This window comes from Schistocerca gregaria, chromosome 6, assembly GCF_023897955.1.
Source record: "Schistocerca gregaria isolate iqSchGreg1 chromosome 6, iqSchGreg1.2, whole genome shotgun sequence".
In the NCBI taxonomy this organism is placed as follows: domain Eukaryota; kingdom Metazoa; phylum Arthropoda; class Insecta; order Orthoptera; family Acrididae; genus Schistocerca; species Schistocerca gregaria.
Genome location: NC_064925.1, coordinates 188,967,229 through 189,543,944, shown reverse-complemented (window position 1 = coordinate 189,543,944; position 576,716 = coordinate 188,967,229). Strand labels below are relative to the sequence as shown.

The following is a 576,716-nucleotide window of genomic DNA, read 5'->3' as shown; positions in this document are numbered from 1 at the left end:
CGATTTTTTAAATGACGTCTTATGCCGCCTGGGGGATTGTAGATGTATCGATAATGGTTACAGCGTCGTCCACTAACAAACAGCCTAGTGACCTAGCTACCAGAGCGCCATCTGTGTCTGCCCTTTAATAGGGAATGCTTACAACCAGAATGCTCAGTGTGGTGCAGAGATGTGACACAAGCAGACAGCCATGCCACGGAAACACACTTGTGCTTCATACAGCCAAACACCCGAAGATAAGGTTCTGTACACCCACGCAGCACAGACGCCCACCAGGGTTGAGGTATTGTAAGGGCAGCACTTTCAGACCGTACAGCTACAACAGTACGGATAAGTGGGCTTGTGGGCCAAAGAGTTTCAGCCTAAACAGTTGCGAACCGGTTAATGGCAGTTGGACTGTGGGCACGCACACCTCTAGCCCATCTTTCACTCACACTAGCATCGACGAGCACGGCTTGAGTGGTGCCCTCAGAGAATCACTTGGAAGATGGAATGGTGCGTCTAGGTCTTCATCAATGAAAGCGGATTCTGCTTGCAAGCAAGTAATGATCGTCTGCATGTACGACATAGACCTGATGAGCACTGTCTCGTAAAGTGCATTCGTTCAGGACACACTAGCCCCATCCCACGGTTAATGATCTGGGTTGCGATAAGCTACATCTCTCACTCTCCTTTGGTGTTTCTCGAGAGTACGCTAACCAGCACACAGTACGTGCAGAATATTATTAGACCCATTCTTGCGACAGGAAGTTGACGTGTTATTCCAACAGCATAATTCTAGCTTACACACTGGCCCTGAAACTCAACATGCTCTGCAAGACGTGTAGTAACTTACCTGGCTAGCACAATCTCCATACTTGTCTACAATCGAGCATGTGTAGGATGGGATGGGATGACAAGTGACTCATGCGACTCGTCAATCAACAACCCTTACAGAACTACACGAACAGGTCGAGCTGGTGTGTGTAATACCACTTCATCGGACAAGAAATGAAAATCAAAAATTAGCTCCAAAATTCCCAAAGAATAACTCAAAACAAGTTACAAATTCCATGAAAAATGAACAAGCAAACAAATTTCCAGTTAACGCTATTATTTGTATATTAACTAGTAATTGAATCAGGAATCTGATACTTAGTAATTTATTAACAAACGAAAGAAAGATAGGATTCCAGTAAAATCAAACTCAAAATTCAAGATCATAGTAAATCGCGAAATCATTATAATTAAAACTCGCAAAGTAGAACCAACATTCCCAAAGAAAACGACGTGCCATTACTCTTTGAGATTCGTGAGGAATGGCTAAGGATAATTCAATACATTGTCACTACGTTACGAGAGTTAGGCGAAGCAGGTCATACTTTTGAATGCTCGTATATGTGGGCGCAATTAGATTGTTTTTTCAGAATTGATTAATGCGATCTACTATGACGCAGTGAAACGATATTTGCCTTCAAATATTACGTTATTTAGAATTCAGATAGAGGACTTGCATATATTAGACAGAAGTTACTTTTAATTAGATTACCTGAAGTTAACACTATTTAGGAAGTGAACACAGATAGAAAATTTTATTCGTAATAACTAATGGACTATGGAACTTGGCGATAGTTGCGAAGCATATAATCTACAATTCCCCCCAACAACTGGGAAAGCTTCTTCCTCACGCCTCTGTTAGGAAGTGACTAATACTGTGTAATAAATCAGCATATCGTGTCAATTCACGCATTTATCATTCAAGTTTTACAATATTATTTGTAGAGATAACGTGCTGCGATATTATTTGACTGAAGCGCTCGGCGCTTATATAGAAATTCCTTGACGTTAGGAATTAACAACACTATTACAACTGATTGTAGATTTGAGATTACAACCAGTCTATAGGCAATTTGGTGTCGCTGGAACTAATTTGAACTTACCAATAATATTTAAGTAGCAACTGATAAACCATCGATTGTAAACGATTTAATTAGGACATTTGGTGAAGCAAATATCTCGCACAAGTCGCGAGTTCAGTTCATCAATGGTCTGTTTGTAACGTCAATAACGATACAAACTCATTGCTCTACCGCTGAGGGTTAGCCAAGACCGAAGATCCGAAGGACGTTACTTGTGGCATAACATATCCCCGGACAGTATTCGCCATCTGTCCCATCGACTGGATGCCAGAAGCAGCCCTGCATTGCCGCCTGTGCAGGCTACACCACGTATTGTTATGGGTGTTGCTCCTTGGTCGATACCTGGCATCTCAGTACCGGTTGTGCTATTGATCAGTAAATGTAATCATTTGATGTACTCCATATGCACTGTTAATCTTGAGTGAACTGGAACCCTCTGAGAGGGCATACGATTTTTTTTTCTAGCAGTGTATATAAACATTTTTGAAGCAGATCCCCTCTAGAATAAGATGAGTTTTTCCACAAACAGAAGGTGCATTTATAAAACCACATATGGTTTCGGGAAGGAGTGACTTTTTCTGATTCTTCTTCTTAGCATGAGTATAATTGCAAGACAGGCGGTTACTGCAATGGCCTTGTGGTGAGCTTGCGAAGAACCTAACGGTGTTCCGAAAGGATAGGTTGAACACTGTTGGCGGTGGCGTGTTTGTTGCGGTTGGAAGTAGTTTAACTTGTCACAAAATCGAAGTAGATACTTCCTGTGAGTTAGTATGGGCAGAGGTCATTGTAGGCAACTGGAATAAAATAAAAATTGGATCCTTTTACCGACCTCCCAATTCAGATGATGTTGTTGTTGTGGTCTTCAGTCCTGAGACTGGTTTGATGCAGCTCTCCATGCTAATCTATCCTGTGCAAGCTCCTTCATCTCCCAGTACCTACTGCAACCTCCATCCTTCTAACCTGCTTAGTGTATTCATCTCTTGGTCTCCCTCTACGATTTTTGCCCTCCGCGCTGCCCTCCAATGCTAAATTTGTGACCCATTCATGCCTCAGGACATGTCCTACCAGCCGAACCCTTCTTCTAGTCAAGTTGTGCCACAAACTTCTCCTCTCCCCAATCCTATTCAATACCTCCTCATTAGTTACGTGATCTACCCACCTAATCTTCAACATTCTTCTGTAGCACCACATTTCGAATGCTTCTATTCTCTTCTTGTCCAAACTATTTATTGTCCATGTTTCACTTCCATACATGGCTACACTCCATACAAATACTTTCAGAAACTACTTCCTGACACTTAAATCTATACTCGATGTTAACAAATTTCTCTTCTTCAGAAACACTTTCCTTGCCATTGCCAGTCTACATTTTATATCCTCTCTACTTCGACCATCATCAGTTATTTTTCTCCCCAAATAGCAAAACTCCTTTACTACTTTAAGTGTCTCATTTCCTAATCTAATTCCCTCAGCATCACCCGACTCAATTCAACTACATTCCATTATCCTTGTTTTGCTTTTGTTGATGTTCATCTTGTATCCTCCTTTCAAGACACTGTCCATTCCATTCAACTGCTCTTCCAAGTCCTTTGCTGTCTCTGACAGAATTACAATGTCATCGGCGAACCTCAAAGATCTTATTTCTTCTCCATGGATTTTAATACCTACTCCGAATTTTTCTTTTGTTTCCTTTATTTCTTGCTCAATATACAGATTGAATAACATCGGGGAGAGGCTACAACCCTGTCTCACTCCCTTCCCAACCACTGCTTCTCTTTCATACCCCTCAACTCTTATAACTGCCATCTGGTTTCTGTACAAATTGTAAATAGCCTTACGCTCCCTGTATTTTACCCCTGCCACCTTCAGAATTTGAAAGAGAGTATTCCAGTCAACGTTGTCAAACTCTTTCTCTAAGTCTACAAATACTAGAAACGTAGGTTTGTCTTTCCTTAATCTCTCTTCTAAGATAAATCTTAAGGTCAGTATTGCCTCACGTGTTCCAACATTTCTACGGAATCCCAACTGATCTTCCCCGAGGTCGGCTGTTATCAGTTTTTCCTTTCGTCTGTAAATAATTCGTGTTAGTATTTTGCAGCTGTGACTTATTAAACTGATAGTTCGGTAATTTTCACATCTATCAACACCTGCTTTCTTTGGGATTGGGATTATTATATTCTTCTTGAAGTCTGAGGGTATTTCGCCTGTCTCGTACATCTTGCTCACCAGATGGTAGAGTTTTGTCAGAACTGGTTCTCCCAAGGCCGTCAGTAGTTCTAATGGAATGTTGTCTACTCCCGGGTCCTTGCTTCGACTCAGGTCTCTCAGTGCTCTGTCAAACTCTTCACGCAGTATCGTACCTCCCATTTCATCTTCATCTACATCCTCTTCCATTTCCATAATATTGTCCGCAAGTACATCGCCCTTGTATAGACCCTCTCTATGCTCCTTCCACCTTTCTGCTTTCCCCTCTTTGCTTAGAACTGGGTTTCCGTCTGAGCTCTTGATATTCATACAAGGGACTCTCTTTTCTTCAAAGGTCTCTTTAATTTTCCTGTAGGCTGTATCTACCTTACCCCTAGTGAGATAGGCCTCCACATCCTTACATTTGTCCTCTAGCCAGTCCTGCTTAGCCATTTTGCACTTCTTGTCGATCTCATTTTTGAGACGTTTGTATTCCTTTTTGCCTGCTTCATTTACTGCATTTTTATATTTTCTCCTTTCATCAAGTAAATTCAATATTTCTTCTGCTACCCAAGGATTTCTACTAGCCCTCGTCTTTTTACCTACTTGATCCTCTGCTGCCTTCACTACTTCATCCCTCAGAGCTACCCATTCTTCTTCTACTGTATTTCTTTCCCCCATTCCTGTCAATTGTTCCCTTATACTCTCCGTGAAACTCTGTACAACCTCTGGTTTAGTCAGTTTATCCAGGTCCCATCTCCTTAAATTCCCACCTTTTTTTCAATTTCTTCAGTTTTAATCTACAGTTCATAACCGATAGATTGTGGTCAGAGTCCACATCTGCCCCTGGAAATGTCCTACAATTTAAAACCTGATTCCTAAATCTCTGTCTTACCATTATATAATCCAACTGATACCTTCTAGTATCTCCAGGATTCTTCCATGTATACAACCTTCTTTTATGATTCTTGAACCAAGTGTTAGCTATGATTAAGTTGTGCTCTGTGCAAAATTCTAACAGACTGTTTCCTCTTTCATTTCTTAGCCCCAATCCATATTCACCTACTATGTTTCCTTCTCTCCCTTTTCCTACTGTCGAATTCCAGTCACCCATGACTATTAAATTTTCGTCTCCCTTCACTACCTGAATAATTTCTTTTATCTCATCATACATTTCTTCAATTTCTTCATCATCTGCAGAGCTAGTTGGCATATAAACTTGTTCTACTGTAGTAGGCATGGGCTTCGTGGCTATCTTGGCCACTATAATGCGTTCACTGTGCTGTTTGTAGTAGCTTACCCGCACTCCTATTTTTTTATTCATTATTAAACCTACTCCTGCATTACCCCTATTTGATTTTGTATTTCTAACCCTGTATTCCCCTGACTAGAAGTCTTGTTCCTCCTGCCACCGAACTTCACTAATTCCCACTATATCTAACTTTAACCCATCCATTTCCCTTTTTAAATTTTGTAACCTACCTGCCCGATGAAGGGAACTGACCTTCCACGCTCCGATCCGTAGAACGCCAGTTTTCTTTCTCCTGATAAAGACGTCCTCCTGAGTAGTCCCCGCCCGGAGATACAGATGATACAGTTACTGAAAGGTTCAAAGAAAACTTGAGTTTGATTTCAAACACGTACCCGACTCATACGATAATAGTTGGTGGTGACTTTAATCTACCCTCTATATGTTGGCGAAAATACATGTTCAATTCCGGAGGTACGCATAAAATATAACCCGAAGTTGTGCTTACGAATTCTCTGAAAATTATTTCGAGCGTTTAGTTCATGAACCCACGCGAATATAAACGGTTGTGAAAACACACTTGAACCCTTAGCAAAAAATAATCCTTGTTTAATAACGACCATGAAAACCGATTCATTGATTAGTGAACACAGGGTTGTCGTAGCGAGAGTGAATATTGTAATCCCCAAATCCTCGAAAAATGAGCGAAAAATATACCTATTCAAAACAGTAGATAAAAATTCACTTGACCTTTCCTGAGAGACAATCTCCACTCATTCCAAATTAATAATATAAGTGTAGACCAGATGTGGCTTAGATTCAAAGAAATAGTATCGGCAGAAATTGAGAGATTTATACTAAATAAATTACCAACCGACGAAGCTGATCCTCCTTGGTACACAAAACGGGTTAGAACACTGTTGCAGAAACAACGAAACAAACATGCCAAATTTAAACAGACACAAAATCCCCAAGACTGGCAATCTTTTACAGAAGCTCTAAATTAAGCGTGGGCTTCAATGAGAGATGCTTATAACAGTTTCCACAACGAAACATTGTCTCAAAATCCAAAGAGATTATGCTCGTATGCGAAGTATGTTAACGGAGCTAAAGTGAACACTTTGTTTACATAAGGGGAGCTAGAGCAAGTAGCTGATTTATTTATTTAAGGAGAACAACACTCAGTTTGTTCCAGAAGCCGAATAATTCCGCTGCTACCATACAGTCAGAAAGTGGGTACTTTCTGAAGATGCCACAAATGTCATAATTAATACAGTTATGGAATTAGGAACAGAAGAAAAATAATGATTCGCAAAGTGTTACTAATTGATTTATTCCAGATGTACTCTTCCTTACTTTAGAAAAAATAGTTGATTCAGTTTCGTACACTAACAAAGCAATATCAACAGTAAATGCAGCATATAAATTGGAGTTACTTAATAGGGCAGAATACTCCAAATACTTGAATGTGCGTATTCCTGAAAATCTGAACTAGAATAAACATGTGACTGAGCTTTTGAAAGAACTAACTTCATCATATTTTACGGTTCATATAATTGCTAGTTCTGGAAACAATCAAATTAACATCAGAATAGACTTTTCATATTTAAATTCATTAATATCTTATGGTGTAATTTCCTGGGGTACCTCATCACTTAAGAAGAAAAGCAGTGAAAATAAAGTGGTGTTCGTCCACAGTTGTCCTGAACAAGCCTCTTCATACAGTCAAGCAATCTACTTCCAAGATCAGGTTTTCAAGCAAGCCCTAAATACGGAAGCTTACGCTGTCCGACATGTCATTGACAGTTACATAATTAGATACAGAGCACAATTTCAAAGTACATAAAAACGAAGAACCATCCCGTTTTTCGATCCAGCGATTTAGGAAATCCACCAAACAAACCAATTCTTAATGGACGTAAGGGATTATCACCCCCTCCCCATCTCTCCGTAAACTATGGAGCGTGCTAAATACAAGAAATACTCACGAGAATCGAGGAAGGCAAAAAAAAATTATTGTCCTATTATTATTATCATTAAATTTCATTTTCGTAAATGTAGCACCCTGACATTTATTTCTATGTGTTTCTCTGGCTCTGTTCCCAAAATATAACCCGCTTTAATCAGAAAACGGCAACTGAACAAAGAGAGATTTCCTTTGTGAGTATTTTGTGGAGGCCCCGGGCTGTGTCAGCCGCTTTTGCTTCGTTTCTCGCTCTGACACCGCCATCTCGCCGATAATAATGCCTTCGTCCTAGAGCCATGAAAGCCAGCCGGTTTCATATCCCTTCGGCATTTACAACTGTGATTCACTCATTTTTCTGCTCTCCGACGGAGAAACAAGTGAAGTGCCAGCAGACATACAGCGGTGTGTAAATACGACTGCAAATTCTAGCAGTAAACATTATGTTAAATTTTTCCTTTGATAGGTCCCTTTTGCATTGGTTATATTTTCCGTGTAGTTGTCTTGTTAAGTAGAACCGAAACAGTGAGAGCCATTTTCAATGGATTTACTTCCCTCATCTTACTGTTTAAATTGAGCGAGTGTGTGTGTGTGTGTGTGTGTGTGTTTGTGTGTGTGTGTGTGTGTGTGTGTCTGTGCGTGAGAGTGAGTGAGAAAGAGAGAGAGAGAGAGAGAGAGAGGGAGAGAGAGAGAAGAGAGAGAGAGAGAGAGAGAGAGAGTCTGTATGAATGTAATTCTGATAAGCTAACTTAGAGAGTGTAGTAGATCGTACCCATCGTCAACCAGAATTTTCCCTAGCCTTACCCATACCAATCCTTGATACTGCTACATTCGTGAATAGTGTGTGAATCGAAGCACTACAGTTAAGCCACTGTTGACTCTCGAATGTCTATGAATTTACCGTCTTATGACTTTCGTTAGATACACATGGGAAGAAGCAATGCGTTGTTCTACTCTTTCTGGAATTTATACTCCTGGAATTTTGGCATTGTGCCCCTCTGTCACGTCAGTTCCCTGATGATGCCCTCGTGTTTACTAAACAAACTCGAGACGAAACGTACATCTTCTCTATTAATTTCGTCTGGTAATAGTCCCAGACTGACGAGGATTTTGTTAGCTACTTCCATCAAAGAATAACACTGAAGGCCGTCATTCCATCTTAAACTGCACCGAACTTATGTTCCATGTATATAGTGATTGTTCGACAATATGGGATCGAAGGAAAATGGCTAGACTCTTGTAATTGGGCCCATTTCTTATATTTAGTTATCTTGATATGACAGCTGACACCTCTGTACTTTATCAAATAATTTACGCAGATCAGTTTTGTAATAGATATTACAGTTAAACGTTGAAAGTCTGGAAATAGGTCCATGCACCTGTATGTGCTTTTATATGTGTCAGCGAACTTGTATGTTTATTTGTTCAACATACTTGTCATAAACCTTTACCAAAGTATATCAAGGAGACTACAGCTGCATCACACCCCTCTTTGCGTTCTTTCTGGAAGGAATCCACCGTCCTAAGTCGACTCCGCACCGGTCATACCAGCTTACAACTTTCTCGTATGCTGTGGGCGACACCGGCGTTTGGTTGCGGAGCCTTACAAACAATAAAGCCTAGTTTACACGACGACACTAGGTTGCAGGCAACTGCGCTACCGGCCACTGAGCATGCGGACCCACGCGATTGCGCAACTCGTTGGTGAAACTAAACACTTTCGGCGTGTTCCAACTTTGGCGACACTCTTTGCAAGAGTTTTGAGGTTGTGTGTGTTCGTAGAGTGTAGACAAACTGAAATGTGATGTGGGGAATGGAGAACAATGTTCGCCTTTAGGATGTCTATGCTTTGCATAGGTGTTTGTGGGATTTCAGTGATGCTGATTACAAAAATAAGCAACTTATTGCTGTCGTTGAGACCGTCATGTGCGATCATGACATAGATGGTTTCACAATATCTGAGCTGCAGGGCAAAGTTTGTTGAGTTAGGAGCACATATACAACTGAATTAAGAAAAAGACAAGCAAGTGTAGTTCTAGCTGTGCCAATGCTCTTGTCTACAAGACTCAAATCCCACCGTTCGAGTTGGCCAACTCTTTGTTAAGGAATATTGTTGACAGGAGAGAAGGCTGTACAAATTCAAGAAGCTGCATCCTTTATTCAATATTCATCTATTTAAAACGTCGCTGCAGTGCTCCCTGTTCAAATACGTTAAAATTTGGAAATATTGCAACTGTACAGATCTATCTTCAAGAGAGTAATTTGCAAACCATTCTCTTCTTAATGCGGCCTGCTTTTAATAATTATTGTTGCTAATGTTCAATAATTTTTAACATTAGCAATGATAAACGTTGTCTTAATAAAATAGCGTCATCGCCAACTAAAACCGTATCTTACAGGGTGCCGAATGTTCTCCATTGTAATGCACCCAATATGGTATGTAATTTCAGTTCTGGCGACAGTGCTCCATGCATTACAGTACCTTTATTCCTTATCGCATAATTAACTCTATTTAGAAGAAACGTGAAAAGTTCTGGTGACAGTCTAATATAATTAGATCTTCAGCTATAAATTATTTTAGCAACAATACTGAGCAACCGAACTGAGGTCTTTTCTTCAGCCAGTAAGGAATCGAAACACGTTTCTTATTTTTACTTCTGCAACGACTCCACGCAACAAGCTTTAAATCCCTCACAACTCGTGCGACGTGCAGCTGCCAAAACTTTCATTTCAGACACGACTCATGGACCCACAAAACGACGAAACTGAAGTGTATAATGGTGTCGCCGTGCCTACGGTCATATATGAAACCACTTGCGTGCAACTAATTCCTCACAACGAGTGGCGCAACCCAATGTCGTCATGTAAACGAGACTTGATTCACACGATGCTGGAATGCCCCTAGATGTAGTAGTTGTAGTGTGTAAGTTCCGTCGCCGTGATACGGGGAACGCCAAATGTGCTGAGCGTTCCTGACCGCGGTGGTAAATATACTGCAACCTGTTTCTCGCTCGCTTTCCCACAAGTAACAAGCAACAGGATATTTTACTTCATTTCAGTTATTTTTGACGCGAATCTTTTGTGTCCAGTTGTGAGGTGTCCGTTGAGTGTGTAGCGTGCGCTGAGATGCTATAAGTCATATCCCCAGTGACTCTCGTAGAAAGAGAGCTCCCCATTAAGAACATTCAAATTTAAAACAAAGAAGGTTGCAAAGGATGACGGCTTATTAGTTGAACATTAGTAGGTTTGGCCCAGTTAAGTATGTCAGTATGGGTGCCGCACTCACATGGATCCACCAAACATGGACATATCAATAAATGAATCCACCAAACTGAAAAGGCAAACTACTGGTTATTATAAGAGTCTGGTTATTGATTTGATTTGGCTGGCATCACCTCCTCGTCGTTTCCAAAATGGAAGCTGAGGTAGTTGTGCTGTGATTCATCTGTAGCGCAAGTACATCAAAGATATTTTTGTCGGGCTAAGGGTACTATTTTTCATTTTGTTTTGCATCGTTATTGATTGTTAATTTTCATGTCACACATTATAAGTGGAAAAGTTTGAGATAACATCAAAGCGATAAATATGGAAATACGCATTCACACACACTAACAAGCCTCCTCCCACTCGTTCGTATACGTTAGTCTAAGGGTCAGTTTGTTTCGAATACATGTAAGTAAAGGTAAACATCTTCTAAGGACACACCACACACAATAATTTACTAATTTACAATATTTATAAGTGAAGGCAATGCCTTAAAAATGGTTCAAATGGCTCTAAGCACTACGGGACTTAACAACTTCGCACACAAGTGGTGAGCTTGTGCTCAACTACACACATATTTGAAATCAATTTCACAGTTGATTAATACAAACGCACATTTATTGTATCACATTTGCAGGTCATTCATCCATTTACAAAAACATCCTACTGCATGGTTTATGACAAATACACTGAACAAACGGACACATACAAATACACTAACACATATAATAACACATATAGTTAACATCTAAAACATTAGATGATCACTCTGTACTACACCTGTGTTGCTGTACGATCAGATGCAAGCATAAATTTGTAAATCTCCAGAAACATCTAGTCATGATTACATCTGATTACGTATATACAAGTATAACATCGGGAAAATCAGAAGCATTAGACTAACCCTCATATAGTAACAGTTACGTCACTCTGTAAACGTAATCAAGTACATAATTTAAATTGGTGTCGAAATTGTGACGCTCAACTTGACAGTCTCATACAAAAAAGGTTATTTTCGTATTGTATCATTCATAACGAAATACTACAAAGTTGCGAATATGTACATGTGCAACACTGCTGATGGTGTACACCAAGATCAGTTCAGTAATTATTAATTCTGATTGAGAAAATGCCATAAAGTTACAGAACTGTACAAATTTCAACACTAATGATGGTGTCAGGATAATTTCATTAATCCATAGCTATTAGTGTGCTCTGTTAACGAAAAATAGAAAAAATTAAGTTCCCTTTTAAATGTACAAATAAAATCACACAATAAAATTGGTAAGCTTCCCTGTTCTGGCAGGCACATTGTTCACGTTACAAATTGTCCCGACCAATAGTTCGTCACATGAGATGACATGTTTGCGAAAGAGTTAATGATTAGTTTGTTTGTATTTTTCTTCTCACGGAAGTGTGGCACGGTTTATAAGTTCAAATCAAGAGTTCTATCGAATGACTTGTGGTACACTTCCGTCATAATCAGTGAGCTACCTTGCATAAATGTTCCTGCACATAGCCCGCTCGCAATGAACGACTGGGTTACTCTCTACTACATTCAGTGATTATCACCATAAAGTTTATTGATCAAAGTGAGTGCCGCAAAATATTTCTTCCGTCTTTTTGAAAAATTTTCAGTCTTTTTATGACACTCTTCTAGGTTTTCCTAATGCTCTTTCACCCATTTATGCAGTTCTTCTGTGTTTTTGAAAAACTCGTCCATCTCTTTCCGCAACGCTTTCGATCTCTTGAACATCCTGTCGTCTTGTTCTTATTTTCCAGTGCCATCTCAATCAGGAACGATTGGAGCCCACATGGCGGTGGTGAAAAAGGAGTTACTGCACGGTCCATAACACTCTGTACCACTTCCACGCGTTCGGCGGCTGCAGAGCTTACCGTTAACTGTGACATTTTCACATAATGCTTACACAACGACTCAGCTTTGAATCCTTCCCTATTAATCTGAACGATATTTAGTTCATTATCTGATGATGCTGAACCCTGAAAACAATGATACTCTGTAAACTTTGTTTCTCGACTGCAACAGTAAATTCACTATTTGCAATGACGGATGGACTAACTAGTTCCCCATCATTTTCATACATCTTTTTCATGTTATGCACATAAGCATGAGTTAACCTCGGCATACACACAAACACTGATGGGTCAAATACGTTCTCCTAATTATACGATCTCTAATCCATATACAACTTGAAACACAGTAAAAATCTACTAAAAACTCGTAAATCATATCCTCTAAAAGTGCAACGTCGAAACTCAGGACAACTTCTGACTCTACTCACCGACCTTCTTCTTGCTGCAACAGAAGTACAAATTAGTATGGCGCATGCGTCTTAAATCTTAATTTGTGCTCTTGACGTTCTTTGTTATTGTGCTGTTTGTGTATACCTTTTCCGGTTAAAATGTGATCAAGAACAAATGATTAAAATAGTAGACAACAAGTTCTTATGCATTGACCTATAAAAATGTTTACGAAAAATGAGACTGTTGCAGTACGCCGAAAATTAATCTCGGACAGGATCGCCAAGCTCCAGATCCACTTAGCACACTCCTGAGGATTTTTTTTTTTCATCAGTCTTGTGACTTTGATGCGGCCCATCGTGAGAAGAAGAGTTCCCCATAAGATGATTCAAATTTAAAATAAACGATGTTGCACAACGTATAAGGGCTTATTAAGTGAAAATTAGCAGGGGTGGCCCAGCTGAGCATGAAAGTATGAATACCGCAACTCACATGGACATATTAATAAGAGGAGTCACCAAGCTATGAAACCTAGGTAATGGTTAATATAACAGCCTGGCTTATTCCCAAAGGGTTAAAACACGATTTACCTACTGAATCAAGGATAGAAACACTTAATAAGTGGACATGGGATTGCTTATACGAACTACAGCCTTAGCACATGCGGGTAGATACATAAAATGATATAAAACTACGTCCTGAATACAAACAACAGTTGTGGAGAAGGTTAGTCATTTAATAAAAGGTATCCAGAAAAGCATGAACAAACATCATTTCTCTTGTCTAAGCGTATAATGGGTGCAACTAGTTGCCTGTGAAAATTAGTCCAGCAAATTAACTAACTCAAAGCTCACCTTGTCTCAGTGGATGTAATGATGACTAATTTCACGACTCCTAAGCTGTGTGAGGCTAGAAGGCACCTGCAACAGAGGCTGAAGACTTGAATTTCAGCTCAAATTCTGTACTCTGCTCTTAAGATGGAGACGTCTCTCACTGCAGCTCTCTGTAACGACCTGTAGCAACCATTTTCTGCAGCTGGGTCGAAGCAAATGTGTTACAACTTTTCTCTACAACACTCAACTGGATCTGCCTGTACTGGTACCTTGCCAGTGAACTGCAGCAGACATTTTGAGTTCCACCAATGCTAAGTTAACAAACAAGTTTAACTATTTGCTACTCTTGCGTATTCTGGCGTGGTTAGCCAATAAAGTGTATTTCTTCTGTGTCGCTGGGAAGGAGGCAAAAAATCTCTGCCACTACACGACACTTTTTTAGTCACGCCCAAGTAAAAGATGGGCACATATGCACGCACAGGTTCAGTTCGACCCCACCACTGAAATAATGCCTGGAGCCAACCAGAGAACTCCTCACTTAAATCTACACAAACTTTATACCTAGTAGGCTCATGTTTTCTCCTGTCTTCTAGACCGCTACGGTCGCATGCTCAAATCCTGCCTCGGGCATGGATGTGTGTGATGTCCTTAGGTTAGTTAGGTTTAACTAGGTCTAAGTTCTAGGGGACTGATGACCTCAGATGTTAAGTCCCATAGTGCTCAGATCAATTTGAACCAATAAACAAAGGAACGACTGTTGCGCAGAAAGAACCACCACAACGCGATGTAAGTTCAAACTATTAGTATGTAAATGTGTGCAAAAAGGATTGGTTTCAATTCTCACACAGTGCAGTTTTCTGATATGCCAGCTTGCTTCACTCGACACCCCTACTGGAGTGGGATGGCGACTGTACTCCTCTGCTCTATAGCTGCATGGAGAATAGCTTTCAGTTTTACAGTTATTCCGCTCCCCTAAGTGAAACTTCCATTGTGCGGACCAGCTGAAATCCTCAAGGCTGCTGAAATAACAAGGCTCCCTCACTGTACCAAGAGGAAAGCAGATAAAGAAATAACTAAAAAAGTAATCGTTGGCAATAGTGAATAATGCTTGCAGTTTTGATTTGTCGTGTCTGACTGTTCGGATCTACATGTTAAATTATAAGAAGATTATGGGAAGGTTTGGAAATAAACTGACACATAACACAGTGCGTTATGATGTAAACGTAAGCAAGATAAAAGACATAAAGAAGAATAATGAGATAACAAGCCATGGGTAATAAACAAAGCCGGCCGTTGTGGCCGAGCGGTCCTAGGCGCTTCAGTCTGGAACCGCACGACCGCTACGGTCGCAGGCTCAAATTCTGCCTCGGGCATGGATGTGTGTGATGTCCTTAGGTTAGTGAGGTTTAAGTAGGTCTAAGTCCTAGGGGACTGATAACCTCAGATGTTAAGTACCATACTGCTCAGAGACCTTGAACCAATACACAAAGGAACGACTGTTGCTAAGAAAGAACCACCACAACGCGATGTAAGTCCAAACTATTAGTCTGTAAATGTGTGTTGTGCAGCATCATGAAAAAAAACATGTAATTATGTAATTCAGACTGCATTATCCTACCATCCTACCAAGTACTGTTCACCTTCTACTGCCCAATAAATTAAGTGCTCCGAAAAAGGAGGATCTGTTAACCAGGAGCAATTTTTCTTAATTGACGTACAGGGAAATTTATTTCTCGTTGTGTCAGTGTAATTAGTACTGGATTATATGCTACCACTCCGAAATAAATGAGGTGATGCTGTGCACATTCAGTGATTTTCTCAGACATTGAAAATGATGTGAAACTATTATAATTTGCATTCTTCCAAATAAAATGTGTAACGTGAATCCCTTAGGGTTTTCCCTGTATTCCTACTTTCTGACATTTTGCGTATCCCATTTCCTGTCTACAATCGCATAAATGCCTATCGTTAGAGATATTTCCTGAAGAATGACTGTAACATAATCATAGCTGCCAAATAAATTAACTGTTGGGATTGTATAATTTGGAAAGATTATTGCCGAAAACAGTCACAACTGCCATAAGTTTACACATTTATTACTTAACTGCTGGTATGAGTTTTTCGTCTACACATTGTATGGTGGTTTATTTCGCAGTTTATTTGCATAAATTATCGTACACAGTCTAGTACATACATTTTGCATCATAGCCCAAACTGCAGGTGTTACAGTACTATTTAATACTTTAAAAAACTGTAAGAGACTTTATGACGTTCCATATCGTAATTATTCACATAAAACTAAATATTTGCACTGTCCATTAGTAAAATATATGTCATGTTAAATAGGGAAAACTTCCTAATATTGTGAAAAATTATGTTCATTTGGTAACGAACCAGCTTTCAGCTTCTTATCCCATCTTCAGGTGACAACTGCGGTAAATTTACTCATTTGTCTCAACAGTCACTTGAATGTTGAAAAAAGCTGAAAGCCATTACGTAACCAAATAAATGTTATTTCTCAGAACATTAGGAAGTGTTTCTTATTTAATATTATTGTATTGTTCTGACTGGAACCATGGGAAAATTCGGTTAATCATAAATATATATAACTCCACTGTACTACATGTATCTCTTCGTAACACAGCTACTTCCGCACACGACCACTTCTCCCTCGAATAGATTTCTTTTTTTTTTCCAGATACTTTCAAAATACGGCCAAACCACGCCATCCACTTGCACTTTCAGTTTGAACCACATTCTTCACTGAACTATATATCCAAAGTATTCTTCCCAAAATAATTCTTATAAACTATCTTATGAAAACTGTATTTTCAAAATCTTGCGTCACATCTTCTAAACTACCGCTACGTTTTCTTGCAACGCACACAAGTTACGCGTTTCGCAGCTAGGTAACGTATATCGCCTATCTACAACTGAAATACTGCTACCCTACCCAAAATACCGGTAACCCTGGTTGTTTATTACGTTCCTGCAATCTGTATCCATATTTATACTCCACCTTACGATGTGTTGTGGAAGTTACTCTCGTACCAGTATCATTCCCCATTCCGACTTCCTGTTGCATTTGTGAATGATGATTGCGAAGAACGACTGTCAGTAAACCAACTTACGAGAAAGAAGAAAATCGAAACTTTCGGTACCCGCTTTATTATAAATCACTTGGCATGTCATTGTAATGTCTCGATTTTTGTGTGTATTGTATAGTCCTGATGTGACAGAGTGGTGTAAGTATTGTGTGATGTAGCTATCACTGCCCGGTTATATGAATCCGAGGATGGCCGAAACTAGTAATCCAGTAATTGTGTTAACATAGCGATCTTGGAAAATAAATTGGTTTGCAAAAGAAGACTACAACACCAAAATTTTATCTGTGATTTCATTTTGTATTGTAGTCGATGAACCAGACGAAGTGTGACTCACAACGACCTTCCCTTAATTCTTTCCCATTTGTAAGAAAACCTCGACAGCTGAAAAGAAAGCAATTCATCTAGGGGAAGGTTACCCAAAATCAAAAACCCTGTTCCTTCAGGTTGGGGGTTGGCGACAGGTTACCACCCCATCACGGAAAATTTTTTAATGGTAAACAGACTACAAGGAAGCCTCGGAATTTAGTAATACAAAAATAGACGAAAAGTGCGAGAACAAAGTTTACGATTTGTAACACGGAATATTCGTAGTTTATATAAAACAGGCACCGTAGTCAGTTTTAGTCAAGGAGATCGAAAGATATGAGATGCATCTTGTCGCTTTGCAGGATGTCCGTTGGGAGGACGCTGGTACCCTAGATATCGAGAAGTACACAATCTTTCATAGAGGCTGTAAGACAGGACACAAACTGGATATGACATTTTGTGTGAGTAAGGCTCTGGCTGTTAATGTATCTGGGTTTGAGGCTGTGAGCCCTAGAATAGCAGTTGTAACAATAGACATAGAGAGATGTAAAATATCGTTTGTGAATTGCCAAGCATCCACAGAAGAAAATACATCCCAAGTGAAAGACGAATTTTACGCGGAACTGGAGGTAGTCGTAGATGCCATCCCAAACAATAACTGTAAAATCCTACTGGGAGACATGAATGCTGAAGTTGGAAAAGAAAGTGTATTCCAGTCAACAACCAGAAGACACAATCTTCATGAACTCAGCAATGACAATGGCATCAGATTCGTAACCTTTACAACATCCAAAGGGATATTCATCAGCAGCACAAATTTCCAACGGAATGATATACATAAAGAAACTTGGATATCGCCAGATGGTAAAACAGTTAATCAGGTAGACGACATTGCAATCGATATCAAAGCAAAGAACTGGGTGATGGATGTTAAGATAGCAAGAGGTGCAGACTGTGGGAGTGATCATTTCCTCGTAAACAGCTGGCTAAAAGTACGACCCAAAGCTAAAGTTAGAAACAAACTTACAAAAGTTGTACACTACCATACCGATGCGCTGAAAGATAACACAAAGAAAGAAGAATTTCAGCTCCAGCTGAACAACCGCTTTGAAAATCTGCAGGAAGAGGTTTCACAAGAGAACCCAGATGAAATGTGGAAAGAAGTTAAGTATGCCGTAAATGAGGTGGTGAATATAGTCATCAAGAAGCGGATCAGAGGCAAACAGATTTGGTTTGGGGATGAATGCATTAAGGCATTAGACAAGAGAAGAGAAGTCAAGGAGAGCTCGTTACAGGGGGCTGATTTTGCCCAAGGCAAAGCACATATCGAAGAAGTTCGGAGAACTACTCAAGCAACCCTGACAAGAGCAAAGAGAATGCACGTTAAAGGAGTGATGGATGAGGTTCGACAAGATTTCTTGGGGAAAGAGGAGCGAAAGATGTACCAGAAAGTAAAATTCTGCAGGAAAGGATGTTAAAACCGCCAAAAATTCATCAAGGTCAATAATGGGAGCATACTCTCCAGTGAGCTTGACATTGCTGAAAGGTGGAAACAATACTTCAGTGAGATCTTCAACTGTGATGAACCTAAAGATCTGTTTGAATTTCAGTTTATTGGCATTGCAGATACAGACTATCCTCCAGCCACACTGGAGGAAATAAAGAATCAGATAATTAAGCTAAAAAAAAACAAAAGCCCAGGAGAACATGGAATCCAGGCAGATATCTTTCAAGCTGGAGGGGAGGGACTCCCCAAGAAAATTCACCACTTAATCAAGGGGGTCTGGATTTCGGAGGAGATCCCAGAAGACTAGAAGACAGCTGTCATATGCCCTATACACAATAAAGGTGACAAAATGAACTGCACTAACTGCAGAGGAATCGCCCTACTGAATGCCTGCTACAAGATCTTGTCCACCTGTATACTGGATAGAATACAGCCATTTTCAGGAGAAGTGATTGGTGAATATCAGAGGGGATTCAGAAAGAGCTGTTCAACTGTCGACAACATCTTTATGCTGCGTCAACTCACCGAAAAGTTGTGGAAGTATGGCGAAGAACTTCATGTGCTCTTCATAGATTTTAAGAAGGCGTATGACTGTGTCCACGGGGAGAGCCTGAGGAACTGTCTAACGGAGTTTGGAATACCTAAGAAACTCGTCAGCCTAGTTGGAATTTGTCTCACTGATTCAAAAGGCGAAGTGAAGCTCGGGAACCAACTGACGGATAGCTTTAACATAAACACAGGGTTGAGACAAGGAGATGGTGTGTCACCGGTATTGTTCAACCTGGCACTTGAAAAGATAATGAGAGAAGTCTCTCGTAAAAGCTTCGCGCGTGTAGTGGTAGAGGGTGAGAAAATCACACATCTCGCATTTGCTGATGATGTGATCCTTTTGTCCAGATCTGAGGAGGAGTGAAAGCGTAGAGGTGGAAGATAGCAAAATTGGACTCCTTGTGACTGAATCAAAGACGGAATACTTGATGATGAGCAGGACCTGTGGTGTCACCGCCAGACACCACACTTGCTAGGTGGTAGCCTTTAAATCGGCCGCGGTCCGGTAGTATAGGTCGGACCCGCGTGTCGCCACTATCAGTGATTGCAGACCGAGCGCCGCCACACGGCTGGTCTAGAGAGACTTCCTAGCACCCGCCCCAGTTGTACAGCCGACTTTGCTAGCAATGGTTCACTGACTTCTACGCTCTCATTTGCCGAGACGATAGTTAGCATAGCCTTCAGCTACGTTATTTGCTACGACCTAGCAAGGCGCCAGTATCCGTACTATTGATATTGTGAATCATGTACCATAAACAGCGACGTTCGTCATTAATGGATTAAAGTTAAGTATTCCACCAGCTACGTCCGTTTTTCTCAATTCTAATTCCCTTGCCCTGTACCAGACCTCACGCCAGCCTGCGTGAGCTGAAACGCGTGCATTTCGGCCTCCTTTAGTAACCCACGGTTGGCTCTCCTGCCAACCACAACAGGACCCATGCTTATCCAACCTTTAATAGTCGGAAACCGATCCTTCAAATGGGTTCGTGAATTTAAATATCTGGGGATAATCTTTACAGAAGAAGCTGCATGTGAAGCAGAAATCAAAGCCAGGATCCAAGCCGCCAACCGTTCATACCTCGGTCTCAGTCAGCTTCTTGCATTGCGTGGTCTCTTCAGGAATTTCAAACTCCAGATGTATAATACAATGATTCAAACTGTAGCACTGTAGTGTTGTGAAACTTGGACTGTCCAGAAAAAAGACGAACAGTCTTCTTGTTTTTGAGTGGGATTGTCTTAAGGAAGGTCTTTGTTCCGGTACAAGATGAGATCACTGGAGAATGTAGGATTAGACATAAATGCGAATTATACGAAATGTAGAATAGACCAAACATTTTAGGACTGACGAGAACCAAGCACCTCGTATTGGCAGGACATATCAATCGGATGGATAAATGCCGATGGCCTTTGAAAGCTATGGATTCTACGTCCTGTGGAAGACGCCCAATTGGAAGACCAAAGAAGAGATGGAGGGATGGGATCCAAGAGGACTTGCAATAGAGAATGATTGGCGCCACGATGCATAAAACAGAACTCAGTGGAGGAGGGACCTTGTAGCAGCGCGCGGTCCTCTTGGCCTGATCGCCTAAAGTAAAGAAAGTAAGTAAGTAAGATTTCATTTTGTATTCTTATACAAACTAATAGGAAAGGGCCGTTAGCAGCTTACAGAGGTTGCTTATTAGTAGAACCACACAGAACAGCTTCAAATGCTTATTGACTGTACCGTTGCACAGTATATGTACTGGTGTACATCGAGCTGTGCTTGGATTTAATCAGATGCCCATCATCGATATGCGGATATCTCCTTTTAAAAGACCTCATACAAACAAAACTAAAGGTAGTCTTGTAGTTTGTCTAACGAAATTTCTGCTACTGTAACGTAATTCAGCATGATACAAACAGTGAAATCCTTAGACGACTCGAACTGGCCGCAAATGCTTGCACACGGTGTTCGTAAAACTGGGCTGTTTAATCGTACTGGTCCAGTTAGGGTGGAAGTGACCAAGCATGCGACGTGAGTTTCACCTGTTTTGTGTTCTTCATTGGTTTCTTAGCCAATGGAGACCTCAGTAGTTCCTCTTCATAGAAATTACATTTCAGTGATCTATAGCTGAAATACGAGATCTGACGTATCCAGGGTTATCCCAGTGCTACCTCCGCCTCATTTTAATCACACCTCTGTGGAAGAGAATACCCAACAACTCGAGTGTCATCGAGAAACACTCTGCATTTAAGGCAAGACCAAAGCTTGGTACACTTCAGTCTCAACGAAAACGTATACTCCTATACGTCCCATTGCCAACACTCCCAGAGTTCTCTACATTTCTACCTTTCTCTTTTCTGTTTATTCTTCCGTTTCCATTGCTTTTGCTTTCATTATCTCTTATGCTGTTTTTCCTTATGTTTCTTTCCTGTCCACGCCAAGAAACTTCTGCTCCAGGTCATATTCTTTGCACGTTACTCTCGGTAGGTATATCTTTACCGAGACTTGACGTGAACTCGTTATATCGTGAGAAATATACTCCCCACAGTGTTAATAGTACAATCATTTTCTGACTTGTGTTCCTTTCTATAGATTTTTCATTATTAGATTATTTGCTACTCGTTTTACGTACAGTGTAAGAGATTAAGAATGCCTGCGTAGATGTTTGAGAGGGCACGAAACCTTTAACTCGTCACGTAAACTAATACACAAACAGACTAAATATCTAAAAAAACTGACGAAATCTGCAGCAAACGCGAAACTCAAAAATACAGTTACGTGTTCCTCCGGTTTCAGCGGCGCAAGGTAGTGTATGTGATAGAGCCGCCGGGGCACTTTGCGTAAAGTTGTAAAACTACCGTTTGCTCGCACGGTTTTTGAGAACGCACAGCACTGTTTTTCCTACTGTTGTGAGATTCAACAGCGAACCACCTGGGTATTTCAGTAAACAAGGGCAGCTTCCTGAAAATGCATACTTTCCTGGTCCTTCAGAATCGTGCTTCCATTAGTGCTCCACGGAATTATTGTGCGTAAAGAACGACCCTTCGAAATTTAATCCAGGGAGCTCGCGTTCCAGTGTTTTAAATTAATGAAATTCAGCGGAATGTAATACACGGAGAGCAGACAGCAGGATCAGTTTAATCCCAGGCCTTAAGTTTCTCAGAGCGCCCGTCACAGGATTCATAACCATTGTGTGACGTTGTAAAACGACATTCACACACACACACTGTGTACACAGCAATAGTCAAAGACTGTTCCGCGGAGCCCTGGGGCTCCACAAGGCATCTGGGACGGCTCCGCCAAATAATATCAAACTAAAGAACAGAGCTCATAAACGCAATAGAAGGGAACACCTTCAGCCTTCAGATGTTATTTATTCTGTGGCTACCAGTTTCGGTGCTTCAGTACGCCACTGCAGGACTTAATTGACGCTGAAAACGTTAACTCCAATGGTTTATACGACTCCATCAGTGGCCAACATCTATGAACTGATTTTCACAGACTATCTGCAACAACGATGTTGTGTCTCCGGCCGTCAACAAGCAAAAACAACTACCAACAGCTCTAAATTGGTAGTTGACGGTTGGAGACACAACACTGTTGTTACAGGTAGTCTGCGCATACCATTTCATAGGTGTTGGCCACTGATAGAATCGTTTAGACGATTGGAGTTAACCCACTCAGCATCAGTTAAAGCCTGGAGATGGTGTACCGAAGAACCGAAACAGGTAGCCATAGACCAAATAACATCGAAAGGACGGCTATAGGTAGTCCACTTTATTACACAAGTGAACGGCCGAAGTCTGTCAAACCTCCAATCAGGAGGATTTACATACAAAAAGCACACAAAGGCATGCCGCAAACTGAAACAAAACTCATAAATATCATACCAATGTTGGCTTTATCTCAGTCACTTTTCGGTCAGTGCGTAATAGCTGAAAATGAGGCGGCTACCAGCATATTAAATCCATGATAATATTACGATCAAAAACTACAAGCACACACACACACACACACACACACACACACACACACACACACACGCGCACACACACACACACATACGAATACACATACCCTGTATGCTCTCCCATCTACATACGCTGCGGACATTTCACTATGCTCTCCCCAACTCTGGAAATCAGTATAAAGGTACGGATATTTGTAAAAAAATTAAAACTTGCTGTTGGAATAGTTGATCACAGTATATACGCAATAGGGTGAGCTCCAGTATATCGACATATGCAGTCAAATGGTACCGCATTCGATGTCAGTATAGCAAGACAGCAAAGATCAGGTGGTTGATGGCGGAAATTGGTACAAAGACAATGGGCTCTGTACGGTGTTAAAGGTTCGTGTATGTGATTTCATTGCAGATAGGAAACAGATATCGTTACTGACACAGCGTTTTGTGTAAATAAACCACGATTTTCACAATGCCAATTGTAAAACCTTCATCATGTGAGCCGGCCGGGTGGCCGAGCGGTTCTAGGCACTACAGTCTGGAACCGCGCGACTGCTACGGTCGCAAGTTCGAATCCTGCCTCGGGCATGGATGTGTGTGATGTCCTTAAGTTAGATAGGTTTAAGTAGTTCTAAGTTCTAGGGGACTGATGACCTCAGAAGTTAAGTCCCATAGTGCTCAGAGCCATTTGAACCATTTATAATGTGATGAAACAACAAAAATCGGTGTTTGCAAGGAAATACAATTGTCTAATCGTCAAAGCAAAATAAATTGAACCGTTTATCACAATGATAATTTTACTAGATTGGTCGCACAGTATGGACAGGATGGCAAATATTAGCATAGCATAAAGGTGTCTGAGGCATCGAAACGGTCGCTTTTCCGTAAAATAAGGGCCACAAACCGTACCACTTCTCAACTTGTTCATGATTTACAGTTGCCAGTAATTGGCAGGCGTGTACGACAAATTTTGGCACATGTCAAACATCTTTCATTCAAAAAACGACAGCAGAAACCTGTTCTAAGGCCCAACCACAAACAGGTTATATTGAAGTTTTGCTAAAAATGTCATGGACTTCAAAATGGGATCAAGTGATCTTCAGTGATGGGAAGAAGTTTAATTTAGAAAGGCCTGTTGGATTTCAGTATTATTGGCCTGATCTGATAACAAAGCAGCAGGTAAGATTGAGCAGAAATTTCGGTTGTGGAAATGTTAAGATCTGGCCAGCCTTCTGCGCTGCTAAATCACACTTTGCTTGGTTTAACACTAGCATGAACTCTGACATGTACACGGAGATACTAACGACAGAACTAATTAGAATATATGAGGACCTAGTGGACGAAACTCTAATGTTTCAGCGAGTCAATGCATCTGTGCATTTTTCTGCTACAATCAAATAGTTGTTTGAGAATAAAGATTTCGATGTCTTGATTGGCCTGCACTTATTTCCGATTTGAACCCAGTAGAAACGTTTGGTGAACAGTTTCAAGTCGTGTTTATCGCAATGGAAGGCGACTTGAGGCCGTATGTGAGCTGAAAAGAGCGGCACGAGAAGAGTGTGCGGCCATTTCATTGCAAGAACAACGAACCCTAACAAAATCAATCCCTTGGGGAATTTGTTAGTTAATTAGAAAGAATAAAGGTTGGACAAAGTACTAACAAGGCACTAACCCAACATGACAGTAAGTGCATTTATACCAATCTCCACCCAGGAAACGCAAACACCATAATTTGTTACTAGTATTATGAAAGAAACTATGTAATTCTGGCGACTGTTTATATCTCATATGTGTATCTACCACTTTCATAATGCATTCGATACATGTACGATTCATACATTGTACTATTACTTTCGTAGCAACCCTGTCTATATACTGATTTCCACTACTGTATAAATCCCGCGTCCCTCAACACACAATACAGTTCCTACTCGAGTCTGCCATTCTGGGGTGCAATTAGGCATGGCGAATCCGCACACCACCCTCGGACCGCAATGTATTCGACTCGTGTTTTTTATTGACTATAATTGTAAAATTCTGTGTCTTGTGAGGAAATTATTCTATGTTTGTCATATTGTAAATTAAACTGTTGATTTTAAAAGATACAAATGAACATTGGCTTAAAGGTGTTCCAACAAAATTTTGCATCCAAAGATTCAGCATCAACCTCAAAGATTTCCGATCGTGACTATGAGATTCAAGAAAGTGATGCATCAACTTAGGGCTCCATATTTTCAGACAGAAAGATATTCAACAACTCGCTAAAGGTGAAGAAAGGAAATTATGACTAATCTTACGTTAAACTCGAATTTGCTGATTCTAAGGGCTTACCTCTCTACACGTCATGTAGAAAACTAATTCCTAATTGTTTCATGGCGCCCGCTAAGGTGCGTCAACATTTAGAAACTACACACCCCTACTGCAAAAACAAAAATGAAGAATTTTTTATATTTAAAAAAGAACAGTATTATTAAGAACTCAAAAAATTATGACGTACGCCACCCAAACTGTGAATGAGAAAGGCGCGGAGGCATCGTATTTGGTTATCTATTGCATGGCACAAGCGGGCAAAGGGCACACTATCGCTGAGAATTTAATAAAAGCATGCGTGGCAGACATAACACAATGTATCCGCGATGACAAATCCGCTTAGCACCTTTCTGCAGTGCCGCTTTTGAATAACACTGTTTCACGTCGAATTAAAGATATCACGGACTACCGATGAATCGACTGATGTTGCTGGACTGATGTTGCTGGACTGGCAATCTCGCTGATTACTGCACGATATTCATGTAAACATTCACTCGAAGAAGACTTGATTATACGCCCATCGCTGACAAGTAACACTGCCGGAAAAGAACTTTTTACACCAGTTATAATTTTTTTGAAATAAAACATCTCTGCTGGAACGATTGTATCGATATTTGTACAGATGGGGCAAGGCAATAAGTGATAAAACAGAAGGTGCGATATGACAACTAAAAAGTGAAGAGCCAAACTGTAGTTCCAGGCACTGTATCCAGAATAGTCAAGAATTAAAGTTGGTACTTGATGAAGCGGTAAAAAGAATCAACTACACTAAATCACGCAGCTTTGAGTGACGATTGTTTTCAATATTATGTAAAGATTGTAGGAGCAGACATACGGACGGGAAAAAAATCTCAACACTAAGAAGGAGTTGTGGAACAAAAACGAAAACTTTTAGACGTGTTTCTACGTCTGGTAGAAGAATTCTGTTCAAATTCTGCGCCACTCGCATAAGAGTGCGATGATGCAAATCATGTTTGGTTTAACACCTTTGATACAGGGCTGGTGAGTTCGCATTACACAAGAATGCCTTTTCAGCGAAAAAGACGTCGTTCTCAGCACCACACTTATTTTGGACGAGGTCGTGTAGTAGGACTGCGAGAAGCTGGATGTTCCTTCTGTGATATTGAATAAAAACGCCACACGAATGTAGCCACTGTAAATGATTGTTGGCAGCGGTGGTCACGGGAATATACAGTCGCAGGAAGACCGGGCTCTTGACGGCGTATGATTCTGGAGTATCGTACTACATCTGCAGTAGCAATTTGGGCAGCAGTTGACACTACAAAGACACAACGAACTGATACAAGCCTGTTACTTCAAGGATAGCTCCGAGCCAGACACCGTGTAGTGTGTTTTCCAACACGATAACTCTCTCCCATATAATGTTGTCCTCTACAGAGTTGTCCCAACGTCCTCTACAGAGTTTCGATATGCTGCCGTGGCCTGCTCGATCGCCAGATTCCAGTGGAGCATATATACGACATCATTAAATGACAACTCCAGCCTCATCCTCAATCATCGTTAACCATTCCTGTATTGATCGACCAAGTATTAACAAGCATGGAACTCCATCTCACAAACCGACGTCCGTCACCTGTGCAACCCAGTTAAGGTATGTTTGCATATATACTCAACATGTTGACGGTTACACCGGTTATTAATGTACCAGAATTTCAGATTTGCAATGGCTTATCACTGGCTTACATTAACCTATGATCTTGCTATGTTAATCACTGAAATATGTTACCTAGTCAAATGTATCTCAAAAAATTTCGTTACCTACATTAATTTTTTTTTTGTATTGCTATTTTTTCCGTCATTGTAAAACACTTCTGCTCCACGTCGAGGTTAGATGGTTATGTCGGTGTAAGACCTTAACAAGATTATTCGAACCAAGACCTGAATTACAAACTTTTATGATTTTACATGGGTTGAAATTAAAAGACGGTTTGAAATATGTGACTTCATTATTCCGACTAGCTTTTTTGGCATATATATTTGGAAGTATCTTTAGAAGGAAGACAAACAACAGTTTTCAGCACTAGTAAGAAAGTAACTGCCTTAAAAAAGACATTTTTGGATTTTTTGTGTTGGAAAGGCTGAACAAGAGAGATTTTTATCCGTGAGTGTGTTTGTTTCTGAGACAGCAAGACTACCAAATGAAACACTAGAAGAATTAGTCCGTTGTCTCCATGACATGAGCCCGTCTTTTCATACGTATTTTTGTGAGGAACAGAATACAAAACAGAAAATGAATTCTGAGGTTCATAAAACTTTTGTGCCGAATTTGCAGAAGCCAGAAAATATGCCAAACGAAACAAACGAATCCGTTTTAGAAATGAAATAAGATTAAAAGCATGGAATCATTAATCAAAACAACATCACTAGACGATTTTTGGCGCAGAATATCCACAACCTGCCACACAGATTCTGAGTATTCTTCTCCTGTTCCCAATTACATGATTGTGTTCAGGATTCTCAGCATATTCAGCTACATACATAAAATAGCACAACAGACTAGATGCTGAATCTGAAATGTGTCTTCAACTCTCTTCTATCAAGCCTGACATTAAACAGTTGGTCGAAAACATAAAAAAAATCATGCTTCCTATTATAGGGGAACAATTTTGTCAATTTACAGTGAAATCATTGCAGTGTTATTCTGTATATTGTATTATTGTGGTTTTTTGTACGTTGTTGTAGAAGTCAGTAGTGTATAACGTACTAATTTCTTTAAGATTTTCAATAAATGTCTGTAATTGAAGAATGAAAACAGGTTTTGCCTATATTAGAGCTCCGCAAAACACTTAGTATTTTAAACCAGTTCCGTCGCCAAAAAAGTTTGAAAACGACTTCTCAACAATATACTTCTGCGTACTCAATCACTAGCAAATTTCCTACTAGAATAAGCAATTTTTTAAATAAAACACGTTTATTCTTTGGAAGGGTGATATATTTATACCTTAAACTCAAAGGTATACAATGAGGTCAAGTGTGGAAAAATATTTGGGACAAATGTCTTCCAAACCACTCTTGAAAACTCTCGCTCAGTGAAAGGTTCTCAAAAATAGAGTCGGATGGTATTGCCTAAACGGCACATTATTCCACAAAACAGCTGCTCATCATCTTTCGGTGCAGAAATATTGTGCGCTTTGGACAATTTCACCCAGCGCTACACCGCAGGACCGATCAAGTGGTTCGTAAGTCGGGAAAAAGCCTCAAAGAGCATAACTGTCAGTCATTTTACAGATCTGTTGATAATATATTTGTACTCTTCTGAATGCAGTTGCCGCAGTTATGCTCTCAATATGGTCCCTTAACTCAAATATATTATTTGTTATATTCGCATAACCACGTGATTTCCCGGAACATTACAGGAAATAATGGCACGGCGTCACTCAAGAAGATCTTATGATCAGTTATATTCTCCTTTGCGTTAGATGGCAAGACCCGAAATTTCTCCTTCAACGATTCGTGCGATTCACCAGAGGCGTGTCTCATGGCGCCATCTTGATGGAACCACTTTTGATTTCGAGTTCCATCCCCTCCAGTGGGAACCAAAACAATAATTTACTAATCACAATGCGATAACGTACTATCGTTGCATTACTTGCGGCGTTACTCGGGAGAGTAGGGCCCAATCACTCCACCCGCCTACATTCCGCACCAAACATGCATCGCCTGTTGAAGTGTTATGCCCGGATCATCTTAGCTCCAAATCAGCCAGTTATACCTGCAGCTGTCCAGTTGGAGTATCATTGCTAAAGATGATACCTCTCGCGAAACTGTAGTCCACATTTTGGCTCCCAGCGCACTGTCGGCGATCTCACAGCACTGCAAATGGTCAGTTGGCTGTAGTTGCTGCGTCAGTTGATGCTTTCAAGTGTGTGGACGAAGATCTCCTGTTAGACTGTAGCGTAATGATGCTCCTCTAACAGTTCAGTTCTTGTAGCCGACGGTGAACACAGGTTCGCATAGTCTGGGGTGTACTCTCATTTACTGAGGCAATATTTCAAACAAACTGAGCGGTTCGCCGTCGCTTTGCTGCCTTCACATCAGCAACTGATTCACTTTTTTCAAACTTCACAACTACTCGTCGAATTGTTGATGAATCGGGTGCGTTTCACATAACGTAAATAGCACGCAATTTGCGTCGTATTTGTAAAGTAATTAATTTTCACTAACCACAGTCTCTCTAGATGGCAATTGAGAAATAGCAAGCGTTGCCAACCTGTCGGTAAGAAAATTATGCCAAATTTAAATAGTACATTCTTGTTGGAATAACCTATACTTATTCACTATAGTGTTACGCGTCTTCTTAGCTGAAGTCACTAACATACGCTTGTGTGGTAGCGCTAGTTAAGAGGTAACCTGTTCAATTACTATTGATGGAAGAAATATTCACCATCGGTAACTTGCCGCTAGGGATATAAGACGTGATGACGAGTAGTTCCTTACCACCGGACATTACAGCAATCCACTAGATTTAAATGCAAACCTCTCCGCTGTGTGTCATGAACTGATAGCATGTGGCACTTTGATTCGCCCACCACAGAAGCAAATAAACCTTGCGACACTGCTGTTGCTATGCAAGAAGAGTAAACTATTGTTGCTATTCAAGAAGAGTAAGCTGCTGTTGCTATTCTAGGAGAGTAAGCGATATTATTAAATCAAAACAACGTGCCTGTAGGAGACAAGATTCCCTTACAGTTATTGAGTTACTTGAGTGAAATAACCGTGACAAAACTGACCCACCTGGTAGGTAGGGTATTATGACACAGGTATATCCTCAGACTTGAAGAAACCGTAATAACCGCAGTTCCTAAAGGGGAAGCTGCTGACAGGTGTGAATGTTACAGAACCGTCATTTTAATAAATCATGCTTGTACAATACTACTGTGAATTATTTTGTTGAAGCCCACGAAAGAAATAATTTTGGTTACTCAAGAATTATTATTACACCATGTCAGGCAATAGTGTTAGACATTTAGAGAAAGTTACTGAAAATGTTGAGTGGAATATACTCTTTGATACTCTGAAAGTAGCAGGGAGAAAGTAGAGGAAGAAGAAAATTTGTTTACAACGCACATCCAAAACAGATTGCATTTCTGAGAGACAATGAATGGAAAGGGGGGCTGTAGTTCACGATGGAGTGAGCCAGCATTCAATATGCTCGGTCAGCAAACAATAAAGGAAGCCAAAGAGAAATTTGGAAAGGGAGTTACAGTTCAGAGACAGAAGACAAAAAAGACTTGTTGGGCTTGCCGTTGATGAAATTGATGGTATGCCTCTAAGTTGTTGTGACAGAATACGTGAAACAAAACTAATACATATCACAAATGAGAGAACAAATTTCAGTTTTCAAGTGTAAATAACAGAGGACCAGTATATTCAGGATGACATCTTCTAATTCCCATCCTCTCACTTGGTAACTATAGGTGGCGCCATAAGACGAGATGTTAATATTTGTTACTCAGGCCTCGCACAAACTACACAGTGCGTTACGAGCACGCGCGCGCGCGCACACACACACACACACACACACACACACACACACACACATTCTAAACGCAGTCATTAAATTTTGGTTTTTGCGACGTTTCCCCTGGTTATCGGGCGTATGCCGGAACTGGAAGCCCCTTCCAAATACTCCCAATTGGGAATCCCTCTGGCCGGCCGCCAGCCTGGCTGTCATTTTCAAAAGTACTACGTTGCAACGAACTGAAATTCCTATCTCCAGGGTGAAATGACACGCGGATTTCTAATGAGATCGCCCCATCCTGGGAGCCTATTCTTAAGTGACTACTACGATCATTAAATCAAATAGTAAACGGTTATTAAATGAAGGGAATGGAACAGTTTAATTAAAACATGAAATAGTTAATTTTATTACAGTACCTTTTTTAAAAAAAGAAGTAGCACATCTCCGGACCGATTTGACTGGACATGGACAGTACTCAGTTATAAATGGGAAGGAGGAGAGGAGTAAACCATCTAACCATTCTTCGACATCATTTGTTCCGTGGTGGTGTCGCCAGCAGACGCTAGGTCCATCCGGCGCGTCGCATCTCAGCAGTGGCGGCGAATCGGCAGCTCTCAGTGTTGCAGCAGTGCCCTGGACAGGTCTGTGCATTGACCACTCGCCGTGGATAGTGTAGCCGAAGCAGTGAAATCACGGTGTCCGGAGGCAGATGTTAGGCAAGGAAACTGCACTGCTCAGTCAAGCTCTACATTGCCAAGCACTGGACAGTAAGCATTCGTCCATTTAATAGAGGAAAAGAATAACTCAGAAAGAGACGAGGGGAATTAGGATGGCAGTAAGGATCATACTAAGTAGGTGCTGGGTGGAGCGACCACCATGTCCTCTTGCTCTCTCGGTGTCTCACCAACTCTCATTTCACTTCCCATCAGGCTCTTTATCTCACAGACTCCTCGAGTTTTTCCTTCTGTCGGCGTTGTCATCGGCGGACTAAATTTGCAATGCCACCCAATGACTGACAACCATTATGTTACCACGCCTCCGAGTGCAGATTGGAGATTTTCTATCTTTCGTGGACTGGTGTCTGACTCCGGAACTAATGTCTTCCTCACCTGTCAACTGTCGAGGCCATCCACAAAGTCAGACGCAATGAATTCAGTACATTGTGAGACCTTAACTTTTCCCGGCGAATGGTAGTGAGAATTTAAACCGGTTTTTGGAACACCTGAATTCAATCCACACGAATATTCAGTTCATTATGGAGGTGGAAAAGAATGGATGCCTTCCCTTCTTTAATGTGTTGGTCAGAAGGAAGACTGATGATACGTTGGGACATTCTGTTTATAGGAAGCCTACTCGCACTGACTTGTATCTGCGAGCTGATAGTTGTCACCATCCAGCTCAGCGTGAAGGGGTACTTCGTACCTCGGTTCACAGGGCCTACGTTATCTCGGACCCTGAAAGTTTGGCAGCTGAGCTATCACATCTCGAAGTCACCTTTCGCAGAATGTTTATAGTAAGAGGCAGGAAGCATTTCCAACACTATTGGCCGTATTTTAGGGAAATATGATGTGAAATTTGTTTTTCGACCACCTTCTAAAATTAAGGCCCTGTTGGCGTCCGTAAAAGATGATCTTGGTTTGCGTAAGGCCGATGTCTATCGTATTCCTTGCAGTTGTGGCATGTCATATATTGGTCAGACAATCAGGGCTGTGGAAGACCGGTGTATTGAACATAAGCGGAACACACGCTTACAACAGCTGAGCAAATCCATTATTGCAGAACATTGCCTTGACACCGATCATCCCATGGAATACAACAACACGGAGATTCTGGCTTTTACGTACAGCTATTGGGATAGTGTTATTAAGGAAACTGTTGAAATCAAACTATCAAGCAACCTTATAAACAGAGATGGTGGATTTTGTTTAAATGCTGTTTGGAATCCGCCTCTGTCTCTCATCAAAAAACAGAGGGACAGAATTAGTGCTACCTCACCTGTTGGTTAATAGTCACTATCGATATTTCTGATGTTGGTTATCTTTGGTTGTGTGTTGACTCTGCGGTTACTTGTTCTGTGTGTGGTATCTTCCTTGTTTCTCCTCTGTGAACCGAAGTATTAAATTCCCTTGAACATTGCTTCCTCCTTGTAGTTGTGCCTTGAGAATGGCAGGGTGTGCTCCTGTCGAAATATCGGCGGTGGTCGACGACGTCCTCCGGCAGCAAACCCGTAAGTTATTTGGAATTCAATACATTGTTCCGATGTTTTTCATCGTTTCTAAGGTCCTGTGAAAGTTGTCATATCACTTTTATGTGCCGGCCTGAGTGGCCGTGCGGTTCTAGGCGCTACAGTCTGAGGCCGAGCGGCCGCTACGGTCGCAGGTTCGAATCTGCCTCGGACATGGATGTGTGTGATTTCCTTAGGTTAGTTAGGTTTACTTAGTTCTAAGTTCTAGGCGACTGATGACCTCAGATGTTAAATCGCATAGTGCTCAGAGCCATGTGAACTACTTTTATGAATCTGCTGTCTCTGCATGAGGACTGGGCAGTCTTACGTTTGCGCTTCATCTAATAATCTGCTGATGTTCGTGATTTGTAAGCAATCTTCTTGCTGTCCGGTAAAAACTTTTTAAACAGACTGACTTCTTCCACAGTTCCATAGTAGAACTACTTAAACCCAACTAACCTAAGAACATCACACACATCCATGCCCGAGGTAGCATTCGAACCTGCGACGTAGCGGTCGCACGGTTCCAGACTGTAGCGCCTAGAACCGCTTGCCTACTCCGGCCGCCAAAGCCTTTGACACCCTGAGCGATATACAGATAGTTAGCTGAATGGAATGGATAGTGTATAAAATGAGCATTTAAATCAAAATAAAACAAGAGTGATGGTATGTAGTCGAATTAAATCAGTTTCCGGCCAAACATGCTGCTATCCGTTGTCTTGTCCATTGTGGCCCCACTATCAAGCCGTTGGGCACGCCCAAACGACAGGAACTAGCTCTCTCTCTCTCTCTCTCTCTCTCTCTCTCTCTCTGTCTCTCTCTAATGCTCTAATGTAATTACTCGTTGTCGTTTCCCTACAATTTCTCCTCCTTCCCAGAACTAAAGATGGAAGGAAGATTGGGTTTAACGTCCCGTCGATATTAGAGACGGAACACAAGCTCGGATTATGTCAAGGATTGGGAAGGAAATCGTCCGTGTCGTCTCAAAGGAATCATCTTGGCCTTTGCATGGAGCGATTAAGGGAAATGACGAGAATCCTAAAAATGGATGGCTAGACGTGGATTTGAACCGTCGCCCTCCCGAATGCAAGTCCAGTGTGCTAACTATAGCGCCACCTCGCTATGTCCCCCAGAACTACGCCAATCTGAGAACTTATATCCAAGCAGAACAGGAGTCACTGTTTGTAGGTGCGACATTGTTTTTGCTACGGCTGGTCTCATTTCGCATCGATATGTTTCTCCCACACCTAGAGTTGTGTTAACTGTGCTATTTAAGCTAGGACGTATATCCTCCAGTTCATCCAAACTTTGACACATTTGCGTCACAACTGCTTGAATTATCACCATTTTGTGTTTCTCCTTTTATTTAGACACATCATTCTGCTCGCTGCTACAATCTCCAGAAAGTATGTCTCTTCAATAAGTAATAGTATACGGCAAGCTTCGGTTCACAACGCTAATGACATAGGTGCGTCCGTGAAACACATTAGTAACGACGAGAAAAACACAACTTCGTTGCGAATTTGCTGGAGATAAATGAGCAGCATTTAGGTAAACGTACTAATCATAATAAGTCCTCTAAAATTCATATATTCTTTACACGTTTGTGAATACTACACATGAAATCCTTTTGCGTAAGCCTGCGGCTGTAGTGGCGCGACGCAACACGATAATAGCAGCATGGTACAGTGAGCAGAGCATCACTGGAAAAACAAACGAGAGCTCTTCAGTGAGCGCGATTTTAGTGCCGCTGCGAGCGAACGGTACGAAGCAGAGCGGCATAGAAGAGCGAAGAGTTAATGAAGCATGTTTTTTTTCTGAGAGAAGCGACCAGAGTGTTGAGTGACTCCGGCTGTGTTTGGGGCACTTCCTACAGCATTCAGCTGTTGCTGCGGATGGCAGAGTCAGTACTGTTGCTGGCACTTGTTTCCTTTGTTATACTATTGAGAAAGTGGCATTAGCAAAAGTCTTAATAGCAATTGTTTTTACTCACCGTTCTTTATCGAACCAGCGAAACACGTATCAACACGACTGACTCATTCTGAACAAATTACCTAATAAGTTGGCAGTAGTATTACAAACTAGAAGTATAGAATACATTTTCTTAATCTCTTATTTGTTTCATTATCTTATAAACGATAGGTGAAGTAGCATAGGTGACAATCACCTGAAAATCGTCTTTCATTATGTGCGAAAAACGTTTTAAGAACCGTCACATTCTGACAGCTTCATTTGAAGTTCTTTTAAAATTTAGTCCTGTCTGATAAATGGCTTGTATGGAAAGCTTGATTTCTACTGTATGTTGCTCATCGACACTCAGGGATCCTTCTAGGACAATTAAAGTGTTGTGGAAAACATGTACGTTTCACAATATCGTCAGTAAATTATGGTGAAGTTTATTCTGCCTTCCAAAAGTAGATAGACTTAAAGCTCATTATTCCTAAAGCACGTTCAGTTAATGGCCATGGTCTGGAAAGGCGTTTGACGAAATATTCTTTCCCTGGGTCTAAAACCTGTTGACTACAACAATTGATAAAATGCTTCAACAATGGATATGTCTCATGTCCAATGAACACAAAAGGCAACACATTTGACACCTTTGCTAGTGGAGAGCCTGGTGGTATATTAAGTTCCCCTTCTTACATAAAGGAAGATACACTCGAAGAATGGAATCTGCCACCTGTAGTTTCCTTCGCATATCGCCCAACACTGATGATGATAAATTTCCTGTGAGTATCTGCAATTGCTTGTCGGACAACAGTTGAAAACATTTTATAGTTATAAATATTGTATAAGAATTTTCTGTTTGTTTTAGATGAAAGTGTTTTCTGTCGACATCACCGACTGCGTTTGGAAAGTACTGTATCGTCTTCAGAAGGCACTCATTTCTCGTGGCTGGAGACAATCCCACAATGCACATGGCCACTTACTCACCTCTTTGCGTACTATCATTTGCCAAAACCTTGTTTCGATATCTCAGACCGTTTCTGACACCCAATCCTCCAGATATCAGACACTCAGAACGAAAAAATTGTTCAAGTGTCTCTAAGCACTATGGGACTTAACATCTGAGGTCATCAGTCCCCTAGACTTAGCACTACTTAAACCTAACTACCTGCAGCTGTCCAGTTGGAGTATCATTGCTAAAGATGAAACCTCTCGCGAAACTGTAGTACACATTTTGGCTCCCAGCGCGCTGTCGGCGATCTCACAGCACTGCAAATGGTCAGTTGGCAGTAGTTGCTGCGTCAGTTGATGCTGGACCCATCTATGTCCAAGGCAGGGTTCGAACCTGCGGCCGTAGCAGCAGGGCCTAGAACCGCTCGGCCACAGCGACCGACTCACTTGGATCGGTATCAAGCGTTGTATGTAAATAGAGTGTCACCGATTGAGTTCGTGTTATGTGCTTCCGTCCAGTAGAACGTCCGTAAACGGTAATTAAAAGTAACACCTTAACTATGAAGCACAGGAAAAGCGTATCTGTGCTTGATATGTCTGCAGATATCACGTGGGTGAGTTGTTAGAGTATGATGTCGTCGTGCTAAAGGTCCCAGGTATAACGCAAGAAACTCTTGTGTAGGAGAACCTTTACCTTTTCGGAGTCTGCTTTTGCTTCGCTAGTTGAAAGTAGCGAACATGTAGAGTACATTTGTATAGATGGGTGTGGTGCTCTGTCGGACATATGCGACAGAACAGACATCACACGTGGTGAAGCACCTTGTGCATTTGTAGTTCTACAGAATAACATAAAAAATCGCAACAATAGAATCAAATGGTTCAAATGGCTCTATCTATGGTCATCAGTCCCCTAGAACTTAGAACTACTTAAACCTAACTAGCCTAAGGACATCACACAACACCCAGTCATCACTAGGCAGAGTAAACCCTGACCCCGCCGGGAATCGAACCCGAGAAACCGGGAACAATAGAATCAAAAAACAATTGCATCACACATGCGTAAGTATTAATAGAAACACATAACACTTACACACATAACACAGTAAAAAAAATTGTCATGATTCAGGTATGAACTCAGAACCCTTGGTACGACGATGTACCAACTTCCCCACAGAAGCTATATGCGTTAATTACTCACAGTCGTGCTTTCTATGCGCGCCGCAGTCCTGATGTTAATTTTAATTAACGTTTAGGCCAGTTTTTCTGGACGACAGCACTTAGTACGAACTAAGTTGGAGTTTTGGTTACCCTATCGACATTCAACGTTGGTGCCGAGCTGAGTGTCTAACACCTAGACATTTGGGTATGAGATACAAGGGTGTCATGAATAACTACTCTCGCTTTATCAGCTGGGCACGCCATCGGGGAACAGATTCCACAAAAAACGATCCATTTCTAGAGATTAGAGTGTATTATAGATCCTATCAGAAGTTTAAAGAATAGTTCAATATATTAACTGCATTTAGTGCTCAGCAATATATGACCTAATGCACACCAAACGCAAATTCATAGCACCTCTATTTTTCTGAGCAAACTATTCGATTTTCATGCACCTTGTTTAGTACCACGATAACTATGACAATTAATGAAATGATAAGCTTTTAGCCCTCCCCCCAAGAACCATGAACCTTGCCGTTGGTGGGGAGACTTGCGTGAATCAGCGATACAAAAAGCTGTACCGTAGGTGCAACCACAACGGAGAGGTATCTGTTGAGAGGTCAGACAAACGTGTCGTTCCTGAAAGAGGGGCAGCAGCCTTTTCAGTAGTTGCAGGGCAACAGTCTGGATGATTGACTGATCTCGTTTGTAACACTAACCAGAACGGCCTTGCTGTGCTGGTACTGGGAACGGCTGAAAGCAAGTGCAAACTACAGCCGTAATTTTTACCCAGGGCATGCAGTTTTACTGTATGGTTAAATGATGATGGCGTCCTCTTGGGTAACATATTCCAGAGGTAAATAGCCCCCCATTCGGATCTCCGGGCGGGGATTACTCAGAAGGACGTCATTATAAGAAGAAACAAAACTGACGTTCTGCGGATCGGAGAGTGGAATTCAGATCAATTAATCGGGCAGGTAGGTTAGAAAATTTAGAAAGAGAAATGGATAGATTAAAGTTAGATATAGTGGGAATTACTGAAGTTCAGTGGCAGGATGAATAAAACCTCTAGTCGGATGAATACAGGCTTATACATACAAAATCCGGCAGAAGCTATCTAGAATATTTTACTATGAAGATGGAAACTGCTATATAATGCTTTCTTGTTAATTTTAATGATGGAGAAGATTTTGTGGGAATTTTAAAGGTATGTTTGTAGTTCCTAAATAGCAAGATAATTTCGTAATTGTTCGAATCTTGTTGTATTATGCAGTCTTTTTGTCAATAGTTGGAGTTGGATTTCTCAGGAGCGATTATCTTTAAAATAAAACGCATCGTCATGATACATAGTAAAGTTCTGAATTTTTATTGTGTGTGCATGCACCTTGCCGATTGTTTCTGACTTTTTGAGTATATTATTTATCTTTAGCTCCTGCATCTGCAGATTGTATTTGCTTTCGAGAATGTCAATACTCCAGAAAAAAAGCAGCATGCAAGAGGAAAGTCACTTTTACTTGAGGGCAGATCCCACCTTGCATTGTTGTGCAAAACAGTTTGTAGTCAGGATTGTTAGATGTCATGCTAGCAAGTACATTAACTTTCAGTGAGCAGTGTTGGTAATTTCAAACAGTTATTTTCTTACGAGTAGAGTAGTAATCTGTTTTTTTGAATATTAGTTGTCTAACATTGCACTTCATATCATGCCTCGTTCATAATTTGCTTCGGTACTGAATTTTAGTTATATAGTTTTCATCGAGCTCACAATTTGTTTCCTTTTGCATTTAATTAGCCTTACTTTATTTATTTAAAATTTTATGTTGAGTGGCCAGACAAACGTGTGGTTCCTGAAGAGTGGCAGCAGCCTTTTCAGTAGTTGTAGGGGCAACTGTCTGGATCATTGACTGATCTGGCCCTGCAACACTAACCTAACGGCCTTGCTGTTTTGGTACTGCGAACGGCTAAAAGCAAGGGGAAACTATAGCCGTAATTTTTTCCGAGGGCATGCAGCTTTACTGTATGATTAAATGATGATGGCGTCCTCTTGGGTAAAATATTCCGGAGGTAAAATAGTCCCCCATTAGGATCTCCGGGCGGGGACTACTCAAGAGGATGTCGTTATCAGGAGAAAGAAACCTGGCGTTCTACGGATCGGAGAGTGGAATGTCAGATCCCTTAATCGAGAAGGTGGGTGAGAAAATTTAAAAAGGGGAATGGATAGGTTAAAGTTAGATATAGTGGGAATTAGTGAAGTTAGGTGGCAGCAGGAACAAGACTTTCGGTCGGGTGAATACAGGGTTATAAATACAAAATCAAATAGAGGTAATGCATGAGTAGGTTTAATAATGAATAAAAAAATAGGAGTGCGGGTAAGCTACTACAAACAGCATAATGAACGCATTATTGTGGCCAAGATAGACATGAAGCCCACGCCTACTACTGTAGAACAAGTTTATATGCCCACTAGCTCTGCAGATGATGAAGAAATTGATGAAATGTATGATGAGATAAAAGAAATTATTCAGATAGTGACGGGAGACGAAAATTTAATAGTCATGGTTGACTGGAATTCGACGGTAGGAAAAGGAAGAGAAGGAAACGTAGTAGGTGAATATGGATTGGGGCCAAGAAATGAAAGAGGAAGCCGCCTGGTAGAATTTTGCACAGGGCATAACTTAATAATAGCTAACACTTGGTTCAAGAATCATGAAAGAAGGTTGTATACATGGAAGAACCCTGGATTATATAATGGTAAGACATTTAGGAACCAGATTTTAAATTGTAAGACATTTACAGGGGCAGATGTGGACTCTGACCACAATCTATTGGTTATGAACTGTAGATTAAAACTGGAGAAAATGCAAAAAGGTGGGAATTTAAGGAGATGGTACATGGATAAACTGACTAAACCAGAGGTTGTACAGAGTTTCAGGGAGAGCATAAAGGAACAATTGACAAGAATGGGGGAAAGAAATACAGTAGTAGAAGAATGGGTAGCTTTGAGGAATGAAATGGTGAATCCGGCAGAGGATCAAGTAGGTAAAAAGACGAGGGCTAGTAGAAATCCTTGGGTAAAAGAAGAGATACTGAATTTAATTGATGAAAGGAGAAAATACAAAAATGCAGTAAGTGAAGCACGCAAAATGGAATACAAACGTCTTAAAAATGAGATCGACAGGAAGTGCAAAATGGCTAAGCAGGACTGGCTAGAGGACAAATGTAAGGATGTGGAGGCTTATCTCACTAGGGGTAAGAAAGATACTGCTTACAGGAAAATTAAAGAGACGTTTGGAGAAAAGAGAGTCACTTGCATGAATATCAAGAGCTCAGATGGAAACCCAGTTCTAAGCAAAGAAGGAAAAGCAGAAAGGTGGAAGGAGTAAAAGAGGGTCTATACAAGGGCGATGTTCTTGAGGACAATATTATGGAAATGGAAGAGGATGTAGATGAAGATGAAATGGGAGATATGATACTACATGAGGAGTTTGACAGAGCACTGAAAGATCTCAGTCGAAACAAGGCCCCGGGTGTAGACAACATTTCATTAGAATTATTGACGGCCTTGGGAGAGCCAGTCCTGACAAAACTCTACCATCTGGTGAGCAAGATGTATGAGACAGGCGAAATTCCCTCAGACTTCAAGAAGAATATAATAATTCCAATCCCAAAGAAAGCAGGTGTTGATAGATGTGAAAATTACCGAACTATCAGTTTAATAAATCACAGCTGCAAAATACTAACGCGAATTCTTTACAGACGAATGGAAAAACTGTTAGAAGCGGACGTCGGGGAAGATCATTTTGGATTCCGTAGAAATGTTGGAACACGTGAGGCAATACTGACTCTTCGACTTGTCTTAGAAGAAAGATTAAGGAAAGGCAAACCTACGTTTCTAGCATTTGTAGACTTAGAGAAAGCTTTTGGCAATGTTAACTGGAATACTCTCTTTCAAATTCTGAAGGTGGTAGGGGTCAAATACAGGGAGCGCAAGGCTATTTACAATTTGTACAGAAACCAGATGGTAGTTATAAGAGTCGAGGGGCACGAGTGGAAAGCAATGGTTGGGAAGGCAGTGAGACAGGGTTGTAGCTTATTCCCGATGTTATTCAATCTTTATGTTGTGCAAGCAGTAAAAGAAACAAAAGAAAAATCTGGAGTAGGAATTAAAATCCACGGAGGAGAAATAAAAACTATCAGGTTAGCCGCTGACACTCTAATTCTGTCAGAGACGGCAAAGGACCTGGAAGCGCAGCTGAACGGAATGGACAGTGTCTTGAAAGAAGGATGTTCGATGAACATCAACAAAAGCAAAACGAGGATAATGGGAAAAAAAAGCAAAGCGAGGATAATGGAATGTTGTCGAATGAAATCAATTGATTCTGAGGGAATCAGGTTAGGAAATGAGACACAAAAGTAGTAGACGACTTTTTCTATTTGGGGAGCAAAATAACGGATGATGGTCGAAGTAGAGAGGATATAAAATGTAGACTAGCAATAGAAAGGAAAGCGTTTCTGAAGAAAATAAGTTTGTTTACATCGACTATAGATTTAAGTGTCAGGAAGTATATTCTGAAAGTATTTGTGTGGAGTGTAGCCACGTATGGAAGTGAAACATGGACGATAAGTAGTTTAGACAAGAAGAGAATAGAACTTCCGAAATGTGGTGCTTTTGTATCCCGCCTGGAAGGCCGCGCGTGGGTCTGCTCCTGTAAACTAAAGGGTAGGCCGAATGTATGAAGTGATAGAAACAGGAAAAGGTGACGATCTCTCGGTACTGCTCGTAGAAATGGTTTTAATACATCACAATATTAACTGAGAACATAATAACGTGAATGCCTAACTTTGCACTGAGGAGCACGTAGGTGCGAAGTCTTAGACATGTCATAAGTAGTGCAAAGTCTCAATACGAAGCGAAATTGCCGCGAAGTATCCCGACCGTCTGCTCTTGATCAAAATGGGGAGAATCTGCAGCGGCGCTCGTAGAGCTAACAGCGCCGGCTGCAGGGCGCTGTCGGTGTCGTAGTGCCAACCTACGAACTTACACCTACGCCGTGGCATCGTGGTTATCAATACCACAGGTGCTACAGAATAATATTGACGATTAGGTGGGTAGACCACTTAAGTAATGAGAAGGCAATGAATAGAACTGGGGAGAAGAGGAATTTGTGGCAGAACATGACTAAAATCGGTTGGTAGGACACATTGTAAGGCATCAAGGGATCACCAATTTAGTATTGGAGGGCAGCGTGGAGGGTAAAAATCGTAGAGGGAGACCAAGATATGAATACACTAAGCAGATTCAGAAGGATGTAGGCAGCAGTAGGTACCGGGAGATGAAGAAGCTTGCACAGGATAGAGTAGCATGGACAGCTACGTCAAACCACTCTCTGGACTGAAGACCACAACAACAACAGCCTGTTAGCTGATGAATAAAGCTATGAGATGCGCGAGAATCAATTTTTTTTTACCGAATACTTTCTTTAAACTCGTTTGAGAAAGTATTTAGGACGGCCGGCTTGTGCGTTTGCCGAGCACGCAGTCAAGCGAGCCTGCCTGCTGCCGCCCCGCTGCCAACTGTACCTGGACGCGAGTCAGCTCTGCGGCAGCTGCCCCACACCCAGCTCCACTCTGCTCTGACTCGCCGATGCACTATAATCCGGGACTAAGAGCATTTGCTAAGCCAGTGGACAAATATGGATTAGCGAGAAATGAGAGTCAGATCTAGAATTTGGACAGATTCGAGTAACGTCTATTTTAGGGTACAGACGGATGACTAACAAGGCAGAAAGCATTTTCTGTGAATAACGGAGACAAATCAAGACAGCATAAACGTTCATTGTACTTGTCAAACTGATACTGACACAAACTGCAGGAGTGAACAAACATCGTAGCATTTGAGGTATAATTTACTGGGAAGTACTACGTCAGTAATCCGTCTGTTTTCTGAGATTGAAAGATCAAGCAATCACTAAATTCATTTAACGAAAAAAAGAGAGAGCTGCAGTGTTCACGACCCTCCTCCTGAGAAGTAAGCAGCAGCCTCGAAAGTTTATTGATTCATCGAAGGCGTAAATTAAGTTGCGTACCACATGTGTGTTAAGATGTAGCAGCTTAGTAGATTACAACTGAGATACCGTTACAATATCACGTCTGTCCCCATCTTCCAATACGATTCAGATCTTAGTGCTCTGCTTCTGAGTTCATTCTACGACTTCAGCTTTGATCCTGTAGTTGTTATCATCAGTCGCAAGACTATGTTGCTGCAGATCTCCATACTAGTCTATCATCTTCAAGCCTCTTCATCTCCAAATAACACAGCAGTCTACATTCATTTGGACCTGCTTAATAAAGTCATCAAAAATTTCCCCACTCCCCAATTTTCCGTCCATTATCAAACTGACGATTTCTTGACGACTCAGGATGTGTCCTATAAACTGATCCCCACTTTTAGTCAAGTTGAGCCATCATTTTTTCCCACGTTGATTGAGTACCTCCTAATCTTTTGCTCCATGTAACTGTTTTCAGCATTTATCTGTGGCTTTTATTCTCTTCTTGTATGAGGTGCTTATCGTCTACATTTCGCTTTCCTACAAGGATACTTCAGAAAGGTTTTCTAACACTTAAATGTATATTTCATCTTAACAAATTTCTCTTTATAATTGAAATGATAGTGTTGCGCATGTTACACAGTAGCTCTCTTTCAGAAACACTTTTCTTGTTATTACCAGACTGCATTTTATATCCTCTTTGATTCGGCCCCTGTCATTTATTTTGCAGCACAAATAGCAAGTGTCCTGTTTCCTACTCTAATTCTACCAATATCACCGGATTTAATACGATTATATTCCTTTGCATTATTTTGTTTTTCTTGATAATAATCTTATAACCTCTTTGCAAGATACTATTCATTCCAAGAAATAAATTTTTCATTTGAGTGGTGTTGTACAGCTTTAATGAACGTTAATAACTCTATTATGCAAAACACGGTTGTAACGGTATATTTTCTTAGAGACGATAGACTTCGGTCTAGGATCAACCTATCACCGGGACCAACGTACCAAAGAAATACAAAAACACATATAACAAACCGTGCAGCAGTAAGTTATGCAGCTGTTACATGAATCAACGTGAATACATCACATCTTACATCACTGTAACAAAGTACTTACAAAACCATCTCACCTATACATTTGCGTAATTGGAGCGTACATTGCTCCATCATTGATAGTGGCTGTAACATTATGTCAAATTAACCTCGTAGACGTGTTTGTGTAGTACACTCATACACAGAGCAGAATAGGTCAAGCATTATTCAATGACTCATTTAAGACATCGCAAAGATGTACCAGCTACTGAACACATCGATTATTAATACAACCTGATCTTTGCATTGCTCATAATAAACACAAACTGCGTCTGTTATGTTACAACATCAATAATTCAGTTACATACCATTACTGTGTAAGGGGAAACATTGATGCACACATTGCAGTCTAACGAACTCTGAAAGTAATATAAATACTACCCATATAGATAACATCGTCATGACATGAAATGTCAACTTAAATCAAATTTTTCCCCTTATGGGTACAATCTAGATATGATACATATTTTAATAATTGTTATCAGTGATTAACAATATTAGATCGGACAATCCAGTGCCTTCTCTCTTTAATATAGCACTTACTTATGCACTACTGAAAAAGAATGTCTGTGCACTACCATACCAAATGTATACAGAGCATTTATAAATCATCATATTCTATACTAAATCTCCAGAATGCCAGTGTACATCAACAACTGTGCTTCACTAATATTTTCTTAATATTTCACAGCTGGAATGATGGTCTATGAACTGTAATAATTTATCCAGCTCTGTTGTGTGGTAATTCTTAATATGTTCCTGCACATTTCATCAGAGTAACAGGAGTGGCCACGAATTGCATATCATCAGCCATACATTTAAGGTCATGCAATTGCTTAATATCACATCAGTGTGGTGTCCAGATGATGAAGTGTTAATGTAGATAAAGTTGCTATGAGAGTAACAGAAAGAACTCCCATGTCACCTAGGGGCACATGTTCCCACAATTAGTAAATAATTCAGTCAGTGTAACACAATTATTAACCTGATAGAGATAACCAACAGTAATAGACACCTACATTACAAAAATGGTGGGAAAATGTCCCTAATTAGTACCATGACATTTTCTTACTTTTACGCCCATAGCACCTTATCTAGAGTAACATTCCATTATCCAGAAACAACATAATAGTTGCATTTTGAGTTTTTTATCACGTGCAATGTTAAAATCAGGGTGGTGTGTACACTCCTGGAAATTGAAATAAGAACACCGTGAATTCATTGTCCCAGGAAGGGGAAACTTTATTGTCACATTCCTGGGGTCAGATACATCACATGATCACACTGACAGAACCACAGGCACATACACACAGGCAACAGAGCATGCACAATGTCGGCACTAGTACAGTGTATATCCACCTTTCGCAGCAATGCAGGCTGCTATTCTCCCATGGAGACGATCGTAGAGATGCTGGATGTAGTCCTGTGGAACGGCTCGCCATGCCATTTCCACCTGGCGCCTCAGTTGGACCAGCGTTCGTGCTGGACGTGCAGACCGCGTGAGACGACGCTTCATCCAGTCCCAAACATGCTCAATGGGGGACAGATCCGGAGATCTTGCTGGCCAGGGTAGTTGACTTACACCTTCTAGAGCACGTTGGGTGGCACGGGATACATGCGGACGTGCATTGTCCTGTTGGAACAGCAAGTTCCCTTGCCGGTCTAGGAATGGTAGAACGATGGGTTCGATGATGGTTTGGATGTACCGTGCACTATTCAGTGTCCCCTCGACGATCACCAGAGGTGTACGGCGAGTGTAGGAGATCGCTCCCCACACCATGATGCCGGGTGTTGGCCCTGTGTGCCTCGGTCGTATGCAGTCCTGATTGTGGCGCTCACCTGCACGGCGCCAAACACGCATACGACCATCATTGGCACCAAGGCAGAAGCGACTCTCATCGCTGAAGACGACACGTCTCCATTCGTCCCTCCATTCACCCCTGTCGCGACACCACTGGAGGCGGGCTGCACGATGTTGGGGCGTGAGCGGAAGACGGCCTAACGGTGTGCGGGACCGTAGCCCAGCTTCATGGAGACGGTTGCGAATGGTCCTCGCCGATACCCCAGGAGCAACAGTGTCCCCAATTTGCTGGGAAGTGGCGGTGCGGTCCCCTACCGCACTGCATAGGATCCTACGGTCTTGGCGTGCATACGTGCGTCGCTGCGATCCGGTCCCAGGTCGACGGGCACGTGCACCTTCCGCCGACCACTGGCGACAACATCGATGTACTGTGGAGACCTCACGCCCCACGTGTTGAGCAATTCGGCGGTACGTCCACCCGGCCTCCCGCATGCCCACTATACGCCCTCGCTCAAAGTCCGTCAACTGCACATACGGTTCACGTCCACGCTGTCGCGGCATGGTACCAGTGTTAAAGACTGCGATGGAGCTCCGTATGCCACGGTAAACTGGCTGACACTGACGGCGGCGGTGCACAAATGCTGCGCAGCTAGCGCCATTCGACAGCCAACACCGCGGTTCCTGGTGTGTCCGCTGTGCCGTGCGTGTGATCATTGATTGTACAGCCCTCTCGCAGTGTCCGGAGCAAGTATGGTGGGTCTGACACACCGGTGTCAATGTGTTCTTTTTTCCATTTCCAGGAGTATATTTAATATTATTCTTTACTGTCCATTCTGCTTAACTTAAAGTCCTCTGCCATCTCTGACAGAATTACGTTGTCATTAGTAAACCTCTTCTTCTTTGACTCTAATTTCTCCTTTGTTTCCTTTACTACTTGCCTTGCGTCACTGCCTTTTAGACTACTGCCTGCATTTCATGTCCTTCGACTCATAACTGCAGTCTAGTTTCTGTACAAGTTGTAAATAACTTTTCACTCCCTGTGTTTTACCGCTGCCACATAGAGAATCTGAGAAAGTACATTCCAGTCAACAGTATCTAAAGCATTCTTTAACCAACAAGTGCTGTAACCGTAGGTTCGCTATTCTTCAGTCTATCTTCTAAGGTAAATCGTAGACATGGCAAGGCCTCACGTGTTTCTAAATTTCTCTGGAACTCAAACTGATCTTCCGCGTGATCTGCTTCTACCGACCTTCCCATTCTTTAGTAAGCAGTTCGTGTGTTTTGGAGACATGAATTACTAAACTGTTGATTCGGTGGTATTCGCACCTGTCAGAATCTAACTCCTCTGGAATAGGAATCACTGCACTCTACTTGAAGTCTTAGGATATATCGCTTGTCTGATATAAATATCTCCTTATTTATTAGGCCTAAAATAATGCAACGAAAACAATTATAAGTTAACTGCAAAGGAATGAATTGCTTCAGATTTGTCGATGACGATGGTCATACAGAACATTTATACTACCCTAGCCAACTATGATGTACGGATACCCACAAACAAAACGAAACCCATAGTTACAAATCAGTTGGACAGGCACGTGAAAGAAAATGTTAAAACTTTCTTTTTCTTTTTCCAGTCTGTAATGATGTCTATCCAATATGTGATTATAAAATTCAGTACCCAATTAACCGTACCCGACCTCGCGTTGCTGTGGCTCAGTCTGGTTAAATGGAAAAGAAAGAAAAGAGAACGTAGACGTTTGGGAATTGGGTGTACGTCCTAGCTTCTTCTTCCCAATGGCTCTGTCCATATCCTCCTCCCCCTCTCCTTGTCCATCTCTTCCTTGTTCCACCCCCTCTCAACTCTGTCCATCGTCTCCTTTCATTCCATGTCCTGCTGCCTATGGCCTTCTCTCCGGTCTCTATATGTCCATTTCCTCCCAGCTCTCTGTCCACGTCATCATGAGACTGTGTAGTAACGTTCCGATCATGAGCCTATAAGCCATAAATGCAACTTTCTTGTTTTCTGCGAAATCGTCAGAGAGGAAGAAAACAAAACAGCACATCGTTCTGTACATAATTAAATATATATACACGAGGGTTGTTCAATAAAGAATGATCATAATTGTTTTGACGGCTTACCTTTAGTTATCCTCGTAATTTTGATGGCCCTTCTCAAAGTAGTCTGCCATGAATGCGATGCACTGGTCCCAGCGTTTGTGCCAGTCTTCAAATACATGCTGGGGATCCCTCAAAATCGCCTCCGCAGCCTTCACCACTGCTTCTGATGATTTATAATGCCTCCCACGAAGTCGTTTCTTTACGTCAGTAAATAGAAAAAAGTCACATGGAGCTCAATCCGGACTATAGGGAGGATGAGGGATGCACTTCACGTTGATTTTTGCAAGATACTCAGCAACAACTTTGGCAAATATGGCCGCGCATTATCGTGGTGCAGCATCCAGTCTGCTTCACGGAAATGAGGTCTTTTGAGCCTGATATGGACTTGCAATGTTTTCAGGACATCCCTGTAGTATTGTCCGGTTACTCATGTTTGCGCAGGTAAAACATGCTGATAAACCATTCCATGAATATTAAGGAATGACATGACATAACTTTCCCAGCACAAGGAACCACTTTTGCTTTTTTAGGGGTTGGTGATGAAGGAGATTTCCGCACTTGCTGTCTGTTCTCAGGATGTAGCCAAGTTTCATCAGCAGTGATTACAAGTGAAAGAAACTCCGGATCTTCCTCTAACATCAACTTTAATTGCATGCTGATCTGCACGTGAACGCCTTTTTGTTCAGGAATCAACAGTCTTGGAATCCATCGCGCACGAACACGTGTCATGTATAATTTCTCTGTCGCCAAAAAGTAGGTGGCACCCAATGAAATGTTCAGTATTTCAGAAAGTGATGTTAATGTAATTCGTCCATCCTCTTTCACAATGACAGCAGCAGTGTTGATGTACTCTTCCGTAAGAGAAGTATGTTATGTTTACCGGGGACCTAGAAACGACGGAGAGTCTCCGTCCCTGCCGCAGCCGCAGTGGTCCAGAACCCCACGACGACTACCGCAGTCCACTTCACCCCTCCGCCACCCCACACCGAACCCAGGGTTATTGTGCGGTTCGGCCCCCGGTGGACCCCCCCCCCCTCCCCCCCCCCCCCCACGGAAAGTCTCACACCAGACGAGTGTAACCCCTATGTTTGCGTTGTAGAGTAATGGTGGTGTACGCGTACGTGGAGAACTTGTCTGCGCAGCATCCGCTGACATAGTGTAGCTGAGGTGGAATAAGGGGAACCAGCCCGCATTCGCCGAGGCAGGTGGAACGCCGCCTAAAAACCATCCACAGACTGGCCGGCTCACCAGACCTCGACGCCAATCCGCCGGGCAGATTCGTGCCGGGGACCGGCGCTCCTTCCCGCCTTGAAAGCAATGCGTTAGACCGCACGGCCAACCGGGCGGGCTAAGAGAAATAACTGGAGCACCGCCTCCACCTTCCTTTGAAATTGATTTCTCTCCTCTTTAAACATTTTAAGCCACCCCGGAGCTGTGCTGTAGGGAAGAAAAGACTCTCCATAGACCTCCTGTAACATTGTGTAGGCCTCAGCTAAAGATTTGTTGAGACAAAAGCAGAATTTCAAACCCCATGTCATTCTAAACATGAGTGTCAATTTGTACCGCCCTATCTACATTATTCCGTGATTTATTCAGTTTTCAAATTTACACTGACTTTTTGATCACCCGGTATTTAAAAAGAGGTATATAAAAATACGTGTTTATTCCCTTGCAACGGGCGCTTGCTATCGGTGAAGAATTTTAAGAAATTAAGATTCCGAACAAAGGAATATTTAAATTATTACTTGTATAGATTAGGTTCTTCGTTAAAATTATTTCTGTTGGTCTTTGCTTTAAACAGAGACGTAGAGAAAGGAGCGCAATATTGGAATCCGAAATGTAAGATTTTCAATTATCTGGGCAGCAGAGAACTAATATGACGGCACTCAACAAGCAGTATTTTGCACATGTTTATTAAATGCGTTGCCTCGATAACAAAATACACAGGAGAGTGGAAGCCAAATACGCGCACTTGAAGCAAATCGTATTACGAGAAGAATGACTTGCGGGGCAATTTGCGCGGATCTCTCGTGGGAAGCTCTGCCGAGGATGGACGAGCTGTGTTTTGCATAATTCTCCAAAGCAAGTTAGTCGAATACGGCATGTCTGCATCCGGACCACGGCGCTAATCAAGTTACAGCAGGCGGCGTCTCCCAGCTGTGAACTCATCGCGCGTAGGAGAACCTTCCGCCGGGTCAGCCGGCTTAACTCAGCTGGTCGTCAACGGTCTCGCTGAAGGGGTAAGGGGTGGTGGGTGATGTGGTGAGTCGCCCACTGAAGCGCCGCCCAGGCCCCGCTGTACTAGTTGTGCCTCACTACGCTTTTGGTGGCCTATATTCAGGTCTCCATTCCCGCAACAGCTATCGCTCGAACCCCGGAAGACAATATACACTTCACTATTGCTATCACTTAGAAGTTAATCTACAAAGATTTGACTAACACTATTGAATAAGAATTTTGAAAACGTATGATTTTTTTTATCTACCCATTAAGAAACACGGTAAACCGCGGTATTCACTGCTAATTCTACACTACTGGCCATTAAAATTGCTACACTTTTTCAATTGGTGAGAGATCTGGTGAATGTGCTGGCCAGGGCAGCAGTCGAACATTTTCTGTATCCAGAAAGGCCCGTACAGGACCTGCAACATGCGGTCGTGCATTATCCTCCTGAAATGTAGGGTTTCGGAGGGATCGAATGAAGGGTAGAGCCACGGGTCGTAACACATCTGTAATGTAACGTCCACTGTTCAAAGAGCCGTTAATGCGAACAATAGGTAACCGAGACGTGTAAACAATGGCACCCCATACAATCATGCCGGGTGATACGTCAGTATACCGATGACGAATACACGCTTCCAATGTGCATTCACCGCGATGTCGCCAAGCAGCATCATGATGCTGTAAACAGAACCTGGATTCATCCAAAACATGACGTTTTGCACGCGTGCACCCAGGTTCGCCGTTGAATCACCTTCGCAGGCGCTCCTGTCTGTGATGCAGCGTCAAATGTAACCGCATCCATGGTCTCCAAGCTGATAGTCCATGTCGCTGCAAACGTCGTCGGACCGTTGGTGCAGATGGTTGTTGCCTTGCAAACGTGCCCATCTGTTGACTCAGGGATCGAGACGTGGCTGCACGATCCGTTACAGCCATGCGGATAAGATGCCTGTCATCTCGACTGCTAGTGCTACGGCTACGAGGCCGCTGGGATCGAGCACGGCGTTCAGTATTACCCTCCTGAACCCACCGATTCCATATTCTGCTAACGGCCATTGGATGTCGACCAATGCGAGCAGCAATGTAGCGATACGATAAACCGCAATCTCGATAGGCTACAATCCGACCTTTATCAAAATCGGAAATATCATGCTACGCATGTCTCCTCTTTAGACGAGGCGTCACAACTACGTTTCACCAAGCATCGCCGGTCAACTGCTGTTTGTGTATGAGAAATCGGTCGGAAACTTTCCTCATGTCAGCACGTTGTAGGCGTTGCCACCGGCGCCAACCTTGTATGAATGCTCTGAAAAGCTTATAATTTGTATATCACAGCATGTCGGTTATATTTCGCGTATGTAGCACGTCAACTTCGTGGTGTAGCAATTTCTATGGCCAGTAGTGTATTTACAATCGGACCAAAAGGATGATTTATTTTATGGACCTTAAATCTTGATAAATAAAATAAAAAATACGGAGCGTAACCAAGAGACAAAATTAATATCTTGCGATATTACTAATTTGCACTCTGACGTACCAGTTCTAACTACTGTGGAAATCGTTGACGAAAACCATCATGCTTATAAGAAAAATACAATTTAATGAACATTTTATAGATCTTGTACACTGACTAAAAATGGTAGTTAAATACAATTACTTCGAATTTAATAGAGTACCAGAGAGCCTTGCAATGGGTAATCTGCAAGGTGTAGCAGATAAAACACGCACGGACAGGAGAATACCATTTGGAACAGCGTTAAGGGAGGAGGAAAATACCTATAGTTACTTCCAATAGTATGGAGCAACGGCCCATACAGCCGGCCGAATCCTGGAGCACATTTACATAGTCTTCACGCTCGACAGAGATGCTAGCAGAGGTCAGTCTGGTCACGGCTCTAGATGGCCTTGCGAGTCACTTGACCTGTCAGTACGCGACTACTTTGTGTGGGGAGCCCTCAAGTCTAGGGTGTTCGCCATAGCACTCATAGTCTTCAAGAACTTCAGTAGAGCATTTCCGTTGAAATTGCAACAATTCCAGCGGCTCAGCTTCGATCACTTCAGCAACTTGCCGATCAGGGCCCAAAAGAGATGAATGGTGGTCACTTTCGAGATCGGCTACAATCACGTTAGTGCTGTATTTCCCTTCCTTTGCTGTCTTTCTTTGTACCCTGCAACTCCACTCTCCGGGCCACTTTTATTTGCCCCACACTGTATTACTGGGCATGCTAGAAGACATTTTTATAAATTGACTAGAAGAAATTTTTTAAGTTAATGCTTTTGTAGAATCAGGTATTTAGTTCTGCTTTAGATACGTGGATGATATTTTGGTTATATACGATGGAACTAACGATGGAGCAGACCAACTCTTTGAAATATTTAATACTCATCATGAGAAAATTAGCTTCGCTTGCGAGTTTCGAAACGAATATCGTGACCTAAATTTTTTGTATTTCAGTTTGACCATAACTGATGATAGAATAACTTTCGATGTATTTCGTAAAGCAACAAGCACTAAAAAAATTGTACGTTCTGATTCGACATATCCTCAGTTCCCCAAGACAGCTTACTTTCAAAAAATGGTTCAAATGGCTCTGAGCACTATGGGACTTAACTGCTGAGGTCATCAGTCCACTAGAACTTAGAACTACTTAAACCTAACTAACCTAAGGACATCACACACATCCATGCCCGAGGCAGGATTCGAACCTGCGACCGTAGCAGTCGCGCGTTTCCAGGCTGTGGCGCCTAGAACCGCTTGGCCACTTCGGCCGGCCAGCTTTCTTTCATTCAGGTGTTTGTCGCGCTGTAGTCACATCTTTACCACCAGCTAAAATAAAGAAGGAAATTAATTTAATTAAAACAGTGGCCTGTAATAACAGTTATGAACACTCATTAACAGGAAACATTTTCGAAATGATAACTAATAAAAGAGTTACTACTTTATGTAACTGTCAAAATGGGGATATAGATATCGGGAAATTTCTAAATAATTAATGTAATGCATCGTATAGGATTCAGTGCCTGTTGAGTAAAATATATGGATGCAAAATTACTTTTTCCACAGATTACATTTTTATAATTTCACCTCTTTTTTAAACCCTTCAAATGAACATTTACATAGCACAGGAGTCCACAACACCACTTGAAGTACATGTCCAGTGTTGTATATCGGACAGCATGGTGGGGTCTTTTACACAAAATACATGGAACACTTGTGAGAAAAGAAGGAGACCAATGTTCTTAATTCCATTTTCGCAGAGTATTTATTAATATCGGGATACGATTTGAAACGAGTAGACGAAATGACGATTCTACATAGAGAGAAGAAAGGGTGAAAGCTTTATGTCCTGGAAGAACTTGAAATATTTAGATATTTGACGAGTAAAGGTGGCCTCAATTTCGGAAAGGATACTTTTCCCTTTGTTTAGAGGACTCTGTAGTTCCTTACAGATAGCACCCCGACAGGATTTTATGTGGTTACGCAGGTTTTACGCAAAGAATATTCTTTTTTGTGTATTATTATATCTTGTTAAAATCCTGCTACAGTACATTCCTTATTTTTCATCGGCACATATATATTATTAAACATTTTATTCATTTTGTTATATGTACTGTCGTGGTCACTTTTTTTAAACAAAATATTTTAATCCCATTGTATTATCTTTTATAATGTCCTCGCTTTTGTACTATTTACAATATTTTTCTATTTAAAACATTTAAATGTATATTATACTGATGTATACTTCAATCTCGCGTTTCATACGCTTGAGCGTTTATCATGCTACTAGCACCCAGCACGTGGCCCGCTCTATGCTGAATTGATTTCGCAAGTAACTGATTGCCACACGTTCAGTTCAGTATTTGTTCTTATAATAAGCTGTACTCTTAGAGTAACGCCTGTTGTTTATCATGGCAGACTTAGACTATGAGTTCTGCTTTTTGACTTAAGAGTTTTAGCCCATAATGTACGTATATATTTTAACTTAAAAATGTAAGACATGTAAGCACCATTTTTATTCCAGGCTCTTCATTTCACGGTTGTAATGTATCGGTTACCTTAGAGATTTATTTTGTAATGTGTTTACAACATCATAGGTGACATTACTGCTTCTGAAGAAGGTACACCTAGTGGTACTGAAACCTGGTCAAGGCTTACTGCAATAAACTTTATTTAACCGATTGGCTGTATACATTATTTATTGAAAATTTATTTGCCGAGGCTGCTGTCATCCATGTTTAAAATTATGAACACTGTACACCACGAGACTGAATGCCACCCCATGGGTCGGTTCAGAGCCAACTCCATGATTATGATGATGGTGATGATGATTTTGAATATGGAGCGTCCAACAGCACGGTCATCGGCGCACTTTCAGGCGAATTTTCAGCATTCCATTCTCGCGGTGCAGGCCTGGGGAGGAAGGAAGTGGGGTGGAGGGGGGAGACTCTTCCCATAGGTGGATTTGTTTATAATGCATTAAAGTTCACTTCCCCTCATCAGTACTTAAGGGATGATGCACTACAGATCAAAACCCTTGTGACACAGGTGTCAATGTCGGCGAAGTATATAAAATATCTATTGCCAAAATATGTGGAACCGAAATTGGTACACCCCAAGCTTCACAGGGTGGTGGATGCCCCTGCCTGTACCCAATGTAGGGTGCACACAGCTGACCCTATCCGCCGACGATACGGTGCTGCTCGTCTACAGCGTGAATGTCTCGATGCTTCGTCGTCGCACTCAGTCCTTGGGCCACCAAGTTCAGTAGCACAGACAGTCAGGTGCTCGTGTTCACGAGGAAGAAGCTGTCTCCTGATTTCCTGTCTGTCACAGTCATGGGTTCGCGGCAGCTATGTGGAGTATCGCTCCTGGCACACACACCCGGAGAGCTCCAAAGTGTACAAAAATGATGGCCTGACGTTCGCCTTGAAACTGCCGCAGTACCAATCTATGGGGCAACTGCGTGAACGCACCGGAATTACAATGCTGCGAGAACCTTTCCGCTAGACTGCGCTTCAACGAAAGGGCGCAAAAGTCGGCCAGTCCGCTCATCCAGCGCCTCAGAACGAAGGAACATACAAATGTGACAAAAGTAGTGGGATGCCTGTTAAAATTCTTATGCTCGGCGGGCGTAGTGCAGCAACTCGACGTGACGTGGATTCAACAAGTCATTGCAAATGCCCTGCAGAAATATTCAGCCATGCTGCCCCTATAGCTCTCCATAATTGCGAAAGGTTCCCGGTGCAGGTTTTTATGCACAAATTGATCTCTCGACTATGTTCTATAAGTGATCTATTGGATTCATGTCCAGAGATCTGGGTGGCCAAATCATACGCTCGAACTGTCCGGAATGATTTCCGAATAAATTGCAAACAATTGAGGTCTGGTGACATGGTGCTTTAACATTGGTTAAAATTCCACTGTTGTTTGGGAATATTAAGTCCACGAATGGCCGCTAATGGTCACCAAGTAGATGATCTTAAACATTTCCAACCAATTATTGGTTCAGTTGGACCAGAGGACCCAGTTAATTCCATGTAAACACAGCCCAAACCATTATGGAGCCACCACCAGCCGGCGAAGTGCCTTGTTGACGTTTTGGGTCCATGACTTCGTGGAGTCTGCGCCACACTCGAGCCTTAACACCAGCTCTTACCAACTGAAATCGGCACCAGACCAAGGCTTTCCCGTCGTCTGGGGTACAACCTATCTGGTCAAGAACCTAGAAGAGGCGCTACAGATGATGTCGTGCTCTTAGCAAAGGCACTCGCATCGGTCTTCTGCTGCCATAGCCATTTAACGCCAAATTTCGCCGCGCTATCTTAACGGATATTTTCGTCGTACGTTCCACATTGATTTCTGTGGTTATTTCACGCAGTTTCGCTTAGCGCCGAGAGGCTCTAAGCAAAAGCCACGGTCGTTAAGTGAAGATCACCGGCCACTGCGCCGTCCGTGATGTAATACCTGAAATTTGATATTCTCGGCACACTCTTGATTCTGTGGATCTCGGAATTTTGAAGGCCCTGACGATATCCGAAATGGAATGTCCCTAGCGTCTCTGTTTCGCGTTCAAAGTCTTTTAATTCCCGTCGTGCGGTCGTAAACACGTCGGAAACCTTTTCTCATGAATCACCTTAGTACAAATGACAGCTCTTTTAAATCTTGTGTACGCGATACTACCGCCATCTGTATATGTATATGTCGCTACCCCATGACTTTTGTCATCTCAGTGTATAACAGGTACGTCTCCGGCGGACTACGAGATAACCAGAATTTCAGGGAGTGTGGGTTTCCAATGCAGCATCAGATGAAGACGTAAACGAACATTAAATGAAACAATAAGTTTACTGTTACCAGTCACTGTTTATTTGTTTCCACGACGCGTTTCAAAGGTTTAAACCTCCATCATCAGGTGGATATACATCAGTTAATATGGCATTTGTGTGTTTGTGTTGTGTTACGATTTCTTTGGAGGAAGTTGTGACACTGTCTAGTGGAGAAAACAAAACAGTATTTCAGAACTTGGTCTGTTTTGACAAAAATTGAACTTGTATCTAGCAGTAAACATAAATTAAGTAAGATAAAGTACCTCCAGTGGTCACAGGATCCTTTCACAGTCGTAACACATCACATGAACACTATCATATTGTATAAACAAATATGGCGTCGTAATCTATTAATAGATTACGACGCCATATTTGTTTTCTCCACTAGACAGTGTCACAACTTCCTCCAAAGAAATCGTAACACAACACAAACACACAAATGCCATATTAACTGATGTATATCCACCTGATGATGGAGGTTTAAACCTTTGAAACGCGTCGTGGAAACAAATAAACAGTGACTGGTAACAGTAAACTTATTGTTTCATTTAATGTCAGTAACAATCACGGTAAAGCCTAACCTAAAAATGTTCGCATTTAAACGTAAACGAACAGTCACCCCATATGGCAAATCACCCATCCAGGAGCAGAACACCGTCCTCCGATACGAGTAGTGTAGTTTATGGTACCAGACTGCTTAGCCTGCGTAAATTGAGCCCAAGTGGGTTTGTCACTATCGAATGCAAGTGGTTGGAAATTAATCCTGCCGAAAATACGGGCGGCAACTGGGGATATCACTGATATAAGCGACTTTGACGTGGGCTGTTTGTTGCGGCCTGGCTTTTGAGGATGAGCAATTCGGAAATGGCGAAACTGGTCGTTTGTTCACATACTGCTTTCGTGAGCATCTATGGTAAATGGTTGAATGACGGTGAAACGAGCAGGCTACAAGATGTTGGACGTACTTGCCTCGTCGCAGAACGTGGAGGTCGAGGTTTGACCGCTATGTAAAGCAGGAAATGCGGCGGTATGGCAGATACGATGACACAGTGCTCGTAAAGGGACAAATGTTTAGTAGTCCGCCACTTACAGCATGTTGTTGAACATGGGTATAGGCAGCAGACAGTCTCTACGTGTTCCCATGTATACCTAACAATCTCGTCACTTAGCATTGCAGTGGGTACGATATCATAGCAAATGGTCTGCAGACCAATGGGAACGTGTCACAGATTGAATGAATCACGTTTCTCGTCATACCACGTTGATGGTCGCGTCCGGATACTCCACTAAGGCGGATGGTTGCTCGAAATATGCGTCGCACATAGGACGCAGGCCGACGAGGACAGTATTATGTAATGGCAAACATACTCCTGGCCTTCCGTGGGATCTGTGGTAGTAATAGAAGGTACCTTGAGAGCTGTGGACTACAAGAACAACAATGGCTCTGACTACTATGGGATTTAACTGCTGAGGTCATCAGTCCCCTAGAACTTAGACCTACTTAAACCTAACTATCCGAAGGACATGGCATACGTCTATGCCTGAGGCAGGATTCGAACCTGCGCGGTTCCAGACTGTAGCACCTAGAGCCGCTCGGCCACTCATGCCGGCGACTACACGAACATTATTGTGGGTAACATGCATCTCTTCATGCTTCATGTCTTCCTGGTGACGTTGCAGGATTACCGTTTTTATCACAAGGCCAGAATCAGACTAAATTTATTTCAGGAGAATGATAGTTGTAATGGGGCAGCCAACGGGAAGCTGGTAGCAGGTTAGTGAGTAATAATAATTTAGTAAAAAGACTTCTCTATTAAAACTATATCCAAGCAGATGAGCAACAATTTAAAAACACTGAGATGTCAGTAACGTAATTACAGGCTGCATGTAAAGGTGAAATTTAATTAGTTGTAGTCTTCGCTGCCTCTGCTTCAATCCATATCAGACAAACAATACTACAACCTAGAAAAGAATTTACAGTAGACATACTGATGAGAAGTATCAGGTGCAGCAGTGAGCGACAACGAAAGGCTATAGGAACAACTGGGCGGAATACAACTTATAAGTATGATTAAGAAAATGGGACCCAGCTACTGCAGAAACAAGTGTACTTTAAATACTGAACTTCATAAAAAGCCCACACTACACATTCAAGACTACCTTCTCAATAATCATAAACGAAAAGAAATGTCTACTTTCCACCAAAAAAATTATTGGGCAAACGAACTTAAGTCAGAAAATTATTTTTTTAATTTAACAGTATTTAAACAAATGAACAACAGATTTACAAAAAGTTTCAGTTACTTAGAGTCCTAAAGATTGAAATGGTTCTTGCTTAATTCACTTCGTCCAGCACACGTAAATATGGCCAACATAGCCACTTCATTGCAACACAAAAAGAAGCACTAGGAAACTTGAGTCCTCCTGTGCACTACAAACATGTAGCAGACACTTCTTAAATACATACACGCCAAAAGACAAGTGCTGCAATTGGACGTGGCAAAAGAACATAATAACTCCACTGCCAGTAGACATAACTTGGAAGTGGGTACGCGTAATCACTGAGGACAAGCACGCCACAGGACCAAGCAAGATGCTCACCAAACAAATCCATACGTGTTGGCTACTCCACACTCTGCGTATATCCACGGACCGTGCAGCAAAGGCGAACTCGAGCGTCGTGTTTTTCAGACAAGTGGGCTTGGTGATCCACGACCAGCTCTCAGAACCGTGCAGAGCCGGGAAATGCTTGTCAGTTTTTAGCCCCGCGGAACGACCGCTTGTGGCTGCTCAGGAACTTCCTTCTCCAGGTAGCGGCTGGACGAAACTGACAAAGAGCTTTTTTTTCTTTATTGTAATTTTAATCACCTCATACAAGGCGGATTGTCAGCAGCATATTACGCTGCTCTTCAGCCTTGAGTGGTACAATAATATGACACATAGGTGGCACAGATAATACAATAAAAGCGGCGGGTAAAAAATGTAGATACGAAAAACAATAAACATGAAGTCGTTCACGCTGGACGAGAAAAAACACTAAAACTTGTTGACACGGCGCACAAAACACGGACTGCGACGGCACACGTGAACAGTGGTGGCGTGACGGCGAAAGAACACTAAGCACAAAACGAAGGCACACACACGAGTCACTGATGGCGATGATCTCTAGCGTGCGAAAGTCCACTGAGCGTGTACGAGTCCGGGGACCTGCCAAGAGAGGAGGAGGGGTGGTGGGAGAGGGAGAGGGGAGAGCAGAGATGTGATGGGGAGGGGAGAGAGGGGGAAGGGAGGATGGGGGAGGGGAAGCCCGGGGGAAGAGGAGTGGAGGAAGGTGGTAGGGGGTAAAGGAAAGAGAAGGGAGGGAGGGTGCCTAAAGGAAAGGACACAGGAGGTGGGGGGGGGAGGATAAAGTTGATAGGGGGGTAGATGGAGGGGAGGAGGACATCATCAGGGAGGGCGAGCTGGCGGAAGCCACCTTGGGAGAGGGTAAGGAGGGTGGAGAGATGGAGACCGGGTGGGACGTTGGAATACAGACGCGGTAGTGGGCGGGGGTGGGAGAGGATGGGCGAGACAAGCGGGTGAGGAGGATCGAGTTTGCGGGAGGTGACGAAAAGCCAAAGCAGTTCGGTTTTAAGTCACCGCGGCCGATGGCGCAAGCACGCCCTCTGGCGATAGACCGCGTCGGCGGTTGCTTAGCGACTGTCAAAGATGTAGCCTCTCGCTGTCGATGAGGAATCAATTGTGAATACACATTCATGTGTTGGCTACCAAATTACTTAATGGAACATAACTGGGGTGCCATCTACATGCCAACAAACCGCCGGCCCATAAGTCATGGGAATTGTGAGACCTATGCATAAATCTGTAGTGCCACATACCTCCGAAAACCTACTGACGGCTTGTCACATCCATGCCATGCGGAGTCGCCGCTGTACTCCGTTGTTTGTTTGTATGTTTGTTTTGTTTTAGGGCGCAAAAATTACGATCATACGCTCCCATGTCAGAACTATAGAACATGAAGATAAAGAATTAAAAACGACTACACGTTAATTCCAGTCGAGGGAAGAGAAGACAGCTAAAAACAGGAACGTGGAAAAAGGTCTATAAAATACGCAATAGATTAATGCAGGTCCTGAACTAAAAATTAAACGTCCTGTGCCATATTTCTACGACGGATAAAAAGTAAAACGAAAACGCGGTCGATAGCCGGCGTGTCGTTTGTTAAAACAGCCGATAGTTCAGACGACAAACACAAACGAGAACTAAGTAGTTAAAAAAATGGCGTTTCGACAGGAAACGGCGGACCGTCAAAGGTTGAGCACAAAGTGGTGGGGGAGCTAAAAATACAGTGCCCATTGCGCAACCCAGTTAAAATGATCTCACAGCGAGAGGGCCCAGAGGAGGTCGTCCAAGCCTCTGAGAGAGGCTTAATAATTCAGAGCTTGTGCCCACGAAGGGAATACCAGTGCTGATGCCAAATTGACATCATCTGCTGACAGACGGCAACACTGAGATCATCGGAGAGTATAAATAAGAACTAGCGGGCTGAGGTACGAGGACTGCAGCCTTGGCAGCAGCGTCAGCAGCTTCTTTTCTTGTCAGGTTCCGAAGGTGGACCATGTGGGTGTCGTAATAGTCTGGCCCATCAGTGTAAGAATATAATAGAATGTATTCCTGAGGAGACCTTCTATACATTCCCGCAGATTGTCGCACGATATTTCTGGATCTGTGCATTGCTTAACGTCGACTTACAACCTCACGGACAATGCCATTGAATGGCTTAAAAAAAAGTCATATTGTATTAAATTGTGTATTTTGTATTACGTAATTCTGTAATGCTGAATGTGGCATTTTAATGCTGTAATGTCTCAGATTAATATTTCGCCTTGTAAATTCCGATTGAGTAAATTTTTGTATCTCAGTAAAGTTATACGTGTTTTTCTCATTGAATATAATTGCCTAACGGTATACGTGGTTTCTTTTTTCCCTCACCAGAGTGCAACAAGTAGATCGTTACCTCTCATCAGCTTATAATAATAGTTGAGGTACGAGGTTTTTGACCTAATAATGCAATAAAAATATTTTTGCTTTATTTTTGATATGCCAACTTTTCTTGTAAGCCAATGTTAATCCTTACTTTGTGGTAGCTGTCTCATCAAGAGATGATAATGTCAAATTCTCACTGAAGAATAAATTTGAGTGTTCAAATAATTCTCTGTACCTTTTCCTGCTCACTTATCTAAATTAAGTTTAGTTGCTGCTATTTACCAACCTATAATGAACTGTTATCGGTTATTTTGTGCTCTGTGTCTTTTTCGTTCTATCATTAATAGTACCACTTGCGTCATGTGGTGCTGATTGCTTTGTGAGTGCATTAAATTCTTTGATTTGAAAGGGAGCTATCGTCCATATTATTCTAATCCGACGAACGCATGTCTAAAAATAATCTGAATTTCTGTGCACATAATAATGCTCTTGCTATATCTTATCGTTTGATTAACGTTCTGCCAGGAAATTACTATCTGTTTCAGACACAAGTTTTTTTTATTAACTTTGAGAGCAACAGCGAACATTTGTGATGGTACAGATGGAATCCTACAGAGATCGTACATGAAGGGTGTTCAAAGCAAAGAGTACTACGGTACAACACTGTAGGTAGAACTGAAGTCTTTATAGGGGCTGAGTACTACTACCTCCTGTTTCACGAGCTGAAGAATTTCTGTTCCCAGAATTCCTGTGCCTGTGACAAGAGCCAGTCCTTCACTCTGTCCTTCAGTTCCTCACATTTCATTGTTTATTTATTGATAGTTGATTGCTATAAAATTTTCATAAGCAATTGTACTGCTTTTGAAAACCCAGATCTTGCCCTCTGCACGCTTCGCTGCCGCACTGGAATTCGAAAACAAAGTTGCCACTCTTCGCTTTCACATGCACTGAAGCCGCCGCCCCCGCTACTTAAGTCACCATTTGTCTTACAAAACATTAAAAATACTCCATACTTCCAGGTGTAGTCCCCGTCCCCTACAAACTACCGTAAGAGCTCCACTGGACCATGCCATGTGTAAATGTGCAGGGCACCTCATTTTTCGTTTATACTTACGAAGACGATGTATCCACATCCTTTTGTGCACTTGAGAATAAACTACTGGCAAGCTGTATTAAATTCAGTATCTATTTTAAACAAATAACCTTGCGAAAATTATGTCAATTTTACGTTAACATTTCTTCTCGCAGTTAGATTGTTGCAATCCAGGAATAATTGGTGCGTAATTTATTTCCTATGTGTGTCATTGTATAAAATAAAAAACATTTACACGTGAATAAGTTAACGGTAACATTGATTAATAAGTACTGGAAGGTGCAAAACTAGTGAACGGTAACATTGATTAATCAGTACTGGAAGGTGCAAAACACTTAAATTAAAAAACATTTACACGTGAATAAGTTAACGGTAACAATGATTAATCAGTACTGGAAGGTGCAAAACATTTACACGTGAATAAGTTAATGGTAACATTGATTAATCAGTACTGGAAGGTGCAAGACATGTGATATCAATATGACGATTGAGATAGACGGCCATTATATACCACCGTATGAATTAATAACCATTTACACATGGAAGAAAAGGCGGTAACAGTGACTAATCAGCACCGTAAGTTGCAAGTCATGTGCTATAAAGATGAAGAGGTGCAAGTCAAGTGATATAAATTTGTGACGAATCAGCATCGTAAGGTGCAAGTCATGTGCTATAAAGATGAAGAGGTGCAAGTCAAGTGATAAACGACAATGACGGAGATAGCCGACCGTTTAGCTTAGGGACTTGGCCTTATTTACAAGCAACGTATTTGTATTTAGGTTATGACAACAATGAATAATTAATACCGAAAGGTGCAAGAAATATCGTGTAAAACAGAAGAAACGAGAATGACCAAGGTAGCTGACTATCATATACCAGTATTAGCTTAGGGATTAGGCCTTATTCACAAGCAACGTTGTTGTATTTAGGTTATGGTAGCTGTGTTTGTCATCGCACTTAAATGATTCTCGTATCCACATTAGCCAGCGTGATGCCGAAGTAACGACATCTCAAACCGTAGCTACGCAAACAACGTATTTATATTTAGGATATGGTAGGCGTGGACAGTTCTGTCAAGACGCAACATAATTAAAACGTTTAAATTAATATTGGTTGCGACTCTCGGCCCCTACTTGGCTAAAACGTCCATGGCTCTTACTGGGTATTTATTGTAACAGCCTGCCTTAAACAAAAAATTGAAACGTTGTAATACCAACGCATAATTGGTGATTTGAGACTGGAAAACACAATTAAACAAATGTGACGATGTGTGTTAATGATGTGAACAGAATTTATGTGGGCAAAACACAGACAATGACATGATTCTTCACCTTTTCCCGACGACGTGTTCACAGCTTGAAGTGTCGGATATTGATATCAGTGTCGTCCATGCACAATATTTCGACATTCCCTCCCCTTATGAGGGAGGGCTGGCCATGCTAGAGCTTCCAGGGAAGTGCCTTTGCCGACCAACGGTTGCGGTTTGTTCTGTGTCTTTGCATTTGATGCTATGGAAATAAAAGTGAGGGGGGTTGGGGGGGGGGAGGGGGTAGGCAGGGATTTAACTAAGGCCTCCCAATTGAGACTGTTGAAGGAGTAGCAAGAGGCAGTTCTGTCATTCGACTTACAGGTACGGGAAAACCTCCAAAAAGCCTGGCCAGAACTGTTGGTGTTGTTGCCCTGGCGTGGACGTAGTCTTCTCTGGTAGCTCCTTTCCACCTGCTCAGAGTTGTATGGAGCAACACCTTCCTTCTCGTCTAATTGTTTTTGCATTTATAGGTATTGCAGCCAGTTTACTTGGTATTCGTCTGGCGGATACCCCTCCAGCGCTACCTCCATCAACTCTGCTTTGACAGCGTATTCCTGAAAGATGAATTCGACCCTCTGTATTTCGCAGTTGGTCGTTACCGGTTTTTCTTCTCTGGCGACGTCTTTCGCCTGCGTCGCTTGGTTACTAGCCTCTTCCTGAGTATCTTCTCCTGGATTTGGCTCTCCGCGTGGGAGGCCACCGTCTCGTATGTCGGGACGCTGGTGGGCGTCTCACTAGTCCAACAGTCGCTGTCTGTAGTCGCCCGTGATGGGTTTCCCTCAGTAAGGCTGCTTCCATTTCGGCGTGGAGCGCCATTCGGAAGCGAGTCTGTGCCTTCCTAGAGCGGCGTCGACGTCGGCCTACTGCTGCTCCATTGTTAGTCCGCCTTCTACCACTGCGGCGCTTTGTTCTTCTGTGCAGACTGGTGCGACTGCCCGCATGCGGTTCTGCCCCCTCGCCCAGCAATATCACTGGGTTAGGCGGTGAGCGGTGGCCGGGTAGAGGGGACTATTGCTGCTGCCCCTCTGATCTGCTCTGGTCGGGCGCGATTCCAGTCATTCCGTGTTTGGTCAGCAAAAGCTCTGCAGCCACGCCACATGGCGACGTGTGGCCCACCGCAGTGGAGCACATCAGGGTGTCTTCTTTCTTCCTTGAACGGCTTCAGTGTGTGACGATCTGGTGCGCCAGACAGCGATCGCATCTGCTCTAGATACGGTGCTCTGTTTCGGCTTCGTTCCCAGCATTCATGTTCTCAGTTATTTTTCTTGAGTTCTGCTGCTGCATCCGTTTCGTTTTTAGTCATTCCAGAGCAGCATCTCAGGCCTTGCTGAGTTGGCGCCCAGTGTTAAGATTATGAGGTTTTTCCTCCATCTTTATGTTGACTCTCTTTATAATAGTGTCCCAGTATCTGGGGTTTGCGCCAGAACCCTCGTTTTTTCATAGATCATTGTACAATTAAATTCCAGACAGTACCCGAAACTCACTGATATAGCTGACTGGCCCAGCCAGGCTTGCTTCTGATGATCATGGCATATGTCCACTGTCCTAGTTGTCTGACCAATGTACAATATGCCGTATTGGCGAGGTATATTATAATTTCCTTATTTTCGTAAACGGAGATCATCTTTCACATTTTCCATCAGTCCTGTAAATTTGTAAGATGGACAGAAACACATTTGATGTTATGCTTCTTGAGAAGTAGATCCCATTTAAGTGTAGTTATTTAATGATAGAACAGGCAATGATATGTTGCCCCACTTAAAGAAATCTTTCAGCTGTCCACATACTTTAAATTAAATCTGCTTCGCTATTCATTTGTCAAATTTAAAACATGTCATTATTAATCATGTCTACAGTATAGCAGGTCTTCAGTATCTGGTGTCCAGATTAGTAACGCCCGTGGTGCTGTGTGCGATTCTTTTGCGCACCTAATACCCGCACAGACCACTGTACAGCAAATGTACTGAGGTGAGGAAAGTCGTGGGATATCGATATACACATACGCAGATGATGGTAATGTCGCGCACCAATGGTATGAAGGATAGTGCATTGTTGGAGCTGTCATTTCTACTCAGGTGAGTCATGTGAAAAGGTCTCCGACGTAACTGTGGCTGCACGATGGAAATTAACAGACTCTGAACAAGGAATGGTAGTTGTAGCTATACGCATGGGACACTCTATTTAGGAAATCGTTAGGGAATCCAGCATTCCGAGGTCCGCCGTGTCAAGAATGTGCAGAGGATACCGGATTATAGGTATTGCTTCTCACCACGGACAACGCCGTGGCCGACGTCCTTCACCTAACGACCAAGAGCAGCGGCGTTTGAATAGAGTTGTCAGTTTAACACACGAGCAGCACTGTGTGAAATAACCGCAGAAATCAATGTGGGATGTGCGAAGGACGTATCTGTTAGAACAGTGCAGTGAAAAGTGGCGTTAGTGGATTATGGCAGCAAGCGACCGAAGCGAGTGCCTTTTCTAGCAGCAAGACATGGCCTGCAGGGCCTCTCCTGGGCTCGTGACCATAACGGTTGGATCCTAGACGACGGGAAAACCGTGGTTTGGTAAGATAAGACCCGATTTCAATTGGTAAGAGCAGGTTGTAGGGCTCGAGTGTAGCGCAAACCCCACGAAGTCACGGATCCATATTCTCAACAAGGCACTGTGCAATCTTGAGGTGGCTCCATAATGGTTTGGGCAGTGTTTACATGGGATGAATTCGGTCCTCTGGTCCTACTGAACTAATCGATGAGTGTCAGTGGTTATGATCGTCTTCCTGGAGACCATTTGCAGCTATTCACAGACTTCATCTTACCAAATAACGATGGAATTTTTATGAATGATAATTCGCCATGTTACCAGGCCACAGTTCTTTGCAATTGGTTCGAAAAACATTCTGGTCAATTCAAGCGTATGATTTGGCCACCCAGATCGCCCGACATGTATCCTATCGATCATTTATGGGACATAATCGAGAGGTCAGTTTGTGTACAAAATCCTACACCGACAACACTTTCGCTATTATGGACAGCTATAAGGGCAGCAGGGCCGAATATTTTTGCAGGGGACTTTCAAGGACGTGTTGAAACCATGCCAGGCCGAGCTGCTGCACTATACCGAGCAAAAGGAATTCCGACACCATATTGGGAAGTAACCCTTGACTTGCTGTCAGCTCATTGTAAAACTGAATTTGGCGATCCTCTCAGTTTGGCTCCCCAAACGGCTGATTGTGCAGCTTGGGCCTTGAAACGGTCTTATTCGTAACTGACATATGTGAAAATTATTCAGTAGAAAAGATATGTGATGTAACCAATAACAGTTAATGCTTTGCATCCGTATTTTCTCTTTCGTGATACCTACTACGGTATTTCCCTTCACAGCGACTTACAGTTGAGATTACTGTGATGGAACAACTTATCAGAAAACAACGAAAATCCTCCTGTAAAGGGAAAATGGTTATATCTTCAAACTCCGCAAATTAAATTGTTCACGAAATTACAACATGACTTCTGTGTGTCTCTGAAGTTGACACACGCCAAAAAAATTTCGAAGAAGCACGTTCTTTTCTAAAATTTGTCAGCGAAATCCTTTTATGACTGCAAGGAGCTGACTCTTCACCTACCAGTCTAAACAACCACATAACTTCGAGCTTGCGACTAAGAGGGGTTTTCTTCAGCTGGCATACGGTGCCACTTGAATCGTATCCTTCCTTCCTAGTATATAATAAAGCGAAGGAAAAAAAATTTAATCGAGCAGAAAGTATGCAATACATGAATAAAGATTTGTCTCGGGAAAGATGCGATGATGCGGTCACTATTATAAAACATGCCAATAAGTTATCAATTAACATCGTATCACTTTCACTGTACATTTTGTAGGCCATAACTCTTGATGCATCAGGCTCTGGTGGCTATTCTACTTCATTGTTTGAAAGCATTATTACCCTGAAAACGTTAAATGAATTTCAGGTGGAAAGCGATAGTAAGTATTAGTTCGGACTTCGTAGAAAAGAATATACTATTTCAACTTTTTAAGAACGTAGTATTTGAACGACACTACGCGATAAAATAAGTGCGCAATTCCAGACACATTCATTTGCAACAAAAAACCCACACAACAAAATTAATATCTTATTAGCTAAAAGGTTTCTACAATGAATGCTAACGCATTTATTGTCAGTACGACAATTATTATTCAATAAATGAGATAAACTAGAGAGCCCAATCACACATACCTCCTGTAGGTTCGTAGGGAACATCTGAGGTGAGTTACGAGAAGAGGAAGGGCTCGCTTCAAAACTTTTGATTTACAAAAAAAATTACCGAGGTTTACAATTTTTCTTTAATATTTCTCGTAGTCATTGTCTTTGCATTACAGCCAACATTCATTTTCTAGTCTTTGATGTATTATATAAATTTTGTAACTTGGTTCTCGTAAGGATTAATTATTTCATAGTAAGAATTTTTTTAAATGAAAAATAATACGTCATTTACAAGATATGTTTCACACGGTTCACCCAGAAGTCATACATAAAGCCATCCTGCTTTGTTCAATATAAATCCATCTAATGGTGGAGGTAAAATCACTCGAAATGCATACTGGAAATTATAGTGTGACTGGTGGCAGTAATGTGTAGCTTTAGTTGATATTCGTAACGATCACGATCAAACAACACCTAAAATGTTCGCATTTAAACTTCGTATAAATTTTATTTTTTAGTCACTTGTACTGGTTGAGGCTGAACAAGTCAGTTCGCTATCATCATACTGCTATCTACGGTACTGATGTAAGTTACAGAGCGAAAGACTCACAACCGAATAGGGTATAATTCTTTCAGCGTCCCATTATGAAAACATTAATAAAAATCACACTTCACATTCACATGCAAGAGCTATAAATTCTGGCAGACGATTGCTGCATTGTGCTAAGCTTCCAACAGACAAGCCCAATTTTGCTGTAATCTCAACACATGAAATACGTGAGGTCGAGCAAAAAAATGAGCGATGCGACGAGAACAAATGAATAAGCGGGTTACAAAGGCTCCGTATTTACTTCCTCCCGAAACAGACCAAATGTATCCGAAACAGGTCACGTAAATCTCTGATCCATACAAAAGCTTTGAAATGAAATCCTATCTCAAAACCTCTGCCGCTCGCAAATGACCTATCAAATAATTAACTCCAGTAATGCTAATCCTCCTCGTCGTAAATCACGGTGACACAACAATATAGATACGCAAAAATTGTTTTTAAACTTGATGTGTATATCCCAGCGCTCCAATATCGCTGCTGAAATTAATTGCTTTCTCATACGTTATACAACTAAATATCTCAGGAAATAAAATGGTTATTAGCGTTTATTGTGCACTCAATGTAGAACGGAAAGCTTGGTTTCCAGTCTTATTTCCGTAACTTACATAGCTATAGCCGAATGTTCAATGCACTGTTTATTTTTGTTCTTCAACGCTGACATTATTGCAAATAATTTTACGTTATCGATTAGTTAAATCAATTACTTACTGGCAGTTAGCACACCCACGGTAAATACAACAGTAATAACGTCCCTGTAATAACGTTGTGCAAACACTCTGGACTCCTTTAAATTGGGGAAAAATCCGCGAGTGTATTAGGCGCCGCTTCGCACCACCACTCATTCCACAAGAAAGATGCTCCGAACGCTTTGTCCTCATGCGCATTCCGTATCGGTGACAGTAAGAGCTTGCGGTTACTGCTAGATCTATTTAGGAAAATATTCATGACCAACAGCTATGCTAGTTTTTCCATTAACAGGGACTCAACCGAAGCGGTAACAATAATAATGCAAATAAGAAAAACGTGGAGCCTCCCGCACATTTACCTTTTGTGACTAGAGTTACCGATTGCGTAGGAAGAATCCTTCTGAAGGATGGTGTAACATCTATATTTCTCAATCAACACAAAACAAAAGACTTCTTCTGACCTATAACAAGAGTGCGTAACTGCCTTCACACTCTGACAGCATATAAAGTGACATGGTTGTGGCAAAGTGTATGTCGGTGAAACTGGAAGGTGAACAAAAGAATGTATTAAAAAGCAGTAATTCCACTTAGGAGCTACATCCAGAAAGTAGGTTACGATAACTTCTAAAGAAAACAAAAACATCGCTAAGAAATATTTATTGGAATATTTACATAGATACACTGGCTACTTCTCAACGTAGTCACCACCATCGATGAGGCATTTATCGTAACGTTCACGGTCACCTGTATGCCCATGTCATACCAGTCTGCCATCAACGTCCGGAGCCATGAAGTCACTTTAGTCTGTACGTCAGCGCCGTTGGGGAAACGTTTTCCTGCCAGAAAACGCTTCATGAGATGGAAGAGATGAAAGTCACTTGGGACGAAGTCCGGGCTGCAAGGCGGATAATCGAAGACCTCCCACCCAGACTAATTTTATACATTTCGTGTGGAGTTGGCTGCATGTGGTCTTGCATTATCATGCACAAGCGTAATGTCTCTTGTCAACATCCCATGTCTCTTGTTCTGGATCGCCCCCCTCACAGTTTTCAATGTCTTACAATACCGATCACCATTTATGGCCTCCCCGAGTGGTAAAATATCACACAGGAGAACACCACGTTAATCCCAGAAGACAGTGCACATAATTGTTTTCACATAGACTGTCTGCTTGAATTTGATCTTCATAGGTGAACCACTATGCTGCCAATGTTGATTTGTTTATAGTGTGGCATGCGACACTCACGTTTCACTCTCAGTGACAACACGACCGAGAAACCAATTACATTTCTCTGTGTAGCAGTGCAGGAATGTCAATGCTGCCTTGGCACCCACAATGCACACACTTCATGAAAACCAAGCCACTGGGAGACGAGGCATTTAGGGGAATTGAGGAAAGCGTTCTGAAATTGTGAAGCACCGGCTCCGCAATATTGCTGTCCACGCACTTTCCATCATTTCTGTTGTCACCAGGGACGGTTGGCCACAACAGTCTTCGTCGAGAATATTGGTTCGTCCTTCAGCGAGTGGCTTGCACCTTTGTTTGCTCATCCTGACGCTCACAATATCGTTTCCATACACGCGGTGCAACTGTCGATGGATGTCTACTGAAGATTGTTTCCGAGCGTGCAAAAATCGGATAACTGCACGAACTTCGCTGTTGGTGTGAGACAGTATCGGAGCAGTCATTTTAGACTTGCACTGTGCTGTACCACCGCCATCGCAAGATTGAAACTGCACTGCATTATTCCCATACACCGCCTCTCTACTCCTGCGCTTGCTCATTCCTATCCGACTACTCATACAATTTGTGGTCGCGATAGGACTTATTTTCTGGATGTACCTCTTAAGTTAAGGACTAAACGTAAAATCAGCGGTAGCTGTCCAAAGAGAAGGATGTGACAAGGTTATGGGTTATAAGAAAATACAAGTGGCTGCCAGAGAAAGTAATATTTGTAGACGAACAGTCGGCGAAGTAGACAAAATATTGCAGGATGAGAAAAATTTCGATAGAGCTGCAGGCTGGCCCATTCTTCAGGAAGACTCTGGCCCATTCTTTGGACTGTAGCATGTGGCGTGAAGGGTTCAGTTGAGTAAGGAGCAGCCTTGGAAAGAAGTTCGAAAAATATCGTTTCGCCGTTCGCGTCTTCAGACTGGTGTGTTGGTAGCATCTGTTCACAGAGCTATGTACGAACTCGTAGTTAAAACCTTACAAGATAACGATAATGGATAGACTGACCTATGCTCTAGTCACTACAGCAACTGGTTATTGCAGTGGGCGTGAGACGGAAAGGTTGATCCTGAGATGCTGTTTCTTTCTCATGGAACATGGCTACATTAATCGAGGTACGTGAACTCACAGAATAATCGATGCTGGAGCTCTCTTAATACCATCATGGAAGCAATCTAATAGTCATGGGGGACTGGAAAGCAGTTGTAGGGAAAGGAGTAAGAGAAAGAGTTACAGGAGGATATAGTCTTGGTACTAGCAATGAGAGAGGAGAAAGACTAATTGAGTTCTGCAGTTAATTTCAGCTAGTAATAGCGAATACTCTGTTCAAGAATCACAAGAGAAGGAGGTGTACCTGAAAAAGGCCGGGAGATACGCGAAGATTTCCGTTAGACTACATCATGGTCAGCCAGAGATTCCAAAAACAGATACTGGATTGAAAGATGTGCCCAGAAGCAGACATATACTCAGATCACAATTTAGCAGCGGTGAAGAGTAGGTTAAAGTTTAACAGACTATTCAGGAAGCATCAATGCGCAAAAAAGTGGGATACAGAAATACTAACGCTACAGATACTGTAATAAGGAATAGTTCATAGGCTCTTTAAGTGAAGAGGTATGAACGTCTCTAAAAATGGCAATCGCAGAAGAGGGAAAGAAAAACATAGGTACAAAGAAGGTAACTACGGAGAAACCATAGTAACAGAAGGAATGCTTCAGTTCATTGATGAAAGAAGGAAGTACAAAATCATTGAAAAATACAGAAATTCAGTAGTACAGAAATGGAAGTCGCTTAGGAATGAAATAAATAGAAAGTGCAGGGAAGCTAAGGCGAAAGGGTGCATGAAAAAACGTGAAGAAATCTAAAAAGAAATGAATCTCGGAAAGACAGTCTGAGCATATAGAAAAGTCAATATAACATTCGGTGAAATTATAAGCAAAGGTGGTAACATGGAGAGTGCACTCGGCTGTTAAATCCAGAGGAGTGCGGAAAGGTGGAAAGAGTACATGGAAGGCCCCTATGCGGGGGAAAAATTTGTCTGATGTGATAGAAGAAGAAACAGGAATCAATGTAGGAGAGATAGGGGATCCAGTACTCGAATCAGAATCAAAAACAGAATAAACAAACGTACAAGAGCCAAGAGGGAATAATAAGAGTGGGACACCAAGAACGAGGCATTCGGATCAAAAAGCTTGTGAGACACGAATGTAGTCTTTCACCCCTACTGTTTAATCTATACATCTAGGAAGTGGTGATGGAAATAAAAGAAGGGTTCAAGAGTGGAATTAAAACACAAGGTGAAAGGATATCAATAATAAGGCTCGCTGATGACATTGCTATCCTTAGTGACAGCGAAGAAGAATTACAGGATCTCCTGTATGGAATGAACAGACTAATGAGTGCAGTAAATCGAAGAAAGATATTTTTTCAGTAGCCATTTCGTCTTAGCTGCCCTGCACTTCGTATTTATTTCATTTTTGAGTGATTTGTATTTTTGTACTCCTGAACTGCCCTGAGTATTTTTCATCGATCAACTAAATTGTTTCTTCTTTTACCTATGATTTCTTTGCAGTTACCTTCTTTGTACATATGCTTCTCATTCCAACTTCCGTGATTGCTCTTTTTAGAGATTTCCATTCGTCTTCAACTAAACTGCTCACTAAGGTATTTCTTATTGCAGTATCTATAGCCTCAGAGAACTTCAAGCGTATATCTTCCTTCATTAAGACTTCCATATCCCACTTGCTTGGGCATCGAGTCTTCCCAACTAGTCTCTTCAACTTTATCACTGCTAAATTGTGATCTGACTCTATCTTCCCCTGACCCCGATGTACTCTAACTGAAATCGTTCCGTATGTGCCAGCCTTTTTCAGGTATACCTCCTCCTTTTGTGATTCTTGAATAGAGTATTTGTTATTACTAGATGAAATTTATCGCAGGACTCAAATAGTCTTCCTCCTCTCTCATTCCTAGTGCGATTCGGGTACTCTCTCGTAACCCTTTCCTCTTCTTCTTCTTCTTCTTCCCTTACAATCGCATTCTAAGTTCCTCATGACTATTATGTTTTCATCTCGCTTTGCGTAATGAATTACCCGTACTATATCATCATGTTGAATTGTAATAGGTATTATTAATTCTTTAATAAAGTATTTATGTAGCCTGATTATATACAATAATCACTCAGCCTCTGTCAAGAAATTTGATTTTGGTAAAATTTTATACGTCACCGGACATGAGGAGCTAATGTATGAAATGCTGCGAAGGGATTTGACAGTGCGGGAATTTTCACATTCAATCCCGACACAAAACCCTCACCCAAATTACTTGTCCCCATTCCTGAATGATTGGTCCCGCTCTGTTACCACAGTATCAGAAATAAACACAGGCCCTACAACTTCGCCGGCCGTGGTGAACGAGCGGTTCTAGGCGCTACAGTTTGGAACCGCGCGACCGCTACGGTCACAGGTTCGAATCCTGCCTCGGGCATGGATGTGTGGGATATCCTTAGGTTAGTTAGGTTTAAGTAGTCCTGAGTTCTAGGGGACTGATGACCTCCCATAGTGCTCAGAGCCCTTTGAACCTACACCTTCTTCTAGTCCTCCAAGAAATTCGAAAATTCAGAGTGCAGCAACATCATCATCATTTTCTCCTTTTTTTGCCGACTCCAACGAAAACAACCTACCACACTAGCGAGGAGAGGGAAAATTTCAGCTTGCGGTGTGGCTTTTCCAGTTCATCTCAAACTTAAAAGAGGGAAAAGAAATTTACATTTTGAAAACTCCCAAAGAAAGCAGATTAAGGGTTGCAGAAATGCGCCAGATGTTAAATAGCAATCTTCAAATCGAGAGGAGGATTCATCTTCATCATCAACTGATACTGAGTCGGGGAAATAAAACATACCTTGTGGTTTCTGCAACATTAGATATTGCGGCACTAGATCTATGATGAAAAGCGGATGTATCGTGGGTGATAATTGCTAGGTGTGGTTTCAGGAAATTTGTGTGGAGGTTGCTGGTCGTAACCAATTCTGTGTGGGAAAGTCATTTAACAGTTACTGGAACAGCTATAAAGTGCAATATTCTATATTTTGTATAGTTGTATGACAGTTGACAATGATTCATCTAGCCTCATGTACGATTCAAATAGCCCCACAAATTTTTTCTTTGTTTCAACATTTTAAATCTTGCTATTTACAATGATGAAGAGCAGGTCTTGGAGAAACGTACCTTTATCGTACAAAACTTATAAATACGATCTATTCACCACTACAATTCCACATGCGTAATAAAATATTTACTATCCCATTGGTGCCCAAAATAGTTGAAATGATTCTTCAGCCCCACCTTACCATAACTCAAGAGAATTTTCAGGTTTCCAACATCCATTGTTTTACGAGTTAGTATAACCTGAATCATGCAGTAACGGTTCATCAGATATAAGCATTTCAGAATACAGAACTGAAGGAAGATTAAAGGTTAACGTCCCGTCGATAAACAGGCCAGTAGCGACGGAGCAGCATCTCAAAGTGGATGGCGGTTGGTGCTTGCATCTGTTCGCTTCACGTGACGGTACTGTAATTTTCACACAATAACAACTGTCGACTTTGTGATTTACAAAGGTGTACTTTTCTACGTGCAGGATCCCTCTTTCGTTGAAACCAAAAAATCCGGCTAACTGCGAGAACCACTCGCGCACCGAGGGTCCCGTACAAAGTTAACTCTGTATATTGATATTTCGTCTATTCCGGAAAACGAAAATATCGACATTTCCTGCCTGTTATCGATATCGATACCGCCCAGATATACGTCCACCTGTTCCTGAGAAAAATGGGTCTCAACAAATGGACAGGCAGACACTCGGATCAAAAACGAACAAAATAGTTTTTTCGTGTATAGAATTACAAATTAACAATTTTAAGATTTTTGTCTTTGCTTGTACTGTGGAACATTGCTTCTTGCTAAATTTCAAGATTCCAGGTCAAAAGGTAAGCAGCCTATAGATTTTGATGAGTGTGTTTTCAAGTATCAAATTAGGTGGCATAAATGGACGTACCTTTGACTGCATTGGCTTGGAAACTTAAATGTTTTACACCATCAAGGGACCTTACGTCTTAGTGTGTGACACGAATTTCAGCTAGATACATCTACCGATATCTGCGAAAAAGGGTTCTTAACAGATGGGCAGATAGACAGACGGACGGTCAAAAAAAGCGATCTTGTAAGGGTCCAGTTTTTACCGACTGACGTACGGAACGCAACAAATAAGATAAATTTCCCTCAGTTAGCTCATAGGTAGTTTCAGTGATCCATATCTGTAACTGGACGTAAGGCCAACACAAAAATAGAAATTTACGATACTAGGAATGTCAGTTGTACATCTTGTACAAGGATATCGTGTATCGGCTATATATGAGGTACATTCAAAATAAAGGTAACAAACAAAACTGTGGATATAAATGAAGTCTTTATTCGATCAACAGAGGCCTCAGCACAACAAACCCACTGTTTCTAACAGAAGGATTCCATGTTCCCAGAACTCCTGTGGCATTCTTCCTAAAAAAAAAAAAAAAAAAAAAAAAAAAAAAAAAAAAAAAAAGTGGATGAAACTCATCCGGGCTGTAGAGAGGATGCTTAACCTGCTCCCAGCTCCCACATCAACTTGGCCATTACACTTCGTGTCGACGCGCGTCATCTTGGAATAGACTAACTTCCTTCGTGAGCAGCCCAGACCGTTTGCTCCTGATGGACTTGCGTAGGCTATGCTGTGTCTCACTGTGTATGATTTTTCAGTGCCCGAGAAATTCGAAGAGTTTCTGACCTCGGGCGCCGAAAACCTTGGTGGGCATCACCTGGCCTGCTAGGGAAACAGCTTGGGATTTTTATTGGGTGGTGATGACGTATGCTTCCATTGACTAGACTCGTCAGTGCTTTACCCCAAAGCGACATATACAAATTTCAATCGATTTGGTTGTTACGACGTTTCGTACCTTTCCGTTGGAACACTCCTTATGAGATTTGTTAGATTAATGGATAAGTTCGTAGTGTTCATCTATAAGTTTAATGAACGCAACAGATACACGTAACAGAGAGTTTAGTCATTAGTAATATATTCTCCTGCACTACTTACAACAGTGTACCAATGCTGGGCTAACTTTTAGATTGCGCGACTATAGAAATCGCGTGGCTTTGAGGCGAAGAACCCGTCGAGCCACGTTCAGAGCGGATTTGCATCCGAAAAGGAAGTTCCTCAACGTTGTTCCATCGATAGCGGAAAAGGGTGAGAGATCGACTGAATAAGGTGGGTGCGGAATGACTTCCCGACCCAATTCCTGCCTAGAAATGTTTTCAGAGTAAGCAGAGTGTAAGCGGCCGTTATCGTAGAGTAGCATCACCGGAAGCAGTTTCCCTGGTCGTTGCTCTTGGACTGCGTCTACAAGACGTCACAGTTGTTTACTATATACATCATCAGCGATAGTTACACCTAGGGGAACCAATTCGCAGTACTCCACACCGCAGTTGTTCCACGAGATACGTTACATTACTTTTTGTGGAGCTCGCAGGTATATGTACCGGTAATGGTTGTCTGGGCTCAACCGGTTCTTTCTTTCCCTTATATTAACTGAAAGGCACCATTTCCCGTCACCAGTAACATTACGGGATAGGAATAGTAGGTGTTGTCCACTAGGCAGTTGATGACGAGGTAGAAGAGAAGCACATATGGCCACCCACTGATTTTGTGATTTCGGCTTGGAGATGCGGTACCCAAACACCCGATTTTTGAGCCTTCCACATTGCATGCAAACGCTGCAAGATGTTGGAATGATCACAGTTCATCACATTTGCAGTTCTCGAGTACGATGGCGTGGATCATTGTGGGTTACTGCGTTAAATCGTCTTCCTGAACGTGGAGAGCCACTGTCATAACGATCCTCCTTAAAACGAGAAAACTATTTTCTTGCCGTGCTCTGTCCAACGGCATTATCCCCATACAAGGCGCAAATGTTTCTGGCTGTCTCTTTTAGTGTCGCCCCTCTACTGAACTCAAACAGAAGGATACGTCGGAAATGTTCCGATTTATCCACATGGCACCCATTTTCTAGCGTCCACAGCTCCAATCACTATCTCCAAATGAAAAAATTGTAATAACAACAGTGAACTACAACTAAAAAATGACAGTCAATAAATAAGCCCACAGCAAGCGTAATACTAACTTACGAAACATAAATACTATGCACTTTTGCGCTAGCCTAATACATTTATTTTGGGGAAATTTATATTTTAAGAAACCTTTATTTTGTAATATTTAATGATAACGTCTTTTTACAGATCCTGCTGTGCGCTACGAAATCGAGGGAGGCAACGAGGATGGCGCCTTCTCGATAGATGGCGACACCGGACAGGTGCGAGTGGCTTCTCAGCTTGACTACGAAGCTCGCACGGTGGTGAGTATTGCACCCTTTTACATCACAGCAGCCCGTTCAGTCCAGTTCGTGACTAGGCTGGGGCTCCCTGGCACCAAAAAAGAAAATAAGAAAAAATAGGACTTTAAAATAGTAGCTAAAAGTGAAGAAATAAAAACTAGATGCATCGTTGTTATAATTGTTTTGTTGCTACAGTTTTCTGCTCAAAGACTAGCTTGCACACCTCAACAAGCTAGTCTATCCTGGGGAGGCCTCTTCATCTCTGCGTTAGCTATTGCGTCCTACATGTATTTGAACATACTTAATGCATTCAAGCCTTGCTCCCCCTCTACAAATTGTGGCCTCCATTGCAAAACGATACTCCTTGACCCCCGGGACATGTCCCGTCAACCGATTCCCTCATTTAATCAAGTTGTGTCATCAGTTTATCTTTACCCCAAATCGATTCACTACCTCTTCATTCCTTATTCGAGCTTCCTGTCTCATCTTCAGCACTGATCTGAAACACCACATTTACAAAGCTTCTGTTCTCTCCTTGTGTGAACTGTTTATCGTTCACATTTCATTTTTGTCTAAGAATAGACTCCTGACAAATTTCATCATAAGACATGTAAAACTGAACATTGTATTTGAAGTTAAATCATGGCGTCTTCCCCTTTCATTCCTTTTTCCCAGGCAGGTTCTCTTATTATTTTTCCTGCCTTTCCTTTTCCTACAGTCGAATTCCAATCCGCCATCACAATTTCGACTTCCTTAACAAGGGGAAGGTGACCTATAAATGACACAAATTACAAAATTGGTCTATTTTTTCAAGAAAGAATAACTATTGGGAAAATGTAAATGTTAGAGATTGTAAGCTGCTTTGTATTGACAATATTTTTTATTTGTTAAATCTACAAATGTAGACTGGGAAAATTAAAAACAGTATATCATTTTTTGGTCTGAAATTCTTAAATTTGATACAGCCGGTCCGAAATATGAAATACAAGTTCTGTTGTGTACACTGAAGACAGACGATTGGAGTCTCAAAAATGAGGTAGAGAATACATATAACGATACATACGTGTAACTAGGATTTTTCTGTGGGTGATATTTCTTTGATATTTATGGCACGAGACGAATGTCGGACTAATTTTCAAAAATTTGTTTCCCTGTTTTCAATACTATAAAGTCTACCAGCCATGGGTAGGAACTACTTGCAATTATGCTTAATTAATAATACGAGAAGCACAAATGAGAATCAGTCTTTTTTTTTCATTGACATCTACAGAACAATTAAACAAACATCATGTTGTTCATGTGATATTTCACATCCTAGTAGTAACGTGAGTAATTCGCAATTGCCCATCTCATAATTCTTATTAATAAGGGAAATCTAATTTCATTTTATTTAAAAACTATTTTGTCTTTGTCCACAGACTCTAGAGCAGTGGTTTCCAACGTGCAGCTAATTACCGAATGAGGGATAAAATGTAATTTTCTGATGGGGTGGCCCAAAATGGTTTAATTAGGTATCGGTTAGGGAAGTCACTTACCTTTAAACGAATGTTACTTTTAGCTCTATTTCACAAGAATTTAACACTGATCACATAAGTTACCAATAATTACATTTTTTTCAAATATTAACATGAACGCGTGACGTGATGTGTTGGAGATTACAGCTTATGAAACGAGTGTATTAGCAAACTTTTACTTAGACAGTCCACCAACCACACAAGTACTTGGCACCATTCATCCATGACAGCAAAATTGAGGCGTAAACATCGAAAATCATATAACGCATGAAAATGTCTTCTCAGAGTTGTAGGTAGCAATAGACCGGAAACAGCTTCATTATTCACTTCGCAACAATAAACGAACAAATTGACAGCACAACATGACAGTATCTGTGTAATGGCGATTACACTGTTGCAGAGCCTACACTGTATTACTATTATTTACTACTACTACTACTACTACTGTTATTATTATTATTATTATTATTGGTGACAGTGGTCTCAAACAAAGCATTGGGGGGCTCAGAGGTTTCAATTTCTGTCAGTTCAGTAGGGATTCCAGCAATCAAACAGTAGAAATTTGTGGTGAGGTCTTATGGGGCCAATCTTCTGAGGTCATAGGTCCCTAAGCCTACACTCTACATAATCTAACTTAAACTAACTTACGCTAAGGACAACACACACACACCCATGCCCAAGGGAGGATCCGGACATCCGACGTGGGAAGCCTCGCTGACCGTGGCAAGGCGCCTCACACAGCTCGGCTATCCCACGCGGCTCAAACAGTATACCTAAGTATAGTGTACACTTTTTTAATTGGTTGATTTTTAATGGGGGCGGCAGAGTGAGACTGAAGCAAGTGTCGCTAGGGAGAGGAGGGGTGCAGAGAAGGAATTTTTTCTAATAAATGTTCATCCTTAGTGCTGATAATTAGGGTTTTCTGTGAATGAGTTGCAGGTAGCTCTCGCAATGCACTCATAGTGGAAACTCCCAGCGCACGCTCTCAGATTTAGTGGCAAGGTGGCCTAGTGGATAGCCAGTCAAAAACTAAACACAGATCAAGAATGAAAACAAGAAGAAAGTGTACTGAGCTATGAAAAAAGAAGCAAAATATTGTCCGGTCCTTAACGTGTCAATGCGCTGTAGTCAGATTTGTGTCTGTGTTGTGGTGTAACGTCCATCCGGAACAGAGAGGTGTAACGAAGGGACCTCCAGACGTACGTACCTCCTACTCGTATTCTTTCTACACAGGTACCACATATTATGACTCTTGCATTCCGTTTTGAAAGTTTTGACTCTTGAATTCGGTTGCGACAAAGTTCGCACCCGTTTGTTTGTTGCTTTCACTTCTGTGAGACGTCTCTGCACCATATCACCTCCTCTCACAATTCAACACATCTGCTTGGCGATGATAATATATTCTTACCACATGACTCGTATACTATAACTAGTGATTAGTATGACAGTTGTCAAGACTATAGAAGGAAACCAGACCATAAATTTGTGAAAAAACTGTGGGAATTTGAACACGGAAATCGAGCTACGCAGTCCAACAACGTGATCACAAAACCACAGCGTCGTGGTTCTTCCAGTTCGCTTGATGTTACACATCTTAAGCTTGGGCCGTTCATTGCTTCTATTTTGCTTCTTTTTTTACAGTTCAATAGATCTCCTTCCTGCTTTCATGCTTGATCTGTGTTCAGTTTTTGTTGGGCTATCCACTGGACCATTTTACCACTCAATCTGATGGAGGTGCAAGGAGGAGTTGTCCTTGTCAAAAATCTTTCATCAGTCTGTAAAAAATATTTATTGATAATAAGCAGTACCAGTTGTCTCACTGACACATCAGCTCCAGATTTAATAAAGCAACTACGAAAACTGAATATCACATATTGTTCATCGCCGGCCGGGGTGACCGAGCGGTTCTAGGCACTATAGTCTGGAACCGCGCGACCGCTACGGTCTTAGGTTCGAATCCTGCCTCGGGCATGGATGTGTGTGATGTCCTTAGGTTAGTTAGGTTGAAGTAGTTCTAAGTTCTAGGGGACTGATGACCTAAGAAGTTAAGTCCCATAGTGCTCAGAGCCTTTTGAAGCATTTTTCATCGGCTTAAAAATGAAAGTGTTCAAAAATCTTAGCAGTAATCCACGCGCTTTCAAATCGAAACTGAAGGTTTCCTCATGGGTCACTCCTATTCTGTCGATGAGTTACTTGAAAAATTAAGCTGATTCTTGTTGTATCGTTGATTGCGTTTACTTAAACTTATGGATTAACTTTTTTTGGGTTCATAAACATTTTATTTTCATCTGTTATTACTTTTATGTTGTAATTCCATGTACTGACATGTTCCGTGATCTTGGAGATTTGCTCCTCAATTTGGTCCTGCGGGACTTGACGTGTAAATAAATAAATGACTTTCGCTCTCAGCTTCTAGCCAAGATATAATTTCGTTCACCTACATGTGCTGCAACAGTCATTACTGTAGGATCTAGTTGTTGTGAACCAGTAACATAGCACCGCGTCAGCAATCGTGAATAATTTAGTGATTATAAAGAATCCGCCTAGATTTCATATAGAAACCGGATGTTGACCTAGGTTTCGGCGCGGATAACCATGCCTTTCTTCGGAACGCACTTAAACTACAAACTGCCTAAAGAGGCCCTTTTGGGCGTTCTGTATTAATGATGGACAATGGCTCTTTAGGCATTTTGTAATTTTAGTGTGTTCCGAAGAAGACGTGGTTATCAGCGCCGAAACCTAGGTCAACATCCAGTTTCTATGTGCAATCGAGGCGGATTCTTTATAATCATTCTAGCTGTTGTACTCTTCAAAGAAATGTGGGAATATGAATCTGTCTCCAAAGCTTTCTTTATTTTTTGTGTTCTTACCACAGCTTTGGTCACCGGAATAGCTTTCTAGCTGTCCTACTTTTGGCCTACTCTATTTCTGATTCGAGGATTTTCCTTATCAGCAATGGCTTACTGCTGGAGGTGTGGTCTCCCGCGGTTGTGTTGCTGGCGGATCGGAAGGACAGCAACCCGCAGTACACCGCTGTGTGCCTGGCAGCTGTTTCGTGGGCAACTGTTGTCACTTTTCCCGGTTCGTGCCCATTAAGCGATCTCAGTAGTGGGAAGACGATACGCCGGTGTATTTGTGGCGATTTTCATGTCGGTGATAACGATACTAATGTAAGAACAACACAACAAAGGGTCACGGGGTGGATATCACTTTTAGAAATCAACGGTACCATATTCTAGAATCGGGCGTGACTCATTTAAGGATTATACTGACTGTTTAATAATTATCTCTGTGTAATAAATAAGACATTAATGAATTATTCAGCTGGTGGAGCACAATTTTCTGTGTATGTAACACAAATTTGGTAGGTACCTAGATAATATTTGCGCAAATGTGGCTAATGTTCTAGAGCTATATGCATAATTATTTTACTCTATAAGTGCTGTTTGTCAATATTATTGTTTACTGGAAAATGGAGTTTGTAGTGGAAGATGACCGGCTGTTCCTAAAGAGTGGTAGTATAACTAACAGTAGGAATGTTTGTGATACCTTTGGTTTTTATGAATAGACTGGGTGCATCATATTTTGGAAAGATTTGGCTGTATAAGTTTTAGGAAACCTTACCTTATCCACATCATTTCTTTTTAATCTGATCAGACGCTGCCTCAGTCTCTTCATCTGCTAAGCTAGCAGTCATATAAACTTGCACAGTTGTACGTCAATTGAAGGTGGAGAGGGGAAGGAGTGAAAGGAAGGGGAAGGGATCACTGCTGTCAGCTGCATTTGAATATCATGCGGAATCGGCGGCGAGGAGTAAAAATGTGCACCGGATCGGGATTCGAACCCGGGACCTCCTGCTTACTAGTCAGGTGTGGTAATCACTGCGCCATCTGGGACACAGTGTTATCGCAACTGCATGGGCGATCTAGGCGCGCCTCAAGGCCGATCGACATTCCCACCGAGCGCCACCTTCTCCGCAGACCCTCTCCATTATACTCCCGCTCGCTACTTAAAGATTCCCACAGAAGGTCGGATGTAATTTGTGTATCCGCACTGAAGACGGTTGATTCATTCCCCAGGCAGGCTTTGAAGAAATATGAACTTGTGGTGTCTGTTCTTTCGAACATGTCCGTAAAAACAGACACCACACATTCATATATTCTGCACAGTTGTAGTAAGTGTTCGCTTTGTGTCTACCTTGGCTACGAGTCAACGATAATGCGTTCGCAATCTTTATTTTTATCATATGGTAGCATACCGCATTCTTCTTTCCTTGTTTGTTATTAGACCTACTCCTTCATTAACCCTATTTGATTTCGCATTTATAACCCTGTACTCACCTGACCAGAAATCCTGTGTTTCCTGCCACCGCACCTTACTTATTGCCTAACCTCAATCTATGCGTCCTATTCTTTAATTCTCTAAGCAACCTACCCGTTTAAGAGATCTAACTTCCATGTTCAAAATGTTTCAAACGGCTCTAAGCACTATGGGACTTAACAGCTGAGGTCATCACTCCCCTAGAACTTAGAACTACTTAAACCTAACTAACCTAAGGACATCACACACATCCACGCGAGAGGCAGGGTTCGAACCTGCGACCGCAGCAGCAGCGCAGTTACAGACTGAAACGCCTAGAACAGCTCGGCCACATCAGCCGGCAACTTCCATGTTCCGACTCACAGAACGACCGTTTTGTTCTCCTGATGACAACATCCTCCATGGTACTCCCTGCGCAGAAACTCGAATGCGGAACTATTTTATGTTCCGAATGTTTTACCCAATAGGATACTGCCATCGACAAGCAGCACAGTAGAGTTCCAAAAATATTGGTCTTAGTTTCCGCTTGCTTTCAGGCATTCGCTGTACCAACACAACAAGACCATGTTCCCTAATAATACTAAGCCAGATCAGTCGCATCTAAACTCTTGCCCCTGCAACTACAGAAAAGGTTACTCTCTCTCTCTCTCTCTTCAGGAACCACAGGTTACTCTGGTCTCTTCACAGGTGCCCATTAAGTCTGATTACTCCTACATTACAGCTATTTGTATCACTGAGGCATGCAAGCAACCTCACCTCAGTAAGGTCGATGGGTTTTGGGTTCATCAATGCCTGTCCAAAAATCATCATAAATTTATTGCTAATCATTAACCCTGTTACAACTGCAGAAAGAAGAAAACGGCATTGGCTTGCCATTTATTGTGTTTTACAAAACTTATCGATTTCAGTTAAGTACATATGCCTTCATGGTAGGCTGCTCCAGCACTACCCCAGCCACATCAGCACGCTCGCACAAAGTGCAGGTTGCTTAGGCTGCCCGTCAGGTGACCCTAGTGCAGTTCTTCTGTGCGTGCGCTAGCCACTTTGGCCATGCCTGCCTGTGGGCTCCCAATTCATGAAGCACTCTGTGTGCTATAGCCTCGCTGCCAGACGGCCCACGTATCACCTGTTCACCCAAGTCTCGTGAAAACGTTCTGGTACTCCTTATTTAAATTGGATAATGACTTCATACACTTCATTGTTCGAATGTAGCACATTTTATAGTGTGGGTTCAGTGGACAAGGATTTGGAGTAGTCCACAAAACGTGATGTCGTTGCTATGATTGTTGAACTACGAGCTTCATTTCTAATTATCATACGTATACTAAAAATAACGAATTTAATGGGAATCGAAAATAATTTAACGATTTTGTTCGACAACAATACCTAGTTTGTCATAATCAACTGTCGAAATATGATTGTCATAGATTCTGTTAATAGAGTGACTAACCCTAGCTGTATTTCAATGTGCATTTTTAGTTATTATGTTGGTGCAGCCATTGTTAATGTTCCATACGTGTTTCGCATTTTACTTTGATGTTTTCGTAGTGGATTTAATCTGGAATAAAACAGTTTTATTGTTGTATGCGATTCTTAGAGATTAGAAAACAGTCCATACCATAATTTTTATTTTAATAAATTACTACTTACAATTACTCTTTTTCCTGGCAGATGAGGGGAATCGATTATTTCGGCGGACGACAAAAGTAACTATAAGATATAATTTAGTAATGTAGAAACTACACCGTGAACTATTTTCTGATTAAATCCACTGAAGATGGCAGTACGTATAAGACAAATGTGTCTGGAACACAAATAGAACATATGGATTTCTGCTAGAAAAAGACCTTTGAATTTATGATACGAGTACCTGTTTAGGTCGCTCAGATTCATCATACTGTTAGTTTGACTTGCTCCTTGGTAAGAGTACACTAGTGTAAATGTTCGCCCAGCGTGATCCCTAGATATTCTCTTATTTCTGTCTTAAATTTCAAAGCCTTGGCTCAGTCTTCGTATACTTTATTAATGTTGTTGTTGTTGTTGTTGTTGTCTTCGGTCCGGAGACTGGTTTGATGCAGCTCGCCGTGCTACTCTACCCTGTGCTAGCTTCTTCATCTCCGAGTAACCTACATCCTTCTCAATCTGCTTAGTGTATCCATCTCTTGGCCTCCCTCCACGATTTCTACTCTCCACGCTCCCCTTCTCCAGTACTAACTTGGTGATCCCTTGATGCCTCAGAACACGTCCTACTAATCGATCTCTTTTTATAATCAAGTTGGACCACAAATTCCTCTTCTCCCCAATTCTATTCTATATCTCCTCATTAGTTACGTGATCAACCCATCTAATCTTCAGCATTCTTCTGTAGCACCACACTTCGAAAGCTTGTATTCTCTTCTTGTCTAAACAATTTATCGGCCACGTTTCGCTTCCATACATAGGTACACTCCACACAAATAGTTTCAGAAACGACTTCCTGACACTTAAATCTATACTCTATGTTAACAAATTTATTGTTCTTCATAAACGCTTTCCTGGCCTTGCCATTCTACATTTTACAGCCTCTCTACTTCGACCATCATCAGTTACTTTGCTCGCCAAACAGAAAAACGCGTCTTCTGCTTCAAGTGTCTCATTTCCTAATCTAATTCCCTCAGCATCACCTGATTTAATAAGACTTCATTTGATTATCCTCGCTTTGCTTTTGTTGATGCTCATCTAACATCCTCCTTCCCTTCCAGTTCCTTTGCTGTCTCTGACAGAACTACAATGTCATCGGCGAACCTCAAAGTTTTTATTCCATCTCCATGGATTTTAGTTCCTACTCCAAATTTACTGCTTGTTCAATATAGAGATTAAATAACATTGAAGACAGTCTCCAATCCTGTCTCACTCCCTACCTAACTACCGCTTTCCTTTCATGCCTCTCGACTTTTATAACTGTCGTCTGGTTTCTGAACAAATTGTAAATAGCCTTTCGCTCCCTGTGTTTTACCCCTGCCACTTTCAGAATTTGAAAGAGAGTATTCAAGTCAATATTGTCAAAAGGTTTCTCTAAGTCTACAAATGCTAGAAACGTAGGTTTGCCTTTCCTTAATCTATCTTAAGACAAGTTATAGGGTAAGCATTGCCTCACGTGTTCCAACATTTCTACGGAATCCAAACAGATCTTCCCTGAGGTCGGTTTCTACCAGCTTTTCCAGTCGTCTGTAAATAATTCGAGTCAGTATTTTGCAACCGTGGCTTATTAAACTGATAGTTCGGTAATTTTCACATCTGTCAACACCTGCTTTCTTTGGGATTGGAATTATCATATTCTTCTTGAAGGCTGAGGGTATTTTGCTTGTCTCATACATCTTGCTCACCAGATGGTAGAGTTTTGTCATGGGTGGCTCTCCCAAGGCTATCAGTAGTTCTAATGGAATCTTGTCTGCTCCCGGGGCCTTTTTCGACTTAGATCTTTCAAACTCTTCACGCAGTGTCATATCTCCCATTTCATCTTCACCTACGTCCTCTTCCATTTCCATAATATTGCCCTCTAGTATATCACCCTTGTACGGATCCTCTTTATTCTCCTTCCTCCTTTCTGCTCTCCCTGCTTTGCTTAGAACTGGTATTCCATCTGAGCTCTTGATATCCTTACAAGTGGTTCTCTTTATTCCAAAGGTCTCTTTAATTTTCCTGTAGGCAGTATCTATCTTACCCCTAGTGAGATAAGTCTCTTTACATTTGTCCTCTAGCCATTCCTGCATAGTCATTTTGCGCTTCCTGTCGATTTCATTTTTGAGACGTTTGTATTCTTTTCTGCCTGCTTCATTTACTGCATTTTTATATTTTCTCCTTTCATCAATTAAATTCAATCTCTCTTTTCTTCTACTAGCCGTCGTTTTTTTAGCTACTGGATCCTCTGCTGCCTTCACTATTTCATGTGTCAAAGCTACCCACCCTTGTTCAAATAACTTACGGGTTTGCTGCTGGGTGGCGTCGTCGAACACCGCCGATATTTCGACAAGAGCACACCCTGCCATTCTCAAGGCACAAATGCAAGGAAGAAAAAATGTGCAAGCAAATTTAATACCTCGGTTCACAGAGGAGAAACAAGGAAGACACCACACACAGGACAAGTGTCAACACAACCAAAGATAACCAACACAGAAATATCGATAGTTACTATTAATCAACAGGTGAGGTATCACCAATTCTGTCCCTCCGCTTTTTGATGAGAGACAGAGCCGGATTCCAAGCAGCATTTAAGCAAAATCCACCATCTCTGTTAATAAGCTTGCTTGATAGTCTGATTTCAACAGCTTCCTTAATAACACTATCGCAATAGCTGGACGTGCAAGCCAGAATCTCCGTGTTGTTGTATTCCATAGGATGGCTGGTGTCAAGGCAATGTTCTGCAATAGCGGATTTGCTCGACTGTTGTGAGCGAGTGTGACGCTTATGTTCAACACCCCGGTCTTCCACAGTCCTGATTGTCTGGCCAATATATGACATGCCACAACTGCAAGGAATACGATAGACCCCAGCCTTACGCAAACCAAGATCATCTTTTACGGACGCCAACAGGGCCTTAATCTTAGCAGGTGGTCGAAAACCCATTTCACGTCATATTTCCTGCAAAATACGACCAATCCTGTTGGAAATGCTTCCTGCGTAAGGAAAAAAGGCCGTAGACTTAGGTGCCACTTTGTTACTATCGTAACTCACCCGTTGCACAGAAGGCTGATGGCGCAACGCACGTTTGATCTGCCTCTCACTATAACCATTCTGACGAAAGGTGACTTCGAGATTTGCTAGCTCAGCAGCCAAACTTTCAGGGTCTGAGATAACGTGGGCCCTGTGAACCAAGTTGCGATGTACTCCTTCACGCTGAGCTTGTTGGTGACAACTATCAGCTCGCAGATACAAGTCAGTGTGGGAGGGCTTCCTATAAACAGAATGTCCCAACGTACCATCAGTCTTCCTTTTGACCAACACATCAAGGAAGGGAAGGCATCCATTCTTTTCCACCTCCATAGTGAACTGAATATTCGGGTGGATTGAATTCAGATATTCCAAAAACCGGTTTAAATTCTCACTACCATGAGATGAGGCCACACAACAAAAGTATCATCTACATATCTGAAAAAACACGCAGGTTTCAAGATCGGTGACTCCAATGCACGTTCCTCAAAGTCCTCCATAAACAAATTGGCCACAATAGGTGACAACGGGCTTCCCATTGCAACTCCATCAGTCTGTTCGTAGTACTGACCATTGAATAAAAAGTAAGTGGAAGTCAGCACATGTCGAAACAAATTTGTTAACTCGACACCAAACTTAACCTCAATTAGCTGCAACGAATCAGAGAGAGGAACGCGATTGAAAAGAGAAACCACATCAAAACTGACTAAAATATCAGAGTCATTCAAACGCAATCCGTGCAATCGACGTAAGAAATCTGCAGAGTTCTTAATGTGGTTTTCACACCTACCTACTAATGGGCTCAACAAACTAGGAAGATGTTTAGCTACACGATATGTCGGAACACCAATATTAGAAACAATAGGCCTCAACGGGACACCCTCTTTATGGACCTTAGGGAGGCCATATTATCTAGGTGGTACAGCACAGTAAGAATTAAGATTCTTGATAGTCTCCTGTGACAAAGAACTTTTCTTCAGGAGGTTATTTGTCTTTCTCTCAACACTCTTAGTAGGGTCAGCACCGATTTTGCGATACGCCGAATCATAAAGTAGACACTGCATCTTTTGAATGAAATCGTGCTTGTTCAACAAAACGGTGGCGTTACCCTTGTCCGCAAGTAAAATAACAATATCAGGATCCATTCCAAGTGAACGTAAAGCAGCCTCCTTAGCTGCTGTAATGTTACAGGTGGACGGGCCCCAGTCAACACACGACAAGCTTCCCTCCTAACCTCTTCCGCAGCCTCGGAAGGTAGTTTATGAACAGCCTGTTCGATAGAAGTAATAAAATCAACGACTGGCAAACTCTTAGGCGTCGGTGCGAAGTTCAAACCTTTCCCCAGCACAGACAAAGCTGCGTCATCAAACGCTTTCTCCGTGAGATTGATCACAGAACGTCGAAATTAGAATTAGACACTGAGCCACGGAAACGCTCAAACTTCGCCGAGTGACGAGCAGTTACGAATTGAAATTCCCAATCAGACTGCGACCAAGAGGCACCATCCACCCAATCCCAAGAAAATTCAGAAACATTAGACGCCATCATTAAATGAAGCTGAAATAATACCTTAGAAACAAAATCTAATTGACGGCGAGAATAGTGGATCCTTTCACGAACAAGAGCTAACCCAGCACGTTGCTTGATGCGATTGGCGGCAGGAGAATTAATATGACGCACAACCTTAGCAAACGTTGGAACCACACTATGAAATATCGGCGGTGTTCGACGACGTCACCCGGCAGCAAACCCGTAAGTTATTTGAACATTCGATTCGCCGGGAAAAGTTACGGTCTCACATTGTTTACCTCTACGCGGAGGAAATGTATCGTTGCCTGCGGAGGTTGGATAAACTTCGCAGCAGTAGAGTAAGGTTGGAATGTGCATTATCGTTTTTATTGAAGTGTCGAAAGCATAGTGTGGTTCCAACGTTTGCTAAGGTTGTGCACCATATTAATTCTTCTGCCGCCAATCGCATCAAGCAACTTGAACATTCGATTCGCCAGGAAAAGTTAAGGTCTACCCATTCTTCTTCTACTGTATTTCTTTCCCCTGTTCTTGTCAATCGTTCGCTAAAGCTTTCTCTGAAACTCTCAACAACCTCTGGTTCTTTCAGTTTATGCTCATCTCATCTCATTGGATTCCCGCCTTTTTGCAATTTCTTCAGTTTTAATCTACAGTTTGTAATCAATAGATTGTGGTCAGAGTCCACATCTGCCCTTGGAAATGTTCACAGTTTAAAACAGGGTTCCTAAACCTCTGACTTACCATTATATAATCTATCTGGACCCTTTCAGTGTCTCTAGGCGTCTTCCACGTATAAAACTTCTTTCATGATTCTTAAACCAAATGTTAGCTATGATTAAATTATGCTCTGTGCAAAATTCTAACAGGCGGCTTCCTCTTTCATTCCTTAGCCCCATTCCATATTTACCTACTACATTTCCTTCTGTTCCTTTAACTACTATCAAATTCCAGTCCCTCATGACAATTAAGTCTTCGTCTCCCTTCACTATCTGATTAATATCTTTTATCTCACTATACATTTCTTCAATCTCTTCGTTACCTGCGGAGCTTGTTGGCATATAAACTTGTCCTACTGTCATAGGCGCCGACTTCGAGTCTATTTTAGCTGCAATAATGCGTTCACTATGCTGTTCGTAGTAGCTTGCCCGCGCTCCTGTTTTTTTATTCATCATTAAACCTACTCCTGCATTACCGCTGTTTGATTTTGTATTTATAACCCTGTACACACCTAACCAGAAGTCTTGTTTCTCCTACCACCAAACTTCACTAATTCCCACTATATCTAACTTTAATCTATCCATTTCCCTTTTTAAATTTTCTAACCTACCTGTCCGATTAAGGGGTCTGACATTCCTCGCTCTGATCCGTACAATGACAGTTTCGTTTCTCCTCATAACGACGTCCTCCTCAGTAGTCGCCGCCCGGAGATCTGAATGGGGGACTATTTTACCTCTGGAATATTTTACCCAAGAGGACGCCATCATCATTTAGCCATACATTATAGCTGCATGCGGCTGCAGTTTCCCCTTGCTTTCAGCCGTTCGCAGTACCAGCACAGCAAGGCCGTTTTGATTAGTGTTACAAGGCCAGATCAGTAAATCATCCAGACTGTTGCCCCTGCGACTACTCAAAAGTCTGGTGCCCCTCTTAAGGAACCACACGTTTGTCTGGCCTCTCAACAGATACCCTTCCGCTGTGGTTGCACCTACATTACGTCTATCTGCATCGCTGAGGCACGCAAGCCTTCCTACCAACGGCAGTATGCATGCTTCACGGACCTTAGTAAATAATTGATTCATAATGAAATGGCTTCGGCCGAAGTTTGCATAGCACTTGTTTTTCCCTTCAGTTTTTTTTTTTACGTAAACATGTTTCAGCACATGTGTACCGCCGGTAATACTTTTAAAAAATCTGAATAATAATCATGGCAACGGAAAATTTAGCCTAAACTTGTTGGCTTCGGCCTAAGTTTGCACAGCACTTGTTTTTCCCATCAGTTTTCTTTTTTTTTTTACGTAAACATCTTTCAGTACATCTGAATAATAATCATGACAAAGGAAAATTTAGCCTAACTTCTTCGTTGTTACAATTTTGCGTATTATGAAAAGCCATAATCACTAGTTTAAACTGATTTTTAGCACATACTTCCGTCTTTGCTGGATACTCATAATCTACAATAACTTGATTGTTCTAGAAGATGGTGGAAACAGACGAGACTCGTGAACTGTTTGTTTTGACAGAAACTTTCTTTCCGCAAATACTCAAAGATTTCCGATATTATACTCTTCATGTACAACTTCGTCACGTGAAGAGATAATCAGAAAAACACCGTAAAGTGATATACCATTGGCGCTGCAATTCGTTAGGAAATTGCTTCACAAAAAATAATTTTTATGGTCGTACTTTATACATGGTCGTAAACGATGTTTGATTGTCTTCAGCTTGCGCCTGCAGTTGGTATTTGATGTCTGCGGTTGATAAGCCACAGTAGTTTGCTAACATTCAGGCATTGTAATGACTGGCGAGAAGCGGGCTCACACACGTCAATCATGTACCTTAACCAATACTATGGCAGTCACATTTCCTATTTTAAAACATATCATTGAAAGGGGAATGTGAAATGAGAACAGTTTTTAACACTGAATTTTTCTATTTCTTGAGTTTGCTTTTGACAAGTCAGTTACGCCTGCCCACTGGAAGTCACACACATTCTTTCTCGATAGCACAATCGAAATGTGCAGTTATTCGTCATCTCAAGATTAATTTAGTTTGAGTTAAGTTTGCGACTTCTATCACGCGCGTCCGTAAAACTTTATAACAAACGTTCTAACTACGTCCATCAACCACTGTACGAACATTAGAAACGTGCACATGTCGATAAGAACTGCAAGTAAATTCTCAGAAGCTCGACTTTTTCGTAGTTTATATCGTTTCTAATCTTGGTACGTTAGAAGATGTACTAATATAAATTTTCGCGACAGAGACATTGCCAAAACGTTCGCAGCTTCATTTCATGTCTCTCATTTCCATTATCCTTGCTCTGTGAAATCACTTGACGGACTTCCTGTTCGTACATGACTGAACACCTCACATTTTGTTGTTTAGCGACGACAAAACCTACAGGCAAAGTCGCAGTAGTCGTGCGGCAGCTCAAAGATAACCACAGGCTGGAAAAACAAGTACATCCACTCTGCTAAGCGAGATTGTACGCGATACGTGTGCAGTGTGTATGTTTGCATTTCCGAGAACTAGAGATAAAAAGAAATAAAGATCGAGAGAGAGAAATTTACAGTGACTAAATCTCCAGACACAGGACGAAAGCAACAGCCATATGAACACAATCCCTGTGTCTTTTTAAACGAGTGTCTAACGAATTAGAGTGATGTTGCTTACTGACATTTACACTATTTTTGTGACTGTTTTCACGTATTTAGAAGAGAATAATAACAACAAAACCGTGAGTACTTACGGCAGAAAATCTGAAAAGGAAACTTTCTAGACTGGAACGATTAGGTTCCGTTATGCAATTCCCCTACGGATCTAAATGGGAAGCCTGTCTTTTTCTCCGTTTCTGGACGACAAATACAGGAGAGGCTTTAGCTTGTATATACAGGGTGTTTCACAATTCACTTTACACACTTCTTGAGGTTGTGGAGGGGACTTAGAACATCAAGTTTTACACAGGAACCCGTGTCCGGAAACGATTCGTTGCCATATTAGAAGGAAAACAAGAGCTACTCAATCACGCTCTATATGTTCCTTACGCAGTTCGCCTGTTACGGTAGGCTATCCACATTCCTGAATGGTAAAATGGTGTGATGTCACTCGATGCCCTCTGTTTCCATCTGCCGCGTTTTCATGCTTCCTGGTGATGCATCAGTTGACATTGCGGTGACTAATACTGTAGTAATAGGATGACTGAGTACACGTTCGCAGAGTACTCAAATGGTTCAAAATGCTCTGATCACTACGGGACTTAACATCTGAGGTCGTCAGTCCTCTAGCAAACTACTTAAACCTAAATAACCTACGGACATCACACACATCCATGCCCGAGGCAGGATTCGAACGTGCGACCTGGCGATCGCGCGGTTCCAGACTGAAGCGCCTAGAACCGCTCGGCCACATCTGCCTGCCTCGCAGAGTACTCTGCTATGTTGTTAATGTACGGTGAAGTTCGCCGTAATGGAAGATAAACTCAAAGTCTGTACCACGAGTACTTTCCAGAGCTTGTGACTCCATCTCATCCCATGTTTCCCAGAGTAGAACAAAGGGGAAGTAGAACAAGTGGGAAGTTCACAAGCGGTAGAGCAGACTGTGGTGCACCAAGAAGGCAGCACAATGTCGTTTTGGAAGAGGAAGAGAAGAGAACCCATCGGGAGAGTCTTTCGGTTGTGCCTTGTCCCACAGTTTTGCAGCGTCGGCATTGTTACAATCGGATTTGGCATGGTTAATTTAAAGGGGTGGCCAGATTCCCTTCCTGCCGCCATCCCATACCTCCCAGTACGGAATCAGAGTACCCCAGCTGTCTGCATCTATTGTAAACCATGAAATAGTGTTTCAAATGTCTGCGAGTCGTGTAACTGAGGCGGGACGGGACGGGGGGGGGGGGGGGGGGGGCGGAGGGGGACCAGCCCAGTATTCACCTAGGGGGATGTGGAAGACCGCCTAAAAACCACAATCAGGCTGGCCGGCACACCGTCCTACATCGTTAATCCGCCGGGCGGATTCGTACCGGGCCAGCGCGGTTACCCGAATCCAGGAAGCAGCGCATTAGCTCTCTGGGCTAACCTGGCGAGAACCCATCGCCAGAGTTTCCGAGCCATTTCACGTGACCTGTATGTGTCTCACTCATTTGTCTGGAATGTTCTGCACGAGCAGCAACTCCACCCATCTCACACTCAGAAGGTACATATCATGCTCAGTGCGAATTACTGTGCTTGGTATTTACACCATTGAGAGGATTTTTTCAGTTACCAAGGCGAATTTTGGTCACCGACGATGCGCTTTTCAACAAGGGCGGTGTTTTGAACACTTGTATTAGCCATATCTGGGATCAAGAAAACCGAAAAACCACGTGTACACGAAGATTTTAGCACACCACCGGCACCATTTTCTGGACAGGTATCTGCGGTGATCGTGTGATTGAGCTGTACATCCTTCCTCCCCACCTAACGGGTGCCACGAAATTCCTGCTACAAGTTCTGGCGGAGTGTTTGGAAGATGTGCCATTGGACATTCGGCGAGAATTGTGGTTCCAGCGTGATGACACAGCAGTAAATTTTGCAATTAACGTCAGAAAACATCTAAACATAGCCTACGGGGGCAGGTGGATCGGTCGAGGTGGACCGCTCGCTTGGCCACCAGATATCCCCAGATTTAACTCTTTTGAACTTTTTCTTCTGAGCCCACATGAAAAGTCTTGTTTACGAGGCCCTTGTTTTGTCAGAGGAACATCGGTTGCATGGATCATCACTGCGGTATATACGAGCTTCTGGCGCAGGTACATAGTGTGCAACGAACTTGCTGGTCGTCATGTAGAACAGCTGATGCATTATCACGATAAATAGGAGCGAAATCTGTACATTTCGTTTTCTTTGAAGCATGGAAGGAAATGTTTCAGGACTTGGGTTCCTATGTAATACACTCCTGGAAATGGAAAAAAGAACACATTGACACCGGTGTGTCAGACCCACCATACTTGCTCCGGACACTGCGAGAGGGCTTACAAGCAATGATCACACGCACGGCACAGCGGACACACCAGGAACCGCGGTGTTGGCCGTCGAATGGCCCTAGCTGCGCAGCATTTGTGCACCGCCGCCGCCTGGGACCGGACCGCAGCGACGCACGGATGCACGCCAAGACCGTATGATCCTACGCAGTGCCGTAGAGGACCGCACCGCCACTTCCCAGCAAATTAGGGACACTGTCGCTCCTGGGGTATCGGCGAGGACCATTCGCAACCGTCTCCATGAAGCTGGGCTACGGTCCCGCACACCGTTAGGCCGTCTTCCGCTCACGCCCCAACATCGTGCAGCCCGCCTCCAGTGGTGTCGCGACAGGCGTGTATGGAGGGACGAATGGAGACGTGTCGTCTTCAGCGATGAGAGTCGCTTCTACCTTGGTGCCAATGATGGTCGTATGCGTGTTTGGCGCCGTGCAGGTGAGCGCCACAATCAGGACTGCATACGACCGAGGCACACAGGGCCAACACCCGGCATCATGGTGTGGGGAGCGATCTCCTACACTGGCCGTACACCTCTGGTGATCGTCGAGGGGACACTGAATAGTGCACGGTACATCGAAACCGTCATCTAACCCATCGTTCTACCATTCCTAGACCGGCAAGGGAACTTGCTGTTCCAACAGGACAATGCACGTCCGCATGTATCCCGTGCCACCTAACGTGCTCTAGAAGGTGTAAGTCAACTACCCTGGCCAGCAAGATCTCCGGATCTGTCCTCCATTGAGCATGTTTGGGACTGGATGAAGCGTCGTCTCACGCGGGCTGCACGTCCAGCACGAACGCTGGTCCAACTGAGGCGCCAGGTGGAAATGGCATGGCAAGCCGTTCCACAGGACTACATCCAGCATCTCTACGATGGTCTCCATGGGAGAATAGCTGCGAAAGGTGGATATACACTGTACTAGTGCCGACATTGTGCATGCTCTGTTGCCTGTGTCTATGTGCCTGTGGTTCTGTCAGTGTGATCATGTGATGTATCTGACCCCAGGAATGTGTCAATAAAGTTTCCCCTTCCTGGGACAATGAATTCACGGTGTTCTTATTTCAATTTCCAGGAGTGTACGTGATCAACTAATTCCCTACTAAAAGCTCAAGAAAGTGTGTAACATAACTTATGAGACAACCTGTATATGTCCAATTCACACCGTGACTCGCTACTGTCTGAAGTCAATTTTTCTTGCTACTTACTTTGCGCTGGGACACCACATCACGTGCGTTTCGAGTGTAATCTGCCCATACTCAGCTGTTGGCAACAGTGCCAGTATTGATATGGCCGAATGTTTAAGACTGGTCACTGGATCACTTTCTCTTCATAACCAAGAAACGAGTAACACTAAGTTTGGCACGATTCACTTTTCAGTTAAAATTATTGATCTGTCTAGTAATCTCTGGCGCTTTTGCGCACAGCCTATAGTAGCTAGCAGCTGTTTTTGGCTCCCAGGATTTGGGCCACATCAAGCAGAATCCTGCGCTGTCCTTTCTGGAAAGCGTGTCTCCCTACAGCTGATTTATGCGTAGCTAATAATACATAGTGTCACGCGGAATAACTGAGACACTGAGTTCCCGAGTCCACAGCTTTTGAGCAGTGGTTTTTAGTGTGTAGCGGTTGGCGTCATTACATAATTTGTTCTGAGACTATTAACAGAACTTATGCCGTATAAATCGCCGTCCCAAACACATTGCAGTGTACCGGAACGTAAATGCAATAACTTTGGAAGTAGCTGGTGGTTTTCCTAAGTAACAAATTATTGGAGGTCCAAATGTTTTCAGAATTTGCCACTTTCACGTGTCTGTATGTTTAGGACTGTTTATACTGGACGTATACGGACGACTGTAGCAATTGTACTTGGTTCTCAAGCTGGGTTTGGAGGTTTGGAGGCGTTTGTAGATAGAGACACTATATCTAGGTGTTCCTGAGATGACGTGGATTTATCAGAATCTTTCTTATGGATTGGTGACTGCAGGTAAACTATTAACAGCTCATACAAGGAAGAATGGGAAAACTAACAGCGACGAATATTCTATTATTTTATTTGTCTTTACTCTCTTCTATTCGTTTATCTTCGGTTACGCTTCCTTATGTAGAACCGTCTTGATATGTCTAACAGTAGTACCGCTAACTTTTACAAAAGCTGTTTGCAAAACAAGAATTATTAAAAACTGCTCTGGAAACATTACCTGTTTGGCAATAAATCAATATAAAATTAAATTCTGCAGGTACGAAAACAAGGAATAAATCGTTTAAGTTTGACCAAAATTTAGCTCTATATTCATACACCTTTCATTGAGATTTTATTTATTCCCATGGATGTTCATACATATTTCTTGTTTCAAATTAACTTTTCGTTTTTGTTTGCCTTACGATACACTTTTGGCAGAATTATTTTGTGTTATAATTAACTTCATTATTTCTGAACGTAAAAAGAATATCTTACTAGTTAAATACAGAATATCATATAAAAAGCGTCGATTTTTTAATATGTCCTAAACATTTACCTAAGACAACGTGGAACATTTATTGTGTGCAATGGTGTAAGGAGAAATAATTGCTGCAGGACTGATACATCGGAAACACGTAGAGACACAGAATTGCGAAGAATCTTGGGCTCATTAAGAACATATTTACAGACCCTAACCACGGACTTCAGAATTACTAAAAAGATAAACAGTGAGATGAAAGAGAATGTGGAAGTATAAAGGGTATTCAACTGAAAAAGTCAGATGAGAAAAAGTAAGTAAACTGTTTATTAATTCAAAAGTAATCGCCATATCTGTTAATACGAGGGCTGGAACTTTAATAATGGCAACTATTTATTTACATCTCGTACAAAATCGATACGTGTTTCAAAGTCTTACTGACCTTCAAAGTAGTCACCAAAATTGTGTATATCCCGTTGCCAACGATGTGGAAGTCGTAGGATACTCTTAGCAGTGCCAGTTGTGTTGACAGTTCGAGCGGCGCGGTCTATTGCGCGACGAATTTGTAGCAGTTCTGAAGCGAATGCAGTGAAGTGTTTCCTTCAGTTTGGTAATCGAGTTGAACTCACGAGGGCTTAAGCCAGGGGAGTGCAGTAGGTGGTACGGCACTTAGCAGCCCCATCAGACAAATCAGTAACAGCTTTCACTGTACGTACTTGAGCATTCTCCTGCTAAATGATGGTCAGGTCTTGCAGAAAGTGTGATCACTTCTGTCTCTAAGCTGGTCGTAGGTTGTGTTCCAAAAATGAACAGCATAGAGACATAAGTGATGACACTTTCTACAGGACTTGACCAACATTTTGGAGGACATTGCTCCAGTCCGTATAGTGCAAGCTGTTACTGATTTGTTTGACTGAAGGGGCTGCTATGTGCTATACCACCTACTACACTCCCCTGACTTAAGACTTCGTGAGTTAAACTCGATTTCTAAACTGAAGGAAACGCATCACTGCATTCGCTTCAGAGCTGCTACAAATTCGTCAGGCAATAGACCGCGCCCCTCGAGCTGTCAACACAACTGGCACTGCTAAGAGTATCCTACGATTTCCACATCGTTGGCGACGGGATATACACAACGTTGGTGACTACTTTGAAGGTCAGTAAGACTTTGAAACATGTATCTATTTGCTCGAGCTGTAAATAAACAGTTGCCACTATTAAAGTTCCAACCCTCGTACATTTATCCCACTGTCAGGCAAGATCATCAATGTCTTCATGGAAAAATGTTTGCGGTTACCTGTGAAACAACGATTGTGCCCACGCGTGCACCTCTTTGTCTGAAGCACATCGATGGCCACGAACATCTTTCTTCAGGATTTCATGTGGACCCCTAATTTTGCCAAGTTTGTTTAGAGTGCTTGGAACTCCTTACACATCCCCCATACAGTACCGATCTCTCCCCATACGCTTTTCCATACTTCTGGATCCTTGAAGGACATTCGTTGCCATCGATTTGCTTCGGATGAAGAGTTGCACTCCTAAGTACAATCTTGGATTCGTGGACAGTCACAAACATTTTTCCATGAATGTCTTGACCGTTCTCTCTCACAGTGGAATTAATTTATTACAAGTTACAGTGATTACTTTTGAAATAATAAACAATTTACTAATTTTTCTTCCGTCTGACGCATTTCCATTTGACTACCCCTTGTAAATCCCATTCTTTACCTATTTTTGGATACAGCGCTTTCAAAATTTATAGTATCACACATTAAAGCCTCTTACAATGAAACTCTAAGGGAACGATTCAAGAGGATTCATTTGTAAGTGTTACCTTGCAGTATTAAACAAACTAAAAAATAATAATGTCCCCAGAAGAAGGTTGTAGAGCTGTTTGAATATGCAAGAAAGTCATTTGTAGTCAGATTCATGAACGTCTTAAGTGAGGAACAAGCTCAGTAAACTCGGCATATAAAATTTTTGCCAACATCATCAAAAATAAATTTTGCACTATGTACCCATCATGGGTGACGAACAAAATGGGTTTCGCAAAGGAAGATCATCATGTGAAGTCCGTTTTTCACTGAAATCTCTGACAGAGAAACATATACAATTCAATCTAGAAACTCATATTGCCCTCGTCAACTTCAAAAAACGTTTCTGATAAAGTCAACAGAAACAAATTGTTATAGTTTACAGCAGGAGATAGATAAATCTACGGAACAAATTTAATCTGTGTCAATAAAGGAGACAGATTATCAGACTGGGTCAGAATACAATAGGGATGCGGTGTTTAATCTATCTTGTTTATTATTTATATGAATATAACCATCCAAGAGTGGAGTGGAATGCCACACATCTTCATTCAGCTCAACCCCCGAAACACAAAGCTAGAAATTTCACTCTTTTCAGATGAATTAGCTCCTACAGTATCTCCAGAGGACGACTAGCAGCGTTCCGTACGCAATTTACGGATCATATCACAAATACAGCATGAACTTAGACACCGAAAAAAACAAAAACTTTGGCCTTCTGATGAAAGTAGCATGCACAAAGTAAGATTAGCTTGAAAGATAAAACTGTATAAAGACTGAAATCATTCACATATTTAGGCTATAAATTATCCTTTCTCGAAGGAATACACCTAGCTGAAAAAGCCCCCAGGCGTACAGAAACAATGGGAGTCATTCTTAACGCAGTAGAACCTTGCATAGTCCAGAAGCACACCTGAATACGCCTTATCAAGACCTGCTCTTTGCTATGATGGCAAAGCCTGGAAATAAAGGCAGCAGATATCGGAACGACCGACAATCTGTGAAATGAAGTTCTAGAGACGAACCAAGTGGGATATCAAAAGGAATGAAAATGTGTTGAAGAAACTTAAAATGAAACCCATCAAATGAAAATGTGCTGAAGAAACTTAAAGTGGAACTATCACGTAGTCTTTTGAGGCAGTAAATATCATTGGGTTGATGCACCGCTAGTAAGAGCCTGCAACATTGCATTACGCGGAACTCGGAGCAACACTGTGGGTTTAGCTCCTAGGAGAGTCAACAGTGTGCGTTCACTCTATGTGGTCATCATATGGGTCGTGCGCTTAGAGAGAACAACGAGGGTTGTGTAAGGATTTGGATTTTGCTGAAGAGTTTGTTTTCCGCTGACGGAATATGTATTATACAGCGTGAAATTTCGCGATTACTAAGGAGGGACGGATTTGGAAATTACCAAAATTCTTTTAATCACTTTGTCTATTTGGGCGCAGTGGTTCAGAAAGAGTGTGGCTCTTCACAAGAAACACAGCGTAAAACTTCTCTAGGTAGGGATGCTGCATCGAAGGTGACAAAATCGAAGGGAAAAGATTGCAGGCAAGACCACTGAGGCGATGAACACATTAGATAGAGGATCAGGCAGACGAAACTGGCATCAGTTACTCAGAGATGCAGAAGACCGAGAGAAATGGAAACAAGCTGCTAAGAAGATCATGTGATGGACCAATAACTTTCAACTATGAAATACGGAGTATTGATGATGATGAAATTTTGTGAGTCACTTATACGCGATGGTAATAAACTTGATTATTGAGCGTTGTTTGAACATTTACAACCGTATTTTGCTACCTTTTTCAATTCATTTCAGGACATAAAATTTTAAATCAATTTATTAATCCAAACATTCCTAATAATTGACTAATTTGTGTGAAAGACAGAACGTCGTATCTAAATTTAATGAGTGTCACCTCGACTTCCTGGAAACATGAGGCTTGTTTTAAGGATCATTTTAAACTGTGCAGTCTAACTTATAAACTTCTTCATATCGTTTTCACCATGTAATATCCCGTCCATTCACGTTGTAAGTAGGCTGTTTAGGTTTTTACGTTGATAACGCCACATAGTGCTCTGTATGAAAATCGCTGACTGCGCTGTGTGCAGTCTGTGGCTGGTTGGGGTCATTGTTGGAATATTCGCTAGTGCCATTGTTGGAATATTCGCTAGCTTAGGACTCGGCAGTTTGATGTGAACAGCGTGTAGCGTTGGGCAGTTGGAAGTGAGCCGCCAGCAGTGGTGTATGTGGGGAGAGAGATGCCAGAGTTTTGAGAGCTTACAATGAGCGGACGATCTGGGCGTGTGTCCGTCAGAAAAAGGAAATTTGTAAGACTGGATGTCATGAACTGATATATATATAATGACTTTTGAACACTATTAAGGTAAATACATTGTTTGTTCTCTATCAAAATCTTTCATTTGCTAACTATGCCCATCAGTAGTCAGTGCCTTCAGTAGTTATAATCTTTTATTTAGCTGGCAGTATTGGCGCTCGCTGTATTGCAGTAGTTCGAGTAACAAAGATTTTTGTGAGGTAAGTGATTCATGAAAGGTATAGGTTATTGTTAGTCAGGGCCATTCTTTTGTTGGGATTATTGAAAGTCAGATTGCGTTGCGCTAAAAATATTGTGTGTCAGTTTAGTGATGATCAGAATAAGTAGAGAACTGTCTGAGTACGTTCAGTTTTGCTCAGCTGTTTGAAAATCAAATAACGTAAGATTTTTTCCAGCACTGTCATTCTTTACATACAAAGGGGAAGTTTCAACGTAGTTACCACCTATGAAAAGCCTAAATAACCAACTTTCCCAGCGCAGGCCTCGCCTCTGTGAGATGTGCGAGAAGAATTTCAGTGAGTTTACGGAAGGTACCGACAAGGATGTGGAGCCATGCCGACTCCAGTGCCGCAGCCAGCTCCACAGGGTTTCTCTGTTGAGCATACATGTTGCGCACAGCCCGATTACAGTGGATCCACAGAGTCTCGATTGGTTTTAAATCCAGGGAGTTTGGTGACGGTGGGAGTACAGGAAGCTTCTCCTAGTGCTCTTCGTATACTTCGAGCAGTCTGAGACGTTGCGTTGTCCTGCTGGTAGATGCCATCGTACCGAGGAAAAACAATGCTAGATGCATACTCATGTTGATCCATTGTGCATTCCAGACTATAACGCCCCCTCCTCCCGCCTGGACTCTTCCGAGGACTGTTGCAGCGTGTTTGCTTCCAGGCGGTTCACGCCGTTCAGAGCACAAAAGAAGATTCATCTGAAAACGCTACACTCAGTAGACGTGCAGTTGCGGTATGACGTGCAAATTATAACCTTCGCCCCGATAAACAGCAGTCAATATGGGTGCGCCTACTGTGGAGGCCCAACACAGCAACATTCACTAAACAGAGGCAACTGGCATATTTTGCGACCTGTCAAAGGCTTTGACTGTGTGAATCACAGCACTCTTTTAAGTAAATTAAAATAATATGGCATCAGTTGTTGTGCTGCAAAGTGGTTTCAGTCATATCTTACTAATAGACAACAAAGGGTGTCATTACATAACACTTCAGCAGTAGGCGAACAGACATCATCTGACTGGGAAGAAATTGCTTGTGGTATTCCCAAAGGTTCCATACTCGGTCCACTTCTTTTTCTTGTGTATATTAGTGACCTGTCATCTGTTACATTACCAGATGCCAAATTTGTCTTATTTGCCAATGATAAAAATATTACACTAAATAGTAAATCAAATATATATTTAGAAAGGGCAGCTAATCGAAATTTTTCTGACATTAATAAGTGGTTCATAACCAATTCACTGTCATTAAACTTTGAAAAGACCCACTATCTGCAGTTCAGAACTTCCAAGAGATTTCCTTCTAGTGTGTGTATAAAATTTGATGACATGGAAATAGGAGAAGTTGAAAGCGTAAAATTCTTGGGATAACAACTTATCAATAAATTCAGATGTGAGCGACATACTAACGAACTGCTAAACCGCCTAAACAAGTCTGTGTTTGCAATGCGAACGACGTCAGGCATAGGAGATATAAATATTAAAAAAACTGGCGTATTTTGCTTATTTTCACTCCATTATGTCATATGGTATCATAGTTTAGGGTAACTCCACAAACCGACAGAAAAGTTTAGAGTACAGAAGGGTGTAATAAGAATAACGTGTAGTGTAAATCCAAGAACATCATGTCGAAACCTATTCACAGAATTGTGCAAACTAACCTTATGAAGTTTGTTGTAAATAATACATCTCTTTTTGCAAATAACTGCTTAGTGCACAGTATCAATACTAGGAATAAGAACAATATACATAAAGATTTAAAATCATTTACTCTTGCCCCGAAAGGAGTCCAGTATTCAGCAACGCATATTTTTAATAAGTTACCAGCAGCCATTAAGAGTTTAGTTTCAGACAAGGCACAATTTAATCATAATTTAAAACAATTTTTGGTAGCCAACTCCTTCTATTCTATCCATGAGTTTCTCAACAAGTGCAGTAGACCATTTTAATGAAAATGTATTATACTTTAGTTTTTGACAAGACTTGGTTGTAACAGCCAAGTAACTACCTAGTGTGTGAATGATGCATGTATGGAAAGCAGATGTAAGTCTCAAGTCTGTAAATAGTGGTAGTTTAATTTTAAATCTTTTACCTAATTTGACTGTTCTTAACTGAGGATCATTGAACTGAATAATTTACTTTAATTTTTGACAATACTTGGTTGTAATAGCCAAGTAACTAGCTACTGTGTCAACGATAGACTTGATGAATACAGATGTAAATAGTAAATCTGTAAATATTAGAAGTTTAGTTTTATTCATGTACATAATTTTACTGTTTATGGACTGAGAATCATTAATATTAATGAAACTCAATTTGTTCCAACTACATTTTTGTAATGTGTTTATCTGACAAGTTCGACACCCAGGAGGATCCCCTCTTTTGTGGGTCTATGGAATGAATAATAAATCTAATCTAATTTAACAGTCATTGAGAAGACACTGTTGGTTGCCCCTTGGGCCATGGGAGTCAACAGTCGCACATCATTTCGCCCGTAAACATTTCCACAGCCATCATTCATCCCTGTCATCTAAACCCCGCTGTGAACCACAGTAGCCCTGGCTTTGGTTTTGGCTAGAGCCATTTTGCCATAGACGGTATACTTTAAAACGGCGGCAGGTGAACAGTTTACAAACTTACCCGCTTCGAAAACTGTTCCACCCTTGACCTTGCCTCTTTCGACGTCAGATAAATCACACCGTTTCCGCGTTACGACAACGACCGCGTCTACCCGACAGGCTTTATAAACCCTCCTTTGCTAGTGCTTTCACCTGCCTTCTGTGAGTGGTTATTACTCTTTGACGTCGAACATAGGCGGTGGTTACATTAATGTGACTGAACAGCGTACATTGCAGTATTTTGTTCTAGGTTTTTAACGTACCTAACATTCCAGAATGAAATTTTCACTCTGCAGCGGAGTGAGCGCTGATTTGAAATTTCCTGGCAGATTAAAACTGTGTCCCGGGCCGAGACTCGAACTCGGGGAAGTGCGAGAGGCAACGGAACCGAGTTTGAGTCTCGGCCCGGGACACAGTTTTAATCTGCCAGCAAGTTTCATACCTAACATTGTAGGATGGTTGGTTGGTTTGGCGGAATGGGCATAACAGCAATCTCATCTCTCCTTACACTGTAGGATGCAAATACAATTAATACAGAACAGCATCATTATCAGCAAATTTTCCAGTCTGAATCTAATAAACTGCAACAGTCGTTTCTGGAGATAGTTTAATAACTCCAGCAGGAAAACAATTTCTCGGAAATTCATTCTCCCGTAAAACATTACAAGGGCATAATGTTTGACATTCTCGTCCAATGCCCTGATAAACGTTGGCACTAATCGACCAGTCTTTTCTACATACGAGCGACTTCTTCTATTCCTTACCCAATTCTTATACGAATAACACAATATTCTCCTACTACATCTAGACTCTGAGAAAGCCTGCAACTGCATATACCAATACATTGTATCTTCCTTAACTACCTGTCCATACTATATAGCAACAAACAACACACACCAAAGTTTAGTATTTTAATATTTTAAGTATTTTACGACGCGGCAGTGTAGTCAGACAGATTTTAAAGAGATTGTCACCGGATGCAGAACTCAACATATTTATTTTACAGAATATTGTACTCACATTTCAGTTAACATTGCAGGTACTAGCATTTATATCGTTTATGCGGGGGCTATTTTTTTTCAACCTTCGACCGGTCACCAAATGGAAACAACAGTGAAAATCAGACGTTTTACCCGTAATACTTAGGTATGCCTTCCAACTACTTCTCTACATAGTTGCTACTTCGACTTAGACATTTATCGTAGCAGGGAAGCAGTTTTCCAATAAAAGGCAGCTGACCCGGCAATTTCCTATGATGGTCTCCATCTCATTGTCTGTGTCAAACTGCTGCCCTCATAGCCAGTATTTCATGTGGGTGAAGAGATGAAAACCGGAGGCAGCTACGTCCGGGCTGTATGGTGCGTGATCAAATATCTTTCATCGAAAACGCTGCAGGGGCATCTTCGTTGCACCTGCAGTATGCGGCTGAGAATTCTCATGAAGAAGGAAACGCATGACAGTTATGTTACGTGGGCCCCCCAAATCAGGCGAAACCCCTCTTCAGGGCTTCACACGTGGCGGGAGACCCTATTTTATAGGCGTATTCACTTGCTCACTGTGTGCTCAGAACTGAAAACTGTGACGTGATTCGACAGACAGGCATACTGGAGATACTGCACAACACATCTGCACAAAGCTTCACCGGATTTTCACTGAGGTTTTCATTTCGCGATTGATCAGATGTTAAAAAAATAGTCCTCGTATATACTTCACACTGTACAATAAATTGTAACATAAGTCGAAATAAATAGCGATCACAATAACGAAAGGAATAAGAAGAAATAAAATTTCAGTATTAATAGCTGTGTTGTAGTGTTACCTTTTCCAGCACAGAGGCCATCAGTATGGGAAGTGTGATACGCAGATATTGTGAGCGATAATCTCTGTTTCCAGCATGACGGAGCCTCAGCATATTTTAGTAGTGATGTTCGAGAAGAGCTGCCAGTCGATTTTATGAATAATATACAATAGAATCAGGATCTTTTGTGTGGCCAGCGGATTCACGAAAGAGAACAACTGATATTTATATTTGGGACCAGATGAAGAGAGTGGTACACATTTCTGCTATGCCGAACAGCCAGGGAATCGAATACTGCCTCACTACAAGGGCGGCATTTGTTTTCGATGTTATCTAGCATGTAATCAAGTTCAGAGGAGACTGTACAAAAACCTGTTTCATATTTATTCTGACAAGCCTTTGAAAACACGTTTTTGTGAACAATTATTTCTCAAAATGTTTCATAAGGTTCATTCCACTAAGTCACAAACGACATTATAAACATTTTCTTTAATAAAATGTGCCTTGCCAGAAAGTCCCTGAAACACCCTGTCATGTGTGTAGCAGGAAGCCCTGTCAGCAGTAAAGCATTCTGTGCGAAACTGACATCCTACCGATGTCACACAGTTTCTACGTTCCGCCTTCTATAACAGCCTGTGGTTTATTAAGTGGTATCATAACTTGTTTGTTCTCCTCACAAAACTTAGACTTCTTCATCTTAATCTTAGAATAAGGTACAATTTGTGACAAAATACATCTACTGTAGAGTACAACAGGAAACTATACTATATGCTAATGCTTATTTTTGGTGGAGAATATGAGAGATGTGAAAGGAAACGGTTGGTGAATTCAGATTGCTTTGGGCGAGTGAGCATGTGTACCTCATTCAGTGGCACACTGAGGTGAGGAATTGGCTTCCTTTCCGTAAAGAAGGTGGCGAAAGTCATATATGGTCTCCGTGCGTATAGCGGGGGTGGACGACCCTAAAAGTTAGAGATGGAAAACAATGTCTCAGCACATCTAGGAACCTTGCAACTTTGCATCAGGGCAAGTGTTGGTGGATTCTCTCTCTAGCTGGAATTCCCGTGCTTCTCCCTTCCTCCCCTATTCTTTCTTTAGCAACTGCTAAGCCTAGATCAATGGAAAAATGAAGGTACCGAAAGATTGGAAAAAGGTTCTTTATATTCGAGTTTTTAAAAAGAGTCACCGGACAGACATGCTAATGCGTATATATTGCATACGTCATACCACATCTTTTGTGCTCGCGTGTTGTGTGCGTTTCGGACATCTAAAGTTTCCTCTATAGAACTCAACAAGTGTTCAATAGAAAAATATCTGGTGAAACGTAGCTCAGTCTGTTCGGTCGTGAAATCAATAGGACCGTGGACAACGGCGACCCGTTTAAAGCATCTCAGCTGCGCGAAGAGCAAGGAACCAAGGTTCCTGAGCAGCTGAACGAAGTTTTGCTCGCTTTGTCATTATTCGTCGATGAATACGAGGGACGTCTAAGGTCGCGCCCATGGTGACGCCACGTTAGCCGGAATGGTGAGAGAATAATTTTTCCCAGCACATTGAGGACAGTTCACCCTCACATTACCAGAGGCCAGTCCTGATGCGAGAATTTTTTTCTCTACAGCAGCCTGAGAGCAAAACCATAGCCACATCAGTTGACACCAATCCAGCAATTTAAGTAATGATAACACCACATCAGTAGGTTCAGCAGGAATAACTTTTTAATGTTTACACTGCGCACATACTGAGCAAGGAATCCTCGTCAGATCAACGGCTAGCGACACTGCAGTCAGTATTTTCGGGAGATCGATGGCTACTATGACCTCATGACGTTGACGGACATAGTAGCGCAAGGTAAGATTGCAACTTGCACATCACACAAGAAAAATTTTTACGTCAATTACGATGAAGAAAAAGTGCGAACATTATTTTAAAGCTGATGAGTATAACAACAGATATCGAAATATTGTACTACATACGTACATTTAAAATGCTATTGGTATTCGATATTTTTAAGTAATACGAAACAGTATTTCTTCTATAGCTTTTGATGTATATATATTACATGAATTTGTGAAGTACCATTTATAAAAGTAAATCAAGGCTACAAACTGGTGCCACCAGAAAATCAATACCTGTACGTAAATTAGAACTGGAGCATAAAATCAATCCTGATTACTTAATTAGTCAATTAAAAGCAGCTTAACCACTGAACGGCAAATACAAACACATCACGCGATGACAATTGATACAATACGCTGTGTGACATGTTTACTTTGAATACGTGATTTATCTTAATGAGGCGCTTTTTCCGTTACCAATGCACTAATTAGCAATTAACTGCTAAACAATTAATTGTACAATAAACATGAATGCATCAATGGAAAGTGAAGTAAAAATTGCTACATATTCATGTGTAACACTTTCTGTAGAAGTTAAGTTTATGAAATTTATTATTTAATCAGGTTTTTTTTGTAATTGTAATTTTATCGTAATTTTAGAACCGTTTAAGTTACAGAAGACTAACCTACTACTCACACGAGAATGCTTCTAAAGAAGCCTTCATTGTAAAAGATCGGCCCACTAAAGAAAAAGTCACTTATACTGTAAGAGGGCATGAACTGTCATGCACTTTGCTTATAGATTCAGTGTGGTATCTGATGCTAGGGGGGGGGGGGGGGGGGACTGAGTAGGATCAGACTATCAGACTGCACCTTCTTCCCCGCGGCTATCGAGCGTACGGGGTGCAGCCAGCTGCAGATTGTTGCGCATGTCGGCACCAACGATGCCTGTCGTCGGGGTTCCGAGGAAATCCTTGGGTCCTTCCGACGGCTGGCTAAATTGGTGAAGGCGGCCTCCATCTCTAGGGGAGTGGAAGCCAAGCTGACGATCTGCAGCATCGTACCCAGAGTGGACAGGGGTCCTCTGGTTTGGAGTCGAGTGGAGAATTTAAACCAGAGGCTACGTCGACTCTGTGACGAAAATGGTTATAGATCCCTCGACCTACGTTATGGGGTGGAAGGTTGTAGGACGCCCCTCGATAGATCAGGGGTGCGCTACATACAGGAAGCTGCTACATGGGTAGCACAGTACTTGTGGCGTGCACATGGGTTTTTTTTTAGATTAGGCTCCTTTCTATTGGAAACTAACAGCTGGACCGAAAAATTACCAGTTTATGACACTGATATGGGTGTGCCAACTGTAAAGATTGTTAGTTCACCTAAACAGGTCATTCCAAAGGATTTAAATATCCTTAATCTCATGTTTGTAAATTGTCGAAGTGTCTGTAACAAGATCCCCGAGTTAATCTCCGAAATAAACAGTAGCAATGCCAATATTGTATTAGGTACCGAAAGCTGGTTGAAACCAGACATAAAAAGCAGTGAAATTTTGAACTCTGATTGGCCAATGTTTAGGAAGGATAGGACTGATGCGATTGGAGGTGGTGTGTTCATTGCAGTTAAAAGTTGTTTAAACGCAGTTGAGATCGACACTGCGTCGGACTGTGAAATAGTCTGGATAAAGCTGTCTATCAGACAAGGATTGACCATTGTATTAGAATGTTTTTTATAGACCACCAGCATCCCCAACAAACGTCGCAGAACGTTTCAGGGAAAGTCTTGAGTACATAGGAAATAAATATCCAAATTCTCCATTAGTTATAGGTGGAGACTTTAATCTAGCATCCATTGACTGGGAAAATTACACATTTATCACAGGGGTTAGAAACAAAGATTCGTCTGAAGTTATTCTAGGAGCGCTCTCAACATACAACCTTGAGGAATTTGTTAGAAAACCAACTCGAGATGGGAACATATTACATATCTTGGCGACAAACAGACCTGACCTTTTTGAGGAAGTTAATCTAGAAGAAGGTATTAGCGACCATAATGTCGTTGTGGCTTCTATGTCAGTCGAAGTTGGGTCTGATTCAAGAGGTTGAGAAGGTCCAAAGAAGAGGGGCAAGATTCGTGAGTGGGACATTTAGCCATCGCGAGAGCGTTACAAATCTCGTAGAACGTTTTAAGTGGGACACAGTTGCAGATAGACGACGCCCTAAACGGAAGGGGTTGCTCACTAAATTCCGAAATCCGATCTTCGCCGAGTATGTAGAGCTTATATTATTACCACCAACTTTAATATCGCGTAATGATCATCATTCAAAGATAAGGGAAATAAGAGCTCGTACTGAGCGTTCAGACAGTCGTTTTTCCCTCTCGCGATCCGCGAGTGGAACAGAGGGTGGGGCAATATGACTTTGGCGCGAATTGTGCCTTCCGCCACACACCGCTTGTTGGCTAGTGGAGTATATATGTAGATGTGGAAGTAATGAATATGAATGAGACAAGAAGCTGAAACTTGGAAGGCGAGGAGCAGACAGCCACCGGTACCAAGTACTTCCGACTCCACGTCTGTTCCGCGAGAATAGAACTATTTCGCGTTAATTTGGACTCGGAATATTTTTTCGCACAGTGGGGACAATGGCGTCTGGGGAGCAGCACTGAACTGAAAACATTTCGTACTTGGGAATTTAATAGTTAAGTTTCGAAACTTGGAATAATCATTTAGCATTACTGCTAGTGATGGAACACGATTTAGTTTGTTGTGCTATCAATATTTCGTGTGCATGTGTTGGATTTACAGTTGGACTTGCTTTAGTGTGTGTGGGCAGTTTAAATTTGAACTTTTATCACTGATTGCCGTAGCTGAGTGACAACTGATAATATTTCGATTCATTAGCTGCTTATGTTTTTATTTATTTCTTCACCTTAGCTGGATATCGGTTTCCTATCCATCATATTTAATGAACTTTTGACTGGGGTGAACAACTTGTGATTATTTCAGAGATAAACTCATTGTTTGTGGCATTATTCATAGTTGTTTTAATAATTCATTGTTAATACTGATTTACGTGTTCTTCAAAACAGTCCATGTAAATGCTTATTGGGGATGATTCCTACATTAGCAGAAGATGCCGGTTTAGTCACCCATTCAGATGTCTGCGAGGGGATAGCGAAGAGGAGGTGACCGTGAGAAAGAGATGAGAAACCAACGAAAGGGTAATATTTCAACAAGCTACAGCGCGGAATGTGACAAGTCTGTATGTAGCACGGAAACAAGAAAATCAGAAAATCAAAATGCAGAAACTCAATATAGATATAGTGATAGTCTGTGAAGGGAAACGTAAATAAAAGAAAGATTTATGATTTCACGAATTTAAGGTAATATCTACTGCAGTAGAAAATGATATAACAAGAATGGGTTTCGTTATCCATAGGAGGGTGGAGCAAAGAGTTAGGTACAATGAACAGTATGGATATAGAACTTTTCGCATTAAAATCGACAGTATCCCATCTCCAACAACAATACTTCGGGTACACATGTTGACTACACGGTCAAAAGATGAAAGTTTATGAGAGTATTGAGCCCATAGCTCGCTACGTAAAGATGGACGGAAAACTTATAATAATGGGAAATAGTAGGAGAAAGAAAAGAAGAGATACGTTCTCGGCAGTAGGAATGAGAGAGGAAAAAGAATCCTTCTGTTCTGCAAAAATTTCAGGTAGTACGCTGTTCAAGAAGACAAGACGAGATGTTATACTTGGAAAATGCCCGAAGTCATGGAGAGATACCAGCTGGATTGCATCATAGTCAAACACGGATTACGAAATCAATTACTGTTTTGTATTGGTTACCCAGAATTGAGAACGATCTAGATCACTATTTACTGACGATAAGGAGTAATTTTGAAGTCTGAGAGATCTGTCAGGAAGAAAGATAATAAGGAGGTGATGTGCTGAAGAATTGAGGAATGATTAAGTGCGTTAGAAGTTTTCTGAGGCTGTACTTACTGCTATACCCAATCCCACGGTAGACATTTCAGCTGAAGAGAAATGAACATTTGGAGAGGAATGGACTTCTCTAAAAGGGTAACTGCCGCAAGGGATTAGCCGAGCAGTCTGAGGAGCTGCAGACATGGACTGTGCGTCTGGTCCCGGCAGAGGCTCGAGTCCTCCCTCGGGCATGGGTGTGTGTGTATGTCCTTAGGATAATTTAGGTTAAGTAGTGTGTATGCTTAGGGACTGATGACCTTAGCAGTTAAGTCCCATAAGATTTCACACACATATGAACATTTTTGAACCATTCATCAGAACTCCAGAATCTCTACCGCCGATAATTTAGACGTCTGCAAAGGGAAATAAAATTGGTTTGTTCACGCAATAATGTTTCCTTACATATGGTCACTTGTAGACCTGCCCCTAGATAGTAGTGTTTCCAATGAGTCCATGTGGGTCGTTTTATTTATAACCTCACAGCACTGGAATTAATATGCGTATTTATCTGTAATAATATATTTTTTAATAAGTACTCCGTACATTCTAATTACGCATTTTAAAGTAAAAAGCACCTAAAAAACCTGCCGCAAAAATAATTCATTAGCTGAACTCCATGCATTCACTTGATTACAGGATGGATGAAATCTCTTGCATACTCATGATCCTGTTGGTGCTGCCTTCTAGTGATAGAATTTAACCACGGAAACCAGCGGTGCCATGTGGAACCAGCGGGGTTTCGTGGATATTGTTGAAGTACTTAAAAACTTTTTAGGGTCCAAGTCGGTCAACTGGGCTAGAAGGGTTAACGCGGTACAAATAGCACTTGGAAGAAAACGGCATACATAGTGTTTTGTCAACATACTAATTTTGGTAGCAAAATATTCTATTGAAAATACTGGCAGACTACCTGAGCTGATTACTGCTGTGACAAGATGTTTAACGCGTTTTAATCTAATAGTATTAACAAATGTTCAAATGTGTGTGAAATCTTATGGGACTTAACTGCTAAGGTCATCAGTCCCTAAGCTTACACACTACTTAACCTAAATTATCCTAAGGACAAACACACACACCCATGCCCGAGGGAGGACTCGAACCTCCGCCGGGACCAACCGCACAGTCCATTACTGCAGCGCCCGTAGATCGCTCGGCTAATCCCGCGCGGCCAAATGGTATTAACAAGTGATCACCAAAGAAGTATGCACTAGTTGAAATTCAATGTTCTGTATTATTCAAAGACTTTTGCAAGTGAGTCCAGTGGTTAATAGTATCGTTAGGTGCCATGTTAGCGCACCGCCCATGCTAACAACCGTAGATACTGGTTCACATACCGGTAATTTGGAAAGCTGTCATGTAAATGCTGGTCACTGTGCTCTATTTTCCGGGACGTTACGTTCCCAGAAGAAAACGCAATACAGCGTGGTGTTTCCTCAGTCCTGACCTATCGTGTTGCAGCAGGAGATTCAATGTTCCCCTATCCAGCACGTTCTCCAGATCGATAACGCACTGAGAACATCTGGTCGAGCGTCGCCAACAAACTGGCACGCTACCGCTACGACTGAAAGACTCTTATAGTTGGAGCAGCGTGGAATGACTGCCCTAGCTGCCAACCGAGTTCACTTCGGTTCGAAACACAATCGGGTTAGAGCCATCGATGGTGCCACAGGTGGAAGATCTATGTTCTTAATATCGCACGCTGTAGACCCCCAAATCTCCTACTAATTTAATCACGTACTCTACCTGCTATACTGTACAAGCACTATATCTCATGGACGTAAAAAGTTTTCTGAGTACGGTGCCGCGTAGTATTGTAAGAAACTATACTGGAGAAACCAGCGTTTCAGCCACGTTTACAAAGGCCCTATTCTGGGACTACAGCTGTGTTTTAACTTTGCAAAGTCACTTACATTTAGTCATTACTCCTCAATGACCGGGTTCTCCTTAGGCTCGTTTGAAAGTGTTGTGTTAACAATTCTGACAGGAAAAATATTAGCTGTTAATGACTCACCGTTTGCATCAGGAGGGCGACAGAAAATGAGTGTCCCAGAGGTACAAAGATTACGGCGTTTATATGCAGGGTGACAATTATTGAATTATATGAAATAAAACTGTCGTGACTTCCAAACGGTTTGCCCCTTAGGGCGTTCAAATTGCACGGTTGGCCGAGGGGATGGTGAGAATTAGTGTGCGCATGTATGGTTTGGGCAACGGCCTTGCCGCAGTGGATAAACCTGTTCCCTTAGATCACCGAAGTTAAGCGATGTCGGGTGTGGCCGGCGCTTGGATGGGTGACCATCCGAGCCGCCATGCGCTGTTGCCATTTTTCGGGGTGCATTCAGCCTCGTGATGCCAATTGAGGAGCTACTCGACCGAATAGTAGCTGCTCCGGTCAAAGAAAACCATCATAACGATTGGGAGAGGGGTGTGCTGATCACACGCCCCTCCTATCCACATCCTCAGTTGAGGATGACACGGCGGTCGGATGGTCCCGATGGGCCACTTGTGGCGTGAAGACGGAGTGCATGTATGGTTTAGCTTAGTGATGAAGCCCACTTTCATTTGAACAGGTTGGTCAATAAGCAAAATTGGCGCATTTGGGGGACTGAGAATCCGCATTTCGCGATCGAGAAGTTCCTTCATCCTCAACGGGTGACTGTGTGATGTGCTATGGCCAGTCACGGGAAAATCGGTGCGTTATTCCTTGACGACACGCTGACTACCGAAGGTTGCGTGAAGGTTTTGGAAGATGATTTCATTCCCATTGCGCAAAGTGACCCTGGTTTCGACAAGATATGGTTCGTGCAAGACGGAGCTCGACCCCATCGAAGCAGGAGAGTGTTTAATGTCCTAGAAGAGCATTCTGGGGACCGCATTCTGGCTTTGAGACCACTGGCTTGGGCCGCGATTGGCCGCCTATACTCCGGGTCTGAACACTTGGGAATACTTTTTGTGGGACTATATTAAAGACAAAGTATACAGTAATAACCTCAAAACCTTTGATGAGCTGAAAACAGCCATTCAAGAGATCATCGACAGCATCGATTGCCCGACACTTCAGCGGCTCATGCAGAATTTCACTATTTGTGTGCGTCAGATCATTGCCAATGATTGCAGTCATGTCAAACATGTCATAACGTAAATCCGAATATATCATTTATATGATTACTAAAGTGTGTGCACGCCGCAATTTGTAACTAATTTACGTTTTTTCCATACAGTTCAATAGTTGTTATCCTGTACTACACTTCACAAAATGGCTATTGGTCGACATTTAATAAATGTTCAGTTTGCACCACGAGCACTGAATAAAAAAATGGCGGGTCATAGTGATCAGAAAGGTTTGAACCGTCATGATCGAAGGCAAACTCCTTGGGAGTAGCAATCCTTGCAACCCGTTCAGCTAGATACCCATTTTTAAGAAATGGTGATAGACTTATTGGTGTATATATGTGGTGTTTGTTCTTTCGGGCATGTCCATGTCTCATCCAGCAGCCTTATGAAGTAAGACACACAGCAATTATAGCCTTTGATGTCCAAAAGAACAGACACCAAGTATACATATAATAATTCAGTGCAGATTCACACCAGGATCGAACTCTTATGGTAATCGGCGAAATACCGCAAGTACTGATGATAATGGGCAAGGGACACTACATTACTAGTGTTTGGATACGTTAAGAATTTGTGTCTGATGGGTGGCGTGCTAAGGTAGTCCGTGCACTTGCAACGATCGCCGTGTCAGGGTGGCTCAATGCTCAGAGCATCTGCCGAGTAAGCAGGAGACCTGGATTCGAATCCCGGTACGGCACAGATTTTCAAATTGCCCCATTGATTTCAATCAATGCCCGCTCGCAGCCAGGGTCTGTAATTACTTTGTGTCTTAAATGATATTGGTATAAAGGGGTGATCAGAAATGAGGGAATCTGATGGCACGCAACCGAATGCGAAACAGTATCTCATGGACGTTATTGTGAAACTGGCTATACTTTAAATGCGTAGCTGCAGACAGTGGGACAATATGTTTTATAGGCACGCAAGAAATAAACATCCAGAGGCTGTATTTCTCTAGTGGTTCCAAGTGGTACGAACTGCAATGTCACACACATTTCAAGACGAGGAGTTTGCTCTAAAGGAGTATGATTTCTTTACGTAGACCAGGAACCAAGCAAACGCAACTTATTTTAATTAGCTATTGGCCAAAAGCTGTGTTCATACCAAGCTGTATTTTCTTTACGCCCAGTTTCCCACTCTTGAGTGCTGTAACGTACACTATGTGATCAAAAGTATCCGGACACCTGGCTGAAAATGAGTTACAAGTTCGTGGCGTCCTCCATCGGTAATTCTGGAATCCAATACGGTGCTGGCCCACCCTAAGCCTTGATGGCAGCTTCCACTCTCGCAGGCATACGTTCAGTCAGGTGTTGGAAAGTTTCTTGGGAAATGACAGCCCATTCTTCACGCAGTGCTGCACTGAGGAGAGGTATCGATGTCGGTCGGCGAGGCATGGCACGAAGTCGGCATTCTAAAACATCTAAAAGGTGTTTTATAGGATTCAGGTCAGGACTCTATGCCGTCCAGGCCATTACAGGGATGTTATCGTCGTGTAACCACTCCGCCACCGGCCGTGCATTATGAACAGGTGCTCGATCGTGTTGAAAGACGTAATAGTCATCCCCGAGTTGCTCTTCAACAGTGGGAAGTAAATAGGTGCTTAAAACATCAGTGTAGGCCTCTGCAGTGATAGTGCTACGCAAAACAACAATGGGTGCAAGCCCCTTCCATGAAAAACACGACCACACCATAACACCACCGCCTCCGAATTTTACTGTTGGCACTACACACGCCGGCAGATGACGTTCACCGGGCATCCTGCCTGCCTGCCTCCCATCGGTTTGCCACATTGTGTACCGTGATTCGTCACTCCACACAACGTTTCTCCACTGTTCAATCGTCCAATGTTTACGCTCTTTACACCAAGCGCGGCGTCGTTTGGCATTTACGGGCGTAATGGGTGGCTTATGAGCAGCCGCTCGCCCATGAAATCCACGTTTTCTCACCTCCCTCCTAACTTTAACAGTACTTAAAGTGGACCCTGGTGCAATTTGGAATTCCTATGAGATGATCTGGGTAAATGTCTGCCTATTACACATTACGAACCTCTTCAACTGTCGGCAATCTCTGTCAGTCAACAGACGAGGTTGGACTGTACGCATTTGCGCTATAAGTGTCCCTTCACGTTTCCACTTCACTATCATATCGGAAAAATGGGACCTAGGGATGTGTAGTATATGGAAATCTCGACGTACAGACGTATGACACAAGTGACGCCCAATCACCTGACCACATTCGAAGTCTGTGGGTTCCACGTAGCGCCCCATTCTGCTCTCTCACGATGTCTAATAACTACTGATATGTAGTACCTGGCAGTAGGTGGCAGCACAAGGCACCTAATATGAAAAATGTATGTTTTTGGGGGTGTCCGGATACTTTTGATCACATAATGTAAATATTCCCTATTAACCAGTTAAGATCACGCACACAAGAAAGAATAGTAGGGGACAGAGTACCTCTAACTTCTCGCAGCACAATAGATAACTTTCCAGTCAGTTTACCATACAGATAATTTATACGAATGCGTTAAGGTACTGATGTTAGTTGATCTTGATACAACTCTCTTGTTACCTTTAATTTCCAGGGTCCCTTTCACGTGCATTTCTCTTCAAACCCGAGTGGTTAGACTTGAAAAAAATCCTTACTGAACTATGGGATGTTTGTTAATCACTCTGCAAATTTTCAAACCGATTCCGTAGTTTTTTGTGCATTGTCAAATTGACGCTTTGTTTCAAATTTCGTTACCTATCGTCTGCCAGTTCTGTAGTACTGTTTGAAGTCTTGGAACCATCCACTGCTTCCTTAGAGATCACTAATTTTATGTTCATAACGTAGTAGGTCACTGTCATGGGAATCCTGTAAATTGTATCGAGCATCCTTGAAACGCGCAAACACCAGCTTCTGTAGCAAGTGCACCCTGTCCCCCCTTGAATATCCGTAGTTTTTCTTGTGCACTACACGGTCATGTTGCTGTGAACTCACTCGAAATCTGTTCTTTATTGCTTTCTTTTTCTACAATGCTGTGGATGATCTTCTATGTACCCAACTGTGTTTAGTACCTGCTCCTTCGCCAACGAATGAACTTTACTACGTTTCACAGGAGACGAGATTTGTGGCTTCCTGTCAGACAGAGATGGTGAATTACATGCCGCGACATCTGTTTCAATATCACCTTCACTTGTTAAGCGGGTATCGTCATCACTGTATTCCTCAAGCACACTGTCAGCATAGTCTAGCGTATACTACACCAAACATTCCACTAACTCATCTTGCAAAAACGCTAATATTTCATCCGTCACTTCTCCTCTCATATTGAGAAATTCCATGGGTTCCTGTCTGACGAAATGTCAACTTCGGCAGTTGTTTTGTTTGTTTATCGTTGTCATTGTTCTGCTTTGTACCAATATCACAAGCGCTGTAGCACTGTTGTAAGTTACTCATCGAACAAGCAGCTCTAATAAGCTCCATAGCTTCATGCTGAGTTCATCATTGGATACCTCCCGTCCCGCCCCTTTTGCCATTAACAACCAATATTGTGGTTGTGACTATGTAGACTTTCGCGGCCCGCTAGTATATCAAATTTTCGTCGAGTTTCCATCCGAATCAAACTGTCATCTGAGCACAATATTTCAGCGGTCCACCTGGCCGCCATCATCAGGTGAGAAAAGCTAGGGTGCTCTCGCCGATAATTGATTCCACTCGCAAATGCCCGCACCTTTACGTGCATCGGAAGTACAACAGCGCATGCGCTAGATACAATGCGCTCGCGCTCTATCATTCCTGCTTTCCCCTGGTGCCAAAAGAGTTGCAGTGCCTCCGGTGGTGAACGATATATCGGTACAAATGATTATTCATAGCCGGCCGATTCAGATGCCGTTGTTTCTTCATGTCTGATAAAACTGGGTTCCGCGTTTTACTTTGCGGGTATCCATTATCGCGATTAATGATATTATCTGCTAGTCTGATTTCAACAGATTCCTTTAAAACACAATCCCAATACCGAGAAGTATTTGCAACTACTTTCGTCTCATTGTATAGCGTCCGGTGTCCCTCTAAAAGGCAGTGCAGTTATTAGCGTGTGGAATCAGTTGTCGGCGAGAGCAGCGTAGCTTTTCTCAACTGATGATGGCGTCCAGGTGGACCGCTGAAATATTATGCTCAGTAGACAGTTGGATCCGACTGGCAACCCGACAGTAATTTGATAATCTTGTGGTTGCATGACAGACTATGTGGGGCGTCGAATGCCATAAACATATTTGACATTTTGCGACCTCTCACTTACGGGATTCCTTGTGAGCATCACATTGCGTCAAAATGTTTAAAAGATCGTTGTTACGATTTGCCTCATAAGATGGAAGGAGTGGGAACTTTCTTGTTATAGGTTACTACAGTGAAGCGTGTAACGATCTGATGTCATCTATTGCATCGGAAAATGAGATACTTACGCCTGTTCTCCCCTGCTGGATGGCAGGCTGCGCACAGGAGCTTCTCGCCAGTAGCGCTCGTGTCTTTTGTTGTTGTTGCGGCTCGTGGGACTCTGAGAGCTGGCAGCCGGGACGAGACCAGCCTGAGTGCTTCCTCTGCGTTCATGTTGTTAGGCTGTTTTAGTGGTTCGATGGCTTCTCTGATCTTGCATTTTCTCAAAACTGGGTGCTTCGCAAGTTTGCTGATTTAGTTAAATTTTATTTTCTTGCTGTTGTTCGGCCAGTGCAGATTTGCTGCGTTGTCCTTGGCGAATGTACCGCTTGTGTTTCCGTATGCATGTTGCTATTGGCCTGCCGGTCTCATCGATATGTACTTCTCCCCACTAACGTTCCACGCTGTACACACCTCCAGTGTGTAAAGCATCTACCTTTTCTTTGGGTGAGCCTGGCACATCCTCTATATTGCGGCTGCTGCAGACCACAGGCCGGACACCATTCTGGCGAAAGTGTTTACCAATCTCGTCAGTGACATTTTTCACGTAATGTAAGCGCATTGCTAGTTGCAGTTTGTCGATTTCTTGCCAGTCTTGTTTTCTTTTGTTCATTGCCATGGGTGTGTATATCGATTTATGATTGCAACTATTAGCCAAGAACGCTGTATGCAGCCATTTGAGTTCATGTGTTATGTTTTGAGCGTTACAGACGCTGCGTACAGCCAAAGAGTGGATAACTCAGTTCTTCTGTGCTAGTGGTGGTTGGCTGGATTGGGCGTGCATATACTCGTGCCTGTCCATATGTGTAGGCTTCTAATATACACTGTGCGCTAGTACGCCCTCCTCTGCCCTATATGCATCCACTTCTACGAATGAAAGTGCGTCATTCATTTCAAATGTGAACTGTAGCTACCCCTGCATTTTATTAAAATATTCGTGAAATCTGTGTAGGTCCACTGCACCATTAGGCCATATAGCGAATGTATCATCCTAGTATCTGAAGCAGCGTTGTGGGCGTAAAGGAGCAGAAGAAAGTGCCGTTGCTCCGAAGTCATGAATACGATGGCTGCTAATTTCCCCATTGCTACTTCCTTGCCATTTGAAGTATGTAGAAGACATATCTCAACGAGGTTACGTATGTCTGGCTTGACATGCGCTTGCAGGACGTGAACATTTTTGTCCACTGGCACCTTTGTGAATAGCGACTTTATGTCAAAGCTGACCATGATGTCCATGGATAAAATTGTTTCTCCCGTTATGTATTCTATTAGGAGTGTCGATTTCTTCACATGAGAGACCGCTTTGCCAAACTGAGATCTTAATTTGTGTAGTAGATACTTTGCCAAATTGTTTGTAGGAAAGTTGATCCAGTTCACAATTGGCCTTAATGGATAATTTTGTTTATATATTTTTGGCACTTCATAAATTCTAGAATAGGAATGAGTCCCTCAGTTCTGTCAGCGTCAGTTATTGAGTCCTCGATAGACGTCTGCGTCTTTCGAATAATCTTGGTCGTGGCCAAAAAGTTGGTTTCTACACTATAGTTTTTTACTGTATAATACAGTACTATACTCAGTAAACTTTTATGCCAACTGACTCTGGCTCCAGAAGCCTATTCGGTTATAATATTTCGTTATTTACTGTCCTTTCCGGTGCTGAAATTTTAATGGCTAGCAGAGTGTTAAGCCGAAATATCTAAAATAATTGCAAAATAACCAGTAGAAGATTGAACAGATAACTAAAATACTCAAAAGCCAATATGTGTGTATCATGGCACCTTATCTACAAAGACCTTCATTTAGTAAGTTCCTATGTGTGTGTGCTTACAGTATGAGCTGCGGATTGCGGCAGTGGTGACAGGGAAGTCCCCGGTGGCGTCGTCCCGGGCAGAGCTGTTGGTGACGGTGGTGGATGTCAACGACATGCCACCAGTGTTCCAGCAGCCCGTGTACCGCGCAGAGCTGCAAGAGGAAGAGGACCCCGCAAACCTGCCTAGGAGGATCCTCACGGTCAGTGCCAACGGCTGCCTGCCTGAAATCATTGATGTACAATGTTGGATGGTGACTTACTTATGTTCAGTTGATTTTCTGTAATTTTTTTTTTTGAGTAATCAGCATTTCATTTACATCTATACTCCTCAAGCCTTCTTAGGGTGTGTATCAATATCTTCCGCCACCCCTCCCTCCATATGCTGTTCCATTCACAAATGGTGCGTCTGAGTAATAATTGTCGGTAATGCTCCGTGTGACACCTAACCTCTCCGATTTTCTAATCGTGATCATTTCGTGAGAAAAATGTGAGATTAAATAATACGTTACCCAACTCGTCTTGAAACATACGCTGCGAAATGTCAACAGTAACTCACAATTTTACACAGCATCTGCCATTGTACCTCCGTAACGGTCTCCCGTCGATTAAATAATACTGTGACGAAGCGCCCCGCTCTTCATTGCATTTTCTCCGTGCGTTCTATTACTCCTACTTTAATGGTCGCAGATCGATGAACAATACACAAAAATGGATAGAAAGAGTGTTTTCAGCCCCTTCTTCCATGGATGAATTACACCAGCTTAAGATTCTTCCAATGAACCCCAACGTGACATCTCCTTTTCCTACGGTGAATTTAATGTGATCATTCCATTTTATGGTGGTTACTATTTCCATAGACATGCCGCCAATAGTGTAATATGATGGTTATTTTTTCAACCTCCGATCGGTCGCGAAGTGAACATCCTGTAAATCTTTGTACGCATGTGTTGTGCTGTTTCTAATAAGTCCGTCTACTGCATCAGGTCGCACTTTTCAGTACTGAGAACATAGTGAGAACGTAAAGATGCCTACAACATAGGGCCTCCCCCCAAATATGAAGTGCTGCTGAGAGTTTTTGCCTGATTTCATGCAGCCCACATCACGAACTGTCGTCTGTTTCCTTCATGACAGTTCTCGGTCGCATACTACGGTAATGAAGACGCTCCTGCAGCGTTTTCGATGGGAAACGATCACCTAAGTACAGCCCGGACTTGACACCGTTTCATTTTCAAATCTTCGCTCACATGAACAGATGGCTATGAGGACAGTATTTTGGCACAGACAACGAGCCGTAGACCAGCTCAGGGAATTGGTGGAAGTCACTGGGCGGACGGCTGCCTTCTATGACTAATGTATTGGAAAATGAAGATGGTATCTATTCCTTCTAACATGTCCGAAAGAACATATACCATCTTCATATAGTTAAGGCTAACCGGCCATTGACATTCTTCTTGTGTGCGGATGCACACGTATTGCCCGAACTCGTACAGCTCTCGGTCAGATTGTCTGCAGCGAGTAATGAGTGTAATGGGTAGGGGCACTACGAATGTAGAGTGTGGACGTTAAGTTGGGAATGTGGGTCTCAATGGGAGCGTGCAAGGGATAAATCCCTTCTGTCGCAATACCCTCTGTGTCCTCGGTGGCTCAGATAGCTAGAGCGTCTGCCATGTAAGCACGAGATCCCGGGTTCGAGTCCTGGTCGGGGCACACATTTTCAAGTGTCCCCGTTGGTGTATATCAACGCCTGTCGACAGCGTAGGGTCTTGATTTAATTATCGTTTCAAGGTATTGGAAGGTTGGTACAACGCAACGACAAAAGTCGGAGCGGTGACTATGTGGAAAAGTAACTGGAAGATGTAACTGAACGCTGGTAAAAAAAGAAAAGATAAAATAAAATAAAAAATCAATTTCACGACCGGTCAAAGGTTGAAAAAAAATAGTCCTAGTAGAACAGTAGACTTCTTTTATTTAGGCCCAATATTCACTTTCACGGTCATCTGACAGCCCTGCAGAAATTCTTCACCTTCTGTAGGTTTTCCTGTATTTTACTATAGTTTTCTCGCCTTTCAGTCTTCCTACAGACAATATCATCATCTGTAAGTAGCTTTAAGGAGTCTCCAACATTATACACGTGATTATTAATATAAACCAGCGGAAAAATGCTCCTGTAGGAGCACAAAAAATGCGAATACGTTCATGTTTAAAAGCCTCTCACTGAGGTATAAACTGCCATTCTGTCTTCCTTGGCACCTTCACAAATTTTCCCAAAAATTTTGCCATACGAACATATTCCCGCTCTTTTTGACATGCAGCTCACCTCTCACTGCCACAAGCTCCCCTAACTGTAAGTCGCTCACACCCACTAGTCCGTCGTTGTTTGTCGCTCGTACCCATTCATTCGCACTTGCCGATTCTCACTCACTTATACCAAATCATTGTCATCATCTCTTTGTCTCTGTCTAACTGCCACTGTCTCCTCACTGTCTCCTGTGTCACAACCATAGTCTCCTTCGTTCTGTCCTACTATTACTGCCTCCTCTCTCTGTCACAGTCTTCCTATTGCTCGCTCGCACTGCTGCTAGCTCATTCATTACCTCCCACTGTTCCTGTCTCTTCTCACTGTCATTGTCTCTCTCTTCTTCGTTGCCACTGTCATAGACCCTGCCTGTTATTATCGATGGCCGTCATCCATTTCCATTTTTTTCGTCTCTTTATTCCTCTCCCCCTCTCTTTTCCTATCATTGTTCTGCCAGTGTCACTGCCACTACGTCCCTCCCTTTCTTTCATACTGCCATTGCCTGTTTCATTTTTTCTATACCACAACCACTAACTTCCAGTATTTATTACTTTTCCTTATCTTTCCCACTGACACTTTATCCTTCTCTACCAGCATAAAAAAGGGCGAATATGTTCGTAAACGAAAACTTATGCGAAATATTTTTAAAATGGTGAGGCAGATGGTAACCCCTCTTTCCAGCCAGAGTCATTTAAACAGGAACATATTCGCCTTTTTTGTGTCCAGATAGGAGCATTTTTCTGCTGGTCCCCTTCTTTTCCCTGACACAGCTGATCACGTCACTCATATGAAAAGAACTTTATGAATCAGCAGAATTTTAACAGTTTACTTATATGAAATTGAAATAACCCAAAACCAATTTTAACCACAGACCGTATTTTACGTGCACAAGAATGTTGTGCGCCCTTGAGTCCTACAACACGGATTTCCCAGAACCCTTCTGATGACAACGAAGGTACTTCACAGCATATCTCTTCGTCATCAGGTTGCCTTCCATTACAAAAGTTGGTGCACTCAGCGACTGTGATATTCTTTATAAATTATGGAACGCAGCAATCAGTCGTCCTGTTTTTTGTAGGTTTTATTTGGCAAATCCAGATTTCGGCTAGTGCCTAGCCATTATCAATGCACTATTTTCTAGTCTCGATACATGTTAGATCCGTTGTTGTTCGAGTGTCAGTCAGTTCAAAGAACTGTGAGTGACGCACGAACAACAGGAAACTGACCTGTATAGAGACTAGAAAATAGTGCATTGATAATGGCTAGGCACTTGCCGAATCTGGATTTGCCAAATAAAACCTACAAAAAGAGGGGACTGATTACTGCACTCTATAATTCATAAAGTATATCCCTTCGTGTTACGTCAATTGATAATATACGTCTTTGCCTAACATCGGATTCCACGTGGGTATTTTACGTGCACGCGTAGGATAACTTCGAACACCTGTAACCAGGAAACGGATAAAGATAACAGGAAAATTTTCCAATGCTGTTCGAGAAAGGAATCTTAGACTATATCATGGAAATTATACTTATTTGCTATGCATAACCGTCTTGGAATCAGGGGATCAATTTTGGTATCCAAATATCACGTTTATAGGGTGTTTCTCAATAATGGGTAAAGGCTTTGGAAAACAAAAATATCGTACTTCTAGATAAATTCCTAGAGAAGGTTCCGTTAAAATTTGAGCAATTTTCTGTGATTAATTACTATTTATATTCCTCCTCATACCGGATTTTAAATGCATATTTTACGTGTGGCATCTATAAACCTCTGATCCTGGAAACAGCTAAAGATAAAAAGAAAATTTTCAAGATCGGGATTGGGATCTTAGGAATATATCGTAATAATTTCAGCCTTATGTTGTGCATAGTCTCTTGGAATCCGTGGCTCGGCTTTAGTACGAAAAAATGGTATAAGACTTTTGTTTAGTTTTCTGAGGAACTGCACATGAAGAAATGGTGCCTACATAAGCTTTTTAAGGCCCACGGTGGACCACGTCAAATGCAAAAAAAAAAAAAAAAAAAAAAAAAAAAAATCAACCGATTTTCTCCATTTGCATAAGCAGAAAGAAGAGTCTAATATTCATAATTTGACCCTGTACCGTAGGATAATGACACTAAGACGATCCTTCTGTTTGGTATACAAATGGCTCCTAGCCCAGATACTATCCAAAACCTCGACCAAACCTTGTTATCACCATTAGAATTTGAGGTATGAGCACCGGATGAATCTTGTTCTTATGATCGGCGTTTTGGGTCACATTAAGTAGCGCATGCCGTCGCATTCTAACCAATTGTACACGGTAGCTTCCCGTCAAGCATTCTTGGGGTACTCTAGAAATTATCTGTACATTTCACGATTTTGCTCCGTTAAGAACAGTGTGATAATTTTTATTTACAAGAATGTCCTTTATACAATCACAAATCCGGCCCGCTACTCGATGTGCTCGTACTGTGTTCACTAAGTGACAGCGCGACACTGTATAGAATGCCTTGCAGATCACGCCATCAATCTGTGCGCCTTTGTTTACGGCGTTCTGGATTTTAAAGGTGAACAAACTCCATTTGTGGGATCCATGCCGATTATTGAAGAGGTGATCTTCGCTCTCAAGAAACGTCGTAATATGTGAGCATAAGACATATTCCATAATTATACTACAGATGTCGTCAGCGATACAAGCCGGTAACTGCGCGCGTCTGTCTGTTGACCCTTCTTGAAAATGAGATTTACCATTCCTTTTAGCAATCGTTTGATACCTTTCGACTTGTTTGTTGCATTCCTCCATATTTCCTTACCTTAAAGGTCGATCCAAAAACTGTTCCGTTTGATGATGATGCAAGCATAAGAGGAGTACCCATAAAGTTTCAGTTATCACTTCGAACAAATCAGAGCCAGGACCAGTATAGAAACAGGGATTAGTGATCATCAAATCATAACAGTGACGATGGTCCATCAAGAATGCTAGAAGAGTATTTTTGCTGAAAAGTGCATATAAAATCTTTACATGTTTCACCCTCTACAGCGCCCTCTAGTACCATGCAAATTATTTCCTGATGTCTTAACAGACGTCCTATTATTCTGCCCCTTCTCGTTATCAGTACTTTCCTTACATTCCTTTCCTCGTCGACTCTGTGAAGAACCTCCTCATTCTTTACTTGATCAGACTACCTAATTTTCAATATTCTTACTTAGTGGCACATCTCAAACGCTTCTATTCTCTTTTGTACCGGTTTTCCCCGCAGTCTCTTTTGTACTGGTTTTCCCGCAGTCCATGTCTTACTATCAAGCAATTCTGTTCTCCAAACATACATTCAAGTAAATTTCTTCCTCAAATTAAGGCCTGTGTATGGTACTAGTAGACTTCTCTTGGCCAGGAACTCCCTTTTACTACTGCTAGGCTACTTTTTATGTCCTCCTTGCTTCGTCCATCAAAGGTGATTTTGCTACCGAGGGAGCAGAATTACATCATGAGTTCCAATTCTAATGCTAAGATTCTCGCTAATCTCATTTCTGCCACTTCACATTTCTTTCGTCGATTTACTCTCAATCTGTATCCTATACTGATTAGACTATTTATTTCACTCAATAAATCTTGCATTCTTCTTCACTTTCACGGATAATAATAATGTCACCAGGGAATCTTATAATTGACGTACTTTAGCCTTCAAAAAAATTTTCAAACACACTCTTGACCTTTTCTTTTGTTTCCTTCATTGCTTCTAGGATGTGTAGACTGAAAAGTAGGGACGAAAGTCGACATCCTCGTCTTACACCCTTTTAATCGATGTACTTCGTTGTCAATCTTATCGTTCTCTCTTGATTATTGTATACATTATTACCTGTCTTTTCCTACAGCTTACTTATTGTTTTCTAAGAGTTTCGAACCTCTTGCACTATTTTGTATTGTAGAACGCTTTTTGCAGGTCGACAAACCCTATGAACTGGTCTTCACTTTCCTTTACTCCTGCTTCCATTGCCTGCCGGCCGCGGTGGTCTAGCGGTTCTATGCGCTTAGTCCGGAGCCGCGCGACTGCTACGGTCGCAGGTTCGGATCCTGCCTCGGGCATGGATGTGTGTGATGTCCTTAGGTTAGTTAGGTTTAAGTAGTTCTAAGTTCTAAGGGACTGAAGACCATATATGTTAAGTCCCATAGTGTTCAGAGCCATTTGAACCATTTTTTGCTTCCATTGCCAACCGCAATGTCAGAATTTTCTCTCAGGTGCTTTTACCTTTCCTAAAGCGAAACTGATTGTTGTCTCACAGATCCTCTGTGTATTATTCGTGTCAGGAACTTGGATGAATGAGCTGTTAAGCTGATTGTGCGATAATTCTCGCACTTGTCGGCTCTTCCTATCTGTGGAATTCTGTGGATGATGTGTGGATGATGCAAGCGTCGAGTTGTCATCATCCTTCACAAACTTCCAGCCTCCTTAGAACGTTGGTGCACCTGGCTCATGGTGTTTCTGATGGAGACTGCCCTACAAAGTAGCTGGAACTTTCAGAGTTAATGGTTACTCTCCACATCAGATTAGAACAGCGCCAAGAAGGAAGAAACGTGACCACCCACAACATCAAGAAGATTAGGAGCTATTCAAGTACAGGGCGTTCCTTACATACACCAGCAACCTTTCATCTAAAACAGGTAGGATCATAAGGAAACATCAAGTTAAAGTAATCTTCCGGCCACCGGCGAAGATTAGTGCTGTTCTCGGTTCAGTAAAGGACGATTGGGTCTGCGGAAGGCCGGGAACTATAAAATTCCTTGCCAGTGTAGCATAGCTTACATCGGTCAGACAACACGCACAGTACCCGACAGATGCGTTGAACACAAACGCCACACTCGCCTTTCGCAGCCCAGTAAGACGGTCGTAGATGAGCACTGTATTACCACAGGGCACGCTAAGGATTTTTCTGCCACAAGAATCTTGGCCCCAGCGAAAACTTCTTGGGATTCCATAATAAAGAATTTGTGGAGATACGCCTAGCGCAAAAACTTATAAATCGTGATGGCGGTTTTCAACTGTACAAGGCCTGGGCCCCGGTGATCTCTCTAATTTACTCTGAGAGAAGACAGTTCATTCATAAAGACACGTCTGGCGACATCTGACGTCTGTTTTCAGCGACGCTGGCGCGTTTTCCGACAAAGGGCGGACCTGTAGTTTTCACCTTTATGCATGCGCCTGCGCTCCACAGATAGAACATTAGTTCCAGAGGGCGCGGATTTCGATAGAGGACGCTCCTGTGACGGAGGCCAATGCGCATGCCTTTTCGCGCCAATTTTTTGCTATAAAGTTGACTTCGGGAAACTGCAGTCTCCAATGAAGGACACTCACCTGAAGATGGCTAGACGATTGCCAGCCGAAATATCGTGGCAAGAAGTCAACGTCATCCGGCTGCAATCCCGAAATCTAGTCGAATAAAGGGAATGTGTTCATATGTGTTTAAAACACACATATGAAGTGGAAATTGAACCCATACCTCATACCTAAGAAACAAGAATCAATGCACCAGAACACTAAAGCAAACACTTGATACATTCATGCTTGTGTCGTAACAACTGATGCACTTGGCTTACAAATTAGACACGGTGAGAAAATTCAATTCTCTGTTAACTGGTTAATTATCAGTCTCATGTAAACGGTATGGAAAGATTCTTCTAGGCATCATAGCATCGATTGGAAGCCTTTTTGAAATTTCAAAAAAAGTCTTTGATCGAGAATATGAAGTTACCAAATACTTAGATTACTACTGCCGTTGTCGCTATTAACTTCTTCATTCTGCAGCTGCTATATGCATGCTTGAAAGAAATATTTAATGTTTCTTGGTCACCTATAGAAACGGTGACACAGAAATATTTATTTCGCAACAAATGGTTGCGGCGTTCTGTGACAACTGGACCGTCCTTTTTCTAGTCATTAGAACTTAGGAATAATGGAGAACAGCCGACCACTAGTGTGGCCGAGCGGTTCTAGGCGCGAAGTCCGGAGCCGCGCGAATGCTACGGTCGAAGTTTCGAATCCTGCCTCGGGCATGGATTTGTGTGATGTCCTTAGGTTAGTTAGGTTAAAGTAGTTCTAAGTTCTAGGGGACGGATGACCTCAGATGTTAAGTCCCAAAGTGCTCAGAGCCATTTGAACCATTTCTCTTGTCTTATACTTGCACGATATGTATGTTGGTGGCAGTAGCATCAGACAGCGTTTTGTTGTAAATACCGGTTCACAAAAACTCCCTCAGTAATGATTGTAGAAAAAGAACTTCTTCCTTCCAAGAATTCCCATTTGGATTCACGCACTATTTCCGTAGTACACATACTAGTATCAAATCTAGAATTGTCCTAGAATTGTCCCAATAAACGAAACTCGACCATTCGCATCCCATATAACGCACGACAAGCGACAACAACCCTACAACAAGCAACATCTGTCGCTGTACTTTAGTTCAATTTTGTAAGGATTGTAAACATCTCGTTCCACCTCACATCGTCGAAATCTTTCTTTAAGTGCAGGAAGGATAGTGAGGGATGCATTTATCAAAGGTGCGCCATGCATTACTAAGTGTAATAACACTATTACTCTTTCGTTCTATTTTCTATCCTAAAAACAAACTAATTTTCGTCCAGTACGTATTTAAATTTTCTTTCCTTTCAGCTGTATATAATTCTGAGTAGAATTTTACTAGGGCGACTAATCAGATTAACCGTCTGATAGCTTTCGCGTTTATCCGCTCGTACCCTCTTTGGTAATTACAGTTCGTGCAAGTCGACCCTAGAACCTCGTCTTTTGCAAAGAACTCCCTTTCCCGTTCACCTGCCTAAGTGGTCTTCACGGCCCTAGCTGTATGTACCGTATTCTACGGTCCAAAGTCTACGCAGGCTGTCCTGCATAGCTTGCTGAACTGCCAACGCTCCGAATAACACGGTTTTCGTTAAGAAAACCTCCACCACTACCTTTCTCCTGTTGCGTTCCTCCTTAAAGCTATGCAGGAGCGCCCGTTTGCTGTTTGTAAAGTAAGAGAGAGATAATGGCAGGTTGAGGCTTTCTGTACACCGATGAGGGGATTCGGATGTTCCGTTGGTAATACACTATCTGTTCAAAAGTATCCAGACACCTATTTGAGGATATTTTTATACCATACGTCCACCCGTCCCCATTATGACGGCCTGAACTGCATTGCAGACACTTTCAATGAAGTGTCTGGATGTCTGGGGGGGGGGGGGGGGGGGGGGGGGAATGGCTGTCCATTCTTCCTGAAGAACCGAAAGTGATGGACGTGTTCAATTTTCCTTTCTCTTACCTGTGTGGTATACTAGTCTTGCGGATCTCCTTTAATGTTTGGATAAGGACTCGTACTCGATTTTTAAATGTTTTGACTCATCTGTGCCGCCTATTAGGCATCTAAAACTAAAACTCCCCTGGAAATATTAATTTACCAGCATAAAAATCATTACTAGGCCCCTAGAATACGCATCTGTCAACAATGTTCCTCCACTCCGAGCGTCGCTCGGCTTCAGAGAATGCTAAATAGCCATACTAAGAATAAACAAATGTCTCAATTCCAAGCAGCAGTTAAAAAAGCTAAACACTGCCTCAATTACTGGAAACAAAATCAGAATATTTTCAACTCAGTTGACCCTATAAAGGGAACGATGAACTGCTGAGAACATATTACAGGCACTACCCCGCGTATAATCAAACTTTCTGTCTTTTAAAGCGTGAATCTGTTGATTCTTGTAGCCCTAGACCGGCGCGCCTGTCGGAGTGGGCGTGCGGTTCTAGGCGCTACAGTCTGGAGCCGAGCGACCGCTACGGTCGCAGGTTCGAATCCTGCCTCGGGCATGGATGTGTGTGATGTCCTTAGGTTAGTTAGGTTTAAGTAGTTCTAAGTTCTAGGCGACTGATGACCTCAGAAGTTAAGTCACATAGTGCTCAGAGCCAAGACCGGGGCAACTTTATCATACTCCAGTCCAAAATCGATACAAAGCGAAGACTGACAGAAAATGCTCTGTTAATTTTTCTTGTTTCTGCACGGGACCAGCATGTTGTAGAATCAGTGCGACTTGACCTACCGTTCCTTCCCCCCATTGCATAGGCATCAGTTTACCGGTTATTGCCTTCTCAGGAAATGGAAGCTGGCTGACAATATGGAATTGCTTTGTTGGTGACATGTAACACATATTTTTCACGAAAAGAAAACAGATATTATGACATATTTGGCCGGGAGACTCCATCTGGAGAGATCGGCCGACCGGTATGACCAAGCCACAGAAGAACGCAAAACAGGAGCGCTGATAAAGCATATGCACCATTAGCTGCTTTGCAGCACGTTCAGATTTCTTCGAATGGTTTTTAATGGTCGCAAGTCGTTCCAACCTGTACACGAGAGCAGAAACGGTGGTAGCGCTGCTGTGCGATTACGTTCGATGGTGATGCAGCCTCACACTGTGCTCAGAGAAGGGTTAAACGCCCGAGAGTGAGGGAAGTGTTGAAGGTAGTAATGAATGTTTTCCGGTTGCTCATTGCGCTGCATACTGTCGTTTTCTTTCGCCGTGATTCTGAGCGGTGGTGTCCCTGGAATGTTTCCCTCGGGCGCTCATAAGAAAACAACGCAATTTGAGAGCTTGGCGCCGCGTTTCGGACCTCCATCGCAGAGGTGTTAAAAGAAGTGGTGAAATGTGGATAAAAGGGCTTTTGACTGCCTTCCGATCACGTGACACCTTCACAATGGCATGGGCAGAATTGTGGTGAAATTTGGCGCCAATGTGACATCGTTAACCCACCTTAGGGGTCACATGACCTTCTGAGCTGTGGGCCTTTTTATAGTATTTTGTCGACACCTTCCCGTTTAATGCGTGGTCAAACCCGAAGGTGACTTCGCAGGGCGCTACGTTTTTGCACCATTACAGTGGAATGTTGTACGCACCTTTGAGGCAAATTTCAAACTTACTCGTCGCAATTGGTGTGAATTATGAGGTTTCGAAAAACGAATTCCTTTTTGCAGCGTATTTTCAAATTCAAATCTGTGTGAATTCCTAAAGGACCAAACTGCTGCGGTCATCGGTCCCTAGACATACACACTACTTTAACTAACTTATTCTAAGAACAACACACAGGCCCATGCCCGAGGGACGATTCGAACCTCCGGCGGAAGGGGCCGCGCAATCCGTGACAATACGCCCTAAACTGCTCGGCCACTCCGCGTGGCAGTGTATTTTCCGGAAATCTGATGGGTACGCTGTAATTAAAATTTCTCGAAGTCGGACCTCTTTCTAAGCGCTCTTCATAGACATGAGTGTACGAGTATGTACCCTCGTCCACATTCCGAAATCAGTACACGGTGTCCTGGGTAGCTTGCTGGACTGCCAACGCTAGGAACTAACACTGTTTTGGCTAAATACTCCTCCAGCCAGCCTTTCTCCCAGTGCGTTCGTCTAGAAGAATATGAAGAGCGCCCCTGCGGTGTCTTTAAATTTGGAGAGAAGTGCTGTCAGGTTGAGAGTATATCCGCTCGTAAGTAGATTCGGATGTTCAGTTCCCATATTTATGCCCGCTTTAGGAAAGGTAAAGGTACCAGACAGAGAGCCCTCACGCTGCGCTTGATAATGGAAGCAAGACCGAAGAAAAACTGAAACAAGTTCGTAGGGACATGTTGACCTGAAAAAAGCAGCAGTAAAATGCAGCAAGCTGTTCAAAATTCTGAGAAAAATAGGAGTACACTGCAGGGTAACACGGTTGGTATATAAGAGGGAACAATAAGATGCAAGACCAAGAACGAAATGGGATAAAATAGGAATGCAATCTTTCGCCCCTACTGTTCAATCTATACATACACGAAGCAATGCTGGAATTGAGAGAAAAGTTCAAGAGTGGAATTAAAATTCAGCGTGAGAGTATGATAAGATTCGCTGTGGTATTGCTATCCTCAGCGACGGTATGAATAATTACAGAATCTATTGAATGCATTGAATATTTTAATCAGTACCGAATATGAATAGAGAGCAAACTGTTATAAACTTAACTTCAAAATTGGTGATCACGATATAGGTGAAGTTAAGGAAGTTCGCTACCTTGGAAGCAAAGTAATCCATTACGGACGAGGAAGAAGTCTTGTAGTACGAAACATATGCCTTATTTTGATGAAAAAATATACATTTGGATGACAGCATTATACGGTAGTGAATAGTGTACTGTGAGAAAGCCGGAACAGAAGTGAACGGAACGTTTCGGGATGTGGTGCTGTTGCAGAAGAATGTTGAAAATTCGGTGGACTGATAATATAAGGAATGAGGAGGTTGTCCGCACAATCGACGAGGAAAGAAACGTATGGTAAACACTGACAAGAAGAACGTACATGATGCTAGGACATGTGCTGAAACTTCAGGGAATAACTTACATGCTACCGTGCTACTAAAGGGAGTGTAAAGAGTAAATATCGCAGAGGAAGACAGAGATTGGAATACATCTAACAAATAATGGGAGGCATAAGTTGCAAGTGCTACTCTGAGATGAAGATATTGGGACAGGAGAGGAACACGTGGCCGGCCGCATCAAACGAGTCGGAAGAGCTACAATTCAAAATTTTAAAAAATTACACGCATAAGACAATAGCCCGACTCTCATTCTACCATACAGTTTTACCCTGTCAAGAAATCACATCCTGCAGTTTGTGTCTTTTTAGCAGAGTGATTTTCTTGTATAAATTCGGCGGTACTAGGGAATGGTATCCTTGTCAGTCTTCTGCTTTCATATGTCACAAACTCTGTCAATAGCGGTCGTACTTGGGAAGAAATAAGAGACAGAAAAAAATAAAGTTTGACGAAATGAAATAGTCTGCAACTAATAAAGTCACACATTTCCTAACATTTGCAGTTGTTGTTTTATCTCAAAACTTCGGTTTCCTTCAGAAGTCTTCAGGAGATAGAAAGCGTTGGAAAGTTTCTTTGAGTAAATGAGGAATTTAGGGATACAATACGATCCCCGACGTATTATTCTCATAGGAACCGCTGATACAAGATTAGTCTAATTACAACCTGCACAGGTGCATCTAACAAGTAAACAGTGATTTTTCCGACGCTCTATACGCGAATGTAGCAGGTAGAAAGCCTAATACGTGGTAAAATTGAATTCACTCTGTGCCAGACACTTCACAGTAACTTACGGATATAGATACAGATACAGAAAAGCAGCTCACTTTTCCTCGGAATTCTTTGGGGGTGCACCGTCATTATTATTACTAGTCGCGGAAAGGGCTGATCATTGGTGAATTGGCTGCATTTTTCCTGAGAAACGCCCTGCCATGAAACGTTTCACTATTTGCAAGTATATTTTATTTACATATACATAGTTCTTTTGCTGATATTGTGCATACAAATATGCAGTGTGAACCTGAACTCTACTGACAAAGTTTCGGAGTCATTTAGGAACATTTTCTGTGTATTTTGGTGTAAAAGACCAGTGATCTGAGCTCATCATAAAGTATTATGTATTAGCTCGGCAACTGAGCTTCCTCGGTTTTGCAATAGATGGCAGTAGCGTCAAATCATGGTGCAGCTGGCAGGTCGTAAGTGCCTTACAATAAGTATTTGCATTTGTAAACATAGCGTCATCAAAATATTATTCGACTTGTGATTGCATCATAAAGTTATTCTCCATTGATTACGTCAACTCAAGAGCCCAATTCTCGTCATTAGCGGGAAGTTTTAATTTTCTGCTTTAACTTGAAGAAAACTGTGACGGAAACTATTACAGGAGATCGTTATCGAAATCAACTGGGGAGTTTGAGCTGAGTACTGAAACACAAACGGCCGCAATATAGTGACAGACATGAAATGGTGATTTTGCAGCATGACAGTGCTTGACCTCATGTCGCAACATCAGTCAAAACATAGTTGGAAACGTTGAAATGGGAAGTCGTAACGCACCCACCGTATACTCCAGACATTGCTTCCTATGACTACCACTTTTCCCGATCAATGTCACACAGCCCGGCTGGCCAGCGCTTTTGGTCACATGAAGAAGTGTAAGACTGTATCGATTCATGGATGTCCTCTAAAGACGCCCGGTTCTTCCGCCACGGGATTCGTATGCTGCCAGAAAAATGGGACATATTAGTAGCCAGTGACGGCCAGTACTTTCAATCGTAAAGTTTTTGTAAATTTTTGACAACAAAGACTCGAGTTAGAGAAAAATTGGCGGAAGCAAAGTTGTAGACCTAATAATTATGATTCATTAGCTCGTTACCCCAATTCATTCACAACAGTAAAAATAATGTGCAATATGCAATCACCTAAAATTACAATAAAAACACACAACCATCCTCATACAGATAGAAAAGTGGTGTAATGTGGTTGTCGTCGTAGTGAGGGTAAGAAATCTAATTAAATACAATAGCTCTCTAAGTAACCACCAGAGACCACAGGTCTATTGTACCAAACCGTCCCCGAACAAGGACTGAAATTTTATCGATTAGTTATGGTTCACCCTACAGTCATTTCATTGTACGGACGCTCTTTAATAGAAACTGAGGCTCAATCTTCTATCTGGTATCCCAGGTTCACGTTTAGCGGGCGTCCCTAAGACACTTCACAAAAACTTCCGTTCCTTCGTGCAATCCTTTCCACCTGACTGATGCTCGTCTAATTAGGCTTTACTGACTGTCCTTTAATTTTTGCTTTCCGTAATTTGTTTTCCCTTTTAAAGATTGCTTAATTTTACTACAATGTTTTTTAACCAGACACACTTCATCGATAAAATACGGAAGTTTGCAAAATATATCCAAGAATAATGCCAATGTCGGCTTCCAAACCAGAACTGTCACAATAAACGCTGCCTCGCTAGAGGCAGTGTAGTAGCTGCCCCGCTACTGGGTTCACCCACAAAAGAGTCTGTAGTACGCTAGAATGTCAATCGGATCACTGTTTCTCAGTTTTTGCCCTAACCTAGTCCTCAACGATGTGAGTAATCGCCATAAACAACACGTGGTTCGGATTCCACGTTAAACTGGAAGTCCTCTTTCACCAGTTGGATGACTGGGGTGGGTCAGGGCACCAAGTCGTAGAAGTGGTGTCAAATAGAAAGACTTGCACCAGGCCACTAACCCACACAAAATTATTATTATTATTATTATTATTATTATTATTATTATTATTATTATTATTAACGTAGTAAGGAAGTGATCATGAATCTTGGTTTGTGTTGCTTCACTTCGAGGCCAATCGATTGGGCTATTGGGAAACCTGTACGTTGACAACAACCTACGAGATGACATTTATGAGCGTGAGAACACTGAAACAGTATCAGGCGCCCATACACACAAATATCATAACTACTGAAATACACGAGCCAGATACTTTGTTCGACTCTGAGTGCAATAACCACTCACAGAAAGCAGGTGGCAGCTCCAGCAGTGTAGCGCACAGATGGGGAAGAAAATGCAGTCATTGTTGTAACAAGGAACGAAGCCATTTATTTGTTGTCCAAAAAACATTATCATTGGCTTTGGGACCAAGGGGAGAACCATTTCCGAAATGGCTAAGTTCGTAAACTGTTGACCTGCCACAGTGGTTATAGTATACCGTGAATGCCAAAATGGAGCCATTCAAATCTGGCGCCGAGGAAACTCTGCTGCACCACGGGCCACACAGTGCACCGAAGAGTTTGACGATGGGCCTCCTCAGCCGACGACTCAAGCATGTGTCAATGTTAAAACCATGACATCGGCAACTACACTGAAATGGACATGTGACCATCGACACTTGATGTTGGCGCAGAGGCAGAGCGTTGCATGGTCTGATGAATCCCGATACCTTCTTCATCATGCCGATGGGAGGGTGCGATTCCAAGGGAACAGCTCCTTGACATCTGTGCTGTGGGATCAGATAATCAGGGGTGGCTCCACTTTGCTCGAGGGAGCATTCACATGGGCACCCATGGGTCCAGTGAAGCTCGTGCAAGGCATTATGACGGCCAAGGAGTATTGTTCATCGATTACAGACCAAATGCACCCCTTGTCGATGATTTTGTTTCGCGACAGCAGTGGCATTTTTTCAGCGTGATACCGCTCCATGTCACAAGTCCAGGAGTGTGGTTGAGTGGTTTGAGGAACACAGAGGTGAATTCCAGTTGACGTGCTGCCCTCCCTCCCCCCCCCCCCTCTTAATCCCCCAAATGGCGAGATCTGAACCACATCGAAAACATCTGGGATGTGATTGAACGTGGTGTCAGAACTCGTCACCCCACTCCCCCTGAAATGTATGGGAATTATTTGACTTGTGTGTGCAGATGTGATGCAAGCTCTCTCCAGCGACCTACCAAAATTATTTCGAGCACTTAGTACAGGAGCCCACGCGTATAGTAAACGGTTGTGTAAACACACTTGATCTCTTATCAACAAATAATCCTGAGTTAATAACGAGCATCAAAACCGATGCAGGGGTTTGTGAACACAGGGTTCTCGTAACGAGATTGAATATTGTAATCTCCAAAAATAAGAGAAAAATATACCTATTCAAAAAAGCAGATAAAAATTCATTTAATGCTCTCCTGAGAGACACTCTCCACTCATTCCAAATTAATATTATGAGTGTAGACCAGGTGTGGCTTGAATTCAAAAAATAGTATCCGCAGCAATTGAGAGATTTATACCAAATAAATTAACAAGCAACGGAGCTGATCCTCTTTGGTACACAAAACGGGTTAGAACACTGTTGCAGAAACAACGAAAAATGCGTACCAAACTTAAACAGACGCAAAATCCCTAAGTTTGGCGATCTTTTACAGAAACTCGAAATTTATCCAATGCGAGATGCTTATAACATTTTTACAACGAAACTTTGTCTCGAAACCTGGCAGAAAATCAAAAGAGATTCAGGTCGCATGTGAAGTATATTACCAGCGAGAAACAATCAATGTCTTCTCTGCGCGATAGCAATGGAGATACTATCGCAGACAGTGTTGCCAAAGCAGGGTTACTAAACTCAGCCTACCGAAATGCCTTCACAGAAGAAGACGAAGTAAATATTCCAGAATTAGAATCGAGAACAGCTGCCAACATGAGTAAGGTAGAAGTAAATATCCTCGGAGTAGTGAAGGAACTTAAATCAATTAATAAAAGAAAGTCTTCTGGTCCAGACTGTATACCAGTTAGGTTCCTTTCGTAGTATGCTTATGCATTAGCTCCATACTTAACAATTATATACAACCGTTCTCTCGACGAAAGATCCGTACCCAAAGACTGGAAAAAGTTGCACAGGTCACACCAATAATCAAGAAAGATAGTAGGAGTAATCCACTAAATTACAGGCCCATAGCGTTAATGTCGATATGCAGCAGGATTTTGGAACATATATTGTGTTCGAACATTATGAATTACCGCGAAGAAAACGGTCTATTGACACACAATCAACATGGGTTTAGAAAAAAATCGTTCCTGTGAAACACAACTGGCACTTTATTCACATGAAATGTTGAATGCTATTGATAAGGGATTTCATTCAGATCGATTGCGTATTTCTGGATTCCCGGAAGGCTTCTGACACTGTACCATAGGTGGCTTACAGTGAAATTGCGTGCTTATGGAATATCGCCTCAATTATATGACTGGATTTGTAATTTTCTGTCAGAGAGGTCACAGTTCGTAGTAATTGACAGAAAGTCATCGAGTAAAACAGAAGTGATATCTGGCGTTCCTCGAGTTAGTGTTATAGGCCCTTTGCTGTTCCTTGTCTACATAAACGATTTGGGAGACCATCTGAGCAGCCGTCTTCGATTGTTTGCAGATGACGCTGTCGTTTATCAATTAAGAAAGTCATCAGAAGTCAAAAGAAATTGCAAAACGATTTAGAAAAGGTATATGTGTGAGCAAAAATTGGCAGTTGACCCTAAATAACGAAAAGTGTGAGGTCATCCACACGAGTGCTAGAAGGAATTCGTTAAACTTCGGTTACACGATGAATCAGTCTAATCTAAAGGCCGCAAATTCAATTAGACACCTAGGTATTACAATTACGAACAACTTAAATTGGAAGGAACACACAGGAAATGTTGTGAGGTAGGCTAACCAAAGACTGCGTTTTATTGGCAGGGCACTTAGAAAATGTAGCAGATCTACTAAGGACACTGCCTACACTACGTCTGACCGTCCTCTTTTGGAATATTGCTACGCGGTGTGGGATCCTTTCCAGATAGGACTGATGGAGTACATCGAAAAAGTTCAAAGAAAGGCAGAACGTTTCGTATTATCGCGAAATATGGGAGAGAGTGTCACAGAAATGATACAGGATTTGGGCTGGACATCATTAAAAGGAAGGCGTTTTTCGTTGCGGCGGAATCTCCTCACGAAATTCCAATCGCCAACTTTCTCCTCTGAATGCGAAAATATTTTGTTGACGTCGACCTACATAGGGAAAAACGATCACCGCGATAAAATAAGAGAAATCAGAGCTCGTACGGAAAGATACAGGTGTTCGTTCTTTCTGCGGGCTATACGAGATTGGAATAACAGATAATTGTGAAGGTGGTTCAATGAACCCTCTGCCAGACACTTAAATGTGATTTTCAGAGTATCCGTGTAGATGTACCAAGGCCACATTGCTTCCATACAACGTGTCGCAGCTGTTATCCGTACCAAAGATGGACATGCCGGCTATTAGGTAGATGGTCATAATGTTCTGGTTGATCAGTGTGGACGACAGGCGTGAACGACGGCTCCGGATGGGCGAATTGGCGTGTCACTTTTGATCAAGTGACATCACAGAAGAAGCAAGGAACTACAACAGTGTCTCCTCAATGACTTTTTAGTGAAAATTGTTGCTTATGGGCCTCCGAAGCAGGCACCTAGTTCGTGTACCCACGCTGACTGCTATTCATCAGAGGTGGCGGCTGGTTATCTCCTGAGTGACCAAAAATGGTCAAATGGCTCTGAGCACTATGAGCCTTAACATCTGAGCCCATCAGTCCCATAGACTTAGAACTACTTAAACCTAAGTAACCGAAGGACATCACACACATCCATGCCCGAGGCAGGATTCGAAACGGTGACCGTACCAGCAGCGCGGCTCCGGACTGAAGCGCCTAGAACAGCTCGGCCACCCTGAGGGGCAACAGGGGGGCCTTTTCAAATCAATCATGTTTTATACTCCATCGGACAGGCAGCCATTGGCGTATACATCCTTACAACAATAGCGATAAGGGTACAGGCCGAAGGAGGGAGCGTCATGATCTGGGGAATATTTTCGTGGCATTTCCTAGGTGATCTCGTCATTCTGGAATTCATAATAGATCCAAAGAAGTATTCATCTGTCGTTTGTAAACACGTCCACGAGTTTGTTTTTTCCTCAGAACGATGGGATCTATCTGTAGGGCAATGCAACCTGTGACACGGCTCACAGAGTACGTGTTTCGTGTGAAGAGTACCAGCATTCCCCTTGCCACTAATCTACTTGGCCTTACATCCAGTCGAAAATCTGTGGGACCACCTTGACCGAGCTGTTTGTGTCATGGATCTTCAACCGAGAAACTTAGCGCAACTGGACGTGGCACTAGAGTTGGCATGGCTCTACGTGCCTGTCGGAATCTTACTCACTCTCTTCCTGTACGTCCGCGCTGCAAAAGGTGGTTATTCAGACTATTGACAGATGGTCGCTTTAATGTGACTGGACCTTGTATTGTATTACCAGCATACACTCCCGGAAATGGAAAAAAGAACACATTGACACCGGTGTGTCAGACCCACCATACTTGCTCCGGACACTGCGAGAGGGCTGTACAAGCAATGATCACACTCACGGCACAGCGGACACACCAGGAACCGCGGTGTTGGCCGTCGAATGGCGCTAGCTGCGCAGCATTTGTGCACCGCCGCCGTCAGTGACAGCCAGTTTGCCGTGGCATACGGAGCTCCATCGCAGTCTTTAACACCGGTAGCATGCCGCGACAGCGTGGACGTGAACCGTAAGTGCAGTTGACGGACTTTGAGCGAGGGTGTATAGTGGGCATGCTGGAGGCCGGGTGGACGTACCGCCGAATTGCTCAACACGTGGGGCGTGAGGTCTCCACAGTACCTCGATGTTGTCGCCAGTGGTCGGCGGAAGGTGCACGTACCCGTCGACCTGGGACCGGACCGCAGCGACGCACGGATGCACGCCAAGACCGTAGGATCCTACGCAGTGCCGTAGGGGACCGCGCCGCCACTTCCCAGCAAATTAGGGACACTGTTGCTCCTGGGGTATCGGCGAGGACCATTCGCAACCGTCTCCATGAAGCTGGGCTACGGTCCCGCACACCGTTAGGCCGTCTTCCGCACACGCCCCAACATCGTGCAGCCCGCCTCCAGTGGTGTTGCGACAGGCGTGAATGGAGGGACGAATGGAGACGTGTCGTCTTCAGCGATGAGAGTCGCTTCTGCCTTGGTGCCAATGATGGTCGTATGCGTGTTTGGCGCCGTGCAGGTGAGCGCCACAATCAGGACTGCATACGACCGAGGCACACAGGGCCAACACCCGGCATCATGGTGTGGGGAGCGATCTCCTACACTGGCCGTACACCTCTGGTGATCGTCGAGGGGACACTGAATAGTGCACGGTGCATCCAAACCGTCATCGAACCCATCGTTCTACCATTCCAAGACCGGCAAGGGAACTTGCTGTTCCAACAGGACAATGCACGTCCGCATGTATCCCGTGCCACCCAACGTGCTCTAGAAGGTGTAAGTCAACTACCCTGGCCAGCAAGATCTCCGGATCTGTCCCCCATTGAGCATGTTTGGGACTGGATGAAGCGTCGTCTCACGCGGTCTGCACGTCCAGCACGAATGCTGGTCCAACTGAGGCGCCAGGTGGAAATGGCATGGCAAGCCGTTCCACAGGACTACATCCAGCATCTCTACGATCGTCTCCATGGGAGAATAGCAGCCTGCATTGGTGCGAAAGGTGGATATACACTGTACTAGTGCCGACATTGTGCATGCTCTGTTGCCGGTGTCTATGTGCTTGTGGTTCTGTGAGTGTGATCATGTGATGTATCAGACCTCATGAATGTGTCAATCAAGTTTCCCCTTCCTGGGACAATGAATTCACGGTGTTCTTATTTCATTTTCAGGAGTGTATTACCAGCATAGTATGGAAGTGAATCATGAATTCTCGGTGTTCCAACTGAACTTCGTCGCCTGTCGATGTTGCTAGTGCGATATCTGTACATGCACAAAAACATATGAGGAGCCATTTAAATGTCTGAGCGAATGTGTGAACAGCTGTGCTGCTCAGGCACACATGCACATAAATATTATAACTAAGGAAAAAAATAAAAATTTCCAAGCCGGAAAAGTTGATTTATTCAGAAAATGGAATATTCAACTCTAATGTATAGTTGTAGAAATACAGCGACGGAAATAAAACACAACACAAAGAAGGAGTTATGCGACATTAACGAAAGTTGGGAAGCGTGTTTTTTGTCTGAAAGTTGACGTCTACTCAAATTTCGCGTCAGTCGCGTAAGAGTGGCGCTAGTATGCTAATATGAAGAATGAAATCACATAGCTTTAATCACACGCTGTAATGGTTGTGAGCGTTAATTATCTTTGAGGTTGGACGTGATGAGTTGATGTTAGTCAATAGTTCCTTTAAGTCGACAAAGACGCCACTATCAACATCTTACTGAGTTTGGATGGGGTTGTGTAATAGGGCTACGAGAAGCTGGAAGTTCCTTCTGTGATATTGTAGATACACTTAGCAGGAATGTAGCCACTGTACACGACCGCTGTCAGCGGTGGTCACGAGAATGTTAGGTCACAGTCTCAGGATGGCCACCTCGCACTACCTAGAAGGAAGACCATCGCGTCTGGCGTATGGCTCTGGGGCATCGCACTGCAAATGCAGCAGCAATTTGAGCGACATCTTTCACGACGAACTGCTACAAATCGGTTATTTCAAAGACTGCTCCGAGCCAGACGTCCTGAAGCGTGCGTTCCACTGACTCAAACCACCGCTATTTGCGACGTCAACGGTGTCAAATGAGAGTTCACTATCTGTAGTGTTTTTCAATGAAATCTGATTTTACCTCGGCACCACTGACGGCCTTGTGTTTGTTAGAGTGAGGCCAGTAAGCAACCTGTTTGCCTGCTAGACACACTCGGACTACATCTGAAGTTATGGTCTGGGCTACGATTCCATACTACAGCAGGAGCACTCTCTTGGTTATCCCAAGCACTCTAATTGAAAATTTGTACGTCAGTCAGGTGAGTCGACATGTTGTGCTGCCATTTTCATGAACAGATTTCGAGGGGGAGTTTCCCAGCTGGTCCAAAAATTGGTTCAAAAGGCTCTGAGCACTATGGGACTTAACATCTGAGGTCATCAGTCCGCTAGAACTTAGAACTACTTAAACCTAAGGACATCACTCACATCCATGCTCGAGGCAGGATTCGAACTTGCGACCGTAGCGGTCGCGCGGTTCCAGACTGTAGCGCCTAGAACCGCTCGGCCACTTCGGCCGGCTTACCAACAGGATAACGTTCACCCCACATATCACTGTTGTAGCCCAATATACTCTACAGAACAACATGTTTCCTTGGTATGCTCGATCACCAGATCTTTCACCAATCTGTAAGCTTTTTATAAAATATTGTCAAACTAAGAGAAAACAGGATACACTAATATCGAAAACTTTCTGCTCTTGTAACGTGTACTTAGGTATCTATTCTATTGCTGAGCAAAACTAACTGTTGGTTGGCCCTGTGTTGTGCATGTGAACAGTAACGTGAAATAAACCTTTAAGCTTCATAAAACATTGTTGTTGTTGTGGACTTCAGTCCTGAGACTGATTTGATGCAGCTCTCCATGCTACTCTATCCTGTGCAAGCTTCTTCATCTCCCAGTACATACTGCAGCCTACATCCTTCTGAATCTGCTTAGTGTATTCATCTCTTGGTCTCGCTCTATGATTTTTACCCTCCACGCTGCCCTCCAGTACTAAATTGGTGATCCCTTGATGCCTCAGAACATGTCCTACCAACCGATCCCTTCTTCTAGTCAAGTTGTGCCACAAACTCCTCTTCTCCCCAATTCTATTCAATAGCTCCTCATTAGTTGTGTGATTTACCCATCTAATCTTCAGCATTCTTCTGTAGCACCACATTTCGAAATCTTCTATTCTCTTCTTGTCTAAACCATTTATCGTCCATGTTTCACTTCCATACATGGCTACACTCCATACAAATACTTTCAGAAATGACTTCCTGACACTTAAATCTATACTCGATGTTAACAAATTTCTCTTCTTCAGAAACGCTTTTCTTGCTATTGCCAGTCTACATTTCATATCCTCTCTACTTCGACCATCATCAGTTATTTTTCTCCCCAAATATCAAAACTCCTTTACTACTTTAAGTGCCTCATTTCCTAATCTAATTCACTCAGCATCACCCGGCTTAATTCGACTACATTCCATTATCCTCGTTTTGCTTTTGTTGATGTTCATCTTATATCCTCCTTTCAAGACACTGTCCATTCCATTCAACTGCTCTTGCAAGTACTTTGTTGTCTCTGACAGAATTACAATGTCATCGGCGAACCTCAAAGTTTTTATTTCTTCTCCATGGATTTTAATTCCAACTCCAAATTTTTCTTTTGTTTCCTTTACTGCTTGCTCAATATACAGGTTGAATAACATCGGGAAGAGGCTACAACCCTGTCTCACTCCCTTCCCAACCACTGCTTCCCTTTCATGCCCCTTGACTCTTATAACTGCCATATGGTTTCTGTACAAATTGTAAATAGCCTTTCGCTCCCTGTATTTTACCCCTGCCACCTTCAGAATTTGAAAGAGAGTGTTCCAGTCAACATTGTCAAAGGCTTTCTCTAAGTCTACAAATGCTAGAAACGTAGGTTTGCCTTTCCTTAATCTTTCTTCTAAGACAAGTCGTAGAGTCAGTATTGCCTCACGTGTTCCAACATTTCTACGGAATCCAAAATGATCTTCCCCGAGGTCCGCTTCTACCAGTTTTTCCATTCGTCTGTAAAGAATTCGCGTTAGTATTTTGTAGCTGTGATTTATTAAACTGATAGTTCGGTAATTTTCACATCTGTCAACACCTGCTTTCTTTGGGATTGGAATTATTATATTCTTCTTGAAGTCTGAGGGTATTTCGCCTGTCTCGTACATCTTGCTCACCAGATGGTAGATTTTTGTTAGGATTGGCTCTCCCAAGGCCGTCAATAGTTCTAATGAAATGTTGTCTACACCCGGGGCCTTGTTTCGACTGAGATCTTTCAGTGCTTTGTCAAACTCCTCACGTAGTATCGTATCTCCCATTTCATCTTCATCTACATCCTCTTCCATTTCCATACTATTGTCCTCAAGAACATCGCCCTTGTACAGACCCTCTTTATACTCCTTCCACCTTTCTGCTTTTCCTTCTTTGCTTAGAACTGGGTTTCCATCTGAGCTCTTGATATTCATGCAAGTGACTCTCTTTTCTCCAAACGTCTCTTCAGTTTTCCTGTAGGCAGTATCTATCTTACCCCTCATGAGATAAGCCTCTACATCCTTACATTTGTCCTCTAGCCATCCATGCTTAGCCATTTTGCACTTCCTGTCGATCTAATTTTTTAGACGTTTGTATTCCATTTTGCGTGCTTCACTTACTGCATTTTTGTATTTTCTCCTTTCATCAATTAAATTCAGTATCTCTTCTTTTACCCAAGGATTTCTACTAGCCCTCGTCTTTTTATCTACTTGATCCTCTGCCGGCTTCACTATTTCATTCCTCAAAGCTACCCATTCTTCTACTACTGTATTTCTTTCCCCCATTCTTGTCAATTGTTCCTTTATGCTCTCCCTGACACTCTGTACAACCTCTGGTTTAGTCAGTTTATCCATGTCCCATCTCCTTAAATTCCCACCTTTTTGCATTTTCTTCAGTTTTAATCTACAGTTCATAACCAATAGATTGTGAGAGTCCACATCTGCCCCTTACAATTTAAAATCTGGGTCCTAAATCTCTGTCTTACCATTATATAATCCAGGGTTCTTCCATGTATACAACCTTCTTTCATGATTCTTGAACCAAGTGTTAGCTATTATTAAGTTATGCTCTGTGCAAAATTCTACCAGGCGGCTTCCTCTTTCATTTCTTGGCCCCAATCCATATTCACCTACTACGTTTCCTTCTCTTCCTTTTCCTACCGTCGGATTCCAGTCAACCATGACTATTAAATTTTCGTCTCCCGTCACTACCTGAATAATTTCTTTTATCTCATCATACATTTCATCAATTTCTTCATCATCTGCAGAGCTAGTGGGCATATAAACTTGTTCTACAGTGGTAGGCGCGGGCTTCGTGTCTATCTTGGCCACAATAATGCGTTCACTATGCTGTTTGTAGTAGCTTACCCGCACTCCTATTTTTTATTCATTATTAAACCTACTCATGCATTACCTCTATTTTATTTTGTATTTATATCCCTGTATTCACCCGACCGAAAGTCTTGTTCCTGCTCCCACCTAACTTCACTAATTCCCACTATATCTAACTTTAACCTATACATTCCCCTTTTTAAATTTTCTAACCCACCTTCTCGATTAAGGGATCTGGCATTCCACGCTCCGATCCGTAGAACGTCAGGTTTCTTTCTCCTGATAACGACATCCTCTTGAGTAGTCCCCGCCTGGAGATCCTAATGGGGGACTATTTTACCTCCGGAATATTTTACCCAAGAGGACGCCATCATCATTTAATCATACAGTAAAGCTGCATGCCCTCGGAAAAAATTACGGCTATAGTTTCCCCTTGCTTTCAGCCGTTCGCAGTACCAAAACAGCAAGGCTGTTAGGTTAGTGTTACAGGGCCAGATCAGTCAATGATCCAGACAGTTGCCCCTGCAACTACTGAAAAGGCTGCTGCCACTCTTCAGGAACCACACGTTTGTCTGGCCACTCAACATAAAATTTTAAATAAATAAAGTAAGGCTAATTAAATGCAAAAGGAAACAAATTGTGAGCTCAATGAAAACTATATAACTAAAACTTAGTACCGAAGGAAATTATGAACGAGGCATGATATGAAGTGCAATGTTAGACAACTAATATTAAAAAAAAAACAGATTACTACTCTACTCGTAAGAAAATAACTGTTTGAAATTACCAACACTGTTCACTGAACGTTAATGTACTTGCTGGCATGACAGCTAACAATCCTGACTACAAACTGTTTTGCACAACAATGCAAGGTGGGATCTGCCCTCAAGTAAAAGTGACTTTCCTCTTGCATGCTGCTTTTTTTCTGGAATATTGACATTCTCGAAAGCAAATACAATCTGCAGATGCAGCAGCTAAAGATAAATAATATACTCAGAAAGTCAGAAACAATCGGCAAGGTGCATGCACACATAATAAAAATTCAGAACTTTACTATGTATCATGACGATGCGTTTTCTTTTAAAGAAAATCGCTTCTGAGAAATCCAACTCCAACTATTGACAAAAGGACTGCATAATATAAAAAGATTCGAACAATTACGAAATTATCTTGCTATTTAGGAACTACAAACATACCTTTAAAATTCCCACAAAATCTTCTCCATCATTAAAATTAACAAGAAAGCATTATATATCAGTTTCCATCTTCATAGTAAAATATTCTAGATAGCTTCTGCCGGATTCCCAGAAAACAGATCTCGTTCTCTGAAAAACTCATCTACTCACTACTAAGCCTCGAATAAGAGAGGCCCAGCGCTGAACAACTTACTGACTAGCAAGTCAATCACAGGTAAAACAAGATACAGAGTCAAGGATCTCATTTGCTACTCATGCAGTGCGCTCATTCATCTTTGTCCCAGTACAGTAAGGGTGAATTATTTTCAGTAGCAGAAAACGTATGAGAACCTTATAGATCGAGCACATATGGAACGTCACAGGACGACAAGTCCAGCATCATCCACAAACAGTATTAACCGTCCCTGTGCTGACCGGACAAGTGCAACAGGCACGGAGTGTCGCAGAAACCATGTCACTATTCTTTCGCTACTTGTTTAGTCTGGCATTTAAAGAGACAAACATTCTGAAGCCTTTCTACTTGCTCGTCGTTAATGAAAGAGAAAATAAAGGGCACGTAAAACGTAGAGAAAGCGTTCCCCGTATAATTTTTTTAAATTGACCGATATTAGGTTCTCTTTTTTTACGTGGACGTATACTGCTTTAATAACTTTGAGCCATAATTATTGCCTTCAATCATTTCTGTAGTGAGCATGTTGTATTGTAAACAAGTATTTGTAGTTACAAAAATAGTCTTCATTCTCACAAAAATTTTGCAATACTTGCAAATCAGTTACGCACTTGAATTTAAAAGTGGTTTTACTCTTTGACATTTATGACTAATAACTCTTACAATATGTTGTGTTGCATGCAACATAGTTTAGGTCTAAAAATAAAGTTACTGGAACGGGACTGTTTGAGTTGCTTTCACATAGTGCATATTTTCAAGCCATTTTCAAGCCGAAAATGACCTCGCAAGTAGCAGTGGTGCTACGTCTCTTTCCCTTGCCTGAGATATGCATCCTGTGAACACAGCTACATCTACATCTACATCTACATGACTACTCTGCAATTCACATTTAAGTGCTTGGCAGAGGGTTCATCGAACCACAATCATACTATCTCTCTACTATTCCACTCCCGAACAGCGAGCGGGAAAAACGAACACCTAAACCTTTCTGTTCGAGCTCTGATTTCTCTTATTTTATTTTGATGATCATTCCTACCGATGTAGGTTGGGCTCAACAAAATATTTTCGCATTCGGAAGAGAAAGTTGGTGACTGAAATTTCGTAAAAAGGTCTCGCCGCGACGAAAAACGTCTATGCTGTAATGACTTCCATCCCAACTCGTGTATCATATCTGCCACACTCTCTCCCCTATAACGCGATAATACAAAACGTGCTGCCCTTTTTTGCACCCTTTCGATGTCCTCCGTCAATCCCACCTGGTAAGGATCCCACACCGCGCAGCAATATTCTAACAGAGGACGAACGAGTGTAGTGTAAGCTGTCTCTTTAGTGGACTTGTTGCATCTTCTAAGTGTCCTGCCAATGAAACGCAACCTTTGGCTCGCCTTCCCGACAATATTATCTATGTGGTCCTTCCAGCTGAAGTTGTTCGTAATTTTAACACCCAGGTACTTAGTTGAATTGACAGCCTTGAGAATTGTACTATTTATCGAGTAATCGAATTCCAACGGATTTCTTTTGGAACTCATGTGGATCATCTCACACTTTTCGTTATTTAGCGTCAACTGCCACCTGACACACCATACAGCAATCTTTTCTAAATCGCTTTGCAGCTGATACTGGTCTTCGGACGACCTTACTAGACGGTAAATTACAGCATCATCATCCGATATTATAGTGGATATATTTTTGATTTATTTGTAGTCTTTCGTAGAAAATAATGCAAAAAAGCAAATTTTAAAGATAATTGCAGCTTTTAGCTAATCGTTCTTTATTTCGTAGACACTCTTTAGAAGAAAAAAATGTGTGACTGTTCATGGAATATCGAACGTAACGCTGTCTTCGGTATGTCTAACCATGCGTCAGCTCATGTTCAATTTCCGATACTTTTCCGATACATTACGCTCAGCATGGGAGTTGTATGGAATAACAACCGATTTTGATAGACCTTCACAAATTAAAAGAGGACTTCAAAAAGTAAGTTATTCGTTAATATGGAAAGTCAGGTAACGTTTGTAGAATGGTGCACTACATTTTCAAGCGACTCAGATACTTGACACTATTTTTCAACAGACAGTTGCTACCGAGTTTCTGTAAACAGCGATCGGAGCGCTCTACCAATCGTTCAGCTCCTCAACGATAGAAACCCGCTTCTTTGTCATGGAGCCACTCTAGAACCGCTACGTGAACATCCTCATCATCGAGAAATCTCTTCCCCTCTTCCTCTCTCCCCCCTCCCCCCCCCCCCTCCCCCCATGTTCTTTGAGCTTGCCGACAACATGGAAATCGCAAGGTGCAGGTGCAAGACCTGGTCTTCGCAGTCTGCATAAGTCATATCTGTGCAACCTATAGTGGTTAGAGAGAGAGATAATGTGAATTGTTCAGAGCTGACGTAGTTATGCTAATGCACGTTTAGCCGAACCAGAAATTGTAAGTCCAGAAACGCACGTAGGTGGGATTCGTGAGGTTTAAAACAGGTTGTGGCAGTTCTGGAACATTGATTAAAGATTAATTCCTTCGAGTTGTGGTGTACGACTTGTTATTTCCCTCGTCTCCCCAACGATGTACGACAATGCCGGCGTGGCTGCATCGGCTGTTCTCTCTTCGCGTTGACTTTCCTCCGAAAAGGTCGATTTAAAAATGCAAGCCTCGGGATGTGGAGAAAAGGGCTCAGCACGATAGCAGAATGTAAACCAGCAACTTCCGCATATTATAACTTTTAATTAACACACAATTGGGAGCGACAGGCACCGATATCGGTGAAAAAACAATTGAGGTACATAAAAGAACCGATGGTATAGCTTTCAATTTAATATATATAAATATATAACTCCGCTAGCCACCGAGCGGTGTGTGGCGGAGGGAACAATTCGCGCCGAAGTCCTATTTCCCCTCCTCTGTTCCACTCGCTGATTGCGCGAGGGGAAAATGACTATTTCAACGCCTCAGTATGAGCTCTAATTTCCCTTATCTTTGAATGGTGATCACTGCACGATTTGAAAGTTGGTGGTAATAATATATGCGCTGCACTCTCGGCCAAGATTGGATTTCGAAATTTAGTGAGCAGCCCCTTCCGTTTAGCGCGTCGTCTGTCTGCAAGTGTGCCCCACTTCAAACTTTCCACGAGATTTGTAACGCTCTCACGATGGCTAAATGTGCCAGTCACGAATCTTGCCGCTCTTCTTTGGACCTTCTCAATCTCTTGAATCAGACCCAACTGGTAATGGTCCCATACAGACGAACAATACTCTAAGACTCGACGAACTAACGTATTGTAAGCTATTTCCTTTGTTGAAGGACTGCATCACTTCAGGATTCTACCAATAAACCGCAATCTAAAGTTCGCCTTGCCCGATACTTGTGCAAACTGATCATTCCATTTGAGATCATTTCGAATACTCACATCCAGATACGAGTACTTGACGGATGTTCCAAATATTGGGCATTTATTTTGTACTCGTACATTAATGGGGATTTTCGCCTTGTTATACGCAATAGGTTACACTTACTAATATTGAAAGATAACTGCCAGTCATTACACCACGCATTTATTTTCTGCAAATCCTCATTGATTTGTTCACAAATTTCATATGACACTACTTTCCTGTAGACTACACCATCATCGGCAAACAGTCCAATGCTGCTGTCAATACCACCAACCAGATAGTTTATGTAAATCGTAAAAAGCAGCGGTCCTATTACTCTATCCTGGAGCACACCTGAAGTTACCCTTGTTTCTGTTGAAGTCACCCCATTCAGGACGGCATACTGCTCTCTGTCTGCTAAGAAACTTTCTGTCCAACCGCATATGTCATCGGATAAACAGTAAGCACTCACTTTTTGGAGTAAGCGACAGTGCGTAACTGAGTTGAACGCCTTTGGGAAGTCGAGAAATATGGCATCAACCTGGGAGCCGGTATCTACAGCCTTTTGTATACCATGCACAAAGAGGGCCAGCTGTGTTTCGCATGACCGCTGTTTCCTAATACCGTGCTGGTTTCTGCAAAAATGGTTCAAATAACTCTGAGCACTATGGGACTTAACATCTGAGGTCATCAGTCCCGTAGAACTTAGAACTAATTAAACCTAACTAACCTAAGGACATCACACACATCCCTGCCCGAGGCAGGATTTGAACCTGCAACCGTAGCGGTCGCGCGGTTCCAGACTGAAGCGCGTAGAACTGCTCGGCCACACCGGCCGGCGGTTTCTGCAGACAGGCTTCTCAGAGTCTAGAAAGGTCATTATGTCTGATCACGAAATATGTTCCATGATTCTATAACAAATCGAAGTCACTGAAATTGGCCGGTAATTATGTGCAACCGTTTTCCCCCCATTTTTATAGATTGCTATGACCTGGGCCTTCTTCCAGTCCCGTGGAACATTCCGTTGTCAGCTTACTCAGATATAATCATACCTCGCTACGATATATTTGCCTCACGGGGACGGTGTGAATAGTAATCATCACAAACATTTATTTATATGTGTAGGACATTTAAATAACCTACATAAGCTTTGGCCAAATTGAAACTTCCTGGCAGATTAAAACTGTGTGCTCGACCGATACTCGAACTCGGGACCTTTGCCTTTCGCGGGCAAGTGCTCTACCATCAGAGCTACTGAAGCACGTCTCACGGCCGGTCTTCACAGCTTTACTTCTGCCAGTATCTCGTCTCCTACCTTCATATCAGCGCACACTCCGCTGCAGAGTGAAAATCTCATTCTTGGTCAAATTGTTGGCACCATTTCAGTCCGGCTCGAAGCGACATTGCATTTGGTCCACACACTGTCTGAATTCCTCCTGCTGAATCAGTGTGTGATTTACACTTTTGCATATAAGAATCGTACTTTCCCAAGTGTTTCAACTTTGGAGTACGTTACCGCGCCATTTCACTCTCACCACTTTGGTGCCATGTTATCCGCGGCACGGCAGAACTGCCTCTGCAGGAAACGCAGCTCATGTACTCTCTTCTGACAATGAGCCACTCTTTTTTGCCCAATGGTCTCATCATGGGACGACATGCGTAACTTACTTTCAGAAATGCCTTGGTACATCGCTAACTGAAACACGACCACAACGAAATTCTGTGAACCAACTGCAAACAGTCTTCTTGGACGGTGAAATGTTTCAAATATGTGTGAATTCCTAAGGGACCAAAGTGCTGAGGTCACCGGTGCCTAGACTTACACACTACTTCAACTAACTTAAGGCTAAGGACAAGACACACACCTATGGCCGAGGGAGGACTCGAACCTCCGGCGGGAGGGGCAGCATGATTCGTGACGTGGCGCCTCTAACCGCGGGGCCACTCCGCGCGGCTTCTTGGACGGTGATTCATTACCAAAAGTAGAACGAATCGCTTCGAAGCAATCTGGGTGAATTAGGCCTTTTAAAAATCATTAAATAATCAACAAATGAAATACTTCTTGTGAACTTTCCATTTTTACAAGATCTGTTTCATTAAGTGCCATACTCGGTCTGCCTCGTATTATTTGAACAATACAAATTACCTTTTCAAAGGCAAAAGTAATGTCATTCCTCAAGAACGCAATCTAACAGTCGTTTCTAAAAATTTTAAAGGCAGTCACTGTTTCAACTTACGACGAATTGTACAACACACAAATTATAGGTGCGATAGCAGCGCACGACTATTTGCATAGCGAACATTATGGTGTCGCTGAGACAGCGACGGACGGCTCTTTTGTTCAGTGTCCTCTGTGTTACAGGTGAAGGCCGTGGATGGCGACGTGGGCCGCCCTCAGGACGTGGTGTACTCCATATCAGGGCCGGGCGTCGCCCCAGAAGGGTCCGGCAGTGAGGGGTACTTTCGCGTTGATCCCACCACTGGAGACGTCTTTGTGCTCAAGGTAGGTCACTAAAGGAGACTCTTCTCAAACGGAAGGATGTACTATGTATTTAGATTATCGAAATGATACAAAATTCAGGACACACCTCACGTCCGATTGAGATACTTCGGAAAAATATTACCACTTTGAGCTGCTTGCAAAAGTCTGTATTTACACATCAGCATCGATCGACTGATCATCATCAGGTTCCTATATACCAATAAGATAATACATAAGTAACACTATTGGCTGAAACATGAATCTGTTGATTGATGTAAATCATTATCGTCGAGTGATAAAACCGTCAAGCAGGCACTGAAAATAAAAGTATGCTACAACACAGTGATGTGACTCAGTACATTTGTATAGAGTTATCGCTTATAGTATCCTAATACAACTTTTATCTTCAATCAATAAAAACTGTACTAGGTAGTGTACTCCATTCATGTTATAACTGTGGTCGGCGTTAGCGCTGTGAACAGATTGGCATCACGCAGAGCCGACTGAACAGCTGACCACTGTTTACTGGTAGAATCGAAGATGATCGTAGAGGTCTTCATACATCGATAGTGACTAGTATCTTACTATTAAAAAGCTGTGTGTCGTCTGCTACGATAAGTAGATGTGACAGTCTTAACAGATGTTAATGTGAATATGTGACATCTTATAACGTGTGTTTTGTCGTCAATGTTTACATCAGTTAAAAGATTCGTAAGAGCTTAAGCCAGTAATGTTACTTACGCATTATTTCATTTGGTATATACGAACTTGATAATGGTTAGTCGACCGAAACTGGATGTGAAAACAAAGTATTTTACCAGCGGCTCAAAGCTGTAACTTGACATTTTGTTAAATACGTAAGAACAGTGGGGTACCAGCTCCTAAAAAAAAATATTCAGATATTTCCATCAGTGCCTATGAAAACCACCCACCATAAACGCAATACCTAGTTAACCTTAGAGAGCTGGTCACTGTGCTGACATTATGCTTGACTTCTTTTTTTCCCTTTTTATTCCTTATCATTATTCAGTAAGCGTGTTTTTCTTAGACTATTTAGCTTTTCTTTGCAGCGCTTATTTTCAATTACTTTCCTATCGCTCTTTTGACCAGTTTTATCCAGCCCGTAATGAATTTCTCCCTTGTGCTTGTATCTCAGAGCAGCATTTACACCCAATGTCTTCAATTATTCTTTCGATATATTGCAACGTCTGTCTATCCCTTCAGCTTTTACCCTCTACAATCCCGTCTAGTACCATGGAAGTTACGAAGGTGAATCAAAAAGTGAGTTACACTTTCAAGTTATGGCCATTTATGGCACGTACACAAGGCACCACGGCTATGATAAGACACAATGTTAATATTTCACGGAACGGGTAAATAACTTTTGAATTTCGGATGTGTAGAAATCACCTCAGCCCTATGTAACCACCTCGACGTAACCACCCGGATACAGTTGCTTTCACCTTCTTATCGTTACGGAGACGTCGTCCACCGATATCCTGTTTCATCTTGCTGAATACATGATAACGCATGGCGCTAGGTCTGGACTGTATGGAGGACCTTGCCATAACTCCCGCTTGAATCACTGCAGCAGTTTTGGCATTTGGCGGGCAGAGTGCGGTTTGTGTTATCATGCAACAAAGTCATACTGCCGCTCAATTTTCACCTCCGCTTTTCTTTGATTGCTTTACGTAACCGGTGCAACGTTTGACAATACGAAGCAAGTCCACCACATCCTCCACGCCAAAGAACGTTGTGGCCATCACATTTCCCGCTGAAGGTTGGATCTTGGCCTTCTTTCATTGTGTTGATGTGGTGTCCAGCCATTCCGTCGATGTTCTCTTTGTTTCGGGATGAAGTGGTGGACCCACGTTTCACCCTCTCTGATGATTCGCTGCATAAAATCGTTGCCCTCCACAGAAAACCGTTTCGAAGACGCAGGTGACTATTGGAAACGTTGTCCGTGTGAGCAGCTGTGAGACCCATCTGGCACACAGTTTACAATATCCAAGCTGCTGTTGAGCAATGGAGAACACGATACTATACGTTCAACATGTTGGCAATATCCTTCAGTGTTAAGCGCCGATCCTTCTCTAATGATCACATTCACATAGTCAACATTTGCAACGGTACTGGACTATGCGGGGCTACAAGCGCGATATTCGTCATTGAGATCCGTGTGTCTGGCGTCAAACTGCTTACACCACTTTACAACACGTGGGCGACAGATTGCACGCTCATCGTCTAAAGCAGTGATTTCAACGTGAATGTCTGTGAAATTGAGCCGTATCGCTCACTGAAATCTGACCGCTGCACGCACCTCCAATTAGAGTTAACATCCAGTTGTTTAGCCATTGAGCCTAGTCCGCTCTATGCACTAGCGATGGGCGAACACGTTCATCCTTGGGAATTAGTTCACTGGTGATCGCTCTTTTTTGGGAACCATTCCTTGTTCCTTATTCATTGTTCATTTTTGCGTGGTATACGGTTCTTATGAAAACTTTAAAATTTGTAGCATAGGCGACTGAAGGATGGAAGGCGCCAAAAGGGCGCACTTGCGTGTCCCCTGGAGTACAGAGTTTTTATTCATTACAGAATTCTGACACACTTGTAGAAGTAATTTCCGTGCTTCTGCAAAACCTCTCGTTTATCCAACTGTATTGTTATGTGGCTGATGGCAGTGAAATAATATAAGGCGGTGCACGAAAACCTGGTCCCGAGTATAGACTGCTCGCCAATTACACACGATTTGTTGACCGCTACGAACAGAATAGACAAACATGCAATAATTAGGCAGTAAAGAAATAGCAAATACGCTAATGCAAAGAACAACTTCGAAACAATAGACGACGATTGATGGGCGGCAGGGGCGACAGAGCAGTCTAGTACGAGGGGCCGATATTTCGTGCGCCACCCTGCACCACAGAAATAATGTTGTGGAAGTCGTCATATTCTCTTTAAAAAATATGGGACCAGACACTAGATTATGGAGCGCGGGCTTCATTCGGTTGTACGTCGGTCTGCCTTCCATAAGAATGAACATGCTGTTTTACATTAGATAAAAAACGGAAAATGGCCACTTGTATGCCGTACCGACTCCCTTTGCAAGTGTAATAACAAAAAAACTTGCCTTTTTATAATTATGTCTTCTGCTGTTTATCGAAATAATGAAGTAAGCTGATATGCCCTTTTGTTACCTAGAAATATTACGTATTACATACAATGTAATTTTTATGTAATTTACGTAATTATAAAATACCTTTTAATTACGGGTCGTGGACGCTGAATGCAATACGAAAAGAACCAGAAGTACAGAGTTGAAGAAAGGCTTGGAACAGATCTAGAATGGGCTTGCGCAGCCAACGAAACGAACAACCCGATACTGATCTAACTAGGAGCAGTCGTTTCCCGTTTCCGGGAACTACGAGTAGAAAGCCGCGACCGAAGTGAACTATGCAAGACGGTTGCTTAGAATTCGTTCCTCGCTCCTTCCGTTCATCTTGGTGAACCGTTCCTTCGGACCCGTTAGTTCGCGAACGACCCATCTCCACGCACACAACGCGACGGGATACTACACCAACAGACCTATTGCACGTGTCAGCACGTACTGTCGCGTGCTACACATGGGCCATGGTCACGACACAGCGTGATCTCGCGGTGACCTAGTATAACTTACTTTTGGATGCACACTCGTATTCTTTGATGTCCTATCATCTTATCACTTCTTCTTGTCAATATTTTCCACATGTTGGTCTCCGCGATGATTCTGTGGAGAAACTCCTCAGTTCGTATCTTATTTGTCAGCCTAATTTTCAACATCCGTCTAGGCCTGTTGCATAATATCTGAAACGCTTGAACTATCTTTTTTTCCAGTTTTCTCACAGTCCATGATTCCGCACAATGCTGTTCTCTAAACTCACATTCTCAGAAATTTCTTTCTCAAATTAAGACCTAATTTTGAGATTGATACACTTCTTTTTGCGAGTAATGCCCTCTTTGCCTGTGCTAATCAACATTTTATAACCTTCTTGCTTCGCCCGTGACGGGCAATTTGTTTCCATAATTAAAATAATCCCTTCAGTTGGTCTATTTCCAGTTCCACACTTTTGATGTTAAGCAATCTTCGTCAGCGAATCTTATCACTGATATCCTTTTAATACCACTCCTTATCCTGTCTTTTATTTTCGCCATTGTCTCTTCGGTGTACTGATTGAACACAAGGGGCGAAAGACTGCATCGCTGTCTTACACGCTTTTTAATCCGAGCAGTTCTTTCTTCGACTTCCATTCTTATTTTCCCTCTTGGTTATTGAACACATTGTTTATTAGCCAGCTTTCCGTATAGCTTACTCACATTTTTACAAAAATTTCGAACATCTTGCACCGTTTTACAATCTTTTTCTAGGCCGACAAAACCAATGTAAGTCTCTTGATTTTTCTTCTCTTGCTTCCATTATCAAGAGCAACGTCAGAACTGTCTCCCTACTGCCTGTAAAATTCCGCCGCTCTTCGATTTCTTTTCCGTTCTTCTGTATATTATTCTTGACCGCAAATTCAGAGCACGAGCCGTGGAGATATGCAGTAGTTCTCGTATTTATCGACTCTCGCTGTCTTCTAGATTGTATAGATGATGTTTTTGTCACAGTCTGACGGTAGGTCTCCAGACTCATAGATTCCACAAACTCCATTGGCCGTTTGGTTATACCTTTCCCAATGATTTTAGAAATTACAAAATGATGTTATCTACACCTCCCAAACGGCTGATAAACTGCGACTCTAAGGCAGAGTCCCCTATGTCCTCCATATCAACTTCAATTTCTTCTGACAGTTGCTCCCACTCGTAGAAGCCTCCAGTAGAGTCTTTCCATCTATCCATATGTTTCAATTAGTCCTTCTGGGGACGGTTTCTTTTTGGAGTTCTTCGCATTCTTCCTGCTTCCGTTTCGCTTTGGTATCCATGGACTTTCTAATTATTCGATTCATAGTGATTTATATTGCTATATTCCAGTGTTTCCCTGAACCTTTTTTTTTTGCATTTCCTTATTTCATCGACCAGTTGAAGTACTTCTTCTGTTACCGAAGCTTTCTTCAGGATCGCCTTCCTTGTACCTATTTTTGTCAGTCCAATTTTTGTTATTGCCCTTTTTCAAGATGTCTATCCCTCTTCAACTGAACTCTTTTGTGGTCTTCACTATTACAGTATCTGCAGCCTCAGAAAATTTCAAACGCAGCTTCCTCCCATAGTACGAGGGTCACTCCAAAATAAATGCACACTATTTTTGTAAAAATACAGTTCTCATTATGCATGTGTGAAAGTTTTACAGTGTGTAGATACATCCTTCCCGCTTGTTTTCAAACTTAGTTCAACCTGTTCCCGTGAGTGGCGCCGTCACGGCATGTCTTCAAGATGGCTGCTACATTTGACCTTCGTCAGAAGCAACGTGCTGTCATAGAATTCCTGTGCTGTGAAAATGAGACAGTGGGAAACATCCACAAGAGGTTGAAAAAGGTGTATGGAGATGTTGCTGTCGATCGCAGTACAGTTAGTTGGTGGGCAAGCAGGTTACGTTATGAAAGCGGGCAAGGCAATATTGAGGATTGTCCTCGCAGCAGGCCTCGTACTGCACACATTCCACACAATGAGTAGAGAGTTAACGAATTGGCGACTGCTAATAGACGCATCACAGTTAACGAATTGTCACGCTACGTTAGGATAGGGGAAGGAAGTGTTTGCAGAATACTGAAAGTGTTGGCGCTAAAAAAGGTTTGTGCCAGGTGGGTTCCTTGGATCTTGACAGTGGCTCACAAAGAAACAAGAAAAACAAAAAAAATCATGGAAGCGATCACAAAACTCGGATGGAACACTGAAACACCCGCCTTACAGTGCTGACTTGGTTCCGTGTGACTGTCATCTCTTTGGGAAACTGAAAGACTCTCTTCGTGGAACAAGGTTTGAATGTGATGACTCCCTTGTGCACGCTGCCAAACAGTGGCTCCAGAATTTTACCGTGCGAGTATACAGGCGCTGGTTCCAAAATGGAGTAGGCAGTTGAGAGGGATGGAAATTATGTGGAGAAATGAAAATATTGTTCCTAAAGGAGGTATCTACTCACTGTAAAACTTTCAAACATGTAGAATATAAGATGGATTTTTAAAAAAATAGTGTGCATTTCTTTTGGAGTGACCCTCGTATTTCAGTATCCCACTTCTTTCCACATTGATTCTTCCAGACAATTCTCATCAACTTCTGTGTACTCGTCATCATTACCAAATAGTGGATGAGTTAATAACTGCTCCTGGGTACGCCTTACAGTCCAATATCTAATATCGCAATCTCTGTTTGGCCATGATGTAATGCAGCTGGAATCTTCCCGTGTATCCAGGCCTTAGCAGAGAATGCTTTCTCCTCCGTTCATTTTTTAACAGTGTATTACACGAAATACAGAGAATAAATAGTTTCTGTAAAGCCGGCAAATGCTTCTGCGGAAAGATAAAATCTTAAACAGCAGTGATGGTCAGAATTATGGGTCATGTAAGGTTGGCTGGCGTATAGTGTTTCAGATGCATAATAAGCAGTATGTTCGTGTGGTAGGGAGCTCGGGGCAGAACGAGTTAGCTAAACGACAACGGAATTAGGCTGTTTCCTCGTCTGGAGAAACTGTAACCTATTGTCACAGTGTAACATAACTGTCACGATATTCCATCTCGTTTTTGTTGCTCATAGCACAACAGCGCCCCAAGCGGCCAGAAAGCGACACTTCTGAATATGTTATCGGACGAGTGTGAATACTAATGTTATATTGATCTGTAGCACAGTTTTTACAACAGGGAGCGTATGTAGTGCCATGAAAATAACTAAAAACCACTTCACATCTGTCATTATTCAGTTTCCTAAGGACCCTGGGAGGTACGAGATTGTACATTGCAGGATAGTTTAGTTACGATTCTCTTGTAACATACGGAACATTTACTGAATAACGTTGTTTTCCTGTAATAACAAAACATTGCTAGTAAACACCAGAAGACCTGACCTTTCGTAGAAAGACATCGTGTATGTACCCGAAGAAGCAGAGTTTTATTCGTTACACCTTCAGCCAAATCGGTGAATGTGGAACGTAGGGAACCTATATGGAACGTAATACATACATTATTTACCGAATCAAATAAGCCACCACAACTGCAGTTGCAGGGAGAACTACACGTAAGTGATAAATAAGTCGTCGAAAGCAATAAAAGTTTTTCCCAACATAGAAGACAGCAATCCCACAATTGTTGCTAAATCTGGGTCACAAACGACAACAATCTTCAACAAATTCACTTTTGACCCAAAAACAAGCACACTTAGAAAAATTTTCGTATATTAGAAATTCCAGTAAAGCGTAAGAATGGGCGAATCATTAGACTCCACAACAATTTTTTAAGTGTCGAGGGAGTTGCCTATGTTAATAAGAACAGAAAACAACAGAAGTGTATGCCTCTCAGGCACGAAATATGTATTGATATTCTCTTACTTTCAGCTGAATAAGCTGCAAATACACAAATATTCGAAAGTCTTTCTTCATAAATAAATTGTAGCTTATGTTATTGAGTCGGTGTGTTTCGGCTGTTTTTACAAGTACTTCGCGATCATTAATGTCTATTGGTTATTTACTAATACATCGCAAAATATAACAACTATTTCGTTAATCAAGTAGAAAATAATTAAAAACAAACATTATCCTAACGATGCATGTGACACTCTGCTTTCTCACCGCTTGGAGTGGTAGTGTCGCTCCAGCTGGCGAAAGGTAACACCTTAAGTGCCTGAGAATGTCGTGACTGTATGCATTAGACTGTGTTATTGTAGTGATATGTAACTATGTCTCTGAATGGAATGGGAGGTGCGACAGCCACTTTAACATTTTGCTTGGAGTGCGACTTGCAAGTGAATGGGTGCCCTTCACATTACCATCTGGGTTTTCATCATGCAGGATAAGCCGTTACACAAAATTTGCTATCCTGAAATGTTCACTTGGGACGTAACGTTCTGCCCTCTGCTTTTTGATGCAAGTGTGTTTCAAAGTATATATTTCTTTTTTTTTCCTTGATTTTCCGGATTGTGTGAACTTACATTAGAAAGACTGACGACTGTGACTGAATATTAAATCAATAGCAATGGCAATTTCAGCCTCTATCTTCTAAAACGAGAGTTTTAAAAGCATCTAAGGAGTCTAACGTATCCAAATCAATATTGGAAAGATACATTCGTACTTGGTGTACGACAGCGGATAAAACAAACTTAAAACTATATTGTGTTAATAAATCCTTCGTCGAAAGACATCAGAAACGAACACAAGGAAAATAACTTTTCTTTTATGGCCTAAAAATCCAGCAGAGCGTGTAGAAGACAACGGATTTTTTTATACATTCACTTTTAATGTTATTTTACACGAAGCTATTGAAAATGAAAATAAAAAAGTTTGTGTTACGATCTAAAAATTGAAGGAAACGTGTCATACATTAGAAATTAATACGTTATTTTACAGAGATGCGTTCAAAATTAAAATTAAACTGTCGTTTACTATATAATAACATGAATGTATAGCAGATAAAAAACACGTTCGACACTAATACGTAAATCTATAGGCAAGCATAAGAAATGAAAATGAAGTAGAGATTTCTGCGCACGAATTAATAACTGAATACAGACGAACAAACACTTAACTGTATTTGGTATCACATAATTTTACAGACTAGTGTGGAAAAATCAAATTTGTTTTATAATCTAATAGTTAACATGTAAAGTATTAGGGTCTGTGCAGCTACATGCTGCATAGTAGGTGTACACAATACCTTTAATCCATGTAAGGGCTGAGCAGTTTTGTGCTACAGCTACTTCTCTCACCATAGCTCTCTCTAACATTATTAGCAAAGCTTTTACGTATTTATCGACAGAACTGAACTACGTTATTTATTAAAACTTTTTCATCTGAGTGTACTCTCCGATAACGTATATTTCTGTGCTAACTAATCATTTCAGCAGACGCCAAGAATATACATCAATTGCAATATACTACAGCATCAGTATGACTTGACTGTACAACGCCGAGCAGCCTGCGTCATTCGGGTATTGTTTAGTATTGTCGGGCGCCTTCGGTCCCGCCTGCACGTAAACGAGATTAGTTCCGCCTTCTGCCATCGGCAATTGTAAAATAAACAGGTAATACGTAGTTTACAAATCCAATGAATGTGCTCTAAGTTATAATAAAAATCACATTATAATCTTAAATTTTTAAGACTAATATGATTAAATAAACAAACTCACCAGTCAGTAAAGTTTGCGTCTCGCTTTGATGGCAGAAAACTCGTTGATCATATCTTAATAGTTCAGACGATTATCACTTAGGAGGTCGGCTTCGACGTGAAGAATGGATAAGGCGTGCAATCTCTCCTCAGACAACTTAGAACGCTGCTACGATTTCAGTCTTTTAAGAGCCGAAAACGAGCGTTCTGCCGAACAATTTTTAAGTGCCATACATAGAAATTTTCTAAGAGCAATGTCAACATTCGGAAACACGAACTGTAACCTCTCTTTTTGTAAAAATTTACTCATTTCGACTGGTGCATCACTAATCTCAGACGATTTGAAAAGTACGTCGAAATGTACACATTCACTGTGGAAGGAAGGCACTAAATCTGTGTCATATATTGCCTGGAGTTTTGCTGCACGTCCAGCAATATCATCAATGAAATGTTCTTAAAGTTACTGAAAACTGTATAGGAGTCCAACAGTGTTCTATAGATTTCCTTCCTCCTCACTAATTCGGCGTACAAGGTGTCGAGTGCTAGGAGAAATGTTTAGACTCCAAATGTTTCCCCTCCACTCAGAAAAACTTCTTCAGAGTCCGCTTCTTCGTCATCATGAAGTTTACGTTTTCGTGATTTTTATAGGTGCAGTCAAAGTCTATATGTCGCAAATCTCTATAGATTTATTTTCATAATAGTCGAACATGCCACGAATAGATGCAATAAATCCTACTAGTGATTCATATAATTCATGGACTATTTTAGTATCAATATTTACATTTTGCAGTTTCAGATTTACACTATTAAATCGCTGGAGTATGTCCTTCCAAACTGTCATCATGAACACTGTTTCTAGTCTGCTGAGTTGATTCAATAAAGCTGAAGCCTCATTTCGCACAAGTGGTTTTTCAAACGTATTATTGCCAATATGTGTGAGAGCATTGATAACGCCCTCCCAATTTTCATATAGACTTACACACGCCTCTTCCCTTGCTGACCAACGTGTTTTTGGTAAGCTTTTTTACCGTTTTGGTTACTGATTTCATAAAAGAAAGAAGTTTATCCCAGAGCTGTGTAGAAGCAGAAAAAAAAATGTGAAAGTTTTGTACTACACTGAAAAATGAACATGCTTCCCGACAACAGCTTGCAGCCCTAGTGCCGACTAAATTCAAAGAAATGTGCAGCACAAGGCACATCATGCGCTTTCGAATTTCGTTCTTTAACACGTGCCTGCAAACCAATGTAGGTTTCTGACATATTGCATGCGTTGTCATTTGACTGGCCTCTACAGACAGTAATATCAATATAATTTGTGAACAGGACTATCAGTACGGCTTCAGCTAAGTTTTCGAACTTGTGTCCTAGGTTTGGTAAAACGGAAGGAAACCGTCAACAGGTTCACCATTCTTATTCACATATCTTAATATGAAAGATAATTGACCAATATGTGAAATGTCCGCTGTAGAATCTACTATTATAGAGAAATATTTGGCCTGTTTTATTTCACTTATGATAATTCTTTACATTAGTTCAGCAAGAAGCTCTATTATTTCATCACAGATTGTGTAATAAAGATAACTTGTATGTCCCTGTCCTGGATTTCCATATCGTTCAATGTGCTCTGCGAGAAAAGGATCAAACTCGGTTATAAGTTCAAGAGACATCATAAATTGGCCATTATGTAATGAATGGTATCTTTCAACGTGTCCACGTAGGTGAATTCCAAGACTTGTTAGCTTCTTCACTACTGCAAACACCCTTTTTAACACACTAGTCCAGTACATTTTTTTCTGTCTCAACATATGACTTGAAATAATTATTTCTTCTTCCAAGTGACTTATTTCTAGGTCAGAGTGATAGCTCAGAATTTGGGTCAAGTGAATTCTCATGATGAGATAAAATATTAGAAATATTTTTGCAACCTGCAATACCATTAGTAGCAATCGCGCCCTTACCTCCAAGCAATTTACATCGTGCACAGAAAACAGCACCGGTGCTACGGGAGTATACTAGAAAATTACGCAAAGTTGATTCACTACTTAAAGGTTTATGGTAAAATACAATATCTGGTTTTATCGCCTATTGATCTTCTTGAATTAGAAAAAATCACCGTTACAATTTTGATTAATGCCACTTTGTAAGAGAATGTCATTGACACACCATTCTGCAGGATCAACACAAACGAAGTTATTTCTGTTTGTAATGTCTGACTCGACACTTAGTTTTTCATGAAACTCGAAATCAGGAACAATTTGCTTTTCTTCATTTTTAACTTTTGTTTCGTCTGTATTTACTTCTTTTACAAAAGCTGCAGTGCCAAAAATATCGTCTGTGCTACTTGAAATCGAAGTCGAACCAGCAACATTTTTTGCGAAAAATTTATCTGCTCTGCCAAGCGTTTTTAGAACATTGGCTTCTCGTTCTTGCCTTTCCTTCGATAATTTACGAAATCCCCTCCCTCCACTTGCACGTTTGCTTTTTTCACTGTTATTCAAAAAATTGTGAAAGGAAAGAAGGAAAGACTTTACCCAGTTCCAATCGTACTACAACACACATAAGCACAAAGGTTTTTGCTTTAAACATGGCACACGAACACAAAGATTTTTCCTTTAAACATGAAACGATGAACTGACCAACTCGGATTACTCAACGTGATTCTGCTACGAAAGAACGACAATGCAGAATAATTTAATTTCATTGTCGCCTGCTTCTCTGTTGTCAGTGAACAGTAGAATCCGGATGGAATTCGTCTCGTAAAAAAAACGGGACGGTCCCTTTCAGGATTTCTGTTTCCTGCGTCGCCGGAATTTAGATGGAACGCAAATATGTTCTGAATATTCTTGACACTGTCTTACTAATTTAAAAAGGAAATAATTTTTTGCAATTTCTTGCATTGAGGTGTGCTGGATCGAGTTATCACACTTATTCTTATAACATTTTAGCGGTTTCTGTGGTTAGAGTAGACACACTACAAAGTTTAAGGAGTCTCGGTAACAGTTGATGTGGTGTGTTGTTATTTGTGTGAACACTGCTGTTATACCTATACGCAAATGCACCTTTCGTTCCTACATAAAATAAAAGGAACCTCTCCTCAATGAAAAAAGCTTATTAAAGAAGTTTAATATAAAATTTGCAATTATACGTACTATTCGATTGCACACAGTGGTAATTTTGATATCGTGAAGCCTGCAGCACAATAAATGCGACAAACGAAAGTAGCTTTCTTCTTCTTTTTTCGGCAAAAAAGTAACTAAGTAAATAAATAAATAAAATTTTTGAACTTTTGTGAAGTGTATTTCACACATTATTAGAGATTCTGCTTATGTTCATTTCGTATACACATGTGTTTAAAAATGTAAAACATACCCAGTATCAACATGTTTTGTTAAACGGGTGCCATTAAATCAGAGCTCAGATACTGAAGACCACAGAGCTTTTACATTAATTACAGTAATGGAGGGTTGACTTGATACTTTCCCATAATTTCTACTAGAAATTTAAGTAGAGTCGGGTATTACATACTTAGACCAACACATTTTACTGCTGATCAGTTTTCCACAACTTTTCAGGGGTCGCGGTATTTTCTCGGGGAAAAATATGGTAGGGTTAAGTAAAAGCCGACAACATTCTCGGAATAATAACGTTTCAAACACTGTATTGTGGATTGCCGTCCTGACAGCTTACTTCACAATATTTTGAACAATCATGAAGGTGACACCAGACAGAAACCCCAATGTGTTACCATTCAGTTACCAAGTAAAATTTGCATATTTCCAAGCTTGTACTGTCGAATTTCGTTCTTAAGCTTATTTACACTAGCAAGTTGTTTAACAATATGAAAAATTTTTGTCGTTTGTAAGCGCAGTTATTTTAAAACGTAAAAGGTTAAAATGCCGCCCCCTTAAGGTGCCGTTCCTAAGACCGCCACTGAGTGCATGAGTATGAGTAATGGAATTCAATAAAGTAACAGTAAAAGAACTTGGTATTTAGCATTAACAATAATTGTAATTTTTCAAAATGACGTTAAAATATTTTCTTATTGTCAACGATTTTTTTAAGACTCCTCATTTCTTAGTATAAATTATGCATTAAACAACTTTATGTCTTCATTTCAAAATGTTATTCCTAATACTTAGAACGGTTGTTTAACAATTTCACCAACAATTGCCTTCTCTCATTCTGCCCTGTAGGCAGGGCGGAACTGGAAATATGCAACAATTCTTTCCAAAAACGTAATAAATACATAACAGCGTTAAGTGATTTTGAACTGAAGTGCGTCAGGTTATATTATAAGGTGTTTTATGGTACCTTTAAGAAGTGTTTTCTTGTGGTCCTTCATTTACAGCTATTGTTAAATGTTAGATACCCTGTTCCGCCCCGAGTTCCCCTGCAAGTGTTAGTATGTGTGTTGCAGCCTCTGGACCGCGACCCCCCGGATGGCCGCCCTCTGTGGCGGTTCACGGCGTTCGCGCAAGACGAGGGCGGCGCCGGATTGGTTGGATTCGCCGAGGTGCAGGTGGCGCTCACTGACGTCAACGACAACGCGCCCTTCTTCACACAGCCGCTCTACCGCGGCTACGTGGTTGAGAACGCTCCGGCAGGTGTGCAGTAGATATTCCGCATTGTTCACTGGGCAAGAACTTAGAGGTGTTGGTTTATTACTACCATCCTCCAACCTGTATATGAGGTTCGATAAGTAATTAGATCTTCTGAACGCCTATCAAGAGTGATTTTGTAGTCAATTTTTGTCGTTAAAGATGATTATGGTAATCGAGGGAGGTGGTTGCGACGCGTGGTAGACTAAACCCCACAAACAGCCTTCGAGATTAATGTTCTCATCCAACGCATGGATCATTTACAGTGCAACATATCCACACCATCATTCCTTGCATACTATCTACACTGCGCAACACGATTAAAGGAGCCTTTTTTCGAAACCGTGTAGTTGTTTTCCATTCAGACGCAGAAGTGTGAAATTTGGCAAAAATCTGCCAAAACCTTTCCTCCGTAATGCTGCGAAACTGTTATGCGCTGCAACGTGACTCTCGGGCTCGACACTTGCGAAAAAAAGGCCCGAGCTCAGAAGTTCATGCGAGGTGGATTAATGATGTCTCACCGGCACCAAATTTCACCACAATTCTGCCCAACGTCACCGTGAACATGTCAGCTCCCTCTTACACACATTCGTACCTTCTTGTAATGCCTCTGTGATAGAGACCAGAACCGCAACACCCAGCGTTAAAATCAAGTGGGTTTCTTAAGGGTGACAAAGGAAAACATTTCTAGCACTTCGCCGCTCAGAATCGGCAAGAAAAGACCTCGGGAAGGTCGCGTAAAGGACGCCAATGAAATCACCCCACCCCTAGAAGCATTCATTTTCACTCTTTTCGCCGGCCGTTGTGGCCGAGCGGTTCTAGGCGCTTCAATCTGGAGCCGCGCGCCCGCTACGGTCACAGGTGCGAATCCTGCCTCGGGCATGGATGTGTGTCATGTCCTTAAGTTAGTTCGGTTTAAGTAGATCTAAGTTCTCGGGGACTGATGACCTCAGATGTTAAGTCCCATAGTACTCAGAGCCATTTGAACCGTTTTGAATTTCACACTTTTCGCGATCGAAAACAATAGTTTTCAGTGCAGTATACAGCTGGAAGACACCCTTGACAAATTTTGCCTATGCTGACACCCCCCCCCCCCCGGACTATTTAACTCTATTCTAAGGACATTGCTCGGCTCCAACCTCACTGAGCGTGATCTCATTCCTTCGGAATGCAGCGTAGCCGCACGTTTTGCTTTGATACACAGCGTGGAAACAAGAGGGACAGTTAAAAACCATCCGACCAAATTTGAACGTTATCTGAAGAAGAAAACGGAGTTTATGCTTTTTCATCCATCCGTTTTCGCGCTGTCCTTTGGCACGTTTAAGGGAGATGTGATACTAAAATGCTTCTGAATAAAACGGGAAAGGTCTTTCGAAGGCACCCCCCTCCCCCCGGTTCGGCAACGACATTGGTGTCACTTGTGCACTTTACAAATGCCACTGTACAGAGATACCTATCTACCGATCTCTACCCACCGGCCAGATACGCAACTCTTTCGACATCCCTCTGATTTCGTATGCGACCAGGTGTGGTGCAGGTTGCAGGGATCGATGGGTGGTACAGGTATATCTTTAGGTTGGTTGGTTGGTTGGAGCAGGGAACCAAACAGCGAGGCCATTAGTCCCATCGGGTTTGGAAAGGAAGTTGGCAATTCCCCTTTCAAAGGAATCATCCTGGGAGTTGCCTGAAGGGATTTACGAAAATCACGGAAAACCGAAATCAGGATGGCCGATTACGTTTGAACCATGGACATTTTTAAAGTACCTAGCAGAGGTACTCGAGTGGCACCAATGGTGCTGCCAAACTGCGAATCTTAGAGTGTCCCTTTGTCATTTCATTCCCTAGATGTCAATGTCACACCCCTCTGTGTGTGCATCACAGAAGGGCGCGAAAAAGGAGGGATGAATAAGGTCAAATATCCTTTTCTGCTTTGGATCACTTTCAACTTTCGTCGAATAGTCATGAACGGCCGTAGTGGTTCCAACCTGTACACCAATGCAAAACTTGCGATCACACTACACTTCAAATGGATGAGATCACATTCAGTGTGACTTCATCCCTGTGACGTCCTTAGAAAACGGCTGAATCGCCAGGGGAGTGCCAGCAGTGGCAAAGGTTGTCAAGAACGTCGTTCTGTTCTACATCGTACTGCAAGCTGCCGTTTTAGATCACGAAATGTGTGAAAATGGATGTCCCTAGGGAAGGAGCCGTTTTATTGACGTCCTTTACATCATTCCTGAGGCTTTCTTTCATCGAACCTACAGAGATTTTCACACTGTTCCTCATAAGCGGTACCTAACTGATTTGCTCGTCTATAGAGTTTGGTGGTCGGATTTGCAACTGCACTCGTGACTTCCTTTCGGAAAGGTCAATGCGCGTTATAACTGATTGGAAGTTATATGGTTAAATCTAAGTGGTTTCTGTGTTGCAGGTCTTCAGTTGCTTTCAATCTATAAAAACGATTTAAGGGACAATCTGAGCAACCCTCGTAGATTGAAGACAACGCTCTCTTTTACTATCTAGTACAGTCATCAGAAGATAGAAAAGCAAAGTGATTTAGACAAGATATCTGCACTGTGCAAAAAGTGATCCTAAACTACACAAAATTTGAGTTCAGCCACTTCAGTTGTAACAAAATACCGCTATATTTCTGTCATACTATCGTTGCTCAATTTTAAAAGTTGACAGTTCAATTAAATACTTAGAAATTACAATTACGAACAACTTAGACCTGAACCATCACGTGGAAAATGTTGTGGGGAAGGCGAACCAAAGACTGCGTATTAGTGGCGAAACACTCACATCATGTAACTGAATTTTTTAAGCGACGACCTAAGATATAATTGTGCTATACTTGTGTTCTCTTCTGGAGCACTGCTGTGCATGCGAGACATTTTCACGAAATTTCAGTCACTGACCTTCTCCTCCGAATGTGAAAATATTTTTTTCACTTCTACCTAAACAAGGAAAAATGACCATTGTAACAAAATAAGAGAAATCAGATATCACACGGAAAGATTTAGTTGTTCGTTTTTTCCCACGTGCTGTTAGAGTGTGGAATGTTCAAGAAAATGGTTCCATGAGTCATCTGGCAAACACCTGAGTGTGAACTAGAGTAATCATGAAGATCTTGTAGTGAATGCCAAAGTATAGCAGGCCATGTGCGACTGGGATGCACTAGTTTCACACAGAAAGTAAAACGTCAAGAGCTTGTTGTTAATCTGTGGAAACCCATAGTAACACAAGCAATGTGGACGCTGAAGGCAGAACTGCGTATTGGTATCACAATGCTGCGTAAAATTTTGTATGTGTGGGAATCTTCAACCTCTAGATGTTTAATAAACGTTAATATGGTACGTAGTAGGCTGTAACGTGATTTTTATTTAATCGTGCGATTGGCTAATTACGACCACTTGGCATGTGAAACCAACATGTAAACCCACTACGTTGCCTGAATGCAGGTGTATGCAGCTATATAACATTTACAAGCAATTTTAGAACACAGAACGAGAGGTTAGGTCAGGATTACACGCGTAGAACTGGCATAAAATTGATAGAATTGCGAAAAATGACGGAAAATACGTATAAATTGAGAGAATATACACCAGAATGCGGGGAAATTGAGGAAGTAGTTGCGTATCTTCTGGTTGGCACAGTCCAATTTGTACATGGGAACAAGTATGCGACAGCAAGAGGAATCCGAAAAAATGTCGACATGGAAGCGAAGATAAACAGAGAAGCAGTCACTTTTTTCTTCCATCGACGCAGCATTCTACTGTATGTCTGTTGAGGTAACAGTGATACACGCGAGTTGACTACTGTATCTGACGATTGTTCAGGAGAACAGAAAACCATCTGACTCTTATCTTACATGCATCTGCTTTAAAGGATCACACAGAGTGGACGGAGTTAATGAGTAAGATGGAGCTGTAACGAGGTCGATTTAATAGCAGGCTGATGATGCCTTTTAGAGAGGGATGGAGATGTTTCGGCAAGTCATTTGACTATCTTTTCCGCTGTTCTGTCAGGATGCATCAGTCGTGTGACATAGTCTGCGTTCGACTCGTATACAACCACGTGTTCTGTGTTTGACTTAGAGCACTGTCTACTTGCGATCTTTATCACCAAACCTCTCGGCCATCAGTGGACTTCCATCTCATGTGTGGTAAAATGTGACCATCTTCTTTCGACACATTCCTCTAAACCAACGAAGATTTATGCGATGTACTCCACTCCCTTGTCGCATCTTGGGCATAAAATCGAGACTTCAGTTTCATAACTAAGATGATTCTAAGTTAGTGATAGGTGTTTGTGAGGCACTGCAATCTCCGTGCTTTACATAAGTGGTGTTTATAGAGTTAGCGGCGGCATGACGTGTAATTTCGTATGTCGGACGCCGCTGCTATGTGTTTATCTGTTTCGCTGTAAGATGTATCCTCCGTTACTAACGATCATTTTATATAGGAATGATTAGGGCACAGTATAATTCCTGAACCTTGATCGGATGTGAACAGTGGACGCTATACATCTCTCGAAAGCTATATTGCGCATGTATCACACAGAACCGCTGTATAAGGAAGTAGTTTTTCCATTTTACAGTTTGTTACCATAGTTTATGGTAGAGAAACCTGCAAGAAGGATGTACGTCATGTGCCGGAAATAAATTTCTTACAGTGGGATAATAACAGCGCTGCATTCCACACGACTGGTAGGTAGGAAACTGAAGCGATCTAACATTATAGCCAGTTTTAAGTGCAGAACCGCGTAGCTTTTGGATTGCGTGTGTTTATGTTCTCTCTTACCAATACCCTCCTGGTACTGATCCCAGACACTAGAACAATACTTTAAAATTGGTAGCGTAGTTGATTTACGTAAAATGCTTCGAACTCCATCCGGAGCTCCATCGTGCATAAAAACCACCCGTTTCTTGTTCTTCTTCATCGTCTGCTATTGCAACACTTTCAAATCTGTTACTATACTCCGATAAAGGGTGCTAACGTCCTCCACATGGGCGCATCTGGAGAAATCTTGGATGGACGAGGATTCAGCAAGGCCCATTCACTCACGAGACACAGAATGTAGCGGTCTACTTCTGGCCAGCTGCAGATTAAATCGGTAATGGTGCTGCAGGGTAGGTTGGTCACAGACAGTGTGAGGGGGTCTTTCAGTCTCTAATTTTATCCTAAGACTACGAGAATGCTCTGTGACTCCCATCCGCACAGATATTGGTCATAAATTATGCACTATATTCGAGGTGCTAGAAATATGTAGAGTGCTGACTGGTATAGTTTGGTGATGTATATGATCGAGAATTAACAGTGAATGGACGTACTGCACAGTCATCTATCTACATTCGCTATGCTACTCGCAGAAATAGAGAATGGGCTGTTTAGTGATGATACTGTAACTGGGAAACATGGTCACATCATTGGTCGGTGTTCAAATTATTATAAAGTTGCTACAATTTTTCGCACTATCAGCTGTGATGCATATTATTACAGTACATCGATGGTGTCTTTTCCATCTCATCCGTCCAGTGGTACGCTGTTGGTCACCACATAATGACTGACTGACATCTACATCCACATAGACACGGATACTCTGCAAATCACATTTAAATGCCTGGCAGAGGGTTCATCAAACCACCTTCACAATTCTCTATTATTCCAAACTTGTATAGCGCGCGGAAGAAATGAACACCTATATCTTTCCGTGAGAGCTGTGATTTCCCTTATTTTATCGCGGTGATCGTTCCTCCCTATGTAGGTCGGTGGAGAAAAAAGTTGGCGATTGGAATTTCATGAGAAGATTCCGTCGCAACGAAAAACGCCTTTCTTTTAATGATGTCCATCCCAAATCCTGTATCATTTCTGTGACACTCTCTCACATATTTCGCGATTTCTGCTACTCCCTTTCTTGAATACTGGTGTGACCTGTGCAACTTTCCAGTCTTTGGAAGGTTTGTTTGAGATGGAGAAAGAATTTTGGTGGAGGGACAACACCTTCTGCGGATGGCTAGTACCGAAACAGTGTTCGCGCACATGACTGCAATATGAGGAATCAGTTGAAACAGAACACAGAGCCAGTTGTTAAAACATATGATATTACAAAGACAGGCCATGATCTTGGGATCACGGATTTACCTCAAACTTTGTACACCTTTACTAGGCCTTTAAATCAATATCATGTGGAAGTAGTAAAGGGCATTACTTTGCAATTCCGCAAGAGAATCGCAAGAGAAGTTTTACACACCTGTTATGTAACAGATGTATTTGTGCGAAGATACCGAGCCTAAGAAGTCATTGTGGTCAAGTGATTAGCGTAAGTGCTAAGCGAGATGCTCGGAGACGAGGCGACTGTTTAAATATCACTAATACCTACATTTTAATCTATATTTTTTTCATCACTGGTCACATTATTCATTTTTTGTGACTTTTGGGGGCTTATATAATAATAAAACCTCGTCCATTTTCATGAGCTGTAGTGAAATTTATTAATTATTTGACTACTTACTACTTGTAACTAAGTTTTCAAGGACAAGTGATAGGCTTGGAAAGCCCAAGTCAGACCTCGATAAATAATGATTCAAATGACGTTCACAATCAGTTACACAGTAAGTCATAATGTGCCAGACCACAAAGTACTGTACATTTACTCGTGGAATGTGCTCTCAACATGGCACATTGCAGGATAGCATTTGTCATACAACACGGAGAACATTAATTGAAACTTCATGCAAATACACGTGGTATTTTTCCTTTATGTTACCTCTCAAAAGCCATATAAATTAAATAATTTGACCAGTGATGAAAAAAATTTGATTAATAAATAAGTTCGAGAGGGAGTGGAACCATCGTTTCATAAACGCTTTCCTTACGAAGCTCGGAAGCTAACTACCTTTTCTCCACTTTGTTAGTTATTGTTCGTTGAATTTGTTCGGGAGCGACATCCCATGACACTCAGTTTTTTATGACAGAGGGCAGCTAACCCTTTGACCGCATTGCTGAGCGGTTCTAGGCGCTACAGTCTGGAACCGCGAGACCGCTACGGTCGTAGGTTCGAATGCTGCCTCGCGCATGGTTGTGTGTGATGTCCTTATGTTAGTTAGGTTTACGTAGTTCTAAGTTCTATGGGACTGATGACCTTAGAAGTTAAGTCCCATAGTGCTCAGAGTCATTTTTTTTTTTTTTTGTCTGCACACGGAATTTTTTTTTCTGTTTTACTTTCCATTTTGTTCGGTGTTATTCGTTGCGTTCGGTATGGACGGACGTCAAATGACATCCGTTCAGTTGATCGTTGATTCCTTTACTGAGTTTTGTAGTACTGAGGGCAACCAGGCCTCTGACCGAACATGCTGAGGTACCGTGCAGACTCCACTTGATCACCCTAAACTCTTAACATCCGGTACGTACGCACAGACTCATTAGCCGCATAATAGAAGCATAATACTTCTCTTGCGATTTTCCCGGTATTGCCAGGCTAGCGCACCTTACTGATGATGATGAGGTCCCATACTCCGAGGAGCGTAGGGGACGATGCAGGACACTCGTACCGCCGTACTTGGCAAGGTCCTAGCGGAGGTGGTTTGCCATTGCTTTCCTCCGACCGTAATGGGGATGAATGATGATGATGATGATGATGATGATGACGACACAACAACACCCAGTCATCGCGAGGCCAGAAAAATCCCTGACCCGGGAGCCCTTGCACGGGAAGCGAGAACGCTACCAAAAGACCACGACCTGCAGACATCTTACTACCTGCACATTAAGGTGTTTTTAGGCCTGGTAGAAGTGTACAAAATTTGAAGTAAGCTTGTGATCCAAACGTTTTGGCCTCTCCTTGTTAGTATAGCAAATACTGAGGATCAACTGTCACACATTTTCAGTTATAAATAAATGCCATAAAAGGTAATGTATCATCATTGTAGTAAACTACAGTTAGACACTGCAAGTTCCAATATTAAAAGCTGTAATGAGTTTTGGTTCTAGAGCACTCGCCTCTTTGTCGGCTACATACCTGTAGTGAGATAGTGAAGAGTTGTGATCGGTAATTCGTCAAACCTGTTTCCGGTGAAGTAAGAAAACGTGAATAATGAAATATGTGAAAGAATACATCGTAAAGAAAATTTTAAAAACTGGCATCTTCTTCATCCATCTTCGTCTTTCTTTCGAATAGATTCATGATAAAGTTAATTAAATGAACCACGTGTTTCAGTGGGTCCCCCACCCATACCTCGGTGGCGGTCCGGTATTGGCTGCCATTAGTGTCTGCCGCTTGCAGGTGGGAACGCCCATTCCGCGAGCAGCCGCGTCACCACGCCTCGTAGGTGGCGTTGCGCGTCACCAGGGAAACGCTAGCCTCTGGCGCCGCACTTTGGTGGGAACATACGATTTCAGGGGCAAGGGTATAAGTAGTACAAGTACTTGCTGAAGCATACTGTTTAAATGACTGCCAAAATTAAATGGCTATTTATAAAGTATGCGAATCACTATCGAAATATGAGCTATTTTTTCCTCATGCTCAGTTTGTGTGCAGTTCTAGCTATGCTTAGAGACTGTAGCGCCCCTGCATTATTTTGTATGATATCTTAAAAGCACTTCTACTCCTTGCGTCATAAAACTTTTTAGAGTAAAACAGGTACAATTGCAAAAATGTTTTATTTACTGTGCTATATTTTGCGGGTATGTTGTTACAACTCTCGCGATGTACGTAATACAATACATGATCATTATAAAACAAGGATTAATGAGTAAGTAAAACGAAATTAATATAACAACCTGAAAATTAATGGGTATAAAGCTGAAAGTTACCTAATAAATAAAAATATAGTGAAGGTTATCTAAATAAATAAAAATTATTAACTGAAGCACTCTGTTTCTGGTTGTAAGCCTGAGCTATGATAACGAACTGTCGAATGAAACTTACTGTCGTAATGTGAAAGACAGCCTGCATTGTAAAAGTAATTAATTATCGTAATGAAAAGGGAAGTCTTTCATACCGTAAAAGTTAGCAATCCGACTGCAAGAATTTTGAACAGTATAAACTGCCTGGACATGACACCTAGAGTAATTGGCTTTGAAAAATTTGTTCACAAAAACCGTCTCTAAATAACATAAGCTGGCCCTGATTGAATAATTAAAAAATCATAATCTCTTCTCCTGACGTCTATTCTACGCAAATCTGATAAGGCGTTGCAATACAGTTCTGTCCTGCGCGCCCCTATGGTAAAGCAGCACACACTCCAGAGGTGCAATGAGTTCTCTGTTAATAGTAAATCGAACTGTTTATTGAACATACTTTGTTGGATGATCCATTAAAAAGAATAGTAAGAGAAAGGTTGGTAAGGAAATGAAATACGCGCATAAATGACACTGGACAACAATCGTGATGCTGCACCTTTGTGTTGTGCATTTTTCAGTTTTCCTCATCTTCTTATTTGAGTACATCCTTTTTCTTTTACCACTCCCTCTTCTTACACCTGAAATGCCTGGGCTAACAGGCCAGAGAAGATTAGGCTGTGAAAAGGGGCCAAAATGAGTTCCTGCCAGTTGCACTCAACATACAAACTTTACTCATCAACAGACAATATTACAACATGGGTGCAAAACACCCAAAACCTTAATCGACCTCCTTTGATTAACCTTAGATCGTCTGAAGGCCACACTCAAAATCCAAGGCACAAGGCCTAAGCAAGAATTGAAATACAAGGTTCTTCTGGAGGTTTCACCCAAGAATATTTTCTAAATCTTCAATCTAGACAGGCTGAAGGCCTTAGCAATTTAATTTTAATGGAACTAGGCTGGGGTCGCATATTAATCAATAAGAGGAGTTTCAATCAAAAGAAAGAGGCCTTACATTAAAACATTTCATACAAAATATAGAATAACAATCTCATGCCTTAAGGGCAAGACAAGGACATCAATTTAAGAGATATTAATACTCGACTTAAGGCCACACAGCAACACAATAATTTAACGGCTTAAGACCTTAAAAGATCTGATGTAAATTTCGGCTGAAAGCCCCATATAAGGAATAAGAATCTTATGTCTAAAGGCCAAGACAGGAACATTAATTCAGGATACATAAAACCTCAGCTGAAGGCCACACATCAACCAAATAACTAAAATTCAAACAGGGAAGTTACTATGTAACAGACATGGAGTGAAGCTCAGAAGTTTCCAAGGGTCGGCCTGGAATTGTAACACTAAAGCCCGTTTAGGCGAGACAGGCAGACTGACAAACAATCTCTAAATCGGAAGGCAACCCAACCTACAAACAGCCGACGAACCAACCATCTACCTGATTTCGGTCGCCAGACCAAAAGCACTACTACCAAAATGCCAACGAGGCGAAGAGACCAGTAACATTCGCCTTCAAATATTGGTTTGTTAATAAGCCAAGACACAATAACTACTGACATACATGAACATCGCAACGGCTGTGGAACTACACGCCGTGGCGGACAACATCAACATAGCAAAAAAGCTCTCTGTCGCTGCTCTGTCTCATCCGACCAGCTGGCATTCTTCCTTCGGACAGACGACGTCCCAGAGACACTGGCTCCGACCAAATCATGCACAGGTAACACAACTGGCGTCTCTGCACAGGAGGAACCGACCCAAATGCACGTCGTCGATGAGACGACCAACCAACGGTAGTCCCCGCTGGTACTTGCTGTGTTGGCCTGCCGCATTAATCTAGCGGTTCTAGGCGCTCAGTCCGGAACCGTGCGACTGCTACGGTCGCAGGTTCGAATCCTTCCTCGGGCATGGAAGTGTGTGATGTCCTTAGGTTAGTTAGGTTTAAGTAGTTCTAAGTTCTAGGGGACTGATGACCACAGATGTTAAGTCCCATAGTGCTCAGAGCCAATTGAACCAACTTGCTGTGTTGACCTCACTGGGGTTCCATCCTCGATAGCACTGCTGGTCCGTTTTTTTAAATTTTTTATTGATTTTCAATCCCCCACCGGGGCGGGCTGGCAGCAGCAAAAGCGCTGCTCTTCAACTAAAAGACAATAATGATACAACAGAAGACATTTAAAATTACAAAGGAGAAAATACAGTGGACAAAAATATAAAAAAGAGGGAACATAATGGACGAGAACAGACAAAAAGACGGCGACTGTAAAATGGACAAAACACCTTCAAATGTATAGAGCACAAAAAACCACTCACTGGGACAATTAAAAGAACACAAGGCAAAGTATGGCTTCAGCATAAAAGTATCGATGGACGGCATAGACCCCACGAACACTGACAGTAACACTATGTACAAGTCCAGCACACGACTAAAGTCACAGCTCTTCATGCACTCGAGAACAGCACCAAACACAACACTGATGGAGCACACCAATGACGATGAGCAATCCAGAGGATCTGCCAGGCGCAAGGATATGAGGGAGAAGGGAAGAAGGGAGGGAGGAGAAGAGAGGGGGGAGACATGCGGGGGGCACGCCAAAAAAGGGCTTGGGAGGGAAGGACATGGGAAGGAAAGAGGTGAGGATGGGGTGCTGGGACTCGGGGAGGGGGGGGGGGGGAGAAAATCCGCTCTGGGAGAAGGAGGGGAGAGGACAAGGCGGGCCCTGAGGAGGGGGGCAAAGGCCAGCTTACAATTCGAAGGAAGGGTATATATCACAGTGAAGTTCAACATCCGGGAGGGGGAGGTGCTGGAAATTGCCTAATGAAGGTGATGAAGGGTGTGGAGGTGGAGAGGGGAAGAGAAACAGCGATAGAGGTGCGGCAACGGGCGGGGGGTGGAGAGGAAGGAGGAAACTAGGGGGTGGGGGGGATCAAGCCTGCGGACAGTGTAAAGGATGAGGAGATGTTGGAGGAAAAGGAGGAGGTGGGGGAAGGAGATGAGTTTGTACAGGAGCCGTGTTGGGGAAGGAAGGCAGATACAGAAGGCAAGGCAGAGCATATGGCTTTTGAGGATTTGAAGGACCTTGTAAAAGCGAGTGGGTGTGGAGATCCAGGCAACACTGGCATAAAAGAGGATAGGATGGATGAGAAATTTGTAGGTGTGGAGGATGGTGGAAGGATACAATCCCCATGTCCTGCCAGACAGGAGTTTCAGGAGGCAGAAGTGGGAATGGGCTTTCTGCTGGATGGTCAGGAGGTGAGGGGTCTAGGTGAGGTGACGGTCAAGGGTGAGGCCAAGTTATCTCAAGGTGGGGGTGGACTCGATGGGACGACCGTAAAGGGTGAGGTAGAAATCATGGAGATGGAAGGAGTGGGTGGTGCAGCCTATAATGATTGCCTGGATTTTGGAGGGATTGAGACGAAGGAACCACTGGTTACACCAAGTGGTGAACTGTTCAAGGTGGGTTTGGAGGGTGGGTTGAAGGGTAGGATAGAGAGCCAGGAAGACGGTGCCATCAGCATATTGGAGAAGGTGGACAGGTGGGGGTGGCTTGGGCATATCAGCCGTGTACGCTGGTCCTTCTCGAACTGACTGCCAGACACACGATAACCCGGAAATACTATTCGTCACTCCAGAGATGGTACGACAGTGCACTTATTGATACTGCTGCTGCTGCTGCTGCTCATGGGCAAGTAAGGCAGGAAGTTAGTGACACCAGTAAATGTAATAAGAAAACGAGGCGGTAGTACCGTATTATAAGATGGCAAACAATAAATGGCATGAACACGATCCATGCACGGCTCAACACCCATGTCAGCAACAATCTAGGAATGGTATATACTGTTATGGAACAAGTGAGAAAGGGGACGGACGTAGTTTTCCGGCTCCTGGAAATTTTTCCATTTCATCTTTATGCAAAGACTACAGAAGATGATTTGATGTGATACCGGTACTAGGTACCTTAAAATCTGTTCTATAAAGTCAAGATCGTGCTATAGTGAATACTTGAACTACACTGGTAGAGGATTTTCTTTGCTGATTCAGAGTCGCGTGGTTTTCCTCCACTGTACGTTGTTTCCTTCCGTGTCTATAGTAATTCTGTCCTTTGCTATGGCATCCAAGGATTTAATTGAAAGGAAGTTTTCTGTTTTCATTTTCATCACGGAAACGTTTTCTCTGACCTGCGTCACTGCTTCCATACCGTCTTGATAAACAAATACAAGTTTGAAGTGTTTCTTTGCCTTTACAGAGAGACCGAAATCTTATCACACTGGATATGATCAAGAAACTTATGATCTGTTGTGTGAATAGGCTGATTTTGCCTGAAGATGAACAAGAGGTATTTCAACATATAGCCTATTTAAACATGCATTAAATATTACTATAAGTACACATTACAGCACGCACATTTGGCTACTGCTGTACTTTCAGAAAAAATGCGTATCTGAACCTTCATTAAAGATGGCAGAAAATCTCTTTCTGTCTGCCATTTCATAAACACTAATTATATCCTAAATACAGTCCAGGCATTGTCTTAGTACTTGAACAATTTCGTCAGAGTGTGCGGCCCTAGGCTGGAAATCGCTTTTAATTTTTACTTAAACACTTAGCTTTCCCAACGTGCATTTAGATCATTTTCTTGTGAAATGTCACTTGTACCACCTGTACTCTCGGTCCCTCGTTTCACTCGTTTCACATAAACAATATTTGAAGGCGTCGTGCAGCGCCCTATGCTGCAGTGCAGTTCCGCTCAATACAACATAACCTCTATACTTTAGAATGTTATTATTATCTTAGAATTTGGATTGATTGTTAACAACAAACTCCATAAGGCTGCAATTACGACGAGCAACAGTGCACATAATATCAAAATTTTACTCAAAACTCGCTAATTTTGGAAAGTGTGAAGCTCTAGTTAAAACGTTACCAGAGAGAGGGAGAAAGTAGGAGTCGTCGTAAGCAGTTTTGAATTTTGAAAGCAGTTCTTACAAAGAGATCAGATTTCTAATCAGGTGCTTCTTTTGCTGTTTGCAGGGACGTTCATTTTGAACGTGACAGCAGTGGACAACGACGATCCATACGAGGAAAGCAATGCAAGGATAAAGTACTCAATTGAGAAGAACGCTGTAGATGAACGCACAGGATCCGCTATTTTTGAAATCGACTCCGACACTGGAGAAATAGCGACAGCCATTTGTTGTCTCGACCGAGAGCGTACACCGAGCTATACAATCCAGGTTATTGCCACAGATGGTAGCGGGCTAGAAGGTAAGAGCAAACACTATATCATACATGCATGGCTAAAGACACAATTCACTTGACTGTATGGTTCAGAAACTTATTCATTAGGTTTGACACACTGTGACCCAGTGGATTATTGTTTAGCTTTGTAAGTGCTACTGCCAAGGTATTTTTCAGGATTTCGTTATCGTGACTTTAGTGAGTGGATCAGCGTGCATACTCATTTCGTTGCGTTTATCTTACATTTTCCCTTGTAAAATTAGCTTATCTGCAGACACCATAGCGGTGTCCTGCTAACGATCGCTTTGTTCTCCCAAAATGGAAGTGAAAAAATTCGTCGATCGAACTCATCGCCATCTTCAGGAGAACACTCTGCTACTGCTACTGCTGCTGCTGCTGTTGAGTCCCGCTGAGAACTGATACGAAGGCTGCAAATCGACGTCCTAGGCAGGGTGTTACAAAAAGGTACGGCCAAACTTTCAGGAAACATTCCTCACACACAAATAAAGAAAAGATGTTATGAGGACATGTGTCCGGAAACGCTTAATTTCCATGTTAGAGCTCATTTTAGTTTCGTCGGTATGTACTGTACTTCCTCGATTCACCGCTAGTTGGCCCAATTGAAGGAGGGTAATGTTGACTTCGGTGCTTGTGTTGACATGCGACTCATTTCTGTGAACGTTTGGCCAGGCATTCTTAGTGATGTCTTGATTGGGCCCCATGTTCTTCCACCTACACTCAATGGAGCACGTTATCATGATTTCATACGGGATACTCTACCTGTGCTGCTAGAACATGTGCCTTTACACGTACAACATGTGGTTCATGCACGATGGAGCTCCTGCACTTTTCAGTCGAAGTGTTCGTACGCTTCTCAACAATAGATTCGGTGACCGATGGATTGGTAGAGGCGGACCAATTCCACGGCCTCCACGCTCTCCTGACCTCAACCCTCTTGACTTTCATTTATGGGGGCATTTGAAAGCTCTTTTCTACGCAACCCCGGTACCAAATGTAGAGACTCTTTATGCTTGTTTTGTGGACGGCTGTGATACAATACGCCGTTCTCCAGGGCTGCATCAGCGCATCATGGATTCCGTGCGCCGGAGGGTGGGTGCATGTATCCTCGCTAACGGAGGACATTTTGAACATTTCCTGTAACAAAGTGTATGAAGTCACGCTGGTACGTTCTGTTGCTGTGTGTTTCCATTCCATGATTAATGTGATTTGAAGAGAAGTAATAAAATGAGCTCTAACATGGAAATTAAGCGTTTCCGGACACATGTCCACATATTTTCTTTCTTTGTGTTGAGGAATGTTTCCTGAAAGTTTGGCCGTACCTTTTTGTAACACCCTTTATAGGCTTCCGTACCGTACTCGGCGCATACCCCGCCCACCACATTTACTGCCCTCCAAGAATGTCTGTCATATGTGCAAGTTCTTGCTTTAAACTGTCGACGTAAAAAATGGCATATGCTCTGTGTACCAGAGTCCTAAGGACGTCACTGCGTTGGTATGGTGACTGGCAACTCCTATCATACAGATACCAATCAGTGTGCTTCGGCTTTCGGTGAACACTGAGTCCCAGATAACGATCTGGTTTTTTTGTAAACCATCACGTCCAAGAATGGAAACATCGCATTACTTTTAACCTCCATGGTAAATTTAATGATGGGATGAAGACAGTATAAGTCGTTCGAAAATATGTTGAAAGAATCACGTGCATGTGGCCATACAAGAAAAGTATTATCTACATACCTCAAGAAGTACGTTGGTTCCAAAGTCGAAATCCTCATTGCAATATCTTCGAACTCCTCCATAAATAAATTGACGACTATGGGTAACAAAGGACTACCGATAGCTACTCCGTCATTCTGTTAAAAAATGTTTCCGTTAAATAAAAATACGTTATGTCAGCACACGACGACGAAGCTTCACCAACTCTTCATCCAGCTTTTCACAAATCAGACTCAGGGATTCTCCCGAAGGGGCACGTGTAAATAGAAATACCACATCAAAACTCACAAATGAAAACGAAGGACACAGCCTCAAAGATTTCAGCCGTCGAATAAAATCCACCAAATTGGAGATATGGTGTTCACACTTGTCAACATATGGACAGAGAACAGACATTAAGTACTTCGACAGGTTAAAAAGTGGGAGCACCTAAATTACTAACAGCATTGCGTAGAGGAACCCCTTCGTTATGTAACAGGCAGACGATACAACCTGGACGGAACGGCAGCACCAGGATGAAATTTCTTACGTAAGTCTCCGGACAACGAGCTCTTTTTCAACAGCGGAAGTGTCTTACGCCTAATATTTTCTGTGGAGTCACTAGACAGTCTTCTGTGAGCCGGATCGTTGAGTAGTAAATCCACTTTAAGGGTGTAATCATCCCCTGTCATTACAACCGTGGCATTCCCCTTGTCGGCTGGTAAAACTACTACTTCATCATCATTCCTAAGGGAACGAATGGCTCTCTCTCTCTGCAGAAGAGATGGTATCTGCAGAAGAGATGGTATCGTGTGGGACACTTCTTGCCCTATTACTTCCACCTGATCTTCAGGGCGGCTTTGTACTGCTTGTTCTACAGAGCAAATATTATCTGTGATAGGAAGTCTCTTTACAGTGGGAGCAAAATTTAAACCTTTCTCGAACATCGCCACTGAGGGCCCATCCAACCCCTTACTAGAACGTTTAAGCACAATTCGTCGAAGTTTATGCCCTTCTGATGCTGTAGGACGAGAAATAAGCCGTTCAAAGTTGGAGGACTGTCTGGTAACGGCACTCCTATGTGCCCAGTCCGAAAGTGCCCATAAGGAAACATCAACGCACACATCTCTTGAAAACTGCGAAGCCAAGTCCAGATATAAGTAAAATAAATGTTTAGAAACAATATCCAGCTGTCTACCGGTAAAATGAATGCTTGCTCTTATCAGTGCTTGCCTGGAACGCTCCTTAATCCTATTAGCTCACCTTCGTCATGGCATCTCAGCAAGAAGGCGAGTGTACTGAACAGCTTTCCTTTTTTCCTCCGAAGTTTTATCTAACTTCTCTACAAGTTTCACCATCTCCTCCCCTTAGAGATACTTGATGTGATTTCGTAGGCTTTCCCGGCGTAATAAGTCGGGTTTACTGCCGGATCATAAAATCAACCCCATTCAATAATTCGGCGATCCAGCTGTTCGCCGTTCCCAGGAGAACGCTGCAACTGCCTCTGAGCCCCGCTGAGAACTGACTTGTACATATTCACCTGTTTGTCTTGACCTATTTTATCTTTCGTGGTTCTGTGGATATGTTTCATGACCATATTCCACGAAGGATACGAACCCGTTGCGATATAATTGTGAATAAATGGTTACGAGTTGCCTCTGACTTCAGTGTGAAATATTATTCTAGTCAATACAAACCAGTCACGGCCGTTTATCATGTGCCATTATTCTACAGCATACTGTAACTATCGCACTAAAATTATGCCATTTCCCTTCGAATGTGAACAGGGAATCGCACTAAAATTACGTAATTTCTCTTCTGATGTGGTTTGGTCTGCAAATAAATTGGATGAAAACATGTTCAGTAGCGCTCTCTCCACGAGAACTACACTCCTGGAAATTGAAATAAGAACACCGTGAATTCATTGTCCCAGGAAGGGGAAACTTTATTGACACATTCCTGGGGTCAGATAAATCACATGATCACACTGACAGAACCACAGGCACATAGACACAGGCAACAGAGCATGCACAATGTCGGCACTAGTGCAGTGTATATCCACCTTTCGCAGCAATGCAGGCTGCTATTCTCCCATGGAGACGATCGTAGAGATGCTGGATGTAGTCCTGTGGAACGGCTTGCCATGCCATATCCACCTGGCGCCTCAGTTGGACCAGCGTTCGTGCTGGACGTGCAGACCGCGTGAGACGACACAGTCCCAAACATGCTCAATGGGGGACAGATCCGGAGATCTTGTTGGCCAGGGTAGTTGACTTACACCTTCTAGAGCACGTTGGGTGGCACGGGATACATGCGGACGTGCATTGTCCTGTTGGAACAGCAAGTTCCCTTGCCGGTCTAGGAATGGTAGAACGATGGGTTCGATGACGGTTTGGATATACCATGCACTATTCAGTGTCCCCTCGACGATCACCAGAGGTGTACGGCCAGTGTAGGAGATCGCTCCCCACACCATGATGCCGGGTGTTGGCCCTGTGTGCCTCGGTCATATGCAGTCCTGATTGTGGCGCTCACCTGCACGGCGCCAAACACGCATACGACCATCATTGGCACCAAGGCAGAAGCGACTCTCATCGCTGAAGACGACACGTCTCCATTCGTCCCTCCATTCACGCCTGTCGCGACACCACTGGAGGCGGGCTGCACGATGTTGGGGCGTGAGCGGAAGACGGCCTAACGATGTGCGGGACCGTAGCCCAGCTTCATGGAGACGGTTGCGAATGGTCCTCGCCGATACCCCAGGAGCAACAGTGTCCCTAATTTGCTGGGAAGTGGCGGTGCGGTCCCCTACGGCACTGCGTAGGATCCTACGGTCTTGGCGTGCATCCGTGCGTCGCTGCGGTCCGGTCCCAGGTCGACGGGCACGTGCACCTTCCGCCGACCACTGGCGACAACATCGATGTACTGTGGAGACCTCGCGCCCCACGTGTTGAGCAATTCGGCGGTACGTCCACCTGGCCTCCCGCATGCCCACTATACGCCCTCGCTCAAAGTCCGTCAACTGCACATACGGTTCACGTCCACGCTGTCGCGGCATGCTACCAGTGTTAAAGACTGCGATGGAGCTCCGTATGCCACGGCAAACTGGCTGACACTGACGGCGGCGGTGCACAAATGCTGCGCAGCTAGCGCCATTCGACGGCCAACACCGCGGTTCCTGGTGTGTCCGCTATGCCGTGCGTGTGATCATTGCTTGTACAGCCCTCTCGCAGTGTCCGGAGCAAGTATGGTGGGTCTGACACACCGGTGTCAATGTGTTCTTTTTTCCATTTCCAGGAGTGTAGAATCCACTGTCGAGTGCTCAGATCAATTCAGAGAAGGGACGCAGCTGCCTGTTTTCGACTGTGTTCGCTCTGATGAGACGTCATTCCTTCTTGCACCAGATCATCATTTTTCTTTGAAAGTTTGTGTAATGTATTATGCAAGCACAGAATATGAGGGATTCTTGAGAATCGGTTGACGTAATGGCGCCATGGCCGAGTGGTTAAGCACACTGACTGGTTATTTGCTGGCTCGGTCTCGATTCTTGTTGCTACACAATTCCTTTTCATTTTATTTTATTCCTCACAATTTTCAATGATTAATTATAAAATGCAAATGAATTTAAACAGTTCGGTACATACAGGTAAAATTAACGTACTCAATTTAGTTACAGTTACTACCCTTGTTAGTCAAAAGGCCCTTGTAAGTCAAAGATGGTGATAAAAAAGAGAGTACACGAGGAAATTTAGTAAGAAGACGTTTTCTATAGATGAACTACTAAGGAACCCCATTACCAGAAAATCTTTGGATGAGAAAGTGAGATCTATTCAAATCATGTACACCTAACAGGAGGCCGTCAAACGAGGCTCGCTGATTTGACTCAGACTATGTGAGTAGAAGCAAACCCCTAGAATATTTCACCAGGTCGGGCTATAGGAAAGAGTAAAACACTCTCTACAGATTTATGCGTGTGGTCTAGAACACTGACTGGAAATTTGTCGGCTTGGATTCAGTTCTCATTACTGCTATATTTTTTCACTTTATGTTATTTCTCACAGTGTAAATGATTATTCATAAAATATAATATATTTAAACAGTTCAATTTATATACTAAAATTAATATATTCAATTAAGTTATTATTACTATCCTTGTAAGTCAAAAGGAAATCACATTATAGCACGGTTATAAAGTTTTGCATGATATGTTTGAAATACGAGTGTCAGTCAAAAAGTAATGCCTCCTATTTTTTTTCTACGTTTAATTGTCAGGAAATTTAAATGCAATTACATAGGTTGAAAACCACAACATTGAGGATCATTTTGTCATTTTTCAATGTAATCTCCGCCCATCTCTACAGTTTTGGTCCATCTTTGAACAAGGGCATGTATCCCAGCACGGTAAAAATCACAGCTCTGCTTCCTAATCCATTGACGCACGGATGTTTTGACGGCCTCCTCATCTTCAAAATGAATTCCACGATGAGCTTCTTTTAGTGGCCCGAACAGATGGAAGTCTGATGGTGCCAGGTCAGGGCTGTATGGGGGATGAGGCAAAACTTCCCATCCAATTTTGACAATCTCGTCAAAATGACGACTGGTGTGTGGTCTTGCATTGTCATGCAAAAGAAGAACATCTGCCATTGATTTTGTTGGGCGAACTCGCTGAAGACGTGCTTTAAGTTTTTTGAGGGTTGTGACGTATTGAACAGAATTTATTGTGCATCCCTGCTCCAAAAAATCAACCAGAATCACACCCTCTGTATCCCAGAAAACTGTTGCCATAATCGTGATCACACTGCCTTTACTAAGAGAAATAATGCGACACACTTCATCTGCAGTCACCCGACGGTCACCACCAATGATGTCATCAACTTGCTGAATGTTGTGTGGAGTCACTGCACTCACCGGCCTGCCGCTCCGCTTTTCGTCAGTCAACGGTGTTTGCCCTTCAGCTTCCTTACAACGACGAACCCATCGTCTAACAGTGCTGACATCCACTGTCACAACACCATACACCTTCTTCAGTCTTTCATGAATGCGTATGGGCGTTTCACCTTCTGCATTCAAGAATTCAATCACACAACGCTGTCTCAAACGAACATCGATGTCGGCCATCTTACAAACTTCTGCTGTGCTGCCACCTGTTGACACAGAAAGTTACTACTGCAGTGGATTGCAGAAGAAGGTTTGAGGAATGGCGCCAAATTCAAATTTTTCACTTAACTTAATTTTTTTAAGTAGAAAAAAATGGGAGGCCTTACTTTTTGACCGACCCTCGTATATTTGAAATTTAAACTTTCCAAGTAAGTGCACATCTAATTAGACTCATATTCCACCAAAACCTAAGAAGAAATACAGTACTGATTCAATGTATTACATGTGACAATTTACTGTACACTCGTATGGGTCGTACCTGTTAAATGAGATGTTTCACATGTCGTCCTCAAATTTGGAGGAAATATTTCACTCATCTCTTCAGTGAGTTGCGAATTATTTAAAACAACTCCGTATCATCTACATCTACATCCATACTTCGCAAGCCACCTGACGTTGTGTGGCGGACGGTACCTTGAGTACCTCTATCGGTTCTCCCTTCTATTCCAGTCTCGCGTTGTTCGTGGACAGAAAGATTGTCGGTATGTGGCCATTAAAATTGCTACATCAAGAAGAAATGCAGATGATAAACAAGTATTCACTGGACAAATATATTATACTGGAACTGACATGTGATTACATTTTCACGCAATTTGGGTGCATAGATACTGAGAAATCTGTACTCAGAACAACCACTTTTGGCTGTAATAACGGCCTTGATACGCCTTGGCATAGAGTAAAAAATAGAGCTTGGATGGCGTGTACAGGTACAGCTGCCCATGCAACTTCAACACGATACCACAGTGCATCAAGAGTAATGACTGGCGCATTGTGACGAAGCAGTTGCTCGTCCACCATTGACCAGACGTTTTCAGTTGGTGAGAGATCTGGAGAATGTGCTGGCCAGGGCACTAGTCGAACATTTTCTGTATCCAGAAAGGCCCGTACAGGACCTGCAACATGCGGTCGTGCATTATCCTGCTGAAATGTAGGGTTTCACAGGGATCGAATGAAGGATAGAGCCACGAGTCGTAACGCATTTGAAATGTAGCGTCCACTGTTCAAGGTGCCATCAATGCGAACAAGAGGTAACCGAGACGTGTAACCAATGGCACCCCATACAATCACGCCGGGTGATAAGCCAGTATGGCAATGACCAGTACATGCTTCCAATGTGCATTCACCGCGATGTCACCAAACATGGATGCGACCATCATGATGCTGTAAACAGAACCTGGATTCATCCGAAAAAATGACGTTTTGTCATTCGTGCACCCAGATTTGTCGTTGAGTACACCATCGCAGGCATTGCTGTCTGTGATGCAGCGTCAAGGGTAACCGCAGCCATGGTCTCCGATAGCCGATAGTCCATGCTGCTGCAAACGACGTCGAACTGTTCATGCAGATGGTTGTTGTCTTGCAAACTTCCCCATCTGTTGACTCAGGGATCGAGATGTGGCTGCACGATCCGTTACAGCCATGCGGATAAGATGCCTGTCATCTCGACTGCTAGTGATACGAGGCCATTGAGATCCAGCACGGCGTACCGTACTACCCTCCTGAACCCACCGATTCCATATTCTGCTAACAGTCATTGGATCTCGACCAACGCGAGCAGCAATGTCGCGATATGATAAACCACAATCACGATAAGCTACAATCCGACCTTTATCAAAGTCGGAAACGTAATGGTAGGCATTTCTCCTCATTACACGAGGCATCACAAAAACGTTTTACCAGACAACGCCGGTCAACTGCTGTTTGTTTATGAGGATTCAGGTGGAAACTTTCCTCATGTCAGCACGTTGTAGGTGTCGCCACCGGCACCAACCTTGTGTGAATGCTCTGGAAAGCTAATCATTTGCATATCACAGCATCTTCTTCCTGTCCGTTAAATTTCGCGTCTGTGGCTCTTCATCTTCGTGGTGTAGCTATTTTAATGGCCAGTAGTGTAGGTTCTCGAAACTTCAACAAAAGCCCGTACCAAGCTACGGAGCATCTCTCTTCAGAGTCTTCCACTGAAGTTAATTTATCATCTCTGCAACGAAGGGCGCTGCTCTCCATTGGATCTTCTCTATCTCTTCTGTCAACCCTATCTTGTATGGACCCCACACCGGTGAGCAGTATTTAAGCAGTGGGCGAACAATTGTACTGTAACCTACTTCCTTGGTTTTCGGATTGCATTTCCTTAGGATTCTTCCAATTAATCTCAGTCGGGGATTACCGACGATCAACTTTATATGAACATTTCATTTTAAATCACTCCTAATGCGTACTCCGAGATAATTTATGGAATTAACTGCTTCCAGTTGCTGACCTGCTGTACTATAGCTAAATGACAAAGGATCTTTCTTTCTATGTATTCCCAGGACATTAAACTTGTCTACATTGAGATTCAGTTGCCATTCCCTGCACCATGCGTCAATTCGTTGCAGATCCTCCTGCATTTCAGTACAATTTTCCATTGTTACAACCTCTTGATATACTACAGCATCATCCGCAAAAGCCTTAGTGAATTTCCGATGTTATCCACAAGGTCATATATATATATATATATATATATATATATATATATATATATATATATATATATATATATATTGTGAATAGCAACTGTCCTATAACACTCCCCTACGGCATACCCGAAATCACTCTTACTTCGGAAGACTTCTCTCCATTGAGAATGACATCCAATCACACAATTGGTCTGATAGTCCATACGCTCTTACTTTGTTCATTAAACGACTGTGGGGAACTGTATCAAACCCCTTGCGGAAGTCAACACGGCATCTTCCTGGAAACCCGTGTCTATAGCCCTCTGAGTCTCGTGGACGAATAGCGCGAGCTGGGTTTCACACGATCTTTTTCGAAACCCATGCTGATTTCTACAGAGTAGATCATTTTGCAAATCTTGAAAAATCGTAGATGTCGCTGCTGAACACTTCAGTTCTGAGGTAATTCAAGGCAGAAAAATCCAGAGGCCGCCAGGTGGCCTTGGAGGCCAAAGTATAGGCTGTGCTCGATCAATCAAGTGAGCTCCCAATTCTTTATGGAATTGAATTCCCGTGTAAAAAAACAGCTTCAGTCTTCTGATTACCTCCCAATTGAGCTAATGCGTTAAATATTTAACTTTAAGCTTGTAACTGAAAGAGAGATAAAAAATTTTTGAAATTATATCTAAAATTTATTGGAAATCGCCAAGCACTCTCATTTTCAAGTAGAGGATAATTATAGTCTGGGTATTTGCGTGCTGTGAGTTTCACTGCCTAACCCGCCCGGTTAGCTGTACGGTCTAACGCAGTGCTTTACGGGCGGGAAGGCGTGCCGGTCCCAGGCATGAATCCGCCCGGCGGATTAGTATCGAAGTCCGCTATGCCGGCCAGTCTGTGGGTGGTTTTTAAGGCGGTTTTTCGTCTGCCTCGGCGAATGCGGTCTCGTTCACCTTATGCCGCCTCAGTTACACTATGTCGGCGATTGCTGTGCATACATTTTCTACACGTACGCGTATACTATAATTACTCTATCACAAAAACATTGGAATTACACTTGTCTGGTGTGAGATGTCCCGGGGGGGGCGGGGGGGGGGGGCGGGGGGGCGGGGGGGCGGCGGGGTAGGGGGTCCACTGGGGACCGAACCGCGCAATAACCCTGGGTTCGATGGGGGGGCAGCGGTGGGGTAAGTGGACTGCTGTAGCCTGTTGTGGGATAGGTACCACTGTGGGCTACGACGGGGACGAAGCCTCTCCGTCGTTTCTAGGTCCCCAGTTCCATACAATACATACACTGCCTCTAAACATGTTGACAATTTCTAATTGTAATACTTGTCGCACTATGTTAACCCTTTAACATACCTTTGTACACTGTCCAGTCACATTAATTTGACCACTTGTCGAAAGCCTGATTAATCGCCTTTTGCAGCGCGGACAGCTATGAGACGCGCAGAAAGCGTCAAGGCACCGACAGGAATGTGGAGTCATGACGACTCCAGTGCCGTGGTCAGCTGCACTGACTTCCTCGGTTGAGGATCCATAGTAGGCACAGCTCGATGAAGGTGGTCCCACAGATTCTCGACTGGGTTTTGAAGTAAAGAGGTTGCTCACCAGGAGAGTATAGTAAACCCATCTTATTGCTTTTCGAACCGTGCACGTACACTGTGAGCAGTGTGACAAGTTCCGTTGTCCTTCTGATAGGTGCTATCATGCCGGGGATAAAGAAGCTGCATGTAGGGGTGGACATGGTCCACATGGATGGATGCTTACTTGTGTTGATCCATTGTGCCTTCCAGAATTACGAGATCACCCTTAGAATGCCACGGAAACATTTCCCAGATCATAACGCTCCCTCCTCCATCGTGTTTCTTCTCAGACTTTTCACTCAGTACACGCCAGCGGCCATCCGTCTGATGGAGAATAGCACGATTCGTCTGAAAAGGCCACCTGTCGCACTTAGTGGGCTTCCAGTTGCAGTATTGGCGTCGCCGATGAAGTGCAGTCAGCACGGGTGCATGCCACAGGCATCTGCTACGGAGGCCCTTATATAGCAATGTGTGAATGGTCTTTGAGAATACACTGTTGGTAACCCATTCTTCCTCTGAGCGGTCAGTTGGTCATCAGTTGCACGCCTTTTCGCCCGTACACGCCTCCGCAGCCGTCATTCACTGGTGTCCTCTATGGCCCATGGTGCACCACAGTTGTTCGTCGCCAGTTTTGGATAGCGCCATTTTGCAATGCGTAACCTCGGTGGCACATGAGTAGTTTGCAAACTTAGTCGTTTCGGAAATGCTTCCACCATTTTGGATGTTTCCGCATTACGGGAAACACTGTACTGTTTTCCGCGTCCCCCCGACTCGCTTTGTGTGTCTTCTACTGCTCTAGCTGCCACCAGCCGTCTGTAAGTGGTTATTGCATGTTGCAAGCCGTTGTATTGTATTAGAAACGACGTAGAGGCTGGATCCCCGCCGCAGTCGCAGTGGTCCACAACCCCACGACGACTACCGCAGTCCACTTCCCCCCTTCAGCCGCCCCAGACCGAACCCAGGGTTATTGTGAGGTTCGGCCCTCGGTCGAACCCCCCGGGGGACGTTTCACCAGACGAGTGTAACCCCTATGTTTGCGTGGTTGAGTAATGGTGGTGTACGCGTACGTGGAGAACTTGTTTGCGCAGCAATCGCCGACGTAGTGTAACTGAGGCGGAATAAGGGGAACCATCCACAGACTGGCTGGTTCACCGGACCTCGACACAAATCCGCCGGGCGGATTCGTGCCGGGGACCAAGCTCTCCTTCCCGCCCGGAAAGCCGTGCGTTACAACGCACGGCCAACCGGGCGGGCTTGCAAGCCGTTAGGCGGACAACATATAACTGGTACCGGATGGCAGTGCCCCGGGTTAGTCGTTTACTAATGTACAGGGTTATTCCGTGATGATGTTATAAACTTACAGGTATGATAGAGAAGGGTAAATGTATCCACTTGCGGTAAGGGTCCGGACACGACCGAGTCAGAAATTACAAGAGAAAATTGAGCCGCGGCGGGACCGGCGCCAGTAGTATCTCTGACGAGTACGATCGATGTCCTAGTACAGAGGTATGTCTTGGGGCCTGGGTCGCCTAGGGATACAAGCTAGTGCCGACGGCGAGTAAGGGGAACAACGCTTTGAGAACGGAAGGCGGCGGTGCTCGAGTCGGCGATTGGCTGGCGGGTAGAAGTGAAGACGGCGTGCCTGAGGCCAGGCGGCGGTTGTCACGTGGTTATACTGGAGGCGGTGGGACTTGGCCGGCGCTGTGCATTCTCCCGCAACCTCGTGAGCTGTGGATGTGCCCGCTTCCTTGGAGGGACACGCTATTAAGGTCTTGCGAAGTGATGGTCTGACATCCTCGCAAAATCGGCCCAACATCAAGACGTCTAGTTAAGTACTCTAATTACTAAGAGCGCTTAGTTAACTGTGCTCTGCTTCCACGTAATACTCGTGTATTTTCAGAATGTTAGTTCATTATCTATTATTAGTAAGTGTTTAATTTGCTTACGATCTCGATTAATCCATGTCAATATGTCCTCTGCGGGCGATATGAGTTTTTATTTCTAAAGTTTACCGTGTAGAGCTTTGCAGGCCCACTTAAGGTGGCCAATATGTGTCTCATTAAGTTTTAGTGAGTGTCGGTTCTCGTGAACCAGTTCATTTCCCACTCTAAGTGTTTGTTTATCAGGTACTGTTTCACTTAGAGAAAGCACTTGCGAGTGAAATTAGTTGTTGTTTAGCCTTGATTTTATAGTATTAATTTACTGGTCAATCTTGAATGTTAAAGTGAAGAAAAGTTTTTTGGCCTCCTGTTGTCGGGTGTGGCCTGTGTTTCAGTGAGCTGAGGAAGCGAGCAACCTAAGCGCAGAGCTTCCCTTTAGATTACAAGTTTGGCTTACGGGCGGTGGACTTCGCCTGAGCTCATGTATTCCTTTTCGGTAGCGTTTGCTGGGTTCACATTTCTGTGACCTACTCGATGTGAGGTTGCAAACGGAGCCACGTCTTGGTTCGAAGTTGAGTATTACTTCCCTCAGTCGGTTCCACCGTTCGTAGTTAAACTTCGGCCTTACAATCTCGGGCCTTACTTCTGTTGCTACACATTTATGATTGTACAAAGTTGTAACTTTCTATTACCTAAAAGCCCATCTTACAAGCCAATCGGCATTTGAATAATTTCGTAGTTCGCTCTGCAAGGTTCTCTAGTCTTTTAATTTGCAAGATTGCCCAAGTTACGTTTTAATAAATTTGTTCTAAGTATTCGTGTTAAAATTGAGACTGTGTATCCACTGTTATTTTACATGTAATGTTAACGTGTTGGAATTGAAAGAGTCTTAAATAACGTGTCTTAACTAGAGTTATTTTATTAAAGTTATGGTCAGATTCAGCCTTAGTGGCTTCTGTCAATTTCTATATGAGATCGTTGCTAATGGTTTATTAGTTTATTAATGATTTTATGCAATGAGAGAGTTTCTTAAATATTTTGCCTGAGTGGCGTTTCTCGATGTTTATGGGAGATCGTTGGCTAATGATTTATTAACTTGCTTATAATTTTATGTAATGAGTGTTTCGTAAATAATCTTGGCTGAGTGGCGTCTGTCAGTTTTAATGTGAGATTGTTTTTTGTAGTATATAAGCAAACTGGAACTGAAATGTTCATATTATTTGGTCAACCCTTCCACTCCCTTTAGATTTAAAGGTTAAACAAAGGTAAAAGCGTTCCAGAAATCTTTCTGATACACCTCTAACAGAGGAACACATTTATAGGCATTGTTGCTGCTAAGACTGTTGGGAAGGTAACTTTCAGATGTAGTATTATGGACCCGGAACAAGACAAAAAAGACCAATAAACAAGAGCTGTGAAGTGCATACCTTATGAGCTATGGGCACTTGTTCATCATCTGTTATAAGGTATGAATTTTAGAGTTCATATTTACTGGACCTTTTTTTCTGTTTTGGTCCTTAGTACCTCCTCCAAAACTATGGAAACCAAAACAACTGCAGTGAAAGAGATTTGTTTCTATGTATCAACGATGAACAAATGCACGTTGCTCATAACGTACGCATTTTAGAGTGCATGTTCGCTAGACATATTTTCTTCTTTTGGTCCATATTGCCTCCTCAGAAAGTTGACTACCCTGCAATCATAGTGACAACACAGCTGGTATTCCACTGTCAGAGGTATCAGAACGATTTGCGGTTATAACTTTCTACTCAGTCGATGAGGATCCGTTACCTCACGTAGTTACACTTACCCATCACCATCGTCCCTGAATGCTTATAGTATCATGACGGAATCAGCCTACAGATCGGCGTGTCAGATGCCATCATCATCAGAAGCAAAATGTGTCTGTGCCCCCATCATTAATTTGCCCACTTATGCAGAAGTATTTTCATTTCAAATATATTTCTATTAACTAAGCCAATATTTCGTACTGAAATCAGTGGCGGTTCATAACCACGCATTCGCAGCTATCTCAAAAAAATGGTTCAAATTACTCTGAGCACTATGGGACTAAACTTCCGAGGCCATCAGTCCCCTAGAACTTAGAACTACTTAAACCTAAGTAACCTAAGGACATTACACACATGGATGCCCGAGGCCGGGGCAGTTATCTCACAAACGTCTGCCTTGCTGACCCATGTTTACTGGAAATCTTCTGCTTCTGCTGCTGCATACTTCCGCAAGTGCCTTTTCCGCTATTTTTTGTGATTCATCCACATAACTTTATTGTGATATTTGTTGATAAATACATAAATCTTGTGTAGCACACAGCTTGGTACAAATATTTTTATCCGACGCCATTTCAGTGATGGGCTTGTCAGTAAAACTGATGGTGTCACCAGTAATCCAATTCAGGTCCACAGCTATGGAAGAGATTTTTTATATTTGCTTCTTATTGGATATTATTAATGTCAGTGTTTTCTGACTAATAAATCAACTGGTCCTCACAGCAAATACCGAGTTTTTCGCCATTACTCGACGGATGGGGAGCAAATTGTTTACACTGTCGTACTTCCCTCCCCTCATTCCCCACCGATCAGCTGACAGTGGCATATAAACAATGCAATTGCAACTCTAATTGCAACCAGCAGTGTTCTGTCTCCCACAGTGCTCATATCCCTTGCTATCAGTGTTGTAAAGTCTATTGTTTTTGCACGAGATTTCGTGTTCTTTTTTTAAAAAAAATCTTGTGTTCTCCTGCTGAAAAACAAATAAAAGGGCATATCTGCTGCTTTTTTGATCGCAGTAGTATCTATTCCTTCAAAGTAATATTTATTTTGGCAGATGTTGGTACACTACTTGATTAACTCTTTATTTCCTGAGATAGTAATTAAGGTTTGGAGATCTCTTCTGTAAATTCTTCAACCCAGAGACCTTTATCTCATCAGGTCCAAGTGGTGAGTCAAATGCTCTACGTTTATTCGTCAGATGGATACAATTTCAAACCTCTGTTTATCTAGAATGAAATTTTCACTGTGCAGTGTAGTATGCGCTAATATGAAACTTCCTTGTAGATTAAAACTGTGTGCCGGACCGAGACTCGGACCTTTGCCTTTTGAGGGCAAGTGCTCTACCTACTCAGCAACCCAAGCACGACTCGCAACCAGTCCTCACAGCTTCTTTTCCACCAGTATCTCGTCTCCTACCTTCCAAACTTCAAAGAAGATCTCCTGCGAACCTTGCAACACTAACACTAATGCTCCTGGAAGAAAGGATATTGCGGGCACATGGCTTAGCCACAGCCTAGGGTAGGAATCCAGAATGAAATTTTCACTCTGCAGCGGAGTATGAGCTGATATGAAACTTCCTGGCAGATTAAAACTGTGTGCCGGTCCGAGACTCGATCCCAGGTCTCTCGCCTTTCGCGCAAGAGATCTATTGACTTTTTTAATTTATTTTTGTATTGTCGATTTGTTAGAGCCACAGTCAGCTACAGTTTGGAGGAGACGAGGCGGCCAGGAGAAGAATCCCGAAACCTGACGGCGATGGCTCCCCCTTCCCGCCGCCATGCTGCAGCCTCACAATGCTCATATTATTTTACTTAATTTATTTTTTGTGAGCATATGTATAGAGAAACAAAAACACAATAAATTAAAATTATTCCACCCATCTGGAAACCTGATCGCCGTCGACACTGCGACTGACGGCGCAGAGAGGAGAGGCCGCCAGTCCTGTGGCATGGAGCCGCTGATTGGTAGGATATGTCCGACAGGTCGAATAATACCAAGTCGATCGGGTATGCGTCGGAAAGAAGCTGTGATGAATGTGCCGCCAAATCTCAGTCCGCTGCAACAATGGGAATTTGCGTTCTACGACTTTACAGGCGTCACCACGCAGAAAAAGGACGTAGAAATCCTTCGCCTGCGACAGGGGCGTTGGTGGGAGTGAGGCGCGAGCATGATTGAGGTCCACAACGAAGGCCGCGATGTGTACAAACGCGCGTCTGATGCTAACGACAGGGACAGGCGTGGAGAGGGATACTGGAGCGAGGACGGAAATAAATTATGCATAATGGAGGGCTCGACACTTCACCAATGTTAATGCATCGTGCCCATGTAAAGTGTTGCCGCACTCGCTCTATAGCGGACGTTCAAAGGACTAAGCCCTCCTGCACGAGGGGGACGAGTGAGTGTGTCACAGCGTTGTTTGAAGATGAACCCAGGCGTCAGAAAATATCCGAATGCCGTTGGATACAACGTCCTATCGTAATCGGCAGCGGCAGGATCTGCGCAGTATGAACCATTATGGGTGCTACGTAGGCATTCAGGTAGGCAACAGGCTGCAAATGATAGAGGTGGCGTAGGGGTCTGTGGCTGATCATCGTATGGATAATTCTTAAAACTTGACGAAAGTTGACAGCCGCTGTACGGCATGCTGACGACGTAAAGGTGATCCCAAGATGGCGGAGATGTTGGACACAGGGCAGGGGCACAAGACCTTCCGGGGGTTGCCTGGGACCAGTAGACAGCGCCGTGGATTTGTGCACATTCATCACACTTCCAGCCGCTCTCCCATGATCCGTGTTGGTGTCCTTGCGACTTCCTCCCGAGAACTAACCAGCAGCAGGAGGTCATCTGCGTATGCGTGGCACCGGAAGGCGTAACAGCATAAGGAGAATCCAGGCAACTGCGTCAGCAGGCTTATGAGCGGCTCCAGCGCCGCTGCATAAAGGTACACGCTACATGAACAGGGGAAACCTTGTCGGACCGACCGTTGAATCAGTATCGGACCCATCACACGCCCATTGACCAGGACTAATGAACACGGGCTGCTAAACTGCCGCCGAAGGGCGTTGATGAACTGGGTACGAAATCCTATCCATTCTAAGGCAGAATACAAGAAGACATGGCGCAGCCCGTCAAACGCGCTGTCAAAATCTACGGCACCAATCGCCGCACGAAGTCTGCACCCCTCTGCCAGTACAATCACGCCACGACAATCTCCAGTTGCTGTCTGGACGTTAACCTTGCCACTTGGCGTAGTTAGCGCTGTGGAGAGTACACATGGTAAGAGGGGTTTCAGCGCGACGCCAATAACCGCACAAAAACCTTGTAATCATTATTTAATAATGTCATAGGACGGTAGTGGCCCGTAGTAATTCCAGGTGTCAGTTCATAAACAGGAACAACAATACACTCGACAAAAGCTGGTGTAATCGCAGTTGCAGACGTGATCAGCTCATTATACATCTCCATCCATCGTGTAGACATGAGACCACAAAACATATTCAATAGGGATTCCGTCGGCGATTTGCAGACTCGGCGATAATGTTTGACAAAACTATCGACTGTGTTCGCTTGGAAGTTGAGTTCAGTGACTAACCTTTGTCTGCGATGTCTGCAATCGTGCACAATACGATGCATGGAGGGATTCTCCTGCCACACCACATAACGTCTGCTGGCACGCACCCCCACAGCTCCCTGTGGTTTCCAGCGAGTAACCACTAGTAGCTTCGTCTTAATCACGCTGCGTTCAGTTTGTACTTCCGGGGAAGGTGGTGGACCATCAAGGTCGCGGAGGGCGCTGAATTAGAAGTCTTTAGTGTGCCTGTACCAAGCGGCTACCTCCCTGCTGTAAGCGATGAATGTGCGCAGGAGCATCGGTGTAGAACATTTTAGACACCAGTCCTCGACGGATGCGTAGCATTGGACACGTCGTTCGCATCTTCTCCAAATCTCAGTGATTGACGACAATTAGGATCCCACAGATGCTGAGTGTTGAGTTTCCATGAAGCTCCTCCAAACTTTCTGGTGGGGAAGGAGCAACACACACACACATATGCGCAGTCGTCATATGGCACCAAAGGCCAGTGCTCTACATTCAGCACTGCGTCAACCATCCTATGGGAGACAGAAATGCTGTCTAGCTGACTAGCCAAGGGGCTCGAGCGAAACGTGAAGCCTGGGTCGTCTGTATGCCATATCTCCCAGGTATCCTGTAGGGCTAGATCATGAACAATGAAACGCAGCACCTGCCACAGTGTACAATATGGGTACTGATCTTTCTGGCCGAGTTCGCAGTTAAAGCCCCTCCAAAGAGAAGATGTTCAAGTCGACCGAAGAACAGTGGGGCAGTCTCCACCGAAAAAAATCGTACTTTTTCACACCGATGGCACATAGACATTAACGACACGCGTGGAGTGAATCATAAAAGCCATACCTCCATAGTCAAGGTGATCGCTGTAAGAGGCATAGAAGTCGTATCCCGCTACCTGGGGTGGTACTACTGAATGCACCTCCTGTAACAGTGCAGTGTCTAGTTCCTAAGCCCGTTTCATTTCTTCCAGAAGATGTATCTTGACTGGTGTGCGGAAGCCTTTGGCATTCAGTGTCGCTATACGGTATGTGTGAACTGTGCCCTACCATGGTTTGGGCGCTGCAGTTCGGTGCTGTGGAGATGCGGGAGCACATGGCAGCAGGAACTGCCAGTTCCCCTAACACGGTGCAGAACTTGACACCAGCCGGTCGCCTCCCCTAACGGAGGAGACTCGTGTATGGGATCTGCTGTTCCTTCAAAATCCAAGCTCCACGTCCGCAGTTACTCCTTCGCTATGGTATCTTCTGTGTTAGTAGTAGAGCGAACACAGTGTTACCAGTGGAAGCCGAAATGCACGCGTTTTAGCTCACGCAGGTTGGCGTGAGGAGGGAAGAATTATACTGACGTGAGGTGTGGAACATGACAAGGAATGAGAATGCAGAAAGCGGACGTAATTAGTTTGACACTTAACTTCAGTCCATTAATAATGAACGTCGCTGTTGACGGTACATGATTCACAATGTTATCTGTTTAGAATATATGCTTGAAGATAGTAATTACGTAAGTAGGCTGTTTAGGTTTTTTTATTGGTAACGCCGCCGCCACGTAGCGCTCTGTATGAAAATCACTGGCTGTGCCGTGTGCAGTCTGTGGCTGGTTGGCATTGTTGTGATACTCGCCGTTGTAGTGTTGGGCAGCGGCAGCTGGATGCTAACAGCGTGTAGCGTTGCGCAGTTGGAGGTGAGCTGCCAGCAGTGGTGGACGTGGGGAGAGAGATGGCGGAGTTTTGAAATTTGTAAGAATTGGTGTCATGAACTGATATATATATTATGACTGTAAAGGTAAATACATTGTTTGTTCTCTATTAAAATCTTTCATTTGCTAACTGTGCCTATCAGTAGTTAGTGACTTCCGTAGTTTGAATCTATTAGTTAGCTGGCAGTAGTGGCGCTCGCTGTATTGCAGTAGTTCGAGTAACGAAGATTTTTGTGAGGTAAGTGATTTGTGAAACATATAGGTTAATGTTAGTCAGGGCCATTCTTTCGTAGGGATTATTGAAAGTCAGATTGCGTTGCGCTAAAAACTATTGTGTGTCAGTTTAAGCACAGTCGAGTATAATTTTTCAAAGGGGACGTTTCAATTATAGTAACTGAATATGGCGCCTTGCTAGGTCGTAGCAAATGACGTAGCTGAAAGCTATGCTAAACTGTTGTCTCTGCAAATGAGAACGGATGTAGACAGTGAACCATCGCTAGCAAAGTCGGCTGTACAACTGGGGCGAGTGCTAGGGAGTTTCTCTAGACTAGACCTGCCGTGTGGCGGCGCTAGGTCTGCAATCACTGAAAGTGGTGACACGCGGGTCCGACGTATACTAACGGACCGCGGCCGATTTAAAGGCTACCTCCTAGCAAGTGTGGTGTCTGGCGGTGACACCACAGTATCCATATGTTCAATAGATGCCGACACTGCCAGATCGAATGGTATCGTTCCTTCTTCGGTAGGAGCTTCAGAAGCAGAAATGTTCTATTCCGTCAATGCGAGAGCTACTGAGGGCCACCGTTTCGCGGCGCACTGACGACGCCGTCCTCCACGGTCTCAGACCCTGAAAGGTTGGTTTCCTCAACAGTTAGTGGACCATGTGGACAGGGCAAAGAGTCCCATTCCGACGTCGTACGGCGCCTCCTTTCACGTCATTTACGGGAGCTTTGTTTACCCAATCGTCCTTCCATGTCCAAAGACGGGAAATAGTCACGCTGGTCAGGCAGAAAGGCCGCCATCGGAACAACGAGAGAGTCAACCAAGGAGTCATGTTCGACATCAGTGTCGGCCTCAGGCGCAGCCGGAGCAACCACCGGAGCTGAAAACATGGCTAAAGTGACATCGTAAGTCACCTCGTCCGCAACCGATTCAGAAAGGGGCGGAGCGCTGTCCATCAACTGTTCAAGCGATCCCGAGAGCCGCGTGGCGGCCGGCGGTGACTTAAGCGCCGTCGCATATGTGATTGGAAGTATCGTAAATGACGAGGGAAGTACCACTCCTCCAGTTGGTAGCTGCCTTGACCGTCGCTGCAGACTTTCAGATCTGATGTGTACCTCTTTTCCACACCCAGAGCAAGTACGCGGCTGTCCGCTGTACATGATTTCGGCCCGAAATCTGAGAACAGATACGACGGAGCATGGCTGCGCAGATCAATTGTGATCTGACGCACGCCGTTAAGGACAGCTTATGTGTGGAAGTGGACCCAGGGTGCCGCTTTGGTATCATGAACAGCGCCGTGTGGCCGGAAAGCCGCTATGGCATCCTCTGCAGGTGCCTAGAATGATAGTTCGAACACACGAATAATTCGAACGCATAATCTCAAATATTAGACTTTTACCACGCCGACGTTACCGTCAGCGTGACGGTAACGGAGGCTCTGGTTGGTCGTGTTCAAAACTCGCTCACACGCAGTGTCATTGATCATTTTAACGTAAACGTTGTTTCTGAGAATCGATGGTTGGATACCCAGAAGTTCCGACGACGGTATCTTGGCCTCCTCACGGAGGAAACGTTCCACATCTAAGGCTTTCGGTCGTGCATAGTCTGGGCAAAAGTTGAAACACTGTGTCGATCTCCTGAACTTATTTGCCATGATCTCAGTGCGTGAAGCCCACGCGCAGGCTGAGTCGCAATGTAAATAAACACTAACTTCCCGCTCCGCGGGAGGAAGTACGGCACGTCCACTCAGGGCGGCCTCTAAAGCCAGTCATTTTGTCCGACTGAACAACCCACGCACGACTCGCAACCCACCCTCACAGCTTCACCTCCGCCAGTACCTCGTCTTCAACCCTCGAAGCTTTACAGAAGCTCTCCTGCGAACCTTGCAAGACTAGCACTTCTGGAAGGAAAGGTCTTGCGGGGACATGGCTTACCCACAGCCTAGGGGAGGTTGCCGGAATTAAATTTTCACTCTGCACCGGAATGTGCGCTGGTATGAAACTTACTGACAGATTAAAACTGTGTACCAGACCGAGAGTCGAACTCGGGACCTTTGCCTTTGGCTGGCAAGTGCCTGCGTAACGCTAAGCCACGCTATACAGATTCCTCTAGTACAGTGTAAGTAATGACTCATAATAGTCAAAGCTGGAAATTCATTTCCCTATAATGTTGTTAAACTGAGTCTGCAGAAGCACTTTCGTTATTCGTTCTAAGAAAGTAAAGCTGTTCTCTTGGCGTCTATATTTTCGTAGCTAAAATTATGCAAAAAACGTGGGTACAGTGACTGATATGCTTGTAAAGCTGTGATGCAAAGCACTATAGAGTAATGGTCATGGTAAGATGTGTCACTAGGTGTCAACAGTCTTGAGTTACTAAAATGGTATTAGTAAAGGATTTGAAAACGTAAATAATGTAATCGGTTATAGCTCCATATACTACTATCAATGTCACTGGGTCACTGCACTTCAACATTGAAGTTAAGATGCCTCAAATCGCTGTTGCACGTAGTGTTATATCTAGCCCTACAATTAGTGCGAAAAGTTTCAAATAGTTTGTGTACATGAAAGTTAAATGAGGAAATGAATTCACCCAGCGCTCAGGAAACATAAAATACACTCAAACTGTAGCAGTAATTTCCTAATTTGGTGTGACTTTAGTATATGTTATACTTAGTAGAGTTAATCGGTATTTTTACTATCTTCATAACGACGAATGAGTTGGCGAAAATATGTACGAAAAGAAGAAATTACCTGGCCCTTATTGTCGAAACAGAAAAGCGCAAGGCGGAAAGCAAAATGAAAAACAAGCTAAAACAATGAAAGTACGTTTTTATTTCGCTTTATTCAATCAGAAGAAAAAAAAATTTTAAGTCGATATAATAAATAAGTATTGTGAGCATAGATGATGACCCCCTTACAGCTGTTACTGTCTCTTCAACAGATGTATGATTTCTGGTACAGGTAAGAGCTTATTTTATTTACTTGTTGCCAAACCTTGTTTCTTGTTCCTAAAAAACTATCATTTTTATGGGCAGTTTAAATTTATTTGTGTGATTCTTTATTGTTACAATCAACAGACAGGTTAGTAATTAAAGCACAAACGCAAGCATTAAGAATATATATGTGGTGTTCACCCATGGACGTCATGTACGTTATCTCTTCAAGGAGCTAAGCATTTTAACTGAGCCGTCGCAATTTACATATTCGCTAACGAAATTCATTGTGAACAACCCACCACAGTTTGAGAAGAACACCGCAATTTGAGAAGAACAGTGAAGTGTATACAGGCAGACAGTTATTGAACTATACGAAAAAAAGCTAAATTAGTTACAAACTACGGTGTTCACACACTTTATTCATTATGTGAATGTCAGTACAGATATTCGGATTTAGGTCGTGACATGTTCGGTATGCCTGCCGTCATTGGCGATAATGTGACGCAGACGAATAGCGAAATTCTGCATGACACGCTGAATTGTCAGAACATCGATGCTGTCGATGACCTCCTGAATGGCTGGTTTCAGCTCAGCAATGGTTTTCGAGGTTATTGCTGTACACCTTCTCTTTAATATAGCCCCACAAAAAGGAGTCATATGTCTTCAGATCTGGAGAATATGGCGGCCAATCGAAACCCATTCCAGTGGCCTGTGGGTACCCCAGAGGCAGAATGTGGTCCCCAGAGCGCTCCTTCAGGACATCAAGCACTCTCCTGCTTCGAAGGGGCCGAGCTCCGTCTTGCATGAACCACATCTTGTTGAAATCAGGGTCACTTTGGATAATGGGGATGAAATCATCTTCCAAAACCTTCACGATCCGTTTGACATTCACCGTGCCACCGCGGCATATCGCACCGGTTATTCCGTGACTGGACATTGCACACCTCACAGTCACCCATTGAGAGGGAAGAGGCTTTACGATCGCGAACTGCGCATTCTCAGCCCCCCAAATGCACTAATTTTGCTTATAGATGAACCCATCCAAATGGAAGTGGGCTTCGTCGCTAAATCAAATCATACAAATTCCCATCACGCCCCGCGGTCGACCGTGCAGAATTAATGTCGATTTTATTTCATGTAGTTCAATAATTGTTACCCTGTATCTACAACAGTAGAGGGAAAAATGAACTTCATTACCCATTGTTAATTTTTCAGTGGCCCAGAAGGAGTTCAATATGCAACAACAAAAAATTTTGGTCGTTTGTTCAATAATATAAATGAGAGGGAGTGAAGCAAGTTTTAAGTATAATTTAAAACCATTTCTCCTGGACAACTCCTTCTATTCCATTGATGAATTTTTGCTTAAAAACTGGAAGCCAGTAAAAAAATTAAGTGAAGTTGCATGAATAGGGCTACAATTAACAACATGTTCATTAACAATTTGAGTACTGAGCATTTAGCGTGTGGTTTATCTTGGAGACGCTGTTGTTTTTCATAGTTTTTCTGAATTTCGTGTAGCAGGTTCTGTTGTGGTTGGCAGGAGAGCCAAAGCCGTGTTACTAGAGGAGGCCGAAAGGCACGCGTTTTAGCTCACGCAGGCTGACGTGAGGTCTGGAACAGGACAAGGAAATTAGAATTTAGAAAAACGGACGTAGCTGGTGGAATACTTAACTTTAATCCATTAATGACGAACGTCGGTCTTGACGGTACATGATTCAGTATCAATAATAACTTATAATGGCCCCTTGCTAGGTCGTAGCAAATGACGTAGCTGAAGGCTATGATAACTATCGTCTCGGCAAATGTGAGCGTATTTTGTCAGTGAACCATCGCTGGCAAAGTCAGTTGTACAACTGGGGCGAGTGCTAGGAAGTCTCTCTAGACCTGCCGTGTGGCGGCGCTCGGTCTGCAATCATTGATAGGGGCGACACGCGGGTCCGACGTATACTAACGGACCGAGGACGATTTAAAGGCTACCACCTAGCAAGTTTGGTGTCTGGCGGTGACACCACAGGTTCTGCTTCCCAGAATTTAAGTTAGTTTATTGCTTTTGAAAGAGGTGTCTTTTTTCGGTAGTTTCCAAGAACGATTGCCTATAGAAGGCGCGGGCAAGTAACGATGTATATCAGATTTGCGACTCTATTAATGATAAAAATTAATCCATCTACCATCCCCATGAATTAACTGAAATACACTGATCCACTAATTCAGTGTTATCACACAGATCGATCAGCGTGCAGTTTTGTGTTGCCACGATCTCGCTAAATACGTGAATCAATGTTTTTTGTTTAAATCATGGAAGATTTTAGGTGGACCAACGTTTATTAATAACAGTGTCACACATTCGATATACATCGTTAGCGACTCATAGGTTCGATAGATAATCATTCTTGGAAATTAGCTTTTTCCTACGAAAAAGTACATAGTACCATTGTCTTACGTCAGTGACCTTTTTTGTATGAAGAGGAGAAGGTGTTGTTACTGTAACAACAAACAATTTTTTCGCCTTTATTTTGCTAAATGGGGGTACAGTTGTTGACACTAAAGAGAACAAAGCTATCAAATGTAGCTTCTTTAATTGAAAACTGCTTACTTACATTTGCCTTAGTATGAAAAATTTCGGAGTACTTTGGTTCAAAATGGCTCTGAGCACTATGGGACTTAACTGCTGTGGTCATTAGTCCCCTAGAACTTAGAACGACTTAAACCTAACTATCCTAAGGACGTCACACACATCCATGCCCGAGGCATTATAATCCAGAGGCGTCTCATCTTCTCTGTCATTATTAATTTTGTTCAGACATTGATAGTGGATGAGTCTACGAAGTTCAGTTTTTTGCATTTTCTACATACTTAGACCTTTTGCTAGCTCTTTCCTATTTTTCAGTACTGTATTGTAAAGCCAGCTTACAAATAAATAAAAAGCGTGCAGCATATAACAGTCGACACCGTTTGCACTGCATATGGCCTTATGAACTGCGGCGCTTGGCAACACGGGGAATGGTGAAAGCCACAAAGCAAGGAACATACATTGTTATCTGTGTTCCTTTTATTCTAACGCGAATGAAAAGTGTTGCCTTCTGTGTATTTTCATGCTAGTACAAGCATCGTGGAGTATCTTTATGCAGACAAAAGACGTACGAAAAATGTTTGAATATGTTTACAAAGTTTAGAAACGGCCGATGTAGATCCTATGTCACTCCTCTTTCTGGAATATAAGCCGGTAGGAGCTACGTCGCTTGTCGTCAAAGAGCTAAATGTCCTGCAAACTGACTCATACACGTTAGTTCGATAAACGAATCGTTCAAATGATCTATGGAACATGTACAAAACAAAATAATGAAGTAAAGTATAGTGTGTTAAAAATTTTAGTTGTGAGGCAGCTCAGTACTGTCCCAGCTGTGACTCGGTAAAAGTCGGAAGGCTTCGGTTGATAGTCATTCGTTTTTTGGCTGTTGTTAACGTATGGCGCGAGGTAGTTATTAGTCGTCTGCTTTGTTGTTTAGCGCTTCTGTGTTGTGAGTGGCGCTTATTGTGCAATATCGGTACGTACATTATCAAAACAAGGTAGTTCCTGGAACGTCTTGTGTGTCACCTACCGGTAGGCCTACTGCAGTAGGAAATCAGTGCTACAAAGCGGTGCTCATGAAATTATATTGCGTGCTATTGAATGCCGCAAAACGGAAAAGGAGCTGAAACAATTACCTCACCAAAAAATCTTTCGTGAGAATGCTCCATGCGTTGGACAAAACATGCATATCATTAGGAGGTTCAAACAGTTTCCAAGAATCTTTCTGGCAGTCACTGAAAAGGCCTGGTAACAAAGGACGAGTTACCATTTCAGATATTGTGTTCACGGTTATTTTCAAGGATGATTGCCTATCGACGTCGGAGGGGTCCAAACGATACATATCGAACGTGCAATAGTAAATCGATTGTGGAAGTCTAGTGGCGGGCGTTATGATCAATTATTTGTGATCGTCATTTTTATTAGTTTTCCGTTGTTCCTTTAGTTCGTGTACATTAGATTCCCGCCGTAATTATTTGTGATTTGATTGGGAAACCCACACGGTTTCTGTCGATAGCGAGTGTAATGTGTGCTGTTTCTCACGTTTCTTCTGTAGATTGTCTGACATGGTAAACTCTAATTCCATGCATATCCAGCATAGACAAATGTTTGTCTTTTTGCCGCACATATGGACTTTTGCCGGACGAGGAAAGGAGGGACTGTGTTGACTGCGATGCTGCGAGGTCTGTAAAACTTCGTAAGAGGAGTGTCGACTCTGAGATACCGTTGCAATTTCGTTGCGGACTTTGCGGAAAGCGAACCAGCATCAGGAAAAATACGTGGTTCGAGTCCTCCAAATTATCCATTCAGTCTGTTATGTGGTAGTGACAAATGATAGTGTGCCAATTGGTGGAATAAATAAAATTGTAGAAGTAGATGAATCTCATATTGCTAGACAAAAGAACCAGAGAGGACGGCCTTCTAAAAGTGAAATAGATCATATTTGGTTATTCAGTGGGATAGAAAGAGACTCTCGCAAGTGTTTCGTTGTGAGGGTATTGTCCCGAGACAAGGTGACTTTAGTGGGTCTCATAAAACACTTGTTACTGCCTGGAACAAAAGTCCACACAGACATTTTTCAGTCGTACAAGACTAAAAGCCGAAGGATTTGACCACGAATCGTGAACCATTCTGTGCAGTTCGTCACTCCGGATGACGCCAGTATCCACCTCCAGAATACTGAGCGGCTGTGGAAGTCTATCAAGTATACCTTAGTTAGCTACATTCCAAATATATTCACTAATGATGAATGCTAACTCTTGTTGTCTTCAATGAGTTGTTAAGACAGCATATTTCTGTGAAAAATGTTCAAAGCCAAAGATACGAAAATGGCTCAAATATGAGGAGATAAAATTTAGGATTTCAAAACTGAATTAAAGACCTTAACTCCTGAGATTCTTGATCCATGTGGGGCTCTTTCGTTAAACCATGTCATGACTGTGCTGTCCTATCTTGTTGCTGTCAACTTTGTCAGTACAGTTCAACAAGTTTTCAGTTTCTGTTCTGCATCTGCCTACTGATGGACTATTATGAAGAAACATGTATCTGCAGCCAAATGACTGTAATCCTTCCTAGCGGTACATATTTAAGTCGAATATTTGCTGTGGAGAGTCTTAGATACTACATCAAACAAATGTATAATGATGTTTCTGAAGCTATTTTCGTACTGACATGTGAAACATAGGACAATGTTTAACTGTGAAAGTTTTATGTTAGTTGTAAGGAAAACACACACGCTGCTAGTTAAATTTTTTATAATTGATTATAAAAATTAATAAATATTCTCAAAAAGTGTGTGTGTGTGTGTGTGTGTGTGTGTGTGTGATATGATATGAAACAGAGAGACATTATATGCTGAAGTTAAGCCTCTCTACAAGAAGGTTGATAAACAAATACCAACAAACTATCAACCAATTTCACTTTTGCTGGCTTTCTCAAAAATATTTGAATAGGTTTTGTTCAAGCATCTCAGTAAGAATCTGTCTGCAAATAATATATTTTCCAAGTCACAGTTTGGCTTTCTTAAGGGTTCTGATATAGAGAAAGCTATTTACACTTACAATGAGGATGTAGGCCTACTTAATTCATTAGGTAATGAATTAGAGGCTACTGGCATTTTCTGTGACCGGTCAAAAGCTTCTGACTTGTGAACCATAGCATTCTCTCAAGTAAATTAGAATATTATGGTGTCACTGACAAAGTTGTGAAATGATTCAAGTCCTATTCACCTAACGGGAAACAAAGGGTGTAGTTGCAAAACACCTGTGGGGTAAAAGGTCAGTCTTCATCCGATTGGGAATTAATTACATGTGGTGTTCCTAAAAGTTCCATCTTGGGCCCATTGTTTGTCCTTGTGTACATTAATGACCTCGCGCCAGTTACATTGCCAGATGCTAAGTTTGTGTGTTTGCAGATGATACAAACATTCCAATAAGTAGCAAGTCAAGTACTGACTTAGAAATAGTTGCTAATCAAATTTTCACTGACATTAATAAATGGTTTAGAGCTAATTCACTGTCATTAAACTTTGAAAAGATCGCCTATATGCAGTTCAGAACCTGTAAGAGATTTCCTTCCAGCATGTGCATAACATATTAAAATATACAGAACAAAGATATTCACAGTGTTAAATTTCTGGTATTATAACTTGATAATACATTCAGTTGGGAAGGGCATACCACAGAATTGCTTAAGCACCTAAACAAGTATGTATTTGCAGTGAGAATGAAGTATGGCATACAAATATAAAAAAAACTTATTCTGAAGTAACTCATCAAACCAAGAAAAAGTTTTTAGAAAGCAAAATCGTGGTATAAGAAGCATTTGTGGTGTAAATTCAAGAACTCATTGTAGAAAACTGTTCAAGGAACTTTGTATTCTTACCACTGATTCTCAGTATATTTATTCCTTAATGAAATTTGTTGCGAGTAAAATATCTCTATTTCTAACCAATAGCTCAATACATACCACTGACACTAGGAATAAGAACATTTTCAATAAATTGCCAGCAACTATTTGTTAAAAACTTGGTTTCAGATAAGGCATGTTTTATACAGAGTTTGAAAGACTTTTTGATACGCAACTCCTTCCACTATGTAGATGAATATCTTAAAAGGGCCTGTTAGTTGAGCTTAATAAAAACGTCTGTTAGATTTCAGTACTGACAGCACTGGGTCACAACAGTCAAGATTAGGTATTTTGTTTATCATAAATTTATGAAAATTGCATAACAATGTTTCATTCTGACAGCATATTAATTCTGTAAATATTAGCAGTTCCAGTTTAATGTAATCACCTATTTTTACAATCTCCTGACAAATGACCAGTGTAGTAAGTATTATATTGAAATGTTTTTATGTTATACTTTTTGACGTGTTCGCACCCACAAGAATCATCTCAATATTTGTCTATGTAACTAAAACTGAATATAATCTACTAATAAAATTAGCCTATGTAAGATTCATACAGTTATTCAGAAGGTGTCACTTACCATCAGCATATCAATATAAAATTAGATTTTCTAAAACACATTTCTGTCCTTGTTTATCCAGTGGAAGGTGAAAAACATTGTAAATAAATTATAGAATTAAAAAGTTCCAATATTAAACTAAAAATAAAAGAAATTTTATGTTGTTCCACCAAGTTTAATAGATAAAACATTTTTATTGAAACCAGAACATGACAATAGATCAAGTTCCTTCTACCTGCACTATAAGTTTTTAAAGATCTCAGGAATTGCCTTAAATAGAAATGAATTCTTACTTCTTTTAATATTTAGCACTGGGAACAAGATACAGAGGTTTTATTTAATTTAGAGAGGAATGTCGATTAAGTACTTACTTTAGACAGAAAAACAACCCATTTCCACAATCACTAAATTTAGATGTAGTTTTAAAGGCTTTACCAAGAGCCTGAGAAGGGGTGGGTGGGAGGCAAATGATATGTAATTTGTGTGGAAAAATGTTCTCGAATTGTCACTGGTTAACATGTCTGCTCAGAAAAGACTGCAAGAAAGACTATTTCTCTTAACAGGGACAACTACCGTCTCAATTTTAGTGAAGGATGTGAATGACACACCACCAGAATTTTCAAAATCAGAATGGTTTGCAGAAGTGGATGAAATGGAAGGTGACAACATCCCTCACAAACCAATACTTACAGTGACAGTCCGTGACCAGGACGAGTCTAGCACTTTTCAGTTCAAGGTAAGTTTCTTTACTGTAACTGCTTTTTTTGTGTGGTTCTACTTTCCTTGAAAAAAAAAAAATTGTGTTATGTTGGATACAACTACAGATATGTGCACCACCATCACCACACCAATATTCTATGGTAACCATGCACCTGGTTCTAATGTGCCCTTTCAGTCCCTCCTACTCCCAACCACTGGTGGCTGTGTCAAAGGAGCAGACACTGTGTGCTATGTGGTTTCATCTGGATAAGTCATTGATGAGCAAGCTCTTACATAAGCTCCCAGCAACCACCTAAATGCCTTACATCAGTCCAAACATTGAAATGTCTCTCATGAAACCTTGCATACAAGTCATGCACAAGGAGATCTCTCCCCTAGTGTTCTGCAGAGCTTTCTGACACATTTTTCAGAAAGAGCTTCATCCTTGCCTTTCATTTTGCTTACCTTCTACTTTATCTGCAAACACTGTGTTCTACTGTCACCTGCATTTGTTGTCTCTTTTTGACTAGATTTTATTGTGCAAATGTTTGTGTCCCTGTATGCAACCAGAAACATGTACTGCCTATGCATCTGCCCAATACAGTCAGATAATGGCACTTGTTGCACTCCTGTGGTGACTTTTCCTGTCTTGCTTGCAGATTGGTCCATCTCCTCTCAACCCTTCCCCAGTTGACATATTACAATATTGTACCCAAGTCATAAGCCTAGAGTTCTGATTCACATTCATGTACATATGCCTAGAGTTACTCTCAAAGCTGAAATATGTTCATGGACATAGTGGAGTGTTTCATACTTCTGCCATGTCAAAGATCCAGGTAGACTGATGATATTTATGAGTATCTGAGATAATCTTGTCCATGCAATGTTGCAACATTAGCTCCCTGATTTGACCCAGGTTTTTAAAACATTGTCGGCCAGTGTGGCCGAGCAGTTCTAGGCGCTTCAGTCTGGAACCGCGCGGCCACTACATTCACAGGTTCGAATCCTGCTTCAGGCATGGATGTGTGTGATGTCCTTAGGTTAGTTTGGTTTAAGTAGTTCTAAGTTCTAGGGGACTAATGACATCAGATGTTAAGTCCCATAGTGTCAGAGCCATTTGAACCATTTTTTTAAACATTTTCTTTCACAAAAACATAGTCACATTTCTGTTGCCCAACCTCTTCAACAAGGTTATGGACATTTTTCTTGTATTTTTCCTTGTCTCTAATTATGTTCCTTCCTAGAATGTGATAGATGAGGTACATAACATGAAATAAAGTGTGCAATGTTTCATTTCTTCTAAGCACAATCACAGTAACATATTTTTTTAAATTATAGCTTGCCTCAGCCATGTATTGGTCATCTTCAGAAACATAAATATCAAGCATCATTGGGAACAGAGTGTAGACAAAATGTGTTGTCATACTTAACCAGTCCCCCCAGGGGGTCCACAACTCTTTTGAGAAAACGTGCGTGGCGAGCACGGGGCCCCAAGTTATTGCAGGCTTCTTTCTCTCCAGGGCTGCATTTCCATCCCCTTCCCCTCCTTTCCCCTCGCCCTCTCCTCTCCCTCTCTTGGTGTCCTTGCTTATGTGGGCCCCCGCTATCCTCCTGGTTCTGTTGGTTTTACAATTCAGCTTTGTTGCATAATCATCTCCTCCTTTTGGCATTCCTTGGTCCCCCTCTGGGGTTTGACCTCCATTACAAAATTTCTCCTCCATAGTGTGAGCCATTTGGGGAAGAGCACCTTACCTAGTGCCTCTGACGTGCACCCTCCTAGTACATTCCACCTTTTCTTTCACGTCGTTGTAGGATGCTAGGGTGCATAGCCAGCACGGTAGCCAGCCCGTTTGGTGGGGTCACTATGTACCCTTTTGGTTGAGCCCCCTGAACACACAGGGATCACTCTTCTGATACCTGAGCTGTGACCTCCTCATGCATGCCTTGGAGTGGTTGCTCGTCATCCTGGAGCATCGGAACTCCCAGCAATGGCCGCCGTGCCAGACGGCCCTTGCTGTGGCTGGAGAGCCCCTGATCGCAGTGGGTGGTATCAGGGCAGACTCTATGCAAGTGAAACACATACGGGTCCAGAACTCTGGCCATTCTTCTGTGGCTGTCTCTCTGTGTGGAACTGATTCTTTGAGTGCTGCTTCTCTTGTGCCTTCGGCCTTCCCTTCCATGGCTACCCCCTGGGAAGAGGGTCAGGCCCATCACCTAGGGGTGAAACCTTTCCCCCATTGTCTGGTTTGCACCAGGACTTATGGGGATACTTTCACCAATACAAAACCTTTATTCTTTGTGGAACTTACTGAAGACAAGTTTGGCGAAGTGGACTCCCTGAGCAAGATGCGGTCGGGTTCGTTACTGAACAAAACTGCTTCAGCTGCCCAGTCTGTGGCCCTTCATGCCTGTACCCATTTTGGCACAATTCCTGTGTCCATTACCCCCCACCAGTCTCTAAATATGGTACAAGGTGTGATTTTTCACAGAGACTTCATCCTTCAAACTGATGAGGAACTTCGGGACAATCTTGGACGGCGGGGTGTTCACTTTGTTTGGCGTGTTCAGAAGGGTCCTAAAGACAATCGCATTGATACTGGTGCCTTTATCCTGGACTTTGAAGGGGATACCGTCCCTGAGAAAGTTAAGATTATGGTTTATCGATGTGATCTGAAGCCGTACATCCCACCTCCTATGAGGTGTTTTAAGTGCTTGCGTAATGGACACATGTCTTCCCACTGTTCACAGGCCCCTCTCTGTGGTGACTGTGGACGTCCACTCCACGAGGGGAGTCCTTGTGTTCCCCCTCCTGTGTGTGTAAATTGTCATGGTAGTCATTCTCCACGTTCACCAGATTGCCCAGTATATAAGAAGGCAAATAAGATACAGGAGTATAAGTCCCTCGATCGTTTAACTTACACAGAGGCCCGTAAGAAATATACACGTCTTCACCCTGTGTCCTTGACATCTAGTTATGCCTTGGTTACATCTTCACCCCTTCCTCCCCCTTCCTTACCCCCATCCCGGACCCCTCTCCTCCCCCCCTCCCCTGCGGCTCCCACACTTTCTCCTCTGGGTGCTGCTCCCCCTCCCCAGCCGGAGAAGTGTCCCATTCCTTCGGCGTCTGCCGGTCAAGGGCACCTCTCCTGGGATGCATCTTCCCGGCACCTTCCAGGTCAAAGGTCCGCTGCCGGACGACGACTGTGAGAGTTGCGGTCTGTCGGCCTCCAGGTTGCCCAGTTTCTTTCTGTTCCTGATCTTGCTGCAGGCGGCTCCTTTATGCCACACAGCCCTCCTCGATCTCAGCCTGAAAAGAAGAAGCAACATAAGTCCCGGGACAAAGAGCCTCTGGTGCCACCAGAGGTCCCTTCCCCGACTTCACAACCGGATTCTGACCTGTCGTTCATGGATGTCGCCCCCTCCTTTTTGGTGATGGGTGGGGACCCGGCAGTATGATTGGCTTTAGTGTGTTCAGCCCCCCTTTAAACCATCATTCTGTGGTTCTCCAATGGAATTGTAATGGATACTATCGTCACCTTCTGGAATTGAAATCCCTTCTTTCTTCTTACTCTGCAGCTTGTGTGGTTCTCCAGAAATCTCATTTCACTGATGCTCACTTACCGACTCTCCGTGGGTTCCGTGTTTTCCGTCGAAATTGGGTCAGACCCCTACGGACTTCTGGTGGCGTTTGTACGTTGGTCCATACAGACATTTCTAGCACATGGATTCCTCTTCAAACTACATTAGAAGTGGTTGCTGTTAGGGTCCACCTAGACTCTGCGGTCACAGTTTGCAATCTTTATCTCCCTCCTGACAGGACTCTTACACCTGCTGTCTTAACTGCCCTTCTTCAGCAACTTTCTCCTTCCTTCCTCCTTCTTGGGGATTTTAATGCTCATCATCCCTTGTGGGGCAGTGCCTTTCCATCTAGATGAGGTCTTCTTATAGACCAGTTTATTGCAGACCTCTACTTGTGCCTTCTTAATGATGGCTCCCCTACTCATTTCAGTGGCCCTCATGGTACCTTTCCTGCCATTGATCTTTCTCTTTCTTCTCCCTCTCTCCTCCCTTCATTACACTGGTCGCCACACGACGACCTTTGTGATAGTGACCATTTCCCGTTGATTGTCACGCTACCTTCCCGCTTCCCGATGGACAGGTTACCTCGTTGGTCTTTCCAACGTGCCGATTGGCCTCTATACACTGCACAGGTCATGTTTCCTCCCTCTTTGTCGGGTTGTATTGATGACGTCCTACGTGACGTGTCTGACGCGATTGTTTGCGCTGCTAACCTTGCTGTCCCGTGCTCATCTGGACCATTTTGTCACCGGAAAGTCCCATGGTGGAGTACGGCCATTGCCACTGCCATCCGTGATCGCCGTCGAGCTTTGCAACACTTTAAGAGGCACCCATCTGTAGCCAGCCTTACAACCTTTAAATGCCTCCACGCTAAAGGCCGTTATTTAATGAAACAGAGCAAGCAGATATGTTGGGAATGATTCGTTTCTTCCCTTGGTTCTACTGTCCCTCTGTCACGGGTATGAGCTACACTTCGCTCTCTCCAAGGTTGCCATCGGCAGTCCACCCTCCCAGGCCTTCACCTCCCAGATGGACTTTGTATGGACCCATTAGTTCTTGCAGAACATCTTGCGACCCATTTTGCAGTGGCATCAGCATCAGCCTCCTATCCGGCTACTTTCCTTCGCCAGAAACAGTGGGTGAAGATTCCACCTTATGTTTTACCGCTTGTGAGTCAGAATCTTACAACGAACCTTTTACTGAATGGGAATTTCTTTCTGCTCTATCTTCTTCTCGTGATACAGCCCCTGGTCCAGATTCCATTCATAACCAACTGCTTCAACATCTCAGTGCTCCACAACGGCAACATCTTCTTCGGGTGTTTAACCGTATCTGGCTCCAGGGTGACTTCCCTTCTCAGTGGAGGGATAGCATCGTGGTTTCTATCCTTAAGCCTGTTAAGAACCCCTACCTGTTGACAGCTATCAGCCAATTAGTTTGACCAATGTTGTTTGTAAGTTACTTGAACAGATTGTAGCCTGTCGGCTCAACTGGGTCCTCGAATCTCAGGATCTATTGTCCCCTTACCAGTGTGGCTTTCGAGAGGGACAGTCTCCAATCGATCATGTACTTCGCTTGGAATCCGCAGTTTGGCAGGCCTTTTCCCAGCACTGCCATTTGGTTGCATTGTTTTTTTACCTTCGCAAGGCCTATGACACGGCCTGGTGTCATCACATCTTACTCACCCTTCATCAGTGGGGTCTTTGGGGCCCACTCCCGATTTTTATCTGCCAGTTCCTGTTCCATCAGTCATTCAGAGCTCGAGTTGGTGCTGTTTTTAGTTTTCCGCAGACCCAGGAGACGGGCATCCCACAGGGTTCTGTCTTGTGTGTCCTTCTTTTCCTCATTTCTATCAATGGACTTGTGGCCTCTGTCGGTCCTTTGGTCGCCCCTGTCCTGTATGTGGATGATTTCTGCATTTGGGTTAGTTTCTCCTCGATGGCATCTGCAAAACGGCAGCTCCAGGGACCTATAGAGTGTGTCTCTGCATGGATCCTCTCACACGGGTTTCAATCCTCTCCTTCAAAATCACAGGTGGTCCACTTCTGTCGCTGTACTATGATCCACCCTGATCCAGAGCTCTATCTCGATGCACAACGATTGCCTGTGGTCCCACAGTTTCGTTTCCTGGGTCTTCTTTTCAACAACAAGCTCACTTGGCTGCCCCATATCAGACTTCTGAAGGTAGGATGTTTCCGTAAACTCTATGTCCTTCGCTTCCTTGCCCACTCCTCTTGGGGTGTGGACCGTTCCCTCCTTCTCTGTCTTTATCATGCTCTAGTTCTGTCTCGCTTGGACTATGGTTGTCAAGTTTATGGTTCAGCTGCTCCTTCCACACTGCACGTGCTGGATCCAGTACACCATCGTGGTATCTGTTTAGCCACCGGTGCCTTCCCTACTAGCCCTGTTGATAGTCTCCTGGTTGAAGCTGGGATCCCTCCCCCCCCCCCCCCCTTTCTGTTCAGCGATCCCAGCTTCTGATGTCTTATGCACTCGCTATCCATTCCTCTCCCACTCATACTTCCTATTCTATCCTGTTCCCAGACCATGGATGTCGCCCACCCTACTCCCGGTTGGGCTCCGCCTTGCGTATCTTTGCCGTGATTTTCAGCTTCCTTCTTTGTCCTGTCTTCCTCGCTTCCTCCCGTCCACCCCCCTTGGTTAGTTCCTCGGCCTCGAATTCGGATGGATCTCCACCGATGTCCAAAAGATTCCATCCCCCCCGGTGGTGTTCTGTTCCTTTTTCCGCCAAATTTTATGGGAGTTACGGGATGCTGTAGATTTTTACACTGATTGCTCTAAATCTGCTGATCATGTGGGGTATGCCTTCACGTCCTCTGTTGGAACAGAAAATCATCTGCTGCCAGCTTCATGTGGGGTGTTTACTGCGGAACTGATGGCAATTTCCCAGGCCCTTACCTTTATTAAACAGTCCCAACACAACCGCGTTTTGTTATGTGCGGACTCGATGAGTGTCCTTCTTGCTATTGACCGGTGTTTTTCACGCCATCCCTTGGTCTCTGCCATCCATACCCATCTCGCTGATGTTCACCATGCTGCTTGTTCCATTGACTTCCTTTGGGTCCCTGGCCATGTGGGTATCCTGGGTAATGAGTTTGCTGATCGTTTGGCTGGGGGAGCAGTCACTTACCCCCCGTTTTCTGTAGCCCCTCCTGCAGCGGATTTAAGGCTTCACATCAAATCCCACTTCGCACAGTCATGGGCCAATTCTTGGGAGGCTACTCCCCTGTCTAATAAACTTTGTGCGATTAAGGTGACACCAGGACCATGGCGTTCATCCTTCAGCCTCTTCCGAAAGGACTCGACCACACTGTGTTGTCTCCGCATTGGCCATACCAGGCTGCCCCATGGTTTTCTTTTGCGTGATGAGCCACCCCCACTTTGTGGTTGTGGAGCCTTCCAGTCAGTAGCCCACATTTTGGTTGAATGCCCCCTTCTTTTGGCTCTGCGTGATAAGAACAGACTCCCTCACACTTTATCTTTGATGTTGGCTGATGATTCCCGGATAGTCTCTCTGGTTCTCAGTTTCCTCCGGGAAAGTGGTTTTTATTCTCAGTTTTAAGGTTTTTAATCTCTCTCTGCTGTTGGAGCAGGGCGGTGAGTGTTTGGGTGTCTCCCACTGTAAGCCGTGTTCGGAGATTCCCGATTCACCTCCCTGACCGAGATCCTCTTTTCTTCCCCTTTTACTCTGTTTTTACCCTTTTTTTTTTAAGGATTGGTTAGTCTCCTTTTCCCATACGTACTTTTACATTCTAGCGGTTGCACCTTTTAAGTTACAGGTAGTCTTGCCTGTGCTGCTTCAGCGTAGAATTGGGTTCGTTCTCTTGCTGACTTCCCTCATTTTGTTTTTACCATTGACAACATGACTGCCCTTTTACGTTTTTAGCCTTTTCCCTTTTATTGTTCTGACTTTCCTGAGATGTCACATTAGCGGAATGGACCACATTTGAAACAAGGGACTGATGACCTTGCCATTTGGTCCCTTAACCCTCAAACAACCAACCAACCAACTACTTAACCAGTCATGTTTAAAGTCTTGTTACTGTGATGCTTCTAGAAGAAACTTAAAACAAATATGTACTAGCTGTCAGTTGCATTGCTTCATGGACAGAATGTAATAAGGTATTATCATTTAGGATTCTGCATGTTTTCAACTGAGAAGAACACTCTCCCATAATAATTCTTGCTACCTGCTTGATATAACTGTCATCAATGTCTATACCTATTACTCTCTCTCTCTCTCTCTCTCTCTCTCTCTCTCTCTCTCTCTCTCTCTCTCTCTCACACACACACACACACACACACACACACACACACACACACACACGCAGACACACACACACAGGTGCTCCACCTACCACTTCAAAGGATGCCATGGATCTGATGATGGTCACGTGATATGAGCGAAACTGGTCACCTATGTTCTTGTACCATATGTTGTGCGATCAAGACTGAATTAAAGAGAAAAACCAGTTACTAATGTCACAAATATGAAACTTCAATTATACTTATCACATACATTACCCCGAACAAATATTTTGTATTTGTCCGTAGATTTCAACTTACAGTTTCCAAAATTTAGGCCATCTTCAGTCCACTAGTACAGTGTACTGTACATGTCTCTCTTCGAAACCAAGATATGATTGCCTAGTTCACCAAAAATTATAAAAAAGCATACTTCACTAAAATTCACTTTAATATGGAAGGAGCAAAATGTAATGTCTCATTGCATAAGTCTGGATGATTAGAATAGTTCAAACTGTACACAAATTGAAAAAAAAAACTTTGAATACATTTTTACATGTGGGAGAACTCATAGGAAAAAGCACTACCAAAAATACATTGCTTGTACAACTCAAAGCAAAACATGGCTTTTCTTACAAAGAAGTATGTGATAAAGGATACTAAACCAAGTACTTTTAGATAAGAAAGTATGATTGGAAATTAATATTGACAGACACTTTACATTATAAAACAACTTAAGCTGGTAGCGGCTGTTTGAAGTGATCACTACCAGTTTGCAACCCTGTATTACAAAATAATCCATTGATAGAACTGATTGCTTGGGCAAACTGCCTGCAGTGGTGTTTATAACAGCAGGGTAATTGGTGCTCCACAAGTAGTCTCGATAGTATCTTCTTCAAAGCTTACATTTCACCAGTAAATTTACAGGTGCTTATTGATTAATTTTGTCTCACATACTCCAACTTAATCTCCAAAATTTCTGCTGTTCATCTACATCTACATCATACTCTGCAAGCCACGTAACCATGTGTGGTAAAGGGTACTTACGGTACCACTAACTGATCCCACCCCTCTCCCTGCTCCATTCACAAAAGGAGTGTGGCAAGTGTGATTGTCAGTAAGCCTCTGTTTTAATTCTAGTTTCTCAAATTTTCTTGTCATGGTCATTTCACAAGACATATATGGGAGGGAGTAATATGACTATTCCCAGAAAATGCTCTCACAAAATTTCAATAGTAAATTTCACCATGGTGCACGATGCCTCTCTTGTAGCAACTGCCACTGGAGTTCGTTGAGCATCTATGTAATGCTCTCGTGCTGACCAAACAATTCCTTGACAAAACACACCGTTCTTTGTTGGATATTCTCTATCTCTTGAATTAGTCCTATCTGCTAAGAATCCCAGATTGATTAACAGCACTCAGGAATCATTCAAATAAGAACCACTTCCTTCATGGCTAAATTACATTTCCTGAATACTCTTCCTATGAACCTCAGTCTGGCATCTGCATTTTGTACTATTTGTTTTATGTGGTCCTTCCCCTTAAGGTCACTATGGATAGTTACTCGTAGATATTTTGTTGTAGATAGTGTTTCCAGCAATTTATCACCAGTAGTGTAGTTGCACAGTAGTGACTTTCTTTTCCAATGTACACACAATATGTTACATTCATTTACATTCAGTATCAACTGCCAGAGCCAGTCTGTTCATCAACCCTCTGTAGTTGTTCTGCAAATTGTTACTGTCTTCTAGTACTACTGCTTTCTTATAGACAACCATATCCTCTGTGACCAGTCTTAAGAAGCTTCTGATGTGTTCTATGTAATCATTTATATACATTGTATACAGTAATGGTCCTTTTTGACATTTCCCTGGGGTACTCTAGAAATTACCTTTATGTCTGTCAGTTTTGTTCTGTTACAGTGGTATGTTGAGTTCTATCTGTAAGGAAGTCTTGAATCCAATCACAAATATGGCCTGTTACTCATATCACTAAGTATCAGCATGGGACTGGTTTAAATCCAGTCCTAAAGTCAAGGATCTCAGCATCAACCTGTGTGCCATTGTCTACAGCAGTACGGATCTCATGAAGGAACAGAGCAAGCTCTATTTGCAGAATCTGTGTTGATTTTTATAGAGGAGATTTTTGTTCTCTAGAAGGTCATATCCCTCAGAGGGCTAGCAAGTCTTCTGTGAATATGTGCTTGGCTACCACAGGGTATCAGCCTTTGCAGCATTACTTCCCTTTCTGTGCTGCAGGCTTATATTTTCACTACCACTCCATCCTTCTGCCTTTCCTTCAGATGGTCTTTCTTGTGTAGACCCCATTTGCACCTGGTACATGATTTAGGACCCTAGTTCTGCATTTCACTTCAGGCACACTTTACACCTTTTCATTCATGAATACATGGTTCCCGTTGTTGGATTTGACCTGCCACCACTTTTCCAAATTTTTCAGAATTGCAAGTCCTGCAAGAAAGGTTGCCAGTGTGATGTCTGTGTCCACCGCTGTGCCTTTCCAGTATAGCACCCTTCCTTTCCAGTAAGTTAGTGCTCCTAGAACTCAGCACAGCAGCCATCATGTTGTGAGCAGGGGGGGGGGGGGGGGAGGGAGGTCATCAAGTATAAGTACCTACACAGTAGTAGCCCCCTGTCCACGCAGTGATTGCAGTGTTGGTACCTGAGCTGAAACCTCCCAATGTATACCAAGGAGTATATGCCCATTGTGACTGGGGCATGGGGTCTCCAAGCAATGAACTATTGGCCAGATCGCCAATTGCTGAGGGTGGTTAGTACCCAGGGGGAGAGCCCCATATGACGTGGGTCGCATTCATGGGGAGAGCTGCCATACAAAGTGAGTGGTACCATGGCAGATGACTTACATGTGAAGTGGATGAAGTTTTCTCCTGCTGGTGTTCACATGGCCTCATCAGTCTTTTCAGAGAGAAAGAACTCATTCAACAGATACAGATACAACCCCCAAAATGTTTCCTTCCCTGGCTGTGCCTTGGGAGGAACGTAGAGTTAAGCAACAATCATAGAAATACCCCCCCCCCCCCAATCCAATATATGGTTTGTACAATTACAGATGTGGATTCTTTTTTCACCATAAAGCCATTACTCTTCATAGAGACTATAAAGGATAAGTTTGGAGAAGTTGCAACCATCTCCTAACTGAAGAGGGGATCAGTTTTGATTAAAACACTATATCCTGTCCAGTCACGGGATTTTCTTGTTTGTGACAAGCTGGGTAACATTCCTGTAACTATCATCCCCCATAATAGTGTAACATGGCTCAAGGCATCATTTTCCATTGTGGCCTCCACTGCAGTCTTATGATGAGCTATGTGCCAACTTGGATTGCCGGGCTGTACACTTTGTCCCTCATTTCCATAGGGGGACAAAGGACAATAGGGTTGCTACTAGGGCCTTCATCTTGGCCTTTGAGGGTGATTTTCTGCCTGTAAAGGTCAAGATGATGTAAAACCATATATCACCCCATCCCTCTGTGCAGTGCCTCATATGTATGAAATCTGGGTACATGTCTTCACATTGTGATACCAGCCCTAGTCTGTAGGGATTGTGGACACCCACTGCAAGTGAATGTTCCTTGTGGTCCTCCACCTGTGTGTGTCTACCATGGACAACACTGTTCACCCTGCTCACTAGACTGCACTGTTTTTCAGGGAGAGAAAAAACAACAGGAATATAAGTATGTGGGCAGAGAGGCCAATAAAAGTATTAAGGTCTACATCCTGCATGCATGACAATGTCATAGGCTACAGCTGTGATGACAGCACCCTCTCTGCCGACAGTTCCCTCCTCCCTTATGCATCCTACAGTGAAAGCAAGCCCTCCAGGATGCTTGACCATGCTCCCCCCCCCTCCTCTCCCCCTCCCCCCAAAGTGTTGAGGGCTCTCCTGCTAATTTCCCCACACCCATTTTGAGAGCACGTACTCACTGGCAGTGCACAGCCCCTATCCAGAGACACATCATCATCGTCTAGTTCTCATGCCAGGAAGGGACCCTTTGGGACACTCCCCTCTGAGGTTTCTGCCAGTCTGCAATCAGATACCAGCCAGGAGCTGAAGGAGCCACAGGCTGCTGGTCATAGGGCTTCACTACCTTTTTCAGTCCCGGAAAATAATTCAGGGAAACCTTCCCAGTCATCCATACCCCCCCTAAGAAAGGCAAAAAGAAATCACCCAAGATGAAGGAAAATCAAGTGGCTCCCATACCATCGGATCTCACATGTTCTGCTTTTGTGGCGATGGCAGCAGTCCCAGTGGCCCCTGGGGCTCCAGGCTGCATCACATAATGTGTTTCAGAACCTATGTCTGTGTGTCTTGATACCATACACTCCCAGCCAGTGGCAGCATTTGACCCTGGGACATAATCTGTCTCCTTGGTCCCTTTGTGCTCTCACAGTATACAAATGGCATGATTTTCCAGTGGAACTGTTGCAGCGTTTTCCAACATCTGTCTGAGCTATGATCTCTCTTAAGCTCCTCCTCTGCTTTCTGCATTGCCCTTCAGCCAATAGGATGGCTGCTGGTGCATTCTGGATGGCCTCATAATGCCTCCATCTAGTGGGGAGTCATTATTGTGGAGAGCCTATCTACGGCTAGTGCCAGGGGTGTGATGCTGAAGCAGGTACAGGAATATCGGGAAGTGATTGCTACCATACAGGTCACCGTAGACCCTCCAGTAGAACCCTCCAGTGAAATGGGGTAAGCATCACCTAGAGATGAACAGGTATCACCCAGTCTCACCAATGTTGCATTTAAGTTGCTTGAACACATATTGAGCTGGCAGCTGTCTTGGCTCCTTCAGTCTCTGGGTCTTCTGGCTCCATCCCAAGACAGTTTTCACCGAGGACATTCCATTGCTGATAATTTGCTTTGCCTGGAGTCTGCCATCCAGACAGCTTTTGACTGATCTCAGCACCTTATTGCTGTCTTCTTCAAGTACAAAAGGCTTATGTTATCACATGGCAACATCACATCCTCGCTTTGTTACATGAGTGGGGTCTCTGGGACCCACTTTCAATTTTTGTCCAGAACCTCTTGTCACACCATACTTTCTGGGTTTGAGTTGGTGCTTCCCACAGTATTCACCATATCTAAGAGAATGGGGTCTTTCAAGGCTGTGTATTAAGTGTCCCTCTCTTTCTGGTGGCTATTAACAATCTAGCAGCAGCTGTAGGGTCTGCAGTATCACCCTCCTTGTATGCCAACAATTTTTGCTTGTACTATTGCTCCTCTAGTGTGAGTATTGCTTAACACTGACTGCAGGGTGCCCTTTGAAAGTCACAGTCCTGGTCCTTCACCTACAGCATCTTGCATTTCGCAAGACTCGCATCTTGCATTTCTGTCATCATCGTACTATTCAGCCACACCCAAAACTTTACCTTGACAACTGGTTACTCAGTGTGGCGGAGACTTGTGACTGGCCTTTGCTGCCTGGTTGACGTGGCTTTCCCATCTTCATCAGCACAAGTGTAGGTGCTGGCTACACCTTAATTCACTTCACTGCTTCAATAACACTACCTGGGGTGCATACTGTTCTACCCTTCTGCAGCTTTACAAAGCTCTGATTCTATCCTGTGTTGATTATGGGAGTCTGACATATGGTTTGACATTGTCCTCAGGATTGTGATTGCTGGACTCGAAACACCACTGTAGGGTCTGACTTGGAACAGGAGCATTGCAAACTAGCCCTTTGAACAACCAACTCGTGGAGGCTGGTGTCACTCCACTCTGGATCAGACACCAGCAATAGCTACCAATTATGCTATACACGTTAACAGCTCCCCTAAGCATCCAAACTACTGTGTCCTTTTTCCTAGTAGGGAGAGCCACCTCCTACAAGAGAGACCTTGAACTAGGAGCCATGATAGCAATTCAACTACAGTGTCTCTGCTCTGAACTTCAGCTGCCCCCAATGTCACCTGTTGTCAGGGAGCAATTGCTTGCACCCCCATGGCGTGCTCCCCAACCTTGGATCTGTCTCGATTTATACTTTAGACCAAAAGATTCAGTTGACCTGTTCCTAGTTGGCATCAATGTATTTCCAGATTCAGAACTGGTATACACTGATGGTTCAGTGGTCAATGGCTGAACCAGTTTTGCATGCACACATGCAAGGTGCAGTGAACTATGTTCCATGCCAAATGAATGCAGTGTCTTTGTTAATTGCTGGCATTTAAAACACCCCTTGCCATGCTTGTTCTTGCACCAGCAAGATGTTTCTAATCTGCAGTGACTCCCTGAGCAATCTTCAGCTTAGAGACCAGTGCTACCTTCGTCACCCTGTAGTCACAGCTATTCATGACCTCCTTTCTGACATCCATCAAGCTGGATGGCCAGTCATCTTTGCTTGGACTTGCTTAAGTGATGGACCTAGACGTGGAGCTGTTTAAAGGCAATGAGGTGCTCGATTAATGGATGCCACTTACAGCAATGCACAGTCCACCCGTGATCTCTAATGGCCTCGGTGATTTCTGAGGTCCACCAAGGTGCTCAGAGGATGCATCTCCCACTGCATATCATGCTCCAGGGACCTTCAACTGCATTGTGGTTAGAGTGGCACACCCACCTTACTCCCTCTCACTTTCCTACTTGTTCTCCTTGATTTTATCTCTACCTTATTGTATCTTGTTTAGAATCAAGCTTCCCAGGATTTGCCTTATGTGTCCTTCCAAGGATTATTGTTGGTTTGATACATATAGGATGAATGGACTGACGACCTTGCAGTTCGGTGCCTTAAAAACCAACAATCAACCAAGCAGCCAACCAAAAAGTCATAATTCTTAAATATAAAAGGTGTTCCCCGTAATTGTACAACAGGTTGACATCAATGATATAGACTTATAAATGTGTGCATCTGTCCTACAACCCTTCATGAAAAAGGGAATGATCTGTGCTTTTTCCAGTTGCTAGGTACTGTTTGTTCCTCCAGGATTGTACAAAAACTGCTTCTGAAAGAAGAGTAAGTTCTTTCCCATAATCTTTGTAGATTCTTATAGGTATCTCATCTGGTCCAGATGACTGGAATTGCTTTTCTTTGCCATGTTCGGTTATCCCAGTATCTTCCACTTTGATGTCCATACGATGATCAAAAGGAGAGACTGTTACAATTTCAGGAGACAGAATTCAGTATTTTGACCTTCTCACTGTTACCTTTACTTTTCGTACCAGTATGGTCACTGAACGAATGAGTAGAGGATTTCAACCACCTACTAATTTTACATAAGACCAAATCACTTATCACCCAGTTGGATTGGCAAAATTTTACTTTCAAAGTCATTGAAGACTTCTGTCACAGCTGTCCTTACACTCATTTGTGCTTTATTCAATTTTCGTTTGTCAGCTAGGTTTTGACTTCTCTTGAATCAGTGATGAAGTTCTCTTTGTTTATGTAGAATTTTTCTAACCTGGTCTTCCCACCTCTTATGGCCTTCTCAGAGCATACTTGTCTAAGGAATTTTTCCCATTTGTGCTCCATCAAGTATTTGATGTTGACTACCCAGATACTCTGTAATTAGTATCCTGTCACTTTTTCCAAGCAAAAATATTTTTCTATCTTTCTTAACATTCCTTGTAAAACCTGTGGTCATAGTTGATTTCTAACCTTGTGATTACTGATACCTTCCTCTGTCACCTGATTCAATAATGGTGTGCTCTGTTAAAGAGAACAGAGGTCTTTGGGTTCCTGGCATTTATAGTGTATTCAGTAAGTTCAGATCTGTTTGTTTTAGGAGGTCTAAGACATTATCTTCACAGGTTAGTTCTGTAACTGTCTGCTGAAAGTAATTTTTGGTCAAGACATTCAGAATAATGTAACCCAAATCCCTGTCTCTGACACAAGTTTTAATAGCATGACTCTCCCAATCTCTACCTGGCAAGTTGAAGTCACCCCTTATTACAATGGCATGATCAGGAAAATTATTAAAGATATTCTGTAATTTCTCGCTGAAGTTCCGCAGTCTATTAAAGTATCTCATCACCATTTTTGACCATGCTTTGATGCTTAACTTTCCACATATTAATTCACATTCAGAATCTATGATAACCTCACTGGATATTATCAAATTTCTTACTGCAATAAATACATCTCCAAACAATGTTTTGTCATTTACCTTGGCCAGGTTGCTAAGGCTTGAACTATCAGTTTCCTCATAAGCTTTCCTCCATGATGAATTTATTTCAATTAGGGTGGCACATGTTTCATTACATTTCTCTGTAGGTTCATTCAGATTTCTGGCCGCAGCGTCTTGTTGTACATTAAAGACATGTTTGTATGTTCCTGTGAAGAGCAGAGTTTAACCGTTGAGAGCCATATATGGAGTATTAAACAGTGGTAAGCTCTTCTGCCTGTCTTACATCTTCTGCTTCTTTCAGACATACACATTGACATGTATGCCTGAACTATAATTGCTCACAATGGTTTGGTTTCAATTCTGATGACACTAATACTACAGTCAAACTGTTGACAATAACTCACTGTCTGGCATAACTTCCTATCCATAAAGTATGCTAGTGCTGTTATAAGATTTTCTCATGTTGTTGATAATGTCCTATATACATGTGCCTTTTTCCCATTTTTATTTACTGAGCCCTCATATGTTTCTATTCAGACTTCCTGTTTCCCCTTTTCAGATTTTGTAGTTTGTGTCTCTTTCAGACTTAAGACATTTTGTGGTCTTACTTGTAGAATGTTACCTGTTCATTGGTTTTCCAACACTGTTATCATGGCCACCTTTCTCTTGGCAGCCTCCACATGGATATCCAAAGGAGAATTTAATCCAGAATATTTTACTAATAGAGGAATCATCATGACACTTTTTTCAATTACAGGTCACATGAAGTGGATTCCATTGAATTCTCTATCCTCATATTGTTGATCATTACACATTCTTTCATGTCATGGGCAGTTTTCTGCTGCACTCTTTCCAAAAGGCTATTGGCAGAATAAAAATGCCTGTGTACCAGATGTCATCAATTGCCATTACTGATTTACTGATGATTTCTATTCAGAACCTACACAGAGCCTGGGATTAAAACACAGCACCCATAGACCACAGTGCGTAGCCAGGAAATGATTCTACTGGTAATGATAACTCTCAACCCATATTGGGCTCACAATAAATAGCCAATAATCTGACAAATCGTAATATCATCCAGAAGATGTCATAGTGTCATCCTATATTTCTGTGTCACAAGTACTGTTTACCAGACACACTCAATATGCAGTCAGAATCACTGTGCCCAAGACCTCTCCTCGCATGGACTATATTAATAAGTCTCATTCTTGCATGCTAAGCGTGTCACATATTTGCATATTGTCCCATCATGCCTTAGTACACTAAGTGTCGCCATGACATGTTGCACTGTTTTTTATCTTTTTACCTTAAAAATCCTTAAACTTTTTGGATGTGAGTGTCAACCACTGAACTGCAAAAGTAGAACTTATAACAATGGATAAGTTAAATGTATTTTAATACATATTCATGATGATGTAAATAAAACAGAAAGAAACTTCCACGTGGGAAAAATATATTAAAAACAAAGATTCGAAGACTTACGAAGCGGGAAAGCGCCGGTAGATAGGCACAATGAATAAAACACACAAAGACACACACACAGAATTTCCAGCTTTCGCAACCGGCGGCTGCTTCATCAGGAAAGAGGGAAGGAAAAGGAAAGATGAAAGGATGTGGGTTTTAAGGGAGAGGGTAAGGAGTCATTCCAATCCTGGGAGCGGATAGACAGATTTTTTTTTACCAAGCGGGAAAGTAGCGGTAGATAGGCACAATGAATAAAACACACAAACATACACACAGAATTGGGATTGGAATGACTCCTTACCCTCTCCCTTAAAACCCACATCCTTTCATCTTTCCTTTTCCTTCCCTCTTTCCTGACGAAGCAGCCGCCGGTTGCGAAAGCTGGAAATTCTGTGTGTGTGTGTTTGTGTGTTTTATTCATTGTGCCTATCTACCGGCGCTTTCCCGCTTGGTAAGTCTTCGAATCTTTGTTTTTAATACACATTCAACATGTTGAAGTTGTGACAAATTCATTATAAAATGTGGTACTATTGTGGTAAAGAAATTGTAGATGTGGAGATTGTCCTATGGAAAAACAGCTGCAGAAACTTGTTGTCTTTTAAAGTGCTGTCAAGGGATATGACCATCATTGTGTTAAAAGTTATCACAGAGAGTTTTAGCTGGGAAGACACTAGTGAAATATGAATCGAAGTTTTACTGTGTATTTAAACCATCATATTTCCTTTCCAGGTTGTTGAAAATAGTGGCTATGGGTCAAATAAATTTTCCTTAGTCAGAAATAATGATGGAACTGGTTCATTAAAAATAATTCAACCCCTGGATTATGAGGACATCCATGGCAATATCCTGAGGTTCCAGATACAAGTTACTGACAAGGTTCCTTTTATATTTATGCTTGGTGTACTGACAAACTGCTTCTATGAAGCAACTAGTTTTCCAGATTCTTAATTTCATTATCTCTGTGGTTTCGTGGTGATGTTAACTTCTTATTGCATACACACTTCTTTCTTTAGTAACTGCCATTGCATTCCTTTTTTATGAATACTGGTAGTCTGGTTAGCTGTTGCAATGAATACCTATTTTTGTGAATGTTTTGAATTATATAACTTGTGAATTCAAAATGTCTTAAGATTATTAATCTACAGCGAATTTATTGTATTTACTTCAAACTGCAGGGTGATAATGATACATCACAACAGTACTACACGAGATATGCTTGGGTAACTGTGAAAGTCAGAGATATCAATGACAACTCACCTAGATTTGAAAAATTTCATATTGAAATTACATTACCAGAAAACACCACAGTTGGAAAAATAGTTGCTACATTTAAAGCAAAAGATGCTGACAGGAGTGGAAAGAGTAAAGTATCATACAGTATTCATTATGATTCTGAAGCATCAAGACACTTTAACATTAAAGAAAATGGTGAAGTAATTATTCAGAGGAAACTTGACAGAGAAGCTGCATCTTGGCACAAGGTAAGAACTTAACTGTACGTACTGACATAATAAAAACATATCGAAGACACACCATATGGTAACGGAAACCTAAATTGCTCGGAAACACACTATGTGGTAATGGAATCTTAAATTGCAACCAGTGGAATCTTATTTTCTTCCTTTCTTAATAATGTATCAGTATTCACAACCACATATTTTCACAGATTAGAAATAATTCATCATAGTCGCCTTAATTCTTTTACTTTTTATTGTGCCATACTGCAATTTCATTGTGTCACGTTCATCTTTGCTGACAATTCTCATTGTCTTCTTCATCTACATCTACATCTGCACCCTGAAAACCACCGTGAGGTGCATGGCATAGGGTACATGCCATTGTACCGGTTATTAAGGTTTCTTTCTGTTCCATTCACATATGGAGCATGGGAAGAATGATTGTATTCGAATCTTATCCTTATGATCTCTGTGTGAACAATACATAGGGGGTTGTAATAAATCCCTAGAGCAATCATTTAAAGCCAGTTCTTGAAACTTTATTAAAAGACTTTCTTGGGATAGTTTACATCTATCTTCAAGAGTCTGCCATTTCAGTTCCTTCAGTATCTCCTGTGACACTCTCCCATGAATTGAACAAACCTGTGGCCATTTGTGATGCCCTTCTCTGTATATGCTCAGTATCCCCTTTCAGTCCTATCTGGTACGGGTCTCACACACTTGAGCAACATTTGAGGATGGTTAGCACAAATGTTTTGTTAGTAATCTCTTTAGTAGACTGACTGCACTTCCCCAGTATTCTACCAATAAACCGTAGTCTATCACGTGCTTTACCTGTGACTGAACCTATGTGATCATTTCATTGCATAACCCTATGAAGTGTTACGCCCAGGTATTTGTATGAGTTCGCCAATTCCAACAACAACTCTTTGATATTGTATCTCAGTGACTCAAGATGCTCTAATGGTAGATTTCAAACATTTCATTCATTCTTAGTTTTTCGTAGCTACCATATTATAGCAGAACCACAGGGGAAATTAATTTAGTCAAAGAATACTTTAAAAAGAGAGTAAAATAACAGGTGCCTAACATTATGACAATTCTGACTGTGAATCTATGATTGATGGGAAAAATTCATGTGTCAGAATGAAATAGACATGTACAGATATTCCTGTTTACTTGTACTGCAAGCTACTTTTAGATATAAGTACTAATTATCCTGTTTAAAAGTGACACAATGTTGCACTGTCGAAAATCTAATTAGGTAAGAAACCACCTGGCATATATAGATAGCAGGTATAAATAGGATGAGAGTATTCTTGTGGATGATTTCTTTCTTTATAAGTACCAGTAATTTTTTTACTGCAGAGCAGGAGCTATTTTTGCAACAAACTATATGGGTTTAGATTAAAACTGTGTCTTTTGCAAGCAGTATTCTGAACCAGCTGAGTTTAAAAACAGTGCATACTATGCTGCATAGTGAAAGATTAATTCAGAAAACAATCCCTAGACTAGGGCAAGACCACTTCTCTGTTATTCCCTTTCACTCAGGAATGGAAGCCCAGCAAGGTGCGGAAGTGATACTGTGAAAAAAGAGAAGTTATTGGTTGAATTCAAGCTGAAAGATTTCAAGTACTGCACACATCATTAATAGGTTATTTTCAGTTGATGCACATTACTAGCGGAATTTGTTTCCAAAAGAGTCATTTCCACCCACTAGGTAACTGATTTTCATGGTATTCACATAAATTCTTCTGACTGGGAGCCATAAATACAATGCCACAGTCCATGGGCTGTCATCTAGCTATTCCTTATCTGTTTTGAGACTCAGGTAATTGAAGTCCAATATTTTCATATTGAGGAGAAAAAAATACTGATTTAAAAAAGAGGTAAGTTGACAGGACACCTCCTGAGGCAAGAAGAAACTGAAGGTTGCACAGGATAAACTACTGTGATGAAAATTGGCAACTGCTGTTTTCGGGAAAGCAACAAGTTTATCCCAAATACTTATTTTTCTCAAGTCAAACTATTTTTCATTTATATCATTCCTGAACAGAACTTAATTACAAACAACTGTTAGAAGAAAATAAGAGTTTCTGTCAAATATTACTTCCTCACTTTTATCCAATGTTTCAGGTAAATGTTTTAGCAGTTGATGATGGAGTTCCACCACAGACATCCACAGCTACATTGTTAGTGATTGTTGAAGATGTTAATGACAATCCACCACATCTGCTACAGAATTATGAACCTGTTTTATATGAACACACTCCTCCTGCTGAAGTAGTAGAAATACTTGGAGCTGATGCTGATGATTATTCAAAAAATAATGGACCACCATTCACATTTGAAATGGATCCTAGTGCAAATGACCAGATAAAAGCATCATTCAGCATAACATTTGATCAAAGTAAGTTTTATTTTTAATGAAGTGAATGTTAAGGTCTGAAATATCATCAGAATAAAGTTATCTATGTATTCCATACAGATATTTTTTTTCTTTTTCAGTTCTGATAACATTATCCTTCATCAGCTTTTTCACTGTGTTGAAGCTTGTTTCAAACACTGAATCTTCCCCATTACTGAATCTATTTTCCTCACAACACATATTACTCTTAAAATGAAACCATACTGTTCTCTACATTCATTGGGCAAAAAGGGTACCACAATCTCTTAGCAGCACAGATGTAACACTTATTATGTGTACTTAAGTGGGAGTGGTCTCAGTCTCTATTTCACCTTTTGCATCATGACCAGGTTTATTACATTTGAAGCAAACATTTCTGCAGCTTTTTGCCCAATAATCAGGTTTAGTACATTTGAAGCATTAACTTGGTATTCTCAAATTTTTATCTCCAATATGAAGGTTATTATTAAAATGTTTGTTTCTCTGTGTATCTAATAGGTGATAAGCAAAGAACCATCCAAGCTGCAGAATTAATTTTCTTTATTACTTGATGACTAATTTTGAGCCTATGCTCATTAGCAAATCGTCTGCTAAGCTATGCAGTAACATCCATTATGACAGACACACATCTGTTTACTCCTGTTAAACACATCTTGTAAATTAGCGCAGGGCTGAACTTCATTCACCTAACTGTTATTTGGCTGCCAGAAATGCCTCCCTCTTTGTATCTGTACTGACCCACATAGATCCCCACCTAAAATCCGTCTCCACGCCATATAAGCCAGAAGATGCAGCTAGAAATCTGACAATCTTCAGAGGCCACCACTTGTGGAGGCATGCTCAGCCTCTCATCTGCACATTCTACTGGCTGGCCAACAGATTTTTGAATTTTTTGTGTCAGGCAGTAAGTTTGTTGTGTCAGTTATGATGTGGTATTCTCTTGTTGGATTGGAACAATATCTCTCTGGAGATTTAGAAGTTTCTCTTCCATCAACAATCTTGACATCAGGTAAGTTAATGTTTATTGATCAAGATATGTTGATTCAAACACACTCAGAAAATAATTGTACATGGTGGTAACATCAGTAAGAATTTTTTGATCATCTTAAAGTTTGAAATATTTAACCTTGATTCCTCAAGCAGTTTACCAGGTCTGCTAACTTTGAACAGTATAGAGTAATGTCCCTGAAACATCCATTTTTAAGTTGTACCATCATTTCTGTTTGTAAACTGAAAGAAGTTTGGGCCACAAGGCAAACGAAAATTCACAATTAATAACATGAAGCAGTGGCTTCTCCTCAGTTGACATTCTGGTAATTTTCTGAACAGTAATGTCTTGTCCATGTTTTTCCACACTGTGAGATCCTTTCCATATGCCTGTCCTGCTGTAGCATTCATGTCAACATTACACATTGGTTTAAATAAAATAGAAAGAAACTTCCACATGGGAAAAATATATTAAAAACAAAGATTCCAAGACTTACCAAGTGGGAAAGCGCTGGTAGACAGGCACAATAAATAAAACACACAAACACACACACAGAATTTCTAGCTTTCACAACTGACGGCTGCTTCTTCAGGAAAGAGGGAAGGAGAGGGAAAGACGAAACTCCTTATCCTCTCCCTTAAAACCCACATCCTTTCATCTTTCCCTCTCCTTCCTCCCTTCCTGAAGAAGCAACCGTCAGTTGCGAAAGCTAGAAATTCTGTGTGTGTGTTTGTGTGTTTTATTTATTGTGCCTGTCTACCGGCGCTTTCCCACTTGATAAGTCTTACACATTGGTTTAATTGTTTGGCCTGTAACAATATCCCAAGCTCCAGTGGCACTTAAAGTTACAAACACTTCAGATTTCTAGGTCAGTCAGTTCTCAATGCCTTTGAGTTTTGTAATTTTTATCATGTCATTTTCTGTCATTTTAAGGTTAGCTAGTTTTATGTTCCGTGGATTATTTGCTTGCTAATTTATAATGTTTGTGTCTAGGAAGCCTGCATACTCAGTTCACTAGACAAACAATCAGACAAATTTACATATATCTGCCTGTGTCTGTATATGTGCATATGGATATGTGAGTGTGTGTGAGTGTATGCCTGTTTTTCTTTCCCCTGAGGTAAGTCTTTCCACTCCCGGGACTGGAATGACTCCTTACCCTCTCCATTAAAACCCACATCCTTCCGTCTTTCCCTCTCCTTCCCTCTTCCCTAATAAAGCAACCTTGGGTTGCAAAAGCTTGAAATTTGTGTGTGTGTTTGTGTGTTTTTTATTGTGTCTATCTACCAGCACTTTCTCGTCTGGTAAGTCACAGCATCTTTTATTTATATATAAATTGTATTAATGAGTTTATTCACAAAAAGAAAATTACAATACTTAACTTTGGCAATTACACAGACGTGTTGCAAGCAAACAACAATATACAATCCTGAACTGCTCTTGAAGTCACTATCATTGAAACTACTATCCAAGTCACTATTGTTGACACTTCAGTAGAACTGGGCCATCACCAGTCAGTTGCAGCACTTATGTCCACTTCACCTGCTGTCATGCAGTTGTCCTGGAAGGAAGGTCAGTCAGGCATGCAATTGGCTGACTTCCTCTCATAGCCTTCTCTTCCTTTTCGTTCCTGACTGGCATGCTGACTTAACTCCATAACAACAGTAGGACAAGAGGAAGTGGAAGATGCAAAGGTTCTGTCTCCATGGGGTTGTCCCACGGTGTTGTGATGACACCCTCTGGTGGCTGCTGTGGCCGTGCTGTCCTCAGGATCCGTCAGTCAGGGGAAGAGATACAGAAGGATCACCATGTGCATGACAGAGGTGGATTTGACTGTGATGTTGGTGTTGCAATCCGTTTGGACCTGTAATGAGATACATGCATCCGCCAAGTCGACAAAGGATCTCACCTCACACCCACCATTTGCTGCTGTTATAAATCCTGAAAAACGCAATATCATGTGAAGCAAAGCAATACTTGGGGCCTTCCTTCAGTGCTGGATGCTGAGGAGGGTGGAGCAGTGTCCGATGGCTGCAGATGTGAACCAATTCTGCTGGCAGTGGTCCATCACGTGGATGTGAACAATAGGAAGTGGGGAACAGTTGCAATGCTTGATCCCTGGTGTGTGTGGTGCAAAGCTTGGCCATCTGCTGCTTGAAGGTTTTGATAAAACATTCCGCTTCATCGTTTGATAGTGGATGGAATGGTGCACTAGTTAGATGCTATATGCCATTGCATTCACAGAATGTTTCAAATTCATGTGATGTGAACTGAGGGCAATTGTCCGACACTATGATTTCAGGAAAACCTTCGAGGAGAAAAACAGAGGACAACACCTGAACTGTGCTACATGACGCTGTCGAGTTCATGGCCACAGCAAAAGGAAACTTGCTATAAGAGTTTACTACAATCAACCATTGAATATTCCAAAAAGATCCCACAAAGTCTATGTGCACACGTTGACATGGTGATTGTGACTTAGGGCAAGCAGATTGATCTGCTGCATATGAGTGACACTGTGACATCATCTGGTCTATTTGGGTGTCCATACACTGCCAAGTACACACTTTGCATGCTAACTGTTTCGTACGAACAATCCCCCAGTGTCCTTGGTGAAGTAACTGCAACACTTCCTTTTGCAAAGCTTTCGAGATCAACACATGTGACCGTCCACTGTCATTCTGAACAAGAATCACACCTTTCCGTATGGCAAGACTATGCTGATGTGCAAAGTATTGGCACTACAGAGTTCTTTATGCAATGGAATGAGCGAGGGATGTGCGAACGTATTTTAGCAAAATGTTCAAACTTGAATCAGTTTCCGTGGCCTGTGCAATTTTCTTACAGTCAGAGGAAAAGACTGAAGCAATTCAGAATTGTTACCATCGATGTGACAACAAGATACAGCAGAAGCATCAAAGTCTGTAGCAGGGCCAGTCAGAAGACTCGGAAGTGTGTCCGCATTACCATGTTGAGTTGTCAGACAATACAAAATCTTGTGCTGGTATTGAGACAACAACAAAGCCCATCTTTGTGATTTTTGGGCAGTTTGTACAGGAACTGGCTTCATTGGATGAAACAAGGACTACAGTGGCTTGTGATCCATTACTAAGTAGAATTTTCTGCCATAAAATAGTGGTGGAATTTGGTGACATTATACATGTCAACCAATACCTCTTTCTCTATTTGTGAATAGTTACACTGATCTTTGAACAACACTTTTGATATGAAAGCAATAATCCTGTCTTTATCACCAAATCTGTCCAAAAGGACTGCATTGATTCTGTAAGAGGAAACATCGACTTGCAACACAACTGGTTTGTCAAGATGAAAGTGAACCAAGCATCGATCACTGAGCAATGCATCTTAAAATTTTTAAAAAGCAAACAAAAGGGATATCCTTGTGACACAAGCAATGCAATGGAACTGCGATTTGTGTTGCATTCAGTGTGAACCGAATATAATAGTTCATTTTCCCTAAGACTTGCTGAAATTCTATGACCTTACAAGAAACTGGCAGGGCACTCATGGCTAGCTTGACTTAAGAGGATGTACATCTTGACTGTTTATGACATGACCAGGATACTGCAACTCAGGTTTCAGTCTACACTTTAGTCCTGCATCAGATAACACATGAAAAAAAGCACTCAAATTTGCAATGTGTTCTTCAGGTATACAGTCTGCAGTGACAATTTCATCCAAATAGTTTGAACAGTTTGGTACTGGAGCAGTCAGCTGTTCCAAATACCACTGAAAAATGGCGGATGCAGAAGTACTGCCAAAATGCGAACACAAATATTCAAACAAGCCAAAATGAGTGTTCACAACACTCATGGTTTAAGATTCATTGTCTAGTGGTATTTGAAGATATGAAGATATGCGACACGCAAATCAATTTTTGGAAAGTAGCAACCAGTGCATAATCTGTCCATGAGATCCTCTGGGCATGGCAATGGATCAATCACAGTTTGTGGATTGATGCTAGACTTAATGTGGACACAGAGATGTATAAGAGCTGAAGGTTTGGAGAGCAAAACCAGTGGACTCGCCCAGTGACTAGATTGTATGGGCACAATAGCTCCTCTACTTTGCAATTCTGTAAGTTCAGCAGCTACTTTGTCTCATAATGAAATGGAAACAGTTCTGGCCCGGCAAAATTTAGGTTGAGCATTGTCTTTCATAGTAATTTGTGCAACAAAATTGTTAGCCTTGCCTAAACCCTCACAAAGGAGTTCAAGGAATTCTTTCAGCAAGCTTGTCTTTGGCATTGAATGCAGTCACTGACAAAACGTTGACCTAAATTTGAAAGCCAAACACATCAAATGAATCAAGGCCAAATATGTTCTCACAATTGCATGATTGTAGCACAGTGAAAGCCACAGTTTGCACATGCAAGCGGTACATGTCAGGCAAAGTACATTTTCTGAGGATGGGAATGTCTTGTCCATTACAAACTGTCAGATGCGTGGTAACGGAAGCACCCATGTCCAATACAAATTTCATGCGTTTTCCACTAATATGCAAATGAATAAAAAGTTTGTTGGACTGGCATAGCTCTGAAAAAACTGTTTGCTAGTTTTTCTAATGCCTGCAGCAAGCTTTGAATACACTGCATTGTTTACATGGACCTTATGACAAGAATTATGTGAGTGGGCAGAATTCTTATGTTTGCTCTGTTGCAAACATACAGATTCTACATGTCCTTTCCTACCACAAGCATAACCCTGAGCTTGTCGGGAGGGGCAGTCTTGGCATTTGTGCCGTGAGTAGCACCTGTGGCATGACTTAATTCTGTTCACCTCTGTAGAGAACTGTTTACGAAGGATGGTGCAGGACTGTTGCTGCCTAATGGGCTGGTTGCAAACAAGGAACGGGTCAACCCAACAAATTGATGGCTGCTCAAATTTATCGGCCAACATGGCACCTGAATCATAATGATCTAGAATTTGCACAACATGGTGAAATGATGAATCTGACTGTTTCAGAATCTGTTCTCCAAGCCTGACATCAGTTACATTGTACATTATCACATCACACAACATAACATCTGAATATAAAGCACCACAAGCACATTTGAATTTGCGTTTCTGTGTCATACCCTGCAAATCTGTTACCCACTCATGATAAGTTTGTTCTGACCTTTTCTTCCAATGAAAGAATTGGTACCTAACTGCCACCACATTCACTTGTCGGTCATAATAGTTAGAGAACCTACAACTTGACCATAGGAAAGTTCACTCGGAGTGGCATTAGGAACAATTTTTGAGTGAGGCAAAAGACTACACTTTCTACTGTTGATAAATAGTAATGTAGTTTCACAAAACCTGAGATTTTGTGAGTTATGATGTGGGCTTCATACTGTTGCAACCACTTGAGCCATTTCTCTCCTTTGTTGTTAAACAAGCAAAAAGACGGTATGACACTCGGAGCTACAGTTGTTGCTTGATGGGCTGCATTAGATGTTTGGTTTGCCAATAACTGCTCTACTGTATTTAGAAGAGATGCAATCTTCTGCATCTGAAACTGGAACATCTGTGTTAGCTATATTGTATCTATTGTTTGAAGTTGAGGCAACTGAGCAGGGAGTGAGAGAGGTGGGTTGCTCATTTTGGAATAAGCAAATGCAATAAACAGATAATGCAAACAATAAAAATAAGCACACAAGCAAAGAAATTTTCTGCAACTTCCACCTGAAATCATGTATAGAAAAAACACTATAATAGACGTTGTTAGAACATGTAAACACACCCCTGCAAAGAAAAGACAAGGTAGAACTAAAGTGCCAGCAAAACAGAAAAGCCCATGACAAAACAACTGTGGCAGCTGGTAATAGATTTTCGCTATGGAATTCGTTCACCTAATTACCAATCTTGTGTCTAGGAAGTCTCCGCACTCAGTTCACTAGACAAACAATCAAACAAATCATATTAATGAGTTTATTTACAATACTTAACTTTGGTAACTACACAGATGTGTTGCAAGCAAAGTGCAAAATACAAAATAATCAGTCTTTGCAGTGACGACTGACCTCTAATTGACAAAAGTCTTTTTGCTGTTGAAGTTGCTACCATTAACACTGCAATCCAAGTCACTGCCATTGACGCTGCTGTAGAATTGGGCCATACAGTTAGAATTAGAAGTGAATTATTTTTCAGTATTAAATCACAAGCAGATGTTCTATAGGATGACATTTACTGAATTATATGCAAAAATGTAAATTAGTTACAAACCACCATGTGAACACACTATATTCAGTGTCAGAACATGATACTGTCAATGACCTCCTGAATGGCTGTTTTCAGCTCAGCAATGGTTGTGGGCTTATTGCTGTACACCTTGTCTTTAACATAGCCCCACAAAAAGGAGTCACATGTCTTCAGATCTGGAGAATGTGGCAGCCAAGTGAGGCCCATGTGAATGGCTTCTGGGTACCCCAAAGCTAGAATGCAGTCCCCAAAGTGCTCCTCCAGGACATCAAACACTCTCCTGCTTCGATGGGGTTGAGCTCCATCTTTCATCAACCACATCTTGTTGAAATCAAGGTCATTTTGGATAATGGGGATGAAATCATGTTCCAAAACCTTCATGAACCATTTGGTAGTTATTGTGCCATCAAGGGGCATAGCACCGATTATACCGTGACTGGCACACCACACAGTCACCCATTGAGGGTGAAGAGACTTCTCGATCATGAAATGCAGATTCTCAGTCCCCCAAATCTGCCAATTTTGCTTATTTACAAACACCCAAATGAAAGTGGGCTTCATCGCTAAACCAAGCCATACAGCACTCATTAATTCTCACCATATCCCGTGCCTAACTGTGCAGTTTGAACATCCTAATGCAAACTGTTCAGAAGTTATGAGGACTTACTTAATATAGTTCTATAATTGTCACCCTGTATGTGCTGATCACTATGAAACCTACTTGTCTCAATGTTTTTTTAAAATTTGTGTTTTGTTTTAATATATATAACAACTCCTCCTTCTTACACATTAGTACTACATGAGTGAGATGCTGAAATGTAATCTAACTCTGTGGTTATGTGGTTCTCAGACAGACACAGGATATCTATCTTTACAGAGATATCTAAATTTTTGAAACAGACAAGAAGCCCTTCTACCTTATTACTCAGCCCTCTAATATTCTGATGAAATAAATTAACTTTACTTTTCTGTACATTCTTCAGCATTTCGTGGGGCTCTTCTGCCATCTTGACATATTTAAAAACAGGTTGCCAGAATCCTGATCCTAACCTAAAAAAGGTACCTCTCTGACACCAATAACACAGAGATCTTGCTTCTTGTTATGATGTCCCCCCCCCCCCCTTCTCCCTAAACCTTTTCTATAAAAGTGAAACAATTACTAACAAAGAGATAGAGGGGCTGCCCAGTACTTACCTCAGCTCAGTACAGCCGATAGAAACACAAAAAACAACCGAAAATTTAAGTTCCTAGCTTTCGGAATAAATGTTCCTTCATCAGGGAGGAGAGAGGGGAAAGAAAGGGAAGAAGGGAAAGGCTATAAAAGGCTCATCCAACCTGTCTTTCCCTCTCCTTTTCATGTGCTGGCCATGTCGAGTATATTTTCATCTCCAAATTGTAGCATCAGGCACTTTACTCATATGAGACTTCATTTCTGTCAGCAGCAGCCTGCTCAGCTTAGTGTTCACATGGCTCACAGCTATGCCAATTCAGGGCTGGTCATGGTGCTGCAGGACTTCTACAAAAGTCACATTTGTTTGCATAGTTGCTATTTGTATTTCATTGAGGTCACCATGAGTTCTGTAATTAGTGTCCTTAGTCAGGCTATTCCATGCTCCACCTGCTATGATAATTTAATCCTCTTTGTCAAAATCTTTGCACAAATTTTCTATGCCCTCTGTTATCTGGCTAAGGTTAACACTTGGTTTCACAATACTTGTGACCTTGTACCTTTTGTCCTTCACCCCTGCCATGGTAGCTATGCACCTAGCAGCAAGACTGTTTTCTTTCTGCTTTCTTTTGGTACCAACCTGCACTTAGTTTCTTTGCTAGAAGTCTGCTGCACATTCCTGCGACCTACATCTGGATGAAGGTCTGCCCATCCTGCTTCAGGTAACAAGTCAAATTTACTCAATATAGTATATTCAAATGTAAATGAAGAAGTGGAAGAGGTTTTCCCTTTTTGTCCATCGCTTGTTACCATCACCCAGTTCCCACCATCTTTTTTCCCCCTTCAACCTATCTCGTTCAAATTTCATGTGTTTTAGTTCTGCCTGAAGAGCACAAATCTTTTCCTACTGTTCAGTGATTCTATTGTCATTGTTTTCAGAGCCTACAGTTCCATGGGGAACTCAATGAGTTCCCCATTCTGTTCCCCACTACAAGCACCCCAGTGAAACTCCAATCCACAATCTACTCGTACCACTCCCTGTCTGACTACCATACAGCATCGTCCACACTTATCACACATTGCACCACAGATTAAACACTTAAAAATAGAATTAAATCACTTTCCACACTTAACCTTACACAGATTTTCATTATTTGCAAGCCACAAAAATTAAGCATTTAGGTTACTGCTTTAGGTGCATGAAATAATGTAATAAGTTAATTATTTCATCTTAAAACAAGAATTCATCACTCACTTAACTACAGCATCTGTTAATTAGCTTATTCAGAATAAAATGTAACTTTTAATTTATGCAGACTGTATGTAAACAAACAACAAGTCCAAATGTTTGAAAATCAGACAGCAAGATTTATACTACTTTCCAGAAAGATTAACTTATGTTGGATAGAAGAAAATAACAATGAAAGTGGATTCTCTAAGATTAATGTACCAAAATGTAAACAAAAGTGTGAGTATTAGTTCACCACACTATTATTGTATCTGGGAGTGAGGTCACTTTGATCAGCATATCATAAGTTTCTATCGTAACATTTCACAAGGACACACTCAACCACTTGACAGTATGTGCACAACTGTTGTGAAATCATTCACAGTGTAATGTGTTTTTCTTAGTCACCACTGAACTTGTTTACTGTAGTGTCACAGCATGTTTCCAATAATATCCATGGGAGGCTAAGTGTAATAATATAATGATTAGGTAATACAACCCAACTTTATGATCTTCTCACGTTTTCTGAAATAATATGTAAATAAATGTTAAACCTTTAATAATAACCTTAAAAAACACACTAATACACATATTTAAAGGATAATCTGTACTAAACTAAATGTTATTACAATGTAAATAACTTATCTTCATCAGAGAACAAAAATTCACACATCTTGCCTAGCATAGAGCTGCCAAATCAAGGTCTAGACATGCACATGGCAGAAATTACCTCAAAACTTCTATCTCACGCTTTTTTTTAATATTGTACTCAGTATACATCACATAAAATTCATCACTGAGTGGCCCATAAGTAGATAAGGTAGTCACATTAAAACAGCACTGATTCTCATTTAGAATAATGACAATGTTTTAATTACCTACGAGTTGCAAAAACATGAGACATAATGCACACACACATCGCAAGAAAAGGCAGCCTCTGTACCAATGAGTTCACAGTGTAAACAAATGTTTAAACAACTGGAAAGCACATCAGATACAAATGTGAAAGTATTTACTTTATCAATATCAGAGAACACAGTGGTGATTCTTCTGGAAAACCTGGAATTCTCAAGAAATTACATTTTACCTGGAAAAATCAGGGGAATCTCAGGTAATTTCAGGAATTTCATAAAATCACAAGGAATTTTGCACTTTTTTCTTGGCATGGAAACTGAATTTCATAAATTGCAAATCTTAAAATACTTAATATCTCAAATTGTGTTAATTACATGAAAAATATTCCATATAAATTATTGATGTTTAAAAACAGTGGTTAAACTTCTGTGTACGTCTGGTATGTAGCTCAACTGAGAATAGGGAGCTTTTGACACTATCTTCCTCCTTGCCCAAATACTCCATTTTTTCCCCAAGTTGAGTAGCCATCCTGGAGAAACTGATACAATAAACCATTTTTAATTGATTATTAGAACAGAAATATATGATTCTATTATCAAGGAACTGTGACATGGTGTTGTTGTAAACTCATTTTCTTTTAAATTAAGTAATGTATGGGAGGGGAATATAGTGTTACATTTTATTCGTGCTGTCACCTCAGTGCTAGAGGAGAAAGCATAAAAATATTAGTAGGATTATGCTAGTGACGCTGCTGCTTCAAAATTCTGCAGAGTGCAATGCAGAGGTGCTTTCCAAAGTTGAAAAAAAAATGTATTGACAGGTAAAGGAAAGCATTAATTTAAGATAATTCAGATAAAAACATTAATAATGTCTTATATTAAACACAAATAATAGTTGATGGGAAGGTGGAATTAATACCACTGAGTTACAAATTACTGATAAAGTAGTTTTTATTTGGAGTGATGTGTTCCTCTTATCTCTATAGTTTTATCTTCTTACTGCATGTTTCTGATATTACGATTATTTCTGGTATTTTTAATTCATAAAAAATGCATACTTTTGTTGTTTTGTGCACACCAATGTACATTCTTGTCATGATAATAGCGAAAGACTATTAACAGTACTCAGCACTAATAGATTATTAAATAAAATTTATGTTATTTCTTAAGTAGCTACCTATCATACATATGTACCTTAACAGCATTACTTGTACAGTAATACAAATATTTTCAACAGAAGGTGCTAATGGCCAAGGCTCTGCAATTATATCATCACTGAAGTCTTTTGACCGAGAAGAACAAACTGAGTACTTTGTACCTATATTAGTGACAGACTCTGGTCATCCTCCACTCACGGGGACCTCAACAGTGAGGATCATAATTGGCGATATCAATGACAACAAGATGAAACCTGGGAATAAAAATATATTAATTTATAAGTATCAGGTAAAGAATACTTCCATTCCTTTCCTATTAAAAATATAAGGTGTTGAGTTTCTCTCAAAAGCAAAGAGATTAGGATGGAATGAATTTTGTTGTGGTACGGTTGTGTTAACAACTGTGTTTCATGAATCCATAAGTGGCACATTAACTACTATTTTATATTATATTATATTTTTTCTAATAAGTTTATCTGCCATGAGATTAACAATCAATGTTTACAGCCTAGTGCTTTACGCTAAATAAAAAAGCAAAAAGAAAAGAAATTTCCTCATTGTTAATAAGAAAGTAGCTTTTACTGCTTTTTTTGACTGATCATCGAAAATGGTAAGTTCCCTTGCTGAATCCTGATGACACTGCTTCTTGGCTGTTATTTTGCATGTAATGCATATAAACATTCTTGTTATGGTTTGTGATATAGTGGGTGTATCAAAAAGAATCATCTGATTTGGCATGTCTGTATTTCTAAAACTAATAAACATATACAATGAATTTTGTTTTTTGATGAGCAAGAAACTCACAAAGTTTTTTTTCATAACTTTTCATAAGTGTTCAATGTGCCTTCCTTGAGATGCTCAGCATACGTCATTGCAAAATTCTAATTGTTCCCTTACTGTGGTGAGCATGTCGTGAGCTAAGGTTCCACAGCTGCTTATATTCAGTGTCTCAGTTCATTCATTGTTGTTGGTAATGGAGGCACAAAAACAGTCTTTTATAAACCCCCACAAGAAATAATCACATATAGTCAGGTCTGGTGACCTCAGAGGCCGGTAACTTAAGGTTGAATCATTTGGTCCAGTGTGACCGATTTATCTACATCTACATCATACTCCGCAAGCCACCTAATGGCGTGTGGCAGAGGGTACTTTTGGTACCATTATCTGATCCCTCCAACCCTGTTCCACTCGCAAATAGTGCATGGGAAGAATGATTGTCTGTAAGCCTCTGTATTGGCTCTAATTTCTCCTATTTTTTCCTTGTGGTCAGTGTGCAAGATGTATATGGCAGGAAGTAATATGTTGTTAGACTCCTCTGAAATTTCAATAGTAAATCTCTATGTGATGCACAACATATCTCTTGTAACATCTGCCAGTGGAGATTGTTTAGCACCACCATAACACTCTCTCGCCAGCTAAATAATCCCGTGACGAAACACACCACTCTTCGTTGGATCTTCTCTATCTGCTCTATCAGTCCTACCTGATAGGGATCCCAGACAGATGAACAATACTCAATAATTGGGTGAACAAGTGCCTTATAAGCCACTTCTTTCATGGAGGAGTTACATTTCTTTAATATTCTTCTGACGAATCTGAATCTAGTTTCTGCTTTTCCCACTATCTGTTTTATATGGTCATTCCACTTAAAGTCGCTCTGGATAGTAACGCCTAGATATTTTACAGCAGACGCTGTCTCCAGCTGCTTGTCATCAATAGTGTAGCTAACAGTAGTGGATTTCTTTTCCTATGCATATGTAATACGTTACATTTACAAGGGTTGGAACTTTTAATAGTGGCAACTATTTATTTACAGCTCATACAAAATAGATACGTGTTTCAAGGTTTTACTGACTTTCAAGGTTGTCACCAGCATTGTGTATAACCCATTGCCAGTGATGCGGAAGTCATAGGATACTCTTAGCTGTGCCAGTTGTGTTGACAGTTCGAGTGATGCAGTCTATTGCATGACAAATTTGTAGCAGTTCTGAAGTGAATGCCATGAAGTGTTTCCTTCAGTTTAGAAATCAAGTTGAACTTACGAGGGCCTAAGTCAGGGAAGTGCAGTAGGTGGTATAGCACTTAGCAGCCCCATCAGTCAAACATATCAATAACAGCTTGCTTTAGCATTGTCCTGCAAAATGATGGTCAGGTCCTGCAGAAAGTGTAATCACTTCTGTCTCTATGCTGGTCATTTTTGGAACACAACATGTAACCAGCTACTGCACTCCCCTGACTTAAGCCCTCGTAGGTTCAGCTTGATTTATAAACTGAAGGAAACACTTCACGGCGTTTGCTTCAGAATTGCTACAAATTCATTGGCCAATAGACCATGCCGCTCAAACGGTCAACACAACTGGCACTGCTAAGAGCATCCTATGACTTCCACACCACTGGCAACAGGTTATACACAATGCTAGTGACTACTCTGAAGGTCAGTAAAACTTTGAAACACATATATATTTTGTACAAGCTGTAAATAAGTAATTGCCACTATTAAAGTTCCAAGCATCGTATTTACGTTCAGGGTCAACTGCCTGAGCCTGCGCCATTCATCAATTCTGTGCAGGTCGTTCTGCAAATTTTTATTATGTGCTGGCATTGCTACCGTGATATAGATAACTGCACCATCTGCAAATAGCCTTAAAGAACATCCAGTGCTTTCTACTATATCATTTATATACATTGCAAACAGCAACAGTCGTATCACACTTCCGTGTGGTACTCTTGATACTACCTTTACACCTGAACGATTCGTTGTTCAGTAATCCTGTGATTAAAAAATTCCCAAACTTCCAAATGCTAGTGTGTTGGTGTCCCATCCTGTTTGTAAATGAAGTCATTCGAATCAGTCTCTAACTGTGGGAAAAGAAAGTTCTCAAGCATAGCAAGGTATGTGCTTCTTGTAACAGTGTTCTTGGCAAAGGAAAATGGACCATACACCTTTTCCCATGAATGTACAGGAAACTCATTAAATTTTGGAGAGTTCCTCCCATGTTGCACAGGTTCATGTGGTTGTTCCATACCACATATTCTCTCATTATGACAGTTCACCTTTCTATGTAAATGGAATGTTGCCCTGTCACTAAACACTAAACAGGGAAGAAAACTGTCATCCTCCATCTTGCCAAGAACGAAATTACAGAACTCCATACCTTCACAAAGAGCTTGCATTAGCTGAATTTTGTATGGTTTGATGTGTAAACATCGACACAACACGTGCTAGACAGACATCGAGGGCCTGTTGAGCTGCATGGCGAACAGATTTCTGTGGACTCCTTGTGGAACCATGACAGATGCATTCAACATCTGTGACAGACACTTGGGGAGGGCCCAGTGATTTTCCTTTACTCAAACAACTTATTTCTTGGAGTTATTCATACCATTGTCTAATGCTTTGTGCTATGGGAGAATCCACACCATACCTAGTACGGAAGTCATGCTGAATAGTTATTACTGAACCACACTGAGCAAAATGTAGAACTCAAAACACTTTCTATTGTCCCAACACCATTTTTACTAGAACTGAAGTGGACACACACTGCTGTTACCTAGCAGGAATCATGTAAAACTTGAGAGTTTGCTCTTTCCAACAGTATGTTCTTCACGCACGTATCTCAGGTAAAATTGATTTGATTTGATTTGATTTGATTTGATTTTACCAGGGAAACAAAAACAACATTGGTCAAGCCCGCTGCTGCCCACACCGAAACAGAGTTAATTGTGTGGTATCATTCACTATGTCTGTAAAAAAAGCCAACCAGTGCCCTTGCACAGTGCAAGGAGATACTTTACCAGTGCTTTACTAGACACAGTTTCTTCACGTCTGGTTGATCTGAATATTCTGTGTCTTTTAATCTCCAATGTCTCACTTTCAAAGACCAAATATGATGTGGTTTCCTCACCCACATTACACATCCTGCATTTGAGGTCTTCTTCTATTATCCCCATTGGATGCAGGTGTTTTTTGAAGTTACCGTGGCCTGTCAATATTCCAACCATGAGTTTCATTTCTCTCCTGTTCAAGCCCAGGATTGAGTGACTTCTCTTAGAACCTGGCTTCAGCATCAATATCTTGCCATGTTTTTGCTTTTGGACCTGAGCCCAATTTTCTGCATGCTGTCTCCTTGTCCAGTCTTGTAGTTTTATTTAGATCATCATTTTCATGATTGTCAGGACAGGTTCCTCAGATAACATAATAGTTAGGATTTTTTTTTTTATTTGCGTGATACTTTTGATATACCTTGTATTAATTTAGGTACATGTTCAAGATGAACAGAACTGTAATGGTTAATGCAATGTGTTGTGTATAAGTAAGTAGAAATAAAAAGTGTTGCATCTACTTGTCCTATATAATATTAAAAAAGGTAGGAAGATTTTTCTGTTTAGCAAAAGTGACAAAAAGCAGATTACAGAGTACCTGACGGCTCAACACAAAAGTTTTGTCTCAAGTACAGGTAGTGTTGAGGATCAGTGGACAAAGTTCAAAACCATCGTACAATATGCATTAGATGAGTATGTGCCAAGCAAGATCGTAAGAGATGGAAAAGAGCCACCGTGGTACAACAACAGAGTGAGAAAACTGCTGTGGAAGCAAAGGGAACTTCACAGCAAATATAAACATAGCCAAAGCCTTGCAGACAAACAAAAATTACGCGAAGCGAAATGTAGTGTGAGGAGGGCTATGCGAGAGGCGTTCAGTGAATTCGAAAGCAAAGTTCTATGTACTGACTTGGCAGAAAATCCTAAGAAATTTTGGTCTTATGTCAAGGTGGTAGGTGGATCAAAACAAAATGTCCAGACACTCTGTGACCAAAATGGTACTGAAACAGAGGATGACAGACTAAAGGCCGAAATACTAAATGTCTTTTTCCAAAGCTGTTTCACAGAGGAAGACTTCACTATAGTTCCTTCTCTAGATTGTCGCACAGATGACAAAATGGTAGATATCAAAATAGACGACAGAGGGATAGAGAAACAATTAAAATCGCTCAAAACAGGAAAGGCCGCTGAACCTGATGGGATACCAGTTCAATTTTATACAGAGTACGCGAAGGAACTTGCCCCCCTTTTTGCAGCGGTGTACCGTAGGTCTCTAGAAGAGCAAAGCATTCCAAAGCATTGGAAAAGGGCACAGCTCATCCCCGTTTTCATGAAGGGACGTCGAACAGATGTGCAGAACTATAGACCTATATCTGTAAAATCAATCAGTTGTAGAATTTTGGAACACGTATTATGTTCAAGTATAATGACTTTTCTGGAGACTAGAAATCTACTCTGTAGGAATCAACATGGATTTCGGAAAAGACGGTCATGTGAAACCCAGCTCGCGCTATTCGTCCACGAGACTCAGAGGGCCATATCACGGGTTAACAGGTAGATCCCATGTTCCTTGACTTCCGCAAGGTGTTTGATACAGCTCCCCACAGTCGTTTAATGAACAAAGTAAGAGCATTTGGACTATCAGACCAATTGTATGATTGGATTGAAGAGTTCCAAGATAACAGAATGCAGAATGTCATTCTCAATGGAGAGAAGTCTTCCGAAGTAAGAGTGATTTCAGGTGTGCTGCAGGGGAGTGTCGTAGGACCGTTGCTATTCACAATATACATAAATGACCTTGTGGATGACATCAGAAGTTCACTGAGGCTTTTTGCGGGTGATGCTGTGGTATATCAAGATGTTGTAACAATGGAAAATTGTACTGAAATGCAGGAGGATCTGCAGCGAACTGACGCATGGTGCAAGGAATGGCAATTGAATCTCAATGTAGACAAGTGTAACGTGCTGCGAATACATAGAAAGATAGATCCCTTATCATTTAGCTACAAAATAGCAGGTCAGCAACTGGAAGCAGTTAATTCCATAAATTATCTGGGAGTACGCATTAGTAGTGATTTAAAATGGAATGATCATATAAAGTTGATCGTTGGTAAAGCAGATGCCAGACTGAGATTCATTGGAACAATCCTAAGGAAATGCAATCCAAAAACAAAGGAAGTAGGTTACAGTACGCTTGTTAGCCCACTGCTTGAATACTGCTCAGCAGTGTGGGATCCGTACCAGATAGGGTTGATAGAAGAGATAGAGAAGATCCAACAGAGAGCAGTTCGCTTTGTTACAGGATCATTTAGTAATCGCGATAGCGTTACAGAGATGATAGATAAACTCCAGTGGAAGACTCTGCAGGAGAGATGCTCAGTAGCTCGGTAAGGGCTTTTGTTGAAGTTTTGAGAACATACCTTCACCGAAGGGTCAAGCAGTATATTCCTCCCTCCTACGTATATCTCGCAAAGAGACCACGAGGATAAAATCAGAGAGATTAGAGCCCACACAGAAGTGTACCAACAATCCTTCTTTCCATGAACAATACAAGACTGGAATAGAAGGGAGAACCGATAGAGGTACTCAAGGTACCCTCCACCACACATCGTCAGGTGGCTTGTGGAGTATGGCTGTAGATATAGATGTATCTAGTGGCTTAGTGTGAAGCACAATAATTTTATTGGAATCTATTATGCAATTGACTCTGAAAAAGATGACAAAGCTGCAGGCTTAAGTTATCGTAATGGCAAATGAGAGTGTAAGCTATCTCCATTAACAGCCCTTTCAGATAGAAACTGAAATAATGTTACACATTATAAATCCGAGGAATGATAATTGCCCACCTTCAGTAGAAACATTATTTAAAATACTGATAAGTAATTTCATTAAGTGAAAGGATTCTCGTAGGTAATATGCAAAATCTTTAGTATCTCAGGAAATTATAACATTTATGCAAGTAGAACTAAAAATAACATAGATTTTGAATCATTCATGTATCATCATCTCTGTAAAAGATAACTGCTTGTGTTTCATATAAACCTTACCACAGTTGCAATGCCTTTGGAAACTATGCTGCTTTAATAGCACAAAGAGATGTTTATCGTATGTTCTATGTAATGTAATTATTGCGAGGCTATTAACAAATGTGCATGTATATTTTTGTGCACGTTAATGTATTTCCATACTGATATAAAGGATCAAACTCCAGAAACAGATATTGGGAGGATATATGTTGAAGATCCAGATGACTGGGATTTACCAGATAAAAGATTTTACTGGCAGACATATGAACATCATAGATTTAAAATAAACGAGGGCACGGGAATGATTACAATGAGAAGCAGTACTCCTGAAGGAATGTAAGTTCAGTAATATCATAATACTTACATTCTATGTCTCTCAAGCATTTATTCAGTTTATGAACTCTGTTTTCCCAATTCTATTAAAATGAATCATAATTTTCAGATATAATTTATTATTCAGAGTCTGTGATCATAGGTACTCACAGAATAACATCACAGCAAGTGTAACTGTCACTGTTAAGATGCTGCCATATGAAAAGGTTATTAATCCGGGATCTTTAAGAATTTCTGGAATATCTGCTGAAGACTTTATAAGAGAGAGGAACTATGTGGTATGTTACATATGTACATAATGTCTCACAATGAACTCAATGTTTTTTCACTATGAGTACCTAATTATTTGTTTGTCTTCCTCACAATATTCTTTCTCAGGAGAGCAAAATGGGGCTTCTTAAAAGTAGCTTGGCAGCAACACTTAGCATCGAAAAGAAAACTGTTGACATATTCAGTGTAAAACAGCACCAAAGTCATCCACATATCCTTGACACCTTCTTTTCCATTGATGCTTGGAGACTTTATAAACCTGAGAAAATCAATGCACTTCTACAAATGCACCATGAAGAGGTAATTTGTGTCTGTACTATGCCTATTGGTGTAATGGACCAACAACATTAAAATCATTGATGCAGATTATTATTGTCATTATTATTATTATTATTATTATTATTATTATTACAGTTTCAGTCATACAGCTGCAGTCATTTCCAGTGGGTTAACACTTGTATTCTCATTAAAATTAATATACTATTTATGAAAACATTCTTAAAAAACCGTTAGAGTGTTTCATTAATTTCAGAAAACAGAATTGGCTCCCTTTTTGTATATGACTTCTGTGCAGATGTCCCAATTTGAAAAGCATAATTATAATTCCACAAACAAAATTTCTACAGCTAACAACTGATACAGGGTGATCATAAAGTTTCCATTTCAAAACAATGTAAAAAAAGAGACTTGCTGTTCAGAATTATATCACATTCAAACAGAATGCTGTATTATTGAATAAGAGGGAAATGTTATGGCAACCAGAAGAATTTAATGAAGATTTTCTAACTAGATACACTTCAAATGGACTTATCTTTTTGAATTTTGTAATCATTTTCTCCTGATCCTTGGCAGACATTGAACCACTGCATTTTTTGATACCTTTGACTGTCTGGAACTTCTGGAGAGCTACTCATGCACAATCAGTGTCCTTGAAAACAGATTTACCAGCAATGCATAATCCTGCATTGGGACAGTCATTCAGAGCATCTCAGATGCAAACTGAGGAACAGCCATGTACCTCATGTCTTTTATTTTGTGTATTCTGCTGCTTACAGTGTCATGTAGTAGGCAAAAAAAAATTTCTATCACATTTCCCCCCTCTTCATTAATATTCTGTTCAAATTTGAAGTCATTCTGATCATGGTTATTTTTGTACTGCATTTTGAAAATGGAACTTTAATTATGGTCACCATGCATCTCTTATTAACAATGTAATAGATAATGCCTTTTGTCTGTAACATAAACTTTGTAAGTGAGGAAATTAGCAGTGGTCTTTTCCATTCATCCATCTTTTAAAGGTAGTCACCAGCAATAAATTAAGAACTGTCTATCACGACACAATTCACTCATATCCTAAGTAATGTATGTAATTGTGGAGATGTGCTGCAGAAATAAACCTCAGTAGATTATTGGTAGGAACTATGTCAAATTCACTGTTGTTGTTGTGGTCTTCAGTCCTGAGACTGGTTTGATGCAGCTCTCCATGCTACTCTGTCCTGTGCAAGCTTCTTCATCTCGCAGTACTTACTGCATCCTACATACTTCTGAATCTGCTTAGTGTATTCATCTCTTGGTCTCCCTCTACGATTTTTACCCTCCATGCTGCCCTCCAATGCTAAATTTGTGAACCCTTGATGCTTCAGAACATGTCCTACCAACTGTCCCTTCTTCTTGTCAAATTGTACCACAAATTCCTGTTCTTCCCAACTCTATTCAATACCTCCTCAGTAGTTATGTGATCTACCCGTCGAATCTTCAGCATTCTTCTGTAGCACCACATTTCAAAAGCTTCTATTCTCTTCTTGTCCAAACTATTTAATGTCCATGTTTCACTTCCATACATGGCTACACTCCATACAAATACTTTCAGAAACGACTTCCTGACACTTAAATCTATACTCGATGTTAACAAACCTGTCTCACTCCTTTACCAACCACTGCTTCCCTTTCCTGCCCCTCGACTCTTAAAACTGCCATCAGCTTTCTGTACAAATTGTAAACAGCCTTTCGCTCCCTGTATTTTACCCCTGCCACTTTCAGAATTTGAAAGAGAGTATTCCAGTCAACAATGTCAAAAGCTTTCTCTAAGTCTACAAATGCTAGAAACATAGGTTTCCCTTCCCTTAATCTTTCTTCTAAGATAAGTCGTAAGGTCAGTATTGCCTCAAGTGTTCCAACATTTCTACAGAATCCAAACTGATCTTCCCCGAGGTCGGCTTCTACCAGTTTTGCAGCTGTGACTTATTAAACTGATAGTTCAGTAATTTTCACATCTGTCAACACCTAATTTCTTTGGGATTGGAATTATTACATTCTTCTTTAAGTCTGAGGATATGGTTTCAACCATTAGTTTCTCAGTCAATCCAATTGACCTTTCCATGAAATAACTGAATTACTTTTCTACTACAAAAATCAAGCAATTAAAATCCAGCTAGGAATATCAACAGTGTAGGAAAAGAGAGGTTGCTACTTACTGTAGAGAAGACATGTCAAGCTGCAGACAGGCAGGATTAAAAGACACTCATATTTGTCTTTTAATCATGCCTGTCTGCAACTTTATGTGCTTTCTTCTACAAACTGACATAATATTTTTAACTGTTGATCCCATGTCAGTGGTAATCAGTTTTGATCGTATCTAGACTGTCCAACCATGTGTCATTAAGTGGTGAGCAGAAATGACCTCATAGTTTGTCATCTCTTCTTGCCACCTAAGGGAGACCCAAGCTGATGATGACCTAGATATGATCAAAACTGATTACCATTAACATGGGATATTGAATTTTTGATAAAAATTTCTAATCAAGACTGATTACTATTTCAAATTATCTAATCAGATCATGGATTTTTCCAATAACGTTTGCAAAAATTATTATTAATTCAATTTTCTACCAAATTCTGCACATTACTTACCTGTGGTGAAACAGTGCATGGCCGCTCGGCACGGAAGCTCAACACCAAGACTAACTCCTCTCCCGTGCCAAGACATCATGTGACTACTAACTCTGTGGCATTGTTGTCATTATAAGGCCAGACAATGCTCCTTCGTGGAAAATATGGGCTTGGCTCCGAAGCTTCCAGGACCTAGAGATAAGTAAGGAGTACAATATTGATACATTTGACATCAAAGATACCAGTGTTTCTCAAAACCAGCCTTGGTAGTTTGGGATCAGTGTCTGAGTCCATATCTGCTGTCCACATTCATTTTCTGGTCAGTGTTTCAGACCTCAGTCTCGTGCCTCAACTTGTGACAAAATGTGTACCTATCCTTGCAGAAGTAACACTGTTGTCTTCGGTGTGTGACAGTGCAATTAGCACAGGAACATAACTTTGTCAGTAATCATTTCAAAGGCCCTCATCTGGCAAATGAACTAAGAGTCTGTGCATGTTTGTTTACAGTTGGGATTTAAACACTGAAATTTGCTCTCTCTAGACAGACATTACAACTGTGATCCACTAGCAATAGTTTTGGCTGGTTTTCTTATTACAACCAAAAAACTTCTGCAGTGCTGCTGCCACATGTATCTGAGAATGAAAATAGTCTACTAACTTGTTCTTAAATTGTACATATGTTTCACATTGTGTTGCACCTCTGGATTAAACTTTAGAATGTAATTATGTTGGGAACCAGCTGCATTTTTATTTTATTTTATTTTTTTTTTTTCGAGCTGCTTCATGACTACTGGAGCCTGCCATCTGATTACTTTATACAGGCCTTAGTGCTCCACACACAGACCTCTTAGACAGTACCCACGGCTATCACCGTGCAGCAAAATTGTGCTACATAGTTGAGATCACAGGCACTGGCACCCATGCAGCACCACCTGGAGATTGGGCTGTGTGGAGTTCTTTTGTGTGCACATTAGTGTTACCTTTTGTTTACTTACAGCAATTACACTTATTTTTTAAAGAAAAATACAGGTATTTGGAAGTGGCAAATTATAAATTTATGTTATAATTTAAGACAAGGATAAAAGAAGACAGGAAAGAGGAGATGTAGATGTCCCTTCATCAACACCACCTGGGGAAGCAGACTTGATATTGAACTTCAGGCCAGTCATCTACATGTGGCGCTATCTATTTTAGTATTATCCACATGAACATCGCTCATTGGGAAAACTCGGTCTATGAGTGCTGTGTGAGCTAATGTTTATTATGTTACATAACAACTACTATCACTAGGTTAGTTAGTAAACAAATTCTGCATGGCTTTGGAACAACATCTTGCCTCAGTGTGATCTAATTAAGTTACATACTGTTCCTACAACATCAAGGGATCACCAGTTTAGCATTGAAGGGCAGCATGGAGGGTAAAAATCGTAGATGGAGACCAAGAGATGAATACACTAAACAGATTCAGAAGGATGTAGGTTGCGGTAGGGACTAGGAGATGAAGAAGCTTGCACAGGATAGGGTAGCATGGAGAGCTGCATCAAACCAGTCTCTGGACTGAAGACCACAACAACGACAACTGTTCCTACATAGCTGTAGGAGATGTAACAAGCCATCACTAACCTATTATTATTCTTGTAAATACATTTTTGTAGACTAAAACTAGACTTTTTGAGTGGTGGTCCCATTACTTTCGTGTAATTGTATAAGATGCATGATCTGTTTCTGTTGTGTATTTACACTCTTTGATTTTGCTTGCTTACTTTATATTAAATTTATATTACATTCCTATTAGTACATTTAAAATGATGTGTTCACTTATGTAACTACTTAAAAATGGTGGATTCTAGAACAATATCTATTCATGGACTAGTGTAATTGCTCCTACTTTTAATCAGATTGATTCATAATAAGATATAAATTGCAGTCTTTGATTAATGTTCACATGAGTAGGTGTACATCTTTTAGGTTACGTTATGTATATTTCATGTGTCTATGTTATGTCACTGTTGTCACTGTCACTCATATTATCATCAGTATTGCAGCTACTCGAGTGTCCTGTGCCGGTCTGTCTTCATCTTCTGCACCTTCTGTATAGATGAGTCTATTTGTATATGTCATGTTATGCTTTTAAGATGTTGTTGGTGATTCCATTTAACTGTGTCCATATATCTGGGTCCTTAGTGCATCAGACTGTTGTTTCTGTTATGTGTTCTGTGTTATTTAATAAGTGTCTTTATCTAATGCATTTCAAAAGGAAGTGTTCTGGGAAACCAATTTCCCCGCATGTGCAATGATTGTCTTTGAGAACGTGTGAAAACACAAGAGTTCTAACATACCCATTGTTATTGAATGTGGTGGCCAAAAAAGGAACTGCACATACACATGCACAAAATAAGAATTGGCAGATAATTTAGTAAAAGATGCACTTTTATTCAAACAAGGAACATGCAGCAATTCATTAACAATTGTCCACTGTGGAACACAAGTCCATGTAACTCTGAAAGACATACAAATGAATGATTCCTAAATAGGTTCCCAAAACAGAAACAGAAATCGCTGATAAACATTTTCACTATTTAGGACAAAGGAGATAACTCACTGACAGCAACTACTTGACATTAGCACAGATTCTAAGTTCAAACACTCATATATGTCTCTGAATCCCCTAGTCCAATGAGGAGACTGTGAGGGAGAGCAAGAGATTCCAGGATGATTGCTTGGCTGCCTTTAGTGGTGCTTCAGTTTCAGTATTGTGGGACAGGCACTGTGGCTGGAACTGCTCGCTCTGGTTCTGAATGGTCACTTACCTACTGGTTTGGTGGATAAAAATGTAGATACTTGCTCTGGGCTCTCATAGACATGCGATCAGTACAGGCAAAGCAATGCCACAAATGTGGCATTACCAACACTATGGGAGGTGGCGTTGTTGCTGCATGTTACCATGGAGATATCTGTAGGCTCAGATGTCAACATACTGGTGTGTATCTGTCTGCCAATATATTTATTGACAAACTGACATATGTGCAGAGCCAGCAGTGGACCAATAGTACGGCAACCCACTGCTCGTGGCTATATTGCAGATAGATTTTTTTCCCATGACTTCTCCCCTGTGGCAACCTCTTCATCTGAGAGTAGCACTTCCAATCTACATCCTCAAGTAATTGCTGGATGTAATCGAATATCTGTCTTCCTCTACAGTTTTTGCTCTCTTTAGCTCCCTCTAGTACCATGAAAGTTATTCCCTGATATCTTAACAGATGTCCAATCATCCTGTCTCTACTTCTTCTCAGTGTTTTCCATATATTCCTTTCCTCATCAATTCTCCTCATTCCTTACCTTAACATTCGTCTGTAGCACCATACCTCAAATGATTCAATTCTCCTCTGTTCTAGTTTTCCTACAGTCCATGTTTCACTACCATACAATGCTGTGTTCCAAATGTAAATTCTCAGAAACTTCTTCTTCCAATTTGAGGCCTGTGTTTACACTAGTGGGCTTCTCTTGGCCAGGAATGCCCTTTTTGTCAGTGCTAGTCTGCTTTTGATGTCCTCCTTGCTCTGTCCATCATTTGTTATTTTGCTACTACATAGCAGAATTCCTTCACTTCATATACTTCATGACCATCAATCCTGATGTTAAGTTTCTCACTGTTCTCACTTCTGCTGCTTCTCATTACCTCCGTCTTCCTGTGGTTTTCAATCCAAATTCTGCACTCATTAGACTCTTCATTCCATTGAGCAGATCCTGTAATTGATCTTCATTTTCACAGACGATGGCAATGTCACCAGTGAATATTATCATTCAGATCCTTTCACCTTGAATTTGAATTCCATTTTTGAACTGTTCTTTTATTTTCATTGTTGCTTCTTTCATGTGGTGACTGGACAATGTGATGAAAGAGGACTCCCTGTCTTTTTAATCCAAGCACTTAATTCTGGGTCTTCCATGCCTATTATTCCCTGTTGGCTCTTGTCTGTATTGCTTATTAACTGTCTCTCCATGGAGCTTACACCTATTTTGCTCAGAATTTCTAATGTCTTGCACCATCTGACATTGCTGAATGCTTTTTCCAGGTCAACAAATCATATGAATGTGTCTTGATCTTTCTTTAGTCTTCCTTCCACCAGCAACCAGAACATCAGAACTGCCTGTCTGGTGCCTTTTCCATCCCTAAAGCCAAACTGATCGCCATCTATCACATCCTCAATCTTCTTTTTCATTCTTCTGTGTATTATTCTTGTCATCAATTAGGAATCATTAGCTGTTAAGCTGATTGTACAATAATTCTCGCACTTGTCAGCTCTTCCAGCCTTTGGAATGTGCAGATGATATTTTTCTGAAACTCAGATGGTATATGCTAGACTCATACATTCTGCACATCAATGTGAATAGAAATTCTTCCAATCCATATGTGGCATACAACAAACCAGTGCTTAACAGTATTGGTTAAATATAGTCTTGGTTGCAATTCTGGTTTTTTATTTTTCAATGACGCATTTCGCCTTATTTAGGCATCTTCAGGTTATCTACATAAAAAACAGAGAACAAATACATCTATTTAAGAATTGTGATCACGTTGTCCAGACTTGGATAACCTATAAGCATGTATAAACAGATCAACTATTGAAAGAACAAATACCTTAATCTGGTATTCCTTAGAAGAATCCTTTAGTCAGTGTAGCCAAAGGGTATCATCGAATATGTCAGGCCAACATCACCTTTGTTAAACTCAGTAAAAACTAGAACTATAAAATAATAAAATCATTATCTTTTCTAGATGGACATGAGAGGCACCAAGATCTGCATAACATGTTCCCGTTCACAGGAGCGAGTAACGGAGTAAGATGGGATCTCAGGTCCTAAGCATTGTGCTAAGAAATGCAAAATTAAGGTATTTGTTCTTTCAATAGTTGATTTGTTTATACATGCTTATAGGTTATCCAAGTCTGCACAACGCGATCGCGATTCATAAACAGATGTATTTGTTCTCTGTTTTTTATGTAGATAACCTGAAGATGCCTAAATAAGGCGAAACATGTCACTCAAAAATAAAAAACCAAAATTGCAACCAAGACTGAACCAATACTCAATGTGAATAATCACTTTGTTGCTACTGCCCCCAATGATTTTAGATATTCTGATGGAATGTTGTCAACCCTCTTCTGCCTTATTTGTTGTTAAGTCTTCCTAAACTCTTCTAAATTCTGTTTCTAGTACTAGATCTCCCATCTCTTCTATAGTTACTCCTGTTTCTTCTTCTATCACGTCAGACATGTCTTCCCCTGCATGGTGGTCTTCAATGTACTCTTTCCACCTATTCACTCTCTCCTCTTCATTTAGCAGTGCAATTCCCACTGCACTCTTAATATTACCACCCTTGCTTTTAATTTCACTGAAGGTTGTTTTGACTTTAATATATGCTGAGTCAGTCCTTCCGACAATCATTTCTTTTTCGATTTCTTCAGATTTCTTATGCAGCCATTTTGCCTTAGCATTCTTGCAGTTCCTGTTTATTTCAGTCCTAAGCCACTTGCATTCGTGTAATCCTAATTTTCTCTGAACATTTTTGTACTTCCTTCTTTCATCAACCAACTTCTTCTGTTAGCCATGGTTTCTTTGCACGCAACTTCCTTGTACCTATGTTTTTCTTTCCAACTTCTGTGATTGATCAGAGATGTCCATTCCTCTTCAATTGAACTGCCTACTGAGCTGTTCCTTATCACAGTATATAGAGCCTTAGAGAACTTCATTCATATCGCTTGATTCCTTAGTGATTCCATATTCCAGTTCTTTGCATATTATTTCATCCTGACCAATACTTATACAGGGTGAACAGAATAATGGGAATGTTTGAATTGAGTATTGCCGGCCATGGGCAAGTGGCAGTTCTGTGGGTTTGTGACAGGTGGTGAGTAAATAGTACACCATTTCAGTAATCGTGGATTAGTGGAATGGACAACAGCATCATTAACCATGAAAATGTTTTATAAAACAATGATATTTTGGTAATGCACAGAGGGAGTTTCGACGTTTCTATGAATTAGGACATCATGATGCTGTTCCACTGAAACCCTCAATAAAATTTTGGATTAATAACTTTGAAGAGACTGGATCTGCCCTCAAGAAGAAGGACGACCCAGAAGTGTGCATTCTCCATCGAACATCAATGTTGTATGCGAGTCTGTCTTATGGAGCCCAAAACGTTCAGTTTGTAAGCAAGCAGCAGTGGTTGGAATGTCCCAGGAGAGTGTTCGCAGAATTCTCCATCTTGATTTAAAATTTCATCCATACAAACTAGAGATGGTGAAACAATCGAAGGACAAGAATTAGTGGTTATGATCAGGATTCTGTCAACAAATGATAACAAATATAAACAATGATGATGAATTTCTAAAGAAGTTATGGATGTCAGATGAGGCACATTGTTATGTGAATAAACAGAACAGGGAAACACAATAACTGTCAATGCCGATTGTTATGAGGAGATGTTATGAACTTTCATTACACCTGCATTGATGTTTCAGCAAGACAAAGCAACATTACACACTCCACGGCAATCAGTGGCATAAGTGAGAGAGTTGTTTGGCAACCGTGTGATCTCATGATTCAGTAACATTTCCTGGCCCCCTAGATCACCAGATTTATCTGTTTGTGAATTTTTTCTTGTGGGGCGACCTCTAGAGCAAAGTGTAGACGACTTGACCAAAAACCCTGGATGAGTTAAAAGAGAGAATTCAGGTTGCAATTCACAGTATCCCAGCTGAGACGTTGCAACTTTCAATGAGGAATCTCAACAGCAGATTTCACAAATGTATTCGTACAGGAGGACGCCATCTGAAGGACGTAATTTTGAAAAAATGATAAATTCTGTCAGTGTTTCATAAATAGCAAACTTGTGAGGTTCCAATTACCAGTACTATCAATGCAATTTTTTCCTTCTAGTTTTATCGGATTGCGGAAATATTCCCTTCTTTCTGTGTGGCCCTGTACTACTATTGATATTTGAAGGCCTATTTCAATAGTGGTACAAGTCCATTTTTGTTCATATTGACTTACAGAGTCATAAAGTTAAATGAGCACTGAAAAATCTGCAGTGAGATACCAGAAATATTCAAGAATATGGCTTCTTGCTAGAGATGAATCTTTCTTTCTGTTTGTTTGGCTCATTAATTTCAGAAGCATTATAGACAGAAAAGTGCAGGCAATGGACTTGTACCACTATTGAAATAAGCCCTTCATTTACAATTCATGTTTAGTATACTACTATGAGAATAACATTAAACCCTAGTAATTTATTATTATTATCATTACTATATTCAAATTTACTACTATAATATCAATGTACACCCAAGTGTGATGATGTTTGCAAAAGTCAGCAATTGAATGACTTAAGAAAGAATGACTACATGAAGAAAAATTGTAAAAAAATATACAACAGAGCAGCTACTCTACAATATTATGAAAAGGATAGAATGCTGCTCACCGAATAGAGGACATGTTGAGCTGCAGACAGCCACAACAAAAAGACCCCTATACATTTAAGATTTTGGCAAAAAGGCGTCCTTCTAAAGTACATAACCACAACTGGCACATGCAGGGCTGCTAGATGGGGGGTTTGAGGAGGTAGGGGGGAATTGGAAAAGGAGAAAAGGCGAGGAGGAGAGAAGAAGACTAGTGGATGTGTCACTGGAATAAAAAGCTGTGCAGTGCTGGAGTGGGAGCAAGGAAGGGGATAGGTAGGTAAAATACAGGGACCAGCAAAAGTTGAGGGCAGGGAAGGTTACGCGAATGTAGGATATATTGCAGGGAGGTTTCCCACGTATGTATTTCAGAAAAGCTGGCTTTGGTAGGAAGGACACTCTGTGGCCAAGAGACAGACTGATCACCCAGTTGCTGAACACGCTGTCCTACATAATGTGCTTCACTTCAGTGAGTATGAACAGCCTGTGCCTTCCTACCAGCACCAGCTTTCCTGAATTCCACAGGTGAGAGCCCTCCCTGAAATGTATCCTACATTCCCGTAAACCCTGTGGCCTCAACCTTTGTTAGTCCCTATCGTTGCCCTATCTATGCACTTTCCTGCCCCCCCCCCCCCCTGCAATCCCCCCTCAAACACTACCACCCCCTTGACTGCACCTGTCCCCTGCACACTCCCACAGCTAGCACTACATTCCTCCAACCCTGCCCTGCTCCTCCTCCCCCTCTCCCTCTCCAACCCATTCCAGCCTCCTCCTTACCGCACCACTGACAGATTGCTTCTCTCATCAGGTGCAGTTGCTGAATGCAGTCCTGTGTCTGTGGTCAGAGAGAGTGGTTATGTATGTGTGAGTTGTGCTTGTGGGAAAGTGTGTGTTTTTCTATTTTAGAAGAAGGACTTTTGGCTGAAAGCTTGAATGTATAGCAGCCTTTTTGTGGTACCTGTCTGTGACTCAGTGCATCCTCCATATGATGAACAGTATTCTATTCTTTTTGCAGTGTTGTCATTATTCAATCCTGGATTTCCCTTTTTTTTATTTTGCATAGCATCTACACTCATCTGCTGTATCAGAAATTGTTTCCTGTTATGTACTCATTTTGTACTGCAACTAATTCAATTCAAATCATTTTATCTGATGCACCATTTAATATTGTTTTAGTGTTATTAATAGCACAAAGATTTATTTTTGTAGATTGAAAGAAGAACTGGTCTTGACATTGTAATGGCTGGTTTAGACTACTGTTTCACTGAAAAAATAAAATGTCCAGAATTGTGTACAAATGTCATTGGAACAAACAGCAAACCACATTTGGTAGACGCTAACATAACATCACTGGTTGGAATAACAATTGTTGTCACACCAGTGTGTGATTCCACAAAAAGGATCTTCACAGCAGAAACATGTGGGAAGTATTATTGTTATAATGGTGGTCATTGTCTTCAGAAAGGCACTAGTAAACGGTAAGTTCCAAAGCTGAACTATTTCAAACTGTTGTCTTTCCTGTAGCATTTCTTGCACATATTTTTAAAAGAAATTTTGTTATATAATTGATGTAACAAGTAGGAGAAATTCTTGTAAGCTGAAAAATTGCATTCATTAAATGAACAGCACATCAGCATTACAACTTAATTCATAATTTCATGCATAATATTTTATGTCTGTTCTTATATGAACTTCGCATCTTTTATTGTTCATTTGCGTTTCATTCATAATCATAACAATGTTATATAAGAGGATTGTTTTTGCTTGTTGATCATCTGCTTTTTGTAAATATAAAAGTATGTTCCTCTGTCTAAGTCTAAGATCCATTCAGATCCAAGTGGTAGGGGTGGGAGGGGAAGGGGGTATCAGTGGGGGGGGGGTCATAATTTGCTCACCTCCCTCCCCCCAAAGCAGTAACACTATGATAACGAATTATATAAACAAATAATTATGATTATATCAAAATAATATATGTATTTTTTATTTTTATTGTTATTAGAATTCTAGGTACTTGTGACACATTAATTATGGTGTGATGGTAAATTATATCTGGGGGATGGAATCAGACTCTGCGTCTGAACCTACTAAGATGCGGCAGTTATTTATGTGATAGACATATGTACTACCATTTTATTTAGCTCCTTTTTGCATTACTGTACTGGACCTGTTTAGTTACAACAGGCTTGGAATAAACTTTCTTTACAAAGTATGTAAATGCTAAGATAATCATCTGGCTATGAACGTTCATGCTCAGTTTCTGTTCCATTCCATCTTTATTTGTCCCTTAAATCATGTCCATACAATGTTTGGACATATTATGTAGAAAGCCTTTCACCTTTCCAGAAGGCCATAGCTTGCAAATAATTAATGACATAAATTGTATATACTTTTCGGCTCTGAGTACTCAAACAGTGCCCAAACTATTGACCTGTTACTTCAGGCTGGCTTTGCACGACAGGCCAATGCTTGGCAATATATGTTTAACTGCAGAAACATCTTTTGATGTATTGCATGTTAAAACAAATTGTAGTGGCTGTAGGTAAAATTAACTTGATTACTTCACCAGGTACAGCCACATTCCAATTTTATGTTTCTTGACCTACAATGCAAGCAGGAAAGTTATTCCAGTGTTGTTGTTGCTGTTGTTGTTTTTGTCATTTTAGTCATTGCTTGGTCTCTTTTAGAGGGATATTGAACAAGTTATTGCAGTTACAGTTTAGTGCTAGATCTGTAGAAGGGTCAGACTGACTATTTTGAGATTTTTTCCATCTAAAGTGACAACATTTTTCATATTTTTTTTTATTATCAGAAATTTCACTTATAACACACACACACACACACACACACACACACACACACACACACACACACACACACACACACACACACACACAACACCACACAACACACACTCTACAAAATACGTACTTGTAGTTGTACTCACTGAGTTTATTTCTGACTGTAGAGTCAGAACTGTAGCAGTGGTCACCTTGGACACATAGTTTCTTTATGAATCTGTCTATGCTAGCTGAGAGTATTGCAAATGCTCTGTTGCATTGCACAGCCCTGTGAGGTGGTGCTACAATAAATCCCGAAGTCTCTGAGCTGATCATTGCATTTCATTGACATTCATTCCCTGCTTTACATTCCAAGGCATAACATGACTGTTAATGAACAGCTCCTTCCCACTAAGGTCAGGCACAGATTAACTCCACACACAGCTGATAAACCAGATAAACTTGGCATCAAAGTTTGGTTAGCAGTTGGCCTAGACACCAAATGTCAGTGCAATGAATTTCCATATCTGAGGAGGATAACCATCTACTAGAGAATCAAACCGTTTCTGATTACAGTGTTGTGAAACTTATGACTGTATTCCATAGAACTGGAAGGAATGTAGCAACAGTATAGTGAACTGTTTGGGAAAAGAGATTCCAATATCAGCAACAATGCCAAAACAACTGTGATGAAGCTTGGGGATACAAACCCAGCTACCAAGGCAATAAAAAAATCCTCATTTTCAGAATGCTTCATTTAAGTGTAGCAATTTGTAATGATTTTAAACAATAGGCTGTTATAGTAAAACAGGATATGGAGTGGATATTGGATGAGATTGCTTGAATATATTCAGTAAAAAAGAAGAAGAAGAAGAAGAAAAGGAGGAGGAGGAGGAGGAGAAGAAGAAGAAACAGCTTCACAGAGATGGTCAATAAATACATAATTTTTATAGTATATTGGACTTCATCAGAAGAAATGCGTGCATTCTTTACAGAATAGAGAGAAAGTCATCAGCTCTAAGCAGGCTGAAGCAGTTGGGAAGAGGGCGTAGCATCATGAACCCTCAAGTAATAAATGTAGACAGAGGTGCAGAATGTCAGAATGCAAGAATGAGATGTGTGTAACAACACCTGTGTGTGGTGTTGATGATCATGATGAGGTCCCATACTCCGAGGAGCTTAGGGGACAATGCGGGAGACCCGCACCGCTGACTAGGCAGGTTCCTAGTGGGGATGGTTTGCCATTGCCATCCTCTGACCGTAATGGGGATGAATGATGATGATAAAGATGACACAACAACACCCAGTCATCTCGAGGCTGGGAAAATCCCTGACCCTGACAGGAATTGAACCCGAGACCCTGTGAGCGGAAAGCAAGAACGCTATCGCAAGACCATGAGCTGTGTGTGGTAAACGTGCAAGAATACTCAAACAAATCCATGGTTTGTGTTCAGGAAACATTATTTTACAAAAACACAATTTTACTTTCTGTTGTTCTGTTATCCCAAAATGAAGCCAACCACCAATACAAATTAGATCTGCAAATGAAAATAATGTATGCCTTAATTTTGAATGTTCTTTCCATTTTGTATGTTTTTAACTTTTTAAATTAACAATATGATAAAACTGAAAAATTGGTAGCTCTGCCATTGTGGTTAATTTGAATATTGGTGTAATTTTAGGCATATAAAAAGTAATGCAGGTGTAATGTTGTTGAACAAAACATACTGATAATTTGTTTATACGGTGTAACAGTCTTGCTCTTTCCTCCACCAAGTAATAAATGAGTTATACTTTTAGATACTTTTTCGTGAGATAAAGTAGCAAAAATTTTGATTTCAGACAATGGAAAATCCAGGATGGATTGTAAAACTATTATGATAAAGAAAGTTGCTACTTGCCAGATAGCAGAGATCCTAAAACGCAGATAGGCACAACAAAAGGATTGCCGCAAACTAGCTTCTGGCCAATGTGGTCTTCATCAAAAATAGCAGACACACACACACACACACACACACACACACACACACACACACACACATCACTGCAGTCTCAGGCAACTGATGCCACACTGAGTTACATTTGTGTAAGTTTGTGTGTGTGTGTGTGTGTGTGTGTGTGTGTGTGTGTGTGTGTGTGTGTGTGTGTGTCACCTATTTTTGATTTGTGAAAGCCTTTTCATTGTGGCTATCTGGGATTCAGCATCTTCGCTATATGGTGAGTAAAAAAAGCTTTCCTTCTTGTGGGTTAAGCATTCTTGTGGTTGATGCTAATATTTTCCTACATCCACATCCATACTCTGCAAACTACTGTGAAATGCATGGCAGAAAGTTCTTCCTATTGTGCCAGTTGTCTGGGCTTCTTCCTATTACATTCACCTATGGGATGCAAGAACAATTGCAATTTGAATGCCTCTTGTCCTTGTGAGCCCTGTGGGAGTGATATGTAGGAGATCATAGTATATTCATAAAATCATTATTTAAAGCTGGTTCTTTAAACTTTGTTAGTAGGCTTTCTTGGTATAGTATCTTCAGTATCTCCATGCAACTCCCCTGTTTGTCAAACAAACTTATGATCTTCAGTCTACTGTTCTTTGCATACTATCAAAAGGTCTTGTTAATTGTATCTGGTGCAGGTCCTTCACCTCTTATCAATAGTGTAGATTGGGCCAATGCGTGTTTTGTATCCAACTTTTGTGTTCACTGCTTGCATTCCCCTATACTAATGAACTGAAATCTGCCACCTGCTTTACCTGTGACTGTGTCTATGTGATTATTCCACTTCACATCCCTACAAAATGTTAACCTAGATTTTAGTTTGAGTTGACCAATTTCAGTTGGGACTCATTTATGTTGTAGTCATAGTATACCTCTCCATGTTTTCATTTTATGCAATGCACAAGTTCACATTTCTGAACATTTAAAGCAACTTGCCAATATTTGTATCACTTTAGAATCTTATCCAGTTTCAGTCAAATATTTGTGCAGCTTTTTTTTTAAAACAGTAATTCATTACAGACATCAGCATCATCTGCGAAACTGATATTAATACTGTCTGCTAGGTCACTAATGTACAGTATGAACAGCAAGGTCCCAATAGTCTTCCCTGGAGCACATATGAAGTTACTTCTATATCTGCCATTAACTCTTTTGCCTCCCCTCCCCCCTCCCCTCCCCCTCTCCCCACCCTCCTGAATTTAGAAACATATAAAGCAGCAAAGTTTAATTAAATTTTGGATTTATTAACAATTTTTATGCAATTACTGTTTGTGTAATGTAGATTATAAGTCTTCAGCTATCAAAACCATGAATTGCAGAGTGAGATAGTCACTAAAAAGTATTTTGCACTTAACTTATTTATTGTTGTTTGTTGTAAGTTCTTATTTCTCTTTGCACAGTCATTGTAGGTTAATGATTCCTTCATCCTGGAGCTGCAAAGAGGTATCTGGGTTCTGTTTATCCATGCACCAAATCAGTAATACCATGAAGCAGGAACGCGTATCCTCCTCAAAATTATTTTATTCCATATTCTGCAGTTTTCACAAATTAAAACACTTCTTGACAAGGTCTGTCAACTTCCTACCATTACATCTCACAACAGAACTGCTTTACAACTACATCAAACTGCATTCCACCAAAATATAACACAATACAAGTGAATCAGACCAGAGATGTGCAGTGTTTTTCACAATTCATGTTACACACTTCTAGAAGTTTTAGAGGGAATTAGTAGATCAAGTTTTACATAGGAACCCATGTCTGGAAATGTCATCTGATGATGCTACAAAGCATCAAAGTAGTAGGTGCTGGTGCCTGTAAATATATGTATATACAAGGTGGTTCCATAATGATGTTACAAACTTTCAAGGGTGATGGAGATAGATTAATGTAACAATTTGGGGTAAGGGTCCCAGTGTCAGAAACAAACAAGTCGAAAGTTACAATCAAAAGTCATTCTGATACCTCTGACAGTGGAATACAAGTACTGGTACTGTTGTTGCTAGGAATGTAGGATATGCAACTTTCTGAGGTTGGAGTGTGGACCAAGACAAGAAAATATGTCTAGTAAACATAGGCTCTAAAATGCATACCTGAGAAGCTGTAAGCACTTGTTCATCTCCTCTATTGAAAAACTGCTCATAGATCTTAAGGTATGCATTTTAGAGCGTATGTTTACTAGACATTTTTGTTCTTGTTTTCGTCCATACTACCACCTCTGAAAGCTGTGTACACTACATTCATGCCAAAACAGTACTGGTACACACTATCAGAGGCATCAGAATAATTTCCTCTTGTAACTTCAAACGTATTTGTTTCTGAACTGGTGACCCTTACCTCAGATTGATGCCTTTATCTGTCTCCATCATCCTCAAAGTTTGTAACATCATCATGGAATCACTTTGTATACACTTACATTTACAGGCACCAGTGCCTATAACTTTGATGCTCTGTAATTTCTGGACATGGGTTCCTATGTAATACTTAGTCTACTAAGACCCCTCTCCAACTTCTAAAAAAGCATAGCATGAATTGTGTGGCACCCTGTATATCAATTTCAGTACAAAGATAAATAAAGATGATGTAACTTACCAAACGAAAGTGTTGGTATGTTGATAGACACACAAATAAACACAAACACACACGCACAATTCAAGCTTTCACAAGCCATGGTTGCTTCATCAGGAAAGAGGAAAGGAGAGGGAAAGACAAAAGGATGTAGGTTTTAAGGGAGAGGGTAAGGAGTCATTCCAATCCTGAGAGCAGAAAGACTTACCTTCGAGGGAAAAAGGACAGGTATACACTCACACACACTCACATATCCATCCGCCCATCTACAGACACAAGCAGACATTTGTAAAGGCAAAGAGTTTGGGCAGAGATGTCAGTTGAGGTGGAAGTACAGAGGCAAAGATGTTGTTGAATGACAGGTGAGGTATGAGTGCCAGCAACTTGAAATTAACAGAGGTTGAGGCCTGGTGGGTAACGGGAAGAGAGGATATACTGAAGGGCAAGTTCCCATCTCCGTAGTTCTGATAGGTTGGTGTTAGTGGGAAGTATCCAAATGACCCGTACGGTGTAACACTGTGTCAAGATGTGCTGGCCATGCACCAAGGCATATTTAGCCACAGGGTGATCCTCATTACCAACAAACACTGTCTGCCTGTGTCCATTCATGCGAATGGACAGTTTGTTGCTGGTCATTCCCACATAGAAAGCTTCACAGTGTAGGCAGGTCAGTTTGTAAATCATGTGGGTGCTTTCACACGTGGCTCTGTCTTTGATCGTGTACACCTTCCGGGTTACAGGACTGGAGTAGGTGGTGGTGGGAGGGTGCATGGGACAGGTTATACACCGGGGGTGTTTACAAGGGTAGGAGCAAGAGGGTAGGGAAGGTGGTTTGGGGATTTCATAGGGACGAACCAAGAGGTTACGAAGGTTAGGTGGATGGCGGAAAGACACACTTGGTGGAGTGGGGAGGATTTCATGAAGGATGGATCTCATTTCAGGGCAGGATTTGAGGAAGTCATATCCCTACTGGAGAGCCACATTTAGAGTCTGATCCAGTCCCGGAAAGTATCTTGTCACAAGTGGGGCACTTTTGGGGTTCTTCTGTGGGATGTTCTGGGTTTGAGGGGATGAGGAAGTGGCTCTGGTTATTTGCTTCTGTACTAGGTCGGAAGGGTAGTTGCGGTATGCGAAAGCTGTTTTCAGGTTGTTGGTGTAATGGTTCAGGGATTCCGGACTGGAGGAGATTTGTTTGCCACGAAGACCTAGGCTGTAGGGAAGGGACCATTTGATATGGAATGGGTGGCAGCTGTCATAATGGAGGTACTGTTGTTTGTCGGTGGGTTTGATGTGGACGGATGTGTGAAGCTGGCCATTGAACAGATGGAGGTCAATGTCAAGGAAAGTGGCATGGGATCTGGAGTAGGGCCAGATGAATCTGATGGAACCAAAGGAGTTGAGGTTGGAGAGGAAATTCTGGAGTTCTTCTTCACTGTGAGTCCAGATCATGAAGATGTCATCAATAAATCTATACCAAACTTTGGAATGGCAGGCCTGGGTAACCAAGAAGGCTTCCTCTAAGCGACCAATAAATAGGTTGGCGTACGAGGGGGCCATCCTGGTACCTATGGCTGTTCCCTTTAATTTTTGGTATGTCTGGCCTTTGAAAGTGAAGAAATTGTGAGTCAGGATGAAGCTGGCTAAGGTAATGAGGAAAGGGGTTTTAGGTAGGGTGGCCGGTGATCAGCGTGAAAGGAAGTGCTCCAACACAGTGATGCCCTGGACGTGCGGAATATTTGTGTATAAGGAAGTGGCATCAATGGTTACAAGGATGGTTTCCGGGGGTAACAGATTGAGTAAGGATTCCAGACGTTCAAGAAAGTGGTAGGTGTCTTTGACGAAGGATTTTCCCACGTGGAATTTTTCCCTCTATTATATTCAGTACAAAGATACATTTATATAACCAATATCCTTGACCAAAGAGTTATAAGTTGATTAATATTTCATGAAAGCAAAAAGAAACAAAGTCTTCTGTTGGTTTTATCTTTTTGAACAGTTATGGAAAACAGTGAGTATAACTATATTACTAATTTTAAACATTCTCAACTTCACAAATCAACAAAAACTTGATGTATATTAGAAATGCAGAAATAATTATGTTTTTTCATAAAATAGTAAATTTTATATTAGCATTATGCTTCATCAATGTGCATTTTTATCAGAATCATAGAGAATACATAATTTCTAAGTTTGGTCTCATAGGATCATGTTTTAAATCATAGAGTAGTAGTTTCTCCAATTCTTGTTGGAAAAAAAAAGATGTAGTGAATATTTCCATTATACTCTCTCCATACAAGGTAACAAACTGCAACTTCCATTACCTGAAAATCCTCAGTCCAGTCACAAAGTTTGCTTGATACTCTGTATGATTGTACTAATGAAGATAAATTTACAAATGTTACTGATACAAATGTTATTTGGAAATCAAGAAATCCTGCAACTATCTGACTGCTTTGATCGGTGGCTTTCAGAATGGTGTGTGAGAAAAGTGCAAGCTGGTTCTTGCATGACCAATGTTTTTGAAACTTATTTTTTTGGCATGGATTTCATTCTGTTCCAGATACATCATCATGTCTGAGCCTAGGATATGTTCTAAAAGTCTACAAAAATATGAATCTCAAGTATATTAGACTGTAGTTTTCTTAAATAATTCTTGCTACCCTTCCCGTAGAATAGTATGACCTGTGTTTTCTTCTGAATACTGGGCACTATTTATTTATTTTCTGAGGGATCTGTGGTAAATTATAATTTTAACAAAATGGCTAACTCAGCCACGAATTTGATATAGAATCTGATTGGGATTCCATTGAGCCCTATGACTTTGTTCAATCTTTGGGATTCTCAATACCAGTGATACCTATACCTATATCAGTCATCTTTGCAGGCATGTGCAAATTAAATTGGAATGATACCCCTAGAATTTCCTTTTTAATGTAACATTTGAAAATGTAATTCAGCATTTATGTTTTTGCTTTGCTTCCCCCAATTTCAGCTCTTGTCTCATCCATGAGTGTCTGGACATTAACTTTGGTGCTACCAACAGCTTTTAAATATGACCAGAATATCTTTGTGTTTCGTGAAAAATTTTTCAGTAATATTCTGTTACAGCAGTTGTTTAAGGCTTCACGAAGTGCCACCTTGACAGGGAAATGCATTTCATTCAACATCTATCTGCCTGTAGCCCTTTGATTTGTTTTTCACCTGCTGTGCAGTAGTCCCTGTTCCTTTAGAAGTTTTCTTATAGTGACTGTATTCCATACAGGGTCCCTCCCATCACAAACTGTTCTACTAGATACATATCTGTCAAATCCGTGGTCATGTGTTCTTGTAAAACCTGAGCCACAGTTAATCTATGTGACCCTCTCTAAAGCTCAATGATCAGAGTTCATTATTGACATATGGCAGTACCACCACTTTATCAAGTTTCTGAACATTTAAATCCTTAGATTTGTTTTTGTTGCCCTCTTTAGTCTGCTTACAACTGCCTCATGGCCACTGACACCAGTTTCAATGTGTATATCCTCTAAGACAGGGGTTCCCAACAAACTTTTCTTGAGAACCCCCTCATCAAGCATGATTGGTACCTTGTCATATCACAGTATCAAGTATCTAAAAAAGCCAAATTAAGAGTCTTTTTATACGTTTTCTATTTTTGTTACTTAGAAAAAACATTGACATATTCATTATTGAAAAAAAATTGAGTAGCCAAAACAAAAAATCTGTTGTCATACGAAATATATTTAATTTAAAAACAAAGATTCCAAGACTTACCAAGCGGGAAAGCGCCGGCAGACAGGCACATGAACAAAACACACAAACACACACACAGAATTACGAGCTTTCGCAACTGGCAGTTGCTTCGTCAGGAAAGAGGGAAGGAGAGGGAAAAATGAAAGGATGTGGGTTTTAAGGGAGAGGGTAAGGAGTCATTCCAATCCCGGGAGCGGAAAGACTTCCCTTAGGGGAAAAAAAGGACAGGTGTACACTCGCACACACACACACATATCCATCCGCACATACACAGACCTAAGGGAAGTCTTTCCGCTCCCGGGATTGGAATGACTCCTTACCCTCTCCCTTAAAACCCACATCCTTTCATTTTTCCCTCTCCTTCCCTCTTTCCTGACGAAGCAACTGCCAGTTCCGAAAGCTCGTAATTCTGTGTGTGTGTTTGTGTGTTTTGTTCATGTGCCTGTCTGCCGGCGCTTTCCCGCTTGGTAAGTCTTGGAATCTTTGTTTTTAATATATTTTTCCCATGTGGAAGTTTCTTTCTGTTTTATTTACATCGAAATATATTTAATTTATTTTTTATTCTAATAGCATCTTGCGGACCCCTCTGGCATAGCTCGCGGACCCCTGGGGGTCTGCGGACCACCTGCTGGGAACCACTGCTCTAAGAGGTCAGGTCTATTTGTGCCTTTAGATCCAACTTATTTCCATTGTGAGTAGGCTTCTGAACAATCCTTTCTAGGTAGTTCTGAGTGAAAGCATTTAGTAATGTTTTGCAATATGTTGTGTCACACCCCCTATATTTTATCCAATTGATTTTTTGATGATTAAAGTCTCTTCTGATAGTGACAGTATGATTGGGGTCTTATGTACTAGAGAACTTAGGTTTTCCCTAAAGTTTTCAGTTACCTCTGGAGTTAAGCTTGGTTGTTGAGTTTATGTCCACCCTTGATGCTGACTCTGGCACAGACAGTCTCACATCCATTTTCAATATTTATCTTTGTGGATTTGAATTTCTTATCTATTGCTACAAATGCAAAACCTCCAGTTATCATTAGTTTATCTTTTCAATAAACACTTATATTTTCCCCAAAACTTTCTCTGCTATCAATTTCAGGTTTTAACCATCTTTCTGCATATAGTATCATAAGAGGTTCATCACTTTTTAGGAACACTTCAAACTCTGATGTTTTGTTGTGAATGCATCAGTAGTTAATCACTAGATTGTAATACTCTTAGTTGTACGGGGCATTGCTTTGTATGCTATACTGACACTTCCGTGGTCCCTACAGCTATCCTTATCTGGATTGGATGGATAGTCACCAAATTTTTAAAAATTTTTGTACGTCCCACACACAGTCAGCTGTCTGATTACCAGCCTCTAAATCCACCTGAGCCATTTAAAGGACTCTCAACCCAGTAGTGCAATCCAGGAAGTCACATCCTAACTTGTCACAGAACCTTCAAAGTGTCTTGTTCGAGCATTCCAGATGACTCAGAATCAAGATGTCATGGTTAGTTTTGGGAACAGTGCTTCATATTGTAAGCTTTGTTGAAACTCCATGAGCAAGACTGGTGCTCAACCTTCTCTATAAGCCACTGAAACAATCCAAGTATGTCCTCAGAGCCCAGACAACAGGCATCATTTGTTTCAACGTGCACCATGGCTTACAATTTGTTGCACCCTGTTCCCATAATGGCTGCCAGAATAGCATCTTCAAAATTTTGAATGAGGCCCCAAGGCACACACACTGAGTCCACCTGGGGCTCTTCCCATCTGTCATTTCCCTGCAGGGTACCATTTTTTGCCATATGTTTGAACTGCTGATAGTTAATAGAGTCCTACCCTTTTGCATTTGCCTCCTCCTGACACAGAACACAGCACTTTTCCCAACAGGTGAAATTCATCTCACTTGCTCAGTTTCAGTTTCAGTGGAAGACAGCACTTCAAAAACGTATTTGGTACTCCTCTCAATTAGTCCATTTGCAGCAATTTCAATTGTTTCACAGAAGTCAGGGCAATTTCTGTGTGCTTTTCAACATCTGCTATTCATACCATATTCGAGAACAGCAGAGAATGGAGCTGTACTGTGGCTGGTGAAGTGTTTTACAGAACAATGAGCAGACAATATTAAAATAAAGTTGCTAATTCTCCCAGATCCTGCACATTTTCATGTAAATAAAACTGTTCAGGTTGCATCCAAATAGAAATACCCATTTCAATACTTGTTATGTATTCTATTTTTATCTATCACAGTGTTATGAAATGGATAGGTGCTACTCATCATATAGTGTAGATGTTAAGTCACAGACAGGCACTACAAAAAAAGTGCTAAACAAGTAATCTTTTGTCCACAAGATCTTCTTCTGAATTTGACAACACACACACACATTCATGCAAACATAACTCATACCTGCATGACCACTGTCTCTGGCCGTCAAGGCCAGTCTGCGAGCCACACAGAGAATCTCTGCTCCCTTTACGGTAACAGCCCTAATGCCCATGGCCTTGCTGCTATTGAGCACTACCTTTCTAAACATCCAACAGGAGTAAAAGTGCTGCTGGTCAGTGAACTCGTCTACTAGTGGTTGTAGATGCTTTGCAATCCTATATGGCTTCTTATACACTGACAAATTATCCCCTGTTGGTATATGTTGCTGTGTGATCGGTGTTGCTGGTAATGCGCCATTCAAATCAAATAAATCTATATACTGCAACAATAAATCTTCCATGTCTTCCTGTTCTCCATCCTTCAAGTGACTAACCTTGTTCTGTGGTACATCTGCATTAATGGATTGTTTGATGCCATGCTCACCATGTGATCCATCGATATCATCTTCATTGAGTACCTTTACATTCGCTACAAGTAAACCCTTCAGGAGATCCACTTCATGTGCCCTGAAATTATCCATGCCAACTGGAATCGTCAGTTCCCCATTAACATCTGATAAGCGCACAAGACTCCTCCTTATATAACAATGCCTTTCATCCAGTGTCTTATTGTTCTGCAGTGGCTGAACCACATCTCATGTGATCTTTCCTGTAGAACATCGACATCTACCGATACTCAGACTAACTTCCCTGTACCAGCAGGTACTTTGTCATGCATAACTATCCTTAATGCATGTGTACACATTTCATTTGGTAACAGCTTTGCTAATGGTGCGCCTTGCGACACTGTAACATTTGCAGCTATCATACCCATTGGAAACAAGTTTCCACAAAGATCGATTTTGCACTGCAAATGATTAATTTTAGCATGATACCAATCCAGGAAGTCAAGTCCAAGAATCACGGAATAACCTTAACCCACCCATGGTAATGCTTCCATTTTCTCACAGAATTCCATATTTCCAATACGAAAAATGAGTTGTGTTGTCACTAACGATACCACATCATTGTCTCCTACTCCACATAAATTATAACTTGGAGTAGCCAATCTTCTCCTACCCACAAGGTCTAGATTAACCACAGAAATATTTGCACCTTTATCAACCAAAAACTTATACTTCTTACTATTTATAATGCCTATGAAACAACAATCTGTCTCTACCTTAAATTCTGCAACATTTTGACTTATTGGAAATGATTTCAGACAGACGAAACATTTCCAGTGCGGTTTGACGTGTCCTGCCATTTGTTTCCAACATTTGGTTTTCTTCTCCTACATTAATTTGCTTTATGCCCAAAATGCCCACACCCGTAGCATTGCACCTGGTTGCGTTGTGCTCTAATATGTCCCTTGTTTCCACAATGATAGCAAGTTTTCCCTGTAACAAACAACTGCTTCTCTGAGCGTCCTCGCGTCACACTATCTACTTCCTGAAAATGCGTGGCAATACGTAATGCTGCAGCTAAATCATCTGGACCTCCCATCGTAACTCGTCATGAAAATTCCACAGGAATACTCCTCAAAAACACATCTAAAGCCCTGTTCTCAGATTCCCGCAGGTTAACACAATCGGTGTCTGAATTTGATATTAATTCCTATGTATGAGCATTCACCTTACTTATTCAGTCTGAAAAATTTTCTACTGTTTCATCTGTTTTCTGTGTTAACCCATTCAACAGTTCTCCAAAAATACCTAGTGCTGTTCTGTCTATGGTACCTCTGCCACAAACCTTCAGCTAATTGCTTAAATGAAGTTGCTGTTACAAGTGTTCCATGATACATGATGTACGTCTTTAGTTCACCCACAATGTGTAAATTAGCCATCCGTAACATAATCTCATCTGACCAATTACACATTCTGGCTGTAGCCAAGACATCACTAATAAATACCTTGACATACACAGTTGTCTTCCCAGAGGAAGGTGTAATCAAGTAAGCTACAGAAGAATCTATTGTAAAGTGACACTGCCCTACTGAAGATTTTGTTTCACCCGAACCTGGCTGTCAGTTTTGTGCAGCTCGCAAAGCCCCTAATTGTGCCATTAATACCTCATGACACACACTATGCTGTGCATTCTCTTCTACAAATGTGACAATTGATCTGTTAATTTGGCTATTGCCTCACTGGTAGAAACTGACATTGCGTCTGGCATTCTTGTGCAATTTACTACTATCTTCTAAACCACAATATGTAACAGATATGTGTGATACTACACCAGAACATACAACAAAACTCAATACTATAATACATAAATGACAATGAGTTATGGTCCACCTGACCCTTAAGCCACCCTAGATCAAACTCCTTGCACACCTTAACACTAACACTTACATGTGACCCAGTCATTGGCACAATAGCTCATATGGCTTAAACCAGCTTGACATATGCTAATGAACACAACTTACAAATACTTTTATGTAGAACTACTATTTCCTCCATCCTATATCCACATATTACTAAAATAATGATGACAATATATGCCTTCTACAAACTCAGCCCGTGACATAGCCACCAGAACAGGAAAAATGTTTTTATGATGCTCACCACTTTACAGTTGCTGTTGTAAAGTCTGGATTCTCACTAGAGTGATCTACTGCTAGTGTTGAGGCGGAGCACCTACGATGTCCAACCTCCAGATGAAAATAGTGGACTCAACACTTCTGACGCCAATTTACAGAGGGGCTGAGCAGATGACACCTCTGCATAATGTCAGGAATCTTCCGAAAGCACTTGTGGTGCTAAGAAAACATGATTATTCTGTGAATCATTTATTGTGACAACTTTACAAAGGGTGGTGCACTGTTGGCCATAGTTGCCTCTTGCCCTGCTCATGAACAGACTGTCAGTGTTGACAGTTGCATCAGTCCTTGCACCTGCATCCTAGCGAGACAGTGTTCCTCTTGCATCAACATGAATGCTTAGCCCAACCTGGTACAGCATGGATAGCTGCTACCAGCTGAGGGAGTGTATTTGATCTCACTCTGTGCCTCTCCTTCCCCGGACCACCCCATCAGCAGTATGGTTTAGGTGGCAAGCATTGAACCCAGTACTGCCAGCCTGGTCATCGTCTTCCATCCCACACTCAGAAAGTACAGCACCTGGTACTGCACTGCTGCTGGTTGTTCAGCAGCTCTCCCATCAGTAGTGGTTGGTATGACACAGCATGAAGTTCATCAGTACAATTCAGCTCTGCAGCACTCCATGGCTGGGTGGTACTGCACTGGTTGGTCCGAGACAAGACTTATGAAAATAACATGGTCATGGAACAGAATGTCATCGACACAGACGCTATCATTCCCATTGACCTGAAACGTTCTCTCTACTTGGAGCTGGGGCTCTGGTTTTAAAGAGGTCTCTGTAGCTTTGTGATGTGCAGTTTACTAACGATGACCGCATGTGGCCTCACTATTCTGCTGCCCCTACTTTAATTCTCTCTTAGCAGCTAGTTAAGTTGGTCTACGAGTGTTTTCCCTAGCCATGGCTATTACTTCTTGTGGCATTCTGTCATGTGAATGAGCATGCATGTCATTTAGCTTAGTCACTGTCCTTTTCTGTTTTCCTGTTGTGTGTGCCCTCTCTCACTCAGCTACTGCAGAGTTGCAGATTGTGCTGCCCCTCTGTCTTGCATCACCTTGCTTCCTGGTCCACCACTAATCATGGCATAACCAGCCTATCTTAAGTCAAGGTGGTTGAACTCCATTAAAAATTTTATAATTTGAAACCTGTATTATTCTGTGCCATAACATTTCAGTTCCTTGTGCTGTGAAACAAAATTTCAAATGTCAATAAACTGACAAGGAACAGATATAACAAAGCAGCAGGATCCGTGAAACACATAACTAGAACATTAAATTATTATTACACCATAGAAAAGCAAAATTTGACACTGTTATAACCTCAACATGCAACAATACTATAAACCAAAATACTGACATATTCCACTGAACTGAAAATGCTTTGCAAACAATAAAGGTGAAATCCTTATGGCACAAAAATTATGGTTAAGTCAGCTGTGATTAGATGGTTCCGAAGTAATAATTATCAAAAAACCATAACAAATTATTTAAGTTTGTCAGCAGATATTCATTGAGGTGCATTGCTGTATACCACATACAACAAAGCTCAAATGGAGAGGTGAATTATTATAAAGTAGTGAAGATAATTTATTCAGAAACAGAATATTGATTTGGCAGGGCACATTAATTACAAGTATTTGCCTTTGTTAATCAGTATTGTAAAGGAATCCAGTCACGGAACACCTTTGAAGATGCTTTAAACCATAGTGTGAAAACATTTTCAGTGGCAGTAATTGGTTGGCTTTAGAAGTGGTAGCAGTGGAATTTTACATCAGTGTACTGAATTAAATTCCATGCATCTCCAAAGAGTGCAGTGAAGTGTCACAATGTAACACTCCTGATGAAATGTGTTTGAAAGACGAGGACACTAAGTTTTGCAACCCCGTTGGTACTATTTGAGAGGAGTAGGCTAGATGCCAGAAGCATGTTTCATCCTCTCTCCTCCTCTTCCTCTGCCTCATTCTCATCCTCGTCATCTTCATCTTCATCATCATGATCACCATCAAGTAATATACAGAGCTCAGCTATAAATCAACTCATCATGGTCACTTCTTGAGAGACAGGTAAGACACATAACTTGTGATGCCCCCTAACAGCACCGTAAAGAGTGGGTTCAACAGGTTATGAGCCACATGACTAAATAAATCTCATACAAGTGAGGAAAATGCACAGTGACATAATGCAGTTGTCAAGATAAAAAATCAGTAACTGGTGAAGAAATTAAACATTATTAAATACAAATATTCTGACATTATACAAAAATTCACAGGCAGTGAAACATAATTAAAATTATGGAGTTATATCACGAATACTAAGACAGTTTAAAACTGAAAAATATTAACACGAAGGAACAAAAATTTTAAGTGACTTTACAGTTTTTTTGTTGTTTCCTCTTTACAGTTTATATTATTTGAGAAAATCTGTTATTGTATTCTATTCCTGTTGAACACATTGTACAACCATCTTGATTTACATTTCTCAGTATTTTTTCTTCCAGTTTTTCCCTGTTCAACAGCTTCTTATCTTCCCTTGTTTTTCTGTTCTTTGGGATAAGAATTTTTCTTTCTGATACCTTAACATTTGGTTTTAAACACAATAGGTTGCTGTTAAGACTGTTATTTGTCATTTGTAAGTGAACTTCTTATGTTTCCACATGTATCACAAAGCTTGTGTGTGTGTGTGTGTGTGTGTGTTATGTCAGTTGTTATACGAGAAATATTGTCTCCACATTTGCCATACAGTGGGTGTCTTTATAGCTAAACTGGCTTGTTTTGTAGCTGTGTGTGTCCAGATGGATTCAGAGGACCTCGCTGTCAGCAGACTGTAAGAAGCTTCCAGGGAAATGGCTGGGCTTGGTTTCCATCGTTTCACACACAGGCTGAAAACCACCTTAGTCTTGAATTTGTGACTATTAAGGAGCATGGTCTGCTGCTCTATGATGGTCCTCTATCTTCCTTCATGTTAAATCATATGACTACATCAGGTATCATTCATGTTTATTCTAATATTCATACAGAAACACTGTTATAGTGGTATGTAGTGTAAAAATATGCTTTCCTAATTTTACAGATTACATTGCGTTAGAAGTAACAAATGGCAGACCTAGGCTACTTATGCATTTAGGAGAGGTTACAGTAGAACTATTCATAAAAACAAAGAAACCTTTAAATGATGGGAAATGGCATCAAATTGACATTTTCTGGAACTATGAGGTTAGTAGATATATCAGAATATTTATTAATGCCACAGTAATGAGGAAGTTGCTTCTCTGTTACAAAATTTGAGTTCTCAGCTTCATTTAGTTTACCTTAACTATGGCTTTTCTTTCCTTTTAGTATGAAAATATTAAAGGTCTTATTTGCTACTGTATTTACATTACACTGCTACTTTATTTACATTACACTGCTGGTATTATTAATCATATAATGATATCAGTGGTGGTTAGTTTCATTCCTGTATGAAAAACTAGGCTAGATGCAAAAGATATGTGAATTAAAAGTGATGAGCAAAAAGGAGGAAAAAATGTGACTAAAAGTCTTTTTCACATTTCATGACAAAGTAATCCAAACAGCAAAGTCTTCATTGGAAATCACTGCAGGAATGTATGAGAGCTTAACTTAAAAATATGCAAGCATCATCTGTAAAGCAATTGTCATCACATCCAATATGTTCTAGCATTTGTGTTCTAGCTTTTGGTCCTCCATGTGAATCTCACCTTCAGATATAAATACATAGATAAAATAATTTCCTTATGGAAAAGCTTATGTTAGAATTTCATTAGTAATAAAATTAATTTATCAGGGTTTTACCCTTTTGTTTCAGAATGTTCATCTCTTAGTTGACCACTGTAAATCTGCTGATGTTTTGGAAATGAATGACATGACAGCATCATTTTTCAATGGATCAAATTGCATGGCAAAGGGGGAATTTCCTCTGTTCAGTGGAAAACTTATTTTAAATAGTCCTCTTCAGATTGGCGGCACTTACTCAAAATTTTTTGCAAAGGAAATTCAGAAGTGGAATGCAAGTTCCAATTTTATAAACTTTAATGGCTGCATAAGAAACTTGTTTTACAATGGACAGGTACTTAAAATACATAACAATTTTCTATAATGTTAGCTTGTAGTATAGTTTATTGTAGTGATAATGATTCAAATACTGAACATAATATCAAGAAATTATGTTTCATGCACTTTTAGATTTCTGAAATTTCACATAGAAATGTTGTTAAGAGGGAAATATGAGGTCATCTTCCTTGCTGTTAATTCAGTAAACTTATAAATGAAATGCAACTACTGGTTTTCAGTGTTTCAGAGTGCATAATGTTCTTTGATGCTTCACATTGTAGGAAAACTTAGTTTTATGAGGAATTACACTGGCCATTTGAAGGGAATTGATGTGACATTTATTTGATCTTATAAATAAAATAACAAACCGAAATAATTGAGAGAATGCAGTGAAATGCATGGAATGTAGTGAGATGAGACACAGGACAACCCATCACTATTGAACTGAATGGAAGGGCTATAAATGAATCACAGATAGCAAATGTATTTAATAATCATTTCTTAAATATAATAGAAAATGACAGCCAAACATTAAGAGAAAAGTCACAGCAGTATGTTGAAAAAGCAAGTCTCATAAAATTCAATCATATGCAGTTATCACCAACTTTTTCTTCTGAAATTAAGAAAGTTAATACCATTAACGCAAGACATTTTTTCCAGGTAGACTGAAAAATGCTGTTGTAAATCCCCTCAACACGAAAGGTGGTAGGAGTTATGACAATAACTCGGACCTGTTTCACTACTGACTTTATTTTTCCAAATTTTTGAGAAGTGACTCATACTAAAGTAGCATGTCCCCTAACCAACAGTAATATTTTCAGTAAATCACAATTACAATTTCAGAACAATCATTGCAATTTACATGTTAACTCACCAAATTATACAAAAATTAAATAACAAAACAGCACCAGTTGACATTTTTTGTGATCTGTTTTAAGGCATTTGAGTGGGTGATCACAATATTTCTCTTAGGTAAACTGAGGGATTAAGGGGTGTATGATAAAGCCAACCAATGGATAATGTAATATCTAACCAAAAGAATGTAGAAACTCACACTTACAAATTCAACCTAGGTAGTCCAATGGCATTATTTTGACTGAGAATGAATCATGTACAGTGTTCCCTAAAGCTCAATCGTAGGTCTGAAATTGTTCGTCATCTGCGTAAACAATCTTCCATCCAACATAAAAGCAGTATAATTCGTTTTACAGATGACACTAGTATTATAATCAGTCAAAGCATACATACTGCAACAGAAGAAGTAGTAAACAATGTTCTTAGAAATATCGTTGACAGGGTTTCTGTGACTGATCTCATCCTCAATTTTAAAAAGACGCATTATGTGTGGGTCTGTGCATCTAGGGGTACTACATCAGTGATAATTGTAACACTTGGTGAGGAAATAATAAACAGGGTGGAAACTTCAAAACTTTTAGATGTATTTTGGAAACCCTAAAACAACTTAGTTCAGCCACATTTGCACGTAGATTTATTTCAGCTCTGGTTAAGGGGGAAGGGGGGGGGGGGGGGGGGGGGAGACAAAATATGTCAGCCAACTGATTTGTCTTAATTAGTTGGCTGACATATTTTGTGTATTTTCATTCAATAATGTCATATGGGATAATGTTCTGGGATAACTCATCTTTAAGAAAGGAAGTCTCCATTGCTCAAGAACATGCTGTAAGAATAATATGTGGTTCTTATCTAAGATCACTTGCAGACATCTGTTAAGGAGCTAGTTCATTTTGACTACTGCTTCAGTATGTACTTATTCCTTCACAAAGTTTGTTGTAAATGATCCACTGCAGTTCAAAAGGAACGATAATGTGCATAGCTACAATGCCAGACAAAAAAATTACATTTATTATGCCACATTAATGATGTATTTAGCACAAAAAGGAGTACACAATGCTGCAACCAATATTTTTATCACTTGCCCAATAACGTAAAATGTCTGACAGGCAGCAAAGTAAAATTTTAAAATAAACTGAACTTTTTCTCATTGAAAACTCTCTCTGTTCCATAGAAAAATTTCTATTATTGTAATATGTAAATAGTGTGTAGCTAATCCATTTTATCAGCTTCAGTGCTCTTGGTAGCTTCACTTCTTCTCTTGATAGTTGTAACAGGCTGAAAACTGTCAATGACAAAAAAGGATAGTTCCATTGATGTAGTCCACACAGTATTTAATGTTGGAAATCAATCACATTTACTTCTGTTAGTGTCATACTCATTAACAAATGTCAGTTCAGGCTTCACAGTTAATAGTTCTGTGCAGGTAAGGGAAAACTACATAGTGCACTTTGTACTTTTTGTGCAGTAAATGTACCCATGATGAAGTGTTAACAATATCTCAGTATAGCAAAAAACAATCAACTTAAATGTCACAAGCACAGTAACAAAGTTGAGTGACATATTAATTTTACTGGAATAACACCTGTTTTAGGTTAGACAAAAAGCATCACATCTAAACAAAATTGTGTAGTGAAAAAATTTTGCCACTAACTAACATTGTCTCTTCTGGACCGAGTAGGGCAAATCAACATAGTTATCATGTCTGCAATTTCTGGTCACAGCCTCATTTAGTATAGCTGTTTTGTATCTGAAGTTGGACTCTAACGTGGACCGACGTAGTGATGTTACATGACTGCTGACTGGTCACAAACTTGTGATTCTGGAGGAGCAATGGCTATTTAAAGACAGGTGTAAGAATATGAGGTTATTTTTGAAACTACTTTATGTTTTGAAAATCAATTAGGTTAGACTTTGTATGCACTATAATACAAGGTGAGCACAAAGTCTTGCCCTGATTATAAAAATTTATAGTTACATTTGATGCCATTACATAGGTTAGTGTCACTAGATATTTTTTTTAAGACCACTTACATTAGTAAACCTCAACGTGTGGTCCCTTGGTAGCTCGAAGAATGTTGAGGTGGTATTCCAGTTCCAGCCAGCTGTTTCGTAACATGTGTTCTGTCACAGTACCCACAGCAGCTTGTATCCTAGCCTTCAGTTCATTGACATCAGCAACTGGTGTAATGAAGACTCTGTCCTTGATATAGCCCCAGAAAAATAAGTCAAGGGACGTAATGTATGGAGAGCGGGGTGGCCAGGGTGTTGGACTGTTCCTTCCAATCCACCAATCTGGACATTACTCCCCTCCTCAGACATTACGCCCCTTGCCTTTGTGCTCACCCTGTACTTTACTGTTACCTGGTTTATGAAAAATGTTGGACGTTAGTAAATTATAAAAGTATGTGGAACATAGTTATATTTCCAAGTTAGAAATCCCCAATTAAAAGTATGGCATCCATCTTGAAAATAATATTTTATTATAATAAATTACTCAGAATCTTAATTAGCATCTTAATTAATTAGTGGTAGGCATTGTCCTATTCAGGAAAACACATAGTAAAAAAAATACAATGTTAAAGTTCAGAATCTTGTAAGCATTAAAGCAAAATCAGCAATCGAAATTATAAGATTCCAAACTTTCGGTGTCAGTTATCTTCAAATTTAATTAGTTCCAAGTAATTCAGAGCATGTTTTCAAAATCTGCTATCTGCTACTGAATGGATGGTAACGACTCAGTCTATTAGTTCAAAGTTTTTCACCATTATTTACTATTGTCAAAATTTCAATTAACCATAACTTTCAATTAACTGAGCTTGTGGTGGAGCTAAATGTATAATTGGAAGATAAATATAAAAAACTGAATTATAAATTTAAATGGAATTTTGCATAAATAAATAACAGTTTAACATAGTCATGTTCATTTTACAAATTGTTTGTGCAGCTTCATTAGATGTAGAAAGAAAAAAGAGAAACATTTTAGTTACTCATGGGTATAGAAAACACAACAGATGAAGGAGTCTCCAACTCATTATGTTTCATTATTCCCTCATTGAATTAAATAGCCAGTTATGAAAAAATAGCTGACTGGATAATTCAGTGGTCTATATGATGCTGGTGCGTTTTTCAAAAACATAAAAAAGAGACCAAATTACCATGATAGTTTAAATACATTTTGAAATAAGCAATCAGTCACAACTTACACACACATATGACCACTGTCACCGGCCTCTGTTGCCTGACACAGCTGCCAGAGACTTTAGTCTTGTGTGTGTTAGTCACATTTTCATGAGTTGCCTTGTTGGCCGAAAGGTCATTTTCTGACGCCTATCTGCGAATCAGCATTTTTGCTGTATGGTGAGTAGCAATTATCCTTTTCATAATATTGTAGAATTCAGTGTCACTACTATACACAATGCGACATTTGACAGATGTATAGCAGGCTCAAACGTGCTCTTTAAAGCTCCCCATTTCAACAGTCTACTTCTTTTCTAGTTTAATGTGAAATATGATTTAATCATCTAATTATATACAATTTTCAAATCATTTGCTTTGATGCGTAGGAAACATGTAGTTTTATAGGAACACTTTAGAAGATATACAAAAGTTGGTATTAACAACAATTTAAGGAAAATATAGATTGCTACTTACCATAAAAATGACACATTATGTTACAGGTGCAAACAATGAAAAGATGCTTAGACATTAGCTTTCAGGCTCAACCTTTGTGAGAAAAGGAAATACACATACATTCATTCACATGAGCAAGCACGCCTCACGCACCCATGTCCACCATCTCCAGCAGCTCAGACTGGAATACAACTGTCACGTTGAATGGAAGCAGCAACCTGGAGGGTGCAGGGAAGGGGAAGGAATAGCAGGGTATGGGTGGGGGGAGATAAACCTACAATCTGGGGGAGCATGCAGGGACTAGACTCTAGACTGCCAACAGGCACAGTGTTGGGAGACTGTGGGACAGGGAGGTGGTGGAGGAGTGGGGGTGGGAGTAAAAACGGAGAGGAGCAAAGAATGGGAAAGATGGGCAGGTGCATTCTCAGAAGGCTGCACACAAAGAGGGTGGGAGACGAGAACATGGAGGAGGGTGACAGGACAAAGAGTTTGGGGAGAGTATGTTACCATAAGTTGGGGCAGGGATTATTCTGGAAGCAGGGAATGTGTCATAAGGACAACTCCCATCTGTGCAGTTCAGAAAGTGAGTGGTGGAAGGGAGATTCCATATGGCTTGGGTAGTGAAGCAGCCATTTTCACTAAGCATGTTCAGCTGCATGTCGTGCCACAGGGTGGTCTACTTTGCCCTTGGCCACAGTTTGGCAGTGGCTGTTCATCCTGGTGGGCAGCTGGCTGATCATTATACCAATATAAAAAGCATTGCAATGCTTGCAGCAGAGCTGATATACGTCACTTCTGCTCTCACAGGTGGCCCAGCCTCTGAAGGGGTAGGCTAAGCCTGTGCAGGACTGGAATAGTGGGTGGGTCCATTGGGCAGGTCTTGTGCCTAGGTCTTCCACAGAGATTTGATCCCTGTGGTAAGAGATTGGAACTGGGGGGTGGTATTGGAAAAACTCCTTTACATCTTGGATCCCTACTTGTTTCTGCTGATGCCACCTCTCTGTACACAAACATACCTCATGTCTCCAATACACACTGGACTGGAACAGCTGAACCACAGCCTCCACCAGGGCTTTGATTACCTATCACCATGCCCTGAAATGAGGTATACCCTACCTAAGATCCTTCCCACTTCTCCTAAAGTGGTGTTTCATCACACACCCAACCTCCATAACATTCTGGTCGACCCCTATGCCAATCCCAATTCCAGCGCCTGCCACAGGGATCATATCCCTGTGGAAGACAAAGGGTTTGAGATCTGCCCAATCCACCCAACCAGAACTTCATATTGCAGTCCTGTAATAGGCTTATCCCACCCCATCGGAGGCCGAACCACCTGTGAAAGCAGCCATGTCTATACCAGCTCTGATGCAAGCAATGCACAGCTTTTTATATTGGTATGACTACCGACCAGCTGTCCACCTAGATGAACAGCTACCACCAAATTGTGGCCAATAGCAAAGTAGACCACACTATGGCACAAAACCCAGCTAAAAATAACATTCCAGATTTCAGTGACTACTTCACTACCCAAGCCAACTAGATATTCCCTTTCACCACCAGCTTTTCTGAAACATGCAGATGAGAGTTTTTCTTACAACACATACTCCACTCCTGAAATTATCCCATCCTCAGTGTACAGTAAACTACTGTCCTCACATACTCCATCCAGTGGTTTTCACCCACTATGTCCTATCACCTCCTCCCTATTCTCGTCTCCCACCCTCTTTGTGTGCAGTCCTTTCCCCTTCCCCACTCCTCTTTTCTTTTGCTACCCCATTCCCCACTCCCCCCCTCCTCCTTCCCCACCTTCCTGTCCTATAGCATCTCGATGATGTGCCTGTTAGCAGTGTAGTCCCATCACCCTCTGCCAGACAGTGCTCTTCTGTTCTCCTACCCATACCTTTCTGTCCCTTCTCCTTCCCCTTCTCCTTCCCCTTCCCCTCCAGATTGTTGCTTCCATTCTACGTGACAGTTACACACTGAGCCGAGCTGCTGGAGATAACAGACAGGTGGGTGTGAGGTGTGCTTGCTTGTGTGAATGAATGTGTGTGTGTTTCCTTTTCTGATGAAGTCTGTAGCTGGAAGCTAATGCGTATCTTTTTGTTGTTCCCATCTGCAACAATAACGAGTCATTTTTATGAAAATAGCAATCTGTCTTTCCTTACATTGTTGATATTCCAATCTGGAGTTTCAATTGTTTACAGTTTACATTATATTATACACATTTCTGAGATACAGTTACACAAATACTTATATTAATTTTCAGTAAACAAAAATAAAATATATTATTCCCTGTTCAAACTGTGGAAGTGTTCATAATGAATTTTTCATTAAAATAATAGCATCTTTTCACTCATCACAACTCACTGATTTTCATTTCTTTTGCAAAGTGTTTAGGCTACTTAAACCTTCTTTCACATTTAAATATAAGAATTTTGCAAAATGGAACTAGAGTCACATATAAAGAGAAATCAGTCATTTCACATAAACTGCTTGGTGAAGGGTTTGTCTATAGTTCTCCATATATTACAGCCTTCATTTATAAGCATTTGACTTACCTGCATTTGTTTTCCAAAGGTCTACACGTCTTACATTACATTATCTTTATTTATTTATTTATTTATTTAATCCAGCAAAGAACTTCATTGGGCTGTTTACCTTCCAGCCAACTGTCTATATATCCTGTCCACATCCATTTTATTTTCATGGCACTATCAATTACATTTACCATTCTAGTCCTTTCCCTAATACTTTTGTGTGTTTTCTTGCCTTTCCTATCTATTACCAACATGTTTCTCTCGATTGCTCATTGGGTAGTCCACAGTTATCAAATGGCTTATGTATCAAAAGTCTGTATCTTTCAGCCATAAGTCAAAATTGGTAATACTCTCTGTAAGCCTTTCACTTCAGACACACAGAAGCTTAATTTTGAAATCTCTACTTTACTTAATCTGCTGAATGCCATCATCACTCTTTTGTTTATTTCATTTCACTTCAGTTCAGTCACCATCAACTCACCTAGCTACAAAAATCTGATTGGCTCTATGGCTGTACTGTTGATTTGTATTATTTTCCTTTAAATATTTTGATTATACATATTTTAGTCTTTTTACAACTGATTTTTTTTTTTTTTTGTCTTGCTTTCAAACATTCTCTGTTAATTTCTTCTATTCATTGTTGCACTTTCTGTAACTGCAGCTGTCCTCAGTTATTGTCACATCTTCGAAGCAAGCACTCGAAATATAAATACATGGTATCCATATACTGATGGCTCCAGCATACCAATATCAACATGTTTGATACATGAAGTGCTCATGGGGCCTGAAGATGACATACTGAATTGCCAAAACTGGTTGTCAAAAGAAAAGAAAAGAATATAACTTCTCAAACTGCATAGCTGTTTAGCAATTTTTCTTGTTAAAAAATTCATTATTGTGATTTATCAGGGCTAGTGCAAACAGTACATTATTATTCACAAAATGAACAGAGATTAGACATGTTCCAGTGACATGTGCCCTTCATCATTTTCCCTGTTTATGGATCCAAAACCTGCTTAAATATAAATAAACTTTTATAAACAATTTGATATTGGACTATGTAAAAGGGATTTTGAGGTTTCTTCTTGTGAAAGGACAGCCTTCAGTTTTCTGTTGTGAAATGGACTGCATTGCTTCCATTTTAGTTTTAGCGCATATGCCCAGCTGTATCATTTTGGATATAAATGTTTACTTGAAAACTCAGTATATTTATTCATTGTATTCATGAGTTGTGTTCACATCACTGTGAGATACCCCTGAATCCCTAGTTCCCCTCTCACCAGTTGCCTCTATGGATTCTTCAGGCTAGTCAGCCAGAATTGAATGATGATCAAGGCAGTGAATGGTGTGACAAATAAATATGGCTGCAGCTTGTTGATAGCCTAAACAACTGCATGGCACTCTGTTGTTTGGGGAGTACTCTGGAATCATAACTTACCAGCATTTCTGCATATTCGTGAATTTGTACTAGAACTGCATCTATGCCTTAACCCTAGTGGCAGTTTGAAATTCTTTCTTGGCATTCTTGTCATACGACTGTAGGATTGGAGAAGATGTTGAACATGTTCTTAGAGGATAAGGAAAGCTCATTCTTGCACCTTGTTCCAGGAAAATTTGGCATCTCCCTGCAGTAGTTCTTGCAAGGAAAGTGCATAGGTGCCGGCCGAGGGGTTCTAGGCGCTACATTCTCGAACGGCGCGACCGCTACGGTCGCAGGTTCGAATCCTGCCTCGGGCATGGATGTGTGTGATGTTCTTAGGTTGGTTAGATTTAAGTAGTTCTAAGTTCTAGGGGACTGATGACCTTAGAAGTTAATTCCCATAGTGCTCAGAGCCAAAGTGCATAGGTACTGAAGTCCTTTATGGATTACCAGTAGTGTGAGCACATTCTGAGAAACCTTCTTGCTTCACAAATGTCTGGAGTAATCAGAAAATCTCTGACTGTTCATATTTTCTCTGTATCAGGAGAGACTCTTCTGTCATTAACAAGATACCCCAAACATTTTTATTTCTTAGTAAATGAAGAGCCACTTTTTTACTTTCGGTCAGTGGTCTTCATAGCAAGAACACATCATTCATTTAATGTGTATAGGTAGACTGCCCATCATATTTCTTAGGGTGAGTGGAACTTTATATAGCCCAAGGGGATAACTTTGAACTCATAGAGGTCATCAGGATTTATAAAGGTAGTTTTTGTAAACATTCGTCACCAGTTTTATAAAGGCCTTATCGCTACAGCTGTAGAGACCGAGTTGCAACTGTTGTTATGGTAGGCCGAGTTTGTGAGTTCGTAAAATGGCTTTTGGTGCAGTACACCTCTAAGACAGTTCTCCCTGTCACTATTACACAGCTATGCCCCAAGGTCAGGTAACAGAATAGGAGAATGAACACTCCAACAAATTAGTAAAAAAGTCACAAAAATCAGTTAAAGGTATCCTTATCTTCATGACTAGTGGAATATTGAGGTCTGCAACACTGCATGTAATATAACACAAAAAGGCCCTCAGTGACTAAGTGCAAATAATCACTGATAAACTTCACAGCACATAGCAAATGCAATTTACAACAACTGTCTGTTCACTTCTAAGAGTTCACTAAATGATGTTCCCTGTTGAAGTCAGCCGTGCACAGTGATCTATAACCAAGTGGGTGAGAGCTGCTCTTCTATCTTCCGAGTACTCTTCTGGCCATTGTCATGCAGACTGAGGTATTGTACTCAGCCGACAATTGGTCAAGGCGAAGTCGATATCTTCATCATCAGCGCCCCCGTGGCACTGGTGGAACTTGCGCAAATGACAAGTCTCTGTGACACTGGCACCAGCTTGCATCTTTGTGCCTGTGGTGCTTTGGCCCTGGCTGTGACACAGCAACAGTCTTCTCGTAGTCAGCCTCACATACCTTGATTTGCCAATAGCTTGTCTACATGCCCATAGTCAAGAAATACTTTGCTCATTTCAAGCAAACTAGGGTTTCATCAGTGCTTGACAATGGGTGGTCATCTTTTTCCATGATTTTGTTCAGTTGCCAATAGTCAACACAGAAATTTCATGTGCCATCTTTCTTTTTCACAAGGATGACAGGAGGAGACCGGGGATATTCTGAATGTTCATTCATGTCATCTTGCAGTATCTTTTCCACTTCCAGATTATCTGTCATTCATCTAGCAATGCCCTATAAGAGCACTGGCTAGTTGTTGGATGTTGCCAAGTGTTGATATCATGTTCTATTGTGGGTCACTGTGTCTTTATATTTTCCACTCTGGATTTGAAGGCATCCGAAAATTGTCACAGGACAGCTAACACTTACTGACATTGTGTCTCAGATCCTATTGGAAGTTTGATTGGAGCTTTCTCCCCTGCATAGTCTGCATTGGTAGCACAGCAAGATTCTTCTCAATGACGCTGAGCTGCTCTTCCTGGACTGCATCCTCCTTTTCTATGCACATGCCTCTACAAATGAGTTGCAGCTGCTCATGACAATTAGTGATCCACAGTTCTCCTTAATCACTTGTAATTCTTGATCTTGCCACTGGCATGTAGGTTTATTTTGTGACCCTGGGTCTCTTTTTACAATTGACAAATGCTTCACAGTTTAACTGAACATCCAGACAGACAACTGGTACTTGTCATGTTCATGACAGCAGAATAACTCCTTCAACAGCAAATAACCACTCAGATCTTCCATAGCCAATGACTGCTTTTGATACCTGCACGAAGTCCTATTTAAGAATAGTATTAAAACTACATTCTGTTAAAATAACAACTTTGAAGGGCTGTCTCTCTCTCTCTCTCTCTCTCTCCTTTTTTTTTTAATAATAATACATTTTCCTATCAGCTGGATGTATTTTCCATTTTCAGCTTCCAGCACAATTGCTTACATATCACAGAGCATAGTCTTGTTTAGCCGGTAATGATAAGCATTTGATTATTAGAGAAAAGGAAGTCCCTGGGTTCACTAAAGCCTACACAGCTCAGCATAGATGATGATGCCTTTGAGATTTCCTGACATCTTTGTAACTGCCATCCATGGAGTATTTTCATCTGAGGCATTCTCACCTCCACAGATGGTCACCTTGCTTAATTCCCCTGAATTTGGTGGCTAGGATATGGCAATGGGGAATAGCTACAGCATTTTGTGAAGTGACCTCATCCTGGGTATGGTGATGGGATTCATCCCACAGGTTGCCAGTAATCAGTCGCAGATAACTGGGTGGATGGAGTTATTGTAATGGTTGGCATCTGGTGGCGTCTTCTTTCTCTACAGTAGTGTGCATCGTGTCTAGGGTGTCCACAACGGAAACATACCAGTGTGTTGCCCTCCTTATCCCAAATGTCTGTTCTTCTGTGAGGAAGTATATTTGGCAAAGGAGTTGACTGTGTCTGCATTTGTCAGATATTGGGCAGTCATTTGATAGTTGTGACATAAGTCCAAGTTGGCCACGTCCACTCTTCCTGGTGTATTCAATTGGCAGCAGAGATTAGTGCCAAAGACTAATACACCTCTCCTTCTTCAACATTTTCTATTACCTCCTGATGTATGAGGTCAACATTGATGGCTACTATCTCATGCATAGTCAGTGTAACAGTTGTAACTGTCTAAACTGTTGTATCTCTTTTCTTATTGTCTGGAATACAAGAATGGTGAAGTCATCATGGTCTTCTATGATTGCCATATTGACCACATTCTGGAGTCACTTATTCTTCTTTTGTATGATTACTTTCTGTTGCAATTCCTTAACATGTTGCACCACATGATGAATTGCTTGGTTGTTTTGTATCTTTTACCAGAAGAGCCTGGTATATTTCTTCTGCAGTCCTTTCATCAAGTGTGGGATTTTGTTGGCTTCTGTCATATTTGGATTCAGTATGTGGCAATTAGGCCAAACATTCTCTATGTAAGGCTGTATCATTTCCCCATGATGTTGGGCCTTGTTCTTCAATTGTTCTTCCACTAAGTGGATTTGCTGCTGGTTATCATTCAAACAGTTTCTTAATAGTGGCCTCGAATTTGTCCCAGCTAATGAATAAACAACTACTGAGATATGCCATCCAAGTAAAAGTACACATTTGCCAAACACATTTCATGCCACTTGTGTCTGATGACTTGGTTGAATCCTTTCAGCTATTTCAGCAGGTCCTGATCAGTGTCTCTGGAAAACATTAATGAATACCTGATATGCAGTTCACTTATTGCTGTTCTTGGGTCCATTGGTCTTTTGACTATATACATTTTTGGAATGATGTAATGCTTGTAGTCTTGTTCCTGCACATGTAGGTGATGACTTTTATGTTGCCTAATTCAAGTCACAGTGATGTAGTACGCAGCATCTACCAGAACAGATAAACACTAAATAGCAAGTAAATGCTAGTGGTTGAGTTTGAACTGGCGGCCCATGGCATGTCAGGCTGTAATGCTAATTGCTATGCCACAGTGTATTTATTTATTTTATTTATTATTTGTTTATTATCATCCCAATGATCACATTTGTGATATAGGATTTGTCAGGATACATTTTAACAACTATATAATTTCTTTACAAAATTTTTATCTAAGCTGAATTCATATGAATCTATCTTATGTTTAATACAATATACAGCTAATAAGTGTTTTTATAACATAATTTTTCATGTACTTGACAGACATATTCACTGATGTAATTTCATTTGTCACATTAACTTAAACATATATTCTTACACAGTTGCGCAGAGATATTCACTTATGCTGTAATAACATTTGTCAAGCATGTGGTTCTTTATATTCTAATACAGTTGAGCATAGAAATTCACTTACACTGTAATAACATTTGTCAAGCATGTGATTCTTTATAATAGTTTTAAATTTATCCTCATTTTCCCAGCTCTTTGATATGTTTTTGTAGTGCATTAAAAAGTTTGATGCCTTGATTACATACATGTTTCTGACTTTGGGTCCTTGTTACAGCTTGTATGTGGAGATATTTACATTGCCGTGTATCGTAATTATGGTAGTCTAAATTGGTCTTCATTTTGTCCTGATTTCTTTTGATCACCAACAGACACTTCAGAATGTATACCGGTAATGATGGAATCGTTAAAATTTTCAATGGTTTAAAAAGGGGCCTACAATGTGTTTGAGGTGGGCTCTGGGTCATTATCCGAATAGCGAATTTTTGTAATTTGGAAATCTCATTTAGATGATAATTTGTTTTTCCCCAGAATACTATCCTATAGGATGCGATGGACTGAAAACAGCCAAAATATACTATTTGGTACTGTCATTACTACAAACTGTTGAAATTATTCTAAGTACAAAACATGCTAAATTTAATTTTAGTGCTAAGCTCACCACATGGTCCCTCCAGTTAATCTTCTCATCAATGTGCATACCCAGGAATTTTGCACACTGTACCCTTTCAAGTTGTTTACCCTCCATGGTGGAATTTAGGTCGTCATGTTCACTTATTTTTCCATATTGCACATAATAATAATAATAATAATAATAATAATTATTATTATTATTATTATTATTATTATTATTATTATTATTATTATTATTATTATTATTTATATGTTTTGCATTCATTGTTCATGCAGCACATATCATGGAAAAAAGGAAATGTTTGTACATTAGTAATCAGGCTTATAACCAGTTTGATTTGGCATGCCATTACTTCCTCTCCTATGCTGACCTCTTCAGCTCAGAGTGGTACCTGCTCCCAGCTATCTCAATTATTTGTTGGATATATTCCAGTCTCTGACTTTGTCTACAGTTTTTAGACTCTACAGCTTCATCAGGTACTTTGGATGCTATTCCTGATGTCTTAACACATGTCCTCTCATCCTGTTGCTTCTTCTTGTCAATATAAATGTTACTTTCCTCACAGATTCTGCAGAGGTCCTCCTCATTTCATCTTCTCAATCCATCCAGTTTTCAACAACTTTCTATACATCTCAAACACTTCAATTCTCTTCATTTCCAGATTTGCACAGTACATGAATCACTACAATATAGTGCTGTACTTGAAATATACATTCTCAGACATTTCTTGAGCAAATTGAGGTCAATGTTTGATAATAGTAGACTTCTTTTTAATTATAAATGCCCTCTTCGCCTGTACTAGTGTGCTTTTCATGTCCTCCTTGCTTCATCTGTCACATGTTTCTTTGCTTCGAGGGTAGTAGAATTCCTTCTCCTCATCTAATTGGTTGTCACCAGTTTTGATGTTAAGTTTATGATTAATTTCATGTTTGCTAATCCTCACTACTTTTGCCTTTCTTTGGTTCACCCTCATTCGATGTTCTGTATTTATTAGGCTGTTCATCCACAAAAGGTCCTGTGATTCTTCACTATTACTGAGAATAGCAATGTCATCAGTGAGTATCATCGATGATTGACTTTTGCCCTGAATTTTAATCCCCCTCTTGAAAACATTATTTTATTTCTGAAGTTGAAAACTGGAACTGCACCCACAGGGCCATCCCATGTATTATCTATTGATCATACTGCCTGAAACTAAAAAATGCTCAAGACTTGCATACTTCTGACTTTGTGATCAATCAGACTCTAAGCTACTGGTACGTAAATAAAACTGATTTCATTTTCAAACTAACATTGTGCTAAATCCATTGCCTAATCTAAAGCTGGTAACAGCAGATCTCATTCAGGTTTTCTTCTGGTATTGACAGAATTTTGTCTGCCCAATCACCTACCATCCCCCATATACCCACTGACCAGCCACAAAGGAGCACCCTCATGTTCACTGCCAGGGTTTGACTGTGATGAATGGCAGCTGGATGTAAAAGTAGAAAAATGTAAGGTAATGAAAAACCAAACCTGTAATGTTCAGATTCAGCTTTAATAGTGTCCTGCCTAATACAGTGGGGTCTTTTAAATATCTAGGCAAATCACGACAGAGCGTCCACCCCTGGTAGCTGAGTGGTCAGCGTGACAGAATGTCAATCCTAAGGGTCCGGATTTGATTCCTGGCTGGGTCAGAGATTTTCTCTGCTCAGGGACTGGGTGTTGTGTTGTCCTAATCATCATCATTTCATTCCCATCGACACACAAGCCACCAAAGTGGCATCAAATCGAAAGACTTGCACCCAGCGAATGGTCTACCTGACGGGGAGGCCCTAGTCACACGACTTTATTATAACATGACAGAGCAATACAAAATAGAAAGAGCATTTTAGGATTGTGGTAGGGAAGATAAGAAGTTGGCCTTGGTTTATAGGAAGAATTATAGGAAAGTGTGGATTATCTGTAAAGGAGAGCACCTATAGGATGCTAGTGTGAACTATTCTTAAGTACTGCTCAATTGTTTGAGATCCACAACAGATCACTGTAAAGGAAGACATCAAAGCAATTCAGAGGCAGGTTGCCAGGTTTGTTACCAGTAGGTTCAAACAATGGAGATGCTTCGGGAACTCAAGTGGGAATCCCTGGAGGGAAGGCAACATTCTTTTCAAGAATCACTATTGAAAAACTTGAGAAAACTGGCATTTCAAGCTGGCTGCAGAACAATTCTACTGCCACTAACATTCATTATGTGTAAGGACTGTGAAGACAAGAAATTATGGCTCATACAGAGGCATAAAGACAGTAGTTTTTCCCTCACTCTATTGGCAACTGGAACAGGAGAGGAGATGCCCAGTAGTGGTAGATCGTACCTTCGACTATACACATATGGTGGCTTGCGGAGTGTGTATGTAAATGTAGGTGTAGATATGTGGGCGTAACGACTAAGAAGCTATCTATGTGCATGAATGGCCACTGCCAAACTGTGACCAAGAGACAGCTTGACCATTGAACACCTAGCTGCTGAGCACACAACAACACAGTTTTCTTGACTTCATTGAATTCACAGAATTTGCCATCTGGATTCTTCCCACCAACACCAGTTTTTCGGAAATACACAGGTGGGAGGTCTCCCTACCACCTTCATTCGTGTAACCCTCCTTACCTCAGCATTCACTGTCCTCTGTTCTTTGCCTGCCTCTATCCCCGTCCCTGCTGCCACTCAGTCATATACACATTTTCTCTCCCACTAGCACACCTGAATAGTCCTTTCCCTTTCTTTATATCTCTCCTCTCCATTGCCAGCCCAGTGCTTCCCCTAACGGCCTACTATCCTGTCCCTGCCACACCCCTGTACACTCCAAAAGGCAGCACTAGCATATGAAGAGCTTAGTCGAAGAGTTTTTAGTACCTAGAAATATTTTTTCAGAGTGTCTGTCAGTAACTTAACACTTATGTGGTTAGTAGCAATATATCCATTTCATGTTTATTTATTTATTTAAGTGGTGTACTGATTATGTCATCCTGGTGAAAAAAAAAGACTTTAAAATATTTCAATATTAGAGGGAAAACATCTTTCTTTCTTTGTTGGTATTTGTGCTGCCCTCAGACAGTGTTGAAATTTAGTAGATGATTTCTTGTATGCTGAAATATGACTGCAGTTATTTTAATTGTAGCATGCATCTATCATTCTGCAATTAATTAATGAACTACATTGTTACAGATACTGGATCTATCTGATGCACTGCTGTCTAACAACACGGTAGTTGGCTGTCCACAGACAGATGCTGTATGTCACTCTTTAGATTGTTCTGCTCATGGGACATGCCAAGCTGACCTTACAGATGAATCACCTTGGTGTTTGTGTGATAGTGGGTGGACTGGGCATAGTTGCTCTATGCCCACACAGCCAGTTACATTCCTGCCTCATAGCTACATAAAATTTGCTCTTTCCTTTGAAAGTGACAATTTTTCAACATCCGTACAACTTAGGTTCCGAACAGAGGAGCCAGAAGGAGAGCTGTTTCGTCTTTCTGACCAATACACAAATGAATATGCCATCCTTGAGGTATGCTGCTAAAGTATCAGCACATATAATTATAACAATGAAAACAATCAATTATTGTAAAATTATTTAATTGGATAGATCAAAAATCTACTCAGCAAGTGGCTACAGAACACATGCATGAAAGACTGTTGTGATTGCAAGCTTTCGTAGCCCATGGCTCCTTCTTCAGGCATAAGTGTTGAAGGGGAAGGAAGAAGAGTGAGGGAAAAGGACTGGAGAGGTCTAGGAAACTTCCTTCCCTTTCAACACTTCTGCTTGAAGAAAGAGCCATTGGCTCCAAAAACTTGCCAACTATGGCAGTCTTTTATGTGTTTATTCTGCTCCCACTTGGTGAGTATATTATTCATCTAATAAAATTTTTAAAAAACTCATATAATTAAATTAATAAAATACTTGTAAACTTAGGTGATGAAGTAAATCTGAGAAATAATGACTACCTGCAGCCGGCCGTGGTGGCCATGCGGTTCTAGGTGCTGTAGTCTGGAATCGCGCGACCGCTACAGTCGCAGGTTCGAATCCTGCCTCGGGCATGGATGTGTGTGATGTCCTTAGGTTAGTTAGGTTTAAGTAGTTCTACGTTCTAGGGGACTGATGACCTAAGATGTTAAGTCCCATAGTGCTCAGAGCCTTTTGATTTGACTACCTGCATTCAGTGGATGTATTACTACAAAACGACATAAGAGAACCAGCTACTAGATGAATGCCATGTATTGAAAAAAGCTGCTGTAAGATGAATTATATATTCTGTTACTGTTTATAATAGCACTGTTATAGTGCTTCAACATTTCTGTTTCTTAAAAAATGCCTTAAATAATGCGTATTGAGTTAGCTAAACATCTTCCTTCCTTGCTGAGAGTGTCGGTGGGTAACAGCTGACATCATATGCTATGTGATCAAAACTGTCTGGACGCCTGGCTGAAAATGACTTAGAAGTCCGTAGTGCCCTCCATTGGTAATGCTCGAATTCAATATGGTGTTGGTCCACCCTTAGCCTTGATGACAGATTCCACTTCAGGTGCTGGAAGGTTTCTTGGGGAATGGCAGCCCATTCTTCATGGAATGCTGCACTGAGGATAGGTACCGATGTCAGTCGGTGACACCTGGCACGAAGTCAGCATTCCATAACATCCCAAAGAAGTTCTATTGGATTCAGATCAGGACTCTGTGGAGGCAAGTCATGGACAGGGTTGTTATTGTCATGTAACCACACCGCCACAGACCATGCATTATGAACAGGTGCTCAATCATGTTAAAAGGCGCGATCACTATACCCGAATTGCTCTTCAACAGTGGGAAGCAAGAGTTTGCTTAAAACATCATTGTAGGCCCTTGCTGTGATAGTGCCATGCAAAACAACAAGAGGTGCAAGCCCTCTCCATGAAAAACACAATCACACCATAACACCATTGCCTCCGAATTTTACTGTTGGCACTACACACGCTGGCAGATGACATTCACTCGGCATTCACCACACCCTGCCATCGGATCACCACATTGTGTACCAGATTTGTCACTCCACAGAACGTTTTTCCACTGTTCAATCGTCCTATGTTTACACTCCTTACACCAAGTGAGGCATTGTTTGGCATTTACAGGCATGATGTGTGGCTTATGAGCAGACAGTCGACCATGAAATCAAACTTTTCTCACCTCCCGCTTATCTGCCACAGTACTTGCAGTGATGCAGTTTGTAATTCCTGTATAATGGTCTGGATAAATGTCTGCCTATTACACATTACAACCCTCTTCAACTGTAGGCAGTCTCGATCAGACAACAGGTAAGATTGGCCTGTGCGCTTTTGTGCTGTATGTGTCCCTTCACGTTTCCATTGCACTATCACATTGGAAACAGTGGACCTAGGGATGTTAAGGAGTGTGGAAATCTCATGTACAAACTTATGACACAAGTCACATCCAGTCACCTGACCACATTCGAAGTCCATGAGTTCCGCAGAGTGCCCCATTCTGCTCTCTCACGTCATCTAATGACTACGAGGATATGGAGTACTTGGCAGTAGGTGACAGCACAATGCACCTAATATGAAAAAAGTATATTTTTGACACTCTCTTAATACTTTTGATCACATAGTGTACATGTAACTCAGGTGATTTTATCAGTAAACTGGGAGCTCTTCCTCTAGGCAGTCCAGAGTGTTTAGTTAGTTTTGATGCAGTATCACCCTTTACAGAGGTCTCTCCCTCGCAGAGTATTTAGCACTTCACTGAAACCCTTATTTTATCTTTTCGTGCAGTCCAAACTTAAAAAATGCAAAATTGAGGAAAATGGAGAATTGAAGAAAATGTTAAAACTCACCAACATATGAGTAAAACCACATGTAATTGGCATATATGATTAATAGTCGCAATCCTCTCCAATACTTTGTGTAAAACCTATCTAAGTGGAGGAAATTAAATGTATAATACAATATTCCTGTAATAATTTGTGATAATGGATTTCATCAGCTGTTAAAAAATCACAGATGTGTAACAGCAATTAAAAAATCATAAAAAATTGCAATTGCTAATTGTACCATTTTTCCAACATGAAACAACCACAAATTATACATTCAAAATATGCATTTTTGAGAGATCATCCTTCTTGCACACCAAAAAAAAGCAAAACTTGATGAACATGGTGAATTAAATCAAAAACATCACAGCAGCTAAGTGATTAAACCATAAGCATAAATACGGACATCTTCTTTATGAAATTCTTTGCTGCCATTGCTGTTATTGTTTAATGCTTTTCTTATGAGCTGCACTTCATATGCTCACCACTATTAAAGTGTTGGTTTAGTCTTTATGAGGCAAATGAGATGTAAAAATCTGAGATTTCTTCCCCAGTTAACATTACAAGCTTGTTAGAAGCTGGCTCAGTGAATTTCTGTACACTGTGTAAAATGTAAATTTGAAAGAAAGCTCAGGTGCTAAAGTTTACTTCATGTCCTTTGTCAGTGCTGCCAGGCTTTACAATCTACAGTGTTTGGTGTGTGTGGTGCAAATTATATACATGAGTAGTGTATGTAGTTGTTGCAAGTGTGTCACATTGGATTTGAACACGAAAGTCTTTAAAATGCGCTACCACAAAAACCTTGTACTATTTCTCTGTGGCATCTTTGTCATAGCACATCATGTGCATGAAAAGTATATTTTCAGCACTTCACAAAATGCTTTAATCCCTACTTGCACTTTCGCCTCTGAAGAGCCACTCCCCTCTCCACACATAGAGTAGGTTAGCTTATTTTATGTGTGTCGGTGTGGTGTGGTAGCTGCACTGCCTATCGGGTGACTTAAACAAATCGTCAGTCAATAAGAGTTCACTAACTGGAAATGTTTCCTCAGTTGTGACTGAACATATTCTTTGAGACTCAGTGTTTGAATTTAAAAGGTTGACAATTGATGTTCTTGCTGAATACTGTACAATGGAAATACATGCAAAAAGATGAGACTGACTTACACGGGGCACAAGAAAAGGTGGTGGCTGGGCTCCTTCATCACATATTGGCTTAGTTTGAACACTTCGTGTCAACTGTCTTGTTTTCCATTACTGCTGCAACCTAGCAGTAGTCGTATCATAATTGTGCAGTGAAGCTAAATGTTGCAAGCTGTGTTGGCAACACCGATTGCGGATTACATCAGCATTTCCTCTCTCACATTTCCCCTTTTCACAATGGGCTAAAATATTCCCTTAATTCCTCCACAATCCGTCATGTCTTTTGAACCACTTATAACTTGTTCAACCACATCAACTGCCAATAGAAAGAAAACGGACAAAGTCAAGCAAGACTTCGACTAAGAATGCAAAATTGGGGATTTTTTAGCATTTTTTTTCTTTTTCTTTCTTTTTTTCTTTTCACAGGAGCTATGAATTTATGTTGTAGACTCACAAAAAATGTAAAACAGGAGAATGTAAAATGGAGGTTCCATTGTAACTAGTAATAAATTTCAACAGACAACACTGCTTCCTTTTGGCATGCTCTTTCTTCAGTTTATTTTTTATCCAACCAATAAATTTAAGCAAGCTGATGGATCACCAAGGATAGCCCCCTTTTCATAAGGCGGCCAACTTCTCAGGGAGGATTTTGAAGAGAGAGCACTGGAATCAGCAGCCGTCAAACCAACTGTATTTTGGAGGCATGTAGACAATACTTTCACAGTGTTGCCTCATGGAGTAAATTGGAGTTTTTACATCAACTTAACTCCATTCAAAAGAGCATTCAGGTCTCTACAGAAACGAATAAAGATGGTTTTCTGCCTTTGCTCTGTGAGGCATTTACTTTATCAGAGCCCACTAACACAAGTTTGTATTTGCAGTAATTGAGTTGATGTCACCCATTGCAAACTATGAGTCTTTTAAGACTTGCACACACAGTTCCAGACCTATAAAAATTGCTTAAATAATTCACCCATCTAAAAACCATTGTTCAGAGAAATTGGATATTATGGCTCTCAAATTAATAGGACACTGTAAGTTAAGGCAAAAACCTGGAAGCAGATAAAAAGGATAGTGTGTCAGCAGAATCACTAACTTGTCTTTCCTTTGTTGATTAGATTTACTTTCATTCCAATTGGCAATGTTTCATTCAAGATAGATATAATCCTCCAGAAGTTTCAGGTTAAACTGGTTTTCTACCCCCTGGGGCCAGTGAAGGATGGTTTGTTGTCACAGAAGACTGGAATCTACAAAATGCCTTGCCAGTATGGTACATCCTATGTTGGTCAGACTATGTGCCCCAGGCAAGAACACTGCAGTGAACATGAATACTGCACTGAACATCGATGCTGCTCCTGCCTTGCGCAAACAACCAACAACCAAGTCTGCTATTGCTGAACATTGTATCTTCCATTGGATATTCAATGGCATAAGATAAATTTATAATTTTAGCCATAGCAACAGTAATTTGGGACTCCATTGTTAAAGAATCTGTGGGAAAATTTGATGAACCATGATAATGGTTGCTGATTTGATAATGTGTAGACCCCATCATTTCCACCATTTTCACCACCTAAAGAAGGCAGAGTACACCAATGGCTATGATGAGCAAACACAAGCAGACATTTTTTTACAAATGTCTGCTTCTGTCTGTGTATGTGCGGATGGATATGTGTGTGTGTGCGAGTGTATACCTGCCCTTTTGTCCCCTTAAGGTAAGTCTTTCCACTCCCAGGATTGGAATGACTCCTTACCCTCTCCCTTAAAACCCACATCCTTTCATCTTTCCCTCCCCTTCCCTCTTTCCCGAAGAAGCAACCGTCGGTTGCGAAAGCTTGAATTTTGTGTGTATGTTTGTGTTTGTTTGTGTGTCTATCGACCTGCCAGCGCTTTTGTTTGGTAAGTCACATCATCTTTGTTTTTAGATATATTTTTCCCATGTGGTATGTTTCCCTCTATTATAAACATATTAAATAATTTACATATCTTTGTGAATCACCTTGTGTATTAGTTAATTGTCTCTTAACTGTATTTATCATATTTATTTATTATATGCTTGTATTACACATGTGAATTATTATTCCAGGACATAGTATATATTTTTGTTTTATCTCAGGACAAAAATCTAGACAAATGTTGTAATGATCAGTGTTCAGAGGTGTAATGAGCTATTACTTATGTGCCCTTTATTTTGTATAATAACCATATGTCAAAACTATAGAATAAATAAAATTAATGATAACCCTCTCACAATATACAAATGAAATAAGATTTTAAACAAAACATAACCAAATTACACAGACAATTTGTAGATAACATTTTCTGTCTTTTTTTATAAAGTTACAAGCAACTGAAATTAACATTTTGATTTTTTAAATTGAAATATTTCTTGCTTTCTCCAATTTTCTTCCCATTAAAGGAGTACAGCATATGGCTCAAGATTTAAATATTTAGATGGTTGTTTTGCTGATCTAATTATTATTTCTTCTGTCATTGATCATTATGATGAATCTATCATTGATAGTAAAATTGATATGTTTTAGATAAAGCACGGAAACTTATATTTTAGATACAATTTAAACAGTAAACACAATGAAGAGAAATACATCTGCTTGTGTTACATATCTGTGGACGATGGCTACTGGCATACAGCAAAGGTAGGTCTAACCAAGTTACATCTATGATAGCATTAAAAAATTTGGTGTCTACAAATCATCTTCACACTGCACTATAAATTAAATTATAGTTTAATGGAAATTTTAGGTTTCACGTTATGGTTCATCATCTGTTCTTCAGATAGATGATGGTGAATTCACATGACATAATCAGACGTTACTTTTCGAGGGTCATCAGTGGCTGATAATTGATAAAAAGGATGGTGTGCATGCTGGAGGAAGAGCAGAGTTTACAGGCATGAACTTGTTGGAAATTTATGGCGATTACAGAAATGGTAAGTGTTCAGCAAACTCACAATATTAAATTGTCATCCATTTATATTTCATTGTTCTCTTTGCATTTGTTCCTGTTGTCAATCCATTTCCACAACCAACACAAAGTTCCTGGATTAATTAGCTAGAGTACCATGTGCATCACTCAATGGGGCATTTCTGAGCACAGATCTTTACTACAGTTTTCTATTTGTTTTCACAAGTCGATTTCCATGTAAAATTTAATCATAATGCTATTATGAGTCCAAATTAAATATTATTTCTTTGAGCTGGTTTATGTTTCACCAAACTGTGTCATTCTTTTTAATGTATGTTAATTTTGGGCAGTTACAGACAATGTTACTGTAGCTCACATTTTTATATCAGGAATCTTGATTGTCAACAAATATGAATGTTGCTTAGAAGTGCACATGGTGCTGGCTTCAAAAATCATTTGAAAGTGATAATATAAACTATTTGTGATAGGCTAGGAGAAAACTTAGAATTCCACAATTATTTATAAATTCAATCTAAATATGTACAGACAAATCACAGCTTCAGTCTAAAAGTTAAATTTTTTATTACAAATGGCTCCAGTGCCCGTTCTGGTGTCACACAGCGGCACTCTGTCACCATTTCTCTTTACCATAATAATAGAAAAAGTGCTCTGTTAAATTAGATACCTGTATAAGGTCATTCCATTAGTCCAATATTGGCTAGTGTTCATGACATAATTCTCGTAAGAGACATTGAAAGAGAAATTAAGTTCCCACACAAGAAGCTTAACTGAAGTCCTCAGAGGAACTGGTTTATAGTTCAGTGTCAACAAAACAAAATATTTAGTCATACAGTGTAGTTTTTCATGGTTGGTGTTTACTACAGTTAAAACTTTCAGTCTGGGAGATGGTAGTTAATGTCTACAACAATTCCTGACATTTTGCCTCCAATGGCAGGAGACATTTTCAGAGGTAAAACAGCAACTGCATGAAGAGCTCAAGAGTCCCCTGCATTTATAGAGCTGTATAGACATCACCACCATTCGTCACAGGCTGCCAATTGCATCATTATCTCTGCCTGGCCCCATTGCTACTCAGTCCAAGAACAGAGAAAGCCAGAGCTATTAAGGAATGTGGAAAGTTTCCCTCCTTTTTATTAATAAGATTATGGATTGCTTCAGGAATCTGTTGGCCAACCATGTGGCTGAAATTATCTTTAGACTCACCAAGAAGATAAAAGAATACTTCAGAATGGAAAAAGATATATGACACCCACTAGGGGCACATAGGATAGAAAATCAATGTAGGTTTGGACAACTATTTGCTGGAAATACAAAAAGAAGTCATAACACCAGCTTAGCTCAACAGATATGACACGCACTAGTGGCACATAGGATGTAAAATCAATGTAGGTTTGGACAACTATATGCTGGAAACACAAGAAGAAATCTTAACACAAGCTTAGCTCAACACAAAAGTAATTGTCATTTGAAACATATTTGGTTGGTGCCTAAGTTTGTGGCATTTTTGTTTTCATGTTGGTATTCTGGTTTCTATGAATTTATCAGTTAATTGTCCTTCTTTATTTGTAATTCACTGTTGCTATTTGTGTTTAGATATTGTCCTTTTACCATCTGGAAATAGTGAGAGAAACTGTGGATGCTATAAAATTGAGTTCCAAGTGGATAAATTGGAACATTTCCAACATATTCTTCTGTTTGAATTCGGTAGAGGGATGACCACAGCAGAGGCAGCCAGAAACATTTGTGCCACGTATGAGGATAATTTCATTAATAGTTTTCTCATTTTAAGGAGGATAATTTAGACATTAGTGACTCTCCACATTCAGGAAGACCTTCAGGGCTTGATGAAGATTGTTTAAATGTGCTATACCTCAATGATCCATGTCATTGTGCTCAAGAACTGACAAATGTGATGAACTGTGATCATTCCACCATCATACAACACTTGCATGCAGTGGAGAAGGATGAAAAATCAGGTGCATGAGTATTGCTCTATGCCAAAATCATTAACATCAATGGGAGGCCTTATGTGCATCTCTGCTTTTTCATCATCAATTGACTCAAGAACAGTGTCAACCATTCCTATCCTGTATAATTACTGGTGGTGAGAAATGGTGTCTTTATGCTTACAACAGGAAAAGAAAGAAATGGTTGATCCCAAACACAGCCCATACAAAGACTTGTGCACATGCATAAAAGATAATGTTATGCATCTGGTGGAAAAAAGACTGTGTGTTGCACTACAAATTGCTTCACCAAATTTCTGACATTTATTGTCAACAACTGAGATGTTTTGTAGACTCAGTCCAAGAACAACAACCAGGAAGACTGCGTGAAGTGCTGTTACTCCATGATAACACACACCCATATTCTGCTAGACTGACAAAAAACACTATACTGGAGTTGAGTTCGGAAGTCATTCCAGCTTATTCACCTGATATTGTGCCCTCAGTTTTCACCTTTTCCACTCTCTATCAAACAACTTTCAAGAAACTTCCTTTCCATATGAAAATGTACTCCGAACTTGGCTTGATGGTTTCTTCACCTCACAATTATTACAGTCGCGGGATCAAAAATTTACTCCAGCATTGGCAGACTGTCGTAAATAGTGAAGGAAACATATTATTGATGATTGAAGTCTCTGTTATATGTATCTTATGGAAAAACTCTATGGACTTATGCACCAATATAATACTTACAAATTGTCCATACCATAACATGTTGACTGATGTGTAAACCACAACATAAAATCCAGTGAGATGAGCATTTTAGCAAAGATGGACTATGATGCACACATGTAAAAAGAGACCAGAGAGATTCACAAGCACTATAATAATTTCAATGGGAGAGATGAAGGTGTTAAGATAGATAAAATATAGATATTGGCATTGTACCAACAGTAGTTTATTTTTAATCAAAAACAGTGGGGACAGCCAAAGAGAATCACACAGTCAGAATCACATGACAAATGGTGGTGCCCTATATGCATCCTTATAAATGTGGGGTATCCTCAACCTCTCAATGCAGTTACCATTATGTCGGCAAATATGCCTACTGCCATCAGGAATAGTTTTATACATCAACCATGTCCTCTCAGCCTGGCATTATTAACTGTAATAGACAATGACCATGAAAACCTACATTGTTTGATTAAACACCTCTACAGGGAGGATATGTCAAAACTGGTTGAGCAGGGAGAGTACAAGAAGAAAGCTCAACAACTGTGTATGCTCACTTTCCTGTTTTGCAGTTGAGATACCTAGACAGTTCTGAAGTTTCTGGTGGTGAAGATGATGTTTTTTTCAACATAAACATGACATATTTACAACTATATGAAACTAGTGATGTTATGAGAGCAGATCTATCAAACACAGTGAGAACTGGTGGCCACTAGCAGTAAGCTGTTACATTTCTATTTATGTATCAGTAATGGAATGTAGTGTTATGACTGGATTGAGGTTGATGGCGTAACGGTAAGGACTGTTAAAGTTAGTGCAGATGTGTCAACAAATAGAAGTGGAAGTTGCAGAATAACAGATCAGGAACATAAATTACTGATAATTCTCAAATGCTTATTAACGTGCCTTGCACAGAACTGACTAAACATGAAAGTTCAGTTCTCTCCAAAGAAGGTAATTTTATTTGAATCTGTCTGTTTTCACAACAGTTTGCTGATGAAATTAGGACAGAAATGGCTAGAATATTATGTAAATGTAGGTCTCCTACAGTATTTATCATAAGTGAAAAGGAAGGATCTTTGGAATATCAGTGTGCATAATAACATCATTAGCTTTACCACTACAGAGGTAATGCCACAGCTGTGATGAAGAGTGAGGATTATTATAAGAAGATTAGTGATCATTTGGATTCAACTACTTATAAAAAGATTCAGAAAGATTCTACAGTGAAAGTTTTAAAAATTACCCATCAACTGGTAAAATCATTTGTTGCTCTTTGGACAATAAAAAACAACTGTGAAGGACAGATGCTCATACACACAAACTATATGGCTTATCAAAACTCTACAATCCAAAGGCTTTTTTTTAGACCTATTGTGAGTGCTAAGGCTCTCCCTTTAACAAAGTGGCCAGATGTCTAGCTTCATCTGCACATGATTATATTTGTACAGTTGCCAGTTATATTAAAAACTCAGTGCCTTTTTTTGAAACATTAAAAGACATGAAATTGGGAAAGAGTGATATTCTTGTCAGCTTTGATATCATGTCATTTACAACCATTTCTTTGAACAAAGCTATTTCATATATGGAAAATATTTTTCCAACTGATACAGTAGCTTCATTTAGACACTATATCACTTCAACTTATTCCAAGTATAGCATTGAATTTTGTGAGAAAATTGACTGGGTAGCCATGGGCAGCCCTGTTAGTCCATGTTATTAACAATTTGTATATGAAGATTTTCAAACAGGCACTGCAGACAGCCAATAAAAGACCTTCTAAGTGGTACTGCTGTGTGGGTAGAATGGACACACAGTGAAGAAAAGTTGACTGTCTTCTTGGTACACCTCAATAACATCAGCCCAAAAATTCTACTTAAAATAGACAAAGAGAGCAATGGGGAACTTAATTTTCTGGATATAGCTATGATCAAACAATTGGATGGACTTATGGCTATAAAGTGTACAGGAAAGCTACACACACTGATCGATAACCATGTGAGGAATCCAACCATCGCCAAAGACAAAAAAGAAGGGACCAGAGTTAATAAAATTTGTGAGCCAGTTTATTTACAAAATGAGCTGAATTACTTACAGTCATCTTTCAGGAAAAATGGTTACAAAAGGATGTGGATTAAGTACTCCAACCAAGAAGAGGAATACTACAGAGCAATGGTCACCATCTGGAAAAGTTTCATTCCCATTTATTAACAAAATTATATACTGCACCAGGAAACTGTTGGCCAGTTATGTGGTTTAAATTATCTTTAGACCCACCAAGAAGATAAAAGAATATTTAGATCAGCAAAAGATTTATGGCATCCGCTAGTGACACGTGCACTCCGTCTTCAGGCTACAAGTGGCCCATCGGGACCAACCGACTGCTGTATCATCCTCATTTGAGGACGCAAATTGGAGGAGCGTGTGGAGTGACACCTGGTGGTGCATGAAATTCCATGTAGTTGGGAGCAATTATACATTGGAACTACAAAAAGAAATATTAACACCCACTTAGCTGAACACAAAAGTAACTGCCCTTTGGGACATATGGACGACTGGGGTGGAGCAGATCGTGTCTCCAGAGATGTAAACCACGAAATAAAGTTAAGTGAGATAAATGTTTTAACAAAGACAATGGGTTTTCATACTCACATGTACAGAGGGACCATAGAGAATTGCAAGCAATGTTATAGTTTTAATACAAAAGAAGATGGTATGAAGTAAGATTATGTGACTGTTATGTTGGCTTTTCACCAGCAGAATGACAATCAATTACTCTACTTTTAATGAAGAACAATGACACCAGTCTGAAACAATTATGCAGCCATCATCATGTGATGAATGGCTGCACCCAGTATGCAGCTTTATAAAAAGCGAGGATCCCTCGAGCCCATATTACTGTTGCCTGTTTACCTCTGTAGATGTCTCGCACACTCAGAGACAAAACATCAGGGAATAGTCTTACATAATGATCATAGCTTCTCTACCTGGAAGTGTTAACATATTCAACCCTGTTATCTCCCCTCTTCAAAATCAAAGGCGACCTGACGATTTTCTAGCAAATTTAAAGAATAATTACATAATAATGAAACAACATAGAGACACATGTCTAGCATCATTTTAAACCCTATACTTTATAGATAAGGAAATATGCTTGATTATATGTGTGTCACATCAGTACTGTGTAATGGGACACCCTCCTCTAACATTAGCTTTTTTAAGAAACAACCGATACCATTTATACTATCGATTCTTGTATAGGTGAACGTTATCTCAATTGTTTAATTAAAAGGATTTCATTTGATTTTGCATATGATGTATTCAATTTCCGGCTAAAATGTATAAAAGGAAATTAATTTATTACATGTGTGCAGATAAAATTATTGTTCTTTTGGAAATATTTGAAACAGAAATTTCGGGCATACTTAAAATTCATATTATTAATTGTACAATCTTACACAAATTATTAAATTTATTTCTATACTCATTTATAAAATAATGGCATAACTTGGTGCAGATCCTTCTTTTGTCAAGAAAGTTTGTGAATGCTTTGGAATATTGTGAGTACCGCAGAATGTATTAGTCGTGGGGATGGAGATCAACAATAACAATTTAATTTGGAATATTAAGCAGATATTGTAAACACAGTATGATATTTAACAATGTGACAAAGAATAAAATTCAAGAAATGCACAGGCAAATCTTCATCAGTTATTTAGTCATCAGGAACCCTCAACGTTAAAACAAAATTTCAGCTGCAAGAATATACCCCTAGACGCAAGACTTGGAGCCAACAACAAGAGATAAAATGAAGATAAGTAAAAAGTTTCTTTTGTATATCTTACACCTCATGAAAATGTTGAAAATAATGAAATGACTGAAAGAAATTTAATGGTGATGTGTGGGAGGGTAAGATTACAACTGCCACATTAGCATTGCCAAAAACACAGCTAGCGTCTGAGCATATTCAGTAAAGGAACATTTGTAAATCAACTCCTGCTGAATTTAATGGACAAAATATGAACTAATACAGCTATCCTCCAACTGGCTGTCATGTTGCATGCAGAGAAACACATTGCAGTGACTGAAAAAGCTGTGCCTGTATGGGACACAGGTGCCATCCACATGGCCAATACATGCATGCCTTCATGGCATATGGGCATAGTGGTGAATGTGTTGATTGTAGTTAAATATTTGGTGTTAACCTATAATTCAAAAGATAATGATGACTTGAAAGTCCATACTGAAACAAGGGAACAAGTGTGTGAATTTGGATATTAGAGAACCTTCTGCAATGTAGCTTATAATGTTGAAGATCAAGAAATTTATAATTCAAAACTCAGCCACGCCACCCAGCCACTATGCGTCTGAGGTATGACTTTTGAGGTTCATTTATTGAGGTTCTAATGATTGTACCACAATGGTCTATAATGCCCTTGCCAAAAATCACAGTACCTGTTTGCACACCTTATACCGTTTGACATAAATACATATTCTCTGTAAGCATCCCTAAACTGATGCAATAATTCTTCCATATTAGGTTTATAATTCCACAATTCTTCCAACACTAAAACAGCTGTGGAATAATTAATCTGTAGACCAATATAGAAAGGATTGGTACCTTGAAACAACCTATTTTTAACTTTACACTCTGTTTCAAGATCTGTCCAAGACTTAACTTTACTTATATTAGCACTTTGCTGTGGCTTAGAATATTTTAAAAACTTAAACCTATTTGTCTAGTATATTTACACCAAGGTACACCTGATGCATTCTGCGGATTCAAATCAAAAGCTCCCATTTTGTTACTACATGCTATACGCACTTTCTCCAATGTGCCCTGGTCTTCAAATATCTTCTTGTTAGCTTTATCATCAACAGTTAGCCGTTCTGTCCTAACATTAACTCTATACACATATGTTACAATTTTATTAATAATTACAGACCCATATTTGTTACTAAAAATTTAAATTCATAAGTATTATCATAATGCTGAAGTGTTCCAAAATTCTTCACCTTCTCATCACGCTTCTCAACAGCAGCCATTTTACTATACTCAAAGCGTACACCATCTGTTTGAGTGAACTCAGTGCATTGTCAACTATGATGTGCATAATAGATTAAATATAGTGGGAAACGGTGGCATGTCCAAGTTTCTTGAAAATTTTACAACAGGACATTCTTGGACAACATTCTTTGGACAACATTTTTCTGGAGAAAGAAGCTCTTTGGTGTGGGTGAATTGCCCCAGAACGTAATTCTGTCACATATAACAGAGTGAGAGGACCCAAATTAAGTACATTTTGTGATACTGATACCTCCACTAAGTTAGATTATCCTAACCACAAGAGTAGCCAAGGACAATCTTGCTACAGTCCAGATGACATTATGGTCTCAGGTAACTTTGCTATCTAAGTGGAGGCTTAAGCATTGCAGCAGTGTACCCTTTGTATTTACTAACTGCCACGTGCAATTGGTATCTCCTGTAGGATTTTATGATCAGAGCTGGATTAGATTTTTCGCAGGTTTACTGGCAGGGAATTTAGTTCAACTCACATTACGTGTTCTAGGACTAATTTGTTGATGTCAGCCTCTATATATGCGGAATGTTTATGTTTTACTGCAGTGCTAATATCTGTAAACATACAGTATCCCTGGAGCCAAAAGTGTCAGAAAAGCTGTAAAAAAACAGCTTTACAAGATAACACAAATTAAAAGTAAATGTGTAAATAACATGATTGTTTCATAACAAAAAGATGACCACCATTTATGCTCCAAAATGCCATGAGGACCAGTAATGAGGACCAGTATCATACCAGCTGTAAGGAGTACACTTGTCAATGGCAAATTGGCAAAATGTGCTTCTCATGTATAAATAAATACATAGTGCAGCAAAAAACTAATACTTAAAATAAAATAATAGCTACTGGGAGTTCTATGGACAAGGTGGGCAGGTTCTGGAGTCACAGTGGTCTTCAACACACCAACACAGCAGGCACATACATGCAACCCTGCTCGCTCTGGTGATGCACCATGTGTTGCCTCCATTATTCAGTAACATAAGACATTATTAAAACTCACTTATGCAGAACTACCCACAAAAGTCAAATACAATAACAGACACAAAGTTCATACACCTTCTCCCATTAAGACCTTCTGCCAAACCCAACCATACATTATGTCGGCTGGAGGACTAAGCTGATGTCATAAAGTTTTGGGACACTAGAATTTCTGCTACTCCTTATCCTCAGTGTGTGCTCATTAAACTGACATTCCATTTAAAAGATCCTGTAATTCTTCACCACTTGCATTAAACATAGCAACCTCATCAGTGAATCTTTCATTGATTTTCCTTCATGCTGAATTTTAATCCCTCTTTTGAACCTTCCTTTTATTTCTGTCATTCGTTCTTCAATGTATAGATTTAACAGTATGGTCAGAAAACTGTGTCTGTGCCTTATACCCTTTCTAGTTCTTGGTTCCTGTACATATTGTATATTTCCTATCTTTCCCTATTAGCTTATTCCTATTTTTTTCAAAATTTTGAACATTTTGAGTCATTTTAAATTATTGATCACTTTTTCTAGTACAACAAGTCCTATGAACCTGTCGTGAGTTTTCTTAGGTCTTTCTTCCATTATCAAGTGCAATATCAAGACTGCCTCCTGTGTGCCTTTGCCTCTCCAAAAGCCAAACAGACATTCAGTTTTCTTTTTCATTTGCTGCATATTACTCTTCTCAGCAACTGGGGTGCATAAGTTGTTAAGATGACTGTGTGATAATTCTTGCAACCATATGTCCTTGCTGCCTTCATAATTTGTGTGGATGATATTTTTCCAAAACTTTGACGGTACATCTCCAGTCTCATAGATTCTGAATACAATTTGAAAAATCATTTGGTTGCCACTACCCCAATGATATTGGGAATTCTAAAATTCCTTCTGCTTTATCTAATTGCAAGTCTTACAAAGCTCTGTTAAACCCTGACTAATACTGGATCCCCTATGTCTTCCATATCAACACTCATTTCTTCATCTGTTACATCACCAGTTATGTTGTCATCCTCATAAAGGCCATCAATGTACTCTTTCCCACTATCTGCCCTCTCCATTGCACTTAACAGTGAGGTTCCTTTTACTCTCTTAATGTTGAGCTCTCCTTTTAATTTCACCGAAGCCTGTTTTGACCTTTCTGTATGCTGTATCAGTCCATCCTAAGTCTACGTCTTGTTTCCTTTTTTTTCTTCTTTTTTTATTCCTTTGCATTTTTTCTGCAGAAATTTATGTTGGCTTCCCTGCACTTCCTATTTCTACATCTACATCAACATAACAGGTGTTATAACATGAAGATTACAAAACAAAGACATAACACCAAGAAAACATCACAAATCAACAATTAACTTGGTTTCACCTGCACCTGTTATATGCCACCAGATAACTTCACTGTCACACTCACCTCAATAGACTTCCTAAGTGACATATTGCTGTATCCTCATCTTTCCCTGGTATATTTGGACTCTTCCTTTTGTCAATCAATTGAAGTATTTCTTCTGTTATTTTCCTTGCACCCTCATTTGACTGTCAAATTTCTGCGATTGCCTATTTTAGGGAAGTCCATTCCTCCTCAACTGAGCTGCCTGTTGAGGTACTTATTATCATAGTACCTAGTCCTTAGAGACCTTCTCATCATTCCTCAGTACATCAGTACCCTACTTCTTCTCACACTGATCATTCTGGATGATGCTCTTAAACTTCAGTCTACTCTTCATCACTACTAAATTGTGATCCAAGTCTATATATCTGCTTCTGGGAAAGCCTTACAGTCTAATATCTGACCTGTGTTTCCAGACAGTTTCCAGGTGTACCTCACCCTCTGGTGATTTTTGAACATTAAGTTTGCTATTACTACCTTAACAAACAATGGAAAGTCATGGATGGAAAAACGACAATATTATGAAAAGGATGGATTGCTACTTACCATATAGAGAAGATATTGAGTTGCAGACAGCACAATGAAAACACTTAATGTAATGCTTCTCATCCTGTCTGTTAAAGTCTTCACTGATGACCCGAGGTTCTGGGCAACTGCTTTGAACTCTACCCATTTTCATAAACCTCCCCAGTCCTTTTCCTTCGTCCCTCTTCCTTCCCCTTCAATCCTTCTGCCAGAAGAAGGAGCCAATTCTCTGAATGCTTACCAACTGTAACACATTTTATATTTGTGTTCTCCTGCCATCGCTTGGTGAGTAGATTTTTTTACCTTTACAATTACATTATATTTTGGAAGAAATTGTTATTTAAAATAAAAAGACTGCTATACTTTTAAGAATTAGTGAAAAAGACCAATAAAAAGGTGTTAGCATGTGGATGTAATGTGCTGGTCCAGTCTCTTCTGTACCTAAGGTCCATCACCGTTCTCTTTGGATCCCTACGTAATTCGGTGTTCTCCGGTAGACACGATCGAACAACGGAGGAGTGGTACTCAAGTGTCAACTTTAGGTTACAATATCTCCCGATGTAATTAACATTTTACAATGCAACAAACGGCACTGATTACGTATTTGTGTATATGTTCAGATGTACTAACAAAACTAATGGGGTTTCATTTAAAAAAACGTAGGTTTGTGTTAAAAATATACTTCCGTGCATTTTTTTATGGTTTGTGTTAACCAGTTACACTAGCCCCTCTCCTCACGTTCGGTCTGTGGAATCGATTCGTCAGTATTTGATGTGGTTTACGAAATATATCCAGTGGTAACGTTAGGTGACTCACCCTGTGTAAAGGAGTTGATACTGCATGGATACGGCCCCTCTGATTCATATGCTAACAGAAGTACTGCATACCTTGGTTTTATTGTATCAATTCAAGGCCTAAAAATATTACATGGTTCACTGATCAGCAGTCCCACTCCAAAACTTAGTTCTAATAAGCTGTTATAAGACCATGGCAATGTTAGCAATAATCCCACTGGTACTCAGTTCAAAGCTACCTACAAAAAATTGCTCATCCATTAGCAGGTAGGAGGTTCAGAATTCGCAACTTGCTTGGACACCATGGTTTCTTCTGTTCTAAATGTATCTTCAGCACAGGGTGCAGTGAAAACAAATCCATTTTTATGTACACACTGCAATGCTGAAAATCCCAAATGTTGAAGCAGCATCTCAAGAGTAGTCTTATTATATGCCATGTGCCTGCTTTGATTTGCTGTCAAAGTATGTAAGGAATGTTGTTTGTGTAGCAGGATTCATTGTACTCATATGTAAGTTGTGGAAAACAATATATTGTACCAAATGTAAAACTCCTTTACATGGAGTATTAGAAAGTAAGACTGAAATCTTCACTAGAAACATTATGGTGGGTTTAGTGACATCCTTCAGTACTGGGTTCAAATTTGGCTGCTGCTTATATTTTGAATAAAAGATCTTTGCCAATGATGACCTAAGATTTCTAGTATAAAGAGTCACCCTCATTCTGCCAATGGCATTGTGAAAGAGGGCAGTGTAGGGGACAGGTCTCAGGGCAACAATTATGTATAATATGAGTATGCAGAAAGCAGCTTTCATCAGAAACACAAAAGACCTCCATCCTGCCCTCCAACGAGCTCACATTTGACACCACTGAAGTCACAGATGGCGGTGGTTTGGAGTCATGTCGAACACAATAGTCTTCCCTCTCAGTACTGCCACATGACCGTCGGAGCCCGCTCTTCTTGCAACTGTACTTTGTCATGACCACTGCTGCCAGAAGTCATGTACAGTGGCTACATTCCTGCCAAGTCCCTCCTGCAGTATCACAGAAGGAACATCCAGCCCCTCGTAACTGTATTACTCAACCTCATTCAAACTCTGTTAGGTATTGATAATGTCATCTTAATGCCTTAAAGGCATTCTTGACTAACATCAATTCACCACATGAAATCTCAAAGGTACCTAATGCTCATGGCCATTACAGCATTTGAAGAAAAATTAATTTGCATTCTCATAGTAATGCTGCTAGTGCACTCTGGTGTGACTGGTGTGAAATTTAAATATACAACATCTTTCAGCTGTAGGAACACACCTACAAACTTTTGTTTATATCACGCAACTCCTCCTAGGTGTTGCAATTTTTTTCCTGTCAGTGTATTATCTCCCCCCCCCCCCCCCCCCCCATGAACCATGGACCTTGCCATTGGTGGGGAGGCTTGCATGCCTCAGCGATGCAGATAGCCATACCGTAGGTACAACCACGACAGAGGGGTATCTGTTGAGAGGCCAGACAAACATGTGGTTCCTGAAGAGGGGTAGCAGCCTTTTCAGTAGTTGCAAGGGCAACAGTCTGGATGATTGACTGATCTGGCCTTGTAACAATAACCAAAACGGCCTTGCTGTGCTGGTACTGTGAACGTCTGAAAGCAAGAGGAAACTACAGCCGTAATTTTTCCTGAGGGCATGCAGCTTTACTGTATGATTAAATGATGATGGCGTCCTCTTGGGTAAAATAGTCCAAAGTTAAAATAGTCCCCCATTCGGATCTCCGGGCGGGGACTACTCAAGAGGATGTCGTTATCAGGAGAAATAAAACTGGCGTTCTACGGATCGGAGTGTGGAATGTCAGATCCCTTAATCGGGCAGGTAGGTTAGAAAATTTAAAAAGGGACATGGACAGGTTAAAGTTAGATATAGTGGGAATTAGTGAAGTTCAGTGGCAGGAGGAACAAGACTTCTGGTCAGGTGACTACAGGGTTATAAACACAAAATCAAATAGGGGTAATGCAGGAGTAGGTTTAATAATGAATAGGAAAATAGGAATGCGGGTAAGCTACTACAAACAGCATAGTGAATGCATTATTGTGGCCAAAATAGATATGAAGCCCACACCTACTACAGTAGTACAAGTTTATATGCCAACTAGCTCTGCAGATGATGAAGAAATTGAAGAAATGTATGATGAAATAAAAGAAATTATTAAGATAGTGAAGGGAGATGAAAATTTAATAGTCATGGGTGATGGGAATTCGAGTGTAGGAAAAGGCAGAGTAGGAAACGTAGTAGGTGGATATGGATTGGGGCTAAGAAATGAAAAAGGAAGCCCCCTGGTAGAATTTTACACAGAGCACAACTTAATCATAGCTAACATTTGGTTTAAGAATCATGAAAGAAGGTTGTATACATGGAAGAACCCTGGAGATACTAAAAGGTATCAGATAGATTATATAATGGTAAGACAGAGATTTAAGAACCAGGTTTTAGATTGTAAGACATTTCCAGGGGCAGATGCGGACTCTGACCACAATCTATTGGTTATGACCTGTAGATTAAAACTGAAGAAACTGCAAAAAGGTGGGAATTTAAGGAGATGGGACCTGGGTAAACTGAAAGAACCAGAGGTTGTACAGAGTTTCAGGAAGACCATAAGGGAACAATTGACAGGAATGGGGGAAAGAAATACAGTAGAAGAAGAATGGGTAGCTTTGAGGGATGAAGTAGTGAAGGCAGCAGAGGATCAAGTAGGTAAAAAGACGAGGGCTAGTAGAAATCCTTGGATAACACAAGAAATATTGAATTTAATTGATGAAAGGAGAAAATATAAAAATGCAATAAATGAAGCAGGCAAAAAGGAATACAAACGTCTCAACACTGAGATCGACAGGAAGTGCGAAATGGCTAAGAAGGGATGGCTAGAGGACAAATGTAAGGATGTAGAGGCTTATCTCACTAAGGGTAAGATAGATACTGCCTACAGGAAAATTGAAGAGACCTTTGGATATAAGAGAACCACTTGTATGAACATCAAGAGCTCAGATGGAAACCCAGTTCTAAGCAAAGAAGGGAAAGCAGAAAGGTGGAAGGAGTATATAGAGGGCGATGTACTTGAGGACAATATTATGGAAAAGGAAGAGGACATAGATGAAGATGAAATGGGAGATACAATACTGCGTGAAGAGTTTGACACAGCACTGAAAGACCTAAGTTGAAACAACCCCCCCCCCCTCCCCCGGAGTAGACAACATTCCATTGGAACTACTGACAGCCTTGGGAGAGCCAGTCCTGACAAAACTCTACCATCTGGTGAGCAAGATATATGTAACAGTTGAAATACCCTCAGACTTCAAGAAGAATATAATAATTCCAATCCCAAAGAAGACAGATGTGAAAATTACTGAACTATCAGTTTAATAAGTCACAGCTGTAAAATACTAAGGCAAATTCTTTTCAGACAAATGGAAAAACTGGTAGAAGCCGACCTTGGGGAAGATCAGTTTGGATTCCGTAGAAATGTTGGAACACATGAGGCAATACTGACCTTACACGTTATCTTAGAAGAAAGATTAAGGAAAGGCAAACCTACATTTCTAGCACTTGTTGACTTAGAGAAAGCTTTTGACAATGTTGACTGGAACACTCACTTTCAAATTCTAAAGGTGGCAGGGGTAAAATACAGGGAGTGAAAGGCTATTTACAATTTGTACAGAAACCAGATGGCAGTTATAAGAGTCGAGGGACATGAAAGGGAAGCAGTGGTTGGGTAGGGAGTAAGACAGGGTTGTAGCCTCTCCCCGGTGTTATTCAATCTGTGTATTGAGCAGTTGGGAAGGGAGTAAGACAGGGTTGTAGCCTCTCCCCGGTGTTATTCAATCTGTGTATTGAGCTTGCAATAAAGGAAACAAAAGTAAAATTCAGAGTAGGTATTAAAATCCATGGAGAAGAAATAAAAACTTTGAGGTTCGCCAATGACATTGCAATTCTGTCAGAGACAGCAAAGGACTTGGAAGAGCAGTTGAATGGAATGGACAGTGTCTTGAGAGGAGTATATAAGATGAACATCAACAAAAGCAAAACGAGGATAATGGAATGTAGTAGAATTAAGTCGGGTGATGCTGAGGAAATTAGATTAGGAAGTGAGACACTTAAAGTAGTAAAGGAGTTTTTCTATTTGGGGAGCAAAATAACTGATGATGGTCAAAGTAGAGAGGATATAAAATTTAGACTGGCAATGGGAAGGAAAGCGTTTCTGAAGAAGAGAAATTTGTTAACATCAAGTATAGATTTAAGTGTCGGGAAGTCTTTTCTGAAAGTATTTGTATGGAGTGTAGCCATGTATGGAAGTGAAACATGGACTATAAATAGTTTGGACAAGAAGAAAATAGAAGCTTTCGAAATGTGGTGCTACAGAAGAATGCTGAAGATTAGATGGGTAGATCACATAACTAATGAGGAAGTATTGAATAGGATTGGGGAGAAGAGAAATTTGTGACACAACTTGACCAGAAGAAGGGATCGGTTGGTAGGACATGTTCCGAGGCATCAAGGGGTCACCAATTTAGTATTGGAGGACAGCGTGGAGGGTAAAAATCGTAGAGGGAGACCAAGAGGTGAATAGACTAAGCAGATTCAGAGGGATGTAGGTTGCAGTAGGTACTGGGAGATGAAGAAGCTTGCACAGGATAGAGTAGCATGTAGAGCTGCATCAAACCAGTCTCAGGACTGAAGACCACAACAACAACAACAACAGTGTATTATTCAGCTTCATCCAGCAATGGCGAAATATAGCCAGCTGTTTGCATTGACAGAGATGATTTCTAGCCTTTTGCTAACAGATTCCTACTGTTAAAGCGATTGAAAATGTCATTCATCAATCTTATAAACCCAATTGTTGGTTCACAGTCTATAAAGTATTCTAGCTGTAAATATTTGTCAAGTAATTCAATGGCAATATTAAACTTTTACCCAATGTCTGTGCAGCAATTCTGGCATTCATTTTATGATGATACTGCTGAACATATTTTATCCTTACCTTTTTAGCAACATCTGCTTTTACATATGTAATCTACAGGTGGCCACATGGTGCATCGTGGAGGATATCTTGTACCACTTCCACTACCACTCATTCCCTTTTCTATTTCACTCACAAACAAAGCAAGGAAAAATAGACTGTCTATATGCTTCTATATGAGCCCCAATTTCTCTTATTTTGTCTTTAAGACCCTAACACAAAATATATGTTGGCAACAGTAAAATCATTCTGCAATCAGTGTCTTCACTCTTTGCTTATGATGTAATGTCAATACACAAACCCATTCAAAGTTATTCCCATTGCCATAAAAATTTTGTCTTTAGTTAGTTAGTTTCATCTTCCAAGGATCATTCCCACTATAAATCATAATGATATGGAATGGGTCATTCTGCATTCCAGTAACAAATTAATTTGTAAATATGGCTACATGCTGACAGTTTACAATTTTGAATATACAGTTGTGAGTTAGTTAATCCCACCCATCTTCTTTTACACATTCTATGTAATAGAAGGCATTGTCAAGAAGAAAATTTTGCAGCTTGTTTTAAAATTTTACTTTGCTGCCCATCAGATGTTTTTATATCACTGGATAAGTGATAAAAAATTTTGGTCATAGTGTTGTGCATCCCTGTTTTGTGCTGAAGTCAACCACAATGTGTCATATTGGTAATGAACATCATTTTTTCTTGTGGTATTGTAATTATGTACCTCATTGTCACTTTTGAACTGCAGTGGATTGTTTATAACAAACTTCATGAGAGAATAAATGTGCTGTGAAGCAGTAGTCAACATGACTAACTCCATAAGCAGATGTCTACAAGGTGATCATAAGTGAGCACCATGTTATTCCATATGCCATTATTGAATGATAATATACAAAATATGTCAACTTACTGATCTGTCTCACCCCCAAAGATTTGAAATGATTCTGAGTGCATATATGGTTGAACTAGGTTGTTGTATTAGTTCCAAAACGTGTTTTTTCCAGTTAAAATTCTCATCACTACAGACACCTGAGAATTTTGCAGTTTTCACCCTATTTATCATTTCCTCAGCTTGTGTTATTACACTTATCATTGGTGTAGTATCCCTATATGTGCAGAACTGCATATGGTGTGCCTTTTTAAACTGAAGATAAGACCATTCACAAAAAACCAGCCAATGGTACTTTGAAGAACATTGTTTACCATTCCTTCTGTTGCTTTATGTCTGCTTGGATTGATTACAAAACTAGTGTCATCTATAAAATGAACTAATTCTGCTTTCTATATATTAGATTATTTAGGTATAATAACAGACGTAAGGTTGAGCCTTTGGGAATCCCATACTTGCCTGCCGGGATGGCCGAGCGGTTCTAGGTGCCACAGTGTGGAACCACGCGACCGCTACGGTCGCCGATTCGAATCCTGCCTCATGCATTGATGTCTGTGATTTCCTTAGGTTAGCTAGGTTAAGTAGTTCTAAATTCTAGGGGACTGATGACCTCAGAAGTTAAGTCCCATAGTGCTCAGAGCCATTTGATTCATTTGAAATCCCATACTTGATTTCTTCCCAGTGAGAGTAATGTCCTCACACTACATGGGTTGAATTACTAAGTACAGCTTTCTGCATTCTTTTGGTTAGATGTGACATTATTCAATGGTTGACTGCACCATCAGTCTCATAAAACACCACTTTCAACAAATATAAAAAGTCAGTTGTCAGCTGCACAAGAAAACTTTTATTTGATTCACTTAACCAGTCTCAACCGTTTAAACTGTCATCTTCAAAAGTGAAATTGGCTCAAATCATTGGTAAGCCAACATTGAGATAAGCATTGGATGGTAGTGTCCATTGCTACAGAATCAGTAAAATAGAATGACATCATTAAAAACATAATATATGTTCAATGAGTAGCACACAATTAACCATCAAATCTCACATCACCCTTCGTATGTGTGGCGATAATCAAACAGTATACTCTATCAAGTAGTTTCTTGCCTTTTTCGCTGAATTACTGGCTTTTTATTGTCAGAGTGATTGCTGCTTCCTTGCTGTTCCATCTTGTCTGTGTCCATGGATGTGTCAGTAATATTTAAAATGCTGATGGGTACTGTGCTCTCGTTTGACCACTGTTTGTGCACTTTAATAACTCAGACATATCAGTTGGCAGCATCTGAAAGCAATACAACCACTACTGTAGCACATGTATCCAAACCTGCAAACTGTTATTCACTCTACCTGTTTTGTAGATCTCATTATCGAGTGAATCCTTCATTGATGCAGAGTAAGATTACAACAAAACAGAATTAACTGTTAGAAACTAAATTTTTTCACAGCACAGTGGTTGAAACACATATGTATGCATGTGCAAGGAGTCCCTGAGGCCCTGCCTGTATTTTAAATTGTTCTCTTTCCATATCTTCATTTTTTCAGAGTTGAATATATTTGTTTCAGATTTATCGACAGAATAAAATGCTCATGAGCTATACTAAAAAAACCTGGTGGCCTGAGTGATATTTTATTCATTTTTTAAAGAATTCTTAGCATTAATTTTTATCAGTTACAATCACTTAGATACAGCATATACAAATAATTGTATTAATTTGTGTATTCTGCATGTTATAAGCATTGTTAATTCAGTTCCTTGAATTACAACTTGTGTCAAGTAAGATGCACAAAAAGTGCCTGTTATATTCTTTATAGATGTTTTTACCCTTCATACATATCATGGTGCTTTCCTTATGTTTGTTGTATGGACAATATTTGTACCATTTTCTCTTTCCTGATACAGGTAATAGGTCCAGTGATGAGACATCCTTTTGCACATCATATCTATTGATGGCATCAGCTCTTTTCTTTGGGAGATTAGGGATCTGAATTTGAAGCTCCATTAGAGGTCTTACTATTTCCTGTACTAAATTTTTTAGGAACAAACACCTTCTATTGATTCTTCTACTATGGTATGTTGAATGTCAGGAAGAAAATAAAATGTCACTATTCATTGCTGCAACGTGTATCAGTATCATTCATAATGAAAATTGCGATCTCCGTTTTTGTCTCTTACACTAAAATTGAACCTTTTGCTCCATTTTATTTACTCCACCCTTTGTGGTGTTTAGAACTTTCTTACATCTGATTTTTGTATGATTTTGAATGATGTCTTTCTCATGGTTGTGCAAATGTGAACTACAGATTTTTTATTTCTTTTTGTGAACATAACTCACCACTGTGATTTCACCTCTAAAGGCAAATAATGAGGAATGCATTGCTCTTGAGGTGGATGGTCTCATCTCATTGGAGATTGCTGGTTTATTTTATTTGATTGTCCCCACCTCTATAATTTGCGTCTGAAAGATCTCTTTTGCCAGCTGAATACTAGTGAAGAAGTTGTCAACAGTAATATTTCTGGATGATCCTTGTAAACTATTAGCAAGATCTCTCTTACATTTGCCAAAAACAGTTCCCATACAAAGTGAACAGCTGCAAGTTTGCTACCTACAGATTGAGCTTCATGGGCGTGCCATCACTGAATCTTAATATTCTCCTTATATCCTTGAATCTATTTACTGCCACTGTGGCTTCATATGTAGGATTTGCCTGTTCATCCAAGAATAGTTCTCTTATAGGGATATCCCAACTCTTTTCAACACCAACAGGCAGTAAAAGACCAAGTAAACACTCCATTTCAATAAATGAGACATTTTCCTTGTATTACCTTGTGAAGCAATTGCTCAGCTGCCTTCTGTATTTGTGCAGTTGATGATTCTATCTCGTATTTCCTTGGGGATGAAATAGTACCATGCATTTTTAGATTTACAGGTTTTCAATCCATGAACTATACCAGGTGCCTTCTTTATGATATTGTGAACAGGTGTACAAGGAGCTGCAGGAAGGACTTAAATTCCAAATGGTTCCATTATGACTTGCTGAGTTGTTGATGTGGGATTTTATTTTTAGAGTCTGATGAAGTAATACTCTCTAAAGTACTGTAATCTTCCACAGCATTCATATCAGTAGGTTCAAAGTTTGGCTCATGGCTATTTCTATCTTCAAAACTTCTTCTTTCTTAACATGTATCAGCTTCTTCAAACCACTGAATAACAGCACTTGAGAAATTAGCTGCAGTTGCATGTTATGACATTCTTGTTTTCCATGATGAAGCAATAATGAAATAAGTATCATTCAAGCAACAGCTGATACAAAAGTAAGCAAGTCAAGATGGTAACAATACCAGCATTGGGGAAACAAACAAACTGCAGTTGCATGTTATGACATTCTTGTTTTCCATGATGAAGCAATAATGAAATAAGTATCATTCAAGCAACAGCTGATACAAAAGTAAGCAAGTCAAGATGGCAATAATACCAGCATTGGGGAAACAAACAAACTAAATTGCGACTGTAGGAACACTGTACAACAATAAAATCATATGATTGGAGGAAGCTCAAAGGTGTACCAACATCTGCAATAAATAAAGATATTTTGTATTATTTTTATTCCTATACTGAAAAACAATTTGGCTCAGACTTGATAAGAGGGATGCCAAATGGTGAGTGGACGAATACTGAAAATGAGTTTGACTTCAAATTGACAGTTACAGAAAAATTTAAAAAGTATGACCTTCAGGGGCCTCCAAGGCCCTGGTGTATGGATTGTTGGGTTAAGTAAATCACCCATGAATTCACTTATAACATCATTTTTCTGAAAATCTCATATTAATGATTCCAAACATAAAATATTCTGCATCCTGCAGAATGAATACTGCAGATTATGTAACTTTTTCACTTTCTTCCTCAAATGCTTTTTTGCTACTTTTTCAGCTATGCTGATATTAGCTATATCATTTTCAGCAAAATTGACCGTTATCTAAAATGCTTGTTCATTCTGGTATTCATTTCCAAATCTGGTACAATGACTGAAAGCAAAAACTTCTTTCTTCTATACTAATCCACTAACAGAAAAATTATATTTAAAAAATTTATACACATAGCTGAATGCACACACTGGCTTGCTACATGAAATCCTGCAGTTGTATTTCTAGTTCTCTTGCTTAACTTCTCTCCCTCACATGCACACATACACAATGTAAATATCAAGGTACATGAGAACTATAAGAATGGAGCCCAGCCTCTTTGCTTGAAGATATTCAGGAAATTTTAGTTTGATTGCCATAGCATCATTGTGAAGCCAATTCCAGCTCTACTCTGCTAAAAAACAATTTTCCATGAAGTGTTTGAAAGAGATGTTAGTACGTACACACAGTTATAGCCACGTGGTTTGACATGCTCTTCCCAAGGTGGAAGACGTGCCAATCCCCAGCACGAATCTGCCCAGTGGATTAGTGTTGAGGTCCAGTATGCCGGCCAGTATGTGGATTGTTTTTAAGGTGGTCATCCATCTACCCTGGTGAATGCAGGCTGGTCCCCTTTATTCCACCTCAGTTACACTGTGTCGGTGATGGCTGTGCAAACACCTTTTCCACATACACATACACCATAAATATTCTACCACGCAAACATTTGGGGTTATGCTCATCTGGTATGAGACATTCCTGGGGGGGTAGTCCACAGGGGAAAGAACTGCACAATAACCCTGGGTTCGGTGTGAGACAGCAGTGGTATAGGTGGACTGCTGTGGCCTATTGTGGGTTTGTGAGCCACTGAGGGCTACACTGGGATGAAGCCAGTCATTACCTTTCATCTCTAGGAAATCTGAAAAGGAAAACATCACCTTTATGATATAGTAATCCAAGAAATGCTTCAGATTGTAATTGTGCATGGTAAAACACACACACACACACACACACACACATCAATGTAAACCAATAATTTATGTATCTGTGTCTTTCTGGAAAGAAAAATGATAACACAAAAGCGTTTATCACTTTCAAGAAATGCTGTTATATTAAACTAATAATACCTACACAAGAAATTTAATGTTACTGTCCTGCAATTAGAACAATGTGCTGCCGACATTGTGTTGCCAAAAGTCATGTGATGATAGCAGTAAGAATGTAGGAGCCAAGAAAATGACATCATGGCCAATGTACTTGTATTTATGGACAAAGGATTGTGTGCTGACTGATTTGTTTAGTTGGTGGTGAGCATACTTCCATTGCTGTACATGGGTAGTAAAATAAAAATGACACAGATGTAAAAAAGTAAGTAAGCTGTTTCTTTATTTCAAAAGTAATTGCCATAACTGTTAGTACATTTTTCTGACTATGAGACAAAATGGTCAACGCCTTCATGGAAAAATGTTTGAGGTACTCTAGAGAACCATAATTGTACCTAGATGTGCACCTCATTATCCAAAGCAATTGGACAGTTCCAAATATCTTTCTTTAGGGCTCCAGAATTATGGAAATCATACAGGAACAAATTGAAACTTTATGGAGAAGGTGTAAGGGCTTCCCAGTGAAACTTCTGTAACATAGTCGAGACAACCACAGCAGCATATGGGCAGGCACAGACTAATGCCATCTGTCAATATTCCCAGGTGTTTGGACTTGATTGCACTCTTCAATTTTTGCAATATGTCCATGTACCGCTGTGAGTGAATTGTGGCCTCATGTTCCAGAAAGTCAATCAGCAGCACACTTTTGCAGTCAAAGAAAAAGATTATCACGACTTTCCCAGAGCTGACATACATGTTGTTTCAATTACACTGTAAAAGTTTTGGCGAGAAGCCCTTACTCATTCTCCATACAGCTTCCATCATTCACCATACAATTTCCATACTTTTAGAGTGCTGAAGAACTGCCCGTCAATTTGCTTTGGACAAATAGATATACACCTGGGTGCAGTCATAGTTCTTTAGGCACCCACAAAAATATTTCCATTTAGGCACTGGTCACCTTGTTTCCTGGTGGAATAAATGTCTTAACAGTTATAGAGATCGTTTTTGAAATAATAAACAGTTTACTTACATTTTTGCATTAATTTCACTTCCCCTTATATTTCTATAAGTTTGCAGTTTTGTGATGGCTGACTCAAAAGAGCACTGTGCCCACGTGACGTTATTTTCTAAATATTGGATGACAGAGCAGATGTTCAGAAGCAACATCATTTGAATGTTTGCTGAGACTTTAAACAAGTGCTTCAAAAAAGGAAAACTTTCTTTCAATGGTTGTCACTGATGATGAAAGATGGGTTTATGGCTATGACCTCAAAACTAAGAATCAATCAACACAATATTGATGACCTTTTATTTATTGTGGGGGGAGGGGAGGGGGGGGGGGAATTATTTGTAAAGATATCATTCCTTCTGTGGAACAGCAAAAAAAAAAAAAAAAAATTACAACAATGCTTTCATCTATCATTTTTTCCATAATGCTTGACGAAGGACATGTGAATAATAGCTGTGGCATATGAATAGTTGTCTACTTCTCCACAACAATGCATAACCACATGTGGTGTATATTGTTCAGAGATGTTTTACTAAAAACATGATGACAGTAGTGTGCCCACCTGACATATTCCTTAACATTAACTCATTGCGACTTTTTCCTGTTTCCCAAGGTGAAGATAAAGTGTAGGGGATCACTGGAGGTACTGAACACCATAAGAAAGAAAGACTTCCAAGACGTATTTCAAATTTTGGCAGAAATGTTAGGATTTGTTTATTCGCTCCCAATGGGACTACTTGAATCATGTGGTGCAGAATAAGATCTAGGTATAATGTGATAATTGTAATTATATTTTGGATTTTTTTTTAGATAGTACCTCATACGTAAGTTGCTATGTCTGTGAATGCAGGCTATGGACTTCATGTAGATTTATATACACATTATTCAGTGCAGATTGACTGTATGAACATTACTCAATGGAAACTCAACCAAGACTGAATAGAATAGAATATTTTATTCACATTTCTATATTTTTCATACAATTGGCGTTGTCAAAGTTTACAGTGGTATCAAGTTTTATACAATAATCAATTATGTATATGGAAAATAAAACAGATAATAGCAGTTTATTTAAGAGCTAAATGATTTTATTTATCACTTAGGAAACATGTGTGTTATAATGATTTGTTTCTTGGAATTGAAGTTAGATAGAATTCACTGTATTTTAACCAAGTTTGTAATATTCTCTAATATTTATTTTTAGTAGTATATGAGTTAATTATGGCAGCTTACTGAAAAAAAAATGTTCAAGTATTTGTAGTTATTATGGACTATAGCAAGTCTTGAGGAAGGCAAATCCAATACATGACTAGTTCTGGTATTTTGTACATGCACATCATATCTCACATTGAACTTTTCCAGATTTTCTCTGGCATATATGAATCAGTTATCAGGCTAGAGACATTTGAAGTAGTTTCTGTAGTCTTCCCTAGATGGTAATTCTACTAAACATCTGATTATTTTTTATGCCATCTGCAAATATACCATGGGGCAAATAAAAGTGGCGTGGATGAGTGGATTCAATTGGACATGAAAGTATGCGTATAACCACACCCCATGAAGTGCCCATACTGTGTATACCCACCACGTGATCCACACTGATTCAGAGTGAAATGCGGGCTGCGTCAGTGAGAGTGTAGAAGTGTAAAGGGGACAATGGTACTCACAGTGGAGCAGCAGGTGTTTGTTGTGGAAAGTTAAGTGACAACAAAGTCATTGAAACTGTGTGTTCAGTTGTTTGTAGTGCCAGAAAAGGGTGCAATGCAATGCTTAGTTAAAAAGTGGCATCAGTCAGGATCTGTTTTGAACAAGTTAAAAAAAATTGTGAAACATGCCCGCACAACAGAAAATGTGGCTGCAGTTCACCAGAAAATGCTTCTCCTGCCAGACCAACCCCACACCTGTCACCAGAGATCAGCATACCACGTCAATCATGCAGACAAATACTCTGCCTGGACCAGCACATGCATTCTTACTGTGTGTCTGTTGTTCACACAGTAAAACAAGCCGATGCTCCTCAGCAGCTCGCGGAATCACAGGTTCTGGGCAGCAGAGAATCCCTGTGACTTTCATGAGACACCATTGGATGATCTGAAGTTTGGGGTTTGGTGTATGGTGTCTGCATGCCAAATTATTGGTCCCATCTTCTTTCATTGGATGCCGTCTTCAGCATGTTATATTGCCAACATTATTAAAAGAGGAGGAAAAGACTTACAGTTACTGTTTCCTTCTTTTGTAAACTGTTAATTGTCGATGTTTTATCTCCATATATAGCTACTTTCAGAAAAGACTTTGTGATGTATATTTGCTGTTAACAAATTTCCCATCATCACAGATGCTTTTCTTGTGATTGCCATTTTATGTCCTCTCTACTTCAGCCATCATTAATGACGATGTAAATAAAACAGAAAGAAACTTCCACATGGGAAAAATATATTAAAAATAAAGATTCCAAGACTTACCAAGCGGGAAAGCGCCGGCAGACAGGCACATGAACAAAACACACAAACACACACACAAAATTACGAGCTTTCGCAACTGGCAGTTGCTTCGTCAGGAAGGAAGGAAGGAGAGGGAAAAATGAAAGGGTGTGGGTTTTAAGGGAGAGGGTAAGGAGTCATTCCAATCCCGGGAGCGGAAAGACTTCCTTAGGGGAAAAAAAAGGACAGGTGTACACTCGCGCACACACACACACATATCCATCCGCACATACACAGACACAAGCAGACATATTTAAAGGCAAAGAGTTAAGGGCAGAGATGTCAGTCGAGGCGGAAGTACAGAGGCCTGTCTTTCAACAACTTCTTTGCCTCTGTACTTCCGCCTCGACTGACATCTCTGCCCTTAACTCTTTGCCTTTAAATATGTCTGCTTGTGTCTGTGTATGTGCGGATGGATATGTGTGTGTGTGTGCGCGAGTGTACACCTGTCCTTTTTTTTCCCCTAAGGAAGTCTTTCCGCTCCCGGGATTGGAATGACTCCTTACCCTCTCCCTTAAAACCCACACCCTTTCATTTTTCCCTCTCCTTCCTTCCTTCCTGACGAAGCAACTGCCAGTTGCGAAAGCTCGTAATTTTGTGTGTGTGTTTGTGTGTTTTGTTCATGTGCCTGTCTGCCGGCGCTTTCCCGCTTGGTAAGTCTTGGAATCTTTATTTTTAATATATTCAGCCATCATTAATTATTTTGTTGCCCAGTAGCAAAACTCATATGTTACATTAAGTGTGTCATTTGTTAATCTGATTCCCTCAGCATCACCTGATTTAATTAATCTACATTCTATTATCCTTATCTTGCTTTTGCTGTTGTTTATCTTACATCATCCTTTCAAGGTATTGTCCACTCCATTCAACTACACTTCCAAGTCATTTGCTGTCTATGGCAGAATTACAATGCAATCAGCAAACCTTAAAGTTTTTATTTCTTCTCCCTGAATTTTAATTCCTCCTCCCAATTTTTCTCTGGTTTCCTTTATGGCTTGCTTAGTGTACAAATTGAATAACATTGGGGATAGGGTACAACCTTGTGTCATTCCTTTCTCAACCATTGCTTCCGTTTCATGGCCCTCGACTCATAATCGCTGTCTCATTCCTTCATAAGTTGTAATTAGCATTTTACTCCCTATATTTTGTCTCTACTACCTTCAGCATTTCAATTCTCTGGAATATTCCCCAAGGTTGGCTTATACCAGATTTTTTCCTTCTTCTGTAAAAAATTCGTGTTAGTATTTTGAAACAGTTACTTCTTAAACTGGTAGTTAAGTAATATTCACTCCTGTCAGCATCTGCTCTCTTAGGAATTGGAATTATTACATTCTTCTCAAAGTCACGGTATTTCATCTGTTTCATACATCTTGCACACCAGGTAGAGGAGGTTTGTCAGGCTGGTTGTCACAAGGCTATCACAGTTCTGATGGAATGACATCTACTCCCGGGGCTTTGTTTCAACTTACTTCTTTCAGTGCTCTGTAATTTTCTTCTCGCAGTATCACACTGCCTATCTCAACTTCATCTACATCCTCTTCCATCACTAATGTTGCCTCCAAGTACATTTCCCATATATAGGCACTCTGTATTTTCCTTCCACCTTTCAGCTTTCCCTTCTTTGCATAGTACTGGCTCTCCATCAGAGCTCTTGATATTCATATGGCTGCTTCTCTTTTTTCTAAAGGCCTCTTTAATTTTCCTGTAGGTGGTATGTGTCTTTCCCCTAGTGATACATACATCCAAATCCTTACATTTGTCCAATAGCCATTCCTACTTAGCCTTTTTGCACTTCTTGCCTACCTAATTTTTTAGACGTTTGTATTCCTTACCACCTTCATTTACTGCATTTTCTTATTTTCTCCTTCATCAGCTGAATTCAACATCTCCTGTGTTATCCAACAATTTCTACTAGGCTTTATATTTTTACGTATTTGGTCTGCTGTCTTCACTCATATGTCTCTCAAAACTACCCATTTATCTTCCAGTGTAATCCTTTCCTCTTCTTTTGTGTCATTGTCCAATACTCCCTCTGAAACTCTAAACAACTTCTGCTTCTTTCAACTTATCCATCTCATTAATTTCCTACCTTTTTGCAATATCTTCAGTTTTAATCTACAGTTCATACCCAATAAATACTGGTAAGAGTCCAAATCTGCCCCTGGAAGTCTCTTACAGTTTAAAATCTGGTTCCAAAATATCCGTCTTACCATTATACAGTCAATCTGAAACCTTCCAATGTTTCCACATCTAGCTATGTTAGTATCATCTAGAATTATAATTGTATGCCATCTGTATTTCAACAACTGCAGTATGAAGTGTTAATTTTTTCTATAAATGCTATCTCATCAGAGCCTGGAGTTTGATAAACTGAGACAATTACAATCATCTACTACCATTGGCATTATCCACAACACCTATTAAAAGAGTGACAAGGAAGGTGTACACAAAATGTTAAAATACAAAGCTATTACATATTCAATAACAACATAAATGACAGGAATTGGTAGCACCACTTTTACGTGTTAGCCATTAAGTTATTTTGGTTGACCATTGTTCGTATATTCTTTAAATGGGTTTTATGCTACTAGGTCCAATTTTTGAGTGGATTTTGGGACCTGCAATTTTATCCTTGTTGCTTATTAAAACCTGTCAAGAATTTACAGGCACCTAATTTACATTTACCAAGAAAAAATGAACATAAAACTTAAAACAGCATTTTCTAGCAAGGAATAAAACTGTAGAATAAATTACCAAAAGAGATTAAAGAAATTGCAAAAACACACTTATTTAAAAAGGCAGCTAAAAAGTACCTGTTATGCAATACATTTTATACATTGAAGGATTACTTAGATAAAACAGAGTAGGGTTTGATAAAAAATATTGTAAGTATAATTATAAAACATCCAACATTCCACATAACACCTTCACTTTATGTTTTTTCCTTCTTTTTTCCTTTCTAGAAATACTTACCCCCAAGCTGTGCATAGCACAATACTAACACCTCTTCCTCTTTCTGAGTGCAACATCTCACTCATTATGGAGGGATGCTGACTCAGTTTTTCAGGATAGCAAATGGGAAGTTGTGGTACAGAAAATGAGCCAGAGATCACCTGTGTGTGTGTGTGTGTGTGTGTGTGTGTGTGTGTGTGTGTAGTGAGGCAATGTGTGTGTAGTGTTTGCAGTGACTGATAGTGAGATATGAGTGAATGGTGTGGCATAACATTATTTTAATAAGTTATCTGTAAAAAAAAGTATTGTATACCAGGAGTAAATCTAATGATTATGTCTAACTAGAAGTCTGTAAAAATATATTAAAAACAAAGATTCCAAGACTTACCAAGCGGGAAAGCGCCGGTAGACAGGCACAATAAATAAAACACACAAACACACACACAGAATATCAAGTTTTCGCAACCGACGGCTGCTTCTTCAGGAAATAGGGAAGGAGAGGGAAAGACGAAAGGATGTCGGTTTTAAGGTAGAGGGTAAGGAGTCATTCCAATCCCAGGAGTGGAAAGACTTACCTTAGGGGGAATAAAGGACAGGTGTACACTCGCACACACACACATATCCATCCGCACATGTGTGTTTTATTTATTGTGCTTGTCTACCGGCACTTTCCCACTTGGTAAGTCTTGGAATCTTTGTTTTTAATATATTTTTCCCATGTGGAAGTTTCTTTCTATTTTATTTACATCATAGAAGTCTGTAAATATATATGTATATGAATTATCTTATTTGAAATTGATCTAAACTTGTAAATACTTTGACATGTCCTGTATCCTTATAAAAAGAGATCTACGGATGAATAAAGCTACTACTACTACTATACTACTACTACTAGGACCTACACAGTTTCCATAAGTTTTCAGTTATGAATTTATATTTAAAATAATGTTTCTACATGAAATATTTATATCATTATCTTCAACTGCATATAAATTATACTCTAAAGGTAGAAAATTAGAACCTCATAAAGAATTAAATTTTTGATGTATTAGCAGTATACAGTGGCAAAGTAAGTGGAGCTGGTCGGCCTTGCTGCATTCATCATGACAGGGATTTAATGAGAGTGTTGAATAATAAATGTGTTATGGAAACTAAATTTAATTTCTACAGTAGTGTAACACAACTAAATATCATATTTTGCACCAAGATTATGTGGAAGTAATTGTTGATTAAAATATGGCAATTGGATCGGAAACTAGTTTCCAGTCTTACTTATCAAATGCCAGTATGTAAGCTGTAGATGTTACATGTTATAAATGCTGCAGACAACACCTTGAGCTTAAAAGGATTGTTGAAACTCTTTGCAACAGGCTGTGTGGATGATGTAAGACTAGATGGAAGAGCCCTTCCATTGCCTCCAGGATCAAATGTCACACAATGGGGACAGGCAACAATAGCCCTTAATCTTGAATATGGCTGTGAATATTCTTCTGAGTGTAATTTTATAATTTGCCCAGAACCAGTGAAGTGTAGTGACAAGCTGAAGCATTCTAACTGCATGTGAGTATCCTTCAAGCTCTCCTGTATTTGAAGCACATTATTTTTTGTGGTGTTCAAAATAAAAATATAACTGACTGTGGTAATATATCCTTTCCTTAGTTCCATTAATTGCATCAGGTGTTTCTTGTTAAGACATTACAGATCTTGCAGTATATAGTTTTGTAAATAGAAGTCAGAAAATAAAATTACCACATAAAATAAATAACTTGGCCACCAATAATAACAGTGATTATCATGTGCTTAGAAGTACATGCACAATACAACATCAGATATTTAGTTGTCAGACCACAAAGATTCTTTGTTTTGGGGATGTAAAGATGAATAATCAGTGAAGGAAGAAACAAATTACTCATAATTTCTTATTATGAAAATGATACATTCTGGGAGAAGAACTGTGAGCTGGTTTACCGTATAGGCTCTTTCTTTTGTGTGGGCATGATCATAACCAGTGCAACAAAGAATAATATAGAATATTAGTTTCAAGGACTATAAAAGGCACAAGGAGAGTTTCTTCAAACATTTTGCTACCTATAGATCAATCAAGACATAAGTTGATAAATGAGAAAAGCAGGAGTGGCAGGGGGGTGGGGGTATTGGTGGCATTCTATTTTTGAAGCAGAAACAATTATAACTAATCTTTTGAAACTCATTAACATGCCGTATAACCACTTTAAAGTCTTATATGCCTGTCTACAAAATTGCTATATTATAGGCAGTGCCAACTGTGCATATGATTCATTGAAACTTTTGTTTGTTGTGTATGTTCCATAGAATTATTCAGTGTTCTATGATGAGGAGATACTTGCACAGTTTTAGTACTTGTGCTACTGTTGGACATTACCTCCATCATAAAGTCCTTATAAGTTTGATTATCAGCAAAAAAAGCCTATTAAAATGTACATTTTAAATTATAAAACATTATTCTTAATGTAGCTTACAATTTATTTTGATAATGTTAATTCTGAACTTCTCTTAAGATGACTATTTGGCAATGTGTTTTCATATCTATAGACGAATATCCTTTTGTGCACGATATTTCAAACCAACCCAGTTATCTTCAGATGCTGTAAGGTGAGTGTGTTCACCATCTAGATTCCAACCAAGCTGTGATTTATTATGTCACATTACTTTAACAGCTTGATGTATAATCAGTGTATATTTATTTATTTTTTAAAAAAGAAACTCTATTTCCTTCATATAAACTTAGAAATAATCCGTCTTTGTGTTGTCAGATGCAGTGATGCAAAAGTACTGGCTTCAAGTAGTAAGGATTGCACCGAAACTACTTGTGCAAAAATGTCATGTATCAACAGCCAGCAATGTTTACATCAAAACTCAAAATTTCTCTACAACTGTATGTGCCCTCATGGTGAAACAGGCATGAACTGCAAGCTTTTGGGAGATGGATTTGCAGTCAGTCTTGGTGTATGGACTTTGACGATTGTAGCATTAATAATTGTTCTGATAGTTGGTAAGAATGATTAAAATCAGTATTCATTATTAATTTAATTTCATATACAGTTACAAATTTATAAATGATGTCCTTCAAAAAAAGTGTAGGAAAGCATTTTTTATATGCAATCACTTTGTTAAACAAAATTACTATATGCACATAAGAAAATCATTTTCTCTAAATATCAGCTGGCTTGCCCTTGAGGTGATGCTGCTCATGAAAGTCATGCAGTTCTATGATGTGTCTCTTTATTTCATTCTAAATGTGATGTATGTAAATATTTCATTTAGTCTCCTACTATAAACTTTGTTTCTGCTTTCTGTAAAGATGACATCTTGAGTTGCAGATAGGAACATGAAAATACTGTTACACACTGAACTTTCGGTCAAAGCTTTCTTCATAAAAGAAAGGAAAATGCACACACACACACACACACACAATATATATATATATATATATATATATATATATATATATATATATATATATATATATATATATAGAAAGAAACTTCCACATGGGAAAAATATATTAAAAACAAAGATTCCAAGACTTACCAAGCGGGAAAGCGCCGGCAGACAGGCACATGAACAAAACACACAAACACACACACAGAATTACGAGCTTTCGCAACTGGCAGTTGCTTCGTCAGAAAAGAGGGAAGGAGAGGGAAAAATGAAAGGATGTGGGTTTTAAGGGAGAGGGTAAGGAGTCATTCCAATCCCGGGAGCGGAAAGACTTCCCTTAGGGGAAAAAAAGGACAGGTGTACACACGGTGTGTGGCACACTCAAGCAGGCACACTTCATGCATACATGACTGCTGTCTCCAGCCGCTAAGGCCAGATTTTTGCCTGAGTGCCCATAGACAGCTGTCAAGTGTGCATTACAAAGACACATTCATTCAAGTGAGCACTTGCATCACATAAATATTTCCAACCATACAATAATGAACCAGAAATTCTGCATATCATCATTAGAGTAAGAAAATCAACTGGACAATCATAAATGCTTTATATACAATCTCTCTTTTCCTTCTTATTTTATGGACATGATGGCTTAATACTTATTTAACCACATTTTTCTCTTACATTGTCAAAAAACAGATTTGGCAATAAATGTATTCTCATGTTGATATTTCTTGGCAGACCCTTAGTAATCTTGAGAGATTCACAAGAACTAGCAAACCAAATAAGTTTAGAAACAATGGAAAGTCCAACAGTTATAAAAAGGATAGACTGATACTTCCTGTAAAGATCACACAGGGAGTTGCAGACAGGCTCAGCAGAAAGACTGTTACACACTGAGCTTTCAGCCAAAGCTATCATCAGGAAAGAAAGGAAAACACACGCACCCACTTACTCCAGCAAGCAAACTTCAGAGAAGTTACACCTAGAAGCCCTTACACATCTATCATACAGTCCTGATCATTCGCCATGTGACTTCCACATTTTTGGAGCCCTGAAAAAAAATTGTGGCTGTTGATTTGCTTTGCATGGTAAAATCACATTTCTGTGAGCAGCTACAAATATTCTTCCATGAAGACATTGACTGTCTTGTCTTACAGTCAGATAAATGTATTAACAATTATGGTGATTACATTTTATTCACTTTTTTCCATCTGTCTCATTTTCATTTGACTGCCCCTTATACATTCTTAGAATTTTCTTGATTAAATTAGGAACTGTTTAGTAATAATAGACTTTGTTTGGTGAGGAATGCCTGCCTTGTCTGTGCCAGTCACATTTTATGTCTTCCTTGATTCATTCATCTCTCATGCGTTACTTTGTTTTCAAGGTAGCAGAATTCCTTAATCTTGTCTACTTTGTGATCACCAATTTGGATGTTAAGTTTATCACTAACATCATTTCTGCTACTCCTCATTACTCATCCATCTTCCCAGCAGATACAGTGGGTCGCTAGAAGGTAACAACACCCAGTCTAACAAGGTGGCTCAGGAGCAAGTCATACTGACCCACACTTGTAATGGAACACATGCTGTTACTCAGAATGTGTTTATAATAGTTAAAAGAAGAGAGGGCAGTTTTGACAAAGTTGCACCATTTTATATACAGAAAGATTTGGAGGGAATTTCTGGAGCATTAAAATCTGTCAAGCACTTGTGAAATGGGAGCCTGTTGGTGGAAATGTAAATGTACCAGGAGGTGAAGAATCTCCAAAAATCTCAATGCCTTGGGGAGTATGTAATTGAAATTGAACTGCCTAACATTTTGAACTACAACAAAGGTGTTGTGACTTGCATGGGATTTGGTTGACATTCCCTGAGAGGTACTGAAAGCTGAGTGGTCCCGGGAATGCACTGTTGGTGTGCAAAATATTATGAAAAGGCTGGGTGGCAACGCAGTGAAACCAGACTCATTTACACCGAGTTTTAGCAACAAAAAACTTCAAGAGCATGTTTAGGATGGCTTCCTTCACCTCAGCATGCAGTGTTATTTTCAAAACCCAATGCACTGCTTTAAATGACAGCACTTTGGGCACACTATTCTTGGCCACTTGTGCAAATGTGGTAAAGCTGCCCATGACAGAGTTGGTCATTCCTCTCCTCAAAAGTGTGTCAACTACTGTGGGGGTCACCCTGTCTGGAGTAGGGATTGCAGTGTCTTCTTTGAAGAGGGGAAGATCCAGAGATAAAAACAACAAAGCGCATTCTCTATGGTGAAACTAAAAAGAGATACAAAGCCATGCAACCACCCACGTTCACTGCTTCATATGGTTCCATTTTCAAACACCCAGTCCAGAAAACTGATGCTGCTACACAAACAGAGATTGCTAGTACCAGCACTAGTGCTTTCATTTGTTAATGTACTTGTGGTGCTGCAGTTACTTCGAACGATGTCCCTCCTCCCAGAACTTCAGAAAAGGCTGTGGTTGCTGACATTGTGGAACTTCTTGTCCCTCCAAAGATCAAATGTTCCCTACTATCCAGTGCTGCCACTACCGCTTCCATGGCTGTGGCTCCAAATTCACCTCAGACCAAAAAACCAAAGTCAAAGGTGAAGAATCGCACACTGATGGAGACCGGAAGTACACACTCCGACAATATTGATGTCATCTTGTCTGATGCCTCTCTTGAATCTTCTTCATAGACGATGGACCTCAGTGTCAGACTGGAGCAATCATCTCGCCCCAAGACTGAGCCTCCACCCATTGTGGACTCCCCTTCCCAGCAGAAAGTTAGGATTAAAGTGCTACCCCCATCACAGATGACTCCCATTATACACTGGAACCTTAATGGGTACAGGGCACATGTGGAGGAGCTGTAACTCATAGTGCAGGAATGCCCCTGTGGTTTTGGTTGCAGGAAACAAATTATAAAGCATCTGATGCCCCTGTACCATGGGCTGTACACTCTATCACAAGGATGACTTGATTGGGGAAAGGGTGGAGGGAGGGATTCCTGTGTTTGTCAATAATGGACACCAATCCTCTGCTCTAGAATCAGAACTTAAAAGAGATTTGGAGGACTTAAGATCAAGTAAGGCAGAAGGAATAGATAACAGAATTTCAAAAATCATTGGGAGATTTGTTGACCTGGAAAAAGCTTTTGACAATGTGAAATGATGTAAGATGTTTTAAATACCAAGGAAAATAGGGATAAGCTATAGGGAAAGACAGGGAATACACAATATGTACAAGAATCAAGAGGGAACAATAAGACAGGAAGACCCAGAACGAAGTTCTCAGATTAAAAAGGGTATAAGACAAGGATGTAGCTTTTTGCAATATCAGAAATAAAAGAGTGTTTCAAGAGTAGAATTAAAATTCAATTTCAAGAGTGGAATTAAAATTCATGGTGAAAGGATATACTGATATGATAAAATTAACTAATGGCATTGGTCTTCTCAGTGAAAATGATGAAGAATTATAGAACGTGTTGGATGGAATGAGCAGTATAATGAGTATATAACATGGACTGAGAGCAAGTCAAAGAAACACAAAAGTAATGAGAAGTACCACAAATGAGGACAGTAATAAACCTCACATCAGAATATGTGATCATGACGTAGATGAGGTTAAGGAATTCTGCTATCTATGCAGCAAAATAACCCATGACGGAAAGAGCAAGGATGACTTAAAAAGCAGACCAACACTGGCAAAAGGGCATCCTGGCCATGAGAAGTCAATTAGTGTAAAACATCGGCCTTAACTTATGGAACAAATTTCTGAGAATGTATGTCTGGAGCACAGCACTGTATGATAGCGAAGTGTGCACTGTGGGAACACCAGAACAGGAAAGAACTGCACAACATTGGAGACATGGTACTGTAAAGAATGTTGAAAATTAGGTGGACTGATAAGGTAAAGACTGAGGAGGTTTTCTGGAGAACTGACGAGGAAAGGACAAGAAGAAGGGACAGGATGATAGTACATCTATTAAGACATCAGGGAATAACTTCATGCTACTAGAAGGAGCTGTAGAGGGCCACAGTTGGTAACACAGACAATCCAGTCCCAGATCCAAGATTGAAAATGATTAACCAGTAGTCAAACATCAAAATTTGCATGTCTCATTGACAAACCATCACTGAAGGCCCCATGCAAGACTGTCCTCAGTCTGACTAACATACAAGTGACATGATGTGATTTGGGTTCTGCAGAGGGGACTTAATTTTGCCCCCATCCCTAAGTTCACATTGGTCATGGATATCATCAGTACAGTTGAACAGGTTGCCATGCAAGTACTGCCTGAAGCAACAGAAAAAGTGTGTCATGAAAATTTCCATGCTCTGATGATGATAACTAAGACTGCAAGGTCAGACATTACCGGCAAAGGGAAGGTAACCATTCAGAACCTGAGAGAGTGCCCCAAGGTGCTGAAAAATGCAGTGCCACTGATATTCTCACCCTTAAAGACTACACTGAGAAGATGCAGAGCATAATAAATGACGACTCTTGCAGGAACATCAGTGTTGACCTCACCAAGGAGATGAAGAGCAAGACCAGGTCACTTCTTAAGGAATCAGTGTTACTAGAGAGGGTCATCAATAAATTGTCACTGCAAGGATTTGACTGCCAACACTTCGTGGATGCCCTAAGGTTCACAAAGATGAGGTGCCACTATGATCCAATGTCAGTGTTGTAACTGCTACTGAAATGGTGGCGGGATTGAAGTGACTGCAAGTGTGGCGGAACCTGCAGAGTGACCCGTGAACAACAACGCAAACGGGAGAGGATGGACATGACCAGCGAAGGACCTAACGAACAACAACAAGATCAAAACAAAGGAGTCACAAAACCTAACTAGACAACTACGCCCACTCGTACACAGAACAAGAAAAGAAATAAACTATCTATGGCAAGGTGATATGTCCACAGACATACACAAGATTAGACTGGCCGGCTGAGCAAGAGGCCTGTGCTTAAATACAGAATCAGAGGCGCTGCTATTGGCCACCAGGACCACATGTTCCACCGTGGCGCCCTCACACTAAATGTGGGCCAGGAAGTGCGGGCGGCCACAGCTTATGGCGCAATGGTGCAGAGACCTCTAGAGATCTTCGACATCCATGTCATCTGGCGCGGATTCAGATTCCATGGCACATGGTACCAGAGTCAGCAACATTAGAGCTCCCACATATTTTCTTGCAAAATACCTGACAGAGATACGAAGGAAGGCCTTATGTGGTTAAATGCCCACATCACATCCACAACTCTGTAGATTTTGTGAAAGACCTCAGCAGCTTCCGGCTGAAACACTCAGTCATGATGGTGAGCTTTGATGCGATTTTGTTTCTCACTAGGGTGCCTCTCTGTGAGTCGCTAGAACTCATTGATCAGAAATTTGACAAAAAGATCGCCGACCTTTTCATGCATGTGCTAACCTCCACATTTTTCTATTTAATGGAGAATACTATGAGCTAATGGAGGGAGAGGCGCTCACTCTTGCCAGTGATTGGATTGCTATATGAAGCATTTTGAGGAAGAGGCCCTGACGTTATCCAAATGGAAACCCATCTTCTTTTTCCATTATGTGGATGACTTGTGCATCATCTGGTCTCATGGCAGAGACAAAATCATTAACTGCCTCGTACATCTGAACTCCATAGATCCCAAAATCAAATTCGCTATGGAGACCAAAGAAGAAGGAAGACTACAATTCTTGGAGGTTATAGTCAAGCGAATAGCTGATAGCACCTTGGGCCAAGATGAGTATTGGAAGAAAATGCATGGATTGGAAGAAAATGCACACTCACCTGTATGTGCTTGCAGACAGCTGCCACTTACTAAAGACACTACTACACGGCTGGTACACACCATGTAAGATGCGTAGAACTGCCTCAGAACTGTGTTAAAAAAGAGGGGGCGGGGGGGGGGGGGGGGGGGGGGGATACTCAGAATAGCAATTAAGTGCACTCTTTATGGAGATGGAAGAAATCATGGAGAAAGGGGTAGCTACAACATTTATACCATTCACTGCTGTTCTATTGGGAAAAGTCAGGTGCCTACTGAAAAAGAACCATGTAAGAACATTCTTTTGCCCAGTCAATGAAACACAGAATGTCAAAGACGTTCATGGTTTGTGGATGGCTAGCGTGTACCAGATTCTGTGCCAATGTGGCATGACATATATTGGACAAACAGTGAGCACCAATGAAGACCAATGCCACGACACCAGAAGCAGACTTAACTAACGTAGCCGGCCAGGATGGCTGAGCGGTTCTAGGCGCTACAGTCTGGAACCGCACAACCACTACGGTCGCAGGTTCAAATCCTGCCTTGGACATGGATGTGTGTGATGTCCTTAGGTTAGTTAGGTTTAAGTAGTTCTAAGTTCTAGGGGACTGATGACCTCAGAAGATAAGTCCCATAGTGCTCAAAGCCATAACTAATGTAACCCAACAACTCAGCAGTCACAGAGCACTGTTTTCCAGAAAATCATGCAGTCAGATACAACCATCCAAGGATTTTTGTGCAGACTTGCAAATATTGGACAGTGTTGTTAGAGAAGCTAACAAAATTCACAGCAGGAACAATCTTATCAATTGGAATTGCAGTTATAATCTCAGCAAAACTGAGAACCACCACTGGGTCCAATTAAGAAGACGCTCAGTAAACAGGCAACCAGGGCTGACAGAGCAACTACATTGATGCTATCGACACAGCAACAATGTCAATGCTACCACAAATACCAACAAAAGCATCTCCATGAACTTGCTGTACGAGGGGATGTAAGTCAACTGCGTGCCCTCAGTTCGTCAATGCACCTGATAATGGCAACATGTCTGATAACTGGAGTATTATGCCCGGTGGACACTATGGACCAACAGTATGCTCATGGTCTCTTAAATAAGTACCAAAGAATGTCCCAATCTCGCCTGATGCTGGATAAAGAGCAAATGAAGATGATGGCTCTTAATATCAATGCCTTTTCTTTTAATTTCACCAAAGATTGTTTTGACTTTTCTATATGCTGTCCTTCCACAGATTATTTTTTTCTGATTTCTTCACATTTTTCCTGCTTCTATTTCACCTTTGCTTCCCTCTACTTTCTATTTCTTTCTTTGCTAAATGACTTATATTGCTGTATTCCTATCTTCCCCTGAACATTTTTGGATTTACTTCTTTTGTCAGTCAGTTGAAGTATTTCTTCTTTTACCCAAGGTTTCTTCACAGTTACCATCTTTGTTCCTATGCTTGTCTGTCTGTCCAGCTTTTGTGACTGCCCTTTTAGAGATGTTCATTTGTTTTCAACTGAATCGTCTGCTGTGGTATTCATTATCATATCATCTACAACGTAAAGAAATTCAAACACACCACATCATTCCTCAGTGCCTCATTTCTTTCCACTTTGATCCTTCTGGAACTTCTCTGAACTTCAGCCCACTCTTCATCATTATTAAATCTGTATATGTATCTGCTCAAGGATACATCTTGCAATCCAACATCTGATTTCGGAACATCCAACTGACCATGATGTAATCCAACTGATATCTTTCTGTGTATCTTGGCCTTTTCCAAGTATACCTCCCCCCTCAGGTGATTTTTTAGCAATATATTCACTGTTGCTAGCTGAAATTTATTACAGAATTGAATCAGTCTTTCTTTACTCTCATTTCTACTATGAACTTCTGTCCTCTCCTCCGCCTCCTATGACATGGCCATTGGCAAAACAAAGGAGAATTCTTATACCGCAACTCTTTGGCTGCCATTGCTGATGATTTTTGTTCAAGATTTTGGCAGTGGCTGAGTTCAGACTCCAGAGATTCTGATCTCTTATCAGAGATGCTACCTCTAGACCATGAGTTCTGTATATTGTCTATCGAAGCTACCCACTCATTTTGTATTTTATTCCATTCACCTATTTCAGAGAATTTTTGCCTAATACTATCTTTGAAACACTCAGAAAACCTCTGGTTCTTAAAATTTATTCAGTTCTCACATCATTATTTTCCTATTTTTTCGAATTTCTTCAGTTTTAATGTGTAGTTCATAACCAATAACCAGTAAATTGTAGTCCACTTCTACACCTGAAAAGGTTTCACAGTTAGTTTAAAATATGGTTTTGAATTCTCTGTATGTCTTTAAATGGTTTCTTATAATCTTTTTCATTAAAATATATTAATGATTTTCACTTGTTGTTGCTAGTAATGCAATACATGATTATAACACTAGAATGGGAATGCATCTACAAACACTTCAAAAGTTTAATGTTTGTACCGAAAAAAGATTTAGATGTGTAGAGGTGTACAGAATTCATCAACCCATGATGATCAAGAGAAAAGCATGGAATTTACTGTTGAACATTCTCCTTCTACTGTATTCTAGAAAGAATATCAGCTTAAATGCCTCTGTGTGCACTGCAATTAATCAGTTCTTGTCTTTGTTGTCCCTACAGATGTGATACAGAGGGGTCTGAACTATATTTCTTGAATCATCACTTAATACCAGTTCTTGAAATTTTGTAAGCAGGTTTTTATGTGATAATTGGTGTCTATCTTCAGTCATTTCTCAAGTCAGCTTTTTCAGCATTTCTGCATTTCAGCATTCTGCTATGAGTCACACAAACCTGTGAACATTCATGATGCCCTCCTTTGTATACATTCAATATTCCCTATTAGTCCTCTTTGGTATCGATCCCACATGTTTGAACAATATTCTAGAATGGTATGTAAGTGTCCTAGGCTCCTTTGTAGACAAATTGCATTTTTTCCAGTATCCTACCAATGAATCAAAGTCAGTCAACTGCTTCACCTATAACAGAGCCTCTGTGATCATCCATTTCATGCCTGAATAAATAGTTATGTAATTCATGCTCCACTATAATATCAGGATATTCAATAACTTTTATTGGTTTTATTGTACTCTAATTTCTTTCCATCTTTCAAAGACTTCTCCCTAAAAGATTCATTGGCTTGTGTAGCATAATAAACTAATGGAATTAGGTCATTAAATAATGAAGTATTGATGAGGTGTCTCACTTAGCACATGATTAAGACAACAAGTCACATAAAATATTCCACATGGATGACCCCAATACCTGGTAGAAAACCTCAAGTCAACAGATCACCAGGAAAGCCTGAAGAACTAAAACAGTGAAGTACATTATCCTGTCACATTAATGTAACCACCTGTCAAAAACCTGAATTAACCACCTTTTGGCAATGCAGATCACTGCGAATCATGCAGAAAAATAGTCTGGAAGGTACCAATAGGGATGTGGAGCTATTCCCACTGTAGTGCCATGGCCAGCTGCTAGCGTTTCTCTCTTGAGGATCCATGATACGAACAGCCTGATCAAGATGGTCCCACAGAATCTTGATTGGCTTTGAATCCAGAAAGTTTGGTTATCAGAGTAATACAGTAAACTCATCCTGGCGCTCTTCTAACCATGCACATACACTGTGAGCTTGGTGACACATTGCATTGTCCTGCAGGTAGATGCTTAGAAAAAACAAACTGCATGTAGCGGTGGACATAGTCTCCAAGGATAGATGCATACTTGTGTTGATCCACTGTGCCATCCAGAATGATAAGATCACTCAGGGAATGCCATGAAAATATTCTCCGGATCATAATGCTCCATTCTCCAGCCTGGACCCATCGCTTTCAGATGTTTCATGCCAACAGCCATCTGTCTGATGGAGTGTAAAACATGATCGATCAGAAAAGGCCACCTGTCAGCACACACCGGGCATCCAGTTGCAGTATTGGCATCCAAATTCCAGCCCTTTTCATCAACAAACAGCAGTCTGCATGAGTGCATGAACCAGGCACTTTCTGCAGAGGTTAATACGCAGCAACATTCGCTGAACAGTCATTGAGAAGACACTGAGTGTAGCCCCTTGGTTCATCTGGGTGGCCAGTTGCTCAACAGTTGCACATCTGTTCACCATACTTATCTCCACAGTTGTCATTCACTCCACATCTGTTCATCATACATAGCTCCACAGTTGCCATTCACCACTGCTATCTATGGCCCGTAGTGCACAACAGTTGCCTCAGCACTGGTTTTAGATAGCACCATTTTGCCAAGCATGGTATACTTTTACCATGGCAGCAAATGATCAGTTTACAAATTGAGCCATTTTGGAAATGCTTTTGCACTTGGCCCAAAAGCCAATGATGATGTCCTGTTGGATATCAGCTAAATAGTTTCTATTTTTGCATTAAGTCAATGACTGCACTGTTTTTCTCTTATCTTTTGACATGCTTTATATACCCTACAGTGCCAATGATGCCACTTGCTGTCTGTGTGAGGTTATTGCAAGATGACATTGAAAATAGGCAGTGGTCATTATTAATGTCCCTGGTCTGTTTAGTTAGCAAACTTCAGTTTATTAATACGATTTTGTCTGATGTCATTGTCTTTACAAGAGGATGTTATGGTTTTTTAATGATTATATTGACTTGGTTTATGTGAGGATGCTGAAATGCACTTGTTTCCCATCACACTGAATTAACAGACTTATGAATACGTATGAGGGAAGGTAACATTGAAGTCCATAGATTTCAGGACGACAGAAATATTGGAAACCCATACTAGTGGCTACCAGAGAGAATAATGATTAGAGTTTAACATTCCATGAGATTGTAGCAGACTGTGCAAGTCATAGTCATGGGTGACTGGAATTCGAGAGTAGGAAAAGGGAGAGAAGGAAACATAGTAGGTGAATATGGATTGGGGGTAAGAAATGAAAGAGGAACCTGTCTCGTAGAATTTTTCACAGAGCCATTAATTAATCATAGCTAACACTTGGTTCAAGAATCATGAAAGAAGGTTGTATACATGGAAGAATCTTGGAGATACTAAAAGGTATCAGATAGATTATATAATGGTAAGACAGAGATTTAGGAACCAGGCTTCAAATTCTAAGACATTTCCAGGGGCAGATGTGGTCTCTGACCACAATCTATTGGTTATGAATTGTAGATTAAAACTGAAGAAACTGCAAAAAGGTGGGAAATTAAGGATATGGGACCTTTATAAACTGACTAAACCAGAGGTTGTAGAGAGTTTGAGGTAGAGCATAAAGGAACAATTGACAGGAATGGAGGAAAGAAATACAGTAGAAGAAGAATGGGTAGCTCTGAGGGATGAAGTAGTGAAGGCAGCAGACGATCAGTTAGGTAAAAAGATGAGGGCTAGTAGAAAGCCTTGGGTAACAGAAGAAATATTGAATTTAATTGATGAAAGGAGAAAATATAAAAATGCAGTAAATGAAGCAGGCAAAAAGGAATACAAATGTCTCAAAAATGAGATCGACAGGAAGTGCAAAATGGCTAAGTGGGGATGGCTAGAGGACAAATGTAAGGCTGTAGAGGCTTATCTCACTAGGGGTAAGATAGATACAGCCTACAGCAAAATTAAAGAGGCCTTTGGAGAAAAGAGAACCACTTGTATGAATATAAAGAGCTGAGATGGAAACCCAGTTCTAAGCAAAGAAGGGAAAGGAGAAAAGTGGAAGAAGTATATAGAGGGTCTACACAAGGGCAATGTACTTGAGGACAATATTATGGAAATGGAAGAGGGTGTAGATGAAGATGAAATGGAAGATACAATACTGCGTGAAGAGTTTGACAGAGCACTGAAAGACCTGAGTCAAAACAAGGCCCCAGGAGTAGACAACATTCCATTAGAACTACTGACAGCCTTGGGAGAGCCAGTTATGACAAAACTCTACCATCTGGTGAGCAAGATGTATGAGACAGGCGAAATACCCTCAGACTTCAAGAAGAATATAATAATTCCAATCCCAAAGAAGACAGATGTGAAAATTACTGAACTATCAGTTTAATAAGTCACAGCTGTAAAATACTAAGGCAAATTCTTTTCAGACAAATGGAAAAACTGGTAGAAGCCGACCTTGGGGAAGATCAGTTTGGATTCCGTAGAAATGTTGGAACACATGAGGCAATACTGACCTTACACCTTATCTTAGAAGAAAGGTTAAGGAAAGGCAAACCTACATTTCTAGCATTTGTAGACTTTAGAGAAAGCTTTTGACAATGTTGACTGGAATACTCTCTTTCAAATTCTAAAGGTGGCAGGGATAAAATACAGGGAGCGAAAGGCTATTTACAATTTGTACAGAAACCAGATGGCTGTTATAAGAGTCGAGGGGCATGAAAGGGAAACAGTGATTGGGAAGGGAGTGAGACAGGGTTGTAACTTCTCCCCGATGTTATTCAATCTGTTTATTGAGCAAGCAGTAAAGGAAACAAAAGGAAAATTCGGAGTAGGAGAAGAAAAAAAACTTTGAGGTTCGCCGATGACATTGCAATTCTATCAGAGACAGAAAGGACTTGGAAGAGCAGTTGAATGGAATGGACAGTGTCTTGAGAGGAGTATATAAGATGAACATCAACAAAAGCAAAATGAGGATAATGGAACGTAGTCGAATTAAGTCGGGTGATGCTGAGGAAATTAGATTAGGAAATGAGACACTTAAAGTAGTAAATGAGTTTTGCTATTTGGGGAACAAAATAACTGATGATGGTTGAAGTAGAGAGGATATAAAATGAAGACTGGCATTGGCAAGGAAAGTGTTTGTGAAGAAGAGGAATTTGTTACCATTGAGTATAGATTTAAGTGTCAGGAAGTCGTTTCTGAAAGTATTTGTATGGAGTGTTGCCATGTATGGTAGTGAAATATGGATGATAAATAGTTTGGACAAGAAGAGAATAGAAGCTTTCGAAATGTGGTGCTACAGAAGAATGCTGAAGATTAGATGGGTAGATCACACAACTAATGAGGTGGTATTGAATAGAATAGGGGAGATGAGGAGTTTGTGGCACAACTTGACAAGAAGAAGGGACCGGTTGGTAGGGCATGTTCTGAGGCATCAAGGGATCACAAATTTAGCATTGGAGGGCAGTGTGGAGGGTAAAAATCATAGAGGGAGACCAAGAGATGAATACACTAAGCAGATTCAGAAGGATGTAGGTTGCAGTAAGTACTGGGAGGTGAAGAAGCTTGCACAGGATAGGGTAGCATGGAGAGCAAACCAGTCTCAGGACTGAAGACCACAACAACAACATGTGCAAGGGTAAAACTGTCTGTTACATTGTGAAAATTACTCAGAAAATATCAAAGACCTTATGCAGCCAGAAAGTCACAAATAGCTCCATTTCCTTATAACAATATTTCTGCAAGTATAATCTAAAACAGAGATTACAGCACACTCACAACCATATAAACAGTTGCTGTTGTGATGGAATTCACAGAAATAAAATTGAATATCATAAAGGAAATTCCATCCTAATTCATACTGCATGACCACAGAAAGAAAACTTTTCAATCTACTGGAAACTTTATGTTGAGTAATGGTCTCCAATATACAATGAATAATGTACTGCTACCTGAAAAAGCTGTTTTCATACATGATACAAATTAAAGTTTTTTTTTTTTTTAAAAAAAAAGTTACTTTTGTTTCATATTAAATCTACTGTACATTAAACCCATAAATGATACTGTATTACTTATACCTATTTCTTATTTTAGTGCTGCTTTCTGCCTTCATTGGTTACAAGTATCTCTCTCAGTGCAAGAATAAACCTGAAACTAAAAATGATATTCAACAAGAAGATGTAATGAATTATGGTGCAGAGGAAGAAAGCAAAAATGGCACGCCTGTAAGCATGAAACTGCTGAGGATACCTGTTAATGGAACAGATACTACAGTTTCCATGGAACTGCACAGTATGTAAAATTTTTACAGGAAATGCTTCAGTAATCCTTGTCTGTAACCTTAATATCAGAAACATTAATGTTTTAAAAATAAAAAGTTCACTGAAAGAAATAAGCAAGTCTTAGACATATTAGCAATAAAATAATATTTCTCTTCAGATATAAAAATTCTATACTCCTTATGCTCTGCACATAAAAAAATATTCTCTCCTTAAATTTTCCTTTGTGTGAAGCATCCATGATGAATGTATTCTAAGGAGAGTGAAGCAAAAAGCATGCACAATATTAAGTGACAAAAGTGGTTAATCAGACTGAAACCAAATTAATGCACTGTGTTGATCACCAATTGTTTGAGATACTGACAAGCTCAACATTCTGTTTCTGTCAACTTTCTACATTTTATATGCAGATAATGAGGGTACCCAAGAGCATCCACAATAATTCATGCAATGTTTTAGGGGGAGGGGGAGACTCAAAAACTGTGCTCTCTTCTTATTTCATTTTATTAATATTGTAATGGATGCCATCCTTTTTGAATTATTGATCTAAAACTGTAGACTCAAATTATCAATAAAACATCATCCAGAATTTTATTAATTACATTCTCAGAAAATTGTTTTGAGCAATTAGGTCAGAATCCCATGCGAAGTGTAAATGGTTGTGATAACATACTAGACCTCTTAGCAACAAACAGTACTGAGCAAATAGAAAGTGTCATTATCAAGACAGGGAATTGTAACCATAAGGTCACTGCAGCAAAACTGAATACCAAAACATCCAAACCCACCAAAAATAAATGTGAAATATATGTATTTAAAAAAGCAGACAAAATTCAGTTGTCAGCTTCTTATGAGAAAATATCCACTCCTTCCAAACTATGTAAGCTTCAGTCAGATGTGGCTTAAATTCAAAGAAATAGTATTGACAACAGTTGAGAAATTCATTTTAAGTGAATCAGTAAGGTATGGAGGGATCCCCCTTACACCAAAACAACCAAGACACTTTTGTAGAAGCAACAAAAAAAAGTATACCAGATTTAAAAGAATGCAAATCCTTCAAGATTGTGAATGTTTTGCATAAGCTTGACTTGACATAGCTCAGACTTCAATGCAAGATACTTTTAGTGGTTTCTGCAATGAAATTCTGTCTCAAAATCTGACAGAAAACCCATAGGGAATCTGGTCATATGTAAAGTACATCAGCAACAGCACACAGTCAATATCTTCAGTGCATGATAGCAATGATAATATTACAAGTGAATATTCCAGAATTCAGATTACTAACAGCTGCCAATGTGAGTAACTTCAAATCAAGTACTTGTTGTAGTAAAGCATCTTAATTCATTAGGAAAGGCGAGTCTTGTAGTCAAAACCATATACCAGTTAGACTCCCTTTGGGGACGCTGATGTAATAGCTCTATATTTAACAATCATATTCAACAGCTTTCTAGACAAAAGACCGGTACTTAAGGGCCGGGAAGTTGCACAGGTCACATTAATACACAAGGAATCGAATAGAAGTACTCCCTTGACTATAGACCCTTATTACAGACATCAATTTGTAGTATGATTTTGTAGCATGTACTGTGTTCATTCATTATGAAATACCTCAAAGGTAATGATTGATTGACACACATTCAGCACAGAAAATATTGTTCTTGTGAAACACAACTGGCCCATTATTCATAATAAGTTATTAATTATATCAACAGAGCAACTCAAGTTGATTCCATATTCCTGGATTTACGGAAGGCTTTTGATACAATTCTTCACACATGGCTTCTAATCAAATTTTGTGCCCACAGAGTAGCTTTTCAGCTGATTGAGTGGATTTGTAACTCCCTGTCAGAAATGACAGTTTGTAGTACCTAAATGGAGCTCATTGAGTGCAAAAGAAATTATATCTGTCATTACTAAGGATATGTTATTGGCCCTCTACTGTATCTGATCTGTATAAATAATTTGGGAAAAATGTGAACAGCCATCTTAGATTGTTTACAGGTGCTGCTGTTGTTTACTGTCTAATAGTCATCAGAAAACCAATACAATTACAAAATGATTTAGACATGATATCTATAAGATGCAAAAAGTGATAGTTGACCCTGAACAATAAAAAGTGCAGGTTCATCCCAATGAGTACTAAAAAGTATCCATTAAATTTCATTACACAACAAATAATACAAAAACAGTACTTAGGGATTACGATTACGAGCAACTTAAGTTGAAACCATCATGTAGGAAATGTTGTTGGGAATGAGAATCAAAGATTTCATTTTATTGACATAACTTTTAGAATGAAGAAGTTCTTTTGCTAAAGGGACTGTCTACATTAGAATAGTTCATCCTCTGCAAGAGTATTGCTGTATGGTAAGGGATCCTTACCAGTCAGGATTGATGGAGGTTACCTAAAAAGTTTAGAGAAGGACAGTTTGTTTTCCATTATCACAAAATGGAGCATCATGGATAAAATATGTGAACTGGGATTAAAGTCATTAAAATCAAGGTGTTCATCATTGCAGTGAAATCTTTGAATGATATTTCAATCACCAACTTTCTCCTCTAAATATGAAAATATTTTGCTGATGACCACCCACATAGGCCGAAATGATCATTGTAATAAAATAAGAAAAATCAGAGCTTGCATGGAAAGGTTTAGGTGTTCAGTCTTTCCACATGTTATTGGAGAGTGGAACAGTTGAGAAATAATCTGACTGTGGCTCTGTGAACCCCCTGTTAAGCACTTGACATGAACTGCAGACTACTGCAATGCAGATGATGTAGATGCATCAAACAAAGTGACCCATAAATTAGTAAAAATATAGCTGTAAAAATATTTACAAAATATATTTTAATCATATCACAAACAAATGAGGCATTAAACTTATTGAAGAGCATCAAGTGTTAGATTACTTAATGGTGAAGGAAGGGTAGAGGACTTGGAAAGAGAACTGTATAGTTTCAACTTAAATATAGTGAGAATTATTGAAGCGTGACACATGAAGATCAAGAGTTCTAGTGATGTGAGTACAGTGTTACCAGCACAAAATCAAATAGCTAACAAGAAAATAGGAATGCAGGTGAATTACTATGAATAGTACAGTAAATGAACTATCAGAATACATAGAAAACTATGATCCACTACAACATTAGAAATATATATATGCGAACTAGCTCTGCGAATGTTAAAGAGGTTGAAAAAATGTATGATAGAAAAAAATTCAGTCTGTAACTGCAAATTACTTATATTAGAAGATAGATAGGAAAATCAGCATTTATTACATTTCTAATTTTAGAAGCAGATATGGACTGTATTTGACTAATTATTGAATGTAAGAGTGTCATTCTGAAAGTAATGCCTCCTATATTTACTAATGGAAATAACAGGAATACAGAAATCACAACAGCACAGATAAACAGAGTAATATTTCAGCTGCAGACTATCATTTTTCCACACAGTCACCACCATATGTTGTGCACTTTTGGCAATGATGATCCAGAGCCTCCATGCTGCACATGTAAAAATCAGAACCAGCTGAGGCTAACCACTTCCTTACAGCTTTGACAACAGCATCCAAGTCTTGAAAATGTTCGCCCTGCAGTCCATCTTTCAGTGGCCCAAAGAGATGGAAGTCTGAAGGAACTAAATTGGGACTGTACAGTGGATGTAGTATGACAGTCCAGCCAAATTTTGCAGTGAGTTGCATGCTTACAAAATTGGTGTGGAGTTGCAGGTGAAAGTTGGTCTTCTTCTTTGGCCTTACCCTGGAAATTCGGACTTTCACCTTAGTCAGTGTCATCTTGTAGTGTGCTGAACTGACAGTTTCTCCAGGATCCAGAACAGCCAAACTAAGCAGACCCTGACTCTCACAGAACACTGTGTACATCACTTTGCCTGTAGAGGGCTTAGATTAGATTAGATTAGATTAATACGTGTTCCATAGATCATGAATATGACACTTCGTAATGATGTGGAACGTGTCAGGTTAATGAAAGATGTCTGTACAAGATATTACATTAACAAAATACTGCATGACACTAATGCTTAAGTTAGTTTTTTTCCCTCCCTTAATTTATATCTAAAAATTCAGCCAATGAGTAGAAGGTGTTGTCATCTAGAAATTCTTTTAATTTATTTTCAAATGTTGGTTGACTATCTGTCAGGCTTTTGATGCTGTTTGGTAGGTGACCAAAGACTTTTGTGGCAGCATAATTTACCCCCTTCTGTGCGAAAGTCAGATTTAACCCTGCATAGTGAAGATCATCCTTTCTCCTCGTGTTATAGCTATGCACACTGCTATTACTTTTGAACTGGGCTGGATTATTAATAACAAATTTCATAAGTGAATATATATACTGTGAGGTTACTGTGAGGATCCCTAGATCCTTAAATAGATGTCTGCAAGATGACTGTGGGTGGGCTCCAGCAATTATTCTGATTACACGTTTTTGAGCAATGAATACTTTTCTACTCAACAATGAATTACCCCAGAATATGATACCATACGAAAGCAGTGAATGAAAGTAGGCATAGTAAGCTAATTTACAGAGATTCTTATCACCAAAATTTGCAACAACCCTAATAGCATACGTAGCCGAACTCAGACGTTTCAGCAGACCATCAATGTGTTGCTTCCAGTTTAACCTCTCATCAATGGACACACCTAAAAATTTTGAAAATTCTACCTTAGCTACAGACTTCTGTTCAAAGTCTATATTTATTACTGGAGTTGTGCCATTTACTGTACGGAACTGTATATACTGTGTTTTATCAAAATTTAGAGAGAGTCCGTTTGCTGAGAACCACTTAATAATTTTGTGAAAAACATCATTTACAATTACATCACTTAGTTCTTGGTTTTGGATGTTATTACTATACTTGTATCATCAGCAAAAAGAACTAACTTTGCATCTTCATCAATATGGAATGGAAGTCATTAATGTATATCAAGAACAGTAAAGGACCTAAGACCGAACCCTGTGGGACCCCGTGCTTGATAGCCCCCCAGTTTGAGGAATCAGCTGTTGTATTAACAGTACATGAACTGTGTCTTGAATTTCTTCCTTGACAGAGAATTCACATGTCATCATTCCATGGCTGTCTTTTGGATTCTGGCTCGTAGTGGTGACACCATGTCTCATCGCCGGTGGCGATGCTATTCAGGAAATCACCACCTTCAGCTTCATATTGGTTCAGGAGGCCTCAACAGATTTCCATTGATGAGTTTTTTGTCCTTCTGTAATCATCTTTTGGACCCGTCTAGCACAGACTTTGCAATAATCAAGATGTTCCAACATTGTTTCCAAGGCATTACAGCCAATATTCAGCTTTATACATGATTCTATGACCATTATCTGCCAATTAGCATGAATGAGTTGATCAAGACGCTCTTGATTGTGAGGGATGACAGCTGTGTAGCGTTGAGTGGGCCATGGCTTGTTATTCACACCATTTTCACCACCTTGGAAATGCAATACCCATTGTCTCACATTGCTCACCTCTATTGTATCATCTCCATACACCTTTAGCAAGCATTGATGGATTTCAACCCTCACAATTTCTTCAGCACTGAAGAGTTCAGTCACACATCGCTGTTTTATATGAGCGTCCATATCAGACTCCACTTTGGAACACTCCTCTGCTGGCACCAGGTACCGCAAAACAATGGAACCACTGGCAAATGAGAGAGAAAGGTTCAAGCATTAGCACTACACCAACAACATCTGACACAGACATCCAAATTCACCACAAAAAATAGGAGGCATTATTTGTGCAATGACCCTTTCATAGATTAAAGCTGAAGAAGCTGCAGACTACACCAATGACATCCGGCGCAGACTTCCAAAGACACCACAAAAAATTGGAGGCGTTCTTTGTGCAATGACCCTTTCATGGATTAAAGCTGAAGAAGCTGCAGAAAGATAAAAGTTCAAAGACATAGGATGTAACTAAGTTGAAACAACTGGAGGTTGGTGAGAGCAAGATTAATTTACTTCCTAGATATTGGAAAGCATCTACTTATTTGATAATTGTTGCATTGCAAATTACATCCTTCATTTTTTCATTTTTCCTACTGATTTTCACTACTTCATTTTCTGTTAAGCTGCCTGCTTCTTCAACTACTCTCTGCCAGGTGTTTAGGTGTTCTTCCAATTTATTCTCCATTTTCTTCCCAAATCATCACATCATCTGCATTTGCTTTTGGCCCTTGGCTGGCTTTCCTTATGATCTTGTCCATGACTATACTAAAAAGTACTGGTGAGCACGCACTTCCTTGCCAAACCCCTGTTTGATATAAACCACTCTCAGTTTTTGCCATATATCACAACACAATTCAGGCATTTTTGTACATATTTCTGATTCTCGGTTGTTTTCCTTTTGACAATTTCAGTCTATTCAAACCTTGCCATAACTCTTTCCTTTTGACAGTGTTATAAGCCTTTTTTATATCTATGAATGCAACTGCAATGCATTGTAATATTTGTTGTTCTTCTCTTAATTGTGGTTTTATCTTATTCCTGATTTTCTGTAAAATTATCTTTTCATAAAATCTTCATGCAGTGACATAGCGGTATTGTTCATCTATAATTCTCACGGAGTACCTTGTTACCCTTCTGAAAGATAGGTATAACAGTTGCCTTTGTCCAGCCTTCAGGGATCTTTTCAAATGTCCATATGATCCTCATTATTCTATTCAACTACTGAATTCTGATACGTCCTGAAACTTTGATCATTTCCACTGTGATGTCATCATTTTCCATTTCTAATACAGCTTTCTCTACATCCAATATTTGCAGATATTCTCTTTCTATTACATCTGTGATAGTGATATTTCTTTCATCTCCCTCTGTCTCACCACATATATTTGTTTCATTCTGTCTATCATACAGTTTTTGGAATTATTCTTTCCATACTTTCAAAACTCCTTCTTCCTTCTAGATGGGATTTTGTTCTTTGTTGATGGCTTCTGAAGTATTTTCTTTTTGCTTCATTCCATTACCTAATACATGGTATAATATTTCTCTGTCATCCTTAAAATTCTCCTCTATATCATTTATGAATTTTTCCCAAGACATCTTCTTACCCAGTGCTACAATTTTCTTTACTGCTCTGATTAGTTATTTTCAATAACGCTCATAGCATAAGTAGCTGAACCTAACCATTTCAGCAGACCATCAATTTGTTTCTTTCAGTTCAATTTCTCATCAGTGCACACACCCAGAAATTTTTAATATTCTGCCTTAGTAACAGACTTCTGTTCAAAGTCTACATTTATCAATGGTGTTATTCCATTTACTGCACATTATTGTATGTACTGTGCTTTCTCAAGACTTAATGAGAATCCATTTGCAGAGAACCACTTAATAATTTTCTGAAAAGCATTATTTACAATTCCCTCGGCTGATTCTTGTTTCTTGGGTGTGATTACTATACAAGCAGTAAAGGACCCAAGACTGTACCCTGTGGAACACTATTCATGATATGTCCCCAGTTAGAGACTCTGCTGATTTTTGTAGACTATCTATACAGTTAATTTCAACTTCTGAATCCTTCCAGTTAAACATGAATTAAACCATTTGTGCACTGTCTCACTCATACCACAATAATTAAGCCCATCTAAAACAATTTCATGGTTACACAGTCAAAAGCCTTTGAGAAATCACAAAATATCAGAATGGGCGATGTTCAGTTATTCAAAGCATTTAATATTTGATCAGTGAAAGCATATAAAGCATATTCTGTTGAATAGCCTTTCTGAAAACCAAACTGACATTTTGTTAGTACTTCATTTTTACAAATGTGTGATGCTACTCTTGAATACATTACATTTTCGGGAATTTTGGATAAAGCTGTCAGTAGTAAGATTTGGCAGCAGTTGTTAGCATCAGACCTATCCCCTTTATTATCCAATGATTTAGCAATAGCGTATTTCATCCTGTCTGGAAAAATGCCATGTTTCAGTAAGCTGAGAAGCCTACTTATCTGTTGGGAACAAGCTTTTAGTACTCTGTTGGATATGGCAAAATTCCATGTGAGCTTTTACTTTTCAGTGACATTATTATTTTCTTAATTTCAGTAGGAGAGATGGGTTGAATTTCAATTTTATCAAACTGCATAGGTATTGCCTCCTCCATATGCTGGCTTTCATTTTCTAATGAATAGCTGAATCATATTTTCTCTTTAACACTTAAAAATGATTGTTAGAAAGGTTTTGTGCTTCTGACTTTTTGTTAACAAACTTTTCATTGAGTTTGTAAATAAAATAGAAAGAAACTTCCACATGGGAAAAATATATTAAAAACAAAGATTCCAAGACTTACCAAGCGGGAAAGTGCCGGCAGACAGGCACATGAACAAAACACACAAACACACACACAGAATTACGAGCTTTCGCAACTGGCAGTTGCTTCGTCAGGAAAGAGGGAAGGAGAGGGAAAAATGAAAGGATGTGGGTTTTAAGGGAGAGGGTAAGGAGTCATTCCAATCCCGGGAGCGGAAAGACTTCCCTTAGGGGAAAAAAAGGACAGGTGTACACTCGCACACACACACGCACACACACACACACACACACACACATATCCATTCGCACATACACTGTATGTAGTTTCTCCAGAAGTAATTCATGGTTGACATGATCAAAAGCTTTAGTGAGATCAAGAAACACACCTGTTGTGTGTTTTCTATCATTGAGTGCTCTATAGATTTCATTTAAAAATGAGTATAATGCTCCATTTATTGATCTCCCTTTCCTAAACCCAAACTGGTGAGGCCTTAGTATGCAGTTACTTTCCAAGAAATGTATAGCACAGTCATATAATGATTTTTCGAGGACTTTTGATGAGCTTTATAAGACTGAGATGGGTCTGTAGTTGTTTAGATCACTCCTTTCCCCTTTTTTTAAACAGAGGAATAACTTTTGCTGCTTTAAAAATTCTAGGAAATTGACCTGATGATAAAGAGCAGTTTATTATATCTGACAGTGGTTCACACACATGATGGCAGACTCTTTTTAAAAGACAATCAGATATACCATCAAGACCACAGGAATGTTTGTTTGGTCTCTGCCTTATAATATTGCATATTTCATTTGGTGTAACTGGGTCAAGGAAAATTGATTGTGGGAATACTGCTGAATCTGAGTGATGAGAGAGTGCAGGAGTCTTGATTAAAGAAGAAAACTTGTCACCAATATTTGTGAAATGGTCATTAAATATTTCACATAATTGCTTACAATCAGTGATAACACCATCCTAATCTTTAATGCAGGTTATTGAGTGTGTCTTGTCTTTCTTGCCAACTGTTTCATTTATCAATCTCCACACAGCTTTTGATTTATTACTTGAGTTGATAATGAATTGCCTATTATACATTTTCTTTGCTTCATGAATTACCTTGTTTAGAATTCTTTTATACTGCTTGAAATAGTTACAGAATACCTCACTGTCTATAGTTTTACTGTAGGCATATAGCAGTCTCTTATTTCTGCAAGAGGTTTTTATTCCTAGTGTTAACCATTGTTTATTGGACAGTTAAGATGTGTATTTTTTGCTGTAGGTTTGATTGGGAATGCCACTTCATAGCAGTGTTGCAAGATACTCATAAATTCATTAGCCTTTCTGTCAACATTTCTGGCACAATATACACCTTTCCAATCAGCTTTATGGAGCAGAAGTGAGAAATGTGCTATATTATTTTTATTGCCAGTTGATCTTTTGTAAGTCTGTTGGGGAGGTTCTGTCTGTCTATTAGCATCTTGCATGGTCATATTCAGTATCAAACAGTTGTGATCTGATATACCGTTGGAGATGTTGTCCAGTTTGCAGACAGATGACATGTTAATGTTAACCAAAACAGCATCTAATGCAGAGGAACTGGTATTAGTTGTTCTAGTAGGTTTTTTGTTTAAGTTTATCGTGTTATAACATTGCAATATATTCACTATTTTCTGGGAAGCAGTGGATTCTACTAGGAAATCTATATTCAAGTCTCCACGTAAGATAATACTGGGATATTTTAAACTTTTGTTCCTTGTGCTTTGCATATTCTGGAAGAAAACACAAAATTTTGACTTTTTGTGTGAGTACCCCTAATATCAGACAGACACACTACATTCACATCTGCCTTGATTTTGGGACCAGCAGTCAAAATATAGGCCTTTTGTGGTTTACCTAAGTTGTGTAAGACAAGTCCCACGGCATTTCCTTTCAAAAGGACATGCCCAATGTCTCTGCTCATCAATCCTCAATGTTGATGAGATGTTAAAACTTACTCTCTCTTCTTTTCTTTCTTATTGACCACAGGACTGCAGTAGAACTGCTATTGCACCAAGGAACAGTGAACAATGTGACCAGTGAGAAAACAAAACAAACCTAATTATGTAGTGACTGATAATACTACCTTGTTTCCTGTAATGCTGAGCAGTAGCAATCTGCAGTTCATTAGAAACAGAAATCAATTGTAGAAGTGTAGGAGAATTCTGTGTATAATGAAAATTTCAAATTCAGTATGATCAAATGTCCATTAAAAGGGGATTGAAAAGGATAGCAAAGGAAAGTGGAATGTTAAATAATATGGGTTATACGAACGACTGAAGGTGCTAGTTGGTACTGACGTGTAGGGAAGATTATCATGAAAACCACAAGTTGACTAAAAATTACATGATTTGGTAAAGACAGGCTTTGAATGTATATGTGTTGTCACCATTTGGAGTAGAAAAGCAAGAAGTGAAGCATAGACTAGTAGCATGGTGTCCTGTTGATTCAAAAATGAAAAATAACTGAAACTGTGAACACTAATAATAGAGAAAGTAATTTTCGCTTGTAAGAATCCATAGATTGTAAAATTGTAATTTTCATTTGTAAGGATCCACAGACTGTAAGTTTTCTTGGTCATTGCTGCAATAATGTTATGCTGAAAATATTTCTGAATCTTATCAGTATGATTTACCTACTGGCATTTTCAGAGATGTTGCCTTGTAATTGTTGTTGTAGAGTGACTCAAATATATAATATTTATGATAAATTATATAACTCACATTTAGATATTTAAATACAAACATGTTTGTTTACATACAAAAACCTTATTGTTTCTGGATAATGGAACCACTGCTGACTTTTTACATATAATAAGCTGTATGAAGTACAGCTGAAATTGTTTTGTACTTCTGAAATATTTATTCATTGTTTTCAGCTCTCAAACCCACCTCTGGACCAAATATGAAATGTCTAATTACCTATAAAAATAGGATTGATGCTGAGCTGCTCTCTGAAAATCAAGATGATTCAAAGGTATATTATTATGAAGGTGGTGGGACAACATCAAGTTCATTTTCATCTTTGTGTGCAGGTACATATATGTTATACCTAATATTTTGTTGGTTACTAAGCACCTTTGGCTCAACTGAGCAGATGGTCATTATCTGTTGGTACTTTCATTATTTTATTTAGTCTCTGGATATTCTATATTGAGTGAAATTGCGTTAAATTATCCTATTTCATCATAATTTCTTGTACAAAATGTTGATTTGTATTGGTTAACAATATCACGCATAAGGTGGTATTAGCAAGGAAGATGTATGGTGTTTGGTCCATAACTGAATTTCCAAGAAGTTACTTCGAGCATTCCACATCCTTAGTTCCTGCCCCCCCCCCCCCCCCCCTAGAGAAAGGGCAAAGAGGTAGGTATATCATCTAAAATACCAGCTTAAGTGCATGTATAGTAAAATAAATGATTGTAAATTGGGGTAATGGTTGAACAAAGAATACCAGAAATCTCTTGCTTGGTGACAATATCAGTAAAAAAGGGAGAGAAGCTATAGAGAAAGGTAAATAAAAACATAAATCATAAATTAATAAAAATATATGTTATTAACATGCTAAAGAATGTTTGAGAGAAGAATGTCAGTATGTTAAGCAATTTAAGGGCACTTTAGTTTGTAATACAGAACATCAAAAATGCATTATAGCATGTTACCTTAATATTATGCAGCAATACAACTGACACCAAAAAATATTTGTTCTGCAGAAACTGCAAAAAGAACATTGTGTAAAGTTGATGACTGAGCCTCCTGTAGGAAGCTCTTTTAGGCTGTAGAGATTCTTACACTTACGTGCCAATACAAAGAAGTCCAGAAAAATGTAGGCACATGTTGATAGTTAATACATTCAGAATAAAATGACTTATCATTGCAGTTTTGCACATTAGCATAGCCCATTGTTTTCTCGACTGATCTAGGCGTGTGTTTCCGAGCACCTGACAGTGCAGCATTGAATGAAGTAAGATTTGAATGAAGTAAGATTGTCGCTTGATCAGCACAAGACCATATTGCAGTGCTACTGGAAGTACGGAAACATGGTGAGGGTACAGTGGCAATGGCGTAATATGTACCAAACTCAGCCACAAACAAGTACAACAATATACTGGAGAAATTTGAAGCCAAAGCGTCTGTTCAGGGTGTGCATAAGGAAACGTCTGGCTGACCAAAAACATCAACAACTCTATCTTCCAGTGCTGCTGTGTCAAAATATTTTACTACGTCTCTTCATAAATCTGTGAAGCAAGGTGCACGTGAAAGTGAGGTAAGGTAATCAAGCATATGACATATTCTGAAGGCTGCAAAGTGGAAAGTGTGCATTCCAAGATCACTGCACACTATGAGTAAGGACAACCTGGATCAAAGGATGGAGTACCGCAAGTGGCTTGATGGCATGCTGAATGAGAATGGACAGTTTTCAGGGATGATTATCTTGTCTAGTGAAGTGCAATTAAAATGAAACGGTACTGTAAATTGCCACAACTGCATGTACTGAACTACCAAGAATCCTCATGTTCACATGAACAAACATGTTACCTACCAGGTGTTAATGTGTGGTAAGGTCTGTTATTGCATGATTTGATTGGCTCATTCTTCGTTGAAGGTACTACAAATGGTATCATCATATGCTGCAAGCATCGATTTTACCTGCCATCCAAGATGTGTATGGAAATGAAAGATTTTACCTACAGCAAGATGGCACTCCACCTCACTACCACAGAGATGTCAGAGCCTACTTGGATGAAAATCTATCTCGATGATGGATAGGTCAAAAAGAAGCTGTTGAGTACCCACCATGGTCCCCAAACCTTATACATCTTGACTTGTACCTATGAGGGACCTTGAAAAATGAAGTTTCTCAACAGAAGCCAGCTACACTGAATGAGCTATGAGAAACCATTGAGGCATACTGTGCAGCTATCACACAAACAACACTGTCAGCTGTAATTTGGTCAACAGTTCAGTGGCATCAATATTGATGGCTGATAATGGGGGTCACTTTGAACACATAAAATAACCTGCCTCCTGTGCAAGAATTGTAACTGTGTGTCATTTTGTTCCATTAATATTGACTATCAAAGAGTGTCTACATTTTTCAGGCCCCTCTGTGTAGTTGCTACCTTGTGATATTTGTGCTTAATAACAAAAGTATAATTCACAACCATAATACTTTTTGCAAAAATAATCTCCATATTGATTATAGGGTTCAGAATACAGTTTTACATTCTGGTTTAAAAGTTTATAGCAGGGTAGTAGTAGGATATCAGGGAAGAAATTTAAAAATCCTCAGTAATTAAAATTATAAAGAAGTTATTAGCCCTCCTTATATAATTTATGAGAATATTTGACCTCATGGATGTAATTACTACTTAACTCTAATGTTCATGTCAAACATGTGCTAAGTGTGCCACTATATAGGCAGCTGAAAGTGTTTTGTGTAAAATACATGAATGCTTTATTGAAAGTAGTGGATAAAAACAGCAGCTGCTTTGTGTTAGAGAAGGAGCAAAGGCCTTTTGTGAATGAGTTGCTTTTATCATAATATAACTACATAAAATTCCATGATCTAAAAGTAATTCTCATAGTTATCAGTTGTGATAGATTAGCACCAGTCATAATTTATTGTTAGTATTTGTTACAAAAGTTTCCCACATTGGCTGTTACTGCCTGTATATCTTGACATGTTCCACATCCCTGGAGGCTCAGTTTTATGATGAGATTTATGGTGCAGGATATGTTATTCAATGAATGAAAACATGTTTTCAACTCATTTAGTTTTAGAGGAATACATGTTGAATAATAATTTCATACTTGTGTTAATTTGTTGTAGATTTTCAGGAGAATGGTCATGAGATTCTAAATTTGGCACCAAGGAAATCACTTTGCATTCTGTTGGAGAAACAGTGCCAAACAGAATCATAACAAATGGATCACATGCTATTTACTCTTCAAACCACTGAATTTGAAAAAGTTGTGTAACTCATTTTAATAAGCCTCCAGACATTTCTCAAAACTGGACTGTGATGCCTCCTGGGAAGGAGCTAACAATACTTGAAATAACTTCACCTAAATGTATAAAAAAACATTTCAGACTGAATTCAAGTGCCTATGAGAAGAATTTCATAGAAATAATGTAACTGCAATTATGTAAAAATATAACAATTTAATTACTGCACTCATTATTGCAGACTTTCCATAAGTAAGTCTCAGAATGCTTTATGTTTGTATCAGTACCTATGCAACAGTCAAAATTGTATGAACCTCTGGTGCAGTCCATAGAAGAGGTAAATGAGATATGGATGGAATCTCTCAAAGTAGTAGTTTCAGATGTATCATAAGATTACTGAAGTGCAACATACAGTATTTTTTGTACTTGTAAGGAATGTACATATTTTTAGTATAAATTATTTTGATACCTGTTTGTACAAATTTGATATCAAAATGTTACTGATAATCCAAAGTCTCTGCTTTGTGGAATAGATATAAATGTTGTATAATTTAGTGACTGGATGTATTCATATTTTTGTATGTGGATTGTAACTTGCATTGGAAAATATAATCCACCTAGACAATTGGTATATGTTTTGTATGATGTAAATGTCTGGTATGTTATCATAATCAAAATGAAACAAATTAAGGCCAATGATGTGGTTAAAGTGTTAACGAGATCATTTATTTAATGACAGAATAAAGCATATTGTTCACATATGTGAAAAACATATTAATTTTGCCAATTTCAAAACAATATTCTGGAAAGGATAGTTGCTACTCACCATATTGCAGAGATGCTGAGTTGCAAGTAGGCCCAACAAAAAGGCCAGACCTCTGACCTCAGCATCCAGAGACTACAGTCATGTTGTGTGTGAGTCTTGTTTGCATGATTGTGTGTGTTTGCGTGTATATTGTCTATTTCCAATGAAGGCCTTGTTGGCCAAAATCTTACTTTCTGACACTCTTTTTGTCGTGCCTATCTGCGACTCAGCAGCTCCATTGTATTTGACCTTGATGCCTCCTGCCCTGCCAGTTGGCACGTTACTTGGAACAGCCTGGTCGATGTTGAGAGTGTTACATGATGCCAAATGATAATGCCTTCCGGCATTGGTGGAAAAATATGGAGTTAGTTCTATTTTATTCACGACAGCATATATACGAGATGCCCCTCGAAACAGTGAAAGCTGTCTTAGGTCCATATTCCAAAATTAGGTCCTGTCCATACTGCATCAAGGTTCCATCTGTGACAAATGAAGTCCACAATACAAAAACTCTTAACCAAACTGACAGCAATACCTATATCACATAACAAATGATCCAGACTGATGCTGGGTCAGAGGTATATATAAAAATGATGTTAATAGCATGTTTAATTCTTTCTTCTTTACTTCAACATTGCATTCCTAGTAAAGACAGCAAGAATTGGAAACAAATGCACAAATTCACTGCTAACAAAAGGGTGAAAAATCTCTAGCAAAAAAACTGCTACCTGAAGAACCACATGAAACACCATGAAGTCAATGATAAGTTTAGAACATACTTTAAGTCTTAACTGTACTGTACACAAGAAAGTAATTCAGCAAACAAATAAATTATATAATGATAAATCAGTAACAGATTCTAAAAATAAAATGAAAGGCATTTTGAAAGTTGTGAAAAATGAAACTAACAACAAGCACCATGCTATAAACAAAACTTAAAAACTGCATCTAAATGATGAGTTGACATCAAAACCAGAAAAAATTGTAAATGCTTTTAACAATTATTTCAGTACAGTAGCTGAACACCTGATAAAGAAAAACTGCCATAGAGCCAGTACTCAACACACAACACATGTATGAACCACAAAAGCATTAATGTTTCTCCACAAAGCCTCATACACTGAAGTGCTCACAGTTATAAAAAGACTATAAAATAAATACTCCAGTGGCAGTGACAACACACCAGGTTTTACTGTAAAGAATTGTGGGGAATATGTTGTAGAACCATTGACTGTTGTAATTAATCTATCCTTTAGTAACAGACTTTTCCCTGACTTCCTAAAGGTTGCTAAAGTTACCCCATTCCACAAAAAGAAGTTACCCCAATCCAGAAAAAGAATCTATCTAGTTACAGGCCAGTAGCACAACTCAGCACATTTTCAAAAATATCTGAGAAATTGTTTTACACCAGATTAGAAAGTTTTATTAACAGATTCTCTTTAATATCAAAGTAACAGCATGGATTTAGAAAAGCTAAAACAAAACCCACAGCATTGTATGACTATCTGAACACAACCTTAAAATCAAACAATGGAAAATCCAGGATGGAATGTAACAGTATTATGAGAAGGAAAGCTGCTGCTCACCATATAGCAGAGATGCTGAGTCGCAGATAGGCCCAACAAAAAGATTTTCACACTTAAAGCTTTCAGCCAATGGCCTTTGTCAACAATAGACACTCACACAAACACAATTCACACACATGACTGCAGTCTCAGGCAATGAATCACACTGCGAGCAGCTGTGCAAGTGCATGATGGGAGTGGTGACTGGGTGGGGGAAAGGAAGCGGCTGGGGCAGGGTGGAGGAGGCATAGTATGGTGAGAATTGCGTACATTGAAGTGCTGCAGGTTAGACAACGGGCAGGGGAGAGGTGAGAAGGAGGGTGTGGTGGTGGAATGATGGCTGTGTAGTGCTGGAATGGGAGCAGGGAATTTGGCAGCGTGTTCAGCAACAGGGTGGTCCACTTGTTTCTTGGCCATAGTTTGTTGGTGGCCATTCATGCAGACAGACAGCTTGTTGTTTGTCATGCATACATAGAATGCAGCACAGTGGTTGCAGATTAGCTTGTAGACCACATGACTGGTTTCACAGGTAGCCCTGCCTGTGATGGGATAGGTGATGTTAGTGATCGGACTGGTGTAGGTGGTGGTGGGAGGATGTATGGGACAGGTCTTGCATCTAGGTCATTACTGGGGAATGAGCCACTAGGTAAGGGATTGGGAGCAGGGATTGTGTAAGGATGGATGAGTATATTGTGTAGGTTCGGTGGACAGCGGAATACCACTCTGGGAGGGGTGTGAAGGATAGTAGGCAGGACATTTCTCATTTCAGAGCACAACAAGAGGTAATCAAAACCCTGGTGGAGAATGTAATTCAGTTGCTCCAGTCCTAGGTGGTACTGAGTTACAAGGGGAATGCTCCTCTGTGGCCGGACAGTAGGGCTTTGGCAGGTGGTGGTAGACTGGAAAGGTAAGGCATGAGAGATTTGTTTTTGTACAAGGTTGGGAGGATAATTATGGTCAGTGAAGACTTCAGTGAGACCCTCAGAGGGACTGCAAGTCACTACAGATGTGACAACGATGCGTGTCTAGGCTGTAGGGAAGGAACTTCTCGGTATGGAATGGGTGGCAGCTGTCGAAGTGGAGGTATTTCGGGAGGTTAGTAGGTTTGATATAGACAGAGGTACTGATTTAGCCATCTTTGAGGTAGAGGTCAACATCTAGGAAGATGGCTTGTTGTGCTGAGTAGGACCAGGTGAAACAAATGGGGGAGAAGTTGTTGAGGAATGTGGATGGATTGTCCTCACCTGCGATCCAGATAGCAAAGATGTTATCAGTGAATCTGAACCAGGTGAGTGGTTTAGGATTCTGGGTGTTTAGGAAGGATTCCTCTAGATGGCCTATGAATAGATTGGCATAGGATGGTGCCATGCTGGTGCCTGTAGCTGTATCCCGGATTTGTTTGTAGGTAATGCCTTCAAAGGAGAAGTAATTGTGGGTGAGGATATAGTTGGTCATGGAGACTAGGAAGGAGGTTGTTGGTTTGGAATCTGTCGGGCATTAGGAAAGGTAGTGCTGAATAGCAGTAAGGCCACGGGCATTAGGAACATAAGTGTATGTGGAAGTGGTATCAATAGTAAGGAACAGAGCACTGTGTGGTAAAGGGATAGGAACTGTGGAGAATCAGTGGAGGAAATGGTTGGTATCTTTTATGTAGGAGGATAGGTTCCGGGTTATAGGTTGAAGGTGTTGGTCTATGAGAGCAAAGATTCTCTCAGTCGGGGAACAGTAACCAGCCACAATGAGGTGTCCTGAGTGGTTAGGTTTATGGACTTTAGGAAGCATGTAGAAGGTAGGAGTGCGGGGAGTGGTAGGGGTGAGTAGAGGGATGGACTCTGGGGAGAGGTTCTGGGATGTGCCTAAGGATTTGAGTAGTGTCTGGATATCCTACTGGATTACTGGAATGGAGTCACTGTGGCACGGTTTGTAAGTGGAAGTATCTGACAGCTGGCCGAGTCCTCCCATCAGATAATCCTTGCTGTTCAGAACAACAGTGGTGGAACAGGTAGGATTATAATGTCGTGATCAGTTTTTAGATGGTGGTCTGCAGTTCTTTCTGCGGATGTAAGGTTAGTCTGCATGTTGAGGGATTTGGGGAATGATGGTCAGGCAAGGTTTGAGGTTAAGAAACTCTGGAAAGTTAATAGGGGGTGGTTTGGAAGTCGTGGGGATGGATCACAGTTGGATGGAGGAATGAACTGAGTTAGGCAAGGTTCAGTATTGGTCTTCGGTTGAGTCTGATTGGTAGGGTTGGTGGAGAAAAAGTGTTTCCACTTAGGGACCGGGAGAAGGAGAGAAGGTCTTTAACAAGTCCTGCATGATTGAATTTGGGAGTGGGGCAAAAGATGAGTTCTTTGGAAAGGACATACATCTGTGAGGCTGTGGCTTCTGGAGGAAAGGTTCATAACTTTGTTGCAGGTCTGTTTAGGTTGAGATTCTGTGTGGTGGTGAGAGGGAGTTTTAGTGGGTGGGGTAAATTTAGTAGGCTATGAGGGGGCATGGGGGAGGTTTGGAGGTTGTTGAAGAGGTGGTGGACAGTGGCACTCCAAAGTGGGAGTAGGGAGTGAGCAGGATGGAGAGCTTTTTGAGGTGACGTTGTACATGTTGCTCAAGTTCCTGCAAGGTAAGATTTCCATTGTGTGTTATGGGTTCCAGGAATTTGGGATTGCATAGCAGGAGGTTTGGGCTTGGATGATATGGTTTTGCAGGACTATGTTTGTGAGGGCTACAGGTTTGCGGAATTTGAACATGTGAAGGTCATTGTGGAAGGAGGGGTGGCAGCCAGAGATGGGTAATTTGATGGTAAGGCCTTCAGGGGGGGGGGGGGGAGGGGGGTGCCACGAGGCAAGCAACATTGCAGGAATAATATGTGGGCCTGGGATCTGGCTAGGGAAAAGGAGACTTTTCTGTATTGACACAGATGGAAGGAACAAGGATCCATGGTGGTGGAAAAGTGCAAAAAAATATGTAAATAATGTAGAATTTATTTTATTTTTAGAGAAAAATAAAATAAATTCTCTCCTTTTCCGCTACTTCCCCTCCCCCCTCCCCATCTCTCCCCTGCCCGCCACCCAACCTACAGCTCTTCACTGTCCGCCATCCTCACTATACTATCCCTCCCCCTCCCCACTGCAGCCTCCTCCTTTCCCTCACCCTGTCGCCACTCCCATCATGCACTGGTGCTGCTGTTTGCAGTGTGGTTTCAGTTGTCTGCAGTCACGTGTGAGTTGCATTTGCATGAGTGTGTGTGTGCGTATGTGTGTTTGTTGTTGATAAATGTCATTGACCAAAAGCTTTGAGTGTGAAAATCTTTTTGTTGTGTCTATCTGTGACTCGACCCTAAAATCATTAGATAATGAAGAAATTACTACTGGTATTTTTTTTTTAGATTTGCCTGAAGCTTTTGACATCATTGACCATACCATACTCCTTAGAAAGTTAGCTAATAAAGGTGTGAGAGGAACTGCAAACCAATGGTTAGAATCATATCAGCCAAACAGAGTGCAAAAAGTTGAAATGAAATTTGAAAAAAAAGGAATACTAATGTTCATCAGCGTACTGTGCACTCCTCTGAGAAAATGCCTGTTAGATATGGTGTACCACAAGGCTCAATCCTGGAACCCATAGTTTCCTGTTATATATTGATTACAAATAGGAAGCTTACTTTAGGGCATGCTACACTATTTGCAGATGACAAAAGTATTCCAGTAATATGCACAGACAAAGCTAACCATGATCAAGAGATAAAACCACTTACGTCATCATTGAGTGAATAGTTCAATGAGAACAATCTCATCATAAATTTTACAGAAATACAACCTACATAAGTTTGAGCCTCTCATCTAAAAAAAAAAAAAAAAAAAAAACAGGAAATCTCTTACTTGCTCCTAAAGAACCAAGAGCTCTCCAGTACGAGTTCCATTAAGTTTCTTGGTATATGTCTTGAAGAAAGTCTTAAATGAAACACACATGTCAGTTACATCTTGAGTAAACTGTCAGCTGTGTGTTATATACTAAGAGTACTGTGCAAATCAGTCACCAAATTAGTCCTTCCAGTTATAGTAGTCTTACTTTCACTCTGTACTACAGTATCCTGAGGGAACTCACCATGCAGGTGAGATACCTTTAAAATACAAAAAAGGCAATATGTATAATATGCAATCTGAGATATAATGAACTATGCAGGCAACATTTCAAGGAACTTGGCATTATGACACTGCCATCTGTTAACATTTGTAGCATTATATCATTTGCTAAAACCTACCGAATAAGCCAAACACAGCCCAATAATATAAAATTAACACATTCATAAGTACAAAACAAGACAGCAGTCTGATCTACAAATGTTTCAGTCCAGAACAGCTTGTTACCAAAAAGGTGTCCTACATGTTGGCATATGGAGTATAATAACCTACCAGCCAAAATGAATAAAAACAGAAATACCAAGAGTGTTCACATAAATTTAAAAAAAAAAAATTGGAACAAAACTTTTACACAGTAGATGATATTTTTGAAAAAGGTAATAAGTGGCAACAAATTTCTTAATAATTGATCACTTAGGCCTGATTATAATGCATGTTTCCTTCAAGTATGAAAAAGTGAAAGCACAATGTAATGTCTATTAACTTCTTATAATATTGCACAAACTTTTATGAAACAATTAAAATTGTACAATTGCAGAAATTACTTTTAATAATATATGCTGACTTGTCCAACATCATATGTGCAAATTTTACAATATTATGATTACTTGGCTCAGTAAAATACAATTCAATGCAATACAAGATCATCTTGCAGATCTTTGTTGGATGGTGCACAAAGTGAGCAGGCCCACCTGGAAGGGAGAGACCTCGGTGATGATGTGCCCCAATGATGGGTGTAGCATATCCAAGATGGTGATGGCAACCAAGAAGCTGCTCCACCAGGCTGCAGGTCTCAATTGGGGTGCCGCTGCAAGTTGTTGGCATTAAATACAGTGTTGGAAATAATTTCCTTGTGGAGCTGAGTTCGAAGGGGATGGATAAAGCCTCTGCGTGACTGTTGAAGGCCATGTGAAAAGGCACATTGAAGATGTTGAACCCTGTTATGGGCATAAAATTGTTCAAAAGTGTAAGTGGTGCAGCTTGATAGGCCTGGCAGACCATGTTCATGATGTCTGAGTCAATATTTGGCCAGAATAAATGTGTTGTGCCAACATGTCTAAGTGAACTAGACAGCTGCGTGACAGAGTATGGTCTGATGAAAGTACTAGGTGCCAAAACAGGTAATCAATAGACCAAATAGAATTATGACTATAGACTATAGCAAATAATTTTTCATCCTGGGCATGACCCAATGGGCAATGTGGAGGGGTACAGCAGTTGTGGCATAAGAGAAGTGGATCAGAACACGGCAGTGGCCCTCATTCAGGATTCACAACAGAGCATCTTAGTTTAGGTATAGCTGATGCCAGCATGGCCTGAAGGAATGAAATTCTGGTCTGGGGGGGGGGGGGGGGGGGGCGGGCATGTCCAGCCAACTGTGTTGTACAAAGTGAGTGAGGTGGTTTAACACCGGGTAGTTGTGGGTGGCACCTCTGATGTCATACAATGTTAAGGGAAAAATTGAAACAGCTGGGAAAACACCAGTTCATGTTGGCTGAAGATTAGATTGTGTGCCATCAGGAATAGGGAGAATGTATCCATGTTTGGGTGTAACATCACTGCTGGATTGTGGATGGAATAATGAAAATTAGACAAACACAACATCCAGTAGTGGAGGTGATAGATGGCCACATATGGTAAGCATTGCTTGGAGTCAAAGAAGGTGAGCAACAAATGATGATTGATGCAAATTTCTCTACAGAAAGGAATAATTTAAATTTATGAATTACGTAAGTGATATGGACAGCCTCCCAATCTATTTGAGAACAACTTTGCTGAGAAGCAGATAAGGTCTTAGCACATGCAAAAGTACTCTCAGTGCCATCGGGGTATTTACTAGCCGGTGCCTAAATACATTAAGGGAGGGTAAATACATTAAGGGAGGGTGAAAGAACACTTGTGCAGTTTACCTTTAAGTCCTTTCAGGTCAGCCTCTGGAACAAACACTCAAGGATATGAAGGTGCACAGTTTTATGAACTGTTATTGCAAAAGTGAAGTAAGAGTCTGTCACAAAAACATGTCCTCTTTGGGGTCAGCTAGCATCCAAAAATTTACTGGACAAGTGACTTCATTGCAAGTAAGTGAAACTGGAAACTTTCCTAGCAAAGGAATATGATGCCATTCATAAGCCCAAAGATAAAGTGATATCAGGTGTTCCCCAGGGAAGCGTCCTGGGACCTCTGCTGTTCCTGATCTATATAAATGACCTGGGTGACAATCTGAGCAGTTCTCTTAGATTGTTCGCAGATGATGCTGTAATTTACCATCTAGTAAGGTCATCCGAAGACCAGTATCAGTTGCAAAGCGATTTAGAAAAGATTGCTGTATGGTGTGTCAGGTGGCAGTTGAAGCTAAATAACGAAAAGTGTGAGATGATCCACATGAGTTCCAAAAGAAATCCGTTGGAATTTGATTACTCGATAAATAGTACAATTCTCAAGGCTGTCAATTCAACTAAGTACCTGGGTGTTAAAATTACGAACAACTTCAGTTGGAAGGACCACATAGATAATATTGTCGGGAAGGCGAGCCAAAGGTTGCGTTTCATTGGCAGGACACTTAGAAGATGCAACAAGTCCACTAAAGAGACAGCTTACACTACACTTGTTCGTCCTCTGTTAGAATATTGCTGCGTGGTGTGGGATCCTTACCAGGTGGGATTGACGGAGGACATCGAAAGGGTGCAAAAAAAAGGGTAGCTCGTTTTGTATTATCACGTTATAGGGGAGAGAGTGTGGCAGATATGATACACGAGTTGGGATGGAAGTCATTACAGCATAGACGTTTTTCGTCACGGCGAGACCTTTTTACGAAATTTCAGTCACCAACTTTCTCTTCCGAATGCGAAAATATTTTGTTGAGCCCAACCTACATAGGTAGGAATGATCATCAAAATAAAATAAGAGAAATCAGAGCTCGAACAGAAGGGTTTAGGTGTTCGTTTCTCCTGCTCGCTGTTCGGGAGTGGAATAGTAGAGAGATAGTATGATTGTGGTTCGATGAACCCTCTGCCAAGCACTTAAATGTGAATTGCAGAGTAGTCATGTAGATGTAGATGTAGATCTCTTGGCTGCCTGCAAAGGTGATGACCTAAAGTTAAGTAATTAGTTTGGTTTAGCAAGCGCACAGAAACATTGGTGTCCAAGAGTAATATCAGCAGATGTTTGCCAATGAACACACCTAAGTAAGCTTTCTTGGCTGTGTTCTGAGAAGTCTCCATAGACTGATCACACACTTGGTTAACTTCAGCAGATTGTATTGTGTGTGTAGTGAAACTACTAAAACATACCTCTTACAACCTCTTTTTTTCCAAGCCCATGCTATATTACATGCTGGTGGGGGCAAGCACTTGCATGTTGCTCTTCCCTTTTATTACGCCAACTCATGTATTTTTTGCTATCCGAATTTTAGTAGCAATCAGACTTGATAGTTACAACGGTAACAAGGGCGAATTTACAACCACGATTGACATGGCATTTCAAGAAAGTTCCCTACCGTTGCCTGCTGATGCCCTATCTACAACTCCACTATTGCTGATCATAATTCCTGTTAAAATACTATAATTAATATGAAGAGGTTAAATGAAGTTCACATTGATTTGACACTGCTTGAATAATTTTACTTTAAATGCAAGCAAGACTATCCTTACAAACCTAGTCACACTCGTTCTGCATCTGCATTCAATGACTTAATATCATTCAAATCAAGCTTGCCACAGCTGGTGGGTTCTTTCAGGTTGAGTTTAATTTAAGATTCATTCCAGGAATTTCTAAATAACCTCATTTCTATAAATTAATAACATTTATATTTGAATGCGCATACTTGTGACCCTCTCTTTATGAAGGCCAAAGCAAGACTCTGTCTCTCACTTACACCCAAAACCACACAGCAAGCACCTTCCCAATTACAATGGGGCCTCCTCATCAGTGATGGCAACGTGCTGGAGCAAAGATGTGTGACCAGGAAAAAATTGATATCAGCATCCTTAAACACTGCATGTATGGGAAGGAAACAACATTTACAATGGTGCTTTTGTTGTTGTGGTCTGCCAACACTGGTCTAGTTGTTTACACAGTCATCTGGACTGTAGAGCAGGTGACAGCCCCACCAGACATGGCGTGATATTCTGCATGATTAGTGCCAGAGAGCTGACTGTTGTGATGCCTTGTTCCAGTAAAAATGAACTTTGAGCTGCACAGGTGGTTTTGTAGGCTTGACCTAGTTACATTACTTCTATCAGAGAAGGATCCAGTTTCCTCAACACTTGATTTATCACTTCTGAATCAAGCATAAGCTACACCATATCTGACCAAAGATTTCATGTAGTTCTGCCCAAAAAAATTTGAAATTGTAATTCCTACTTAATCTCTCTGGATCAGCAGCCCAGTCCGCATGAGATCAACTGGAGCCTTCTCACTGTCACAATTTTAAGCTATCTGAAGCAGCATGTCTTTTGCTGAAAAATGTTTTTTCAATAAAAAATATTCTTGACAATTCAAATTCCACTGGTTTCCTTATGGCTCCAGTTTCTGTACTAGGTGATACAGTTGAGAATTTCCTGACAAGAACATGCGTGGCCTTTAAGTCTTTACGAGTCAGAAATTTGACAAGCCAAAAAATATATTATACTCTCGACAACAAGTGTCCTACTCTTCATGTTGCTCAGAATTTTTGGAACAGCTATAAACAGGTGGAGCAGGAGATGTCCCAGCTACATTTCCTAAGACTTGCACTGCCTGTAATACAGGTGTCAGTAACTCCTTATAACTCAGTATGGTTTGTGTTAGTAGTTGTTATAAGTGTTCTGTGGTTCAAAACCCACACTCCTGTCTAATTACAAAAAATTTCAGCGTCCTATTTGCAAACACCCTAGAGCCAAGACATTGCAACTCATGTAAAAGGTGATCCACATACATAACCAACAGGGGCTTGTCTTGGTTTATTCACAAGTGGATTCTCCTTGGAAACTGTGTAAGCTATCTGAAGTCTGTATTCCAAAGCCAAATCTAGTCCACACCATATCAAGATGATATGACAAAAAGAAACCACAATAGAAACACCTTAGCCAAACTGGTAGCACTCTCACCATGCACTCCACAAATCACATCATAACTGATACAGACTGCCTCTGAATCAGTTTACATGCCAGATTCTTGTGTGCTCTTTTCAGATGCTATAGGGACTGACAGTAATGTTGTGCCAGCTATTTGGTTTTCATTTTTAAATTGGGTGGTGCCACTACAGAAGGTGATGCAGATGTTCTCAAAACATATAACTATAGTTAATTTTGTAATATCTCAGCTTAAGTCAAAATCATCACCTTAAGGGTATTCTCTTTGAGAGTGTAAATAATATTTTCATTATTTTACATACAATGGAATACCTCCTGAACGATTTTCCTTTATCCAGGAATTTGTTACCATCTGTCTTGAATGACCAGGAACCAGGATGGCTTTTGGCATTTTAACTTAAATTTCAGTTTGAATAAAACTGATGTGCAATTATGCTTTATGCTAATATACAATCTAATTTTTGTGGCCAACTGTTGTAGATCATTCTCATACTGACCATTAGGAAAGGCGCTGATATTTCACAATAGATACTGGACTCACAATTAACTAATGTCCAATCCATGAATAAAGGCAATTCGTGCAGATTTAGAAATGAACAGGGACTGCATTGTTGCCAGTTCCAACTGACAGCTGTGGTATGCCTACACAGGGGCTTTGCACTTGATGGAAGTGTGCATTCTGCAAATTATGTCTCTCACTTGCTAGTGTACAATTTGTTGCTTACCACCAACATCAACCATGACAGCTTGCAACAGATAGAATAAAAAAATTCACTGAATAACTTGATATGATTACATTTAATGCCTGCAGTGGGCACAACATTTGCAGCAGAGTGCTCAGAACACTACTGAATGCTTATTGGCTGTCAGAGAATGTGTGACATAGTTGTGCAGAATGAGCTTAAAGTCGACTGCCATCATTTGTGATTCCATCTATAACAAGGTGGTAAAAAAAAAAAAAAAAGAACGCTAATTTAACATTGCTCTTTACTGTGTGGTCTTCATTGACTTGAAAACAGGGATCTGTCATTACTCATCCACTTGATTGCAAGTGGCATTTCAGTGGTATAACTAGGCATCTTGTACAGGGTGGATGTGAACCAGGGAGGACTCAGGTTACACTATTGATCCCTTAACCAACAAGTTATAAGTTCTGCCTTCAGTGAAACTGTTTTGGGGAAACATATTTTGTCAAGTGTCAATAGGAGGCAAACACGAAAGAATAGGGGTCAGTTCAAATGTATGGTGAATGATGATACTCATTAGGGAAATTGCAGCAAGGGATAGCAAAAGACACCAGGACATCAGCCATACTCAGTATGTATGCCTGGGAGCCTCATTCAACATATATAGAAGACTATTCCAGCAGCCATTGAGGGACCAGGGTGCAACCAACTACAGATTGAAAATATTTTGAACAAATTGAAAATATTTTGAATAAATTGAAAATATTTTGAATAATCATTTTTTAAATGTTGTGGAGAAAATAGGATCTAGATCTTCACTAGAAGAGGCAAGGCTATTAATAGAAGAGGCCATACCTGCACAGTTTGAAACAGCTGTAATTCCACCAACCTCTCCCTCTGAAATCAGTAAAATAATAAACTCACTGAAAAGTAAAAGCTCTTACGGAATTGATGGCATTTCCAGCAAAGTACTTAAAGCTTGTTCCCCACAGATAAGTAGAATTCTCAGCCACGTATGTAATAGCTCTTTGGAGCAGGGTGTTTTCCCTGATAGACTGAAATATGCCATTGTAAAACCATTGCATAAAAAGGGGGATATGTCGGATGTCAACAACTACCGCCCAATCTCTCTTCTGACAGCTCTATCAAAAATTTTTGAGAAAGTAATGTATTCAAGAGTAGCCTCCCATATTTGTAAAAATAAAGTACTAACAAAATGTCAGTTTGGTTTTCAGAAAGGCTTTTCAACAGAAAATGCTATATATGCTTTCACTGATCAAATATTAAATGCTCTGAATAACCGGACATCACCCATTGGTATTTTTTGTGATCTCTCAAAGGCCTTTGATTGTGTAAATCATGGAATTCTTTTAGATAAGCTAAATCATTATGGTTTGAGTGGGGCAGTGCACAAATGGTTTAATTCATACTTAACTGGAAGAATGCAGAAAGTTGAAATAAGTGGTTCGTGTAATGTTAAAACAGCTGATTCCTCAAACTGGGGTGCTATCAAGCACGGGGTCCCACAGGGTTCGGTCTTAGGTCCTTTACTGTTCTTGATATACATTAATGACTTACCATTCCACATTGATGAATATGCAAAGTTAGTTCTTTTTGCTGATGATACAAGTATAGTAATAACATCCAAAAACCAAGAACTAAGTGATGTAATTGTAAATGATGTTTTTCACAAAATTATTAAGTGGTTCTCAGCAAACGGACTCTCTTTAAATTTTGATAAAACACAGTATATACAGTTCCGTACAGTAAATGGCAAAACTCCAGTAATAAATATAGAATTTGAACAGAAGTCTGTAGCTAAGGTAGAATTTTCAAAATTTTTAGGTGTGTCCATTGATGAGAGGTTAAACTGGAAGCAACACATTGATGGTCTGCTGAAACGTCTGAGTTCAGCTACGTATGCTATTAGGGTTATTGCAAATTTTGGTGATAAGAATCTCAGTAAATTAGCTTACTATGCCTACTTTCATTCACTGCTTTCGTATGGCATCATATTCTGGGGTAATTCATCGTTGAGTAGAAAAGTATTCATTGCACAAAAACGTGTAATCAGAATAATTGCTGGAGCCCACCCACGGTCATCCTGCAGACATCTATTTAAGGATCTAGGGATCCTCACAGTAACCTCACAGTATATATATTCCCTTATGAAATTTGTTGATAATAATCCAACCCAATTCAAAAGTAATAGCAGTGTGCATACCTATAACACCAGGAGAAAGGATGATCTTCACTATGCAGGGTTAAATCTGACTTTGGCACAGAAAGGGGTAAATTATGCTGCCACAAAAGTCTTTGGTCACCTACCAAACAGCATCAAAAGCCTGACAGATAGCCAACTAACATTTAAAAATAAATTAAAAGAATTTCTAGATGACAACTCCTTCTACTCATTGGCTGAATTTTTAGATATAAAGTAAAAAAAAAAAAAAAAAAAAAAAACTTAATCATTAGTGTCATGCAATATTTTGTGTAATGTAATTTCTTGTACAGACATCTTTTATTAACCTGACACGTTCCACATCATTACGAAGTGTCGTATTCATGATCTATGGAACAAGTATTAATCTAATCTAATCTAATCTAGATTGTGGCACACATAGGAACAAATGATGCCTGTAGTCCACACTCCGAAGTCATACCTGGGCCATTACAACAACTGGCAGAGAAGGTTAAAAAGACCATTCTTGTGTATAAAGTTTCAATGAAGCTCACAATTTGCAGCATTTGCCCCAGAAATGATTATGGCCCTTTGGTTCTGAGTCGAGTGGAAGGACTGGACCAGAGATGAACTGTGACAAGATAGGATTCAACTTCTGGGACTTCTACCATAGAGTTGAGAACTGTAGGTTCCCCCTAAATGGGTTAGGTGTGTACTACACATCAGAGGCTGCTACTCAGGTAGCTGACTGTGTGTGGAATGCCACAATGGTTTTTTAGATTAGGCAAGTGTTCAATCAGTCAAGATAATGATAGCTGTAGAAAATCCAGAAGTATCAGTGTAAGATCAAAAAAATACCTCCCAGAGGTGAGAGCATTAAAATCTTAATGATTAACTAGCTGCTGAAGCATTCCCATCGAAGAGCCAGAGTTTGAAGTGATCCTTAAAAGCAGGGTGCTCACATAATACTAGACACAGAAACCTGGTTGAAACCTGACATTGATAGCAGTGAAATTTTTGTGGAAAATTCAAGTGTATATCAAAAGGACAGGCAAATGGGAAATGGAGGTGGCGTATTTGTCACAGTAGGCAACAAACTCAAATCAACTGAGACATAAATTGAAGCTGTATGTGAGATTGTTTGGACAAGACTCAGTATTACGGTTGGGCATAAAATGATATTGGATCCTTCTATCACCCATCAGAGTCATCTCCTGATGTAACCAAAAACATTAGAGAAATGGTCAGTTAACTTGTATGTAAGTTCCCCAATCATACTGTGATCATCAGTGGAGACTAATCATCCAGCAAGCAACTGGGAAAATTATAGTTTTGTTAGTGGTGGGTGTGATAAGATATCCTGTGAAACATTACTAAACTCCTTCTCTGAAAACCATCTAAAACAGACAGTTTGGAACACCACTCATGATGGAAATGTATATTGGGTCTAAAGACAACAAATATACCTGACTCTTTTGAGGATATCCATACCAAAATTGGTATCAGTGACCATGAGGTCATGCTCTCAATTTGTTGGAAGAGTTATAGATTTACAAGGCCAAAAAGCATGAACCAGCAAGTGTGTTCAATAGACAAAGCGCTTTTGTACCGGTACCCCATGCCTACTTTGCTTTGTTTGATAACATACTACAATAACCACTTAATGCTTCACTTATTTATATCTAGCCTTGCTGCTTATTTATGTCGAGAACAGTATGCATTTGCCTTACTTCCATACATTCATTCATTGATCTAATCCTGTAACTGATTATATCCTACCTATTCATGGATTGTATGGTCAGACTATATAATCTTATTTATTGATTATTAGTGTGTTGTATAAACCTTTTCTTTGGGAGACATATCATCATGTACAAAAAGCCCTCTAGCTCTTAAGTTCTTATGATCGCTGCGTGCCCTACATGACATCCTGATGGCCGAGCTAACAGAAGGTGCTGATCATTGATCTGTCTTTTGTTCCATACAGTTATTTTGTCATATAGACATTTTACCTTGCATAGGTAATTTATAGGTTGCTATAGGCAGTGTTGTACATATATTTTATTTTGACCATAAATTCACCATAAAAGTGTCAGACCTGTTATCTTTATGTATTTCCTTTAAATAGTCTTATATGTTTAACTGTATTCGTCCTGTATTATATCACAATTGGTTTCTATAATAGTTATCAAAATCTAAAAGTCTGCTGCATGTATTTACCCACTGTATTGTCATCATAGTATGGTTCTTACATAAATGAAGAATACTTTTAAGCCCACAGTAGCAGCATCTATGAAGCATATAGGCAAATATATTTCTGGTAGCTACTGTACTTCAGTGTGTTTTGTACAGCAAAGCCAGTTGCAAAATGACTGTGTGGATGATGTGGCCTATTTTACACAATATTTTAGTCCCTATATAACGATACTTTGCTAAGTGTATTTATATGTTTTGATGATGTCATTATGGCTTTATCACATTAGGACATGGTGTAGAACAGATGCACCTTACCTTATGTTATCTGTACATTCCCAGTTTGTATGGGAGTATATCATGATATGTAATACTGTATTGTTTTGATAGATAGACCACTCATCACCAGCAAGTACAACAACACATCTGAGACACGCTTACTGCAAAGAAATGCTGTTCTGGTGACAGACGTGCACAAAACTCAACATCACACTCCCAATAAACTCTTCCAAGTACTGGTGTGGTTTCCACCGCCTTACTGGGAACTGTCCTACCTCACAATACCCTCTCCTCCATGATGACCGTCCCTTTCCTGACAATCACTTTGTCTCCCACCTATCTGAAGTCTTTTCCATTCCAGATGGTCCCCAATTTGATTATTCCCTCTTCCCCAATGTCATGGAACATACAGATATCTCCACTCCTTCCTTTGCTCCTAGCTTCCTGTAATTGGGCCACACACCACCATCGGAACTTAACACTCCCATCCCTACACAGGACATCATTCTGACACTCTGCACTAAACGCAACACTGTCCCTGGCCATGACTGCATTACCTGTGACCACCTCAAACACTGCCCTCCCTCCTTCCTTGCAGTGCTTGCTGCCCTCTGCAATGTAACCCTTGCTACCAGTTTCTACCTCGACCTGTGGAAAACCTCCCGTATCCTGATGTTCCCCAAGCCTAACAAGCATCTGTCTGATGCCTCTTCCTATCTGTCTCATTCCGGTGTTCAGCAAGCTCATAGAATCCATCCTTACCTGGCACATCCATCACCTCCACCAACACCGCCTCCTCCCCAAATCCTGTGTGGCTTTTGACCTTCCTTCTCTGCCAACAACCAGCTCCTACACCTCACCCATCTCCTTTCCCTCCAGCTTAACTCCTGTCACTCTGTTATTTTTGTATCCCCATCTCTTGAAAAGGCCTACAACTGCATATGGCATCCCAGTCTCCTGACCTATGCCCTTCCTATTAACTATGTCCATCTGATTGTCTCTTTCCTATCCTGCCACCCGTTCTATGTCATCGTCCAAACCACCGATTCCCGCACTTTCTATTCCTCTGCGGGTGTGCTCCAGGGATCTGTCCTCTTCTTTACCTCCTGTATACAACAGATGTGCCCCAACCACCACCCCCCTTCAGTCCTCCACCTGAAATATGCTGATGACACCACGTTCCTTGCCATCACTCCTATCCTTCAACAGTCCCAACGCCTTCTCCAGAATCACCTTGACCTTTTTGCCACATGGTGTAACCAGTGGCAACTAAAAATCAATCCTTCCACAACTCAGCCAATCATCGTAGGTCGTACCACTCCCTCCTTCCGGCTCCTTGATTTTTCCCTTAGTATCTGCACCCATCCTGTCTGCCTTGCCTCTCCCCCACCCTCACCTACCTTGGACTCACCATTGACCGTCCCCTTATCTGGACCCATCACCTCTGCTCTATCCAAACCAAAGTGCACAACTGCCTCTGCCTCCTTAAACTCCTCTCTGGCTAGACATGAGGGTTGAACCCCTCTACCATCCTCCACACCTACAAATCCTTGATCCGTACCATCCTATGCTATGCCAGCCCCACCTAGATCTCTGACTCCCCCAAATTTTATATGTCCCTTCAGATCCTCAAGCACCATGGACTCCACATCGTGTTCTGTGTACGCCTCCCGTCCTCCACATGGATCCTCTATGACCTAATTGAAACATAGGACTTCAGGAAAGGCAGGGTTCAGTGTGGACAGGGCTTTACTCAGTTACCGTGGGTTGCACAGTTTTTTTTTTTTTTTAATCACATACACTTTATTTGGAACCACTTGCAAATGAGTTTGACAATAAGGAACAATTATCAAATTTGGCTGTTAAGACACAACGTCTGATAAAAAATTCTTAAGCAAATTGCACTCATGGCTGATCAGAAATTCAAATTATTTGTCGGCTGAAGGCCCCAATAGCAATAATTCAAAACAAATTGACAGCTGAAGGCCTGGGGAGCAAATTGTTAAAATCAGTTAAACTTCTCCAAGAGATACTAAAATATTTAAAAAATAACAATCATCAAAATTTCACTACTAAGAGACAATATCTAATTAAAAATTCTTAAGACAAATATCATACATGGCTGAAGGCCTTGTTGACCAGAAATTCAAATTATTTGTCCGCCGAAGGCACCAAGAGTAATAACTCAAAATTAAAGTATTTTTTAAAAATATTCTGCGGATTCGGAGTAGTTATCAAAGAGTAACGTTTTCAGTTTAGTTTCAAATTTTAGTTTGCTGTGCGTCAGGCTTTTTACATCAATGGTAAGTGATCAAAACTTTTGGTTGCATTATTGTGAACCCCTGTTTGTGTTACAGACAACCTTAATATGGGGTAATGAATGTCATTTTTTCCTTCTGGTAATGTAATTAGGTACATCATTGTTCCTGTTGAAGTGCAGTCGATTATTTACAATAAACTTCATGAGGAAATAACTACTCTTTGAAACGAGTAGATTGCTACTTACAGCCGAGCACAAGGCACGCACGATGAAAAAAGTCTTTTCAGCCAAATCCTTCTTCAAAAAGTTAAGCACAGTACACATACACATTCCTACAATCGTACACATAAAACTCACGCCCGCATAACCGCTGCCTCCGGCTGTTCTACCCAAAATCTTTTTTAAAGGGGGAAGAAACTTCAATAATGAATGATAATTATCGGCGAGAGGAAATTAGGGTACCAGATGCTGCCCCAACAATCAGCGCTGTTACGTAGCCCTGCATTGTGAGAGGACAAGACCGTTGATATAGTGTGGCTCGGATATTGGAGCGTTTTAGACTTGGAAGGCAATGGAAAACACAGGATACGACGGACACTGATTAAAGTACGGCACATGTAAAGTTAAATGACAGAAATAAAACCATTACAATAAAAGTAAACAGTGTAACAATAATTCCTGTGTACAAAAGAAAATATTGCTTGAATTGCTGCACTTAGGAATAAAATGACATGTGATTCCTTTAAATTTAAGGCTACGATGGATCAATTAATACCGCCGTAAACAACTAAGCTGACGTTCTTGACGAAACAACTACGTCTCCGCACAATAAAAGCACCCAGGGCTGTCGAAACCTGGCACGAGTACGTCAGAGTGACATCACGGTAAGTATGAAAGCGATGAACAATGGACGTATGAATGCTGAGAACCTAATGTTTTGGGTTAGTTAAGATGGCAGAAATTGGCTTCAAGTTCGTGAATTAATGACGCCACGCTTCTTCTTTTGCCTCCATGGGCTATACTCCTTACTGTGTTTTAAAACAAAGGATAATCGACAATCAATCACAGATACATTCAGTACAACTATTTGAGTTAAGTAGAACCTCAAAATGATGAGATCGCTGACCTTACTTATAGCGTGTTTCAACTGCCTCTACCAATGTCGTTTCATGCAACCCGCAATGTTAATTGGCCTTCAAAACCACGTGCGAATTGTCATATTCTCTCCCTTGCTATGTGAAACTGTTTTAGTTCTGAGGAAGAAATGAACAGGACCTTTTTGTAAGAAATTTAATGCAGTTAAATTTTGTACTTGGCTGTATCGTTCAATTATTCAAGAAAAACGTACGAAAAGGAAGTTCAAACACACCCCCACTTCCACACTCAGCCCTCACCAGTTAGGATTTCTCTAGTATATTATTCGTGGCACTCCTATGTACCAAATACACAAAAACTTACGACTACATGAATTACTTCCCACATTCAACTTTTTGTGGTCTTCATTGACTGGGCTTATTACACCACTGGCTTACTTGAGTATTTACAAATTGTAAAACTGACGTTTGTGTAAATTTTACCTAACAACTATATGAATTTCAACAACATAAAATGAAACTATGTGGTTCCAGATATCTTTTCAAATCTTAAACATCTGTGATGTATATATGGAGACTGAAGCGACGAATGAAAATTTGTACGAAGGCAAGGATTTGTACCCAGGCCTCGTGCTCACTAGGCAAATACGCTAACCACAACGCCACTCTAGCAGACTGGCCTTGCACCACAGCATAGACTGTGCGGGCACGCTTCCCTCCTCAGTCCAAATTCCCACTCATGCTTCAACCCACTTGGTATTCCCGCTAAACTCATTCAGACGCTTTCCGACCGTATTGGAATGCCATCTCTGCTTCCAGCGAAACGAGGGATCCTGCCTGAAACCCAGGCGTAGGTGCTTTAATCGAATGAAACTATATGGTTGTAGAGGCCTTTCACATCAGTCTCAAATTTATGCCAGTGCATGCTACCTGGTTTTAAATACGGACTTGGTGCAACGTGTTCATCTGTCGCCTCAGTCTGCATATATACACAAAATAAACAATTCCATCATTGTATACGTCAGGCCTTTTGATTACGAAACTATTGTGGTCGTAAGGAATAAGATTGCGTTGAGCTGTCAATGTACTTATTTTTAGCGTAATGTTTACAAAAGTAGTTTTTCGGTCATTACCCTCAAGGGCCCCTTTAAATTAATAATGTTAACGAAATAACCTATTATGCTGGTGGCGTAATGGCCCAGTCAATATAGACCAAACAAGGTCGAATATCAGTAATAGTTCGTGTAGACAAAAATTTTTGTACAGTGGTGGGAGGGAGTGCCACAAACAACATACTAGAATTCGTGACTGGCGAAGGATGATTGTGGAGGTGAGGGTGCGTTTGAAAGTCATTTTTATAAGTTTTTCTTGAATAATAAAACCGTGGCCTCCACCGAAAACGTATCCTGCTACAAAATTTAACAGCATTAAATTTCCTAGGAAAAGATCCTGTCAGTTTTTCCTGCCGGACTGACAGTTTGCGCGTAGCCAACGGGAGGATACGTAAATCTTGAGTGTGGTTTTTCAAGGCCAGATATAACATTGTGGTCTGCATAAAAGATATCTTTAGGGGCAGTTGAATCGTCGTGTATACAATGATTTACTCTTATTACAGTCCCTGATGACCGTTCTTTTAGTCAGTGCCTTTCAAACATCCCTTTTTTCTTTCTACGTAGGACTTCTTTATCACGTATCAACGACTTAAGTTTCAGGCACCTTCTGAAACACCACAGGTCAAACACTTCGTTTCTCTTCCGTTCCGGTTTTCCCACAGTTCTTGATTAATGTTTGTGTCATGCAGTGCTCAGACATTTTCTCACTATAGTGCTCGGTGCTTGGAAATTATAGGTGGGAACGTGACAAGGAAAGCTTGGGTCAGGACTAGAGATGAGTTCAGCTAGCCTACGGAAAGCAGAGGAGATCCAGATTCGAGTCGTGGTCCGTAAACAACTGTCGGACGAAACTTGAGGGCCGCGTCTAGTCGTGTACTTCTGCCTATAACATTCCTTACAATGTTTGACATGGTTCTTAGAGAATATAATGTCCTTCATAGTTTAAATTTATTCTTTTTTTATTAGGCTCTTATCAGTTAGCATCGCTTGTTGCGAATGTATTTCGCTATACAACTAACACTTTTACTGCACTGCATGCACTCGAGATGTTATTACAGGAAAATTAACTTTTAGAATATTTCAATTCACACGAAATTTTACTTGTAATTCCTTCTTGTTTCGTGTCTGTCTTCTAGGTTGGGTATAGCTGCAAGTCGATTGAAACAATAAAAGCACGTTTTACACCTTTATTGGCTATCGAAATTTCACAATTGTGGTGCAAACCAATCAGAATAACTGTAACACAAGACCAACCTGGAAATCTGCCCCGGACGGCAATTTCAGGGGGCTCCAAACTAATATTCTTCAAGGAAAAGAAACCTTGTTTCACAAAGCGCCTAGTATTTAGCGCACGTTGGTTTATCTAATATTCATACGATTTTGAAACGAATCGTTTTTGGTTTTTGAACATTTTTGAACACATTCTAAATTGATTACTGAGCGAATCATAAAATGATTTTTGAATGCGTGCATAGTGTTCGTGATGTGTCTGCCAGGAGAATCCCCGTCGCATCTAGAAATAAAAAAACTTTCCCTCAGACAAAAGGGGACAGGGCTGCACCAACTGAGGCGAATAAACCAAAACGGTTGAATGCAAATCACTGTTTGTTTATTTGGTTGTCTGGGTGTGCGAGTAATCAGCGTTGTTATAATGACTAGCGAAACCCATAAATTCAGATTACCAGAGTGGGAATAAATGACTAAGAGGAATAACAGGTAAGAAAGATTACATATTAATCTCGGTGTATCCAAAAAAATTGAATTGTGACAGAAACTTTTTCCAGATCGTTACACTATAAGCAACCGCTTAGGTTCTCTTCTCCGAATAGCACGAAAAACGCTTTGTATGAACACGCAATAGCGTCTAACCGGAGGATGAACTCGTGGTAACTAAACTGGGGATTCTGGCAGGGTTACTGAAGTTAACCGGATGATGATAAGTTTTGAGAATCGCAGGGATAGTTACGGGATTATTAAATGACAAGATTGTTTGTTAGAATGAGGAAGGAGAAGAAATAAGAACACCACATGAACTATGTGGGAGAATATGAATATTCCAAATTTATATAAAAATTTCGTACTACTACTTTTCGATCTCATGCTTGAGAAACTGGAGCCTATGAATGAAATGTGAAACTATTTCCTAAGATAAAACCTTTTTTTATAGTAGGTCTAATAGGCATTTGATATTGGCACTTCGTGAATTATATTCTGTCGTGTTATTTATGTAAATGAGGTAGGCAGAAGTGACCATTTGTGCCAAAACAGTCTCGTTTATTTGACGTGTTTTCCAATTGCTGCAATATTAGAACTCATATTTGGTTTTATCTAGTAGACAGTGCCAAATAGACATAATCCAATCGAGACACAACACCAATCTTCGGTAATATTCGTATTAACAGCTTTTTCAGTATGAAACAACATTTTGACTTTTCATGTAGTAAAACGTTTGACGAACTCTGATCAGGTAATAAATTCCTTCACAGAAAAGAAAGCACGCTGTGGAAAGCTGTAGCAAGATTAGAGAGAAAAAATGTTGGGACCTAAGGATTGAAGAAATGTGCACTGTGTTGTCTCTTGTCTTTTCGAGGTTTTTTTGTTTCCTATGCTTAATTTTATGCCACACAAAAGAGACAGTTATTAGCTAATAGGCAATAACGAGTGCAAATTTTCTGATGAGTTCTTATTCTCCTGGTCACAAATAATCCCACCCAGTATTAATTGTGATGGTTTTTTTTTAGGGAGGTGGGGGATGGGGGCGGGTAAGATGCCAAACAGGCTGACTAGGAGCAAGAGAGATACTGCAGTACATCCCAATTTCCACTGTCCTGAATATAGGCTTGATGGCTTCCAAGACAAAGTACACACGTTTGAATGCCACAAAGCTAAATGCAGTGACGTGCGCTACAAGAATACTGTGTGAAGAGGCGTGGCACAGCACTTGGCAACACTTGAAAACCAAGAAGCATGTCTTACATTTCCTCGAACATGCCTGTCTTATATATCAAACTCTTTAGAACGAAGTGCGCTACAAAAGAACATATTTTCGAAAAATCGATTTTTTAAATTTGTTTATGTCCTACCTGAAACGCTCAAGGGAGGGGGGTTGGGGGGGAGGGGGATGGGTCGTCACTATCAAGTTTTTGCCCCGGTTCGGAAATATCGTAGATCAGTGGTTGCACAATACTAAATTAGACAATGACTGTACTCTGTAAGTGCCCATTGCCTATTTAAACACGCGCGTAGGAAAATTTTTACAATATTATACACGTAATACATTTTACATAGCATCGCCAAAGACAAGAAAACTAGAGAATAGTAGAAGAGGGTTAAATATTGTTTTGATCAACCGTCGTTCAGTGGTCAATTTGTAAATATGTGGGTTCTGTTTTAGGTTGCGGAAGTTTTGGGTCCGCACCACAGTTTACAAAGTTCAATATTTTTCCAGAAACTGAAATTTTCTAATAGAAACATTTCGTTAACTAACATGTTATTTTAGTGAAAGAATATTTTTTTCGATTCAGAAAATTTAAGGCTAAAACAAAATAACCCTTGATGTAGATGTAGACTTTTGAAAGAATTAAATTTTTAAGAGTGGTATATTTTACAACACCCGAATTTTTGATATACTAAGTTTTTAATTTTTGATGTACTAAGTTTTTAGAAAAATAAAAGCTATGTTTGAATGTGGAGGGGGCCTTCCAAATAAGGCATATCAATCGTAAAATAAATAATTATTAGAGGGGTCTAATTCTGAAGTGCACATGGTCAGAGGAATCGTAAATTTCGAATATTTCTTTAAATACAACATTTCTACATAAACTAATTACTGTATTATCCGTACGCTGTTAACTATATGCCGGATAATAAAATTGAAAAAAAGGACACAGCCGGAATGTGATGAAGCTTCTCTATGATTCACAGGTCATAGACTACTGTCACTCAGTAGATGCCCTTTTACTAATTACTAAGCTGAAACCGCTCACTTGACGAATGGTCTGTTCCTAAAGACAGGAAAGTAGCACAGGTTATACCAATATTCAAGAAAGGAAATAGGAGTAACCCATTGAATTACAGACCCATACCACTGACCTCAATTTGCAGTAGGATTTTGGAGCATCTACTGTACTCGAACATTAAAAATCACCTTGAAGAAAATGTCTTATTGATACGTAACCAACACGGATTTAGAAAACATCGCTCTTGTACAACACAGCTAGCTCTTTTTTCCCATGAAGTAATGAGTGCAATCGACAAGGGATCTCAGATCGATTCCATATTCCTAGATTTCCAGAAGGCTTTTGATACCGTTTCCCACAAGCGACTATTAATCAAATTTCGTGCATATGGAGTACTGTCTCAGTTGTGTGACTGGATTCGTGATTTCCCCTCAGAGAGGTCACAGTTCGTAGCAATAGACGGTAAATGATCGAATAGAACAGAAGTGATATCTGGCGTTCCGCAAGTAGTGTCATAGGCCCTCTGCTGTTCCTGATTTACATAAATGATCTACGTAAGGGATTTCCAAAGTGGTCGATACCGACCCCTTGGGGTCGATATCGGTTTCCTAGGGGTCGACATAAACGAAAACTGATTTTGGGGGTCGACAAGATCTACAAATCGACCCCTATTAAATTAACACAAATTGCTAATTCTCACTCTGTCTTCTTCTATTAACCTAAGTCAGAATGAAAAATAACACTCTGTAGTAGCTGTTTTAAGTTAGCGGACCATTATGAATAAGGGGGTTGATCTTAAAACTAAGTAATTTGGCCATGGGGGTCTGAGGTAACAGTTCATACTGGAACAGGGGTCACTTGCCCAAAAAGTTGGGGGATCCCTGATCTAGGTGATAATCTGAGCAGCCCCCTTAGATTGTTTGTAGATGACGACGTAATTTACCATCTAGTAAAATCATCAGACGATCAATTCCAATTACAAAATGATCTAGAGAGAATTTCTGTATGGTGCGAAAAGTGGCAGTTAGCACTAAACAAAGAAAAGTGCGAGGTCATCCACAAGAGTACTAAAAGGAAATTTTGGGTATACAATAAATCGCACAAATCTAAGGGCTGTCAATTCGACTAAATACCTAGGGATTACAATTACGAGCAACTTAAATTGGAAAGACCACATAGATAATATTTTGGGGAAGGAGAAACAAAGACTGCGCTTTGTTGGAAGAACACTTAGAAGATGCGACAAATCCGCTAAAGAAACAGCCTACATTAATTACATCTGTCCGTCATCTGCTGGAATACTGCTGCGCGTGGTGGGATCCTTACCAGGTATGATTGACGGAGGACATCGAAAAAGTGCAAAGAAGGGCAGCTCGTTTCATGTTATCGCGCAATAGGTGTGAGAGTGTCACTGATATGATACGCGAATTAGGGTGGCAGTCACTGAAACAAAGGCGGTTTTCTTTGCGGCGAGATCTATTTACGAAATTTCAATCACCAACTTTCTCTTCCGAATGCGAAAATATTTTGTTGACACCCTCCTGCGCAGTGAGAAATGATCATCATAATAAAAGAAGATAAATCAGAGCTCGAACGGAAAGATTTAGGTGTTCCTTCTTGCCACGCGCCAGTCGAGAGTGCAATAGTAGAGAAGTATTATAAAATGGGTCGATGAAACCCTCTGTCAGATACTTAAGTGTGAATTGCAGAGTAACCATGTATACGTAGATGTACTTTCATAATCATTAGTATTGCTTATTTGAGTTTTTGCTAAACCCTGTTACATCACAAGCTACGCACTGGTAGGTCTAACCTTCTCTCTGTTCTTTCTCGGCTGGCTGTATTGTGGTCAAAGGTCCGGTGAACGGCGGAAACGTGTATCGCACTAGGCGATTAGGTGTTTATCTTTCGGATGACGCTTCTGCTATCCGGTTACGTCATAGGCTATGCACCTTCGGTGATTTCTGTCGTTCGTCACTGGTACGTAAATTCTCTCTCTACGTCAGTTATCACATTCTATGGCATTTTATTAGAAATTCAGAAACTGTGTCTCACGAGCGTTAATTTTTTTGCGTGAGAACTTACAATATTCTTAATTTCAGACACGCAGTTGGACCGATAAAGAGGATATTGTGATTTTATATCAGTCGGTTTTGACCAATGACGTAATGAGCATGCGACAAACGATACAAATAATGTAGTGACTATAACATATCATTGGCGATATTTTGAAACGTTTTGACTACGAAAACGTACTAGATCGGGAAGAAAATTAGGATCTTTCAAAATGAATATACGGGTTTCATGGCTTTGTAGCATTTATTACATTCGACTTACAGAAATAAATAACATACAAAATGAAAATGCGACTCAAACAGTTTTTCTTATAAGTATTCAATCTGAACACCATTTGTCACACAACGAGTCGATTGGCGAGTTCTTCCCAAACCTTGATCCGTGTGTCTGGCATAATTGTTGCAACAGTGCTGTTTCTAAGCTTGCGTAGATCAGCTGGTAACGGAGACACACACACATGATCCTTTATGAACCACCAAAGTGGTTCTCTATCTTGGCCAGCAAAGTCGCCGTGTCCTGCCCCACTTGAGACTGTTTGGAGCATAATGAGCAGGGCTCTGCAACCATTTCGGGATTCTGACTGCCCAACGCAGCAATTGGACAGAATTTAGCGCGATATTCGTTAGGTGGACATCCAACAACTCCTTCAGTCAGCGTCAAGAGGAATAACTGCTTGCATAAGGGCCAGAGAGGGACTAATGAGTTGTTCACTTGTTCAGTTTGTGAAGATCTTTCTCTTGAATAAGTCATACAGTTTTTATGAAAACATTATTTCATTGCTTGTACATGTACATCGTATATACTGAATTCCGTCCCATTCGGATAATTTCTTCGGTGTACATCCTTAGAGTGTAATCTGTTCAGCACTTTTTTCAATAATCTGTGAAAGTGTCAGGAATCGTAATCATTATGTACTTAAAGTATCATTCAAGACCAATTAAAAATATCAGTTATATGTGTGTTATTACCGACCAGCCATTTGTGATAACCACATGATTTTAATTGCCACATTAACTATTGCTCTCGTTTTCTACCTGTCATTTTTCTCTACTTGTAATCGTTGTGCAAGTGAAGTTAATTATTGTTATTTACCTATTATTATACTTAAACATTTGGAAATACCGATCCACCATTTAATAAACGAAGGACGATATAATCTACACGTTATATCGATGTGGAGTAGTGTCAAAAATTATTTTTCATTGTAAGATGTACATTATTTTAGCATGGTACTCGTCATACAAACATTTAAAAAACATAAATTATTATGGCGCTATGGACAAATAAAGCCGATTACCACGCAAAAGAAAGAGGGGACTACAAGTAAAACGAAATTACGGCATAATGAGGAAAATGCAATGCGTGGACGAAAATATAAGATAACAAAACGAAAGAAATTTAATCGAAGTTAATACATAAAAATAATTAAAACCCCATGAACAAAGATTCCAAGTGGAAAAAGAATGATTTGAAGAAAAATGAGAGCAAATGAAGTTAATGGCAATTAGTATGACTGGGCAAAGAAATAGAAATAAAAAATAAATTTCAACCAGGTAACCGAATAAAAGAATGATCAAAGTCATTTCGATAAAGATTTAAAAATAAAATAGCATCTGACAAGTATCGGGCCCTCGACACTGCACACGTGAAAACTGTATATTAACCACTACGCTACACAACCACTCGTCACAATGTTACTATTTTTTAATTTGCAGAGCATCACGCGAAACGATATTTTTTACTCTCAAACCAGGGCCCACCGGCCACCAGATAGACTGGCTGCAGGGTGTATATGTTGTACCTTAACCTACGTCACCGTATAGACAGTGTCAAAAAGTCGATCCCACCATGAACAAAAGTTTGATCTAGCTACTTAATGAGTTTCCCAAACTGCGAGACGTATTTGTAGAAAATACATAGTAAATTTTTTTATATAGAACATCTCTTTTCCCATTTAATAAACGTTTACAATCCCTCATATGTACTCTTGACCGTAACGCTCTTGTCTAAACACAGCGATAATTCGTTCGTCAGAGCAAAATCCTGTTCTTCTTTACCAATCGCAATGCCGTCTTCTCTAGGTTCTTTTCAGGACAGGAACTCGCCTTTACACCGATTTCCCTCATTATATCAGAGAACCGAATCACGTCTCCAGCTTGAAAAGACAGGCAATGATCTTCCTACTACAGTAACAATAATGTATGCCTTTATTTCTCCACGCGAATATTTCTCAAGTACAAATTAGTACTTTCCTTTCCCAGCAGAACTTTTTATTTTTCTAAATCTCCACATATGATAGTCTATTTAAATTTCTTTCTCCTAGACCTGACTTTCCAGGACCATGGAAGAACGGGATACAACGCATCGGCTTTGACCAGTGACGTCAGAATTTGTCAGAGATGATTTATTACACAGATTTAACAACAAAGACGAGTGTTCATAGACAAAGGGATGCATGAAAGAGATAACGGATGGTTGACATACATCACGTATATTAATATCTCGAACATAACGTTAAGGATATCGCTTGTTTGAGCCCCAGTACTAAGTAAAAAATAAAGAAAAAAGGGATAGAAGCATCGTCGGCATGGAATACCTCAGTTGACATATGTATGAGTTGTATCTCGAACTTCAATCGAAATGTAAGACGATTTCTTCGTTTACGTTAGCATTAGTATCCTGTATGAATGCATGGTTTCATGGCGATATGAATTGATAAAATTTTCTCGGGCCGCCATCATCATTTAACCATACAGTAGAGTTGCATGCCCTTGGGAAAAATTACGACTTTGCTAGCGATGGTTCACTGAATAAATACCCTCTCATTTGCCGAGACGATAGTTAGCATAGCCTTCAGCTACGTTATTTGCTACGACCTAGCAAGGCACCATTATCAGTTACTATTGATATTGTAAACTAGGTACCGTCAAAACCGACGTTCGTCATTAATGGATTAAAGTTAAGTATTCCACCAGCTACGTCCGTTTTTTCTAAATTCTAATTTCCTTGTCCTGTTCCAGACCTCACGCCAGACTGCGTGAGCTAAATCGCGTGCCTTTCGGCCTCCTCTTGTAATACGGTGTTGGCTCTCCTGCCAACCAATACATTACCCTTGACGCTGCATCACAGACAGGAGCACCTGCGATGGTGTACTCAACGACGAACCTGGGTGCACGAATGACAAAACGTATTTTTTCGTATGAGTCCAGGTTCTGTTTACAGCATAATGATGGTCGCATCCTTGTTTGGCGACATCGCAGTGAACGCACATTGGAATTGTGTATTCCTCGTGGCCATACTGGCGTATCACCGTGCGTGATGGTATGGGGTGCTATTGCTTACACGTCTCGGTCACCTCTTGTTCGAATTGACGGCACTTTGAACAGTGGACGTTACATTTCAGATGTGTTACGACCCGTGGCTCTATCCTTCATTCACTCCCTGCAAAACCCTGCATTTCAGCAGGATAATGCACGACCGCATGTTGCAGGTCCTGCACGGGCCTTTCTGGATACAGAAAATGTTCGACTGCTGCCCTGGCCAGCACATTCTCCAGATCTCTCGCAATTGAAAACGTCTGGTCAATGGTGGCCGAGCGACTGGCTTGTCACAATATGCCAGTCACTACTCTTGATGAACTGTGGTATCGTATTGAAGCTGAATGGGCAGCTGTACCTGTACACGCCATCCAAGTTCTGTTTGACTCAATGCCCAGGCGTATCAAGGCCGTGATTACGGCCGGAGGTGGTTGTTCTGAGTACTGATTTCTTAGGATCTATGCACCCAAATTGCGTGAAAATGTAATCTCAGTGTCAGTTCTAGTATAATATATTTGTCCAATGAATACCCGTTTATCATATGCATTTCTTCTTGGTGTAGCAATTTTAATAGCCAGTAGTGTATTAAATTCAATATCTCGTCTGTTACGCAAGGATTTCTACCAGCCCTTCTCTTTTTACCTACTTGATCTTCTGCTGTCTTCAGTATTTCATCTCTTAAAGCTACCAATCCTTATCTACCGTATTTCTTTCCACCGTTCTTATCAATCGTTCCCTAATGCTCTCTCCGAAACTCTCTATAACCTCTGGTTCTTTCAGTTTATCTAGGTCCCATCTCCTTAAATTTCCATCTTTTTGCAGCTTCTTCAGTTTTAATCTACAGTTCATAACCAATAGATTGTGGTCATAGTCCACATCTGTCCCTGGAAATGTCTTACAATTTAAAACCTGGTCCCTAAATCTGTCTTACCATTATATAATCTGTCTGATACCTTCCAGAGTCTCCAGGCCTCTTTCAAGTATACAACCCTATTTCATTATTCTTAAACCAAGTGTTAGCAATGATTAAGTTATGCTCTGTGTAAAATTCTACCAGGCAGCTTCCTCTTTCGTTCGTTACTCCCATTCCATAATCACCTACTATGTTTCCTTCTCTCAATGGTTCAAATGGCTCTGAGCACTATGGGACTCAACTGCTGTGGTCATCAGTCCTCTAGAACTTAGAACTACTTAAATCTAACTAACCTAAGGACATCACACACATCCATGCCCGAGGCAGGATTCGAACCTGCGACCGTAGCAGTCGCACGGTTCCGGACTGCGAGCCTAGAACCGCGAGACCACCGCGGCCGGCTCCTTCTCTCTCTTTTCCTACTCTTGAATTCGAGTCATCCATGTCTATTAAATTTTCATCTCCCTTCACTGTCTGAATAACTTCTTTTTTCATCATTTATTTCCTCACTGTCTTCGTCATCTACAGAGCTAGTTCGCACATAAACTTGTACTACTGTGGTAGGCATGGAGTTCGTGTCTAACTTGGCTACAATAATGCGTTGACTCTGCTGTTCATAGTAGCTTATCCACGCTCCTATTTTTTTTATTCATTATTAGACCTACTCCTGCATTACCACTATTTGATTTTGTATTAATAACCCTGTATTCACTTGACCAGAAGTCTTGTTCCTCCTGCCACCGAACTTCACTGATTCCCAACATATCCCTCGTTAACCTATCCATTTCCCTTTTTAAATTTTGTAACGTACCTGCCCAATTATGGCGTCTGACATTCCACGCTCCGATCCGTTGAACCCCAGTTTTCTTTCTCCTGATAACGACATCCTCCTGAGTAGTCCCCACCAGGAGATCCAAGTGGGGGACTATTTTACCTCCGGAATATTTTACTTAGGAGGCCGCCATCATCATTTAACCATACAGTAAAGTTGCATGCCCTTGGTAAAAATTACGACTGTAGTTTCCCCTTGCTTTCAGCCGTTTGCAGTACCAGAACAGCAGTGCTGCTTTGGTTAATGTTACAATGCCAGATCAGTCAATCATCCAGCCTGTTGCCCCTGCAACTACTGAAAAGGCTGCTGCCCCTCTTCAGGAACCACACGTTTGTCTGGCCTCTCAACAGATACCCCTCTGTTATGGTTGCACCCAAGACGGGCTGTCTGTCGGTACAGAGGTACGCAAGCCTCCCCGCCAGCGGCAAGGTCCAAGGTTCATCGGAGAAGCATATAAAATTTAGGCTGCTAATATCAAGAAAACGTTTCTCTATAAGAGAAATTCGTCAACATCGAATAAAAATTTAAATATAAGAAATTCTTTCTGAAACTATTGGTTTGAAATGAAGCCTCCAATGGAACTGTAACGTAGACGATCATCAGTACAGACAAGAGGAGAATAGAAGCTTTTGAAATATGGTGTTTCGAAGAATGCTAGTGGTTAGATGTGTAGGTGGAGTACCGGTAACTAATGTGAAGCTACTCAATTTCATAGTAAAGAAAGGAGCTTTATGGCGCAACTTGACTAGAGGAAGGGATAGGTTGATTAGACCCAGGCCGAGGCATCAGGGAATAGTTAATGTACTAACAGACTAGCAGACGTGGTATGCTTCGCAATTGCTAAGTACAAGTGTGCTGTGAAATAATGCTCCTGAATTCCTTTATGCGAAAACTCTTGCAGCTTTTTAAGTAAATCAAATTTTATTAACAATCTACGTCTTTATTCTTCATTTTTACATATTTATTTCCCAACACGGTCACACTTGCGACGAACACACTTCTCCCAATAAGAGACCGGTTTGTTCATACGGTCAATGTAGAAAGTTTCACATTGTTGACGGAGCCCATCACCTCTGCTTGCACCGCTTCATCACTATCAAAGTGAAGTAATCGAAGCTGTACTTTAAGTATTGGAAATAGATGAGACCGTGTCGGGACTGTATGGAGGATGATCGATGACAGAGAACCAAAGATGCAGATGACGCAGCGCTCATATGTGATGTAGCTTTGTCATGCTGAAGAATACGATGTTCCATGTGTAAATGACATCTTCGAATTCGTGCTTTGAGTTTTCTGAGGGTCTGTCACCCACCGACAGAGTTTGCATACCACAACGTTACTCGCTACAACCTAGAGGCCAACGGTAGTGGCCTGCACTAGCGAAGCGGGGAAGTCGACCGAGTAACATGCATGACATGTTACCGATATTGAGAGCACAATAAAAATTTCCGAGGCATTGTGTTTTATTATGCTCTCGTATGTGTATTAAAAATATGTAGACTATGTCCATCCGGATGTTCATTAGAATGTCATGTAAAAATATGGTGTAAATCGGTCAGAACGTTTCGAGATTTTTGGTAACAACGTTTATCCTTAGTATATTAAATATTTATTTATATACTGCTCAAAAAATTAGGGGAACATGATTTAAGGCATCTGCCATACGCCATTGAGCAATAACTGCGTACTAGGTATTTTACCAAATTATACCTTTATCGTGCCGGCCGCTGTAGCCAAGCTGTTCTAGTACTTGGAGTTCAAATGAACCATATACCTTTATCGTTCATTAATTAAATACACTACAAAACATCACTACATTCTCGTTCATTTAAATAATCGGAAATGAAGTATCCGACAGCTGTAAAAAACAAAATGGAAACAATCATTAATCCCATCATCCTGGGTGCTTTTCATTGGACTTCGAGAGGTTCAATAAGGCATATGCTCTCCGAGAGCGTTTTTCAGCGCTTGACACCTACATTGCATGTTCCGTATGTCTGTGGTATCCGTTCCCATTATTCAGAGAGAACCCATGATAGTTCTTCCAGAGTCAGTGGTGGAACAGGACGACCACGAACGCGTTTGTCACGCATGTCCTTCACATGGCGACTTTCTACTTCAATGTCCAGGCTTTGCAAGATATCCTTGATGACCCCCGCCACATGGACCCTAGGAGTATCGTGCATGAGAACAAAATGGTTCAAATGGCTCTGAGCACTATGGAACTTAACTTCTGAGGTCATCAGTCCCCTAGAACTTAGAACTACTTAAACCTAGCTAACCTAAGGACATCACACACACCCATGCCCGAGGCAGGATTCGAACCTGCGAGGGTAGCGGTCGCGCGGTTCCAGACTGTAGTGCATGAGCACGAATTCAGGGCCACCACCGTATGCAGCAATCACCACATGGTCCAACAGGAGCTGTTTGATGTACTGTCTGACGGTAAGGCGACCACGGACAACAAGACCAATACAGTTGGCAATAATGATGCTCCTCCACACCAGCACAGAACCCTAGCCGAATCTGTTGATTTCCTGGACAACATTTGGCAGGTACCGCTCGCCACACAAGAACACAACCATCACGTAGCGTCAGAGGCAATCTGGGCTAATCTGTGAATAACGCGTTTCGCCAAAGAGGAATTTGCCAGTTGACCTGTTAAGGGCAGAACTGGAGGCGAGCTATGAGATGTTGTCGTGTCAAGCTGTGTACTTTAACGTTACGTCTAGCCCATAAGGTTCTTTTTCATAACCCATTTCTTACAGTCTGATGGGACACAGTGGATCCAGCGGCCCGTTTGAGAACGTTTCACGGTGATCCTGTGGTGGCTGTACGACGCCGCAACGCTGAGAGAGCCAGATATCGGTGTTGGCGTGGGCTTGTAATACATCAGCGATCTTGTCCGACTCGCCTTGTGTATTGACCGGTCCTCCTGCAGCGTGTCCGCAACCTATGGATGACACATGGAGAGAAATTGGCATCTGCAGCAACACGACGGAAGATCCATTCTTCTTGGATGAAACTGACTGCCCTTGCAAATTGCACTGTATTTAGGTGTTGCATGGGTGGTTGAATACGGCGTCCACAATTGACAACTGCCGTCTGTGCATATCACTAGAGAACACTGGAACGCCGGCGCTCACTTCCTTCTAAGGAGTCACGTGATATCGTTATGGTGGTGGTTGGTGGTGGTTATTGTTTAACGTCCCGTCGACAACGAGGTCATTAGAGATGGAGCGCAAGCTCGGGTTAGGGAAGGATTGGGAAACAAATCGGCCGTGCCCTTTCAAAGGAACCACCCCGGCATTTGCCTGAAACGATTTAGGGAAATCACGGAAAACCTAAATTATGATGGCCGGAGACGGGATAGAACCGCCGTCCTCCCGAATGAGAGTCCAGTGTGCTAACCACTGCGCCACCTCGCTCGGCGATATCGTTATGTATAGCACAGCTGATACATTGCCAATTACTTTATTTGTATACACAGAAAGGGAAGCAGTGTGACCATAGGGATCGCAAAGCAGATCTAACATACCGAACGTTTATACAATGTTCTTTTAATTATTTTGAGCAGTGTATGTTATAAGATGGCACACCAGTCGGTACAAACACGAGCGTTTTCGAGTGCAACATTATGTCGAAATTTCAAAGAAATCGGAGAAGAACTTTCGAAGATTTAAGATTTTGCGCAAACGAACTTTTACGTTTTTAATTATTATGGATGTACACTCCTGGAAATGGAAAAAAGAACACATTGACACCGGTGTGTCAGACCCACCATACTTGCTCCGGACACTGCGAGAGGGCTGTACAAGCAATGATCACACGCACGGCACAGAGGACACACCAGGAACCGCGGTGTTGGCCGTCGAATGGCGCTAGCTGCGCAGCATTTGTGCACCGCCGCCGTCAGTGTCAGCCAGTTTGCCGTGGCATACGGAGCTCCATCGCAGTCTTTAACACTGGTAGCATGCCGCGACAGCGTGGACGTTAACCGTATGTGCAGTTGACGGACTTTGAGCGAGGGCGTATAGTGGGCATGCGGGAGGCCGGGTGGACGTACCGCCGAATTGCTCAACACGTGGGGCGTGAGGTCTCCACAGTACATCGATGTTGTCGCCAGTGGTCGGCGGAAGGTGCACGTGCCCGTCGACCTGGGACCGTACCGCAGCGACGCACGGATGCACGCCAAGACCGTAGGATCCTACGCAGTGCCGTAGGGGACCGCACCGCCACTTCCCAGCACATTAGGGACACTGTTGCTCCTGGGTATCGGCGAGGACCATTCGCAACCGTCTCCATGAAGCTGGGCTACGGTCCCGCACACCGTTAGGCCGTCTTCCGCTCACGCCCCAACATCGTGCAGCCCGCCTCCAGTGGTGTCGCGACAGGCGTGAATGGAGGGACGAATGGAGACGTGTCGTCTTCAGCGATGAGAGTCGCTTCTGCCTTGGTGCCAATGATGGTCGTATGCGTGTTTGGCGCCGTGCAGGGGAGCGCCACAATCAGGACTGCATACGACCGAGGCACACAGGGCCAACACCCGGCATCATGGTGTGGGGAGCGATCTCCTACACTGGCTGTACACCTCTGGTGGTCGTCGAGGGAACACTGAATAGTGCACGGTACATCCAAACCGTCATCGAACCCATCGTTCTACCATTCCTAGACCGGCAAGGGAACTTGCTGTTCCAACAGGACAATGCACGTCCGCATGTATCCCGTGCCACCCAACGTGCTCTAGAAGGTGTAAGTCAACTACCCTGGCCAGCAAGATCTCCGGATCTGTCCCCCATTGAGCATGTTTGGGACTGGATGAAGCGTCGTCTCACGCGGTCTGCACGTCCAGCACGAACGCTGGTCCAACTGAGGCGCCAGGTGGAAATGGCATGGCAAGCCGTTCCACAGGACTACATCCAGCATCTCTACGATCGTCTCCATGGGAGAATAGCAGCGTGCATTGCTGCGAAAGGTAGATATACACTGTACTAGTGCCGATATTGTGCATGCTCTGTTGCCTGTGTCTATGTGCCTGTTGTTCTGTCAGTGTGATCATGTGATGTATCTGCCCCCAGGAATGTGTCAATAAAGTTTCCCCTTCCTGGGACAATGAATTCACGGTATTCTTACTTCAGTTTCCAGGAGTGTATTATAGTCGAGTCGGTGCAGTTTGATCCCTGACTGCTGCAGTGGGCTGGGTGCCGCAGCTCTGCACACCTACCTTAACCAGTTACGGGCATGATTTTGCAAATGTCTCTAGGCAACAGCACAGCGTTGTCGCAGCTATATAGGCGGCTATTGCTTGCGCCTGCAACCGTTAGCGTTACGCAGCTGAGAGATGGCAACAACGACGTCAGCTCTCTTATACCGATGTGAATATAGCTGTATCTGGCCATGCATTGCTGTGATTCTTATTTGTACATCTCCTCTTTCTTCACCACCCTCTCTGTCCATCATCTTCTCTCCCACTCTCTCCTCCCCCTATTTGTCCATCTCCTCCTTCTTCACTACCCTCTCTGTCCATCATCTCCTCTCCCACTCTCTCCTTCCCCTATTTGTCCATCTCCTCCTTCTTCACCCTCTCTGTCCAGCGTCTCCTCTCCCACTCTCTGTTCATCTTCTGCTCCCCCTCTCTCTCCATCTCCTCCTGCATCCTCTTTTTGTGCACGTCCTAGTTTTCGCTTTCTATGTCCATTTCCTCCCACCCTTACATTCAAATCCTCCCACCCCCTTCTGATTTTGAAACTTGCTTATTGTTATTGCAAGTTCATATTCTGTAGTAGTATTCTAACCTTAAACCGATAAGCTATAAATACAACTTTCTTGTTTTCTCTGAAAATCGTCTGCAGGGAAGAAAACCAAGCAGCACATTTTTCTGTATATAATTTATGTTTAACATACATAAAATGAGAAGGAATGTACCAAATATAGGAGAAATAATTTGTCTAAGAGTTTAAATGCCCCAATATTGCAGTTAAAACTGTCTGCAACAAAGGAAACAAAACCGCATAATTTTACAGTAGAACACAAGCAGTAGCCCTGCTCCATGGATATAGCAGCCAGCGTGGACCAGAACAGTACTGTATAAATAAGTATAAAATTGGCTCTATGGGACTTAACATCTGAGGTCATCAGTCCCCTAGACTTAGAATTACTGAAACCTAACCAGCGTAAGGACATCACACACATACATGCCTGAGGCAGGATTCGAACCTGCGACCGTAGCAGCCACGTAGTTCCAGACTGAAGCGCCTAGAACCTCTCGGCTACAGCGGCCGGTACTGTCGCTGCTTTAGTACTAGTTACTCATCGTGTTTTACTGTCCCTGTTAATACATACCCATAAAATAAATACCACCTTGATTATAGTCCAATCCACGAAAGATGGCGGTTCGCGCATCCCAAGACACGAACGGAGATTGCATTGTAGACAGTTCCAAGCGAGAATAGCCTTAACCCTTTCGGGACGCGAGGCCCGTATACGTGACCCGATTATCGCGTCACACACCCAGCACTATATCTAGGGACTGACTTGGAGTATCGACACGGGACAGGGCGCATCCTGACAAAAGGGTAATTGTTCTGGTTAATTTCAGGTGGGGATCGTCAACACTTACTTGCTATATGTCATGATAGCAAAGGAAAGAGGAGAGACACCAAAGAGTCATTTGCAGTTTCGGAAGAGTCTCGTCAAGGAGCTTGTGGGCGACGTCAGGGCTCAACCAACCCGTCGAGGAAGAGGTGACGCTCTGAGCATGGTGACCTACACAGGATGGACGGCCTGTACCATGCTATCGCAAGAATGGTCACCGGAAAACAGGGTGACTGTGTCGTTTGCAGTGATCGCTCCAAGCCAGGAGGGCGAAAACAGTTCCCCTTTTTTTGCGAAACTTGTTCGTCCAACCCTTCTCTTCAAGTGCCTGAGTGCTTCAACAGGTATCACAAAGTAGCAAAGAACCGAAAGCACCTGTAAAATATGGTTGCCTATCGAAAAATCGATATACCAAAGTTGTAAAGTTTGTTTTAAGTACATTTTATGAAACTTTGTAGTTTATTGACATAAATCAAATTTTTCATCCCTCAAAACGAACTTTTTATTATTCTTTCCACGCACGTCCAATAAGAGATAAAATTGTATTTTATACATAGTTTTAGAGCTAAAACTTTAAAGAATAAGATACAACTAATTTTAATATGTCTAATTCAATGCATAACCTCTCAACAAAAAGAAAAATTTTAAAAAAAATTTCATTTTTTTAAATTTCAACACGACCGCCAAGTCAAAAAGTGCGCGATATGTAATAATGAAAATAGTATGCCAGTAAATAGGGTGTTTTAAGCTTCATTTACAAAAAAATTACACTGATAAGTCAAAAACTGTATATTTTATAAGCGACGAAAGGACCTAAGGGATATGGAACTCACAAAGCGCCGCCGAATTGCTCCGCTTTGGAGAAACGCGCTCCGTCCAGAAAGGGCTATGAACATACACGTGCTCTACGTTTGAAGAAAGTGTGTGTACTGAAAATTACATATCCCGCTTGCCTGCAGGGAATTTGTCGCTTACAACCACCATCAACCGCGACAATCCACAAGAAATGGGTAACTGTTCACTAAATAAGTCGCTATTATCATGTTTAATGCTCTCATTGGCTATGCCATTCACATCAGAGCGCTGAGAACACTTCTGAACGCTCGTTGGCTGTCGAGGAATAAGTAATATAGATGCGCAGAAGAAATTTAAACTCGACCGCCATCATTCATAACACCCAACTTTAATTTGGGCTGCTCTATCGAACAGGCACGTAAAATTTCTCGTTAAACAAAATTTGATCGTAATAGGATACAAACTGACACTTTCCGCTCGTCAACACTGGGCGTCGCACGAAAGACGTGATGAGTGGGGCCAACGTACGCCAGTGGTGGTCGTGGAAGGCGCTGTAATAGCTGTACTATTCGTGAATACCATCCTCTGACCGATAGTGCAACCATATCGACAGCATATTGGCAAGGTATTCGTCTTCATGGACGACATTCGCGCCCTCATCGTGCACATCACGTGAATGAAATCCTTCAGGATAACGACATCGCTGGACTACAGTGGCCAGCATGTTCTCCAAACGTGAACCCTATCGAACATGCCTGGGGTGGATTGAAAAGGGCTGTTTACGGACGACGTGACCCATTAACCACTCTTAGGGATCTACGCCAAATCGCCATTGAGGAGTGGGACAATCTGAACCAACAGTGCCTTGATGAACTTGTGGATAGCACGCCACGACGAATACACGCATGCATCGAGTAAGTGGACGTGCTACTGGGTATTAGAGATACAAGTGTGTACAGAAATCTGCCCATCACCTCTGAAGGTCTCGCTGTATGGTGGTACATCATGCAATGTGTGGTTTTCATTAGCAATAAAAAGAGCAGAAATTATGCTTATATTGATGTCTATTCCAATTGTCCGTACAGGTTCCGGAACTCTCGGAACCGAGGTGATGCAAAACTTTTTTTGATGTGTGTACATACATAAGACAGGGTTGGAGATAAAAATTGTACAGGTGGACCAAGGTTTAACTGCAGTAAACTGATCCAGATATACACTCCTGGAAATTGAAATAAGAACACCGTGAATTCATTGTCCCAGGAAGGGGAATCTTTATTGACACATTCCTGGGGGCAGATACATCAAATGATCACACTGACAGAACCACAGGCACATAGACACAGGCAACAGAGCATGCACAATGTCGGCACTAGTACAGTATATATCCACCTATCGCAGCAATGCAGGCTGCTATTCTCCCATGGAGACGATCGTAGAGATGCTGGATGTAGTCCTGTGGAACGGCTTGCCATGCCATTTCCACCTGGCGCCTCAGTTGGACCAGCGTTCGTGCTGGACGTGCAGACCGCGTGAGACGACGCTTCATCCAGTCCCAAACATGCTCAATGGGGGACAGATCCGGAGATCTTGCTGGCCAGGTTAGTTGACTTACACCTTCTAGAGCACGTTGGGTGGCACGGGATACATGCGGACGTGCATTGTCCTGTTGGAACAGCAAGTTCCCTTGCCGGTCTAGGAATGGTAGAACGATGGGTTCGATGACGGTTTGGATGTACCGTGCGCTATTCAGTGTCCCTCAACGATCACCAGAAGTGTACGGCCAGTGTAGGAGATCGCTCCCCACACCATGATGCCGGGTGTTGGCCCTGTGTGCCTCGGTCGTATGCAGTCCTGATTGTGGCGCTCACCTGCACGGCGCCAAACACGCATACGACCATCATTGGCACCAAGGCAGAAGCGACTCTCATCGCTGAAGACGACACGTCTCCATTCGTCCCTCCATTCACGCCTGTCGCGACACCACTGGATGCGGGCTGCACGATGTTGGGGCGTGAGCGGAAGACGGCCTAATGGTGTGCGGGACCATAGCCCAGCTTCATGGAGACGGTTGCGAATGGCCCTCGCCGATACCCCAAGAGCAACAGTGTCCCTAATTTGCTGAAAGTGGCGGCGCAGTCCCCTACGGCACTGCGTAGGATCCTACGGTCTTGGCGTGCATCCGTGCGTCGCTGCGGTCCGGTCCCAGGTCGACGGGCACGTGCACCTTCCGCCGACCACTGGCGACAACGTCGATGTACTGTGGAGACCTCACGCCCCACGTGTTGAGCAATTCGGCGGTACGTCCACCCGGCCTCCCGCATGCCCACTATACGCCCTCGCTCAAAGTCCGTCAACTGCACATTCGGTTCATGTCCACGCTGTCGCGGCATGCTACCAGTCTTAAAGACTGCGATGGAGCTCTGTATGTCACGGCAAACTGGCTGACACTGACGGCGGCGGTGCACAAATGCTGCGCAGCTAGCGCCATTCGACGGCCAACACCGCGGTTCCTGGTGTGTCCGCTGTGCCATGCGTGTGATCATTGCTTGTACAGCCCTCTCGCAGTGTCCGGAGCCAGTATGGTGGGTCTGACACACCGGTGTCAATGTGTTCTTTTTTCCATTTCCAGGAGTGTATGTAGGTTGCAGTATCTATGCAGAGACGAAGAGACTTATACATGGAGAGCTGCAGAAAACCAGTCCTCGGATATCCTCTTGTGCAATTATGGAACATGTATTATCTCCAAGTGTTATAGCCACATTGCAGAAAAAATCTGTTTTATAGCCAGCATGTGTTCCGCAAATGTCAGTGTTTTCAAAATATGTTCATCTTTATCGTCCACAAGATCCAGAAAGCGACAGAAAGCTGTACTATCCCCTGGCTGATGCCGTGTTCCTACATTTGTGAAATGCGTTCGAAATACGATACAGTACCACAATGTGGCCTAGTGAACGAAAAAACCAGCTTTATGACAGATTTTAGGGCTTATTATTGTACGGGACTCAACATGTTGCTAAAAAGGGGAAAGCACGCGAGCAGAATCCAAAGGAAGCTTTCAAAAGAAATGAAGAACTTGGCCACATTGGGCGTTGCAATAAATTCAACAATGGTGAGCGAAAATTTGTTCTGGATTGGGACTCGAATCTGGATTTCCGAGTTTAAGCAAGTTTTTGCCTTAATTACCTCAGCCACCTGGACACATTTCCCATCCCACCCCAATTCTCTACTTGTCACATGCTAGTAGTGTCCACTGTCCATTAACCCCTTTTCTCATAGCTTTTGGCCGAGCTGCACAAGAGTGGAATTGTAGTGCGCATCTGGACTGAAATTACCATGAGCCATTTATGCTCACAGATATTGCCATACGTATGTCCAACAGAACAGACACCACACAAATCCACAGAAATTTGTATGAGCACAGATAACTCACAGTAATTTCAGTGCAGATGCTCACTATGTTCAAAATCTTACAGGACACAGCAAATAGCTGAACAAAGAGGTTAACGAACAGTGGACGCTACTAGCATGTGACAAGTCGAGAACTGGGATCAGAAATTAAGGTCATATGGGAAGCAGGTCCCACTGGTTGAGGAGATTAAGGTGATCAGAAGCATAAAATACAAAATCCTGAATTGACTCCTGGTCTGGCACAAAGTATTACTTATCACCACTGAATTTATTACAGTGCTCAACTGTATTCTGAGTTCTCAATTTCTCTTAAAATCATATTGAATTGCCAGGGTGGAGAAGAGTTTGTACCTCATAAATTCTGACGAATTTAGCATGAGAATGAGACATGCACTCGACCCCCTACTCACCTGTTGTTGTTGTTGTGGTCTTCAGTCCTGAGACTGGTTTGATGCGGCTCTCCATGCTACTCTATCTTGTGCGAACCTCCTCATCTCCCAGTACTTACTGCAACCTACATCCTTCTGATACTGTTTAGTGTATTCATCTCTTGGTCTCCCTCTACGATTTTTACCCTCCACGCCGCCCACCAATGCTAAATTTGTGATCCCCTGATGCCTCAGAACATGTTCTACCAACCGGTCCCTCCTTCTTGTCAACTTGTGCCACACATTCCTCTTCTCCCCAATTCTGTTCAGTACCTCTTCATTAGTTATGTGATCTACCCATCTAATCTTCAGCATTCTTCTGTAGCACCACAATTCGAAAGCTTCTATTCTCTTCTTATCCAAACTATTTATCGTCCACGTTTCACTTCCACACATGGCAACACTCCATACAAATACTTTCAGAAATGACTCACTGACACCAACAGCTATACTCGATGTTAACAAATTTCTCTTCTTGATAAACGCTTTCCTTGCCATTGCCAGTCTACATTTCATACCATGTCTACTTCGACCATCATAAGTTATTTTTCTCTCCAAATAGCAAAACTCCTTTACTACTTTAAGTGCCTCATTTTCTAATCTAATTCCCTTAGCATCACCCGACTTAATTTGACTACATTCCATTATCCTCGTTTTGTTTTTGTTGATGTTCATCTTATATCCTATTTTTAAGACACTATCAATTCGGTTCAACTGCTCTTCCAATTCCTTTGCTGTCTCTGACAGAATTACAATGTCATCGGTGAACCTCAAAGTTTTTATTTCTTCTCCGTGGATTTTCATACCTATTCCGAATTTTTCTTTTATTTCCTTTACTGCTTGCTTAATATACAGATTGAATAACATCGGGGAGAGGCTACAACCCTGTCTCACTCCCTTCCTAACCGTTGCGTCCCTTTCGTGCACCTCGACTCTTATAACTGCCATCTGGTTTCTGTACAAATTGTAAATAGTCTTTCGCTCTCTGTATTTTACCCCTGCCACCCTTAGAATTTGAAAGAGAGTATTCCAGTCAACATTGTCAAAAGCTTTCTCTAAGTCTACAAATGCTAGAAACGTAGGTTTGCCTTTCCTTAATCTTTCTTCTAAGATAAGTCGTAAAGTCAGTATTGCCTCATGTGTTCCAACATATCTATGGAATCCAAATTGATCTTCCCCGAGGTCGGCTTCTACCAGTTTTTCCATTCGTCTGTAAAGAATTCGCGTTAGTATTTTGCAGCCGTGACTTTTTGAATTGATAGTTCGCTAATTTTCACGTCTGTCGACACCTGCTTTCTTTGGGATTGGAATTATTATATTCTTCTTGAAGTCTGAGGCTATTTTGCCTGACTCATACATCTTGCTGACAAGATGGTAGAGTATTGTCAGGACTGGCTCTCCCACGGATGTCAGAAGTTGTAATGGAATGTTGTCTACTCCTGGGGCCTTGTTTCGACTCATGTCTTTCAGTACTCTGTCAAACTCTTCACGCAGTATTATATCTCCCATTTCATCTTCATCTACATCCTCTTCCATTTCCATAATATTGTCCTCAGGTACATCGCCCTTGTATAGACCCTCTATATACTCCTTCCACCTTCCATTCTTTGCTTAGAACTGGGTTTCCATCTGAGCTCTTGATGTTCATACATGTGGTTCTCTTATCTGCAAAGATCTCTTCAATTTTCCTGTAGGCAGTATCTATCTTACCCGTAGTGAGATAAGCCTCTACATCCTTACATTTGTCCTCTAGCCATCCCTGCATAGCCATTTTGCCCTTCCTGTCGATATGATTTTTGAGATGTTTGTATTCCTTTTTGCCTGCTTCATTTCCTGCATTTTTATATTTTCTCCTTTCATCAATTAAATTCAATATTTCGTGTGTTACCCAAATATTTCTACTACCTCTCATCTTTTTACCTACTTGATCCTCTGCTGCTTTCGCTACTTCATCCCTCAGAGCTACCCATTCTACTTCTACTGTATTTCTTTCCCCCAATCGTCTCAGTTGTTCTCTTATGCTCTCCCTGAAACTTTGTACAACCTCTGGTTTAGTCAGTTTATCCAGCTCCCATCTCCTCAATTTCCCACCTCTTTGCAGTTTCTTCAGTTTTAATTTACAGTTCATAACCAATAGATTGTGGTCAGAGGCGACATCTGCCCCTGGAAATGTCTTACAATTTAAAACCTGTTTCCTAATTCTCTGTCTTACCATTATATAATCTATCTGATACCTTCTAGTATATCCAGGATTCTTCCATGTATACAAACTTCTTTTATGATTCTTGAACCAGGTGTTAGCTATGATTAAGTTATGCTCTGTGCAAAATTCTACCACACGGCTGCCTCTTTCGTTTCTTACTCTCAATCCATATTCTCCTACTATGTTTCCTTCTCTCCCTTTTCCTACTCTCGAATTCCACTCAACCATGACAATTAAATTTTCGTCTCTCTTCACTACCTGAATAATTTCTTTTATGTCATCATACATGTCATCAATTTCTTCGTCATCTGCACAGCTAGTTGGCATATAAACCCTTACTACTGTAGTATGCATAGGTTTCATGTCTATCTTGGCCACAACAATGCGTTCACTATGCTGTTTTAGTGGCTTACCTGAACTCCTATTTGTTTATTCATTATTAAACAATCTCCTGCATTGCCCCTATTTGATTTTGTATTTATAACCCTGTATTCACCTGACCAGAAGTCTTGTTCCTCCTGCCACCGAACGTCCCTAATTCCCACTATATCTAACTTCAACCTATTCATTTGCCTTTTTAAATTTTCTAACCTACCTGCCCGATTAAGGGATCTGACATTCCACGATCCGATCCGTAGAATGCCAGTTTTCTTTCTCGTGATAACAACGTCCTCTTGAGTAGTCCCCGCCCTGAAATCCGAATAGGGGACTATTTTACCTCTGAAATATTTTACCCAAGAGGACGCCATCATCATTTAACCATGCAGTAGAGATGCATGCCCTCGGGAAAAATTACGGCTGTAGTTTCCCCTTGCTTTCAGCCGTTCGCACTACCAGCACAGCAAGGCCATTTTGGTTAGTGTTACAAGGCCAGATCAGTCAATCATCCAGACTGTTGCCCCTGCAACTACTGAAAAGGCTGCTGCCCCTCTTCAGGAACCACACGTTTGTCTGACCTCTCAACAGATACCCCTCCATCGTGGTTGCACCTATGGTACGACCATCTGTATCACTGAGGTACGCAAGCCTCCCCACCAACGGCAAGGTCCATGGTTCATGGGGGGGGGGGGGGGGGGAGAGACCTCCTTACCTACCACCTAATTAATTACACACACAATGGTAATGAATGAAAATGACTGTGGACCCTGCTAGTCGGTAAAATAAGGAATGCACACTCACAATAAGTTAATAATAATCGTAATCTATTCAGGGAAAAAAAGATAACTTTATCATAATAAACACAAGGAAATGAGATTCTGCATATGTATAGGAAATGATATGAGCATTAAATATTACTATGAGATTTATTATACATCAGAATATAAAGGCACATGATTATCGACACAAACAGTAGGTTAAAGGATGGGGTATACTGAACTATTATGAGAATAAGAGTTGGCTCGAGAACAAGGGGCTCCTACTCTCTGTGATGCAATAGATTGATGATAACGACTGGAGGTCCTAACGAATGAAATATTACTCTCCCGATTGGATTGCAGTGTCGTTATTAGTAGTAAGAGTTCAAATGGGATCACATGGAGAAACAAGCAAGGTGGACTTGTAGCAAAGCGAGTGCGCTTGCTATTGAGGGATTCAGTATAAAAATAATAGGTCCTACAATGCTGAAGCCGCAAAATACTGTACCAGACCTGAAATCTGCAGCACATCGTTGGTAGGCAGCGTACTAATGATCTAGGTGCCGACTTCTGCTGTGCAGCAACTCTGTTTCACCCCTGGCCTCGAAGGCTGTCTGAGAATTCTAAGTTCTGCCGAAAAAGTGAGACTAAGTCGCAAGACTGTCCGACTCTGACGAAGATCAGATCCCAAATGCCCAGCCCCGCACATTGCAAGTGCCAAGTCAACATTGCTCAACTCCCTACTATTCCAAAACTCCCCGACACTGTCTCAGAACATCATTCGCGCCAATAGCGACCGTTCCCTCCAATTTCGAACTGGGCTTTATGACGTCAACTAGCCTCAGTTTAAGTTGACCAATCATGCCTCTGCTATTCATCTCAGGGCACTGAACTTGCCGTTTGACCGGCTACAAAAGCAACATCTGTAGACCACCGGCCATCCGTCACCAGACAGTTGTGTCCAGCAGGGCACAGTCCACAAGTACTCTCAGAATCATGAGGACAGTGCACTCAGTCGGCGCCAGCAGTCTTTGTTTCGAATGCGTCAGAACGTTAAACACATAAACTGCGGCGACACTGAAACGTATCGCAGGTCCTTTCGCCCTGCATGAAATAGGCGAAACTCAACCGAAGCCAGTCATTCCTCAAGGCGCTTAAGCCCATTGATGTATGATCCTCTCAGTATTCGCAGAATTACAGTCCCCACCTGGAAACGCAATGTATCGCGTTCTCCGGCGCTAGCCTAGTCCAGGCCACCCACGGAAGTAACCCAAAATGCAGAGAAATCAAGTGAAAAGTATTTTGAGCTCTCAGTACAAATACTCTGATTACAATAACCTTATTCGACCTGTTACCACCATGAAATGACATAAAACATTAATAAAATAGATGAAAATGAGAGGTGACATGCCAAAGAGGGCACGGAACCTCTCAATGTATATATACAGGGTGGTCCATTGATCGTGACTGGGCCAAATATCTCACGAAATAAGCGTCAAACGAAAAAACTACAAAGAACGAAACTTGTGTAGCTTGAAGGGGCAAACCAGATGGCGCTATGGTTGCCCCGCTAGATGGCGCAGCCACAGGTCAAACGGATATCAACGGCGTTTTTTTTTAAATAGGAACCCCCATTTTTATTACATATTCGTGTAGTACATAAAGAAATATGAACGTTTTAGTTGGACCACTTTTTTTTGCTTTGTGATGGACACAGTCAAAAACATATGGCTCACAATTTTAGACGAACAGTTGGTAACAGGTTGTTGTTGTGGTCTTCAGTCCTGAGACTGGTTTGATGCAGCTAGGTTTTTTAAATTAAAATACAGAACGTAGGTACGTTTGAACATTTTATTTCGGTTGTTCCAATGTGATACATGTATCTTTGTTATCTTATCATTTCTGAGAACGCATGCTGTTACAGCGTGATTGTAAGTACCACATTAATGCAATAAATGCTCAAAATGATGTCCATCAACCACAATGCATTTGACAATGTGTGTAACGACATTCCTCTCAACAGCGAGTAGTTCGCCTTCCGTAATGTTCGCACATGCATTAACAATGCGCTGATACATGTTGTCAGGTGTTGTCGGTGGATCACAATAGCAAATATCCTTCAACTTTCCCCACAGAAAGAAATCCGGGGACTTCAGATCCGGTGAACGTGCGGGCCATGGTATGGTGCTTTCACAACCAATCCACCTGTCATGAAATATGTTATTCAATACTGCTTCAACCACACGCGAGCTATGTGCCGGACATCCATCATGTTGGAAGTACATTGCCATTCTGACATGCTATGAAACATCTCGTAGTGACATCGGTACAACATTACATAGGAAATCAGAATACATTGCACCATTAGATTGCCATCGATAAAATGGGGGCCGATTATCCTTCCTCTCATAATGCTGCACCATACATTAACCCACCAAGGTCGCTGATGTTCCACTTGTCGCAGCCATCGTGGATTTTCCGTTGCCAAATAGTGCATATTATGCCGGCTTACGTTGGCGCTATTGGTGAATGACGCTTCGTCGCTAAATAGAACGTGTGCATAAATCTGTCATCATCTCATAATTTTTCTTGTGCCCAGTAGCAGAACTGTACACAGTCGTCACAATGCAATTTCTGGTGATAGAAATTTGGTACGGGTGCAATCAATGTTGATGTAGCAATCTCAACACCGACGTTTTTGAGATCCCCGATTCTCGGGCAATTTGCTACTGATGTGCGGATTAGCCGCGACAGCAGCTAAAAGACGTACTTGGGCATCATCATTTGTTGCAGGTCGTGGTTGACGTTTCACATGTGGCTTAACACTTCCTGTTTCCTTAAATAACGTAACTATCCGGCGGACAGTCCAGACACTTGAATTATGTCGTCCAGGATACCGAGCAGCATACATAGCAAATGCCCGTTGGGCATTTTGATCACAGTAGTCATACATCAACACGATATCGACCTTTTACGCAATTGGTAAACAGTCCATTGTATCACGAAGCAAACACCGTCCGCACTGACGGAATGTTATGTGATACCACATACTTATACGTTTGTGACCATTACAGCGCCCTCTATCACCAAGCGAAAAAAGTGGTCCAACTAAAACATTCATATTTCTTTACGTACTACACGAACCGAATATGTACTAAAAATTGGGGTTCCTATTTTAAAAAATGCACTTGATATCCGTTTGATCTATGGAAGCGCCATCTGAAGCATATATATATATATATATATATATATATATATATATATATATATATATATATATATATATATATATATATATATATGTTCTTCCCTCCCCTCTACTTTGTTGTATTATGAATACAGCTGCCAGAGCCTTCCTCATTCGTGATCTGATGTTCATAGTAAAATGATCATGTGCCAGCAGGGACTAGCCAACGCCCCCAGGCATAAGGGAGTAAGATTGTTAAATTTGAGAATAAGTACCTAATAATATTATACTGTTTACATTAATGCTTTATTATTGTTCCATCAGTTCATTTTTCACTGATCTGGTGGTAGTAGAACTGCCATTGAGGACACTTGCATACTATTGTCCACACCATTACAGCAGCAGCAGCCCACAGACGGTCTTCCTAATTTGTCAGACCTGGTATTGTTCCATTATACTGTACAACTGCCACGGCAGATGCAGTTGCAGCAGCTGCTGCTACAGGCCACCGAGCTGCAGGAAAGTTTCTCAAGAGTACTACTGTTTGCCATTACTTATAGTGTGACTACAAGTGGATTTAAACATGCAAATGTAGACGTGGAACGAGACTGTGACTTTGCTGTGGTAATTGCAGTTGAAAATGTATACTGTGTTGATGCCAAAGTTCAATATCCATGGTACAAGTGGGAATATCTGTGCAGTACGATGGGGTATATAAAGAACAGAATTACGATTTAATATGGTCGGTCCCATAATCCAATCGACGTTGCAATGTTTGAACTTGAAAGTCCCGATAGTAGATATATACAATATAAAAATGTTAGAATTAACTTCATGGGACACCAATATATACTTAAAACGTTCTTGTGTCGTGAATTTGGATGATCTATACTGTGCACTATCGATCGCTACAGAAAGATTGTGCACTGGCCCCAGCACATAAGAGCAACATGCTATGAGTTTGTTGACTACCTGAGCAAAAAAAATATGCAACATGTGGAGAAGTGCATCAATGCCTGTATTCCCCCTGTACCAAAATGTGTAAGTGTATAACCTATCAATTCTATAGAGGCTGAATTCACTGAAGGAATTTCTATGTGGGTAATGCCACCTATAGGGGTGAATGTGACACTAGCTGAATTTATGGCATACAAATGGCAGCTTTTTTCAAAATTCTGTGCCGTCACTACACAATGAAATCTCTATATAAAAAACAATAAAGAACTTTCCGTGTTCCTGGAAAATTGTTGTTATTTCGCACACATCTCATGTCCTATCCAACTAACAATAAAAAAAGAAAAAAATATACATGTTCTTACTGGGAGTCAGCACTCATGCACCATCGCTGTTGCTGTCCCCATTCCTGTACCCAGCACTCCCTCCTATGGTGCCTACGCTGCCACTGCTGCTGATGCTGCTGCATCGAGCGTTTGTGGACGAGTGTCTGATAGGAGTGTACACTGAGAGCCGCAGACTTTTGCCTTATTGGGGCCCGAGATGTGTCTGCCCAATGAACGCATATGTCAATGACAGACTGGTGGAGTGAGACACAGCTACCTCACTGAAGTACGAAATAAAGGTTCATGAAAAGATGTAGACACTTAAGCTTTTTCAGTAGTGTTTCAAATGTTATCACGTACTTGCTGAGCCACCATTTCTACATACATATTATTAAATAAATAAAATCAGCAGAAAAACATTTTTTTCTTTTTATCGACACAGTGCAGTTTTATACGATGAGCCCTATCAAATTGCCAACACGCAGTCACATCATAAGCAGGCCTCATAAGTAGAGAGAAGCACATCATTTTAAACACTTGAGGTAGTATGTTAAATCTGTATGACACATCCTATAGCATATGTATAAGCTGTACAGGAAGCAAGTAATAGTCTACAACATTCAAACTGTGACGTCTTTCATTAAATTTCCTAAAAATGTTGAAAGCCACTTTAAAAATATTTCTAAATTTCATCGACTAAAACGTGTAATAAACTATAATAATTTGATCATCATTCTCTTCAAAGCCATAGTCCTTCAGCTGAATCACCGTGACATATTCGACAATATCAGGAATGTATGGCTTAAGTCGTTTTTTGAGTACACCAAAGTTGTGCAGTCACTTTTCTGCTTCAATAGTGAGGTAATAGAGACTCGTTAGCGGGTATCACTTGCAGTTGTACTCTCAGCCTTCATGTAAGCTAATGACAAGCACTGTCACTCCACAAATGATTATAACATCGTTCATTTTGATGATGAACTGGTCAGTAGTAATTCGTCTTGTATACTGTGATAATATTTTTATAAACTGCTTACACTGCTGCAAATAATGTTTACTAGCAGCGATAAATGAATAGTTAGACAGTTGTGAGAGAACTGGAAAGGATGAAGCTGTCAAGTTGCATAGCAGACGAAGTGAAGAAGCAGCCACGGTAGTTATTTTGTTTAACATTAGCTATTGTGCAAACAACACTGGATATAGATGCATCAGTGTCGGTATCATGTTGGACGATGACTTCTATCTGATGCCTGTATTCGAAAATCCATGACTGTGATGCTAAAGTGTTATAATCCATGGATAAGTGGTTTTGACTATGCAGTACATTGATGCAAATTTCACCTTTGTTCCACGGGAATGGATACTCACTGTCAGTAACACTGTGAAATCACATGTTCACAGCAGGAGACTTGGCTGGAACAACTAAAAAAATATTTAACAGTAGAAAGTGCATACATCTATAAGAACAGACGTTTAAGAATATAATACACAGAAGTTAGTCTCTGACGTACTCTGTAGAGTGTTGACTGAAGTTGCAGTCGCAAGTCTATCGATTCTACAATACATTGTGGATTAAACTGTTGGAGTTAGCCTGCCAGACTTGCGCCAATCTGCAGAAATCACTGAACCCTATGATTCATGCTGTGCTTATATGGAAGTAGAAATGTGTGAGTGCACTGTACCAGAATTTTTGCCTACGATTGTCCGTTTATCTAGTCCTGATAAAATCCAGCACGAGAGGAAATCGAAAGAAAAAATAAATAAGGATACAATGAATTTCTTATAATTCGTGGATAGGCGCATTAGATCTCAATCTAACTTCCCAGAAGATAACAGGTTCTTTGAAACATTGTATGAGCAATTCCGAAAACAATCAGTATTCATGTACCTGATCTAATTGGTAAATAAGCTTTCCATCGCTGTGAGATTATAACGATCCCATAAATCGTTTTGGGTTATGCTCATAAATAATTATAGAGATCATCAACACACCACAAACGAGTGAACCATACAAATTACTAGTAACGAAAATTATACTTGACAGTCATACTCTACTATGTAATATTGAGACCTCTTAAATCGTTACTTGGGTAATAACAATGTTGCACTTAGTATTACATTATTTCAGTTAATTAATCCCAGTTCCTAATTAAAACATTTTGCATTCCAAAGGGTATAAAAAGGTTCTCCATTTATTTATTTTTATAAAGCAGTTGATGTCTCAGGCCTAAGATTTATTTGTTGCTATGGAAATAAACAACAGTTATTTACATCCTCCTCTGATTAGCGATACCTCTGCTAATAAAGTTTAAATATAGTCTTTTGTAGTAAATCTTAATTCTTTTATAAGTAAATCGTTATGTATTGGTTTATAATTGTCAACTAAAATATTTTTAACTGTCACTCCAATGTTTCCTATCAAGAAATTATGTAAATACTAACGTGGCCACAACTGTGGCTACCACATGGCCATACCATAAGCCTGCGTGGAGACCCTTTGGGCAGTGAGCCCAGGATGTGGCCTCCCTTCTAGCGGAGCTCGCACACCAGAGTGAACGTCCTGCCTCTTGTGGTTCAGAAGACTGAGTGGACTTTTATGAATGTTCAATAGTTACAGCACATGCATTTATCAGCATGAGTTACGAAGTGTAACTTAGCCCCATTCTGTTGCATCTTCATTATTTCATGAAGCACATTCGTCTTCACCAAATATCATTGCTATTGATACAGTCCTCAGGTTCATGGTTACAGTTAATAAACTCCTCCTTGTCCAGCAGAGACATCTCATCCACTGAACTCAGTAAACAATTATGTCCGTCCACCCAGTCCAGCAGCTAGACACAGACTGAGTCCTTTTCTCGCCATTTTTCCGCAGACCGCAATCTTGGATTATGTGATAGGAGCGAGAAGGGGAAGGGCCGAGAGTGCACTCTAGTGGTAGTGCTGTGAAAAGGTCACTTGGGCTCCTGACCTCATGGTGAACACACTGGATGGAGACACTGTATTAACAACTCAAATTGCTTAAATAAACAATGCATACTTACATCCATCCTATCAAGCAGCCCAGCAAGACTGAGTCCTCTTCCCACCAATTTCCAAGTGGGGAGGGAAGGGAAGGAGAGGGTAAAGTAGGGGAGAGGAGGGGGTGATGAGGGGGAAAGGGGAAGGGAGGGTGGTTGGTTAGTGAAGGTAGCCCAATTGACCTATTTTCCCATCAAAACTGGAATTTCCCGCCATGACGTCACTGTGACATTGCCGCACCTATGGCCGCCATCTTGGATCCGCCATTTTGAATAAATTTAGCAACAATGCAGAGTGGAGCCATACAAAGTTTGCCCTACTACTCTCATAATGTGGTGTGCAAAACAAACACCAGACAGTGCAGTACCACAGTACCACAACATGAGTGCTAGGAAGTGCTGAAGAGGTCATGGTGGCAGTCCCAGTAAACTGGCAGTTGAGCTTCTGTCCCTGGATATTATTACTTCTGCGGTCCTGAAACAAAACTAAGAAAGCATCTGGCTCATGCTGATAAGGGATTAATCTACTTGCAAAGTGCACGATTTAGTGTGTACTGTAAATCAAAGCATGTCAGAAAGTAATCCTGCAGATCGAAATTTAGTTGATAAAGCCAAGCAAATACAGTGAAGAAGGAGCAATGACACAGGAGAACATATTGTGGCATTTGTAGCTGATAAATCAACGTGCACCAAACTTAAATCGTGTAGTGGAATCAATGTAATGCAGATTATGAATACAGTTCATCATACACTAAGGAAGAAAAACATACAAAATATTTAAAAATTGCATCCAAAGAGTGAGGAACTAAGGAGAGGGGGCGGGGGGACTTTGAATGTAAGTCGTCCAAGTGTGTAACCTGACTCTGGAAGTATAACCTGACACCATAAGTGACACTGAGATAAGATCCGTCTCTTGGCTTGAACCAACCTTGCTATACTGCTGCTGCATGCTGGTTGAGACATCATTATCAACACCTGACATTGTTTGAAAGCGGCCTCACTGTGGAACCCCCTTTGATCAGCTGGTAGAATAGTGCAATATCAAGATTTGTGAGACAGTTGCTCAGTGTTAGACTGCATGAGATCGTGAGGTCAGGCATACTCATTATCAAGTTCTCAATCGATTACGTCTGAACACCACATGGGTTTTAGCCGTTATTGTGCACCAAGCACATTGTAGGCCCTTCACATCTGCACCTACCATCTGGGAACATATAATGGTCTCTTGGCAACATTCAATGTCATCCACACCACTGGTTGAGAACCAGCAGGAGCCAATCAGGGAATTACCATCCCATGCCTCTGTTAAAAAAACAACATTAAAGGCTGTTGGAGTGATGCTGTGACAGGATAACATGACTGCTGATGAATGGTGTCACGTATGGTTCAGTGAGGAATTACTGTTCTGCAGAACTGTTGATGACCAACATCAGCGAGTATAGGGGAGACCTTACAAAAGGTCCCATTTGTCCATTGTTTTTGGAGAGGCACATCAATGTTATTCCTGGCGACATTGTGTACATAGCCACTGGGTATGACTTCAGGACACGGCTACTAGTGAGTGAGGGAATACTAACGACACAAGATTGACATCGTGCGTCCTTATTTGTTACCTCTCGTACAATAGCATTGTGGAGCCATTTTTCAACAGGACAGTGCCTGTTCACACATGACATTTAATGATCAGATAGTCTGGTGGCCAGCAAAATCTTGCAATTTGTCCCTGATAGAAGATGTGTGAGACCATCTCAGATGCCAACTCTGCCCTTTACCACCATACAAGCAATAAAGAATCAGATACAACAGCTATGGACCAGCCTGCCCCAGGAGTGGAAAAAACGACTATATGACGTTCTTCCCGACTGAATCAGTGCATGCGTACGGGCCAGAAGGGATGCAACGTCATACTGATATGTGGGATCATACCACCGGGTTCTTTGAAGTTTCATTTCGTACCCTCCTTCCCTTCTTGATACTTCACTTTTTTTTGTCATGCAGTTCAAATGGTTTTAATGGCTCTGAGCACAATGGGACTTAACATCTGAGGTCATCAGTCCCCTAGAACTTAGAACTACTTAAACCTAACTAACCTAAAGACATCACACACATCCATTCCCAAGGCAGGATTCGAACCTGCGACCGTAGCAGTCGCGCGGCTCCGGGCTGAGCGCCTAGAACCGCCAGACCACCGCCGCCGGCTTCTCATGCAGTGTTTCTAGGAGTATTTGTGTACAGCAGCTGAAAGTGGAATGACAACATAACAATGCTGTTATTGTAAGAGAAGCAGATATCGGATTACAAAAAACTCGTTTGACGGAATTTTTAGCACTGCATGTGAAGTCTGGAACACTTACAAAGTGCGACTGATATCGAATAAACGAGGAGTGGCCTGTTTGATAATGGGTTCCTTGCGTAAGGAATAGAGGATCATAGATTTGCTCGCTGAACTGCAGTGGCAAACACTAGAAGACAGGTGGTTACTGTTAAATTTACCAGATTGTACATTCCACGTATGTATTGAAAAACGAGCAGGATGTGAAAAGCTGAAGAATTACAAAGGATACAGGCTTTCTGAAAGGCACTCTTTCCAAGCACTATTTGCGAATGAAATAGAAAAAAAGGGGAAAATGAAGTACACTCCACTACACACTGTAAAGCGGTGTGAGGAGAAAAAGATGTAGATGACTTACATGTAGATGATCATTGTGACGTAAAAACTGAAACAGTCAGGCATTTCTTTCTTTTTTAGATTTTGATAGGAGAGAAACGGGCTCCATAATAGTGGGAAAATAGTGGAGATGGAAATGTGCACACTACTTTCGTATGTAATATTACATCGTCTTGAAGAAGGAGATACATTCTAGCTGACCTGCCTCACTGCTAATTCTGAAGGTACATCATTAATCTGCGACCACTATACAGTGCATGGCAGAGGGTACTTCGAATTATCTCACATATTAGGGTTTCCTCCCATCCCATTCATATGTGGAGCGTGAGAAGAATGCCTGTTTTATTACCTCTGTGCACATGGTCAACCACTCTCACTTATAGGTTGTCAGCTAATTGCTACCAGAAGCAAAAATGTTGATTTCCCATTTTTGTATAATTATTAACTGAACCTAAAAATTTAAAATTCTCTTATAATGTACTCGTTTAGAGGTATATTCTTACATTAAGGATGTAACACAGTAAGTCAAGTATTAAAGTAAGAAACAATTTTTTCAACTTGGAGCGTCATAGATCACAGAAAACAAATTACCCACGCTGAATGCACCTAGTATTTGACAATGATAGCCCTTGGCGACATCCAGCAAACTTTACATGTAATTTCAAACTTTTGCCAAAATTTATCGCTGACTCCGTTTTCGTTGTTCATGCAGTAAAACTTCAGCATCAGGTACGATGTTTTAATGTACTGCTTCTTTACTACTAAGTCTATTCACTACCTAACTTGCAGACAATATCTACACATATCTCTGAAAGTATCTGTATGACACATTTTCCAGAAGATATGACATCATAAACATTGAAGTTCATGAAAAACTGTATTTTCTAAAAAGAGAGTACACATCACCCAGGCTATACTCATCCAACGTTTTGTATGCGGGAATTCAATTCTTTAAAATAATCAGGGAGGGGGGGTTACTGATAATGACTCTAATGTTGACCTCACCATCCCTACAAGTGTGATTACATTCCTAGTATGCTGCTTTAAAGCTGGTTCTTGGAACATTGTAAGAACCTTTCGCGAGATGGTTAGCGCCATTCTTCAAGTGTCTGCCAGTTCAGGATTTTGAGCCATCAAATGATGATCTCCCATGTGCCAAATAAACCTGTAGTCACTCGTTCTGCCTTTCTTTGTAAACCATGTCAGCCCGAAAAGTTTCGAGCCCGGATTAACAAAATCTAGAGACACAATAAGATGATAGTTTTAAAGTTTCAAGTGTGCTATACGGTCTCTTCCTCCCCACTTGAGTGCAACACAAAGAACGTTCATGCAACAATGTGGAACGGTCAGTACAGTCCCTCTTTGAGATGTTATTCAAATCACATTTTACGTTGGCTTGAATATTGATTATGTTTTCAAAGCACAAACTTTGCACACACTTTTACTCTACTTTAAGACCTTCTGGAGAATGTCTCGGCATATCTGAAGTAAATTACACAGCTCACGATAAAAATCCATCAAAGATAATATGCTGCAGTCTCTGTCAATAAATTCTCAATTCAGTCACAAAATTTCTCCACTACGCCATACCATCAGTTACAGGCGCTCACGTGCAACGGAGCCAAAGTTTTTCGGAAGTCAAGTAATACTGCATCCACCTGTTTGCCTTGATCAATGGCCTTCAAAATGTGGGACTTGTGCGAAAGTTTTGATGCCTTGATCAATGACCTTTAAAATGTGGGACTCATGCAAAAGTTTTGCACCCATCGAACAGTTTACAGAGAAATGAGTGTTGCAAATTATATTATGAAGCACAGTAATGTGCAGGTATGACTGTCCAACAGTGCCTGCAGTAGGACATGGGAAGTCGAACTATGTATGACCTTCGATAACAATGGTCATCAGGTACGACTATTGAACAGTGCCTGCAGTAGGACACAGGAAGTCAAACTACGTACAACGGTTGATAATAGTGGTCATCAGCCACTCTCTAACCATGGGTTAGAGCTTCTATTTATTGGAGTCTTACTGTGGGTGCTTTGAATCCACAGACATCACGCTTATTGTCAAAAGTACGATCATATGGAGTATCAAATGAAATTTGTGACTGGACTGTGGGTTTTTTGATAGGGTTGATTTACTATGTTACCTTGGATGGAGAGTCATCATTAGGCGCAGAAGTAGCTTTGGGTGTGCCCCAGGGAAGTGTGTTGTGACCCTTGATGTTCATACTGTACATTAATGACCTTGCAGACAATATTAATAGTAGCCTCAGGCTTTTTGCAGATGATGCAGTTATCTATAATGAAGTACTGTCTGAAGAAAGCTGCATAAGTATTCAGTGACATCTTGATAAGATTTCAAAGTGGTGCAGAGATTGGAAACTTCCTCTAAATGTTCAGAAATGTAAAATTGAACTCTTCACAAAAGGAAAAAAAAACTTAGTGTTATATGATTAGAATATCAATGAGTCACTGTTGGCATCGGCCAACTGACTTCAGTTTATTGGCAAAATACTGGGGAAGTGCAATCAGTCTACAAAGGAGTTGCTTACAAATCATTCATGCTACCAGATCTAGGATGTTACTTAAGTGTATGGAATCCATACCAGACAGGACTAACAGGATATGTTGGATGTATACAGAGAAAGGCAGCGCGAATGATGACAGGTTTGTGTAATCCATAAGATAGAGTCACAGAGATGCTGAAGGGAGTAAACTAGAAAACTCTTGAAGATAGACATAAACTATCGCGAGAAAGTCTATTAAGACAGTTTCGAGTACCAGCTTTAAACAATTACTCTAGGAATATACTACAACGTCCTATGTATCGCTCATATACACTCCTGGAAATGGAAAAAAGAACACATTGACACCGGTGTGTCAGACCCACCATACTTGCTCCGGACACTGCGAGAGGGCTGTACAAGCAATGATCACATGCACGGCACTGCGGACACACCAGGAACCGCGGTGTTGGCCGTCGAATGGCGCTAGCTGCGCAGCATTTGTGCACCGCCGCCGTTAGTGTCAGGCAGTTTGCCGTGGCATACGGAGCTCCATCGCAGCCTTTAACACTGGTAGCATGCCGCGACAGCGTGGATGTGAACCGTATGTGCAGTTGACGGACTTTGAGCGAGGGCGTATAGTGGGCATGCGGGAGGCCGGGTGGACGTACCGCCGAATTGCTCAACACGTGGGGCGTGAGGTCTCCACAGTACATCGATGTTGTCGCCAGTGGTCGGCGGAAGGTGCACGTGCCCGTCGACCTGGGACCGAACCGCAGCGACGCACGGATGCACGCCAAGACCGTAGGATCCTACGCAGTGCAGTAGGGGACCGCATCGCCACTTCCCAGCAAATTAGGGACACTGTTGCTCCTGGGGTATCGGCGAGGACCATTCGCAACCGTCTCCATGAAGCTGGGCTATGGTCCCGCACACCGTTAGGCCGTCTTCCGCTCACGCCCCAACATCGTGCAGCCCGCCTCCAGTGGTGTCGCGACAGGCGTGAATGGAGGGACGAATGGAGACGTGTCGTCTTCAGCGATGAGAGTCGCTTCTGCCTTGGTGCCAATGATGGTCGTATGCGTGTTTGGTGCTGTGCAGGTGAGCGCCACAATCAGGACTGCATATGACCGAGGCATACAGGGCCAACACCCGGCATCATGGTGTGAGGAGCGATCTCCTACACTGGCCGTACACTTCTGGTGATCGTCGAGGGGACACTGAATAGTCCACGGTACATCCAAACCGTCATCGAACCCATCGTTCTACCATTCCTAGACCGGCAAGGGAACTTGCTGTTCCAACAGGACAATGCACGTCCGCATGTATCCCGTGCCACCCAACGTGCTCTAGAAGGTGTAAGTCAACTACCCTGGCCAGCAAGATCTCCGGATCTGTCCCCCATTGAGCATGTTTGGGACTGGATGAAGCGTCGTCTCACGCGGTCTGCACGTCCAGCACGAACGCTGGTCCAACTGAGGCGCCAGGTGGAAATGGCATGGCAAGCCGTTCCACAGGACTACATCCAGCATCTCTACGATCGTCTCCATGGGAGAATAGCAGCCTGCATTGCTGCGAAAGGTGGATATACACTGTACTAGTGCCGACATTGTGCATGCTCTGTTGCCTGTGTCTATGTGCCTGTGGTTCTGTCAGTGTGATCATGTGATGTATCTGACCCCAGGAATGTGTCAATAAAGTTTCCCCTTCCTGGGACAATGAATTCACGGTGTTCTTATTTCAATTTCCAGGAGTGTAGCAATCATGAGGATAAGTTCGGAATAATTACTGCACACACAGAGGCACTCAAATAATCATTCTTCCCGCGAATGTAACAGGAAGAAACCCTAATAAATAGTATTATGTGACGTTCCTGCATCTCCCAACTGTTGGAGAGTATAGATGTAGATGTAGACATCTCAACCGCCAAAGAACGTAAGCGGCAGCGAAAGAGCGATTGTAGTGCCACGTCGGTGGTTGTATAAATGAAAACTAGAGTGCCGAAGTATGTGTAGGACAGAGACCATGATCATCAGCTTTTATGCACCCAAGGAGGATATTAGCTGTAGTTTTAGGCCAACAGCAGGTCTAGAACCTCGGAGATTGTCTTTAATTTCCATAATTTATTTAACTGTTTCCAACGAAATAGTTTGAAACATGCCTTGATCGATAATTTTAGTGGTTTTCTACAATAATTATCCTCTTACGGACCTCGGAAACGTATCCTCCATGGTCACAAAACGACTGAATTGCACTATCATACTGCGGACGTGTGGTTCCTGAAGAGGGGCAGCAGCCTTTTCAGTAGCTGCAGGGGCAACAGTCTGGATGATTGACTGATCTGGCCTTGCAACATTAACCAAAACGGCCTTGCTGTGCTGGTACTGCGAACGGCTGAAAGCAAGGGGAAACTACAGCCGTAATTTTTCCCGAGGACATGCAGCTTTACTGTATGATTAAATGATGATGGCATCCTCTTGGGTAAAATATTCCGGAGGTAAAATAGTCCCCCATTCGGATCTCCGGGCGGGGACTACTCAGGAGGATGTTGTTATCAGGAGAAAGAAAACTGGCATTCTACGGATCGGAGCGTGGAATGTCAGATCCCTTAATCGGGCAGGTAGGTTAGAAAATTTAAAAAGGGAAATGGACAGGTTAAACTTAGATATAGTGGGAATTAGTGAGGTTCGGTGGCAGGAGGAACAAGACTTCTGGTCAGGTGACTACAGGATTATAAACACAAAATCAAATAGGGGTAATGCAAGAGTAGGTTTAATAATGAATAGGAAAATAGGAATGCGGGTTAGCTACTACAAACAGCATAGTGAACGCATTATTGTGGCCAAGATAGATACGAAGCCCACACCTACTACAGTAGTACAAGTTTATATGCCAACTAGCTCTGCAGATGATGAAGAAATTGAAGAAATGTACGATGAAATAAAAGAAATTATTCAGATAGTGAAGGGAGACGAAAATTTAATAGTAATGGGTGACTGGAATTCGAGTGTAGGAAAACGGAGAGAAGGAAACATAGTAGGTGAATATGGATTGGGGCTAAGAAATGAAAGAGGAAGCCGCCTAGTAGAATTTTGCACAGAGCACAACTTGATCATAGCTAACACTTGGTTTAAGAATCATGAAAGAAGGTTGTATACGTGGAAGAACCCTGGAGATACTAAAAGGTATCAGATAGATTATATAATGGTAAGACAGAGATTTAGGAACCAGGTTTTAAGTTGTAAGACATTTCCAGGGGCAGATGTGGACTCTGACCACAATCTATTGGTTATGACCTGTAGATTAAAACTGAAGAAACTGCAAAAATGTGAGAAATTAAGGAGATGGGACGTGGATAAACTGAAAGAACCAGAGGTTGTACAGAGTTTCAGAGAGAGCATAAGGGAACAATTGACAGGAATAGGGGAAAGAAATACAGTAGAAGAAGAATGGGTAGCTCTGAGGGATGTAGTAGTGAAGGCAGCAGAGGATAAAGTAGGTAAAAAGACGAGGGCTGCTAGAAATCCTTGGGTAACAGAAGAAATATTGAATTTAATTGATGAAAGGAGAAAATATAAAAATGCAGTAAATGAAGCAGGCAAAAAGGAATACAAACATCTCAAAAATGAGATCGACAGGAAGTGCAAAATGGCTAAACAGGGATGGCTAGAGGACAAATGTAAGGATGTAGAAGCTTATCTCACTAGGCGTAAGATAGATACTGCCTACAGGAAAATTAGAGAGACCTTTGGAGAGAAGAGAACCACGTGTATGAATATCAAGAGCTCAGATGGCAGCCCAGTTCTAAGCAAAGAAGGGAAGGCAGAAAGGTGGAAGGAGTATATAGAAGGCTTATACAAGGGCGATGTACTTGAGGACAATATTATGGAAATAGAAGAGGATGTAGATGAAGACGAAATGGGAGATACGATACTGCGTGAAGAGTTTGACAGAGCACTGAAAGACCTGAGTCGAAACAAGGCCCCCGGAGTAGACAACATTCCATTAGAACTACTGACGGCCTTGGGAGAGCCAGTCATGACAAAACTCTACCAGCTGGTGAGCAAGATGTATGAGACAGGCGAAATACCCTCAGACTTCAAGAAGAATATAATAATTCCAATCCCAAAGAAAGCAGGTGCTGACAGATGTGAAAATTACCGAACTATCAGTTTAATAAGCCACGGCTGCAAAATACTAACGCGAATTCTTTACAGACGAATGGAAAAACTGGTAGATGCAGACCTCGGGGAGGATCAGTTTGGATTCCGTCGAAATGTTGGAACACGTGAGGCAATACTGAACTTACGACTTATCTTAGAAGAAAGATTAAGAAAAGGCAAACCTACGTTTCTAGCATTTGTAGACTTAGAGAAAGCTTTTGACAATGTTGACTGGAATACACTTTTTCAAATTCTAAAGGTGGCAGGGGTAAAATACAGGGAGCGAAAGGCTATTTATAATTTGTACAGAAACCAGATGGCAGTAATAAGAGTCGAGGGGCATGAAAGGGAAGCAGTGGTTGGGAAAGGAGTGAGACAGGGTTGTAGCCTCTCCCCGATGTTATTCAACCTGTATATTGAGCAAGCAGTAAAGGAAACAAAAGAAAAATTTGGAGTAGGTATTAAAATTCATGGAGACGAAGTAAAAACTTTGAGGTTCGCCGATGACATTGTAATTCTGTCAGAGACGGCAAAGGACTTGTAAGAGTAGTTGAACGGAATGGACAGTGTCTTGAAAGGAGGATATAAGATGAACATTAACAAAAGCAAAACGAGGATAATGGAATGTAGTCAAATTAAATCGGGTGATGCTGAGGGAATTAGATTAGGAAATGAGACACTTAAAGTAGTAAAGGAGTTTTGCTATTTAGGAAGTAAAATAACTGATGATGGTCGAAGTAGAGAGGATATAAAATGTAGACTGGCAATGGCAAGGAAAGCGTTTCTGAAGAAGAGAAATTTGTTAACATCGAATATAGATTTATGTATCAGGAAGTCGTTTCTGAAAGTATTTGTTTGGAGTGTAGCCATGTATGGAAGTGAAACATGGACGATAACTAGTTTGGACAAGAAGAGAATAGAAGCTTTCGAAATGTGGTGCTACAGAAGAATACTGAAGATAAGGTGGATAGATCACGTAACTAATGAGGAGGTATTGAATAGGATTGGGGAGAAGAGAAGTTTGTGGCACAACTTGACTAGAAGAAGGGATTGGTTGGTAGGACGTGTTTTGAGGCATCAAGGGATCACAAATTTAGCATTGGAGGGCAGCGTGGAGGGTAAAAATCGTAGAGGGAGACCGAGAGATGAGTACACTAAGCAGATTCAGAAGGATGTAGGTTGCACTAGGTACTGGGAGATGAAGCAGCTTGCACAGGATAGAGTAGCATGGAGAGCTGCATCAAACCAGTCTCAGGACTGAAGACAACAACACTGCGGAACTTCATTTCACTGTGAGAATGCACAGATTCTCTTTTCAGATCACAGATGCAGATCCCTTGCTCCTGTCAGTTTTGGCTGTAATTTCTTGAAAAAAAGTTTACAGTAAGCAGGTGTATTTAAAAGACGGATAAACCACAAAAATACAGTTGTATATTTATCACGAAATCCATACTCTCTAGCGATATTTCTGGTGTCAATGCACCCAAATATACGTTTTCTATCGCTCTGTATGCACCCCAGTTTCAACTGTGCCATCTAGGAAAGAAAGTTAAGATTTACGTACAGTAGGTTATTCATCATCTTATGTTTATAATCATGAAGTAAGTGATTAAATCTTTTCTTCACCTCTTTAGGATTATTTGAATGACGCCTTCAGAGACAACCAGATTAAGATGCACTAGTATTACGGTACCTATTTCTCAGTTTCATCTGAAAAATATTGTGTGCTCCTTGTCTGTCGGTGGTGTGAATATTTACTCCCTCTAAATAAATGTATCTTAACAATCGAATTTTATAAACCTGAACAATCACTGCTGTAAATGATCAGAAGCAAGACAAACGCTTTGAACAAATTTCATTTCCCCGTAGGTTCAAGCGGATAGCGAGGCATTTATTTTGCGAAAAATATGACTCCTTGCGATGCTAGTGAGGCCTAGAGTTAGTAAATTCAGCAGCTCCCACGGGAAATTAATACCAAGCATCAGTACTCGAAGGATGTTACTTCTTGCTGTCTTCTTACTTAATAGTCGTCATTTTCTTCTCATGGTAGCTGTTCAAATTATTTGCCGTACGTTTCGGTGTCGGTGTACTATATATTACGTCCTCTAAAACATTGATACATAAACGCAGAAACCTTACTTTCTTAAGCTTTTTTCGCCAATACATTGCTACATAACAAATACATTTTATTTCCTCTAGCCGAAAATGCATACATTTTGCATGCGCAAATCTGAACATGACATGCAATATCTGTGAAAAGCAAAGTACTAGATAGCGAAAGCATATGGCAGAAACACTGTGCAGCTGATACGGTGTTTGGGGTTTGTGGACGTGTGAGGACGTGTAATTAATGGAATCAAAATGAGGGTGGAAAGTTGACGGCATGTTTTATCACTTGGAGTGCCACGTGTGAGGTGATATGTGTCACTGGATTGTGATCGTCGTCAGCGATCATGTGAAACGTTCTAGTATGGAAGTGTCACGATGAAAAGAATATGAAACTTGTCTATTGAACTAAAATGCCAAAATCGATTTTAGTACCTGAAAATAAACACGTATGGAACAAGTGCACGTACTGCAAAAATTTGGAGTTCAAAGCCCAACAGGACTTTACAAGGTTAGTGTTAGACAGAATCTTAATGAGCAGTTTCGTAATGGTTGTCAGGCATAGCTATAGTTATTCTTTAAGCACGTTGGTGTACAATATAATGAATTTGACACAATTTACATAACAAACTTCGCCAGTCAAATTCGAAACAATTTTAAGTACTTCACTATAGTGAGATACTTAGCTTAATTGTTGATCAACACTTGAATTTGTGTATGATGACAGTAAATAAACTTTCAACGGCATAAATAGTGCATAGTGTATCATGGGTGCTTTCAACCGATGACAGAGTAATTAACTTTTATTTTATGCAAATTTTATCTGTGAGGAATACTGTATATGAAATATAGCCGAAATAAATAATATGTTTAAAGAGTTACGTAACGACTGTGATGTTGACTTATTAACTTGACAGATAATCTCAAATGAATGCCATTTGTATACCAAGCCTTAAGTTAATACGGCCATAATTTTTCACTTAATTAGCACAATGTTGTTTAAGCACAAGAATGATACTGTGCTTTTATTGTATAATTCTTTACCCAAATTGTTAAGCAACTTGTGGGTGTACTAGTACTTCCATTGGGCAGCTCTTGTCGTTAGGACAGCACAGAGATGTTGACAGTTGTCTTTAGCTGCAGACTGAAACATTTGGTATTACAATAATTACTTAAAAAGAAATGAACGAAGAAAAATAACATGAAATTGATTCATAATAACAGATCTAATAAGTTTTGGATCACATATACACATGTGTGTGCTGGGAATGAAGAGTTACATTATTCTCCATTCAAGTGTTTTGAAACAATGTTGGCAGAATGAGTATGTGACTCCATATTAAATTTGAGCTACAATTGAGTGTAATGTTTTATATTCTAGATGCTGTTATTCTTCACGCTTTGTAAGTAACATGTTAATAGAAAATTTGTTGTCTTGGAAACATAGGATCGACTTTGCAAACAATCATTTACAAATATTCACATAAACATTGGATTGTCCTGAAATGTACATTCCACACGAACTTGACAATTTTAATACACTTTCTCAGCATACAAGGTGACCTATCTTTGACTGTAGTGACTTTTTTTTTTTACTGGTATTTTGCTAATGCATTTACATGCTTGCAGTGCTTAATGTATTTTGAAGAATTTGAGATGGAAGTAAAAATAAAATGGCAAATAAATATATAAAAAAAAATGTGAACTGCTAATTTCAGTTGAAATATCTCTCTCTCTCTCTCTCTCTCTCTCTCTCTCTCTCTCTCTGTCTCTGTCTCTGTGTGTGTGTGTGTGTGTGTGTGTGTGTGTGTGTGTGTGTGTGTGTGTGTGTGTGTGTGTGTGTAAGGCAACTGATGTGACCTGCCACGAATTTCTCTTCCTCTCAGAGTACCTCATGCATCATACATAGGCCCTACTCATTTATTTGCTGAATTTATTCCAATCTCATTGGCCTTATTACTTTTCTCTGTCTTTGATTTTCTCTCAATCCATATTGTGTATGCATTAGACTGTTCATTCTGATCATCAGATCCTGTAATTCTTATTCACTTTCACTGACGATAGCAATGTCAGCAGGAGATCTTACATTGATACCTTATCATGTTGAATTTCAGTTCCCCTCTTGAACCACGTTCATTATTAGTTTCACTCTTGACCCATTCTTTTATATCCATTATTGCTACTTTGATATAGAGACTGAAATGTAGAGGCAGAACACCACAGCTTTGCCTTACACACGTTTTAATCTGAGCACATGGTTCTTGCTCTTCCACTCTTACTGTTCCCCCCTGGCTGTTTTGCATATTATATGTTACCCATCTTTCCTTATAGCTTACCCTTGTTTTTCTCAGAATTTAAAGCATCTTGCACCATTTTAGGTTGCTGAACACTGTCTGCAGGTCAACAGACCCTATGAACGTGTCTTGATTCTTCTTTATTCTTGCTTTCTTTATCATCTGCAATGTCAGCACTGCCTCTCAGGTGCCTTTACCTTCCCTATCGCCAGACTGATCGTCATCTAACAGGTATACTCAATTTTCTTTTCTGTTGTTCTGTAGGCTTGTATTATTCTTATCAGCAGTGTGGATGCATGAGCCGATAAGCTGATTGTATGATAATTCTCACACTTGTTAGCTATCCCTATCTTTGGAACTGTGTTGATGATGTTTTTCTGAATGTCAGATGGTATGTTGCCAGACTCTACACTCAAGACACCAGAGTGAATAGTCATTTTCTTGCCACTTCCCCCAATGATTTTAGAAATTCTGATGAAATATTATCTATCCCCCCTTCCAAAGCTCTTTCAAATTCTGATTGTAATACTGAATCCCCTAACTATTCTGTATGTACTACTGTTTCTTCTTCTTGTCATGTCATCAGACAAGTCTTCCCCCTCATAGAGGCCTTCAGTGTACTCATTCTATGTGCTTCCTCCTCTACATTTAACAATGGAATTCCAATTGACCTTTATGGCACCCCCTTACATGCACCCCCCCCCCCCCCCCCCACACTAAAACCTAAAAACAAACAAAGTTCTGTACAATCAGACCAAGTAACTGTAGGAACTTCATTCTAGATGCCACATATTTGCCCATTGCCCCAAGCATAAATTTCTGTTGTAGCTGTTACTGAAAAAAGCTATTAAATTCCCAACTATAAGTAACACACAGCACAAACAATACCAAATACAAATACAAATGCAAATCCATTACTAGCAAAATGCAAAATCGAAGTAGCTCTCTAGCGAACTGGCACACTCCCTTGCAATGACAGCCTCGCACATTTGGATAACAGTGACAAATGGCTCACTTTGGTACGTAACAAATTACTTGAAAACATAAACATGCAACCCAAGCAATCACCACCAATTACAATAACACAGCATCTGCAAACATGGGCTGACTCAAACACTGCACCACTGTGATGTCGCACAACACAAGATAGTCATGTCATGTGTCAAAGGGGACGGGTGGAATTGCAACTTCTTGTTGACCCAATTTTCTAAGTTTAACTATTCTTGGGGAGCACTACATTATTGCAGTGCCTATGTTGTTTGGAAGTACTATGCAAAGATCCTTCAGACATGCACTGTTGGTACTATAACTGTTATGAGATGTGAAACTACACATAATGAATGTATGAGTGCAAGTTGTTTTCAGTGTGATTGAATTCCATAGAAAGGCTACTTTTCACTGTTTTCACTGATATTCATTAATGCCACCTGGTGGCTCGCAGGCCAGATCTGGCCTATGGTTGGCCCATGGAACCAGTAGTGTCTGGATATTTCAATAGGTAAGAGCACTGCTCTTGATAGCCAAGGTTCCATGTTTGAGTGTTGGTCCACTTTAAAGTTTCAGTCACTCTGAAGGTTTCGAAAATCTGCACATTCCAGTGCAGACTGAAATATTAGCTCATTAGAAACAGCTCTCCTTGTTAACAACTGCTGAGAGCATTTTCCATTTTTTCTATTGTTCGTAATTGTTAAGGACATGCACTGTATTTGTACCATATAAATAAATAAATAAACAAGTAAAAATTCATGAATGTTGCTCCACTGATAACCATACACTTCATTTTTGAATAGTACAGCAAATGTCATTCTTTTGGGTAACAATAACTGAGGCAGTTTTTTGTGATAATATCCTAGAAGATTTTATGAATAAGAGTTTCCTTGTTTATTTTCTATTATTTAGTTTTTTGGTTGTATAATATGAATTTTAACCTCCACAATGAAAGCTGCTGTATTCTCTGTATTATAATTATTTATGATGTATGCTACTGTGTTCTATGTGGTATGTATTAATCTGTGGAAGCTAAACAGGATTCAGTCTCTGTATTCTTATGGCTGAAAAACTGTTGCAGTAATGCCCTGCTTCCTATAACAATGTTATGAAGTTATCTGAATGGCATGATACTTTTTTCTTGTCATTTCGTTCCACTTCATACAGTCAGATATTGTGTCAAATCAACCAAGCAACTATGTTTTCAGTGTGATTGAATTCTATAGCCATGCTACTTATTCACTGATATTAATTAATGCCACATGTGGGTGCCTGGTGGCTCGCAGGCCAGAACCAGCCTGTGGTTGGTTTCAGTCTGACCCATGGAACCAGTTCATGGAAGAGTGTGGCACTTGCATTGTACTCACCCATTGTGCTTCTTTGGATATTTTCCATTCTGTTGTTTGAATGTTTCCTATTTGACTTCTGTGTAGTACAGCCAATTTATGTTAGCTGCAAGCATCTTAGACGTTTAACCTTTTTAAAATGAATAAAGAAATAGCGTTATTTATTTAATGTTGTAGAAACAACTCCAGATGTGCAATCAGACATCACAAGTACATGTGTTCAAATATTTAAAAAATGTTTGCTGGTAGTGTTTGGGGGCATGAACATACTAATTTTCAATCACTCTACAGGTCAGCCTGTCTCCAAAAATTTTAAAGTTACTCCTATTTGCTTGTTGGCTGAGATTGCCTATCTCATTGCCGTATTTTGCTTTTCTATGATTCTTTCTCATCTTTATTGTTCATTGTAGACATGTTATGACATTGAAACTTTAGAAACTGAAGGTAATTTCTAATGAATTAAATGCTACCAGTTACTTTTATAGGTGTTTATTTTACCACGTTATTCCTGTATGTCTGGCATCCCATCTTCAGGTGTTTACATGTCATAAACGTTGTTTCTTTACTAACAGTGTTCCAGAATTTCACTGTGGAAGTTTTTAAGATGTTTTACATAAAGAAACAGTATTCACAATGGCTAAATAAATGTGAACATCTGAAGATGGGATGAGCATAAAAAGAATATACTCTCAAAAATGTGTTTTGAGACATAATTTGTTGGCACCATGTGTCAGGAAAGGTGTGCCATTCATGTCAGTGCATTACTCCATAAACATAATTCATAGATGCTACAGATTTGACTTTATGTGCTAGGAGCACTGCTGTCACATCACGTGACAAGCCACCACATGAGCTTATACAACTGTGCGATACATACCTGCGGATCAGCATATGTTACCCATGCCTTATGTATGCCTTTTCTTGTTTCAGTGTTACATAATTTTTCATGCATTCTTATAAAACTACATATATTGTTTAAATATAATTTTTGTTGAGTATTGGTCAATATTTATTCATGTGATTAAGTTTGTTTGCACAGTAATAATAATAATAATAATAATAATAATAATAATAATAATAATAATGCAGTGAAGAATAATACTATTTTTGGGTGGCAAATAGGCATGTTAAGGACGTAAGTGACCTCAGTGGCAATGAACGTTTTGGAAGAGAGGGAGAGGGGAGGGTGCGGGTGATGAGGCTAGCCACTTATTAGCTCACCCATTTTCCCCGACTTTGTTGCTAAAACCTTTTCCCATACTTGACTGCCTTGACGACGACTGATAAAACACTAGCATTGCAGGTGTGTGTGATGTGCACCACACAGTTGGCTGCAGTTAAGTGGTTGCCATTTGCTTCCTGAATTTCCCTTTGTAATAATATACTATTTTATTTATGTTCTGAAAGGTGTCAAAACAGCCATTTTATTGGCACGGCAGCCACTTAAATTGTTCACAGAAGTTCATTTTATATTGTTCATCAGTACTATGTAGTAAGTAAAGCTGTCATCAACCTTAATGTCGGTTGGCACACCATTGTGGTTTACTAGTTATTGTCTTATTTTTGCTGGGAGGTATCGAAACCTCCAATAATGGCTCTCAGCTTTAACCTGTAAAGTCGTGTATGTTGGGGGATACTGTCATTTCACTCGTATGCAATAAGGTGACTATGACACCAAGATACAAACAGATGAACGCAATCCCATTACACAGAGTGTAATCAAAATAATTTGAAGATCATGAAACTACCGGGGAAACAGCAGGAATTAAGGGGTTTTGGGTGGGGGCAAACAAAATAAATGACATTTCTAATATAAAATACACACCCAATAAAAAAATTATAAAAAATTCCAGTAAGCCAAAATTAAACTAAATACACAAAAACCTACAAACTTGGTATTACCAGTTCAACTTTACGTAAATAAATAGAAATATATGATACCAACATTGAAATAAATTTGCTAAAAATTGGTTTTTGGAATTTCATTAGCCCTGTATGCTTCTCATTTAGTCCACATCATCCCGTAATTCGCTTCAAAAGCTGAGACTTCATTTGATCTATATTGCTAGAATAAAGTCAATGACGTCAAGAAACTAAAACTCATGCCAAAAGCTAGTATTAAAAACTTCACTTCATCTCTGTAGCAAGAAAAAACCATACTTGTTGCACTATTATTGAAAATTTTATTTGACCAAAATAGCTTTAATGACTTTATGGTAGCCACCAACCTCAGTCATTATTAACTGCAACTAATAACACAACTGAAAGACTCATTAAAGAAATCCATTAACACACACACACACACACACACACACACACACACACACACACACACACACACACACAAAAACCTCGTACGCGCTTGCACTATTCATGGTACTGTCGTTTATTAGGAAATAACCTTTTTTTTGTTATTAATCATACGTTGATTGTTGATTATTATGTCGACATTATATCGTGGCACGTTTAGGTGGGTAGTGTTGGACAATTTCATCTCAAATCGTACAGACAAGAGTGAATGTGTCACATTACTATTTCAAAGTTTGCTGACAGAAATATATGTTGAAGTTCCACATATCTCTCTCCAAAAAGTACAATATGTTGATTTTTGATGATTTTTTTTAATGCTACAGACCTCTCCAAATGAGAGTATTTGTGAAAATATTGTAACGAAAGGGAGAATTTAAAAGTTGTAGTAAAGAAACCAAAAGTGATAGAGATCTGAGTTTATTTTCAATACAGTAAATACTTCGTTTCCATTACCATGAGACATCATTTATATATACACACTTTTGAAAATATGAATGGTCACAGGATGTTAACTATCTTGAGAAATGATAAAGTGGAAGGACTGCTATCAGCTATGACATTAATGCATGAATTCTTAAACAGTCAAAATATTTGTGCATAAAGCTGAAAGAATCTTAATTTTTTTGGTTATCTAGAAATTATTCTCTCCAAAATCCCCCATCCTAAATGTTCTAAAAATTTCATGGTACGTTAGTTGGTCATTGTACTTAGGGAGTGTACACAGTGGGCAATACTTCTCTGTACAAAGTGTGGGAAATTTTTTAAGTAGACCAAGCTCTACTCTCAATGTCGAAAAATCATGGACACTTAAATATTTAAATTTATTGCTGATTTTAAGTAAATGTCATGTAAAACTGGTATTTCTGAATCAAAATAATTACTGTCCAACACTATAAGTGAGTGGGAAAACAATTCGTAATTTTGTTCCAAAGTGTTTTATAACAAAACTGAGATGTGTGAAATATTTATACCCATTTTTCTTTTGATGATATTATTCAGATATTGTTATTGTCTTCTGTCATGACTTTACTTCATGGCTCTCCCTGAATTAAAATTGCCTACAATGTAACAATCAACATGCTCAGTTGAAAAGAGTTCATTTTTTCCATCTGCTTCTCATTGAACTTATATAGCCGAGCTGAATTTGCCCCAGGGCAAGGATAATCCAACAAGAGCAGTGCATGGGAAATGAGAACTGCGCGCTGATCTTTTGATGATAGCCATTTGAAAGCATTAGCAGGACTATGAGATTTCTTACAGCAGATGGTTATATCTTGCAGCTCATGAGAGACACTTCTTGTCTCACCCACCACTGATTGTTGTACGCACAAGAAATGAATTGTCTTCTAAAGTATACTGTGGTCTCTGCATTTCATGCACGGTAACTGGCTGCATTTTGTGGAACCCCGTTGTTGCAGTGGATGTGACACACTGGGATGCAACCCAGTTGTGACGTGATTGAATTCCTACCACAGGCTTCATAGCAGACCACTCATATTTATTTTTTTAAACAAAATTTCCCTAATGTACTTTCTTTTAGAATTAGTGTTTCATGTTTGTTACTAATGTCAATATGGTGTGTACAAATCAGTAGCATCTCTTATAGCATCAACAGCTTCATGCTGGATGTTAAATCTTGTTGCAACATGTTTACAGAGACCTCTTACCCCATCACATACACCTTTTCCATGACCTGTTGCTGCAAATGTCCTTTTTTTTTTCCTATGTATTTTTTCAGTACTACAGTGTCGACAAAGCTCATAAAGCTGAAAGCAGTTTTTAAAATGTGATGCTACACCATCAGTCACATAGACTTGTTTAGGAAATGTGTGGCCTCTTAGATGCTATGTCATCAATTATCATGCTGACAGCATAGCATGCATGTGCACTGTCATGAATGAGATCATCACTGACAATATAACAACAGTGTGATATTCCAAGGAAATAGGCAACACATGTAAATATTGGTATCTGTGATGTGTGCCAGTGGAGACTTTGAATTTTGTTTTTCAAAACAACAGACCACTTCTCAGCAAAGTAGAAATGAAGAACTAAAGTGTCAGTATTCTGGGGTGTGGCTAATTTTACCTCTGCTATGGCCTGTCTCTGCAACCTCCAGATATCATGATGAGCTATTCCTTTCATGACCCAATGCCTAATGATGGTGTTACACTATCGAATTTCTTTGTCAAAGATATTTGATGGTGTAATAGGGAACTTTGTCAAATGTCGTCCAATATTTGATCAAATCTAAGGCCTCGCTGTAGATTTGATCGAAGAAGTCGCTTGTCTTCTGTTCACTGCAATGTGACATGTTACCACCATATGGGGCACTAGCATCGCTGCAGCGTTCTGTCGTCTGTAGTGTTTTTATAAACATTGCCGGTAAATACAGTTGGTGTGTGCCGAAAACTACAAAATTAATAGAGATGTATGAAGCTGATGAGGCGCTTTACAATGTGAGACACCCTGAATACAAAAATAGATTAAGAAGATTGGAGACCTGACCTAACCCTTTCCTGTAGCAAGGAATCGGAGTGTTACAGTGAGCCTGTCTTCTGCAGATGTAGCAGTTCTTGAGTGAATATTGTGCTTTGTGATATGGGGATACACTTCACTGTGCACATACAGAAATGTATGCTCATCCATTCTTAAGTAATTGATGTATGACTTGACATCCTCCGCTATAAGCTCACGTATCAATCTTTGTTGAATGCTTTTATTGTGTCGTAAAACCCACAGCTTCACCCAGGTATGTTTCCTTTTTTCCCCCCGTTTCTCTTCCGCATGTGCACATAGTGCAATTGTGTTACATGCAACTGCTGCGATTAATAACAAGTTGTTGTTGTTGTCAGCCATCTTGAACTTTGATGAAAAATATGATGACAGGGTAATACCCCTTCTAGCGCTACACAAAAGATCTTTGTCAAATATATTTGACGGAATATTTGATCACATCTTTGATCAAATCTTTGACAGAGAAATTTGATATTGTAATACCGGCCTAACCTCTGTAACGAACTTCCCTGGCTCTACTGCCTTCTTCACCAACTCTCCTCACTTCCACAATATGTAGGTTATGTCATTATCAGTATCTTGAAGGTGTAATGCTTCAACAGTCATCACTTCAGCACCAGGACTTACTGCACACTCCTGCAACCAGCATTTATCTTGCAGTTCTTGACATATAGACAAAAGCATCAGGTCCATCTGTGTGTACTTCTTTCCTGTGACACTGCTTATGGCGAAAGAAATGTTTCAGATAAGTGCAGTAAATACATGTGCATACTTGCTTCACTGGCTGGCATTTTACCCAATTTGGTCGTAAGGAGTAGAATTTTTAAATTCAGGTTCTCCTTTTTCATTAGGAGATATGCTTTTCTTATTGATTTTGTCGTATGTCTTTTTGCCTTTTTAACTTTCCACCATTTTCACTAACAAAGATACCATCAGCCTGTTTAGGACTTCACCTGCTGCAATTGTTGTCATCACTTCATTAACATTCCAGAGCAACAGTAAGCATAATACCTTGCAATGGATGCCCACAGTAAGAATCTGGGCATGCCAAAATACTTTTCTCATTCTTTATTCTACGGGTTTTTGAAATCAAATAATGTGAGGAAGCGGGTATGTATTTTTGTATCTACTGCTTAGAGTAGCTACCTGGTGCCAGTATCAGTGACTGTACATTCTCAGTATAAATGGCTGCTGAGATAGTGGTATTTAGATTTTGAAACCACACACCACAGTTTGTGCACATACCCCTTGTCTTCAGGTTCTGCTCCAAGTGCAACCACATTATACACTTCACAAAGTTGATAAATTGTTGCTTGTGTAAAACTTGTTTCAATTTCTTCCTCTTTTATTTTTACATATTGTTTTCTTCTTTTGCTTCTAATCCTTCCTGGATGTTTAAGAGGGGATATAGTAGGGGCTACAGCAAAAATGCTAACAGTCAACGCATTAAAAACTTCACACCTAGGAAACGTTCTTGCAATGAGTGTAGCAGTTCCTGCACAATGAAGCTGATGCTAGTACCATTACTGGAGGACCAAAATACTTCTCCAATAACTCTGACAGATCTCCAACAACTGTGAAGTGTTTTTCACTTTCCTTAATCACCACCTTCTTTTGTCTTTTTTTCATAGTCCACACACTTCACTTTTCACTTCTGTATTTCCTCGCTGACATTGCATCTAACAAAAAGTTCAAACCGAACACAAAACTTGGTGCAGGCTGGGTTACGTGCTAGTTCTCACTCGTTTGTTGTTCAAAACAGTGCTGAAACAGTGTTGCCAATATGCATATTTTACACTAGAAATTCAGGGACACGAAATATTTAGAATGTTGAAAAATATTGCCCACTGTTTTTGCACTAACTACTAACACCTTAACCAAACAATATTTTGCGTAATTCTCAAAAGCTTTTGAGTGGGGGTTTCCAAGTAAATAATTCGTAAAAACTCATAAAAATGCATTTTTTTTGCATTTTTGGTAATAAATATTTACATAACATCTGGCAATATGACATAAAAGATAGCGTTCTGCAACTTTCCAAACTAGAAGAAAAAAATTTAAGTGGTAAAATTAACCTAAATTTCATATTTTCGTCTTAAATTTGTGAGATAAAGGAAGCCTGCAAGTGTGCAGGTGCAAACGAAATGTCAACACACTAGGATTGAGCTTTAAAGCAAAACATCTGCCCTTTTCTCCAGTACTTTTGGTTTCGTCTCTCTGTCTCTCTCTCTCTCTCTCTCTCTCTCTCTCTCTCTCTCTCTCTCTCTCTCTCTCTCTCTCTCTCTCTCTCTCTCTCTCTCTCTTTGTCTTTTGTTCTCTACTCTTTTGAGAGTTATTCACAAAATATACATTTTTCAAAGGACCATACCATTTACAAAAATTAAGATAACATCAAAATACTTTATTTCTGAACAGTTATGATATAGAGGTTCAATATATATATTTTCCAGAGAAATTCATGACCACAAGTTCACATGACCTGTTTGATTTGAGATGAAATCACCCTGTTTTGATATATGGTTCCGTAAGAGACTGGTAGAGGTTGGGCCTGTACTACACTGCCAATGGCAGTAAACAGTTGTGCTGTAGCTACCACCATATGCTTTGTGTACTCCAATTTGCTTTCTGTTGTGGATTGCTTTTTTGATTTGTTTTGAAATGAGTGAAGAGACTAATAGTGGTGATTAAAGGGATTAGAATGTGACTCTCTCCACAACAAAAGGAAATAGTGATCCCTATAACAGTTTTCAGTCCTGCTTTCATGGAAGTACAGATGCGGACATAGGATGGCAGCCCTTCAAGAGGGAGGCAGAGCTTTTTCCTGCACTGGTCCTCTACCATCAGACAGTCCATGTTCTCGCTTGTTTATGGTAGTGCCCTACTGCCAAGATATATTGTCCGCATAATACCAACCACCACTTAGTTCTGTTCTTCATTCCTTTCTGACAATCTGCTTATAGAATTCTGCTGTAGGATCCAGTAATATACAATGTTCTAAGCAGTTACAGTCATCATGTGAAACACCTATATTCTAATGGTAATATTTTATTGAAACTGATGCTGTGATGTCTGCTTGTTTTTGTGCCCATTGATATATATTCCTTCATTATCTTTTATATTATATAACTATTATGTTGCCAGACATCTGCGAGAACATCACTGTACGAAAGAGGGAGGGTCCTTTGTATGCCGTTACGGTCTGAATGGTGTGTGTCCATCGCTTCCTGTGGAAGGTGTGAGTGATCAAGACTATGAGGAGCATGTTCTGCGCCATCACGTGCAGCAGCCACGATCTGCGAGGCACCAAGCAATGCTGGGGCGGCACAGCAAACTGCTACTGCTGCAGCAGCAACAACAACAGAATGCTGAACACTCGCAGCCGTGGACTGTGTACTCAGCATCTCAGAACCTGCCTGCAGTCCTCAATGACCCTAGTCGTGGGAAGCAAGTATGTATCTTTCGTATGTAGAAGATATGAAGCAATAACTGTATGTTTCGAACAAGAAGTTGTTGAATGGGACCAGATATTACATTAATGATGGCCTCTTGTACCAAATGTAGTTTCTGCAAGCAACTTTAAAAATACTAATGTACAGTTGTCACCAACTTATGAATACTCTAAATGGTAAGGCCCGTCTTTTAGAGATTTGCATAAAGGAAAAACACACAAAAGCAAAAGTTAGGCTCCTAGGGTTGATTAGTCAGACAGATTGTATTAGAGAAAATGTGATTCTACTGTCAGTTACGTGGAAACATGCAGTTATGTAGAGCAAAATGTCTCTTAGGGAAAGATAGAGAAAAAAGGAAAACTGTTTTGTAGTATTTTGCATTCCAGATAAAAAATGTGGAGGAAATTGCAGGAATGATAGAAAGAAAGAGGAAGCTATACAAGAGAATGCTGCTTAGACTAGGAGTAAGAAACACTTGAGAATAAAAAGCAAGTTCAGTACATTGTGGCGAGAAAATATTAAGTAGTAGAAGTAATTACAATACATTTTTTCCCCTTGTATGTGACTGTTATCTATTAAAATGCACTCACAGAATTGGCAGCTCTTGTGTTGCCTGCCAAAGTTGGTAATTTGTTGGCGTTGATTGTTGCTAGTTGGGTTATAGTATATTGTAGCTACTGAAAAGCACTGAATCTAATGATTTCTTTGGGCAGAAGATAAGGATTGATTAATTTGGTTTTGATATGCAGAGTAACAGAATAATGTTTACTGATCTGGTCGTTATGAATTTCAAGGTTGATTACTGATTTTCATATTTATTTGGTGAATGAAAGAAAATTAGATTGGTGACATACTTAGCTTTAATGTAGCCCGAGACATGATTAGATTGAAATGTAACTATTTGATTGTGAGTTGGCGAAGCCAAGTGATGTGAATGAAAGAAAATTTGATAAGCTGACAGTCTGACCTGTAGCATAACCCGATTCCTAGATTAGGTAGTAATGTGACAGTTTGCTTGTAACTTGACAAAGCCAACAAATCTGCTGGCCGCTGTGGCCAAGCAGTTCTAGGCGCTTCATTCTGGAATCGCGCAAGTGCTACGGTTGGAGGTTTGAGTACTGCCTCGGGCATGGATGTGTGTGATGTTCTTAGGTTAGTTAGGTTTAAGTAGTTCTACGTTATAGCGGACTGATGACCTCGGTTGTTAAGTCCCATAGTGCTCAGAGTGGTTTGAATTTTAATGAAACAAAATACCAGCTAACTTTATTTACTACCCATTGAAAATTATGAACAAACCTATACTTTTCCAATGGTCTTCTGGGATTTTTGAAAGTAGATAAAGAAGTAGAGTGTAAAATGAATGGAACTGTTGATTTCACGTTGGAAATTGCAGTCACAGTGCCAGAAACATGGATATCACCTACTTGAATAACATACTCTTTCTCTCACAACTTCTATCCCCCCCTCCTCCCTTCCACAGACATGCCGTGAAAGAAACAGTTGACTGCAAGCATAAATAAATAAAAATGGAAAATGGCCACAGAAATGCATTCAGTGGCCATTTACAGGGTGATTATAATTAAAGTTAAGCTTTCAAACCCCTGTAGAAATAACACCACTGGTCGAATGACATCAAATTGCAATGGAATATTATCAGAGGACGGGGAAAACGTATGGCAGAACAACAATTAATAGCAAGAGATGGCATTGTAAGCATCATAATTTAGTAGTGGTCGCCTACAAATGACAAATGAATCTTACAACAATGCCTAAGGTGTACCTTTGATGTTAAACAAACTGTATTACTCAGTATGCATGTGTGTAAAGGTGTGATACTATTAGCTATGTAAGCCCATCCACCGTGGCAAGGTCGTAGCACCTCAGACGGGAAAAATCTGTTTTTAATTGTCCTGAGGCCAAAAACTGCATAAAAAGCATCAGTCAAATCAGATTATTAATTTCTGTGTGACTGGCACAGAACATGTATAATGTGCTATCCACTGTTTTCTGCAACAAATTGAAATTGAGAAACAGTACGTTCCACAGCTTATTGAAGTGTTTCCGGTGTCATGTTCAGAATGTGTTGCGCGATGCGTGCTTTCAGTGCAGCTAAGTTTGCAGTTGGAACACTGAACAGCATCTTTCAGATAGCCCCACAGCCAGAAGTCACAAGGATTAAGATCAGGTTATAGGGATGTTCAGGCTGTAGGGAAATGCCGGCTGAGAATTCTAGCATTTCCGGAATGGTGCTTAAGCAGCTGCTTAACTGGATTTGCAATGTGCTGAGGTGCACCATCTCACATAAAAATGATCCCATCCCATCCACACTGTTGGAGAGCTGGAATGATGTGGTTGCGCAAAAGACTTAGCGTTTACCAGTGACGGTACAGGTAACAGGACCGGGAGCACCTGTATCTTCAAAAAAATATGGCGCCACGATAAATGATGCTGTAAACCTGCACCACACAGAGACCTTTTCAGGGTGAAGTGGTACTGGTTGATTTGCATGTGAATTTTCCGCTATCCATATTTGACGAGTCTTTGTATTGACATATCCTGTCAGATGAAAGTGGGCTTCATCTGTCCACAAAATCTTCCACGGCCAATCATTGTCCAGTTCCATGTGAGCAAGAAATTCTAAAGCAAAGGTCTGTCTTGCTGGCAGGTTAACAGGAAGCAACTCTTGCACCTGGGTAATTTTGAATGGAAAGCAGAGAAGGATGTTTCGTAGGATTTTAGACACCGAGCTCACAGGTGTGTCCAGTGTTCGGGCAATTCTCTGTGCACAACACATTGCACACTACCACTTGTCTCCTCCTGAATTGCTGTGGCCACCGCTTCCACTGACGTCAAATCAATTTGTTTCCTCCCTCTACCAGGTTGCACACCAAAAGAACCTGTCTTTCCGAATTTCCGAATCATTTTCTCTAGACCCATGGCAGTCATCAAGACCAGTGCCTTTTCTTTCAAACCCTTCAGTGTCCATAACTTCTGCAGAGTGACGTGTGCACAGTCATCATTCTTGTAATACAACTTTACAAGCAGAGCACAATCCTGCATTGAGACAGTTCATTGTGAACGTCGCAGACACGAAAGGAGGAAAAGCCATGTACCCGGCGTTTTTACACAACTTCAATGGCTCGCGCGCACGGCGGGTGTTTTCATTTACGTATTCTGACACATACAGCGCCATCTATTGATCAATTTTCACACTATTTTTTTTTTTCTTTGACCATAGTTTTTCCCCCTTCTTCGATAATATTCTGTTGGAATTTGATGTCATTCTGACCAGCGGTGTTATTTCTACAGCATTTCGAAAGTTAAACTTTAATTATAATCATCCTATATATGATGCAGCATGGTGTGGAAAACATGTATGGTCAAATTCCATAGTGCTGTGTAACCAATGTGTAACACAGGTAACTGCAATTGTGAATGCTGTTAACTGAAAATAGGAGTTACTCTCTTTTGTGGTCACTGTGTGTGACTTCTGTGGAGTATGCTTACTGTTTGGGCATGAAAATCTATGGTAAAAAAGGACTGGCCAAGTCCAGCTTGTGCTTTGGAGTGCGAGAAAGATAATACCTGTTAAAATAACTGACCTTTGTAAACAGTTAAGAAAATGAAAACTCTAGAGTTTAAAAAATTCCCTCCAAAAAAATCAGGAGAAGGAAATGACAACTATCTTGATCACTATCGTAGTTTGAAAATGTAACTTCATGTGTAATCCTCTTTGACTCTGTATGCTGCCAGTATTACTGTTTACAGTTTACACTACGTGCTGCTGCCAGTGGGGTAAATAACTCTAGTGTTAGTTATAAGAGAAAATGATTCTGCAGTCCAGCTTAGAGTTGATTCGCACTACTTCTACCCAACTTCACGCCCCACAGAAGGTGTGCATCTAGGCAATAAAGGTACACTTTAGTTTTTTAGGTAAAGCAAACTACATGTTTTGTTAGTAGCAGTACTGTAGAATGTTTGCTCTTTTAGAAATGAGACTTTAACTAATGTCGTGATGTATGAGTATCCAATAAAATCTAATTTGTGTGTCCATACTATGTAAGCTGCTATTGTGATGAATTACAATCATTAGGACCCTAACCATAGAAAGAGTGTTTAAGGAAATAGTTTCCAGAATCCTCCCTGCGGGTCTGGGGGTAAGAATAGGCCTGCGGTATTCCTGCCTGTTGTAAGAGGCGACTAAAAGGAGTCTCAAAAGTTTTAGCCTTATGTGATTGTTCCCTCTCGGGTTTGACCTCAATCTCTCTAGATTCTTCCGAAGAGCAAGCCAATTGGGGAAGGGCGCCTTACATGGTGAACTGTATCCGTCGTGTGTTGAGAGCTTCAGCTGGCTTTCTCGTTGTTGCAATGCTGTCCCACTCGTTTTCCATCTCTTGGGCGAGGACACGTCCCTGGGTGCGATTACATCTACACTACACTTACATCTACACTTATACTCCGCAAGCCACCCAACGGTGTGTGGCGGAGGGCACTTTATGTGCCACTGTCATTACCTCCCTTTCCTGTTCCAGTCTCGTATGGTTTCGCGGGAAGAACGACTGTCTGAAAGCCTCTGTGCGCGCTCTTATCTCTCTAATTTTACATTTGTGATCTCCTTGGGAGGTATAAGTAGGAAGAAGCAATATATTCGATACCTCATCCACAAACGCACCCTTTCGAAACCTGGCGAGCAAGCTACACTGCGATGCAGAGCGCCTCTCTTGCAGAGTTTGCCACTTGAGTTTGTTAAACATCTCCGTAACGCTATCACGGTTACGAAATAACCCTGTGACGAAACGTGCCGCTCTTCTTTGGATCTTCTCTATCTCCTCCGTCAACCCGACCTGGTACGGATTCCACACTGATGAGTATTGCTCAAGTATAGGTCGAACGAGTGTTTTGTAAGCCACCTCCTTTGTTGATGAACTACATTTTCTAAGGACTCTCCCAATGAATCTCAATGTGGCACCCGCCTTACCAACAATTAATTTTATATGATTATTCCACTTCAAATCGTTCCGCACGCATACTCCCAGATATTTTACGGAAGTAACTGCTACCAGTGTTTGTTCCGCTATCATATAATCGTACAACAAAGGATCCTTCTTTCCATGTATTCGCAATACATTACATTTGGCTACGTTAAGGGTCAGTAGCCACTCCCTGCACCAATTGCCTATCCGCTGCAGATCTTCCTGCATTTCGCCACAATTTTCTAATGCCGCAACTTCTCTGTATACTACAGCATCATCCGCGAAAAGCCGCATGGAACTTCCGACACTATTTACTAGGTCATTTGTATATATTGTGAAAAGCAATGGTCCCATAACACTCCCCTGTGGCACACCAGAGGTTACTTTGTCTGTAGACGTCTCTCCATTGATAACAACATGCTGTGTTCTGTTTGCTAAAAACCTCTTCAATCCAGCCACACAGCTGGTCTGATATTCCGTAGGCTCTTACTTTGTTTATCAGGCGACAGTGCGGAACTGTATCAAACGCCTTCCGGAAGTCAAGAAAAATAGCATCTACCTGGGAGCCTGTATCTAATATTTTCTGGGTCTCATGAACAAATAAAGCGAGTTGGGTCTCACATGATCGCTGTTTCCAGAATCCATGTTGATTCCTACAGAGTAGATTCTGGGTTTCCAAAAACGACATGATACTAGAGCAAAAAACATGTTCTAAAATTCTACAACAGATCGACGTCAGAGATATAGGTCTATAGTTTTGCGCATCTGCTCGACGACCCTTCTTGAAGACTGGGACTACCTGTGCTCTTTACCAATCATTTGGAACCTTCCGTTCCTCTAGAGACTTGCGGTACACTGCTGTTAGAAGGAGGGGGGGGGGGGGGGGGGGGCGGCAAGTTCTTTCATGTACTCTGTGTAGAATCAAATTGGTATCCCGTCAGGTCCAGCGGACTTTCCTCTGTTGAGTGATTCCAGTTGCTTTTCTATTTCTTGGAAACTTATTTCGATGTCAGCCATTTTTTCGTTTGTGCGAGGATTTAGAGAAGGAACTGCAGTGCGGTCTTCCTCTGTGAAACAGCTTTGGGGAAAGGAGTTTAGTATTTCAGCTTTACGCGTGTCATCCTCTGTTTCAATGCCATCATCATCCCGAAGTGTCTGGATATGCTGTTTCGAGCCACTGATTTAACGTAAGACCAGAACTTCCTAGGATTTTCTGTCAAGTTGGTACATAGAATTTTACTTTCGAATTCACTGAATGCTTCACGCATAGCCATCCTTACACTAACTTTGACATCGTTTAGCTTCTGTTTGTCTGAGAGGTTTTGGCTTCGTTTAAACTTGGAGTGAAGCTCTCTCTGTTTTCGCAGTAGTTTCCTAACTTTGTTGTTGTACCACAGTGGGTTTTTCCCGTCCCTCACAGTTTTACTCGGCACGTACCTGTCTAAAACGCATTTTACGATCGCCTTGAACTTTTTCCATAAACACTCAACATTGTCAGTGTCGGAACAGAAATTTTCGTTTTGATCTGTTAGGTAGTCTGAAATCTGCCTTCTATTACTCTTGCTAAACAGATAAACCTTCCTCCCTTTTTTTATATTCCTATTAACTTCCATATTCAGGGATGCTGCAACGGCCTTACGATCACTGGTTCCCTGTTCTGCACATACAGAGTCGAAAAGTTCGGGTCTGTTTGTTATCAGTAGGTCCAAGATGTTATCTCCACGAGTCAGTTCTCTGTTTAATTGCTCGAGGTAATTTTCGGATAGTGCACTCGGTATAATGTCACTCGATGCTCTGTCCCTACCCCCCGTCCGAAACATCTGAGTGTCCCAGTCTATATTTGGTAAATTAAAATCTCCACCTAAGACTATAACATGCTGAGAAAATTTATGTGAAATGTATTCCAAATTTTCTCTCAGTTGTTCTGCCACTAATGCTGCTGAGTCGGGAGGTCGGTAAAAGGACCCAATTATTAACCTAGTTCGGTTGTTGAGTGTAACCTCCACCCATAATAATTCACAGGAACTATCCACTTCTACTTCACTACAGGATAAACTACTACTAACAGTGACGAACACTCCACCACCGGTTGCATGCAATCTAATCCTTTCTAAACACCGTCTGTACCTTTGTAAAAATTTCGGCAGAATTTATCTCTGGCTTCAGCCAGCTTTCTGTATGTATAACAATTTCAGCTTCGGTGCTTTCTATCAGCGCTTGAAGTTACGGTACTTTACCAACGCAGCTTCGACAGTTTACAATTACAATACCGATTGCTGCTTGGTCCCCGCATGTCCTGACTTTGCCCCGCACCCGTTGAGGCTGTTGCCCTTTCTGTACTTGTCCGAGGCCATCTAACCTAAAAAACCGCCCAGCCCATGCCACACAACCCCTGCTACCCGTGTAGCCGCTTGTTGCGTGTAGTGGACTCCTGACCTATCCAGCGGAACCCGAAACCCCACCACCCTATGGCACAAATCAAGGAATCTGCAGCCCACATGGTTGCAGAACCGTCTCAGCCTCTGATTCAGACCCTCCACTCGGCTCTGTACCAAAGGTCCGCAGTCAGTCCTGTCGACGATGCTGCAGATGGTGAGCTCTGCTTTCATCCCGCTAGTGAGACTTGCAGTCTTCACCAAATCGGATAGCCGCCAGAAGCCAGAGAGGATTTCCTCCGATCCATAGTGACACACATCATTGGTGCCGACATGAGTGACCACCTGCAGATGGGTGCACCCTGTACCCTTCATGGCATTTGGAAGGACCCTTTCCACATCTGGAATGACTGTGCAGTGTTACTCTTTGCTGCGACGACGACCTTGGCCATTTTTGCACCTAAGATCTACCACGGTAGCCATTCCGTTGTGGTGGGGCCGCCATGTACACTGTTGGTTTTAGCCCCCTGACAACACAAGGATCGCTCTGCTGATGCCTGCGCCGTTAACTCCCCACGTATGCCAAGGAGTAGATGCATATCTCTATGGGGCATCGGGACTCCCGGCAGTGGCCATCCTGCCAGGTGGCCTTTGCTGAGGCTGGGTGGCGCCCTTGGGGAGGCTCTTGGTTGGAGTGGGTGGCATCACGGCGGATGACACGCAATAAAGCGTGGTACATCATCTGTCGCTGGTGTCCAGCTGGGCTCAATTTAACGCTCGGAAATAAGATCTGAAAACATTCCCCCCCATGGCCACACCATGCGAGGAGCGTTAAGTCTTAAAATGGCAGTGACAGTTATTCGCCCCGTTTCCTAGTTTGTACAAGATCTGATGGGGAGTCTTTCATGCCCATAAAGCCTCAGTTCTTTGTAGAGCATTTAGAGGACAAGTTTGGGGAGGTGGAGGGCTTGTCCAAAATGCGCTCTGGGTCAATTCTGGTAAAAGCGGCATCCTCTGCCCAGTCACGCAGGCTACTTGCTTGTGACAAGATGGGGGTGTTAACGTTACCATCACACCACATAAGAGTTAAAATGTGGTCCAGGGTATTATTTTCCACAGGGACTTACTTCTGCAGCCTGATAATGAGCTGCACACCACCTTAGAGCGTCGAGGTGTTCATTTCGTCCAGCATGTTCATCGGGGTCAGAGGGACAATCAGGTTGCTACCGGTGCCTTCATCTTGGCCTTCAAGTGTGGTACATCACCGGAGAAGGTCAAGGTAATGGTCTACTGTTGTGACGTCAAGCCCTATATCCCTCCCCCGATGCGGCGCTTTAAGTGCTGGAAGTTTGGCCACATGTCCTGCTGTACTTCCAGTCTCACATGTCAAGATTGCAGATGCCCTTCACATCCCAATACTCAATGTGCCTCGCCTCCCATCTGTGTCAACTGTGGAGAGCCCCATTCACCTTGCTCACCAGACTGCAGGATCTTACAGAAAGAGTGCAAAATCATGGAATATAAGACCCTGGACTGACTGACCTATCCTGAGGCTAAGAGGAAATATGAACGCCTCCATCCTGTGTGAATGACTTCCTCCTATGCCACTCCAACGACAACTGTGTTAGACCCATCAGTTACGCGACTTTGTCATCTTGCCGAACCGTACAACACATGCCCCCTTGCCCGTCGGGGTCACTATACCCCCTGTTGCTCCTACGCCACCTACCTCAGGAGCAACACCCCCCCCCCCCCCCCCCCCCTCCCCACACATCGGGGACATCCATCCACGCTTCTATCCCAGAGAAGTGTCCAACTTCTTCGGCTTCTCACTCTCGCAAGGGGTGCCTTGGTTCCCTCCCTTCCCAGGTTTCCACAAGCAGGAAGGCTGACGGTCAACAGTGGCCACAACCAGCTGGTCGTAGGGCTTCACGATCCTCCTCCGTCCCAGAGACTGAATCGGTGAAGCCCTCACAACCAGTGAAACCCAAGGAACAGCGTGACAAATCCAAGAAGAAGAGCTCTAAGCCCAAGGAACTTGGGGTGGCACCCACTCCACCGAAACCTTCCAGCTCTGTGTCTGAGGACGAGGTGGAGATACTGGCGTCTGCTCAGGACCTCGATCTTGCCAGTCCCTCGGACGCAATGGATAGCACTTGCACAGGTGCTCAATCAGAGGCAGCAGGTGACCCAGCAGCTTAATCTGACTCCCCAGTCCCTTCACGCCTTTTCTCAGCCGTGGACAATATCATCCTCCAGTGGAGCTGCAGTGGTTTCTTCCACCATCTTGCTGAGCTCCAACAACTTCTCAGACTTCACCCTTTCCTCTGCATTGCTTTTCAAGAAACTTGGTTTCCGGCAATGCGAACCGCAGCCCTCCGTGGCTATCAGGGTTATTATAGGAACCGGGCAGCTCATGAAAATGTATCTGGTGGTGTCTGCATCTACATCCTACACTTCCTACACAGCGAGTCTGTCCCTCTACAAACACCTTTAGAGGCAGTCGCTGTTCGGGTGTGGACGCCACAGGCTGTTACTATCTGCAGTCTTTATCTTCCACCGGATGGTGATGTCCCACAGCATGCCCTGGCTGCACTGATAGCCCAATTACCGCCACCTTTCCTGTTACTGGGCGACTTCAACACCCATAACCCTCTGTGGAATGGGTCAATGACAACAGGTTGAGGCGCAACCATTGAGCATATATTGACACAGCTCGACCTTCCCCTTTTAAATGATGGTGCCTTCACACATCAGTGTGGCTCATGGCACGTACTCAGCCATCGACCTTTAGATCTGCAGCCCTAGCTTCTTACCGTCTGTCCAATGGAGTGTGCATGACGACCTGTGTGGTAGTGACCACTTTCCGATCTTTCTGTCACTGCCACAGCGTCACTCTTCTGGGCATCCTTGCAGATGGGCTATGAATAAGGCTGACTGGGACTTGTTCTCCTCCATGGCCACTATTGCGCCTCTTTCTAATGAATCCATTGATGTGGTGGTTCACTCGGTTACCACCAGCGTCGTTACTGCTGCAGAATCTGCCATTCCCCGTTCTTCTGGGTCCCCTCGGCGGAGGACTGTGCCTTGGTGGTCGCCTGAGATCGCTGAGGCGATTAAAGATCATCGACGGGCGTTCCAGCGTCACAAGCAACATGCCTTATTAGAACACCTCATAGCCTTTAAACGGCTGCGTGTGCGGGCCTGCCGCCTTATTCGCCAATGCAAGCAGGAGTTCTGGGAACGGTATGTCTCCACCATTGGCCTCCATATCTCTCCATCGCAGGTTTGGGCCAAGATTAGGCGCCTCTATGGCTATTGGACCCCTATCAGCGTCCCTGCACTCTCACTGAATAGAGCAGTTTGTGCTGACCCGGACATAATTGCAAACCGCTTGGCAGAGCATTTTGCTTTGAGTTCCGCTTCTGTGAATTACCCACTGGCCTTCCGCTCCATTAAAGAGCGGTTGGAACGTCGGAGCCTTGCATTTCATACCCACCATCCTGAATGCTACAATGTCCCATTCACTGAGTGTGAGTTTCACCGTGCCCTAGCTGCTTGACCTGATACAGCTCCCGGGCCAGATCGCATCCACTGTCAGATGCTGAAACACCTCTCAGTGGACTGCCAGCACTGCCTCCTCGATCTTTACAACCGTATCTGGATCAAGGGTGAGTTTCTGTCGCAGTGGCAGGAAAGCATTGTTATCGCCGTTTTGAAACCTGGCAAGAACCCATTGGAGGTGGACAGATACCGCCCCATTAGCCTCACCAACGTTCTTTGCAAGTTCCTCGAACGCATGGTGAGCCGGCGGTTAAGTTGGGTACTCGAGTCTCGGGGCCTTCTGGCTCCATCTCAGGGTGGGTTCCGTAAAGGCCGCTCTGCTGCCGACAATCTGGTGAGCCTGGAGTCAGCCGTCCGTACGGCCTTTGCCCGCCGTCAGCACCTCGTAGCTGTCTTTTTTGACACGGCCCCTCTGCGTGCACACACGTGGTGCGTGCCCCACCTTTGCCTTCAGCTCGAATTGGCACAGGGCCTAAAGGACTCAGTCCCTCCGGTGACCTTCTGCCGCCGCTTTCTTTCCACCCTTGCCATGTATCAGGGCTCTGGCGTTCTTTACAGTGATGGTTCGATGGTTGCTGGCCGTGTCAGTTATTCTCTGACTCTAGGGGACCATTAAGAACAATATTCTTTGCCGGCTGGCTGCATTGTTTTCACTGCTGAGCTGGTCGCCATCTCTCGTGCCCTAGAGTATATCCACTCCTGCTCAGGTGAGTCCTTCGTTATCTGTAGCGACTCCCTGCGTGGTTTACGAGCTATCGACCAGTGTTTCCCTCACTCTCGTCTGGCGATGGCTGCCCAGGAGTCCCTCCATACTCTTGCCCATTGCGGCCGCTCTGTTGTCTTTGTCTGGACCCCAGGCCATGTTGGGATACCCGGCAATTAACATGTTGACCGCGTGGCCAAACAGGCCACCAGTAAACCATCTCTGGACAGTGGCCTCCCGGAGACTGATTTGTGAGTGATCTTACACCGCAAAGTTTTCGAACTTTGGGACACTGAATGGCGCAACCTGACCACACCAAACAAACTCCGTCCTATCAAGGAGACGACGGATGTGTGACGGTAATCCGTGCAAGCCACTCGCAGGGACTCAGTGGTCCTTTGTCGGCTCCGCATTGGCCACACTCGCTTGACACACAGCCATTTACTGTGCCATGAGGAACTGCCTGTATGTCGCTGCTGGTTGACTTTGACAGTGGTACACATTTTGTTGGCCTGTCCCCTTTTTAACTGTGCTCGGGCAGACATTTGTGCTGTCTGATATGCTCCCTGCTCTTTTAAAAGATGACACTGCCATGACAGGCTTAGTTTTGCATTTTATTCGGGCAGGTGGCTTTTATCACTTAATCTAAGTGTTTGTCCTTTTTGGATTGATTCTGGCCCTTAGCCTACGATTTCAGTCTGAGTTTTTAGTGTGTTTCTCGGTTGTTGGCTTTTCCTTTTTTTGTCTCTATGGTCAGCCAACCACTGTCACACTCTGTGTGATGTTAATTCCTTTTGTCTGGTCTCTAAGTCTTTCTTGTCCTGTGTCGTCTGCCGTCTTTTCTATTGTTTGGTTTTATTCTGTGTGGGTGTTTGAAATTTTGGAAAAAGGGACCGATGAGCGTAGCAGTCTGGTCCCTTCAGTCCCACAAACCAACCAACCAGTTTCCAGAATGAATTTTCACTTAGGAGCTGCTGATGCATTAATGTGAAACTTACTGGGATTTGAACTCGAAAATTTTGCCTTTGTGGTCAGTGGTCCAAGTTTGAGTCCCAGTCTGGCACAAAATTTTAGTTTGTCAGGACTTTATAAATACTCAGTTGTTAATGTATCGTTCAGATGGAAAAAGTTGGATATTAGTCCCGGCTCATTTTAAAATATTGTAATTATTTTTATGTATCTCCAGATATGAAATAGACAGGTAACATGCACACATTTACTTCTTGATACGGGAACTTTGTACACATGATGACTGTGTACCAATACTGTATTCCATTTCTTTGTGAAGTTATTTTCTGTAAGCAATGCAAACCATATTTTACCTGCCTGTCAGTACACTTTTTACATAGCAGTTTGTGTTGTGATTGTATTTAAGCTTCTGTGCGATTTATCTCCAACCTTTACTGACTCAGTAATATGTACATGCACATATGAAATTGCATCAGTGCACAGTTTAACAGTGTGTCTTTCAAATTGATTTGCTGTGGTATACGTGCAGCTCAGTTATTCTTTTCACTGAATACTGCTTGCCATGTTCTCTTATTTTTAGGATTATTTCTTGTATGCTTTCTGTTCGTAACACTAATAAAGAGGCCAAATCTTGAAATTAAAATAAAGTTATAATAGTTGTCAACAGTGTCATCATCAGCTATTTGATGCCCATTGCCAGATAAATGCTTCAGCTGAACTTCTCATTGTATTACACCCTACATTTACACACATCTGTGTTTCTCCAGAGTGTTTTCTACTGTTGTCTGTCTACTGTCCATTAGTTTATAGTCTTGGTATTTTCTTAGCTTTTGAAATCCAAACAAGAACTACTACTTTTATCCATCAATCATCCAGAATTTCCTTCGTTCCTCTGCCTTCCAACAGACTCTTCCATGTACAGTCGAGCAAAGGGGGGGGGGGGGGGGGGGGAGGAGGAAAGGAAAGAACTGTTTTCACAGAAAATGGCAAGGTCCCACATCAGAAATTCTCAGTGCGTACAACTACATCACAAATTGTGGCTACATTTCCATCACATTTGTGTCCATGTTGTGGCTATATGGGCAACAGACTATCATACTAGCAATGCATACTATACACAACAATGGAAATGAATACCAATTAAACATTATTCATTTAAGTATAGGGTGTCAATGGCAATTCCAAAATCGTAGTAATTTGATTGGCAGCACTAGATGCTCTCCAAAGATGGTGCTTGCTATATTTCTGTACTTGTGTAATCATGGTTGAAACACAGTGTTCCAGTATTAATGGCACTTTGAATGAAAACTTTTTTCTGCTGTTTTGATTGATATTGCCATTTTTGATATGTTCCAGTGTCAAAATACAAGTTGGTTGATGCAAAGAAGAGCAGCCATGTACTGTTAAAAATGCTATTTATTTGTACAAATAGCACTGCTACTGGTTTTGAACGGACAGGTTAATTTTCAGACGACTGTTCATGTTTATATTCATTTGTTGTAGTTTACTTTAGCTGATGGGGAAGTAAACAGCCAACAACCAATGAAAACAGTACTGAATGGAATATGAATGTCAACAGCCATCTGAAGATGAGCACATTGGTTCGAAACAGCTGTCAGCACTATTTGTGTAAATAAATAGCAATATTATCAGTGACTGGTTGCTGTTTTGTTCTGTGTAAGAATCAGCTTGTAAAAACTTTCTTATTAGTTTCCTGGTATGGCACTTAGAATGCTCTTAATAAAGTATTTATTTTCTAATTTGTCTCACGTTTTGGAGTGATGCACTAAGCAGCATAATTCTTTGGTCTTAGAATGCCATATCAGTTTTCTGAATAAAAATCAGTTATGTTCAAACAGACACACACTTTTTTTGTCCTGACAAATGTCAGGTTTGGTACTTAACGATGTTAACCAATTCCACTTTTCAATTATTAAGTTCTTTGCCACAAATTGAACCAGCAGTTATGTTGTTCTTGTTGTGATCTCCAGTCCAAATGCAGCTCTCCATGCTACTCTATCCTGTGCAAGCTTCTTCATCTCCCAGTACCTACTGCAACCTACATCCTTCTGAATCTGTTTAGTGTATTCATGCCTTGGTCTCCCTCTACAATTTTTACCCTCCACGCTTGTCCTCTAATACTAAATTGGTGATCCCTTGATGCCTCAGAACATGTCCTACCAACCGATCCCTTCTTCTAGTCAAGTTGTGCCGCAAATTCCTCTCCTCCCCAATTCTATTCAGTACCTCCTCATCTGTTACATAGTCTACCCACCTAATCTTCAGAATTCTTCTGTAGCAACCAATAATGATGCATAATCAAAGGCAACACCAAGCTCAACAGCAATCCTTTTGCCCTTTTGTTTGGGAACACAATAATTCACGGCGACTCTGTTTCAAGTACAATCAGGTCTAAATTAAGTTTCCAAAGAGGAAGTTTTGTCTGTGTGTTTGTAAAACTATTCGCTGAAGGTGACCAGTTAACCCATTTGAAGCCACTGCTTTTTCCAACTCTGGGCTCAGTGAGGTCAGATGCCACATCTGGCTGTGACATCATATGCACACTGCTCAAGTGCCAGTGCTATCTCTCTTGGCCTGTGTAAGCTCAGACGTCCTGATGGTAAATGAAAGTTTGACATATACACATCTGAGAAATTGTGTATTATTATGTTCAAGATATCTTGGTTATATTTGTGTTATGCTTGCAACACATCAAATAGTATGGCGCCAAAAAATTCCATAGTAATGCACACCCTAATTACTTCAGTGGAATTCCAGAACCTCAAACACTACCATGGAGCATCCACATAACTAAAAGGATTTGCTCTTATTGGTATATTCTAGGCAGAAGAAGACGAGCATTTCAAACAGATAACAGTAAATGTTACAAATTTATGTAAAAGAATGTGGTAATTACACTGAGATAACAAAAGCCATGAGGTAGCAAAGTGCAGATATACAGCTGGCGGTAGTATCATGTTCACAAGGTATAAAAGGGCATTGCATTGATGGAGCTGTCACATACACTCAAGTGATTCATGTGGAAAGGTGCCCGACATGATTATGGTGACACAATACAGATTAAGAGACTTTGAATGCGGAATGGTAGTTGGAGCTAGATGTATGGGACATTCTGTTCCAAAAATTGTTAGGGAATTCAATATTTCAAGGTCCATAGTGTCCAGAGAATACCAGATATTGGGCATTACCTCCCACAATGAGCAACACAGTAGCAGACGGTCTTCACTTAATGACCAAGAGCAGCAGCATTTGCATAGAGTTGTCAATGCAAACCGACGAGCAACACTGCATGAAATAACCACAAAAATTGATTCGGGATGTACAGCGAATGTATCCGTTAGGACAGTGTGGCGTAATTTGGCGTTAATGGACTTCGGCAGCTGATGACTGATGCGAGTGGCTCTGCGAACAGCATGACATTGCCTGCAGCACCTTTCCTGGGCTCGTGACCATATTGGTGGGACCATAGATGGCTTGAAAACTGTGGCCTGTTCAGATGAGTCCCTGTTTCATTTGGCAAGAGCTGATGATAGGGTTTGAGTGTGGCACAGACCCCATGAAGCCACGGACACAAGTAATCAGTAAGGCATTGTGCAAACTGGTGGTGTCTGCTTAATAGTGTGGCCAGTCCTCTGATACAGCAGAAGCGATCATTGATTGGAAATGCCTATGTTTGGCTTCTTGGAGATCGTTTGCAGCCATCCATGGACTCCATGTTGCCAAACAGTGATGGAATTTTTTTGGATGATAATGCTCTATGTTACCGGGCCACAAGTTTTCATGATTTATTTGAAGAACAATCTGGATAATTCAAGTAAATGATTTGGCCACCCAGATCGCTTGACATGAATCCCGTCGAACATTTATAGGACACAATCAAGAGGTCAGTTAGTGCATGAAATCCTGCACCAGCAACACTTTTTTGACATTATCAACAGCTATAGAGACAACAAGTGTCAATATTTCTGCCAGGGACTTCCAACGAACTCTTGAGACCATACAAAAACTGTTACATGTGGTGCAGCCACTGTCACCAGTGTTTGTTGCGTTATCATTGGCATTTACTGTACACAGTTGCAGGTACTAGAGCTTATAAAGATATGCAAACAGTTTTTACCATACATTAGTCATTGTTGCAAGTTCCAAACCAGTCTGTTCTGTTCTAGGGTCCGTTCATTTGTATGCTTGTCTCCTAGTACCTCCCACTTGTGGATATCTCCGTTGCTTGATCAACTGTCAGTGTTTGATGACTTTTGCCTTGCAAGTGCAGTTGTGCTAAACAGGTTGTAAGCACTGATTGTGATTCATACACAGTGATTGTGAACTTGACATTTCAGACATGCCAGTGGTTTAGTTTTCTTAATTTCTGCTATTATCTTTTTGATGTGTCAGTTACACATTATTCAGTCTTAATTGTAAATGACTTTGTTTCTATCAGGTGCCACTCAATGTTGATTTTTGTTTGCACTAGGAGCAAACAATGTAGTGGCATCTACAAAATTGATATGGTTAAGATGTACTCCATTAAAACTTATTCTTTCTTTGTTTTCCAAGTTTAAGGTTCTGAAAATTTCCTTTAGGAGTTTTGCAAGTAGTTTTGCTGACATGGAATCCTATCTGACTCCTGTTTCAATTATTAATTCCCCTCTCTCCAGAGGAAGCTGTACATTGACTTAAATATTTTTTAGTTTAACAACAAGGCTTGAATCAGTGCCTTATTTCTCAAGGAGTGCTGGTGTGATTCTGTTGAAACTGGCCCAAAAATTATCTCAGAACCTGAGAGTCCAGTAAAGCAGTAATTCATACACCTTGCCCTGTTCTATAATTTTGTTTGTGATTTGAAATTTTTCCATTGTGCTGCTTCCAGCGTGTTTCTTTTCCTGATCAAAATTTTATGTTTTTCTGTACAGTTGATGATAACTTTATTGATAATTTTGTAAACTATGAGGGGAATGCTAATATAACAGTATTTTCTAATGGCTTACATGACTCCTTTATTGTGAAGTAGAATAACTTCATGGTGAATTGTCTTCTTACAGAGACATTCTGTAAACATTACAGCAAGTTCTGTTTGTGTTATGTTGCCCCCATGCTTAATTATACTATCTCACCATCATCTGCAGATGCCCAATTCTGTCTGTTTGCATGTACCTATTACATGACATGTTGCTAGAGGTAAAATGTAACATCCGTTTCAGAGAATGCGTATACATGCATGTACTTCGTGCCATGATGGGCTCTCAACAAGGGCAGTGTCCAGGCATCTCAGAGTGAACCAAAACGATGTTGTCCAGACATGGAGGAGATGCAGAGAGACAGGAATGGTTAATGACATGCCTTGCTCTGGCTGCTCAAGGGCTACTGCTGCAGTGGATGATCGCTACTCGTGGATTAGGGCTTCGAGGAACCCTGACAGCAGTGCCACCATGTTAAATAATGCTTCTTATGCAGCCACAGAACGTCTTGTTATGACACACACTGTGCAGAGTAGGCTGCATGATGCGCAACTTCACTCCTGACGACCATGGTGAGAGCTATCTTTCAAACCATGACACCGTGCATTGCAGTACAGATGGCCTCAACAATATGCCGAATGGACCGCTCAGGATTGGCATCATATTCTCTTCACTGATGAGTGTCGCATATGCCTTCAACCAGATAATCACCGGAGACGTGTTTGGAGACTACCCGGTCAGGCTGAACACCTTAGACACACTGTCCAGTGAGTGCAGTAAGGTAGAGGTTCCCTGCTGTTTTGGGATGGCATTATGTGGGGGTGACATACGCTGCTGGTGCTCATGGAAGGTGCCATAACGGCTGTACAATACGTGAATGACATCCTCCGACTGATAGTGCAACCGTATCGGAAGTGTATTGGTGATGCATTTGTCTTCATGGATGACAATTTGCACCCCCATTGTGCATGTCTTGTGAATGCGTTCCTTCAGGATATCGACATCGCTCGACTAGAGTGGCCAGAATGTTCTCCAGACATGAACCCTATTGACCATGCTTGGGATAGATTGAAAAGGGCTGTTTATGAATGATATAATCCACCAACCACTCTGAGGCATCTACGCCAATTCGCCATTGAGGAGTGGGACAATCTGGACCATCAGTGCCTTGATGAACTTTTGGATAGTACGCCATGACAAATACAGGCATGCATCAATGTAAGAGGAGTGTACATCAGTCTGGACCACCACCTGTTAAGGTCTCGCTGTATGGTGGTACAACATGCAATGTGTGGTTTTCATGAGCAGTAAAAAGGGAAGAAATGATACTTATGTTTACCTTTATTCCAATTTTCTGTACAGGTTCAGGAACTCTCGGAACCAAGGCAATGCAAAACTTTTTTTGATGTGTGTATTTTGTTGATGCCAACCTACGTAGAGAGGAACTATCAATATAATAAAATAAGGGAAATCAGAGCTTGAATGGCTAGATGTAGGCGTTCGGTTTTCCCACACTGTTATAGGTTGCAATAATAGAGAATTATTGTGAAGATGGTTCGATAGCCCTCTGCCACGCACTTAAGAGTGATTTGCAGAGTATCCATGGAGGTGTAGATGTATATTGCTGGCATGCACTAACAAAATCAGTATCACAAGATTCTAATTTGATGTCAATCCCCTCAGCATTACAAAGACGCGGTATATATCCAACGAAAGCAGATGTTGATCGCTCAAAACAGTGTGATCCTGCCAGCATGCATACACACCACAACTACTGCAAAGAAAAAAAGCTTCAAATACAGCTCACCCCAGATTGAGAATAGTACTTATCACCATGAGACATTGGTGAGAGGTAGATTCACCAGACCACTTTGCCGACAGTTAGTCTGTGACTGTGGCTGATGCTGGTATTTGTGGCGTTGCCAATGCAGCTGTAGCTGACTGCAAATGCTTTGACACAGAATTGAGGAGACGATTTAGCAGCTTACAACTGGCATGCGTGTTGCTCTTCCCACTCGTGGAGTTACTTGCTTCTTTAATGGAGATGGTGTCGAGGGATTCAGCAATTTGCCTGCAACATATTTACTTTTTCTAGAGTTTGTTTATTTGCAAATAACAGTTTATACACTGCTGAAAATCCAAGTTGTTGTCTCTGTTGCTACGGACAATGACACAGTGTTCCAACAAAACTTTTCTTCTTTGATCCTTTATTTGTGTTTTAATTAAAAACTTTTTCTCTCAATAAAAACTTCTTATTCTCTGGCATAAATACGCCCAGACTCCCTGTCACAGCCCCCTGCGGGTTCGGGGGTTAGAATAGGCCCGCGGTATTCCTGCCTGTCGTAAGAGGCGACTAAAAGGAGTCTCAAACTTTTCGGCCTTATATGATGGTCCCCTGTTGGGTTTGACCTCCATCTCTCAAAATTTTCCGAAGAGCGAGCCGATTGGGGAAGGGCGCCTTACTTGGTGCATTGTGTCCATCTTGCGATCAGACCTTTCGCCAGCTTATACACCGTTGAACTGCAGTCCTGTCCGCTCTCCATCTCTTGGGCATGACTCTTTTTATGCGTGCAGATAACACCTTGCACTGTGCAGTGCCTCTTTCTGCACCGACGGCGACCATGGACCACATGTTACCTAACATCCAGCACGGTAGTCAGTCCGTTGTGGTGGGACCGCCATGTGCCCTGTTGGTTGTAGCCCCCTGACAACACAGGGATCGCTCTACTGATGCCTGCGCCGTTAACTCCCCACGTATGCCAAGGAGTAGATGCCTATCCTCCTGGGGTATCGGGACTCCCGGCAACGGCCATCCTGCCAGGTGGCTCTTGCCGTGGCTGGGTGGCACCCGTGGGGAGGGCCCTTGGTTGGAGTAGGTGGCATCAGGGCGGATGACCTGCAATGAAGCGTGGTACATCGTCTCTCGATGGTGGCCAGCCGCCAGCAGTCTCTAAGCGTTCTCGGGCTCAGTTTAACGCTCAGAAGTACGATCCGAAAACGTTCCCCTCCCTGTCCACACCGTGGGAGGAACGTAAGTCTCAGGATGGGAGTAGCAGTTATTCGCCCCGCTTCTTAGTTTGTACGAGGGTTGATGGGGAGTCTTTACTCTCCACAAAGCCTCAGTTCTTCGTCGAGCGTTTAGAGGACAAGTTTGGGGAGGTGGAAGGCTTGTCAAAAATGCGCTCTGGGTCAGTCCTGATACAAACGGCATCCTCTGCCCAGTCACGACGGTTACTTGCTTGTGACAAGTTGGGGGATGTTGCCGTTACGATAACACCCCATAAGAGTTTAAATATGGTCCAGGGAGTTATTTACCATAGGGATCTTCTTTTGCAGTCCGATGAAGAGCTGCGCGCCAATTTAGAGCGCGTTAGAGCGCGTTCATCGGGGTCCGAAGGAAAATCAGATTGCTACCGGTGCCTTCATCTTGGCCTTCGAAGGGGATACATTACCGGAAAAAGTCAAGGTGACGGTCTACCGATGTGACGTTAAGCCCTATATCCCTCCCCCGCTGCGGTGCTTTAAGTGCTGGAAGTTCGGCCATATGTCTTCTCGCTGCACTTCCAGCCTCACATGTCGAGATTGCGGACGGCCATCACATCCCAATTCTCCATGTGCCCCGCCTCCCATCTGTGTCAACTGCGGGGAGCACCATTCACCTTGCTCGCCAGACTGCAGAATTTTCCAGAAAGAGTGTAAAATCATGGAATACAAGACCCTGGACCGACTAACCTGTACTGAGGCCAAGAGGAAATACGACCGACTCCATCCTGTGAGAATGACATCTTCCTACGCTGCTGCTACAACACCTGTGCTAGCCCTGTCTGTTGCTCCAATTTTGGCCGGATCGACGAGTAATAAAACTCTTCCTGCCCTCTCGCCAGTGGGGGGTTCTACCCACCGGGTTGCTCCTGCACCACCTACCTCAGGAGTAACACCATCCCACCCATCGGAGACGTCCGTCCCCACTTCTAAACCGGAGAAGTGTCCAACTTCTTGGGCTTCTCACGCTCGCAAGGGGTCCTTTGGGTCCCTCTCTTCCCAGGTTTCTGCCAGCGAGAAGCCTGACGACCGACAATGGCGTAAGTGCCCGCAATCAGCTGGTCGTAGGGCTTCACGATCCTCCTCCGTTCCGGAGACTGAATCGGTGAAGCCCTCCCAGCCGGTGCGACCCAAGGAACGGCGTGAGAAACTCGAGAAGAGCTCTCAGCCCAAGGAACTCGCGGTGGCAGCCATCCCACCGCAACCTTCCAGCTTTGCGTCTGAGGATGCGGTGGAGATTCTGGCGTCCGCTGAGGAGCTCCATCTCGCCAGTCCATCAGACGCCATGGAAAGCACCATCACAGGTGCTAAATCGGAGGCAGCAGGTGACCCAGCGGCGTAATCTTCCTTCCCAGTCCCGTCAAGCCTTTCTCAGCCATGGACAACACCATCCTCCAGTGGAACTGCAGCGGTTTCTTCCACCATCTAGCTGAGCTCCGCGAACTTATCAGCCTACACCCTTTCCTCTGCATTGCTCTGCAGGAAACTTGGTTTCCGGCAATGCGAACCCCCGCCCTCCGTGGCTATCTGGCTTATTATAAGAACTGGGCAGCTTATGAAAGGGTGTCTGGTGGTGTCTGCATCTATGTCCTGAACTCTCTTCACAGCGAGTCTGTACCTCTCCACACACCTTTAGAGGCTGTCGCTGTTCGGGTGTGGACCCCACAGGCTGTTACCGTCTGCAGTCTTTACCTTCCACCGGATGGTGATGTCGCGCAGCATGTCCTGGCTGCTCTGATAGCTCAATTGCCTCCACCTTTCCTGTTACTGGGCGACTTTAACGCCTATAACCATCCGTGGGGTGGGTCAGTGGCAACAGGTCGAGGCGCCATCGTTGAGCATTTTTTGGCGCAGCTCGATCTCTCGATCTTAAATGATGGTGCCTTCACACACTTCAGTGTGGCGCATGGCACATACTCTGCCATTGACCTTTCCATCTGTAGCCCTAGCCTCTTACCGTCTGTCCAGTGGAGAGTGCATGACGACGTGTGTGGTAGTGACCACTTTCCGATCTTTCTGTCACTGCCACAGAGTCAGTCTTCTGGGCGCCCTAGCAGATGGGCTACGAATCAGGCTGACTGGGACTTGTTCTCCTCCACTGCCGCTATTGAGCCTCTCTCTAACGATGCCATTGATGCAGTGGTTGAATCGGTCACCACCAGCATCGTTACTGCCGCCGAATCTGCCATTCCCCGTTCTTCTGGGTCTCCTCGGCGGCGGACTGTGCCTTGGTGGTCGCCTGAGATCGCTGAAGCGATTAAAGCTCGCCTGCGGGCGGTCCAGCGTCACAAGCGACATCCATCAATCGACCACCTTATCGCCTTCAAATGGCTGCGTGCGCGAGCCCGCTGCATTATCCGCCAACGCAAGCAGGAGTGCTGGGAGCGGTATGTGTCCACCATTGGCCATCGCAGGTCTGGGCCAAGATTCGCCGCCTCTATGGCTATCATACCCCTGTCAGTGTCCCTGCGCTCTCACTGAATGGAGCAGTTTGTACTGACTCCGACGTCATTGCAAATCGCTTGGCAGAGCACTTTGCTATGAATTCCGCTTCTGCCAACTACCCCTTGGGCTTCCGCTCCATTAAGGAGCGGATAGAACGTCGGAGTCTTTCTTTTCGCACTCACCATCCTGAATTCGAAATTCCCACTCACTGAATGGAACATTGTAGAAGTGCCCTCGCCGCTTTTCCTGATACCGCTCCTGGGCCAGATAGCATCCACTCTCAGATGCTGAAACACCTTTCAGTGGACTGCCAGCGACGCCTCCTCGATCTTTACAACCGCATTTGGGTCGAGGGTGAGTTTCCGTCGCAATGGCGGGAAAGTCTTGTTGTCCCCATTCTGAAACCAGGGAAGAACCCTTTGGAGGTGGACAGCTACCGTCCCATTAGCCTCACCAACGTTCTTTGCAAGTTGCTTGAACGGATGGTGAGCCAGCGCTTGAATTGGGTATGGAGTCTCGAGGGCTTCTGGCTCTGTCTCAGGGTGGGTTCCGTAAAGGCCGCTCCGCTGCCGACAATCTGGTGAGCCTGGAGTCGGCCATCTGTACTGCCTTTGCCTGCCGTCAGCATCTGGTTGCTGTCTTTTACGACATGTGGAAGGCGTATGATACTACATGGTGTCATCACATCCTTTCTACGCTTCATGGATGGGGTCTTCGGGGCCCTCTGCCGATCTATATCCGCAATTTTCTGTTGTATCGTACTTTCCGAGTGCACGTCGCGGCCTCATATAGTTCCTCCCAAGTCCAGGAGAACAGTGTGCCACAGGGTTCTGTTCTCAGTGTGTCTGTTTTTAATAGCTATTAACGGGCTTGCTGCGGCCATGGGAAATACTGTCTCCGCTTCCCTGTATGCTGATGACTTCCGCCTTTACTACAGCTCTATTGGCATTGCAACTGCTGAAAATCAGCTACAGGCACAATCCGCAAGGCGCAGTCTTGGGCTGTAGCGCATGGTTTTCAGTTTTCCGCAGCCAAGACCTGCGTTATGCATTTCTGCCGGCTATGCACTGTTTACCCGGAGCCGCGGCTTTATCTTGACGGCGAGCTTCTTAAAGTGGTGAAGTCACGTAGGTTTTTGGGGATGGTTTTTGATGCCTGGTTGACTTGGCTGCCTCATATTCGGCAGCTTAAACAGGCGTGTTGGTGGCATCTAAATGCTATGCAATGCCTGAGCCACACCAGGTGGGGCGCCGACCGATCTACTCTCCTACGGCTTTACCAGGCGTTAATCCAGTCCCGTCTGGACTACGGGAGTCTGGCTTATGGCTCAGCATCCCCATCTGCGTTGCGGGTGCTGGACCCAATCCTCCACAGCGGGATACGCCTTGCCACTGGTGCCTTCCGAACCAGCCCTGTGGACAGCATACTTGTGGAGGCAGGTGTCCCTCCACTGTGGTTACGACGCCAACAATTACTGGCTGCTTATGCTGCCCATGTTTTTAGCTTGCCCGGGCATCCAAATTATCGTGTCCTCTTCCCGCAGTCAGTCGTTCATCTGCCAGAACGTTGGCCCCGGTTGGGTTGTCCGATCGCCGTACGTGTCAAACAGCTTCTTTCCTGGCTTGGGTGTTTCCCTGTTCCACCTCCTTTCCGGGCCCCTCTGTGTACACCCCCATGGTGTGTGCCTCGCCCTTGCCTTCGGCTCGACTTGGCACAGGGCCCGAAGGACTCAGTCCCTCCGGAGGACTTCCGACGCCGCTTTTATTCCATCCTGGCCACGTATCAGGGCTCTGGCGTTGTCTACACCAACGGTTCGATGGTTGCAGGTCTAGTCGGTTATGCACTAACTCTAGGGGACCATTCTGAACAACGTTTGTTGCCGGCTGGCTGCAGTGTTTACACTGCTGAGCTGGTCGCCATCTTTCGTGCCCTATAGTATATCCGCTCCTGCTCAGGTGAGTCCTTCGTTATCTGTAGCGATTCCCTGAGCGGTTTACGAGCTCTCGACCAGTGTTTCCCTCGTTCTCGTCTGGTGATGGCTATCCAGGAGTCCCTGCATACTCTCGTCCGTAGCGGCAGGTCTGTGGTCTTTGTTTGGACCCCAGGCCATGTTGGTATACCCGGCAATGAAACTGTTGACCGCCTGGCGAAAGAGGCCACCAGAGCCCCATCTCTGGAGATTGGCCTCCTGGCGGCTGATTTGTGGGCAGTCTTAACGCCATAAAGTTATCTCGTTTTGGGATGCTGAATGGCGCGGTCTGACCACCCCTAACAAACTCCGTGCCGTCAAGGACATGACGACTGTGTGGCGGTCATCCATGCGAGCCAACCGCAGGGACTCAGTCGTCCTTTGTCGGCTCCGCATTGGCCACACCCGACTCACGCACAGTTATTTACTGTGTCGTGAGGATCCCCCTCTTTGTCGTTGTGGGGCGTCCTTGACGGTGGTCCATATTCTGTCGGAGTGCGCCCTTTTAACCGTGCTCAGGCGGCCTTTGGCAATGCCTGACATGCTCTCTGCTCTTTTATCAGATGACTCTGCCATGGTGGACTTGGCTTTGTGTTTTATTCGGGCAGGGGTTTTTTATCCTTTAATCTGAGTCTTTGTTTTTTAGTGTTGATTCTGGCTTTTAGCCTCTGACTTTAAACTGAGTTTTTAAATTATTTCTTGGTGGTTGGCTTTTCCTCTTTTTCTCTACGGTCGGCCAACCACCGTCACACTGTTTGTTTTAATTTGTTTTGTCTGGTCTCTGTCAGAGTATTTCATGTCCTGTTTTGTCTGCTGTTTTCCTGTTGTTCGTTTTTTATTCTCTTCGGGTGGTTTTAGTTTTTATGGAACAAGGGACCGATGACCATAGTAGTCTGGTCCCTTTAATCCCACAAACCAACCATCCCTGTCTCAGTCACCAGAATGTAATGTAATGCACCGGTCGTTGTTGCGATATGATGTAGAGATGGATATGCAGAAACAAATTGTTGTGGTCATTGTTATTTATCTCTATTAACTGTTCGACTGGGCTGTGTTGCTCTGTCTTGAGACAGCAGACTGTGTTCTCAAAGATGCCAAGTCCATACCAATTGGAAATCTCAAACACCAGTCACTACAAAATAATTTCATATGCTACTTTTTTTATCGCACTTGTATTTTACCTCTATTATTACGTTCCATGTTAGCTTTTACTTTAGTAAAGCTGTAACAAAGCTCACAGTAGATATGTCTTTGTAATTTAGCTCTGAATGACTTCTTAAGTCTCTCCCTTGACAAGTTTCTCTCCATGATCATTGTCGTGCACAGTGAGATTCTGTGGATTATGGCAGGTATCAAAGGTGGAATGGCCTTCTCATGGAATAACTGCCCCGACCGAGTAGTTGTTTCTGTACACAGGAATCTAGGTGCCCATCACCCCTGCCCTGCAGATGTACTTGGGTCCACTTTTGTTCTCATGATGTGCACAAAAGAAAATTTCCTGGAGAATGTGGAGCCCAAAACACACAGCTATCATTCTTCATATAGGGAGACAGAGGGAATAACGCATTACTTTCTTCAAAGTGACGAGTAACACCTCAAACCACATGGTTTTTCTATGTTGGACGTGGTATCAATAAAACCATTATATTCCAGACTAAGTACTATTTCTCTACTTAAACTGAAGATGTAAATTTGTAGTGCACTTTCATCATCACTTTTTTACTCTGCTATTTAAAAACAGCAGCACTGTGCAACTTCCTTTTCCTAGCTGAGTTGTAGTTGTAAGGAAGTACATTTTTAAATTGTTGCACTCAAATAATTTTTGTTTCAGAGGGATTTCTTCACAAAAACGTGGGGTGATGCATTTGTTGAAAAAAGTGACATTCCTCTACCTCATTACATACCAGACATTGGTCCACAGCATTTTGAGTCCTACTTGAGAAAAATTGCACGTGTGAGTTAATTTTCCAATAGCTTTTTGCTCAGTTTGTATGGAATTATGTGATAAAAACATTGTAAAGAAGACTATAAAGTATTACGTATTGAAACTGTTGATGTATATAAATAATATTCTTATGATTCTTTACATAGAGATATCGGAAACATGCCAGAATAAATTCCATTGCATCGAAGCCAAATTCTCATGCAGAGCTCCTTCAGCACTTCCCAAATCTACGTGCAAAAAGCTCAATTGGTAAGTTGCAAATATTAAGACTCTGAACTATTAAGACTCCAAATATTTTTAACAACCATTACTCTATCTGATGGTTGAGGATCCATTCTTATATCAGCTAAAAAATACTTGACTTGGGTGAATAAAAATCCTAGGACAAGATGGTGAAAGTCTTTAACTGATAACTAGTTTCAACTCATTGATGAACTGTCTTTAGATCTGACTTGCAAAAAATTACTTATAAGAGGTGAACAACAACAAAATAAATTCAATATTTAAATTTCCTTTGTATGATACATACCAGTAAAAAATTTTACTTAATTTAGTGTGTACTAGCCTGCAGGTATTACACATCATCATAATCTGCTGAGCTGAATTGCTCTGTGTTGTCATATGCATATTATACATATACTGAAAACTATATCAGATTATGACAGAAAGAAATTCATACAAAAGTAATATATAAAATCACCACAATGCTAGCTACAGGATCAAGGCAGTACCTATATTATGGCCGTCAGAGATCTTGTCACTACAGGAACAAGGTAGTACCTATATTATGGCCGTCAGAGATCTTGTCACTATGTAGCAACACAATTACATGAAAAAATTGCCAGATAGCATTAGTAACAAACTAATTTTTTTAAATTTGTGGCACACCTAACAATGTAAATCATTGTAACATAACACAGTTTTTACTATATTTATATAATATAAGATACAAGGACTTAAGTTCAATTTCTACAAATCTGTAGTAACCATATACCAAACATAAGTGGTTCATTAAGCAATACAAGAGAAGTGAATTAATAGTGTCACAGTTGCTATCACTCAGTATTTTAAGGTACAGGAAAGTATCTACAGTGCCATTGAGCAAACAACTTAAATACATAATACTGACTAATAAAACGAAACAATACTGTAACCTGAGGTTTAGGTGCCAATTACAATCAGCATTATGAGTGGCTTAAATTACAAACCAGTAAATATAGTGGGAAATCCAGGATGGAATAATGACAATATTACGAAAAGTATGGGTTGCTACTCTCCGTATAGAAGAGATGCTGAGCCACAGACAGGAGCCACAAAAAGACTGCTAAACACGTAAGCTTTCAGCCAGAAGACCACCTCCTGAAACAAGTGTGGAGGGGGAGGAGAGTGTGGTAGTAGTGGAAGACATAAATGTGCTATTTATGAGGGCATACAGGGATGAGATGAAGAGAAGGTAGGGCAGAGTTATGTGCTGTTGAGAGGTAAAACTGAAGGGGGTGGAGGCAGAAAAAGAGAGAAGTGAAAGACTGTGTGTGTGTGTGTGTGTGTGTGTGTGTGTGTGTGTGTGTGTGTGTGTTAGTTTAATAGGAGACCACATTGGGAACTGGGAAGGGGATTGGTGGGTGAAGGACAGTGGCTAATAAAGTTTGAGGCCAGGAGGGGTTCAGGAACATACGGTATATAGGAAGGAGAGTTCCCACCGCACATTTCAGAAAAGTTGGTGTTAGTAGGAAGGATCCAGATGGCACAGGCTGTGAAGCAGTCATTAAAATGAAGAATGTTGTGTTGGACAGCGTGCTCAGCAACAAGGTGCTACAACTGTTTCTAGTCTGAAGTTTTTCGGTTCCCGTTAATGTAGATGGACAGCTTGTTGCTTGTCCTGCCCACATAGAATGAAGCACAGTGGTTGCAGCTAAGGTTGTAGAACACATGATCAATTTCACAGGTAGCCCTGCCTTTGACAGGATAGATGATGCCCGTGAGTGAACTGGAGTAGGTGGTAATGGGAGTATGCATGGGCCTGGTTTTGCATCTTGATCTATTACAGTGATATGAGCCATGAGGCAAGGGGTTGGAAGCAGGGGTTGTGCAGGGATGGACAAGGATATTGTGGACCATGGTTGGAAGGAGGAGTGAACGGAGTCAGGCAGGTTTCAATATTGGTCTTAAGTTGAGTCTGATTGGTGGGGTTGGTGGCAAAAAAGTATTTTTGCTGTAGGGACCAAGTGAAAAAGAGTCTTCAATGAGTCCAGCACAATAGACTTTTGGAGTGAGGCAAAAGGCAAGGCCTTTGGAAAGGATTGATTCATCTGTGGAGCTGAGTCTTTTGGAGGAAAGAATCATGGCTGTGTTTTGGGCCTGTTTAGGTTCAGGATTCTGTATGGTGGTGGGAGGAAGTTTTTAAGGGTGGGGTATATTTAGTAGGTCTGCAAGGCACAGTTTGTCAGCTGTGAGGGGAAGTGGGGGAGGTTTGGAGGATTTTGTAGAGGTGGTGGATAGTGGTAGGCCAAGGTGGGAGTAGGAAGTGAACAAATTGGAGAGTTTTTTGAGGTGTATCTGTATATGCTGCTTTAATTCCAGGAGGGCAAGAATTTCAGCGTTTGAGATGGGATCCAGGAATTTGGGATTGCATAGCAGGAGGAATTTATGGATGGAGCGGAGGTACTGTAAAAAGGTTTGTGCCTGATTGACAAGGTTTTGCAGGGCTGTTGGTGAAGGTTAAGAACTGGCAGAGTCTGAACAGATGGAGGTCATGGTGGAAGGAGGGGTTGCAGCTGGAGATGAGTAATTTGATGGAAGGCCATTTTGGGGGGATTCCATGAGCCAAGCAACAATGCTTGAACAGTAAGTTGGACTGGGTTCCACATAGCAATAAAGAAGCTTCTCTATATTCGCCACTTCAACTGCTGCCACCCATTCCATGCCAAGAAGTCCCTTCCATACATCCTTGCCACCCACGCCTGAGGCATCTGTAGTGACAAACAGCCACTCTCAGAATATACCAAGGGTCTCATTGAGGCCTTCACAGACAATAATTACCCTCCCAGACTCCATCTAGGATGATTATATTGTCTTAACCTTATCAATATTTTGAAAACTACTTAATCATTTTTATTAGATGCTGGAAGTGATAATGTTAGACATAAATGCCATGTAGATTCAAATGTCTCGGGATCAGTGAATAACTCCTAAAGTAGACAGGGAGCTCTGAGCTTTCTTATGCTCTTCATTTGATGCTGTTAATAATGTTTTACAGTCATTTCTAATCTTCAGAGAATCATTAATATCACTATGAAAGTTCTGTGTACAGTGCTTCAGAATAACCATCTCAAAAGCACTGAAAGTTATAGAAATTCAGTCCAGTTAAAAAGCATTTATTGTAATAACTCTTGCTCATGCTTATTTCTGAACATGCCTTGACCTGTTAAAGAAAAAAGAAATAGATTGGTAATGACAAAATGAAATTAGATACAAAGTACAGCTGATGACAGAATGGGAAGATTCCAATTTTTGTTGTGAACGATGGCGGTAGAGTTTAGGCTTGTTTTCTGCACCTATGTCACATGTCCTCTGACAACCTATCAGTGCTCAGTAGAGTTCTGAGTGCTCTGCTGTGAGTCCCATAGCTAATGCGAGCTTTAAATAAGATCATAGCGAGTTGTCTAGTTAATTTAAATTGTGGTGGCAGAGCCTCGTTCAGTTCTTGTCCTTTTTGAACTTACGAATGTTTTATTACACAGAAATATAGGATAAATGCAAGCTTTTTATATTCTATGGCCAATGCTTTGTAAAAGAGTTTATATCTAGGATTCAGCATTTACATGCAGGACAATGAGTTTAATTTACTACTAGTCTTATCTTCTTTACTCTTAATGAATTTGGGAGATGATTATATTTTTCTGTTTGCTAGAAAAGATCCAACTTGATGTTAGTGGAATTCCAAAGATATTTCTCCAGCCAAATTTTGATCTCACTGTGGAAGAGACATTCAATTCTGTGTTCCCTTTTACAAAGGAACAGGCAACTTTTGGTTCTGATGGTGAGAACACAAAAAATTCTTATAATTCTGGGAAACTAATACAAGAAAAGGTAAGTACTCCACAGCTTTTTAATGTCAGTTCAAATAATAAATGTTCTATGATGTAATCATAAGCTAATGTTTTTATCACAAAGTTGTGTATTTTTTTAGCTTTCTCATTATCTGGATACCGTAGAAGTTCAGATTGCTCACCAAGTTGCCCATAAATCAGAAGCCTTCTTCCATGCTATGACATCTCATGATGCACTATCTGAGCAGATGAGTCAGACTATTAATGATGTTAGAGCCCTCAGGTAAGTAACTACCCAATTATGAAGAGTTTTCAGTATAATGTGTGTAAAAGTTTACTTTATGGCGTATAATATTTGTTTAGAGAATTAAATGTATGCATAGATTAAAATTACCTCATGTCTTCACTCACCACATGTTTTTACTTGCAGGGAAAAAATTCAGCATATAGACAAATCTGTCGTGAAGGACTCACTGCAAATACTAAGACTTGAGAGACTGCGATGCAATCATGCAAGTGTTGTTTCAAAGGTAATTATTGACCGCTTCTCTATCTATCTCTCTGTCTCTCTCTCTCTCTCTCTCTCTCTCTCTCTCTCTCTCTCTGTCTCTCTCATATAACTATATAACTGGAAAGCCTTCTGTTTATATTTGTAGCTGCAGTTGATGGCAACAGTTCATCAGACTCAACCCACAATTCAGCTTCTTCTTTCAACTCCAGACTATGTTGCTGCTCTGGAGCTAATTGCTACTACCCAGGAGATACTGGTGAAGGAGCTGGCAGGAATACACAGTTTTCGGTATCTTTTTCTGTTTCTACTGTTATATGATGAGTTTATTGTTTTAAACTTTTTAGTTTGACAGTAACAAATATCTCAACGATATCTCATTGTTATTGTATTTAGGCATTTAGGTTCACAGCTGCTTGAAATGGAGAGGCTTATTGATAAAATGTTAAGCACAGAGTTCGAGAGGTATGCAACAGCTGACTTGAATCGACCACTGAATGACAAGCAACAAATTCTTGAAGGGGTTAGTATTAAGGCTATCTTGTTTTCTTGTTAAAATTCTGTATGGTTTTCTAGTATTTCAGTTCCTCACCAATTCGGAAGAGTATTGTGTACACTGTTTGGTGTTCAGATATAACAGCTCTTGCAAAAATTACTGTAGAAGAAATCATTCACATAAAGTTTTGTCCTCCATTTATTTTTTCAGAAATGTCAGCTGGCATTTTTATTTGATATTCGTATTCCATTTATGTGCAGTGAAGATCGAAAAGGGGGATGGGTATATGAATAAAATGTGCATGCTTATAAATTACTTGAAAAATGGGAAATATTTGTGACTATTGAAGCAACTTCTAAGTATGGAATTACGGCTTTTCAGAAAATGAAATGTTGGATTTCAATTTTTGTTATGTACATGTGTGATTTTATATTCTGTATTTACATGTGTGTTTCTTTACTGAAATATGATTTGAAAGTCAAGTGAGCTGCTATTATCATAACTAGTTCATCATGTAAGTAAAAGGGTGAAATGTATTGCATCATTTTACAGGACAAACTGGTATCTATAATATTTGGTATGCTGCGACAGAAACATCTGAACTTCATTGACACCTACAAGGAAGAAGCTTTCACAACCATCAAGGCAGTTGTTAAACAGGTTGGCAGACATACTTTATTAGTTACTAAATAGTAAGTACTTAATACTGAATGGCATCAAAGGCAGGTAGTAATTGAAAAAGGCATGAGGCAGTGTGTAGCCTATACCAATACTATTCAAACTAGAACAAACACTAAAAGAATCCAAAAAGAATTTTGGAAAGAGAATTAAAGTTAAGGGAAATAAATAAAAAATACTTGTTATTCTGTCAGAGCCTGTGAAGGACTTGTAAAGTCATTTGAATAGAATGGATAGTATCTTGAAACGATGTGCTAAGATGAATGCTAAAAAGAAAACTGAAGTAAATTAAAGAAGTCTTAAGAGTCGGGGCATGAAATATCACAAGTTTAAATGTAGTAGGAAAGTTAGAATACTGGAAACGGGAAATGAAAAGGTTCAATCTAGATAAGTGGGGGACAGTGAAGTGAAATGGAAAGAAGATCAGGATAATATCAAGAGCAGCAGAAAATAGTACAACATGAGTAGGTTGCATTATGAATAGGAAAGTAGGTCAGACAGAAAGCTACTTTGAACAGTTCAATGATAAGATTCTTCTCATCAGATTCGACCTGCTATGGACAGTTCAGTGACAGATTGTTCTCATCATATTTGACAGCAAACAAACATCAACAATGATAGGTCAGGTATAGAAAAAGTGTTATTAGGATATGTAAGGGGAGATGTAAAGGGAGATGGAAAATGTAGCAGTCATGGGGATTAGAGCGTGGTTGGTAGGGGAAGGAGTAGAAGGAAGTGTCACGGCAGAATATGGGCTTGGCAATAAGAATGAGAGAGGAGAAAGATTAATAGAGTTCTGCAATAAATTTCAGATGACAGTAGCAAACAGTCTCTTCAACAATGACAAGAGGAAGAGGTATACTTGGAAAAGATCTAGGGACACTAGAAGATTCCAGCTAGAGTACATCACGACCAGACAGAGATTTAGATATCAGATATTGGATTGTAAGGTGTATCTAGGAGTAGATACAGACTGACACAATAATTAGTAATGAAGAGTAAACTGAAACTTAAGAGAATCATCATGAAGGGTCAGTATGGAGTGAATTGAAATACTGAAGTACTGAGGAATGACGAGATGCATTTGTAGTTTGCTAATGATGTGGATACTGTGATAAGGAATATGATAATAGGGCGGTTCAGTAGAAGGGCAGTGGACATCTCTAACAAGGGTAATCACAGGTGTTGGACAGTCAGGCGTAGGTACAAGGAAGATAATTCCGAAGACACCTTGGTTACTAGAAGAAATACTTCAGGTGATTGACTAAAGGAGGAATTACAAAAATATTCAGGGAAATATAGGAATAAAAGCCTGTAGGAATGAAATAATGCAGCAAAATGCTGAAAGAAATTGAAAAAGAAATTGTCTTTGACATTATGTTAACAGCTGTGGCCAATATGAGTTGTTATATTATTCTTAAATATCAGGTACTCAAAGATGCCTTGTAAATCTTTCTATAGATTATCAGCTTGGACAGATCTGTGCTGCCCTCAGTGGATCTTACAACACATTAACAGCACTTCATGATCTTAATCAACATGTAAGTCACATAGTGATGTTGCATCGTTTTACAATAAAAGGTAGCAAGGAACATGAGTGTGTCAACATAAATAACACAAATATGAAATATACATCATGTTGTACTGATGACCTAGTGCACTTATTCATTTAATACCACAGTGGAACCTATGTTGACCTCGACAAAGATAGTTTTATCTGTGAATGTGAGATAGTCTTTTGTTTTTTGCAAATGACAAATCTCGAAAAAAATCTAGTCTCATAATCATGTAAATGAAGTAGGTTCCAGTGGATATAAGTTGTAATGGTAATGCTGAGATGGAGAGACTTTTACAGAATAGATGAAGTTGAAAAGCTGCATCAGACAAGTCTTTGGACAGAGACCTCAACAACAACAACAACAACAACATCAACAACTAGTACAGTGTCACATTATTAGAGAGATAATCTTCCCAACTATTTAAAATTTTTGTGCGTACACACTTATAGAAATATCATGAAAGATAACATAAGATTCATAAATAGACGAAGATTACTGTTTTGCCTGTTAACAAAACAGACACACAGAGGTGTCAAATACTAAAGATTCATAAAAAAATTACTTCGGCAGTAGTAGTGCAAGTAGTCTAGAAGGATAACAAACATTTAAAATGCTATGCGTGTTAGCACTTCAGGGAGAGTGCCTTTAACCATGACATTCAGCAGACTACAATTGTTGAAACATCACAGCAGCTGCTAAGTAGCTACCCCTCTCCTGTCACTCTCAGCCTCTCTTTCCATCAAGTCACGGCAATATTGAGGATTTTCCTCGCACTGGAAGGCCTCGTACTGCACACACTCCAGACAATGTGCAGAGAGTTAATGAATTGGTGACTGCTGACAGACGCATCACAGTGAACGAATTGTCTTGCTACATCGGGACAGGGGAATGAAGTGTTTGCAGAATACTGAAAGTGTTGGCGTTAAAAAAGGTTTGTGCCAGGTGGGTTCCCAGGATCACAAAACTTGGATGGACAACCCTGAAACACCCGTCTTACAGTCCTGATATGGGTCCATGTGACTATCATCTCTTTGGGAAACTAAAAGACTCTCTTCATGGAACAATGTTTGAAGATAACTCCCTTGTGCACGCTGCCAAACAATGGCTCCAACAGGTTGGTCCAAAATTTTACCGTGCAGCTATACAGGCACTGGTTCCAAGATGGCGTAAGGCAGTTGAGAGGGATGGAAATTATGTGGAAAAATAAAAATATTGTTCCTAAAGGATGTATCTACACACTGTAAAACTTTCAAACATGTAGAATAAAAGATGGATAAAAAAAATAGTGTTTATTTCTTTTGGAGTGACGCTCGTATATCATATTCCTAAAATTGTTCAAATATTTGTCAAACAACAAAAAACTTGTCGGATGTACCTCTGTGTGGTCGGAATCCACATTGGTATTCGCAGAGTATCTTATCGACACACTTCTTTATTCTTTCATTCAGCACTCCGGAGAAACTCTTATATACTGTATTCTGTAGGGTTATGCCTCTGTAGTTTTCACAATTGAGATTTTCTCCTTTCTTATATATTAGGCATATTATTCTTGTATTCCACTCCTCCAGCATGGTTTCATTTACCCATATGTTCTTTAATAGTTGAAATATTTCAAGTCTCAGAGGCTGCCCCCTTGATTTTACTATGAGGGTTTAATGAAAAGTAATGCCTCCACCTTCATTAACTGTGTTTGGATGGGAGTATCTTAATAAATCACACTCAGAAATAATCCTTAAAATGTGATCTTTAATTACCAGTATTCACTTTTCCACATAATCACCAGCCAGTTGGATACATTTCTGCCAACGATGAACAAGTTTTCTCAACCCGTCACGGAAGAAGTCGGTACTCTGTTTCCACAACCACAGTCTCAGAGTTCTCTCAACACCTTCATCAGAAGCATAATAATGTCCTCGCAGATCGTCTTTTATTATCGGGAACAGATGGAAGTCAGATGGTGCTAAATCTGGACTGTATGAAGAATGCTGTATGGTGGTGATTCAGTCTCTGAAGTTCTGCTGTAGTATCACATGAAATGTGGGGTTTGGTACTGTCATTTGGCAGGAAAACATTTCCCCTTTCCTTTCAGACCTTTGTTAGCCTTGCAGCATTGTGATGTAACGCTCTGAGTTTATTGTTGTTCCACGATCAAGGACATAAACGTGGATAACACTTTCTGTGTCCTAGAACACTGTGGCCATGATTTTTCCAGCTGAGGGTTGCATCATGAATTTCTTTTTTTTCTGGGGTGAGTCTCTGTGTTGTTATTACATTGACTGATGTTTCATTTCTGGGTCATAATGGTGTACCCACATTTCATCTCCTGTCACAATTGAATGGAGAAAGGCGTCACCTTCATTCTCATAATGCGAAAGGAATTCCTGGCAAATTTCTGGTCTGTGCGCTTTCATTTCAGGAGTCAGTATCTGGGGCACCCGTCATGCACAGATCTTCAGACAGCCAAGCAAAACAATAATGTGACCCACACGTTCTTGTGAAATGCTGATTGTGATTGCAATTTCTCTCTGAGTGATACGACGATAGTCCTGAATCAGTCTGTCAACATTTTGCTTTTGAAACTCTGTGGTTGCTGTCACCGGACGTCCAACTCTGTTTGTCACGCAGATCAGGTGTTCTCACCTCAACATTTTTAAATGTACTCGCCCAGTGGCGCACAGTACTCGCATCAACACAATCACAATAAACTGCTTTCATTCTGTGATGAATTTCCTTTGGGGTGACAACTTCTGCTGTCAAGAATTCAATTACTGCATGTTGCTGAGATCCCATTCACCTCCTGAGCAGGGTTCCATAATTTACACTGTAACAACACCACCATTCAATGCCAAGGCTTCCTGCCAGCTGGAGCTGTAGAGAAGAGGCTACGGGACAAGCCAGTACCTACCGCATACTAATGCTGCGAACTGTTGAAGAGTTAGAAGGTGGAGGCATTACTTTTCAGTCAACGCTCATAGTTATGACATGATCCCATCTTCAAGGGATGCACTATTATTTTTTAGTTCATTTATCACTGCTTCCACTTCCAGCATTGTTGGGTTTTGTGCCTCATCCCTTTCAATTTCTCTAGCCTCTATGTTCTCTTACTGTTCCTGTGTACCTCTTGGGGAGCCTGATCTGAGTTTTTGGTGAGCATATCTTCAAGTATTCTGCGCACCATTTCTTGATCATCTCTTATTATCTCACTGTTTCTGTTTTTGCATGCATTTTGTTTTGGTTGAAAATTTCTTCTCATCTTTCCCACGGCATGATAGAATTTCTTTGTTCCATTGTGTTCCTTTAATTCTTCTGTCTCAGTAAACTTTGATTTCAGCCATTCCTATTCTTTTTCTTGGATATTCTTTGGGCATTGGATCTTAATGCTTTGTACACTCCCACATTTCTTCTCGTTTATGTCTGTATCATTCTCAGTCGTGCTGCATTTTTATGTTCTATTACTAACCTGCATTCATCATCAAACCAATCATTTTGTGCATTTCTTCTCATCGGGACAATGTCTTTTGCTGCTGCTTTCAGCGTTTTCTGGATTTTAGTCCATCCCTCTTGGATTCCCATTGTTTCCTCATTGCAGTAAGTGCTTCTCTTAACTTTTTCTTGGTATGCTTTCACAACTTCTGGCCCCCTACTGGTCCGGGGGTTGGAATAGGCCCGAGGTATTCCTGCCTGTCATAAGAGGTGACTAAAATGAGTCTCACATGTTTCGGTCTTTATGTGATGGTCCCCTGTGGGGTTCGACCTCCATATTTCAAAATTTTTCCCGAAGAGCAGTCCAGTTGGGGAAGGGTGCCTTACATGGTGCATCATGTCCATTGTGCACTGAGATGTTCTGCATCCCATGTCAAGGTGGATCTGCACATCTGCTCATTTTCGAGCTGTTGAGCGAAGTCACCCTCCATCCACTATGCGGTATTGTTTTTTGTTCTGACGATGGTAATGGACTTGTTTGCATCTGATACCAGCACCATAGCCAGTCCATTCTGGTGGGGCCGCCATGTACATGTACCCTGTTGGTTGTAGCCTCCTGACCACACAGGGATCGCTCTGCTGATGCCTGCGCCACGAACTCTCCATGTGTGCCAAGGGGTAGATGCCCATCCCCCTGGGGCATTGGGACTTCCGGAAATGGCCATCCTGCCAGGTGGCCTTTGCTGCGGCTGGGTGGCGCCCATGGAGAGGGCCCCTGATTGGAGTGGGAGGCATCAGGACAGATGACACATGTTGAAGTGTAGTACATCATCTCTTGCTGGTGGTCAAACACCAGCAGTCTCTAAGCATTCATGCACTCAATTCAACGTACAGAAGTACGGCCCCAAATCATTCCCCTTCCTGGCCACATCATGGGAGGAACGTCAGGCTAAGGATGGCAGTGGATCTTACTTGCCTCAGTACCTTGTTTGTTCGAGAGCTGAGGATTCTTTAATGATAATGAAACCTCAGTTTTTTGTTGAGCATTTAGAGAAGTTTGGGGAAGTGGAAGGATTGTCCAAAATGAGATCTGTGTCAGTCTTGATCAAAACAGCATCCTCTGCCCAGTCACAGGAGTTACTCACTTGTGACAAACTGGGGGATGTTTCTGTAGCCATCAAGTGCCATAAGAGCTTATATGGTCCAGGGTATCATATTTCACCATCTTTTGCAGTCTGACAATGAGCTGCGCTCCAATTTAGAGCGGTGAGGTGTACATTTCGTTTGGCGTGTCCACTGAGGTCAGAGGGAGAATCAGGTTGCCACCGGTGCCTTCATCCTGGCCTTTGAGGGTGATACATTTCCCGAGAAGGTCAAGGTGATGGACTACTGCTGTGATGCAAAGCCCTATATCCCCCCCCCCCCCCTCCCCCCAATGCCATGCTTTAAATACTGGAAGTTCAGCTATATGTTTTCCCGCTGTACTTTCAGCGTCACATGTCAAGATTGAGGATGCCCATTACATCCCAATACTCCATGTATCCCGCCTCCCATCTGTGTCAACTGCAGAGAGCACCATTCACCTTGCTTGGCAGACTGCAGAATTCTCCAGAAAGAAAGGAAAATCATGGAGTATAAGACCCTGGACTGACTGATGTACACTGAGGCTAAGAGGAAATTTGAACGTCTACATAACACCATCTTACGCTGCTGCTCCAACAGTTCTAGCCCCATCAACTCCATCAAACCCAGTCACCTCTCAGAGCCAGAAGGCTACACCTGCCCCCCGGATGGTGAGGGGCACCTGTCTTCATGTTGCTCCTGAACCACCTACTTCAGGAGCAACTTCCCACCAACCATTGGGGAAGTCCGTTCCCACTTCTGAGCCGGAGAATCGTACAACTTCTTTGGCTCCTCTCGCTAGGATGGCTCCTTTTGGCTCACTTCATTTCCAGATTTCTACTAGAGGAAAAGATGATACCCGCCAGTAGCTGACGAGTCCAAAAGCAGCTGGTTGTAGGGCTTCACGCTCATCCTCAGTCCCAGAGACTGATTCTGTGAAGTCCTCCCAGCCAGGGAAACCCAAGCAACAGCACGAGAAATAAGAAAAGGAGACACCCAAGAACAAGGAACTTGCAGTGGCACGCACACCACTGCTACCTACAAACTCTGTGTCTGAGGGTGGGGTGGAGATTCTGGCATCCACTGAGGACCTGGATCTCCCCGGACCTTCAGACAATGGATATAGACTGCTCAGGCAATAAGTTGGTGGCAATAGATTATAAAGCTACTTGTTCGTCGAGCAGCTTTATATTTATAAACTTAACTTTTGGGGGTTCATTTTTAGATGAAGAAATCGGAGAATTCTTCACACTTCACATTATTTATTTACAGGCGTCACTTGTACAGACTCTCCAGCCGAAAACATCACAAACAACTGACTGACTCTGACCTCGCATCATCTCTGCTTATATAGAATTTTAACAATCACTCACAAAATATTGCATTATTAATTCTGAAGAATTTCAAAGTTACAATTAAAATGTACAAAATGTTTGCGAACAGACATTACATCCGAATAAGGAAAAATTAACAATATTAATTGACGTAATTTTTGTAGTGTCATCACTAGGTTTAAATATTAAAAATCGATATGGTTCTAATTACAATAATGTCTTTTGTGAATTTTGAGTTATTTAATTAATTACAGTTCGGTTTCAGATACTAACATTTAATGACATCACAAATTCTGCTTTCTATCAGACTGTATACAAGTAAGTTACAAATACGCCCTGAAATACGAAAAATCTGAACATTGTGTGATGCAAACAATTGGAGAGTTAATCAAAATGTGTTTACAAAGTACATTAATTTCAAAATAGGATATACAATGAATAACAAGTACGAATACATTGCTTGGTAATCACTTAAAAAGCTGTTTCTCAAGATAATGAAGCTTTTTCTATACTAATACATTTCTTGTTCCAAATGATCGTAATTAGTGGCTCTGACCACTTATACCAATACTTCTACAGTATCTTATTATCCGTTACTTTACATTTCTTAGCTCACCCTGCTGATGAATCATTTAATTTGGCATTTATTATGTAATTCCGTTAATGACAACAATGACGACAATAAAAGTCTTTTCACAACGAATACAGAATATTACTAGTAAATGCGACAGACTAATATATAAATACACATAGGTACACATACAAATCCCTAGGGCACTGAATTGTCCAATAACTACACAGTTACATATCAAAAAACAGTTGGTATCAGTCATTTCAGTTAACCCACGGGTCGGGCTGTATTGTTATACACCCCCCCAGCCACTCTTACAAGTGTAACTTGTATGAATGGCTGCTAAATACCCTCCAAAATAGAATTTCTTTTTTCTTAGCTGTTACTCCAGTCACTGGTGCATGTTGCATATCTTAATGAATTGGCAGCTCACAATCATCCGTCCCAATGCGCTGTCCATCTTGTGTCTGCAGCCCCTCTGCTTCTGGCAGTCTCTACACTGCAATAGCACAGTCCACTATTAGTTTTTCAGTTTCTTAATTTTTTTTTTTTTTTTTTTTTTTTTTTTTTTTTTTTTTTTTTTCAGGTCAGGTAAGGATCTTTGATACAGTTCTCTAGGTAGGAACAGGGATGAACTCATTTCGCAAGGTACTCGTGCAGGTTACAATTAAGGTCACATCAGGTATAAATGTATCAAAATCATTAACATACTATCCTACACTATTAGTATATTTATAGACAAAATCACACAAAATTAAGCATCTCTAAACTGTAAGGATTTAGCTATATACAACTTAAAGTTAATGAACAAAAATGAATTATTTATGTATCCTTTCTTTTTGATTAATATTTCAGCATAATACACTATACAGCATATTAAATGTCCCAGATATCCTTTAGCTCTTTATCATATCAAACACAAACTCACTGATTGTTCATTAGCACACCACCTTGTAATGACAAACTTACTCATTTTTCACAGTACAACTTGTCCATTTAGTAACACGTGTACATCCTTAACATTGTCCATTTGTATATCTCATTGGCAAACTAACAAAATCATGACCAAGCCTATAATCTTCAAAGAACCACCCACAAATCAAATACATACTCTACAGACCATAACCACAATGACCTCCATTATCTTATATCCCCTTGGATTCTATTCTGTAATGAAAATGCTAACAGTAATTTATTTACAATATTACATAACATAGAGTACACACACACATATGGATCTGGAAAAGTTTTACACCACATATTAATCAGGAATTATAGTAATAACTATTGCCTGAAATGCTTAAAGAATTATTAGTCATTAGTCAAGGGAGGATTCAAATTTTATACACAGTTAAATTTATTTACTTATTTTCAAACAATGTCACTCAATAATCATATGACATACAAAAAAACTTATACTAAAAGAATGGCTAGTATTTTCAGTGAGAGATAACTTCGTTATAGGTTTATAGATGAGTAAAAGATGTATCATCCGAAAACGAAAAGAAGAAAATAGAATGCTACATAGCTCGGAGACCTAGTGCTCGGCACGCACTTGATACAGGATGTATCCTCCTGAGGGCTTTTACATTATCTTATTTTTTCTTGGTATTTGACACTTGTTTATAAGGTTTCAGTTCAGTTATGTTACGTAAACCAAATAGTCTTCCTGACTTTGGGTACACTAATCTATATGCATTTGGGTGTGGCATAGACTGAATTTTGAATGGGCCAATATAGATGTCAAAGAATTTCTTTAATTCATTGCTTATCGCTTTGGATTTTTCATGTGTTTTCACCAGGACCAGATCATCAATTTTAAAATTTGTAGGTTTCAACTTCTTGTCATGTTTGTTTTTTCTTAGTTTCCCCTGTTGTTCCATTACTTTCTTGACTATTTCTTCTCTTTCCTGTGGACTCATAGCTTTACATGCTGGGAATTCAATTAATTCGTTGATCAGATTTGGCGGTTTCTTATGATACAGTATTTCATATGGGCAGAACCCAGTAGACGAATGTTGTAAGCTGTTCAGTATATCTTCAAAGCTGTCTACGTACTCTATCCAACTCACATGATTTTTGTTGCAATAAGTTCTAAATAATCTCCCTATTTCTCTCATGTAACGTTCAGCCGGATTGCTGGACGGGTGATACGCAGAGATCAGAATATGGTTTATGTTCTCATCCTCCACAAATGTTTTCCAAATTTTAGAAGTAAATTGTGCTCCATTGTCAGAGAGCATGCTCTTTGGTTTTCCCACCTTTGTGAAATAGTCTCTTCTAATTTTCAAAATGATGTTCTTACTTGTTGCTTTCTTCAATGGATATAGTTTAATGAATTTTGAAAAAAGATCCACCATGACAAATATGTAACAAAATCCTCCTTTAGCCTTAGGCAATGATCCATAAAGGTCAACTGCTACAAGTTGTAGTTGTTCCTTTGGCAAGATGTTTTGCATATATCCTCTGCAAGTTTGATTGCTAACTTTTACTCTCTGACACCTGTCACATGTAGATATTTGCTTTCTCACTCTCCTAGCAATGTTGTAGAAGTACACATTTTCTTGAATCTTTTGGATACATTTCAGTGTCCCACAATGCCCGAAACTTTCATGTACATACTTTATCAACACTTCAATATACTGTTCTGGCCAACACAATCTCCAAGTGTCACTGTCTGCACTGTATCTTCTGAATAGTATACCCTTATGCACTTTATAATACTGCTCTACTTTCTCATATCCTCTTTTACCTAGATAACTTTTAACTAACTTCCAGTTGGAATCATGGTTTTGATATCTACGGATGTCATTACAAATTTTCCTGATTTCATTCTCATCTTTCACCCCTTTTAGATACATAATCCGAAACTCCCTTTCACACTCATCACTGTTATTTTCACCTTCTCCTCCCATTGGCAACCTTGATAGAGCATCTGCGATTTGATTTTCTTCACCTTTTATATATTTTACTGTATAGTCGAACTGCTGGAGGAATAGTGCCCACCTGGTTATCCTGCTGTGATGCAAAGTACACTCTTGTATGTAGATCAAAGCCTTATGGTCTGTGTATACTACCACTTGATGTCCTAATAGGTAATTCTTGAACTTGATGAAAGCCCAATAGACTGCTAACAATTCTTTTTCGGTGACAGTGTATGACTTCTCATGTTTCTGTAAAGTTCTACTGGCAAAAGCTATTGACCTGTGCTCCGTCACACCATCTACAATCTTTTCTTGGAACAAATGAGCTCCCAGTCCATAGTCACTGCTGTCGGTCATGATACAAAATGGTTCTGTAAGGTCAGGTCTGTATAACATTTTACTGTTGCACATCTGTTTCTTGATGTTGTCGAATGCTTCCTGACAATCCTTGTCCCATACCCAAATGGTGTTCTTCTTCTTCAACAAGTTGTTCAAACACGGTACATTTAAAGCTTGATTGCTGACAAACTTCCGGTAGTAGCCACAAATTCCATAGAATGATTTAAGTTGTTTCTTAGTCTTGGGTGCAGGAAATTTTGCAATGGCTTCAAGTTTTTCTTCATCAGGTAAGATTCCTTCTTCTGATATGGTATGGCCTAAAAATTTGAGCTGTTTAACTCCGAATTTGCACTTCTCTAGTTTTAATGACATGCCTCCCTGTCTTAATTTGTAACACACTTCACCCAACAAATGTATATGTTCTTCCCAACTTTTTCCTGTTACAAGTATGTCATCAACATAAAGGATTAGTTTTCTTAACAGTTCTTTTCCTAGAACAAAATCCAATGCTCGAATAAATTCTGCAATTGATACATTAAGGCCAAATGGTACAACACAATAGCAATAACATCTTCCTCTATATAAAAACGCAGTATATTTTCTAGACTGAATCTCTAATGGTATCTGATGGAAACCAGCTGTTAAGTCTAAGCTAGACATGTACTTCATATGTTCAAACTTATGTAATAACTCATCTATATTTTCAGGGTGATCAGTTTCCCTCTCAAGGTATTTGTTTAAATGTCTTGAATCGAGCACAAGTCTTACTCCACCATCACGTTTGGAAACCACCACCAACGGGTTATTGTATGCACTATTACATCTTTCAATTACTCTCCACTCTTCCATCTTTTGTAGTTCTTCCTCCACAGCTTTTCTTTTTGAAATGGGTACTCCATAGGGTTTGATGAAAAATGGTTCGTGAGGTTTTAGTTTAAGTCTACATTCATAGTTCTTCACTTTCCCAGGTTTCTCACTAAACACATCTTTGTATTCCCACAACAAACTGCTTAGTTGATCTGTCTGTTCTTCATTTAAATTACCAGCTTCTTTTAGTTTGGTGGCCACTAATTCAGCATACTTGTCTTCACTGCAGTCTTCTTCATTGTCTTCCTTGTTAATGTCGATCTTCTCATCTGTACAAATCACTCTTCTAATCTGAAAATTATTCTCTAGGCAATTTTGGATAATTAGTTCAGTCACATGTGTTCCATCTGCCTTTGGCTTGGTGAGCTTTAACTTTTTGTTATTCCAGTCAAAATCTGCATTTACTCCTTGTATCCAATTCATTCCAAACAAAATATTCTCATTGAGATCAGGTACTACAAAGCATCCTTGGTTATACTGTACATCATTAATAGTGAAAGATATTAAGGCTTGCCTGTTTACAACTTTGCTGTGCCTACCAGTTGCTCCCTTAATTTTGATTCCAATAACAGGATATTCTTCAAAGTCATCACTATGTCTTATCTGGTCTCTAAATTTTTCAGAAATAGCACAGACAGGACTACCCGTGTCTAAGAGGCAAAGTCCTTCATAATTTGCAACTTTTATACGTATATACGGGCAACCTAAAACTTTTTCCTTCTTACTGTCCTCATTTTCATCCAACAGATCTTCTTCAATATCTCTAAAGTCCAAGTAATTTGTACCATTTTTGCCTGTACAATTTCTCTTACTTGTCTGAATTTTACTTAATGCTATATCAGATGATTGCTTGATGTCACGTCTGTCCTTAACACACTGTCTGTTTTTCCCGGAACTGATCCCACTGTAAGCCTGTTGATTGGTTCTACCTTGCCAGTTGGAATGCAATTCTTCACAAATAATCTTGATGACCCTTTTTATTCTGTCACTGTCACTATAATCCTTGTAAGTATCCCATAACATTTCTAGCATCTCATCTACATTATGATGGCTCTCTGCATGTTCCTTATCTGATGATACCTTCCCAGTTTTCATTGGCACAATCTGATCTTCATATTCTTCACAAATACTACTGATATCATCTTCTTCACTACTAATTAAATCTTCTTTAACCTCCAAATACACCATGTCATCTAATTCTTCCTCACATTCATCATTACTTCCAACACTTTCACTATCAATATTACTACATATGCTATCATTTCCAACACTGAACACTTCTACAACATCTTTACTATGACCATCAGAATTGTTGACATGTACACTAGTACAGGTATCATCACTTAAGTGCTTAACAGGGATAGGTTCTTCTTTCATTAATTTACTTAATCCAAACTCATCAAGATTACTATCAGAACCAACATTTTCCTTGCAAACTTCATTACCACACTGATTATATAGACTTGAAATAGTTTCTTCCTCTAACGGAACTTCCTCAACATTCTTACAGATGCTATTACTTCTATCTACAACACTTTCATTCATACATTTCCAGAGTTTACTGTTAAACTGCAATTTGCCAATTTGATGCACTCGTCTTACATTAGTACTGTCACTTCCACTCCAACATCTTCGATTATTCTGTCTTCTGTAATTATTTTCGGTGTCTCTAGACCAGTGGTGTTTAGCCTGATTTCGGTACACATTTCTTGCCCCAAACTGACAGGCTCCCAATGAGGCATCTGTCAGTTTAAATTGCCTTGTCCTGATTGGTGATTATCAAATTGTCTGTTATTATTTTCCCAAGGTCTCTCCCTGCTATTGTGCCCTCTGTTTCCATCCCCATTACTATGGTTGATCCATCTGTTATCACTATTATTACTCCTGCCTTGATTCCTGCTTTGGTTCCACCCCCCAGTTGGTTGATTGCCAAATCTGCCATTGTTTAACCTCTCATTTCTCTCAAAAGCTCTATCCAACTTATCTACATACCCCAAGAACTGATCTACAGAATCATCTGGTCCATAAATCAACTCCCACTGTACTCTTTTTGGTAGTCTTCTTTTTAATGCATCTATTTGTATTAGTTCATCAAAAGGTTTGTCGAGGTGTACTAATTTCCTCAACTGACTTTCACAAAAACACTTCAAGCTACCATCACTTTCCCTATACATTCGACCATTCAAAAACTCACTTTTAATCCTAGCTTGCTCAGAATCTGACCAGAACTTATTTAAAAACTTTCTTTCAAATTCATTATATGACATGGTAGAATTAACATTCTGATTTGCCCACGAGATTGCTTCTCCATCCAAAAATCGTTTAACAAATTTAATTTTTACATTATCTGTCATGTCATTACTAAAATTATCCTGACAATGCTGTAAAAAATCAACTGGATGCAATTTCCCATCTCCTGGAAAGCATTTTAAAGGTATGCCACCCCATACACAATTAAAATTGCTAACAAAATTTCTTTGGGCTACACCTTCTTGTAACTCTACAACTTTCTTACTTAAACCTTCAACATTATTTTTAAACAAATCTATTTTTTCATCACACTTTAGATCTACATTACTTATTTGATTGGAAATTTCTGCAAATTTTAACTCTGAATTCTTTTTATTGGATTCAAGCTTTTCTTCTAAGATTCTCCTAGTCTGAACAACCTCTACTTTCAGTTTTGAATTTTCTACTTCTACATGCTTATCTAGTTTTTTGAACCTTTCCTCATTTTTGGACAACTCTTGTGTGAAATTAGTTTCTAATACATCAACCCGTTCTTCCACTGCTCCTACACGAGTATTGAGTTCACCCTGCCCTGTCTCGACAGTCATTTTTAGTGCTGCCAAACCATCCTGGATTTCCCTTATCTTACTAGTATCCTGCCTAATCTGTCCCATCTGTTTCTTCGCTTCTTTCATATGTTGCATTAATAACATTAACAGATCGTCTCCGCCTACTCTTCCCTGTGCAATTGGAGTACTTGTGGCGACATTTTCACTGGAACCCTCTCCACCAAAACCTCGATCTACACTTAGTTCACCGATACTCGATCCTAGGTCCGAAGTGTTTTCAATTGATTCACCGCCTACACACTTTTTATCAGCCATAGTAAAATCTTTTCCTCAAAAAAACAAAAAAAAAAACACACATTAATTAAAAAACTGTTACTCATCTGAATTCCAGCGGTGCAGTCCGAGAATTTGGTCCATTATCATCAGATCAGTTGTTATGATTTACGATCTCCCCATGCAGGTGATGATTTTCTTTGTATTTCTTTTCCACACCAACTCTTCTCATGCAGCAACATCCACTCGTTCTGTGCGTCCATAAACACAAAAATTTCTTCACAATTTATGTTTAGTGTTCGTCTTGCGGTCACCTGAAACAATTACTTTTTAAAAACAGTTCCGATTTCAATCATCAAATCCCAGCTCACACCACCACTTATAAAGCTACTTGTTCGTCGAGCAGCTTTATATTTATAAACTTAACTTTTGGGGGTTCATTTTTAGATGAAGAAATCGGAGAATTCTTCACACTTCACATTATTTATTTACAGGCGTCACTTGTACAGACTCTCCAGCCGAAAACATCACAAACAACTGACTGGTTCTGACCTCGCATCATCTCTGCTTATATAGAATTTTAACAATCACTCACAAAATATTGCATTATTAATTCTGAAGAATTTCAAAGTTACAATTAAAATGTACAAAATGTTTGCGAACAGACATTACATCCGAATAAGGAAAAATTAACAATATTAATTGACGTAATTTTTGTAGTGTCATCACTAGGTTTAAATATTAAAAATCGATATGGTTCTAATTACAATAATGTCTTTTGTGAATTTTGAGTTATTTAATTAATTACAGTTCGGTTTCAGATACTAACATTTAATGACATCACAAATTCTGCTTTCTATCAGACTGTATACAAGTAAGTTACAAATACGCCCTGAAATACGAAAAATCTGAACATTGTGTGATGCAAACAATTGGAGAGTTAATCAAAATGTGTTTACAAAGTACATTAATTTCAAAATAGGATATACAATGAATAACAAGTACGAATACATTGCTTGGTAATCACTTAAAAAGCTGTTTCTCAAGATAATGAAGCTTTTTCTATACTAATACATTTCTTGTTCCAAATGATCGTAATTAGTGGCTCTGACCACTTATACCAATACTTCTACAGTATCTTATTATCCGTTACTTTACATTTCTTAGCTCACCCTGCTGATGAATCATTTAATTTGGCATTTATTATGTAATTCCGTTAATGACAACAATGACGACAATAAAAGTCTTTTCACAACGAATACAGAATATTACTAGTAAATGCGACAGACTAATATATAAATACACATAGGTACACATACAAATCCCTAGGGCACTGAATTGTCCAATAACTACACAGTTACATATCAAAAAACAGTTGGTATCAGTCATTTCAGTTAACCCACGGGTCGGGCTGTATTGTTATAAGATGACCCTGAGGCGTAAACTGTCTCATTGAATGCTCCATGCCTTCAGAGTCTCACGATGACGTCATCCTCAAGTGGAGTTGCGGCAGTTTTTTCCACTGTCTGGCTGAGCTACGGCAACTGTTGAGCTTTACACCTTCTTTCTGCATCACCCTCCAGGAAACCTAGTTCCTGGCAATGCAGACCCCCTGCCCTCTACAGCTATAAGGGATACTACAGGGACTGTAGCAACTATAATCGAGTGTCAGATGGAGTTTGCATTTATGTCCTAAAATCAGTCTGTTGTGAAACTGGGTCCTTTCATACCCCTCTTGAAGCTGTGGCTGTCAGAGTAAGGGATGACATAGGAGAAATAACTGTCTGCAGTGTATACATTCCTCCAAATGGTGTGGTACCCCTGAATGTATTACCTACACTGGTTGATCAACTCCTTAAACCTTTCCTACTTTTGGGATATTTTAATGCCCATAGCCCCTTGTAGGGTGGCACCATGCTTACTGGCTAAGGCAGAGATGTCGAAACTTTACTGTCTCAGTTTGACCTCTGCCTCTTAGATACTGGGTCTGCACACATTTCAGTGTGGCTCATGGTAGTTGCTCAGCCATTGATTTATTAATTTTCAGCCCAGGACTTCTCCCATCTACCCACTGTAGAGCACATGACAACCTGTGAGTTAGTGACCACTTCCCCCATCTTTTTGTCACTTCACCAGCATCATGTCCATGGACGCGTGCAGCTTCTTACATCAATAATAGACGTGGCATGTTGTGCCTTTACTAACATATAGTCTATTTGATTGACTACTCCACTTACATTTGATTTTCATGTTTCAAGATGTATTCTTTTGTGTGGAAAACGTGCTTCTGATGATTAGATTATTTCTAGCAGCAAACTTACATAACGTTTCTCCATTCTCGTTACTTTCTTTATGTAATGTGTATCTCCCAGATACTCTTTCGTATTTGCTTCGCCCAACCTGTGCATTAAAATCCCCCAGACTAAGAGGAGATCATACCTTTGTACTTCACTGCATGCCCTTTTTAGATCTTCATAAAACTTTTCCTTTGTTTCTTCATCTGCTTCCTCTGTTGGTATGTATGCTGTTATGATAATTATATTTCTGTATTTCCCTTTCACTCTCTGTCTGCTAAGTCTTTCATTTATGGGTTCAAATTCCAAAACACTTTTACCAACCTCCTTTGTTATTATGAATCCTGTTCCTGCTTGTACTGTTCTTCTGTCTGATCTACTATACAGCAGAGAATACCGGGGTACATCTATCTGTCCTTGTCCTTGTAATGTTACTTCTTGTAGCTCTACAATTAACTTTAACTTCATGATCTCATCGGCTATTTTTTTTTCCATTTTTCCGGGTTTCAACGTTGTTTGTACCTTCCATGTTACTATTGACAAATCTACTGTCCCTTACTTAGTTGAGGTTGTGTGTATTTTGTGTCCCATCCATCATCCGTGGCTCTTGTTGAGGTTCTGTAATATTTCATTTTTACAATGTGTGGTTATCAGCCCCAGCCCAATCCCCATCTTGGAGGACCTAGATTTATTTAGGGTTTAATTTCCTAGGGTGATTGGCTTCCCTACTGCTACAGAGCTTCCCCCCCCCCCTCCCCCCCCCTCCTCCCTCCCACTGCCCTATCTTGCGGGACATACTTTGTCTGGCTTCTCAGTAGAGACCAGTCCAGCTTAGGTGACACTGCCAGTAGCTTTGCTACTGCCGGCGTATCGTTAACTTCATCGATGCATGCAAACCCTCCCGCCTGGCACTGCAGGTGCCTACGATAAGGCAGTGTCCCCTGAGAGGGTGCTCTACCCTCTGGTGGTCATAATTCTAGTTCACTTATGCTCGAGCTGACTGCTAATTTATAGCATCTGTGCTCTACAATATAGAGACCAAAAAACAAAATCTGTCGTTGTATTTTGACCACACTGAACGTTTTCCCATAACATGTGAATACGGGGTGTATATGCAGACAAAACGCAAAAATACCCAGATTTTTCCTGGATTTCCCCTTTAAAAACAAATGTTTTCCCAAGTGAAAATACACTATAGCTCGGGTGAAAGTACACTTTTTGTATGTTAAGTGACCACATACTTTCCCGCAGAGCTGCTAAACTTATCAATCATATAAATGGTAAACCTTTTTATTCACCAGCTTGGAACTTCCTGGCGCTTTGGGAAACAAAACCCAACAAAAAACCACCCATTTTGGATATGCCTTTGATGTGTGGGAACATGTACGCTGTATATTCTCATATTACGAAAGTATATATATGAATTCCACCAAATAAACCATGGTAGTTTCCAAAGCACTGAAATAGAAATTGTGTTGCACGATACGCTTTTGTCTGCCAATCATAACTCATTTCACCTGATCTCACCAGCCAATGACAGCATATTTTCAGAGCATAGATAAAAATGTAGTCAGCCAATAGCAACCTCACTGTTAAGTAACTTGAACAGACAAATAGGAAAAGTTAATTTTTAAATTAATATATGTAGAATACAGCTGTGAGAAACGCTGAGCTTTCTTGTGTAATATTGGTCTTCAAAATTTGTTTGCTGCTTTTTCTCTGAGAGTATGGTTAGACAGGATCCTAAGAGCACAATTTAAATTGCAGCAGAGTTTCACTTCTGTATACTGGTTATTTTTTGTCTTACCTGGAAGAACATGTATCGAGCACTTCAGCTTTTCCATAAAAAAGCTTGTTACCAAAGATTCTTACCTTACACTTTTTTTTTAAGAGTAGTTATACTTTTTGCCATCATTATTTTATAATTTGTAATATAAGAAAAAACTAAAATAAATATGAAAAACTAATCTTGAAGTGTGTTTTTTTTTTAGTGTTTGTTACCCTTTATGATCTATAAAACATAAATGCACCAGTATTTTTAAATAATGGCATAAATGCCTGTTCTTTTCGACATGAAATTTTTCTAAGGGTCTGGTCTACAGAGTGTACATGTTTTGAATGAGTCAAACCGTCCGTGATTTAAGAAGTTCTTTGCATGTTCTCACAGGTAACGTAATTCATCATGTGTAAAAGGTAATTTACTTTAAAAGTAATGCTTCTCAAACCACCACTCACAATATAATCCCATTACCCATTAAATATGTCAACAGTTCTGACATCACACTCATTGAAAGCAGTTTGTGCCACGAAGTATTGCATAGTCTTTGTCCTGAAGCTTTAAACACATTTTACTGCATACAGACATTTCTTTTGGCACTGCTTCTTGTTGCAGATGGCACATTTTATTTGCAACTAAAATTTTATTTTGGTGGTGGTCTCTCATTTACTTTTCATTGCTACAGTCTTACTCTGCAGTAACAGGCTAAAGTAAAATTCTTTGTTAGCATCTCAGTTATTACCAGTCATTATTACAAAAATTTAACTGAATACTAAAACAATAAAAAATTCCCAGAATTCTGAAAAATTCCCATGTTTTTTTTCCCCAGATGAGAAAATTCCCACACTTTTCCTATTTGTCCTGGAGTTTTTGCTCCTTAGAATAGTTACTTTTCTTACTACTCCTGTGCTAAACACTTAGTCAGCTCTGTTTGTAGTATTGTTAAGTATGGATCAGATGGCTATGAATACGAACAAAAGATCAAAATCAACATTCTGTCAATTTTGTAATTATCGAATTAGGTGGGTTGAGTCAGGTAGCGCACGACTTACCAGTTGGAAAATGTTGCTGCTTCTCAACAGAAATGGTAATTTATTGGAACCTTAAACAGAGCTAGCCAAAAGAAGAAAACAAGTAAAAGAACATTTCAGAAAAAAATTAATTTTTTTGCAAAAGCACATATTCCAATGAGAAAGCTATCCAGTCCCAGTCCCAATTTCATTTTAACAGATAGTTTAAAAGCCCTGTGGCTTTGTCTTCAGGCACATACATAACAATCTGTTAAATTTATATGTCTAATCATTTACAAAAGGAAAAGAAAAAAAAACAACTGTGGCAATAAGTTGCAATCTTACCTTATATTCATCTCAGTGTCAACTTCTAATCTTCGAGCTTATACAAAATTCTCATTGCTTGTGTAGATGTATGAAGGGTGTCCCAATAAATAATAAAATAAAATAACATAAAAAATACAATTTAGTTTTTGAATACAACACATTAGTTACTTGAAAAGTTGAATTATTTTTATTTTAAACTCATGAGGATAGAATGGAGTTACATGTGGAAAACAATGGGACATATGTCTGCCAAATCTTTGTTGACAAATTCTAACTCTGTTTACAAACTCTTAGTGTTTCTTTTTTTCCCTTTTTTCTGACTTAAGTTTCCATAATGACGCACTCAGTTTGCTGTTGTAACTTGGGAAACATTTTTGGTATGTTTGTGAAAATATGTAACTTCATGTAGCTTCAGAGGAAGTAGTAACACTGTGTCTTGTCTCAAGTTCTTGGTGGGCAGATCTCCATAGCTTGAGATTACATGCCCAGGAAATTTCTCCTGCAACAGTTAGCATGGTTCACATATGGCCATCTTGTTTGAACCACCTGTTTTAAAAGTCCATCCTCCTTCAGTTAGGGCCAAAGAAACTCAAATACTATGTTTACCATCACTGGATTACCTGATTAATTCTCTTAAAAACCACTACTCAGTTACCTGATTCATTCTCTGAAAAACTATGGCCGAGCCACTCTGGCTTCCCAAAATCCACGCCAAGCAGTTGCTCATTTTACGTACACTGGCTTTCAAAGTGTTGCTCGAGGCTTCTTTGTTGCCCAAATCTGACAACTGTGCTAGTTGATGTAGCCACCCAGAAGGAAATGCACTTAATCATTAAACTGATGTTCCTCATAAAATTGTCATCCACATTTTGGCTGTCCACCACCCAATTGGTAAATTGACACCATTGAAAATGATCAGTTGGCAGTAGTTGTTTCATGAGTTGGACGTTGTAATGGTGTAGACGAACATCCACTTACTTCAAGGTTTTCAGTGCATTGTCAAATTGTGGATGAATTCAGATACCCTTTTACTGACTAAAAATCATATACACTTTATGAAATATCTCTAAATGACACCTGAACAGTGGAAAGTGTTGCCAACCTATCAGAATGAAAATAGCATGCAATTTAAATTGTGCATTCTTATTGAGAAATGGTACAGATCACTCAGGTCTCAGATGTTTCATCGTTATTCTTCTCAAGATTTCGTACATTTGCTGTCTCTCGCAGTACTAAATGTATAAGTATTTTGAAGGTATCATACTATCCTACATACTTCAATCCAGTGGCAAACCCAAAATGAAATTTATGTATTTGATGCCTCTTTACTTTTTGGGAATGTAAACTATTTTATATACAATAACTCTTCATGTTTATATTTAATCTGCTATTTTAGTAAGTATTTTTAAGATCTGAGATGCCAGTAATAGTTCTTACCTCTCTCTTTATTACATTGGAAGGCTTTGTAAATTTCATAGCATATAATCTACATACATCTTATCTACCATTACTCTTGGAGAATTATAAATATTAGGCACTACAATCTAGAGTCCATATTGATTCAGGCAGTCTAGGAAAAAATCTTGCCTTCATAATATCAGATGTTACGAAGTTTAGCATATGTTAAAATGAAAGACTAAGTAAGGAAAAGGTATTCTTTTGTTTTCTCCAAAAAAATTTCTACTCTGCGATACTGCCCTCTAAAGATGACTGCGCATACCATTTTGAAGATGCGAATTTTGGAAAAAGAATTAAAATGCTGTATCTCTGGAACAGTTCTAGATATTTTGTTGGTTTTTGTTTCTATTATGATTACAAAGAAATCCTCCATTTGTACTTAACTGTCAAAGTTCTTTTACTAAAGTGTTTTGAACTGTTTTATTACATTATCACATAACAGGCTCGTAAAAATGAAAACATAGACTATTATAACATAATTTTAGTTTTGAAAGATGAGTAAGAGACTCATTTTTCAAGCATTTTAAATAGTTCCAAAAAGTATGTGAAATGTCCAAACACTTGTAAAGGTTTCAATTTTTCTGTTTTGTACTTAAATTAGCCAGTGAATGAACTAAAAATGTGTTCCACTGCTTCAGTATCTTCCTTTGCTATAGTGATGGCTTCCTGTTGAACTAATAGGAACTAGAGCACTTACAATCTTCAAAACATTGTGAACTGGAAGTGAGCACTGATGGCATTGTTGCTGTTCTTCAGCTTGAAACCTATACCCAGCAGCTAGTCCATGTGGTAGCATGAAGAAATGAAATTGTAGAATTTCGTTTCACTCATAACTGGTGCCCATAATCTCTACAATCCACCAGTCACAGTCATACAAACACGCCACAAACTTCCCCTTTCTCAGGTTGCGAATCTGAATATTATCTAGCTGTTTCTGAGGTGTTGGCTGAAAAATAGGAATTTCTTCTTTCTTGTTCTTTAAAGTGCGTGAAACGTGAGTTGGCGCATCACTTTGAATCCAAAAGTGTCTCTTCTGAATTCCTTTCGCAGTAGTAGTTTGTTTGGACCATTCTTCTTTTTTCTGCTCACGGAATTCTTCGATATCCTCTTTGGGCAAAAGAATGAGGGCTGTGGATGTACAATATTTCACGACTCTCGTAAAATCCTCAGCATTCTGAATTGCAGCTGTATGTGGTCTGGAAAGATTGTTTTGTAGCATGGTGTTTCAGCAGGCCTACTACACAATCACAAGGTCCCTTCCCATGACCAGTAGCACTGTATACCCTGTCAGTTGGCACAAGCGACTTACTCAATTCAAACAGGTGGTAACTATTTTTAAAATGACTATGAGTGCCATCAGAAAAAAATAATGATCTTCTCTGCCTCTGTTTGCAGTTGAAGAATTTTTCTCATTGCTAGCAAAGCATGTGCTGAGTCATGTCCTGTGTCATCACTTACAACTGCAACACTTGTGGTCTTCTTTTGAAAATATGTCACTCCTGTAAAAATTGAAATCTGGTCATTACTGCAATGATACATTTGTATTACTTGTGGGAGAATTACAGACCAGTTCTCAGCAAAATCACAATGAGGCACTAAACATAGTTCTTCAGTCTGTACACACCCCTTCACTTCTGCAATGTGTTATTGTTGCAATTTCTTCATATGCTGGTGTGTTACTGACCATCTACCAAGTTCATCAGTCAAATTGTCAAACGCAACATTTTTCTTAATTAGTTTATTTTCATGCCATGTCGCATATGTAATTTCTGCAGAGTTATCTGCTACATCTTCAAGGCCAAGTGTCTGTAAAGACAGTCCTCCCTTTCCAGGGCAGTCACCACATTCCTGAAACAAACAAGTCTCTCGCTTTACGTCATAGATTACTAATGACTTCAAACGCGTAACCAAGGTGTCATATGTCACATGCTCCAATTAGTTCTTCAACGTTACCATACAAAGTTCAAAATTTGCACAGTATCCACACAAGACATCTCTAGGTGGATGTGGAACTACCCACTTAGGTCGTAGAGCATAAAATTGTGATTTTCCGTATGTGAAGTTGTATAGTTGCTCTTATAAATTGCAAAAGTTTCTTTCATACTGTGGGTCTTGTATCTCTTCACTTTCACAATTTTTTGACCTTCAACTGTTACAGTTAGTCTCTTTCATGTTGGCACTCAACAGTCGCATTTATCTTCAAGATAAAATGGCTGCACTATTTGAACTTGGGCTGCTTCTACAGTATGACCATAATGTGGATCTGGTCTTCCAAAGACACCTTTTACAGACCTCACATTTCTTGTTTGTCTACCATGTACTTTGATACTGATGGAATGTGGTTCAAAATTGTTTTCTTTGAAAATGTTTGTAGAATAATAGTTAAAACTTGCACCTTTTCACTGTAGGATGCACAATATTCAGCAGCTGAATTGATATGTGTGAAAAATTTGTGACAAGAGCTGCAAGAGTGCTTTGGTTCATTTTCTTCTGAAGATGGAATTTCTAGTTTGAAGAGTGTGGTCAGTTTTGCTGTAGTGTATTCATCCATAGCTTTAGTAGTTTCTCTGTGCTTTCTTGATGCATAGAGCTTATGACTCGACTTCACTGACCATGGCTTCTTAACAGGACTAACACTTTGTATTTGACTGATTCAGGGTATTTAATTCTTCCTCTATTGATGCAACATCTGCATGATCTGTGCCACGGGAGGCTTCACTTTGTTCAGATACTATCATTGTTGTTATTTCATCAAAACATTTAGAATACAAAAAGTCTTCATTGGAAACATCTTCACTTTGAAACTTTCTATTTTTGTTGTTACTTCAAAAATTGCAATACAGGAAATGGATTGTTATTTTAAGATTGTAAACAAACATCAACATGAGGAAGTTTGAACTCTTAAGTGCAATTTTTTCGTCTATTGACTATCGGTTACAAATATTAGTAAACTGTCGTCTTCAGACTTTTGACATTTTTATACGGCAAATTTTGTGACATGTCATAAAAATTGACAGTTAATGTTATTTTACCAAAAACTGCTGTTATTTTTCATATTTTCCTTTTTGCAAAATTATCCTGTCCCTATGTGTATTTCATAGATATGAGTTTATTGCCAATTGAGGTATAAATGGTGTGGAAAGCCCTAGTCAGAACACTAGCTGCACGAAGAATATTGAATCCTTGTGTTCGAGGAGGATCGAAGGAGGAGACTAGATCTGTTAAGTGATGTGATCGACAACTATGTTTTTTTATGTTGAAGCGACTGCTTTGCTACAGCTGAAAATTACATTGAAGAGATGAGATGTATGAATTTCCGGGGAGAGAATTGTAGATAAAATAAGTGCAATCTAACCTAAAGACTTGGTTGTTTTTAATGAATTATTTTGAGTGTTGCTTGCTCAAAGCACACTTTTTTCCAGATTGTTATAGAAGAGGTGGCTGCAAGTGATTCTACTGACAATGAGGTGGCCCTTACAGGAGTTGGTGACCAACTGCAAGGGCTGGCAATTTCTGACTGGTTGCACTTGCTCAGGCGCACCACGGGTACCCTGTTGCAGCTGCTTACAAGAGTAAAAGTACGTTTACCATGCTAATTACTTACATCAGAATAGTCTGAATTAAGTATTAATTGCCCGAATTTGCCAGGAAGCTACAATTTTTTTGCAAAACAGTGTGTTGTAGTAATAAGTTATGGGAGCAGGGTAACATCTGTTTTATATTGAACTAATGAAATCAATTGTCATTTTTTGCTTGCACATCTACGGTATGACTTTACCAGTGGATTCTGCAGTATATAATTATTAATGTTTATGTCATTAATTATATTTTATAAATTTTATTAGTGGATTCCTTGCCTTGTGAGCAGTCACTAATTTTTAGTGCTGGGGAAACTAGCAATGATTTAGCGTGGTATTACTAGAAAATAATCCTCCTTGCAATTGATGGTGGGGTCGGGCAGTACTGAACTTCCGTTTCTTCGGAAGGAATTTATTTTTGAAAGTTTGCAGATTTAGTTCACTACATTTACATTAAGATCTACACAGTTGACACACACTTTTTGATATTTAAGACCTGCATTGCTAGGATAAAAAAAATGGTATTGGTCTTTTCTTTAGGCAGTTCATGATGTCATGCAGCAAGCAGCAGATGTGAGTGCAGGGAAGATGCCTGCTGCAATCAGCAGTACTGGATCTGCTGAAGATATCCCTGCTGAAATACATGTTGGTGTAGGGTGAGTGTAGCTGATACCTTCTTGATGAATTGTTATTGTAATTGATTCAACAAAATTAAACTAATATATAATTCAGAGCTGATCTGAGGCCGCAGTCTGCAGAAAATAGCAAATGTCAGCAGACCAGCTGTCATAAACAAGAGCTGATAAAAATAACTTCTTTCATAACTTGCGGTACCATTATTTGGCCATAGGGCATACTGCAAGGAAAGAATTGATTTTTTCAACATATGAAGTCTGTTCTAAAAGTTCTGAAACTTTGTCCTTAAAATTTTTATATGCTTAAGTTTGACTTATTATGCATGGTCTCCTTTGAATTGCTGGATAGTGCCAAGATTTTTTCTTTCTCGTCTGTAGTTGCAAATATTTTTCGAAGCAGGGTTTTCAACTTTGGAAATCCACAGGAGCCTGATCTGGAGAGTACAGAGAATTAGGCAGCACAGTGATTTCATTTTTTGTGCAATAGTGACGGACCAACAAGGATGAATGTACATGTGTATTATCATGCTGCAATAGCCATAAATTGTCTCGCGCATTTCAGGCCAGTCTATTGTCACATTATCTTGCAGGAGTCATAACACGACCCAATAATACCATTGATTAACAGTTTGTCCCTGTGGCACGAATTCACGATAAACTAATCCGTCAAAGTAAAAGAAAACTATCAGTGTGGCTTTGACATTTGACCTGACCTAACGCGCTTTCTTTGGTCTTGGAGAACCTTTCCCGACCCTTTGTAAAGACTGAACCTTGGTCCATAACCATAGACCCACATTTCATCACCGGTTATGATTCTCTTCAGGAACAAGTCATTCTCGTTCGCACGAACAAAACGTTCTTCTCAGGTTGTGAGGAAAAAGTCTTATTGATCTTGACTTATGGGCTGTGGGACGAACTTGGCAGCAATACAATGCCTTCCAAGATGCTGTGTCAGCATTTTATGACATCATTAAATTGAAATGTTCCATTCTTCTGCAATCTCTGTCAATCTGTCTTCGATTGGCACACACAATTTCAGTGACATTCCTGACATAGGCGTTGTCAGGAGACATCCAAGGGCCTCCTGAACAAGGGTAATCTTTCACTTCCATCCGGCCATTGTTAAAACATGTGAACCGTTCATAACATCAAGTATGACTTAAGCACTCATCACCATAGGCTCCCTGCATCATTTGGTGTGTTATTGTAAATGTTTTCTTGAGTTTCAAGCAAAGTTTAACACAGATGTGCTGCTCCTTGAACTCTGCCATCTCAAAATTCACAAACTGTTGAAAACCCTGCTGAATGGACAAAGATTTGCAACTACAGATGAGATAAAAAAATCTGCAGATGGCACTTAGTGCTAGCCAGCAATTCAAAGGAGACCATACGTAATAAGTCAATGGTTAGCATAGAAAAATTTCAAGGACAAAGTTCCAGAACTTTCTGAACAGATTTCATGTGTTGGGAAAAAAAAGGGTCAGTTATTTCCTGGCAGTATGCCCTATGGCCAAACATCTTCAGAAATCTACAGGAGTCTGGTCTGGAGAGTACCTCACTGAACAGTAACTAACAGACATACAGCAATGAAACTTCTGCCAGTTACTTGAGGTTAACATGTAGAGGAGCTGCTGTTAATAGACGGGGTAGTATAGAGAAATTTGTAGGACATGAAAATGAAGCTTGTTGTTACCCCTATGTCTTTTGTGTATAAAGCCAGTCTGTCAGATTTTTTGAAACCATGTTGTTGTTGTTGTTGTTGTTGTTGTTGTGGTCTTCAGTCCTGAGACTGGTTTGATGCAGCTCTCCATGCTACTCTATCCTGTGCAAGCTTCATCATCTCCCAGTAACTACTGCAACCTACATCTTTCTGAATTTGCTTGGTGTATTCATCTCTTGGTCTCCCTCTATGATTTTTACCCTCTACACTGCCCTCCAATACTAAATTGATGAACCCTTGATGCCTCGGAACATGTCCTACCTACTGATCCCTTCTTTTAGTCAAGTTGTGCCACAAACTTCTCTTCTCCCCAATCCTATTCAATACCTCCTCATTAGTTATGTGATCTACCCAACTAATCTTCATCATTCTTCTGTAGCACCACATTTCAAAAGCTTCTATTCTCTTCTTGTGTAAACTATTTATCGTAGTTTATCGTTTTGAGGTGGGGTGAAAAAAATGGTTGTGCAATTGGTATTTGCTATGACACATTCATAGACAATAATGCCAATGACAAGTCTGAGTGGGTTACCATTTCTGCAGCTTTATTACCTGTCTTCAGGAACCTCAAGGTAAATTTGGACCAAAATTTAAAGAATGGCTGTTATGGCTTGTAATTGATGTATCAGAATCTGGAAAAATAGGAAATGATAGTTTTAACATTCTATTCTAAATATCATACCCCAGCTGCAGAAAAGTATTTGTTGGTTTTGTTGGACTCCTGGCCTGGACGTGACACCACACCTGCCTTCAGGAAAAGGATGGAAAGACTGTTGATCTAATCCAGATTCCACCTGGAACAACTAATGTGACTGAACCCCACACTAAAGACTTTTGACAGTGGAAAACATTTTACATAAAATAGTCAGACAACGTAGTTTCCAGTACCTCATTGTTGTTTCTGGTTTATCAGCAGAACAGTAGTCTTAAAGATCAGTCATTTGTGCATTATTAGTTTGCATCACACAATGTTTTATAAATTTGTGCATGTTGCAAAGCAGATGTTTTCATAATTCAGTAGACACTTTGCAATTTTGTTACTAGTAGAGGAAATATTAAGGAAATGTTTCATTGTTAGTACAGTATACAGTACTCGGAAATTATAATAAAATCTGTGATGCAGGAAGTGTTATAAAGCGATGTATCTGTAAGAAATATTTTAACAACTTGAGCTCCTGATAGATGGAAGTAGTTTGTAATGTAACATCAGTCGCTGCTGTGCTGTTTTTCCTCTGCTAGTCAGCTTTGTAAGAATTACATCTGAGACAGTTTACTGTTAGTATGAACTGCAAGCTGTTCAAATTGATACATGGCCTATTTGGTATGGTTTAAGTGTTTAAAATTTGCGCGTGTGCAAGCTGTGGTCTCCTGTTGCAGCTGTCTCTGCTCATTCACCAATTCAAACACTAGGCAGGAAGGGCTGTACAAACTGTGGTTACAGATGGTTTTTCGAGTGACAAAAATATTATTAGCGTCATTTTAAGAATATTTCCAGTGCATCTTAGAAGCTTTAATTTATTTGCACATTTATTTCTGTGTATCTCCTGTGTAAAAAATTTCAGGTTAGGTCTCGTCCTGTTGCATTGAACCATTTTCTTGTAAGTTAAACTGAAAAACGTTGTGAAATATTTCCAACACAGTACCATTATTAATAAGGAAAAAGTTTGTTCTCAAATTTGATAACACAGTCCTTTTCCTTGATATTAAGCTCTTTTGTGTGCCACTGTGTACTGTCCTATGTCTTGCATTTTGTTACTGGAGATAAGGGATCTTGTTTCTTTCCTTTTTTTTCCCCCCATCATCTGTTTAAGTCGCGGAGGACAGTGACAGGAAATTCATTTGTTGAGGAGTAAAGGACCAGAATTTGTCACAGTGTTCTCATTTGAATGTAAAAAAGAATAGAAATAACATTAATTCTTCATTTGACAAATTTCAAATCACATCTTCAAATTGCATTGAAACACACAACATAGTAATTTTGCAGACTTCACCAGATGAAAATTACCACTTAAATATGCCTCTCCTATTTATCACTAAGGAAGCCATTACTACCATTAGCAATTGCATTGAGTGGCAAGGCTGAGTTGCATATTCATATCACATGTACCTGTAAAGGCACGCACACACTAGCCCATCAAATGTGTGACAGCTAATGGATTTGACCGAATGTTGGTCGCCAAGTTATTGACATTTTGCCTGTCTTCCTCACCAAACCAAGGGGGTCAGGACCTAGGTATTCAGCCAAGTGGAATTGCAGTTGATGCTGATAAGTTGTCGAGGTTGCTTCCAATGTGTTATTGCTATAAAGTGGTGCTGTAGTAACAGTTTCACTGGCTGATACTGTGTTGGGGAAAGGAGGATTTAGCAATTGTCACAGGTGCAGCATTTATTTTGCTGCAATAAGCAGACCATCAGGAAAAGAAGAAGAAATGATGCTTGTGAATGAACTCTCTTTTTAAAAAAGGTAGGGAGCAATGTGATGGGACAAAATTAAGATCGACCTTAAAGCTGAATTGGAATATGGGCTGCTTCATAACTATTTTGCAAATGAGGGCTAAAAATTTTGTATTGTTATTGAATTGTGTAGGCCCTAAAATTTCCCAAGGTGACACCTCTCTTAGGAGAGCTGTTTTTGCAGTAAAAAGATATTTGTAAACATTCCATTTTCTTTTTCACATCATGCACATTATTTTTTAACAGCTCACTTATTTCCCTCATAGCACCTAAGCTTTTCAATTTGTTTTTACAAGCTCAGTTCATAGGATCCCATAAATGTTCCTATTCACAATGAGACTATCACCTTTAATGCTGTTTCTGTTTTCCACTCAATACTCTCAGTATTTTTAGACACGGGAAATACATACTCATTCAACAGATACAGTAAGTCCCTTCTGAACTGAAACATTTGACTCGGTGTCCACACTAGAAGTGGACCCCAAGCCCATCTGACTTGCAATGCTTTGATGTTACTGCTTGCAGTCTGAACTGCTGCTATGGCCAAATACTTTGTTGGCCCAAATTTGCTGCCTGTACACACTAAGAAAATTTTGGCCATCAAAGTGATTGGCTGTCTTTCGTTGACCATTGTTGGTATAGTATGTACTTGCCTGGAGGAAACTTCAGAGTGTATACAGTGTATCTGACTTTGACTCTTCTGATGCTGCATTATTAGCACAGTCCACATACTGATTTGGGACTGCTACATATGTCATATTCTGTTCAAGGGTTAACTATTTCTTTTTTTCTGTCACTATTACTCTCCAAAGGAATATAATCACAATAATTGTCCCGTAGTTTTCTGTGAACTGCGGACAAAATGCTTATTCTTCTATCGATATTTTGTTGAAGGTGAAAACCTAGGCATGGAAATGTACAAGCTTTTGAAGGCAGTGGTTCCATTTTCTTGCAGCATGGTTGAAGGGAAAGGAAGAGGGACAAAGAAAAAGGATCAGCGAGGTTTTGGAAATGGGAGTTATGGAAAAGTTGCCCAGAACTGCAGGTCAGGGGATCCCCTGAGGTATAAGGAGGAGGTTGTTGTTGTTGTTGTTGTTGTTGTTGTTGGTGGTGGTGGTGGTGGTGGTGGTGGTGGTGGTTGTCTTGCAATCAAAATATTACCTTATGTGGCACTGGACTGGGCACTAGTGACATTACAGGCAGTAGCCCACTATATAAGAACAGCGACAGTAACCACACAACATTCACCACTCAACAGTAAGCGAGAAGTAATCATTTGAAAGCTTGTAGATTTAAAATCTCTGGATGTGACTGGAACCTCTAGAGAATTTTATCATCAACTCTAATGTTTCTGTAATGACTTTCAATGACGGTACTACTCAGAGAAGCAGAATTTCATGAACTTCCATTGTTCCTTTCACAAAGCAGCCTGTAGTAAGCAGCTGATATTCTGGTTATCATAACACTTCACAGAAATGTTGCCCTAACTAAGAATAACATTCCCCTTGGCGCACTTAATGTAAGCATCTCAACACTCAGATGCAGTGAAATTGTCCATTGTGCCAAATACCCATTTCTGAGGTCTATGCAGAACTATGATAGCCATTAAGTTCAGAAATTTAGAGAAATCTTTGATAGTGGGGCACAGCCACCTGAAAAGATACTGAATTTGCTTGAACATGTCGGATACTTTCCAGTAATCTCCATTTGCAGGTTCTCTGTTATAAAAGTAGTTCCTGGGAATAGCTCTGCACCACTCATTATGTCTATTCATCCAGAGAAGCATACTGCCTTGTTTGATTCTCTTTACAAATGAAAATTCAGTACTGATGCACCACACAAATTTCATTGTTGTCAATCAGTTGTGTTCAGCTGCTTCATCACTTAGACAATTTCGTGACCATCCTACTCTTGAATAGCACTTGGAAAAAATGAGCACTTAAGTCTTTCTGAGTATGCTCTGGTTTCTCTTGTTTTATTATGATGCTCATTTCTCCCTATGTAGATGGGAATCGACAAAATATCTGGCATTCAGATTAGAATGTTGATGATTGAAATTTTGTGAAAATATCTCGCTGTGGTGTAAAAGTCTTTGTTTTAATAATTGCCACCTCAGCTTGCATACCATATCCATGGCTCTCTTCTGTTGTGTGACAATACAAAACTAGCTGCCCTCCTTTGAACTACTTCAGTGGCCTCTGTTAATTGTACCTGGTAAGGAACCCATACCTTGCAGCAATAGCCAGCAGAGAGTGGACAAGTATAGTTTAGTAATTCTCTTTTCTAAATTGGTTGTGTCTTCTAATGTGCTGCCTATAAAATAGTCTTCGGTTTGCCTTCCCGCAACATTTTCTGTGGGACAGTACCAATTTAAGTAGTTCATGGCTGTAATCCCTAGATATTTAGTTGAATCAATAACCCCACATTTAAACAATAGAAAATGCAAAATGGAATAATTATAATATTGTGTCTGTGTGTGTGTGTGCGTGAGAGAGAGAGAGAGAGAGAGAGAGAGAGAGAGAGAGAGAGAGAGAGAGAGATCAATAGCAGTCTTTTTGGTTGTGGTTGTCTGTGACTCAGCATCTCCTTTATATGATAGATTGTCATATTGTCATCCTTTAAATTTGTGTTATTTACGGTATAACTGAAATTTAACAAATTATTTGTAATATGTGGAGGACTTCAATCTTTACTGTTCAGGATCAGTTGCAATTTTTTGCACCATACAGATATTGTGTGTAAATCATTTCTTAATTTGTATTGATCTTCTGAGTTTTTGATCTTAAAAATTTAATTCATCAGCAAAGTCTTGAACAACTCTAAGAAAAAGACAGAGTATCAGTTCTTATAAACCTTTGTGGTGCAGCCTGTGAAAAGAAACTGAAATACATTCAAACTGCTAATTCCATTGTTCCACTTACGCTTTCCATATGAACATGTAAAATTTTCCAAATATTCAGGAAAAGTGTATAAATTAGATTGCTCAGTGGTGTACTTTAAAGTGCAGGTAGCATTGTTTGGTTATAGCAATTGAAATGAAAATAGTAATGCCAAGATAAGCTAAAAGTGAAATATTTCCCTTTTTAAAAAATCTGAAAGAAGTGAAATGATAACCTATAATTCCCAGTAATTTAAGTCCTATAGAATTTTGTAAAGTTCTGTTGATCAGAAGGGGAAGGAAATAAAGAGATTGTATTCTTTCTCTAGATCCGACCCAGGTGAAAGTCTGTTGGCTGCGGATGAACACCAGCGTGTCAGCAACAAGCTGCATGACCTCATGACGTCAGTGTGTGACTATGCTCATGAAAGGGTGGCTCAACTTGTTCAAGCACAAGACAGGGTCTTGGAACGACAAGTAAGAAAGTATTTTCTAAATTTATTTATATTTAGCTTATAAACATTCAGTTGTTTCAAGAAATGACATAGCCAAATCAGTTTCTCACCTCTGCTAGCAGAAATCTCAAGATAATTCCTGAGTTTTGTCCAAGTTACTAATAAACTGAGACAGCTGAATTATTAAATATTTGCGATATGATGCTAAATAGTGTCAGCTGACAGATTTGATGAAAAATGTGGGAAATAAATGTTTTAAGACGTAAAAGTTACATGTAGGATCCCCCCCTTGCATTTCTGCACTTTATGTATGATATGTCTGCTTGTGTGTGTGCGTGTGTGTGTGTGCGTGTGTGTGTGTGCGTGTGTGTGTGTGCGTGTGTGTGTGTGCGTGTGTGTGTGTGTGCGCGTGTGTGTGTGTGCGCGTGTGTGTGTGTGCGCGTGTGTGTGTGTGCGCGTGTGTGTGTGTGCGCGTGTGTGTGTGTGCGCGTGTGTGTGTGTGTGCGCGTGTGTGTGTGTGCGCGCGTGTGTGTGTGTGCGCGTGTGTGTGTGTGTGCGCGTGTGTGTGTGTGTGCGCGTGTGTGTGTGTGCGCGTGTGTGTGTGTGTGCGCGTGTGTGTGTGTGTGCGCGTGTGTGTGTGTGCGCGTGTGTGTGTGTGCGCGTGTGTGTGTGCGTGTGTGTGTGGGCGCGCGCGCGCGAGCGAGCGTACACCTGTCCTTTTTTCCCCCTAAGGGAAGTCTTTCCGCTCCCGGGATTGGAATGACTCCTTACCCTCTCCCTTAAAACCCACATCCTTTCATCTTTCCCTCTCCTTCCCTCCTTCCCTCTTTCCTGAAGAAGCAACCATTGGTTGTGAAAGCTAGTAATTCTGTGTGTGTGTGTGTGTGTGTGTGTGTGTGTGTGTGTGTGTGTGTGTTTTGTTCATTGTGCCTGTCTGCCGGCGCTTTCCCGCTTGGTAAGTCTTGGAATCTTTGTTTTTAATATATTTTTCCCATGTGGAAGTTTCTTTCTATTTTATTTACATCACCATATATGTACATAATGTGTACATAATATAAATAAAATTGACTGGAATACTCTCTTTCAAATTCTAAAGGTGGCAGGGGTAAAATACTGGCAGTGAAAGGCTATTTCCAATTTGTACAGAAACCAGATGGCAGTTTTAAGAGTCGAGGAACATGAAAGGGAAGCAGTGGTTGGGAAGGGAGTAAGACAGGGTTGTAGCCTCTCCCCGATGTTATTCAATCTGTATATTGAGCAAACAGTAAAGGAAACAAAAGAAAAATTCGGAGTAGGTATTAAAATCCATGGAGAAGAAATAAAAACTTTGAGGTTTGCCAATGACATTGTAATTCTGTCACACAGCAAAGGATTTGGAAGAGCAGTTGAATGAAATGGACAGTGTATTGAAAGGAGGATATAAGATGAACATCAACAAAAGCAAAATTAGGATAATGGAATGTAGTGGAATTACGTCGGGTGATGCGGAGGGAATTGGATTAGGAAATGAGACACTTAAAGTAGTAAAGGAGTTTTGCTATTTGGGGAGCAAAATAACTGATGATGGTTGAAGTAGAGAGGATATATAATGTAGACTGGCAATGGCAAGGAAAGCGTTTCTGAAGAAGAGAAATTTTTTAACATCGAGTATAGATTTAAGCATCAGGAAGTCATTTCTGAAAGTATTTGTATGGAGTATAGTCATGTATGGAAGTGAAACATGTACGATAAATAGTTTGGACATACTCCACCATACACCGTCAGGTGGCTTGCGGAGTATGGATGTAGATGTAGATGTAGATGTAGATGTAGATGTAGAAGAGAATAGAAGCTTTCGAAATGTGGTGCTACAGAAGAATGCTGAAGATTAGATGAGTAGATCACATAACTAGTGAGGAAGTATTGAATAGGATTGGGAAGAAGTTTGTGGCACAACTTGACCAGAAGAAGGGATCAGTTGGTAGAATATGTTCTGAGGCATCAAGGGATCACCAATTTAGTATTGGAGGGTAGCGTGGATGGTAAAAATCATAGAGGGAGACCAAAAGATGAATACACTAAGCATATTCAGAAGGATGTAGGCTGCAGTAGGTACTGAAAGATGAAGCAGCTTGCACAGGATAGAGTAGCATGGAGAGCTGCATCAAACCAGTCTCAGGACTGAAGATCACAACAACAACATGTACACAATAGGTTTCAGAATACTTGTCAGGGGCATGTTTATAATCTAATAACAGTATATTATCTAATAAAAACTTGCTGTGTAACTGGAGCTGGTAACTGTCTGAGAATAGGAACGTTTGGCTTAATTTCATACATTCGTTATGTAAATAGTGAAACACTGCACCAACTACATATTTTTTCATGCTTAGCATGACTCATTTTGAGAATTTATTCTTGCTGTAAAGTGCAAATATTTGCAAAAGTATTTTGTGTGGTGTTTGCATATATGATGTTCTACATCTCTTGCAGTGCAATCAACTTTTTGCGGATATCAAGTACTGTACCTCCTCAGTTATGTAGAAAACCACACACATACAAACTATCACTCACATTGGTTTAATTGTAATACATCACAAAAAATACTGTGCACTCGACAATGAGAGTAATTTCTTGAAACTCGTCTTCCTATGCATTGTAAAAATACGTAATTGAGGCTCAGTTTAAACCAAAAACATTTTAGTAAGACAAAGTGAGCAAAGGCATTGACTAGTACTAAAATTGGCCAACCAATGAAACACATTAAATTTAGTTTGAATATAACAACGAAAATAATCAGGCATTGATAATATAATGTAAATGGATAGATAAAAAGTCCACTCATCAAGCAGCCCCAGGGGAACACACACACACAAAGGGATTTCACTTTTACAAGCTTTCAGAACCAGTGGCTCCTTCTGCTGGAGCACTGTCTAGTATTGCTCCAGTTCAGAAATATTGTGGATCCAGTACTGCTATCACGTCAAATGAAAACAAAACAGATTTCTGTGGCCTTGAGCTATCAAATGAATTAAATACATTCACATAATTATGGAAGGCTAAAATATGTGATTAGTTTTGGATTTTATTTTATTTCCACCCTTCTAACACTCGAGCATTAATCGCCTTGCAGAACAATGCAGTTATTTTTGTCGGTTTGCTAAAGAAGTTTGGCTTTTATTTATCTTGTCTGCTGAGGCAGTCAATTTATTTGAAACAAAGTGTTTAATTCCACACTATTGGTTAGTTTCAACTGTGCTCTGCTTTTCAAGTGCATATTTTCATCTTATAGCACGTATGTCATTATGGATTTATGCAGATTACAGCTACCACTTTGTATTCGGTCATTGCACATACATGCAGTGAAACCCTGGTTTTACACTTTTCAAGGGGCTTAAGGGGATACAATACTGGAACTCCAAGCAAAATTTACATCCCAAAAACCACACTGAAAACCTTAATGTCAGGTTGAGGCCTACCTCATTGGGAATATGGACATACGAATGTGCACTTTAACCCGAATTATGCATTTTAGTATGGTTCACGAAATTCCGATGCTCTTGAAGTATCCTCTGATGTCTTGTTTCTTTTATGACGTAATGTAAGCTCTTTCAGTGTTTTACATGTATGAACATAGGGGCTTCCTATGTCATCGTAGCTGTGCAAGTGGGGTGATGCTTCTTTCTGCCACTCTGGCAACTGCTGAAATGAACCTATTTCTAACAGATCGCGGGAAAATATTGCGAATAGTTGTTTGAAAAGCGTTACTTTCAAAGTAAATTTCCTTTTAAGCAAGCTGAACTATTGTGAGAATGTACGATGAATTTCTTAAATCACAGAGCATTTGACTTTCATTGAAAAATCAATTCTTTGATGACGAGCCTTTTAGAAGAATTTCAATCCCAGAAGATCAGACGTTTATGTCGTTAATAGAAATTTTACTGGCACATTCATGTGATGTATCTTAAAGTGTAACATGTGCAAAGAAGATCAACATTATATGTAAAAGCTTAGCTTCTCTTCTAGCTTATTAATCTTCTAGACAAATATTGTGTGTGAAAGCTTTGCTTTTTCTTGTAGCAATGCTATGTATATTAATTTAAGCCATTAACTTTTCCTGGTTTTGTGTTGACGCTACTTAACAGTGATGTTGCTATTGGCTGACTACATCATGTGTGCTATATTCTGAATATCTGCTTGTCATCGGCTGGCGATATCATGTGACATGAGCTATGACTGGCTTACATTAGCGCATCGCAAACTTGATTTCAATGCTTCGGAGAGTCACATGCAGTATTTGGTGAAATTTGAATTTATACTTTCATGTGTAAGAAAATATGCAGTGTACATGTTGCTGCACATTAAAGGTCTTTCCAAAACGTGTTTTTTTTACCCCCGAGTTTTGTTTTCTAATGTGCTGGGAAATTCTGTGCTCGTGTATAAAACTATACCCATTCAAAGGAATGATAAATTTTACAGTTATAAGGAAATATATACTGTCACTTAACATGGAAAAAGTGTACTTTTAACAAGGAAATCCGGGAATTTTTTATCCTCGTCCGCATATACACCCTTTCGTTGGATTTTATAGGGGCAGAGGCTTTGATGGAACCATATGCCCAGAAGGTGGCACACTGAACTAAGAAGGGCCAGGTGAAGCAGACACAAAAATAAGTGTCGTAGCTGTGGAGGGGTGATTATAGTGTGTCTCAGTGTGGGGTCCAGATCATGAAGATGCAATTAGTGAACCTAAACTAGATAAGGTATTTAGAATAATAGAGGTGAAGGTGGTTTTTTTCTATATGGCTCATAAACAGGTTAGCATATGTAAGTGCCATGTTGGTACCTAGGGCAGTGCTGCAGTTTTGTTCATCACCAAGCAAGGTGGTTAGCACACTGAACTTTATTGGGAGGAGAACGATTTAAATCATAGTTTAGCCATCCAGATTTAGGTTTTCTTTGATTTCACAAAATTGCGCCAGGCAAATGCTAGGATTGTTCCTCTGGAAGGGCACAGCAGATTTCCTTCCCCATCTTACCTAATCCGAGCTTTTGCTCCGTTTCTAATGACCTCGTTGCTGACAGTTTTTTTTATCTTTCCCTTTAAGATATCCTTGTGGAAAGTACTGCTTTTATTTCACATTTCCTTGTCCCATTTCTTTTTCTAAGGCTATTGTTATACAGGAATTAAAGTTTACCTTCCCAGGCAATCTATAGTTTATTGAAATATTTTAAGAGAATGTTTATAGGACGGTTCTTTTGAAAAGGCTGTGACTGGATTGTCTTCCCCATCCTCTTCCAGAGCTAGTGCTAAATTAATTATGGCCTCTCTGTTGACTGACAGTTAAACCTCAAACTTCTGTTCTTTTTGGGGATTGTTCGATTGAGAATGAAATTGTTTGTTAAAAATGTTGTCTGGAAATGTATTACTTGATAAGACATTTCTGTTAGTGTGTCAATAAATTTTAGCCATCAGTGGGACAGAAAATTCTTCACTGAGAAGTCAGTCATGGTGGCAGCTCCTATTACAGGAATGAATAGAATATAGCAGACCTAACTGCATTACTAGTTTGTGTTTCTCAGTCTAAGGGTGAATTGAAATGAAATTTAGTTTTGAGTCAGTTTGTAATTTTGTAAGTGTTCAGTTGCTGCAATTGTTTTATTTTATTCCTTATTACAGAAGCTCTTTCCATTCACAGTCATCCTGTTGGCTGGCAGATAAAGCAACAGCTAGTGAAGTGTGTGAACTTTCTCGGGTGATAGACAAGTTTGCTGTAGCCTGCGAGAAGATCTGCGGCCGTTCCAGCACAGCTTTACGATCAGCATTTAAAATACAGGTATGCCATCATTGTAGACACCATGAATTTTGGTATGGTAGTTTGTTTTGCTTTCTAGTTCTTGTGTATTGATCTTTGCTTGTCTGTTAACATTGTATTTCAGTTTAAGTTAATATTTCAAAATATTTAACTCTTCTACAAGATAGTCACTGTTAAAAATCATTATTATAGAAAGACGTAATTGTCTTAAATACACATTGTCTGATGTGAATGTACTTTGAAATCTCAAAAATTTGCCTGAAGAATAAGTCACACTGCTACAAGTTCAAAGAATGTAGAACTTTTTCAGACCTTATTGAACAAATCATCTTTCTTCCTGAGAAGCCGCATTTTTAACATATCAATATACTGTGGTAAAGATATAATTTTGTTATTAGATAATACTGGGTGGTGGGGGTAAGGAGAAGGCTGGGTGGGGGCGGGTTGCTGGGTGTGGGTGAGGTATGGTAAAATGCTGTTTGTGAAAGCATACAGGGATGAGGTGGAGAGAGAGCAGGCAGCTAGGTGCATTCAAGAGGCACCAAGGGGGAGGGGGGAGGAAGCTGAAGGAGAGAAGTAAAAAGACGATGGATGTGCTTGTGGAGTAGAAAGCTGTGGAGTGGCAACAAGGAATGGAATAGGTGGGTGAAGGACAATGACAAATGAAGGCTTTGTTCCGACATGCTTTTTCCTCAGTCTGTTTTATGTTTAACCAGGAATATTTTGAACAGTCTGATGGTGTTGTCATGGGCAGCCCTCTGTCGGCTAACTTTTTTATGCAGGATTTTGAGGAAAGAGCACTTGAATCAGCGGTTTGTAAACCAGCTGTTTTTGGGAGATACGTTGATGATACTTTCATAATGTGGCCCCAGAGAAGAAAAGTTAATTGAGTTATTTCATCATCTTAACTCCGTCCATGAGAATATTTGATTTACTATGGAACTAGAAAAAGATAGTTGCCTTCCATTTCTGGATGTTTTGTCAAACGGTGGGACATTCTGTTTATCGTAAGCTCACTCACACTGATTTGTACTTGCATTCCTAAAGTTGCCATCACCCATCCCAAACCATGAGTGTGCTTAAAACCCTTGTGCGCAGGGCACATATAGTGTTGGATGCAGAGAATTTGCCTAAGGAACTTGCACATTAAGGGCTGACTTCAGAGACAATGAATACTCGACCCAGCAAATTGACAGGACTTTCTCAACTAAAGCCAGGAACCGGGAAGTGTATAGAGAACGCACCAAACAATTGTTCAGCTCCTAGTGCTGTGAAAGGTGGAAAAAACCGCAAGTGGCAATTACAAGAAGTGGAACGGCACCAAAAATGGAACAGAAACATAATATGCAGAAAATCGTAGAATTTAAAATATTATTACATAATAGCAAACACCAACCACCAGAACTGTGTATAACTTATGGGTACATTGCCCCAGAATGTGAACTAAATAGTAAAAAAATGCACATATTCCAAGCCACCAAAGACACCTTGCAGAGGGCAAAACACATATGGCACGAAAATTGTTGGATTCAGTTGTAGTCTGACAGTCCAAAAAGTAAAATTTATCAATATACCGTAAGAGTAGGAATCATTTTTAATTGTTCAATGCAGTATCCAACCTGTGCAGGCGATGTGGCATTACTTGCACGAAACACTGCTGCACTGGCCGATGCCTGTCAACAACTGGAGAGAGGTACAAGGGAACTTGGCCTGGTAGTTAATGTCGAAAAGGCCAAATGTATAGCAATGACCAGCCAACAAAATCTCAGGATAGCCGACAAGGAGTTTGGAAGGGTGAGAGACTTAAAGTACCTTGAATCAACTATCACAGACATATATGACATCAGCAGCGAGGTGAAAGCTGGAATAGTGGCAGACAACAGATGCTAGTTTGCCACACTACTCATGCTTAGCTTTCTTGTATCACAAAATCTAAAATGCTCATTTACATATCAATTATAAGACCAGTTGTTATGTTGCCGAGACATGGACCACGACTGCAAATGAGGAAAAGATCCTTATCATTTGGGGGAGAAATGTTCTACATCAGATACATGATCCAATACATGACCAAGAAGGTTGGCGCACATGTATGAATCCAGAATTGGAACACCTTTTTGAAGAACATGACATTGTTATCACTATTCAAATAAGACGAATCCAGTGGGCAGGACATGTGGTCAGACTGGAGGAAGACAAAACATTTAAGTGGATTTTTGATGGCAAGACTGGGGACAGACCGCAGAAAGGACATCCCAGAAAGAGATGGGTGGATGGAATTGAAGGAGGCCTGAAAAACCTTGGTGTCAGAGGACGGAGACGAAGCCATGGGCCAGATAGAATGGTGGGATATTGTGATGCAGGCCAAGGCCCTTCAAAGGCTGTAGAGACAAGAAGTAAGTAAGATGCATTCAAAAGAGAAGTAATTGTGGGTGAGGATGTAGTCAGTCACTATTGATGTAACCTCACTTCACACTTACACCCTAATACCTATGGTCTAGCTGCTATTGAACACTTATTTTTCCCAATGCCTGACACATTTTGAATTTACAATTTATTTCCTGGTCACCATCCTCACCACAATTACTAGTCATTTGAAGGCATCACCTCCAAACAAGTCTGGGGTTCAGCAATGGGCACCCACAAGGCACCATCCTATGCCAACCTATTCATGGACCATCTAGAGGAGTCCTTGCTTATCACACAAAACCCCAAACCCTCCACCTGGTTCAGATTCCTAGATGACATCTTCTGGACTGAGGATGAGGACATGCTATCCATTTCCCCCCAGAATCTCAACACCTTCACCACAAATCACTCCACTTGTCCTAATCAACCCAACAAGCCAGCTTTCTCAATGTTGACCTCCATCTCAAAGAGGGCTTCATCAGTACCTCTGTCCATAACAAACCTGCCAATCACTAGCAATACTTCCACTTTGACAGCTGGCACTCCTTCCATACCAAGAAGTCCCTTCCATACACTCTAACCATCCTTTTGCTGTCACGTATGTAGAGACAAGCAGTCCCCCTTGAAATTTACCAAGGGTCTCACTGAAGCCTTCACAGACTGTAATTACCCTCCCACAGAAATAGATGTCCCTCACCTTAACTCTCCAGTCACACATCACCACTCAATGTTCCACCTTCCGGACGTAGAACAACATTCTCCTCGTGACTCAGTACCACCCAGGACTGGAGCAACTGAATCTCGTTCTCTTCCAGCGTTTTGACAACTTCTCCTCATGCCTTGAAATGAGGAATGTCCTACCCTCTATCCTCCCCAGCTCTCCTACAGTGGTATTCCACTGTCCACCATACATACACAATATCCTCGCCCATCCCTACATACCCCATGCTCCCAACCTGTTGCCTCATTGCTTGTATCCTGTCATGCAAGACCCGTCCCATACAACACCACCACCACCACCTTCAGTCAAGTCGTAAGCATCACCTGTCCCATTAAAGGCAGGGCTACCTGTGAACCAATCACGTGATGTACAACCACTGTGCTTCATTCCACGTGAGCATGATAACCAACAAGCTGTCTGTCTGCATGAATGGACATCAACAGAATGTGACCAAGAAACAGCTGGACCCCCTAGTTGCCGAGTATGCTACCCAACACAACATTTTTCTTTTTAATGACTGCTTCAAGGCCTGTGACATCTGGATCCTTCCTACAAGCACCAGCTTCTCTCAATTGCACAGGTAGGAACTGTCCCTGAAAAATAAAGTTCCTATAACCCTCTTGTCTCAACATTCATTAGTCATTGTTCTTCACCCACCTATCCCCCTCCCTGTTCCCGCTTCACAGCCTTCTTTCCACATGTGCACCCTTAGTCTTTTTGTCTGCGGATGAGGTGGAGATTCTGGTGTCCTGAGGACCTAGTTCTCGCCGGACCCTCGGGCACAGTGGATATAGACTGCTCAGGCAAAAAGTATTTGGCCGCAGGTGACCTGGGGGCGTACACTGCCTCATTGAATTTTCCATGCCTTCCCAGTCTCACGATGATATCATCCTCCAGTGAAATTGTGGCAGTTTTCTCCACCTCCTGACTGAGCTATGGCAACTGTAAAGCTTTACACCGCTTTCTGCATTGCCCTCCAGGAAACTGGTTCCTGGCAATGTAGATCCCTGTCCTCTGTGGCTATAAGGGATACTACAGGAACTGTAGTGACTATAACAGTGTGTCAGGTGGAGTTTGCATTTATGTCCCAAACTCTGTCTGTGGTGAACCTGTGCCCCTTCAAACTCCTCTTGAAGCTGTAGCTGTCAGGATACGGGTGAAGCATGAAATAACTGTCTGCAACATACATCTCACTGCAGATTGTGTGGTACCCCTGAACGTATTGGCTGCACTGATGGATCAACTCCTTAAACCTCTCCTAATTTTTGGAGATTTTAATGCCCATAACCACTTGTGGGGTGGCACCGTGCTTACTGGCTGAGGCAGAGATGTCGAAACTTAACTGTCTCAGATCGATATCTGACTCTTAAAGATTGGGACCGCCACACATTACAGTGTGGGTCATGGTCGTTACTCGGCCATTGATTTATCAATTTGCAGCCCTGGATTTCTCCCATCTGGAGAGCATATGACAACCTGCGTGTTAGTGACCACATCACCATATTTCTGTCACTGCCACGGCATCATGCCCACAGACGCCTGCTCAGATGGGCTTTAAACAAGGTGGACTGGGAAACTTTCACCTCTGCTGTCACGTTGACTCTCCCCCACACAGTAAAATCGATGTGATGGTTGAGCAGGTGACTTCAACAATCGTTTCTGTGGCAGAAAACACGATCCTTCACTCTTTAGGGTGCCACCAGTGAGATGCAGTCCCTGGTGGTTGACGGAAGTCATCAAAGCAATTAAGGAGCATTGGCAAGCTCTACAGTGGCACAAGCGGCGCCCTTCCCTGGAGCACCTCATAGCCTTTAAACGGCTCCATGCCCACCTTTGCCAACTAATTAAACTACGGAAGCAATAGTGTTAGGACAGATATGTCTAGACCGTTGTGTTTTATACGTAACCATCCCAAGTCTGGACAAATATCAAACGTGTTTTCGGGTACCAGACCCCAACAAGTGTTCCCATTGTTAATATAAATGGCGTGTTATCTACCGACACAAATGCGATTGCTGAGCACTTTGTTGAGCACTATGCTCGAGCCTCTGCATTGGAGAATTACCCCCCCGGCCTTTCGCACTCTCAAATGGTGGCTGGAAGGGAAAGTCCTCTCATTCGCTACACGCCACAGTGAATCCTAGAACGCCCCATTTACAGAGTGGCGTCTTTCCATCGCAATGACGGGAGAGCACCGTCATTCTGATGCTCAAACCCGTTAAAAACCTGCTTGATGTGGATAGCTGTTGGCTCATCAGCCTCACCAACATTGTTTGTAAGCTGCTAGAACGTATGTTGTATTGGTGGTTGGGTTGGGTTGGGTTGGGTCCTGGAGTCACTTGGCCTACTCGCTCCATGTCAGTTCCGCCAGAGTCACTCTACCGCTGATAATCTTCTGTTCCTTGAGTCTGCCATCCGAACAGCCTTTTCCAGACACCAACACCTGGTTGGCGTATTTTTTGATTTATGAAAAGTTTATGACATGATCTGGCAACATCACACCCTTGCCACATTATATGAGTGGGGTCTCGGAGACCCGCTCCCAATTTTTATCTAAAATTTCCTGTTGCTTTGTACTTTCTGTGTCCAAGTTGGTACCTCCCATAGCTCCCCCCATTTCCAGAGTAGGGTCCCGCAGGGTTCTGTATTGAGTCTCTCTCTATTTTTAGTGGCCATTAATGATCTAGCAACAGCTGTAGGGCATTCCACCTCACCTTCTCTGTATGGAGACGACTTCTGCATTTCATACTGCTCCACCAGTACTGGTGTTTCTGAACGGTACCTACAGGCAGCCATCCACAAGCTGCTATAGTCCGTGGTTTCCAGTTTTTGGCCGCAAAGTCGTGTGTTATGCACTTCTGTTGGCATTGTATCATGCATCGAGAACCGGAACTTTACCTTAATGACGATTCACTCATTGTAGTGGAGACATATCGATTCTTAGGACTGGTTTTCGATGCACGATTGACTTGGTTTCCTCACCTTCGTCAGCTTAAGCGGAAGTGCTGGCAGCACTTCAGGGCCCTCCGCTGGCTGAAGCAACACCAACTGGGGTGCAGATCACTCTACGCTGCTGCAGCTGTACAGAGCCCTTGTTCAATCCCGCCTTGTCTATGGGAGTCTGGTTTATGGTTCGGCGGTGCCCTCAGCGTAGTGTGTACTCAACCCAGTGCACCACTGTGGTGCTCATCTAGTGACAGGAGCTTTTAGAAGGAGTCCGGTGACCAGTGTCCTTGTGGAGGCCAGAGTCCCTCTATTGCAGGTTAGGAGTGCACAACTGATGTCCAGTTATATTGCACATGTTCGTAGTTCTCCTGCACATTCGAATCACCATCTCCTTTTCCCACCCACGGCGGATCATCTCCTACATCAGCAGCCCAAGTCAGGCCTTGCAATTGCAGTTCATGTCCAACCCATTCTTTCTGAACTGATGTCCTTGCCTTTACCACCTATTGTTTAGTTCCATTCACTTACACCTCCATGCTTTACACCTAGGCTACAGCCTAGCCTGGACGTTTTGCATGGCTCTAAGGGCTCAGTTAACCCCACGGCTCTCTGCTGTCACTTCCTCTTGATACTTGACATGTACTGAGTCCATGAAGTTGTTTGCTCCAACAGCTCTGTGGCAGATGATCACGTTGGCTTCGCATATGTCCATGGCAGACATATTGAACAGCCTGATAGCTGCAGCGTTTTCAGTGCCGAGCTGGCGGCTCGTGCTCTTGAGCACATCCGTTCTTGCCCCAAGTTGTTGTTTCTTCTGTGTTCTGGCTCCTTGGCAGCCTACAAGCTATCAGTCAGTGCTACCCTCATCATCCTTTGGTAGCGACTATCCAGGAGTCCATCTGTGCCCTGGAATGGTCCAGTAGTTCAGTGATGTTTGTCTGGACCCCTGGGCGCTTAGGCATCCCAGCCAGCAAACTTGCCGACAGGCTGGTCAAACAGGCTACGTGGAAACCACTTGTAGACACGGCTTCTCTGCAACTGACCTGCGTTCAGTACTATGCTGCAAGGTTTTGTGGCTTTGGGAGATGAAATGGCATAACCTCAGCATGCACAACAAACTGCGTGCCATTGAGGAGAACTATGATTGTGTGGCAGTCCTCCATGCGGGTTGCAGGGATTTTGTGGTTCTCTCCTGGCTCCGCATTGGCCTCGCTTGGGTGACACATGGCTACCTCCTGCGCCATGATGACCCACCCCAGTGTCGGTGCGGCGCATGGCTGACAGTGGTCCATATCTTGTTGAGCTGTCCTTCTTTGGCTGCCCTGATACGGTTTCTTCAGTTACTGGACTCGTTGCCATTAATTTTAGCCGACAACGCCTCATCGGCTAATTTAGTTCTATGTTTTCTACGTGACGGTGGATCATTGTATATGTTTTCGCGCATGTCTTTGTTCCTCGAGTTCTCCACTCTAATGCTTTTAGGCCAATGTTTCAATGCGTCACCAACTGGCTGGTTTTTCCTTCTTATTGTCATGGTCAGCTAGCCATGTTCATCTGCTCTCTTGTTTTTACTCCTTCTACGTGTTTGTTGCTTCTCTCTATGGTTTTCTTTTCCTGTTTTGTCCATAGAAGTGTTGGTTGTCTGGTTCTTCCGGATCTTCCTTTCTCCCGTTATTTTGGTGTACGTCTCCTTTCTTTTCTTCTTTGGCTTGTGTAATATTTTTACCGGTAAGAAAGGACCTATTGCCCCCCCCCCCCTCCTTTAAACAAACCAGCCAACCAACCACAGTCTTCTTAAATTCTCTCCTTCTGCTCTCTTTCCTCCTCCTCCTCCTCGCCATCTGTCTAACCTCCCTCCATGAATGCACCTAGCTGCCCTATCCTCTCTCCACCTTGTCCCTGTATGCTCCCACAAACAGCACTTTACTGTTCCCCACCAATACCCCGCCCTCCCTCCCCGTATGCACCCAAGTCTCCTCTGTACCCCCTCACCACCCAGATTGCTTCTCCCATCATTTGCAGGTGCTTGCAAACTGGCCTCAGCAGCCAGAGATAGTGGTCATGTAGTGTGTGTGAGCTGCAGGTGTGTGTGTTTTCAACTCATATTCATATTAAATTTCAAGATATATTAGTTCTCTTCTAAAATAATTGAAATGCAGCTCCTTACAAAAACTTGTTTTAGTTTTAAAATTTTCTGTTTCTCAGGCTAGCAAATTTATTCAACGTTTTCATCAAGATCGTAAAACAAAGCTTAGCTTAATTTTGGATAATGAACGATGGAAACAAGCTGATGTCCCAGCAGAATTTCAAGATCTTGTTGACCAGATTGCTACATATGGACGTTTCTCACCACCTAAAAAAGATGATGGAGATGGCAGTGTCAGGAAACCAGAAGCTTTTCTTATTTATGGGGAACAGAAGTTTGCTGTCGTTGGGTAAGATAAATCTAGTTTCTAACTTAGTTTTAGCTAAGCAAATAATAAAATATTTTTTCAAGTATACAATTATTTATAAAAACATAGGACTGGTACCTACGAGGGTGGTTTGAAAAGTTCTCGAAATCACCACGAGAGGCCAGTGCTAGCTCAGTTAGTTGATCACGTATTATTCATGGGACTATTGCCTGTAAACATGTGCCATGTCAGTGCTCATGGAAGAGAGCTGTAGCAGTGATGTGGCTGTGTTGTACCCACATAGTGATTTGCGAAGATGGAAAGAATAGAGATTCAAGCAGTGAGTAATTACTTCATAAAGAAAGGTATTAAAGCAAAGGACATTCAGGCCGATTTCCAGAATACACTTGGGGACTCTGCTCCTTCGTATTCAACTGTTGCCAAGTGGGCAAAGGAATTTAAATTTGATCTGCACAGTGGTTGGCCAAGATGTGTCACTACTCCAGAAATCATTGCAGAAGTGCACAAAATGATTAGGGAGGATTGCTGATAGAAAGTGCGTGAAATTGCTCATGTTTGCCATATGTCATCTGAAAGGGTATATCCCATTTTAACTGAAGAATGAGAAATGAAAAAAATTATCTGCAAGATGGATGCTGCGAATCTTGACATTGGATCAAAAACACTTGAGAATGGACACATCGGGACAATATTTGGTCCATTTTAGGAGAATCGAACAAGATTTTTTTGCGCTGGTTTGTGACCACAGATGAAACTAGGGTGCACTGCTATACCACAGACACAAAACAACAGTCAAAGCAGTGGAAACATGCTGATTGTCTGCCACCATTGATTATCTCCCCACTGGACAAACAGTTACTGGAGAATACTATGCTAACCTCCTGGACAAATTACAACAAAAGATACATGAAAAAGGGCCTGGTTTAACAAGGAAGAAAGTCGTCTTCCATCAAAACAATGCGTGCCCTCACACGAGTCATCACCATGGCAAAATTACATGAACTAAGGTATGAATTGTTACCACACCCACCTTATTCACCTTATATGGCTTCGTCAGACTTCCATCTCTTCCCAAAATTGAAAATTTTTCTTGGTGGATGAAGATTCACATCAAACGAAGAATTACCAGCCAGAGTTGACAACTATTTTGCAGGCCTGGAGGAAACTCATTTTCGAGATGGGGTCAAGGCACTGGAACATCATTGGACCAAGTGTATTAATCTACAAGGAGACTATCTTAAAAAATAAAAGTTTTAGTGATAAAAGTACTTTTTTCTGTTCCGTTCTGAGAACTTTTCAGACCACCCTTTTAGTTACCTAGTGTTTCATACATGCTAAACAGACAAATATGGATAAACTACACTTTTTTCCGTAGTTCATAATTGCTGATGCACACTTCCATTATTGCATGCATATGGCTGTGTCAGGTCATAGAAATAATGTAGTTGTCATGGGTCTCACTAATTCAGCTAACTGCCTCAGTAGTCTAATGATATGACATTATGCACAACTGAAATGAAAGTTCTGTTTTAAATTGCTTGTGATCACTAATTTTTCTGTGCTGAGAAGGGATTTACTCAGCCCCATGAGATCAAGTGTGATGCTTCTTGCCTGATATGGCCAAATTAAATACTGCTCAAATAAGTATGTAGTGTGCCACACAAGTCACCGACATTGTCAGATTTAATGGCTTGTACTAGAAGCCGCTTCTTCCATTTCACCTGACTTTGGGGTATGTTAAAACAGTCCCTTTATAATACTCTGTTCTTTTCTTGTTTATCTGTTTGGGTTCATTCTGAGAAAGTGTCCATGGAAATCAGTTGTTTTCCTCATTGTGTCTGTGCGGTTGTGGTTTTTAAGGTTTTCATTTCTGTTGTGAATTAGTTCGTTATACCATCTGGGGCCAAGGATTTCATGAAATCTTTCTTTCTCTGATCTCCAGCCTTTCACCTGGACTTTGGTTGGTTTTGGACAGTGTTTCGGCAGCATACAGGCCTTCCAGTTTGATTACAGTGTTATAATGTGTAACACTTTTTGTTACATGTTTTTGGTGAGTTGGGAGACAAGTTCAACTTCACTTCTTCTAGATTTCATTGCCTTTTTCTCGAGGCCATTCCAACTTATATATTCTCCAGGATATCTGAATTCATTAATAATCTCAATTTTTTGTACTCCCACTTTAAATTGTTTAGGTGGGTTTCTTATGTTTTGTCATTATCTTGGGCTTTTCAAAGGAGATTTGAGACCTATTTTTTTCTGCTTGTTTTGTAGCTCAAGAGTCTGTTATTTGGCTTCATCCCAAGCTTTGGCAAGTAGAGCCATATCATCTGCAAAGGCTAGAAAATTGACTTTGTTACCTTTGTTTTTGTTACTAGTTGAATTCCACTATGGATATTGTTGTTCCTCTCTTTGACTACTTTTTCTAGGGCACAGTTAAATAGCAGTGGAAAGAGTCTAGCTCCTTGCCTTCCACCAATTTTGATCTCAAAAGGATCTGAGAGTTCTCCCATGGATTTGACTTTGGAGTTTGTGTTGGTGTAAAGGTTTTTTGATTGTTTATTTGTTAATTCATCCAAGGATCATCTCACAGTGATACAGGATTTGTCAATGTAGTATACTGCAAATCAGCAGTCAGAAACATAAAACACACAGCATACATAATGTGCTTTTCGAGAATAGGGTAGCACAGGTGGTTGGCAGTGGTCTTGATTAAGAAACATTTGTCATTTGCGTTATGCAAGAAAACCCAAATCAGGATGGCTGGACAGAAAAACTCCATTCTCTCGGATATGAAGTCAGTGTCTCAACATCTTCACTGCCTGATTCGATAAGTCCGTATTGTATAATGTTCCTTAATTTAGACATAGTTTGTTCCAGGTAACTTGCAGATTAAACATAGTTCTGTTCTTCGTTGCCCCCCACACAGAGGATATCAACTGATGTCTCCTGTGTAGTGAAGATGCTGGTGTTTTCCGTGAATCAATTCCATACTCCATTTTCAAAAACATATCACTGTCTACCTGCAAACAAGTCAACAGACAACTGTCATGCATTTTACATCTTCACATGATTACCATTTGAAAACAGTAATCATAATTATATTGAAATGTGACAAGTTGTAGTTTTCCACCTACATTACTGACTGCTACTCTGAGTCCTCTAAGTACTTTTTAATTGTGTAATTTGCATTACTTTTGAAGAATGTTTTAGCTGCTTTTTAAAACAGATATATTTTAGTAATCTTTTCACTCCTATTGGCAATGTACTGTACTGTCTTATCGCATGATATAAATTGCAGTTTTGAGCTTTTTTTCACATTTTTCCTGGGTAAATGTAACTGGCTCTTGTTCCATGATTTTGTATAGAATTATTTAGTAACATTTTAGCTGATGCACCAATCGATAGAGATACTCACTTGGTGCAGTAAGGCTGCCCAATTTTATTAAAATAGCTCTTTATAATTAGCCTGACTACCTCATTCAGTTATAATTCGTAATGTCTTTGCAGTTTAAAAGCCGTGTCCTTGTTTTGTGCCTTTGATCCATAGGAAAGAATACTGTAGCCAAGAATTGAGTGTATATAGACATTTTGTATCACCGCCAGACATTGGCTGTTACAAAATGATGCGAATACTCTAAAGAGCATAAAAAGATGACTACATTATTTTTCCCAGTGTCTTGGCATGTTCATTCCATGATAGCTGGCAGCCAAAGTTCTGATCAAAAAAAAAATTGGTGTTAAACACAATTTGTAGCTTCAGCATCTATGTTTAGAGTAACAGAGTTGCTTCCCCTCTTTATGCTGAAGTACATGCTGTTCATTTTCTTTATGTTCAGTAGTAATTTGTTATATACTGTCCAGTTATAAACATTATCGAGGGTTTCACTTGTTTTTTCTGATAGGAGCTCTGATGTTTGATCAGTAACTATGACGATGCTGTCATCTGCAAAGAGAACTTTTTCTCCATGCCTTAAACTGTTTGGAAAGTCATTTATATAAAATAAAAACAGATCTGGATCAAACAAGCTACCCTGAGAAACACCTCTGTTTGTATGTTTCTTGTCCGACAATTGTGTAAAAATTTATCAGCCGACATGTGGACAATCTCCACATTTTGCACCCTGTCTTCCAAGTAAGACTCAAGCCACTCTTGCAATTCCTCCTACACCTAGTGCTTCTAGTTTGCTCAATTGTATTTTGTGGTCATCAGTGTCAAAAGCCTTGGAGAAGGCAAAGAAAATTCCTGTAACACAGTTCTCTGTCTTAAGGCGTTGAAGTGCCACTTTTATGGACTGTGCAGTGGTCAGTATTGTTCTTCTCCCACTTCTGAAACCAAACTGCACTTGTGATAAAGTGGTTCTATTTACTTGTGTAACTTATCAATCTCTTGTTCATAATTACTTCAATTATTTTTGAGAATGAAGACAGCAGTGAAACTGGCCTGTAGTTTCCAATGTGTTCTGCATTACCATTAGTTAGGGAACCACTTGTGCTTGCTGTAGGTACTTTGGGAAAACACCAGAACTAAAGGACTCACATATTATGTTTAATGGAGCATGTGTGCTGTCTATGCATGCCTCCAGAACAGAGGCAGGAACCTCATTTGTGCCTTTTTTGACTTCTTATTCTTTAATTGCTGTATTGTCTTTCTAGATTCAAGCTCCGTTGTGGGGAAGCATCATCATTGTGCTTGCTGTGTAAGTCATTGTGGGTGCTATATGCGTTTAGGAAAATGTTTCTGCAATTTGCCCACAGAACCATAGAAATGATCATTTACAAAATTTGATTCTTGTTGAGAACTTTATATTATTCTATTTCTGTCTTTGTTTATATGTTGGTATACTTGTCTGCGTTTTCCAATTTGTTTTATGATGTCCCATACCACTTTTCCTTTTTTTCACATTATATATTATTCTGTCCGTGAATGATTTTTTTGCAGCAAGCAGTACCCTCTTGTATGTGTTTCTTAAAACTTTGAATGTACTCTAGAAACTGTGGATTAGTGCAACACTTTTACAAAGAACTGAGAAATTTAATTGCCTATGAGGATTTTCTCGTACAGTTATCCATGTATTTTCATTAGCTGCTTCTGCAGAAATGGCTCCTTTTGGAAATGTCTGCTCAGAAATTAAATTAAACAACGTGCAGAATTTACATAACTGAATAACTAGATTGCTTTCCATATATACTTCATCACAGATTTCATTTCCCAATGTCCTTTAAAAATATGTATCTTATGACCTTAAAAAATCTTATTTAGGTCTTCAGTTTTGCATGGTTCATTGAGCCTGTGCTTAGTTTTACTATCTGATAGCAATATACGAAAAGCCGAGATCTCTTATAAATACTTTACGACATTTCCTGTCTGTATCTGTAAGTACACGGTCTAAAATTGCAGATGAACTTTTTTGGAACCCTCATAATAGTGTTCACCATTTAAGCACCATTTCAGCCAGGCCAAAAGTGCTCAAAATGTTTAGGAAGTTATTACTAATTTCACCCTCGACACCTTGTGGGGCGGCGGGTGGATTAATTGTTAATGTTCCTATTATTTATTTAATGCTGTTGTTTGCCGTTCTCAACACTGGCTCTCTAACTAAAATATTGGCAACCAGAAGTGATTAGCAAAACATGAGGCCTGTAAATAGAATTCCTAGTGCCCACTTCATCTGAGAAATACATTTATAGCTACAGCTTATAGCTCTGAGGAATTAGGAGATTGTCTGGGATTCATAATCAAAAACCATTCTCTCTAAAATGTCCACTACATTCTGAAAGTCACAGATCAAAAAAGAATCCACACAATCCAACTACCAGAGCAGTTCAGACTCTAATGCGCTGATGCAACTATAACTGTTCAAATTAAATGTTTAAGTGAATGCTCGCCATAATTTGATGATAATGTTCATCAAACGCCACGCTAAATAATGGTAGAATGTCTGTCCTGCGGCGGCACATGAAAATACGACATACGCATACTGAAGATAGATCATTAAAGTCATCCCAGAATTAACACTTCACTCAAAAACGATTTCATGGTTACGCATATCCCTAGTAACTTATTACGGCATCCGAGGCTGTTTATAGCAATGATACCGACGCGACGCGACTCCCGGCACAGGTGGTGCGCTAATCTGCGTCTGGAGAGAACTGGGGCCTTCCTTTTTTCTCACGCAGAGTTCTTACATATAAAGCCGCGGTGCAGACAGCTAAGGGAACGCCTGATCAAATCTACTCTCCCGACTAGCCACTGGGCTAGTAATGCACCACTTTAAGTTATTAAATAAATCATTGCTTCCTTTGCTGATGGCCAATGAAGCTTTCAATTTAATTGTGCAATCAGCACACAATTAAGTAATCATAATAAAAGTCTGACGTGGCTAAGTCAAATATTTTGGCCGAGAGAATTAATTTAATTACACTACATGCAGTAGACGAGCTCTGAACTTGCTCTTTGGAGATACACTATAGCTATAGTTTTATAGTTATTCTGTTGAAACTTCTCACATTTTTATGATTATAGCGGATCTCCCTTCTTCTTAAATCTAAACATCCTAGCTTTATTTATTCGCCTACTTAATCTATTTTGCTTCCTTAATTTCCAAGACAAAAGCCAGAAAATCATGAATTTCAACTAAAATTTTAATTTGTGAGATCCAGAATACTGTTTCTACTAAATTATTATACAAAATGAATCTAAATATAAATTTTTAAGTTGCTAGCTCTTTTCTGTTGCGCCAATGATTTTTACAGAAAAACGTCCAAATTTCGAAAATGGTTAAAGTTATTGAACTGATATTCAATACACATTGATTTAGTATTACTCCTGACATGCTAGAAACGTTTCAGGTTATTTATTTGATTTTTTAAGTATTGTGCAACATTTATGAAGTCGGAGCTAGTTACAGCAGACTGGCTGTCGCACAATGGAAAGACTGATGTGAATTTTATAAGGCTTGAGTAGGCTGCTTCCCTACAACCTGTGTCAATTTTTAGGTCTCTGCATATTGTTATGTTAGTGTTCGGGACTGAGATGCTTTCCATAGGACTTCACTTAATTTGTTGACAAAAGTGTCCACATTATCACTAGGTGAGTGGTTAACACACATAGTGATTAACTTCTTTATGCATCTAGCTTTGTTACTTCAGTGGACACCAATTCAACATCTTTATCTATGCTAATTGTGGCCAGATCTGATCCAACTTTAAAAGGTGTGCCACTCCTGTTATTTATTACACCATCCTGCACCCTGAAAGGTAGATTAATGGTAGCAGCTTGCATGTTCATCTGATGATAATACTATTTGCTGCAATTAATGATCTCTACACCAGTGCACTATAGTGGGTGGTACTGCGCTGCTCAAAGACTGTAATTTCATGGTGGTGTTGTATCAGAACTTCTTTGAATGTAGTTTTGTAACCAAGTTATGGCTGTAATTGTGAAGTCAACTTATCCATACCCAGTGGTGGACCGTTCTTGGACCGGACTGGCCTTATCTGCTGGTAGTTCCATGGTATGGTGCTGCTGTCAGTTGTTGAAGATGGTGTTTGTGATTCACGTATCGATGACATATGAGCAGCAAAGTGTGATTCATTTTCTATGGAGCAAGGGACAAATGCACTAGGAAAAAGCAGCCCAAGCACAGGGAAAAGTGACTTGCTGTGAAATGTATCGGGTGGTGTTAGAGTTGTGAGTTCGCAAAAGGCTGTGAAGACTTAAATGACAACGAATGTTCGGGGAGACCGCATTCATCACTGACAGATAGCACCATTCTCGCACTGATGCAGTTGTGAAATCAGATTGGTGCTTGTGTACTTAAAGGGCATTCCCTGGGAGCGTGGAATTTGATAATGGAGTGTTTTGACATTGTTCACAGGTCCTTAGGGTACCGGAAGTTTACATGCCGGTGGATGCCTAAGCAGTTGCATGACATGATCAAAGGCAAGCATGATTGCTTCACCGAATCATCTACAGTGGTATGCTCAGGAGCATGACGGTTTCCTGAACCACATCGTTACTGATAATGAAATGTGGATACTGCATTTAATGCCAAAATTTCAGCATCTGGGCCTGCTTGTGACGACGACAAAAAATCCGTGCAGTGTCACTTATTTGGAAAGCAACATTGTCATTTGGGATCACCAAGGTCCACTTCTATTGAATTTCATACTGATACGTGCACCCATCAGTGCCAACTATTATTGTTTCAGACTGTCATATCTGTGGGCTTCTGTCAAGAAGATGCACCAAGAGATTCTTGATTTGGAGAATGTGGTTATACTCCATGATGATGTGAGGCCATATGTTGAAATCAAAACCACCAACAAGTTCTCTTCATTTCACTGAGGGAGTCTGGACCATCCACTATCTAGTATTGCCCCGTTTTGGAAATATTGTGCATCTGGGGCTGATGCACAAAGCAGTCTGAGTTGAATTTGGTAGTCTCCACGTGACCCGTGTTTACATTAAGTGATTTTGCTATTTTCTTGTCATTTAGTGCTGTCACATCATGTGAAAACAAAACAAATTTCTGTGGCCAGGAGCTATCAAGTGAATTAAAAAACTTTCACATAATTACAGAAGGCTAAAATATGTTAATAGTTTCAGATTTTAATTTATTTCCGTCTTTCTGACAGTCAAGCATTAATCGTCTTGCAGAACAGTGAAGTTATTTTTGTCAATTTGCTAAAAAAGTTTGGCTTCTATTAATCTTTTCCACTGAGGGAGTCAATTTATTTGAAATGAAGTGTTTAATACCACATTGTTGGCTAGTCTCAAATGTTCGCTGCATTTCAAGGGCACGTTTTCATCTTCTAACACGTATGGCATTATGCCATAATAAAGAACCAAACATGAGATGATACAGTACTGGTACTCCAAGTAACTTTAAATCCGAATCTGGACATAATGAATGTGCACTTTAAACCAAATTATGCATTATAGTATGGTTCACGAAATTCCAATCCTCTTGGAGTATTCTCTAATGTCTTCTTTCTTTTAGGACATAATGTAAGATCTTTTAATGTTTTACATGTACGAACGTAAGGGCTTCCTGCGTCATTGTAGCTGCGCAAGCACAGTTATGCATGTTATCTGGCACACTCTGGCAACTGCTGAAACTAACCTATTTGTAACATTTTGCTGGAAAATATTGTGAACGGTTGTTCGAAAAGTGTTGCTCTCAAAGTATATTTCCTTTTACACAAGATGAACTATGTGCGGAAATGGACGGTGAATTTTTAAATCACAGTGTGTTTACTCTCATTTAAAAGACAACTCTTCGAGGATGACCATTAAGAATAATTTAGAGCCCAGAAGGTGACATTAACTTCCTATTTCGTTGTTAAAAATTTTACTGGCACATTCGTGTGATGTATCTTAAAGAGTAACACGCGCCAAAAAGATCAGCATTAGATGTGAAAGCTTCGCTACACTTGCAGCTTATTAATCTTAGAGACCAATATTATATGTGAAAGCTTTTCTTGTCAAAAGATTAGGTTTGTTGTTTTGTTGTCTAGGTTTAATTCTTTTAGAATAATCAGTTTTCGAAGATAAATCTACTCACCAAGCAGTGGCAGGACAACACACATATAAAGACATTAAAGTTCTTCCTTCTGGAAGAAGGGTTAGGAAGAGGGGTGGAGGAAAAGGACTGATGACATTTAGGGAAAGTGATAGGGTTTGGAAATATCGCCCAGAACATGAATGCTTTTAATTCTAATTCTCCAATGCTCTCTAGTTGTTTCAGTACAGATATGAGGGATTCCTTGTCTGTCAAGTCATATTGTTCATGAAAGTCAATGAAAGAAATAACATTATCTTAAATGTTGTGTCTAGGAATGACATCCTTCTGTAGTTGTTTGTATCTGTTTTGAACCCTTCCTTTTGGAATGAGTGGTTGAGGGCTGTCTTCCACTCGCCTGAGATTCTTTGATTTATCCAGATTTCTTAAAAGCTGTGTTGAAGAGAGTCTGTTTTATTTTTGTTGACGTTTTCCATACTGAAGTATTCTGCCAATATTTTGCAGTTATCCCTGCTGTTGTGGACAGTATTTCTGTTTTTGTCGTAGAGATGTAGGGTTTGTGGGGCCTTATTTGGTAATTTTGGGTTTAAAGTCTTATGAAGTTCTTTGTGTTGTTTTAGATATAGTCTTCATTGATCTGAAAGAGAATCTGTTCTTCTTGTGTGTGTGTGTGTGTGTGTGTGTGTGTGTGTGTGTGTGTGTGTGTGTGTGTGTGTGTGTGTTTTTTCTTTTTTTTGGGGGGGGGGGGGGGGGCTTTGGTTATTAGCTTTCTTTTATTTGATTCCAGTTTCTTTCGCATGTCTTCAGTTGCAAAGGGAACGTCTTTGAAGTTTGCTTTTCCTGGGTCGTATTTTCTGCTTTTTGGGCCACTAGTTTGTTTTTTCCTTTTGGGGATGATTTTTAGTTTTATTTTAGAAAGGTAGTGATCGAAAAATAGGTTGACTCCTCTGAGGACTTCAACATTATGTATTTTTTTATGGAGGTTCAGTTTCACCTCAGTTTGGTGAGACCCATGGTTTTTTAAGGCTGTGCAGTTCAGGATTGTGTTGTGAGCTTGGAATAGTTTTGTCAGTCTGATGCCACTTTGGTTAGTTCTGTTATGTGCTGTGTAGTTTCCAACAATTTTTTTGTATTTTTTTTCCCATATCAGGTTATTGAAGTCCCCCCATTAATAAGATGCCAAGTTTCTCTAGAACGTTTTTGCATGTTGTCTTGTAGCTGCTCCCAGAAATGTTCCACTCTTTTTGTTCTTTCTTTGCATTCGATTATTTATACTTTGCCAGCAGATTTGAAAGTGTGTGTGGAGAGTCTTTCAGATTGTGTTTTTAAATTATTTATTTGTTTTTAAGCAAATTTATACAATAGTTGATTTACCCTTTATTCAACAGTTGGTTTACTAGTCATCATACATAAATGCATGCTGCTAGACACAGCTTACCGTAGCTTCCATTCAGTGTGTTTGAAGTACATAGTGTGTGACTGTATTGTGTGATTGTAATGAGTGAGTGCTAATGAAGCTGAGGGATGTTTGCATTTTGTGGATGAGGACAGAATGGAAGAAAACAAGATGGAGGAAATGTCTCTTGGCAAATGCTCTCATCTGAAACTACCATATTTACCTAATTGTAAGCAGAGGTACATTCCCAGATCACACAATTGCTGCTGATGACAGTGCTTTTACACTGTTAATAGATTAATATATGGATTGGCTTACCTTTACAGAGGTTTTATACAAATTTGTTTTGCACCATCCCAAAGAATAGGGTCTAGCAAACAGTTCTTGCATTCAAATAGGCTCAAGATATCCCGATATGCCGAAGCACTCGATACAGTATCGATCTCGCTTGACTAATCACATGACATTTGACTCGTGGTGCTAGCACAAGGGATGTACACAAGAAATTATGTACTAGCAAGTAAAACAGTCAAGTGCTCTGCTTAAAAATTGACAGTTGTGTGAAACACCAGAGGAAATGACATTAAATTCTATCAACTTACAAACTTTTGTTGTATTTTAACAGGTTCATAATAAAAGTTCTCGTATCTATCGATACTGTATGCATACAATCATGCTGCTTTTTAAGTAAAGGTAACATTGAAAGGTGAAAATCTTCTCCTTCAAAAACCATCACTTGTTTCTGAACCAAAGTTAATATTTTATTTGTTAATGAGAAACTGTAATAATTTGCATTTGGATTGCCATTCATGTATTAGAATACCATGGAAAAACATTACCAATTTTTAATCAGCTTTGGAGCAAGGTGATGACATTCAGATGAAATGTAAAAGAAAATTAATCCAGAGTTAAATGTCTAAAAAACAAAATAAATCACATTAAACCAACTGCAATTGTTATCGCAAGAATAAATTACAGCGGAAGACCTATTCTGGAGATAGCATCAACAGATGTAGTTACATCACAGGTTCGAGAATTGTACTGAATGGTGATTGCAATCTTTTATTCATGTATTAGTTGCTTTGTTACGTATGTCCTGCACTCGGGGAGAAATTGTCATGCACTTTTCACTGGTGCTCAAGAACAGCAGTACGGAATGTTGGATGGAGCACAATGCAACAAGTGCAGCTGTGAGGGAGCCGAAATGACATCGTGCTGTCAACTGTGGGAATGAATACTGTGTACCTTGGCTTTTTACAAACATCTAAGTGTTTAAACTGCAGTGTGCCTAAATCCATTTGCATTCAGTATCAAATTGACTTTAAAACTGAACAAATACTCAGCAATAGCATACATTTCTGCACGATATGCTAAAAGTCTAGATTTGGGTATGTGGCGTACTTAATGTTTTTTTGTGGAGCAACGTTGTAGACACTCACCATGAGGCGTGGCGGGAACAATCGGGGCTGTATCAGCTTCTGATTCTACACAGCAAATGAGAGAGTGGCTGGCAGATGATATGTTTGGAAACAAGTCAGTATAAAAGTGAAATCTGCTATGTTTTCAGGGGCAACTGGGTGGGGATCATCTAATATTAAGGGTCATCTTATAATTAGGTAAATAAGGTAACTACCCTGTATCTGTCTAGCTGAGGACAACATATTTATTGCAGCACGTCTCAGGGAAGTGGGATTATTATTATTATTATTATTATTATTATTATTACTATTACTATTATTGAGGTGAGATTTTTAATGTCTGTATTAGAATATTCTGAAAGTAATCTGTCCCTCAGCTTCTGAATGTTATTGCTGACTGTTCAATTATTGACCCTTTCCACCTCAAATGGTAAATTACTCTGAATCCTACTTTGAGTAACATTGTGGCATTAAATGTTGATATTTAATTTAATCTGTTGTAAACCTGAGATCGAAAATTTAATGATGGAAAGTTTCTTTTTTTTTTGTTACCAATAATGTACTGGGTTTGTTATGGCACTTTTTAATGCAAAGCAATTATATTGTTGATCTACAGGACAGCATTGCTGCTAATAAAGATGGTGGCAGAGTACTGTGAGTGTGCAGAGGAACTGCCTGTAACAGTAGCTCTCATGTGTCGCAATCTTGCTGAGCTACTGAAGCTGTTTAACTCTCGGTGTTGCCAACTGGTACTCGGTGCTGGTGCGCTGCACTCAGCGGGCCTGAAGACAATCACTAGCACCAACTTGGCTTTGGCGTCTCGTGCTCTCCAACTGCTGCTTGCACTCCTGCCTGCTGTGCGTGTACACTTTGATGGTGCGTAACAGTTGCTTCTCTCTGTTGTTGCTGACTAGCATTTTCCTTCTGGAAAATTCAATTTGTCAGTTACCTATAAAACATTGATTGAAGATCAGAAAGAATGTCAATGTCAGATTACCAAATGTATTTGTGTCTTCACAGTGAGTATTAATGCTGTACTTTAAAAAAGGATGTGAGCACCACCTCCCAACATATACTATGGACGTTCCACAAATACACACAATAGACTACAGTATTTAAATATATACCCATAAAATAAACCTATGTACAGTCTACAAATGGTAAGAAAAATGTCAAAAAGTTGAAAATAATTTTTCGGAAGAATCAGTTAACCTTTAACAGCATTACATATAACACGGAAAATTTATGGTCATGATAAACAAACAATTAGGAAGAGTGTGTTACACTTCTTATATGTGTGCATTGTGCCATAAGGAACCAATGCAACTTGAGACGTTTATCCTCATTCACTACTGCCAGATTAACTTAGAAACAAGGTAAAACACACAATTGAAGTGGCAAGCGTGTCGAAGTATGAGAATACGAGGAAAAATGTCAAAGCACATTGCTCATAGCATACAGAAACAGCAATAACAACATATTATTCAACTGTACTGCATCATAGCAAAGACACAAGCATTAAAACAGGAATATTTAGATGATTTTTAAAAAGTGCAAAAAACATTGTTCATGAAAATGCAAATGCCACATCCTAATACATTTCAATAAAAATACATTTCACCAACCTGGAAAAGACCTGTATTGGATAACCCCTGGGTCCGGTGGTTAGAATAGGCCCGAGGTATTCCTGCTGTCATAAGAGGCAACTATGCAGTGTCAATTTTTGTGCTGACAATGCCCACAGACTTCTTTGCACATCACATCTAGCATGGTAGCCAGTCCGTTGTGGTGGGGCTGCCATGTTGTAGCCCCCTGGCAACACAGGGATCGCTCTGCTGATGGCTGTGCCTTTAACTCCCTGCGTATGCCAAGGAGTAGATGCCCGTCACCCTGGGGCATCAGAACTCCCGGCAATGGCCATCCTGTCAGGTGGCCTTTGCTGCGGCTGGCCTTTGCCGTGGCTGGGTGGCGCCTGTGGGGAGGGCTCCTGGTCGGAGTGGATGGCATCAGGGTGGCTGACACGCCATGAAGTGTAGTACGTCATCTCTTGCTGGTGGTCTCCTGCCAGCAGTCTCTAAGTGGGCAAAGTCTGACTTCAATGCTAATAAATATGACTCCAAGTTGTTCCCCTCCCTGGCCACACCATGGGAGGAACGCGAGGCTAAGGATGGCAGTGAAGCTTATTTGCCCCGGTACCTTGTATGTGCGAGAGTTGATGGGGAATCTTTCATATCCACGAAGCCTTAGTTTTTTGTGGAGTATCTGGAGGACAAGTTTGGGGAGGTGGAGGGCTTGTGCAAAATGTGCTCTTGGTCAGTTTTGATGAAAACAGCACCCTCTGCCCAATTATGGGCATTAATCACTTGTGACAAGTTGAGGGTTGTTTCCGTTACCGTCATGTCTCATGAGAACTTAAATATGGTCCAGGGTATTATATACTGCAGGGACCTTCTTTTGCAGTCTGAAGACAAGCTGCGCGCCAATGTAGAGTGGTGAGGTGTTTGTTTCATTTGGCGCATCCATCGGGGTCTGAGGGATAATCAGATTGCCAATAACGAGGTTGCCACGGGTGCCTTCATCTTTGCCTTTAAGGGTGACACATTGTCCGAGAAGGTCAAGGTGATGGTCTATCGCTGTGACGTCAAGCCATTAGTCCCTCCCCCGATGCAGTGCTTTAAGTGCTGGAAGTTCAGCCATATGACTTCCCGCTGTACTTAATGCTCCACCTGTCGAGTTTATGGACATCCATCGCATCCCAATACTCAGTGTGCATTCCAACTGTGTCAACTGTGAACATCATTCACCTTGCTCGCCTGACTGCACGAGTCTCCAGAAATAAAGGAAAATCATGGAGTACAAGAACCTGGACTGACTGAGCTACACTGAGGCTAGGAGGAAATTTGAGCGCCTACATCCTGTGGCTATGACCATTCCTTACGCCACCTCTACGAGAACAGTTCTTGCCCTATCAATTCCTTGAATTCCTGTTGCCTCTTAGAACCGGGATATTACACCTGCCCCTTTACTTGGGAGAGGCACTTCCCTCTCTGTTGCTCCTGCACCACCTACTTCAGGAGCAATGCCCTCCCAACCATTGGGGATTTTAGTCCCCACTTCCAAGCCAGAGAAGCGTAAGGCTTCTTCGGTTCATCTCGTTAGGAAGGGGTCCCTTGGGTCACTCCATTTCCAGGTTTCTGCTAGTGGGAAAGATGACACCCGCCAGTGACTGAAGAGTCCAAAAGCAGCTGGTTGTAGGGCTTCACGCTCATGCTCAGTCCCAGAGACTGATTCTGTGAAGTTCTCCCAGCCAGGGAAACCCAAGCAACAGCACGAGAAATAAAAAAAGGAGACACCCAAGAACAAGAAACTTGCAGTGGCACCCACGCCACTGCTACCTACAAACTCTGTGTCTGAGGATGGGGTGGAGATTCTGGTGTCTGCTGAGGACCTGGATCTCACCGGACCCTCAGACACAATGTTTATAGACTGCTCAGCCAAAAAGTTGGTAGCAGCAGGTGACCGTGAGGTGTAAACTGCCTGATTGAATTTCCATGCCTTCCCAGTCTCACGATGTCGTTATCCTTCAGTTGAATTGGGGTGGTCTTTTCCACCGCCTAGCTGAGCTACGGCAACTGTTAAGCTTTGCACCTGCTTTCTGCATTGCCCGCCAGGAAACCTGATCGCTAGCAATGCAGACTCCTTCCCTCCATGGCTATAAGGGATACTACAGGAACCGTAGTGACTATAATAGTGTTTATGTCCTAAACTCAGTTGGTAGTGCAACTGTGCCCCTTCAAACCCCTCTTGAAGCTGTGGCTGTATGAATATGGACGATGCAGGAAATAACTGTCTGCAATGTATATCATCCTCCAGAATTTATCCCTGAATGTATTAGCTGCACTGATTGATAAACTCCCTAAACCTTTTGTACTTTTGAGAGATTTTTAACACCCATAACCCCTTGTGGATGACACCGTACTTACTGGCTGAGGCCAGGATTTCGAAACTTCACTGTCTCAGTTTGACCTCTGCCTCTTACAGCTTGGGGCCGCCACACATTTCATTGTGGCTCAGGGTAGTTACTTGAACATTGATTTATCAATTTTCAGCCCAGGACTTCTCCCATCTTTCTGTCACTGCCCCTGTGTCAGACACGGACACCTGCCCAGATGGGCTTTAAACAAGGCGGGCTGGGAAACTTTCACCTCAGATGCCACCGTTGACTCTCCCCCACATGGTAACATTGATGTGTCCGTTGAGCAGGTGACTATCACAATCGTTTCTGCAGCAGAAAACACAAACCTTCGCTGTTTAGGGTGCCCGGCGAAAGACAGACCCTCGGTGCTCGCCGGAAGCACTGAGGGAATTACAGTGTGTCGGTTAACTGTACAGCGACATAACTGGAACCTTTCCCTAGAGCATCTGATAGCCTTTAAGCTGCTCCTTGCACATGTACAGCAGCTTATAGAGTGACGGAAACAGGAGTGTTGGGAGAGGTACGTGTCGACCATTGGGTGCCATACGTCACCTTCTCAAGTCTGGACGAAGATGAGACGCCATACCCCAGCAGGCGTCCCTAATATTACCATCAATGGCATGCTATGTATCGATGCAAACACGATTGCCGAGCATTTTGCCGAGTACTATGCTCGAGTCTCTGCTTCGGTGAACTACCCTCCAGCCTTTCACGCCCTCTAGTAGCAGATGGAAAGGAAATTCCTCTCGTTCAATACACGCCACAGTGAACCCTATAACGCACCATTTATGGAGTGGAAGCCCCTCAGCTCATTTGCACATTGCCCCTACACAGCTCCTGGGCCACATCAGATCCATAGTCAGATGATAAGCATCTCTCGTCTGACTACAAGCGCCATCTCCTTGTCTATTTCAATGGGATACGGTGTGATGGCATCTTTCCACCGTGTTGGCGGGAGAGCATCATCGTGCCAGTGTTCAAACCCAGTAAAAACCCACTTGATGTGGATAGTTATCGACCCATCAGCCTCACCAACATTGTTTTTAAGCTGCTGGAACGTGTAGTGTGTCAGCAGTTCGGTTGGGCCCTAGATTCATGTGGCCTGCTGGCTCCATGTCAGGGCGGCTTCCACCAGGGGCGCTCTACCACTGATAATCTTGTGTCTCTCGAGTCTGCCATCTGAACACCCTTTTCCAGATGCCAACACCTTGTTGCCATCTTTTTTTTATCTATGCAAAGCGTTATGACACCACCTGGCGACATCATATCCTTGCCACACGACATCATATCCTTGCCACATTATACGAGTGAGGTCTCCGAGTCCCACTCTTGATTTTTATCCAAAATTTCCCGTCTCTCCATATTTTCCGTGTCCACGTTGGTGCCTCCCATAGTCTCCCCCGCCCCCCACCCCCCATTTTTCCAGGAGAATGAGTCCTGCAGGGCTCTGTATTGAGTGTATCACTATTTTTATTGGCCATTAATGATCTAGAAGCAGCTGTAGGGCCGTCCGTCTCACCCTCTCTGTATGCAGACGACATCTGCATTTCGTACTGCTCCACCAGTACAGGTGTTGCTGAGCGGCACCTACAGGGAGCCATTCACAAGGGGGCAGTCATGGGCTCTCGCCCACGGCTTCCAGTTTCTGACTGCAAGTTGTGTGTCATGCACTTCTGTTAGCGTCGTACCTCCATGATGGTCACTCACTGTTGAGGAGACATATCAATTCTTAGGGCTGGTTTTCGATGCCCGATTGACTTGGCTTCCTCACCTTAGTCAGCTTAAGTGGAAATGCTGGCCGCACCTCAATGCCCCCCTGCTGCCTGAGCATCGCTATACTCTGCTGCAGCTCTATAAAGCCCTTGTTCAATCCCGCTTTGACTATGGGAGTGTGGTTTATGGTTCGGCGGCAGCCTCAGTGTTGAATTTACTCGACCCAGTGTACTAGAGTGCTGTTCGCCTAGCTACAGGAGCTTTTAGAAAGAGTCAGGTGACTAGTGTCCTGGTGGAGGCCGGAGTCCCTCCATTGCAGATGAGATGTGCACAACTGCTCACCAGTTACGCTGCACACATTCATAGTTCTCCTGAGCATCCGAATTTCCGTCTCCTTTTTCTACCCGCAACAGTTCATCTCCCGCATCGGCAGTCCAGTGTGTGTTCCTCTTTGTCTAAACTGGAGTCCTTCCCTTTACCATCTCTCATCCAGGTCTGTCCGCATACACCTCCACGGTGTACACCTAGGTCGCAGATTCGTCTGGACCTTTCGCATGACCCTAAGGACTCAGTTACTCCTGCAACTCTCCTCTGTCACTTTCTCTCAATTCTTGACGTGAAGTGATTTACATTTACAGCTCAATGGCTGATGTTCATGTTGGCTTCACCTACGTCCACAGAGGCCATTTTGAACAGCATTTCTTGTCCAGTGGCTGCAGCGTATTCACTGCAGAACTGGTGGCCATCTGTCGTGCACTTCTGTCTATCAGTTTGTGCCCTGGGGAAACGTTTCTTCTGTGTACTGACTCCTTGAGCAGCCTATAAGCTATCAACCAGTGCTACCCTCCCGATGCTTTAGTAGCATCCATCCAGGAGCCCATCTATGCCCTTGACTGGTCCCATCGTTCAGTGGTGTTTGTGTGGAACCCAGGACGCTTTGGCATCGCAGGCAACAAACTTGCTGACAGGCTGGCCAAACAGGTTACACGGGAAGCCGGCTCTGGAGCTGGGCATCTCTGAACCTGACCTGCACTCTGACTTACACTGTAGGGTTTTTTGGCTTTGGGAGACGGAATGGCATAACAGTACACACAACAAACAGTGTGTCATTAAGGAGACTACGAATGTGTGGAAGAGTTCCATGTGGGCCTCTCACAGGGAATCAGTTGTCCTCTGCCAGCTCCACAATGGGCATGCATGCGGGACCAACAATTACCTCCTGCGCCATGAAGACCCGCCTGAGTGTTGGTGTGGTGCCCGGTTGAAAGTGGCCCCTTATTCTGGTGCACTGTCCCACTTTGACTGCCTAGCAATGCAGTCTTGGGTTACCAGACTCGTTGCCGCTAATCTGACAACGCCTTAGTGGCTGATTCAGTTTTATGTTTTATTCGTGAGCGTGGGTTTTATCATTTGACCTAAGTTTCTGTGCCTGTCCTTTGTGTGGAGGTTTTAATGTGTTGCAGAGTGGCTGGCTTCTCGTTTTTTATTCGCATGGTCAGCCAGCCAATCTGCTTTGTTGTTTTAATCTCTTCATCCCGTTTCTGTGGTTTTCTTGCCCCCTTTCGTCCATTTACATGTTTGTTGCCCTTAATCATTCTTGTGATTTTTGCTTTCATTCTGTTTTTTGTTGTCAGTCTCTCTTGTTTTATTCTCACACTTGTGGCATTGTTTTATTCGCAACAAGGAGCCGATGACTTCATGGTTTGGTCCCTTTCCCCCTCTTTTAATCCAACCAACCAACCAACCAACCAACCATCTGTATCAGATATTTCTGCCTAATGTGCACCATGAAAAACTTCTCTTATATCTTACCAACACTAAAAAACAAAAACAAAATTATGTGCATGTGTGTGTGTGTGTGTGTGTGTGTGTGTGTGTGTGTGTGTGTGTGTGTGTTGAAAAAGTGAGACATGATGATATTACCATTAAACTTTGACAGTGTGTCAAAACGCATACACAAACAGTAAAGTTTAACTTGAAATGTTTGAAAATATACAGGGTGGTCAGAAATTCCTGTTACAAACTTCTAGGACATGTGGAGGGTAGTGAGTACAGAACATTTTGAATAGGAACCCGTCTCCAGAATCGTATCGTTTCCATTCTATGACAGTTTCAACTCAGATGTGTACCTCGTCAATGTCTGCTTAGGGCAAGGGAAACTTCTCAGAGTTCCCTGTCCTTATATGCAACATGGTAGACACAATGAGGTGTACTACATCAAACGATCCCCAGATGTCACTTACTGTTAGCTTTGCTGTGAGACTGAGTCAATACCTGTGCATCACCGATAGAGAAAACATGGTGCAGTACACATTTGCGGAATACACAGACATGTTCCTTGTGTATGGCGAAGCTGGAGGTAACGGAAGAGCCGCTAGTTGACTGTATCACGAACGCTTTCCGTACCGTCACACTCAATCGCACAAACTGTTTGTCCAAGTTACACAATGACTACGAGAAATGGGTACCTTCACTGTGAGGAGGCAGGACTGTGGTGCTCCACGGCGATGCTGCACTCCCGAATTTGAAGAAGGTGTACTGTGTTGCATTGAAGATAGCCCATCAACGAGTTCGCAAACAATTGCGCGTGCAATGGATGTTAGTCACAGTACTGTCTTGGACAACCTGCATGAGCAACAGTTACATCCATACCACTTACAAAGGGTACACGCTATGGGTGCAACAGAGTTTCCACAATACATCGCCTTCTGCACATGGTTCCTGCACCATTGCATCGATGCGCCCCTGTTTACACATTGAGTTCTCTTCACAGATGAATGTAAGTTTACAAGGGATTGTGTTCTGAATGCTCGAAGTTTCCATATCTGGGCATACGAAAACCCTCATGCCACGCATGTTCAGGGATTTCAAGACAGGTTTGGAATTAACATGTGGGCAGGTATTCTGGAAGGTCATGTGGTTGGACCATACTTCCTTCTATCCAAGCTCAGGGGTCCCGCATACTAAGTCTTCCTACGACATGTAATGGACCCATTCTTGGAAGTTGTGCCATTGAATGTCTATTGGGAAATGTGGTTTCAGCATGATGGAACACTACCTCACTTTTCACTGGCTGTCTGGAGACATCTCAACAGATAGTATAGTGAAAGATTGATAGGCCGTGGTGGTCTAAATGCATGGCCGCCACAGTTGCCAGATTTTACCCCTATGGATTACTTCTTGTGGGGTCATATGAAGAGTCTAATTTATGAGCCACCTGTAGAGACACAGGAAGATCTGCTGGCATGAGTTCTGGCCACTGCACAAGACATTGAAGAGACACCAGGTGGGATGGAGAGTGTGTACCAGAACTTGCTTCGGAGGTACAACGTGTGTAACAACATTGGTGGTCGCCACATCGAACTGCTGTTGTAATGCAATGTAAGGTTGCGGCTCGTGTCGTAGATGCTGGGTTCTTGTTGTTGTCGACTAATGTAAACTGTAAGTTGCAATGCAAATGCCTAAGTAATAATGGAATAATAATGGAACGAGTCAGTATTCTTTTCAAATGGATTGCAACAATTGTGCTGGGTCACGCCTAAGTACATTCCTCATGTGGGTGTGGATGAGACAATAATCTGCATTGAAACTGTTGTAGAATGGAAACAGTATGTTTCCTGACATGGGTTCCTATTCAAAATGTTATTTACTCACTATCCTCTACATGTCGTAGAAGTTTGTAACTGGAATTTCCGACCACCCTTTATAAATAAAGTTGCTACGTGTTTTGCAATAGAAGTTAAAAAAAGGTGTATACACACAATCATAGAAAGAGCAAGTCAGCATGTAATTAATTGAGATGAAAATAAAATTTTTAATTGACATGTGGTCAACAGACATACTGCTTCTCAAGCTAAGAGAACAAAATTGAAAAAGGAAGAAAAATTATTTTGGAATGTGTTTATCACTTAGATATTTGTATTAATGCATAGCACTAGAAAACACGTCTTGTGAAGCATTTTTAAAGCCCATAATTATGTGCAGCACATGCTGCACACTGCACTAGTTTTACAAACATGCTCTTAAATTATTGTACTCATTGCGTAGAATGTGGCTGTGACATCATACATACTGCATATGCCAATACACATGATAGTTGCGGTGCTATGAAGTGGAAGTGGGTAAGGGGAAAGGGGAGTCCTGTAAACAAATGGCCCACCAATGGCTAGGCAGGACTGCAGCCAGGTCCTGAAGTTGCTTGCAGTGGTTGTGAATGGAGTGTCTCACGTGCCAAGCAATAAGAATCATTACTCTGTTGCGCTGTATCGTAGTATGACATTGCACCACTCATAACAGCAGTGGCTGCATCCAACGACACCACTCAAGCATGTCTCAAATATGAAACTGAACAACGTTAGTTACACTGACAAAACAATGCGTGCTGAAATGTGCGTGTATAATAGCTGTTCGGTCTCTATGCTGTAAAACCGCATACGAGGGGCTATTGAGAAGTCCGTGTAAAGTCCGAGAGATGGCACCATCGGTGTGTATAAAGGTCATGTTTAGTTCATAGCATCTGTGGAAAGAATGCACACACCTCAGTAGTTGTGGTCACAAAATTAATGGAAATAGGATTCCAACTCATTTCACATCCACCCTGTTCTCCAGACTTGGCTCCCTCAGACTATTTGTTCCCCAATTTGAGAAATGGCTGGTGGGACAAAGATTTTATTCAAACAAGGTGGTGGTTGCATCAACCAATAGATATTTTGCAGACCTGGACAATCCCTATTATTCGGAAGGGATCAACAAATTAGAAGAGCGTTGGATGAAGTGAATAAGTCTAAAAGGAGACTATGTGAAAAAATAAAAAAGTCTTACCCCAAACACGTAAGCAGCTTTTATTTTTGCACAGACTTTTCAAATGCCACTCGTAGGTATTCATAAAAAATTATTCTTGTTCTCTTTACCACTGCATCTTCTTGTTGTCAATTAAAAATGGCACATAAACTTCAAATTACTTCCGCACATTGCTGTAACACATGCAACACTCCCATAGCTGCCTTAACACTTCAGCTCACAGTTTCACAGATTATAACACTTTGGTACAGCATATTTTCCGACAGCATTCGTTTGTTCTGATGACGTTTGATTGCTTGACATGTCCTGAAAACTTGATTTCTTTTTCCTTCTCCAAATTAACAGTTAACTCCCAATTTTTGAAAGCTTTCAGAACTTTATTAATAGTCTGTAGATGTGCTTCCCATGGCTCAGAACAAATTAATGTAATATCAACTTAGTTGACAAACTTCTTCAGTAATTGATCATATAAAACTTCATCCAAAGTGTGCATGAAGGCAGCCACAGAAATGTTCAGTCCATATGGTATGATTTCAAAATGATAAATTTCCCCCTTGCACGAAAAAGATGATAAATTTCCCCCTTGCACGAAAAAGCAGTACATTTCTTGCTTTCTTCATCTAACTTCACGTACCAAAAACTGCTTGTCAAATCGGAGCTGCTAAGATATGTGGTGTCTCCAAAATGTTGCAGTAATTCCTCTAAACTTTCTGCTGAGTCACTTTACAGTAAAATACTTTTGTTGGCTGCTCTTGTGACCAACATTAAACTGACAGGTCTCTCTGGTTTATTAACCAGATGAATTAGGTTGGAGTAGTCACTTTCTGATCTTTCAGTACTATTCTTTCACAGTGTTAATTTAATTTCAAGATCTACAGCTTCATGCCATGTTGATGGTACAGGACAATAAATGCTAAGGAGAGTCTAATGTTTGCATGTCCACTGTTTAATTAATCGTGACCTCTTAGAAAATACAATGGGATAATCGAGATGTGCTTCATTTATTTATTTATTCTCTCTTATCTTCCGACAAATCAGATATCTCTTGAATTTTGTTACAAATTTAACAAAAAACTGCTTGAAGATTTTCTTCCTTACTGGTACTTTTTTGTTCCTAACACAATCAGTAACACTTATCTGAGCCACAGTTCCCTTTGTATTCAAATTTAAAATATACATTGTAAAATCAAGCACACAACTCTCATCTCTGCCTTGTTGAAGTATCCTCTAAATGTATCTTCTCTTTCCTTGTTACCCTTCTGAATATATAATATGCCCACAGAAAAGTCTGCTTTACATTTTTTTCACTGTCTTTGTGTGTCCCTAAAATACACCCAGCAGATAATGATTGAACTGCCAGGAAACTTTGCTCATATTTTTGCCATCAGTGTAAAACTTAAATGCCTGATACTTAATCAGCTTGTTACTATTTCCCACAACAATGATAATATGTACATTACTCACAGGAAAAGATGGGCTTTTTACGAACTCACTTAATTGTAAATATTATTTATACCACAATGTGCAGACCTGACTGTTGCTACTTAGAAGCCGTTCAGTGTTAATATCGCATACATTATCAATAGATAGCATCAACACATCAGTTATCACATTCCTGCTTTTACATCATAATTCACATCACATTTAATATGAGTGCTAAATTATTAACTGCAATTGTTCAGTATCACTATATTCTCCCCTGTAATTTGGGAGCAGGTTTTTAAAATTTTCAACTGCATTAAGAGTCAACATCAAAAACTGCCTTGAGCACCATTCTGATATCTCTAGGATTAGAGAGATAAGGTATTTTCTTTGACAACATAATTCTAAAAAAATTGTAAAATATTGCAACATATTTTTAGTTAATCTCATAGGTGCAATTTGAGTAAGAGTGAAAACATGACTGAATCGTAATAAAACATGAAGTTCTCAGGAAAAGAGGTACGTGATCAGCTGCAGGCATCTGTCATGAAATAATGTCTCCAAAGCATGTAACTGTGTGAACCAAAAACTGTACCCAAAATGGGAGTGGATGTTAACTACGAAGAGGGCATCCTCCCCTTTCTCCCTTGAATGATGGAGGCAAAAGTTTTACATATTGCACCTGACGGAAACATCTGACAAATGATCACATACATATAACAATCCAAATTTAATCCAATAGATAAAAAAAAATCTACTCACCAAGCTGTGCCAGGAGAAAACCCCACAGCCAGAAGTCATAAGATTAAAATTGTGTGGGCTGGAGGGAAATGACAGCTGGTAATTCCATCATTTCTGAAATGCCTCTGCAGCAACTGCTTCACTGGCTGTGCAATGTGCAGATGGGTGCCACCTTGCATGAAAATGATACTACTCACACATCCACACTGTTGAAGGGTTGGAATGACATTGTTGCACAAGTGACTCTCATAGTGCTGAGCAGTGTTTTGAAACTGGAACATTAATAACGGACAAGGGGAATCCGTTGGCTGCTCAGTTACATTCCTAGTATCATCTAGCACACCTTTCTAATGAATTTTCAGTCTGTAGTGCAGAGTTCAACAGAAACCTACAATCACTAGAACAGATGAAATTTAAGAGAGATCATAATTTTACTATTCAGTGTGATTTATTAGATGCTTTTCAGACAATTCTGAATGTTAACACAGTGGAAAAGTTTGAAAACGTACAAATGTTGTCAGATGTGTGCACAGACATGAGAAGGCAGTTTCTTCCAGCTGGCTTCTAGGGCATGTAGCAAAGTTAGCATGTGCTGGAAACCAAACTCCACTCATATTGATGAAAAAAGTCTCTTTAACAAGTATCAAAGCGAGACACTGCTTGCTATCCATTAAGTTGCACTTACACTGATTTTAAAAACATGTATCTGTTTGCAATGTTGTTCCACCAGTCAGCAACATGTTGACAACAATGTTCATTGTTCACATTCCTATGTACATTATTGACAAACATTTTTATATGTGTATTCACATAGTATGCTACACTGAACTGGCAGGAAACTTTCACATTTTGTATTCACATTAAGAACTATGATATGAAAAGTGAAGAGGAAGAATTAATGATATGTGGTGCTGCATTAATATTACTCAACAAGATAAGTAAACAAAGGGAAAGATGTAGTTGTCATTGCATGAATGAGAGCACTTAGTGCCTTTCAACGAACCTTATACATAATTTCAAATCTTTTCTAAACTTTTTCTCACTTACATGCTAAATTTCAAATATTTAACATATTGGTTGAAGCTGTTTTATGGATTGGAGTTTGATTCCTTAAAGATTTGGGGGTTTACTGGTACTATAGAAGATGTGACGGAAATGACATTATGTGTGAGTTGAATTTGGAAGACGGTTCTTGTCCTCTTGACAGCACTAGGACGTGGCTGTCTGATTTAGAAATTCTAATGAATACTATAGAGCCAGTTGTTTCAGAGGGAGACAAATTTCAGCAAAGCAGTTCTCGTGAAAGAAAGACCTGCTCTCACACTTCTGCTTTTGCTAACAGGAGATTCCTATCAAAGTATTGCATATTTATTCCAAATGTCAAACCCAACGATATATCAAATAGAATTTATAATACTTTACCAACAGCTGTTGTTATGATATTATTTTATTACAGTGATATGATGTTATTTTATTACTGTTCTGAGGTCATCATCTACAGGTCTGTCATATGAATAACAAAAGTACCACTCAAACATGTATAAGAATAAGCACGATCATTTGTATGTGTTTTAGAAATCTGAACTTCATGAGTATGTCATAATGCCTGATACTACAGTATTATTACATTTCATCGACCAGTCGCTGTCCCACACTTCTGAGACCAAGGTAGTCAACACTTATACCTCAAATAGTTCCTGTGGTTTGTGAAGTATAAACAAACACTGGCACCACATAGCAACATTTAGTTGTACCATGCTAGAAGCAGTGTTCCTTTGATCAATAAAGCCATCGAACACTGTTTTTATGTTTGCAACATGCTACGACCATCGATAGTACTGGAAGAGCTGCAAATAGTATTGTTGGAGAATGTTTCAAACTTACTGTCAGTGTAACCGTACCTTAACATACCTATTTCTCCAAATGGCAGGACTTGCAGGTGCTTATTGCGGGAAAGACTTAGTAATAATATGTTAATAGACATAAGTGCATACAGGTTATTACTTTATTATTGTGCATTTTCTTTGATACAGATTTGCTGCAGCAGCAACAACAACAGCAGCAGCAGCTGACGCAACATGTCATGCCGTTCCGTGGAGCCGCTACTGGCGTGGGGATTCTCGATACAGTGGAGAAAGATGTACTGAGCCATGTTCAGGAGATTGAGGAAAAGGTTCTCTCAATTGTCGGGAATCTAATAACTGCACAGTTAGGCCAGTGGGAGGTGAGACCTCCTGTTCCATCTCAGCCCTTCAGAAACATATCAAGGTAGATACTTAACTCATTTCCATCTTTACCTTTTTGTACCTGTAACCATGTTGAATGCATTAAAGGGAAATTATATGAGAAAACTAATAAATTAAAAGTAGACCTTTGTCTACCCTTGGTCTTTATTACAGATGCAGAGTCAGAGTGACCTGCCATTCCGTTATAATCTTTTGCTACTTATCCCTGTATCCTCTCTGAAGAAGTAACTAATACTTGTGGAAGATAGGATGCTGGTCAGCTTTACTTTGTGTCTTTCAGCAGTATTACACATTTTGCCTTCTGAAGATAACTAATTAAGTTGTATTTTGTTCCATAGGAAACGGAAAATGCTGAATGTTTCATATACAGCGAAAGCCAAAAAGAAAGCCAGCCAAAAATAATTTAGAGTCCAAGAACTGAGCATTGTGCCTGCCCAAGTTCAGAAGTGCCATTGATCACAACTCTAGCGGTCTGTGGAGCTTAAGCTTGGTGCTTATATCATCAAATAGAAGCAATATAATAGTTCAGATACCCCATATATCAACATTCCATATCATTTCTTTTGAAAATCATTATTTAAGCACGTAGAAACATTTGAATTTAAGAACTCCACGATGGTAGAATTACTGCAACAATGAGCTTTTCACATCTGTTTCAGTGGTTGAGTGGGTAAGTGACATTTTACGAACATAAAGGATGAGTGTTCGAATCTAACTTGAGTCAAGGTGGTTGAGATTGTTTATGTTCATTTTAAAGTACTAAGAAAAACCACTGTTCTTAACAAAAAATGTTCTCAAAAATTAGTATAATTTTTTAAATTAAACTTTTGTGGGTAATATTTTAAAATTCACTACAAATTATCATTGTAACAATATTGAAAATGGATATATTTATTTGTAATTGCTTAGAGTGCCACCATGTGTGTCAGTAGTTTGCAGCTAAGAGAAAGGTATCAACTAATTGGCATATTAGGTCTGCTTCAAAATGGCTGATGTGAATGTTTGTGAGCAAGTGATTGCTTTCTTTGAAAACAAGGGATCTACTTTTGACAAAGGTCTTGTTGCCCGAAGGCTTATATTGCGATAGTTTCTTTGTTGTGCCTGTCTGTGGCACGGCATGTCCGCTATATGTTGAGTGGCAAGTATCTTTTATAATATTGGTACAGTCCTTCCTGGATTTTCCATTGTTTGATAACTAATATGATAATCATCCATCACACACTGGCACTAGGATTCAGAACTGGTTTCAAAATAGGGAGAATATTATTCAGTTCTCACCATGGGTCCATAGTCATCTGATCTCAATCCCATAGAGTACGTGCAGACTCAGCGTAAGAAGATTCTGCCAGACAATTGGCAAGACCCTCTGGGAACTGTGAATGCTCTGGCACGTGGTTCATTCTTCATGAGAGAGAGTTAACATGGGTGAGGACTTTTTCCGTAGACTTGTCAATTCTATGCCTCGAAGGATCCAAGCTGTTCTTGATGCCAGTGGTATATGGGCAAAATACTGAAGCTATACATAGCCTACTAGTCATTTTATGAAATTAATTTTTTCTATAAGAGGCCTACATAGTTAACAGGCTAACAATATCAATTTCAAATGACAAATCTACTTACTACTATATTATTTGTATTTTTATGGGAAGTCAGGTGAATATCACCCTCCAAGGAAGATTACTTTTGTTGTTGTGGGAGGTGAGATAAATATAACCTTCTGAGGAAGATTAACTTTAGACACCAAATTCACAAACAATAATTAATTATTTGCTGAACAGCACACTGAAAAACAGAAAATATAATTTAGTAACAAAAATTAAATAAAGCACAAAACATTTGTGAAGTGATAAAAAAAAAGGATGCGTTGAGATTCGATCTGACACATACTACAGCTACCATTTCAGTAAGACGACACTACCAAGGAGCTACCATAATCGAAGAATGAATACTAAACTGAAACAACAGATACTGTAGGGCACAGCCACTCACTCATGTAAACCGCATGTAAGGACTTAACAAAAATATTTCAGTTAGCTGAGAACGATCTTCTTAGCTGACAACTGTACACACACGTGGTGGCAGTCAAAGTAGTTGCAAATAAATACATCCATTTTCAATATTTTTACTACAACCAACTTGTCAGTTTGTTTAAAGATTAGACTATTATAAAAAAGAAATCGTTTGAAAGAATATGGAACCTGGAAAAGCCTACAAGTCCACAATTTGTAACAAATTAAGGTTTAAAATATTACCTGCACAGATCTATTTAAAAAAAAATGACAGTTGACTCCAGTGTGATTTTAATGCTTGTCTGTTGTGTTTATAAACCACAGCTTATCTACTCAGCCGTTGAAACAGATGTGAAACGCTCATCGTTAGAGTAATTCTATTGACGTTGAGTTCTTATATTTCAACCGTTTCTACATGCTGTAATAATGATTTTCAAAAGAAATGATATTATGAGTTAAATTGCAATGAATCTCGACTTATACTGTATCTTAGCTATTATATTGCTTCTGTTTGACAATGTGAACATCAAGGTGAAGCTCCACAGACTTTTAGAGTTGTGGACACTGGCACTTCTGAACTTGGGCTTACACAGTTCTCTGTTCTTGGGCTCTAAATTATTTGGGCTGGGCAATCTTTTTGCCTCTCATTGTACATACAGACTTTTAATTTACTGATACCATTAATATTTTTTAATGTCTGCTATCCTCATTAAGTGATATGGTAAATCCTTTCATGCAATAAATAGTGGCAAGACTATGCAGCGTTCCCAATTTATTTTTCCCCATAGGTTCCCCCAAATCACATGAAGCAAATGGTGGTATGGTTCCCTAGAAGAGGCCATAGCTGATTTTCTCCTCTGTCCTTGTTCAAGCTGCCATTGTACTCCATCACTTGTGACTTCATCATCAATTGGACATTACACTCTAGTCATCCCTCCTGCCTCACTTGAAATGAAATGAAATCTGTCATTGTTTTTCTGTTGCCTGGCTACTTGAATACCAGTTTAAATAAGACTTGCTATTACAGTTTGAATTATGTTTATGAGGTACTTGTAAAGATAGTTGTTATTTTTATTAATGTTGTTATTACGGACACTCATTTATGATTGACACAGCCCTGACCTACCACAACTATTTTTGATTGTGGAGTAAGGAAGTTTATTTTTGGATGGACTGAAAGTGACATATTTGCATGTTTTTATAACAGATTTTATAGCGCCTAAATTTAGTACCTGCCCATGGTCTATTGTTCATCAAGGTATAGAAGAAAGTTGACTCAGTCAAGTTCTTAAGTTTAAAAGTAGATAAAAACTTGAGCTGGCAGGCACATATTGAATACCTGGCAAGCAAACTGAGCAGCTTTGCATTTGCAGTGCAAATATTGTCAACTGCAACTGACATGGACACATGAAAAGTAGCATACACAAGCTACTTCAAATCCATTATTAGGTATGGTATTTTTTTTGGGGTAACTCAACAAACATAATGCGGATACTAAAAATATAGAAAAAAACCATACGAAATATGTGCACTGCAAATTGCAAAGAACCATGTCAACCATTATTTAGGAAACTTAAAATATTAACTCTGCCATCATTATACATATGAGATTATTATATTTTTGTACACAAGACAAGAATTATTTGAGGGAAACCATTTAGTCCATTGACATGATACCAGAAACAAAGTAAATTTTATGCTCCCACCCACCGCCTTAGACTGTATGCCCAGGGACCTCAATACATGGAAATGAAAATTTGTAATAAATTAAAAGGGAACAAGTAGATGCAGATGAATTTAGGTTCACTTAAAAGAAAGCTATATGAGGTACTGACACTGAAGTGTTATTACTCAGTGGATGAATTCATACGGGTCAAACTGGAAATTTGAGCTGGGTACAATGTGTTATCCTTATAGTGTTGTTATTTATTATAGTGCTATTATTTATTAATGTAAAAATCATTGTAATTGTTTTATAAATTTTTGACATGTCTCCTGTACTCATACCAAATAGATTGCAAATGTACGTCATGAGATGAAGAGAAAACAATTCAATTCAAGTTACCTCTCAATATTATCAATATGTTAGCTACGCATGATCATTTTGTTCTTTCTCCATTACATACAACTTTTTAAAATTAATTTTTTTTTATATTTGTTGCTTAGTGTTAATACTTGCATGTTGCAAAGCATTACATCTTCTGTTTCTGCCTTTTCATGACAGGCACCTAACAAAACTTCATGAAGCTGTAGCAACAGTGCTGCCGGAAGCTCAAGTTCAGTATATATACCGAACTGTTAACTCTCTCTTCAAGTCACGTCTGAGAGAACAGTTAATGAAACTGAACGTTGTCAACAATGGTGGTCCTCAACACGGGTATGTTAAGACGTATTCTGTTGTATCATAACACAGAAAATATGTAACAAAAAGAATATTTAATTTCATAGCACAGAAGAATATGTAACAATAAGAATATTTAACCTAAACACAAATTTCATTTTTGGAGAAGCATGCTATCTCTACTTTATGAAGCTGTCGTTCAATAAGAAACAGTACATCTTCAGTGAACCTTGAGCGACTAAGAGCATCTTTCACTGGGCTGAAATTCTTATAATCTGAAGGTGCCATGTCCGGGGAATATGGTGGGTGGGCCAGGAGACAAACTTCAGGTCTTCTTGCACACATTCATTGTTGCTACAATATCATTCATCGTAATATGCATATTTTCTGATATCAATTTTCATCTCTCACATTATTGTTCTCCGTGACTGCACAGAAAGAATGTTCTTAGTGTGGAAAATATTTAGTGCTTGTTACACCTGTCTGAACTTACCTGCACTCTCGTACACTTTTGTTTTGACTCGGACCACTTTCACCATATTCACCTGCCAAGAAGCTGCGTATTTTGATTGGTTTCAACCTTTCAGCTAACACACGGTGTATACACCCTGGGACAGCTGGGAAACCTGGGAAGAATGTGGGAATTTTTTCATCCAGGAGAAAACTGAGAAAAACCCAGGAATTTTTTTAGAATTCCAGGAATTTTTCATTGTCTTAGTTTTCAGTTAAATTTTTCTAATTTTGACTGCTAAGAACTAATACTGTAGCAAAGAATTTTACTGTATCCCACTACTGTAGAATAATGCTGTAGCAATAAAACGTAAATGAGAGGAAAAAAACCAAATAAAATGTAAGTTGTAAAGGAAATGTGCCATTTCCAAAACTGAAACACAGTGCACGCACAAGCATCTGCCAACAGTAAAATGTGTCAAAGGCTTTAGGGTGAAGATTATGCAATACTTCATAGCAAACTGCTTTTGATGAGTGTGACGTCACAACTGGTTATATTAGGTTCCTTCGAGCAGTTGCCAGCAGGCTCTTGCACTTGTGCTGTTAAGTCACGTATGGACTGTACCTTCTCCTTCTTCTGGCTACTTGAAGTGTCAGCAGAAGCAACAAGCAGCCAGATGCTACCCATAGCTGCTAGATTTGTGCATGCACAAAGCACTCAGAGTTGTAATGGGGAGGTGGGTTGTCTCCATGTGACCTGTCATTATGTTTAGTTATTTTCCTGCCTTTGTTTACAATCTCATGTCAGATGAAAACAAATGGTTTTCTGTGGCCAGGAGCTATCAGTGAATTAAAATACCTTCACATAATTATGGAAGGCTAAATTATATTATTAGTTTCATCTTTCTGATTTTATGTTATTTCCACATTGTTGGCAGTCAAGCATTAATTTCCTTCCATAACAATAAAGTTATCTATGTTGGTTTGCTAAAGAAATTTGGTTTTTATGAATCTTTTCTGCAGAGTCAGTCAATGTATTTGAAATGAAGTTTTCATTCCACATTTGTTCCTGACATGTTTACGTATTTGAGTTGAAGGTGTGCCTCAGTACCTTCGAGTGGGTCGTGGAGCTCATGATCACATTGTTGCACATTGGACAGACGTAGGAGGTCAACAGTTTTGGTGATGGCTTCAACTCAATGACAAGCAGTCAGCTACAATGTTATTTACTTTCAACTGTTTGCTGAATTTCAAGTGCGCATTTACATCTTCTGCCATGTATGGCATTATGCCGTAATAAAAATCCAAACATGAGATGATAGAGTATGGGTACAACAAGAAAATTTGCATCCTGAAAACCACACTGAAAAGCTTAATACATTGTTTTTTTTTAAGCAGCGGTAGAGTGCACAAAAGCAAGATATGCCGCGAGCGGCGACAGACCGTAAACACTCATTATCAGAATGCGACAAACAATACATGACACAGTACAATAATGCATTTTCAGCTTAGAGCGACCTAAATACCTATAACGAAGATAATGGCACTTATCAGATCAAAGCAAAATAAGCAATCGATTCGAACCAGACGCGAAAAAGGAAGGGTACCCGTATAAATACGGACGGAGCGCCTGACATAACAATGGCTACTTGGTAAAGCTTAACTGTTAAGGTTACGACTCGCACCAAACTACTGTAGCTGTATCTTCAGCCATTCGACCTCAATTGTGTCTCATGTTACAATGAACCAACTTTGTTTCGATTTGGAGGTGTGGTCTAAAATGTCTCCCTCCCCTTGAATTTCGAGTCTCAAATTTCAGGTGCGGCTTAGATCCAGGATTCCCCCCCCCCCCCCCCTCTCCCCCATGATTTCGAGTCTCATTTTTCAGGTGGGGCTTAGATTCAAGTGCGGCTAAGATTAGAGTAAATACGGTAATTAGTAATTGCTAAATCACAGAATTTACCGAGCGTCTGCACCAATGCAAGGAATAAGCACGTGGCAGTGCCCCAAGCAGCAGGCAAGCGAGCTATGTGAATTCGGTGACAATCAGCTGATTGTGAATACCCAGCGCATAATCTCATCTAGTTGGCACACTAGCCCACCGCAGAGAAGCGGAGTTATTTTCAACATCCAACAGGCTCAGCGCCATGTCAGAAGCTTGAAGGAAAATGTACGTGGATGACCAGAACGTGCTGGGCATACTGACTGTGGCACTGCAGAGAGAGATGGGGGTGGGTGATCATTTTTAGACCACAATGGAGGCGGGTGATATGGCTGAGTAATAGTGATTGAGTATTCTGAAAGAAATTCAGGCTTTACACCATCGATGGAAACAGGGTGCTGTTTGCCAGTGATCAAAATAGCCAACATCTTGTCGTGACAGGTCAGAACATGATGGGGGCTGGTATGAGGAGGCATTTGTGCTGGTCTGACGCCATCTCTACGGAGCATGGCATGAATACTGTTGGGCAACTCCTTGTGCACAAATATTGGTTGTGAGCATGATGCTGGCCTGGGTCAGATTTGCCAGATGTGCTCCCTCAGCTGTGCCATGAAATCTAGCAAATGTGAAACTTTCCTGTTGAGGCGTGTATATCGATAAACTCCCCTGGCAGCCTCAGTGTCTTGCCATATACCATTTCTGCCAGTGCCACATCAAGATCTGACTTATTCACTGTGTGCAGGGCAAGTAGGACAAATGGTAAGCCTGCAGCTCACTTCAAGACATAACACGAGCACCATCTTAAGACGTCTGTGCCATTCCTCCACCATACTGTTATTGGCTGGTTGGTAGCTTGTGGTAAAATGGTGGCTTGCGCCACAAAACTTGCTGAGATGTGCAAATAGCTCCAACTTGAACTGGCATCCTCGGTCGTTAGTAATGTGTAGTAGACAACTGTTAACACACAGTCCTCTGAGACATGAACACCACTGTCAGAATATCTGTGGAGGTGTTGTTCACTGGGATCAATTCTGGCCAACACCTAAATTTGTCTCTGATGGTTAGCAAATAGTGTTGATCGTCTGATGGCTGCAAGGATCCCATGATGTCAGTGTGAACACATACAAATTTCTCAGTTGTCTGTGGAAACTTTCTGATGGGCACATGGACATGGCACTAAACTGTACTATGTCGGGAGCCTAGACATGCCCGAGCCCACTTCTGGCAATCCATCTGTAGTCCAGGCCGGCCATGTGTAACAGCCAGAGACAAGTTTAGAGGTTGCCATGATTCCTGGGTGACACAGGTCATGAAGACTATGAAAAATGCACTTGCGAAGCTCTGCTGGCACATATGGGTGAGTCTTTCCAGTGGTGTGTGTGACGAGGGCCACCTGTTGAGTAAACCGCTCACCTGCTGCAAGTATTTAGATTTGATACCACTTCGGCGACTTGCACGTTGATGGGGATGAAATGATGATTAGGACACCGCAATACCCAGTCCCTGAGCGGAGAAAACCTCCGACCCAGCCGGGAATCGAACCCGGGCTCTTAGGATTGACAGTTTGTCATGCTGACCACTCAGCTACTAGGGGCGGACTTTCCAGTGGTGATGTCACAGTATAATTGCACATTTGTTCCCGACATGTTTATGTATTTGAGTTGACGGTGTGCCTCAGTATCTTTGAGTGGGTCGCGGAGCTCATGATCACATTGTTGCATATTGGACAGACATAGGAGGTCAACAGTTTTGGTGACAGCTTCAACTCAATGACAAGCAGTCAGCATGGTAATCACAGCATGGGCGCCACACACTATTCTTCTTGGATACAAGGTGGAGGGGTGACGAATGTGCCCTCATGGACTGATGAATGATTCCTTCAGCCAGTGTGGCATCAAATTCCACTTTCGCAGTAGTGTATTTGTCTGGGGCCAGCTGAATGGGTCTACGTGACACCGGGGAACATTCCATGGTGTTGATATAATGGACAGTATTATGGCATACTTGTTGTGGGACCCTGGGAATCTTTCTGAGCAATGGGAACTGGTCAAGTAGTTTTGTGTACTCTTCCTCTGCAACCTGGATGACTGTGGTGTTGCTGCTGACCGCATGGTGTCGGAACTGAGCCATAGACCATCTCGTGACAGTGTCCAGCAAGTGGTTGTTGGCAACGTCTTGGAGCAGGTGGTAATGTGCTAGGAGATTCATCCCAATTATCAGCTCTGCCACGTCCATGATGACAAAATTCCATGTCACAATACCACATATAGCCCCTGATGTTCCATGCTGTACGTCTGGATGGCGGAGTTATTAGCCACCGATAATCTGAAGTTAATGGCTGGGTGGCACTTACACAGTTTGTCTCTTGGGAAAATACTCAATTCCAACCCTGTGTCGACCAAAAATTTGCACCCCTTCTTGTAGTTGGTCATAAACAGGTGTGCAGATAAACAATTAGATGCATCGTTTTCTGCCTGGCACTTAAAGTTGATGTATTCTCACAGCAGATTACACTTATGTACTTGGTTGCCGAACTGCTGATGGTAACAGCATATGTAAACTGCTTATGAGTCATCGCAACAAGGAGCGTTAGATGCAGGAAGATTCCACGATCTCCATTTTAATCTACCTTTAACGTGGAGGTCAGTGAGAACTTAATTCAATTGATTGCTTAGGGTGTCAACTTTGTTCAACAGTCCATCATTCAGTTGTTGTTCCAGTGTGCGATTTTTTTTTTTGTCCACTCGCAGTCTGATTTGAGGCCCATCAGTGTACTGCTGCACTTTACTGTCAGTTCGGAACAAGGTGTAGGTACAATGGCATCCTGTATCCAGTCGGTCAAATTGGCCACATTGTCTGGAGGCTTTTCAGTTTGAGTGTGATTATGGCCTTGACTTGTGCTGGCAGTCTGCTGCTGTATATTGTGGTTACTAGCAGTTCAGGGATGGTGCGTGCGTCAACCTTGCATCGTAGGTGGCGAAGGTATTGTGAAGGCTATATGTCACCTAAATTGTCCTGAGTGAGCCCCTGTTCTATCCTCTCTTCCTGATAGGTGGATACTTGATGTAAAAGTTCAGCTTTCAGTTTCAGGTAGGCATCTCTCTCCAGTGGTGCTGTTATATCATCGTGCACCTCGGCTGCATATCTTTGATCAAGCTGACTAACCACTAGTGCAAATTTGCCAGAATCTATCATTATTCTGGAACACTGAAATTTGCCACAATTGGCTCAAACCGGAGCATGGAGTTGTTTAGCCAAAATGGTGGAAGTCATACTGCCAGTCTCAAAGTAACAGATGGATCATTATCCATCATGTTTCTGCTGTGCGACACAATATCTTCTCTTGTAATCTGTATTCCTGACCACGATCACTTCAAGGTCATCAGTGTTGTTAATCTTGTAGGGATAAGAGGCCGCAGCTTATTTGACATGCTCAGCATGTGGACTATGGACGGCAGTTATTGCATTCAACAATTCACTGCTTTAAGCTGACATATGGTGTTTTCAGCTAATCTGTGCAATAAATTCGAATAGGAGAGAGAACATGAACATGTATTTCTTTCAACAGTAGAACAACAACTAGTTAATATCAATAACAGAATAATTAATTGCTAAATCATAGAATTCACCAAGTGTCCACACCACGGCAAGGAATAAGTGTGAAGCAGTGTTCCAAGTGGCAGGTGTGCGGTGTTCCAAGCGGCAGGTGTGCGGACACCTACACATTTGGAGGTGATGAGCTGATTGCGTACGCCAAGCACGTGATCTCGCATAGTTTCCACATGTCTGTTGTCAGTCACATAGTGTAACAGTTTATCATCTCTCTGCTTTTTGCGTTAGATTTAACTCTCCAAGGAGCAACTACAGTTCAAAGAGTAAAGGCATCTGTCTTGCAGATGGAATGTGGTACATAATCATATTTCAGAATTTAGTATTAGAACAATAGTGTGTTCATTGAACCCACTAGCTGATTGGATTCCTAGACAGATGTTAAATAAAACATAGTTATTAGAGTCAAGGGACATGAAAGGGAGGCAGTGGTTGGGAAGGGAGTGAGACAGGTTGTAGTCTCTCCCTGATGTTATTCAATCTGTATATTGAGCAAGCAGTGAAGGAAACAAAAGAAAAATTTGGAGTAGGTATTAAAATCCATGGAGAAGAAATAAAAAATTTGAGGTTCGCCGATGACAGAGACAGCAAAGGACTTGGAAGAGCAGTTGAACGGAATGGATAGTGTCTTGAAAGGAGGATATAAGATGAACATCAACAAAAGCAAAACGAGGATAATGGAATGTAGTGGAATTACGTCGGGTGATGCTGAGGGAATTGGATTAGAAGTGTCAGGAAGTCGTTTCTGAAAGTATTTGTATGGAGTGTAGCCATGTATGGAAGTGAAACATGGACGATAAATAGTTTGGACAAGAACAAAATAGAAGCTTTCGAAATGTGGTGCTACAGAAGAATGCTGAAGATTAGATGGGTAGATCACATAACTAATGAGGAAGTATTGAATCGGATTGGGGAGAAGAGAAGTTTGTGGCACAACTTGACCCAAAGAAGGGATCGGTTGGTAGGACATGATCTGAGGCATCAAGAGGTCACCAATTTAGTATTGGAGGGCAGCGTGGAGGGTAAAAATCATAGAGGGAGACCAAGAGATGACTACAATAAGCAGATTCAGATACTGGGAGACGAAGAAGCTTGCACAGGATAGAGTAGCATGGAGAGCTGCATCAAACCAGTCTCAGGACTGAAGTCCTCAACAACAACATGCTAGCACAGTCTTGGGAGCTGGGATATTACACTATGATGCCTCTCCTTTGAATTTCTTGCCACAAACTCTAGAAATAAATCAAGGGGATGATTATGCTTAGGATTTCCAGTAATCTAGTGACTGGAAACAACCTCTTATCTAGGGTGGCAATTCTCCTGGAAAACCTGGAATTCTTAGGGAATTACATTTTGTCTTGAATGATCAGGGAAACCTCAGAGAATTTCAGGGAATTCTGTGTTTTCAACATAGCATTGAAATTGAATTTTATTGAGTGTTATAAATCATAAATTTTAAAATGTTTAATATTTCAAAGTGTGTTAATCATATGATTATTATTCTACATAAATTACTGATGTTAAAAAACTATGGCTAAACTAGTGCTTGTGGGTGTTATACAGTTCACCTGAGAGGAAAGAAAGATCATGTTATGTAATATGCTAGTCCCCCCCCCCCCACACACACAATTAATTTATCAGGAGCTTCTTCCTTGTCACATTGTTCCTTTTTTTTTCCTCTCTCACCAAGTTTGAGTAGCCACCCTGCTTTACCATACATTAGAGTCACTGTGCTGTAAATAGGCACATGAATATACTAACTCAGTTTCTGAACTTGCATTCTTTATCAGAGTACTTTCTCAGACAACATAGGTATATTAAGTTGAGGGGAGAGGCTGGGGTTATTGGAAGAGAGGTTTTGCACAAGAAAAGTATAGGAATGCAGAGCCAGAGCAAACTTTTCCTTGGCAACAGTTAGCCCATGTCTGTTGATGAACACCTTTTTGGTCAAGCTAGCACAAAAAATCAGTGTAGTAGTTGCAGAAGAATTTGTCCTGTCTCTGGTGGAATAATGTGTGCAGGACAACTCGGGTGTCATCTGGGCGGAGTGGAAGAATTGGATTGTCAGCATGAATGAAAGTGACAAAATTTGAGAAAAAGTTTGGTCGTTATTGCCAATACAGGTTGCAGAGGATTTTCCAGGAGGAATATCGCATATACGACTTGTACAGACAACAGGGCAGATGGGCAAAAAGTAAAAGATGTTAGGAAGAACAGCAGTATTACAGAGCAGCCAGGGAATAATGGAAAAAGACTGAGACAGGGACAAAGAGACACATGGCATAAAGCCATATGCCCTGTAGGAGGTCCAGTTGAGTATGCTGGACTATGGAACATCTTTGACTTCGGTGTGTCAATTCAGTATGCATTTAGCGGCACGTGTAGCTGGCTGGAATGACTGAGTACTGAATGTAAAACCCTAGCAAGACAAAACTGCAATAAAAATTTTGTGGGGGTCATGGTGCAACTGACAACTGGGGTTGTACATACTAGACTGTAGAAAGGTGTACTGTTGATAGGTTTAGAATATGATGTGCTGGGTGGATGCATGCTGCAGGTTTTGCACGTGGATCTTGAACGTATATATGACCCATGTAGCAAGTAATGGAAGCAGTAGCGGCATTCGTAGTTTGAGTAGGAGGTGGTGTGTTTTGCGCTGCTTCTCGCAAGGGTCAGATGTAACCACTCACAGGCATGAGTCATATAGAGACAAAAATTGGATACTTTCACTTGAAGTAACATTATAATTAATGCAATCTTCACAAGAATAGCTCAGTTAGATACAGAATTATATGAGAGGAAAAATTCCAGAATGAAAGCAGCAAACAGAAATGTGAAAAAATAGCTGATCAACTTCTGGCACATAGACATTCGGTATGTAGTTACACGGAAAATTGCCTAACTTTTGTGTGAACTCTCTTTCTTTTTACAGTATTATTACCTCTCCGGTAAACACACTGGCGGATTGTGAATGGTTACAGGGGCAGGTGGGTGATGAGAAAAAAACAGGATGTGTTTCAGTAATTGAATATTCATGTGGATTTGTGTGACTTGTTACTTACATTTGGTTCAGCATTTTTCTGAACAAATATAATAAATTAAGAACTTGCAGATTCGTAAATTATAGATAAATTTTTGTTCCAACACAATGTTTGTAATAGTGTACTAACATCGAACAAGTTAGTAGATGATGCCATTAGTTTAAAATTTATCTATATTAGTATTCTTTGTCTTCAGAGAATTATGTGTAGGCTTAGTTTGAGGATCTTGACGTTCTATTACAAGCATTGTAGCAGGTAATCAGAAAACAGTGATGCTGCAGACAGAATATAAAAAGTAGAATTTAGAATGGAATCTGTCTTATTTATTTACATATTCCCATGTAGAGAGTTGATTTATTTTGCTATTTAAATGCTCATCTTGGCAATATATTGTTTTCACTAATGTTTGGCAATGTTCAAAGCTTTTAAACTGACTTATTTTTAACTTAACTTCAAAGTGTTGAAACTCAGTGCAACTAGTTTATATATTGAATTATAAATATTATTCTTTGCTTCCTTACAGAATTGTGACTTCTGAACTGACGTTTTATCTCGAAACACTGAAAACATTGAAAGTACTTCCTGTGGAAGAATTAAGTGATGGAGCAATGAAAAGTATTTGGGATCCCCAGTAAAATTCCAGTAAACTGAAACTGAGGCTGTGAAGTGTACCTTTAGTGATCTCAAGATAGTTTGTTGTATGAAATTTATAGATGCAGCTATCTGGAAAATTTTATGAAAACTGTTGTATATGAAATAAGATGTGAACTTTTATTGTTATAGTAGATGTGTAACTTAATTATGAACTTCTTGGTGAAATGTGCCGTGTGGGAGATAAGTTTCACTGAAATTCAGTGTTTTGTGAGGAGTGTGATGTAATGGTTATTGACACAGAGATACTGTGAACGCTTATTAGTGCTTGATGATGATTCTTAGCGAGTGAAATACTGCCACAGAAGTTAGTACAAAGTTCTTTATAAGTGCAAACTGAAAAATAAACTTTCATTACATATCCTTCTTTACTGTTCTGTGAGGAAAAGTGTGTCGCAACAGGTGGCAGAAGTAAATTGAGGACACCACAGACTTTTCAAGATCATTGGCATGTTGCATTATTAATCATGGTTTTCAGCGACATTCCATGCCTCCTTCTATAAGTAACTTTTGCATTGGCATATAAATATCAAGCTGAATTACATGGTTTAAATGTATTATTTCCATCATTTTACTATTTATTTACATGTTAAGTTTACATTACTTTTCATTTAGTAATTTGTAATATGTTTACAACTAATTTCTGCATGAGAAGACTGCGTAACAACCTCATCTATTCAGTGAAGTAAACATGTATTTCATTGGAGCGCCTTTCTTTATGATGATGAAATTGGGGATGCATCACCTGGCTGATTAAATTTTGAAACTTGGTATAAATTATCTCCAAAGACCCACCATTTATTAAGGATTTAAATAGTTTTGAGAGTTCAGCTCTCACTTTCAAAAGTCACCAATGTAACAAGAAAGAAGGATCACAACTCAAAGGTAATCAATATATGTTATTACATACATTACCTATGGTTAAAACTTGAGAAGATTAATTGTTGGTAAGTTATTAGAAAATAAATAAAAACCACTCACGTACAGCGTAGAAACATGTAAAACACAAACATACACTATAAAATTATACTAAATATCAAGCAGCAGCTCATTATGCATGCTACTAGTGAATCAGTTAATAATAAGTGCATGGATTTAGTGATTCCAGATAGCCATGGTCTGCAGATATGAAACTCAAACTAACAACAAAAGTCATAACATAGGTGAAAGAGAAGTGCCCATAGGCTCACATAAATGCTGAGAACAGTGTGTACAATGTGAGTTCAAAAAGTATCGAACCTTTGGTTGGCAGAAATAAATTTGTTGATAAGGAACTAAATAACCCTAATTGCCCTCAAAGTACTCCTTTTGATAAATCTTCCACTACGTAACCCTTTTTTGCCCTCAAAGTACTCTCTTTGGTGATGCGCACACTTCTCCCACCACTGCCACCATTATTGGAAACATCTGTGGAATATGTCTTTTGGAATAATAATAAACTGGGCTATCTCATTACGTATGATGTCTTCTCTTAAGTCAAATCCTGTAACTTTCAGAGGGCATTTTCAGCATGGAAAATAGCCAAAAATCACACGGAGTCATGTCAGGGAACCTGATTAGCCACAACGTCCGTCTTCTTGTCTGAGTGGTCAGCACGTCTTGACTGCCAAGCAGTATAGCCGAGCTTCTCCAGGTGGAGGGGAGGGGGGGGGGGGACTCCTGGCCATCAGTGCCATGCCAGCATTCCACAGATGCTTCCAACAATGGTGGCAATGGTGGCAGTGGTGGGAGAAGTGTGTGCATCACCAAAGAGAGTACTTGAGAGGCATTAGGGTTATGTAGTTCCTTATCAATAAATGTATTTCTGTCAACTAAAGTTTTGATAGTTTTTGAACTGGCCTCATACATATTGCTCTCCACATTTTTGAGAGCCTATGGACACTTGGTATGCTCTTGACATCAGCATTGGTCACACGATCTGCCCATTCAATCTTTAGCGTGCAGCAGTACCTCCACATTCTAAGTGCTTTCATCCTGTTCATGAATACAGTTTTATTTATACAAGGTCACAGCAGTGTTGATAAACACACAATACTTTGCAATTGACATATGTGCAGGAAAGCTGAGGATCATGATTACATTTAGGATATTTGAGTTTTTGATGTGGTCCTTGTGTGGTACCAATTCTTTTTTTCACCTCTTAATCATGATTTCAATTTTTCGTCAACGAGCATCCTAAGTATTTAATTTTGCCATCTCTGAAGTGTGTTGCTGCCCAAGTTGATAATCACTATTCTCTAATTGCTATTGACAATAATTTTTGTTTTTTAGGCAACTGATATTAAATCAGAAACTTCTAGCAATGATGCTAGTACTGTTTAGGAGACCATCTATGTGAATACTCTGCAACCCACCGTACAGTGTGTGATGGAGGGTACACCGTCCCATTACTCGTCATTTCCTTTCCTGTTCCACTCGCAAATAGAGTGAGTGATAGATGACTATGAACATGCCTCCATATGAGGCCTAATTTCTCGTATCTTATGTTTCTGGTCCTTACACGCAATGTATGTTGGCGGCAGCAGAATCGTTCAGCAGTCAACTTCAAATGCCGGTTCTCTAAATTTTCTCAGTAGTATTTCTTGAAAGGAACGCTGCCTTCCCTCCACTGATTCCCATTTGAGTTTCCGAAGCATCTCCGTAATGCTTACATTTTGTTTGAACCAAACAGTAACAAATCTAGAAGCACTCCTTTAAATTGCTTTGATCTCTTCCTTCAATTCGACCTGGTACAGATCCGGAACATTAGTACTTAACTTCAACACCTTACGGTACACCATGGCATCATCAGCAAATAACTGCAGACTGCTGCCTACCCTGTCCACTAAATCATCTATGTATATGGAGAACAACAGTGGTCCTACCAAACGTCCCTGGAACACTCCTGATGTTACCCTCGTCTCTGATGAACACTTGCCATCGAGGACAATATACTGGGTTCTATTATTTAAGAAGTTGTTGAGCCACTTGCAAATCTTTGAACTTATTCCGTATGCTAATACCTTCGTTAACACTTGCCATCGAGGACAATATACTGGGTTCTATTATTTAAGAAGTTGTTGAGCCACTTGCAAATCTTTGAACTTATTCCGTATGCTAATACCTTCGTTAACAGCCTTCAATGGGGCATCTTGTCAAATGCTTTCAGGAAATCTAGAAATACGGAATCTGCCTGTTGCCCTCCTGTTGCCCTTCATCCGTAGTTCTCAGTATATCATTTGAGAAAATGGCAAACTGAGTTTGTAAAGCATGCTGATTAGTGGACATAAGCCTCTTAAGACTCAAGAAAGTTTATTATATTTGAACTGAGACTGTGTTCAAGGATTTTGCGGAAACAGAAGTTAGGGATATTGGTTTGTAATTTTGCAGGTCCGTTCTTTTACCTTTCTTATATACTTTGAGTCACCTGCGTTTTTTTTCCAGTTGCTTGGAATTTCATGCTGGGTGAGAGATGCATGATAAATGCAGGCTAGGTAAGGGGCCAATGCTGTAGAGTACTCTGTAAAATCAAACTGAGGTTCTATCTGGACCTGGTGATTTATTTGTTTTCAAATCTTTACGTTGTTGGTCTATGCCAGGTAGCTTATTTCTGTGTCATTCATATGGAGTCTGTCTGATGGTCAAATGACGGTATGTTTGTACGGTTCTCCTGCGTGAATGATTTCTTGAACGAAAAATTTAAAACTTTGGCTTTCGTTTTGCTATCTTCAACAGCCATTCCAGACTGATCAACCAGGGACTGAATGGAAGCCTTAGATGACCTGCTTACTGATTTTTTCATATGACCAGAAGTTTTTCACCTTGTCTGTCAGATCGTTTGCCAATTTTGACAGCAGTAGTTGTATGCTTCACACATACATCATTTCACAGAATGACGAATTTGTACTCTCCAGACCATGATTTACAATCCGCTTAAACTTTGCCCATAATTCCTCTACATCCAAGTGATGCAAATTGACTGTGTAAGTAAGATTTTAAGAACTGCTCTATCTAGCAGAAATACTCTCCTAGCCTTCTTGACTGATTTATTAACTTTTATAATCATATTTGATGTAATGATATCATGATCCCTGATCTCCGTTTCTGTTCTGACATTGTCGATAAGGTCCAGTCCATTTGTAGCTTCAAGTGTAAGATATTTTCATTGCGTGTGGGCTGCTGAGCTAGCTGCTCCAGACAACTTTCAGAAAAACTGTTAAAAAGTATTCACATTACTGTCTGCCTGTACTCCCCACCCCTTCCGACGACCACAATGTATCCAAAGATACCCCAGTCTATACTCGGTAAGTTAAAGTCGCCTCCAACTAGTATTGCATGATCTGAGTATTTACGTGCTATTGACCATAGACTTTCTCTGAATTCCTCTAGAATTGCCAAGTGGAATCAGGTGGCCGGTAAAAACATCCAACAATTAATTTAGTTTCACCTACACTTGTTATACGTGACCAGGCAATTCCACTGTCACACTCAATTTTGACCTCAATAGAGAGAATATTTTTGTCAACTGCAAAGATAACTCACCCTCCTATGCCCTTTAATCTGTCTTTCTGATATACATTGCATGATTCGCTAAATATCTCAGTGCTTTCCATTTCAGGTTTCAGCCAGCTCTGTCCCGAGAATAATTAGAATTTGAGTGAAAGAACTTTCCTGGAGGGCAGTATAATCAGGAACATTATTAAAAATACTTTGACAGTTTATTGATGAAATTGTGACAGTCGAAGTGTCTTTATTCTGAATGCCATTTGACTTCTCTTGCTGTAAATCAATTGGCAAGTGTTCATCAAAGCACTTCAAACTACCATCTTGCCAAAAAACCCTCATGTGCATTCCTCAAGTGCTCTGCTACCTGACCTATCAAGGGGAGCCCTACAAATCACTTCAAGAGAACGCAAGTCCATAAATCTGCAGCCAGGACCATCACAAGGTCGACAAAGCCTTTGGTTGAGACCCTCTACTCGACTCCAAAACAAAGAACTGCGGGCAACTCTGAGAACGATGCTGCAAATTGTGATCTCTGCTAGGACCCCGTGGGCGAGGCCAGCAGTCTTCACCACTTTTGCCAGCTGCCTGTACAACCTAAGAATCGCCTCAGAACCAATGCAACAGGCATCGTCGATACCGACGTGTTCTCTGCTCAGCAGGCTATTAATCTCATTCAACAGGGCTCACTTTCGGGAGGATGACAGTTCACATGCATGTCCGGCCATTCTGATTTGGTTTTCCGTGATTTCTTTAAATTGATTCAGGCAAATGTCGGAATAGCTCCTTTGAAAGGGCACAGCCGATTTCCTTTCCCATGCTTCCCTAACCCTGTGGGACTGATGACCTTGCTGTTTGGTCCCCTCCACCAAATCAACCAGTGAGTCAATTATTCTACAGATCTTGTAATTCTTGCTCTGCTTCACATAGCTCAGTAGTAAATCTTCATTGATATCCTTTTCACCGTGCATTTTGATCCTGTTTCTGAACCTTTCTTTTATTCTATCTGCTTTTTCCGTGTACAGGTTGAGCAATAGAAGAAAAAGACTACATGCTTATCTTATGCCCTTCTTAATACAAACATTTCTCTTTAAGGCTTCCATTCTTACTGTTGCCTATGGACTCTGTACAGATTTTGTATTAGATGTCTTTCCTTATAATGTACATCTATTTTTCAGTGGATTTCAAACATCACTTTACACATCAAACGCTTTTCCTAACTTGACAAATGTTGTGAAAGTGTTGTTATATTTCTGTTTTTCTTCCATTATGAAGCATGACACCATAACTGCCTCTCTGCTTTCTTTACCTTTCCTGGAAAGCAAACTGATCTTCTGTAATTCTCAATTTTCTATTCCATTCTGCTGTATATTATTCTGGTCAGCAACTTTGATGCATGAGCTCTCAAGCTTACAGTGAATGCAATCCTGTTTAAATATCCCAGTTGTTAAAAAGTCATACTATATTAAGTACTTGGTGGAATGCAGTTCTCTCTTTCTGTGGGGAAACATGTTTTGAGGTGCATAAAACTATTTCACTTTCCAGTTCATTATATTCCATAGACCTAATTATGAAGGGGCAAATTCTGAAATATGCGAACAAAAAGAAACAGCTGTTAGGTCCTCCATTAATAATTAATTATTGTTGGGTGTCAGTAAACTAGTTGTATTTACCTAGGTTAAATATGCCACAGTAAAAGCTATGAATGCTTAGCATATTTGCTGTATGGTATCATGTGGAGACAACTGATATCTGTTGTGTAGTGTCAGATGTTTGTAGATAACAAGGCAGTGCACAGTACAGCGAATAGATGAGTCTTCTACAACATTTGATCACCAAACAGCTTCAGCAACTCTATTCATTTCATATCAGCAACATATTTCAGTTTTCTGTTCCCTGTGTCCGGTAACTATATACATTTTTGCAGCATATTACTCCTATGTGTGTTGAAAATGAATGAAACTGCTTTATAGTGAGGAGAGAGTGTTAGCTGTATAGTCAGAAGTCAGTATCAGAATGTGTTGTGTTGCATTACAGAAGGAAAAAATGGTGACATTCACAAACAACATTTGTGAATCAACTCGTCTCTGTTCATCAGACTGTAGTAGAAGGATTGATATAGCACTCATAACATTTGTTAATAGAGATGTTCAAGGCAAAATACACAATGAAAAATTAAATTACTGACTTAATTTAAGAAAAACAGGAGGAGTAAATTAGCCTTGTAGAACCTGGAACAATGGAAGATAAGTCTTAATCATTCAGTTTGTTGGAAAAGGGATAACTAGATCATATAACAATGCAAACATTTTCATCATGGTGTCTTATGTGCACCATGTTCGACTGGCTTGCTTACTCACCCAGCTTGCTGATATTGCTTTATTCCTGTCTTCTCCCTGTTTCATAATGAAGGAATCTTTTTTCTGAAAGCTTAAGATTCATTAGTTTAGATTATTTGAGGCTTTGCACCTGATCTGATTCTTTTCTTGTATCCTAATGTGAGATTTATTTTTACTTTGTTTTTGTAATTTGGGTTGTAATGTACCATTATATTTCTCCACAACAATTTTAGTATTTTCTTTTTTCGTTGGTTATTGTTGGTTGTTGTATGGACATTTGGCTGTGACCTAAGACACGTTTCTGTGCTTCGTGATTCGTCTCCTAATGCTGGAGACACCCTCAGAGACTATAAAGACATTATATGTCACTATTCAAACTCAAGTAGCTCAGCAAACCAAACTGTTTATATGGAACTACGCAATGGCCATTAGTGATGTCATTCGACTGTTGGTACAGATCTCAAAGTTGCACTGTTCTCTTGAAGTTTTTCTGCTTTTGGATGTCTATAGTTATTCTGTACACCATAGCAAAGTTTGGACCCTGACAAAACTAATGTATCAGAGAATAAAGTTTGGTAGTTCCCTGGTCCCAGTGCATGTACTGCTGCTGCTGCTGCTGCTGCTGCTGCTGAGTTACCCATTTTGCGTGGAAGACAACTGTTTTTACATTTTTTAATCTTAATGTTGATGCTTCTTT

General features: G+C 40.9%; 2 protein-coding genes, 1 long non-coding RNA gene and 1 pseudogene across 3 annotated transcripts; 3 read left to right on the top strand and 1 right to left on the bottom strand.

Annotated features, from left to right (window-relative positions):
- Positions 1 to 121,717: 121,717 nt before the first annotated feature.
- On the top strand, positions 121,718 to 339,695 carry LOC126278797 (neural-cadherin-like; annotated as a pseudogene).
- Positions 339,696 to 353,961: 14,266 nt separating this feature from the next.
- Positions 353,962 to 368,422, top strand: LOC126278796 (uncharacterized). Its single transcript, XM_049979071.1, has 3 exons — positions 353,962 to 354,022; positions 365,198 to 365,353; positions 368,152 to 368,422. The coding sequence occupies exons 1-3, from the start codon at positions 353,962 to 353,964 to the stop codon at positions 368,241 to 368,243; spliced, it is 309 nt and encodes a 102-aa protein (XP_049835028.1). The 3' UTR covers positions 368,244 to 368,422.
- A 65,968-nt stretch (positions 368,423 to 434,390) lies between these two features.
- On the top strand, positions 434,391 to 569,978 carry LOC126278062 (vacuolar protein sorting-associated protein 54-like). Its single transcript, XM_049977883.1, has 19 exons — positions 434,391 to 434,754; positions 446,839 to 447,145; positions 473,994 to 474,116; positions 474,254 to 474,356; positions 478,018 to 478,196; positions 478,297 to 478,439; positions 478,587 to 478,686; positions 478,813 to 478,955; positions 479,061 to 479,187; positions 479,713 to 479,820; positions 505,337 to 505,492; positions 506,033 to 506,148; positions 513,509 to 513,656; positions 519,313 to 519,450; positions 527,711 to 527,940; positions 540,874 to 541,133; positions 554,943 to 555,177; positions 559,389 to 559,541; positions 569,071 to 569,978. The coding sequence occupies exons 1-19, from the start codon at positions 434,657 to 434,659 to the stop codon at positions 569,180 to 569,182; spliced, it is 2,979 nt and encodes a 992-aa protein (XP_049833840.1). The 5' UTR covers positions 434,391 to 434,656; the 3' UTR covers positions 569,183 to 569,978.
- LOC126278063 (uncharacterized) lies at positions 487,185 to 496,463 on the bottom strand. Its single transcript, XR_007550642.1, has 2 exons — positions 495,152 to 496,463; positions 487,185 to 488,346 (listed from the first exon to the last, which is right to left on the bottom strand). It is a non-coding gene; the product is annotated as an uncharacterized LOC126278063 (long non-coding RNA).
- Positions 569,979 to 576,716: the final 6,738 nt, after the last annotated feature.

Coding starts and splice junctions, on each gene's coding strand:
- LOC126278796 (XM_049979071.1), top strand. CDS start 353,962: ATGAAACTGCTGAGGATACCTGTTAATGGAACAGATACTACAGTTTCC. Junction 354,023..365,197: donor AGTTTCCATGGAACTGCACA/GTATGTAAAATT, acceptor CATTGTTTTCAG/CTCTCAAACCCACCTCTGGA. Junction 365,354..368,151: donor ATTTTCATCTTTGTGTGCAG/GTACATATATGT, acceptor AATTTGTTGTAG/ATTTTCAGGAGAATGGTCAT.
- LOC126278062 (XM_049977883.1), top strand. CDS start 434,657: ATGCCAAAATCGATTTTAGTACCTGAAAATAAACACGTATGGAACAAG. Junction 478,687..478,812: donor ATGCAAGTGTTGTTTCAAAG/GTAATTATTGAC, acceptor TTATATTTGTAG/CTGCAGTTGATGGCAACAGT. Junction 506,149..513,508: donor GAAATACATGTTGGTGTAGG/GTGAGTGTAGCT, acceptor TTCTTTCTCTAG/ATCCGACCCAGGTGAAAGTC.